At 49.2% G+C, this 551,526-nt stretch overlaps 5 protein-coding genes, 1 long non-coding RNA gene and 1 other non-coding gene across 24 annotated transcripts; 4 read left to right on the forward strand and 3 right to left on the reverse strand.

The window, feature by feature from the left end:
* Nucleotides 1–366: 366 nt before the first annotated feature.
* On the forward strand, nucleotides 367–59,923 carry KIF3B (kinesin family member 3B). Of its 5 annotated transcripts, none has more exons than XM_010352768.2 (9): nucleotides 367–486; nucleotides 33,760–35,227; nucleotides 40,744–40,845; nucleotides 41,056–41,178; nucleotides 41,285–41,403; nucleotides 51,663–51,776; nucleotides 52,438–52,543; nucleotides 55,077–55,255; nucleotides 56,156–59,917. In XM_010352768.2, the coding sequence occupies exons 2-9, from the start codon at nucleotides 33,824–33,826 to the stop codon at nucleotides 56,250–56,252; spliced, it is 2,244 nt and encodes a 747-aa protein (XP_010351070.1). In that variant the 5' UTR covers nucleotides 367–486; nucleotides 33,760–33,823; the 3' UTR covers nucleotides 56,253–59,917. The 5 variants fall into 5 exon arrangements, 4 of the variants coding, with proteins under 4 accessions (XP_010351070.1, XP_030770970.1, XP_030770971.1 ...); XM_030915110.1 differs by lacking the exon at nucleotides 367–486 and adding an exon at nucleotides 4,468–4,638 and having other exon boundaries at nucleotides 56,156–57,717; XM_030915111.1 differs by lacking the exon at nucleotides 367–486 and adding an exon at nucleotides 24,375–24,393 and having other exon boundaries at nucleotides 56,156–57,717.
* Nucleotides 59,924–84,274: 24,351 nt separating this feature from the next.
* On the forward strand, nucleotides 84,275–161,092 carry ASXL1 (ASXL transcriptional regulator 1). 9 transcript variants are annotated; one of them, XM_030914719.1, is made up of 13 exons: nucleotides 84,275–84,792; nucleotides 92,610–92,692; nucleotides 94,275–94,277; nucleotides 95,552–95,660; nucleotides 149,953–150,073; nucleotides 150,150–150,247; nucleotides 151,160–151,253; nucleotides 151,723–151,875; nucleotides 153,148–153,311; nucleotides 153,410–153,506; nucleotides 154,694–154,799; nucleotides 155,097–155,730; nucleotides 156,249–161,092. In XM_030914719.1, the coding sequence occupies exons 1-13, from the start codon at nucleotides 84,736–84,738 to the stop codon at nucleotides 159,153–159,155; spliced, it is 4,626 nt and encodes a 1,541-aa protein (XP_030770579.1). In that variant the 5' UTR covers nucleotides 84,275–84,735; the 3' UTR covers nucleotides 159,156–161,092. The 9 variants fall into 9 exon arrangements, 6 of the variants coding, with proteins under 6 accessions (XP_030770579.1, XP_030770582.1, XP_030770583.1 ...); XM_010352765.2 differs by lacking the exon at nucleotides 84,275–84,792 and adding an exon at nucleotides 85,002–85,200; XM_030914720.1 differs by lacking the exon at nucleotides 84,275–84,792 and adding an exon at nucleotides 85,241–85,605.
* A 3,859-nt stretch (nucleotides 161,093–164,951) lies between these two features.
* NOL4L (nucleolar protein 4 like) lies at nucleotides 164,952–311,037 on the reverse strand. Its single transcript, XM_030914871.1, has 11 exons — nucleotides 310,539–311,037; nucleotides 253,215–253,370; nucleotides 246,377–246,488; nucleotides 236,577–236,686; nucleotides 195,676–195,817; nucleotides 177,553–177,832; nucleotides 175,426–175,612; nucleotides 175,153–175,344; nucleotides 174,733–174,855; nucleotides 174,071–174,272; nucleotides 164,952–169,683 (listed from the first exon to the last, which is right to left on the reverse strand). Exons 1-11 carry the CDS (start codon nucleotides 310,857–310,859, stop codon nucleotides 169,463–169,465), a joined length of 2,046 nt encoding a protein of 681 aa, XP_030770731.1. The 5' UTR covers nucleotides 310,860–311,037; the 3' UTR covers nucleotides 164,952–169,462.
* Nucleotides 311,038–313,449: 2,412 nt separating this feature from the next.
* On the forward strand, nucleotides 313,450–334,691 carry LOC104653705. Its single transcript, XR_746716.1, has 3 exons — nucleotides 313,450–313,527; nucleotides 327,731–327,914; nucleotides 334,105–334,691. It is a non-coding gene; the product is annotated as an uncharacterized LOC104653705 (long non-coding RNA).
* A 41,903-nt stretch (nucleotides 334,692–376,594) lies between these two features.
* LOC104653704 lies at nucleotides 376,595–377,549 on the reverse strand. Its single transcript, XR_004052530.1, has 2 exons — nucleotides 377,351–377,549; nucleotides 376,595–377,220 (listed from the first exon to the last, which is right to left on the reverse strand). It is a non-coding gene; the product is annotated as an uncharacterized protein C20orf203 (transcript).
* Nucleotides 377,550–433,618: 56,069 nt separating this feature from the next.
* On the reverse strand, nucleotides 433,619–472,311 carry COMMD7 (COMM domain containing 7). Of its 4 annotated transcripts, none has more exons than XM_010352763.2 (9): nucleotides 471,623–472,311; nucleotides 455,644–455,694; nucleotides 455,446–455,548; nucleotides 437,860–437,916; nucleotides 437,739–437,776; nucleotides 435,767–435,857; nucleotides 435,410–435,459; nucleotides 434,976–435,024; nucleotides 433,619–434,386 (listed from the first exon to the last, which is right to left on the reverse strand). In XM_010352763.2, exons 1-9 carry the CDS (start codon nucleotides 471,704–471,706, stop codon nucleotides 434,310–434,312), a joined length of 600 nt encoding a protein of 199 aa, XP_010351065.1. In that variant the 5' UTR covers nucleotides 471,707–472,311; the 3' UTR covers nucleotides 433,619–434,309. The 4 variants fall into 4 exon arrangements, with proteins under 4 accessions (XP_010351065.1, XP_010351063.1, XP_030771426.1 ...); XM_010352761.2 differs by having other exon boundaries at nucleotides 455,644–455,697; XM_030915566.1 differs by having other exon boundaries at nucleotides 455,446–455,572; nucleotides 455,644–455,697; nucleotides 471,623–471,905.
* An 18,904-nt stretch (nucleotides 472,312–491,215) lies between these two features.
* On the forward strand, nucleotides 491,216–541,793 carry DNMT3B (DNA methyltransferase 3 beta). 3 transcript variants are annotated; one of them, XM_030915705.1, is made up of 22 exons: nucleotides 491,216–491,521; nucleotides 511,045–511,192; nucleotides 512,085–512,146; nucleotides 515,930–516,031; nucleotides 518,187–518,312; nucleotides 519,134–519,355; nucleotides 520,247–520,405; nucleotides 523,151–523,258; nucleotides 524,508–524,652; nucleotides 527,282–527,407; nucleotides 527,533–527,577; nucleotides 528,670–528,749; nucleotides 529,074–529,186; nucleotides 530,341–530,524; nucleotides 531,439–531,523; nucleotides 532,350–532,495; nucleotides 533,022–533,112; nucleotides 533,472–533,620; nucleotides 534,561–534,646; nucleotides 537,462–537,531; nucleotides 538,337–538,455; nucleotides 540,196–541,793. In XM_030915705.1, exons 2-22 carry the CDS (start codon nucleotides 511,051–511,053, stop codon nucleotides 540,335–540,337), a joined length of 2,502 nt encoding a protein of 833 aa, XP_030771565.1. In that variant the 5' UTR covers nucleotides 491,216–491,521; nucleotides 511,045–511,050; the 3' UTR covers nucleotides 540,338–541,793. The 3 variants fall into 3 exon arrangements, with proteins under 3 accessions (XP_030771565.1, XP_030771563.1, XP_030771564.1); XM_030915703.1 differs by lacking the exons at nucleotides 537,462–537,531; nucleotides 538,337–538,455; XM_030915704.1 differs by lacking the exons at nucleotides 518,187–518,312; nucleotides 537,462–537,531; nucleotides 538,337–538,455.
* Nucleotides 541,794–551,526: the final 9,733 nt, after the last annotated feature.

A 551,526-nucleotide genomic window follows, 5' to 3' on the forward strand; every position in this document is an offset into this window, starting at 1 on the left:
TCACTGGGGGCACCCTAAGTGGGAGTTATCTCAGTAGGACTTTGAGACACCAGTCAGATAATGGATGTGAAAGCTTTTAGGAAAGGTTGAATGGCGGCTGAAATAGCGTGTGTTCCATTTTACAGATGGGAAACTGAGGCACGAGATACCAGAGGATGGAGTCAGGCCACGTTGTGCGCCACTCTACCCGCTTAGGTGGGTGAGGAGACCGAGGTGTGTTGGGCCCCGCTAAGCTCCAGCACCGAGCTGAGCCCCGCCCGGACCCCGCCAGCCGGCTTTCCCTGTCCGTTGCTCGTGTGCCAATAAAGTTATTGAAATTGACACTGGTTGCTAAGGAAGTGGGTCGCTGAGCCAGGTTGCTAAGGAAGTGAGCGGCCACTGTCTCTCCCCATCCGGGGCAGCGGGGAATGGCTGAGCCAGGGGTTCGCCGCCCCCGCCGCCGCCGCCGTCGCCGCCGCCGCCGCCCGCTTTCTCCTCGGGCCGCAGGTGAGTCGGAGGGGCCGGGCGCCCGCCGAGCAGGGCTTATCCTGTGGCCGCCTGGGATTTTCCCTGCGACCCGCGCCCGCGCCTCCTCCTGGCTTTGCTGTCCCGCGAGCCGGAGCATCCTCTGCCCTGCCTCCCGGGCATCCTCTGGTCGTCTGGACGGCTTTGCCCCTCCTTCCCCGGGCGGAGTCGCGGCCCGACCCCCAGACACAGCCACCCTGGGTCGCAACCCACCTGGGGGCCCTGGGGCGGTGGTCAGGGCCCCAGTTTGGGACGAGGGCGGGGAAGCGAGAGCCTGGGGTCCGAACCTCTGCGCTGACCCGGGCTTGCTGTGTGACCTTGGGCAAGTCTTTTCCCCTCGCTGGCCTTAGTTGACCTGTTTATTCAAAGGGGTCCTAACACTTGCTGCTCTGAGTGGTTAAGGTGATGAGACGTGTGTGTGAAAGTGCCCTAAATGGGGAGAGGGAGAATTTTTAGGGCACCCTAGCATGGGAGACCAAGAGGGCAGTTTGAAGTCTGAGTGAGTTAGAGACGTGGCGTTTCCACTTAGTAATTGTGTGGCCCTGGGCAAGTTAATTTCTTTGAGTCTACTTTTTCTTATCTGTGAAATGGTATAATAGACTACTGTGGAAATCAATGAGACTGGGTATGTCAAGTAGCTTGGCACATAGTAAGTGCTCAACCAGCTATTATGAGGCGTCTAGGGGAGGAGGGCAAGACTCCCAGGAGGAGATGACTTTGGGACAGGTAAGGTGTAGGTGTGTAGAGTGCCAGCTCTTACGGGTAGTCCTACTGCAATGCCAACTCCCAACCCCAGTTTTACTTCTCCATTATGCTCAGAGCAAGGGAGGTAGTGGACTTCTACAAGTAGTCCAAACTCTTTGAGGTCAATCCTTTGTAGATAGCTGGGGTCATGGTCTCATTTTCTACTTGGGCTTCGTTCACCCTTCCAGAAGAAAAAAGGCGTCTTTGTGTCCTTTGGGAAGTGCTTACGGCAGTAATAACTACAAGCATATGATTAAGAAGCACTTTACCAGGCATATTATTTCATTTAATCTTTACGTAGACTTTGCCAGGTACCTGGTGATATCATCCTCATTTTGCCAATGAGGAAACTGAGCTTCAGAAAAGTGAAGGGAAGGACCTGCTTAAGAATCTTTTTTTTTTTTTTTTTTTGAGATAGCGTCTCAGTCTGTTGCCCAGGCTGGAGTGCAGTGGCACGATCCCAGCTCACTGCAACCTCCGCCTCCTGGGTTCAAGCGATTCTTCTGCCTCAGCCTCCCGAGTAGCTGGGATTGCAGATGTTCACCACCTCGCCCACTAATTTTTGTAGTTTTAGTAGAGACAAGGTTTTGCCATGTTGGCCAGACTGGTCTCGAACTCCTGGCCTCAAGTGATACGCCTGCCTCGGCCTCCCAAAGTGCTGGGATTTTATGCATGAGCCTCCACACCCAGCCATTGCCTAAGAATTTTGTATCTATTGAGTGATGGAAGTGGAGGTGTTTCTAGGTAAATCCTGTATTTTATCCCCCATTCACTGTTGCCTCTGATTTTGCAACAGTTGCTATTATAAGGCCACAGGGGTATTCTTCTGTTACTTTTAACTGACTGGAAGCTAAAAGGCAAGGAAACAAGATCTCAGGTAAAGCTTTATTTAAAGAGATACCATCCAAAGTGAGGATCTCAGAAAAGAGTTGGAATCTTTTTTTTTGAGATGGAGTTTTGGTGTTGTTGCCCAGGCGGGAGTGCAATGGCACCATCTCAGCTCACCGCAACCTCCGCCTCCCTGGTTCAAGCAATTCTCCTGCCTCAGCCTCCCAAGTTGCTGGGATTACAGGCATGTGCCACCACGCCTGGCTAATTTTGTATTTTTAGTAGAGACGGGGTTTCTCCACGCTGGTCAGACTGGTCTCAAACTCCTGACCTCGGGTGATTGCCTGTCTTGGCCTGCTAAAGTACTGAGATTACAGGCGTGAACCACCATGCCCAACCTGAGAGTTGGAATCTTTAAAAGAGGGCTTCTCTGTCCCTCATTCCCTCCTCGTTAAAATGAGGGGACTAGGCTAGATTATACTGAAGGCCCTTTCAGTGCTGTTTTGCAGTTGTGGTTAAAAGCCTGCAATCAGACTACCTGGGCTAAAATCTTGGCTCTGCTACTTCCAAGCTGTGTACTACTGAGCAAAGAGGTGCTACTTTACCTCTGAAATGATGGTCAATACCTCTGAAATGATGAGATGACTTTTTGGTAAGGGGCCCTGTGAGGAAGAATTATTCGTAGTTCATTTTGAACCCCTTGGTGGTGTAGTTCCCTCATCTGTGAAATGTGGATAGTAATAGTACATATCATGCATGGCTGTTCTGAGGATTTGTTTGAACTTAATGTATGTAAAGTGCCCAGCATATTTGGTAAACATTAGCTATTGTTATTTGGGCTTAATGTGGTACTTGTACTTATTTTCCATTTGTGGTTGGTGAATGAATAAATTAAAGTATGTGATAATACCAGGTCTGTCAACCATAATGTCATTGCAAGCATGAAACAATAGCCATCATGGCTTTATATACATGTTGATATTTTTATACGGTTGCCCCAGGAACCTGTAATCCTGTGCCACAGTGGGTTGCAAAGAAAGGTGAAAGCTGGCTGGGCATGGTGGCTCATGCCTGTAATCCCAGCACTTTGGGAGGCCGAGGTGGGCGGATCACGAGGTCAGGAGATGGAGACCATCTGGCTAACACGGTGAAACCCCATCTCTACTAAAAAAAAAAAAAATACAAAAAATTAGCTGAGCATGGTGGCGGGCCCCTGTAGTCCCAGTTACTCGGGAGGCTGAGGCAGGAGAATGGCGTGAACCCGGGAGGCGGAGCTTTCAGTGTAGCCGAGATCACGCCACTGCACTCCAGCCTGGGCAACAGAGCAAGACTGTGTCTCAAAAAAAAAAAAAAAAAAAAGAAAGAAAGAAAAAGAAAAAGAAAGGTGAAAGCTGATGGTAGGACGTCAGATTTGATAGCTGAACACCCAATTCAGTAAATATTTGCTAAATCCGCTTATGCTAGGTTTGTGGAGGATGTGGAGATCAGTCCCATCTCCATATCCTTCAAGGAACTCAGAGCTTAATTTGCAAATTACTGCATTTGACGTCTTTAAATGAATTCATATCTTATGTTTGCCTTGGCTGCAGAGTAAAGCCACTGATTCTAATCTGTTTTGTTGTGTCCCTAGACTTCTGTTAGGTGCCTGGATTAGAAACCTCAGATTGCTTCCTAAGCCTTTTCATCCACTAATTTGCAAGTCCCTGAGAAAGACCCTCCTCTTATGTAACAAAGAGTAACAATACTTGACAATAACAATATGGTGCCTAATGGCTTACACAAATGCTTACACTTGCTCACTCATGCTTTTACTCATTTAATCTTATCTGTCCCTTCAAGGAAGGTAAGGTGCAGATGAGAATCTCTGTTTTATAGTTGAGGAATCTGAAGAGAAGCCAAGAAGCCATGATGCTATTGAGTGGCCCATTTCACGTTGAAATCCAGTCTTCTGACTTCAAATTCAGTGTATTTACCACTGTCCTCCCCAGATTGTATTTATTTAGCATTTCCTGAGCACCTAGAATGTGTCGGTTCTGTTTTAGCCTGAAGATATCATGGTAGAAAGGTACATGAGTTCCTTGCTCTCATGCAGCTTATATTCTACTGGCAGCAAACAGAAATATACACCAATAAATGAACAAGGGAATTTGGATAAGGAATAAGTGCGGGGGTGAAATCCCATCTCTTAAAAATACAAAACTTAGCTGGGTGTGGTGGCACGTGCCTGTAGTCCCAGCTATTCAGGAGGCTGAGGCACAAGAATTGCTTGAACCCGGGAAGCAGAGGCTGCAGTGAGCCGAGATTGCGCCATTGCACTCCAGCCTGGGCAACAGAGTGAGACTCTGTCTCAAAAAAAAAAAAAAAAAAAAAAAGAAAAGAAAAAGAAAAACAAAAAAGAAAAGGCCTTGCTAGGGTGGTGACATTTTTGCTGAGATTTGCTCCCAGGGAGGGGCCAGCCATTTGAAGATATGTCAGAAGGAAGAGCAAGGGTAAAGGCTGTGAGGTGGCAACAAGCTTGTTAAGTTCCAGAAACTGCAAGAAGGCTTAGAATGGCTGGGACAGGTGAGTTGAAGGCAGAGTGGGGAGGTGGATGGATGTAGGGGATGGGAGTGGTGGGGAGCACTCAGATCATACAGGGCCTTGTCTGCTAGAGTAAGGAGTTGGGATTTTGTTCTAAAAGCCGTGGAAATCTTTGGAGGTTCTGGAGAAGGGGAGTGGCATGATTTATTTTTATTTTTTTAAAAAATCACTCTGGCCTCTTTGTGGCAGTGAATTTTAGAGGGCATAGGAGTGGCAGCCAGGAGGCTAGTTAGGAGGTTAGGTGAGAGAAGATAGTGGCCTTCTAGATTGGTGGCAGTGGAGATGGTAAGAGGACGGATTGGGGATGTGTTTCGGAGGTAAAACCAGCAGGATGGTGGGGTGACGGTGAGAGAATAAGGATGACTCCTGGGCTTTTTCCTGAGCAATTAAGTAGATGTTAGAGATGCCATCTGCCTCTGAAATGATGAGAGGACTTTTTGGTAAGGGGCCCTATGAGGAAGAATTATTCATAGTTGATTTTGAACCCCTTAGAGGAGAAGCACAAGGTATACGCATCATACTTTATAGTCTGTGGGGAGGAAATCCCAGATTATGCTGACAGAAGCTAGCCAGGTACAACTGATTGAAACTTGAAGTTCCTACTGTGAACAAAAAAAAAAAAAAAAAAAAAAGTCGTGCTGCTTTTCTACAGTCTGGCTCTTTGCCAGCCTGTGGAGCGGCAGGTGTGGGCTTTGCCAGGGCAGTACCCATCTGTCTTTCTGTCTTGTGCTATTGGCATTGCAGTGCTGACTCGGGATCTTGGCTGAGGGAGCCTGGCCAGCTCTCGAAGAGGGAGCAGAATCACTAGTGAAGTTCATTCGGTGCCCCAAATGGCCACACTCTCCCTGCCAGGTTCTTTCCTGGCCACCAAGTGACAGTTCTAAAGTTTCAGAGCTTTTGACTTGAGAATCCCTGGAAAACCTATTGTATTCTACCAGAATTCCTAGAGGATTCTTGAATCTCTTCTGAGCAAGGGAATTCGAGCTTCACTGTTACACATTCCAGTAACTGTACTTGTAAATCTGGGCATTACAGGGTTGTACATTCAGCATTGTGAATAGTAAGACTAATAGTCTTATCACTGCCACTTGTTTATTTAATTAAATTTAATATATTTATTTATTTTGGAGACAGGGACTCCCTCTGTCACCCAGGTTGGAATGCAGCAATGTGATCCTGGCTCCCCAACAGCCTTGAATTCCTGGGTTCAAGTGATCCTTCTAGCTTAGCCTCCTGAGTGGCTGGGACCGCAGGCATATATTGTCATGCCTGGCTAATTTTTAAAAAATGTTTTGGCCGGGCGCGGTGGCTCAAGCCTGTAATCCCAGCACTGTGGGAGGCCGAGACGGGCGAATCACGAGGTCAGGAGATCGAGACCATCCTGGCTAACACAGTGAAACCCCGTCTCTACTAAAAAATACAAAAAATTAGCTGGGCGAGGTTGCGGGCACCTATAGTCCCAGCTACTCGGGAGGCTGAGGCAGGAGAATGGCGGGAACCCGGGAAGCGGAGCTTGCAGTGAGCTGAGATCCGGCCACTGCACTCCAGCCCGGGCAACAGAGCAAGACTCCATCTCAAAAAAAAAAAAATGTTTTTGGGCCGGGCGTGGTGGCTCACACCTGTAATCTCAACAGTTTGGGAGGCTGAGGCGGGCAGATCACGAGGTCAAGAGTTTGAGACCAGCCTGACCAACGTGGTGAAACCCCTTCTTCTACTAAAAATACAAAAATTACCTGGGCATGGTGGTGCACACCTGTAATCCCAGCTACTCAGGAGGCTGATGCAGGAGAATTGCTTGAACCTGGGAGGTGGTGGTTGCAGTGAGCTGAGATCATACCACTGCACTCCAGCCTGGGCGACAGAGCGAGACTCTGTCTAAAAAAAAAAAAAAATTCTGTAGATGGCTAGGCATGGTGACTCACACCTGTAATCTCAGCACTTTGGGAGGCTGAGGTATGTGGATCACCTGAGATCAGGAGTTCAAGACCAGCCTGACCAGCATGGCGAAACCCCATCTCTACTAAAAATACAAAAATTGTCAGGTCGTGGTGGTGCATGCCTGTAGTCCCAGCTACTTTGGAGGCTGAGGTGGGAGAATCACTTGAACTCGGGAAGCAGAGGTTGCAGTGAACTGAGATTGTACCACTTCTCTCCAGCCTGGGTGACAGAGTGAGACTCCATCTCAAAAAACAGAAATTTGTAGAGACGGTCATACTATATTGTCCAGGCGTCTTGGACGCAAGTGATCCACTCACCTTGGCCTCTCAAAGTGCTGGGTTACAGGCATGAGCCACTAATTTTTTTAGAAAACCTGGTCTTACTCTGTTGCCCAGGCTGGAGTGCAGTGGTGCAGTCATAGCTCATTGTAACCTCCAACTCCTGGGCTCAAGCGAGCCTCCCGCCTCAGCCATCCAAGTAGCTGAGACTACAGGTGCATGCCACTATACCCACCTAATAAAAAAAAAGAGAGACAGGGTCTTGCTATGTTGCAGGCTAGTCTCAAACTCCTGGCTTCAAGCAGTCTTCCTGCCTCGGCCTCCCAAAGTGCTGGGATTACAGGCATGAGCCACTGCACCTGGCCACCACTGCTATTTGTATAACTTTGCAGTTTAGAATGCTCTTTCCCGTGCATTCTCATTTACTAATTGTCAGTTGAGATTATGTGGACTACATATTATCCCCAGTTTACAGATGAAGACGTTGTGGTGTGGTCACTTGTTTTTGTCAGTAATATTAAACATTTTCTAGGTGCTGAGTTAGGGAGATCCTTGCTGCTCAAAGTGTGTTCTCTGTGACAGACGTACCACATCCCCAGAACCTTGTCAGAAATGGAGAACCTAGGCTGGGTGCAGTGGCTCACGCTTGTAATCCCAGCACTTTGGGAAGCCAAGGCAGGAGGATCACTGGAGGCCAGGAGTCCAAGACCAACCTGGGCAAAACGGTGAGACCTCATCTGTAGTTTTAACAAAAGAAGAAGGAAACAACAACAGGGCCTAGATCTAATAGACCAGAGCCTGCCTTTTACCAAGATCCCGGATGTTTCCTGTGCACGTTAAAGTCTGAGATGCTCTCATCTAGGTAATCAGTAGCAAAACTAAGACTTACCAATGATAATGACAATGAAAGTAGTAGTCGTAGCTAAGATACATTAGCCAAGCAGTGTTGTAAGCACTTAACACATGTTGTTTCATTTAGATTTAGACCTCACAGCAATCCTGTAACACAGGTTCCCAGAAGAGGAAAGTAGAGGCTCAGAAAAGTTCAGTAACTTCCCCACATCTGCTGACTCCAGGTCTGTTGTTCTTTCTACCATGCGCGTATTCATCTGTTTTTCAGGTGGGCAGTGACCGCATGGTAGCTGTCTTGTCAAGGCTTCTCTTCCATACCTACGCAACTCATTTTAAATGATGATCCCCCCCCAGAAAAAAAGTGACTTCAAAGAATGTTTGAGGAAATAAAGAATGTTTGAGGAAATCAAGGGAAAAACTTCTGAGCTAGATGGGTGTCGGTTACTTGGCTGATGAAGCCGCAAACAGATATCTCATTTGGTAAGATAAGCTACCTCTCACACTTCTCAGTGATCTAACTTCAGGGCCAGAACTGCTGAAGCAGGTAGGAACTGTGAGCTTGTATTCTGAGTCATTTAGCTCTAAACTGTTTCTTGATTCTGGTGATAAATATCTACACTGGGTGAGAAGATAGTGGATAAAGTCCCATATAACACCCGCTGACTAATTGTTAAAAGATTCCATCTCACTGTGCCTCAGTTTTCTCTCTCTGCCCTGTGGGCTCATTATTTTCCTTTCAACACCTCCTATCTTTCTAGACTCTCAGAAAGATTTATTGGTCAAGGACTATGCCATTATAGGAAATTTTGACCTGAAAGGATGGTGGGAACTGGGTAAAGGCAGGATTCTGCTACTTGCTGTGTGACTTGGAGCAAGTGACTCAACCTCTCTAGGTCTCTCTGGCGTAAAAAAAAATGTGTGTATATATATGTATATATCTGTAAAATAAAGACATAGGACGGTTCTCCCCAAAGCCCTTCCAGCCCCGCCCACAAGACTGAACCTTGAGTTGGGTGATATTTTGTTCTTTCTTGGTGACTTCACACTGGGCTTTCTCCCAGAGCTTTCGGGTGTGGCTTTCAGAGTGTATTTCTTGGCAGAGAGCGTTACAATCAGCTCATCTTATCAGCATCACACATCTGCACAGCAGCTTGGGATGTTCATGTTTAAGGTTCAGTTAATCATGGTGACACATTGTGTCTTCTCACTTCGTCACACTGATTGCAGACATTGAGCTCTTCACATAGGAAGATCTATCTTTAGTATGCTGATTTATTTAACTCATAATTTGCATTAGAGAGTGAACCAGTGATAATCATGGTGGGTGTGGCTTTTATTTTTAAAGTTTTTGGCAAGACATTTGCAGCACTTGCATTTTGTCATGCTTGAATATAGTCTATAAATGGAAATGGGTTCAAGTGAAATAGAAATTGCCATAGATTATTGGGAGCTTGGGACTTAACCACTCTGGAGTCCTTCATGTCACCTTCAGCAGTGCTTTCAGGAAGGGCTTGCTTGGCCTTTTGTTGTGTGACATAAATTAAACAGAAACTAAAAGCTCATAGCACAATCGCTAGCAGCTTAGCGGACTGTAGTAATCATTGTAACACATTTCAGAACATAAGCAAAAAATCTAGCTGGCAAATCATAAAAGATTCCATCTAGGTAAGATAAAATATCAGTTCAAGTTACCTAAAGATAACCACAAGAAGATAGTCCTTGGTGGAAGTAGTTACTGGTTTTGCAAGATCTGCAATAATAAGTTAGACTCTAGCCTAAGAAATATATGTGATGTTTTTCCTTGTTTAGTTCTTCAGCTGTCAGCCTTTTTTAAAAATGTAATTTTTTCCTGATTATAAAAATAAATTTCCATTGAGGAAAAAATGAGGAAAATACTGAACAGATTAAGTAAGACTGACTTTAAGATCCACCACCCAGAAATAGCTACTGTTAACATTTTACTGTCCATATACAAATGTATTCCTAAATACATTTTATCTCATGGGCTTGCAGTTCTTACCTATTTCCTCCGTTGTTGTTATTTAGGCTATTTTCAATGTTTAAACATTATGAGTAATGCTTCAGAGAACATCTTAATGATGATTATTTTGTGCAAACCTTTGTCTGCATTGCTGATGGTTTCTTTAAGCTAGGTCCTTTAATGTTAAAATTGTAAATTACAAAGGCAACCCCCTGAAAGAATGCTTTTAACATGGCAGTGTTCACCTAAAACTGAAAAGGCAGACACAATTACAGTTCGGTTGGGGAATGTACCCAAGGTGATGATACCCTAACTCAGGTTTTCGCTTACTTGACTACTTGCAGATATATTTTTAGAAAGTTGTATTCAAAATGTATTTCCCATTTTCCATTTGGAAATCTTCACTTAACATTATTTCATAACCATTTTTCCATATTTTTGTACTTAGTTATTTAAATTTTTATTTTATTTTGGTAGAAACAGGGTCTCACTGTGTTGCTCAGGCTGGTCTCAAACTCCTAGGCTCAAGCAATCCTCCTGCCTTGGCCTGCCAAAGTGCTCAGATTACAAGTGTGAGCCACCAGGGCAAATCTATTTTTTGTTATTTATTTATTTTTGAGATAGGGTGTCACTCTGTTGCCCAGGCTGGAGTGCTGTGGCATGATCATAGCTCATTGTAACCTCCAACTCTTGGGCTCAAGTGGTCCTTCCACCTCAGCCTTCTTTTTTTTTTTTTTTTTTTTTTTTTTGAGATGGAGTCTTGCTCTGTCACCCAGGCTGGAGTGCAGTGGCCGGATCTCAGCTCACTGCAAGCTCTGCCTCCCGGGTTCACGCCATTCTCCTGCCTCAGCCTCCCGAGTAGCTGGGACTACGGGCACCCGCCACCTTGCCCGGCTAGTTTTTTTGTATTTTTTAGTAGAGACGGGGTTTCACCATGTTAGCCAGGATGGTCTCGATCTCCTGACCTCGTGATCCGCCCGTCTCGGCCTCCCAAAGTGCTGGGATTACAGGCTTGAGCCACTGCGCCCGGCACCTCAGCCTTCTAAGCAGCCAGGACCACAGGTGCGTGCCACCACTCGTGACTAATTTTTAAATTTTTCATGGAGGCAGGATCTCACTATGTTGCTCAGGCTGGTCTCGAACTCCTGGCCTCAAGTGATGCTCTTGCCTCAGCCTCCCGAAGTGCTGAGACTACAAGTGTGAGCCACTACACCTTGCTATGTTTTTGTGTTTAGTAGTTATTACTACACGTTAGTAGTTTAGTAGTAACTACTACACTTTCCCAGGCATTGGACATTGAAGTTGTTTCCACCTTTTTATAATCACATATAATGTGTTATACAGAATATCTCCTTCTCTCTCAGCCTCATAAGAGAACAATTCTAAATAAGTGGTTTGTGGAAAGTTTGAACTTTAAAAAATTCTAACAGAGAACTGTACATTTCCCTTCTTAGGATCCTCTAAAAGTATTTTCTTTTTTTTTTTTTTGAGATGGAGTCTCACTCTCTTGCCTAGGCTGGAGTGCAATAGTGCAGTCTCAGCTCACTGCAACCTCCACCTCCTGGGTTCAAGCGATTCTCCTGCCTCAGCCTCCTGAGTAGCTGGGATTACAGGTGCACACTACCACGCCCAGCTAATTTTGGTATTTTTAGTAGAGACAGGGTTTCACCATGTTGATCAGGCTGGTCTTGAACCCCTGACCTTGAGATCCGCCCGTCTTGGCCTCCCAAAGTGCTGGGATTACAGGCTTGAGCCACGGCGCCAGGCCTAAAAGTATCTTTTTAAAAACAGCTTTAGCTGGGTGTTGTGGCTCATTCCTGTAATCCCAGCGCTTTGGGAGGCCTCAGTGGGAAGATTGCTTGAGGCCAGAAGTTTGAGACCAGCCTGGGCAACATAGTGAGACCCCCATCTATACAAAACATATAAAAATTTACCCAGGTACAGTGGCTTGCACCTGTACTCCCAACTACTCGGGAAGCTGAGGCGAGTTCAAGCCCAGGAGTTCAAGGCTACAGTGAAGCATGATTGTGCCACTGCATTCCAGCCTGGGTGACACAGTGAATGAGATCCTGTCTCCAAACAAACAAACAAGAAAATTTTATTTAGATATATTTTACATATCATGAAGTATTTTTTTAATGTAATAGTTTTTCTTACCTTCTTTTGTGTCTTCTTTTTATCCATTTTTCTTTCTGATGAAGAATTCCCTACGAGTAGGACCCAGAACGTAGGCCTTTGTCATTTCAACCCTTCATTATCTGAATAGGCTGTTGCATATCATTATAACATTGGACAATGAGCCAAGACAGTTCTGATGGACTTTTGAAAAGGGATTTTTCAAAAAGCATTTAACTCATCATATTAATAAAATAACTCCTATGATTTATGGGAAATTCTGTTGGATCAACTTTGGAAACTGTTTACTATAAAGGTAGCATGCATAGGCATGAAGCTTGATAAAACAAGGTGCTGATTCAGGGGATCTGAGTGGGTCCTTATATTCTGCAGAGCTGAACCAGGTGGAATAGGAGGAGAGTTAGGGTGACACGCAAACACAACATCCTAAATTATGTTGAATGCAGTGGTGAGAGCTATTCCCTTTAAAACTGTCTTGGTTCTTCTGACTGTGTCAAGAAGAATACTGTATTTGTTTGGTACTAGTCTGTTTTTTTTTTTTTTTGAAATGGAGTCTCACTCAGTCGCCCAGGCTGGAGTGCAGTGGTACGATCTCGGCTCACTGCAACCTCTGCCTCCTGGGATCAAGCAGTTCTCTACGTCAGCCTCCTGAGTAGCTGGGATTACAGGCGCCTGCTACCATGCCTGGCTAATTTTTGTATTTTTAGTAAAGATGGGGTTTCACCATCTTGGCCATGCTGATCCTTTACACCTAACCTCGTGATCCACCTGCCTTGGCCTCCCAAAGGGCAGGGATTACAGGCGGGAGCTACCGCGCCCGGCCACTAGTCTGTTTCTTAACAGTTGTTAAGTTCCCTTTCAGCCCAATGGTGATCAAGCCTCAGGCCTCAGATAAGCTACAATATTTAGCTAGAATTTAGTAACATTGTTGTCTGTTCTTATATTTATTTTCAGTTACTTTCTGTTCATAACAAGTGACACTGATTTTCCATTCATGGTAGTCATATACAGTTTCTTTTTAAAATAAATTTGTGTTAATAGAAGTAGATTTAAAGAAGAAACGTTAAGTAAATAATAGTACAGTTGATGATAGATATAGTGAACATTGTGAAGAAACAATCTGATTACTGACATTTAGGACATGCTGATGTGGAAAAAGGCCATGGACTTTGGAGCCAGGTGGACCTGGTTTCAGCTTGCTTTACCACTTATTAACTCAGTGCGCCACTTTACTTCCCTGTCTAAGTCTCTGTTTTTTTCTCCTGCAAATTGGGTCAAGGTAGGGTTACCACTTGTGGGCCAGACGCTTGCTGCCTGTCTTCATCTAGTCCTTACGCTGCCCCAGGCAGCAGGTGTTAGTGATATTCCCATTTTACAGATGAGGATATCAGCTCCGAGGGGTAAGAAACTTTCACAGAGCCTCAGAACTAGGAATGATAGGCTGGGCACTGTGGCTCCCAGCACTTTAGGAGGCCGAGGCAAGTAGAACACCTGAGGTCAGGAGTTCGAAACCAGCCTGGCCAACATAGTGAAACCCACTCTCTACTGAAAATACAAAAGTTAGCCGTGCGTGGTGGCGGGCACCTGTAATCCCAGCTGCTTGGGAAGCTGAGGCAGGAGAATCGCTTGAACCCGGGAAGTGGAAGTTGCAGTGAGCCAAGATCACATTACTACACTGCAGCCTGGGTGACAGCAAGACTCCATCTCAAAAACAAACAAAACTAGGAATGATAGAACTGGGTTTCAGTCCCAGGTGTGTCTGAATCTCTTTTTGGCTATTCAGGCTACCTCTGCCTGTTAAATACAGGTTTTGCTATGGCCCTCTGCCCATAGCATTATTCACAATAGCCAAGAGGTAGAAGCAGCCCAAATGTCCATTAATGGATAAATGGATAAAGAATATGTGGTACAGGCCAGGCGCGATGGCTCATGCTTGTAATCCCAGCACTTCGGTAGGCCAAGGCAGAAGGATTGCTTGAGCCCGGGAGTTCCAGACCAGCCTGGGCAATATAGTGAGACCTTGTTTCTATAACTAATAATAATAATAATAAATTAGCTGAGTATGGTGGCACGTACCTGTAGTCTTAGCTACTCAAAAGGCTGAGGTAGGAGGATTGCTTGAGCCTGGGAGTTCAAGAATGCAATGAGCTGTGATTGCGCCACTGCACTCCAGTCTGGGTGTCAAAGCGAGACTGTGTCTCAAATAAATAAATAAATAAATTAAATTAAATAAATATGTATATGGTACATACATAGAATGGAATATTATTCAGCCTTAAAAACAAGGCAGTTCTGACACGTGCTTTAGTATTGATGAACCTTGAGGGCATTGTGCTGAGTGAAATAAGCCAGTCACAAAAGGACAAATACTGTTATGATTCCACTTACCCGAGGTAGCTAGAGTAGACAAAATCATGGAAACGTGGTTACCAGGGGCTGAGGAGAGGGGGAAATGAGGAATTGTTCAATGGTTATAAAGTTTCAGTTTTGCAAGATGAAAAAGTTCTAGAAATGTGTTATACAACAATGTGAATATAGTTAACACTACTGAACTATATACACTTAAAATGATTAAAAGGGTAAATTTTATATTATGTGGGGTTTTTTACGGTAATTTTTAAAAAAATTTAAATGATAAGCCATTGGTTAGAGGGTGATTTTTTTTTCATTTGGAAAATCCCAATTATACATAAAACTAGAATAATACAATGAATCATGAACCCATTACCCACCTCCAGCAGTTCTCAGCAGTTGGCAATCCTGTTTTACCTATAACCTTCCATGCACCCCACCCCTGAAAAAGATCCCAGACAGCATGTAACTTTGTCTGAAAATATTCTTGTTTATCTCTAGAGGATAAGAACTTTCTTTTAAAAATAATAACATTTTTACACATAAATAACAATAATTTCTTACATTGTCTCATACCCAGTTTTCCAATTTCCTTGATTGTCTTATACTTTTTTTTTTTTTTTTTTTGGAGATAGAGTCTTGCTCTGTCACCCAGGCTGGAGTACAGTGGCACGATCTAGGCCCACTGCAATCTCCGCCTACCGGGTTCAAGCAGTTGTCTTACCTCAGCCTCCCGAGTAGCTGGGATTACAGACATGCATGCACCACACCAGCTAATTTTTGTATTTTTAGTAGAGACAGGATTTCATCATGTTGGCCAGGCTGGTCTTGAACTCCTGACCTCAAGTGATCCGCCGTCCTTGGTCTCCCAAAGTGCTGGGATTACAGGCATGAGCCACTATGCCCGGCCTCATTTTTTTTTTCTTGAGACAAGGTCTCATGGTATTACCCAGGCTTGAGTGCAGTGGTGCAATCAGAGCTCACTGCTGCCTCAAACTCCCAGGCGGCTCAAGCCAACTCCTGGGCTCAAGCGATCCTCCCAACTTAGCCTCCCGAGTAGCTGCGGCTACAGGCGTACACCACTACACCCGGCTAATTTTAGAATTTTTTTTTGTAGAGACAGGGTCTTGCCATCTTGCGCAAGCTGGTCTTGAACTCCTAGGCTCAAGTGATCCTCCTGCCTTGGCCTCCCAAAGTGCTGGGGTTATGGGTGGTGAACCACCTAGCTTGGTCCTTGTACATTTCTTAACAGTTAGTTTGTTTGAATCAATATCAAAAAAGGATCTGGACATGGTGGCTCACCATGGTGGCTGGTATTACATGGTGGACCTGTAATACCAGCACTTTGGGAGTCCTAAGTAGGAGAATCACATGATACCACAAGTTTGAGACCAGCCTGTGCAACAAAGCAGGACTCCCCTCTCTACAAACTCTTTTAAAAATTAGTTCAGCCATGGTGGCTCATGCCTGTAATCCCAGCACTTTGGGAGGCTGAGGTGGGTGGATCACTTGAGGTCAGGAGTTTGAGACCAGCCTGGCCAACACAGTGAAACCCCGTCTCTACTAAAAATTAAAAAAAAAAAAAAAATTAGTTGGGTGCAGTGGTGCACACCTGTAGTCCCAGCTACTCTCGAGGCTGAGGTGGGACGATTGCTTGAGCGAGGAGTTCGAGGCTACAGTAAGCTGAGATTCTGCCACTGCGCTCCAGCCTGGGCAACAGAGCAAGACATTGACTCTTAAAAAACAACAGAATGTGAAGACCTTGACTCTTAAAAAAACAATAGATTGTATACAACAGTCCTACCTCTGGGAGTGGATCCTACCAACTATTCCCACTTATCTAAAGGTATATATGTTCAGTATAGCCACTGCAGTACTGTTTGCAGTAGCAAATGACCAGAAACAATCAGAAGGTCCCTCAGTAATGGACTGACTGATCAAAGACTTTTTTTGGCTAGGTGCAGTGACTCGCGACTGTAATCCTAGCACTTTGGGAGAACAAAGCGGGCGGAATACCTGAGGTCAGGAGTTCAAGACCAGCCTGGCCAACATGGCAAAACCCCGTCTCTACAAAAGATAAAAAATTAGCTGGATGTGGTGGGGTGTGCTTATAGTCCCAGCTACTTGGGAATCTGAGGTGGGAAGATTGCTTGAGCCCAGGAGGTCGAGGTTGCAGTGAGCTGTAATTGTGCCACTGTACTGCTGCCTGGGCAACAGAGACTCTGTCTCAAAATGAATGAATGAATGAATGAATGAATGAATGGGTGTAAGACAGAAAAGAAAGGAAAAAGAAGCAGCTGGGCATGGTATCTGATGCTTATAGTCCCATACTTTGGGAGGCTGAGAGATGGAAGGATCACTTGAGCCAGGAGTTTAAGACCAGCCTGGGGACCAGCCTGGGCAATGTAGTGAGACTTTTGTCTCTACAAGAAAATAAAAACAAAATTAGCCAGGTTTGGTGGCATGTACCTGTAGTTCCAGCTACTGAGGAGGTTGAGGTGGGAAGATTACCTAAGCCCAGGAGGTTGAGGCTGGGGTGAGCCAACATCATGCCACTGCACTCCAGCCTGGAGTGCAGAGCAAGAGTCTATCTCAAAAAAACAAGCAAAGAAAACAATACAAAATGAGTTGAGGGGAGTTCTCCAAGATTTATACAGGAAGAAGTACAATGGTGTATAGTATACTGCTACTTGAGTTAAAAAGGTTTTAAAAAAAAGATGAAGATGAAGGAGCAATGCAGATATGTTAGGAAGATTTACGTGCTCACTGTATACTCTGTACAGCTTGAATTGCTTTAATCTGTGCATAGACATACACATGTATATATGCATATATATATCAGGTGTTTTAAAAATATATGGGTTTATGTATGGTTTTTAAAATAAGACAAATCTGGTTTTAAATCTTGACTCTTCCACTTAATTGTTGTGTAACCTTGGGCAAATTAATTTCCCTGAGTCTCTGATCCTTATTCTTTAAATGAGGCTAATGCCTGCCTTCCTCCTAAGGTGATTTTGAGGATTAAAAGAGGACTACACATTAAGCTCTTGGTATACTGTGAGTTGTGACTATTGAATTCAATAAAACCCAAGAACCGCATTGATTCTGAATGGTAGGTGTTGTCCAATAGACTTGAATATATTTTTTTGAATGTATTTTATAAATGTTTTACAATTGAATGCCAAAAAGAGTTTCTTTTCCTCTTTCCCTACCTAAATAAATGCTTTGTTTGCCTATTTGTGTCATCAAATGACAGAGAGTACATGGCGCCTGTTTGAATTCAGGGCAGGCATTTATTGTTCTTATTACTTGACTGTGACCTTTTTAGGTTTCTTTCCAGAGAACTAGCGTGTCTTCTTCAGACATTTAAGCTGAAATCAAAGTTCTGGACTTTTCTCCAAAGAAAACGTTGCATTTTGCTCCCCCAACCTTAATTATAAAAATACAAAGAAAGCAAAACAATAACCTGCAGGCTCACCACCCTAGAGGTCAATATTGCCTGCATTTCCTATTTAGTACTTTTCAATGTTAAAAGCTAAGCGTTTGACATTCATTAGTTTATTTAATCCTTTAGAACAGTTCTTTAAAGGAAGTGTTGTTATTAACCATACTTTGTGGAAGAAGAGACTATGACTTAGTAAGTTTCTTGAGATTTTATAGCTAGTAAATGGCAGAGCAGAAATTCAAAGCCAGACCTGTTGAACACCGTAGCTGATGCTTTTAATAATGTCTTTATGCTATGTTCCCCAAATCTGCCTCTGCACATGTGCATGTACACATAAACATTAACTATATCATAGTAGTTCTGTTTAGTAGCCTTTTTCTTCACTCAACAATGTGTCTTGAATATTGCCCATATCTAAATACCTAGAGGTTTGTTGCCGTTTTTAATGACTTCATAGTTTCCCATTGTAGAGATGTGCCATAATCTAACCACTCCTTTATTGATGAGCATTTAAGTGCTTAGAGATGGTGTTGTGACAAACACAAATGTGTATTACATCATTGCACATGTATTTAGTTGTATTTACTTACTCAATTATGTCCTTAAAATAATTCCAAGAAATGGAATTGCTGTTTCAAGGGAGTATTCACATTTAGAGTTTTGGTGTTGATTGCCTGACTTCCCTCAAGTATGTTGTGCCAGTTTGAGATGCTGTGGCTCTTATATATTATTTCTGTAAGGGACATTTTGAAACTTTTTAGACAGTTCACACAACTGTTACCCCCGCTTTTTTTTTTTTTTTTTTTTTTTTTTTTTTTTTGGAGACAGAGTTTCACTCTGTTTCACCCAGGCTGTAGTGCAGTGGTGCAGTCTCCACTCACTGCTAGCTCTGCCTCCCGGGTTCACGCCATTCTCATGCCTCAGCCTTCTGAGTAGCTGGGACTACAGGCGTCCGCCACTATGCCCAGCCTATTTTTTTTGTATTTTTAGTAGAGATGGAGTTTCACTGTGTTAGCCAGGATGGTCTGGATCTCCTGACCTCGTGATCCACCCACCTCAGCCTCCCGAAGTGCTGGGATTACAGGCGTAAGCCACTGCGCCCGGCTGACATTATGTTTATAAATAATGCCTGTAATAACATATTTTATTGGTTTCTTATTTGACATCTTTGCTCTAAATGCTTTTTAGAGCTGACACTACGTGACTTGCTACATTTACATAAGAAAGTTAAAAATTCCAGTGCTATGGACCTAATAGAAACTGTTTTACAAAGCTTCATCATAAATTTGGGATAAGTAGGTCCCAAATTTAGATCCCTTAGTAGGTCCCCTCATTTATCAATTAAAACATTTTTATTATCTTTTTTTTTTTTAAATTGAGATGGAATCTCGCACTGTCTCTTGGGCTGGAGTGCAGTGGCATAATATCAGCTCACTGCAACCTCCGCCTCCTGGGTTCAAGCGATTCTTTTGCCTCAGCCTCTCGAGTAGCTGAGACTACAGCTGCCTGCCACCACACCCGGCTAATTTTTGTACTTTTAGTAGAGACGGGGTTTTACCATGTTGGCCAGGATGGTCTTGATCTCTTGACCTTGTCATCCACCCACCTTGGCCTCCCAAAGTGTTGAGATTATATGTGTGAGCCACCATACCCGGCCCATTTTTATTATCTTATATTTGTGGTGGTCAGCACAAATGGATAGATAAAATGGGAAAAATGAGTAACCCCTGTGTATTTAATTTCACAAAGCCTTTCCATCTCTCTCTTTCCCTTTATTTTATTTTATTTTTTGACTAAGTAATATATTTACATGATTCAAAACTCAAGAGGTATTAAAGAGTATATGCACTTTGGGAGGCTGAGGTGGACGGATAACCTGAGGCCGGGAGTTCGAGACCAGCCTTGCCATGGCGAAACCCCATCTGTACTAAAAATACAAAAATTAGCTGGGTGTGGTGGTGGGTGCCTGCCATCCCAGCTGCTCAGGAGGCTGAGGCACAGGAATCGCTTGAACAGGAGGCAGAGATTGCAGTGAGCCAAGATTGCATCACAGCACTCCAGCCTGGGTGACAGAGTGAAACTCGGTCTGAAGAACAACAACAGAAAAAAGGGTATATAATGAAAAGTTTCTCTTCTACTTTTGGCCCTCATCCACTCAGCTCTTTTAGGGAAAGCCACTGTTGTTATCTGGCAATTGTTATATGGTTCTTGTGAATTCTTTCAGATATTTTTTATGCACATATAAGCAAATGTAGAACCATTTCCTCAATATGTATAAAATATCTTTTTAAAAGTTCTGCAGGACAGTAGTGTTATTTTTCAACCCAAGATGGATAATCTTGTTTTAAAAAGTGTGTAACTCCCGTTGTGAAACTGGCCATCATAGGAACCAGAGACCTAGAATTGGACTTGCTTTCCTGATGTGATTCAGGGATTGCAAACATGGGATCCTGATACTTCAAAAACAATTAGAAATAATTGTAAAAGGGAGTAGTGTTGATGGTGATGAAGTGGATATAGAGTAAAAACAGCTGCTTCCCCAGAGAGAAGCCTGTCCAGGGAATTGGTTTAGGCTGCTTAGCAGGGAGTCGCTTTTATCTTCTTGCTTGAGTGTTGCAGTGCTTTTCTGATTGCTCATGTGGTCTTTGGCTTGGGCTGCATTTCAGACACTCTGAGTATTTGAACCCTGGGCCAGGCAGTTGGCAGGTGGCTGCCTGATCTGATCTTACAGGACATTGCTTTGGAATGCATTGATTTGAGGTGCATTAGTATGCACTCTGTGTGCCCACAGGTTGCACCTCCTTGCAGGGTTGTTCCTGGGGAATTGCCAAACCTCTATTTTTTTCCCATTTGGAGATACCATATGCTCATTAAAGAAAATTTGGAAAATACAGAAATGTTGAAAGAACAGGGGAAATCACCTGTACTATTACCCAGGGTTGACCACTATTGATGTTTTTACGTGTCTTTATTTTTATATAATTGTGACTGCATACGGTAATTCAATTTTGTAAACTGCTTTTTCATTTATGATAAGCACTTTCTATGTTATTACAGGGCTTCAGCAAATGGCATTTAAAAAGATAGGCTAGGCCGGGCGTGGTGGCTCACGCCTGTAATACCAGCACTTTGGGAGGCCGAGGCGGGCGGATCACAAGGTCAGGAGATCGAGACCACGGTGAAACCCCGTCTCTACTAAAAATACAAAAAATTAGCCGGGCGTGGTGGCGGCGCCTGTGGTCCCAGCTGCTCGGGAGGCTGAGGCAGGAGAATGGTGGGAACCCGGGAGGCGGAGCTTGCAGTGAGCCGAGATCTCACCACTCACTGCAGCCAGGGGGACTGAGCGAGACTCCGTCTCAAAAAAAAAAAAAAAAAAAAAGATAGGCTAGTGTGTCAGGCCTTTCTTAGTCAAATCATACATACGTGAATTTGGTCATAGACAGAGATGTCTACAAGAGCCAGCCAGGAAGTATAAATGAGCAAAGCATGCTAGATGTGAAACAGGAGAGAGTAGGGTTGGGGAGGATTCCTATTGCTGCCACTTGGGGTTCAGGTCAAGGGCTGTCAGATACTCCCATGTTTCCAGAGAAATGTAATTTTTTTTTTTTAATATGAAATTGTTAGGCTGGGTGCAGTGGCTCACGCCTGTAATCCCAGCACTTTGGGAGGCTGAGGCGGGCAGATCACCTGAGGTTGAGACCAGCCTGACCAACATGGAGAAACCCCATCTCTACTTAAAAAAATACAAAATTAGCCGGGCAAGGTGGCGCATCCCTGCAATCCCAGCTACTTGGGAGGCTAAGGCGGGAGACTCACTTGAACCTGGGAGGCGGAGGTTGCAGTGAGCCAAGATCATGTCATTGCATTCCAGCCTGGACAACAAGAGTGAAACTCGATGTCAAAAAAAAAAAAAAAAAAAAAAAAAAATTGTTGTTTTTTTGAATTAAAAAAAAAAAAAGAATTCAGGCCTGGTGCAATGTCACCAGTAATCCCAGCACTTTGGAAGTCCAGGGTGGGTGGGTCACTTGAGGCTGGGAGTTCGAGACCGGCCTGGCTAACATGGCAAAAACCCAGCTCTATAAACAAATACAGCAGTTAGTTATGCATGGTGGCGTGAGCCTGTAATCCCAGCTACTCAGGAGGCTGAGGCAGAAAATCGCCCGGGAGGCAGAGGTTGCAGTGAGCTGTGATTGCGCCACTGCACTCCAGCCTGGGTGACGGAGTGAGACTCTATCTCAAAAAACAAACAAAAATTCAGAGAATAATGTAAGAAATAGAATCAACAAAGTAAGAGAAATGTTAACATTTTCTCTTATAAGCTTGAAACCTTCCTCTGTTTTTGTTTTTTAAGAGAAAGGATAAAATATTACAGATAAAGTTGAAATATCCTTCCCATCTCTGCTCCCATTATCCATACTTCCCATTGCCCAGTTTGGACAGCCACTATCATAAATTATTATATATCCTTCTATCTCTTCTCCCCTCCCCTCCCCTCCCCTCCCCTCCCCTCCCCTCCCCTCCCCTCCCCTCCCCTCCCCTCCCCTCCCCTCCCCTCCCCTCTCTTCAGAGACATGGGCTCACTCTGGAGTGCACTGGTACAATCATGACTCACTGTAACCTCCACCTCCTGGGCTCAAGTGATCCTTCCAGTTTTCTGGAGTAGCTATAGGTAGTAGGCCACCATGCTGGGCTAATTTTCATTTTTGGTAGAAATAGGGTCTTGCTCTGTTGCCCTGGGTGGTCTCAAACTTCTGAACTCAAGTGATCCTCCTACCTCAGCCTACCAAAGTGCTGCAGTTACACAGGTGTGAGCCACTGCACCCATCCTATCCCACTTTTTAATACTTATACATACATAAATGCAAATCCATGAGCACCGTATTATTTTGTAAGTTCCTAATCATAACTGTCACTCTGCAGCTTTGTTTCTCACTCAAGCCTATTTATTTATCCATATTAAATATGTAACCCTAATTCAGAGGTTGACAAACACTTTCTGTGAAAGGGCAGATAGTAAATATTTTAGTATTATAGTCCATATTGTCTCTCTTGCGACTACTCAACTCTGTTCACCTCTGTAGTTAATGCAGCAGTAGATAATATGTAAACTAAGGGACATTGCTGTTCTAATATAACTGTTTACAAAACCAGGATCTGGGTCAGATTCGTATCATGGGCTGTAATTTGCTGACTTCTGCTCTAATTTATTCCTTATATCTTAAAACTACTGAATGGTGTATATATATATATATATATGTGTGTGTGTGTGTGTGTGTATATATATATATATACACACACATATATATTGTTGTTGTTATTATTATTATTATTATTATTATTTTTTTTTTTTTTTTGAGACGGAGTCTTGCTCTGCCGCCCAGGCTGGAGTGCAGTGGCCGGCTCTCAGCTCACTGCAAGCTCCGCCTCCCGGGTTCACGCCATTCTCCTGTCTCAGCCTCCCGAGTAGCTGGGACTACAGGCGCCCGCCTCGTCGCCGGGCTAGTTTTTTGTATTTTTTAGTAGAGACGGGGTTTCACCGTGTTAGCCAGGATGGTCTCGATCTCCTGACCTCGTGATCTGCCCGTCTCGGCCTCCCAAAGTGCTGGGATTACAGGCTTGAGCCACCGCGCCCGGCCATATTTATTATTATTTTTTTGAGACAGAGTCTGGCTCTGTCACCCAGGCTGGAGCGCAGTGGCACGATCTCAGCTCACTTGCAACCTCTGACTTCTGAGTTCAAGTGATTTTCGTGCCTCAGCTTCCTGAGTAGCTGGGATTACAGGCGCATCCCACCACGACCGGCTAATTTTTGTATTTTTTTTTTTTTTTTTTTGAGACGGAGTCTCACTCTGTCGCCCAGGCTGGAGTGCAGTGGCCGGATCTCAGCTCACTGCAAGCTCCGCCTCCCGGGTTTACGCCATTCTCCTGCCTCAGCCTCCCAAGTAGCTGGGACCACAGGCGCCCGCCACCTCGCCCGGCTAGTTTTTTGTATTTTTTAGTAGAGACAGGGTTTCACTGTGTTAGCCAGGATGGTCTTGATCTCCTGACCTCGTGATCCGCCTGTCTCGGCCTCCCAAAGTGCTGGGATTACAGGCTTGAGCCACCGTGCCCGGCCAATTTTTGTATTTTTTAGTAGAGATGGGGTTTCGCCATGTTGGCCAGGGTGGTTTCAAACTCCTGACCTCAGATAATCCTCCCGCCACAGCCTCCCAAAGTGCTGGGATTACAAGCGTGAGCCACCACACCAACCATATTGTTTATGATATGAATATACCATATTTTATTATTCAATTCCCCTATAAATGGATGTCTAGGTTGTTTCTAGTTTTTTTTGCTTGCTTTTTGGGACAGGGTCTTCCTCTGTGACTCAGGTTGGAATGCAGTGGTGTGATCCTGACTCACTGCAGTCCTAACTTCCTGGGCTTAAGCAATCCGCCTGCCTCAGCCTCCCAACTAGCTGGGACTATAGGCATGTGTCATCATGCCTGGCTAATTTTTAAAGATGGGGTCTCCTTCTGTTCCCAGGCTGATCTCCAACTCCAGGGCTAAGGCGATCCTCCTGCCTTGGCCTCCCTAAGTACTGGGGTTATAGGTGAGAGCCCCCACACTTGGTCTGTTTTGTTTTGTTTACAGATAGTGTCTCCCTCTGTTACCCAGGCTGGAGTGCAAGTAGTGCTATTATAGCTCACTACAACCTCCAACTCCTGGACTCAAGGTATCCTCCTGCCCAGCCTCCCAAGAAGCTGGGACTACAGGTATGTTCTACCACACCCAGCTATATTTTTTAAATTAAATTTTTTTTTTTTTTTTGAGACAGTCTCGTTCTGTCGCCCAGGCTGGAGTCCAGTGGCGCAATCTCGGCTCACTGCAAGCTCCGCCTCCCGGGTTCACGCCATTCTCCTGCCTCAGCCTCCCGAGTAGCTGGGACTACAGACGCCCACCACCATGCCTGGCTAATTTTTTTTGTACTTTTTTAGTAGAGACGGGGTTTCACTGTGTTAGCCAGGATGGTCTCCATCTCCTGACCACGTGATCCGCCCGCCTCGGTCTCCCAAAGTGCTGGGAGTACAGGCGTGAGCCACCACACCCAGCCAATTTTTAAAATTTTTTTTAGAGATGGTCTCACTATGTTGCCCAGGCTGGTCTTGAACTCCTGGCCACAAGGAATCCTCCCACCTCGGCCTCCCAAAGTCCTGGGATTACAGGTGTAAGCCACCACACCCAGCCTGTTTCTAGTTTTTCTACTATGATAACCATGCTGCAGGAAGCAATCTTGTCTATGTTTTCTTGTGCACATATACAAAGCTTTTTACTAGGATGTACATGTATAGAGAAGTGAAATTGCTGAGGATTTTGTTGTGGTTGTTTATTTTTACTTTTGGAAGCAAGGCAAGACCTAGCACCAGGCTGGAGTGCAGTGGTGCAGTCATGACTTACTGTAGCCTTGACTTGGGCTTATGTGATCCTGTCACCTCAACCTCTCGAATAGCTACGACCACAGGCAAGCGGCACCATGCCCAGCTAGTTTTTAAATTTTTGGTGGAGATGGAGGTCTCCCTGTATTGCCGAGGGTTCATGTTCTTTTTTTTTTTTGTTTTTTTTTTTAAGACAGAGTCTCACTGTCACCTAGGCTGGAGTGCAGTGGTGATCTCGGCTCACTGCAGCCTCCACCTCCTGGGTTCAAGCAGTTCTCCTGCCTCAGCCTCCCAAGTAGCTGGGACTATAGGCACGTGCCACCACACCCAGCTAATTTTGGTATTTTTAGTAGAGATGGGGTCTCAGACTCCTGACCTCGGGTGATACGCCCGCCTCGGCCTCCCAAAGTGCTGAGATTACAGGTGTGAGCCACTGCGCCCAGCCCATGTTTTATTTATTTATTTATTTATTTATTTATTTATTTATTTATTTATTTTTGAGACGTAGTTTTGCTCTTGTCACCTAGGCTGGAGTGCAATGGCACAATCTCAGCTCACTACAACCTCTGCCTCTGGGTTCAAGCGATTTTCCTGCCTCAGCCTCCCGAGTAGCTGGGATTACAGACACCCGCCACCATGCTTATCTAATTTTTGTATTTTTATTAGAGACGGGATTTTACCATGTTGTACAGGCTGGTCTCAAACTGCTGACCTCAGGTGATCCACCTGCCTCAGCCTCCCAAAGTGCTGAGATTACAGATGTGAGCCACCACGCCCGGCCCATGTTGTTTTAAATCCCAGGTGGGCCAAATAAAATGTTTCAGATAGAATGTAACCAGTTTGTGACCTCTCTCTTAGGCTTTCCATAGGAAGCCAATAGTTACTGAGAATCCAATTCATACCTAGTTCTGGACTTTGAGGTGAGACTCTGTGACTGCTAGCAGGGTGAGGATGCATGAATCTAAAAACAAAAGAGTTGGAAAAGGGTCTGGAAGAGTGTGGCTGCTGTGACAAATGTGCATTTGATTTCCTCAGCAGATAAAAGAAATGAGGTTGGGGAATGACTCAATATTTCATGTTCAATAACCATTCAAACAGTGGGTGTTAACATTGAATGACAAGTTCTAGCAGAAAAGGTCTTCAGGATGAAGGCGATGAGCTGCTGATCTGTGCTTCCTTCTTTCCTGGCAATTCTGTGAGTTTCTTTAAAGATTTATCACTCTGTAATTAGACCCACTGGAAGAATAACAAAGGTAATAAAGAATGAGTATCAGGGCATCCTTCCAAGAAAACTCTCTCCTTTGAGGAAGACCCAGAATAAGATTTTAAGCCTTGGTGGCAGGAAATTAACTTAGTCCGTTTTCCTAAAAGAGTGTGTCAATAATACATGACTAGTTCAGTCTAGCTGGGTGAGTTCAGAAAAGAAACTGGTGTTCTGTGTTCAGAGTTGAGGAGATTTAATTAAGGGGACTCATGCTTTGGGAATTCCTTCCTTTTTAAAGATTTTAAAGATTAATGTAGGTCATTATCATGCCTTTGTTTCTGTCATTTTGGAGAGCTCAAAAAATACACGAGGCTATTACAAATCAGCTGAACCTCAAGGTCAGCTTGCTGCAGGCTTTCTTCTTTTCTTTCACAGGCTTGGAACCCCATTGTTTTGACAGGTAGAAGTTGGACAGCTCCGCCTTCTCAAAAGTCCTGTAATACAGAAGAATCAGTCCTCTGCACTGACCTGTCTCCCTGTCCTGCCCTGCCATTCAGTTTCTCTTACTCTTTCAGGTCTAGGATCTTGTCTGGCAGGCTCATGCACTGCAACAGAGGTCTTCCCAGAGGATTATCAGGGGCTGGGATTTTCCCTTTGCACCTAGATCAGCTTTGGCAGGCCTCTGTTGAAATGGAGGGAGAGACAGGCCGTAGCTCAGGAACCATTCCCCTGAAATGAAAAGATGCAAGAAACTGGGTATTCTAACATCTGTCTCTTTCTTCCCATCTGGCAAAATTCTAATAGCATCTAGAAGAAGCTTGTCCATCCGCGGCCCAGGGTGGCTTTGAATGTGGCCCAACACAAATTCATAAACTTTGTTTAAACATTATGAGATGTTTTTGCAATTTTTTGTTTAACTCATTAACTATCGTAGTGTTAGTGTATTTTATGTGTGGCTCAAGACAATTCTTCTTCCAGTGTGGCCCAGGGAAGCCAAAAGATTGGACACCCCGATCTAGAAGATAACTAATACATTCCTGAAGGGCTTCCTTTTGCATAGTTTTCTTTACATGGCTTGAGATTTAGTTCTTATTGAACATCAATTAGGTATTTAGATCTCAATTTAATCTGAATTTGTTTTAGGATGATTGTTACAAATTGAACAATAGAAATGTTATTTTAGAGTGGGCACTGTGCCTCACGCCTGTAATCCCAGCACTTTGGGAGGCTGAGTGGGGTGGATCGCCTGAGGCCAGGAGTTCGAGACCAGCCTGGCCATCATGGTGAAACCTCGTCTCTACTAAAATTGCAAAAATTAGGTGGATGTGGTGGCAGGTGCTTGTGATCCCAGCTACTTGGGAGGCTAAAGCAGGAGAATTGCTTGAACATGGGAGGCACAGGTTGCAGTGGGCTGAGATCACACCACTGACTGCAGCCTGGGTGACAGAACGAGACTCTTGTTAAAAAAAAAAAAAGTTATTTTAGGCTGGGTGCAGTGGCTTGTAATCCCAGCACTTTGGGAGGCCAGAGCAGGGGGATAACCTGAGGTCAGGAGTTTGAGACCAGACTGGCCAACATGGTAAAACCACATTCCTACTAAAAATACAAAAATTAGCCATGCATGGTGGTGGGTGCTTGTAATCCCAGCTACTCGTGAGACTGAGGCGGGAGAATTGCTTGAACACGGGAGGCAGAGGTTGCAGTAAGCCAAGATTGTGCCCTTGCACTCCAGCCTGGGTCACAAGAGCAAAACTCAGTCTCAAAAAAAAGAAAAATAAAAAAAGAAATGTTATTCTAGTGATGTTTAATGAATAAAATTAGGCCTCATCCTTAATCTCTGGAGTGACCCCCTCACAAGGGTTTTGGATGAATCTGTATTGTTATTTTAATATAGCTTTATATTGGTTTACAAAGTACTTCCACCCTTATAAGCACCTCTTAGTCTCATAATCATCCATAAAAAAGAAGAATTGCACCTATTTTTTCAGATTTTACAGAAAATGGGTTCAGAGAGGTTAAGAGGTCTTCTGTTTCTTCATTCTAGACAACAATATTTTATTACATGTAACAACTAGAAGAAATATGAAAAGCAACTTTTTGTGTTTCCACTTGCTTAGCGGCAGAACAGTCTATGACGATCAGTGGTGGAATATGTTGATGCTGTCTATTTATTAAGCCACAGCATTTATGCCCAAGTGGCCCATCACTGCTTCACCTTTTTCCACCATGGGAGAATGGCCAGAAATAGGTCATTCTCACAACTAAAAAGAATGCTGTCATTGTTCTGCATATTTTTTAAAAATTGCAATTGCATATATCCTTTGATTCAGCAATTCCACTTCTAGGAATTGATGCTTACAGATATACTTTCCCACACATGAATGATTGTGTGTCCTAGGTTTTTCACAGCAGAATATCAGAAACAGCTGAAGTGCATCTGCAGCAGTGACATAAATTATGGTATATGCATACAGTAGAGTATTATGCTGCTGTTGCAAAGAATAAAGCAGCTCTGTGTTTACCCAGGGAATGAACTCCAAGGACACGGTTTATTATCGTATATAATATGTTTGTGTAAAAAGGGAGGGGATAAGTGTGTATTACCTATTTACTTATTATGTATCAGTGATTAAAAATCTAATAACCCTTGTCTGTGGGCAGCAGAACAGGGTGGCTAGAGAACAGGTTACAGAGAGGGAGAGACCTGTCCCTGAAGGGCCTTTTGATAAAAAACAAAACAGCCAGGCATGGCCTGTAATCCCAGCACTTTAGAAGGCTGAGGTGGGTGGATCGCCGGAGGTCAGGAGTCAGAGACTAACCTGGCCAACATGGGGAAACCCTGTCTCTACTAAAAAAGAAACTACAAAAATTAGCTGGGTATGGTGGTGGGTTCCTGTAGTCCTAGCTACTCAGGAGGCCTGAGGCTGGGGAATTGCGTGAACCCATGAGGTGGAGGTTGCAGTGAGCCAAGATAGCACCACTGCACTCCAGCCTGGGGGACAGAGGGGAGACTCTGTTTAAAAAAACAAAACAAAGCATGAATTACATGTTTTTAAAAATCCCTGCACTTAGTCAGGTGTGGTGGTGTGCACCTATAGTCCCAGCTACGTGGGAGGCCAAGGTGGGAGGAGATCACTTGAGCCTGGGGGGTCAAGGCTGCAGTGAGCTGTCATCATGCCACTACACTTCAGCTGGGTGGCAAAATGAGACTGTCCTTTAAAAAGAAAAATTAAAAATTCCTGCACTGAGATTTATAGGAGTTTGGGGTCTTCATATATACTGGTAAAGTACTCTGACCTGCTTAACTACCTAGCCCCACCCGAAGGACCCATTTAATCCTTTCTTCTGCTCCCTGAGTTTTCCAGCACCAAATGAAACTCTCTCTGTTTTTGTTTTTACTTTATAAAATTTTAACACCTCCCCCCGCGCCCCCCCCCTTTTTTTTTTGGAGACGGAGTCTTGCTCTGTTACCTAGGCTGGAGTGCAGTGGCATAATCTAGGCTCACTGCAGCCTCTGCCTCCCAGGTTCAAACAATTCTACTGCCTCAGCCTCCCGTGTAGCTGGGATTACAGGCATGTGCCACCATGCCCGGCTAAATTTTTGTATTTTTTTTTAGTACAGATGGGGTTTCTCCATGTCGACCAGGCTGGTCTCGAACTCCTGCTCAGGTGACCCACCCTCCTTGGCTTCCCAAAGTGCTGGGATTACAGGTGTGAGCCACCATACCTGGCTCCATTTTCTTATTTGCATTCCAATTCTATTAAATTTATTGATTGATTTTGTATTTTTAGTAGACCGTGGTGGCAGGTGCCTGTAATCCTAACCACTCAGGAGGCAGAGGCAGGAGAATTGCTTGAATCCAGGAGACAGAGGTTGCAGTGAGCCGAGATCACACCATTGCACTCCAACCTGGTCAATAAGAGCAAGACTCCATCTCAAAAAAAAAAAAGGAAGTCATTGCCGGGTGCGGTAGCTCACACCTGTAATCCCAGCACTTTGGGAGGCCGAGGCAGACCAATCATGAGGTCAGGAAATCGAGACCATCCTGGCCAACATGGTGAAACTCCATCTGTACTAAATATGCAAAAAACATTAGCTGGGCATGGTAGCGTGTGCCTGTAATCCCAGCTACTCGGGAGGCTGAGGCAGGAGAATCGCTTGAACCAGGGAGTCGGAGGTTGCAGTGAGCTAAGATCTCGTCACTGCACTCCAGCCTGGCAACAGAGCAAGATTCCGTCTCAAAAAAAAAAAAAAAAATTGTTGATTGAATGAGTGATTTTTGTGTAATGCATTATACCACATCCTTATTTATTTGCACACATTTTACACAAGCCAGTTTTTATTGATGATTGTGGGATTGAAAAGTATTTTTAGCACAAGCTAGGATATTCAAACACTACAAATGAGTATACTGTGAAAAGTTTTTCCTTTTTTTTTTTTTTTTTTGTTTTGTTTTGTTTTTGAGACGGAGTCTCGCTGTGTCGCCAGGCTGGAGTGCAGTGGCGTGATCTCAGCTCACTGCAACCTCCACCTCCCAGATTCAAGCAATTCTCCTGCCTCAGCCTCCTGAGTAGCTGAGACAACAGGTATGCGCCACCACGCTCAGCTAATTTTTGTGTGTTTTGTAGAGACGGGATTTCACCATGTTGGCCCAGATGGTCTTGATCTCTTGACCTTGTGATCCATCTGCCTCGGCTTCCGAAAGTGCTGGGATTACAGGTGTGAGCCACCATGCCTAGTCTTTCCTCTCTCTTCAATCTTCTGAGTCTCCTAGGCCCACAGTTCCCTTGCTAAGTCTGCTACTGTTACTATCTTTAGAAGTATACTTCTAACAATATTGTATTCATATCAAGCGTATAACATGCATATATCCCCCCTTTTCTTATGTAATGTTTGTTTTTTAAATAGAGTTTATTTTTAGAGCAGTTTCAGGTTCACAGCAAAATTAAGCAGAAGGTACACAGATTTCCCACATACATCTGCCTCCACACATGCAAAGAGCAGTGTGAGCCACCGAGGCTGGTCATTATGGACATCTCCTACCAGAGTGGTACGTTTGTCATAAGTAACAGACTTACATTGACACATCACCACCCAAAGTGCAAAATTTACATTAAGATTCATTCTTAGTGTTATAGCTTCCATTTTTTCACACTATGTAAACTATACAGTACACACTATCACCTACTGTTTTTCACTTAACAACATATCTTGGTATAGGATTACATTTAGATTACCACCTTTTTCATAACTGCATAGGATTCCACTATACAGAATATATTTAATTTAATCAGTCTCTTCTTGATGGGACCTGAGGTTGCTCACAATCTATTGCTACCACAATAATATCCTTGTATATATGTCATTGTTTAAGATCTGTATCTCTAGGATAAACTCTTAGCAGTATAATTGCTAGGTCAAAAAGTATATGCATTTTAAATGTTGATAGATAGTTCCAAATTGCTCTACCCAGAGGTTGTAGTATTTCAACAGGTTATAGTAGTTCAAGAGGATATAAGACTTTTTTTGATTTAAGAAAAGGTTTCATTCTGTTGTGTAGGCTGGCGTGCAGTGACACGATCATAGCTCACTGCAGCCTTGAACTCTGGACGCAAGCAATCCTTCTGCCTCAGCCTCCTGAGTAGCTAGGACTACAGGCACACATCACCACCCTGGCTAATTTTTAATTTTGTATTTTTATTTCACTTTATTTATTTTGAAACAGAGTCTTGCTCTGTTGTCCAGGCCAGAGTACAGTGGCGTAGTCTTGGCTCTCTGCAACTTCCACCTCCCAGGCTCAATCGATTCTCATGCCACAGTCTCCTCAGTAGCTGGGATTATAGGCACACGCCACCGCGCCCAGCTAATTTTTGTATTTTTCATAGAGACAGGGTTTTGCCATGTTGGCCAGGCTGGTCTCAAACTCCTGACCACAAGGGATCCATCACCTCATTCTCCCAAAGTACTGGAATTACAGGTGTGAGCCACCGAGGTTGGTCATTATTTTTATTTTACTTTTTTTTTGAGATGGAGTCTTGCTTTGTCACCCAGGCTGGAGAGCAGTGGCACGATCTTGGCTCACTGCAAGCTCCGCCTCCTGGGTTCATGCCAATCTCCTACCTCAGCCTCCCGAGTAGCTGGGACTACAGGTGCCTGCCACCACGCCCTGCTAATTTTTTGTTTATTTAATTGAGACAGGGTTTCACCGTGTTAGCCAGGATGGTCTCGATCTCCTGACCTCGTCACCTACCCACCTCGGCCTCCCAAAATTCTGGGATTACAGGCGTGAGCCACTGCGCCCAGCCACTTATTTTACTTTATTATTTATTTATTTATTTATTTATTTATTTTGAGACGGAGTCTCGCTCTGTCACCCAGACTGGAGTGCAGTGGCCGGATCTCAGCTCACTGCAAGCTCCGCCTCCCGGGTTTACGCCGTTCTCCTGCCTCAGCCTCCCGAGTAGCTGGGACTACAGGCACCTGCCACCTCGCCCGGCTAGTTTTTTGTGTTTTTTTTTGTTTTTTTTTTGAGACGGAGTCTCGCTCTGTCGCCCGGGCTGGAGTGCAGTGGCCGGATCTCAGCTCACTGCAAGCTCCGCCTCCTGGGTTTACGCCATTCTCCTGCCTCAGCCTTCCGAGTAGCTGGGACTACAGGCGCCCGCCACCTCGCCTGGCTAGATTTTTGTATTTTTTAGTAGAGACGGGGTTTCACCGTGTTAGCCAGGATGGTCTCGATCTCCTGACCTCGTGATCTGCCCGTCTCGACCTCCCAAAGTGCTGGGATTACAGGCTTGAGCCACCGCGCCCGGCCTACTTTATTTTTAAGATAGAGTCTCACTCTGTCATCCAGACTGAAGTGCAGTGGTGTGATCGCAGCTTACTGTACCCTCAACCTCCTGGGCTCAAGCAGTCCTCCCATCTCAGCTTCCCAAGTAGCTAAGACTAGAGGCATGGGCCACCATGCCTAGCTAATTGTTTTTTTATTTTGTTTCATTTTGTTTTGGAGAGATGGGGGCTCACTATGTTGCCCAGGCTGGTCTCAAACACCTGTACTCAAGTGATCCTCTGGCTTCAGCCTCCCAAAATGCTGGGATTACAGATGTGAGCTACTGTGTACAGCCTAATTTAAAAATTTTTTGGAGACAGGGTCTTGCTGTGTTACCCAGGCTGGCCTCAAACTCCTGGTCTCAAGGAATTTGCCTGCCTTGGCCTCCCAGAGTGAGACCCAGACTTAAAAGATTTCCAGCAGCCTCAGCCTATAGCATAAGATCAAATATTGATTGAGAGGAGGATGGGCTCACCAACAATACTGGTGGACTGCAGTTTTTCATTTTTACCACTGAAGCTGGTTAAGATCCTGTGAGGAAATACACAGTGTGGTAAAGTTATCAAATATGGCTGTCAGGTTAGCGAGATGAAGACTATTTAGGTGTGTCAGCTTCTGTCAGGCAGCCCCCAGTGACAACGGTACTGTGTTTACTTACTTTTGCTTTTTTTCTAGGACCTTAGCATCCTGAGACATTTTGAATTGACACCCCTCAAGATTGACTGGATCAGAGTTCATCATGTCAAAGTTGAAAAGCTCAGAGTCAGTCAGGGTGGTGGTTCGCTGTCGCCCCATGAATGGCAAGGAAAAGGCTGCTTCGTATGACAGAGTGGTGGATGTGGATGTTAAACTGGGGCAGGTATCTGTGAAGAACCCCAAAGGGACAGCCCATGAAATGCCCAAGACCTTCACCTTTGATGCCGTCTATGACTGGAATGCCAAGCAGTTTGAACTGTACGATGAGACGTTCCGACCACTTGTTGACTCGGTCCTGCAAGGTTTCAATGGAACCATTTTTGCCTATGGACAAACTGGGACAGGAAAAACCTACACAATGGAAGGAATCCGTGGTGACCCTGAAAAAAGAGGAGTCATTCCCAACTCATTTGACCACATCTTCACCCACATCTCTCGATCCCAGAATCAACAGTACCTGGTCAGGGCTTCTTACTTAGAGATCTACCAAGAGGAGATCCGAGATCTGCTCTCAAAGGATCAGACCAAAAGGCTTGAGCTCAAAGAGAGGCCTGACACAGGAGTGTATGTGAAAGACCTGTCTTCCTTTGTCACCAAGAGTGTGAAGGAGATAGAGCACGTGATGAATGTGGGGAACCAGAACCGTTCTGTCGGTGCTACCAACATGAACGAGCACAGCTCGCGTTCTCATGCAATTTTCGTTATCACTATCGAGTGCAGCGAGGTGGGCCTCGATGGTGAAAACCACATCCGTGTAGGGAAATTGAACCTTGTAGATCTTGCTGGCAGCGAACGGCAAGCCAAGACTGGCGCACAAGGGGAGAGATTAAAAGAAGCTACCAAGATCAACCTCTCCCTCTCCGCTTTGGGTAATGTCATCTCTGCTCTGGTGGACGGCAAAAGCACTCACATTCCGTATCGGGACTCAAAGCTTACCAGGCTCCTCCAAGATTCCCTTGGTGGCAATGCTAAGACTGTGATGGTGGCCAACGTGGGGCCTGCTTCTTACAACGTCGAAGAGACTCTGACCACTCTGCGATATGCCAACCGTGCCAAAAACATTAAGAACAAACCAAGGGTCAATGAGGACCCCAAGGATGCCCTCCTTCGAGAATTCCAGGAAGAGATCGCTCGGCTCAAGGCCCAGCTGGAAAAACGGTCCATTGGCAGGAGGAAGAGGCGAGAGAAGCGGAGGGAAGGTGGTGGCAGTGGTGGGGGTGGGGAAGAGGAGGAGGAGGAGGGAGAAGAGGGTGAGGAGGAAGGGGATGATAAGGATGATTACTGGCGGGAACAGCAAGAAAAACTGGAGATTGAGAAGCGGGCCATTGTAGAGGATCACAGCTTGGTTGCAGAGGAGAAGATGAGGCTGCTGAAGGAGAAAGAGAAAAAGATGGAGGACCTGCGGCGGGAGAAGGATGCTGCCGAGATGCTGGGCGCCAAGATCAAGGTACCATACCTGTACCCCTCCTTAGGCCCTTGCCCCATCAGTGCTTTTGCTTCATCAAACAATAACAAAAAACGTAACCATATGAGGGATGATGTCTCTCTCAGTTTTGGATTTCCAACAGCCCATGATACCCAGTACTCAATAAACCTTTGTTTAATTGACATGAATGATTTTTTCACATTTACAAAAATGAAAATTGAATTCATAATGAGAATAATTATTACAAATGCACGTAGTAGAAAGAACAGCAATAAAAGTAACACCATGTACCCCCCACCCAGTGTAAGAAATAGAACAACATCCGTTTTTCTTTCTTTTTTTTGAGATGGAGTTTCACTGTCATCCCCCAGGCTAGAGTGCAGTGGCGTGATCTCGGCTCACTGCAACCTCCGCCATCTGGCTTCAAGTGATTCTCTTGCGTCAGCCTCCCGAGTACCTGGGATTACAGGTGCCCGCCACCACGCCTGGCTAAGTTTTATATTTTTAGTAGAGATGGAGTTTCACTATGTTGGCCTGGCTGGTCTCAAACTCCTGACCTCAGGTAATCCACCTGTCTCGGCTTCCCCAGGTGCTGGAATTACAGACATGAGCCACCGTGTCCGGCTTTTTTTTTTTTTTTTCCTCTTTTCTTTTTTTTGAGACAGGGTCTTGCTCTGTCAACCCTGGAGTGCAGTGGCCCAATCACTGCAGCCTTGACCTACTAAGCTCAAAGGATCCTCCCACCTCAGCCTCCCAAGTAGCTAGGACTACAGGCCAGCAACTTTGCCTGGCTAAATTTTTAAAATTTTTTTGTAGAGACACGGTCTGCCTATGTTGTTCAGGCTGGTCTCAAACTGCTGGGCTCAAATGATTCTCCCACCTCGCCCTCCCAAAGTACTGGGATTACAGGCATGAGCCACCGCACCCAGCTGATACCCGTATCTTTAGTAGCTCCTTATGTTCCCCTCCCCCACAGATAGCCATCATCCTGAATTCTATGTTTATTGTTTCCCTGCTTTTCCTTATAGTTTTGTCTTGTATATATATCTCTCTCTAAAGAAAACATGGTTTCATTTCATAGAATTTTTTACTTTTATATAAATGGAATCCCAGTCATGCCATTTGCTTTTATTTTTGCAACATTATGTTCATGAGATTTATCCATGTTGATGCCTGAAGCTGTGGTTCACTCATTATTACTGTTCCAAGTATTCCATGGTATTCCATTCTCCTGACGTGTGGGTTGTTTCCAGTTTCTGCTGTGAATGCTTTTGTGCTTGGTTTCAGGAGAATGGACGTGCAAGATTGTCTTGTTTGGCACTGTTAGGTCTTACGGTATTTGCAGCTTCAACTTCTCTAGACAAGGACAAGTTGTTTTCTAAAGTGGTTGTGCAGATTGAAGCATCTAGCAGCAGGGTATGAGTTCTGGATGCCCCTCATCCTTACCAGCACTTGTGATGATCAGACTAATGTTTGGATATAGTATAGCCTCTCGGTACAGTTTCAGTATGTAGTACCCTGATTACACAAGATATGGAACACTTCCATCACCCCCAAAATGTCCTCATGCTACTTTCTTATAGTCAGCCTCCTCTCCCAACCCCTATGTGCTAATATATTTCCTTACATCCACTCCATTTTCCACCCAATGGCTAGTTAGCATTCTGGAGTGCTGAGGCTCCCATTGTTTTGAGCCTTCTTTCTGGTGGCAATTCACTATGCCTACAGTTGCCTGGACTCTGAGCTTCCACTGGGTTTTAATGGCAGAGGACAGTGCAAAGGTAGACTTGGAAGTCTGAGGATGGGCACTGGCTAACCGCAAGCCAGATTTCCTTGGAAATGTTCAGTTCTGTTTTACTGAATTCATGCAAACTTTGATTTCTATCCTAGAATGTCTCCATGTTTACAAATTTTAAAATTAGAAGTTCTCTTTGCCTCCCCCCTACCCCCACTGTATGAAGCTGTACTTTTTTTTTTTTTAAATCAGTGGCTTCATAGTAGCCCTTTCACAGAGCTGGGTGCTATTTTACCTCAGAGGCAGGGTTCTTAAAACCTTGAAAGTCCCTTCTAGGACTTTTAAGACCTGATGTGAAAATGGAGTCGTATACAATACACTTAGGAGGTAACTTTGTTCCAGGGAGGGGTTCTGAGATGCCATTATGTCAAAGCACTTCATGCCTTCTCACTGCTGCACGGTAAGTGTGACTGGCTGTGCCCATATTTTGTTTCGTTTTGTTTTGTTTTGAGATAGGGTCTCACTCTGTCCCCCAGGTTGGAGTGCAGTGGCGCAATCTTGGCTCACTGCAGCCTTGACCTCCTAGGCTCAAGCAATCTTCCCACCTCAGCCTCCGAGTATCTGGGAGTACAGGCGCACACCACCATGCCCAGCTAATTTTGTGTATTTTTTGTACAGACGAGGTCTCACTATGTTGCCCAGGCTGGTCTTGAACTCCTAGACTCAAGCAGTCCTCCCACCTTAGTCTTCCAAAGTGTCAGGATTACAGACGTGAGCCACTGCACCCGTATGTCCGGCCTGGGTATGCCCATATTTAACTTGCATACTGTCTTTTAGGATCAGATCTGTTATTCAAGGCCAGGAGCACCTAGATTCTCTAAATAACGCCTCAGAAAAAGTTGAACTCTCAGAGTCTGAGTGTGCAAGATACAGCATCAACTCAAGGTCACTACATCTCTTAGACATTTTGACTATGGAGAATGACATTACTTCCATCTTTCTCAATCCCTGGATGCTGTGAAATCATAAAAAAAGGTTAGAGGCTGGGTGCGGTGGCTCACGCCTGTAATCCCAGCACTTTGGGAGGCCAAGGCAGGTGGATCACTTGAGGTCAGGAGTTCAAGGCCAGCCTGGCCAACATGGTGAAGCCTCATCTCTACTAAGAATACAAAAATTAGCTGGGCGTGGTGGCATGCACCTGTAGTTCCGGCTACTTGGGAGGCTGAGGCACAAGAATTGCTTGAACCTGGGAGGTGGAGGTTTCTGTGAGCCAAGATCATGCCAGTGCACTCTGGCCTGGGCGACAGAGCGAGACTCCATCTCCAAAAAAAAAAAAAAAGAATGTTAGAGCAGTTAGGTATTGTTAGGTATGTATGTGGAGCTTAGCAATCTAGTCCAGCCCCTTCATTCGAGAGATGAGGAAACAGGCTCAGAGGACTCACTGAAAGATGTCAGCAGAGCTCCAGTGAGGTTTATAAGTTTCTTAAAGAAAAGTTGTGCAGTTTTGGAGTCCCATGCTTTTCAGGTCCAAATCATTCTCATGGCGTCAGCCCCTGTCAAAATGCTGAAGGCTCCCAATCTGTGTATCTAGCCTAGCACTGTCTCCTGCCGTCCAGGCCTAATAACCTTCTGCCCACTGGGATGCTCACAGCCACTCAGAGCCTGCTCTTGCCTGCCTTATCTCAGGGAAGCCAGACCCCTGGGAGTTATCCTTGCCAGCTGTCCCTCCCTCTCACTTACAGCCAGGTAGTCCCAAAGCCTCTGGATCCTGCCTCATCAGGGTCTCTTGGACTCATCTACTCTGCCCTCCCCAACTGGGGAGGAGGCCTAGCCCAGGCCTAGACCCCTGCAATGGCTGCCTGTCCTGTCTCCCTCCATCCTGCCAGCCCTTTGCCATTCTTCCCGTTGCAGGGGAGTAATGTTTCTAAAACACACATCTGATTGTGTAGCCTCATGCTCAAAGAATATGTCAGTGGTTCCCTGAACTTCTCAGGATCAAGAAGTTTAGTCTCCTTGACAGGGATTTAGGTCAACTTCATCACTTCCTACCTTCCCCTCACAAAACAAAAGCTTTTTTTTCTTAACTAATTCCTATTGTTTCACTTCAGCTCTCTGTGTAGCTGGCCCTGTAGACAGAAAGCTTTCTCTGACTCCCTCTAAAAGTCTGAATTCTCTGACTGGGTGCTGTGCTCACGCCCATAATCCCAGCAGTTTGAGAGGCCAAGGCAGAGGATTGCTTGAGGCCAGGAGTTCAAGACCAGCCCAGACAACATAGCAAGACCTCATCTCTACAATCTGTCAGCCAAGTGTGGTGGTGTACACCTGTAGTCCCAGCTGCTTGGGAGGCTGAGGTGGGAGCATCACTTGAACTAAGGAGGTCAAGGCTACAGTGAGCTGTGATCGTGCCATTGCACTCCAGCTTGGGTGACAGAACTAGACCCTGTCTTTAAAAAATTTTTTAAAGGCCGGGCGCGGTGGCTCAAGCCTGTAATCCCAGCACTTTGGGAGGCCGAGACGGGCGGATCACGAGGTCAGGAGATCAAGACCATCCTGGCTAACACGGTGAAACCCCGTCTCTACTAAAAATACAAAAAACTAGCCGGGTGAGGTGGCGGGCGCCTGTAGTCCCAGCTACTCGGGAGGCTGAGGCAGGAGAATGGCATGAACCTGGGAGGCGGAGCTTGCAGTGAGCTGAGATCCGGCCACTGCACTCCAGCCTGGGCGACAGAGCGAGACCCTGTCTCGAGAAAAAACAAAAAACACCTAAGCCGCAGAGAATAGTTCACCATCTTTAACAGGTATTCAAAACATAAGCTTGAGAATGATTGACGTGCAGGTGGATATGATAAAAGTGCAAGACTTTGAAGGCTTTTTCTGATATGCTGAAAATGAAAAAGGAAATCCAGACTTTAAAATTCATATGCATATTCTTCTTAAGTTTAAATTTTGGCCCTGCCACCTGTGATTAAGATTAACAGTATATTGGGAGGCCGAGGTGGGTGTATCACGAGATCAGGAGATTGAGACCATCCTGGCTAACACGGCGAAACCTCGTCTCTACTAAAAATACAAAACATTAGCCAGACATGGTGGCATCCACCTCTAATCCCAGCTACTTGGGAGGCTGAGGCAGTGGAATTGCTTGAACCCAGGAGGCAGAGGTTGCAGTGAGCTGAGATCACGCCATTGCACTCCAGCTGGGGCGGCAGAGAGAGACTCCGTTTTTTTGTTTGTGTGTGTTTTTTTTTTAAATGATTAACAGTAGAACGAGTAAACTTTTCATAATAGAAATAAATACATATCTAGATCAAAAAAAAATTTTTTTTAAATCCCCACAAAGTCTGAATTCTATCCCATCAATGTGTGTCTCCCATTAATTACTGTGTCCTTTCCTCATGATGGCGTCTGGCGCCATATGGTTAAAGCTGGCTTGCTTGTCTGTTTTCCTCAGTGGACTCTGAGCTTTGTGATTCACATTCACATTGCATCCCCAGGACCTAACATAAAGGAGCTGCTTAGTATGTTCTAAGTGGGGTTAATACTTTGTAGAAACAAGCAAAAAAATTTTTTTTTGTTAAAGCTAAAATTCATGTGTCTGGAGAAACTGTATTTTCAGTGTTACCAAGAAGCCTCTAGTGAAGCTGCCCCAGTCCCTCACCAGCTGAGCACAGTGTATTTTTTCCCAGAGTTTGTCCCTTTTGGCTCAGTCCTGAGCTCTTTATCTTTCATAGGCGCCCCTGTGAGGAATTATGTTCTGAGGGAAACCATTCATGAGATGGATTCTACTTTGTTTCTCACTCAGGCCATGGAGAGTAAGTTGCTTGTTGGAGGAAAAAATATAGTAGATCATACGAATGAACAGCAGAAAATCCTGGAGCAGAAACGACAGGAAATTGCAGAGCAGGTAACTTTTCATTCTTTTTCAGGGAGAATGGGTGGGGGTAAGGTGTGTTTATGCTGCAGAACAAACATCTCTCATATTCGACTCTCTTCAAAGAGAATAAGAGCAAGGTGTGTCCGCCTCATCCTAGCTGGAGACTCTGATCCTAGCTTGGGGAATTCAGCATAGACACAGTCTCTAGGGCAAACTGATGAATTTTGTCATGTTGCTCAGAAACGTCGAGAAAGAGAAATCCAGCAACAGATGGAAAGTCGAGATGAAGAGACCTTGGAACTTAAAGAGACATACAGCTCATTGCAGCAAGAGGTGGACATCAAGACCAAAAAACTCAAAAAGGTATGAAAGGAATGAGGCCAGATGGAGGTGCCTTGAGACTTGGGGAAAGGGAGAACTCTACCCTTTGTACAGACACCCTCCTCACCTGCCTCTCCCCTCATTCCAGCTCTTCTCCAAGCTTCAGGCAGTGAAGGCTGAGATCCACGACCTCCAAGAAGAACACATCAAGGAGCGCCAAGAGCTAGAGCAGACTCAGAATGAGCTCACCAGGGAACTGAAACTCAAGTAAGTGCCAGGTCTTCCATAGTGCCCCCAAGCCACTTGCTGAGTCATTGGTCTTGTTTGTTTAGTTAGAAACAGCCTTGGCTGGGCGTGGTGCCCCATGCCTGTAATCCCAGCATTTTGGGAAGCAGAGGCAGGCAGATCACCTGATGTCAGGAGTTCAAGACCAGCCTGGCCAACATAGTGAAACCCTGTCTCTATTAAGAAATACAAAAATTAGCCGGGCATGGTGGTGCATGCCTGTAGTCCCAGCTACTAGGGAGGCTGAGACAGGAGAATCGCTTGAACCTGGGAAGTGGAGATTGCAGTGAGCTGTTGTAGTGCACTGCACTCCAGCCTGGGCGCCAGAGTGAGACTCCGTCTCCAAAAAAAAAACAGCCCTGAGGAAAAGGGTCCTTCTGCAGCTCATCTCCTGCTACCCCATCTTCTGTTCATTCCTGAGAAAGTCACTTTCCATCCCTGGATCCCATCTGTTAACTGACTTCACCGGGTAATCTCTAAGTTCCCTTCTAACCCTACCTTCTTGAAGCTTTTAAAGATTCTGGTCTTACATCTGTCTGATGATAAGAGGGAATATTTTATTAACTTGACTTTTTATTGTGACAGTTTTCTGAATGGTATAATGAATACCCAAGTACCCATCACCCAGATTCAAGGATTAGCAAGCTTTTGCCATCTGTCTTTCACAAAAATATTTTAAAGCAAATCTTACCTCATGTTATCTCACGCCTACATACTTATATATATATGATCACAGTGTTTTTTTTTTTTTTTTTTTGAGACAAGGTCTTGCTCTGTCACCCAGGCTGGAGTGCAGTGGCACGATCACAGTTCATGGCAGCCTGTAACTCGTGGGCTCAAACAATCCTCCCACCTTAGCCTCCCGGATAGCTGGGACTACAGGTGTGTGCCACTATGCCCAACTAATTTTTTTAAAAAATTTATAGAGATAGGGTCTCTCTATGTTGCCTAAGCTGATCTCAAACTCCTAGGCTTAAGCAATCCTCCTGTTTCAGCCTCCCAAAGTACTGGGATTATAGGTGTGAGCCACCACTCCCAGCCCACAATACTGTTTTTAAAAAAGCTTAATTGAGACATACTTCACATACCATACAATTCATGTATTTAAAGTGTACAAATCAGGTGGGGCACGGTGGCTCATGCCTGTAATCCCAGCATTTGGGAGGCCGAGGCAGGTAGATCACCTGAGGCCAGGAGTTCAAGACCAGCCTGGCCAACATGGTGAAACACCGTCTCTACTAAAAATCTAAAAATCAGCTGGGTGTGGTGGTGTGCACCTGTAATCCTAGCTACTCAGGAGATTGAGGCAGGAGAATCGCTTGAACCTGGGAGGCAGAAGTTGCAGTGAGCTGAGATCACACCACTTTACTCACGCCTGGCAACAGAGCGAGATTCTTGTCTTTAAAAAAAAAAAAAAAAACTAAAAAATTAAAAAATGATAAAGTGTACAAATGAGCATTTTTTAGAAAAACATATATACGCATAGGGCTGTAAAACCACCACTACAATCTAATTTTAGAACATTGTTATCACTCTCCTCTAAAAGAAACTCTATCAATTAGATTATTATTACCCCCTTTCCCAACCCGAAGTAATCACTAATCTGCTTCCTGTCTCTATGGCTTTGCCTATTCTGGCCATCTCATATAAATGGAATCACACACTGTGTGGCCTTTTGTGCCTGGCTTCTTTTGCTTAGCATGATGCTTTCAAGGATCATCCATGCTGTAGCATGGATCAACAGATATCTGATAGTCCCAACATCAATTGTTCTTTATTATGACTGAATAATATTGAACTGTATGAATAGACCACATATTTATTTTTCAGTTTATATACATTCAGATTATTTCTAGTCTTTGACTATTATGGATAATACTTCTATAAGCATTCATGTATAAGGTTTTGTGTGGATGTGTGTTTTCATTTCTCTGGGATATATTCATAGGAGTGGAATTGCTGGGTCGTATGGTAACTCAGTGTTTAACTTCTTGAGAGAATGCCAAACTGTTTTCCACAGTGACTGCACTATTTTACATTTCTACCACCAATTTCTCCACCTTTTTTTTTTTTCTTCTTTGAGGCAGTCTCGTTCTGTCGCCCAAGCTGGGGTGCAGTGGTGCGATCTCAGCACACTGCAACCTCTACCTCCTGGACTCAAGCGATCCTCCCACCTCAATCTCTGGAATAGCTGGGACTATAGGGGCATGCCACCCCACCTGGCTAATTTTTATGTTTTTTGTAGAGATGGGGTTTCACCATGTTGCCCAGGCTGGTCTCAAACTCTTGGGCTCAAGCCGTCTGCCTGACTCAGCCTCCCAAAGTGCTGGGATTACAAGTATGAGCCACCATGCCCGGCTTCTCCACCTCCTTGTCGACACTTACTATTGCCTGTCTTTTTTGTCATAGACATCCTAATGGATGTGAAGTGGTACTTCATTATGGTTTTGATTTGTGCAATTCTCTGATGACTAATGATGTTGAACATCCTTTCACGTGCTTGTTGGTCATTTGTATGTGTTTGGAGAAATATCTATACAAATCCTTTGCCCATTTGAAATGGGGTTGTTTTTTATTTTATTTTATTTTATTTTGAGATAGAGTCTCGTTCTGTCGTCCAGGCTAGAGTGCAGTGGTGCAAACTTGTTGCAACCTCTGCCTTCTGGGTTCAAGTGATTCTCGTGCCTCAGCCTCCCGAACAGCTGGGATTACAGGCACTCGCCACCGTGCGAAGCTGATTTTTGTATTTTTAGTAGAGATGGGGTGTCATTATGTTGCCCAGACTGGTCTTGAACTCCTGACCTCAGGTGATCCACCCGCCTTGGCATCCCGAAGTACTTGGATTATAGGCATAAGCCACCACTCCCAGCCAAGAATTAAGTTTTAAGACTTGTTTTTGAGACAGAATCTGGGTCTGTCACCCAGGCTGGAGTGCAATGGCGTGATCTTAGCTCACTGCAGCCTCCGCCTCCCAGGTTCAAATGATTCTCCTGCCTCAGCCTCCCGAATAGCTGGGACTATAGGCGTGTGCCACCATGCCCAGCTAATTTTTGTATTTTTAGTAGAGACGGGGGTTTCACCAATTTGGCCAGGCTGGTCTCGAACTCCTGACCTCAGGTGATCCACCCGCCTCGGCCTCCCAAAGTGCTGGGATTACAGGCATGAGCCGTTGTGTCCGGCTGAGTTTTAAGAGTTCTTTATATTAATATATTATGAATACCACTCCCTCACCAGATTCATGATTTGAAGATAGTTTCTGTTTTTCTGAGTTGTTTTTAAACTTTCTTGATGGTATTACTTATAGCACAAAAGATTTCCATTGTGATATAGCCCAATTTGATTGTATTTTCTTTTGTTTATTGTACTTTTGGTATTGTATCTAGATTTGCCTTTTCTGGACCTTTCATATAAGTTTATAAATGAAATAATGTTGGAATAATGTGGCCTTTTGTGACTGCTTTCTTCGTGTGTGTGTGTTTTGTTGTTTTTTTTTTGTTTTGATTTGTTTTTAAATGATAAGGCCTTCCTCTGTCAACCAGACTGAAGTGCAGTGGTGCCATCATAGCTCACAGCCTTGACCTCTTGGGTTCAAGTGATCTTCCTGTTTGAGCCTCCTGAGTAGCTAGGACTTCAGTTGCATGCTAGCACACCTGGCTAATTTTTAAAAATGTTTTCATGAGGATGGGTCTTGCTTTGTTGCCAAGGCTAGTATAATGTTTTCAGCAGTCTTCCATGTTGTAGCATGTATTAATACTTTATTCATTTTTTTATGGCCAAATAATATTCTATTGCATAAATATACCACATTTTATTTATCCCATTCATTATTGGATGGACATTTGGGTTATTTCTACTTTTGGGTGTTATGAATAATGTTGCTATGAACATTCATATTAAAGTTTTTTTGTGGACATATGTTTCATTCTCTTAGATCCTCTAAGAGGCTTATAGTTTTAGGTCTTACATTTAGGTCTGTGATCCATTTGAGTTAATTTCTGTGTATGGTGTGAGGTAGGGTTTCCAGTGCGGTGTTTTGGATGCAGATATCTAGTTGTTCCAGTACCATTTGTTGAAAGGGCTCTTTCCTCATTTCATTTTCTTGGCATACTTATTGAAAGTCAGGGCCGGGCGTGGTGGCTCATGCCTGTAATCCCAGTATTTGGGAGGCTGAGGTGGGCAGATCACCTGAGGTCAAGAGTTCAAGATCACCCTGGCCAATATGGTGAAAGCCTGTCTCTACTAGAAATATAAAAATTAGCCAGGCGTGATGGCGCACCCCTGTAGTCCCAGCTACTTGGGAGGCTGAGGCAGAAGAATTGCTCAAACCTGGGAGGTGGAGGTTGCAGTGAGCTGAGATCGCGCCACTGCACTCCAGCCTGGGCCACAGAGCGAGACTCTGTCTCAAAAAAAAAAGAAATGAAGTCAGTTGACCATAATTAAGCATTTATTTCTGGACTTTTAATACTGTTCCTTTGGTCTATATATCTATCCTCATGCTAGTACCATTCTGTCTAAATTACTGTAGCTTTGTAGTTAAGTTTTGAAATCAGTAAGTGTGAGTCCTCCAACCTTGTTCTTTTTCAAGAATGTTTTGGCTGTTCAGGGTCCCTTGCATTTCCATATTCAGGCATACTTTATTTTATTGCACTCTGCTTTGTTATAATTCACAGATACTACATTTTCTACAAATTGAAGGTTTGTGGAAACCCTGCATAGAGCAAGTCTGTTGGCACCATTTTTTCAACAGCATATGCTCACTTCATGTCTCTGTGTAAGCATTTATTAGCAATAAAGTATTTTTAAAGTCTGTACTTTTTTTAGACAAAATGGTATTATACATTTAATAGACTATAGTATAGTGTAAGCGTAACTTTTATATGCACTGGGAAACCAAAAACTTGTGTTACTTGCTTTATTGTGATACTTACTTTATTACAATAGTCTGGAACCAAACCCACAATATCCATGAGGTATGCCTCTACATTTTAAAGTCAGCTTGTCAATTTCTGCAAACAAAGCCAACTGGGATTTTGATATTGATCGTATTGAATCTGTAGATCAATTTGGGCAATATTATCATCTTAACAGTATTAAGTATTCAGATCCATGAACATGAGATATATTTCCATTTATTTATTATTTCTTTAATTTTTCTCAAGAATGTTTTGTAGTTTTCAGTGTATAAGTCTTGCACTTTTGTTAAATTTATACCTAAGGGTTTTTTGGGTGCTATTGTATATGACATTGTTTTCTTAATTTTATTTTTGGAATATTAATTACTAGTGTATAAAAATGTCGGCTGGGCATGGTTGCTCACATCTGTAATCTCATCACTTTGGGAGGCCAAGGTGGACGGATCACCTGAAGTCAGGAGTTCGAGACCAGCTTGGCCAACATGGTGAAACCCTGTCTCTACAAAAATACAGAAATCAGCCAGGCGTGGTGGCGGATGCCTATAATCCCAGCTACTCGGGAGGTTGAGGCAAGAGAATCGCTTGAACCCTGGAGGCAGAGAATGCAGTGAGCCGAGATTGTGCGATTGCACTCCAGCCTGGGTGACAGAGCAATAATCTGTCTCAAAAAAAAAAAAATTATATGTGTATATATAATTGATTTTTGTCTACACAATGATATTTTTACACCTAAAAAAATTAAGTTTCTTAGTATTTTCTAGTACCCAATCCACATTCAGATTTTCTTGGTTTGCTCATATTAGGAGCTACATATTAGGACTACATGTTACATTTGGTTATTAAGTCTCTTAGACTTCTTTTAATCTGAGGCAATTCTTTTTATTTTTTATTTTATGTATGTATGTATGTATGTATATATTTATTTATTTATTTGAGACAGAGTCTCACTCTGTCGCCAGGCTGGAGTGCAGTGGTGCAGTCTCAGCTCACTACAAACTCCGCCTCCCGGGTTCATGTGATTCTCCTGCCTCAGCCTCCCAAGTAGCTGGGACTACAGGTACATGCCACCATGCCCAGCTAATTTTTGTAGTTTTAGTAGAGACGGGGTTTCACCATGTTGGCCAGGATTGTCTCAACCTCGTCATCTGCCCACCTCAGCCTCCCAAGATGCTGGAATTACAGGCTTGAGCCACCACACCCAGCCAATTCTTTTTATTTTAAAAAATATTTTTCAGTCGAGCATGGTGGCTCATACCTGTAATCTCAGCACTTTGAGAGGCTGAGGCGGGTGGATCATGAGGTCAGGAGTTCAAGACCAGACTGGCCAAGATGGTGAATTCCCCATCTCTACTGAAAATACAAAAATTAGCCAGGTGTGGTGGCGGGCAACTGTAATCTTAGCTACTCGGGAGGCTGAGGCAGGAAAATCACTTGAACCTGGAAGGCGGAGGTTGCAGTGAGCCAAGATTGCACCACTGCACTCCCGCTGGGGCACAAGTATACACACACACACACACACACACACACACATTTTTCATAGTTGACTTGTTGAAAAGACTGAGTCGGATAGCCTTAGAAATATCCCACGTTGTAGGTGGGAGTGGTGCCTTGTGCCTGTAGTTCCAGCTACTTGGGAAGCTGAGGCAGGAGGATTGCTTGAGCCCAGGAGTTCAAGGCTGCAGTGAGCCAAGATTATGCCACTGCACTCCAGCCTAGGTGACCGAGTGAGACACCAACTCAAAAGGAAAAAAAAGAAAGAAAAATATACCACATTCTGGATTTGTTGGTCTTCTTCTTCACGGTGTCAATTAACTTGCATCTCTATCCCCTTTATTTCGCTTTAACTGAAAACTGTCTCTGAAGCATGGGTTCCCAACCTTGGCTACAAACTGAGAAGTTTTAAAAGTTAGTGATGTCTGAGCCTCACCTCAGAGATTCTGATTTAATTGGCCTAGGGCAGTAGTCCTTAAACTTTAGCAGGCATCAGAATTACCTGAAGGGATTGTTAAACACAGATTGATGGGTGTCACACCCAGAGTCTGATTCAGCAAGGCTGCGGCAGGGCCTGAGAATTTTCATTTCTAATAGTTTCCAGGTATTGCTTCTGCTGGTTTGGTGAATGCACTTTGAGAACTCTTGGTCTCTCATGAGGTCTGGGCAAGATATTTTTCAAAACTCTGGAGGTAATACTAATGTGCAGCCTGGCCTGAGAAATGTGGAGCTAATGATTTCAGCCAACAGATGATCTTTGTCTGGATCTATTATTTCATTAGTGGGATTACAAAATGACCATGCCTGGCCAAAGAAGAACTTTTCAAAGGGATTCTTTTTTTTTTTTTTTTTTTTTTGAGACAGAGTCTCGCTCTGTCGCCCAGGCTGGAGTGCTGTGGCCGGATCTCAGCTCACTGCAAGCTCCACTTCCCGTGTTTACGCCATTCTCCTGCCTCAGCGTCCCGAGTCACTGGGACTATAGGCGGTCGCCACCTCGCCCGGCTAGTTTTTTGTATTTTTTTAGTAGAGACGGGGTTTCACCATGTTAGTCAGGATGGTCTCGATCTCCTGACCTCGTGATCCGCCCGTCTCGGCCTCCCAAAGTGCTGGGATTACAGGCTTGAGCCACCTCGCCCGGCCCAAAGGGATTCTTTTAATGACCAAATTTTAAATTGGGAAAAGAGCCCTTAAAATTAAATGTTTGCGCAGGGCGCGGTGGCTCAAGCCTGTAATCCCAGCACTTTGGGAGGCCGAGACAGGCGGATCACGAGGTCAGGAGATCGAGACCATCCTGGCTAACACGGTGAAACCCCGTCTCTACTAAAAATACAAAAAATTAGCGGTGCGAGGTGGCGGGCGCCTGTAGTCCCAGCTACTCGGGAGGCTGAGGCAGGAGAATGGCGTAAACCCGGGAGACGGAGCTTGCAGTAAGCTGAGATCCGGCCACTGCACTCCAGCCTGGGCGACAGAGTGAGACTCTTGTCTCAAAAAAAAAAAAAAAAATTAAATGTGGGCAAGGTGCGGTGGCGCACACCTTTAATCCCAGCACTTTTGGAGGCTGAGGTGGGCCACTTGCCTGAGCTCGGGAGTTCACGACCAACCTGGCAACATAGTGAAACCCTATCACTACTAAAATACAAAAAAATTAGCTGGGCATGGTGGCATGTGCCTATAGTCTCAGCTACTCCAGGGGCTGAGGTACGAGAATCACTTGAACCTGGGAGACAAAGGTTGCAGTGAACTGAGATTGTGCCACTTTACTCCAGCCTGGGTGACAGAGCGAGACTCTGTCTCCAAAAAAATTAATTAATTAAATGTGTGTGTTGGTCAGTCCTCTTTGTAGGTATGTACGTCTAGAAAACGATCAGGACAAAATATACCAAAATAATAATAGTAGTTATCTCTGGATAGTGAAATTGTGGGTGATTATGTTTTTTACATTTTCTTTTTGTTGTTTTTTGAGACAGAGTATTGCTATCTTGCCCAGGTTGGAGTGCAGTGGCGCAATCTTGGCTCAGTGAAACCTCTGCCTCCCAGGTTCAAGTGCATTTCATGCCTCAGCCTCCCAAGTAGCTGGGATTACAGGTGCAGGTCAACCCCACATGGCTAATTTTTATATTTTTAGTAGAGACAGGGTTTCACCATGTTTATCAGGCTGGTCTCAAACTCCTGACCTCAGGTGATCCACCTGCCTCAGCCTCCCAAAGCACTGGGATTACAGGTGTAAGCCACTGGGCCCAACCTGTTTTTTACATTTTCTAATGAGTAAATAGGATCATTATAACCAGAAGAAAGCCAAATATGCATTATAAAAAATAGTTTCTGAAATGTCAAAATAAAGAGAAAATTTTAGCTCCCCAAAATATTGTTTTTTCTAAGGAGTCTATTTTCATTATTATCTCTTTTTTTTTTTTTTTTTGAGACAGAGTTTTGCTCTTTGGCCCAGGCTCACTTGGCGCTCTTTGGCATGATCTCGGCTCACTGCAACTTCTGCCCCCCGGATTCAAGCAATTCTCCTGCCTCAGCCTCCTGAGTAGCTGGGATTATAGGTACCCGCCACCACGCCCAGCTAAGTTTTATATTTTTAGTAGAGACGGGGTTTTGCCATGTTGGCCAGGCTGGTCTCGAACTCCTGACCTCAGGCAATCCACTGCCTTGGCCTCCCAAAGTGCTAGGATTACAGGCGTGAGCCACTGTGCCCGGCCTATATCTCTTTTTATATCTTTTTTTTTTTTTTTTTTTTTTTTTTTGAGACGGAGTCTCGCTCTGTCACCCAGGCTGGAGTGCAGTGGCCAGATCTCAGCTCACTGCAAGCTCCGCCTCCCAGGTTCACGCCATTCTCCTGCCTCAGCCTCCCGAGTAGCTGGGACTACAGGCGCCGCCACCTCGCCCGGCTAGTTTTTTGTATTTTTAGTAGAGACGGGGTTTCACTGTGTTAGCCAGGATGGTTTCGATCTCCTGACCTTGTGATCCGCCCGTCTCGGCCTCCCAAAGTGCTGGGATTACAGGCTTGAGCCACCGCGCCCGGCCTCTTTTTATATCTTTTGAGTAAACAGTGAGTCAGCCTGTTTCCCACAGTACCCTCTACCTCTGTGCTGTTTGCTCTGTGTCCCTTCCATGTTCATTTCCTTTTGGCATTGTTTTGTCCTGAGGCTTTAGAAGAGTAAAGGCAGAGATGTAATGGGAGACAGTCATCACCATAGAGAGACACCACTAGTGGGTTCCAGTTTCCTTGTTTGATGTGTTTCCTGGGCACTTGTCAGGCAGAGACTGTTCGTAGGAATGGTCTTCATTCTCAGTGCTCTCAGGGGCTGAAATCCACTCAGTCCTGCTTTTTATCCTGGTCAATTAGAACGGGAAATTTTCCAGCTTGGACAACAAGCCATGGAATTGGAGTAAGGCAGTTTAATTTATTCTGTTTTTGGCATTTTGGAAGTTAATGACCTTCGTTAGCACCACCAGTGGCCCGCTAAAAGATACTTCAGGTAGCAAATGTTCACTCCAGTATAGCCCAGGCATCACCTCCCTCCTGAGCCTGTTCATATCCTGCCCCTTCCCAGGCAGAAGTGACCTCTCCATATTTCTAAGACAGACCACTGTCAGTACCTATTATACCTAACAGGGCTGCACCATTACCCTTTGTTTCAGGCAGGAACCAGATGTCATTTGTATCTGTATCTCAGCTCTTTGTATGATGTTAGGCCCGTAGTACCTGCTGAGTAAATGTTTGCTGTGTGCCTTGACTCTTACCTAATTATTCACTATGCATGAGACCAGACAGCTGACACTTCATATGTATTCTGTGTCTGTTTTCACCTGCTATGTGTGCTCTTATAGGCATCTGATTATAGAAAACTTTATCCCTCTGGAAGAAAAAAGTAAAATTATGAATAGAGCCTTCTTTGATGAAGAAGAAGATCATTGGAAACTACATCCTATAACTAGACTGGAGTAAGTCACTATTAACTTTATTTTCAAGTATGAGGGGAAAAGAATGTTGGTAACAAGACCCCTCCAGTCAACAAAGGGGTTTGATAAGAACACAGTTTGGCTTGTTTAAACTCAAAACCCACTGCGTTTCTGATTTTGTAGCTGCCATAGATCCACCAGGTAAAAGTATGATGATGAGTGTGGTTTTAGGAATTAGGAGACTTTGTCACTAGTGAGTGAGTAAGTGACCTTTCCAAAGTTCCTGCATGTCTGTTTCTCCAGCCGTGAAGTGAAGTATGCTAGGTCACATGAGGGGCAATTCAGAGCTGTTGTCTTTGTGTGTCATTCTGACCCACAGTATTGAAAAGGATTCTCACTCTAAGTCTGGGTCCTGCTGGAAAGATGGGAGACACCTGGCAGGGATGCAGAGGTGGGGGGTGTTGACAGCTATGCTTTGTGAATGCCGTCTAAGAACTGGGCGATGATTAAAATTCCTTCTGGCTTAAAAGATGCATGATGCTGTGAATCAGAAAACAACTCAAGCAGAAAACAGACGCAGTTCTCGTCCCACTTATGTCAGCCCGCAGTCCAGGGAGTTGCTTGCTTCAGATTCTATCAGAGTCTTCGAGTGCTGGTTCCACAGGACTCCAGCCAGGGCTTTAACACTGCAGTTCATTTCCAGGAACCAGCAGATGATGAAGCGGCCAGTCTCAGCCGTGGGATATAAGAGACCATTGAGCCAGCACGCAAGAATGTCCATGATGATTCGTCCAGAGGCCAGATACAGGGTGAGAAGATCCTTTTGTAACAAATAATAAATAAGCCAAGCACAGTGGCTCACACCTGTAATCCCAGCAGTTTGGGAGGCCAAGGTGGACAGATTGGTGGATCCCAGGAATTTGAGACCAGCCTGGACAATGTGGTGAAACCCTAACTCTGCTAAAAATACAAAAATTAGCCAGATGTGGTGGTGTGTGCCTGTAGTCCCCGCTACTTGGGAGGCTGAGGTGGGAGGATTACCTGAACCTAGGAGGCAGAGGCTGCACTGAGCCAAGATCATGCCACTGCACTCTAGCCTGGGTGACAGAGTGAGACCCTGTCTCAAAAAATAAATAAGTAAATATATTAAAAATAATAATCAATAGGCCGGGCACAGTGGCTGACGCCTGTAATCCCAGCTCTTTGGGAGGCTGAGGTGGGAGGATTACCTGAGCCCAGGAGGCAGAGGCTGCATTGAGCCAAGATCATGCCACTGCACTCTAGCCTGGGTGACAGAGTGAGACCCTGTCTCAAAAAATAAATAAGTAAATATATTAAAAATAATAATCAATAGGCCGGGCACAGTGGCTGACGCCTGTAATCCCAGCTCTTTGGGAGGCTGAGGTGGGAGGATTACCTGAGCCCAGGAGGCAGAGGCTGCATTGAGCCAAGATCATGCCACTGCACTCTAGCCTGGGTGACAGAGTGAGACCCTGTCTCAAAAAATAAATAAGTAAATATATTAAAAATAATAACGAATAGGCCGGGCACAGTGGCTGACGCCTGTAATCGCAGCTCTTTGGGAGGCTGAGGTGGGTGGTCACTTGAGGTCAGGAGTTTGAGACCAGCCTGGCCAACGTGGTGAAACCTCATCTCTACTAAAAACACAAAAATTAGTCGGGCATGGTGGCAGGCACCTGTAATCCCAGCTACTTGGGAGGCTGAGGCAGGAGAATCACTTGAACCCAGGAGGCAGGAGGCGGAGGTTGCAGTGAGCCAAGATCGTACCACTGCACTCCAGCCTGGCTGGCAGAATGAGACCCCATCTCAAAAAAAAAAAAAAAAAAAGTCAGTACTAGAGAAAGAGTCCAAACATCCTGTCTGTCATGGCCAGTAAATATTAACAATGAGCTTCAAAATGGCTCTGTGGGAAGACTGGAGAGAACACAGATATGTAGTGACAGGAGATGGACCTGTCGTAAAGAACTTCAGGTACTTTCGTCTCACAAAATGTGTGTCAGTCATGTAGTCATTTAAAGGGACATCGAGGACTATTTTATGACCCCAAAATAGAAAAATAGAAGCTCTGCCATGAGAGACTCTACTTTTTAGTTAAATTAAATGAATTAATTTATTTATTTTGAGATGGAATCTCACTGTGTCGGCTAGGCTGGAGTGCAGTGGTGCAATCTATGCTCACTGCAACCCCCGTCTCCTGGGTTCAAGCACTTCTGGTGGTTCAGCCTCCCTAGTAGCTGGGACTACAGGCACATGCCAAAACACCCAGCCAAGTTTTGTATTTTTAGTAGAGATGGGGTTTCACCATGTTGGCCAGGCTGATCTTGAATGCCTGACCTCAGGTGATCCACCCGCCTTGGCCTCCCAAAGTGCTGGAATTATAGGCATGTGCCAGCCAACATGCCCAGCTAATTTTTGTATTTTTAGTAGAGACGGGGTTTCACCATGTTGGCCAGGCTGCTCTCGAACTCCTGACCTCAGGTGATCCTCCCAAAGTGCTGGGATTACAGGCGTGAGCCACCATGCAGGCCTTTTTTTTTTTTTTTAAGGCAGGATCTTACTGTGTCACCCAAGCTTGAGTACTGTAGCACAATCATAGCTCACTGTATCCTCAAACTCCTGGGCTCAAGTGATCCTCCTGCCTCCTGCCTTGGCCTCCCGAAGCACTGGGATGACCATGTCCAGCTGAGCACTTGCTGTGTGCTGGGCATTGTACTCAGCACTTGACTGCTTTCTCTAATGAAGCTTCCCCATCTCCTTTATGCAGTCAGTCCTGTTGCTTAAAGGTCAGGGAGTGTGGCAAGTGGCTGAACTAGGATACACAATGTATTAAGTTACAGAGTAATTTGTAGCAGAAGTATATATGTGAGTATAAAATTTGGTGTAAAATATATCGAAATGTAAACTGCTTTTTGCTGGTTGCTGGAAGCACACTCAATATTTTTTTCTTTTTGCTCATCTGTATTTTATAACTATCAATAGGGAACTTGTATTATTTTTATAGTGAAAGATTTTCACTTGAAATATTTTAAATGTTTCTGAATCTCTCTTGGCAGCCAGAGCCAAACAGAAGATTACTGTTAGTTAGCTCTTTGGGTGCCATTCTTCCCGGCTTTGAGTTCTTTAAAAGAAAGAAAGCAAAAGCAAAAAATTAGGTGGGGTTAGCATTGTAAAACTGCATCACTTCTTTTAGGCAGTCACTTTCTTGGTAGGCCCTGAATAACAAGCAGTTTGCACTTCTGTTCTTGGAGGGGCCCTCGATTGCTTGTACTGCCTGTGTCCAGTTGGAGGCTAACCTAGCTGATGATGGCTGTGCTTCTGCAGGCAGAAAACATTGTGCTGTTAGAGCTGGACATGCCTAGCCGGACCACCAGAGACTATGAGGGTCCAGCCATTGCCCCCAAGGTTCAGGCTGCATTGGATGCGGCTCTGCAGGATGAAGATGAGATACAGGTGGATGCATCATCCTTTGAAAGCACTGCAAATAAGAAATCCAAGTCCAGGTGAGTGGCTTTGTTGATGTGTGTTTAAACAGAACATGTTTGAATAAGGACAAACCAAAGCAAGAATGCTTGTTTATCATGGAATACTTTGTAGAACACACTAGAAAATGGTGCCATATTACTCCTATGTTTACTTATTTATTCTACAAATATTTATAGTTGAGACACTATGCTAGGTACACTGAATACCAGAATACCTAATGTCCCCAGTCCCTTACTGTAAGGTGAATGTGTTCTGGTGAAAGAGCAGTCAGTTCTTCAGTTCTCACGAGGTGTCCGGTAGTTCTAAGTGCTTTACAAACATTCTCTTAATGATTTCCTGTAAAAACTTATAAGGTAAATTTTGTAATCAGTCCCATTTTATAGACAGGAAAACTGAAACGTGGAAAATTTGAGAAAGTAGCGATCTCCAAGGAAACCCAGCAAGTAAGGGCCAAAGCGATAATTCAAAAATAGGTAATCCAGATCCATAACCCAGGCTCTGGGCCTCCATGCTAAGTTTATCTCACCCATTTGGTGCAAAAATAGTAATTCTGTCTTATTACATTCTGGATTAGAAGTTTTAGGAAAACAATTGGGTGCAGAACCAAAATGGAAGAAATTCTACCTGCAAACTTAATTTTTGTTACCAATCAGGAAAGGACAGTCAAGCTTTGGTTTTAAAGGGAGAACAACTGCTAAGCATTAGAATCTCTTCTCTCATATTCCACACCTCTGTTCTGAGGCCATTTTGGTCATGCCCCAAGGTTCAGGCTGTGCCAGTCTAGTGGTTTTACAGTTGAACGTATCGTCATTTTTAGGCCATTGAAGAATGGCCTGAAATGAAATGTTAATGACATCTGATGTGTCAGGGACAGAGATGGGGGACATGTAATATAAACATGTGTTTGACTTTTGCAGGCCTAAAAGTGGAAGGAAGTCGGGATCCTCCTCCTCTTCCTCAGGAACCCCTGCATCTCAGCTTTATCCACAGTCTCGGGGGCTGGTTCCAAAGTAAAGCCAGCTCCTCCTCTCCCAGGGTGGAAACAGCATTTGCCTTCTGAGAGAAGAGACTAGCAAAAAGCTGCAGAGAGGACTCGGCCCAAACTCAGAACCATTCCCCTGAGGAGAAGCGATGGCCTCTTTGCAGATCAACCAGCTTAATCTGGTCAAACGTGCTGTTCCTAATCTGGCACTCAGCCCCTCTGGGAAACATCTTTTAATTAGCATCTCAGAAATGCATGGGTAAGGTAAAGTGCGATAGTCCAAGTGGAAAGCAAGAGAATGACCAGTGACCTTGCTTCCTTCCACCTTGCCTTCTTCTCCCCCTTCCCCTGCCCTCCCTTTCTCTCCTCTCTCTTTTTCTGGCCTGTTCTTTTCATGGGGCTCCCTTCTTGTTGAACAATAGGGCAGAATCAGGAGTCCCCTTAGCAGGACCACATCTTTGGAGCCTCGGGATAAAATGACAGTGAGATTGAAAAGTGAAAAGCCTAGAACTTGACTAGGTGCCTGTTCTTGTAGGGAGAAATGAGAAATCGCATTTGAATCCAGGCCCCAGATGGGCACCATCAGCCATCTTGCCTCCATGCACCTCAGTAAGAAGTGGATCTGCCTTTGGGACCTGCCCAGTGAGGAAATCTCTTCCAGTTTCTGCTTCTGAAGGATTCAATGTTGGGAGCAATAGAAATAACATTCCCTTTGCCTCCTCGGAGTATTTAGGGAAATAGCTTCTTTAAAACCTCAAAACCGTGACCATCCTGTCGAAGACCTAAGTCTGTAAGCTGGTGCCATGTCCATACACCATATCACTTTACTCTTCATTTGTCACCATTTTTTCCCATGCACGCGTACTCTGAGCATCCTTGTGTGGGCCCATCCTCTGCCTCCAGAGCATGCTGTGCAGTGGGCCTGTTTAGTGTGAGAAAGGAGGCTTGCTCTGCCTTCTCTGATGGGCTGGAGTTGAGGGAAGGAGCTGTATAGTGGCACTTTTGAATTCCCCGTTTTGTTCCATATTGGTATAGAGAGCAGAAAAGTAGCTAGGCAGATGCAGAGATGGAGACATGAGACTCAGTGCAGTGGGTAGGGAAGACATAACAGATGGAAGCAAAGGAATCCTGCCTGCCTTCAGCAGAGAATTCACCGAATCCTAGAACTGTGGCTCCCTCCAGGCAGAGCCTAAGATGTTGGTGAAGAGTAGCTGCGTGATTGAATAGGCTCAAAGGAGAGTTCAGAATTCCCGTTTACATATTACTAGTTTGGTTTGTAAGTTTTAGTTCCTTGTATTATTGAGATTCAGAGCTTCATTTTATGTTGGTCAGTAGGTGAATATTACTCATTTTTCCCCAAGAGAAGCTCATAAGTGTGTGTGGGTGTGAGAGCACGATGGTGCCTGTGGTCTGTGAATGTGTCCATGTGTGTCTGTAAGAGAGACAGAGACCAAGAACTTGCTCAATTTTAGAAATACACTAATGTGCAGTTGTTGCCTTTTGTCTGTATTAAAGGCCCATTGAATGACTAATCCAGGCTGGAAGCACTCCCATGTGGGTGTCTGAGTCCACGAGCCAAGCCTGAGGGGACAGTATGAGTCTCCAGGTCTGCCACACTGGTGCACCTTGCTGGCACGGTGCTTCAGGAAGGTGGCGACTCAGGTGGGCCTTGAGTTATATTTTAACTCAGCTGCTCAGTTCCCAGGGCACATTTCTGGATCAGAACCCGTGGGAAATAGGAGGTACTAAGTGCAATGTCTTAGCATTCTGCAAAATGGAGATCTGTTGTCCAGCGGCTTATCTCCTTTTTAGTAACCCTTCTTTCTGAACCCAGGGCCCTTTTCAGCCTTCCCTCATCTTTTCTTGAGATCAAACCTTGCTTCTTTCTTATTTACTAAGAATTTGCCTGTTTGAATAAGAACAAAACGCTAAGGTGGGTAGCCTATGCTGGTTGTCTGCTGGTTACACGTGTCTCTCACACCACATTTCCTCAAAGCTAATCTGAATTCTGTAGGCTAAAAATATTCATGTAGCAAATCTGAGAATTGAAAACTGCAGATAACCGGCCGGGTATGGTGGCTCACGCCTGTAATCCTAGCACTTTGGGAGGCCGAGGTGGGTGGATCACCTGAGGTTAGGACTTCAAGACCAGCCTGGCCAACATGGTGAAACTCTGTCTCTACTAAAAATACAAAAATTTGCCAGGTGTGGTGGTGCATGCCTCTAGTCCTAGCTACTCGGGAGGCTGAGGCAAGAGAATCACTTGAACCTGGGAGGTGGAGGTTGCAGTGAGTCGAGATCACACCACTGCACTCCAACCTGGGCAACAGTGAGACTCTGCCTCAAAAAAAAAAAAAAGAAAGAGAAAGAAAACTGCAGATAACCCTATACGTTAATACTGGTATCTCGAGGTGACTCTTCTGACCAAGGGTGGTTAAGTGACACATAGAACTTTTCTAAGAGAAGACAGACAAGTTGACAGGCCTGTCTTGTACTCAGCTGTGTTTATGTGGTGTCTGTGGAAACAAAAGAAAAGAAGACTTAGTTGGAAATGAAGCTGTCCCTTTCCAAGCAGTCTCTGGTGCTTTTCTTCTCTAAAAATGGATCCGATAAATATTTGAATAGAGCAGATTGTAGAATGTCGTGCTGCCACCAGAAAGCTGCTGCTTTGGGTTCTGCATTGAACCAAATATGTAGAGGACCTACCAAGCCCACTGAGGGACCAGGTTTTCATGTCTCTAGTCGTACCTAGAATGTTCTGAGCCGTCTGAGGGCATTTATGCCAGAAGCAGCTAGCAAAGCCAGAAAGCAAGTCTAACAGGATCTAAGATGGCCATCAGGAGAAGGAGTTTGAGACTGTGTGTGCAGCCCCAATAGACCCCCTTTTACTCTGATCTGGAGAATGTATTTGGCTTCATATTTTAAAGTCACATGTCTCTCAGACCCCTGGATTCAGAACCCAAGGCCACAAATCATAGGCATGAAGCACTTTCTTAAGACTGACCTAACGCTGGATTATTTCCCGTCTAATGCCTGCATGCTGCTTGAATTGCTCCACCCACACCTCCATGACCAAGGGCGCCAGAGTGCTGCAGCTCGGGCGTGGGCTGCTCTCTGCTTTTCCTGTCTGACTCTGACAAGTCCTCCCTCACTGAATGTAGAATCGTTGCCAAGTTTCTGAGAAGTGTCGATTCCCTGTTAACGTAGATATCAGTTCTGCTTCACATTTCCCACTTGAGGTTGAGGCGTACTGGAGACAACACCTCAGACCATCTGAACCCCATCAGTGGACGAAAATGGGGCTGTTAATATACTCTAAAAGCCATACTAAAAATGCTCTGAGGGAACTGGCTAAGAATAGTGGGCCTGGCGATTATCACGCAAGGCTTTGTTTTGTGCTGTTCAGAAATCTGTCACCTTTCTGCCTGCCCTTGTTGCCTGAATGAAATGCTTCTGGGGTTATTTATGAAGGAGTGATCCTGGGGCCGGCAGGAAGCAGTGGGCTTTATGGCTCCTTGAAGTTATTACTGATCTCGACCTTCTCTTTGGCTACCTTTAGACAAAGAATATGCCAATCAATACTTGGGGCTCTAAGTTTTACAATTGATATTTATTTGTATCATCTCTTTGTCTAGGAATGTAAAAGTGATTCTAAACTAAGATGTGTAATAAAAATCAATCAGATTTATTGTACCTACAAAAAGGTGTCCTCATAAATGACTAAGGCTTTTGAAAATGACATGCCTGTGGCTGACATCCTGGCATTTTCAATAGACATTTTAATTGGGTGGGAGTGGGAAAATGAAGATTGAGTGGGGATGCTGGCATTACTTAATATAGCAACAAGGGGCAGGGTGTGGTGGCTTACGCCTGTAATCCCAGCACTTTGGGAGGCTGAGCCTGGTGGATCACTTGACGTCAGGAGTTGGAGACCAGCCTGGCCAACATGGTGAAACCCTGTCTGTACTAAAAATACAAAAAATGAGTGGGGCATGGTGGTGCGCGCCTGTCATCCCAGCTACTTGGGAGACTGAGGCAGGAGAATTGCTTGAGGCAGAGATTGCAGTGGGCCAAGATTGCACCACTGCACTTCAGGCTGGGTGACGGAGCAAGACTCCATCTGAAAATAAATAAATATAAATAAATAAATAATATGGCAACAAGGAAAAGATACATAAAATGAAGAAGGACAGAGTGACAGGTGCTTTTCATGTTTTTCCATGGAGGTTCCTGAGACCTGGGCAACAAGCATGAAATTTCTTTTAACTTTTGTATTTTGTTTTAAAAATTATTTTAAATTTACTTTTATATATCATACTTTAAAATATATGTGCCTTTTTTTTTTTTTTTTTTTTTCCCAGACAGAGCATCACTCTGTTGCCCAGGCTGGAGTGCAGTGGCATGATCACGGCTCTCTGCAGCCTCAGCCTCACAGGCTCAAGTGATCTTCCCACCTCAGCTGGGACTATAGGTGTGCAGCACTATGCCTGGCTAATTTTTTATTTTTTTGTAGAAATGGGGTCTCACTATGTTGCCCAGGCTGGTCTGTGCCTTTTTTAACACAAAAGTATTTTATGTTGTTTACCATCAGGAAAAGAAGATACAAAAAATGGGCCGCACATTGTCTTTTGGATTCCCATGCTCGTAGGCCTGCTGGAGTGACCCTGGGGGGGTTGTGCCCCTATGTTGAGAAGTGGGACTGGGTGGAAGGAGCACAGACCCTGGACTCCAAGTTGGGTTTGAATTCTGGTCTTGCCACCACTTAATAGCCATATGACTGGGAGGAATTTAATTGGCCTCTCTGAACTTTAGGGGCTTTGTCTATAAAGTGGAGTGGTGATCCCCACTTTGAAGGGCCATTTTGAGGATCAGCGATACATTTGAAGGAGCAAGTACAGTATGTGGATAGAGCAGCCATGAAAAAAATGTGGTTATTGCTGTGATAAGGCACTGTGTTTGGAAGATACCATGAATACTTTGTGTCCCAAGAAACTGGAAGTCAGTATTCGACATACCATCTTTAGAAAATCCTAAAGAAAAGTTGTTAACCATTTAGTAATTTGTATTGAGTACCTACTATGTGTCAAGCTATTCTAGGCACTAGATATATAGATGTAACACCAGGAACCTGCCCACATGGAACTTGCACCTTAATGGGGATGGAGGATGGGTAAATGTTAAATTAATCAAATGTGCACAAATATATGATTATGAATTGTGTCAAATATCATGAAGTTATATAATAGGTTTTTGTTTTTGTTTTTTTTTGAGATGAGGTCTCACTCTGTCACCTAGGCTGAAGTAGAGTGGCATGATCATGGCTCTCTATAGTCTCCACCTCCTGGGCTCAAGCGATCGTCCTGCCTTAGTCCCCCAAGTAACTGGGACCAAGGTGCGAACCACCACACCTGACTAATTTTTAAAAATTTTTTGTAGAGATGGGATTTTGTCATTTTGCCCAGGATGGTCTTCCCAAAGTGCTGGGATTACACACGTGAGCCACCCTATGTGGCCAATATAATAGAATATTATAAGAAGAGAGTGGAGACCTAATTTAGATGCGGTGGGTGAAGTAGGAAAGGGCTTTTTGAAGAAATGGCAGTTACGGTGAGATCTAGAGGACAGGAGTTAGCTGGGCAAGGAGGACGGAAGGGCATTTGTGAAGGGATGGGGGAACAGCGCTTGCTACGGTTTTGCAGAACAGACTCGAATTTCACAAGAAGGTATCTGCAGTCCCTTTTTACCCTCACTAGAGGGTAGCATGGAGAACTGTAGAAAACATTACAGTGTAGGACTTCAAAGATCAAACAAAAAATGTAAGGAGCACAAAGGGAACGGTGGCCTGTGCGACTCAGGCAAACGTTTCATAATTGTGTTTCTTCATAAGACACTTTCAAACTGTGTAATGTCTGTTTACTCCCCACCCTTCCAAAAAGAGTTAAGAAACAGCTTGGCTTAGCCTTGATAATTACTAGTTTGGAATAGTTCAGAATGCATTACCCAGAAAGCAAGAGTTCAAAGTATGATTTGAAGAAGTGTGAGTGTGTTCCTGAAAATGGCAGAATTTGCCAGGCGCGGTGGCTCATACCTGTAATTCCAGCACTTTGGGAGGCTGAGGTGGGCAGATCACCTGAGGTCAGGAGTTCAAGACCAGCCTTACCAACATGGAGAATCCCTGTCTCCACTAAAAATACAAAAATTAGCCAGGCACGGTGGAACATCCCTGTAATCCCAGCTACTCAGGAGGCTGAGGCAGGAGAATCGTTTGAACCCAGGAGGTAGAGGTTGCAGTGAGCCGAGATTGTGCCATTGCACTCCAGCCTGGGCAACAAGAGCGAAACTCCATCCATCCATCTAAAAGAAAAAAAAGAAAAGAAAAAGAAAATGACAGAATTATTGGTTGGGCCAGAGGCTAATTCATCAGGGGAAATACAGGACAGATGGGGCACCTGGCAACTTGGAAATTCCTACCAACTCAGCTTTGTTTATATCTTTTGGATTTTTAAAATTTTAATCAACAAACTACTGAATTTTGGAAACTGTATTTTGAACTTCAAACTGATAATTTAAGTCTTGGGGGCTGTGATTTTGGCAGGCCCTCTTAGAGTTACCATCTGATTGACGCTTACCCTGAGAATCTGGTCTCCAAGGACCATGTGGTGGTCACATCTCCCAACTGGGGTGTCAGTGGCATTAGTCAAGGACGTAACTGTAGCTCTTGCAGCTGCTCCTGTTTCATCCTCAGTTTCTTTCACTAGTCTTGTGGTTAACCAGTCCCTGAGTGCTTCAGTTAGGTGTGCCAACTGGGGACTTGCTGTTGGGGTGGAGGAATGGACAGGGGGAGCGACGGCTCACCACATCTCTGGGGACAGTGCAGCCCACAGGCACTTGTTGAGTGCCCTCTATGCACCAGGTGTCTTGCCCTGCACTGGAGATAGGGAGGGAAGTAGATGTACCACGGCCCTTCTGAGGAGAGGGGAGGCAGAAACACAAGGATGGCAATTCAGAGCATTTGCTGCCTAGGAGGCCTGCCTCTCCTCACACAGCCCGCCCAGTCCTCTGAGGCCGAAGCCACACAGTCCTCGCTTTGGTTTCTGGGTTATGCCATGTGCTTTCTTGCCCCGCACCTTCACACCCTCACACATGCCATGCCCTCTGCCTGAAACATTTTCTCCCCATTCTTTGCTTGGCTAACTCCTACTCATCCATCAGGAACCAGTTGAATGTCACCTCCTCAGAGAAGTCTTCCCCAGCCATTCGATGTGGTTTTCCCCATCTCCACCTGGCTGTGTGGGATCTCTCACCATGTCTTGTTTCCTTCTGAACCCTTTTCCCAATTTGTAATTTTGTATTTCTTTGCATTAGTCTCCCCAATTAGACAGTGTTCCCTGAAGGCATGTTCTGTTGTCTTCTCTAATCTTGACACTGAGCTGAGTTGGCTGGCTGAATTGGTAACTCACACCTACAACTCAGAACACAGTTATCTGTCAGAGGAAGGAGAGGAAGAGGAAGATTTTGCAAAGGAGAAAACAAAAAATGAGTAGGGGCTAGGTGCAGTGGGTCACACCTATAATCTCAGCACTTTGGGAGGCTGAGGCAGGAGGATCACTTGAGGCCAGGAATTCAAGACCAGCCTGGGCAACAGAGTGAGACCTCATCTCCACACACACACATATACACACACACACACAATTTTTACACACACACACCATTTTATTTTGAGGTGGAGTCTCATTCTGTTGCCCAGGCTGGAGTGCAGTGGCGTGATCTCGGCTCACTTCAACCTTTGCCTCCCCGGTTCAAGCGATTGTCCTGGCTCAGTCTCCTGAGTAGCTGGGACTACAGGTGTGTGCCACCACGCCTGGCTAACTTTTTATATTTTTAGTAAACACAGGATTCACTGTGTTAGCCAGGATGGTCTCGATCTCCTGACCTCGTGATCTGCCTGCTTAGGCCTCCCAAAGTGCTGGGGTTACAGGCATGAGCCACTGCGTCCAGCCACAAACAATTTTTTTTAATTCGTCAGGCATAGTGGCATGAACCTGTAGTCCCAGCTACTCAGGAGGTTGAGGTTGGAGGCTCACCTGAGCCTGGGAGGTCAAGCGTGCAGTGAGTTACGATTGCACCGCTGGCCCTCCAGCCTGGGTGGCAGAGGAAGGAAGGACAAGCATGCCAGACAAAGAGAACAACATGCATAAATGCAGGGAGAGTTCCTGGTGACTGGGGAATCTGATGGGCCTGGAGTGATGGAATGGAGATGGAGAATGGGGCTGGGAGGATCTCGACTCCATGGCTCAAGTTAGAGGGAGAGTGTTTGGAGACTTCTGTGTGTTTTGGAGACCAGGGGAGTGAAGCGCAGCCCTATTTACACTCGAGTATTTTCCCCTTAAGCCAGCCTGGCATGCTATTATTTCTTTTTGAGATAACAGAAAGCAGTTTCACTAAGTGCCTGCTTTAAGTTTGCCTGCTGTTCACACAGCTTTCTGGGCTTAGTTGGCAAATTGCATTCTGCCAGGAGCTTTCTCTGGCACAGCTCAGTACCCAAGGAATTCTAAAGAGCACTTGAGCTTGACTCCAAGGTCTTACTTCCCTAGGAATGGGGCTTAGTCTTTTTTCAGGGCAGTGGGCTGGAAGGTGGCCCCTATTCTACGTTTGGCAGCAGAGAAATTAAACTTCTGCCATTGGTTTGGGGATTTGTTTTTCTGTTCAATCAACAAAAGATTAACCTATGCTGTTCAAGACTATGTCATGGGCTACAGCAGCCATGAACTCAGTCTGGAGGAAATTCTGGCCATTCACAAATAAATAAATTTAAGGTGAGCAGTGGCACAGATACAGCACAAAGGAGGCATCACAGATTTCCAAAAGGGGCTTTGTTAATTCAGTGATCACCCTCTGCTGGATTATTCCAGGGACAGTGAGGAGCCAAGGCTTTGGCATCAGATTCATTTATTCATTCTTTGAGCATCTACTAAGTACTGGGCATTCTTCTAGATCCTAAGGATACAGAAGGAAGCCCCTGCCCTAAGTAATGTCACATCCTAATAGTTGAGGCAGATGGTTGTCAGAGGACAAACACGCTGTGTCTAACGGTGATCAGAAGTGCTCTGAAGTAAAACCAGGCAGGTCAGAAAGTAAAGAGCTGGGGTGTGGCTGAGCTTGATTGGGAGGGCAGGGAAAGCCTCTCTGGAGTGATGAGATCTACATTTGAGCAGAGTCCTGAGTGAAATTGAGGAGCAAGCTGTGTGTCTGGTACCTGGAGGCAGAATATTCTAGGAAATAAGAGTTGGAGTGTGGCTGGGCATGGTGGCTCACACCTGAAATCCCAGCACTTTGAGAGGCTGAGGTGGGCAGATCACCTGAGGTCAGGAGTTCGAGACCAGCCTGGCCAACATAGTGAAACCCAATCTCTACTAAAAGTACAACAATTAGCTGGGCTAATGGTGACATGCGCCTATAATTGCAGCCACTCAGGAGGCTGAGACAGGAGAATTGTTTGAACCTAGGAGGTGGAGGTTGCAGTGAGTCAAGATTGCGCCATTGCACTCCAGCCTGGGCGACAGAAAGACTCTGTCTCAAAAAAAAAAAAAAAAAAAAAGACTGCAAAGGAGGTGGGAGTGCATTTAGGGACAGGAAGGGGACAAGTGTGCTTAGTGGGCAGTAGGTTGGGAAGGTGGGCAGAGGCCAGATCGTAAGTGAATTTTATTTTTGAGCCATTGGACACTTCTGAGCAAAAGAGGGAAATGATCTGACAGGAATGCTCTCAAAGGATCCCTCTGGCTGCTTGGTGGAGACAAACTGTGGGGAGCAGAAGGGGAAGTGAGGAGACTGCTTGAGCGGCAGGGGGTTTGGGGACACGGGGATGGGGTGAGGGGGTGCAGTGGGGCCGCAAAGGTAGTGCGGATGAGAGAGGGCAGCTTGGACCAGGCGGTGGGGACAGAGAAGTGAGAACATGCCTTAGATTTATTTTGTCTGCTGATAATCAGAGATGAGAGGGGAGATAAAAAGAAGCAACAATAGTTCCAAGGTTTTTGATCTGAAACTTACTGAAATTCAACCTATGCCACTTGCTTCCATGTGTTTTTTTCCCTTTTTTTCTTTCTTTTTTTTTTTTTTTTTTGAGACAGAGTCTCACTCTGTTGCCCAGGCTGGAGTGCAGTGGCACAATTTTGGCTCACTGCAACCTCTGCCTCCCGGGTTCAAGCAATTCTCCTGCCTCAGCCTCCTGCGTAGCTGGAATTACAGGCACATGCCACCACGCCTGGCTAATTTTTGTATTTTTAGTAGAGACGGGGTTTCACCATGTTGGTCAAGCTGGTCTTGAACTCCTGACCTTATGATCTGCCTGCCTCGGCCTCCCAAAGTGCTGGGATTACAGGTGTGAGCCACCATGCCCAGCCTGTTTTTTCCCTTTTTAAAAAACAAAAATACAATAAAACCCACACAGCTTTATTGAGATTTACAGTCATGCATCACTTAAGAATGGGAAGACCATCTGAGAAATGCATCATTAGGTGATTTCATCGTTGTGTGATCACTATGAAGTGTATGTGCACAAGCTTACTGGTATAGCCTACCACACAATTAGGCTGTATAGTACAACCTATTGCTCCCAGGTTACAAACCTGTGAAGCATGTTACTGCACTGAATACTGTCAGCAGTTGTAACACAATGGTAAGTATTTGTGTGGCTAAACATTTCTTTTTTTTTTTTTTTTTTTTTTTTGAGACGGAGTCTCACTCTGTCGCCCAGGCTGGAGTGCAGTGGCCGGATCTCAGCTCACTGCAAGCTCTGCCTCCCGGGTTCACGCCATTCTCCTGCCTCAGCCTCCCGAGTAGCTGGGACTACAGGCGCCCGCCACCTCACCCGGCTAGGTTTTTGTATTTTTTAGTAGAGACGGGGTTTCACAGTGTTAGCCAGGATGGTCTTGATCTCCTGACCTCGTGATCCGCCCGTCTCGGCCTCCCAAAGTGCTGGGATTACAGGCTTGAGCCACCGCGCCCGGCCGTGGCTAAACATTTCTAAACAGAAAAGGTACAGTAAAAATATGTTGTTATTGGCCGGGCGCGGTGGCTCAAGCCTGTAATCCCAGCACTTTGGGAGGCTGAGACGGGTGGATCACGAGGTCAGGAGATCGAGACCATCCTGGCTAACACGATGAAACCCTGTCTCTACTAAAAAAAAAAAAAAAAAAAAAAAAAAAAAAAAAAAGCCGGGTGAGGTGGCGGGCGCCTGTAGTCCCAGCTACTTGGGAGACTGAGGCAGGAGAATGGCGTAAACCCAGGAGGCGGAGCTTGCAGTGAGCTGAGATCCAGCCACTGCACTCCAGCCTGGGCAACAGAGCGAGACTCCGTCTCAAAAAAAAAAAAAAAAAAATATATATATATATATATATATATGTTGTTATTAATCTTATGGGACCACCATGGTATATGCAGTCTGTCATTGACCAAAATGTCCTTATGTGGTGTGTGACTGTAATTCACTTACCATACAATTCACCCGTTTAGTGTACAATTCAATGCTTTTTTAGTGTATTCGCAGTTGTGTAACCATCACCATCATTAATTTTAGTTTATTTTTTATTTTTATTTTTTGAGATGGAGTCTCACTCTGTCACCCAGGCTGGAGTGCAGTGACATGATCTCGGCTCACGGCAATCTCCACCTCCCAGCTTCAAGCGATTCTTCAGCCTCAGCCTCCAGAGTAGCTGGAATTACAGGTGCCCACCACCACGCCCAACTAATTTTTGTATTTTTAGTAGAGGCAGGGTTTCACTATGTTGGCCAAGCTAGTCTCCAACTCCTGACCTCAGGTGATCCTGAGGTCCCTCTCCACCTGGCTGTGTGGTATCTCTCACCATATCTTGTTTCCTTCTGAACCCTTTTCCCAATTTGTAATTATGTATTTCTTTGCATTGGTCTCCCCAGTTAGACAGTGTTTCCTGCAGGCATGTGGGCCACAGCAATCAGCCACCATCATTAATTTTAAAACATTTTCAAGCCAGGCCCAGTGGCTCACTCCTGTAATCCTAGCACTTTGGGAGGCTGAGGCCAGTGGATCATTCAAGCTTAGGAGTTCAAGACCAGCCTGACCAACATGGTGAAACCCTGTCGCTACTAAAAATACAAAAAATTAGTTGGGCATGGTGGTGCACACCTATAATCTCAACTACTTGGGAGACTGAGTCATGAGAATCGCTTGAACCCAGGAGGCAGGGGTTGCAGTGAGCCAAGATTATGCCACTGCTCTCCAGCCTGGGCGACAGAGGGAGACTCCATCCCCAAAACAGAATAAAAAATTTTTTATCACCCCAAGTAAGCATTACCAGTCACTCCCCATTTTCTTTCAACTCTGTGGCCCTAGGCAACCTCTAATCCGCTTTCTGTGTCTTCTGTCTACTCCTGGCTCTTTTTGGGTCTTACCTGTATTGCTATTTGCTATTTGCTCATCTGCAACTTCACAGGGTAACTGTGAGGTTTTAAAAGGTAATGTGAAAACATGAGAGCTTGTCTAGCAGGCCAAGCAAAGTGGCTGTGCTCTTCACTGCTGCCCTGACTCCTGGTTTGCCATCCTAGAGCAGGACAGCTCTGACGATGTATTATTGAGGCAGTGTGAGCTGTGATGAAGAGTGTGGGTGCCAGACCCAGACGGCTGGATTGGAAATTCTGAACTCACAATTTACTAGCTTTGCAATTCTGGCAATGTTTCTAAACGTCCTTGGGGCTTCAGATTCCTCAACTGTCAAAAATGAGTCATAGCAAGTATAGTCATACATCCTTTAATGTCGGGATACTTTCTGATAAATGCATTATTTAGGCAATTTTGTCATTGTGTGAGCATGATAGAGTGTACTTACACAAATCTAGATGCTATATACATTTTATTTATATATTTTTCTTCTTCCTTTTTTTTTCTTCTGGAGACAGGGTCTCACTCTGTCACCCAGGCTCAAGTGATCCTCTCACCTCAGCCTCCCCAGTAGCTGGGACCACAGGTGTGCACCACCATGCCCAGCTAAGTTTTTAATTTTTGGGTAGAGACGGGGGTCTCCCTGTGTTGCCCAGACTGGTCTTGAGCTCCTGGGCTCAAGCTATTCTCCTATATTTTTTCATGTGGAAAACAAAATGTCCCAGCACCATTACTGAATATCACTCATCTCCTCTACTTGAGCTGCAATGTCAATATCAAGTGCCATATGTCAGATTTCTTTTCTTTTCTTTTCTTATTCTTTCTTTTCTTTCTTTCAACAGGATCTCACTCTGATGCCCAGAGGGAAGTGCAGTAGCAGAATTCTGAAACTCCTAGGCTCAAGCAATCCTCCCAGCTCAGCCTCCTGTGTAGCTAGGAGTACAGGCTTGTGCCACCACCTCTGGCTGATTTTTGTATTTTTTGTAGAGTTGGGGGTCTCACTATGTTGCCCAGGCTGGTTTCAAACTCCTAGCCTCAAGTGATTCTCCCACCTTGGCCTTTTAAAGTGCTGAGATTACAGGCATGAGCCACTGTGCCTGGCCTTATGTTTCTGTATATACTCCACCATAATCTTATAGGACCACTGTCTTATATGTGGTCCTTCGTTGCCTGAAACATTATTATGCAATGCATGACTATAATTCTTAAGTTGCTATGAGTCACACATGTGAAGCACTGGGAACAGTGCCTGGTATGTGGCAATGTTAATGGGAATGTTAATTGGTACCATGTTATCATTATTAGTCAATTAAGAAGTCCTGCAGACAGGTGGTGGCTCCCAGCTTCATGACCAGGAGTGAACATTTCTGAATCCAGGTGGATGCAAGGGCAATAGGGTGACCTGTTTTTAGTGTTGGCTTTGCCTTTTGTTGGATCTGTAACTTTGGAAAAGTCACTTACCCCTCTAAGTCTTAAGTTGCCCATCTGTAAAATGGAGGTTAAAATCATCCTTATTTTAGGCCTGGCACAGTGGCTGAAAGCACGTAATTTCAGGACTTTGGATGGCCAAGGCAGGAGGATTGCTTGAGGCACTGAGTTCAAGACTAGCCTGGGCAACATAGCGAGACCCCTGTCTCTACAAAAAATTAATAAATTAGCCGAGTGTGATGGCGCACACCTGTAGTCCCAAGTACTCAGGAGTCTGAGGCAGAAGGATCTCTTGAGCCCAGGAGTTGGAGGCTGCAGTGAGTTGTTATCATGCCACTGTACTCCAGCCTGGGTGACACAGGAGAAATCCTTAAAAAAAAAAAAAAAAAAAAAAAATCCTCACTTCATGGAGCTCTGTGAAGAATTCAGTGACCTATTTAATATCTACTATGTGCCCGGCACTGTTTTGAACACCACAGACAAAAACCCCTGCCCTCCTGGAGCTTGTGTGGAGCTAGTGGAGAGGTACAGAAATTAATAAAATAGTAATCCTAATAAGAAAGCATATCTGTAAAGCACCTAGTGCCTGGCATGTGGTAAGCTCTCTAGAAGTAGTAGCAGTTAGGGTTATTATGTGAAAGCATTTTGTAAAGCTGGATAGCACAGCAGAGAGGTAGGTCTCAAGGTGACTGTGTCATGACCATGTCGCCTTCATTGAAGCCTTACCTCATCTCTGCTCCAGTTGAATTTCACTCAGCCTCGAAGGCCCCTATCTTGTTGCCTGGGTGAAATCTTTGTCTCAGGGTGTAGAGCTTTCTCCTTTCCTCCTTTCATCCAGCATTTACTGAATGCGACTTTGGGCTGAGCATCCTGCTGGGCGCTGGGGCTATTGAGCTGCAAAACCCAGAAGGAGCATGGTCAGGAGCCTGCAGGAGGGAGCCCAGGGCATTCTGGGAGCCTCGTGGCCACGCATATTACAGCTAGACTGTGAAGGAACCTAGCTGCTGAGTTTTACTTTTATTCTGTCAGGGGAGACTCTGAAGGCTTCTGAGCTGGGTGATAAAGTTGGTAGATAAACTAAGAGTTCACAACATCCTTGTTTAAGTACTGCATGGTAAAAGTAAATATTTGCATTATGGTTAAATCCATAATCTATATTTAAGAACTGCAGTCAAACCAAAAAGCTACAAGATGGAGATGTAAAGGCATGTAGAGGAGCACAGACCTCAGGGCAAATAATGTCTCCAATTGAAGACAGTACACTACTAAATCAGCAGGAAATATAGCCAAATGGAGCAGAGAGGTTTTGAAGCCAGATAAACCAGGGTTGGCACTTACTACCTGTTTTGAGCTATTGCCCCTCTGGAGGAGGGTTAATATCCTGAAGGGTTGCTGAAGGGATTAAAGAAATATCCATCAAGTGCCTGGCACTTAATAGACACACAATATGAGGCATATATTATTAGATATTAATAGCAATATTAAGATAAGTAGTGGAGCATCATGGAAAGAGTTCTTGTGTCAGCCAGCCCTGTGTTCAAATTCTGATACATCCAGAGCAAGCTGCTTAACCTTTCCGAGACTTGAGTTGTCTCCTCACCTGCAAAATAAATGAGTAAGACCTCCCGTGTAGGGTTGAGGTAGGGAATAAATAAGAATATAGACTTTGTAGGCTATAAAATAGATATTCAGTTAAGTGCTATTTTAAAACCAAAATGCAGTGAGCTCTATTGAAATTTTTTGTTTGTTTATTTTTGAGACAGGGTATTGCCCTGTTTCACAGGCTGAAGTGTGGTGGCACCATCTTGGTTCACTGCAACGTCCACCTCCCCAGCTCAAGCGATTCTTCCACCTCAGCCTCCCAAGTAGCTGGGAGTACAGGTGTGCACCACCATGCCCGGCTAATTTTTTGTATTTTGTGTAGAAACATGGTTTTGCAGGTGGGGTGCGGTGGCTCACGCCTGTAATCCCAGCACTTTGGGAGGCTGAGTGGGGTGGATCACAATGTCAGGAGTTCGAGATCAGCCTGGCCAGCAGGGTGAAACCCCCTCTCTACTAAAAATACAAACATTAGCCAAGTGTGGTGGCGCATGCCTGTAATCCCAGCTACTTGGGAGGCTGAGGCAGGAGAATTGCTTGAACCTAGGAGGCAGAGGTTGCAGTGAGCTGAGATCATGTCACTGCACTCTACCCTGGGCGACAGAGTGAGACTCTGTCTCAGGGAAAAAAAAAAAAAAAAAAGAAACAAGAAACATGGTTTTGCCATGTTGCCTAGGCTGGTACTGAATATTTTGATTATAAAATTTATAGAAGATTCTAATGGTAAAAAATTCAAACAATACAAAAACATTTTAAGAAAGTAATTACAAATCACTGGAAATTCCATTACCCAGAGCCAATGATAATCTTTTGGATACCTCTTTGTGCAAACTCTTTTAGTTTGACCATCATAGTATACATAAGTTTATTCTACTCACCTGTCCTGTTTTCACTCAATGATATGTTGTGGACATATATCCAGTTAATAAATTTAAATTTATAATATTGTTTTAAATCAGTATCTCGCATTATATTGTATTGTACTAGAATTTATTTAACACTATTGATGGTCATTGAAGCTATTTCCAGATTTTTACCATTTTACACTATGCTGTATTAAGCAACCTTGGACAAAGATCACTGCTCACTTGTTTAATTTCCTCCTGGAATAAATCACTGTACATGAATTACCAAATCAAAAGGTTTTTCCCATTATAATTTTATTAAATTTTTTTTTTTTTTTGAGACGGAGTTTTGCTCTTGTTGCCCAGGCTGGAGTGCAATGGAGTGATCTTGGCTCACCACAACCTCTGCCTCCCGTGTTCAAGCAATTCTTCTGCCTCAGCATCCCCAGTAGCTGAGACTATGGCATGTGCCACCACATCCGGCTAATTTTGTATTTTTAGTGGAGACGGGGTTTCTCCATGTTGGTCAGGCTGGTCTCGAACTCCCCACCTCAGGTGATCTGCCTGCCTCAGCCTCCCAGAGTGCTAGGATTACAGGTGTGAGCCACTGTGCCCAGCTAAAATATTTTAAATTATTATTTTTTATAAAGAGACAGGGTCTCACTGTGTTGCCCAGGATGGTCTTGAACTCCTGGGCTCAAGCAGTCCTCTCACTTCAGCTTCCCCAAGTGCTGAGATTACAGGTGTGAGCCACCACTGCTGGCCTATAATTTTCTCATGTTAGCCAGACTTGTGTTCAAATCCTGACACACCCAGAACAAGTATAATTTTGTTACATATTGCTAACCTGCCTCCCAAATCAATTGTATGAATCTGTACTCCCTTCAACAGTGCCTGAGTTGTGTCTGTTTCCATCTTTGCTGAATTCTGCCATCTTTTTAACCTTTGCCACTCTGATCTATTGAAAAATATCTCGATCTTGTTTTAATCTGCAGTTTCATTGCTAGTGAGGCTGAAAATCTTTTCAAGTATTTATTTCCATTTGTATTTCTTCTTTTGTTAATAGCATGTTTAGACCCTTTTTTTTTTTTTTTTTTTTTTTTTGAGATGGAGTCTCCCTCTGTCACCTAGGCTGGAGTGCAACAGCGTGATCTCAGCTTACCGCAAACTCTGCCTCCCAGGTTCAAGTGATTCTCCTGCCTCAGCCTCTCAAGTAACTGGGACTACAGGCACGTGCCACCATGCCCAGCTAATTTTTGTAATTTTAGTAGAGATTAATTTTGTAATTTTAGTAGAGATGTTGGCCAGGCTGGTATCCAACTCCTGACCTCAAGTGATCTGCCTGCCTTGGCCTCCCAAAGTGCTGGGATTACAGGCATGAGCCATTGCGTCCGGCCCCCAAGGATTTTTTAACTTCCATATTGTGCTTAGGAAAACTGCCTAATTATTAAAATATAGTTAAAAGTATTAATAGTTCCAGGATTATAAAAATATCCATTTGTTTCTTTCAATACTTTTATTGTTTCTTTTATCACATGTAAATTTTTGATCTAGGTGGAATTTATTTAGATTTAATGAGGGAGGTGGAGCTCTAGCTTAATTTTTCTCCAAATGGCTAGTCTGTAGCTAGTCCCATTCTCTTTATTGACTTCTACTTCTTCTCCACCAATTGGAAATGTCACCTTTATCATATACTACAATTCCTCATACACCTGGCTCTGTTTCTATACTCTGGTTTAATAGGACTGTGTTTCTTTGTCAAAATTGCTGTTTTAGTTGTTGTGGCTATCTAATGCATTTTAATATCTGGCAGAACAAGTCCCAGTTCATTAATCTTCAAAGTTTTCTTGGCAGTAGAGCAAAGTGGTTAAATTCATGGAGCTTGAGGTCAGCCAGCCTGAGCCTTAATCCCAGGTTAGCTGTGTTACCTTGAACAAGTTATTTTTTTTTTTCTCTGAACTTAATGCTGCCTCATCTGTATAATGTTAACAATAACAGTGTCTACCTCACAGTGTGTGAAGATGTGATGAGATGATGCATCGCAAGTCCTCAGGATGGCACCTGGCACATGGTGAGTGGTCAGTAAATGTTAGGTCTTTTTGTTAGGAAAATTATGCACCTGTTTTTCCCGTTGAATTTTAGGATTGTTTTGACAATAAAATCTCACTGGGATCTTCACTGGGATGACATTTTCTTTGTGGGATGATTTTGGGATAATTAATATCCACGTTATAGGACCTTCCAGTCTAAGGAAAGCTCTGATCTCCACTGGTCCAAGATGTTACGCTCTTCAGTAGAGTTTTATAGTTTTCTTTATATAAGACCTGTACATTTTTGTTAACTTTATTTCCAGATCGTGTAATTTTTTTTTTTTTTTTTTTTTTTTTTTTTTTTTTTTTTTTTTTGAGACAGAGTCTCACTCTGTCACCCAGGCTGGAGTGCAGTGACACCATCTTGGCTCACTGCAACTTCCACCTCCAAGGTTCAAGCAATTCTTCTGCCTCAGCCTCCCAAGTAGCCAGAATTAGAGGCATAAGCCACCACGCCTGGCTAATTTTTGTATTTTTAGTAGAGACGGGTTTCACCATGTTGGTCAGGCTGGTCTCAAACTTCTGACCTCAAGTGATCCTCCCGCCTCGGTCTGCCAAAGTACTGGGATTACAGATGTGAGCCACTGTGCCTGGCCCAGATGGTATAATATTTTAATTGCTCTTGTGAATAGAATCATTTTTCTCCTACCATTTTTTTTCTTTCAACCCATTTTGTTTTTTCTCCCAACCCATTTTCTGTTTTTGAGACTTGTCTCACTCTGTTGCTCAGTCTGGAGTGCAATGGCATGATTAGAGGTCACTGCAACGTTGAACTCCTAGGCTTAAGCAGCTCTCCTGCCCCAGCTTCCCGAGTAGCTGGGACTACAGATATGCATCACCATACGCAGCTAATTTATTTTATTTTATTTTTAGTATAGATGAAGTCTTGTTATATTGTGCAGGCTGGTCTTGAACTCCTGGGCTGAAGTGATACCCCTGCCTCAGCCTCCCAAAATGCTGAGATTGCAGGTGTGAACCACTGTGCCCAGCCATCCCACCATTATTATTATTTTTCTTCTTCTTCTTTCTTCCTCTTCCTGTTCTTCTTCTCCCTCTTCTTCCTCTTCCTCCTTCTGCTTCTTCTTTTCTTCTTCTTCTTCTCTTTTTCTTTTTTTGTGACACGGTCTCACTATGTTGCCTAGGCTGGTCTTGAATGCCTGGCCTCAAGCAACCCTACCACCTTGGTCTCCCAAAGTGCTGGGATTACAGGCTTGAGCCACCGCGCCCGGCCCCTCCCAGTATTTTCTAATGGAATTATTAGTAGTACATTAAAAGTTATTCATTTTTGAATGTTTATTTTGCACCCAAAGTGACTATAATTGTTGAGTTTGGAAATAATTTCTCCCCTACCTGGTGTCAGTTTTCAGACTTCCCCTTCTCTCAACTCTAACAGCACCCCACGCTTCTATCTGCTAGGACACCTACTAGATCGGCTTACCATCATTTGTAATCCATCTGTGTAAACACAGGAATGGTGTCTATTTAGGCTGTAAGTCCCCAGAGCTCAGCACACGGCTGGCATCCCAGTAAGAAGCTAACAGTGCCAATGGAAGAAGGTGTCCCATGCTGTATTACTGTTGTTTTCTGGGATAGAGGAGTCTTTCCTCTAGGATGGAGAGCAGCGCAGTGAAGAAGCAAGTAGTCCCTGACATCATCTGGCTGACTGTCTAATTTGGAGTAGACATTGAAGTCATCATTAATGTCAAGAGCTAATTAGATTTTTTCCTCATTATATGTTGAAGAACGCATTGAGTGGTATGGGAGGATGGATGGCTTAATGAATGCAGGAAATCAGGGAAAATCTTGCCAAAGAAAAGACATGCAAGGAGGCATCAAGGGTGACTCTGCAACCCTATCTTGCTTTCCCTGCCCCAACCGCAGACCAGTCTTAGCACCCAGTTCTGCTTGAATGAATTCATTCAGCAAACGTTGATAAACACCTGTGTCAGGGCCTCTGCTATTGGGTCTGGGGCCACAGGGTTGGGTAAGAGCCAATATATGAGCTCAGATCATAGTTCTATTGAGCTGGTTGTTATAGGAGGTGGTCAAGACTTCTTTGCTTGGGATCTGCTCAGCCCACCTTTCTGGCTTTGTCTCCTGCTCCAGCCCCTCTGGACTGCTGGCCCATCCCCAAGTGAACACACTTGCACTTTTCACACACAGACCCATGGAGACCACTCCCTATCATACTCACTGTCACTTCTACCCAGAATTCACCTGAGCCACCCTCTTTCCTTTGGGCTTTCAAGGCCTAGCTAAAGTATTCACATTCCTCTGTGAAGGCTGCCCCAGAGTTTGTTGCTGCCTCCTTGTCCAAAAGGACCTAAGAAAATAGGTTTGAATAATGTGTACAGTTATTTATTTCCATCTATAAGATCCCATTAGGCCAGGGGCCCTCAGAATCAGTGAGCTTGTCTTTGTGTTTTTGCTGGGACTTAATACCCAATGGGTCACTCAGGAATTGCAGTTAAAATGGGTCCAGAGAAATGTGACCTATAAGAGTAAAGCGATAAGGCAACCTGCTCAGGTCCCCTTCCATGCTGTGGAAGCTTTGTTCTTTCACTCTTCACAATAAATCTTGCTGCTGCTCACTCTAAAAAAAAAAAAAAAAAGAATAAAGGGATAGAATGCAGAAGGAAGATGAAGATGTAAGGACAACTTAACTTAGAGCAGCGGTTCTGAACCCAGGCCTCCAGGAATGCAGAATGGCAAAGGGGCAGAGAATGTGGGCTGTGTAGTTGAGGTAGTTGGGGTTGAATCCTGGCTCTGGCATCTATTACCTTGATAAACTGGGACATGTGGTTTTATTTCTTGTGGTTTCAAGAGGGACCAGGAACACCTTGGAACGCTATACAGAATTTCATATAAATAGGTATAAGGTTTTCTGGAAAGAGAGTCCATTGCTTTTTAACAGGCTTCACAAAAAGGTAAGCACCACTCAGAAGGGGAGACACTGTCTTTATTAGTTGTCAATTGCTGTGAAACGAATTACCTCAAAATTTAGTGACTTAAAACAATCAACATCTCGGCTGGGCGCAGTGGCTCTCACCTGTAATCCCAGCACTTTGGGAGGCCTGAGTTGGGTGGATCATGAGGTCAGGAGTTCAAGACCAGCCTGGCCAACATGGTGAAACCGGGTCTTTACTAAAAATACAAAAATTAGCCAGGCCAGATGACAGGCACCTATAATCCCAGCTACTTGGGAGGCCTAGGTAGGAGAATCACTTGAACCCAGGCAATAGAGGTTGCAGTGAGCCGATACCATGCCACTGCTCTCCAGCCTGGGCGACAGAGTGAGACGCCATCTCAAACAACAACAACAACAACAAAAAACAAAACAAAACAACAACAAAAAATTCAACGTATCATGTCTCACCATTTCTGTGGGTCTGGAATCCAGCTTGTGTGGATGATTCTGGCTTGGGATCTTTCATGAGGTTGTAGGCAAGATGTTGGCCAAGGCTGAAGTCATGTGAAATTGTCTGGGGTTACTGTCATATAGACCTCTCCAGAAAGCTGCTTGAGTGTCCTTATGACATGGTGGCTAGTTTCCCCCAGAGCATGTGACTTGAAACAAGGCAGAGCTGCAATGTTTTCTCTGACCTAGCCCCAGAAGCCACGTATGGTCATTTCCACAGTTACAGAGTTCAGCCCTAGTCAAAGTGGGAGGGGACTAAAAAAGGATATCAATGTGAGGAGGTGGCCATTTTGGTTGATGGCTACCACAGTGCCTTAGAAAGAACTTGGAATGAGGAGCTTGGGGTTTAAATGTTGACTCTAGCAACAATTAATTGTGCAATCTTGGGAAAGTGTCTTATCTTTACTGGCCCACTTTTCTCATTCACCTCGTATGATGGTTTTGGAATTCAGGAGTTAAGTCCTGTGAAAAGCCATTTATGTAAGCCCCCAACTTCACATTTAGATATTGGAATCATTATATGAGAAAGAAACGGCATTTAGGGTAGGGTGTAAGTTGATGTTTTTATTATAACTCATGGGAAACAAAGAAATAACCCATTCACCGGTCTCATCACTTTGGCACGCCACCCTCTCAGCATTTTGATGTTAAAATACATTTTAAAGGTTCTTTTCCTTCTTTCACAGAGGAAATAATAGAGGAAATGGCTTAAATTGAGGCCAGAAGCATTATGGCAGATGTGAGTACATCTCTGCATTATTAAGAGAGATTAAAAATTGGGATGGGCACCTTAGTGATGTCCTGAAATCGATACTTGAAAACCTTAAAGCATCAGAGAGCTGCCATTTTCCATGATTTTGGTAAAAAGTAGCTCAGGTTATCCTTCCTTTGAGGTCATTCTAGGGGGTCCCACAAATCTTTTTAAGCAAAATAAAAATAATAATTATTAAAGTTGTTTTCACATTGTTGAGGTATATTGCATTGAGAATGGAATTTGTTTTTCCATCATAAAAGTAGCACATATTCTAGATTTTGAAAATACAAATATAAAAAAGAAAAAAATATTACCCATAGCTACTACCTTAATCTAAATGTTCTATGTTTTGTGGTTGAAATGAAAAAAATTTTTTCAATGAAAAAGTGTTATATGGGCTGGGCATGGTGGCTCATGCGTATAATCCCAGCACTTTGGGAGGCCAAGGCAGGCAGATCCCTTGAGGTCTGGAGTTTGAGACCAGCCTGGCCAAACATGGAGAAACCCCATTTCTACTAAAAATACAAAAATTAACCGGGTGTTGTGGCATATGCCTGTTATCCCAGCTACTGAGGTAGGAGGATTGCTTGAACCTGGGAGGCAGAGGTTGCAGTGAGCCAAGATCATGCCACTGCGCTTCACCCTCGGTGACAGAGCAAGACTTTGTCTCAAAAACAAAAAGTAATATGGCTATGGCTCACAACTGTAATGCCAGCACTTTGGGAGGCCAAGGCAGGAGGATCACTTGAGGTTAGGCGTTTTGAGACCATCCTGGGCAACATAGTGAGACCCTGTCTCTACAAAAATTTAAAAAAAAAAAAAAATTAGCTGGGGGTGGTGGGATGTGTCTGTGGCCCTACCTACTCCTAGCTACTCAGGAATCTGAGATGGGAGGATGGCTTAAGCCCAGGAGGTCAAGACTGCAGTGAGCCATGATCATGCCACTGCACTCCAGTCTGGGTGACAGAGTGAGACTTTGTCTCAAAAAAAAAAAAAAAAAAGAAAAAAGACAATCAAAAGTTGCCCATAGTCTTACAATCCAGAGGTAACCATTATTGACATTTTGTTGCCAGGCATAGTGGCTCATGCCTGCAATCCCAGCACTTTGAGAGGCTGAGGTGGGAGGATTACTTCAGTCCAGGAAGTCAAGGCTACAATGAGCTGAGATTGCACCATTGCACTCAAGTCTAGGCAACAGAGAGACCCTGTCTCAAACAAACGAAAAAGACATTCTGGCAATTTAAACACGTTGTCCTCCCTACTGGGAGACTGAACAGCAGGATTTAAATGATGGTGAGTGGAAGGTGAGCTACGTGTTAGGGCTGCCCATCATGTGGGCAGTTTCTGTGACTTAATGACAATAATGAGGTCATGAAGTCTCCTATACAGGGTCTTGCTCTGTCACCCAAGCTGGAGTGCAATGGCACAACCATAGCTCACTGCAGTCTCAAACTCTTGGGCTCAAATGATCCTCCTGCCTGAGCCTCCTGAGTAGCTGGGACTATAGGCACATGCTACCACACCCAGCTGAAGTCATGCTGTCTATCCATGAGCATCTTTATAACTTGCACAGATATATTTGGGTGAAATCTTGTCTTAGTCTTTCCCGATTCTCCCTGAGCAGGTTCCAAACATTGTTTGGGCCTCATTCAAAGGGAAATTAGTCTTCAGAGAGTTTCTCCAATAAAGTAATTATTGAGATTGGGTCATTTATTCAACAGATTGGGTGCCTACCATGTGCCAGGGCTGTGCCAGGCATTGGGGATATGATGATGAAACCAAAGATAGTAGCATGAACACAATCACTAAACCAAAGTCACATGAAGAAATTAAATGTGGGAGGGACAAGGAGAGCTATACACCTACTGATCATCTGCTATGCTGGAAGTTTATTTGCTGGAAGTTTATTTAGCAAATGTAATCTCATTTAATCATCTGGACCCAGGGGAGGTAATCTGACCTCTCTGAACCTCAGCTTCATTTGAAAATGGGGATAATATTATTGAGTGAGAACATTTGTTACAGGAGCAAACCCTGTTCCAAGGTTTGGTTCACCCAAAGTATAAACAATGAGACACATTTTACACTGTAGACACTAACACTTTTTGGAGGCAAAGAGGGCTGGTATTTAGTGAGTTATCTACTACGTGCTAGGCACTTTACAAAGGTCTCATTTAATCTCAGTTCCAGTCTTTGGATTTGCTATGTACCCTGCTGTCCAAATGACGGCACTGAGTCAGTGAGAGGTTTCATAACTTGCCCAAGGCCACAGAGCTGGATGGAGAAAGACTGCAGAGATTCAAACCCAGGCCTGCTGGTGTGCAGAGCAAATGATAATATATTATTTTGCAGTGCAGTTCATGGGATATATGTGTCCCACTGGGAATTCCTGGGTGTCTGCTGGTGGCCTGTTAACTTGGTTCTTGAATATGCACTTTGCTCATAACTGTGCAGTTTGAAAACAGTGACTCATCCCCAAACTAGGCAGGGTTGAGTATCCGTCCTGTTTATGTTCCACATGCCACCTGCACTAACTTCTGAAGATAATCTATAATAAAAGCACTGTGATTAAAAAACAGAAAAACACACACCAACTGTTTTGTCTGTTGGTGCTTCTGACAAGAAAATAAACTCATGAATCTCATTAACTTTAAAAAATCACATCTACTTAAGGTTTAATGACTAAAGCCAACTTTCTAACACATCTGTACAGTTCTCTGAACATTCTCTGTTTTCACACGTAACTATGATGTTATTTGTTTCTGTTTGATTCTGCAAGGGCAGAGACCTTGAAATATTCACATCTGGATTCCCCCATGGTTTGACCCAACTGAAGTCAGGCAGTGTTTGCTGAAAGAGAGGTGTTCCCATAATGCCTGTATTAGCTTTCTTTTGGGGCTGTAAGAAGTTATCACAGATTTAGTGTCATAAAACAATATTCAATTCTGTTTCACACTTCTTGTGGGCCTGACGCCTGGATTCCATGGCTCAGCTGATTCTCTGCTTCCAGTGTCACAAGGCTGAAATCAAGGTGTCTATATTCCTTTCTGGATAGTTGGGGAGGGGGTGTAATCTGTTCCCAAGTTCATTCAGGTTGTCAGAATTCAGCTCTGTGAGGTTATAGGACTGAAGTCCCCATTTCCTTGCTGGCTCTTGGCAGGACTTCCTCTCAGCTTTTAGAGGCTGCTTGGATTCCCTGGCTTGTGGCCACTTTCAAAGCCAGCAACAGTGGGCTGAGTTCCTCTCATACTTTGAATTTAATTCTTCTGCTTCATCTCTCCAAGACATCTCTTTTGCCTCCCTCTTCTGCTCTTAAGGGTTCATGTGATTACACTGGGGTCACCCAGATAATACAGAATCATCTTATTTTAAGGGCTTTATTTCCACTGGCAAAGTATCTTTTGCCAAAGAATGCTGGCTGGGCATGGTGGCTCACACCTGTAATCCCAGCACTTTGGGAGGCTGAGATGGGCGGATCACCTGAGGTCAGGAATTCAAGACAAGTCTAGCCAACATGGGGAAACCCTGTCTCTACTAAAAATACAAAAATCAGCTGGGTGCTGTAGCACATGCCTGTAATCCCAGCTACTTGGGAGGCTGAGGCAGGAGGATTGCATGAACCCGGAAGGCAGAGGTTACAGTGAGGCAAGATCACACCACTGCACTCCAGCCTGGGCAACAGAGCCAAACTCTGTCTCAAAAATAAATAAATAAATAAATAAATAAATAAATAAATAAATAAATAAAAGCAACATATTCACAAGGTTCCAGGGACTAGGGCTTCGACAGTTTTGAGCAAGGGGGGAAGACATTATTCTGTCTACCACAGTGCCTGTATTAAACATGTAAATTTCAGTTATTCCCTGTAGGTCAGAGGGGAGTAAAGCTACTTCAGAAGACATCTGAAAGAAGCCAAATGACTTGCCAAAGAGTACTGTATCAGTTGTAGATTGGGGAAAAAAAAAAGCTAAAAATCCTTTGTAAAAAATCAAGTCAAACAGTTTTTTGGGGGACGGTAGTTCCTCCTTTCTCTCAGGGTAGAGCTAGAGAGATTTTAAGAGGTGTCTTATTCTAACTTTGCAGTCTTTTCCTTTTGTAGGATTTTGCTTACCAGACTCAAAAGTTTTCTGTGACCAGTATTAGAAGCAGAACATTGAACCCCTTGGCATTAGAGTTTGGGCTACACCATAATGGTCTCCTATCAATACTGGCTCTTGCTACCTGTTAACATTAGGGAGTGGAGGGTGTGTTTCCTCACCCAGGGAAACCTTTAAATGTGGCCACTGATCCTGCCTTCACAGTTTTTAAGAGCTGGCATCAATCCAACTCAGGATGGAATCTAGAAATGTTTCTGGACAACGACTGAACCTATAGGTACAGAAAACCTATGTGCTGGGCGCTCTCAATTTCATTTCAGGTTCTGAAACTAAGGCTCAGAGAGGCTAAGTACATTGCCCGTTGTCTCTCACCTGGTAGAAACAGCCACCATTTATTAAACATTTGCTCCATGCCAGACGCCAAATCATGCGAACCTAATAATGTCAAGATCTCCCTTCACATCCTCTTCCAATCTGTCAAGAATTTTATGTTAATTTTAATTCCAATAATGCCATGAAATACAAGACAAATGCAGATCAGAAAACAGGCTCAGGTTGAGTGGACAGCCAGGGAGTGACTCAGCCAAGATTCCAGTCTAGGTCTGTTGGACTCCAGGGCCTGAGTTCTCTCCAGGGTACTGCCTCTAACAACGCACTCAGGTGCATTCTGGTCAGTATGGCCCCAGAGTCCAAGTCCTTTACGCGACCCGTCAACGTATCACCAAGTTCCTCAAGTGGCAAGAACGCTCTAGGCTGCGGGTGCAGGCTCTGCAAATAAACAGCGGCCTGAAAGCACAGGAGGAAATGAGGAACCGCCAAAGTCCATCAACCGTGGAATAACCGTTTTACTGGTATGAGGGTCTTTCTGTCTCATTATTATGTGGCAGTGAGTCATTTAGGGGGGACCTAAAGGGAAAGTCCTGCCTCTCGTCCTCTACGAGAAGTATAGGTGAGAACCATTTAGGCGAGGAGAAGCACGAAGTGCGAGCTGCGAGTCAAGCTCCCCATCTTCACTTCCCACCCGCACCCGCCCGGACGTCCTGAGGCAAAAAGCACCGAAAGGGTTAAGGGCGGCCGGGGGAGCCCAGCCACCGCCCCTTCCCAGCATCGCCTCCCAGAATCCCTCAGGCACCCAGCCAGTTCCCGCACCTCGCGAGACTCCACCCAGCCCTTTCCGCGAACAGCGATCAGTCCCCGTTCCTAGCTGAGGTCGGTGCTAGGCGGAGGACGCCAGAGGGAGAGCGGAAGTGTGCCGCGGGGCATGCCGGGACGTGTGGTCCACGCGCTTCACACGGCCATATTCTTCCGGAGCGGGGGAGACGAGAGAGGCCGCTGGGACTACGACTCCCAGCTGTCCTTTCGGTTTGTTTTTGTTCAAAAAAAAAAAAACCCCACACTCCCCCTCCTCACTCTTCACACACACTCACACACACCCACGGCAGACACGCACACACCCGGGCGCCGAAGGGAAAGCCGCGTCTCGCCCTCCCGCCCCGCCGCCGGTCCTGTCTCGGTCCCTCAGCAGAGCGGGAAAGCGGAGGCCGGAGCCGTGACCTCTGACCCCGCGGTTATGCGGAGTCGCTGCATTCCTTAGCGATCGCGGGGCAGCAGCCGCTGCCGCCGTGGGCGACTGACGCAGCGCGGGCGCGTGGAGCCGCCGCCGCCCCTCCCCCACCGCCGCTCTCGCGCCAGCCGGTCCCCGCGTGCCCGCCCCTTCTCCCCGGCCGCACCCGAGACCTCGCGCGCCGCCGCTGCCACGCGACCCCCCCACCGCCTCCGCCGCCGCCGCCGCCCCAGCCCCGCGCCACCGCCCCAGCCCGCCCAGCCTAGAGGTCCCGCGTGGAGCTGCCGCCGCCGCCGCCGGGGAGGAGAATGAAGGACAAACAGAAGAAGAAGAAGGAGCGCACGTGGGCCGAGGCCGCGCGCCTGGTGAGGCGGGTAGCCGAGGGGGGCTCGGTGGGGCTCGGTGGGGGTGGGCTCGCCGCGCACCCCCCACTGGAGGGGGAGGGGCGAGGCCCTGCCCACCGCGGGAGGGGGCGGGGCCATCTTCCTTTAAGAACGGTACAGCCCCGCAAGGCGCGGGGTGGGGAGCGCTCCGCCGGGATGGGATGTGGCGCCTTTTTCCACTTGCCCTACCCGCCAACCCTCCGCCCCTCGCCCAGCTAAATTCCTGCGGAGGGGCGAGCTGGCAGGCCGGCTCCTCCCGCTCTGGGCAGCGGGGTCCCGCCTCCCCTCCCCCACTATTTGGCAGCGTCTGGGGGTCTGGGGCAGCTTCGTTCATTCACCCGGGGGAGTTGGGTTTCCGGGAAGGGTCGGAAGCTCCTCCCTCGCTTCATGGTGGGTAATGGGGTGGTGCCTTTGACTCCCGGGGTGGAAAAGCGACCCCACATTCAAGGACGCCAGTGGCATTTTGAGCTTTACCAATCTAAACCAGGTGCATGGAGGGAAGAAAGTGCTTACTCCCAGCTTGAATCCTGAGCAGCGGTTCTCTAACTTTAGTGTCCTGTGGGCGACACCTGAGAGGCGGTTAGTAACGCTCCTCCTAGGGCCCTCCGTAAGACCTGCTGAGCCTCAGGGTCTGGGATAGAGCCTGGGAATCTGCGCTTTCACCGGCTTCCCAGGTGATTGAAACCCAGTGGCTTACGGACCCCACTTTGAGAAGCGCGGACTGGGGTGCTTGCCTTCAGAAGCTGGACTGGAAATGGGTACCTTGAGGAGAACTGAATCCACTTTGCAAAGAATGTATGTTGGACAAAGACAAAGTGTCTCTGTTGGGAGACATTGTTCACTGAGGATTAGCAAGGGAGAGCGTAATTTGAGTGTTTGAAGCCGCCTTGTTCAACTGATGGGGGTTGTGAATTTTATGTTCAGAGCGTCAGAGGACTTGCAGGTGAAATAGCTTCCTTTTGGATTGCACCCACAAAGCTCACTTTGAGACATACTCGTGTAACATCTGCTGATACCAGTAGTAACAGGTTATACTAAGATGTCAGTTCCTAAGATCTGTCACACAGGGAGGTTGTGGTGCGGATAGCATTAAGTGTCTCTTGACCCTCTGTAGTTTATATGTAATTGTCGTAATTCAGTTTTAATGATGAGTGAAGCTCACACTTAATTTTCTCTCTTATTTTGAAGAGAGTTTTTGCGTCAAAGGTGTTGTGCAAAAACAACAACAGCAACAAAAAAATAACCGTATGGGGGGTGGGGTTGATACAAACCTGAAGTACACCTTTTTCTGTCTCGAAGTCTGTAAAAGTTACTGATGTAAAAAACTGAAGGAATTTGGGCTACAGAATTTTCATTGGTGCTTGCTGTCCTCTTCCCTAGTCATTTGTTGCCCAGGGAACAAAAATAGCAATTGTTTGTATGCTGAAGTTTTGTGCTTCAGTTTATTTTGGCCTGGCATGTGAAGTTTGAAGATTTTGAGGTTCCGAAATATTTTTTTTTCTGGTTTAGTCAAAATTGGAAGCTCGGGCTAGTTTTCAGGATCTTGTAGAAATTTCAGGATTTCTCTAATGGTTCTTTACCTGGAAACAAATATAGGCCTGATGGGGAGTGGAAGAGAGCTCTCATTCTCCTGGACGATGAGTTTTGTGTGTTCATTGACATTGTCCTTGGCGTTCCTGTTAATGCGGGTGTTTATGACCCTGGGCACCCAAGGAAATTTGCTTGCCAAAGTTTTACTTGTTAGAGGTAGGTGAAAGTACCTTTAAATCCTATGTTTATGTCTTGACAGAATTATAAAATCTGTTTCAAAGTTCTGTTGGCTCTTACTAGTTGACTTTAGGAATTTGGGGTCCACTGTTAAGTCTCTTTAGATTCTCCAATTTACTGTGGTCTGAACTTCAACATCGAGGTTGCTTTTTCTATCATTGGTTTCAAACCGGATTATCAGAGTAAGTTATTTCTCTTTTTCTTCTAAGGCTTTTCATTAAAAATAGTAATATGAATAGGAATTACCTTGTGTTTGTTTGTTTGTTTGGAGTTTCTCTCTTGTTGCCCAGGCTGGAATGCAATGGCACCATCTTGGCTCACCGCAAGCTCTGCCTCCCAGGTTCAAGCAATTCTCCTGCCTCAGTCTTCCCGAGTAGCTGGGATTACAGGCATGTGCCACCATGCCCCCCTAATTTTGTATTTTTCGTAGAGATGGGGTTTCTCCATGTTGGTCAGGCTGGTCTCGAACTTCTGATCTCAGATTATCTGCCCACCTTGGCTTCCTAAAGTGCTGGGATTACAGGCGTGAGCCACCGCGCCCAGCCTATGAATAGGAATTACTTTATGGTGGTGTTATACATGTGAGAAAGGATTTGTGAGACTTTGGGAGGCTGAGGCAGAATAATCGCTTGAAGCTAGGAGTTCAAGATGAGCCTGGGCAACATAGACCCCGTCTCTACAACAGCAGAAACAAAATGAGCTGGGCATGGTGGTGCACACCTGTGGTCCTAGCTACTTGGGAGGCTGAGGAGTTGGAGGCTGCAGTGGCCAATGACTGATTGTGCCACCACACTCCAGCCTGGGTGATAGGGGGAGACCCTGACTCTAAAAAAATAATGAGGCTGGGCATGGTGGCTCATGCCTGTAATCCCAGCACTTTGGGAGGCTGAGGTGGGTGGATCACAGGGTCAGGAGTTCTAGACCAGCCTGGCCAACATGGTGAAACCCAGTCTCTACTAAAAATACAAAAATTAGCCAGGTGTGGTGGTTCATGCCTGTAATCCCAGCTACTTGGAGGGGTGGGGGCCGCTGAGGCAGGAGAATCGCTTGAACTCGGGAGGTGGAGGTTGCAGAGAGCCAAGGTCATGCCACTGCACTCCAACCTGGGTGACAGAGTGAGACTCCGTCTCAGAAAACAACAACAACAACAACAAAAAAACAAAAAAAGGACTCATGAGAATGTGATATATAATTTGTGTATCTTTTGTGTGTTTTTTGTTTTAGAATTTTCCATTTCTTTGGATGGGACTGGATGGTAGGTAAGGGGGAACTTTTTAAGAGTCCTAGACTGGGCATGGTGGCTCACGCCTGTAATCCCAGCACTTTGGGAGGCCGAGGCAGACAGATCACCTGAGGTCAGGAGTTCAAGACTAGCCTGACCAACATGGTGAAACCCTGTCCGTACTAAAAATACAAAAATTAGCGAGGCGTGGTGGTGGTGCATGCCTGTAACCTCCGCTACTCGGGAGGCTGAGGCAGGAGAATCACTTGAACCCGGGAGGTGGAGGTTGCAGTGAACCGAGATCGCGCCACTGCACTCCAGTGGCGGCAGTGAGACTCCATCTCAAAAACAAAACAAAATAAAAAAGCAGCCCTCTTAATGTTTAAAAAAAGTTTCTGTAACACTGTGTGCTGGAGAATTTGTGAGAGCTTAACACTGGACTGAGAGAAACTTGACCAGGAGGGAACGTAGGACAGTTGAACGTTAGAACACCTGAACACTACTCTTCTCTTTGGGCAGGTGAATTTGGACTGCTTGCAATGGCAATTGTATGCACTTCCTTGGGAACACTTTCAGATTGCTCCTGACCTCAGGAGCAATCTGGTGACTAGAGTGTTACTGGGAATCCTTTTAAAAAATTGTTTTTGCAGAGGAAAGAAGATTCTTCTTGTGAATTTCAGTGTAGTATGCCCCAGGAGATTGATTTTTGTAGATGTTTAATTATGCTGTTGAAAAATAGATACTCTTTCTTTCACACGTTTTGTAGTATTGTCTTTTCTAGATGTAAGACGTAGACCTTATGTGGTTGGGTGGATATCTTCCAACTTGTTATGAACAGTTTGTTTGGGAGAAATAGCCAAGGGGATTTCCCTTTAAATTGAGGACCCTAAATGGATTCTCCCTGGCTCTGAGAAACTCTTTGTTGCATGCTTTATCTTTTACTTTGATTCGTGACTGACCGGTTCTTACATCAAACATTTTTTTCCCCTTTGAAGTAAGAGAAGAGATACTTTTTTTTTTTTTTTTAAATGTAGTCTAGAAAGAGACTAGGAATAGAACACTGCTGACTTGTTCTTACACCAAAAGCTGGAAGCATAAACAGTTTTAATAAAAGTGAATGCTTTGTATCTTTTGATGTAACTTCCCTTTAGAGATTTTGTTTCCCCTGTCTTAAATTCTCAGGCTATTTCTGATTGCTGTTTAAATAATTGGTTGTTACTATTTGAATCATGCTTCTTTTAAAAAATGCTACAAAAATTCGCTAGCTCAGGCTTTCATTTAGTTAGTATCAAAGAAATGATATCTGTGGCAGTGAACATTAGTAGCTTGTTCCAGGGTTTACTGTAGGTTTGTTCAAGTCAGTACTGCCTGTCTTGGCACTTAGGTTCTTGGAATACAACGATGGATGAGGTTTGCCCCCTCAGGGCTTACGGTCGTCTGGGGATGGAGAAGGTCCAGACACAGGAACAGAATTTTACTACAGTCATGATACGTGTTATCATAGTTGTATAAATCATAAACAAATATCCCAGTTGCTGCCTCTTGTCCAGTCGTAATTATGAATAGTTTCTCCTTTCACTTTCAACTGTCCTGGTTTGGAAGATAATTGTATGTGTTATGAAACAATGGGGACATTGAAAAGAGACTTTTACTTCTGCCTGGCAGAGATCAGGGAAGGCTTCCTGGAGGAAGGTGCTTTCTGAGCTCAATCTTGAAGGGTAACTAGGAGTTAGGCCAATCACAGAGGGCATAAGCAGGAGCTGGTGACAACACATAGCAGGAGAGAAAGAGAGTGGGAGAGAGAGAGAGAAAGGGTGAGAGGGAGTGTGTGTATTTGCAAAGTGTGAGAATTAGCTATATCTATAAATTATTGGAACATAAAGTTTGTGGAGTGTCATTGTGGATTGGTAGAGACAGGCAGAGATCAGATTGTGAGGGTTCCATATGCCAGGCCAGTGAGCACCTACCCTGTGCCAGGCACTATAGGCATTACTTACATTGTCTCTAATCTGTTCAGTAACTCTGAGAGGAAGACATCAGTATCCTTCAAAAGAGAACCTAGGTTCAGGTTGGGTTGTAATTTGCCCCAGTTTAGAATGTAAGAATTTGAATCTAACTCTAGATCCTGTTCTTTACCAGTGGGTCAGTGGACTTTGGAAGCTTCAGCTTTTGCAGTATGTGATTAAGGAGCTGTTGAAGGATTTTATTTGCTTTCTATCTTTATTACTATTTTTTGAGACAGAGTCTCACTCTGTCACCCTGGCTGAAGTGCAGTGGCGCCATCACAGCTCACTGCAGCTTCCACTTCCTGGGCTCAGATGATTCTTCTATCTCAGCCTCCTGTGTAGCTGGGATTATAGGCATGCGCCACCATGCCCAGCTAGTTTTTTGTATATTTTTGTAGAGACAGGGTTTCACCATGTTGCCCAGGCTGGTTTTGAACTCCTAGGCTCAAGCAATCTGCCCACCTTGGCCTCCCAAAGTGCTGGGATTACAGGTGTGAGACACTTTACCTAGCCGTATATTTTTTTATTTTTATTTATTTATTTATTTATTTTTAACTTGAGACGGAGTCTTTCTCTGTCGCCCAGGCTGGAGTGCAGTGGCGCGATCTCGGCTCACTGCACTCAGCTTCTCCCACCTCAGCTTCCCGAGTAGCTGGGACTACAGGCGCTCACCACCACGCCTGGGTAGTTTTTTTGTACTTTTTAGTAGAGACGGGGTTTCACCATGTTAGTCAGGATGGTCTCGATCTCCTGACCTCGTGATCCACCCGCCTCAGCCTCCCAAAGTGCTGGGATTACAGGCGTGAGCCACCGCACCCGGGCCCCATTTTCAAAAATTCTTTAAAGAGATGAGGTTTCACTCTGTTACCCAGGCTGGAGTGCTGTGGCTATACACAGACAGGATCATGGCGCACTACATCCTGGAGCTCCTGAGCTCAAGTGACCCTCCTGCCTCAGTCTCAGCTGGGACTATAGGTGTGCACCACTGTGCCTGGCCTATTGAAGGATTTTAGAGCTAAAAGTGATGAGGGCAGGTTTGCTTTGCTGGGTTGACCTCAGGCTGTAACATGTAAGTTCTACCAGAGCAGGGATTTGGTCTTGTTTACTGTGAATCCCTAGAATTGTGCCTGGCACAAGGTAGGTGTTGCATGTGTTTGTTGATTGAAGGATGACAACAGAGTCAGAATGGATTTGAGGAAAACAGGACTGGAGGGAGGGATAGACATTAAGAGGCTGTTGTGTTGGGTCAGGAAAGAGACTGGTTTTGGGACTTGGGGGACAGATGAGAGAGAAGGAAGACACCTGCGTTTCTGAATTAGGTGATTATACAGGCTGTCAATCAAGATAGGGAGTACAGGAAGAAGAGTGGGTCTGGAGAAGAGGTGAATTAGAATTGCCAATTAGATGAATTAAGAGTAGAGCTGAATTAGAGTCGATAATGAAGGGGTACAATCAGTATACAACTGAATATTTGAATCTGAAATTTGGGGGAGACATCAGGGCTAGAGGTAGAGATTAGATAGTTATCAGAATTTAGGTAGTAGCTGAAACTGAGATGATAATGTTACCCATGGGGAATGGAAAATCTGAAAAGAGAAGCAAAGAATAGGATCATGGGAAATGGGGGTTTTATTTTAGTACCTTCTCCAAACCTTGACTTTAGTGCTGAGGTCTTATGTTCTTCCATAGAGAGTACCTTCCGCAGCAGACCTGTCAGACGAGATCAGGCACGTCCAGGGTGGTATGGCCGCAGACAGCAGTGTCCTATCAGACTTACTGCTTTATGTGTTGCTTGTGACAGCAGTACTTGGTTATGGTAGTTAAATGGACTGTAAGATGTTAGCTTGATTTGGAGTACCCTCAGTAGCTACACAGGTAGACAAAGTACAAAGATATTGACAGCTTTTTTCCTCTTTTAGAAGAATAACATATCTAAGAACTCTTAAAGCAAGAGAGCTGCAGTTGCACACTAAGAAAATACTGCAATACTGCCATGACTTGGTTATAGATGATGCTAACATAAATGGGATATTCTGTTTCTCATTGCACATTGCACCAGTCATGCAGAATCATAGCATCATGTTGCCAAATGGCAGAACGTACTGTGGCAGTTAACACCGCAGATTAACAACACAGTGGCAAAAAGCACCATTTAAAAATATGGGTACTTGGTCGGGTGTGGTGGCTCACTTCTATAATCCCAGCACTTTAGGAGGCTGAGGCGGGCAGATCACCTGAGGTGAGCAGATCACCTGAGATCAGGAGTTCGTCTGGCCAACATGGTGAAGCTCCGTCTCTACTAAAATACAAAAATATTGGTGCAGTGATTCTTGGACTTTTATGTGCATAAGAATCACCTGGTAGGTCTGGAATAGGGGCCATGAATTTGCACATATATATATATATATATGTATGTATAGGTACTAATTAAACTTCTTTGGGAAAGAAAATGTGAATGCATTTCTGTCTCATGTTTCTTGTGCAGCGCTATATATTCTGTGGTTTAGCAGTATTAACAGCATCAAGTTAAACAGTAACCAATGTTGCTAAGGTCTCACATACTATACAATGTATGCTGAGAAGATATGCATCCTTAGAATCGAGAATTTGAACATTTCAGTTAATTGCAGTAACTTTCAGTAACTGGATATATGTGTGATTTGATTTCTGAAGTAATTTTAACTGTGGAAAAACTTAAGTTGTCACCAGTGGTACCTCATAGCAGAACTTTAGCCCATGATATATGGATGGATGGATATAAATGGAAATTGTACACTGAAATTAGGACGTTTATATTTCTTCAGGTATTAGAAAACTACTCGGATGCTCCAATGACACCAAAACAGATTCTGCAGGTCATAGAGGCAGAAGGACTAAAGGAAATGAGGTTTGTATTGTTCTTGTTGCTTAACGTGAGGGTTTCATAGGACATGTGTCTTTCTGTAGTTGTGTAGTGATATGAGTAAGTAAACCTGTGTATATATTTGTGCTTCTGTGTCTGATAGTGAAGTAGAACTATCCATTTCCCAAATTGTGTGTCGTCTGAGTGGAGGGGTGGCAGTGGGTGAACATCTATTTGTTTTCATTTAGAGGTGCAGTGGCTTTCCCTATCTCCTTGCTCTTCCTTAAATCTTGGCATAGAGCTTGTTTTTTGTGTAAGGAGGCAGGGCACATTTTCTCTTGTGTTGTTTCAGAAGTTTCAGACCTGATAGCCTCTATTGTGCCTAAAACTACCCTTTTCTCTATGCCGTATCCCTGAAGTTCTTTTAGGATAAAAGAATGGTTGTCTCATCAACATAAAAAACCCACTGACTTTTTTTCCCCCTACTAATTCCAGTCATATATTATATGAATTTACTAAATTTTGAGGTGACCTTTGTTTTCTCAATTTATGGCATAGTTTTCCTGGAGAAGTAACAAGTTAGAAACATAGAATTGCTGGCCTGAAAGCCAGTGACTATCTTTAATCTTTCTTTTTCCTTTTTTTTTTTTTTTTTTTTTTTTTTTTTTTTGAGACAGAGTCTCGCTGTGTCGCCCAGGCTGGAGTGCAGTGGCGCGATCTCGGCTCACTGCAAGCTCCGCCTCCCGGGTTCCCGCCATTCTCCCGCCTCAGCCTCCCGAGTAGCTGGGACTACAGGCGCCCGCCACCGCGCCTGGCTAGTTTTTTGTATTTTTAGTAGACACGGGGTTTCACCGTGTTAGCCAGGAGGGTCTCGATCTCCTGACCTCGTGATCCACCCGCCTCGGCCTCCCAAAGTGCTGGGATTACAGCTTGAGCCACCGCGCCCGGCCTCTTTTTCCTTATCCTAACTTCAAACTTAAAAAAAAAAAAGAAGGGCTGAGTGTGATGGCCCATGCCTGCAATCCCAGCACTTTGGGAGGCCAAGGCAGGCAGATCACTTGAGGTCAGGAGTTTGAGACCAACCTGGCCAACATGGCAAAACCCAGTATCTACTAAAAATACAAAGATTAGCCGGCGTGGTGATGCGCACCTGTAGCCTGTAGTTCCAGCTTGGGAGGATGAGGCTGGAGAATTGCTTGAACCCGGAAGATGGAGGTTGCAGTGAGCTGAGATTGTACCACTGCACTCCAGCCTGGGCGACAGAATGAGACTGCGTCTCAAAAAACAAAACAAAACAAAAAACAAACAAAAAAAAGTCCTTAAATGAGGAAAGAGGAGAGCACTACACAGTCCCTGCCTGGGACTCAGAGCAAACTTCATGTTTTTGCTAGTCAAACTTAGCAAAATGACCTTTTAGGGTCAGAAGGCCCTCACTTTCCTGTTGTCAGTTCAGACATTCTCAAGTTGATGTTTTGTGGGGAGGGAAGATTTAAGATTGTCTACATCACATTTATTTGACTTGTACTTATCCACTGTGTAGTATTATAATTGTGCTTTATTTTTGTTTTTATGGGCTGTTTCCCATCATGCTGCTGTCTGCATTGCTGTTGGACCACTTTGCCTATAGAAGGTAAATGAGTCCCTTTGGGACATATGAAATTGAAAACCTTAACTTGTTTCTGCTTCTTGTTCTTAGAGGAATTATGAAGCAGTCATGGTGGCTCATGATGAGTGAGCAGCTCTGTAATTTGTAGACAGAGGTATAATATGTAGGAGTCACAGAAGAGCTGTGCCAGCATGCTGTTCTCCTTGTAGCAGAGATGCTAGCACACCCACTTGATACTCCAGATTTTGCACAAGGTTTCTTTTAGAGATTGGTTCTTGGTGAAAAATTTTTTAGCATCCAGTGTGTTCCAAGGCAAAATAAGTAATAGTTTTTTAATGGTTTTTTTAGACTCAGAATTTATTTTTAACACTGCATAAATTAGGGCCTCTAGTTCTGAAACATGCGAAGAGGCTTACTTAAGCTATTTATATATTTTTTAACATGCTGGGGAGAGGGAAGAGAGGGTGCACAGGTGACTCCTAGCACTAATATGCTAGTGCCAAACTTAGTTAATATTAATAATGGGCATTTGTTGATATTTTTGGTAGCTTTTCTATTTTAAGATTCAGTAAGTAGCATCCTTCGCACTGAACTGTCACTGTTTCGCAACCTGCTGTTGTGGTAAGGACCATGAAACAACTGAGTATGCCATTGTTTCAGTTTAATGTTTAAGCATTACTGGGAACTAAATCCACTTGACTGTCTTTTTGCATTTAGGTTTAAATAATTGTTCCCGGGTAGATACAGAATAAAACTCAATCTCCCACTCCCAACAGAGAAAAAAACAAATAAAATACTGTTCTTTTTGTTTACTTACTAGAAAATGTTTAACTGGAAAAAAAATTCTGCTTGTTTTATTGGCAAAGGACCATTGATTTTGTGATTCTTTGTGATAATCTGTGGCAGTTTCTGAGTATGATATGTAAATTGAAATATAGAGGCTAGGAAACTTTTAATAGTAAAATTTTATTAAAATTTTATTTATTAAAATATAACTTGAAAAAATTGTGTGGTTTTTCTAAATTTCTTGGAAATTTAATTTATATTGTCAAAAAGCACTGAAGAAGTGTTAGGTATGGATTTCAGGTATCACATAATTTTATTCCAGAGTTCCCTGAGTGTGATTTATGTGAATTTCATTTGGTTATTCTTTTACTATTTTCACAGTGAAATTGTCATGAGATTTTTTCTTTTGTATTTCTTGCTTAGCTTTTTCTCATTTAAGAATGAATTGGAGGGATTAGGTCTTTAGGCAGATGGATTGTATGACCCTCATCCATTCTTATGTGGTTTTACAGTGGGACGTCCCCTCTCGCATGCCTCAATGCTATGCTACATTCCAATTCAAGAGGAGGAGAGGGGTTGTTTTATAAACTGCCTGGCCGAATCAGCCTTTTCACACTCAAGGTAAGTGACATAAACTCTGTCTTGGTGCATTGATTCTTGGACTTTTAATGTGCATAAGAATCACGTGGTAGGTCTGGAATAGGGGCCATGAATTTGCATTTCTTATGCAGTCAGGTGACACTGATGTTGTTCTTTTTTTTTTTTTTTGAGATGTAGTCTCGCTCTGTCACCCAGGCTGGAGTGCAATGGGGCGAGATCTTGGCTCACTGCAACCTCTGCCTCCCGTGTTCAAGGGATTCTGCTGCCTCAACCTCCCAAGTAGTTGGGACTACAGGCACGTACTACCATGCCTAGCTAATTTTTAAATTTTTTTAATAGAGACGGAGTTTCGCCATGTTGGCCGGGCTGGTCTTGAAATCCTGACCTCAGGTGATCCACCTGCGTCAGCCTCCCAAAGTGCTGGGATTACAGGCATGAGCCACCACACCTGGCCAGATGCTGTTAGTTGTAAATGGCACTTTGAGGTGTTCGAATATGAATCGGATATTAGAAATTATTTAGTCATAGCAGCTCTTGTCTGTGTGTTCATCTTTGCTTGTCTGTATCTGTAGATTGTACAAAATTGAAGCATAACTATGTATGGGGATAATTGCAGATGTGCCTTTTTTTTTTCTTTTTTTAATTCTGAGATGGAGTCTCGCTCTGTTGCCCAGGCTGGAGTGCAGTGGTGCAATCTCAGCTCATTGCAACCTTCACCTCCCAGGTTCAAGCAATTCTGTCTCAGCCTCCTGAGTAGCTAGGATTACAGGCTGTGCACTACCATGCCCAGGTAATTTTTGTATTTTTAGTAGAGGCAGGGTTTCACCATGTTGGCCAGGCTTGTCTTGAACTCCTGACCTCATGTCTATCCGCCTCAGCCTCCCAAAGTGCTCAGATTATAGGTGTGAGCCACCGCGCCAGGCCACAGATGTGCCTTAATTAGAATTTTGTTGTAGTAATTATGTGAAGAATAAATTACTGGGCAGCTAAAGTAAGACCTACTCTATGGAAAATAACTGAAATGTGAACATAGTTGTGGAAATTCAAAAACTCATTAACATTTACTAAGTGACAGTAATTATAAAGGAAGAGTACTTAAATCAGGTAGAGTTCATAATAAAACTTAAATAGGGCTGAAATGAACAGGCTAATTAGTTTTCCACCATTTGTGATATATATGGCAATCATTTAGACCAGGGGTCTGAAAACCTTTTCTGTAAAGGACCAGAAAATCAATGTTTTTCGTTTTGTGGATCATGCTGTCTTTGTCTTAAGCACTCAGGTCTGTCTTTGTAGTAGGAAAGCAGCCATACCCAAATGAATGGGCATGGCTGTGTCCCAATAAAAAAAAAAAAAAGAGTATTTTCTTTACAGATGTTTGTTTTACTTATGAAAACAGGCTGCAGGTCAGATTTGATTTGGGGCTGTACTTTGCCAACCCCTAATTTAGACATAAGATGACTTGTCGGCCGGGCGCGGTGGCTCAAGCCTGTAATCCCAGCACTTTGGGAGGCCGAGACGGGTGGATCACGAGGTCAGGAGATTGAGACCATCCTGGCTAATATGGTGAAACCCCGTCTCTACTAAAAAATACAAAAAACTAGCCGGGTGAGGTGGCGGGCGCCTGTAGTCCCAGCTACTCGGGAGGCTGAGGCAGGAGAATGGCGTAAACCCAGGAGGCGGAGCTTGCAGTGAGCTGAGATCCGGCCACTGCACTCCAGCCTGGGCGACAGAGCCAGACTCCGTCTAAAAAAAAAAAAAAAAAAAGATGACTTGTCGACATTGGAGAAACTGAGAATTTGATGCTGACCCTTTCATTCTTCCATAGTGTGTAATAAATTGTAGTGGTCAGTACAAACTTTTTTCTTGAAGTTTTGTTTTCTTGATGGACTATTCAAAATAAATACCTGAACAAATACCAACTATATAACATAAAGCATTAAAACTTGATCTTTATATATAAATAAAGTTTGTCTTGTGGTCAGATATCTGTGCTGTTTTCTATATTGTTTTTATATCCAATAGTTTGGTCTTCTTGTTCCTTTCAGTTTTGCATGCTTTTCTTGTGATTGAGCCTTGGAAGAGACAGAGCCACTGAGCTGAAAACCTAGCTTTGTAGGGTCGGGTGTCGTGGTTCACACCTGTAATCCTAGCACTTTGGAAGGCTAAGGCAGAAGGATTGGTGAAACTCAGGAGCATGAGACCTTGTCTCTGTTTAAAAAAAAAAAAACCTTGCATGGTGGTGTATGTGCTTATAATCTTAGCTACTCAGGAGGCTGAGGCAGGAGGGTAGCTTGGAGATGGAGGCTGCAGTGAGCTGTGATCACACCACCGCTCTCCAGCCCGGGCCACATAGCAAGACACTGTCTCAAAACGAAAACCTAGCTTTGTAACTTGGGAGGAATTTAACCCCTCTTTTTGGTGGAATGTGCATCCCTGGCATTGAGTCAGTCCTTAATAAATGATAGCCTTTATGATGATCTGAGGTTTTTCATCCTTAATTGCCTGTTAATAGCACTTTTCTATTAATATTATATATTTTTTGAGACAGGGTCTTGTTCTGTCACCTGGGCTGGAGTGCAGTGGCACAATCACAGCTCACTGCAGCCTTGACCTCCTAGGCTCAAGTGGTCCTCACACCTCAGCCTTCTGAGTAGCTAGGACTGCAGGCGCATACCACCATGCCTGGCTAATTTTTTTGTATTTTTTGTGGAGAAGGAGTTTTGCCATGTTGCCCAGACTAGTCTCGAACTCCTGGGGTCAAGCGATCCACTGACTGTGGCCTCCCAAAGTGCCAGGATTACAGACAGGAGCCACTGCACCTGGCCTGTTATTTTTTAATATAATATTAATTTATATTTTTCGAAACAGGGTCGCACTCTGTTTTCCACAGCTGGAGTGCAGTGGTGTAATCATAGCTCACTGTAGCCTTGAACTCCTGGGCTCAAGCAGTAGTGCCACCTCGGCCTTCCGAGTAGCGTACACCACCACCCGGCTAATTTTTCAATTTTTTTGTAGAGATGAAGTCTTGCTATGTTGGTTAAACTGGTCTCAAACTCCTGGCTTCAAGTGATCTTCCCACCACAGCTTCACAAAGCACTGGGATTACAGGTGTGAGCAACCATACCTGGCCCTCTATTATCATATATATAGTGTACTGTTACATATGCTATAATTATATGTAGTTGTAATTATTTAATACATATTATATGTTTATTACAAATATGTCTGTTAATGGTATATTCTATTTTTAAAAGGAAGGATAGTTACTTTTTTCTATGGGTACCTTAAGGGCAGGAACTGAGTTTTATTTATGTTTGTAATTTGGCTCTGGGCAGAATTCTTGCTTGGCATAGTACATGCTTTATGCGTGAACTGAATTATATTTCTTCATCTTAATTTTACAGGCATGAGCCACTGCACCAGGCCCCTTCATCTTAATTTTAATATATCTTTCAATAAACACCATTGTATGAACCTGCTGTAACCTTGGGAGTGGTATGTTAGTCTACAGCTTGTGTCTGAGATGTGCTAGTTGAATATTTGCTCAGTACCTCATCTTAACTGCCTTTGGCTTTATGTTGCTTATCCTTCATAGTATCTTGTTCATTGGCCTTTTACATCCATAGGCATCACTTCTCTGATATTCGTTGTGCTCTTTTAATGGATTAATGGTTTGCTTGGTTGGTTCCTCTAGTTAGACTGTAAACTCCTTGAGAGCAGAGTCTGTATTTTATTCATTACCCACGGTACTAGGTACATAGTTGCCTTCAATAAATATATATTTAACGAACGAATTTAGTGAATAATGGCTACATTTTTGTACTTCGTTATTCTCTCTTTTTTTTTTTTTCCTGAGACCATGTCTTGCTCTGTCACCCATGCTGGAGTGTGGTGGTATGATCTTAGCTCACTGCAACCTCCACCTCTCAGGTTCAAGTGATTCTCCTGCCTCAGCCTCCCGAGTAGCTGGGACTACAGGCGTGCACCACCATGCCTGGCTAATTTTTGTATTTTTAGTAGAGATGGGATTTTACTATGTTGGCCAGGCTGGTCTTGAACTTTTGACCTCATGATCCGTCTGCCTCGGCCTCCCAAAGTGTTGGGATTACAGACATGAACCACCACACCCAACCTTCATTATTCTTTTTACATTTGATGATAAATGCTGTTTATAATTTTCTTTTTGTTTTTCTTTTTTTTTGGTAGAGACAGTCTCGCTTTGTTGCCCAGGCTGGTCTTGAACTTTTTGACTCAAGCATCCACCCACCTCAGCCTCCTAAAGTGTTGGGATTACAGGCATGAGTCACCTCGTCTGTCCTTGTTCATAATTTTGATGGGCTGGGTGCAGTGGCTCAAGCCTGTAATCCCAGCACTTTGGGAGGCCAAGGTGGGTGGATCACTTGAGGTCAGGAGTTCAAGACCAGCCTGGCCAACATGGTGAAACCCTGTCTCTACTAAAAATACAAAAATTAACTGGGCATGGGTGTGCACGCCTGTAATCCTAGCTACTCAGGAGGCTGAGGCAGGAGAATCGCTTTAACCCTGGAGATGGAAGTTGCAGTGAGCTGAGATTGTGCCATTGCACTCCAGCCTGGGTGACAAGAGTGAAACTCCATCTCAAAAACAATTTTGATGAAACTGTCCCTAGATTTCCATCTGGCATCTAGCTCATGTCTCAGAGCCAGAATGAAGGATGCTTTCCTCTGGGTTTGGTAGAATTTTAGCTTGGTTAATTATGTGTGTGTCTTAATTTTTTTGACCTATTATAAAAGCAATATACGTAAATGCAACAGAGAAAATGAAAGTCACCCATAGAATTCTACCTGTGGCCAGCTGTGATGGCTCATGCCTGTAATCTCAGCACTTTGGGAGGTTGAGGCGGGTGGATCACTTGAGGTCAGGAGTTTGAGACCAGCCTGGCCAACATGGCGAAACCCTGTCTCTACGAAAAATGCGAAAATTAGCTGGGCATGGTAGCGGGCGCCTGTAATTACAATTACAGCTACTTGGGGAGGCTGAGGCTGGAGAATCGCTCGAACCTGGGAGGCGGAGGTTGCAGTGAGCTGAGATCGCACCACTGCACTCTAGCCTTGGTGACAGAGACTCTTATCTCAAAAAGGAAAAAAGAAAATTCAGATACCTGTAACCTAAATAATTAATATTTGAAAAAGTTTCATCATTGCTTGTTTCACTCAGTTAATATATTTTGAACCACTTGCCGTGGTATTACATATAGACATGTCTTGTGTGTGTGTGTGTGTGTGTGTGTGTGTATGTATGTATGTATGTATGTATTTATTTATTTTATGAGACAGGGTCTCACTTTGTCATCCAGGCTGGAGTTCAGTGGTACAATCATGGCTTCCTGGGCTCAAGCAGTCCTTCCAGCTTCCCTAGTAGTTGGGACGACAGGCACATGCCAACACACCCAGCTAATTTTTATAGTTTTTGTAGAGGTGGGAGTTCACTAGTCTTGAATTCCTGAGCTCGAGCAATCCTCCCATCTTGGCTTCCCAAAGTGCTGGGATTATAGGCATGAGCCACTGTACTCGGCCATTTTTTAATTTTTAGATACAAGGTCTCGCTCTGTGGCCTAAAGCTAGATGGTGCAGTGGCACCATCATAGCTCACTACAACCTTGAGCCCCTGGGCTCAAGGAATCTTCCTGTCAGCCTCCCCAGTAGCTGGGCCCACAGGCATGCACCACTGTACCTAATGAAAAAAAAATTTTTTTTATAGAGATGGAGGGGGGGGGGTCTCACTTTGTTCCTTAGGCTAGTCTCAAACTCCTGGCCTCAAGCAATCCTCTGCTTCAGCCTCCTGTAGTGCTGGGATTACAGGTGTGAGCCACGGTGCCCGGACCCTATTCTTTTTGAAGACTGTTTTAAGAATTCCAGATTTCCAACCGTGAATGTGTGATTACTAACTAGTCTCTTGTTACATGCCTCATTAACACCACACTGTCCCCCAGAAGTGCAGGCATTTAGTTTATTGTTACTCAGGAATAGATGAGAAAGGATAGCAAAGATCTGAACCAGCTGATTATCATCTTGATCACTTGAGAACTCAGGTCTGTCCAATAAACACCCTAATCCAAGGTGGTGGTAAATACATATTTTTAGTTTTTACTTTACGTTTCTTTATTTTGAAAAATTTCAAACCTATATAAAAATTGAAGGCGTACCATAGTGTCTTAGTCCATTTTCTAGTACTTATAACAGAATATCCTAAAGTAATTTATATAGAAAAGTAATTTATTTCTTACAGTTATGGAGGCCAAGGTCAAGGGGACATATCTGGTCGGTGTTTTGCCATGTTGGCCAGACTGGTCTCGAACTCCTGACCTCAAGGCCTGCCTTGGCCTCCCAAAGTGCTGGGATTACAGGCATGAGCCACCGTGCCCAGCCACCTCTAAGCACTTTAGATGGTATGTCTTAAGAACAAAGACATGGCCTGGTGCAGTGGCTCACGTCTGTAATCCCAGCACTTGCAAGGCTGAGGCGGGTGGATCACCTGAGGTCAGGAGTTCGAGGCGAAACCCCGTCACTACTAAAAACACAAAAAATTAGCCGGGAGTGGTGGCGTGTGCCTGTAATCCCAGCTACTTGGGAGGCTGAGGCTGGAGAATCACTTGAACCCAGGAGGCAGAGGCTGCGGTGAGCTGAGCCTCTAGCCTGGGTGACAGAGCAAGACTTGGTCTCAAAAAAAAAAAAAGTGAAAAAAAGAACAAAGACATTTTCCTACATAACCACAATGCCATTATCGCACAGGCTGGAGTGCAGTGGCGTGATCACAACTCACTGCACCCTTAGCTTCCTGGGCTCAAGTGATCCTCCCATTTTAGCCTCCCAAATAGTTGGGACCACAGGCGCATGCCACTGTGGCTGAGTAATTTTTGTGTGTGTGTGTTTTTTAATAGAGATGGGATTTTGCCATGTTGCTTAGCCTGGTCTTGACCTGGGCTCAAGCCATCTGCCCACCTTGAACTCCCAAAGTGCTAGGATTATAGGCGTGAACCACCGTGCCCAGCCTTTGACTGTGTTTTGATGGCAACCCATCATGTGAGGTCAGGTGTAGAAATTTCCATTTTTGGCGTCAGGATGGCACTCCAAAGGTTTCAGATTTTGGAGTTTCTTGGAGTTTTGGATTAGGGATGCTCAGCCTGTATATTTGATATTTTTTTTTTTTTTTTTTTTTTGAGACGGAGTCTCGCTCTGTGACCCAGGCTGGAGTGCAGTGGCCGGATCTCAGCTCACTGCAAGCTCCGCCTCCCGGGTTTACGCCATTCTCCTGCCTCAGCCTCCCAAGTAGCTGGGACTACAGGCGCCCGCCAACTCGCCCGGCTAGTTTTTTGTATTTTTTAGTAGAGACGGGGTTTCGCCGTGTTAGCTAGGTTGGTCTCGATCTCCTGACCTCGCGATCCACCCGTCTCGGTCTCCCAAAGTGCTGGGATTACAGGCTTGAGCCACCGCGCCCGGCCTGATATTTTATATATAGATGCTTGCATCAGTACTTGGAGCTAGTCCTCAATGGTGGGATAGGTGAAAATTATCTCTACTTTGAGTTCTTGATTTGAATTCTTTTTTCTTAAGCTTTTCCTAATCTGTCAGTGTTGATTATTGCCCGGTTAGAGGTAGGATTTGTATTGTTTTTTACACTTGGGATTTCCTGTTGTCATAAGATCACTGTGAACTCGCTTGTAGTGTTGTACATTCTCAGGACTTTCATGCTGAAATACCATGCTTTTGTGAAATGGTTGTTGTGTCTTTGCTGAGTTTAAATAGGGTCCAGGCTGGGCATGGTGGCTCATGCTTACCCTGTCTCAAAAAAAAAAAAAAAAAAAAACCCTCAACTAAATATAATTCAATAGGCCAGGGTTGGTGGCTCATGCCTGTAATCCCAGCACTTTGGGAGGCCGAGGCGGGTGGATCACCTGTGGTCAGGAGTTCGAGACCAGCCTGGCTAACATGGTGAAGCTATGTCTCTATTAAAAATATAAAAACTAGCCGGGTGTAGTGGTGCATGCCTGTAGTCCCAGCTACTTGGGAGGCTGAGGCAGGAGAATCACTTGAACCCAGGAAGCAGAGGTTGCAGTGAGCCGAGATTGTACCACTGCACTCCAGCCTGGGCGACACAGTGAGACTCTGTCTCTCACACATACACACAAATAAATTGGGTTCGTAAATGGTGATTCCAGCACTCACTGTCAGACTTCAGTCTTTTTTTTTTTTTTTTTGAGACAAGAGTCTCCTGTCACCCAGGCTGGAGAGCAGTGGTGCAATCTCAGCTCACTGCAACCTCCATCTTCTGGGTTCAAGCAATTCTCCTGCCTCAGCCTCCTGAGTAGCTGGGATTATAGGTGCAGGCCACCACACCCAGCTAATTTGTTTATTTATTATTATTATTATTATTATTATTTTTTAGTAGAGATGGAGTTTTGCCATGTTGGTCAGGCTGGCTTTGAACTCCTGACCTCAGGTGATCCACATGCCTTGGCCTCCCAAAGTGCTGGGATTACAGGTGTGAGCCACTGTTCCCAGCCAACATTATTCACTTTTGTTGTTACATAAGATGTCACGGCTCCACTTTGGGAGGCCGAGGTGGGTGGATCACCTGAGGTCAGGAGTTCGAGACCAGCCTGGCTAACGTGGTGAAACCCCATCTCTACTAAAAATATAAAAATTAGCTGGGTGTGGTGGTGGGTGCCTGTAATCCCAGCCACTTGGGAGGCTGAGGCAGGAGACTCTCTTGAACCTGGGAGGCGGAGGATGCAATGAGCCGATGGTGCAACTGCACTCTAGCCTGGGCGACAAGAACAAGACTCCGTCCCGCCCGCCCCCAAAAAAAGGAAAAAAAGAAATAGATGACTACATTTAAAGTATCTTCCATTTAAATCCATAGTTGGCAAATAAAGGAAAAAGCAATGGAGGAACAGAGTGAGATAATTACTGTAGTTTTACAATGTTAAATAATTACAATTAAAATTTTTGTGTGCAATTCCACATTTAATAGAAATTTGCAAATGACTTATTGCCAGGTGTGGTGTCTTATGTCTATAATCCCAGTACTTTGGGAGCCCAAGGTGGGAGAATCGCTTGAGTCCTGGAATTCGAGATCAGTCTGGGCAACATAGTGAAACTTTGTCTCTACAAAAAATAAACAAAATTAGCCAGGTGTGGTAGCCTGCATCTGTAGCTGGAGGTACTGGGGAAGCTGATGTGAGAGGATTGCTTAAGCCCAGGAGGTTGAGGCGGCAGCTGACATCAAGTCATTGGACTCTATCCTGGGTGACTAATTGAGACCCTGTCTCAACGAACAAAGAAACAAACGAAAAAAAAAACTCAAATGATTTACTTACCATTACATACCAAGAAAAGAATGACTGGAGTAAGCTTAGATTTAGATACAATAAAATCATGGAGCTTAACATTTGAAAGGCATTTTTGACTTCATAGGTGCATAGCAAGCAAAGTGGTCCTTTTTAAAAATGCAAGTCATGGCCAGGTGCGGTCGCTCACGCCTGTAATCCCAGCACTTTGGTAGGCTGAGGCGGGCAGATCACGAGGTCAGGAGATGAGACCATCCTGGCTAATACATGAAACCCTGTTTCTACTAAAAATAAAAAAAAAATTAACCAGGTGTGGTGGTGGGCATCTGTAGTCGCAGCTACCCAGGAGGCTGAGGCAGGAGAATGGCATGAACCTGGGAGGCGGAGCTTGCAGTGAGCTGAGATTGCACCACTGCACTCCAGCCTGGGCGGCAGAGCAAGACTCTGTCTTAAAAAAAAAAATGCAAGTCACATCATGTCACTTTTCTGCTTGGCCCTTGCCTACTTCTCAAATGCTTCTCCGAGCACTCTCTAATTGGTCATTCATCGTGTTTCAGCCATCCTGTGGCCTTCAGCCTATTTCTCAAACACCCCAGTCTTGGGTACACTTTAGGGCTCTCGCGTTTGCTAGCTTGTTTACCTGGAAAATTCTGCGGTAACTTATTGCACATAATAAGTACTAATAGGCCGGGCGTGGTGGCTCAAGCCTGTAATCCCAGCACTTTGGGAGGCCGAGACGGGCAGATCACGAGGTCAGGAGATCGAGACCATCCTGGCTAACACAGTGAAACCCCGTCTCTACTAAAAAATACAAAAAAAAACTAGCCGGGCGAGGTGGCGGGCGCCTGTAGTCCCAGCTACTCGGGAGGCTGAGGCAGGAGAACGGCAGCTGAGATGGGAGGATTGCTTGAGCCTGGGAAGTTGAGACTGCAACAGAGTAAGACCCTGTCTCAAAAAAAAAAAAAAAAAAAAAAAGGGAATTTTTGCATTTGTTTAAAAATGAATGGTAGCAACATTTTAGATAATAACTTATGTAGTCTGTGTGAATCTCATCAAATACATGTGATTTTTAATGCTTAGAATCCTAGAATTTTAGTGAGGGAGGAGCTCTCAAGTTGTCTAATTCACTTTCATTTTACAGATAAAAACTAAACTTGTGATAGATGAAAGGATTTACACCATACTTCTATATGATAATTGTATATGGCTGAGTTGAGATTAGAACCCAGGACCCAATCTTTGATTTGATTTCTTTTCATTATGCCAATTTAGAATAAAGCTTTTTTCTCTTGGTTTTCTGACCTTTGGCCACTTCATGTTTTGAAGGATCTTGTAAGTTCCTTGATACTTCTCAAAATGTCAGTTTTATTCTCTTCAGTGAAAGTTCCTGTTAAGTGAAAGTAGCCTTTCATATCCTTAAATGTGAACCTGTTCCTTATGGCTTGAGTTTTTGCACTCTCCATTATATTGGCATTTAAATAGTTGTTGGTTTTCTTTTCTGTGCCAGGTTGAGTGATACATGGTGGTAGTAAGAGCACTGGAATAGGAGTCAAGGACTGAGGTACAGCATAGCACCTCATGTATTACTTGGGTATCTCCACTTGTCTCTAACACTGAAGAGGTATAATTGGTTGTTTAAAAACTGCGGGTGTAAAATGCTAGTATCGCATGAAATGGAACTGCAGAATATAAATGGATGACTCTGAAACTGCTTTTGAAACAAGCGTGAGGGCTCAGTTTCTCCATCTCTTGTGGGCTTCACCTTTTTTTTTTTTTTGAGACAGAGTCTCACTATTGCCCAGGCTGGAGTGCAGTGGTGTAATCTTGGTTCACTGCAACCTCTGCCTCCTGGGTTCAAGCGATTCTCCTGCCTCAGCCTCCTGAGTAGCTCGGATTACAGGTGTGTGCCACCATGCCCGGCTAATTTTTGTATATGGGGTTTCACTATATTGGCCAGGCTGGTCTTAAACTCCTGACCTCAAGTGATCCACCTGCCTCGGCCTCCCAAAGTACTAGAATTACAGGTGTGAGCCACTCTACCGGATCAGCAATCTGGTTTTGAGGGAGGCTTTGACCCCTCATTTGGTAAAAGGTTCCTTCTTTGACTGATTCCCAAAGGACATCTGGATCTGTCTTCAAAAGAAGGGGTATTCCATTGTCAGTATTCCTAGCTAGTTCTGGGAGAAGAGAGAACTTGATTGTTTTCAGGGTCCTGGTCAGAGTCTGGTTTTATGCCCAAGAAATGAACTGCCTTTTGTCCTTCTACCTCCTGAAGTTCAGAGCCCTGTGAAAATGAGGTGGTAAAGGTTAAGTAGCAGTAGTTTGAAAAGCGCCAGCACTGGGATGATTTTGTGGTAGCCTAGCGGAGTGGGCGGGATGCTTACTTCAGAGGTGCTAAGGGGATGTATTTTTTTAAACAAGAAGGTTATAAATGTTTCTTTTTGATTTTAAAGCATGAGGGTTCTGGGAAAATGAGAAGATTGTACATACTCTAGGCTTCCTTGGGACTGTGTTTTTAAAAAATAAGCTTTTCTTTGGGTCAGCCAGTGTAAAAACTCTGCATTTGATCTCAATCCTTCAGGTCAGGCTTTTGGGGGAGAGTTAGTTGAAGAATTTGTTTAATCTAAGAAAGTTGCTTCTAGCTTAGCTAAATCTGGAAGAAAAAATGGAGCCTGATGTTTGAGTGCTAACTGTATTCCAGACAGACGTTATACTCCTTATATTGGTCCTTTGGAAGCGTAAATATGTTTCCATGTCCTGTAGTAATGAGGAAATTGCCTGTGAGAGTTTAAGTAAATTATACAAAGTAACACTTTTGGTTGAGAGATTTGTCTTTAATACAGAAAGGACAGGTTAGAAACTTTGAAGCTTCAACTAAATGAGGCAATTCTCAAATGTTTGAGAAGCATGCTCAAGGTTCTAGAGGAATAGCTTAATTAATTTGTACATCATGAGAGGAGTAGGGAGCAAAAATATGTACAATTTCTTCTGAATGATGCTATCTTTTTTGATGCAGTGATGCTAAATGGGCTTTGCTTGTATGATACTTCTTAAACACATTAGCTAATTATTTTGTTTTAGTCTTCTCTTTTGAAATACAGATGACCCCTCTGGCTGGTTTTCTTTGGAAAGTTATCTGTCCTTACAATTCTACTTCTAAAACTTCAACTTTTTTTTTTAGTCTTCATTTCCATTGCCACCACCCTATCCTAAATTATCCTCCTATGCTGGATACTGAAATAGCTTCTGCCTGATCTACTTACTTTCACTTCGCCCCCTTATGATCCAGTGCTTTGCTCCTTTTAATCCAGTGGCCAGAGGGATTTTTTTCAAAACATAATTTGATTATGATAGATCTATGTTTGATACTTATCCATGGTTTCCCACGGCAGTTGCAGAAATATCCAAACCTTGTTTGGCCACACTGCCCTTCTTTCAGTAATTTGAATTCCTTAAGCTTTTTCCAGTTTCAGGATTTCCCATTTTGAACTCTTTCTCCTCCACTTTTTCCTGGCCACGGGTTTCAAGAGCTGATAACTTACCTCAGTTCTTAAGAGGATCCTTCGCTTATCTCTAAATTGGATTTTCCTGTGTCTGAACCTTACTTGTTATCACAAGTTTATAATTATTTTGGTGATTGTTTGATGTGTCTTTCCTGACTGGGCCTTAGGGACAGATAATCTGTATTATTTTGTTCTTGTTTATATCCCTAGGAGCTCTTTTGGTAGGTATTCAATAAATGTTTGTTGAATAAAGGCAGTGGAAAAACACATAGAAGATGTGCTGTGGCAGCAGTTCTCAATGTCAACAGTTGAATTGATTTACAATAGTAATTTTTAGTGTCAGAATGGAAATGTGTAGTATGGAATGTTTAGCGAGAGTTTTTCTCATGGAATGGAATGTTTGAAAACCTCCAAAGTGTAAGTTTCTTTTTTGTTCCTCAAAAGAAAAAAGTCATATTTGGGGTTACTTTTTTTTCAGACAGAGTCTTGCTCTGTTGCCCAGGCTGGAGTGCAGTGGCACGAACTCAGCTCACTGCAACCTCCACCTCCCGAGTTTAAGTAATTCTCATGCCTTAGCCTGTAGAATAGCTGGGATTATAGGCATGCACCACCATGCCCAGCTAGTTTCTGTATAATTAGTAGAGATGGGTTTCGCAGTGTTGACCAGGCTGGTCTCGAACTCCTGGCCTCAAGTGATCTGCCAGCCTTGGCTTCCCAGAGTGCTGGGATTACAGATAAGAGCCACCGCGCCAGGCCCAGTGTTACTTCTGAAATCGAAATCAAATGCCATATTGATTCCTGATCTTTTGTGTATGACCTGTCTTTTTTTTTTTTCTTTTTTTGCTACCTCTCCCCGAAAGTTTGTAGAATCTTTTTTCCCACAATTATGTACCTTGATATGGGTCTTTTCTCACTCTTTGTGCCATTATGTCTAGCGACTCATGTCTCAGGTCTGGGAAATGATTTTACAGTTTTTCCAGCTGGTGCAAAACTAGCCATTTGTTCTGATACTATCAGTATTTAACTTTATGTTAGAAAAACATTTCATAATACAAATGAAAAATTTAGGCCAGGTGAGGTGGCTCATGCACTTTGAGAGGCTGAGGTGGTAGGAACACCTGAGGTCAGGAGTTCGAGACCAGCCTGGCCAACATGGCGAAACTCCTTCTTCTTAAAAAAAAAAAAAAAAAAAAAAAAAAAAAAAAAAAAAAAAAAATTAATTGAGCATGGTAGTGCACCCCTGTAATCCTTTGTTACTCAGGAGGCTGAGGCACAAGAATCACTGGAACTGGGAGACAGGTTTCAGTGAGCCAAGATCGTGCTACTGTACTCCATCCAGCCTGGTTAACAGAGCAAGACCCTGTCTCAAAAAATAAATAAATAAATAATTTAAATATTATGTATATAATATCCAGCCCAGGCTTTTCTATTTGTCATGCCCTGTTTCTTTCACATCATAACCTTACTCAGATGTCTGCTGATCCTTGATTGAGGTGTGATGCTTGAGAGTCAGGATCTTAAATATTACTGGCGAATTCAGTGCATTGTGGTTTTGTGACTTCCCTTGTGTCTTACGGAAGTGGGGAAGTGGTTTTTACTTTGATGCATGGTTCTGTAGTACAAGGCGTCTGTTTCCTGATGCACGCTTTTTTTTTTCTTTTGGGAGACTGAGTCTTGCTGTGTCACCCAGGCTGGAGTGCAGTGGCATGATCTCAGCTCACTGCAAGCTCCGCCTCCCAGGTTCATGCCATTCTCCTGCCTCAGCCTCCCGAGTAACTGGGACTACAGGCGCCTACCACCACGCATGGCTAATTTTTTTGTATTTTTAGTAGAGACAGGCTTTCACTGTGTTAGCCAGGATGGTCTCAATCTCCTGACCTTGTGATCCACCCATTTTGGCCTCCCAAAGTGCTGGGATTACAGGCATCAGCCACCGCACCCAGCCCTGATGCACACTTTTAATAATCCCCATGTTTTCCACTCCATACTCCATCCTTGTCTGGTTTAAGTTCTTAGCCTGTCAGCAGTTCAGGGGATGAATCTGCTTGGTTCTTTTCAACATCTCCCTCTGCAACACTTAGATCTCATCTTCCTTTGCTTTGCTAACTGTTCTTTTTGCTTCTCCATTTGTTTCTCTGTCATTGATGACTTCCAAGTTGTATCCCCATCCTGGATATTCCTTTTTGAACATCGGACTCATATATTCAGTTATCTCCTCAATATCTCTATTCGGATATCTCATGGCATCTCAAAATTAACTTGTGCAAAACCAACCTGTTCCACCCTTGTGTTGCCTGTATAAATTAGTGGGAACTCTATTTTATAAGTTTTTTAAATCAGATACCTGGGAGTCATCAGTCTTGGAGTCTATCCCTTTGCTCTTGTGGCACATGTAATCACAAGTAAATCCCGTTAGCTCTACCTTCAGAATATATCTCATTTTATCATTCCCTCTGCCACCAGAGTGGTTTAAGCCACCTTCATCTCCTAGGTTATTTTAGTAGCTTCCTAACTGGTCTCCTTCCTTCCATTCTTGCCACCCTCCTCAACACCAAAGATATTTTGTTTTTTTATTTATTTTGAGACAAGAATCTTGCCCTGTTGCCCCAGCTGGAGTGTGGTGGCTTGATCTTGGCTCACTGCAACCTCTGTCTTCCAGGCTCAGGCAATTCTCCTGCCTCGGCCTCCTGAGTAGCCAGGACTGCAGGCATGCACCACCATGCCTGGCTAATTTTTGTGTTTTTTAGTAGAGATGGGGTTTCACCATGTTGGCCAGGCTGATCTCGAACACCTGACCTCAGGTCATCCACCCACCTCAGCCTCCCAAAGTGTTGAGATTACAGGCGTGAGCCACCATGCTTGGCCAAATTTTTTACTCCTTTGGGTAAAGGGATATATTTTATTTCCTTTAATTTGGTAATATAGTGAGTTATGTTGATATACTTTTTTTTTTCCCCAGTGCTCAAGCATCCTTGCATTCCTAGGATAAATGGTACTTCAACATGATTTTCTTTTCAAATATACATTCCTGGATTTAGGTTATAAATTATTTTGAATTTTTGCATCTGCAATTTACAAGTGTTATATCATATTCTAATTTCGGGCCTTGTCCAGTTTTGTTAACAAAACAAGCTGTACTGTTTTTCCTCTCTTGATTCTCGGTAGTAGTCTCTTTAAGATAGTGATTATTCATTCTTTTTGCTAGATCATGCCTATAAGACCTGGGCATGTATGTTTTTATTGTGGGAATATGTTTTTACTTTTCTTGTTATGAAATACATAATTTATTTTAAAATACGTATATACAGAGTTTGTGTTCCTTTAAAGAATAATAGCTAAAAATAAATTGCATGCCCCCACAACTAACCATCGTCAAACAGAACATCCTTTACCCTCTATTTTATTTATTTATTTTCCTCCACCCTTCCAGAGTATATACCCCTTTGGAGCCTCTGAGCGTTTTCCTTTCTCTCACTGCTTTAGATAACTTCTGTTCAGATTTTCATATTAATGATTCTTTTGCTTTTAACCCACATGTGCTACTGAAGTTTAAGTCCTAAATAGTAGTTTTTCCTGCTTTAAAAAATATTTTTATGTCAATGAAATCATACTGGTGGATGTATTTTCTCTGATTTTCTGCTTTTGACTCATTTTTGAGCTTGATCTGTGTTGGTGCATTTATAGAAATACTTCATATTTTCTGCTGTGTGCTGTCTTATGCTATCAATGTGCTGTATGATTTATCTGTTCTTAGCATGTATTTGGGTTATTTCTGGTTCTTGCTGTAACAAACAGTGCTGCATTTAGTGCTTGTGTATGTTTCTCCTGATGCATGTGTGCATTCACTTCTCTGAGGTGTGTATGTTGCTGGTAATGGGACTGAGTAGTAGCTTTTGCACCTGATCCTCATTATTAGGTATTATAACTGTTTTTTGAAGTGATCATATGAATTTTACACTCCTAGCAGTACATGGGAATTGCCTGTTATTCCATAGCGTGGTATCATGGGTGTACAATAGCATCTTGGTTTTTTTTCTCTCAGTTTATGGTATAATTTACGTACAGTAAAATTCACCACTCCCCCCCCACTTGTTTTTTTTGAGACAGAGTCTCGCTTTGTTGCCCAGGCTGGAGTGCAGTGGCACGATCTTGGCTCACTGCAACCTTTACCTCCTGGGTTCAAGCGATTCTCCTGCCTCAGCCTCACAAGTAGCTGGGATTACAGGTACCTGCCACTACGCCTGGCTAATTACTGCATTTTCAGTAGAGACAGGGTTTCACCATGTTGGCTAGGCTGGTCTTGAACTCCTTACTTCAGGTGATCCACCCACCTTGGCCTCCCCAGGTGTTGGGATTATAGGCGTGAGTCACCACGCACAACCAAATTCACCCTTTTTAGTGTACAAGTGTACAGCTTTGTGAGAGTTTGATTTCTTTAGTTCAAATTTGTTTTGAAGTTATATTTGGTATTTTAACAGTGCTATTTAAATGTATGCCATATATGGCTTGAATACTATTATCCTAGTACAGATTGTCCTGACTTACGATGTTGTTATGTCCCTGTAAACCCACCATAAGTTGAAAATATTAAGTTGAAAATGCATTTAATACGCCTAACCTGCTGTAGATCCTAACTTAGCCTACCTTAACTGTGCTTAGAACACTTACATTAGTTTACAGTGGGCAAATCATCAAACACAAAGCCTATTTTATAATTAAGTATTGGATATCTTATATAATTTATTGAATACTAAAGTGAAAAACAATAGTTGTGTGCGTAGTCAGAGTATGGCTTTTCTTAAATGCATATCACTTTCATATACCATCATAAACTCAAAAAATCATAAGTCAGGGTATGCTGTATATTTTATTGGTGCTAACATCTCCCATTTTAAAATCCAGGAAATTCACCTTTTTTGTGTGTATAGTCTTGTAAGTTTTGACAGATATATATACAGATATGTAATCACCACCCATGATGCTTTTTTAATTAAAAAAATATATCTTTGAGACAGTCTCACTGTCACCCTGGCTGGAATGCAGTGGTATGATCGCAGTTCACTGCAGCCTCAAACTCCTGGCCTTAAGTGATCTTCCTGCCTCAGCCTCCCAAAGTGCTAGGATTACAGGAATGAGCCAGTGTGCTCTGCCACCACCATAATTGAGATCCAGAACAGTTTCATCGTCCCAGAAACTCTCCCTGTATCCTTTTGTAGTCGGCTTTTTTCTTTACCCCCAGCTCCTGGTGACCACTGATTTGTTCTCTGTCCTTGCAGTACTGTCTTTTCCAGAATGTCATATAAATTGAATCCTACATCGTATAGCCCTTTGAGTCTGGCTTCTTTTACTTAGTGTGAAGTATTTGAGATTTATTTGTCTTGTGATGTGTATTAGCAATTTATTTCTTTTTTTGTTTTTTTTCTTTTTGGAGACAACATCTTGCTTTGTCACCAGGCTGAAGTGCAGTGGCATGATCATAGTTAACTGTAGGCTTAAACTCAAGCAGTCCTCCCACTTCAGCCTCCTGAGTAGCTGGGACTGCAGGCGCACACCACCATGTTCAGCTAATTTTTTTTTTTTCTTGGTAGAGACAGGATCTCACTCTGTTGCCCAGGCTGATTTCAAACTCCTGGCCTCAAGCAATCCTCCCACCTCTGCCTTGCAAAGTGCTGGGATTACAGGTGTGAACCACTACAGCTGGCTAGCAGTTCGTTTCTGTATATTGCGGGATAGTATCTCATTGTATAGATGTACCACATTTTGCTTATTCATTCTTCAGTTGATAGACATTTGGACTGCTTCCTCCTTTTGGCTGCTGTGAGTAATGCTGCTATGAATAAATATTTGTGTGTAAGTTTCTATGTGGACATACAGTTTCATTATTCTTGGGTAGATAAACCTTGGAGTAATTGCTGGGTTGGGTGGTAATTTCTGTTTAACTTTTAAAGAAATAGCTAAGCTGTTTTCCAAAGTGGCTTCACCATCTTACATTCAAGTTTTTGTTTTTGTTTTATTTGAGACAGAGCCTTACTCAGTTGCGCAGGCTGGAGTGCAATGGCAAGATTATATTATAGCTCACTGCAGCCTCGATATTCCAGGCTCAAGTGATCCTCTCACCTCAGCCTCCCAGGTAGCTGAGAGTACAAGTGTGTGTCACCATGCCTGGCTAAGTTTTGATTTTTAGTAGAGATAACGTCTGGCTGTGTTTCCCAGTCTGGTCTTGAACTTCTGAGCTCAAGCAGTCCTCCTGCCTTGGCCTTCCAAAGTGCTGGGATTGCAGGTGTGAGCTACCAAGCCCAGCCAAAGTTTTTGTGTTTTAGTAAAATTTTTGCTCTTCCTGGCAATATTTTTTTTTCTGAAATTTACTTTGACATTGGTATAGTCACTTCAATTCTTTTCATGCTTAGTTTTTGCATGGTATATTTTTTCTGTCCTTTTGTGTTATACTGTCTGTTTCATTATATTTGGTAGTTGGACCTTGATTTTTTTTTTTTCCTAATTCTTTTACTTGGGATGCTTGGACCTAATGTGTGTCTAATTTTTCCTAATGTGTCTTTTACTTGGGATGCTTGGACCATGTGTATTTAATTATTGATATGGTTGGGTTAAGCCCACCATCTAGCTATTTGTTACTTATTTATTTTTAGAGCCAAGGTCTTGCTGTGTCACCCAGGCTGGGGTGCCAGTGGCATGATCATGGTTCACTGAAGCCTCTAACTTCTGGGCTCAAGCAGTCATCTCACTGTAGCCTCCCGAGAAGCTGGGATTACAGGCATGTGCCACCAAGCCTAGCTGACTTTTTTTGTTTGTTTGTTTTTTTGAGATGGAATTTTGCCCTTGTTGCCTAGGCTGGAGTGCATGGTGCGATCTTGGCTCACCGCAGCTTCTGCCTCCTGGGTTCAAGCAATTCTCCTGCCTCAGTCTCCCGAGTAGCTGTTATTACAGGTGCCTGCCACCATGCCCAGCTAGTTTTGTATTTTTCGTAGAGATGGGGTTTCACTATGTTGGCCAGACTGGTCTTGAACTCCCGACCTCGTGATCTGCCCACCTCAGCCTCCCAAAGTGCTGGAAAGCCGAGGCTGGCAGATCATTCCTGTGCTGGGAGGCTGAGGCAGGCAGCCACTGCGCCCGTCCCTAAAATCTTTTGTCTTTTCTAAGATAGTCATTTAATGCACACAACACATTTTGATATGCTATGTTTTAATTTTCATTCAGCTTAAAATATATAATTTTTCTTTTGATTTATTCTTTAACTTACTGATTATTTAGAAGTGCAATATTATATTTGGGGAATAAAAATCCAGAGATCTTTGTTATTGATTTCTGATTTAATTCCATTGTGGTAAGAGAACATACCTTGTATGATTTGAATCCTTTTAAATTGATTGAGGCTTGTTTTATGGATCAGAATAAAGTGTTTTGATAAAGGTTCCACGGGCACTTGAAAAGAAGGTGTGGTCTACTGTTGTTAGGTAGAGCATTCTATTAATGTTGATTGGCTTGTTGATTGATAATGTTCAAGTCTTCTGTATTCTTACTGATTTTCTATTCTATCAGTTATAGAGAGAGGGTGTTAAAATCTCAATTCTGTTTGTTTTTTGCTTCTTGTATTTTGAAATTTATTTATAAGGTACATAAACATGATTGTCGTTGTCTTGATGAATTGGTCTCTGTCATTTTGAAATGACAGAATTTACTTTGTCTCATAATAATATAGCTACTTGTGCTTTTCATTTGATTAGTGTTTATATGGCATATATTTTTCTATTTAAAAAAACTTATCACCTGTGTCTTTATGTTTAAAGTGGTTTTTTTTTTTTCAAGCATCATGTAATTGGATCTTGCTTTTATCCAGTTTGATAGTGTTTGCCTTTTAATTGGAGTTTGTAGACTGTTTAATGTGATTACTGAATTTTTTTTTGAGATGGAGTCTCGCTCTGTCGCCCAGGCTGGAGTGCAGTGGCGCGATCTCAGCTCACTCCAGCCTCCGCCTCCTGGGTTCAAGTGACTCTCCTGCCTCAGCCTCCCAAGTAGCTGGGACTATAGGCACCTGCCACCACACCCGGCTAATTTTTGTATTTTTAATAGAGACGGAGTTTCACCATGTTGGCCAGGCTGGTCTCGAACTCCTGACCTTGTGATCCGCCTGCCTCGGCCTCCCAAAGTGCTGGGATTACAAGTGTGAGCCACTGCGGCCGACCGTTTACTGATTTTTATAGAGTTTAAATCTACCATCTTTTCTGTTTGTCCGATGTGGTGTTTGTTTGTTTTGTTTTTTTTAAAATGGACTGTCACTCTGTCACCTAGGCTGGAGTGCAGTGGTGCAATCTCGACTCACTGCAACCTTTGCCTCCTGGGTTCAAGCAGTTTTCCTATCTCAGCCACCCAAGTAGCTGGGATTACAGGTGCCTGCCACCACGCCTGGCTAATTTTTTTTTCATTTGTTTGTTTGAGACGGAGTCTTGCACTGTCACCTGGACTAGAGTGCAGTGGCGTGATCTTGGCTCACTGCAATCTCCGCCTCCTGGGTTCAAGCTATTCTCCTGCCTCAGCCTCCCAAGTAGCTGGGATTACAGGCGCCCATTACCACTCCCAGCTAATGTTTTGTATTTTTAGTAGAGACAGGGTTTCACTATGTTGGCCAGGCTGGTCTCAAATTCCTTATCTCATGATCTGCCCGCCTCAGCCTCCCAAAGTGCTGGGAATACAGGCGTGAGCCACCGTGCCTGGCCTAATTTTTGTATTTTTAGTAGAGATGGGGTTTCACCATGTTGGCCAAGCTGGTCTCGAATTCCTGACCGCAAGTGATCCGCCGCCTCGACCTCCCAAAGTGCTGGGAATACAGGCGTGAGCCACCGTGCCTGGCCTAATTTTTGTATTTTTAGTAGAGACGGGGTTTCACCATGTTGGCCAAGCTGGTCTCGAATTCCTGACCGCAAGTGATCCGCCGCCTCGGCCTCCTAAAGTGCTGGGATTATAGGAGTGAGCCATACCATGCCTGGCCTGGATTGAGGATTTTTTAGTGGTTCATTTTTACCTTCTTTCTTGGCTCATTAGCACTTTGTTATTTTAGTGGCTGCTTTAGTGTTCATTGAATTCAACTTGGGAAACTTGGTCTTTAATATTATACTGCTTCACCTACATTATAAGAACCTTACAGCAGTACACTTCATTTTCCTCTCAGTCTTTGTGCTTTGTCATACACTTCACTTGTACCTATGTTGTAAACTCCACAATACATTATTATTTTTCATTTAAGTAGTCGATTTTTTTAAAACAATTTTTTGAGATGGAGTCTCACTCTGTCGCCCAGGCTAGAGTGCAGTGGCTCAATCTCAGCTTACTGCAGCCTCTGCCTCCTGGGTTCAAGTGATTCTCATGCCTCAGCCTCCTGAGTAGCTGGGATTACAGGTGCATGCCGTCATGCCTGGCTGATTTTTGTATTATTAGTAGAGATGGGGTTTTGCCATGTTGGCCAGGCAGGTCTCAAACTCCTGAGCTCAAGTGATCCGCCTGTCTTGGCTTCCCAAAGTGCTGGGATTACAGGCATGAGCCACCATGCCTGGCCTAAAAAGATTTTAAAAGTAAGAAAAAATGTCTTTTACTTTACATATTTTCCATTTCTGGTGTTCTTTATTGCCTATGAGCAGTTCCAGATTCTCATCTGCCAGATTTTCTTTATTTTTTCTCATCAGTTCAGATTTTCTTTCAGCCAGAGGACTTCCTTTAATGTGTTTCTTGCAGTGTAGGTCTGCTGGTGATACCTTTAAGCTTTTGTGTGTTTGAAAAAGTACTTCCTCTTGTTTCTGGAAAGATATTTTCCTTTGATACAGAATTCTAGGTTGACAGGTTTTTTTTTCTCTTTGTGTACTTTAAAGATGTTGCTCCACTGTCTCTAACTTGCATTATTTCTCCTGTGAAATCTGTTGTTATTTTAATCTTTGTTCTTCAGTGAGCATTTTATCTTTTTTGCCTTTTTTGGTTAATTTTTAAGATTTTCTTATCACTGCTTTTCAGCAATGTGTTTATTATATACTTTGTTGTAGTTTGCTTCATATTTCTTGTGTTTGAATTCTCTTGAGCTTCTTGGATAATATTTGTTGGATTCTTGGATATTATTTGTTGAAATATTTTTCTTTTGTACTTCCCCACCGCATCTGGAGTCCGTAATTACATGTATATTTAGCTGCTTGAAGTAGTCATTCAGCTCACTGACGCACTATTTATTTTTTCAGTCATTTTATTCTCTTTGTTTTGGGTAGTTTCTACTGATGTATCTTCATTTCACTAGTCTTTATCTTTCCCGTGTTAAATCTGCTGTTACTGTCATCCCGTGTTAAATCTGCTGTTACTGTCATCCAGAATTCTACCTTTTATCTTTAAAAATTCAGTTTGTTTCTTTTTTTTCTTTTTTTTTTGAAACGGAGTCTCGTTCTGTCACCCAGGCTGGAGTGCAGTGGCATGACCTTGGCTCACTGCAACCTCCACCTCCCAGGTTCAAGCGATTCTCCTGCCACAGCCTCTCAAGTAGCTGGGATTACAGGCGTTCACCACCACGTCCGGCTAGTTTTTGTATTTTTAGTAGAGACAGGGTTTCACCATGTTTGCCAGGCTGGTCTTGAACCCCTGACCTCAGGTGATCCACCTGCCTCAGCCTCCCAGAGTGCTGGGATTATAGGCGTGAGCGACGGCGCCTGGTTTGTTTCTTAAAAAACATCTTACATTTCTCTGCTTAACATGCTCAATGTTGAACACATGAAATATAATAACTGTCTTCATAATCTCTTCTGATTTCATCTCTGTATCATTTTTGGGTCTGTTTTTATGTCTTCTATTTTTCTTGTCATTATGGGTCAGATTTTCCCGGTTCTTTACAATCCTAATACATTCTGTTTAGATGAAAGACATTGTGAATTTTGCTTTGGGTTGTGGATATTTTTGTATCCATGTCGGTATTTTTGAGCTTTGTTCTGGAGTGCAAATGAGTTAGCTGGAAACTAATTCTTTTGAGCCTTGCTTTTTAGCTTTGTTAGGTAAGGCTTATCCTTTCTGTGTTTATTTTTGTAAGGGTATACAGATATACATGTTTTCTCATTTCCTTATTTCTCATTATTTATTCTTATTTAATGCTATAACAATCTTTTTCCTTATATTCCTAACATTCTTAGTTAGGGAGTAGTTACCTCTTGCCGAATTGTTGCATTAGCTTCTTAATTGGCAATCTAGTTCCCAGACTTTTTCTGTTTCTAATGCAGTGTACAAACTACTGTCAGAATAATTCTAAAGCACAATTCTGATATTGTCACTGCATTACTTTTCAGTGCCTACAGCAGTAGGATTCACTTAAATTATTCCCCTAATGGTAATATAAAAATTTTTTTTGAGCTCAAACTCTCATTCTCTCTCTGTATACATATTTGTTTATACATAAGGTCACATACTACTTACGTAAGTTAGCATTTTTTATGTGTTCATTTTGAAATAACTCTAAACAGTAGTGTCCAATCTTTTGGCTTCCCTGGGCCACATTAGAAGAAGAATTGTCTTGGGCCACACGTAAAATACACTAATGATAGCTGATGAGCTAAAAATTAAAAATCGCAGAAAAACAAAAACAAAACACACAGTGGCTTTTTTTTTTTTCTGTATTTTTCTTTTTCCCCGAGATGAAGTCATGCTCTGTAGCCCAGGCTGGAGTGCAGTGGTGTGATCTTGGCTCACTGCAACCTCTGCCTCCCAGGTTCAAGCAGTTCTCCTGCCTCAGCCTCCCGAGTAGCTGGGATTAAAGATGTGAGCCACCATGCCTGGCAATTTTTTTTTTTTTTTGTATTTTTAGTACAGACAGGATTTCCTCATGTTGGCCAGGCTGGTCTCGAACTCCTGACCTTGTAATCCACCTGCCTTGGCCTCCCAAACTGCTGGGATTACAGGTGTGAGCCACTGCTCCTGGCCTTTTTTTTTTTTTTTGAGATGGAGTCTCACTTTGTCACCCAGACTGGAGTGCAGTGGCACGATCTTGGCTCACTGCAACCGCCGCCTCCCGGGTTCAAGCAGTTCTCCTGCCTCAGCCTCCCGAGTAGCTGGAATTACAGGCGCACGCCACCACTCCCAGCTAATATTTTGTATTTTTAGTAGAGATTGGTTTCACCATATTGGCCAGGCTGGTCTCGAACTCCTGACCTCAAGTGATCCACCCGCCTGGGCCTTCCAAGTGCTGCTGGGATTGCAGACGTGAGTCACCGTGGCAAGCCAATTGTGTTTTAAGAAAAGTTTGTGAATTAGTATTGGGCCGCATTCAAAGTTTACAAATTTGTGTTGGGCCGCATTGAAAGCTGTCCTGGGCTGTGTGCGACCTGCTGGCCACAGGTTGGACAAGCTTGCTCTGAGACGTAAGTTTAGAAGTATAGGCCAAGTGCCTTGGTTCACGCCTGTAATGTCTTTGCATTTCATCAGTTTTTCCACTGTTATTTTTCTGTTACAGTACACAATCGGAATACCACATTGCATTTAGTTGTCATGTTTCCTTAGATGTGAAACAAATTTACTAATTGTAGTATAGTATTTATGTATAGATCGGTTCGTTTGTAGCCTTATAGTATCTAGTCAAAACACCGTTATAAAGTTATTGTTATGTATCCTTTTAGCTGTGGTTTCTTTCCTTAGAAAAATACATTTAAAATTCATTCATGTTGTTACATGAATCAATAGGTTGTTTCTCTTTTAAAAATTGAGATGAAATTCACATAACAAAATTAACTATTTTATTTTATTTTTTATTTTATGTATATTTTCTGAGATGGAGTCTCACTCTCACCCAGGCTGGAGTGCAGTGACGTGATCTTGGCTCACCGCAACATCTGCCTCTTGGGTTCAAGCGATTTTCAGCCTTAACCATTTTAAAGTGCTCAGTTAAGTGGCATTTAGTACATTCACAGTGTTGGGTAACCACCATATCTATCTGGTTCCAAAACATTGTTTTTACTCTAAAAGAAAACCCCGTATTTATTAAGCATTTTTCTCTCTGCCCTTTTCACTAGCTTCTGGCAAACACTAGTCTGCTCTGTTTCTGTGGATTTACCTGTTCTGGATATTTTATACAAATGGAATCATAGTGTCTGTAGCCATTTGTGGCTGGTTTTGTTTTATTAAGATACTTTTGCTGGATTAAGAATAAGGTTGGGCTGGGGGTGGTGGCTTGTGCCTATAATACCCAGCACTTTGGGAGGCCGAGTCGGCCCAGCCTGGCCAACATAGTGAAATCCCATCTTTACTAAAAATACAAAAATTAGCCTGGCATGATGGCTGGCGCCTGTAATCCCAGCTACCTGGGAGGCTGAGGCAGGAGAATTGCTTGAACCCAGGAAGCAGAGGTTGCAGTTAGCCAAGGTTGTGCCACTGCAGTCTAGCCTGGGCGACAAGAGCGAGACTAGTTTCAAAAAAAAAAAAAAAAGAATATGTAGTTGACAGGTGTGTTTTCTTTCAGTACTTTACAGATGATATGCCACTGTCTTGTCACTCACCTTGTTTCTAACAAGAAATCTGCTATCGTTGTTCTGTATTTTGCATGCTTTTTTTTCTTGCTATTTTTATTATTTTCTCTTTATTACTGGTTTTGAGCATTAGATTATGATATGCCAGTATGGTTTTTCTTGTGTTTATTGGGTTTGTGGTTCATTGATGTTCTTGGATATGTCGGTTTATAGTTTTGTTCAGGTTTCAGATTTTTTTTTTTTTTTTTTTTTTTTGCCATTTTTTCATATCACTTTCCATCTGATTTCTCTTTAGTCAGGTATCTTTATCCAAACGTTAGGCTGCTTGAAGTTGCCCCATAGCTTACTGATAGTTTTTGTTTTTGTTTTAATCTGTGTTTTATTTGAAAGATTCTATTTATGTGCCTTTGAATTTACTTTCTTTTGCAGTGTGTAATCTGAAATTAGTCACATTTAGCATTTTTAAAAATCTCACATATTTTACTTTTTTTTTTTTTTTTTCTTTTAAAGACCAAGTCTCACTCTGTTGCCCGGGCTGGGGTGCAGTGGCGCAATTTCAGCTCACTACAACCTCCGCCCCCTGGTTTCAAGCGATCTTCCCGCCTCAGCCTCCCGAGTAGCTGGGACTACAGGCACCCGCCACTATGCCTGGCTCCTTTTTGTATTTGTAGTAGAGACAGGGTTTCGCCATGTTGGCCAGGCTAGTCTTGAACTCCTGACCTCAAGTGATATGCCTGCCTCAGCCTCCCAAATTGCTGGGATTACAAGCGTGAGCCACCATGCCCACCATATTTTACCTTTTTTTATCCTTAGAATTTTGATTTGGTTTAAAAAGAAACCTCTTTCCTGTCTCTACTTAAATTTTTGAATATATGAAATGCAATTATAACTCTTATAATGTCCTTGTGTACTCATTCTAACATCTGTGTCATTTCAGGGTTGGTTACAATTGACTATTCTCTTTAGTATACTTTTTTTTCCCCCTGCCTTTTGCCTGGTGATCTTTGATTGGATGTCAGACATAGTGAGTTTTACCTCGTTGCGTGCTGGGGATATTTGTATTTCTACATATGTTCTTTAACTTTGTTATTGGATGCAGTTAAGTCACTTGAAAACCGTTGATTCTTTTAGGTCTTGTTTGTAAGATTTGTTAGCTGATAACAGTGTAGTAGTTGGTTTATGGCTAATTCTTCCCCACTTCTGAGACAAGATTCTTCACAAATCTTGAGGGTTGTCTTGAGATTTCCAGTCTAATAGCTACTTGAGTGGGTAAGGGCAGAGTACTGTTCATAATTCTTTTGGGTGTTGTTTTCCTCTCCTTGCTGCCCATGGTCTTGGGTAGTTTCATCACATTATGGGCCAGTGAGTACTTAGCTGAGTACTTGAGAGATTTCCTCTCTAGATCGCCGCAGCCCTCTACTGTGTGGTATTGTCCCATGAATTCTAGCTGCCTCAGTCCTGCACTCTCAGCTGAGCTCTGTCTCTTCAATTTTGAGTTCTGCAGCCTCCATAGGCCTTCTGCTTCTGCATGGTGCCCAGGAAACTCTCTTCCGGCACTAAGTTTGGCAATCATAGGACTCATATCTTTGGTTTCCCCTCTTTCGGGGATCACTGTCTCTCATTGCCTGCTGTGCAGCGTCTTGAAAGCTATAGTTTGTTTCATGTTTTGTTAGTTATTTTAGTGGTTTAAGGTGAAGGTAAATTTGGTCCCTGTTGTGCTTGAAAAGTTTTTTCCAACTTTTCTTTTAGAAATAATTGTAGGCTTACTAAAAACTACAGAAATAATACAGAGTTCTGAGGTATCTTTCACCCACTTCCCCCATGATAACACTTTACATAACATAATAACTATACATAGTATAGTTATTAAAACTGGGAACTTGACGTCGGTATAATAGTATTAACTAAACCTCATGCCTTATTTCGTATTTTCACATGAACTCTTTTGAGCTGGCATGGTTAATGTACAGTTCTATGAAGTTTTATCACATGTATAGATTTCATGTAATCATCACTACACTCAGGTTATAGCAGTATTCCATCATTTTAATGGAATGCCTTTGTAGTCATCATGTCCTTCCCCCATCCCTCCCACCAACCAACTTTAATCTCAGCAACCACTGATTGTCTGAATTGTATCACTTTCGCTATAATTTTATCTTTCTCAGAATGTCGTAATATAGTAGTCCCCCCTTATCTGTGTTGATATGTTCTAAGACCCCCAGTGGATGCCTGAAACCAGCTATAGTACTGAACCGTGTGTGTGTGTGTGTGTTTCTTTTTTTGAGACGGAGTCTCGCTCTCGTCACCCAGACTAGAGTGCAGTGGTGTGATCTTGACTCACTGCAACCTCCGCCTCATAGGTTCAAGCGATTCTTCTGCCTCAGCCTCCTGGGTAACTGGGATTACAGGTTCATGCTACCATGCCAGGATAATTTTTTTGTATTTTTAGTTGAGGCGAGGTTTCACCATATTGGTCAGGCTGGTCTCGAACTCCTGACCTCAAGTGATCCACCCACATTAGCCTCCCAAAGTGCTGGGATTACAGGTGTGAGTCACTGCACCCGGCCTACTATACATGTACACCTATGATGAAATTTAATTTATAAATTAGGCACAGTGAGAGATTAACAGTAATACAAAATTATAACAGTTTACTGTAATAAAAGTTATGTGAATGTGGTTTCTCTCTCAAAATACTGTATTTTCAGGCTGCAGTTGACCATGGGTAACTGAAAGCAAGGGTAAGTGGTGACTGCTGTAAATAGAATCATATAATATGTTACCTTTGAGATTGGCTTTTCTTTTTTAACTCAGCAAAGTGCCTTTGACATCGATCCAAGTTCTATGTATTAACAGTGTTTCTTTTTGTTGGTGAGTAGTATTCTGTTCTTGGGCACACTACAGTTTACCCATTCTTCCATTGAAGAACATTTCCCCCCGCCCCCAAATTAAAAATAGAGACAGGGTCTTGCTTTGTTTTTGGTCTCCAACTCCTAGGCTCAATCTGTCCTCCTGCCTGGGCCTCCCAAAGTGCTGGGATTAGAGTCATGAGCCACTGTGCCTGGCCCCACTGAAGAACGTTTGAGTTGTTCCCAGTTTGGGGCTATTACAAATAAAGCTGCTGTGAACATTTGTATGCAGATTTTAGTGTGAAAATATTTTTATTTTTCTAGGATGAATACCTACCTGTGAGTGGAATTGCTGGGTCGTATGATACCTGTATACTTAACTCTGTAAGAAACGACTACACTGTTTTCCAGAGTGGTGGTAGTTTTTCATTCCCACTAACAATGTATGAGAAATCCAATTGTTCACTTTCTTATTAGCACTTGGTGTTGTCAGTATTTTTCCTTCTGTTCATTGTAATAGGTGGATAGTAGTATCTCATGCCTTAAATTTGCATTTCCATAATGGCTAATGATGTTGAATATCTTTTCATGTACTTAGGTTCCATTTGAATATTTTCTTTAGTTTATGTTCAAGTCTTTTCTATTTTCAAATTGGATTTTTTCTTGTTGAGTGTTCTAGGATACAAGTTATTTGTTGGATATGTGATTTGCAAATATTTTCTCCTAGTCTTTTAATTTTCTTAAGAGTGTGTTTCATAGAGCAAAAGGTTTGAATTCTTATGAAGTCTAATTTATCAATTTTTAAATTTTATAGTTTTTTTTTTTTTTTGGTGTCGTATCTAAGCACTCTGGCTAATAAAATTTTCTCCTATGTTTTTTTCTAAAAGTTGTATGCTTTACATTTAAGTCTGTGATCGCATTTGAATTAATTTTTAAATTAAGCGTAAGGTTTTATCAATGTTCATTTTCCTTTTTGGGGGCCGATTATTCCAAAACCATTTGCTTAAAATGATTATTCTTTCTCTATTAAATTGCTTTCTCACCTCTAGCAAAAGTCAGTTGGCCATATTTTGTGAAAAGTTCTGTTCCTACACACACTGTTCTGGCTCATTGACCTATACATCTACTCCTCTGTCAATACTGTACTGTCTTGATTACTGTAATGTAGCTGTATAGTAAGTCCTAAAATCAGGTAGTGTTATTCCTCCACCTTCATTTTTCTTTTTCAGAGTTGTTTCAGCTATTCTGGTTTCTTTGTCTTTACATGGAAATTTTATTTATTTATTTATTATTTATTTTCTTGAGACAGCCTCAGTCTGTTGCCCGGGCTGGGGTGTGGTGGTGTGATCATAATTCACTGCTGCCTCAAATTCCTGAGCTCGAGGGATCCTCCTGCCTCAGGCTTCCAGGTAGCTGGGACTACAGATGTACACCACCACTCCCAGCTAATTTTTACATTTTTTGTAGTGCTGGGATGTCACCCTGTTGTCCAGGTTGGTCTCAAACACCTGGGCTCAAGTGGTCTTTCTGCCTCAGCCTCCCAAAGTGTGGGATTAAAGGCATGAGCCACCACAGTCGGCTGTGTATAAATTTTAGAATCGTATTATCTACAATAAATTTTGGTGGAGTTTCAATAGTAAATGCATTAAACCCATTGGTTAGTTTGGGGATAAGTGAATCTTGGCCATGTTGTCTTCCAGTTCATGGATATAATATGTTTTTTACATTTATTTAGGTTGTCCTTTTAAATGTACATAATTGTTGATATTTATGGGGTGCATGTGATGTTTTGATATAGGCATTTAGTGTATAATGATCAAAGCAAGGTATTTAGGACATACATCACCTCAAATATTTATCACTTCTTTATGTTGGGAACTTTTCAACTCTTCCCTTCTAGGTATTTTGAAATATACAACAAATTATTGTTAACTACAGTCACCACACTGTGCTGTTGAACGCTGGAACTAATTTCTTCTGTCTAACTGTATGTTTGTACCCATTGACCAACTCCTCTTTATCTCCCTGCACGCTTCCCAGCTCTGGTAACCATCATTTTACTCTCTACCTCCATGAGATCAACTCTTTAGCTCCCACATAGGAGTGACAACATGTAATATTTATCTTTCTATGCCTCTTCCTTAATGTATTTAGGTCATCTTTGATATTTTTATCAGCATTTCATAGGTTTTAGCATGCATATTTTGTACAGTTTTGTTAGATATATACCTAGTTTTTTTTTGTAAACTATTATAAATGAAATTGTGCTTTTAATTTTTGTTTCTAATTGTTGATTGCTAATATATAGACATTATTGATGTTCGTGTGTTCATCTATATTGTGTGACCTTTATAAACTCACTTATTAGTTCTACAAGTTTTTCTTCTAGAATCTTTGAGATTTTATCTGTTAGACCATCATATCGTCTGTGAATAGGGCTGGTTTAATATGTTCCTTTCTGATACGTGTGCATTTTATTTCCTTTTCTTGCCTGATTGCCTGGCTGGGACTTGTTTGCTGTGTCGAATATGAGTGCTTAGTGTGGACATCCTTGCCTTATTCCCAGTTTCAGATAGAAAGCCTTTAGTCTTTCACCACTAGTAGTATGATGTTAGTTATAGATATTTTATAGATGGTCTTTATCAAGTTGAGGACATTTTCTTCTATTCCTGGTTTACTGAGAGTTTTTATCATGAATGTATGTGTTGAATGTTTTCAAAGTTTCTGCATTGATACAAGTAATTATACTTTCTTTTCACATCTCATTTTTTTTTTTTTTTTTTTTTTTTTGAGACAGAGCCTCGCTCTGCCGCCCAGGCTGGAGTGCTGTGGCCGGATCTCAGCTCACTGCAAGCTCCGCCTCCCAGGTTCACGCCATTCTCCTGCCTCAGCCTCCCGAGTAGCTGGGACTACAGGCGCCCGCCACCTCGCCCGGCTAATTTTTTTGTATTTTTTAGTAGAGACGGGGTTTCACCGTGTTAGCCAGGATGGTCTCGATCTCCTGACCTCGTGATCCGCCCGTCTCGGCCTCCCAAAGTGCTGGGATTACAGGCTTGAGCCACCGCGCCCGGCCCAAAGAACTTTATTTTTTCCTGACCCATTTTAGAGCCCAATTGCTCCTTAATATTTTTATTTATTTATTGAGACAGGGTCTGTCACTCTATCATACAGGCTGGAGTGCAGTGGTAGCATCATAGCTCACTCCAGGGCATAAGCGATCCTCCTGCCTCAGCCTCCTGAGTAGTTGGGATTACAAGTGTGTGCCACCATGCCTGGTTAATTTTTTTTAATTTTAATTTTTTGAACTTCTGGGCTCAAGTGATCCTCTTGCCTTAGCCTCCCAAAGTGTTGGGATTACAGGTGTGCACCACCGTGCCTGGCCCTACCCTTAATACTTTAGTATTAACACTTTAGTGTATTTGCCTTAAAGTTAATGACATTCTCCTTGCTACATGTCCACAATAGGTTCATAAAATTCAGAAAATTACATTGAGTCATTATTACCATCTAATCTTCAGATTTTATTAAAATTTAGCTAATTTTCCATGTAATGCCCTTTTTGTTTAAAGGGTCTCGGTCAGAATTATGTGTTGCATGGAGTTGTCATATGTCTTTGGTCTCCTTCATTCTAGAACATTTCTTTCATCTTTCTTTGATATTCGTGACCTTGACTCTTTTGAAGACTACAGACCAGTTATTTTGTGGAATCTTTTTCAGTTTGAGTTTTTTCATAATTGGATTCAGGTTTTGCATCTTTGTCAGGTATAGCAGAGAAGTGATGCTAGGTTCTTGGTGCGTCCTGTCAGGTAGCTCTTTATTTCAGTTTGTGCTATTATTGATTATCTCTTTGATCACTTGGTTAAGGTAGCGTCTGCCATCCTTCATCACTAAAAAGCTCCTTTTTACCTCCCCCCGCCTTTTTTTTTTGAGATGGAGTTTTGCTCCTGTTGCCCAGGCTGGAGTGCAATGTCTCAAAAAAAATTAATAATATTATATACAGTCATATTTAGAAGCTAAGATCTAGTTTCTAGGTATGTTTGCTGCTATTGGAGTGTTGGTGATCCCAGTTCTTTTCAGTGGGAAAGGGCTAAGGAATATATGAGTATATTTACATACATACACATATGTTCACTCAATCTATATTTATATCCAGCTTTATCTAAATATGTTGAAAACTATGAGCTTACCCCAATAATACAAGTTCTAATGCAGTCATTCTAGTTTTTTCCCTTTCCATAGTTATAAGTCCTTTTTCCAACAATAAGAAATCTGGGCTGGGTGCAGTGGCTCACACCTGTAATCCCAGCACTTTGGGAGGCTGAGGCGGGTGGATTGCTTGAACACATGAGTTCAAGATCAGCCTGGGCAACGTGGTAAACATCATCTATACAGAAAAAAAAAAAAAAAAAAAAGTTAACCAGGTGTGGTGGCACATGCCTGTAGTCCCAGCTAGTCAGGAGGCTGAAGTGGAAGGATCGCTTGGGCACAGGAGGTCAAGACTACAGTGAGCCGAGATTGCACCACTGCACTCCAGCCAACACTACTGAGTGAGACCCTCTCTCAAATCTGGCTTCTCTTTTTCCTGTTGTCCCTAGTATATTTACCTATTTATTTTTATTTATTTATTTTTTGAGACGGAGTCTAGCTCTGTCACCTGGGCTGGAGTGCAGTGGCGCGATCTCCGCTCACTGCAAGCTCCGCCTCCCGGGTTCACGCCATTCTCCTGCCTCAGCCTCCCGAGTAGCTGGGACTACAGGCGCCTGCCACCTCGCCCGGCTAGTTTTTTGTATTTTTTAGTAGAGACGGGGTTTCACCGTGTAGACCAGGATGGTCTCGATCTCCTGACCTTGTGATCCACCCTTCTCGGCCTCCCAAAGTGCTGGGATTACAGGCTTGAGCCACCGCGCCCGGCCCTTACCTATTTATTTAATCACCCACTCCTCACTGTTGCAGCCCTTTCCTCATGCAGATGTTCTCTTTACTTCTCTTGGACTCCAACACCCTGTGGTGGGTTGACTCCTCTCTCATCCCATGGATGAGTTCACTCACTCAATCTCTGACCGGTCACATCAGGGTGTTCTCCCATATACATATGCCCTCCTCAACCCATTTGGGCTTCAGTACCCTATCCTTTGTCATTCCCTGTTTGGGCATTTCACTCTTCTTGATCTCAGACTCCCACATCATACCACACTCAGATACACACAGATACCTTCTTTGCTTCACTCAGCCTCTGACTCTCTATTCATGTCTTCCTAGCCTCAGGCCCCCACTTTTGTATAAATGCCTACCTTGCTGTGTACCACTTAAAGGAAGGGAAGGCTAGTTTGGGGGAAGAGAATGGCAGCTCTTCCCATTTAAAAAGATTGGTTTGTCTTTTTGTTTTGGTTTATATAATTAAAATACATAGGCTGGGTGTGGTGGCTCATGCATGTAATCCCAGCACTTTGGGAGGCTGAGGCAGGTGGATCACTTTGGTTTAGGAGTTTGAAATCAGCCTGGTCAACATGGTGAAACCCCGTCTCTACTAAAAATACAGAAAAATTAGCTGGGTGTGGTAGAGGGCACCTGTAATTCCAGCTACTTAGGAGACTGAGGCACAAGAATTGCTTGAACCTGGGAGGTGGAGGTTGCAGTGAGCTGAGATCGCGCCACTGCTCTCCAACCTGGGCAATAGGCTAGACTCTGTTTCGGGGAAAAAAAAAAAAAAAAAAGAATTGAAGCTCTCTCTCTCTCTCTCGATACATAATGTATCCTGAGTATGTGTATTGCAAATATTTTCTCCCAGTCTGTGGCCTGCCTTTTCTTTTCTTTTTTTTTTTTTTGAGACAGGGTCTTGCTCTGTCACCCAGGCTGGAGTGCAGTGGTGCAATCACAGCTCACTGCAGCCTCAACTTCCTGGGCTTAAAGTAATCCTCCCACCTCAGTCTCTTGACTATAGACATGTGCCACCACTCCTGGCTATTTTTGTCTATTTTTTGTAGAGATGAGGTCTCACTATGTTTCCTAGGCTGGTTTCGAACTCCTAGGCAGGCTCAAGTGATCGTCCCACCTCAGCATCCCAAAGTGCTGCTGAGCCACCATGCCTGGCCTGGCGTGCCTTCACATTTTTATTAAAGTGTCTTTTGATTAGAAGTTTTTTTATTTTGAGGAAGTCTGTTTTATCCACATTAAAACAATGTGTTTTTAGAAATTTTTGCCTATCTATTAATAGTAGCACAAAATTTTTTTTTGCCTTTATATTTTTGGCTCTTAGGTGTGCGATTTATGTCAAATTATTTTTTGTTTTTGAGAGGGAGTCTCGCTCTGTCACCCAGACTGGAGTGCAGTGTCACGATCTTGGCTGACTGTAACCTCCATCTCCCAGGTTCAAGCGATTCTCTTACCTCAGCCTCCTGAGTAGCTGAGATTATAAGCACTTGCCACCATGCCTGACTAATTTTTCTATTTTTAGTAGAGACGGAGTTTCACCATGTTTGCCATCCTGGTCTTGAACTCCTGACCTCAGGTGATCTGCCCACCTCAGCCTCCCAAAGTTGCTGTGATTACAGGCTTGAGTCACCATGCCCGGCCTCAAATTAATTTCTATGTATGGTTTGAGGTAGACATTCAGGTTTGCATTTTTACGTGTTTATCTTGTTTCAACTTTATTTGTTGAAATGATGTTCCCCTCTTTAAATTGAATAACTTTGGTGCCTTTGTCAAAAATCAGTTGAGTCCATACATAAGGATATGTTTTTGTACTCTGTTCCATTAATCTATTTATTTTTATACCAATATTTTACTCTCCTGATTTTAGTAAGTCATGAAATTGGATAGTATTAGTAGTGTGAATCCTCTGCTCTTCTTTCTTAAAATTGCTTGGACTGCTTTTGGTTCCTTGCATTTATTTTTCTTTCTTTCTTTTTTAGAGACAAGGGCTTGCTCTGTCGAGAGGCTGTAGTGCCGTGGCGCAGTCCTAGCTTACTGCATCCCAAAACTTCTGGCTCAAGCCATCCTCCTCCCTCAAGTTCCCAAGGCGCTGGGATTATGTGTGTGAGCCACCATGCCCAGCCTTTTTTGCATTTTCGTATAAATTTTAGAGTCAACTTGTCAATTTTTACCGATGAAAAGAGCTGGGATTTTGATTGGGGTTGTGTTGTGTTGACTTTGTAGTCTTCTTAACTTCTCAGCAGCATTGATTTTTTTCAATCCATGAACATGGTGTAATCTCCAGTTATTATCATCTTTAATTTTTCTTAGTGTTTTATAGTTTCCAGTGAGGTCTTGCATGCCTTAACATTTTTTTCTCAAGTATTTTTATTTTTCTAATTTTTTAAATTAATTTATTTCATTGAGACGGAGTTTTGCTCTTGTTGCCCAGCCTGGAGTGCAATGGCAGAATGTCAGCTCACTGCAACCTTTGCCTCCCGGTTTCAAGCGATTTACCTGCCTCACCCTCCTTAGTAGCTGGGATTACAGGCGTGCACCACCATACCTGGCTAATTTTTTGTATTTTTAGTAGAGACGGAGTTTCACCATGTTGGCCAGGCTGTTCTCGAACTCCTGACCTCGTGATCTACCTGCCTTGGCCTTCCAAAATGCTGGGATTATAGGCATGAGCCACCATGCCCAGCCTCAAGTACTTTTGTTTTCGATGCTATTGTAAATGTAATTTGTTTCAAAATTTTGTTTCCCAGTTTTTTGCCCTAGCAGGTATAGAGTTAATTTTTTAATAACTTGTAATTTTGGCATAATTTCAGATACGATTATATTTGCTTTATAATTCTATCTACATGTTATTTTTTTCATGTACTAAAGTGCGGACATAATGCCCCCTAACCTCTAAATAGTTATTAACAACAAGTACATTCTCTTTCATAACCACATTGCAATTTTCAGTGTCAGAAAATTAATGTTGATACAGTACTGCTTGCTGTCTAATGTGCATACTTTGAGCTGGGCTTGGTGGTATACACCTATAGTCCTAGCTACTCAGGAGGCTGAGGTGGGAGGATCGCTTGAGCCTAAGAGTTCAGGGCTGCAGTATGTCATGATCACTCTGTGCATAGCCACTGTACTCCAGCCTGGGCAACAATAGTGAGATCCCCATCTTTAAAAAAAAATCGGCATATTTTACTGAAATTTTACCTATTGTTTTCTTTTTTTTTTTTTTTTGAGATGGAGTTTCGCATTTTTTGCCCAGGCTGGAGTACAATGGCACGATCTCAGCTCACCGCAACCTCCACCTCCCGGGTTCAAGCGATTCTCCTGCCTCAGCCTCTCGAGTAGCTGGGACTACAGGCATGCACCACCATGCCTGGCTAATTTTTTTGTATTTTTAGTAGAGACAGGGTTTCTCCATGTTGGTCAGGCTGGTCTTGAACTCCTGACCTCAGGTGATCCACCCGCCTCAGCCTCCCAAAGTGCTGGGATTACAGGTGTGAGCCACCGGGCCTGGCCTATTGTTTTCTAATGCTACTTATAAAGCAAAATTCTGTTTAAGGATCTCATCCTTGATCACATGGTACATTCGTTTGTCAAATCTTCTTTCCTTTAATCTGAAAAAGTTCTCACAAACGTTGTCTTTTATGACTTAATTTTTTTTAAAGTGCAGACCATTTATTTTGTATTAATAGTAAGTTCTCCAATATGGATTTGTCTTGATGCTTTTCATTATTAAAGTAATGTTTTTGACAGGAATACCTCAGCATGTCCTCCTTAGTACATTTTATCAGGAGACGCATGGTACTTGTTTGTCTGATTTCTGATAATGAAAGCTTCAATCACTTGGTTAAGGTGGTGTCTGCCTTATTTCTTTCCTGTAAATAGTACCTTGTAGAGAGATACAGTAGTCCCCTTTATCTGCTGGGGATGTTTCAAGACCAGTGGGTGCCTGAAATTACAGATAGTCCCAAGCCCTATATATACACTGTGTTTTTTCCTATGCATACGTACCTATGATACATTTTATTTTATTATTCCTTTATTCAGTTTTTAGAAATAGGGCCTTACTCTGTTGCCCAGCTTGGTCCCGAGCTCCTGGCCTCAAGTGATCCTCTTCCATTGGTCTCCCAAAGTGTTGGGATTACGGGTGTGAGCCACTGTGCCTAGCCCCACAGGTTTAATTTATAACTTAGGCACAGTAAAAGATTAACAACAAGAATAAAATATAACAATTGCAACAATATACTGTAATCAAAGTTATGTGGATATGGTCCTTCTTTCTGTCTCAAAATACTGTAATATTTTTGTACTGCTGTTGACCACAGGTTATTGAAACTGTGGAAAGTGAAATTTTGGGTAGGGGGGGCTTACTGTACTTTGAGACTATATGAATACTCTCACATACTTTCATTCACTGGTTTTAGCATCCACCGATGAAGGATTTCTACCTAAAAGAGTTAGTACTCTGAGGCTGGGTGCAGTGGCTCACGCCTGTAATCCCAGCACTTTGGGAGACTGAGGTGGGCGGATCATTTGAGGTCAGGAGTTTGACACCAGCCTGGCCAACATGGTGAAACCCTGTCTCTACTAAAAATACAAAAAAATTAGCCAGACGTGGTGGTGCATGCCTGTAATCCCAGCTACTGGGGGAGGCTGAGGCAGGAGAGTCGCTTGAACCCCGGAGATGGAGGTTGCCTGTGAGCTGAATCCTGCCACTGCACTCCAGCCTGGGCAACAGAACAAGACTCTGTCTGAAAAAAAAAAAAAAAATTAGTGCTCTGAGAGTTGTCAAATGGTGATTTTTTTTTTAAGTTCCGCCATTTATCTGACATCTATTAGTTGTGATTCTTTAGTAAAGGAGAGCTTTAATTTCTCCCCCCATTTGTTTATTCATTGTGAATTTATGGTTTCTTTCTTTCTTTTTTTTTTTTTGAGACAGAGTCTCATGTACTCTGTTGCCCAGGCTGGAATGTAGTGGCACAATCTCGGCTCACTGCAGCCTCTGTCTCCCGGGTTCAAGTGATTCGTCTTCCTCAGCTTCCCGAGTAGCTGGGATTACAGGCGCCTGCCACCATGCCCAGCTAATTTTTGTCTTTTTAGTAGAGATGGGGTTTCACCATGTTGGCCAGGCTGGTCTCCAACTTCTAGCCTCAAGCGATCCACCCGCCTTGGCCTCCCAAAGTGCTGGGATTAGGCGTGAGCCACAGTGCCCGGCCATGGATTCTTCTTTTTTTTTTTTTTTTAATATGAAGACTCACTTTGTTGCCCAGGCTGGAATGCAGTGATGCGATCTTGGCTTACCGCAGCCTCTGCCGCCTGGGTTGAAGTGATTCTCCTGCCTCAGCCTCACGAGTAGCTGGGATTATAGGTTTGTGCCACCACACCTGGGTAATTTTTATAATTTTAGTGGAGATGGGGTTTCACCATGTTGGCCAGGCTGGTCTCGAACTCTTGACCTCAAGTTATCCACCCGCTTTGGCCTCCCAAAGTGCTGAGATTGTAGGCATGAGCCATCATGCCCAGCCCTACCCATGGATTCTTATTTTATTATTGAGTTGTAATCTTTTTTTTTTTTTTTATTGAGATGGAGTCTCGCTCTGTCGCCCAGGCTGGAGTGCAGTGGCCGGATCTTGGCTCACTGCAAGCTCCGCCTCCCGGGTTTACGCCATTCTCCTGCCTCAGCCTCCCGAGTAGCTGGGACTACAGGCGCCCACCACCTCGCCCGGCTAGTTTTTTTGTATTTTTTAGTAGAGACGGGATTTCACCGTGTTAGCCAGGATGGTCTCGATCTCCTGACCTCATGATCCGCCCGTCTTGGCCTCCCAAAGTGCTGGGATTACAGGCTTGAGCCACCGCGCCCGGCACTATCATTTTTAATGTACAAATTTTCTCTGATTTGGCCAGTGGAATTGCATGTACTCCAACTTTTGTGTCCTTTTAATGTGTCCTCCTCATTCCTGAACACTTCTTTACTTACCTGCTTTCTGACCCAGCAAGATGTTCTGGGTTTAGCTTGTATTTTCCCAGCCCCACTTCTGGAATTATCCATTTTCCTGGGGAGCTCTGGTTTCTTTTAGCTTAGAATGGTATGCATGTATACATCTATCCCTGTTTCTCTATTTATCTGTCTGTAGGTAAATATAGTATTCATACTAATACCTTGCAATCAGTCTCTTACTGGGAGTTTCATTCTAACTTTACCCTTCTATATATGTCTTGCTACTCCAACATTGAGCAATCTGGCTTCTATTATGTGCTTTGTATCTACCTACTTGATCAGTTTTAGTACAAACACTTAGTTTTATAATTGTTAACCCATTCCACTGTGGAAAAACAAATCTAACTGGAACTCAGTATTTGTTTATAGTTCATTTAGGTTTTTAGCCTAAGGATACGTAGTCAAAATACTTGAAGAATTACTTGGGTTAGATCTATCCTTGTGCCCCTTCAGGGTGGTTATGTTATTCACTTTAAGTATATGTCAGTAAAAATTTTTAATGTATCACAACCACTTCCTCTTTTCAGTGCTGTGGGAAAACAAGCACTGTTGCACTACCCTTAAGAAAAGAAATGATTTTTTTTTGAAACAGGTCTCACTCTGTCTCCCAGGCTGGAGGGCAGTGGTGGCATCATAACTGACATCAGCCTCCCAAGTAGCTGGGACTACAGGTATATGCATCATGTCCGGCTAATTTTTTTTTTTTTTTTCCAGGCATGGGGGTCTCACTATGTTGCCTAGGCTTATCTTGAACTCCTGGGCTCAAGTGATCCTCCAGCCTTGGCTTCCAAAGTGCTAAGATTACGGGCGTGAGCCACTGTCCCCAGGTCAAGAAACAGGTTGATACTTTTTTTTGGGGGGGGGGGGAATTTGATATTATTAACAAAATTATATTTGCATCTACCTTTTGACCCATTGTTTCCATTTGGTTATTCAAGGCAGTAGTATTTGTAGTTGCAGAATATTAAAAGCTATCTAAATGCTGGTGGTACATAAGGGAGTGATTATATAAACTTTGATACATCAACATCATGGAGTATCATGCAGCTGAGAAGAAAATGAGGAAGTTTTCTATGAAACCATAGAGTGATTTCCAGAATATGTTGTTAAATGAAAAATTGAAGTGCAAAATACTCTCTGAGGCATGCAAATTTTTTTGTTGTTGTTGAAGGATGAGGTAGAAATAAAATAGATGTGTATATTATCATTTGTACAAAAAGAAACTGAAGAAGAATAAACCGGAAACAATGAGGTTGGTTAGGGGACTAGTAGGAATGGAATGGAGAGTTGGAGGGGGATGGAAACGGAAGGGATGGTGGGGAGCAGTGTAACTTACTCTGAGTATAACCTTTTATATAGTTTTGATTTGTAACCATGTTATATTTCACATAATTCAATATGTAGATAAAACAACAAAGATGGGAAATAAACAAAATGGGTTACAAACAAAAGATGAAACCCAATGCTGTTAACAGCTATACAATTCTTGATGTGTTTAACATATCGATTTCATTCTTCTTTCTGAATGTTTGGTCCTGGAGCCATCTTTTTTCCTGCTCTCCGCATGGACCGTTTGTGGTGTAAGGTGGCCAGCTATCCTGGTTTGCCCAGGATTGAGGGATTTCCCAGGGTGTAGGACTTCCAGTGCTAAAAATGGAAGCTCCCGGGCAAACTGGGGCCTGTTGGTTACTCTTTTGACATGCATGTGGCTGTTTTCCTCAGACTTTACTTTTATGTACCTCGGGAATTCTCTTCACTTTCTCCTGTGTTATGTCCTGCCTTTCCTAGATCTCACACAAATCTCATTTATTGTTACTCCTTTAGTTGTGTGTGCATTCTCTACACAATACATTTACGTAGAGCAAGTTCACCTAGAGTTGCTTCTTGAGAACAGGTGCCTAGGAGGTAAATTGAGGCCTTACATGTCTTTATTCTGTGTTCCATACTGAATTATTGGTTGGGCTCAGAATTCCAGATGTTACTCTTACTACATTCTTCAAAGCTGCTTTTGAGAAACATGCCATTGTGATTTCTGGTTATCATATGTTCTTTCTGACTGGAAGATTTTAGGATCTGTTTCTCTCCTGTGTTTTGAGATTTCATGATAATGCTGTGGAATGGGTCTTCTTCATTCATTATGCTGAGTATATTGCCTTATTAAACTTGGAAACTGGACTCTTCTCATTTTGGGAAAATTTCTTATATTATTTCTGTCTTTTGACTTTCTTCCTCTGGACCTTCTATTTGTTGGATGTAGGACTTTCTTAACGGAGTTTCTTTTTCTTTTTTCTTTTCGTTTTTTTTTTTTTTTTTGATCTCTCGGAGATAATCTGTTGTTTTTGGCATCTCATTTTTAATTTCTAGCAGATTGTTCATGTTCTTTAATGTTGCCTTATTTAAAAAAAAAAAAATTCTGGCTAACCTGTAGTACTTGTCTGTAGTCCTGACTACTGGAGAGGCCAAGGTGGAAGAATTGCTATGTTGCCCAGGAGTTTGAGTCTAGCCTGGGCAATATAGCAAGACCCCATATCTTATTAAAGAAAAAAAAAGCACTCTATGTTTGTTTTGGGGCTCTTTGAGAACATTTACTGTGAAATTTTATTTATCTTTGTTTCCTTTCAGTTCTCCTTCTATTTATTGTGGTTTTCTTTCACATAACAATGTGCTTAAATAGCTGGTGGTTCTTGATAGGTCACTCAACAGTGAGCAAACTGATGCATCCTGTGTTTGTGAGCAGTGTTTATTGGCTGTGATAGAGGGTGGGGACCTAGATGCTTTTAGGGGATCCTCGTGTTATCCATTTCTGAAGGTGTTTTCTCCTAGGCTGGTCACTTTTTCCAGGAGGAGAAATCCTTTCGTCTCTTGTCATCTGTATGAGAGTAGGCTGAGGGTTGGGGTCATAGTACTACCACTATTTGGGGCGCTTTGGGAGCCAAGGTGGGGAGGGAAGGTAGTGGCCTCATGATTTTCTGCTGTGTGGTGGTGTTGTTTTGTTTTGTTTTTTGAGATGAAGTTTAGCTCTTGCTGCCCAGGCTGGAGTGCAGTGGCGCCATCGCAACCTCCACCTCCTGGGTTCAAACAGTTCTCCAGCCTCAGCCTCCCTAGTAGCTGGGATTACAGGTGCCTGCCATCACCCCTGGCTAATTTTTTTTTTTTTTTTTTTTTTTTTTTTTTGAGACGGAGTCTCGCTCTATCGCCCAGGCTGGAGTGCAGTGTCCGGATCTCAGCTCACTGCAAGCTCCGCCTCCCGGGTTTACGCCATTCTCCTGCCTCAGCCTCCCGAGTAGCTGGGACTACAAGCGCCCGCCACCTCGCCCGGCTAGTTTTTTGTATTTTTTAGTAGAGACGGGGTTTCACGGTGTTAGCCAGGATGGTCTCGATCTCCTGACCTCGTGATCCACCTGTCTCGGCCTCCCAAAGTGCTGGGATTACAGGCTTGAGCCACTGCGCCTGGCCCCTGGCTAATTTTTGTATTTTTATTAGATACGGGGTTTTGCCATGTTGGCCAGGCTGGTCTTGAACTCCTGACCTCAGGTGATCTTCCTGCCCAAAGTGCTGGGATTACAGTGTGAGCCACCATGCCCAGCCTGTGTCACGATTTTCTATGTGGTCTTTGACTTAGTGGTCTTATTTAGAGTGTGACATCTCACTCCATCCCCCATCCCTTGAGCTGTGCCTCTGGTCTTCTATTCCAGAACCTCTCTGGTTTGATTTAATCAGAATATAAATCTGTTTTCCTTTGGAGCGGGAGAAGGGTATTGCCTTACTGTTTAGGGACAGGAAGGAGACCTGAGGGGGTCTGACTTCTTATTCAGAGTTTGAACAGTTCTCCTGTTCTCAGCCACTGCCTCTCAACTCTTGTCTACAGTGGTTCCTGGTGCCTCCCACTTCCCTGCCTGCTCTGGGCTTTTGAAGCACTGGGTTATTTTTTGTGGCTTTTCCCTCTGCAGCCGTAAACTTCATCTTTCCTTCTTTGCTGAGTCAGTTACTTCTTATCTTCCTGCTCTCCATCTTTCAGATTTCTGTTGACATCCTTCATCTATTGCCTTTTTCCTTTCCCTTACTCTTTGTATTTATGCATGTATACTTTTACTATTCCCTTATATCCATTCTAGTGAACCTTTAGGAGGATGCAAAGAAGTATGTGTTCATTTTGCCATGTTTATCCACAACCCCCAAATAACATTAAACAAAAGAAAACAAAATAAAAAAATTAAGAAAAAAGAAAAACCAAAATAAAACAAACCCCAAATAAATGGAGAGCAGCTATACCATGTTCTTAAGAAGATTCTATATCATAAAGATGTCATTTCTTCCCAATTTGATTTGTAGATACAATGCAGTATGCTACAAGTTTTGAAAATTGAGATATAATCGTTTTATGTATTTTGGGGGTACAGGTGATATTTTAATACCTGTATGCAATGCATAGACATTTTTCTTTGTGTTGGGAACATTAAAATTCTTCTTTTCTAGAAATTTTGAAATATATAGTAAATTATTGTTTACTATAATTTTCCTGCTCTACTATTGAATATTAGAACTTATTCCTTCTATTTAACTGTTATTTTATACCCCTTAAGCAACTTCTATTTTGCCATGTTTAAATATGGAAGCTCAAGCCTTTGTACAGAGAAAGTGGGAAATGCCCTTGGCTTTTATGCCAAACTCCACCCCCTCTGTCCCCACCTGCCACCCTGGCCTGTTGCCCCTGTTCTTCTCAGTAGCAACTGCTATCATTAATTTAATATGCATCCTCCTATTCATATTGAGGTATGTGTTGTGTTTGTTTATATAGGTGTATTTTATTCTCTTTAATGTTTAATAGTGTACCATATCAATATAGCTACATTTTATTTATCCAGTCTCCTGTTATGAATATGTACATTTTTCACTGTTTTATAATCTCTGTTATAAACACTGCAGAGCACTCATCCTTAGTCTGCATGTACAAACGTGTGAGAATTTCTCTAAGGGACTATTCCCTTACCTTTTCATATTGTATACTTGGGTAAAATGGAAGTGACCTGGAGGCTCTTTCTGTGGGGATTGGTGAAATGATTTTGTTGCATTTTCTTTGCATTTTGTAATTGTGATGAGAAAAATAGAATTATAAAACTTACAAATCTTTTTTAAAAGTTTTGAGAAACGTGCTGTTATGATCATGACATCAAGTTTTGTGCTTAAAAAGTCTGTATGTATTTCCTTGTGTTTAATGATGAACTCTTCAGATGTCTGATACAAATCTATAGTCCCTGATTAACAATTCTGAAATCCAAAATATTATGAGAACTGAATTTTTTTTCCCCTTGACTGATTTAGTAGTAAAACCTGACCTGTCCAAACTCATTTTGTGTCAAAGCTCTGATGTAGATTTAGAGGGCTAGGTTAGCCTATTTTATTTCACTTGGTCCTTGTCTACATTTTTTTTTTAATTAATGTGTTTGATTATGGGTTGCTGGTGGTGATAATATATAATATATGCATATCTTAGCATTCTAAAATTCAAGAAATTCTAAATTCTACAACACATCTAGACCCAAAGATTTCAGATGAGGGATTGTGGGCCTGTGGTCACCATTAGCTAGAAACTTTACTTGCAGCTGTGGGTGGCAACTTACAAGAATTTATTTCTGGTTGATAGAAATTCCTTTCTTATTATTAATAAGAACTGAGGCAATTTCTTTATATTCCAAGAGTGTGTTCATTTTTTAAATAGCAGCTCTTCCTTTTCTTTCGTTGACAGCTATAATATTGAAATTGCTTTTGATAATGCAAATGGATTTCACATTCAGTAGAACCTTTTTATGTTAAGTATTTTGTTTAAATGGTGAAGCCTTTTCTCAAGCGTGCATGGAGATTGCTTTATTAGTTTTAATTCTTCTTTAGGATTTTCATGAGAAAATTAAAACATCATTAGTGGACCATTTTAGCCACAGTTTTCCAAAGTTGCATTTTGACTTTGGATCTGTAAACTTTCTATACACTTCAATATGTATGTGTAGGTTTTTTTTAAAACAAAACAAAACAAAACAAATTTTGATCAGAATCTTTTGTTTTAGGCCGGGTGTGGTGGCTCACACCTGTAATCCCAGCACTAGAGGCCCAGGAGGGTGGATTGCTTGTGCTCAGGAGTTCAAGACCAGCCTGGGCAATATGGCAAAAAACCCATCTCTACAAAAAATACAAAGATTGGCCAGGCACGATGGCTCATGTCTGTAATCCCAGCACTTTGGGAAGGCCGAGGAGGGTGAATCACGAGGTCAGGAGTTTGAGACCAGCCTGGCCAACGTGGTGAAACCCCGTCTCTACTAAAAATACAAAAAATTAACTGGGCATAGTGGCAGGCGCCTGTAACCCCAGCTACTCGGAAGGCTGAGGCAGGAGAATTGCTTGAACCCAGGAGGTGGAGATTGCGGTGAGCTGAGTGCAGTGGTGCAATCTTGGCCTACCGTAACCTCCACCTCCCGGGTTCAAGCGACTCTCCTGCCTTAGCCTCTTGAGTAGCTAGGATTACAGGTGCGCGCCACTACGTCTGGCTAATTTTTGTATTTTTAATAGAGACGGGGTTTCTCTATGTTGGTCAGGCTGGTCTCGAACTCCTGACATTGTGGTCTGCCCACCTCAGCCTCCCCAAGTGCTGGGATTACAGGCTTGAGCCACCAGGCCTGGCCAAATTGACATCTTTATGATATAAAATCTTCTTAATCAAGAACAGGGTATAGTTCTCCATTTATTTAGGATTTGTTTTTGTTTTTCTGAGATAGGGTCTTGTTTTTGTTTTTTTGAGACAGTCTCTCAGGCTGGAGTGCAGTGGTGCGATCATAGCTCACTGCAGCCTCAAACTCCTGGGCTCAAGCAGTCCTCCCACCTCAGCCTTCTGAGTAGCTGGGACTACAGGTGCACATCACCATGTCCAGCTAATTTTTGGATTTTTTTGTAGAGGCGGGGGTCTCCTTACGTTGCTCATGTTGGTCTTGAACTCCTGGGCTCAAGTGATCCTCCTTCCTCGGCTTCCCAAAGTGCTGGGATTACAAGTGTAGCTAACACGCCTGACCTTTTTAAGATTTTAAACCTTTCTTGATAAAGTTTTATGTTTTCTTCATAAAATGATTATATTTCTTTTGTGGAATTTATCCCTGGGTAACATGTTCTTTTTTGTTATAAATTATATTTTCTTTTTTCTTCAACCCTGGCAAATGGATATATTTTCTTTTTTTTTTTTTTTCTTTCTTTTTTTTTGAGACGGTGTTTCGCTCTTGTTGCCCAGGCTGGAATGCAGTGGCACCATGTCAGCTCACTGCAACCTCCATCTCCCAGTTCAAGCGATTCTCCTGCCTCCGCCTCCCAAGTGGCTGGGATTACAGGCGTGTGCTACCACGCCGGGCTAATTTTTGTATTTTTAGTGGAGATGGGGTTTCACCATGTTGACCAGGCTGGTCTTGAACTCCTGACCTCAGGTTATCCACCCATCTCAGCCTTCCAGAGTGCTGGGATTACAGGCATGAGCCACTGCGCCCGGCTGATGGATAGATTTTCTAATTGATGATGTTAAGTGGTGATGTTAGTATCACTTGATTTTTCTTTTTCTTTCTTTCTTTTTTTTTTTTTTTTCCATATGATCTCAAATGTCACAGTGTGGCCAAAATCTCTTACTAAGTCTGAGTCTCTTGGATCTTTAATGTAAATAATTATGCTATCTGGAAATTATGACATGCTTATCTCCTCTAATCCCTTGTTTCTTTCTATTATGCATTGAAAGGAATTCTAGTATACTGTTGAATGGTTGGTATATTCTCAGTTTTTGTCAGCCTTCTCCTAAGAGATAGTATTTATATTTGCTCAGGAAAGATATAAGGAAAGTCATAACTGACGTTTTGCTTATTTTATTTATTTATTTTTGCTTCAGAATCTAATCTTGGGCAGTTTAAACTTTTTTTTTTTTTTTGAGACGGGGTCTCGCTCTGTCGCCCAGGTTGGAGTGCAGTGGCCGGATCTCAGCTCACTGCAAGCTCCACTTCCCAGGTTCCCGCCATTCTCCTGCCTCAGCCTCCGGAGTAGCTGGGACTACAGGCGCCCGCCACCGCGCCCGGCTAGTTTTTTGTATTTTTTTAGTAGAGACGGGGTTTCACCGTATTAGCCAGGATGGTCTCGATCTCCTGACCTTGTGATCCGCCCGTCTCGGCCTCCCAAAGTGCTGGGATTACAGGCTTGAGCCACCGCGCCCGGCCAGTTTAAACTTTTTATCAGTTTAAATGTTAGCTCTCCTTTGCTCAGATTTGTTACATTCGTAGTGTGTTGTATTTTTTGAGACATCTGACCTGTGAGAGAACTTTTTATTTTGGTTTACTTATTACTGATGGTTTATTTTTTTTTTATCACTAGCTTCTTTTCTAGTTACCTTGCCAAACTAGTATACTTTATGCATTTTAGAAACACTTATTTGTATTAATAGATGAATGTGAGTAAAAAGTATAAAAAGCAAGTCTTCTTTGTACTGTTTTACTCTTGCAAAAGTAGAATGAAAAGCTCTTGCAGCTTTCCTGTAAAACTGAATTTCTTTCCATATAAAAATGTTCAAAATGTATTTGTAAAAGTAATATATACTCATCAGTATCAAAAGGTTCAAAATAAAGAATTCCTACAACAACAGTTTTTAAAAAACAACTCAAAAAAAAATGGGTGAAAGACTTAAACAGATACTTAAAGAGGAAGATATGAATATGGCCAATAAGCACATAAAAAATTCTCATGCAGCCATAAAAAGAATGAGTTCATGTCCTTTGCAGGGACATGAATGAAGCTGGAAACCATCATCCTCAGCAAACTAACACTGGAACAGAAAACCAAACACCCCATGTTTTCACTCATAAGTGGGGGTTGAACAGTGAGAACACATGGACACAGGGAGGGAACATCACACACCGGGGTCTATCGGGGAGTTGGGGGAAAGGGGAGGGAGAGCATTAGGACAGATACCTAATGCATGCAGGGCTTAAAACCTAGATGACGGGTTAATGGGTGCAGCAAACCAACATGGCACATGTATACCTATGTAACAAACCTGCACGTTCTGCACATGTATCCCAGAACATAAAGTAAAATTTTAAAAAAAATCTTCAAAAAAAGTGCTCAACATCTTGAGACATTAGGCAAATTAACATTAAAATCATTGAATTCTAGCACTCTGAATTAAAATTAAAACCACAATGAGGTACCATTATACTCCCACTAGAATGGCTAAAATAAGACTGCCAGCTTCAAATAATGGTGAGGATTTGGATCGACTGGAGCTCTCATCAAGTACTGTTGGGAGTATACATTTTTTTTAATGAAGTTAGCTTTCATCCATCTTGTGACTCAGCAATTCTCCTAGATACTTATTCAGGAGAAATGAAAACATGTCTACAAAAAGTGTATAAGAATGTTCATAATAGCTTTATTCATAATAGCCAAAGCCTGGAAATAAACCAAATGTCCATCAAGAGAGAATATACAAATGGTCATATATGAGAATATTACTCTGTAATAACAAATAATGAACTACTGATGCATGCAACAACGTAGATGAATATCATAAACAGGCTGAGTGAAAGAAGCCAGACACAAAAGAGTTTATGTTTGAGTCCATTTACATGAAGACCAAGAACAGGCAAAAGTATGTTATGGAGTCAGAAGTCAGAACAATGATTGCCTTAGTAGGGTGAGGGGGTGGTTTCAAATGGGGGTTGACTAGGAAGGGGCACAAGGAAGCTTTTGGGGGTGTTGGAAATGTTCTATGTCTTGATATGCATTTGTTAGAACTCATTAAGTGGTACACCTGAGATCTGTGCATTTCACTGTGTTTAAATTAAACTTTAATTTTAAAAAAGTAGGGGAAGGATATGAGGAAGTATACATTGATCCAAGGGCGTTCTCCTACATAAGCACAATACAGTTATCACACTCAGAAAATTTAACATTAATGTGGCACTACCATCTGGTATGCAGTTCACATTCAAATATCTCAGTGTCTTAAAATTTGCTGAGAGTAGATCTTAATTGTCTTCACACTTCCCATCTCACACTCTCCCTCTCATGGTAACTGTGTGTGGTGAAGGATTGGTTCTCTCTTTTTTTTTTTTTTTTTTTTTTTTTTGAGATGGAGTCTCGCTCTGTCGCCCAGGCTGTAGTGCAGTGGCCGGATCTCAGCTCACTGCAAGCTCCGCCTCCGGGTTCACGCCATTCTCCTGCCTCAGCCTCCCGAGTAGCTGGGACTACAGGCGCCTGCCACCTCGCCCGGCTAGTTTTTTGTATTTTTTAGTACAGACGGGGTTTCACCATGTTAGCCAGGATGGTCTCGATCTCCTGACCTCGTGATCTGCCCGTCTCGGCCTCCCAAAGTGCTGGGATTACAGGCTTGAGCCACCACGCCCGGCCTTTTTTTTTTTTTTTTAAGACAGAGTCTTGCACTGTCTCCCAGGCTGGAGTGCAATGGCATGATCTCGATTCACTGCAACCTCTGCCTTTCAGGTTGAAGTGATTCTTGTGCCTCGGCCTCCCGAGTAGCTGGGATTACAAGCGTTCACCACCATGCCTGGCTAATTTTTTTATTTTTAGTAGAGACAGGGTTTCACCATGTTGGCCAGGCTGGTCTCGAACTCCTGACCTTGTGATCTACCTGCCTTGGCCTCCCAAAGTGCTGGGATTACAGGCATGAGCCACCGTGCCCCGCCTATAGAATTTTTTATATGTAGGATTCAGTGAAAGATCACCCATTATTAATTTTTTAAAAGCTTCATGATGGAAATTAGTCTTGTAAAATGTTAAAATCTTGAATCCTAGGGCATGTTTTCTGGCACCTGTTATTTTCAGTAACCCATTTCGTTTTTGTCATACATATCAGGGTTAATGTATGAAAAGTCAATTATGTCAAACTTACACAGTTTGTATGAAAAGATTAATGATCTTTTACAAATGCAGAATTGGCTGGATGTGGCTAATTGTAGAATTGGCCTGTAATCCTAGCGCTTTGGGAGGCTGAGGCGGGAGGATTGCTTGAGTGTAGAATTTTGATTCTTTTTTTTTTTTTTTTTTTTTTTTTTTTTTTTTATTTTTATTTCTGAGACAGAGTCTCACTCTGTCACCCTGGCTGAAGTGCAATGGCATGATCTCAGCTCACTGCAACCTCCACCTCCCAGGTTCAAGTGGTTCTTGTGCCTCAGCTTCCCGAGTAGTTGGGATTACAGATGTGTGCCACCAGGCCCAGCTAATTTTTTTGTGTGTATATTTAGTAGAGAGGGGGTTTCACTATGTTGGCGAGGCTGGTCTCGAACTCCCAACCTCAGATGGTCTGCCCATCTCAGCCTCCCAAAGTGCTGGATTACAGGTATGAGCCACCATATCCAGCATTTATATTTATTTATTATTATTTTTTTGAGATGGAGTTTCACCCTGTTGCCCAGGCTGCAGTGTAATGGCAAGATCTTGGCTCACTGCCACCTGCACGTCCTGGGCGATCCTCCTGCCACAGCCTCCTGAGTAGTTGGGAATACAGGCACGTGCACCACACCCAGTTAATTTTTGTATTTAAGTAGAGTCAGGGTTTCATTATGTTGGTCAGGCTGGTCTCGAACTCCTGACCTCAAGTGATCTGCCTGTCTCGGCCTCCCAAAGTGCTAGAATTACAGGTGTGAGCCACTGCGCCCGGCCAAGCCCAGGACTTTGAGACCAGCCTGGGCAACAGACCAAGACCCTGTCTGTATAATAAAAATTATGCAATATTAGAATAGCAAATCTTTCTATTAAAAGTTTTGTTTTCCTCATTGCTTTTTTACTGAAAATACATGGCTTTAGAAACTTCTGGGTAGTTTGAATTGCAGACAAGCAGGCCCTATTCTTGTTTGTTTAATTAATGAGATTTGTAAACAGTACTTGGTTTCCCCAGACTCTAGGACTTAGAGGAAGGAAATTTTGATTTAGCTCTTGGTAAAGCTAGATGCATCTGATTTTTCTTTTTCTTTCTTTTTTTTTTTTTTTGGAGACGGAGTCTGGCTCTGTCGCCCAGGCTGGAGTGCAGTGGCCAGATCTCAGCTCACTGCAAGCTCTGCCTCCCGGGTTTACGCCATTCTCCTGCCTCAGCCTCCCGAGTAGCTGGGACTATAGGCGCCCGCCACCTCGCCCGGCTAGTTTTTTGTATTTTTTAGTAGAGATGGGGTTTCACTGTATTAACCAGGATGGTCTCGATCTCCTGACCTTGTGATCCGCCCGCCTCGGCCTCCCAAAGTGCTGGGATTACAGGTTTGAGCCACCGCGCCCGGCTGATTTTTCTTTTTCATTGTTATTTTCTTGATCACAGAAAACAATACACGTTAATAGTAGAAAATACAATTGAAAAAAATATAAAGCACTTAATAAAACTCTACCACCTAGGCTAGGTAAGGTGGCTCACATCTGTAATCCCAGCACTTTGGGAGGCCGAGGTGGGTGGAACAGCTGAGGTCAGGAGTTCAAGACCATCCTGACCAACATGGCGAAACCCCGTATCTACTAAAACTACAAAAATTAGTTGGTCGTGGTGACAGCCGCCTGTAATCCCAGCTACTCAGGAGGCCGAGGCAGGAAAATTGCTTGAACCCAGGAGGCAGAGGTTGCAGTGAGCTGAGATCATTCCGCTGCACTCCGGCCTGGGTGACAGAGCAAGACTGTCTCAAAAAAAACAAAAAAACTACCACCTAGAGATGGTGGTGGTCAACACCTTAGCAAGAATTTCTCTTGCATTTTTCTGTGCAAACATATTCAGACAAATTTTCGTTTTTTAAAAAAGATGATAGAATCATACTGTATGAATTTAACTGCCTAATTAGCTTGCTGTATCATCGTCTCTCTTGTCATTAAATGCTCTACAGCTTTTTTTTAAATGGCTACCTGTGGTAGTATTCCTTGAAGGAAATACCTTAAAATTTTTTGTTTTTAAACTCTAAGATACATGATGTTTGGCTAAAACTAATGAAAATAAATTGATGAAACTTCAATGTAGTGGATCAAGAGACCCATGAAATTGATGAGCTAGATTGTTGTGAGCACCGCTTTTAAATTTATGGTGCCTTCTTAGCAGAATCATGACTTTATCAAATCTTTTTTTACATACTTTTATTCAAAGAAGACATTCTCCTCCTCTGCCCCAACTTACCTTCTTCTTGTCTCCAACTGCCAGTATTCATCCATAATCTTTGTAGTTTTGAGGTGTGAGATAGCTCCGAAGTTCTTGGGAATGGGTAGAGTTTAATTCTGAGTCTGTATATAGTCTATTGGAGGAAGCTTTTGTTAGGAGGTGAAATTTAGGATGGAGTTCTCCTCTACACTCTAGCCCTGTGGCCACAGTCTTTGGTTTAGATCTTTGGCATTTTTCAGTGGATATCTGTCATAATGTCTAACTCTTCTTCCTGCCTCCAGGCTTCCTATGATTGCTAGATGAAATTCCAAAAACCCAAATCATTCCCCTAGTTAATATCCTTCAGTGACTCCAGATCAATCAAATTCTTGATCCCTGCACATGGGTCTTATCATCTGCCCTCTCTAGCATCCTACATATTGAGTTCCCCACACCCTAGTTCCCCACCCCTCTAGTTTCCCTGAGTTTGGAATATTCTTTCACATTTGCTCATCCCACTATCTAGAATTTCCTACAATCTCCCTACTGCCAGCCTGTCTGTCTAGTTGCTAATTTATTTTAAAACCCAGCTTAAGTAACACATCCTTTTGGAAGTGTTACTTCCCTGATCGTTATTCACCTCCATGCCATCTTTTGCTCAACTCATTGAAGTTAGGTACCCCCTCTTGTGGGCTGCCACTGCTTTCCATATTCATCTATGTACCGTACTTTATATTGTAATCAGTTTAATTGACACACACACCCCCTACTTATTTGAGCTCCTTGAGAGCCGGGCCCTGATTCTTGCTCCTTAGCACTCCACCCTCCCCAGAACCAACATAGTATAGCTTATAGGAGGCACCCTATAAATGTTTAATGAATGTTTGAATGCAAAAGTGTATCTAACTTTATTGATGATATAGTTATGAAAAGAATGTGTTGAGAAAAAGGTCAGAAAGGGTTAGGAACTTGTCAGTATTCTAAATCCCTCTTTTTCAAAAGCATACACATTTAGGAATGACTGTCTTGCTTTAAGAATTTGTAGAGCTTTGTTCACCTAAGTTGTACCTTGCTATCACAGAAGGATGCCCTGCAGTGGTCCCGCCATCCGGCTACAGTGGAGGGAGAGGAGCCAGAGGACACGGCTGATGTGGAGAGCTGTGGGTCTAATGAAGCCAGCACTGTGAGTGGTGAAAACGATGGTAAGGACCCTTTACCGGGTGGGTGAGGGAGCCACAGCAGGCAATAGGGACTAACCTTTGTTTTCCTTTCTTCCAGTATCTCTTGATGAAACATCTTCGAATGCATCCTGTTCTACAGAATCTCAGAGTCGACCTCTTTCCAATCCCAGGGACAGCTACAGAGCTTCCTCACAGGTAAGGAAGAGGTAGAGCCTAACCCGGGAGGATGAATGATGACAGGTACAAGGCAAGATGCTTCCTTCTCCTGTTGTCAGCTGTGGACATGTTCAGAGAGTGAAGAATAGAAGTCTGGTCTCCAGCTGTTAGTAGCATTTTACAATGGGCCGTAGGAAAAGTGAACAGTAGGTCTGAGCAGAGTGAGTTTTTTCTTTTTCTTTACCTTGGCTGAGTGATTCTGTTTGTTTGTTTTTTTTTTTTTTTTTTTTTTTGAGATTGAGTCGCACCTGTCGCCCAGGCTGGAGTGCAGTGGTGTGTTCTCCGCTTACTGCAACCTCCGCCTCTGGGGTTCAAACAGTTCTCCTGCCTCAACCTCCCGAGTAGCTGAGATTACAGGCACGTACTACTGCGCCTGGCTAATTTTTGTATTTTTAGTAGAGATGGGGTTTTGCCATGTTGGCCAGGCTAGTCTTGAATTCCTGACCTCAAGTGATCCGTCCGCCTCAGCCTCCCAAAGTTGTGGGATTACAGGCGTGAGTCACAACGCCCAGCCCGATTCTGTTCACTCTTGTAATATACATGTGAACATCCGGGGAGAAGTGTGGTTAGTGCAGAGTAGTGAGAACAGGAGATTGGGAGTGAGCAGTTTGAATGGTGACCCTGCACTTACTAGCCTTGAGACTTTGGGAAAACTCCTTGCCTGTAAAATGGGGATAACAGTACGTTTTGTAGCTTGGAATGCCGCTTGGCACAGTGACCAGCACGTAGCTCAGTAACATTAACTGGTGCTCTCGTCAGCATTATTCGACAGATCTGGTTGAAGACGAACTTCATTTTACAAGAGAGTGAGTAGAGATAGTGTCGCCAGGGAATGCTTTTGTGGCTCTGCAGTTGATTTGGGCTCTCTTTTTGTTCTCTCTGGGAATGTAGGCGAACAAACAAAAGAAAAAGACTGGGGTGATGCTGCCTCGAGTTGTCCTGACTCCTCTGAAGGTAAACGGGGCCCACGTGGAATCTGCATCAGGTATGTGTAAACTCATGGTTGTGATGCTTTTTTCTCAGGTCCTGGGGACCTGGCCCCCCTCTGTCACCAGTTTCTGACCTAATAGTGTGATGCCAGGAGAGCTGTCGGGCCACAGGCAAGAGCCCTGCCAGTGGGTGAGGCCTGCCATAGGTTCTAGTGCTGGGCTCTGCCGTGTGCCTTCCTCTTTGTCTCCCAAAGCAGTCGTGAGGATCCAATGGAGGATTTGATTGTGCCAGTGCTTTGTAAAAGGTGTAGTGCTATACAAATAAAGGTGGCGGTTTGGCATCTGTAAGGTGGTATTTTTAAAGCCAGACCATGAGGTGGTGGTTTCTGTCAGCCTAAGGCTGGGAGATGGAAGTATCCCAGTATTGCTGGCAGCATCTCAGGGAGAGCTGGGAGAAGTGAGCTTGTCTGAGAGCCATGGGCGCGGCTTGTGATACTTTTGACCAGTGGAATGCTGTGCCTTCAGGGTTCTCGGGCCGCCACGCCGATGGCGAGAGCGGCAGCCCGTCCAGCAGCAGCAGCGGCTCTCTGGCCCTGGGCAGCGCTGCTATTCGTGGCCAGGCCGAGGTCGCCCAGGACCCTGCCCCGCTCCTGAGAGGCTTCCGGAAGCCAGCCACAGGTGAGTGGCTTGGCACTTATTTCTCTGCCTGTAAAGGGGGCCCCTGCAGGCCTAGTGAGAGGATGTCTTCTAGTTCCTTTACCAGTTTATTTTTACTTCTTGGGTGGCCCTCTATTTTTATTTATTTTTACCTTGTAGTTTGGTGATTTCATTTGTAGCTCTCTGCTAGACTGTGAGAACTCCTTTCAGGCAGAGATGATGCCACATTGTTTCTCATATGTCCCTGTAGGCCTAGTCTATGCCTGCCTTGTACTACTTAGTAAGTGTTTGAGTGAGTGAAAACTGCTTCTGAGCTTCTCAGTGAAGAATTCCAACACCCTTTTCTCTCTTCGGTAGCATCCTGCCACGTTCATTCCCAACATCTGTAGTCTCTATCAGACGCTCCCTTTTTCCAAACCTAGTCAGTATGTTGAGTGGAAGCATGTGTTGAATTTTGGGGATGCAAACAAATTCAGTAGTGCTATATCTATACCTCCCACCCCCACCCCCATTAGGGTTATTTGCAATACTGGTATGCTCTTTGCTATTTCAGGATTTAATTCTTAATGGCCCACGTGCTGGATTTTTTTGTAGATGAGCCACATGAAATCATTAAGAAGACAAACTTTTGCTTCTGAGAATTAGAGTAAACCTTTGTCCATGTGAGAACTAGGTTTGCTGTCTTGCTGCTTTTCTAGCTCATCAGCAGTGCTCAATCTAAGGTCTCACAGGTCTCTAGTCCTAGTGAGTTTTTCACATAAAAGTAACATTTGCTGAGGCTTCTGTGAGAGGTATTAGCATCTCATTTGGCGTTGAACAGTGCTTAGTACATTTCTGCATGGAGATCATCCCTCCAGCCCATTCATAGAAGGCTTCTGCACATTTTTCTATAGTAGACTAACTAGATTTACTTTTAGACGATTTCCATGATTTCTCCAGTTGAGCTTTATGGAGCCTGTTCTCCAGCTTTGGAGGGAAGCTCAGAACCTGCCTCTTGCCTAGTTTTCTGTGGGAAGTGTCCTTTTCAGGCTGTGACACAGCACAGTACAGAGTTTTGTCTGAGGGGATGCAACCCCAAGTGTTCTCCTAGGTTTGATGGCAATGACAGTAACCTGGAAAGAACAATTGTAACATGCAGGTTAGGATGGACTGGATAATTGAGCGGATTGTGTGCAGATAACTTCTGGGTAGTTTGGGTGCTGTCACCAAAGTTTTCCCATCAGTTAGCATTTGCTTTTTTCTTTTAAAAAGTTGAAATCTATACCTTGCTGCTTCTTGCTTCAAAAATCATAGGTCAAATGAAGCGCAACAGAGGGGAAGAAATAGATTTTGAGACACCTGGGTCCATTCTTGTCAACACCAACCTCCGTGCCCTGATCAACTCTCGGACCTTCCATGCCTTACCATCACACTTCCAGCAGCAGCTCCTCTTCCTCCTGCCTGAAGTAGACAGACAGGTGCACATGGGCAGCCTCCCCTTTGCCTCTTTCTGGATGGGCTTCTGTTCTCTTTTAAGTTTATTTATTAGGATTTGTTTCCCCCTTGATCCTTCTAGGTGGGGACAGATGGCCTGTTGCGTCTCAGCAGCAGTGCACTGAATAACGAGTTTTTTACCCATGCGGCTCAGAGCTGGCGGGAGCGCCTGGCTGATGGTACGTAGACGATCATCTCAGACGGTTTGCGATGCACCTGACATATGTGGTGTTGCATGTCTCCTGGTACTTAAAATCCAAGCTCTTTCTTCTCAAAGGGTTATTTAGTAAAGGCTTTCCTCATTACCAATAAATGTGGTGAGTATTAATGTGCCACACAGCTCTGAAGAAATAACAGGGTGTTTAGGTTTAGACTTTCACTATATTGGATGTATATACTCATTCTTCATCTCCTTTTTATCATTAAAACTATAAACACCTATTCCAGTAATCATGGCATCGTCTGGAAGGGTGGAGGAAAGCACACTGTGGAGTTGACAAGCTCCACCATGCTCTATCTTTAGGCATTGTCACTTAGAGTGATTGTTAGCTTCTATTAATTTAATTTTGTAGGGAAAGTGTTGAGGGGGCTCTTAAGAACACCCCTAGGTTTGATGATTTGCTAGCAGGACTCAGCATATAGTTATATGTATAGGGCTGTGGTTTATTACAGCAGAAGAATACAAAGTAAAATCAGCAGATGGAGAGGCACATGGGTGAGGTCCAGGGGAAACCATGTGTTGGCTTCCAAGGTCCTCTCTCAGTGGTGTCACACAGGACACATTTAATTCCCACAGTAACAAGTTATGACAACATGTATGAAATGTCTGCTAGGGAAACCTGTTAAAGACTTGGTGCCCACGGTTTTTATCAAGGGCAGATCATGTAGGAAGCCACTGCTTGGCACATACCAAGATTCCAGATTCCCAGAAGGAAGGCAAGTGTTCAGCATAAGCCATATTGTTTGCATAAACAATTTAGGCACAGTGAACAACTCATATCAGTTAGGGTGATTGGGAGCCCTCCTGAAATCGTAAGTTCCCAGGTATCAGTCAACAGCTGTTCTTTTAAATAGGCCTTTCTAAGAATAAACAATCAGGCCCACTATGTTAACTTTTTGTCTACACAGGAAATGAGAATGGTTCTTTTGTTTGTTGTTTTGCTTTTTCAGTCAAGGAGTTGCTTGGTCTCACTTTACGGAAGAGTGAATTTCCCTTATAGTAGGCGTGTTAGCTCTGTCCCTATAAGAGCGTGATGTGAGAGAGCCTCTAGAAGAGACATGTTTTAAAACTGGGAGATTCAGCTGTCCATACGACAGACATTAATATCCCGAATGTACTTACTAGAAGAGGTTTATTTCTCCCTAGGCGAATTTACTCATGAAATGCAAGTCAGGATACGACAGGAAATGGAGAAGGAAAAGAAGGTGGAACAATGGAAAGAAAAGTTCTTTGAAGACTACTATGGACAGAAGTAAGGCAGTTGGAGCTATGAGTCCTGGTCTGGGGTTTTGAGGGGATAGAGGTAGATGGTCTCAAATTAGTGTATTACTTACATGTTGGACAACAGTGTGGAGATTGCAATGACACTTGGGTCATTTATCTTAATGCCATAGTGAAGCTGACAGAAGTTTTTCTATGGTTAGAGTTATGCACCATGCAGATTTATTTTGTTCTGAGATATCTATGTTTCTGGGTCCATATTATTCATAGAAATAAAAGAGACATGTCCACTCTGGCCTGAAACTGATGGTGTGATTTTGATTTTCAGGCTGGGTTTGACCAAAGAAGAGTCATTGCAGCAGAACGTGGGCCAGGAGGAGGCCGAAATCAAAAGTGGCTTGTGTGTCCCAGGAGAATCAGTGCGTTCACAGCGTGGTCCAGCCACCCGACAGCGAGATGGGCATTTTAAGAAACGCTCTCGGCCAGATCTTCGAACCAGAGCCAGGAGGAATCTGTACAAAAAACAGGAGCCAGAACAAGCAGGGGTTGTTAAGGATGCAAAATCTGTGGCCTCAGATGTTCCCCTCTACAAGGATGGGGAGGCTAAGACTGACCCAGCAGGGCTGAGCAGTCCCCATCTGCCAGGCACATCCTCTGCAGCACCCGACCCAGAGGGTCCTGAATTCCCAGTTGAGTCTGTGGCTTCTCGGATCCAGACTGAGCCAGACAACTTGGCACGTGCCTCTGCATCTCCAGACAGAATTCCTAGTCTGCCTCGGGAGACTGTGGATCAGGAGCCCAAGGATCAGAAGAGGAAATCCTTTGAGCAGGCGGCCTCTGCATCCTTTCCCGAAAAGAAGCCCCGGCTTGAAGATCGTCAGTCCTTTCGTAACACAATTGAAAGTGTTCACACCGAAAAGCCACAGCCCACTAAAGAGGAGCCCAAAGTCCCGCCCATCCGGGTAGGAGACTGTTTGATTCCTGGCTGCCCTGGAGCCAGGTTTTCTTTGAGGGTCATGAGATTATAGAGCCCTTAACTCTGGGGCCTTGAAGTTAATTATGTGGGAATGTAGAGCCTTTTGTGAGAGGTTTTCTTGAGACAGCCTTAAAGTTTAGTGAGATAGGTTCTTTTCTTCCTCACTTTTTTGTTCACTCTGTTGAAGTTATCTCCAGAGGTCAAAATCCTTTGGAGTTTTAAAATCTTTTTAAGATAGTGTTAGGTTCTTTGCTGTAGTGACTCACACAGTCCCACCAGAAATTAAATTTAGAAGTGTGGCATATAACAGCCCTTGAGCAGAATCTTCTCTGAATGGTGTGGTATTATGGCAGCCGTTTTACTATGATGATTTCATTGTTTTAAGGAAATTATTTGATTCTGTATGCCATGACCCTTAAGCTACTAGAATCCCAGTTTTGCTTTACAGTCCCTAGGTCAGATCACCCAGTCAGTTAAAACTGTTTTCTAATTCTTTTTTTGCAGATTCAACTTTCACGTATCAAACCACCCTGGGTGGTTAAAGGTCAGCCCACTTACCAGATATGCCCCCGGATCATCCCCACCACGGAGTCCTCCTGCCGGGGCTGGACTGGCACCAGGACCCTCGCAGACATTAAAGCCCGTGCTCTGCAGGTCCGAGGGGCAAGAGGTCACGACTGCCATAGAGAGGCGGCCACCACTGCCATCGGAGGGGGGGGTGGCCCGGGTGGAGGTGGCAGCGGGGCCACCGATGAGGGAGGTGGCAGAGGCGGCAGCAGTGGTGATGGTGGTGAGGCCTGTGGCCACCTTGAGCCCAGGGGAAGCCCGAGCACCCCTGGAAAGTGTACGTCAGATCTACAGCGAACACAACTACTGCCGCCTTATTCTCTAAATGGGGAGCATACCCAGGCCGGAACTGCCATGTCCAGAGCGAGGAGAGAGGACCTGGCTTCTCTGAGAAAGGAGGAAAACTGCCTACTACAGAGAGCTTCAGTTGGACTCAGAGATGGGCTGGGAGATGCCTCCCAACTCCCCATTGCTCCCACTGGGGACCAGCCATGCCAGGCCTTGCCCCCACTGTCCTCCCAAACCTCAGTAGCTGAGAGATTAGTGGAGCAGCCTCAGCTGCATCTGGATGTTAGAACTGAATGTGAGTCTGGCACCACTTCCTGGGAAAGTGATGAGGAGGAGCAAGGACCCACCACTCCCACAGACAATGGTCCTATTGCGTCTCTAGTGGGAGACGATACATTAGAGAAAGGAACTGGCCAGACTCTTGACAGTCATCCCACTATGAAGGATCCTGTAAATGTGACCCCCAGTTCTACACCTGAATCCTCATCAACTGATTGCCTGCAGAACAGACCATTTGATGACAAATTAGGTCTTGGTGACTCATGCCTTTCTATGAGGGAAAGTGATACTAGACAAGAAAACTTGAAAACCAAGGCTCTCGTTTCTAACAGTTCTGTGCATTGGATGCCCATCCCATTGAATGATGACGTAGTGAAACAGCCTGAACCAGAATCCAGAGAACATGTACCGTCTGTTGAGCCCCAGGTTGGAGAGGAGTGGGAGAAAGCTGCTCCCACCCTTCCTGCATTGCCTGGGGATTTGACAGCTGAGGAGGGTCTAGATCCTCCTGATAGCCTTACTTCACTCTGGACTGTGCCATCTCGAGGAGACAATGACAGCACTGGCAGTTACTGTCAACAGGTGGACGTTGAAAAGCTGAAAATCAACGGAGACTGTGAAGCACTGAGTCCTCACAGTGAGTCCACAGATACAGCCTCTGACTTTGAAGGTCACTTCACGGAGGACAGCAGTGAGGCTGACAGTAGTGAAGCTGAAGTGACAAAGGGATCTTTGGTGAACAAGGATGAGAAACCCAGTTGGAACCAATCTGCCTCACTGTCCAAGGTGAATGGTGACCTGCGTCTGGTTACAAGGACAGATGGGATGGTTGCTCCTCAGAGCTGGGTGTCTCGAGTATGTGCGGTCCGCCAAAAGATCCCAGATTCCCTACTGCTGGCCAATACTGAGTACCAGCCAAGAGCCATGTGCCTGTCCAGGCCTGGGTCCTCAGTGGAGGCCACTAACCCACTTGTGATGCAGTTGCTGCAGGGTAACTTGCCCCTAGAGAAGGTTCTTCCACCAGCCCACAATGACAGCACGCCAGAAGCCCCACAAGTACCGCTTACAAAAGAGCAGAGCCATGGCTCCCTGCACGTGGGATCTTTACATGGTCTTGAAGAAAAGAGTGGCATGGTTGTTGGAAGCAGCCCCATTTCTTTAAGGGCTTTGAAGGAGCCTCTTCTACCAGATAGCTATGAAACAGGCCCTGGTCTTGCCAAGATTGAAGTCACCCAGGCTCCTGGAGCACCCCAAAAGAATTCCAAGACAGTTCCAAGTTTTGACTCCCTCCATCCAGTGACAAATCCAATTACTTCCTCTAGGAAACTGGAAGAAATGGATTCCAAAGAGCAGTTCTCTTCCTTTAGTTGTGAAGATCAAAAGGAAGTCTGTGCCGTGTCACAGGACAGTAATTCAAATGCTGCTCCAGGCAAAAGCCCAGGAGATCTTACTACCTCGAGAACACCTCGTTTCTCATCTCCAAATGTGATCTCCTTTGGTCCAGAGCAGACAGGTCGGGCTCTGGGTGATCAGAGCAATGTTACAGGCCAAGGGAAGAAGCTTTTTGGCTCTGGGAATGTGGCTGCAACCCTTCAGCGCCCCAGGCCTGCAGACCCGATGCCTCTGCCTGCTGAGATCCCTCCAGTTTTTCCCAGTGGGAAGTTGGGACCAAGCACAAACTCCATGTCTGGTGGGGTACAGACTCCAAGGGAAGACTGGGCTGCAAAGCCACATGCCTCTGTTGGCAGCGTCAAGAATGAGAAGACTTTTGTGGGGGGACCTCTTAAGGCAAATGCCGAGAACAGGAAAGCTACTGGGCATAGTCCCCTGGAACTGGTGGGTCACTTGCAAGGGATGCCGTTTGTCATGGACTTGCCCTTCTGGAAATTACCCCAAGAACCAGGGAAGGGGCTCAGTGAGCCTCTGGAGCCGCCTTCTCTCCCCTCCCAACTCAGCATCAAGCAGGCATTTTATGGGAAGCTTTCTAAACTCCAGCTGAGTTCCACCAGCTTTAATTATTCCTCTAGCTCTCCCACCTTTCCCAAAGGCCTTGCTGGAAGTGTGGTGCAGCTGAGCCACAAAGCAAAGTTTGGTGCGAGCCACAGTGCATCACTTTCCTTGCAAATGTTCACTGACAGCAGCACGGTGGAAAGCATCTCACTCCAGTGTGCGTGCAGCCTGAAAGCCATGATCATGTGCCAAGGCTGCGGTGCATTCTGTCATGATGACTGTATTGGACCCTCAAAGCTCTGTGTATTGTGCCTTGTGGTGAGATAATAAATTATGGCCATGGGAAACATTGTATATTTAGTGTGTGTATTTTGATAATGATGGATCTTAAATCTGTATACAGAATATCATTGATACAGTACTCTTTTTAGGCAGGAGCACTCTTGCCTTCCCCCAGAATTTATAGTGCTAAAGCCCTCTGTCTCTTGTTGACCCTTCTGGTCTTGCTGGAGGTGTTTCCTGGGTATAACCCATTGGGCTGCCCAAGGCCAGCCAGCCTGAGCTCTCCTGCAGACAGAGCCTGATGTGGCATGGAGTGGGGTTGTGGGTGATGGGGGGACTGCCTGACTCCCAGTGGGACTTGAAACTGAAGCAAGAAAGATGCATTCTCCATCAAGGGAATTAACCTACCTGAACTAAGTAGAAATGCCAGTCTTCCACTGCCCCCTCCCTGCCATCTTTTCTTCTTCTACTTTGGGGAGTTGATGGCCAGGAAAGAAGCCAGCACAGGGTTAAAGTAACTCCCAGCATTGCCCACCAGGGGGCTGGTGCACATGCTGACCTTAGGGTCACGGTTGAGTCAATTGCCAGTTGACGGAGCAAATTTGGAACTTTTCTGTCTCCATGTGATCCACTAGCCCACAGGATCATTTGGAACCTTGAATAGCTCTGCTTGGACAATGGGGTTGGGGAATAGGGTTGTCTTTCCTATGAAAATGCCATCTGTCGACCTTGTGAGTCAGCTGTCCAGACGTTTGCAGGTGAATTCCTCTGCTTGACATCTTCCCTGTCACTTTGGACCCTATGGGAGTGGGCATCTCCACGCACCTGTGTATGTGAAAATCATTTTACATTTCAAAGCAGTGTGTGTTTCATATTTTTATATTTTTAACTCTTTATTCTTGGATGTATAAAGTGAACTTTTTGGCTTCTGTAAGTATGCTCTATGCACCTCTAATGTTTTATCATGTATTTATATGTTGTACACAGTACTGGCTGATTCTGTAAATGGATGTATTGTACAGAGAACATGAACGTCTCTTCCTAATTTTACATCTTCAGCATCATTGCATTAAAGTGGTGTAATCTTCTCTACACCTGTTGTCAGAGCCACTGAGTGCTGTGCTGCTCGACGTGAGGGTGAAATGATTGACTTGTGACCTGCCAGGTTGCCTGATGCCCTGTTGGGTCACCGGGTGAATCTGCTGCAGCCTGCAGAGCCACAGTCAGCCTGCCCACACGCCGCCAAGCAAACTCATCTTGCTTTTCACATCTCTCCTCCTACAGCCTTAATGGCTGCTTGCTGCCATATGTGACAAATCACCACCACCAGTGTTAAGTGCTTCTGGATTCATGGGTGAGTTCCCTGGGCAGCCCCCAGGAAGGCCTTCCAGATCTGGCTCCAGGGTCACCACCTGTCACAGCAGTACCTGGGACCATGCTCTCCTGGGACTGTGAGGCTCCTTTTGATGTACTTTTGACATCGGGCAGGTTTGGGAAGAAACAAAGCCATGCCTGCTCCTGCCTCTCTCCCAACATGTTTCCAGCAAGTAGATGCCCCTGTGTGTGTTTTCCCTTTGCCTTGTTTCCTGCCTTATATCTTGTATTTTGACTTACTACAAAATTGAGGGTCCTTGCTTAATTTAGGTCAAGTATAAAATTTGTATGACTTCAACAAGTCTGAAAGGTTTTTTTCTCATTTAATCTGATGTGGCATTTTCGTCATCTGAAGCATGAGTGACAAGTTGGGAATGATGTGATTTAGAATGCAGTATTGGCCAAGTCAAAGTTGCCAACTTAAGTGTCCGTTTACCAAAAACCGGGAACAGGGGCCCAAGCATGTCCACTCCTCTTCCCTCTGCTGGAACCTTTGGGGACACTCAAGGTTACAGTTTGACACTGATCTGGTCCATGGGGCTGCCCAGAGAAAGCACTGCTTCTGTATGTCTGTTGTGGTATTGGAACAATAAACCGTACAACCTGCAGTTGTGGTCTCAGTCATCTGTGGCTGCCTCGCTGGTGTGGGAAGGTCAGCTGAAGTGCTGAGCTGGAAGAGAAGGAGTAGACGCCAGCTGTCCTCACCTTGGCTCTGGAGCTACTGTTCTTATACTTGGAGCTCTTCTTTTGGGAGGTTAGTCCAAAAGGAATGACTTGGCAGCTTCACGGGTCTTTAGCTGTTCATGACTTGGCGGACTTCACCACATAGACTGCAGTCATCAATCTACCGAGAGCAATGAGAATGTTTCCCCTTGTGAGTGGGAGTCATAAATTGTGACATCCCTCTGAGCAGCTCGTCCAAACAGCTTCGCCGAGCTTGAGGTTGCCACGTGGCTTCCTAATGGTCAGTGGTCTTCTGTGGGAGGGTGACTAGCTCTGACCTTGGAAAACCTTAACCCCAAGCACCTCTTTCTGTAGCCTCTGGTGGCAGTGAGAGGAAGGTGCTGGCCCAGGGTGGGGTGTCTGATGCTAGTTGAGTGAGCCTGAGTAGGTGGCCTGCTTCAGGGATTGACTTCTTGACTAAGTCCTCAGACGTCTCTAGAGTACGTAAATACATTGACTTTGTGCTTATCAGAAATAATTTTATTGGTATGTAATTAAGCCAAAAGACCAAATGATGGGAGTTTAAACATCTATTCATTAATGTTTTCCTGTGGATTGGAAGAAACACTTCGTGGTGGGATATCCTTTGGGCAGTTCAAGCTGCCATTTTGTAGTGCTGCTGTTTGATCGACATGCAGTTTTGAGAATTGATGATTTGGAGGCCCTGTAGTGACTGAGCAACTGCCTGGTGGTGGTGATGTGTCCTTGTGTCACAGGACCCATTTGCCCACTTATGTCTGCAGGAGCTCAGAATGCATTAGGGTCCCAGATCGGGACCTTCCTGTGCCTATTGCCTCTCCTCGGGGAGGCAGAATGGTGTAGTGAGTTCCTAGAGTACAGCCTTTGCGACACGCCAGCTCTGTGGTCTTGGGCCATGTTATTTAATCAGGCTGCCAACTATCATCTGTGAATGGTGTAATAGTTCCTGCTTCACGAGGTTGTTAGTGCCTGCCACCTAGGACATGACTGTTAGTTCACAGCAGGCCAAGACAGTAATAGGTGAACTACAGTAGAAATCTAGACAGCTACTGCCTCCTGCTTCACTTGCTCCAGAAAGGAGCTGTCAGGATGTAGGCCTTGTGCCCGCTGTGCTGAGGGGTGATGCAGGGTATGAAGTCACTTTGGACCCTGGCTTTTGGTCTCAGGCCACAGACCTGACCAAAGGTTGGTGTAGTCCTGAGTTTAGATTGAATATTTGGTCAGGAAGCCTTATTTTGCTCATGGTCCAAAGGACAGGGAAAATAATGTTTCAGAATATAGGAAAAATGGTATTGGCCTGGCAAGGTGTCATTTACTTGCTTTCCAGCCTGCTGTAAGACTGTGTTAGAGAGAGGGGTGTGTGGGTATGTGTGCCTACTAAATAGAGCTACCTGCATCCATCAGGGGTCTTGGCCAAAGCATCTGCCTGCCCTGTCTCCCGGAGAGGAGGGGACCCAGGCTGTGTTGCCCTTATGTGTGGGTGTTGTTTGAAGCCATGGAAGGGGCAGGATGTGGAACTTTGGAGATTGCTCCAAAATTGGACAACATCCCCATGCTTCCTATTGTCTCTGGTAAATTTGAAAGCCTAGAATGAACATCTCTACCACAAGCCGTAGATGAACGCCTTATAAGAACAACAGTTGTCAGTGCTGTGTTACCTGATATGGGTGGGTCTTAATCTTTTTTTTTTGGGAACTCTCCCCCCATGGAATGCACATACAAAGCTTTTTGGGTTTTTTTTGCTGACTCTCACTCTCTTTAGGCTGGAGTGCAGTGGCATGATCATAGCTCACTGTAGCCTCAAACTCCTGAGCTCAAGTGATCCTTCCACCTCATCCTCCCAAGTAGCTCAGACTACAGGCACATGCCACCATGCCCAGCTAATATTAAAATTTTTTGTAGAGACTGTTGCCCAGACTAGTCTTGAACTCTTGGCCTCAGGCGATCTTGCTGCCAGCACACTTGGCCTCACAAAGTTTTGCGTACTGGGTCAGGATTTACCAGCTCCTTAGGCAGCTGGGGCCCTGTGTTTAAAAACTACCGGCTGAGAATAAACCTAATAAAATCTGTGTTTATACAAAAGATCAATTAAGGGAAGATAGGATTTTGCAAGGATTCTTCTTGCAAAGAAATGTAACTACTAAGCTTCCCTAGTGCATTTTAAGTTGTTTTTCATAAAGGGAGATTTGCCTGTTTTGTCATTGAGTACGTTTTAGTTCACTCTTCTGAGGGGACATTCCCATTTGATGAAGTCTTTTATCCACTGTTAACAACAGTGGTGTGGAGCCCTGTTTAAAGAAGCCAGACTGGAATAAGCGAGCGGGAATCCCAGTGCTCCGGTGGAACAGCAGCATTTCCTGTGGAAGGAGGTAAGTGTTTGCGGGGCTGGCCAGCAGGCCAGCGGGGTCTGTGTTCTGGAGCTGTTGTCCCAGGTTGTGGGTTTCTAATAGTCTTAATAGTTTGAGCATTCTCAGTGGTGATCATTTTAGGCAGGACAAGGAATTTCCGTGGTATTGACTGAGGATTTGCTGCCCCTTGATTCCCCACATCCATGGGAAAAGGGAGGTATAAAGGGCCATCTTCTTCTGTGCCCGGACCTCCTCCTGTCTTGCAGTGAGTCTCAGCCCCAAGGTCATGCCCTTTTCCATTTTTTATATTTGGCTACTGTATGGAATTTCTGTGAGAAAAAGGATTATGTCATTATTTAAAAATCAAGGTTGGCCGGACGCGGTGGCTCACGCCTGTAATCCCAGCACTTTGGGAGGCCAAGGCAGGTGGATCACGAGGTCAGGAATTCAAGACCAGCCTGGCCAAGATGGTGAAACCCCGTCTCTACTAAAAATACAAAAAATTAGCTGGGCGTAGTGGCCTGCACCTGTAATCCCAGCTACTCCGGAGGCTGAGGCAGAGAATTGCTTAAACCTGGAGGGTTGGAGGCGGCGAGCTGAGATCACACCACTGCACTCCAGCCTGGGCAACAGAGTGATACTCTGTCTAAAAAAAAAATAAATAAAAATCAAGGTTTTAATAAGAACTGCCATAAATGTATACACATATATATACACACACACTGAATTTTAGGAGTAAAATGTATGCTTTTAACATGCCTAAAGTTTTTAAATCCATGATCACGTTTGTTCGCAGCCATATTCCTACAATTTTTCCTTAAAGCTTAACCTAAACCACACATACAGGATGAAAAAATCAGCACAAGTAAGTATCTTCGGGAAAAGTGGCCCTTTTGCTTCCTTCAAGGTGGGATCCAGGGTTTTGCATAGAATGGAATGTTAAGCACCGAAGGTTCAGAACCAGGGATCATGTTTGCTCAGTTTTCCAAATTAGCACTTAGGGATTATGATGGGAATTTGGTTTCGGTCAATTGCCCACTTGCTAGGGTGAGAGGTTGTGGAAAAGCAAGTTTTTTGCTGGTCACTGAATTTCAGCAGGGCCGTGTACTCTGTGTGCCTGTGTGTCTGCGTGTGGCGGGTAAGGGAACTGAGATTTAAAACGGTGCATGAGAGCTCTGCCTGTGCTCAGCAACTGAAGGGCACCTGGGAAAGGTTCATTTCCTTCCCTAACAGATGAGGTGCTGGAATTACAGGTTTATTTGTGCTAGAAGATGTACTGAGGACCTTCTGTGTGCCATACTGTTGGCTAGTAGATGCCACTAGTAGAAAGATGTTTCAGTGCCAGACTAGATGAGGAAGGGTGAGAAGTGGCAGGTGGTGCTGCTGTTGATAGGACACAGTGGAAGCAGAGCATTCAGTTTGTTGTTCAGTGTTTATTAAGTAGATTCAGTCTTATATATGATATACAGATTCAAAAGGAAAAGGATTCCACATACTTATGAAATCAGTGCATTTAGCAAGTAATACCATGGAGATAACAGCTCGATTAACAGCTCATTGGTCTTTTGTTAAGTGAGGGAGAGAGGGAGTCGGCCTGTGCTAGTCATTCCACAAACAAAACAGAATTTAGTCGCATCACGTACAGAAGACACATTCTAAGAATTAAAATATTAAGCCACATTTACTGGTAAAACTCACTATATAGAACACAAATGATTTTTATAGAGAGCATTGAGGAGGAAGTCCTCACCTGCTTAGAAGAGCCACGTTAAGTTGCATAGGTGCATTATCTGTAAAAATATAATTTAGAGGTGAAGCCATTGATTAACAAAGAGTCACCTTTAAAAGTTGGTGCCATCCACTGTTTGCCTTAAGTGCTTACTATCTGGAGTCCTGTGCCCCTCCCGGGAGGTGGGACCTCATGAAGGAGCGGCCCCCAGAGGAACCCTGAAGAAATGGCTTGTACTGTCTGCACTGAAAGTCTTAACATCTCATCTCAGATACGGAACTCGTGCTCTTCCAAAACATGTCTAAATTACGCCAGAGGACTAAAGACCTCTTGGGTTGTCTCTAAATCCTGTTTGGCTTGATCCTGAAGGCCACGTGAGTCATTCTGACCTTCCCACTCCCAGGCTGCCCAGGGAAGAACTACATTCATCCCATAGCTCTGCAGCAAAGTCCTGCCCTCCCTTTTCCTCTGTCCATGCAGTTACCCAACGGCAGCCAATAGGAGGTCTCTCTTCTGACTCCTACTCCTAAATGGACCACATAATAGAGGCATATGGGCCATCTATCAGGTGGAAAGTTTTTCAGCCAATCTGAGTTCTATATGGTGTAGGTTTTTTGTTGTATTTTTAGGTGGAAACGTAGGTAAATAGTGAGAGGTTTTTGTTTGTGGCTTTGCTAAGCAGATGAGCTTAGTGAGGTGCATCTTCCTCCTCAAGAGCAAGTCTTGCAGAACACACAGGGACTGGGGGCATCTGTACATGTAAACAGTACACTTTCACTGAGTCCAAAATTAGGAGCAAAAATACAAAGGTTCACATTGGTCTTAGGTAGATACAGGCGAAAAAGGATTGAGCTGTTTAGCTCAGAAACAACAAAAACAAAGTTTCTAAAGCACCACTAAATTATATAAAAATCAGAGCATGGACGGGTCGCAACTGGTGTTCTGGTGAAATACTTTACTATTTTGTAAAAAGTTTTACAAAAAATTACAAATTAAAAGTATCAACCCTCTGAGTTCAAAGCAGCATTTTGAAAATGAACTGGTAGTTAATCCTATAACCACCCTTGGAGTTGTAAGTGGCCCTTGGGAATAGGGATGGATGGGTTCCACCTGTTTGAAATCCTCGAAAACCCTCCTAACTCCCTGCCTGTCCCCCCTCCCTGTCAGCACTGTCCTTGGGAATAAACTGTCCTCTGTAAGAGTGGCGACGGTAAAATGAGTTTCAGATGGGTTATACACACTATCACTTGTCTACCTGATGGTCCACCACTAAGACCAATGCCCACTTCTCTGATGCTGCCCTTCTCGTGGGATTAGCCCCTGCAAAGACTCTGGAATTGGAGTATCCTACTCTTGCATTTCCTTTTTAACTTAGGATCCCAAATTATTACTTTGTGCCCTGAGGCCCATCAGAAGATTTTTAAATGGCTGTGGGACAGGGCTTTGGGAGCTCCTTTTGGGAGAAGGCAGTCCCTCTGGTGAGGGTGAGACAGCAGTGAGCTTGGTTCATCAGAACCAGCTCTTTCGTGCCCTCCAAGTCAGGAGTAGGGGGAAGGGGTTGAAGCTGTATCTTTTAAAACAAAAGCAAAACCGAACAAGTTCCCTGACTGAGCCAGCTAAATGGAATCCTGTTTCCAAGCAGAAACTTGCTCCTGATTCTGCCATCTCCAGGGCTTCAGGTGTAGTTTCACTGGAAAGGAGGAGCCCACCCAAGAGGTGGGGTCAACATGATGAAATTCCTTGTCCTGGAGGGGCCTGGGAGGCCCAATGGACTTTAACCACTGACATATTCTTTCCTTTCTCTTGAAAACACATTGAACCTATGCTTTTGCCGCAGTACTAAGGCAGGCTAGAGGGTGGTCAGTTCCAACAGCTTGAACTCAGAAAAACGTGACTTCAAACTGTAGCTTATGCTGATCTTTAGATCTAATCCTTGTGTGGGTGGCGGGAGGGAACCCCTTCCCCAGTCTTTCTCACTCCTGTCTGCCAAGAAATGCAAACGCTCCACGTCTAGCTTGGGTACTGCCTCTGGGAGGAGAAGTGACATGTTAAGTAACTGATACCAGGAATTCTAGGGTGGCGATTGTCTCTGCCAGGTTTTAACATTAAGATTCTCACAAATTGCCTGGGGTAACATTTTGCAAAAGATCTCACTGATTACTTTGTAGTATTGTTCACACACAAAAATAAATATTTACACGAATTCAAATGTTGAGGAGAGTAGTACTGAGCAGGTGGGGCTGGATGTGTGGATGGCTGGGGTGCGGGAGAGGCCTTGGGCACTGGAGGCTGTGCTGTGCTAAGGGTGAGTCTCAGGTGTCCTGGCCCTGACCAGAGGCCTGGGGATTGGTCAGATGGAAGGCAGAGGTGGTGTGGCTGAGTAGGTTGTTGGAGGCCACTTGAGAGAGACGACCACCCCCAACCTCTAGGGGCTGGAAGTAAGCACGGGGTGGGCACCCTACCTTTCAGAGTTCTGGACCTGAGGCAGGATGGGGCATCTTCACTGGTGCCCCCTCCCCGTCCCTCGGGGGGAGTCTGCCACAGTGCTGGGAGGCAGTGGCCACAGCTGCAACAGGCAATTGGCCGCAGAAAAGCTGGTTTGGGAAGGGGTGCCTGTTCTAGGAGCGAGTGGTTCTCTGTGGCCATCCTAGGTTCCACTCGGCCCTGGCTCCCCTGGGGCCTCTCTGCTCTGAGGGAGGAAAGGCAACAGAGGGCTTCTGCCAGTTCTGGGCAGGGGCGGGCAGCAGAGAGCTGCTGTCATGGCTACGGAGTGTTGCAAGGAGAGGCCCTGGGGGCCTGCTGAGGTCTGGGCGAATCCCTGGTTTAGCAGCACTGGTAGGTATTGCACTGAGCAAGAGGAAGTGCCTATCAGGGAGGAAGGAAACCAGGCCAGCTTTTTCTTTTTGCCCTTTTTCACACTCCAGGGATTATGGGTTTCTTCCAGGACTGGCCCCTCCAGAAGGGCTGGTCTTAGGAGAACCCCAAGTGGCTCCTCCACTTCCATTGATCCCTTTACTCCAAACATGGTGCAAGGGGATGGGAGCTGCTGTCCGCCCTGGAGCTCACAGCTGCCTGACAGCCGGGGCTCACCCTGAAGCAGCGGCCCCTCTTGGCAGGAGTCTTAGGGCCCGGGCTGTGCACAGACGTTCAGACCTGGCTCCTGGGCCGCGGGCTGTGAGGGCAAGGGCCCTGCCGACCGGCTGCCATCTCCCAGCAGGCCGTCCTGTCAAGTAGCCGAGAGGGCCAGAGCTAGAGGACGGCAGTGGCCGGTTAGGGACAGGACGCTCTCTGGGTTCCAGCTCCTGGACACCCAGTCTGGACTTACCTCCCAGGCAGACACATCGTGTGGGGGAGTTGGGGTGACAGCTGTTCAGAACAGGCTCAGGGCACATCCTGGAAAAAGCCCACGCTGGAGTGTGAGGTAGAATACAGGTGACCATGGACTGGGGCTTCTGGAGAATGGGGTGGGGGTACCTCTTTTGTTTTGCTTTGCCATGGGTGTGGGTGAGGTCCTCCTGCTTGGCGGTGCCTAGGGAGGTGCCTGGTGGTGTCCCTGTGGCAGCACTGGGATCTGGAACAGGATGGCCTGGCCATGGGATAGTGGCCACAGGGTGCGCCAGGCATGCAGAGGAACAGCCAGCCTGGCATCCACCCTGCCCCTGGCCCCAGCCCACATCAGTGTAGTGATATGGAATGTTAGGTATGGGGATACATCCTTCTGATCAGACAGACACAGACTAGCAATCTGTACAAACACAAAAGAATCCATTTTCAGAAAAATAAATTACTAAGGGGAGAGGAAGAAAGGGTCCACTTTGTTTTTCTCAATAAATATGCAATTCTGCTCACCTAAGACTTGAAAGGTAATTATCTGGGGGTGGGATTCTAACATCAGGGTCCACGAAGGTGATTCTAAACAGAGCTGCAGCCCCAGCGCCTTGTCAGGGGAGCCCCCAACCCTTCCAGAGCTGCCCCGTTGGCCTCTTCCAAGCAGGTCAGAGCACCCGTGTGGTGAGATTCCAAAAAAAAAAAAGTGTCCTTGTGCCCAAAGTCTCAGGTGCTTGGAGTGTGGCTAGAAACAGCTCTTTTGGATCCCACCTCTTTCAGAAACAAAATGTACCAACTGGTGAGGCAGGAAGCTGGGGCCAGGCTGGGACAGCCTCTTTCCCTAGGGCAGTGTGCTCCAGGTGCCGGTGGGGTCAGTTCTGCTGTAGGATGAGGTTTTCCAGTTCGTCTGCAGAGCGCAGCAGGAAGGCAGCAGACTCCCGGTAGCCCGCGATGAGCTGCCGCACGGCGCTGATCTCCGTGGGACTGAGCTGAGCGGTGGGCACGGGCCTGCTGGTGCTGGTGCTGGAGGGGGTGGGGGTGGGGGTGGTGGAGGTGGTGGAGGCCCCGCCTTTCATGCTGAGGTCCGTGGGCCCTGTGAAGAGGGAAATAGGGTGAGGAGGGAGCAGCCACCCTGCCTGGCATCTGGGAGGTGTGTCTTCCTTGGCGCTGTCATAACGTATGGCCTAGTGCCCACTGTGAGTTGAACACTGGAGTCTGTGGCTCTGGTCCATCTCCCTGATGGCTCTATCCCTAGTGCTTAGAACGGGCCTGCGGGCGACAGGGTTCTCAGGGTGATCTTGCAAAGATCTGGTTTTAGGTGAGGAAGAGGAAGACTTGGGGCAAAGGAACTCCTAAGATCGGCCTCTCAGTGTGGTGAGCAGAGCTTAGAAATGGGAAATACTCCCACCACTGAGGAGCTGTGGGCCAAGTGCTAAAGCCTCTTCCAGCATGCCTAAAGGAGCAGCGCCCATCCGTGTGCTCTTCCCCCACTCCAGACATCGAGGCTGGAAGGGGAGATGGTGTGCAGGAAACTCTGCAGGTAAGCAGGGGCCTAACACACCTGAGAGGTATGTGTGGGGAAAGCCCAGGAGGAGTTCAGAGTGGAGCCACAAAAGGCCAGGAGAAGAAACATCTGTGTGTGCTTCTGTCCAGCTGGAGAGAGGCCAGCTGCCCTGGCTGGGCGAAGAGGTCCAGGCCAGACTGGCCAGGCCATAACTGCACCCCCAGGAGGGACCATGGCAGCCAGTGGATGGAGGAAGGGGCTGGGTGTGTGAAGCCTCTTTCTGCTAGGCCTCACTCAGCACCTCGAATCCCCCCTCCTGGGAGGAGTCCTGTGCCTGAGTGAGGTGGAGGGTTCATGCTGCTGGGATACGAGGGAGTGTGGGCCGAACGATCAGGACAAGACCTGGACTGGTTTCTGGAGACACTGCCTGCCCTTTGTCTTCAGATGATGATGGCAAAGAGGGAGCCTGCCATCTTCTAAAACACACGAGGGGTGTGCATATTGGGGAGGGGACCGCCAGGCCCTGTCCTCTCTTGGCCTTTCCCAAGAAGCTACTGGCTTTGGAGTCGGGCAAGTGTAGATTCAAGTCCTGCTCTGCTACTTCACTGGCAAATTCTTTAATTTCTCTGGGCCTCAGAGCCCTCGTCTGCCAAAACTAAGCGGCTCCGGTGAGCAGAAGCTGAGACACCGCGTGTGAAACTCAGCCCAGGCTCGGGCTCCTTCTCAGCCCGCAGGAGGCCTGCCTGCCTAGACTGGCACAGTAGGGAAGGGCTTCCAAACAGGTTTCAGGGCTTTCTGAGTGGGCTCCCAGGAGACCTGGAAGCTCCTGGAATTTGAAAAGCATCCTGCAAGGTGTTCACAGCAAGAAACAGCCAAAGAAGAGAGGATCTGGGCAGGTGCAGGCAGCGCTGCCGCTTCCCTGGGAAGCCTTCTCTGATGCAGCCAGGTCAGCTTCTCTGTTCTCTGTCCTCCCCCTGGAGTCCCTTCCCCACAGCTTTCTCTTCCACGGGGGTGTGAGGCTCCCCCAACTACCCTGAAGGTTCTGGTGGCCACATTCACTCATGATTGCATCTCCATGGCAGTTTTTATGCTGCTATGAAGAGAGAGGGACAAGCTCTTGTCCCTGGAGGCATCCAGACTGGAAGTGACATCTTGGGATAAACTATAGAACCTGACTACAGCTAAAAGGAAGCTGCTGCAGCCCCCGAATGGGGAAGGAAGCTGGAGCCTAAGATGGGACAGTTTGTCACATGGGTTATTTCCTCTCTGGCCAGAGAACGTGGACACCAAGGAGGAAGTCCTAGGAACTATTTTCTAAACAGCGTCCTTGGAATTGAGAGTTAAGGAAATAGTTAAGTCTGTTAAAGTCAAACACAGGGGGAAAGGGTTGGGGCCGTGTCTGGAAACAGCAGCCAAGCAGGTCACTGACTCCCAAGGTGGTGTCACAATGGGGGACTGAGAAGCTGGGAACAGGAGTACCTCTGCTGGTTTCTGGATATTGCTGGGGCTGGACCCAGAGGGATGGGGAGGAGAGGGTCTGGTTCCCTCTAGGGTGGCTCTGTCCCCTCTGCATCATGCTTGGGAGTGGTCAGAGCCTCCTGGCATAGTCAACATGAGCAGTGGCCCCAGGTCCTTTTCTCCTCCTCTCCCCAAGTGCTATCCTGTTCATGCCTGTGCTCAGAGCTTCCTCCCTTCTCTCCTGGGCTGTAGCTGAGGCTTGGAAAGGAGAAGATCCCTGTTTCCTGTGGCCGATCTGATCTGGAGACATCCCATACAGACTCTGGTTGCAGCCAGATGCTCAGGTTGCCGAGTGACTACCGTATGGTGGGTAGAGGCATAGGAGCGAGCATGAGTTACCCAGCACCCCAGGCAAGACAGGCCGAGCCTGATTCTATCTAAGCTGATTTGCATCTCCAGATGACAACATAATGAACAAAGCGAGGAGCTCTGAGCCATTAATACGGCTGCCCAGCCGAGGTACCAAACTGATTGAACAATCACTTGAAAGTCTGAGGCTGGGGAGGCCAGTGGAGCTGGGTGGCCCTGCAACGTGGCTGCCTGTCATCTTCCTTCAACTGCTGGAGGATCTAAACAATGTTCTTCAGATGAGGTACCAGTGCTCACGGACAGGGGCTGTCCCAGGCGAGGAGGTAAATGACCAGATTTCTGCCTCAGTGGCCTCTCCACCCACCATGAAGGAACCAGGGTATTCACAGATGGGAGACTGAGGCCCCAGGATGCACAAGGGCAGAGCCAGCTGCCTCCCTGGAAGAACCATTCTCTGGCTGCTGTTTGTGCCTCTTGGGCAGGTGTGAACGGGGCAGGCCTGAAACAGGCCCAGCCCCACCATGAGAGGCCCTTAGGAGAGTCAGGGGAACCTGGCAGCAACACCCCTGAGATAGGTCATGCTGGGTGGACACCAGATAGAGGCTTGTCACCATCGCTTGCTGCTAGGAGGGAGCAGGCCCCAGGCCACCCTCGCCTCATCTGCTGGGCCGCAGACTCCTATATATAGGGAGGGCAGGGCTATGGGATGGCTTTTCTTTCCAGAATGAAAGGAGCCCACCTAGGACAGCCACTCCACCTCTCACTGTGCTGGCCACTCTGGCCTTAGCTTCAGGGATTAGGGCCAGGCGGCCTCTTATTTTAGGTTAAGAGGCATTAGGAAGGGATGAGGAGTTAAGCCCAGGCAGGAATCTTCCAGGGACCTGCATACACTTCCTGGTTCTGGGGGGTGGAGGGTCAAGGCGAGTGGAGGCGGCCTGGGTTTCCTGCCATGGGTGGGGACTAGCTCCCTCCCTTGCTGCCCAGGAATAGTGAGGGGTCTCCTGCAGCCAAGGACAGGGGCTTAGGGAATCCTCAAGCACGTTTAGCCAAGACCTCGCACCAGTGTTCCCCAGCTTACAGGTGGCACCTTTCTCCAACCTACTCACGTTCCTCAATTCTTCCCTTCATTCCCTGGCTTCTGAACGACCCCCAGAGCACACGGCTTCTGCCTCCTGTTCTCCCCATTCAAACCTTCTTACAAGGGCAGACAGAATGACAGACCACACAATTCAAGGCCTTTCTGTGCTTAAAACCTAGCAGGGGCTCCTCCTGCACACAGAACACAACCCGAGTGCCTGGCCCAAGAGGTCCTGTGACCCACCAGGCTGACCCCACTCCTCCCCTGCTTCCCTTGGCCTCACAGTAAAGGGGTCTGAGGCTCCCCACTCCAGTTCGTGCTCACTGCAGCACCTGACTCCATGAGGAAGCCTCTGTCTCTTCGGGGGCTGTCTCCTCTAATGGTCTGTGCCCCATCTGCGCAGAGTAGCCTGGGAAGTTACCGGAAAAGCACCTACTGAATCACCCAGCTACAGCAGCGGAGCAAGGGAGCAGGTGTGCGCCATCACCCCGGGTGTCTCAGATGTAGGCTCCATGAGTGCAGGAGCAAGAACTGAGGCCCAGCACCCCGGTGAGAAAAGCTTTCACCTAGAAAGGCAGGCCCTGAGCTGAGGCCTGGGGAGGGAGCCGCCCTGCAGGCCAGCGGGGCCACAGCTGGGCCGGGCCAGCAGCCGTCTCACTGAGCCTTAGTCACTATGGGTGAGATGGGGCTGTGGAGATTCAACTCAGGCCAAGAACAGGCCCTTGGCTGGGACTCGGCACCCACAGGGTCCCTAGGGGAGCGGAATCAGTGAGAGGCGCCGGGAGTGAAGGTGGGAAGCAGTGGAGCAAGCATCACTGGCGGTGAGAAGGGGGCGGTAGGTTTTTGCTTTAACCAGCTAAGTCTCCTTCACCTTCCGATCTAAGGACCAGCTGAGACGATGAAGTGGGAGGGTGCCAGAACCGCCCCTCCTGCTCCCTGTGCTGTGAGGCAGTCCCTTTCCATCACAGGCCTCTGCTTCCCCCTACCCCTTACCCTGCCGGGGGCTGCTCTGCAGACCCAACTGGGTGCTTGCTGGTCAGGGAGCCAGAGTCCAGGCCTCCCCCGACTCACCATTACTGTGGTTTCCTGTTTGGAGGGAGGCAGGGGGCTGCAGGTTGCTGCTCAAGGCCCCGTACCCGCGGTAACTGTAGTTGAGGCCGCCATTGGCGTACACAGGGTCCTGGGAGTAGGAGGAGGCTGGCAGTGAGTAGGTGGAGTGGGTGATGGCTGTGGAGTCCCGCGAGTGCTGCTTGTCCAGGGCTATGGGCTCATCCTGCAGAGGGGAGAGGGGGTCGCTGGGGAAACCAAGGGGCAGCTGGCCCCAACTACCATCCCTGGACACAAGGTAGATAAATGCTGCGGCCCCAGGACTCCTGGGACCCAATGCTGTGGTTTGACCTGTGGGATTCTGTCTGTCCCTCCCCCGGCCACCTTCCCCGCTGGGGGCTTTTCCCGACTCTGCTCATCTCCCTGTCAGCATATTTGATCTGGGCCCTCTGGTCTCGGTATGAAGTCCAGGCTTCCGTATGAGGTCTGAACACCTCTGAGAACAACACGCCTGACCTCCACCCCCCTCCTCTCCTTGTCTTTGCCCTCCTGTTCCCCCTCTGCCCCTCCCCGACTGCACCCATCACAGCTCCCTCAGTCCACAGCCGTCTGAGGCCTGCCCTCCCTGCACCTGCTCTCCCTGGCTGCCCGGGAGCGGCCCCTGTAGTGGCTGCTGTGGCAGGTACCTGTGAGGACTGGTAGATCTCCAGACGCATCCGCTTGGCTGCCTTTCTCGTCTCGCTCTCACAGGCAGCTGCCAGGATGTTTTCTGCCATGGCCGAGGTCAGGTGGGGTGGCGTGGGTCTGGTCTGCAGGCAGAACGGGGATGGAGCTAGCATGGGGCTCGTGGGGGCCCTGGGCTTGTGCAGAGACCCTGCCCCAGGGGTGGGTGGCACAGCGTGGGGTTTGGGCTCCAGCGCCTCAGTCTACGGAGCTATATGACCTTTCTGGGCCTTAGTTCCCTCATTTGCAAACCAGGGATTATGGTACTTGCTTCCAGGGCTCCTGGGAAGACCCTGGGTGAAGGGGCCCGGGCATCCTGGGAGTGTGGCAGGAGGTCCGTGGTGGCGCCGAGGGGAAGTGTGGGCCAGGGAGGAGGGACTCACCATCTCCATGCCGTTCTTCTTCATGCGCCGGCAGGACTTGAGGTACGTGCGGATGCGCTTGCGGGCCCGCTCCTGGAACTCGGGGAACTGCCGGCTGCAGGACTCGATGATGGCCTGGATCTTCTCCTTGGGCTGCTTGGAGATGGGCACCATGCGGTCCAGGTTCTCGTCCACAAAGAGACGCACAAACATCTGCAGAGACACGGGCCATGGGAAGGGCCGACCCTGGCATTGCTCCCATCCCCATCCCACCTGTTTCCGGCCAGTGCTCACGTTGAAGGCCTTAAGACGCTCAGGGTCCATGCCTTCAGAGTCGTTCATCTTGTCATTGTCCTCATGGTCATCATGGTCATCATCGTCGTCATCTGCCGTCGGGGCCCGGCCCACTGTCAGGTCCTCAGGGCAGCCGCTGACCTCAGTCTTAATGGAATCGTAGCTCCCAGAAGCTGTAGGGGGGGGACTAAAAAGAGGGCAAGAGGCAGAGGGTTGGGCCAAGCAGCTGCTCATGCCCTTGCTGGGTCTCCTACAGGTGGTGAGCTTGGGAACCAGGGTGGCACGCACGCCCTGCTGCCACAAGAGCCATAGCTGCGAGGCCCTGAGCAAGTCACTCCTCTCTTCTGCTCTCTTCATCTGTGCAATGGGGACAGCAATGCTACCACCTCCTCCCTCCCTGGGCTGCCGCAGGGAGGACCGACTGCAACAGTGTATGCAGAGACCTGGCTCCTGGGGGTGCCAAGCACTTAGGAGGGTGTCACCTGTTTCCTCAGCAGAGGTCCACACCAGGACCTGCCACATGTACAGGGGAAAGGCAGACATGGAAAGGACTCCCACCACCCGCCAGCCTCCTCTTGTGCCAAGATATGTTTTGACTTCAGGGTTTTCCTCCCTGATCCCAAGGGGCTACAACCCCAAGCTGACAACCGAGCTGTCACCAAAGCAGCGAGCATGCTGTCTGTCAGGAGGAGGAACAGATGGGCTGGGCGAGGTGGCCAGCCAAGGCGACAGGTCCATTAAGCAGGATGTGTTCCCGCAGCTCCTGGCCTGGCCTTCTCCTGTCTGCACCCCCACCAGGACAACACAGTGGCCCCTTGAGAATATGTGGGTAGAAAGGGAAAGGGAACCAGATCCAGCTTCCACCAGCAGTCTCCTGTCCTCCAGCAGAGAAGGGCTCCAGCCCTCTGCTCCCATCACGAGTTCCTCCCTGGACAAGCCCCCTTGCCCATCTCTCCTTAGAGGCAACTTCCTCTTTTCCTCCGTGCTTCCTCCCTCTTCTCATCCTTCATGGCTCAGCTCCCACACCACCTGTCTCCTGCCCCTGCCTCGGGGCACTGCTCTGGGATGGCTGAGGACCACTGTTGCCTTTTGGAAAGTTTGTGCCTTCGATGTGTCCCAACTACTCATTCAGATCCTGACTGGCAGTAGCCTGGGGACACTGTCCCTGCCCTCAAGGAGGCTGGCATCTAGCAGGTAAGGTAGGCTCAAGGAACGGGTGGCTGCATGGTCAGACCTTGTGATGTGGCAGCATGGCCATGGCACAGCCCGGAGGGGAACAGCACTCACTGAGGAGCAAATCCAGGAAGAAGTGTACTGCCTGGCACCTGGTCCCACAGCACGGCCCCTGCCAGGCCTCTCTCCCTGGGACTAGGCCCACAGGGGTCAGTCCCCTAGGGTCACTGGCCTGGTGCCTGTCACTTCGTCCACATACAGACTTGGATAGGGGCAGGATGCCAGGGAGGGAGAAGAGTCTGTCCAGAGGTGCAGGCTCTAGGAAGGCGCCTCTGGCCCCCAGGCCCAGGTTGGAGAAGCACTACTGCAGGAAACCTTAGTAGCCGCTCGGAGGCAGCTTGTGGAAGTGTGAGGGAGGCCCCAGGAAGCAGGGGGGATGCCCACTGGTAGGGGTATCTGCTGTGCCCACCCTCCATCAGCCTGGTCAAAGGAGGAGTTCCACTGCCCACGTGCCTGGGCCCTTGCCCTTTTTTTGCACCACCTATAAAATGGGGACAGGCACGCAGAGAAACCAGGCAGTGGGAGGCCTCGTACCTGGCTGTGCCGAAAGTGGCCACTTGCTGTTATCCACAGCAGATGCTGTTCTGGGGGAGGGGACGGGTCGTGGGGATGCATATCCATCTACCATCTCTACCAAGGCAGGGACCATCAGCTCCACTTCACAGATGGGGAACCAGACTTGGAGAAGGGGGCCTGGCTTGAGGGCACACTCCAAGCCATCTCCCATCCCACAGCTTCACCAGGAACCTGATGGCATACCAGCCACAGCCATCACCCTGGCTTGGTGTCACACACATGGGCTGGCTCCAGCTAAGTTCTGGGTGTATACAATTTCATTCTCGCCTCACGACAGCCCTCTACAGAAAGAAACAGACTGAGTCCCCAGCCCCACACACCTCAGGGGTGGTCTTCACCCCGTATTTGACTCGGCTTCGCAGCCCGTCGGCACCACAGCCATCGGAGGGGTAGGAGGGTGTGCCAAGTGCCGTGGCTGGCGGGAGCTTGTCACACAGGTTGATGGGCTGATCCTCAGCGGCCGTGGTGAAGTCCATGGGGGCCACGGCACCGTTGCCATTCATCTCGGGGAAGGCAGGGTCGCCCTGCGTGCTGCTCGACGTGGAAGGGTTCAGGGTGGAGGAGCCATTGCCGCTGCCACTCTCAGAGGAGGAGTCATCTGGAATGAGAGGCCTGGGTGTGAGGCCCCATCCCACACACTGTGGCCACTGCAGCCACCTCGGAGTATCCCACCCTGTGTCTTCCTCATGAGAATCCCTGGGTGGGGATGAGTGCTGCTACCCCACCCACCTCAGGGGCAACTTGCCCCAGCCCACAGCCTTAGCTGATGCAGCCACAGGGTCCCCTCTGCCAGAACAGAGGGGCCATCAGGAGGGGAGTGGCCAGGCGGGGCTGTGCAGGGCATGGAGGGTCTTCCTGCACCCCAAACTTGCAAGCGTTATGTCCAGACTTAAGGAGGCCCAGCTCCAGGGGTTTAGGAGTGAGTGGCCTGGAAGCCCTCAAATCCCGGCCAGGCTCTCCCTTCTCCCCAGCTCCCAGGACCACACCTCCCACCCACCCTGCTCCTGCTGCCCGGCACTGCCTTGCAGCTTCGAGCTCTCAGAGCCCCTACCCACAGTGGGCCCTCAAATGTCTCCTTCCTCTGCCCAAGGCAGGAAGGATGGCTCTGTTGTGACCTCCAGCCATCCACTCCTTCCTGCAAGCAAGCCCAGCTCAGCCTTGGCAGCCAAGGCACAGGCACGGTGGCCCCCGGATCCGTGCTCCGTGCCGGCCCCGTGGCCTGGGACATGCCAAGCCGGAGCTGCAGGGTCTGGGATCTGCACGCGTCTCCCGAGTGGGCCTGCCCGGCGTCTCAGGGTGGGCAGCCTCGGCAAAGCACTGCGAGGGCGCCCCCTGCCGCGAAGAGTGCGGCACCGCCAGCCTGCGGGCGCCGGGGAGGAAACTTTAACCGGGAGACCAGACAGTTCCAGATACATTCCAGGCCTCTCTGCCCACCCAGCCCCAGCTCCAGCCCCGGCCTCCTGCTTGCTCAGCTGAGACGGCAGAGGCTGAAGCTGCACGGAAACTCTCGGGGTCACTGTCAGGTGAGCACCAGCGAGGGTCCCAGGGACGCACGGGTGACCCTGGCGGCTCCGCACCTGCACCCAGCGTGGATGGGGGAGGGGTGGTCACAGCGAACCCTGCCACCCCTTCCCCCAGGCCAGGGTCACGCTGGACCCCACCCCCACCCTCCCAGCCGGCAGATTATGAAGATTTAGTCCCCGGTGCAGGGCACTGGGCACGCGCGCCTCCAGAGCGTCCCCATGGCGACCGAGCGGCTCTAGCGCTCCAACCAATTGCTGGCTTCCCGGCTGCCCAGGGGCGGGTCCAGGCTGCCCGTCAAGCAGCCGGGCCGGGCAGAGGGGGATGGGAGACCAAGGCGGCACAGTGCACCCCTCCCCCTCGGCTGCCGCAGGTCCCCTGGGCCAGGCGTCTTGTCCTCCTCCGGGCAGCCTAGCTCCACCACTCCCTCCATCCTCCCGCAGGGCAGCTCCGGGCTCTGCTCAAAGCCCGCCCATAGCTGCCCCTCACTGGCTGCATCCTCGGAGTCCCGGCCCGCGCTGGCAGTCCCCAGGACCCCACAGACTACTCGCGCCCAGTCTGGAGTGAACACATTCCCCAGCATCTTTACTGAGCACCTACTGAATGCTGGCCTGGAAACAAAGTAATGACTGCAACCAAGGTGCCAGACCTCCTGCGGGGACAGATGTGCCTTACTGAGCCTTGTGGGTAACAGGGAAGATGAATTGTGAAAATGGGGGTGCCCACTGTCCTCCACCCGGGAACCAGACCAGCTCCCCATGCAGCCCCTGCTGGCTGCTCTCCAGCGCCCAGGCCACCCACATCCCGCCTGTGAGAGCCAGGCCTAATCCTCACTCCCCTGTCCCATGCTTTCCTACAGCTGAATAAAAGTCCGACCCATGGCCACTGGCACTCTCAGTCCTGTGACCTCTGCAGTCCCCCAGCCCAGCCTCACTATGCTGTGCTGGGGCTCTACAATCTGCCTGCCATGATACCTCCAGCTGAGCAGATGGCAGCCAGCCTTCAAGGTCTGGTTCCACGCTGCCACCTCAGGCTGGCACTTTTCTCCACTGTCCCTAGGAAGGAGGCAGTCACACCTCCAACCCCAGCTTGCTGTCCAGCCCTGCCAGGGATCCTTGTGCTTCCTTCACCTGGCCCAGGGTCATCATGAGGGCCATCTGCCCCACCAGGACAGACCCTGTCACCGGAGAAGCCCCTGCACCTGAGGTCCAGGAGCCTCCATGGGGGACAGGGATGACACCCATACTGGCTGGTTACCCCCGTTCCCATGAGCTGTGGGGGCCCATCCTTCACCCACCTTGTAGGTGTGACTTCACATACCAACACCACCCTCACACACCACTTGCTTGACCTTGGAGGGCCTTAGATCCCTCCTCTGGAAGGAGGGGCTGCTCCTCAGTGGGCATCGTGCCTGGCACACAGCAAGCCAGTGGTCACTGCATTCATCACAGGCACCAGGCCCAAGGCTGGCTGTAGTGCCACACCCTGCACGGGGCCAGAGGTGACATCCCATCATCCCATCACCCACCTCCCAATCAGGTTTTCCCGAGAAGATGGACTTGCCCTCCCCGGGTGTGAGCTCCTGAGACTCACACGCTGCTCAGGGTGCTCCTGGAGCCTCCACCAGGTCAGATGCCTGACACGGGGGCCCAGACTCTCCAGCTACCAAGACCTTTGCCTCAGGGCTGTGGCCCCGGCTGCCTGGCTGGGGATCGACATGCGTAGAGCAGAACCTCCCCTAACTGTACTTAGACGCCACCCCAGTCTGGCCAGGGAAGTGGTTGGGCGGGTAAGACCCGTAAGGCACCAGATGCTAGGACCTCGTATGGCCACGTGTTCCAAGCTGTTAGAAGAAACTGGAAATCTGCACCATTATGTAAACTGATTTTAAAATACTGGCGACTGATTTACATGGCTTATTTTCTTTTTTAGGGTCTTGCTCTGTTGCCCAGGCTAAAGTGCAGCGGTGCCATTAGGGCTCACTGCAACTGCTGCCTCCTGGGCTGAAGCGATCTCCCCACCAGTGCACACCACGATGCTTCGATGCTTGGCTAATTTTTCTTTTCTTTCTTTTTTTTGAGACGGAGTTTCGTTCTTGTTGCCCAGGCTAGAGTACAATGGGGCGATCTTGGCTCACTGCAACCTTCATCTCCCAGGTTCAAGCGATTCACCTGCCTCAGCCTCCCAAATTGCTGGGATTATAGGCACCAGCCACATGCTCAGCTACTTTTGGTAGAGACAGGGTTTCACTATGTTGGCCTGGCTGGTCTCGAACTCCTGACCTCAGGCAGTCTGCCTGCCTTGGCCTCCCAAAGTGCTGGGATTACAGGTGTGAGCCACCACGCCCGGCCTTGGCTAATTTTTAAAGTTTTTTTTTTTTTTTTTTTTTTTTTTGTAGAGATGAGGTCTCACTATATTGTCCAGGCTGGTCTCGATCTACCAAGGCTCAAGCCATCCTCCCACCTTGGCCTCTCCATGTGTTGGGATGACAGGCGTGAGCCACTGTGCCCAACCCATTATTTGTATTTTTAAAAACCCCGACAAGTAAATGAGTACACAAATGTGGTCTATTCATACGATGGAATAGTATCCAGCCATGAAAAGGAACAAAGTTTGGATAAGTGCTGCAATGTGGATGACAAAAACATGAGGCTGTGGGAAACAGGCCAGACGGACGAAGATGGCAAGTGCTTCTGCTTCCGCACAGCATCTGGAGCAGGCAAATCCCCAGAGACAGAAGGCACAGTGAGGCTCCGCGGGCTGGGGGAACGGGCAGTTATTACTTAATGGGTGCAGAGTTTCTGTTGGGGGGATGAACAAGCTGTGGAAATAATGGTGCTTCTGGAGTGTACACTTAAAAATGGTTAAAATGGCAAATTTTATGTCACACATTTTACCACACACACAAAACCCAGAACAAAAACAGCCCCATAGCCCTAGTTTATAGACTCTATCTGCCATTATCTTATTTTCTCATGCCGCACACACAGAGCCCACTCAGAGGCACAACATGGATCGCAAAAGCCTGCCTTCCCCAGTGACACCAGGGTCTCGCCTACCCCCAGGCTCCGCTCAGGCAGCCACCACCCCACACAGCTGCCCTGGCATGACACGCTCTGGGGAGCTGCCTACAACCTGAAGCCCATGTTTTGCTGACTGGGGAGGACACAGGTTTGAGCTGTGGAGTGGCTGGAAGAGGCTACTCCACCTTCTGGAGTCTCCGTTTCTTTCAGAGCGGGTCCCACGGCCATAAAATACGGTTCTAAGGTGCAGAGGATGCCCGGGATGGGGCAGGAGCTCAAAAGGAAACCCCGGTTCCCTGCACCCCACCTTTTCTCACATCATGACTCCCCCACTGCCAATGCACAAGGCTCTCCCAGACTGCAACGGGGGCTTCTGGGGATCCTGGAGCCCAGCCTGTGACAGTCTGAGGTGGGCCCAGTGAGGGACTACTGTGGGGATGGGGGCGACTGCTACCCTCGGGGCTCGTGCTCCAGCAGTGACAAATCAAACATGAGGGCTCCAGAGAAGACGGGGCTCCAAAGGGGTGTCACCAGCTTTCTGGCCCCTGGAGCCATGGTCTCTCCCTACTCTCGGTAACTGCTGCTTACCCTTCCGTGCTAAGCCGAGCACCACCACCTCAGGGAAGCTCTCCCTGCCTGCCCCAATCTCCACTGTGGCACTGGCTCTGGGCCATGGCTCTGCAGAAGCCATCCCAGGGATGGTGGGGCAAGGGCTGACGCCTCCTGAACCATCAGGGGCAGAGGTGCTACTTGGGGTGGGGTTGGTCCAGCCTGTCCCTTGGCCCCACAGCAGTGGATTTGATCCCAGCTGTAGCCACACAGGCTGAGTTTCTCCAACTGGAAGCCAGGTCCCTCCTTTGGGCCCACCAGGCCCTTCCAGTGAGCCCCTACGGCTCACCCACCTGCCCCAGCTGTGACCCAGCCTTGGCACTTGCTGTTCCCTCTTCCTGCTCCACTCTATCCTGGGTGTCCCCTTAGCACAGTCCCTCACTTCCAGGGCTCTGCATAAAGGTCACCTTCTCAGTAAGCCCAGCTCCCGCCCCACTCTGGCACACTGACCCCTCTACCTACTTTTTTTTTTTTTTTTTTTGAGACAGAGTCTCGCTCTGTTGCCCAGGCTGGGGTACAGTGGCGCGATCTTGGCTCACTGCAAGCTCTGCCTCCCAGGTTCACGTCATTCTCCTGCCTCAGCCTCCCGAGTAGTTGGGACTACAAGCACCCGCCACCATGCCCAGCTAATTTTTTGCATTTTTAGTAGAGATGGGATTTCACCATGTTAGCCAGGATGGTCTTGATCTCCTGACCTCGTGATCTGCCTGCCTCAGCCTCCCAAAGTGCTGGGATTACAGGCGTGAGCCACCGCGCCCAGCCCCCTCTAACACAGTAGTATTGCAAGAAGAGGATAAGTGCTTGGAAGAAATACTACTGTGTTTATTGTGTCTCTGGCCTGTGCCCAGCCTTCACAGAAGCGGCCCCAGCCCTAGAGACCCAGAGTTGGTGCAGCTGTATTGGGTGGGCCTGGATGGCTCCTGCTGCCCCCTAGATCACACCCCTCCCGCTGGTGAGGGCAACTGAGTCTTCCTGGGCTCCCCAGGGTGAATGTATGTCCCAGGCCTGGCCAGTCAGCCCATCACAGCAACTGGTGAGAGCGTGTGACCAAGCTGGACCCGAGGACGTCACGCGGGGGCTCTTGCTGCGATGGCTGGGAAGGCACTCTCTACCTGGGGTTGCTGGGCCCATGGTGCAGGGAGGCCCATGCTGGGGAAAGCAGGGCTGATGGGGGCACAGATGATCCCCTGGAATGCATCTGTGCCTGCCACCTAGGAAGGCCCTAGAGGTTTTGGTGAGGGAACTGACAATTTCCGTATTGCTTAGGCTGGCTGGGGCAGGCTCACACCAATGGCTTGGTCTCTGAGTAGTCCAGGTTCTTCTCCCTGGCAGAGGCCAAGGGATGGGACCTGGGGGCTGGGATCGCTCCGCACGGGGACCTCACCATGACACCCAGCTCAGTCTTGAGGAGGCTGGTACCCACAAAAGGAGGTGGTGCCCACGGAAGGGCTGATGCCCACGGGAGGGACTGGCTGCAATCCTCACACCCACCCCATACTGCACCTGGCCAGGAGAACGTGCCTGTCACTGGGGAAAGAAGGAATAGAGAGACTGGGGGCAGTTGGGTTTTGATCCTGATTGGAATTCTGCCTCCCACAACCCTTAAAAAAAATGTGATTTAGGCCAGGTGCAGTGGCTCACGCTTGTAATCCCAGCACTTTGGGAGGCAGAGGCAGGCGGATCACGAGGTCAAGAGATTGAGACCATCCTGGCCAACATGGTGAAACCCCGTCTCTACTAAAAATACAAAAATTAGCTGGGCGTGGTGGCACATGCCTGTAGTCCCAGTTACTCAGGAGGCTGAGGCAGGAGAATCGCTTGAACCCAGGAAGTGGAGGTTGCAGTGAGACGAGATTGCACCATTGGACTCCAGTCTGGCGACAGAGTGAGACTCTCTCAAAAACAAACAAACAAACAAACACAAAACTGATTTAAAAGAGACATAGACAGGCACACAAACCCATGCTGGGATGGAATGCAGTGGGGTCTGGGCAGGGATGGTACGGGTATAGGGTCCCTGCAGTCTAGGCGACCTTGGGCACTGCCACCTCCTGGGCCTCCTCTTATCTACAATCCTGGGAGTTGCCGCTGACGCCCTCCTGGGCTCTGGCACTTTATGACTCTGTGAAGAAACCCAGCTGGCTCCATGGGCACCGAAGCCCTGGCACACAGGCCTCACGGGGTGCAGGCCTCCAGCTGGGAGGCTCAGTGGGAAGCTGGGAGTTCTGGATGGACCCTCCACACCTGGAGCTGGAAGTGGAGTCTAAGGCTACCCAGGTGACCTCTTGTCCCCACCTGGTCCCCATCTTGCTGTTGCCAGGAGGCCTCTCCAGGAGGGTCACCCCTGAGGCCAGCCTGCTGGGGCCCAGCGTGATTGGCAGCAGGGTGGGCCTGCCCCCAGCCTGTGGCTGCGTGGGCAGCAGAGAGGTGTCCTGAGGGGCCTTGGGGAAGCAGCCGGGGATGTACCCCCTCTGAGCATTTCTACAAAACTAGGCCTTCCCCACTGTGGCAAAGGGTGACTACTTCATCTGGGCAGGACCCGAAGCCCACCACCTGTGCTCAGAATGCCTACGGGCAGGGAAGGACTGCCGTGCCCATCTATTTGAACATGGGGCAATGTGCTGCTATTCAAATGGAGGAATTAGTGATGAATGGGGGAAATTGTTCCTCCCTCTGTCCCGTCTCCAGAAGGAAACAAAAACCCCTTTTACCTCAGCAAACAATGCCCTTATGTGGGCGCCAGTGCCCCACAGCCTGCACAAGCCCAGCTCTGTGTGAACCACCAATCGCCACACCGCGCTCTGGGGCCCAAAGCCAGTGGCACCCTCTCCCGGTGGGCGACTCCCGCCAGCTCCCAGGCTAGGCTCGGAGAATGGGAAGGCCCACCATCCCTGGGACCATAGGCCAGGTACACGGCCACTGGAGGCCAGCAGGCCCTGCGTGCAGACTGACTTCTGTGTCCAGAGGTGTGGCTGCTGGAGGCAGAGCCGCCTCCACGAGACTCTGTCACAGCAACAGCCAGGCAGGGGACGGGAGGGGCATCAATAATTCACGCACAACAAGGCGACGGGGGAGGAGGGGGTGGGAGACTGCTGGAGCCAAGGCCCACCATGGCCATGGAGGCGTGGACAGCAGGGCTCTGGGCTGTGGTCTGGGGGTGCTGACTCCACTCTGAATTTGAGGCGCACACCTCCCCAGGGCTGGCCCCCTGCCTGCTTTGACAAAGGCCAGCGCCCAGGCCGTGTTTACATGATGCATAGTTCCAAGGAGCACCAGGCTCAGGGCGGGCTGCCCAGCTCTTCCTCCGGAAAGGCAGGAGGGGCACAGAGGTCAAATGGGGGACACTAGGACCCTACCATCCTGGGTGATGAGGCCACACAGGGCACCTACATTCTCCACGTGGCCCTCAGGCCCCGGCTGCCTGCAAAGCTGCTCTCCTGAGTACCCTGCTCTGTCCCTGTGGTTCACACAGCCTGACCCAGCCCCAGCCACGGGGCAGGAAGCCCATGCCCCCATCTGAGTGCCACACTTGCCCCCTAATTTGCAGCCCCGGGGCGCCAGTGCCTCTACCCCCACAGCACGTGCCTCCTCTGTGTGTGCCCCTCAGTGCCCGGGCAGCAGGCATTCCTGCTGAAACTCTGGTCACGCTTTCCTTAGGCAGGTGCCAATCTAGTCCCTCACAGTCAGGAGCAGCGCTGTCCGACAGAAACAGAGAGTGAGCTACATGAGGGATTTTAGTGCCCTGGTACCGTTTTAAAAAGTAATAAAGAAACAGGTGAAATCAATTTTAATAATCTACTTTATTTAACCCAATATATCCAAAATATTACCATTTCAATAGTCAACACCGTGTTATCAGAGCTGAGGTATTTCACCTTCTTCTTTCCTATGGAGCCACCAAGACGCAGCATGTATTGCATACCTGTCTGCACTAGCCTTTTCCAAGGCTCGGTAGCCGTCCTTGGCTACTGAATTAGACGTCGCACACCTAGATTTTCCCCTAAAACTGAAATCATTTCTCTCTGCAGAGACCCTGGGGGGTCCTCGCCCCTAGACAGGTGTCCAAGCTGCAGATGATATTCAGGCCTTGGGACAGGTGGCTCAAGCGGTGAGGCCCTGGAGACAGACACCACCTTCAGTGGAGGGGAAGGTGGACACCAATGATGTGTCAGGTCCCAAGTGTCAGGCGGTGGGTAACTCATCATGCCTGATTTGCACAACCACCCTCTGCAGCAGACATCAGGGAGGAACCAGAGGCTCCAGGGGGAAGTCACTGGCCCATCGCCCGGGATGAGTGGCGGCACCCAGACAGCCCCAAAGCACCACCTAGGCCACCCAGTGCTCTCAGGCATTCTGGGAACCTCCAAGGCCAGCCTTGATTTGCCCATCTGTACTGTGGGACAATTCCCTACCCCTGCTACCAGACTGCCCCATTTCCTAGAGCCCCTCCCCCAATACCTACTGGCCCCTGATGCCCTGGGGAAGCGCTCCCAGGATGAACTGCCTGGGTGTGGGTGTCCTCCCTGGCCCCGTCCTCCAGGCCAAGCGCAGGTGGTGAGAAATAAACACTAATTCAGTGTGCAAAGATCGAGCTGGGACACATACAGCCTGCTCCCCGTGTTCTCAGAGCAAACAGAGCCACTCCAGGCCACCATGGGTGAATGATTCATGGGACAGGGCCCTGGCCCCAAAGCCCCTGCAGGCCTCCTCCAGCCCTCCCGGGAGCCAGTCTGGGTTTGGTGCATTGCAGTTCTTAGGTCGGGGTGATGACACCAACATGGCCTGGTCACTTCCTGGTTCCTGGGAAAGTCACCCTTGAACAGGCTCCCAGTGGAGGTGCCTCAGGAGGGCCTGGCCTGACAGAGGAGCCTGCTGGACAAGAGCTCTGTATGTATCCTGGGCTAAGGGGCGGCTGCGAGGGGCAAGGGCACTGATCCCCACATGGCCCCACTGGTCCAGGCTCACCTTCACCTCCATTTTTTTGAGATGGAGTCACTCTGTCACCCAGGCTGGAGTTCAGTGGTGTGATCTTGGCTCACTGCAACCTCCACCTCCTGGGTTCAAGCGATTCTCCTGCCTCAGCCTCCTGAGTAGCTAGGATTACAGGTGCCCATCACCATGCCCAGCTAATTTTTGTACTTTTAGTAGAAGTGGGGTTTTGCCATGTTGGCCAGGCTGGTCTCAAAATCCTGACCCCATGTGATCTGCCCGCCTTAGCCTCCCAAAGTGCTAGGATTACGGGCGTGAGCCACCATACCTGGCTCACTTCCCTGCTTTCTCAGTAGGTGAACCTCTCAGCTCCTCAGGCCCCAGAGCTTGTCCTCTGGAGACCCAAGGCCCCAGCACCCCGGACAAGGCCAGGGCTGTGTAGGCCCTGCTCGCTCCTGGATAAAGGGATCTCTCGGTGCTGTCTCCCGGCGTCTCTCACCCCTTGGCGGGCCAGGGCCCAGCACAGCCCAGCATTGTCTGTGCCGCCCGCGGCCCAGCTGATGATGGACACTTTCCTGTGACCGGGGACTGCCAGTGTGGCCTACAGCCAATCCCTGGAAGGCCTGGGCCCCAGCTCTCTGCTCCTGGGGGAGGGGAGGCCAGGAGGCCGCCGCCTGCTCATCTGTTGTGGGTGTTTGGAGCCTTGAGGAGGAACAAATAGCTCTTGCTCCTGGGGTGGGGGTGGGCGGGACCTGCACCCGCAGAATGGGGCCCAGTCCTGGTTTCTGGCCTCAGCTGTGAGAATTAGGGTGAGGGCAATGGACATGGCCATAATGAGCAGATGTTAGGGAGAAGGCTTGGCTTAAAAGCCCACTGCAAGAGAGGCCTTTCAGAGGCCAACCCAGGGAGACTGGTGCAAGGGCCACACCTCCTGCCACGCAATAGTGACCAGGGCAGATGTCTGGCCATGAGTGTTGGGTCCAGGGGGAAGTCAGCAGCAGGCCAGAGTTATGTGCCCCTTGGTAGGAGAGGGCTGCTGTGACCCAGGGATGGGCCCAGGGGAGGGGGGGCATCACCTGAGGAGGGCACTAGAAGGATGGCACAGAGGTAATGCGGGTGATGGTCTCTGAGCCCTGGTGGCCTGGCCGTTACTCCCATCAGCTCCTTCCCCACCAGCCATATTGCCTCCTGCCTGATCCCTCACTCAAACAGCTTCACCCCTTGCTGGGGACACCCCATGGCACCCTGAGTACCAGAAGCCGGAGGCACACTTCTGCCTAGTACCTTCTCCTTGGATGGCAGCACTGACTCCTCACTGCCCGCTTAGCTGCCCATCAGTGTGGGCACCTGGGATGGGTCTGGCGTTTGCCAGATTGAGAAGCAGCGTCTTGGGAACTCAGGGTCCCTGGACAGGGCCTGGCTCATGTGGGTGGGGAGGGAGGGACAGGGACTCAGGAGTGCCTGAGTCTCGTTGACACCAAGGACCCCCTAGCCCGGCTCCCTTTCCAAAGAAGCATGACCTGGACGGTGGTTGGGGGCTGAGAGTAGGGACGGGAACGCCGCTGAGGGTGGCTGTGAGGTAAGCTACGGTCAGGGTCCCACAGGCCTCCATGGCGGAGGGGACCAAGGGAAACCAGGCTGGCTGAGGAGGCAGGACTGGACCAAGGGGGTGGCATGCAGGGCTCAGAGAATCTGGGGGAGGTGACGAAGACTGCCCACATCCAGTCCCAACCTGGCCCCCAGCAGGCCTCTGTGCTGTCCACATCTGGTCCTCAACCACCTGGCAAGGTGGGCCAAGATGATCACCCCTGCCTGTCAAGGGGACGGCACCCGCCCAAGGCTGCCTGGCAAGGAGGGAGCTGAGCAAGATCTGAGCTCTGTGTGCCCCCACGCTTCCCTGCAGACCCCTTGGAGGCCAGGGAGGAGGCACCCAGGGGAGGGGGCCAAGCCAAGGAAGAGAGGCCAGCAGTGCTGCCACTGTAAATACCGAGGTCTGGGCGCTCGAGCAATACACCTGCTCCCCAGAGGCCCGCCCTGCTGCCCAGTTTGCATTTCTAGGCGGCAGAGGGCCGCACCCGAGGGCAGCAGGGGCCACAAGGTAGGAAGCCTTGGTCTTCTCACTAAGAGCTCCTGGGGGCATGCCAGGGTGAGGGGCTGCAGCCCGCAGGCCATGTCACAGAGAGCAGCTGCAGCCCAGAGTTGGGGGGTCAGCTAGCTCAGGACCATACTTCGAGGAAGGGCTGGCCAGATCCATGGCACAGAACCCAGGACCTGCCTACAGGATGCCACATAATGGGCCCGACCACTCCATTCTCCCAGAACCCTTCCATGCCAGGACCCTCCCCAGAGGGCCTGGTTGTGGCCTCCCTGCCCTTCTCTCCTGGTTGGAGCTTCTCTCCCGGGTCATAGGGAGCTTTCGGAAACATGTGACCCAAGAAACCCTGGCATCGGGCACCTCCTCCCTTCCCAGCCCCCTGCTGCCACGCCTCTGCCCGGCCTCCCAGGCCACCTCGTCCCAGGCCCTTTCTCTGATCCCCCATCTATTCCAAGAGTGACTCAGTGGCCGTTGGTTGAGCACCTATTCAGTGCCAGGGCCTGGGAATAAAGCCCATGACAGGAGAGTCAGGTCACATGGGGTCAGCCCTGAAGGGCACCCTGTGGCGCCTGCTTCCAGCAATGAAAAACAGGGACTTGGCCAGGCGCGGTGGCTCACACCTGTAATCCCTGCATTTTGGGAAGCTGAGGCGGGCAGATCATGAGGTCAGGAGTTTGAGACCAGCCTGACCAACATGGTGAAACACTGTCTCTACTAAAAATACAAAAATTAGCCAGGCATGGTGGCGCACGCCTGTAATCCCAGCTACTAGGGAGGCTGAGGCAGGAGAATCGCTTGAACCTGGAAGGCGGAGTTTGCAGTGAGCCGAGATTGTGCCATTTGTACTCCAGCCTGGGCAACAGAGTGGGACTCCATCTCAAAAACAAAAACAGGGACTCAAATGTCCTTCCATAGGAGTGGCCAAAACGCTGGCTCTGGAGAGACCCAGTCCCCGTGGTCTGGGCAAGTTACTTCCCCTCAGAGACGACATTTCCTGCCCTGTGGAACAGCGACATGTAAAGCTCTGGGCTCACAGGGTCAGGCTGGGCACACAGTGGGCTCAGGAATGGGCCCCCAGTCACTGGGCTGACTGGACAACCTTCGAACTGTGGCTGGCCCACATCAGTGTCAGGGAGGCCAATGACTATGTGAGAAAAAAGGTGGTGCCAATACTGCCTCATTGAAAAGAAAATGAGGCTCTGGTTACTTAGATAATATAAAAGTCTGAGAAAAATAGGCCCCCCAGACATCATTATTTTTCATTTTCTTTATTCCTCCTTTATTTTTCTTTCTTTTTTTTTTTTATTGAGACAGAGTTTTGCTCTTGTTACTCAGGCTGGAGTGCAATGGTGCGATCTCAGCTCATTGCAACCTCCGCCTCCCAGGTTCAAGAGATTCTCCTGCCTCAGCCTCCTGAGTAGCTGGGATTACAGGCATGCGCCACCCCACCCAGCTAATTTTGTATTTTTAGTAGAGACAGGGTTTCTCCGTGTTGGTCAGGCTGGTCTCAAACTCCTGACCTCAGGTGATTCACCTGCCTCGGCCTCCCAAAGTGCTGGGCTTACAGGCGTGAGCCACCGTGCCTGGCCTTCTCCTTTATTTTTCTACAATCATTGTAATACTTCTGGAATAAGGGGAGAAATAAGGGACATTTCTACAAAGACATGGCTCCTGCCCTCAGCAAGCTGACAACCCACAGGGGTCCCGCACTGGTGCCTGTTTGGCTTCAACCAAACCCCAGACTCCTCCAGGGAGGTGGAGACAGGGCTCATCACCCCTGAGTGTCACAAGGCCAATGCTGGTGTGACAAAAGTGGCCAAGAAACTGGAAGAGTCAAAGGGCCCTCAGTGCCTTCGTCCAGCCCCAGGCCTGCACGGTGCGGGAGCCCCAGTGTGTCCCGAGGCCCAAGCTGGAGGAGCAGCCTCATCTGAGAGGCGCACACACCAGGCCATGACCTGCCCCAGCCAGGGCTCCACACCACTCTTGCTCAGCAACCCCCCGACTGCCCACCCTGCGGAAGGCGGAAGCAGGCCCAGCGAGCAGACCCCCGCTCTCCCCTGGCGCTGGCTTCCTGTCTGCCCAGGAGGTGAGTAATGTCCGCTCCCTGCCCCCATGCATCCCTTCTGGAGGCCAGGCGGGCCTCACATTTTCCGCTCAGGAAGGGGCAGAGTGAGAGGCCTGCTGAAGCACATCCAGGGGAAACGGAAGGAGCACCCCGCCTGCCCGGTCAGGAACCCAGGCCAGCCCCGGCCTGCAGGAGGCGCACTGGCTCACCTGCCTCTGTGCATGCCTTCGTTCGTTTTCGTCCACTCATTCACTCAACAAACAGTATCCCAGCACCTGCGCGGTGCCAGGCCCTGTGCTCGGGTGCTGGAGTCCTGGCTCTCAGGGTGCTTATAGTACTTGAGGAGCAGACTGCATCAAACAGATCATCCCACCAGTGGGGGCGTAATTACAGACGGATGTGCTGTTCAGCCCCAAGACAACGCCAGACCACCGTGCCTCTGGACAAAGTCTCTCAGACATCCTCCCTCCACACCCTATGATGTGCACAGAGCCCTGTTCAGACCCAAAAGAAAGCCCAAGCCCAAGCCTCGGCCAGGGCTTAGCTGAGGGTCTTTAGGGGACCTGGCCCGTGCCTGGGCAGGAAACTATGGCAGGAGCTGGCCCGCATGGCCCTGGGCCCCAAGGAGGGAGTGCCCCAAGTGTGTGGAGAGGGCCTTCTTTGGTTCCCTAGCTCCCCTGCCCATCTTCTGGGGACCCTCACACATGGCCCCTACACCTGCCAAAGGGGAGAGAGGAGAAGCACTGGCACCTCCCCAACTCTGGCTGAGTTGCCCCAAGTCTCTCCCTGATTCTAAGTTTCCTCCCCATGAGATGAGGGCACTGTGATGGTACTCTCTGCCAAGCGCCAGCAGCTATGATCGCAGGGACCCAGGAGCATCCCAGGACTTCAGAATGTGGGGAGCTGGTGTAAAGAGGTCTGGGAGACCAAGACTCGCAGACAGTGGCAGGGCTGGGGGCAGAAACCTAACTGTGTTTCAGGACAAGCAGACACTCACCCCGGTAGAACCTCAGAGACAAGCTCCCCGGGGAGTGAGAGCTGGCATCTGCACAACTCACTCTTGGGCTCAGTGGTTCCGCCATGGGATTTGCTCTGCCACTCAGCCTTCATCTGCCTTTGTTAAAATCTTTAAAGAAGGGCCCCAACAAATCCACAGCTGTAGATCTGTGCTAACCGCCCGGCTCCCTGAAATCACTCCCGGCTGGATTACTCGTCAGCAGGGAGGAGCGTGCTGATACGGTTGGCATCTGGGTCCCCTCCAAATCTCATGGTGAGATGTGTCCTCCAGGGTTGGAGGTGGGCCTGGTGGGAGGTGTCTGGGTCACGAGGGGCTTGGTGCTGTACGGAGTGAGTTCTCACTATGAGTTCACGCGAGAGCTGGTTGTTTAAAAGAGCCTGGTACCTCTTCCCTCTCTCTTGCTCCCTCTCTCACCATAAGACATACCTGCTCCCCCTTCACCTTCTGCCATGTCTGTAAGCTTCCTGAGGCCTCACCAGAAGCCAAGCAGATGCTAGTGCCATGCCTGTACAGCCTGTGGAACTGTGGACCAAATACACTCTTCTCTTTATAAATTACCCAGCCTCAGGTATTCCTTTAGAGCAACACCAAAAGGACCAACACAGGTGTGTCATCGGCACAGCCTTGGGAGTCCCCACACTCCTGGCAAAGAGAAAAGGCCCAGGTGCTCGGATGGGAAGGATGTCCCTAGAAACAAACAACCCAACTTATCCCCATCAGAGGCGGAGTTCCACCTGCTCTGCAATGGTGTGCTTGGACAGGGCTCAGTAAACGTTTGTTCATTTGTTCCTTCCGGGATAACAGACATTCAGCAGGCACCAACAATGGGCCAGGTTCACAACCGAGTCCTGGGGGCAGGGCAGAGACCAAGACTGACCTCACAGCAGGCCTCAGACTTCCACGGAGGCCTGAGGGCCACAGCCCACACACCAAGCTCACCTGGGCATCAGTGGGGTTGGGGGGCTTCTGCGATGGAGACCCTCAGGCGGGGAGTGGAGCACACAGAGGGCTAAGGTGGGTGCATCTGCTTGGGCTGTCCCTACCTAGTCCTGCATCAATAACAGGGGCCTGAGAGTGCTCTGATGGGAGCCCCTTGACTCACTCACAGGAGCTGGACCTCACATGTCTGCACCGTGAGCACCTTCAAGAGGGGCTGGTTGTGTGTCTCCATGGGGGCCGGAAGATGGCCCAGGACTCCAGGCTGGAAACCCACTGTTCTGGACAGACGCCAACAGGCCCACAGGCCCAGAAGGGGCAGTAGAGGCCAGGCCAGCTGCCTGGGCCTTCCCAAGGCCTGTGCCCTGCCCGGGGTCTCAGCCGGCCAGCGGGGTGGCCCACAACTCTATGAGTGCCTCGGAGCGGACGGTGAGGCCTACGGCCCCGCGATCAGCAGCATCCTCACTGTCCCAGCTCCGGTGTCCACCAGGAGGGGAAGGCAGTGTGTGACTACCCCAGGCTGGCCCCGCACTGGGCTCGTGGGGACCTACAGATCCCCCAGCCTCCCTGCATCTCTCAGCCTCATCCTCATGGCCAGCCAGCATCTGAGCAGCAGGTGCTGAGGGAGCTCCATGGACCCCACAGAAATGCCACTGTCAGTCACCTGATTCTGACGGTCCCCAAATCACCAGACCTCCCCAGGACGTGTCTCCAAGAGAGATCCCACTCTCAAATGGTGGTCATGAGGAATAACAGCAAGGGATCTGCTCGGGAATGAGTAGGGGGACCACGGCCCCTTCAGCCCCACTGCTCTGGGTTTCTGAACAACTGTGCCAGACCCTTCTTGCAGGGACCAGAGCCTGCGGCCCCAGCTGAGCTCTGCAGGCACAGCCCTCAGTGTTCCTTGGGTGTGGCCTCAATCAGCTCAGTTGAGGCGGTAGGTCAGCTGCTGAGCTTGTCCCAGTCCCAGAGCCCCCCAGAGCACATGGCTGCCCCCGCTGGGTCCCCACCACCGTGGGAACGCTGGAAGGCAGCACTGGCCTGGGAGGCTGGCAGCACGAGGGGGTCGCGCCGACCTCATGAGGCATCAGGCACAAAAGCCTTTTCTTTGCCAGCAGCCACGCACCCCATTCCTCCTGCAGCCACTCCCTGTGCTCCCTAGCCCCTGGCCCAGACACCTCCAGCTGCCTCCAGGCTGGGTCTCCTCCCAAACAAAGCCGGATTCAGGCCTGAGAAGGCTGTCAGGAGGCAGGCGCACAGGTTCTGCCATGGAGATGAACTTTGACCCAAACAGCAAGGCTCCTACCCCTTATTTACTCTTTAAGGCTGACCCGTTTCACAGAGTTAACATTACACCCCTTTTTAACCCGTACCTCCCTCCCACATTCCAGGCCTCGACCTTCAACCCCTCCTAATTGCTGGCTCCGGCTCCTACACCCCAGTTCTCTGGGGCCCAGCTTACTCATCCCCTGCCCCCAACCATCTCCTCCGCGGAAACAAAGGCGATGCCGGGCTGCTGTGCTCACAGAGCCACCTCACAACCCTGGCACACCAAGGTAGATGCCAGGGCCCCAGAGCCCAACCACTTGGGGGAGTCCACATGGAGGCCAGGGTGGATCTTTGGGGTCTGATTCCTGACCCTAACTCTCCAACCCCTGAGAAGGAAGCCTCTCTTCCAAGGGAGGCCGGAGTAGGCTGTCTGGCAGGCCCTGTGCAGGGGGGCCAGGACTAGGGAAGAATCCAGACAGCTCCCCAGCCAGCCGCATCGCATCCCAAGGGGCTAGGACACATGTGGACAGCTGCACTGCCTGGTCACTCACCAGGTGACCCGGGCTATAGCCTCACATGTGGCTACAGAAACACAGGTCGTTTCCCTTGCTGGGCAGCAGAACTGCTCTGGGTTAGGTACACAGTGAACCTTCCCAGACCTGCCCCTGATAACTCTGAAACCCATATCGCAGAAGCCCATGGCATCTCGGCTACCAGGCAGACCCCTGGCCTCACAGGCTGCCAGTCGCATGGGCTCCCTCCCTCATCTTTGGGAGGAAGGAGCCAGGGGCTGGCGCAGTGGGGCCCGTGAAGATGCTGAGAACGCTGGGGGCAGTGCAAGCTTGGGTCTGGGCCACCCGAAGGCCTTGGCCCAGATTCCGCCACCCTGGAGTATGTCCACACCTCTCACCTGAGGACAACTGGGAGCAGGGGGCCGGGCACAGCCCCTCCTCAACCACCACCAAGGGGCACTCACCGTCCTCTTGACTGTGGAGGTTCTGTGGGCTCCGCATCCTCTCGTCCTGGCTGGGGCTCAGGCTGGAGGCCAGGTGCGGGTCAGCTGACATCCATGTGGAGTCGCTCATATCAAAATCCTCGCTGCTCACAGACGTCTCATCCTGAGCAGGGACAAAGAAGGTGGGCATTCAGCAGGGACGGGCTCTCATCGGCCCGAGGCAGCCTTGTGAGTGGACCCCAGGGCCAGTGGGCATTTGCGAGTACCCCGAAGGCCTCAGGGAGCCCTCAAACCTTGAAGTGAGGGCTGGGTAGTGCTCCCCCTTGCCCAGTGGAAGTGGCCCCAGCTCTGGTTCCTATCGGAAGCCAAGGCTAAGGGCCGGTGCTGTCTGTAATTGAAGACAATTATGAGGTCTCGCATCCTGCAGGGGCAGATGGCAGGGCCTGGCTCTTACCCTTGTGAGCCAAGGTTGAAACAAGTGCTGTAAACAAGGGCTGCCGCTCCCTGCTCCCAGCCCAGGGACCAGGGCTCACTCTGCACAGGACCCGGCGGCAAGAAGCGGGCAGCAGGACATGCCGGCCACCGGGCACTGAGGCTGAGCTGAGTGCCCCCAGCAGGCCCGGCGCCCTGACTCCCATGAAGCATGCATGGAATTCCTTTCTCCCACTCCCCCAGCCCATTGGACATTTCTGTCTTCCTCCTTCCTAACCTTTGCTGTGCTTCAAAGATACGCTCTTGGGCAGCTTCCAGGGCTGAAAGGGCCAGCCCCAGAAGTGCAGAGAAGGAAGGGGGCGGGGCAGGCCAGGGTTCGGACCAGACCGCAAAGGGGGTTCAGCTCAAGGGCCTGGGGGGCCGCCAGGGCGTTCCAAACAGCCGGATGGCCTGCTAGAGAGGACCACGCCTGCCTCCTCTCCCCTCGCTGCTGGCTTCGGAGGCCCTTGGCCAGTCATCCGGGAACCCCCGGGGCGGGGCCCCTTCAACCCAGCCCTCCAGCGGGAAGGGCCCCCACCTCCTCCGGCCCAGCCTTTCAGGAGCAGCAAGCAACTGTGCCTGGGAGCTGGCTGTAAAACCAAGAAAGATGACCCAGCAGCTCCCACACCCAGAGTTCTGGCCTCCCCCCAGCAAGACACAATGGCCTCTGTGGACCCCCAGTGAGGACCTCTGGCAGAGCACCCCCCAAGCCTCCCCTCTGGGGCCCCCTCACAGACGCCTCTTTTATAGTGAGCAAACACACTTTGGTTGGAACTTTCTTAGGCTGCTGTCCCTGAGGCAGACACATCTGCTCCAAGTGCTAGGGAACCAGTGTGGATTCGCCTCCACTCCCTCCCCCACCCGCTGGGCTGGTAGGGAGTTTCCTGGAATTTATAGCTTCTGTGCAGTGGGGACCCTCTGCTGAATCCAGAGGACAGGAGCTGGGCTGTGACGACTGCAGTCCCCACGCGGCACACCCAGGGCCTCGGGGAATGGATAGAGCCCACATGTCCTCTGGTGTCCTCTCCCCACACACAGGCACACACACTCACTCTGCCTCCCTCCCACGGGCTGCCTGCTCCAGAAACACAAGCACCTCCACCCATAGCCCTCCTTCATGAAAACTCACTCATACACCCAGACACACACACACACACACACACACACACACACACACACACACACACACGTTCAAAAGGTTCTCTGCACAAAGGGTACAAAGGGACAACAAAACTCTCCCCTGTGCTAACTGGATGGAGGGAGACGAGGGGGAGGGGAAGAGCGACTGGCAGGTGGGGGAAGGTTCCTTGGAGCCTTGAGCAAGGCTGCAAGGGGCAGGCGGCTCCCCATCTTCCCAGCTGGTCCTGCCATGCTGGCTCCAGGAACCAGGAACAGAGCATCTCGCGTGGGCCCCTTGCTACTTCCTGGCCGCCCAGGGGGTGCCATGCTCAGGGTTTGACCAGAAGTCACAGGTGAAGGAGAAGGACTCTGGGTATTGTTCAAACGCTCATGACTTAAAAGACAGAGTATTCTAGTAACAGTTGAAAGCGCCACCTACTCCAAACTCCCCATCCATCCATTCGACAGGTATTTACTGAGCACCTACTATGGGCCAAGCTCCCCTCTAGGCGCTGGGAAACTCAGCTGTGGACCAGACACACTCCTGGCCTGTCTGGCACCCCTCATCCGCGAGGGAGACGGACAATGAGCAGAAAAGTATTGATGAGGGCCGCAAAGCACACAGAAGCGGGGCGAGAGGGCAGAGGGACCTGTTTGCCAGAGCAGCCCAGGAAAACCCCACGGGTCAGAAACGCTGGAGCAGAGGCCTGCAAGAAGTGAGAAGGGGAGCCCGTGAGGAGGTCTGTGTGGCTCCACGCACTTTTTAGGCACAGGCAGCAGCAAGTGGGGCACAAGCTGCTGGGTTTGAGGAGAGGCAAGGAGGCCACTGTGGGCAGGTGTGGGTGGGCCCAGAGGAACCACACGAAAAGGTCCCCTCCCACAGTGCACGCAACCCTGGCAGGGCCGTACCTGCCATCTCTAGCTTGGAGAAAGGCTCTTGAACTCCACTCAATACACGGGGGGTGGAGCAGCAGGGACGGCTTGCACACTCTGGCCTCACTCAGCCAAGTTCAAAACCATAACAGCAGAAGGCAAACTTCTCAGGGGCCCAGCGCTCCCCTGGGCTTGTGGCATTTCACCCTCACTACAGGCCCACCAGACAGGTACAGTTGTCAGCCCCGCTCCACAGATGAGGAAACTGAGGCTCCAGGAGGTTAAGGGGCTTGCCCAAGGTCACGGGCTAACATGAGGCACAGCCAGATCTGTGCAGTCGCCAAGGACTGGACACGCCCTCCTAACTGAGTTGGCCCTTGCCTAGCACCCACACGGCTGCTGTGAGTCACAATCCCAACTCCAAGCTGTATCCAGCTGTCACTGTCTTGTGGATCTCTGCCCTGTCTTTCCCCGGAAAACCTTAGGTCCTTCTAACAGTGGGGACCAGACTGTATGTCCTCTGAATCCTGCACAAGGCAATGAGACTTGTTGAATCAACTGAATTGCCCAGCATGGTGTTGGTGTTTAATGAGGACGCGGCATTAATTTGACAATTAAGGACTCTGGTCCCATTGCGCATAGTTCTTGAATGGAGGGCATCTGAAGCCCAGGATGCAGGCTGGTGGGCTGGTGGCAGCCGGGTGCCCTGTAATGCCTCCCTCCTGCTGCTGCCAGCCACCCCACACACAGCCAGGGTTTCTCTGGCTCACATCACTGAACTGTCCACCCAAATGCCCCTCCACCCCTCACTTCCTTGATGGGTCCCACTGGGAAAAGATGGGCTACACCTAACCTGGCATCAAAATTACCTGATTAGGAGGAGCACCCAGTGCCCACAGGCACAGGGCTTCAGGCTAAGGGTTTTATGAGATTTCCTCCCATGACCCCGTAACACAGGCACCCATGTCAGGCCTAGCTCCAGCTCTGACAACTGCCCCTGCGAGGCCCGCCCCGCCTCCCCCAACTGCCCAGGGACACAGAGCCAGCAGCACAGCTGGTGTATAAACCCAGGTGGTCTGTGCCCAGAGCCTGCATCACAGTGTCACCGCACCATGGGCCACCTCACCACATCTCCTCCCTTCAATGGGAGGAACCAGATTCCTTAATGACCAAGTGTTTCAAGATGAGGCCCAGAGAGAACTCATGGGTGATGAGGCTATATTTACACACACACACACACACACACAACACACACATTCATGCATGCTCACTTTCTTCAATGAGTTGATGCACATTTATTGAGCATCAACTATGTGCTGGCATTGTGGTAGGGACATAGATAACGAAGGCAGGGTTCCTTCACACCAGGCCTTGTTAGCTAGGAAAAGGGACCAGCAAAAATTCTGACCCATCTGTAGGTGCAGTGGGGAGAAACTGTGGACACAATGCCTCATTACCTAACAATGACTGTTCTCTCCCCAGCTCCCAAGGAGTTTTCCCACAGCCTCCAGGGTTCTGCCAGGTGAACCCCAGTTTTGTGAAAGAGGTTCTAAGATTCTGATATCTTGACTGCTATGGCTTTTTTTTTAAGATAGGATCTTACTGTCACATAGGCTGGAGCACAGTGGTGCAATCATGGCTAACTGCAGCCTCGAGCCCCCAGGCTCCTGCCTCAGCCTCCCAAGGAGCTGGCACTACAGGCATATACCACCACGCCTGGCTAACTTTTAATTTTTTGTAGAGACAAGGGCTCACTATATTGCCCAGGCTGGTCTCAAACCCCTGGGCTCAAGTGCCTCGGCCTCCCAAAGTGCTGGGAGTACAGGTGTGAGCTGCCACACCTGGCTGCTACAGCAATTTTTTTTTTTAAGTGAGAAATCAAGTCTATTAAGCCTAACTTTTCAAAAACACACAATACAAAAATAAGTTTTGGTCAGACTTACACAAACCCTTCAACACCCACACTTTCAAGAGCTGAGCTAGAGAAGAAGACTTCCCAAGACCCTCTGCAACCTGTCTGGCGCAGCACAGTCCAGTTCATGGATATAAGCCCCCCAGTCACAGATGGGCAGACTATAGCTCCAGTCCCTCACTCACACCCTAAGCCAAGGCTGGAGAAGCAGGCTAATCACAAGGCAGTTACAGGTACACACAGATCAGAATCCGTCAACGACGACTGTGCAGAGGGGGAAAATACACCCAAGTCCAGAGGGCCATGCTGGAGGCAATGGTGCAGGTTTGAGAGTGACCAAGGCCTCAGGCCTGCTCAGAGACCCAAAGTGCTCACTGACTCACCCAGAGGTCACAGGGTGCTTCTTACTTCTCCCTTCTGGAATGTCAGATGAATTGGGGCTAATTTCTCCCTTTCTGTTAACAAACTTCAACAAAACTTAGAGAATACAACTGTGGGCTGGGTGCGATGGCTCACACCTGTAATGCCAACATTTTGGGAGGCTGAGGTGAATGAACTGCTTAAGGCCAGAAGTTCAAGACCCATCTGGGCAACATAGTGAGACCCTGTCTCTATTTACAAAAGAAAAGTGTGTGCAGTCCCATTACTTCTGGGTTCCCTCTCCTCAGTCCCCATGTGACTGTCCAGTCAGCTACCCCCTGGTTTCTCTAGCCTCTGCCCTTGGGAAACCCTGAAGCCCATGGCCTTGCCCACCCAGCAATCATTTATTCCAGCACCAAAGCCATCATGGGTCACAGGGTAATAGAGCCAAAGCCAAATGCTCTTCTGAAAAGGGAACTTAAGAGTTAGGCAGGCAGATGGGTAGCACCCAGTCAGCCTCTGGGACACACCCCAACCTGGGAGCCCGGCCTCTGGGGCAGAGGGAGAGGAGCTGACCAGACCCTCCCTGTTCTTATCTTCAGTCCAAAATTCATGGGCAGGTTCAGTTTCTCTCCACCCAGCTTCTGAGGCCCTTCCTCTTCTGCAGGGTAACTAGCGCAACCACTGCCCAGCCCAGGAGGAGGAGAAAACGGGAGACCAGAGGGGAAATGGTGGAAACGGGACTGTATCCATGGCTTGTAACTACGGGCAGGTGCTATCAGTAACCTGATTATTTTACAACTGGGGTCAATTTCTCTGCAACTGGGCTCCTGGTGCCTCTGAAGTTGAGCCATTTGCATCCTCCAGGACCCGGGATCCTGGGGCGTGCCTCACACAGTATTTTCCAGACCCTTCCTGAGAGCTGTAATTCTATCTCTACGGCTTGCCTGAGAAAGAAAAGGAGGAGGATTTGCTGAGAATTTAGTGCAATTGTAAGCCATAAGCCCTGACCAGGAGCCCTGAGTGTGTGTTTCAGAGGAAGGCGGGGGCAGGGATGTGCAGGGGATGTTTCTGGGCCGAGCAGGAAAGAGACCCCTCTCTATAAAGCCCCGAGGCTTGTTCGACAGGAGGCTAAAGCTCCCATTGGGAAGAACACCAGCCTCAGGCGGTTGTCCCCAGCACCAGCTCTATCCCAAAGTGGAGTCTCTTCTCAACCCACTGGTAGGCACCACCTTCTGGGCACCTGCAGGCCCCTTCCAGGCCCTGGACATTCTTCTGCAAGAGGCGACTCTCCCCCTTGTCTCCATGTCAGCGAGCATTACACACACAGCCTTCTGAGCATGCCAAGAAGGTACTGAACCGCATGTGACCCCAACTTAACCACTTCAGTTCATCAGATGGCTTATTAACGGAAGACGAAAAAGCCCCAGGATCTAAAGCATCAGGGGTTCAAATCCTTGTTGTGAAGGGGCCGCCCACATGAAATGTGAGGGTGGTCTGAGCCACAGATATATGAAATATGAGGGTGGTCTGAGCTCCTGGGTGTGTGGGGTCCTAAAGCTGTTGCTTCATAGCTACAACCCAAGCCCACCTAGCCACCAGGGAAGGAGGCCAGCCTTCTAGCACTCCCTGCACAATTCCACTCCTTCCTGCGAACATGCCTCCTCTGCTTACTAGCCATGCAAGCACCAGCTCTTCTGGGAAATATGAGGCAGGGAGAGCTGAGACACAGCCAATCACCTACCATACTGGAGTCATTCTCGCTGTCTCTCCCTCACACTCACTCACACGCACACCGTCAGAAGCGTATTCCCATCTACATGTGGTCCTGTTGTCCCTGCTGTCATGGACGCCTGGATGCTGGAAGTGAGCATTTCCCACACTTTCCCACTGTATGTCGAGTGGAAAACAGGCTTTTGTTCCTAAGCAAAGGCACCTGGCTGCTCCCCATCAGCGTTCCTCACCACGAGGGCCTCGCTGGTACCCCAGACCCTGCCATTAACGGGGGTTTCTTTAAAAGTGAGGTTGGAGAGGAGCTTCAGCAGACAGGGATCTTCCAGCCAAAAGGAAGGCTGGAAGGGAGCCGCTGTGAGCTAATCCCCTGCAGGGCTGTCCTTCCAAGAAAGGAACCCAGACAACACAGAAAAAGTTCTTGAGCAACTCCCAGGCGGTTCAGCTCCACAGAGCCCCAGGGTAGCGGCCACAGGAAAAGTTCCCCAAAGGCGTCTTCTCAGCTGGGAGGAAGGTTGCAGTGATCTCTGTTCCCACTGTGCTGCACGAAGGTGCTGAATAGGGTGGTGTCGCCCAGCTCTAGAGGTGCTGTCTTAAAACCCTGCTCTATCAAGCAAGCCTCAGCCTGAGCCTGGATTAGACAGGAGCTTGATAGTATTCAAGGACACATTTAGGCCCTAATGGCTTTCCAATGAAGGAGTAATTTACTACCCGGGGGGCTAAACTACCACGGGGCCTGGGCCATAAATGGGCCTTTTCCCCAGACCAATTCAGTCCAGAATCTGGCCTGTGTCAGGGGTCAAGAAAGGGGCCTGGTCCCATCAGACAGATGGCTCTCCCCAGAAGAGTCATGAGGTCCTCTCCGCACACCCCCTTTTTGGTGTGTGAGTTGGTGTGGGGGCAGGCTGGGGTTGCCACCTGATTCTGGGATAAGTAGGGCTTTATCTCAAGGGACAATCTATTTCAAGCCACAATCCTTCTCAGAAAGAGGAGGAAATCACAGAGTCCAAACACCATTTCAGGTGAAATCAGGAGGTTATTCATCTCCCCTCAGAGCAGACAGAAAGGAAAATCAATGTTTTAGAGGGGGAAAAAAGGTTCCATTTGAATTAATGGGTTTGTGGCTTCTCCATTGATCTGAGCCTCTTCACACTTTCTTTCTGTGCTTTTGTGCTCTTGGGGAGAGGGGAGGGAGTAGGGAATGGGGAGGAGGGGGTGGGCCTCCCAGAAGGAAAAGGACAGTCTAACCTTAACCTTTCTACAGGAATAATGCTAATTAGCGAGGCTTAATGAGAACTTCCCCCAGGAAGCGCAGCCCGGTAGGGGCGGCCGGACTCGGGCAAACGCAGCTCCGGGTGGAAGCAGGGTCACTTCTGCTCCCGAGTGGCTGGAATAAATATACGGATTGCAGTCCCTCCTCCTCCCCACCCAAAGTGTCCAGCCTTGAGGACTAGGTGGAGGGAGGAGAGAGCGGGCGGAGGTGTAAATCCAACTTAACCCCTGCGCGCGCCCTCGAGCCGGCCGGCTGCCCCCGCCCCGCCGTGTCCCCTCATTAAGTAAGGCCCCTTCGCCAGGGGCCGCCGACGCCCGCGGCTTCCGGTCAGACGGTGCACCTGAGAGGGACACCCCGTCCCCTCCCGGGAAGGACCCGGGCCTGCCGAAGTGGGTTCAACTCTGCAAACCGCGTCTCAACTCCCCGCGCCGCGCCGGGGAACCCCTCCCTGCCACTCAACGCTTCCCGTCCTCACATCCCCAAACACAGTCCACTTCCCTTCTCGTGGCGGCCGCGGCAACCCGAGCCCGGTCCCCACCCCGCCGCCAGCGAACGCCTCCCTCTCCGGGACGCGGTGCCGAGCCCGCTGCACACCGAGCGGCCGTCGCACAATACCGCGGCGCGGCGCGCACAATCACAGCCCCCCAGGACTCGCGGCGCGCACCCCAGGAGTGGGGTGCGCCCCGCGACCCCGGGCGCTCGGGGCCAGACACACCTCTCGGGCGCCCTGCGGCCCCCACAGTGCAGCCTTCATCGCCCCCCCCCCACTCTGGGGCACACTCACCCGCCCCCGCCCCAGCCCACTCCTCCCAGGGCGCAGCCGCTCCCCCGCGCCCCCTTCCTCAGCCCCAGCAAAGGAAGCTCCCCCTGCGCCCCCCTCCCCAGAACCGCCCCCAGCCCCCTGCCCCCCTAACCGCAGCTCAACGGCCGGCGGCAGCAGCAGGAGAAGGGGGGCGGCGGCCGGGGCCCCGGAAACGGCCCGATCGTCGGGATCCTGGCCGGACTCCGTACCTGGGCGGGAGGCGAGGCGGAGATGGGCGGTCGGGATCCGCGAGTGAGCGGGGCGGGCGGCGGTGACAGCCCCACAGCTCCAGCTGCTGCTGCTGCTGCTGCTGCCGCCGCGGCCGCCCGGGGAGAGGGGCTGGCACCGCCGCGGCGCGTCACTGCCCGGCCCGGGGGCGGGGGTGGCCAGGAGGAGGGCCCAGGCGAGCAGCGGCGGCAGCGGCGGCGGCGCCGCGGCCCGGAGGAAGGGGGAGGGGGCACCGGGCACGGGGAGGCGGGGGAGGGGGGCGGGACCGGGCACGGGGCGGGGGCGGGGGGAGGGGAGCGCAGGGAGGGCGCAGGCAGGGGGAGTAGGAGGAGCAGCAGGAGAAGGTGGCGGAGGGGCGGGTGAGAGGGAGGAGTGGGCACGGGGGGGAAGGGGAGAGAGGAAAAGGAGGCACCAGGGAGAAGGGAGAGGAGAAAGGAGGGAGACAGGCGCGGGGGGAGAAGAGGAGGAAGGAGGGGGCGCTGGGCCAGGTAGGGGAGGATAAGGGCGCGCTGGACGCGCCGCCGTGCGCTTCGGTGGGGAGAGCGCTCTTAAGGGGGAAGCGCTTCGAGGAAGATCCTTGCAAGGGGCTGAGCCCGGAAAGAAGGCGCTGGGATCTATGCCTACCCATCGCTCCCGGAGGCCGCGGTCTCTGGGTCCGGTGGGGGCTGGGGGGCGCGGGCACCCGGCGGGCTGTCTGCGGTCAGGCCAGGAGAGGAAGACTTGGCCCAAAGAAAGTGACTCAGGCACCCTCAGGAACTCTCGGCGTCCGGGGCCCCTTCGGGCAGCCCTCGACCCCAGTGCGTCTCTTGGGTCCCCAGGGACGCGGGTACTTGTGGGGCGGGGCTGCCGGGCCTCGGGTTCGGCTCCCCCGGGCGGCCGGAGCGAGACCCAGGGCTGGGAAAGCCAGGCACGTGGCCGGCTCTAGGCCGTGCCCCCGCCCCACCCCCACGGCAGGGCCCCCGGTGCTTGATCAAGTTCAAGCTCGAGCTCCTCGGCGCGCTGCCCACAGGCTGCCCCTCCGCGCCCCTCCCCCTCCCCCATCCGTATCGTCTCGCTCTTCACTCTTCCTTTGTCTCTTTCCCACCACTTAGTTTACACCCCCTCCGCCCTCCTCCCTGCCCCCCGCGGGCGCCCGAGAGTCCGGGAGGCGCTCACCTGTTCGACCCAAACATCTACGCGACCCCGAGCGCCCGCCGCCCGCTCGCGCCCGCGTGCCCGCCCCAGCCTGGCCGCCGGTCATTGTGCTCCGCCAGCCCACACGGGGCCGGGTCCTGACGGCGCGCGAGCCACAGTTGTAAAGTAATAGGATAATCTCGGGGACGCCGCTCCAGCCCAGACCTGGGCACGCACTGTCCGCAGAGACTGCACCGCCGGGGAGGGGGACCACGCGGAGCCCAGATGCGGTCCCCCCGACGGACAGACCCCTGCCCGGGGCGGAGGAGGCGGGACGGGCGTCGCGGGGTGGGGGCCCTGAACCTCCGAGCAACCTCGGACTCGGCCCGAAAAGCAACACGCTTGTCACCAAACCGCAGAATTAGACCCCGATGGAGAAAATGGGTCAGGGGACCCATTCCCACCCCACCCCTACAAATCCAGACCCTCCGCTACCATAGATCAGCCTCGAAAAAAGCTTGTGCTTCATCAAGGATGGGGAGCTGCCCTCGTGGAATTCTGTGGGGAAACTGCCAAAAAAAAAAAAAAAAAAAAAAACACTAAAAAAAACCCGATAAGGATCCCACCTCCTGATTCCTCTGGTCGCATCCGAAGAGGAAGGGCAATTTCTACTGACTCTTTACGCTACCATTCATTCACGGTGGAACCAGCAGAGAAGAGAAAACGAGACAGCCACCGCAATTGTTTGCAATTTTGAAACAGACTGCCTTTAACCCTCCAACTTTTTTTCTGTAAAAAGCCTTTTTCTTTCTTCCTCTGAAAGCTTTGCATTGTGAACAATCCGTGGTAAACAAGGCTCCCTCTACAGCCGCGAGTGGGAAGTACAACCCCACAGGTTCAGAGCCCAGCGTTTACCCGTCAGAAAAATAAAACGATGACAAGACATCACATTAGCGCCACGCAGGCTTCCTTCCGCACATGCTCAAGACTCTGCTGTCAATAGAAAACTCACACTTTGTTTTTAAAAGAGGGTTTAGGCACATTTACTCATTAGCACCTTTTATTCCTGAAATCAAATGTGTTTTCAAACCAATTCACTCTCCCCAGTTTACTAGATCTTCTCATCCTCAGTGGTGTGGGGCAGGTGGGAGGCTTTATTTATCCACACATGCTGGTGCCCAATAATGATTTTTAGAATGAACTGGTGGCCACAGCTCTTAAGTTCATCCAGGAAATGTGAGTGTTTCCAACGTGGGAACTGTCCATCCTCACTCTGAAAATGAGATAATTCAGGCTCAGGATTTCCCTCTTTCCCCACCACATTTCCAGAGACCTTTGACTTCTCCTGGCCTGAATTACTATTTCACAGCAGTGGTGGACATCTGAGCTTGAAACACAAAGCCAAATCCAACTGAAGTTCAAAGGTGGAATTGAACCTAGATAACCCACCTCTTCTCTGACTAATAAAAGAGAGCTAGTATTGCCCAGGAGGGCAGAGCAGTGATTTTCTGTAGGCATGAAATGTGAACTCATTTACTATCCCTGAGATAAAACAGCCCAGCCCTGCTCAACCCACAGAAAACAGTTGAGAGCCCTGCAAAAACCTGGCTGTTGAGCAGCACTGCAAATTAGGTGAGTTTTCATGTGTGTGTGCTGAAGCTCTGGGAAATCTCCCAGATCCTTATTCCTGCAGGAGCTGCCACTCCTGGAGTAACCTTGTGTAGATTGTTTTCAGTGTCCTTGTGCCACTCCCCCCTCCTTAAAGTGGCCACAGCATGAGTCCCAACGAGGAATCAGGTGACCTAGTTTCTTGACTACTAATTCTTCCAGTGATGTGTCCCTTCTTCTGGCCCCAGCCTGGTAGGAGAACATGGCAAAGAAAGCTGCTCCCATCTGCTTCGGAGGGGAGGGAGGGGCAATGCTGCCCCAGGTCCCCTCCAGCCTCTGAAGACACTGGGTGCTTTTGTAAACAGATGATTGGGGTATGTTCTGATGGGGCTTTTTAAACAGCAAACAGCTTTCATACAGCTTCCCAAACGAAGTGAACATGTCCCACAGGTAGGGACCTGGCCATGGGACTCCGGTTTGCCACTATTAGGACAAACAGGATCTTAGTGTGACCACAGCAGACACTGTTCAAGCATGTCAAAGCATTAAAAAAAAATTTATCCCCACAAATGACGTATTAATGACAGAGGAGAAAATGTACCTGCACAATGGAGCGATCTGGCAGACACTTCCCAATCAAGTGACCAAATTCAGCAGCCTCCAAAGTGGGGCCACCAGACATGATGTCCTCGGCTCCTGAAGGGAGGCAGTGGAAGACACAGCATCACTTGAGCCATGTGCTTCACCAACATGCTTCATCTGAATCTGCTCCTCAAGAGACAATCAGACAAGAAATCCAGAAAAACTCCACAACGCAATAGTCCTGGACTCTACAAAACATTCATTGTCACTAATTGACTTTCTAAATGATGAGATGAAAGAGAAATTACAGGTGGCCAACACCTGTAATTCCAGCACTTTGGGAGGCCGAGGCGGATGGATCACCAGAGTTCAGGGGTTCAAGACCGGCCTGGCCAACATGGTGAAACCTGGTCTCTACTAAAAATACAAAATTGGATGGGCGTGGTGGGGCATGCCTGTAATCCCAGCTACTCGGGAGGCTGGGGTAGGAGAATTGCTTGAACCCAGGAGGTAGAGGGTGCAGTGAGCCAAGATCATGCCCTTGCGCTCCAGCCTGGGCAACAGGAGCGAAACTCCATCTCCAAAGAATTAAAGAGAGAGAAATAACAACTAAACTTAATGTGTGACTCTTCTTAGATCCTGTAGAGAAGGAGTGAGGTGCGGACAACAGGTAGGGGAGAGGCAGAGGATGGGGGGTGGAGTGAGGGTGGAAGGCCAGGGTGGGCTCTGGGTTGAGTGGTCAGGGAAGAGCTCTCTCAGGAGGAAGCCACTGAGTGTCCTAATCCCCAGAAGGCAGAAGTTCACATCTGGGTGAAGACCTGGGGGCACTGGAACAGCTGGTGCAAAGCTGCTGAGGAAGGGAACAGTGGCCAGAGTGGCTAGAGCAATGTGGGCCAGGGGGAGGATGGGAGGGATGAGCATCGGGGGGCAAACAGGGCCAAGTATCCAACATCCTGAAGACCCCCCCGTGAGGTGTGTGGGCTTTACACTGGGAGTGAGGAGAGGATGCAATCTGAATTACGTTTTTAGATCGGGGAGATGAGATTATAAAGGAGCAGAAGTGGTGACAGGGAGGCCAGCAAGGAGGTCCAATGGAAAGAGTGTCATCAGATGGGACTAGTTCAAATTCTGGCTCTGACACTCGATGGATGACTTTGGGCACCATACCTAAACCTCTCTAAGCATCCGTTTCCTCATCTACACATGATCCACAATGTTTTTGTTTGTTTGTTTTGTTTTATTTTTGATCAAGTCTTGCTGTGTCACCCAGACTGGAGTGCAGTGGCATGATCTGGGCTCACTGCATCCTCCGCCTCCCTGACTTGATCAAGCCATTCTTGTGTCTCAGCCTCCCAAGTAGCTAGGATTACAGGTGTGTGCCACCATGCCTGCCTAATTTGTGTATTTTTAGTAGAGGTGGAGTTTTACCATGTTGTCCAGGCTAGTCTCAAGCTCCTGGACTCAAGTGATCCACCCGCCTTGGCCTTCCAAAGATCCACTATGTTTAACATGTGTTTAATGTAGCATTTGGCACCGAATTTTTCCCTTTGAGATTACAAACTGTGGTAGACAGTCTCCAAGATGGCCCATGATGACCCTCACCGCCCAGTTTCATACCCTGGTACCATCACAATGCACAGGGCTGTGGAACCAATGGTGTACTGTGCAAATGAGGGTGTGTGAGACTGCCAAGGTTAGATCTTTTTTTTTTTTTTTTTTTTTTTTTGTGAGACGGAGTCTGGCTCTGTCGCCCAGGCTGGAGTGCGGTGGCCGGATCTCAGCTCACTGCAAGCTCCGCCTCCCAGGTTCAGGCCATTCTCCTGCCTCCGCCTCCCAAGTAGCTGGGACTACAGGCGCCCGCCTCGTCGCCCGGCTAGTTTTTTGTATTCTTTAGTAGAGACGGGGTTTCACCGTATTAGCCAGGATGGTCTCGATCTCCTGACCTTGTGATCCGCCCGTCTTGGCCTCCCAAAGTGCTGGGATTACAGGCTTGAGCCACCGCGCCCGGCCAAGGTTAGATCTTAAAAGACATCTTGATCTTTTCTCCAGAGGAAGTGCTTGGTAGATGGTAGCTTTTATCATCATCAGTATCAGGATTGTACATTTCATAATTGCACAGTCAGGATCACATCCCTCTCTCTAAATGCTACACCAGTTCACTCTGCCACCAGCAATATCTAGCAGCATTCATTTCGCGGCATACTTGTCACTGCTTACTATTAGCAATTTCTTTTATCTCTGTCAATCTGAGGGGCAAAGAATGGTGTCTCTTATTTTCCTTTGCTCCTCTTCACTTGGGAATGTAAGTAGATGTTTCTGTGCACTGTGTGTTTATGAGGCACTTGTATTTCTTTTTCTTTTTTTTTTCTTTTGAGAATGACCTGTTCATATCCTTTGCCAATTTCTCTATTTGAATTGTTGGTTTTTTTTTTTTTTTGGTAAGAACTTTTTGGAAATAAGTAAAATTAATCTTTTGTCATGTATTTTGCAAATATGTTTTCCTTTTGTTGTCTTTTTATTTAGTTTATGACAAGTTGTTTTAGCCATATGGAAATTTTACATTTTTATATCATCTGATTTTTGTTTTCTTTTGTTTTTTCCTTTAGGGCTTTAGGGCTCCAGGTTAAAACGAAAGTTTTTTTCCACTCTAAGATTACAAAAGTAATTCGCCCATATTTTCTTCTGGAAACTTTATATCTTCATTACATTTAAATCTTTATTCCATCTGTTATTTATCTCAACGTAAGTAGCAAAGTGGGGAATCTAGTGTGTTTTTTTCTTTTTTTCTTTTTTTTTTTTTTTTTTTTTTTTGAGATGGAGTCTCGCTCTGCCGTCCAGGCTGGAGTGCAGTGGCTGGATCTCAGCTCACTGCAAGCTCCGCCCCCCGGGTTTACGCCATTCTCCTGCTTCAGCCTCCCGAGTAGCTGGGACTACAGGCGCCCGCCACCTCGCCTGGCAAGTTTTTTGTATTTTTTAGTAGAGACGGGGTTTCACCATATTAGCCAGGATGGTCTCGATCTCCTGACCTCATGATCCGCCCGTCTCAGCCTCCCAAAGTGCTGGGATTACAGGCTTGAGCCACCGCGCCCGGCCTAGCTTACTTTTTTCTAAATGGCTTTCTAAGTGGTCTTAATTCCATCTTTTATTTTTTATTTTTGAGACAGGGTCTCACTCTGCTACTCAGACTGAAGTGCAGTGGCACGATCTTGGCTCACTTCAGGCTCAATCTCCTGGGCTCAAGTGATCCTCTTGCCTTAGCCTCCCAAAGTGCTGGAATTACAGGCAGGAGTCACTGCACCTGGCCTACATATCATTTTTGAAATAAACTTATCTTTACCCACTAATTGGAAATGTCATCTTATACTAATTTTCTATTATGTGTGGATTTCTATTATATTCTGTTGATCTACCTATTCCTGTCTCAGTATTATGGCTTTAAAATATGTTTTCTGTGCCGGGCGCAGTGGCTCACGCCTATAATCCCAGCACTTTGGGAGGCCGAGGTGGGTGGATCACGAGGTTAGGAGACTGAGACCCTTGTGGCTAACACGGTGAAACCCCGTCTCTACTAAAAAATACAAAGAAACTAGCCGGGCGTCGTAGCGGGCGCCTGTAGTCCCAACTACTTGGGAGGCTGAGGCAGGAGAATGGTGTGAACCTGGGAGGCAGAGCTTGCAGTGTGCTGAGATCACGCCACTGCACACCAGCCTGGGCGACAGAGTGAGACTCCGTCTCAAATAAATAAATAAATAAAATATGTTTTCTGGTCTGCCATGGTGGCTCACACCTGTAATCCCAGCACTTTGCAAAGCTGAGGCGGGCAGATCACTTCAGATCATGAGTTTGAGACCAGCCTGGCCAACATGGTAAAAACCCGTCTCTATTAAAAATACAAAATTAGCTGGGTGTGGTGGTACGTGTCTGTAGTCCTAGCTACTGGGGAGGCTGAGGCAGGAGAATCACTTGAATCCAGGGAAGGGGAGGTTGCAATAAGCTGAGATCATGCCACTGCACTCCAGCCTGGGCGACAGAGACTCCATCTCAAAAAAAAAAAAAAAAAAAAAAAAATATATATATATATATATATACACACACACACACACACATTTATATATATATAAATGTGTGTGTGTGTGTGTTTTCCTACTAGGTAGGGCTAGCATCCATCTCTACCCCATAAACTGTCCCTGCCCACACCATAACAAAAATAATTAAAGCAGTATCACAGCTAAGAGGTGCTCTAGGTGCAGCATACGTATGGAGAAAGGAGAGATGTTTCTCCTGGGGGACTGGGGGTGAGAGGGAAGGTTCCTGGAAGAGATGACATTTACTGTGAACCAAAGAAGGTGGGAGGCTTGCAACAGGTGGAAAGTAGGGAAGGCATCCAGCTGGAAGAAGAGGACGTGGAGAACACCAGGGTTTCACATGTGCCTAGATTCAAAACACCTGACCTGCGGGCTGGGCCGCAGCGCAGACTATCCATTTGTTCTTTATATTAACTGATTTTTGCATAGCAGCCTGCAACCTCACAGTCAGTTTGACACCTTTGCTGAAATCTAGGAGAAACAGTCCAATACTATTTCCTCATTCTTCTCCATTTAAATAAATTTTCCATTACAAATACAACTAACTGAGCCTGACTTGTTGAAATACATTCTCCTGAAAACCACGATAAAAGGTAAAAATTACAATTTCATTATTCTTCTTTTCAAAAAGTCTTGCTTTAAAATGTCATCAGTTAATTCTGGTCATGTCACTCTCCTATTCCAAAACCTTCAATAGCTCCCAGTCACCGGCGGAATCGAATTATAGCTCTCTCTGGTCTGGTGTTGGGAGGCCCCACTGCCCTGCTGCCCTTATTTCCTTCTGTTCCTCTCTGGGAACTCTGTTACAGATGGACTCGTCATCTTTTGTCCCCCAGTCACCCATGTGCGACTCCTCCATGCTTTGACCACACATATTTTTAGGCCTGTGTACCTTCCAAAAATATGTGCAGAGGCCCTACCACGCACCAGGCACCATGACAAGTGCAGGTGACATGGCAATGAACAATACGGGCTCAGGGTTGACCACAGGGAGCCTCCAGGCCAGCAGGGGAGACAGAAATTAAACAAGTGACGTCATGGGATCCTGACCTGCATGTGGGTCACGGGCAGTGTATTCCAATTTGTGCTGGATAGTCCTGAAACGTTCTAGGAAGGAAGTGCCCAGGGTGTGAGAAGGACGTAGCAGATCTGGGAGAGCTCCACTGAGGAGGTGACATTTAAGTTGGGCACTGAAGGATGCATGGGTGTTCCTGAGGTGGAAAGGTGCCTGGGCTGTCAACAAAGACAACTTCCACCCCAGGCAAATCAACATCCCTCCACAGACTGCTGCCCAGCTGGCTCTGAACTGATGCATTTGTGGTACTTCCTGTTTCCTGCATTAAACTTCATTTTCCCAACTGGGCCATTTGCTCTGAGGGCTGGGACAGGTTCTTAGAAGAGTTACCCTACACACAGTAGGGATGCATCACTGCCTCACTCAGGCCCCGTTCTGCCCACTGCCAACATAGCTCTGAAGTCTTCGACAGAGCTCAGAATGCAGTGGGCCACTCTGGACACAGGCCACACTTTGTAACTCTCATGGGTAATGCACATGCCTCTTTTCCCTCCCTTCTTTTCTAGTGCCCTTGGAGAGGCTCAGAGAAAACACCAAGGCCAACCACAACCCTGCATTTCCACTTGCAGGTGTGTACACAATAAAATGAACACAGATGTTCCCTAAATAACACATAGTAGGCTGGGCATGGTGGCTCACATCCATAATCCCAGCACTTTGGGAGGATCACTTGAAGTCAGGAGTTCAAGATAAGCCTGGGCAACATAGCAAGACCCTGTCTCTGCAAAAATAATTTAGCTGTGCATGGTGGCATGCACCCATAGTCCTAGCTACTATGGAGGCTGAGGTGGGAGGATTGCTTGAGCCTGGGAGATCAAGGCTGCAGTGAGCTGTGATTGTGCCACTGCATTCCAGCCCGGGCCACAGAGCATGACCCTGTCTCGAAAGACAGAAAGAAAGGAAAGAAGAAAAACACATAGCAGACTGGTAGGCTAGTCATAGCAGCACTATTCACAACAGCTCCCAAATGTCCACCAATGAAGGATGGATACATTGTCGGCGCCCCCATACCATGAAATACTACTCAGCCATGAAAAGAAACAAACTACTGATGCGTGCCATAACACGGATGACTCTCACACACTTATGCTTGTGAGCAAACGAGCACATGCTGTACAGTTCCATTCTATAAAGTTCTAGAACAGCAAAATCAATGTATACTCCTAGAAGTCAGGTCAGTGGTCACCCTGGCCCAGAGGCAGTGACTAGAGGGAGCACAAGGGGTCTTTGGGGTGGTGCCAATTTTTTTTTTTTTTTTTTTTTGAGATGGAGTCTCGCTCTGTTGCCCAGGCTGCAGTGCAGTGGCCGGATCTCAGCTCACTGCAAGCTCCGCCTCCCAGGTTTACACCATTCTCCTGCCTCAGCCTCCCGAGTAGCTGGGACTACAGGCGCCCGCCACCTCACCCGCCTAGTTTTTTGTATTTTTTAGTAGAGACGGGGTTTCACCGTGTTAGCCAGGATGGTCTCGATCTCCTGACCTCGTGATCCGCCCGTCTCGGCCTCCCAAAGTGCTGGGATTACAGGTTTGAGCCACTGCACCCGGCCGATGTTTTGTTTCTTGATCTGATATGGGTCACAGGAGGTGGGGTCAGTTTGTGAACTTGGCTGAGCTGTGAAACTGAGTGATGCGTGCTCTTTTCTGAATGTGCATTATGCTTCAGTGGAAGTTTCAAAAGAGGAAGCAGCAAGCCAGGCCAGGTTCCATGGCTGAGCAGCCTGGAGCTCGTTGTAGTCAATTACTGCAACCCACTGGACACCAGGTACCTGTGCTGGGCAGTGTGTATGCGTTATCTTATTTAATCCACCAAATAACAAGGTTGATATTCATTGCCATTGTGCACATGAAGTCTAAGGGCTTCTGGGAGGAAGATTAAGTGACTTACTCAGTCACCCAAGAGTAGGGAAACTGGCACTCAGAGAGCAGAGAACATGTCCATAGTCATGGAGCTAGAATCCAGTGGCTGTGCTGGACTAAGATGTGTGGGTCTCCAGGGTGTGTGGTAGGTCCTGCAAAGGTGAGACCACTGAGCCAGGCCACGTGGTGCTGCGCTTCACCGACCTCCAGCAGAGCAGAAGGAGGAACCCACCAGAACGAATCGGATGCAGCCAGAGATTTCCCTTGGGCCAGGACCTGGGAATGGGCTGGGGCTGCTGTGAGGCCCTGCCCCGGGATGGACCCCAGGGCTTCTCCATACAAGCCTTGGAAGGAGGCTGGCCTTGGAAGCCTAAGGGATGAAACTCTAGCTGGCTCTCCGGCAGGTGAGCAGAGGTAAAGACCCTCCATGGGCTGTGGGGCTGTGAGACTAACTTATGTTCACTCGGTCCAAGGGAGCCATGCAGGGCAACGGGAGCAGGTTACCAAGAGAAAGGGGCAGGTAGCACCTCCTGCCAGAGCCCTCAGTCTCTTCGTGACAGAGCCCACAGGTCCGATATGGATGATGGCCCAAGGCTCTGGAGCCTGGGATGCTGCATGGGGACCTTTCTGGGGCTGACTCTGGTGTGGGGGGTCATGTTCAGGTGTGGAGAGGAGTGGGTGGCTGTGGACACGCTCTGTTTGCACTCAGGCCCTTCGTCGGTGTGAACTCAGGCAGGTGACTTGACTCTCCAAGCCCTGGTCTCCTCATCTCTAAAATGAGGGAGCAACAGCAGGGACTTGCTTTTAAAGGTTGCCGTCATAGCTGAAGAGGGCTGGACTGGTGCCGGGCACAAAGCACCGCCTGAATCTTAGTTATGGATAGTGATGGTACTATGAAAACTAAGTAATAACTCAGTCATTAGTCCACACGCATTTATTGAGCCCCTACTATATTCCAAGGCCCAGTCCAGGTGCAGGGACTGCGGTGGTGAGATAAGCAGACCTGGGTCTGTCCACGTGGAGCCGATAGTGCTAGCGCTGCTGCGGCCTCAGCTTGTCCCTATCCTGACTGTTGCTTTCTTTTTCCTTTCTCTTTCCCCACCCCTTCCCTTGAGAAATAACAGCATTAAGGTTGGAGAGACTAGGGCTCTCTTTCTTACTAATTCTATGACTTCAGACAAATTACTGGCCAGGCACGGTGGTTCATGCCTATAATCCCAGCACTTTGGGAGGCCAAGGCAGGTGGATCACCTGAGGTCAGGAGTTCAAGACAGTCTGACCAACATGGTGAAACCTGGTCTCTACTAAAAACACAAAAATTAGCTGGGCGTTGTGGTGCATGCCTGTAATCCTAGCTACTTGGGAGGCTGAGGCAGCAGAATCACTGGAACCCAGGAGGTGGAGGTTGCAGTGAGCAGAGATCACACCGCTGCACTCCAGCCTGGGTCACAGAGTGAGATCCCATCTCAAAAAAAAAAAAACCACACACACACAAAAACAAATTACTTAAGTTCTCTAAAGCTGACCCTCAGTGTCCCTGTGTGCTGAAGAACTGAATTCTGTGTCTGACATACAGAAGGCCCCCAACAATTGCTGTTCCTGCTCCCCTGCCTGCCTCCCTCTCCTCTCTTTTCCTTCCTCCCCACTTCCCCCGCTTCCTTTCCTTACCATTCTTTTTCTCTGCCCAAGCCGTTGGCATCTTAACACCCAAAGCGATTGTCAAAGTTTAGTTGATGGTGCCCAGGCTGTGGCAGAGACTGTGAACCAGTTTTCTTGATATTATATCCTGAATCAACATTCTCCCTTATCTTTTTCAGCCAGAGGGTAGAAACATGAAATTCTTTCTTTCCCAGCCTCCCTTACAACTGGGAACCACGTGACCGTCTTGCAGCAATGAGACAACACAATGCCTTGAACGTGGACAAGGTTAGAGCAATAGCAGGCAACTTGCAACCATGAGGAAAAGACTCAACAACATCACAGAGACACCAACCCAACGTTAAAAATGGCACCAGCGGCAGCTCCTCCATTCTTCTAGTTTTAGGGTAAAATAACTTCATGTTTTGCTATAGTCAGCTGGGTTTGGGGGCCTGTAGTCAAAAGCATTCCTGACTCATTCACATGGCTCCTGTCCGCGGGTGGACTAGATGGCAAGATCCCCCACTCCCATGTGGCCTTTTCTCCTTCAAGAGGACACAGGAGCCTCTTGACTCTTTGAAGAAGACACAGGGGTGCTACGTCCAGGCACCTGCTGTGCGTACTGTGGTGCCTGGGGAGCAGACAAGCATTTAGTTCCCTCACTTGTGGACTCTGCAGGAGGGAAAACTGTCACGGCTGCTGCACAAATGTGCCTGGGCACTTCCTCAGCCACAGGAGTATCCCAGTTAAAGGACATCTTCTGTTTCTATCTTATCTCTTCTTGAGGTATTTAGAGCCATTCTAAATGCCACAGCCTTAGAATGACCATGGGGCTAGCAGGGCATGGGCTCTGTGACTCATCTCTGTCGAGGAGGCTGCTTATGCTTGCGCTGGACCGAGCCCCTCTCCCCGACTGTCTTCAGCACCGCAGGCCAAAGCTCAGGGCTGCCCAGGCCTGTTCCTGGAGTGGTGCAGAAGGAAGCAGATGGGCTGCTGGGGACGAAAGGGGCAGGTGGGCAGGCTCTGGGCCCTGTGCCCAGCATTGCCAGCAACATGCCTGTCTGCTGCTGACCCCTGACCCACTGAACTTCCTCCCCAGAAGACAGTCCCTTGAAGAAAGGGGTTCCTCCATCAAAATGCAAAATTTGAAAGCCACAGATGTCTGACCCAAACCTGCTGATCTAGTAAGAGGGAAGCTGCAGCATGAAGAAGTTAGATGGCTGGGGCACAGTGGCTCATGTCCCAGCGCTTTGGGGAGGCTGAGGTGGGTGGATTGCTTAAGCCCAGGAGTTCAAGACCAGTCTGGGCAACATGGTGAGACTCCACCCCTACAAAAAATACAAACATTAGCTGGGCACAGTGTTGCACACCTGTGGTCCCAGCTATTCGGGAGGCTGAAGTGGGAGAATCGCTTGAGCTCAGGAGGTCAAGGCTGCAGTGAGCTGTGATCACATCACTGCACCCCAATAAAAGAAGTTAGATGACTCGTGGGGCAGAGGCACACCTAGAACCAGAGTTGCTGGACTCCCTCTCAGGTGCTCATCTCCACTTTCGACCTGAGACAGGCCCAGGTCCCTGCCCTGCTCCTCTCTGGCAGAGAAAGATCCCCTCCAGGCTTCATATCACAACACATGTGCACCCGGATGGCAGGTCCTGGGAGCGCTGCCTCTGAAGACAGCTCCCAGGCATAGCTCCCCCTCACTCCTCTATTCGAGCCCCACTGCTGTTCCTACCCCAGGGTCTTTGCACATGCTGTCTCCTGTGCCTGGAAAGCCCTCCCACTTCATCTCTGCAGGGCTGGCCACTTCTCACCATTCAGGCCTTGGCTCGGATGCCGCCTCTTCAGAGGGGCCTTCTCGCCCTGAGGCACAGTCTGTCATCTTACTCTAATTATCTACCCCAAATTTCTTCCTTTTGCATTTTTTTTTATATTGCCTTGTTTATCATCTCCAGACCTGTGAGCTCCTAGGGATGGGTGCCTCATCTGTTTCATTCACTGTGGTATCCTCCATGCTTGGAATGACATCCAGCATGTAGTAGGAACCTCAGAAATGATTTTTTGAGTGAATGAAGGAAGAAATTTCTTTCTTTCCTCTTTTTTTTTTTTTTTTTCAGAGTTTCACTCTTGTTGCCCAGGCTGCAGTACAGTGGCATGATCTCAGCTCACTGCAACCTCTGCCTCCCGGTTCAAGCGATTCTCCTGTCTCAGCCTCCCAAGTAGCTGGAACTACAGGTGCCTACCACCACAGCCAGCTAATTTTTTGTATTTTTAGTAGAGACAGGGCTTCATCATGTTGGCCGGGCTGGTCTCGAACTGACCTCAGATGATCCACCCACCTCAGCCTCCCAAAGTGCTGGGATTATAGGCGTGAACCACCATACTCGGCCTAGGAAATTTCTTTAAAACTACACGATGCTGTGTTGCAGGGAGGACAAGGGTCTGGTGGGCCGTGAGTGGAAGCTGTGCTGTGTGCCTCTCAGTCTGAATAGGGGTAGGGGAGCTATCCACCCGCTGGGATCCACCCAGTCACCCCGAGCAAAACAAAGCAGCCAGCACAAATTCACAAAGCAACACTGCACCCTCCCGCCCTCAAAAAAAAAAAAAAAAAAGGCCGATAATGAGGTAAACACAATCATGACCAGGAAAAAGCTTGGCCATGCTTCTTCCAGTCCACCCAAAGCCATTATCTCTAATTGATCTCCAGACATCAGCTGCTGAAGCGTCTGAAACCCTCCTGCACCCTCCAGGTCTGGTTACAAAGCCCTGGCCCACCCACCTGCCCCGTGGAGTCAGGTCTCCTGGAGCTGCTCTTTGCTGGGGGTGATGGGGCCTATCTGGGCCCCACATAAAAAGGACCCATCAGGCTGACAAGAGTCAGGGTGGGTCAAGAACCTGTGGAAAAGCCACAGCCACTAAATGCTCAGCTGCCGGGGGCTGAGCTGCCTGAGTTTCAGTGCCTTAAGTAGAAGGCTTGACAAAGCCATCAGGGGTCCTGCATTCAAAACAAAAAGCAAAGAAAACCAGGGAGGGCTGCAGAAAGCACCCTGCTCAAAATATCCCACTAGTTCTGGGTGAAAGAGGCTCCCAAAAGCTGGAGTGAGGAGTTTAGTTGTAAAATGGAACAGCACTTAGCCACAAGATCACGAATCCCTTCTGGACCTTGATCAGGCTGTGGCGGTTACAAGGCGGCCATTGGTACAGGGACCATCTGGATGTTTTGAGCTGCTCCTTCCTGGCCCAGCCCAGGAAAGACGTCTCCTTTCCTGTTAGGTCTCTCTTGTCCTTAGAAACAGAGCTGGAGTCAGCTCCCTGGGCTGCCTGGCAGGGGTGTTTTACTGCCAGAGCTCTGACTGGACAGAGCCACTGCCTCCCCTCATTCATGGACGCCCAGGTAGCAGCTCCTGACCTCTGCAAGCTTTTCCCTTGACACACACAAAGCGTCCCCAGGTCAGCCCTGCATGCAGGGTTGCTGCTTGTGGCACCAGGCAGCTCTCCTGCTCGCACCAGTAAATTACGAGTGCTTCGTGCATTTTTTTCCCCAGATAATAAAGTTGAAAGGCCACCTCAGCATCCTCGCATTGGTGGGTGTGGAGGTCTGCAGCCCTGAAGGGGCTCCAGCCTCAAGGGACTGCTGGGGACAATGAGCCGTTCAGGTTTGGGGTATCTGCCAACCCCATCAGACACTGGCTTTCCAAACAGGGTGGCGGCTGTTTTCCACTTTCCCACACAGCTTCAGGGAAGCGGGAGGAAAGAAAAGACACAGACCTCTCCCAGCCCAGGTTGCCCTCACAAAACAGAAGAAATGCTCATTTTCTGTGAGCATTTGGAAACTGTAGTTAAGTTTCTAGAAAGCACCTGAGGATGTTCAAGAACATATACTGACTGCAAAAATAATGCCCCATAACAAAAGATGTTTGACAATGAGCTTTTCACACCTCTCTTTGCTCTCTTAAAAAAAAAAAAAAAAAGGCCGGGCGCGGTGGCTCAAGCCTGTAATCCCAGCACTTTGGGAGGCCGAGACGGGCAAATCACGAGGTCAGGAATTCAAGACCATCCTGGCTAACACGGTGAAACCCCGTCTCTACTAAAAAATACAAAAAGCTAGCCGGGCGAGGTGGCTGGCGCCTCTAGTCCCAGCTACTTGGGAGGCTGAGGCAGGAGAATGGCGTAAACCCGGGAGGCGGAGCTTGCAGCGAGCTGAGATCCGGCCACTGCACTCCAGGCCGGGCGACGGAGCGAGACTCCATCTCAAAAAAAAAAAAAAAAAAAAAAAGGTTTCTGAGATATCATTCCCTCAAGTTTAAAAATGCCCTATTTTCACAGGGCACAGTGGCTCATGCCTGTCATTCCAGCACTTTAGGAGGCCAAAGTGGGAGGATTGCTTGAGCCCAGGAGTTCAAGACCAGCCTGGGCAACATGTGAAGCCCCATCTCTACAAAAAATGCAAAAAATTAGCCAGGTGTGGTGGTATGTGCCTGTGTTCCCAGCTACTCGGGAGGCTGAGGTGAGAGGATCACTAGAGCCTGGGAAGTCGAGGCTGCACTGAGCTGTGATTGCAACACTGCACTCCACCCTGGGCAATGGGAGTGAGACCCTGTCTCAAAAAAAAAAAAAAGAAAAAGAAAAAGAAAAAAAGAAATGCACTATTTTCTTTGGGAGGCCCAGAAGTTCAAGATCAGCCTGGGCAACAAAGTGAGGCACTGTTTCTACTTTAAAAAATTGTTGTTTGTTTGTTTGTTTGTTTTTGAGACAGTCTTGCTCTGTTGCCCAGGCTAGAGTGCAGTGGTGCGATCTCAGCTCACTGCAACCTCCACCTCCCAGGTTCAAGTGATTCTCCTGCCTCAACCTCCTGAGTAGATGGGGTTACAGGCTCCTGTCACCACCCCTGGCTAATTTTTGTATTTTTAGTAGAGATGAGGCTTCACCATGTTGGTCAGGGTGGTCTCAAACTCCTGACCTTGTGATCTGCCCACCTTGGCCTCCCAAAGTGCTGGGATTACAGGCATGAGCTACTGATCCCCGCCAAAACAAAATTTTTTTAAAGGAAATGTCCTATTTTGCGTGATACCATTTTAGGAGGATGGAGAATGCTGTGGTGTCCATGTTCAGAGCCCACCGATTCTGACACTGGGCTCATGGTGCTCCTGGCTCACAGTCCACCTCTGTTTGTCAGTGAACAAAGAAGCCCGGGATAAAGTATCTTCACTTAATGCTCATGTGGGCAGATCAGTGGTGCTGCTGCAGTATTTTTCCTCCACCAAAAAGGGGATACACACATTTTCAGGCATTAAAGAAACCATTTTTGGCCGGGTGCAGTGGCTCATGCCTGTAATCCCAGCACTTTGGGAGGCTGAGGCAGGCAGATCACTTGAGGCCAGGAGTTTGAGACCAGCTTGGCCAACATGGTGAAACCCCATCTCTACTAAAAATGCAAAAATTAGCCGGGCATGGTGGCAGGCATCTGTAGTCCCAGCTACTTAGTCAGCTGAGGCAGGAGAATTGCTTGAACCTGGGTGGCAGAGGTTGTAGTGAGTCAAGATTTTGCCACTGCACTCTAGCCTGGGCAACAGAGGGAGACCCTATCTTGAAAAAAAAAAAAAAAAAAAAAAGGAAAAATTATGTTTTTCAAAGTAATGCCTTTTTTCAAGCCAGCAAAACTTTTAAAAAGAAAGCTAACAAAGGAGAAATCATTCCTACTAGATATCAAAACATGTGATAAAGTTTTCACACTTAAAACTGTTTGGTGCTGCTACATGAATAGTCAAGGAGCCCAGTGGACCAAACAGAAGTAGATGCTGTTTTGGACGGAAACTTAATAAGTTTTAAAGGTGTCATCTCAAATCAGGGGCGGAAAGTGGAGTATTTAACAAACAATGCTGAGACAAAAGGGTTAACCAGAATCTGTATCTCAGAATACGTCAGCATAAGCTCCAAATGGATCAAAGATTAAATATAAAAAATGAAAATAAAACCATGTATGCTTTTTTCTCTGTTGGCCGGAAGGGCCTGCAAGAAAGGTCACTTCGGCCAGGTACAGTGGCTCATGCCTGTAATCCCAGTACTTTGGGAGGCCAAGGAGGGTAGATCACGAGGTCAGGAGATCGAGACCATCCTGGTTAACACAGTGAAGCCCCGTCTCTACTAAAAATACAAAAAATTAGCCGGGCGTGGTGGCAGGCGCCTGTAGTCCCATCTACTAGGGAGGCTGAGGCAGGAGAATGCCGTTAACCTGGGAGGCGGAGCTTGCAGTGAGCCGAGATGGCACCACTGCACTCCAGCCTGGGAGACAGAGCCAGACTCTGTCTTAAAAAAAAAAAAAAAGAGGCTGGGAGCGGTGGCTCAAGCCTGTAATCCCAGCACTTTGGGAGGCCAAGACAGGCAGATCACGAGGTCAGGAGTTCGAGACCATCCTGGCTAACATGGTGAAACCCCGTCTCTACTAAAAAAATACAAAAAGCTAGCCGGGCAAGGTGGCAGGCGCCTGTAGTCCCAGCTACTCGGGAGGCTGAGGCAGGAGAATGGCGTAAACCCGGGGGGCGGAGCTTGCAGTGAGCTGAGATCCGGCCACTGCACTCCAGCCCAGGCAACAAGAGCGAGACTCCATCTCAAAAAAAAAAAAAAAAAAAAAAGAAAGGTCACTTAAGTACCAATGAGTACACACAGTGCCCAGATCTTGTTTTGTTTTGTTTTATATAAAATGTATAGAGATGAGGTTTCGCTGTGTTGCCCAGGCTGGTTTTGAACTACTGAACTCAAGAGACCCTTCTGCCTCGCCTCCCAAAGTGTTGTCATAATGGGTGTAAGCCACCATGCCCAGTCAGATATTTTGGTTTTTAATATGGTTTTCCAATAAAAGGAATCAGAGCTCCTTGGAGAAATGACTGATTCTAGGATTGGGGCAGGAAATATGCAAGACGAGCCTGGAGTCTTACAGTGCCAGAAAGCAAGGAAGCACTAAAAAACAAGAAACGAACGAACAAAAACCCCAAACACCAATGAGGTATAGCAAAAGAGCAGAGGAAACAACTGAAAAAGCTCCCGATGGCCAAAGCTAGAACAATTTGTACAACAAAATGAAGAAGTATTGAATGATTACCAAAGCATAAAATAAACAGCTATGAGTCCTGACTTCTATAAATGGCTGAATAAATTAACAAGTGGGGGAGGAGAAACAAATCTCCTATGCATGAGCAATCTAAATAATTTACGTCGATAATTCACCCTAAAAAAGGCAGAGCATGACTCCCCACTCTTCAGGTGTGGGTTGCACACGGTGCCTTCCTTCCCAAGTGCACAGTGTGGAAAGAAGGAAAGTCACTTGACAGCAGAGAAACCTGACAAGCATTATCTCAACCAGGTGTGATCAAGGCCAATGGCAACAGTCATAAATCATGTTGATATTATGGACCCTTAACAGGATGTGATGAAAATGACGCCCCATGTCTGTGGTCTTCCTCCTAATAACCCATAACCCCAGTTTTATATAGAGAAAAACATCAAATTTCTAAATCCTACAAAATACATGACTAGTACTCTTCGAAACTGTCAAAGTTATCAAAAACAAGGAAAGTCTGAGAAACTGTCAAAGCCCAAAGAAGACTAAAGGGACATGACAATTAAATGTAATTAAATGTTACAATGAAAATTAAATGTTGTATCCTGGATGAAATCTCGGAACAGAAAAGGAAATTAAGTAAAAGCTAAGGGAATCTAAATAAACTATAGACTTTAGTTACAATAATGTATCAATGTGGTTCATTAATGGTAACAAATGTATCACCTTAATGTAAGACATTGATGATAGGGAAACTGTGTGGGTCTGGGAGTAGGCAATGTGGATTCTCTGTACTATCTTCCCAATTTTTCTGTAAAGTTAAAACTGTTCTCAAAAATAGTCTATCAAAAAAATGAAAACATAAAACTACTAAAAGAAAACATGGGGGTGGAATGGAGTTAGCCTTTTTAAGACTCAAATGCAGAAGTGATCTGAAGAAAAAATTGATACATTTGAGTACATAAAAATAAAAATGACAACACACACAGCATAGGCAAGATCAAAAGAGAGAGAGCTACGGATGGGGAAAAGGAGGCAATGACTAACTCTGGGGAATCCAAAGAAAGGAAATGTAAGGAAATGTCATCATAGCATGCTAATTGGGTCAGCTATGAGAAATATGCACACAGTCATAATAATATAAACAATGAATAGCAATTTATCTAAATAGAGAGGTATAGCTATGTTGCAGGATGGAAGAAGAAGAAATAATAAGTGTATTTATGAGAGGGTGTAAGAGTGCAAATACTTATTTCCTACAGCAAGAAATTAACAACAAAAGCCCCAATAGAAAAATCAAGAACTAATAGTACAAGCAGGTTATTTCGAAATAGGAGTTAAATACCAGAAGAGACAGCTAAAAGATAAGAAAGAAAAGAGGCTGTCCCTAGGGAGTAGATATTGAAGTGAGGAGGCTGGGGCAGGGTCTGCTATTTTTCTATATGATTTTTAAAAATGTATTCTAGGCCAGGTGTGGTGGCTCACGCCTGTAATCCCGGCACTTTGGGAGGCCGAGGCAGGCAGATCACCTGAGGTCAGGAGTTCAAGACCAGTCTGGCCAACATGGTAAAACCCCGTCTCTACTAAAAGTACAAAAATTAGCTGGGTTTGGTGGTGGGCGCCTGTAATCCCAGCTACTCAGGAGGCTGAGGCAGGAGAAACGCCTGAACCAGGGAGGCAGAGGTTGCAGTGAGGATCACGCCACTACACTCCAGCCTAGGTGACTCAAAAAAAAAAAAAAAAAAAAAGTATTCTATCTATTAAAATAAAAATGCAGGCCGGGTGTGGTGGCTTAAACCTGTAATCCCAGCACTTTGGGAAGACGAGGCGGGCGGATTACCTGAGGTCAGGAGTTCGAGACCAGGCTGGCCAACATGATGAAACTCCATCTCTACTAAAAATACAAAAATTAGCCAGGCATGGTGGCAGGCGCCTGTAATCCCAGCTACTCGGGAGGCTGAGGCAGGAGAATCTCTTGAACTTAAGAGCAGAGGTTGCAACGAGCTGAGATCACATCATTGCACTCCAGCCTGGGCAACAAGAGTGAAACTCCATCTCAAAATAAAAAATAAACATAAAAAATAATAAATGCAAATAAATGAAAACCATTTAAAAAGGGATAAAGGGCCATCCAGAAGTGATTTCTGTAGGTGAGCTGCCCTAGGATTGTGGTGGATGGTCTAGGGGCACAAGGTAGAGGCTCACAGCAGCTTCTCCACCTGCATGTCCTCTCACAGCAGAAATGTGCCAAGGATCGTCCTCTGCCTAGGGAAATCACAACAGCAGGCTTGGTCAAGGACAGGATTTCAGTTGCTTTTGCTTTCTTGCTGTAGCATAAACCTTCCACAGGGCCAGGAATTTACTGAGACAGGACGAAGGTCTGGGCTATAGATTCTCAGATCCTGAAAACGTTGCCGATGGCATTTCGGGCCTTTCCCGCAATCTCATGGTGGCAAGTTAGGCCGCTGCAGCTCAGCTACACAACAAGAGGAGGTAATAGATAGAGCAAAGGAAAGAAGCCAGAAGCGGACCAGTAAGGCTGGGAGTAAGGAAGACAGGTGGTGGGACGCGTAGGAGCCTGGGAGGCTGTGAACTGAGAGGAAAGTGGTCACCTCAGTGGGAGAGCCCCGTGGGAAAAGAATGAGGCAGACTAAAATCTAGGCAGCCAAAGCAGCAGACCCCATATCCTCACAAATGCTACAGGGTCTACCGCACTTATTGCTCCATGCACATTTTCAGGAGCAGACACAGATGCTCAAAGTTTGAACAGTCTAGAGAAATGGCTATTCCAAGACAGTAGCAAAATCTGCAAATGGTGGAAAGAGAGTGGAGATGGCAAAGATATGCTGAGAGCTAGAAAGAAAGATTCTGCCTCTTACAGCAAAGCTTAACAGACCTCCTCACCTCCCGCAAGGGCCAACCTCCAAGCTCTGGAGTGTCACTGGGAAACTGTCTTTGAGCATCATAAAATATCACACTTTTCCTTACTTAATGCTTTTTTTGCCTTGAACATTTATTTAACATTATCACTACTCCCTCTTTTTTGTTTTAATTTTCCTTTTTGTGTCATTTTGATAAATGTCTTTTGTAAATACCAAATGCCATTTAAGAAGGCCCATCTGTCCGGCCACTGCACTCTAGCCTGGGTGACAGAGCAAGACTCCATCTCAAAAAAAAAAAAAAAAAAAAAAAAAAAGAAGGCCCATCTGAGCCTTTTATGATACTGTGTAATGAAATTTAACCCATTCACATTTTTTATATTTAGTAGTTTGGTCTTGTTTGTGTTATGTTACTTTATGTAATTTATTTATTTATTCATTCATTCATTCATTCATTCATTCATTCATTGAGATGGAGTCTCGCTCTGTCGTCCAGGCTGGAGTGCAGTGGCCTGATCTTGGCTCACTGCAAGTTCCGCCTCCTGGGTTTCCGCCATTCTCCTGCCTCAGCCTCCCGAGTAGCTGGGACTACAGGCGCCCGCCACCTCGCCCGGCTAGTTTTTGTATTTTTAGTAGGGACGGGGTTTCACCGTGTTAGCCAGGATGGTCTCGATCTCCTGACCTCGTGATCCGCCCGTCTCGGCCTCCCAAAGTGCTGGGATTACAGGCTTGAGCCACTGCACCCGGCCTACTTTATGTAATTTATTATATATATTTATTTATCATATTCATTTATACTTATTTTATATGTATACATAAATCTCTTTTTTGTGGTTTCTTCATTTATTCCCCATTTAATCACTCTTGCTGGACTGATTAAGTTTTCTGTGTTTCTTTTATTCACTCTACTGGTTTAGAAGTTTTACACTCTATTTCTATTCCATGGAGATTATTCTTTAACTTTACAGAAACATCTCAGAACCTCTGCTGCTTCCTTTTTTTTTTTTTTTTTTGAGACTGAGTCTTGCTCTGTCGTCAGAGGGGAGTGCAGTGACACGATCTCGGCTCACTGCAACCTCCGCCTCCCAGGTTCAAGCAACAATTTTCCTGCCTCAGCCTCCGAGTAGCTGGATCTACAAGCACGTGCCACCATGCCCAGCTAATTTTTGTATTTTTAGAAATGGGGTTTCATCATGTTGGCCAGGATGGTCTCAATCTCTTGACCTTGTGATCCACTCGCCTTGGCCTCCCAAAGTGCTGGGATTACAGGCGTCAGCCACTGCACCGGCCACCTCTGCTTCTTTAAGAGACCATCAAAGGTCACATACATTGAGCCACAGCAGGAGACAAGGCCATGTTTCCATTCTGCTATTACTCCTCTGAACTCCCACCTCACCTGGGCTGCAGGGCAGCCTGAGGAAGGAAAGAAGGGAGTCATCACTGCTATCAGGCTCCTAAACATGGTTGTCTAAGTCAGTACTCTTGGGTTCTCCATGGTAAGAACCCCATGAGTCAGCACTGTTTGAGTAAATGACAGTTTCTCACAGTAACCCATTAACACTCCTTCTCCTTTGTGTCTGCCCATATTTTGGGGGTCTTTCTGGGCAGGGGAGAGATTGAGAGGGTTCATAAGAAAAGAAAGAGAAAAGATAATGATTAAAAAGTAAATGTAGTTAGCTAAAAAGGTGGAAACAACCCAAATGTCCATGAACAGATAAACGTAATAAACAAAATGTGGTCTAACCAAACAATGAAATATTATTGTCATAAAAAGGAATAAAGTTGGTCAGGTACAATAGCACACATGCCTGTAATCCCAGCACTTTGGGAGGCTGAAATGGGCAGATCGCTTGAGCCCAGGAGTTCCAGACCAGCCCAGACAACATGGCTAAACCACATCTCTACAAAAAAAAAAAAATACAAAAATTAGCTAGGTGTGGTGGTGCTCACCTGTGGTCCCAGATACTCAGGAGGCTGAGGTGGGCGGATTGAGCCCGGGAGGGCAAGGCTGCAGTGAACTGTGATCGTGTCGTTGCACTCCAGCCTGCGTGACACAGTGAGATCCTGTCTCAAAAAACTAACAAAAAGGAATAAAGTTCTGACACACGCTACCACATGGATGAACCTTGGAGACATGATGCACAAAAGGACAAAAGGATAAATATTGTCTGATTCCATGACATGAGGTGCCTGGAAGAGCCAATTGCATAGAGAGAAAGCAGAATAGAGGTTACCAGGGCTGGGGGAGGGGAGGAAGGGGAATTATTGCTTAATGGGTACAGAGTTTCTGTTTTGGGTGATGAAAAAAATTTTGGAAATAGATAGTTCGTGATGGTTGTGCAACCTTGTGAATATACTCAATGCCACTCAATTATATACTTAAACATGGTTAAAATGGCACATCTTAGGTTTTATATATTTATTACAGTTTTCTTAAAAAAATGAATGTGGGCCGGGCGCGGTGGCTCAAGCCTGTAATCCCAGCACTTTGGGAGGCCGAGACGGGCGGATCACGAGGTCAGGAGATCGAGACCATCCTGGCTAACACGGTGAAACCCCGTCTCTACTAAAAAATACAAAAAACTAGCCGGGCGAGGTGGCGGGCGCCTGTAGTCCCAGCTACTCGGGAGGCTGAGGCAGGAGAATAGCGTAAACCCAGGAGGCGGAGCTTGCAGTGAGCTGAGATCCGGCCACTGCACTCCAGCCTGGGCGACAGAGTGAGACTCTGTCTCAAAAAAAAAAAAAAAAAAAAAGAATGTGGAGAGTTTTTCAGGGTGGCCTTGTTTCCTTCTCCATTTAGGAGGATGGAAGCCTGAGAAAGTTCCTGCTCAAAATCCGAACCTTGCTCCCCAGTGCTGACAGGAAGGACTCTCTCCTGGGCCTGGTTTCCAAGGAAGGGGCTTCCTCTGAGTCCTGGCCTCCTTCTCCTCCATTCCCCAAACTGGCTCCAGCCTCCCCTGGCCCCAGGTCCTGCCCCAGCTGTTACCTCTCAGCTTCCCTCATCCAGGCCCTCTCTCCTTGCCCGAATACCATTTTAAAAATAAGCCAGACCCGGTGCAGTGGCTCACACCTGTAATCCCAGCACTTTGGGAGGCCAAGGCGGATGGATCACCTGAGGTCAGGAGTTCAAGACCAGCCTGACCAACATGGAGAAACCCCGTCTCTACTAAAAATACAAAATTAGCCGGGCATGGTGGTGCGCGCCTGTAGTCCCAGCTACTCAAGAGGCTGAGGCAGGAGAATCGCTTGAACCCTGGAAGCAGAGGTTGCAGTGAGCTGAGATTGTACCATTGCACTCCAGCCTGGGCAACAAGAGCAAAACTCCGTCTCAAAATAAATAAATAAATAAGTAAGCAAGCCAGTGTCCCTGAACTGCCTGGCACTAGCCCCGTCTGTTTTCTGTCCCAGGTGACAGCTCTGTGGCTGCTGTTTTGTCCCCTCTACTAAGAAGAGCTCACTGTCTGTGAAGGGGTCTGCTCCTCCTCTCCTGCCCTCCAGGACCCAAGGAAAATTCTGGACCAGGACAGAACGGTAGAGGAGAGGGAGGCAGAGGTTAATAGGGGCAAGCTAGAACCTCCATCACGTGGGCTCAGACAATGGAGCCACACCACTTCACACACTGCTGTCAGGACCATTAAAACCATTAGCGGGACATTAGCTCTGCTCCAGGAACTGCAGAGAGGGAGGCAAGGGAGGTGCCCACAGTCCTTCCCTCCAGACAGAGCCCAGAGCTGAGCCCTGAGCCTCTTTGGGCCTCGGCTTCCTCTGGCATGGAGGAGCACAGTTGTCTCTGCTTTCACAGCTAATTTCTACAAGGGGGCCTCAGTTCCAATACTGTCATCTCAGGAAGGATCATGTAGACATCAAATTGCCCCTGCAGACAACATAGCATTCACAAGGCAGGTGGGGGTGATGCCCTGTCACAGTCCTCTCCCAATATGCCCTTATTTTCCTTATATTTAAGGTGGCTCCCAGGTCCCAGGCCAAACACAGCCCTCGACCTGTGCTTGCCGCCCTCTGGCACACAGGCCACCAGCATCTCTGCCAAGGGTGTCCCTCTACGAAGCCCACAGGTAGTGGGTGGTCCTCGCAGGCAGCTTGCATTTGCAGTCAGCACTCTGCTTCTAGAAAGCACATCCTTATTCAGGTCAGTGTGGGGAGAAACAGGGTTTGGTACAGGTTTGGGGCTGGGGAGATCTGGGCTCCAATTCATATTAGAGGCTGTGTGGCCTTGAGCAAGAGCTGAGCCTTTCTGAGCCTCAGTTGTCAAATCTGTAGAATGAGGACAGTAACTCAACCTAGTGAGGGATAAAGCATGTAGCATGCTGGACACCGAAGAATCGCCTAATTAATTACCATCTGCCTGAAACAGCACCCACGCCCTCACTCCCATGTCCCCACTCCGTTGCTCCTCTGAGCACTTCCTGCAGATCCCAGAGTGTTGATTTGTTTTTTTTCTTGTCTCTCTCATTGAACTGGGAGAGCCCAGTGGGCAGAGACTTGGACCTGTTCACCGCTGTCTCCTTGGCAGCTGGAGTAGTGCCTGGCTCAGAGTACACAAAAGGATGTATGGACAGCTGTGTGAATGAATGACAGGAAAATCATAGAAGCAGCTCCTTCGATAGGTGGAAACAGCAGAGGGCAAAGAGACTCAGAATAATGTGGGTCAACAAAGCAGATTATACATATAGGATACTCCCCTCTTTCTTCAACAGTCTGGAAGGGTGTACACCAAAATATTCCATTGCCATGCTTTTGCTTTTTGGTGACTGATTTTTCTACTGAGTCTGTGTGTTACTTGTGTAATTAATTTTTTTTTGTATTGTTTTTAGAGACGGGGTTTCACCATCTTGGCCAGGTTGGTATTGAACTCCTGAACTCGTGATCCACCTGCCTTGGCCTCCCAAAGTGCTGGGACTGCAGGAGTGAGTCACTGCGCCAGGCCTACTTGTGTAATTAAAAAAAAAAAAAAAAAAAAAAAAGGAGGCCGGGTGTGGTGACTCACACCTGTAATCCCAGCACTTTGGGAAGCCGAGATGGGTGAATCACTTGAGGCCGGGAGTTCGAGACCAGCCTGGCCAACATGGTGAAACCCCATTTCTACTAAAAATACACACACACACAAAATGAGCCAGGCGCCTGTAATCCCAGCTACTCTGGAGGCTGAGGCAGGAGAATCACTTGAACCCGGGTTTCAGTGAGCCGAAACTGCACCACTGTACCCTAGCCTGGGTGACAGAGCGAGACTCTGTCTTTAAATAAATAAATAAATAAATAATAAAAATAATAAGGGGCGGGCGCAGTGGCTCACGCCTGTAATCCCAGCACTTTGGGAGGCCGAGGTGGGCGGATCATGAGGTCAAGAGATCGAGACCATCCTGGCTAACATGGTGAAACCCGGTCTCTACTAAAAAATACAAAAAATTAGCCAGGCGCAGTGTCGGGCGCCTGTAGCCCCAGCTACTCGGGAGGCTACGGCAGGAGAATGGCGGGAACCCGGGAGGCGGAGCTTGCAGTGAGCCAAGATTGTGCCACTGCACTCCAGCCTGGGCCACAGAGCCAGACTCCATCAAAAAAAAAAAAAAAAAGAAGAAGAAGAAGAAGAAGGAGGAGGAGGAGGAGGAGGAAGAGGAAGAAGAAGAAAAGAAGAAGAAGAAGAAGAAGAAGGAGGAGGAGGAGGAGGAGGAAGAGGAAGAGGAAGAAGAAGAAGGAGGAGGAGGAGGAGGAGAGGAGGAGGAGGAGAAGGAGAAGACGACGAATGAAAGAAAACTAAATGAGACAGAAAACGAAATCAGTGGCTGTGTGAAGAGACCCCAGCAGGCCTCATGGCATCTTGCTTGCACCCTTGAGAGCAAACCTGAAGGATCAGCAGCTCAGAATGGCACTTGCCGGCTGGACCTGGCCCTAAGAGTATGGTCTGCACCCCTTTCTGCAGCCTCACTTCATCAGAGAATGTTAACGGCTATTGTCTGAGATAGTCTACAGTTCATGAAATCTTCCTTCCCTGCCCCTTCCAAGAAGATGGCTCCTTCCTCTGTACAACTAAATACAATTTCCATTTTATATCTTTGTAAGAGTATTCCCAAATAAAAAAGTCTTTAATCAGGCCACACTCCACTATTTTCTGCTCAGTGTGGCCACTTTGATGACAGTTCCTGTGGTCTGTGTCTTAGGCTGGAGGTCCCGAAAGGGTGGAGTCTAACCCCCATAGTGGTACCTTGTACACTGAGGACACTATAAATATTGGGTGCATTGAACCAGACTTTAAGAAGAATCTTTCTTCTTTCTATGAATCTTGTTATTGAATTTTCATATTATCTAACACCCTCTGCAGAGAAGGACTCATTTTCTAGCACATTAATCTGATACAACTGGCCTACAAATAACATGATTCTGTCCAGCCCTCAAGAAAATCCCACCACCTGCACATTGATCAAAGCAAAGTGAGGGAAAATGTTCTCCTTGCCTCACCATTTGTCTCTTGGATACGTGATGTTGGAAATAAACAGATTATTGAGATTTTTTCTTACCCAAAGTTTGCAGACATAGAGCTTTGTTCAGCATTAATAAAATATTTATCCTGGCTGGGCACAGTGGCTCACACCTGTAATCCCAGCACTTTGGGAGGCTAAGGCAGGCGGATCATGAGGTCAGGAGTTCGAGATCGCCTGGTCAACAGAGTGAACCATGTCTCTACTAAAAATACAAAAAAAATTAGCCGGGCCTAGTGGCAGCCTCCTCTAATCCCAGTTACTCGGGAGGTGGAGGCAGGAGAATTGCTTGAACCTGGGAAGTGGAGGTTGCAGTGAGCTGAGATCACGCCAATGCACTCCAGCCAGGGCGACAGTGTGAGACTCCATCTCAAAATAAATAAATAAATTAATTAATTAAATAAAACAAAATATCCTGGTTACCGGTTACTTTAGTATTGGGCTTATTTTCCATGTAACCTGTATTAGAGTTTTGCAAACACTACAGATGTCCTCTTTTGGCATTTTGTGGTCAGAGTGATGAAATGAAACCACTCTCAAAGCCTTGTCTTGGGACATCGGATTTGACAGCAGCCGAACCTGTCCTGCGGCTGTGTTTGGATGGTGGGGAGTCATTCAGCCACCCTGGCCTGCCTTTGCTGCAAAAGAAATAAGCTAGTAATTCAAGTATATGTATTTTTAGTTCTAACTCAAGCTGCAGAATCATAAGGCTGCTGGGTCCTTGGCCCTTCCTTGCTGCTGCGGATACATAATCTGGTGAGCCATGTGATTTCATGTTGCGCCACGTGCCCAGCCATAAAACAGGGATAACGGTGCTGCCTAAGAGGCGGAGGCCTTGAGAGCTCATTGCTTTGCGCGGAGTGCTGAAGACTGACAAATGAAGGACTCTAGGCACGAGGCGGTAGGCTGCTTCACCTGCCAGGTGGTGAAAGGCAGGCCTGAACTTCCATCTCCTGCAGCACTCGGAAGAAGCTGGCTACATTCAGAGGCCCCCACCTGAAAACTACTAATGAAGCTGAGGAAGTCACATCCAGCCCCACTGTAAGCAGAGGCCACCTTGATCTTGGCCCTGCCCCAACTGGACTCCCAGAGCACCCTGGAGACAAACGCCCTCCACAGTCCTTCCTTCCTTTGGAAGCTGTCAGAGCCTCACCAGGGCAATTTCTGCATCTCATGTCATGAACTTCAGTTTATCCCCAGATACTCACCAGGTGCTTATGCACCCAAAACTGTGCTTTCCCCCTTCTGCTTCAGCAACAGAACTCCTCACATTCTCTGCTGCAGCCGCTGCAGCCACACCAGCCCCTCAAATCTCTTGCAGTCTTAGTCTTGGTCCTCCCTTGAGACACAAGGCCTTTGCATAAGCTGTTCACTTGGCCTGGAACTCTCTTCCCTTCAGATTCCACTCTCAGCTGAAGCACCCCTTTCTGAGGCACAGCTTCCCTGATCCCTGCCTCAGTCCACCCTCCAGCCCACCCTAAGTACCCCCAGTGCCACAAGTCCTTCTGCACCATCGCAATGCCCCGTTGATCACTTCCTCCATTGTTTATCACCGCCTGCTGTGAGCTGGACATTTGTGTGCGATCCTCTGGCTGGTGTCTGTCTCCCCTAGATCAGAAGAAAATACAGGGATGCCAGCCGGAATCTCAGCACTTTGGGAGGCCTAGGAGGGCAGATTGCTTGAGCCCAGGAGTTTGAGACCAGCCTGGCCAACATGAGGAAACCCCGTCTCTACAAAAAATACAAAAAATTAGCCAGGCATGGTGGCAGGGGCCTGTGATCCCATCTACTTGGGAGGCTGAGGCGGGAGAATCACTTGAATCCAGGAGGCGGAGGTTACAGTAAGCTGAGATTGCGCCATTGCACTCCAGCCTGGGTGGCAGAGTGAGACCCTGCCTCAAAAAAAAAAAAAAAAAAAAAAAAAGAAAGAAAGAAAGAAAGAAGGAAAGAAAATCTAGGGGTACTGCTGTTTCTGCTAATCCTGTTTCTGTGAGCCTGGCTCACAGAACAGAGCTCCATAAGTATTTGTGGAATGACTGAATCCTCGTTAAAGCACCTAACCCATAGTCTTAACTCCCCTCCTTCCATTGACGCAAGTGAAGATGCAGTAAGGATTTTTAACCAGATCAAATATCTGATTCTTTAGTGAGAGATCACAACTTGCACGACACTGACCACTACTGGTTCTAGCGGTGACCTGGATTTAGTGCCATTCTGTAGGAAACAAAACCTGGGGGCTGTGCACCCTGCTGTTTGTGCGGTGCTGTGCTTCATTCTTCATGAGCACAGATGAGCACGGTGATAACTGTGTTTATGAAGCCAGGTGCTGGTGACAGTGAGGATGGCTACAGGAAAGAAAGGCCACAGATTGCTCTTCAGCAGCAGTCAGAGGAGACCTAACGCAGAGGCCGCACAGTGGTGCTGGGATTCTATAACCAACAACAAAAGTGACACCCTCATTACCAACACTCCTGCAGCCCAAACTACTTTGCCTTTGTGCATTGGAAACCCAACCCAAGTCCATTTTCCCCACTGGAATTATTTGTGATTATATGAAGTTTCTTGGAGATGCAACCATCCCAGAACAGGCACACTCAGATGAGAAGACACGGGAGACACAGTTCTAGCAAACGGTTCTACCGCCCAGAGCAAAGCCTATGTCACACAGCCTCTAGGGTCTGGGCACAGTGTGGGGAGAGGAGGGCTGGCCGCCCCGCCTCTCGAAAGGAATACGCAGCTCTGCAGGTTCAAGCCACCCAGCTGAAGTCCTCAAACTGATTATCACACCAGAGATGCCACCTGCATGTGTCCTGCTACATCACCACGGATCTGACCGAGGAGCCACCACCCCCTTGGAGCACGCACGCTGGGGCTGTCAAGGAGACCAGCACACAGGACAGCTGCACTCAGGGCTGGAAGTCAGACTCGAGTTCTGACCCATCTTTCAATGGGAGAGAAAGAATCCAATCCCCTGCTAGGGCCACAAGAACATGATGGGTTTGGATGTCACAAGAGATGAGAACACTCCAAGCCGAAGGCAAGAAGTGATTACCCTGGTTTTAGGCAGTGGCGGGGGAGTGGAGGTGGAGAGGAACTCACCTAGTCCTTCTTTGAAAGACAGTCAGGCTACTTGCTTTGCAAAGGGTTAGGAGGTGGACTGTGTGGGAAGGCAGGCGAGAGGGAGTTTCTTTTCATAGCCTGTTTCCATGGTGTCTCATGGCCCTTGGCAAACCCCAGCTGGGGAGGCTTGGACGGCCAGGAGGCCCCAGGGCCACCCTCCAAGGACTATCCTCCTAGTCCATCTGGGCCCCAAGAGTGACAGAGGCCACAGGCAGGCAACCACTCTCTCTTGCCTCCCTGGGGGAAGGTGGCCAGAGGCCAGCGATAAAGGGCAGAGCAGAGAGAGAACAACTCCAGGGACCAGGGCTGCGGCTCCCTCCCTTGCACGTCCCCTCCTCTCCCTCCTCCCGCGAGCCCACCCAAGGGGAAAGTTTTCTCTCTGAAGACCCGCAGGGCTGTCTGCACAGGAGACCCTCTCACGAGAAACACATTCTTGCCTGGACAGCCCAGATAACCAGATAAGGGCCTCTTTGATTTCCCATGTGTTTACACAAGCTGTGGCCCCAAGTCTTGGAAAGAATCAACCACCGCCAGGCAAGTCAGGACGCCTCCAGGTGTGGTGAGGGGACCCGGCCGCTGACACCTCCAGGTGGGGTGAGGGGGCCCGGCCGCTGACACCTCCAGGTGGGGTGAGGGGGCACGGCCGCCTTACCTGCTCCTGGGAATTCATCACTCGAAGCTTCATCTGCTTCAGGTAGGTGGAGGTGAGGGGCATGTTGTAATCAATAATCCCAGAGACCAGTGGAGATGGAGGCTCGTTTTCTGGCAGAAAGAACAAAAGGAAAGCCCTTTCAGTCTGTCAGTCTGTGCTGCAGGCCTGTCACCCACATGGAGCATTTAACAGAGCCCATGGAAGAGGAAGCCACCTTGGAGGAGAAGGGACAGGTCAGAGGTTGCAGACTCTGTGGCTCACCCGCATCTGGCCCAGAGATGTGGACTGCGTGATGTCAAAACTATTTTTTTTTATTAGATGCTAGTGTTTTAGAGATTTAATATGTTAAAAAACAATGAGGCCAGGCGCGGTGGCTCATGCCTGTAATTCTAGCACTTTGGAAGGCCGAGGTAGGAGGATCGCTTGAGCCCCAGGAGGAGCCACAGGCCCCAGGAGTTCAAGACCAGCCTGGGAGCACAGGGAGATCTCATCTCTACAGTAATAAAACAAATTAGCCAGATGGGTGGTGTGTGCCTGTAGTCCTAGCAACCTAGGAGGCTGAGGTGGGAGGATCGCTTGAGCCCAGGTGGTCAAGGCTGCAGTCTGCAGTGAGCTGTGATGGCACCACTGCACTCCAGCCTCAGTGACAGAGTGAGACTCTGTCTCTAAAACACAAACAAAAAAAACCCCAACAAACCCAACCCCTCAACACACACACTTATATTTATAAGAATTTTTGGCTTCTTTGAAGAGCATAAGGTCTGGGAACATGAGGCCCCCACTCCCGAAGGCAAGCAACCACTGCCGCTTCAGCAGCCACTTCTTTTAGGCAGGGTGTGTGGCTCCCATTTTGCCACAGTCCCCACCACTCCTTATCGTATTGCACAGCTTTGCTCATTTGCAAGTATCAATTATGATACTTGCCAGACCCTTGAAGGCATCTGTTTTTCCAACCATTGTCTAAGTCAGTTCTCTTCCAGGTGAACACAGGCCACTCTCACCCCACCCAATCCTGCCACCCCACAGCATCCCCCAAAAACATCCTCAGGTGCCATATGGCTCCCAGGTCTGAGTCAGGCCTTCAGTCGCCCCCAAATTCTGGTTCCTCCTTCGTCATATGCAGAGGAACAGTCTCCTCCCATTTATTTCTTTGTTGTCCTGAAAATCAAAGTGATGCATGTTCTTTTTGCAGAGAATTTGCAAAGTGCAGAGGGATGTAAAGAAAAAATTTAAAAACCGTAATTGCACCATGCAGCTTGGCATATGCTTCTGTTTATTTTTTCCCTGTGATTTTTCTTTTTTACACATGATCTCATAACGCATACAGAGAATTCCAGTCTGCTTTTAAAAAGTTTCTTTTTTTTTTCTTAACATTTTGTCATAGGTATTTTCCCCAACATCAAGAATCTTATTTTGCTTTGTAAGTAGAATTTTTGTGGCCATGCAATAGTTTACCATAATCTGCTTAAGTCACTATGTCATGATTGGCTTCTTAAGTTGTTTCCCATTGGGGCTATTATAAACAGCACTGCAGGGGACATCCTTGTGCATAAATACTGCTCCGTATTTCTGATCTTATTTCTTGCCTTTTTGGAACACATTACAAGAAATTAAAAGGTAGGGACATAATTTAATAACCATTAAAATTTCTGGCCAAGCTGCTGTAGCAATTGTTTCAATTATTTGTTATCTGGCCTCCTCCTCCTTCTTCCAAGGACTTCAGGCCAGATTCATTTTGCCCCAGGCCTTTAATCAAAAGGTGCCCCTGGTGCCTAGTCCCACTGATGGGTTGGGATTTCCGTGGCGTGAGGAAAAGTGGGAGCAACTTCTAGACCAAGTGCCCTCTACCATCCCAAGGAGGCCCAGGAGACAGGCTGCAGGGTGACAGGGCGGAGGTCCGGGAGGTCCACAGGATATCCAGGGGTGACTTATACTACCTGCCCCTCCAGAGCCATAGCCCAAAAGGGTCCCTGCAACCTTGAAAATGCGATACCAAGGGCAAGAAGCCAGACATAAAACGACAACCACTGTATGATTCCACTTACACGAAATATCTAGAATAGGCAAATTCAAAGAGACAGAAAGTAACTCGAGGTTACTGGGGGCTGCAGGCTGAGGGAATGGGACGTTATTGCTTAATGGGTACAGAGTTTCTGTTTGGGGTATGAAAAGGTTTTGGAAATAGGTAGTGGTGATGATTGCTCAACAGCGTGAATATAATATCTTTAAAACGGAACAATTAAGCCGGGCACAGGGGCTCACGCATGTAATCCCAGCACTTTGGGAGGCAGAGGCAGGAGGACTGTTTGGCCCCAGGAGTTCAAGTCCAGCCTGGGCAACATAGTGAGTCCCTCGTCTCTACTAAAAGGTAAAAAAATGTTAGCTGGGTGTGGTGGTGCATGCCTGAAGTCCTAGCTACTTGGCAGGCTGAGGTGGGGGGATCACCTGAGCGCGGGATGTTGAGGTACCACTGCACTCCAGCCTGGGTGAGAGAGACCCTGTCTCAAAAAAAAAAAAAAAAGAAAAGAAAAAAAAAATATATATATATATAAAAGGCAAGTTTTTATGCTGTAAATATTTTACCATAATTTAAAAAGAAAAAAAGTCTGCAAACAAGGGGTGAAGCTACCCAAAGAGGACAAGGGAAATTCCTGATGGCAAGGATAGGAGCAGCCCTGCAGAAAAGGTGGGGGCCCGGAGCAGCTGGGGCCTAGAGGATGGGGTCCGCTTTGATACTGTGTACTTCCGGTGACTTTACAGATGGAATAACATTTTGAATCAAGTTTTCCAGAAATGCAGAACTTAGTTTTGCTCTTTAAAGCTACCCTGTCACACATAGAATGTTTCATTCTTTGTTGAGGAAGAAGTAGATGTGGGCTGGGTGTGGTGGTTCACACCTGTAATCCCAGCACTTAGGGAGGCTGAGGCAGGCGGATCACCTAAGGTCAGGAGTTTGAGACCAGCCTGACCAACATGGTGAAACCCCGCTCTATGGCCAGGCGCGGTGGCTCATGCCTGTAATCCCAGCTCTTTGGGAGGCCGAGACGGGCGGATCACCTGAGGTCGGGAGTTTGAGACCAGCCTGACCAACATGGAGAAACCCCATCTCTACTAAAACTACAAATAAAATTAGCCAGGTGTGGCGGCGCATGCCTGTAATCCCAGCTACTCAGGAGGCTGAGTCAGCGGAAGCGCTTGAACCTAGGAGGCGGGGATTGCAGTGAGCCGAGATCGTCCCACCTTACTCCAGTCTAGGTGACAGAGCAAGACTCCATCTCAAAACAAAACAAAACAAAACAAAAACCACACTATACTAAAACTACAAAAATTAGCTGGGCATGGTGGCACATGCCTGTAATCCCAGCTACTTGGGAGGCTGAGGCAGGAGAATTGCTCGAACCCGGGAGTTGGAGGTTGCAGTGAGCCAAGATTGCGCCATTGCACTCCATCCTGGCAACAGAGCGAGACTCCGTCCCAAGAAAAAAAAAAAGAAAAAGAAAAAGAAAAAGTAAATGTCACTAATGGAATAGCTAAGAAACTGGCATGACAGGGACCACCCCCTCCTCCTCCCTTTTTTAAGAGAGACTTCCGCTTGGTTGGGTGGCAGGGATCCTCCGCACTGGTCGACCCGGTGGCAAACTCAAATGGGTTTCCACCCCACCATCAACCTAGATTTGACTTTCTTAACCTCAGTGGGGTTTTGAGCCCTAGCCCCATACATTGACCATGTCGGATGCGATACGTCAGGCAGTCTAGTGATGACATTGAGATGGTATCACTCAGAAGAGCCGTGGGTCCTGTTTTCAAAGGTGGATGTTCGGACTAAGAATTCTGCCATTTCTGTTTCCTCTAAGAGGAGGCTGTCTGGTGAGAAGCTGTTAAGCATCACGGTGAATGTGAAGGGTGCCCATCACTCTCACGGCCCCGGTCGGCCCTTCGTTGAGTGTGCAGGGATTCTCTAGGTTTGGGAGGCATGGAGGCAGGCAGCTGTGTTCTTTCATCGATGGTCGCCCCTGTCCTGACTGCAGTGTCATGACTGCTCATGAGAAAGTATCTTTAATAAAGCTAGTGACAGGGTAGCTTAGGAAAAACAAGACAGTAGCCAGGACAGCACCCTTGGGAGGCAGGACAAGAGGTCTTCCTTGGCCTGTACCTGCCCCAGCATCTCCAGAGATGAGAAACCACTTCCGGTGCCTGCAGGTGAGCCAAGAGAGCTCAGAAGAGGAAGGCAGGATGCGCTGGTCTTGGGGAAGCTGGAACATCCCAAGCAGACCCCTAAACCCATTGGAGAACACCTTAGAGCAACGTAAGGTGAAATGCCTGATTTCGCAGTTCCAGAATGAGAGTTCTGTGAGGGAGGTAGGACCTCGGTGGGGAGGGGACATTCTAGGTGAGGAAATGGGCCATGGAGCCACGGGTGGGAGGTCAGAGCTCAACCACACCACGGTGAGGAGAAAGGCAGGCAAGCTTTTCAGCAGTGAGGAGCCCCAGGTGTTCTGGACTCAGTAAGTGGGTGCACACTGAGAGAATGGGCTTAGTGGGAAAGAGAGATGGAGCAGGGGCCAGTGGGAACCACAGAGTCAGATGCTCACCAGGGAGAAAAATGCCAGGATGGGGGACGAGCTCACGTGGAAAAGTGAACAAGGAAGAAGTGGGTTCCTTGGGCTCTGCTGAGACAGACTGCCCCCTCTCCGCCCCATGATCACCACGGGGTGCCACACTCGAGCCTCCACAAATGACTTGACAGTGCGGCACTGCTGGACTCTGTTGCCATGGAGAAGAGTAAGCTAGGAGCTAGCAAGGGTCACAGAGCCTAAATCATCCAGCAGGTTGCTGGCAAGAGAAGCACAGGAAGTGCCCAGAGAGATGTTTCAAAATCTCTTTGCCAAGAAAAATGGAAACCAGCCCAGGCAATAGACCTAGTTTTATGCAATCTCGAGAATAATCAATGATGCGGGTGCTTGGGCCAAGCCAAGTTGTTCGCTGGCCTGTGCAGCTGGGCGCCAATGGCACTCATCAACCAATGCAAACTTCAACCGCAGGAGTGACCCTCGTTTCCTCGCAGGAACACCAGGTGGTGATTCTCACAAGCTTTCACCTACAGCATGAAGAACTCTCGGTCCACAGACAGGTATGAAAGATCTTCCAGGCAGTGCTGGGCATCAAAGGACGTGTGCACGATGGGGTCCTGGCACAGACAGGCCGTGAGACCAGCCAGCCTCAGGGGGTTCAAATTTGGAAACAGAGATCCCAGGCCTGAGGCCAGCTCAAAAGTCGGCAAAAAAATCTCCTTCCTGGGGAAGTAAATCAATGAATGGGCAAGTCTTCATTGGAGGGCTGATGTGCATGCATTCGGGGTGGGGAACGTGAGGAAACCGTGTGCAGGGCAGTCCCCGGGCTCAGGAAACAAGGGTGAAGGATGAGCAGAGTGGGACGGATGTGAGGCCATTAGGGTCACTGGAGGAAGAGCTGAGAGGGCCCCGGAGTAGCTCAAGGAAGCTTCGTGGAGAGGATCTGAATGGGACTCATGATCTATTGCTCAGCTGACAGCTCCTGAGCACCTGCTTAGGGCTTCATACACACCCTCTGGTTAGAGGCTCCCAGGAACCTTGTGAGGTGGGTGCTCGTAGTAATACCCTGACTTTACAGATGAGGCAACAGCACACAGAGGAGTTATGCAACCTTCCCACAGTCCCACAGCAAGTGAGTGTGAGAGCCGGGAGAGGCCAGGCCAGCAAGGAGGAGCCAGGCATGGAGGCCTTGGAAACCATGCAGAGGAGTCTGGGCCTGGTTGCGAAGGGGCGGAGACCCAAGTGGACAACCTGCCGCTGAGGAAGAGTCAGCATTGCTGCCCATTGGCTATTCCCAGTTTGCAACCATGCAACAACATTTTGTCACATCAAAGAAAACAGAGACATGCCTCCAAAGGTCCCTTTCCCCAAGAGCTGGGCTGGTCTAAAGTCACACCCAGTTTGCATGCTCTGTCCTCAACTCCTCAGGGACTGGTGGAAGAGTAGTGTGGAGTCAGGAGGCCCTGGAATTTCCCGTCCTCAGACTTCCTGATCCTCTGCCACCTCCTTTGTTTATGCTCCTGGCACTGGGGGAGGGCACGGGGCTGTCCAGGCCCCCCCACTCTGCTGGGGAGAGACCGCTGAGCAAAGGAGGCCACTCTACTTCCTTTGTTTCTTTTTAACATGAGGCCAGGAAGCCAGGCATTCTCCCAGTAGCCCTCAAAGAGTCTCCATCCTGTCCGCTGTCCTACTCCCTCCCACCTTCCTGGGGCAGGAACACTGGGCCTGTCTCCGGGGCTGGTGCAGGCTCTGCTTTCCCAGCAGCTGGAGAGGGAGAAAGGAGGGCTGGTAATGCAGGAGTTCCTGGGAGACAGCAGGATATAGCTGCATCCAGAGGCCAGCATGGCGGGCAGAGATAGGACCTGCAGGCTTTCCGTGGGGGCAGGAGGAGGGGAACCTGGGGACGGTCCAGGAGGCGAGTGCCTCTGGCCACTTAGCAGACAGTGAAGCCTTTCAGACTCTAAACTCTCCACTGGCAGCTACCAGAAACCAAGTCCTTCCCTTCTAACCCTGTTCAGGGTGTGGACCCAGCGTGCTTGCCTGGCAGGACTGGGGGCCACATCTGACCCCACCTGGGTAGAAGCAGACCTTGTGTCTCTGTAGGGCCACCTGGACGTTGGCAGCCTTGTGTCTGGGCACCACAGGCCACAACATGGGCTGGAGGCAGGAGGCAGGGTGATACTCCCCAGGCACCCGCTGCATCTCAGGTGCCCGCCACAACAGGCTCACCCTCACCACCCTGAAAGGATGGCATTTCTTCCACTTTGCTGATGAGAAAATGCAGTTTCCTGCCTGCACTTCTATCTCCTGGGAGAGCCTGGATGAATGATTTCACCTCAACGCCTCTCTGTGCCTCAGTTTCCTCACCTGTAAGCCAGGACTAACATCTCATAGGATACTCGTAACTGTCATGATCAGGAGCCGCTCAGAGAGGTTCCCTGTCCTGCCAAGGGACACGCAGTGGGGAACAGGGCTGCACACCAGACCTGCCTGACTCCAAGGCCATGCCCTTCCATGCGCCACTTCCCCGGGCTCCTGCTCCCTCAGCGTCTTCTCTTCGCCCTGCAAAGGGAAGCTCCGCTACCTGGGACAGAGAGGTGGCATTGTGCCTGAGGATGGGGGAGGATGGGTGAGAATGGGCATGGTGCTCATCTTCTGTCCGGCCTGAAGCAAGCCCCAGGAAAGATGGGCTTTAGCAGCGAGCCCACAGTGCTGGTTTATATTCTAGATGGCTCCTGGCCTATGTGCTCCCTCCCTCCCTGGCCTCTTTCTCCTCCCTGGGGGTGGGGCATGGTGGTGGCAGCCAGCGAGGAGAGGAAGCAGGCCACTGCTGTGCTCTGCATTGCCCTGAAGCCCGCAGATGAGGAGTGCAGCCTGCAGCATGGGGAGACCCAGCAGCCGTCAGTGAGGAGTGCAGGGGGAGCTGAGGAACACCCTCCACACTGCAGTGGGATGCGTGGCAGGGGAGGGGAGCGGATGGTGCCTCAGACACCCCAGAGCAGCCCACAAGCGGAGCCCCTCTTGGCTTCACCTCTGTTCCTCGAGGCAAGCAATTCTGTGTCTGACTCCGCCAGTTGCTATGGAAACAACGAGGACAGGAACGGGAGGGGACAGGCGGATGGGTGGGCAGGAACCAGGCAGCCACCACTAGGACACACACCCCTGGCCCCTGTGGCCTAGACCCCAGCAGGGTGGAGAGTGCAGCAGGGAAAGTCCTCCAGCCCATCTGCAGGTACCAAATGCTGTCTTGGCCCAGGGGTTGCAGCCGCTGCTTGGCCAGGGGCAGGCCACGTGGGTAGCAGCATTCAGGATCACTGGCTCAGGCATGCATCGCAGGAGTGTCCAGTGTTATCACAGGAACCGCAATAGCCACAGCTCTGTCTTCCTGTACCAATGCCAGGTACAGGGACTAACTCACATCTTGCTAGCCTTCTGATTAACCCCATTTCACAACTGAGGCTCAGAAAGATGAAGTCTCTTGCCCAGGACACACAGCAGCTGAATGGTCATGTGGCCCTGAAGCCCTGTTCTTAACATGGGAACCAGCATTTATGAGGGATTAACTACATCCATTCTGCCCCTCGTGCTTTGAAGTTGGCCCATGTGCCTGATGAAACAGCCGTGGCCTGATGGCTCCCAAAGGCATGGGAGCCTCTGGATTTGGTGAGTCAGCTGCTGTCAGAAGCCATTCACATGTGTCAGAGACAACGAACACAAACAGAAAGCCCCGCTTGACGCCCATGCTCCTGATTCTTTGTTGTCTGTTCAGACTTTGCTGTGGATTTTTCCTTCCCCAGATTCAATGGATGCTACTTGAGAGCCACCCGGATAAACGGCGCACCCTTCATTCCAGTCTGTCTCCATCCTCGGGCAAAACACCCACTGACTTCAGCAACTTCCAAAGGCCCAATGCCTAGGAGCTGGCACGATGCACCAGGCAGTCCTGGAAACCCTGATAAATCGCCCACCTGGGCACCATTTCTCAGGGCAGCGTTATAATTGTACCAGCCAAATGTGCTGGGCCGTCTCATAGTGCCAAAGCCACCTGCAAACAGATGGGCCCCCAGATTTACTGGAAGCCTCTGGGATGTTCAGTTTGAGGGGGTGTGGGGGTGCTGAAGCGAGGTCCTTGCTGGTCTCACTGGGCAGGACAGAGCTGGAGGGCATGGACGTCGGTCCAAGGGACCAACTTTGGTGGTCACGGGTGCTCTGGGCATTTTATTGTATTTATTTTTTGAGATGGGGTCTTGCTCTGTCATCTAGGCTGGAGTGCAGTGGCATGATCATGGCTCACTGCAGCTTCCACCTCCCGGGCTCAAGCGATCACTCCACCTCAGCCTCCCAAACTGCTGAGATTACAAGCATGAGCCACTGTGCCCAGCCTGCCCTGGACATTTTAAATTCTCACCAGTTGGCCAGATGCCGTGGCTCACACCTGTAATCCCAGCGCTTTGGGAGGCCGAGGCAGGCAGATCATGAGGTCAGGAGATTGAGACTATCCTGGCTAACACAGTGAAACCCTGTTTCTACTAAAAATACAAAAAAAATTAGCTGGGTGTGGTGGCGGGCGCCTGTAGTCCCAGCTACCTGGGAGGCTGAGGCAGGAGAATGGTGTGAACCTGGGAGGCGGAGCTTGCAGTGAGCCGAGATCGCGCCACTGCTCTCCAGCCCGGGTGACAGAGCGAGACTCCGTCTCAAAAAAAAAAAAAAAAAAAAAACAATTCTCATCAGTCCCCCATGGGTTTACTGTTCAAAGGCAACATGGGTGTGCACAGGGTGGAAACAAGCACCAGGGAAGATGTATCATTAGCAGGTATGTGGGTGGGAGGACGCATGCACATGTCTCAGGGAGTGTACAGGCCAGACCACGGCTCATGCACAGAGAAGCAGTGGGAGGCATGGATGGAACTTTGAGAACGGGGTAGGCTGGCCATTCCCAGCTGGAATCTGGCTATGAGGAGAGGGGCTGTCCTGGGCCTCGCGAGGCAGGGGAAACATGTTGTTTGCTTTTTTGTTTTGTATGGTTGGTTTTTAAGTGAAATTTGAGATTTAAAAAAAGTTAAAACAAAACGAGGCTCTTTGGGCAGCACCATGGACCCATACTGGCCTCTGGGGCTAGCAACAACAGCTGCTGGACACTTTTCTGTGCCAGCAAAAGCTGGCATCTTCAGGGACAGTCTACTCTCAGCCGGCCCCCGCCCTAGCCCTCCAGCACGCCACCCCCGCTACCTTTGGGTTCCAGGCCATTGGAGTTAAAGTGCATCCTCTTCTGACACTCTGTACAGCTCATCAGGAACCGGGTCACAGCCTCTCTCGGGAGGAAGGCATAGGTCTCTGCGATCTGGAGGAGACAAGAGCTTCGCTTGTTATATGGATCCGTGGGGAGGCAACTTGGCCATGAGGTCACCAAGGTCTGAGCTTTGGTGGCAAGTGCTTTGGCTCTTGCAGGGAAAGTCAGGGATTTGAGGAGCAAGGGGCAGGTGTCCTGGATTCTCAGCTGTGGAAATGAGACAGTACTTTTGTGGAAAACCATTTGTTTCAAAAATCTCAATAAAGGAGGTTAAAAATAGAAAAAGCAAAGCCTTTAAACATTATCCAGTCTTTAACCTATATCCTAATAAGTAACATTCCTCAGAACATTTTATTGCTGCTATGAAAAAAATGGGCTTATAAACATTGCTCTAGCATAGGGTGAGCAGTTCCCCTCTTAGAGATGGATAGACTGAGACCCACAGATAAATTCACTGCCCTGGACCCATATACAGAACCAAAGGTCCTGCAAACCATCTCCTGTGATCACTCACAGGTGAAGAACCTTCTTAGGGAGAGCTGTGAAGGGCTAGTACCAGGCATCAGACTTTTCAAACTAGATAGGCTCTGCGGGACCCCCATGTTCCAGGCAACTGTGGCTCAGAGAAGTGAGCCAACTCCCCAAGGTCACGTGGCACTTTCAAGGCAGTGCCAGACTAAACCCCATGCTCCAGGTGACACCACTCTTCAGTTGTCTCCAGAGGGCCTTCCTTAGTTAAGGAGGAGGACAAGCATGCAGGGGGCTGGGGGAGAGACACACAGAAGGGAGAGAACATGAAAAAAGGGCTGGGTGGGGGAGTGGGGAAGAAGTGGCTGTGGGCCCAGGTGTCCAGCCCTTTCCTCTTGCTCTGGGTTTTGGAAAAGCCACTGACCCTGATTTAGCTGTCTGGTGGGGCCAAAGAGTCCCTTCAGTCCCAGGTTCCCTGGTTTTCCATGTGCTTCCTGAAGCCTGGGTCCTCCCGCTTCTCTCCACTAAGGGGCAGCATCACCCAAGCGTTCCGCTGTCCTCGCCGCAGCCCACAGCCCGGCTGGGAAAGTTGGCCAAGGGTGAGGGGCTGCTCTGGGCTGCGCTGAGCCCCGCCTTCCCCCAGCAACTGCAGGGGTTTGCTCCTTTGGAAATGCACGAATGTCCTTCTCCATCCCTGCGATGGCTGGAAGGTAGAGATGGGCTAGGGCAGGGCTGGGGAGTGGAGTTGTGGGGGATGCAGAAGGTCTGGGGTGCCCCAGGCTGTGGCTGGGCCGTTGGAGGACCAGCTCAGGCACGGCTTCCAGCTCAGCCCACTGGCAGAGTCCAGGGGCCACTCTTGCCAGCTGCAAAGGCGAAGTTAATTTTGGTGACACAATTGTTATTTCTCAGCTGATTTGATGCTCTGCGGAGCAGGCAGGCTCCTTGATGAGTTATCTCCCTTCCAAATTCCCTGTCTGATTGCTTTCCTCTGGAGGTCAGGGACAAGGGCAAACCCCAGTGTCTCTGACTGGAGCAGCGGATGGGAGAGCAACATCAGGGATGCAGCTGGTCCTTGTCAGGTGTCAAAGCCGAGGGATGGGGCTTTTCTGCCATGCACACAGAGAGCTTCATCCCCAGCCCAGGGCTGCCTGGAAGTCTGGGGGCATGTTCCTCTCAGGTCTGCTGGGTCTGGAGGGAGATGCCTGGCTGAAGGGTGGCAGCTGCAGGAGCAAGCGTGCAGGAGGGAAGGGCATGTGCTAGGCCGAGCAGAGGGCTGTGGCTGACTTGGGCTGACAGATGCCCCTCGGCTACCCTGAGACGTGGCACCCTAGGTCAGGCCTCAGGAGAGCTCAGTAGAGGGCCCGGGAGAAGGGTTGCACAGTCAGCTAGGAGAAGAGGGCCAGGTCCCTACCATGAGGGCAGCCCTACTGAGTTACCCGGAGCTTGCCTGCTCACCTGCCAATGGGCAGAGAAATAATTTTTAAAGGGCTCAGGGGGTCCTCCTGGCCTGGCTGCTCTTTTGAGGGCTGCACACAGGATGGGCAGGGCCCTTGTTGCTATCTGGCCTGCTGAGGGCACAGGAATGGCTCCCTCTCCAGGGGTAGAGTGGTGGCCACATTTATCCTGGCCTTGGCAGGGACCCTAGCAGTGTGCAAAGGCTGGCTGGCGTGCCACAGGGAGGAGGACTGCTGAGCACACACCTTCTGGCTTTGGGTCCCACAGACGGGTGGAAGGGGAGGATAGAAGGCTGACAGGTGAGAAGTCCGTGGAACTGCCTGAGGGCCAGGGAGGGAAGACCTGCCCCGCAAGGCAAGGTGGGATTGTCTGCAAGTCTGGCTTAGAGCTCCCTGGGGAGTCCATAAAGCAGAGTCCAGCCCAGCTCTGCACTGCAGTAGGGACCCATATAGAGGATAACAAACCCTCCCCCTGCAACCTTCAGCAGGCATCTTCTCATTCATCTTCCTGGCTTGCCTGGGACCAGAAATGGGACCTCCATTTCTGATTGAATGCATGGATGCCCAAGGCCACAGGTCCACAGAATGAGTCTAAACCAGAAGGACAATCCTAGCAGATGCTCTAGTTAATAGGATGGTGGTTTTCAGATGGTTTTAGAGCTGCAGACCCTGTTCTAGAAATAGACTCATACACTGAAGCCCAAAACATGAAACAGATAAAGACAGAGCTGCTGTGTCTAAGGAGGGGAAGTTCCAGGACCCTTGTCCCTGCCCAGCTGCCCTCCGCTGCCCTGGGCTGCCTGCTGCCTTGCTCCCCAGGCCTCCTGCCTAGACATTGAGTCCCGTATGTGAATTTGCCTTTTACATTTTTCCTGGTGGTAAAAAACAGGGACTTCACTGGCAGAGAGAGCAGGAGCTATTTGCAGAGTCGCTGACTTGCAAGGCCCCATTTCACTCCCCAACTCAGAGGCCGACAAAGACAGATGAGACCAATTGGGGGGATTTGCACCACTTTACAAGATCCTCCTTCTGCCCTGCGGGTGGATTAGCACGTGGTGGGCCCGGAGCAGCTGCTGACCACATCTGGCCCCAACTCCAAAGTGGCCTGGGCAGTTAGATCCGGACTGTGGAACCCGATCTGACCCACCAGCACCCTGGGAGGGAGAAAGGAAGCAAAAGGGCTTGTTCTGATCCAGATGGGTGCAGAAATCAGAAAAGCAGGAAGACCCCTTGGAAAAAGGACTAGCCCTCTGTGTGAATCTAGGAAACTCTAGAACCAGCTGGAACCTTCCTCAAACCCTGGTGCTGGCGAGATCTCCGAGATCCTCTGGACCTCAGGTCACACGAGAAGCTAAGTGAGACAGGGACTTCCTGCTCGAAATGGGAATCCCTGTATTATCCATTGCACATGGACATCTAATTCCAGCTTGAATACCGCCAGTTTCAGAAAGCTCATTGGCTGCCCTATCTGATCCATGGCTGGACAGCAGTAGATGCAAAAAAGCTCTTTTCCCCACCAAATAACGTGCCTCCTTTAGTGCACTGAACAAGTCTGCCGCCGCCCTGCCAGTCCTGACTTCTATAGTATCCCAGGCCTAGAAAAATCCAGAGGGGCCCTGTGCCCTAGAGACTGTCAGGCAGTCCTAGGATTCAGCTTTGGCAAAACACAGAGATAGATCCAAAAAGTCCTTGGCCAGGGGCTTGATGCGTACCCCAGGATGCCAGGCTGTGCCCCTCTATAGCCATCAGCAGGGGTTTCCTTGGGGGCTCTTTCCACAGGCATGGATGGGTGGGGGCCTTGAGTTTGCAAAATGGGGCTGAAGAGCTAGGTTTGGGTCGAGGAAAATGGGAGCAGATGAAGAGGGGCACAAAGGCATCCAGGCACCACCTCCTGCCCCCAAAAAAGGAAAAGGGTGGCATGAGAAGGGTGACAGATGGGGAGGAGAAGGGGAAAAGGAAAGAAGGCACGCAGGGGAGGAGGGAGGTGTGCCAGCCCCCTCGGCCTCACACCCACTGCAGGAGGGCCCTGGCCTGCTCAGCTCAGCCTTGGCCCTGCTGCTGAAATTCCAGCTCTGTGCGCAGCCCAGCTGGCTCAGTGCCAGTCATGTGCCAGCTCCAGGCTGGGCAGCGGGAAGTGGGGCACGCGGCAGGCATATGGACGAGAAGCCAGGAAGTGCAGAGCAAAGGGCTGGATGTCCGCTTGGCCCAGGGATGCAAGTGCTGGCAGAACCAACCCAGCCCTGCCCTCCCCGCAGCATGGAGGCTACAGACCCCTTCCTTTCTAAACCGCCCAAAGAGTGCCTGTGGGTGAGGCTTGATGCTGGGCACCGAAGGGGCCAGGGAAATCACATGATCCAGCTGGCTCCAGCCCATCCGCCTGGACAACAGCAAGTCGTGCGGCTTACTAACTGACCACAGGAGGGTTGCAGAGAGGCAGGATGTGTGGTAGTCAGGGCACAGGCTCCGGGGTGAGTGGCCTGGCTCTGAATGTCAGCTGACCGACCTCAGGTAGGTTATGTGTTTCTCTGAGCCTCAGTTTTCTCATCTTAAAATGGAGGTAACAACAGCACCTGCTTCATGCATGCAACCTTCATACATGTATAGGAAGTGCTGGTGCAGAGCACATGCTGACTGCTCAGCACAACGGTGAATTTTTTTAATTTAATTTAATTTTTTTTTTTTTTTTCTCGAGACAGGGTCTTGCTCTGTCACCCAGGCTGGAGTGCAGTGGTGCAATCACAGCTCACTGCAGCCTCAAGCAATCCTCCTGCCTCAGCTTCCCAAGTAGCTAGGACTACAGGTACACACCACTAGGCCTGGATTTTTTAATGTATTTTTTATTGTTATTTTTGGAAATAGAGTCTCACTCTGTCACCCTAGCTGGAGTGCAGTGGCATGATCTCAGCTCACTGCAACCTCTGTTTGCTGGGTTCAAATGATTCTCATGCCTCAGCCTCCTTGAGTAGCTGCGATTATAGGCATGCACCACCACACCCAGCTAATTTTTGTATTTTTAGTAGAGGTAGGGTTTTGCTATGTTGGCCAGGCTGGTCTCACACTCCTGGCTTCAAGTTATCTGCCTATCTCAGCCTCCCAAAGTGCTGGGATTACAGGCATGAGCCACCGCGCCTAGCCCCAGTTTTTTTTGTTTTGTTTTGTTTTAGGAGAAGGGGTCTTGCTATGTTGCCCAGGTTGGTCTTGAACTTCCAGCCTCAAGCAATCCTCCCATCTCAACCTCCCAAACTGCTGGGATTATAGGTGTGAACCACCGTGCCCCACCCACAATGGTAAACTTAATGCTGAGAAAATGTGGTCTTGTCAGTGCCAAGGGGCCCATTAGGCCCCAGCCTGAGTGCCTCTTCTTTCTTCTATGGCCCTCTGGTGGAAATACCCTCAGAACTCCCTTCCCACAAGCCACTTCCCAGAGCACACAGACCGAGAAGCAGGAGGGGCGGGGAGACCATCACCACCTCCTGCTTCCCTGGGCAGACACCTCACCTCTGTGAGGCCCTTGGCACATGGGTCAATCCTTAAAATCCATTTAGGGCAAAGCCATTTTCTGAGGACAAGGACTAACCGGATGGTTGCATTAAAACAAAAACAAAAACAAACAAAAAAAGACCATAAGGGGAAATTATAGACTTATACAGCCACCTCCATGTAGTCCAAAGCTATTTCTACAAAGAACTTGGGGTGGGGAGTTTCACATCTGCCTTGGGTGGGGAAGCCCAGACACAGAAGGGCACATTTCTAGAAGCTCCAGAGAAAGTCAGCATGGAGGACACCGGCTGATTGCAACTCAGCTGCTATCTGACCTTGGACAGGTGACCCAATTCTCCAGGTCTCAGTTTCCTTAACTGTGAAATGGGTCCTCAGTGCCTCGGTCACAGGACTGCCACAAGGCTTGAATAAGCATGAAGGGCTTGGCTTTACTGGCCTCCCTGGGCACTGGACAAATGGTTCGGAGCTGTGCATGAGTCGTGGATAGGCTCACATGTGGGTCAGCAGGGGATGGATCAGAACACAGGCAGGCCCCTCTGCAGGGTGAGGAGGGGCCTCTGGTTTGGCCAGTCCCATCTATTTCCACCTCTCCTGCATTTGTGACGCTCCCTGCCCCTAGGTTGCCCTCTCTGCCCTTATGCCTCCCCAAAGCATAGAATGCCAGCACAGGTGTCACCTTCTCCACACAGCCCCCCAGGCTCATCTGCATCTGGCAGTGCCTTTGCTAAATGCCCCTGAGCCTGGGTTCTTGCTCTCTCAAAGCGAGCCTTGGAGACACTTCTGCTTCTCATGTATCTTGTTTTTGCCGTCAGCCTCCCCACCCCAAATCCAATTGTGATCTCCTGGAGGGTGGCGAGCAGGTCCTTCGACTTCCCCTGGGAAACTCCCAGTCCTGACTTCACAGGATGAGCTCACACATAGGAAGAACTCAGGACAGGCCTGGCATGCGGTAAATGCCATGCCATGGAGGCATTTGTTCCTCTGTTCATTATCTGCCCCCAGCACCCCAGCCCCAGAACAGGCTGCAGGGGGCTGTGGGGGCGGTGTCAGGTAGGAGCGAGTGAAGCAGAAACGGGGAAGAGGAGGGCACCTCCTGCCCTCATCCCTCTCCTTCCCTCCCTCTCACCCCCTTCAACCTGCTTTTCCTTTGTGCTCAAACCACAGATCCCCTACCTTCGCCCTGTGAGCCATCTCTGGCTGCCGTGCCCTTGCCCTGTGCCCCCCTAGATCCCGAAAGGCCGTTTCATCACGCCTCAGCTCCCTGCCCCGCCCCCCCAGCCCAACATGTGCAGAGCCCATGGCCTCCTGCCAAGGCCTGGGGCTGCTAGTGGAGGCAAAGAGACAGAAATCTCACCGCTCGGTAGGTTTTCTTCTGCCCAGCGTGCTTGGGGGCTTTGCCTGGCTCCGCTGAGCTCTCCACATGCATCGAGTAGATGATGTCAAAGAAATCTTCCACCACAGCGACCCGCTTCAGAGAGATGCCCTCCGGCTCCGACAGGCCATCTGCCCCCTGCGACAGGGTGGACAAGCTGTGTTAGTGTCAGGGATGATGGCGGGGTGAGAACTGGGCCCTGAGGCCGGGGCAACGGGTCAGGACTCAGGACGGGCAATGCCTCTGACAGTGGGTCTTGGGGTGGGGGGGGGAGGGAGCCTGCCGAGGGGGCTCCCTGGAGGGAGGACGCCAGAGTCAGGGTGGCTGCAGCTATGAAATCTACCAGCGACAATGGGCAGAGAACGGCGACAACGAAAACACAAATTAAAAAACCAAGAGGCTCCATGTTCACAATTTCAGACAGATTGTGCCAGACTCGGGCGGGGAGCTCTTGAATCACATGCTGTGCCAAGACCATCCTGGAAGTCTCTGGGGAGGGGGGAGTGCTAAATAGATGCAGCCCCATCAGGAGCTCGCCAATTAGCAGTAACCTTTCACTGTGGGCCTGGGCTGGGGTCCCGGGGGAACGGCTCCGATCACCTGGGTGACTCCTGCCTCCGCCCTGGCCTTTCTGAAAAGCTTTTCACGGCTGCCTGCCCTCCCCACTCCAGCAGCTGAGCGCCAGCAACTGCACCCAGGCTCTTTGTGTGTGGAGATGTACAGAATAACAGGCACGAGGCCACGAGGAGGTGGCAGGGCCATGTGAACGGGGTGGCCATGGGCCCCGAGCCTCTTATCAGGCTAGCATGAGTGGTGTCAGCTGGCCCGACAAGGTGCACCAGGAGCAAGACGGGTCCTTCAATAGCAAACAGCTGCAGGGCTGACGCCTGTCCTCCCCTCCAGCAGGAAAGGGGCTGCAGGGAAACCACAGGGCAGGAGGCTGGGGGCGAGGCCAGGGCCCGTAAGGGAACAGACTGCTGGGGAACTGCTCCGCGCAGGCAGTCCCCGCAAGCGAGGTACGCAGACCCAGGGACACTAGACTGTCAGCCACCAGCTCCTTAAGGGGAGTCTTTGGGGATGTTAGGGGGCTTTGAAGATCAAGAACAAGCCGTATGGAGGGAATCTAGGGGGAAAGGAAGCTGGCTTTTCTCCAAAAGTGCCCAAAGACACATCTCCAAGAGAATTCTTCCCCAAAGGACCCCAACTCAAGGATGTCAGCAACAAGAGGATGTGGGCTTCGCCTGCTCCTTCTCAGCTGTCTCTCCAGCACTTAAATCAGTTCCTGACACATAGTAGGTAGTCAGTAAATAATGACTGGATGACTGAGTGGTTCTAAGTGGCAGCTGGGCAGGGTCACTTGGACACACTCTGACCTGGTTTGAATACAGCCCCATCATGGAAGTGGCCCTGTGACCCCAAGCACTTACCGTGCTTCGAGCCTCAGTCCCTTTATCTGTAAAATGGGGATAACAGACGCCCCTTTCCCATGAGCTACTGCGGGGAAGAACTGAGATGTGCATGCGGCACTTAGCACTGAGCCTGGCGTACAGGGATTGCTAGATAAATATTGCTATTAAGAAGTGCTTTGCAGTTCACCATGTTTCCCCCAGGTATGAGAGAGCTGAACACCGGGGCAACACTGGGAGGTTGTTAGGGTCAGGACCTGCCTGAGGTGTGGTGGCTGGTGGGCGGCAGACATGGCTTCAGATCTCAGACTTTGTAGTCCAAGGAGAATACAAGCCGCACTGGCAGAGGACGCTCGCTCACAACAGGTTCTGGCAAAGATAGGTCTTGGTTTTACCCAGTAGCTTTCCCGACACACCACGATGGGCGAACAGCAGTGTCTCTTCACCAACAGCCCATCCAAGAGCAGAAAGCAGATGGGGGGCAAAGGGCATCTGGGATGTGGGGTCCCGAGCCCCACAGCTAGTGGGCAGTGTCCCTAAGTGGTGACGCTGGGAGGTGACCTCACTGGCCCCAACCAGGCCCTCTTGCCAATGGCTTCCTTCCTGGTCAGAACCCATTTCAATGGGACGTCTCAGATAGTGCATATCTCTCTTTGCGTGTACAGGAGAAGCCACTTGCTGGTCCGGCTTCCTCGCTGTGAGATTGTGGGCAAACCCTTCAACCTCCCCAAGCTTCACTTATGAGATGAGCTGTAAAGTTCCATGACTTTTCTCTTCTTAACCTCTCTCGGGAATCCATTTTACCTCTTTTGGGGGATATCCCACCCCCTCTGACATCTCAGGCCATCCATACGGGCTGAACAATGACTAACTTGCTCACTATTGACCCATAAATGCCCAGCATTATGGGGCCCTTCAAATACTGCCATGACAGGGTTGAGATGGGACAAATATTATGATAGGTCACTTAGACTTTTAAAAAAATTTTACTCAGCAAAGATCTGGATTTGGGATGTACAGTTACAAGACACTTCTAACCAGAGGTTCACATTGGTGAAAATAAATAAAATGAACCTTAAGAATGAATATAGCTGGGTTTCTATTTGTTGATCTGGGCAGTAGTTATAGAAATGTGTTCGACTTATTAAGTCATTAAATCTTAACATTTGGCCGGGCACAGTGGCTCACACCTGTAATCCCAACACTTTGGGAGGTCCAGGCAGCCGGATCACCTAAGGTCGGGAGTTTGAGACCAGCCTGACCAACAGGGAGAAGCCCCGTCTCTACTAAAAATACAAAATTAACTGGGCGTGGTGGCACATTCCTGTAATCCCAGCTGTAATCAGGAGGCTGAGGCAGGAGAATTGCTTGAACCCAGGAGGCAGACGTTGCGGTGAGCTGAGATCGCGCCATTGTACTCTAGCCTGGGCAACAAGAGCGAAACTCCGTCTCAAAAAAACCAAAAATCTTAACATTTACAATCTGTGTATTTCCGCATATGTGATAAACTTTAATTTAAAAAAACAGTTTTTAAAAAGAATATCATGGGATAGTTCCACTGAATTTTTAAATTCAGGTAAAATACATATACAGAATGCACCATCTTTACCATTTTTAAGTATACAGTGAAGTCCGTCACATTTGGATCACCTGAATCCAGAGGCATAGCTCTGGAGGCTTAGCTGCTTAAAGGCCAGTAGGCCTCCCTGTTCAAAATTGTTTCAGACCAGAACACAGATATTTCCGGAAAAGGAAGGAGATAAAATTTTGTGGGAAGGAACGGAGAAAGAAGGCAATCTGATGAGGAAACAATATTTTATGTAGGTGAGATAGAAATTTCCCCCTAACCAGTTTGGGGGCCATGGGTGGGTCACTTTATTTCTATACTTCTTTTTTTTTGTTTGTTTTTGAAACAGAGTCTCGCTCTGTCAAACAGGCTGGAGTACAGTGGTGCAATCTCTGCTCACTGCAACCTCTGCCTCCTCAGTTCAAGCAATTCCCCTGCCTTGGCCTCCCAAGTAGCTGGGATTAAAGGTGCCCACCAGCATGCCTGGCTAATTTTTGTATTTTTAGTAGAGATGGGGTTTCGCCATGTTGGCCAGGCTGGTCTGCAACTCCTGACCTCAGGTGATCTGTCCACCTCAGCCTCCCAAAGTGCTGGGATTATAGGTGTGAGCCACTGTGCCCGGCCTATTTCTATACCTCTTGAAAGTCAGTTTCTGCACCTGTAAAATGGGCCTAAAAAGTGCTAGTTGGATGTTCCAAGGATCAAGCACGTATGTCAGGCATCCAGCACATACAGACTTGGTTAACGTTCATCTCTTCCCTTGGACCTCCCAAGTCTGGACATTTTGTGTTTAGGAATCTCTTCTTATCTCCGGTCCTTCTGACGCATCCAGAGGGGACCCATGACAAAATGGGTCCCCCTCAGTAACACTCACCATCAGAAGAGATGCACAGTCTTATTTAATTCCTAAATAATATGCTAAGGCTCCCACGAACTTGGAATAAGCTTTCCAAAAGTCAAAGTGTAATTGACCAACCCAGATAAAAAAGCAAAACATACTGTCCCATATGGCCTCTCTCTATCCCAGCTTCCCACCTGCATTCTTAGGCCAACTCTGGTAAACAACAGCTTTGCACCTGGTCTGATGTGACTATAAAATTAATCCCAGCAAAATTCTTCAGGGAAGCAGTTTTCAGTAGTTCCGTCTTTAAAAATTGATCACTTTCTCTCTTGATGTTCAAATTTGGGTCCTGTAATCCAACTATCTCTACAGCAAAGATTTACATAGGAAAGGAGAGGGCCTGGAGCGACCAGAACTCAAACCACACAAAGGCTGCAGAGCCACACCTTGAACTGTCCTCTGGTGAGCTGGGGCCACCTGGATTCCATGTGTGCTACACCCTAGGGGAAGAATGCCAGGATGTCTGCGTGGCCTTCAAGGAGAACCCTGAGAAGACAGCAACAAAGGGATCCGACAGTAGTCACGTGCCACAGACATCTCTGCTATCCCTCGCATCCATGGAGGTAATAACCTTCATGCTAAAGGCTGCAGGGGAGGCAGGCCTTCCCTGGCTAAGGATCCAGACAGTGCTGCAAGTGAAGAGCTGCTAATAAAGGGAGCAGAAAGCACCTTCCCTGTAGCCTTGGGAAGCCCTTGCCATCACCCTTCTGCCTGGTACCCAAATTAGCTTCATCTAATCCATTGCCCTAAGCAAACTGGGTAGTGGATTGACAAAGGAAGTTCACTTCATCTATAGGCTGGATCAAGAAGGGACCTGGAGTCTCCTGACTATCCCAGCTTCCTGGAAACACTTAGCAGGAGTAATGGAATGGAACCCTGCAGCACCCCATGGGAAAAACCATGAAAACACAGTCACTGGTGCAGGATCAACCTCTGGGGCCTTCCTGCATGGAGAAGAATATTGCCATGGTAACACACGCCATCCTTTCGAACCATCCAACCCCCAAACAGCCTGCCAGAGCCAGGCCAACAGAATCAGACATGGCAATAGTTTTAAAAATGTACGGAGAAGCTGGGCATGGTGACACATGCCTGTAGTCTCAGCTACTCAGGATGCTAAGGTGGGAAGATCACTTGAGCCCAGGGGTTTGAGTCTAGCTTGGGCAACACAGCAAGACCCATCTCTAAAACAAAAATAAAAAAAAAAAAAAACCTACACATTTACGGAGCTACATTCTTGGACATCACCAACTCCCTTAAAACCAGCCCATTTGGGTTCTAAACAAAAAGCTAGATGGCAAGTCATTGACAAAATCACCAAATGTCTACTTAAATACTGCTGATATTTCAAAATATTACAGCAGTAGTCCTTAGACCAGCAGCATTGGCATCACCAGAGAACTTGTTAGAAATGCACATTTTCAGGTTCCACCTTAAACCTACCAAATCTGATGCTCTGGGGGTTTTAACAGGCACCCCAGAGCATCAGATTGTGATGCAAGACAGATTTTGAGAATTGCTGATTAGAATGTCTCCATGATTGAAACAGGGAGGTAAGGGTAGGAAAACAGGCATTTGCTCATTAAATATAGACATGCTCTGTGCTTCCTGGTCTAATATATTAATATTTTCATTTCCAATGAAAGCCAATTTTCCTAATGGTGAGAACAAAAGAATCTTATTGGGCAACATTAGTATAAACTCAAGACACCTGCCCAGAGACTTAATGTGGATTATGGATAGAAAGAGCAGGAACGCCCCGCATCCTGACATCAGATTTTTAAGTCCTCCCTGGCAAAGTTAATTAATACTTAAGCAGGGCATCCCTTGGCAGGTCCTTTCTGGCTTCCTCGGTTTCCTCAGATGGATCTCAATGCTCAGCACGAGGAGATTGCCACGTCCCAGGCTGCAGACCTAAGAGGGGATCGGCATGTCTTACCGTGGCATTAGACAGGCTCCTGCCGGGGCGACCTCAGGGAGCTTGTGAATCGGACTGAATCTTGCCTGTCTCCCCACATGAGCCAATTAAACGGATCCCTGCCCTTGATGGTGAAGTGAAGTCCAGTTGCTAATGGATTGCAGTTCTGTCATCTCCATTAGAACTTCGAAGTCACTTGCTGGTATGGATAAGTTACATACTTATCAAGGTGGGATCACAGTTTTAGGCCACCAGGGTGCCATTTAGTGTGCCACCATCACTATATTAGTAGAGTGTGCCTTCCAGCAACGTCGAGGCCATGGTTGAGAGGATGCGGCTAAATAGCAGAGATATTTCTCAACTGGGTTTCTGTTACGGTAGAAGAAGAAACCACAGAGAAAGGCCTTAGGATATGCCTTTTGGTGCATTTCAGATCCAGCTCTTGACAAGGTATAACAATCAACGAGATTGTTATTGGAGGAGAAAGTCAGCCAGTAGAGCCCACCCCAAAGGAAGCAAATCTTTGGCTACCACTTGTGTGGGAGCCCAGGACTTCAGGAGGCTGATTGCAAAGGCAAATGTGAGGATGCTGCTCCATCCCATCCAGGCCATCAAAGTGGCCGAGATCAGAGACAAAAGTTACCCTGCCTATTAATTACTAGCATGCTCTTCCCAACTTTTGCAATCATGCCATTCCTCCTGTCCCCCAAACCCAGCTTTAATCAATTCATTCAGGGCTGGGTGCAATGGCTCACGCCTGTAATCCCAGCACTTTGGGAGACAGAGGTGGGAGGATCCCTTGAGCTCAAGAGTTCAAGACCAGCCTGGGCGATATGGCGGCTCCCTCCCCCCACCCTCTGCCACCAGGAGGACTCTACAGAAAATACAAAAAACCTAGTCGGGTGTGGTGGCATTCGACTGTCTTCCCAGGTACTCAGGAAGCTGAGGTGGGAGGATCACTTGAGCCTGGGGAGGTATAGGCTGCAGTGAGTCACGACCATACCACTAAACTCCAGCCTGGGTGACACAGTGAGACCCCATCTCGAAAAAAAAAAAAAAAAAAAAAAAAAAAAAAAAAAAAAAAGCCAGAACTGGAGTTTTGGAAGCTTCTAGGGGGATTCCTGCAAAGTCTCATTTCAGCTCCTGGTGGGGCTGAAAAAAGAACCAAGGGGGAGGAGTCAGTCTCCTGCAAAGGGGCCCCAGAGGGAAAGGAAGGAGGGGGAGAGGAAATTAAAAACCACACTAAACTAAGAGAACAAAAAGAGAAGAAAACCAGAATGAAGACCATCACCCAAACACCCAGAATCCCTCTCTTGAGCATCCCCAAGAGAAGCTGTCATAATTTGTAAAGGGCAATCAGGTGATTGAAGAGAGGGTATTGCTTCACTGGGACAAAGGCAGTATTTTAATTTCTCTCGGTTCTGAATACTACCTACTGGGGACTGGAAACTGAAAAAAAAATCCTCCAAAATAGGAATTTACCCCAGGATTTTAGGACCCAAAGTTCCATTGAGCTTCGTAGACCTGGATGGGGCAGAGGGATGTGATCACACTCTCCCCATAAATAAATAAATACATAAACAAGGCGCTGAGGACTCAATATAGCACCTGCCTCTTCTCCACCCTTGCGCACAGTATCCAACTGTTAGCGCGTAGCCGCCGCTGCCACCACCACCACCGAGTCGCACCTGCCATCTGGAACAGGCCTCACATATTCCAAGACCTCCTTTCTGCTTCGCTGAACCTCCATCTTCTTTCAAATCACGCCGGGGACCAAAACGCACACCCCAGGCCACAGAGAAAGGTGCCTAGGACCAGCCCCTCAAACGACAGCGCTACATTTGAGGATGCCATCTCCTCCAAGCAGCTCTGAGTCTTTTTTCTTTTTCTTTTAGGTTTTGTTAACTCTGGGATGTCTGGAATGGGTGTGGAGGAAGGAATGGGAAGAGAAAGGGGCACAGTGGGCCACAGTGCCCCCAGTTAGAAGGAGAGGGGCTGGGAAAATGCAGATCCGAATGACAATGACTTCTGAGGGCTGGAGAGAGGGGCACTGTTCAGCATCCCCGGCTGGCCGGACAGGACAGGGTCTGAGCCTGGCTGCAGGACTCTGGCCTGCTGGGGACAGGGAGGGGGGCCACAGGGGGGTGCTCGAGAGGTGAAGTCACAGGCCTAAGGACAACCCAGCCCCCACCCCAGGCAAGGGGCTGTCCTGCCTGGGCCTCAGTTTCCTCCTGTGTGAGGTGACACCATAGGCATAACCCTTTCGCCACCTCATAGGAAGTGTGTGGGAACCCAAATGATGCACAAACAGCACCTGCCCTAGAAGACACCCAGTAAAGAGCTCTGTCAGCTACTCTGGAGACCCGCCTCCCAGAGCACCGCAGCCTAGGACAGGGAATCCGGAGTCACCGAGGCGGGGGTCCTAGGCGAAAGGAGGTAGCCCTGAGTCAGCCAAGCCCTGCGGGCGGGTCCCTCTCCGGCCGAGGAGGCGGCCCAGGAGCGCTAACGAGCGGAGAGCCCCAGGTGCGAGCCCCACCCAGGGCCGGGGGAAGAGGTGGGGCTGGAGGGGGAGGGGAGCGGGCCGCGCTAATGACTGTTGACAGCGCGCGCTGGGGCCGGGCTGGCCGCGCGCGCCGCTGACAGCTGCTCGGGCTGGGGGAAGGGGCGGGGGCGAGGCGGCCGCACTCTCTTCACTGCGCAGGCGCGAGCGCCACGGCGGGGAGGGGCGGGAAGGCGCGCGCGCGCCCCGGCGGGGAGGGGCGGGAAGGCGCGCGCGCGCCGGGCCGGGTTCGGAGGGCCTGCTGGAGCGGCTCGCGCGGGCTCCTCGCGGGCAGGCAGGTAATGAGAGTAACCATGGCAACCCACCAGAGGAAGTGTATTCTGCAGGAGACGTTAATCCCCTCTCCCCGGAGCTGGGACAGCCTGACTTTCCATTCTCACACAGTAATTAGATACCAGCTGTCAGTGCAGGGGGGACGGCTCCGCGGCTGCAGCCCGGCTGGGGGGGGGACGCAGGGACGGGGGCGTTAAAGACACAGGGACGCTCGGCGGCGGCGGGCCGGGGCGGCTGCCCTCCCCCAGTCTCCAGGCGCGCGCCCGCTCACCTGGAGACCCCGCCCGCGCGGGCCCCGCCCACCCCACGCGCACCTGCTGCGCGCGCGCCCGCCGGCCTCGCGTCCCCCTTCCGGCCCCGCCAACCCGCTCCCGGCGCACCTGCCCTGCCCCGCCCCCCGAGACGCTGCCCACCTGTCCTTTGTGCAGGGCGGTACCATTCGATCTTGCCAGCTCTCCTTCAGGGAGCGCCCGCTATGTGCCAGGCGCCGTGCCAAGCCTGATCTCCCGTAATCCTCACAGACCCTCCGCGGTCAGCGCTTCTGCTGCTCCCCGCCCAGGGCGCAGCGGGGTGTGGCCGTTTGCCCAGGGTCACGCAGACTTGAACCCCCCATCCCCGTGCCCATTTAACAACCAAGATACAGCGCCTCCCACCGCGTCCACATCCACATCTGCTGTGACTCCGAGGCCTCCTAACCGTCCTGGGAGACAAAACTGTCACACCGGTGGCTGGCGTCGCGGTGCACCTACTGTGTGCCAAGCACTCATGGCCTCGGTTCACTTTCGCAACAGCAACCAGAGATCTGTTGCCCCAGGGTGAGGAAGCGAAGGCACTGAAGAGCTGAAGCAATTTGCCCACAGTCACAAGGTACAGAGTGACAGAGCTGGGGTTCAAATCCAGGGAGTCAGACCCCAGGATCCCAACTACTGGGCTCCATTAGTCCCACCCCTGGATTCGTGGTGGCTGAAATCCAGCCCACACTACTTCTTCTTTCCACAGTTCAGCCCACGCAGGTTCTGTCCCAGCATCGTGAGTAGCTGCCTCTCCTAGCTATACCTGAGAAATCTAAGAAGTTTCTAGGCCTAAAGCCACTGCCACAATCCGCATCTCTTTATTTATTTATTTATTTATTTATTTTTTGGAGACAGAATCTTGCTCTGTAGCCCAGGATGGAGTGCAATGGTGTGATCTCTGCTCACTGAAACCTCTGGTTCCTGGGTTCAAGCGATTCTCCTGCCACAGCCTCCCAAGTAGCTGGGATTACAGGCACACACCGCGATGCCTGGCTAATTTTCGTATTTTTAGTAGAGACAGGGTTTCACTATGTTGGCCAGGCTGGTCTTGAACTCCTAGCCTCAAGTGACCCGCCTGCCTCAGCCTCCCAAAGTGCTGGGATGACAGGCGTGAACCACCACACCTGGCCCACAACCCTCATTTCTGTCAGGCCTCTCAGAAGTTCCTGCTGTCAGTGCAGGCAGCTGCTTGGAAGTCATTCTAGGCCACTCCATTTCCCAGGTAGGGGAACCAAGACCATTCAGGTGCAAGGCTGGCCCAAGTCAGAGATGGCCTGGGAGAGCCTTTGGGGGACAGGGAGGGTTCATTCCCCTCAGGCCTGGCTGTGCCCCCTGCCCCCCACCCACAATCAGTCCCAGGGTTGGGGGGTACACACCAAGGAGGGACAGGAAGTGTCCAAGAAGCAGAGCCAGCTCTGTGTCCCCAGTGGCGGCGGGTGTCTGGGGCAGGAGGAGGCTATCTGATCCCTTCCCCACTGCCCCGGCCATGACCTCCTCCCTCCCTCCCTCGATCCCTCCCTCCCTCCTCCCTCATGGCTGGGGTAGCCAGCACCCTGGGCTGCAGCTGAGAACCCAGTGTTCCCCAACCCCGCCAGCATTCCAGTGGGAGGAGGGGTGGGGGGAGGCTGCGCCCAGAGCTTTAGGGACAGGGGCATCCCTGGGGCTGCTCCACCCTGGGAGGGCCAAGGCCAGGCTGCCTCCAACCTCACCGTTTCCTGCCTCCGCTCTCCCCATCTCTCAGTAGCAGAGCTGCCTAAATTTGGCTCCAGGAGGGAATGGGGGAGGCAGCGGCAGGCGGGTGCCTGCCGTCAGAGGCCAGGGCGTCGCTCCCGTCTAGCCGGCTGGCATTTTTGCTGTCTGGAGGAGGGCAGGGGGGCCCGGCAGCCCTCTCCCGGAAAGGGAGATGTTCGTACCTTCTGACATACACTGAGTAATGTGCAAACGACATGCAAACCGAGCTTCAAATCAGCATCTCAGCCAGGGAACAGCTTGAGAGCTGCTTTTGGGATGAGAGCAGAAGGACCAGAGCCCAATGCCCAGGGGCTCCAGTGGGGGTGGGGTGGGGGGTGGCACAGAGTGTCTAGGGCTGGGCGTTGGGAGACTCAGTTTCTTGCCAGCTGTAGGGCTTTGTTCCAGTGGCTGGACCCTCTGGGTCCCAGCCCAAGGGCAGGGCCATGGCTTTCTCTGCCTGCTCCAGCAAAGCGCTGGGCACACCCTGTCACGTGGTTAAGCACGTGAGTTCTGCAGCCATCCTGCCTAGGTTTGAACCCTGGCTCTCCACAGGCCAGCTGAGTGAATTCCTCAACCGAGCACCCAGGAAAGCAGCTAGTGGAACTGGGTGTCCGTTTTAGAAGAGCCACTTCCCTTCCCTGGAAGTTGGGCATGGGGGCATGACCTGAAAGAACCTGGGCTTTGGAATCAGATCTGGATTCCAGGCCTGGCTCAGCCAGTGAAACTCTCTGAGTGTCACTCCCTTCATTTTGGGAAATGGGTTCAGGATCTCAAGGTCAGCTGTGACGTCCACGTGATGACCTTGCACATGGTGGGCACACACAGGCCTTCCCATGGTGCAGCCTCACTGCTGTCTGCATTCATGTGACTCCTAGCTCCATCCTGTCCCATCACTCCTCTTCTCTTTGCTCTTCTGTCCTGCCTTTTTCGTCTCTAGATGTAAATTTCTTGCAGTCTTTTTCCCTTCTGTCTCTCTACTTAACTGGTGATCTTGGAAAAGTCATTGCCTCTCAGAGTCTCAGTCTGCACATCTTCTAAATGGGAGTAAATGAGAGGTGGACAATGAGCCCTGTCTGGGGCCTGGGGCTCATCTTTACAACACCGCCCACCCATCATTCCAAAGGGCCATCGGGGCGGGCTGTGCCCTCAACTCTATCAGGCATGGCGTGTTGGGGGCTCCACTTCTCAGTAACTCTGTTTAACCCCAGATAACTGCTCTCCTGCCCCTCGGCCAGGGCTGATATGAGCTGAATCCAGCTTCCTGCCACCCAAAAGCCACTTCCTGCCGAGCTGATACCAGAAGAACTTGTTTTCTGTGCACAGAGCAGTCCCTGGCGGGGCAGCCACCAGCTTGCCTCGGGTGTGAACATTTTTTTCCATTTGCCGGTCTGTCTGCTGGGCTGGGCAGGGGAGGTTGGGGACTCTGACCCCTTCACCTCTGCACCTGCCTGTCCTGCCCTGAGGTAGCCTCCGGGCCCACCAGCCATCCCAGGAAGGGTGCCAAGTGTCCCTCTGGGCCCAGACAGACATGTGTAGGCCATGACACACAGTCACACACACACACAGTCAGTCTGACAGAGCCCCTGTGGCCACTGGGCGTTTGGGCAAGGACTCAGGGAGAAAATGTGTGACTGTCACACACAGTTAAGGTCACAGAGACACGGACATAGCCTCACACATGCAACCATCTGCAGTCCTTGGACAGTCTCACACACAGTTACACACAGGCCCATAGCCACGCTCAGAATCCCATACCACTCCACACAGCTTCACACATGTACATAGCAATCTTCCTCCCAGCGCCCCCACACCTGCCCAGCACTGACCTTCCAGATGTGTTCACTGATTCAACAAATCCTTTTTGAGGATCTTCTCTGTGCAGGCCCTGGGCTAACCCATAATCAGAATGACTGGAACAGGAACAAATAATTAGCTGAGCTGTGCTGTTGCCTCCGTTTCTCCATCTGTGAGATGGGGATCCTAGCCCTCCCCAATGGGACTGTCACTGTTAGGAGTGAATGAGTGGAAAGCCCTCGGTCCATGTTTGGCCCATAGAGAGTGTTGTCTAAGTTCCACGCAGAACACCTGGCATACATTATCTCCCTGAGCCCTTGCCCAAGACCCCAGCAGCTGGGGCCATTGCCCCCATTCCTCAGATGAGGAAACTGAGGCTCAGAGAAGAGACCCACAGTCTGTAGGTTGCCCCACTGACCTCGTGTCATGCCAGAGTGCTGCTCCAACCTGCCTCGCCACCCTCTCCACACAAACATACACACACACTCACACTGTTCCCTCTGGCTGGAATGCCCTTCCCACCTGCATACAGCATGTCCAGCTCCTCTGAGCTGCCTACTTACACTTCGGTGAAATGGGGATACTACCCCGTGTCAGCCCCTGTTTATATCCCTCAGGGCACTGAACTTTAAAAGCCAAGAGTAAAGACCGTTTTGTCCTGTTCTCTGGCACACAGTAGGTGCTCGACAACTATTTCAAAACTAAAGGACTAAGCAAGTGGCCTCACGGCTACTGAGGACGGAGTCTGGAACTGAACGCAGGGCACTCTGAAGCTGGAGCTCACTTCTACGCTATTGCCTTTCTCATGCTACTAGCAGGCACTGAATGTGTCAGTGAGTGAATGAATGAATGAAACCAAGATCTCAGGATCCCAGTCAAGTGCTCCCTGAGCTTCATTTCCTGGTAGCATGGACATGAGCCAAGCTCCAGCCACCCTGGATGGTGACGGGGCTGATGGGCCGCCTGAAGCCGGCTGTCAGGAGCTCGTCTGGCCACAGCCGCCAGCAGGGGAGAGCAGCTGGCGGTGCAGGGTCCATCGGCCCAGGCCTGGAATCTGAGCTGCCCTCAGAGGCCCAGCTTCTCTTTGGGTCCCCACAAACTGGCCTTTGTTCCCGGGCCGGCCAAGGCTCAGCAGCTTGGGCTTTCTGTCTGCCCGCGGCACCCGCGCTGAGCTGGCGGGGGTAAATGGGCCAGCCTCTGCTCTGTCCATGCCCAGGACGTCGCTTTAGGACTAAATGGAGATGTAATTTTCTATACAAATCCATGACAATTTAGATGGAGTGATTGTAATTGGCTTTTCAATGGGGGTTTTGTCCAGAGCTGGTGGCTAGAACTGGGTGGCCTGTTTGAGGCAGGCTCCATTTAAATGACAATAAAGCAATAATATTGAGGACTCTACAGTGCCCAGCACTCCTCCCAGCCCAAGTAGAGCCTCATGTTTATGGATCTGGTCCTTCCCTGGGGCTGTCTGGATAGGCGGGTGGTGGGGGGCACTGAGCCCAGGAGACGGGTGCCCACATCTTTGGGCTTCAGGACACAGAGCTTCAGAACGGCTGGGGTAGGGTCCCGTGTCCACTGGCTGACCGGCACCCTCATTCCTGACACTCTCACTAACTAGTGCCTCCTGGGGCTGGCTGCTAGTCCAGGTTTCGGAGGCACCAAGACAATGAGAGCTGCTCAGGCAGGTCAGAGGGAGAAGGCTACAATGGCCAGTACAGCATGATGTTTGAGAGCATGACCAAGAGATGACCAACAGCCAGACAGCCTGGGCTCAAATCCTACTCCACTTCTTTAAAAAAAAAATTTTTTTTGAGACAGGGTCTCGCTGTGTCACCCAGACTGGAGTACAGTGGCAGGATCACAGCTCATTGCAGCTTCGACCTCCGAGGCTTAAGCAATCCTCCCACCTCAGCCTCCCAAGTGGCTGGACCATAGGCATGTGCCACTATACCTGGCTAATTTTTTCATTTTTTTTGTAGAGACAGAGTCTCGTTCTGTTGCCCACGCTGGTCTCGAACTACTAGGCTCAAGAGATCCTCCCGCCTCAGCCTCCCAAAGTGCTGGGATTACAGGTGTGAGCTACTGTGCTCAGGCCCTACTCCACTTCTGACTCACCTCTTGAACTTTAACAAGTTACTTAACCTCTCCATGCCTCAGTTTCCCCAGCCATAACATGAAGCTGCAGTGAAAGTTTTTGTGAAGATGAAACACCTTAATAGTGCCTGGCATGTGGAAGGTGCTATATATAAGTCATTGCCGTGATTCATTCCAAGCTTTAGCTCTGGTGTCAGGGTGACCTTGGGCACGTGACTTAACCTCTTTAAACCTCCACTGGCTTCTCTTTAAAATGGGGCTTTTAGGAGAACCGACCTCACGGGGTTGTGAGGATTTTAGAGAATGCAGGAAAGCGCTGAGCACACAGCCGTGCTCGATAAACACGAGCTCTCTTGCTGGGGTGCTCTTGCCTTGAGAAGCTCGCCAGCGAGTGATCATTACCATGTCGAGTGTGGGGGAAAGGGAAGAGAATAAAGCTCGCGGGAAGCCACCACGGAGCTCAGCTGGCTCTGCTGTCAGGGGATGCAATAGGAAAGAACGATCCAGAAGGCCCTCGGGAACAGGGCAGGGAGTGGGGCTGCGTGAAGGAAGGCTTCACAGAGGAGGTGACATTTGGGCTGGACCTTGAAGGATGAGTGGCACTTTTGCCACCAGAAAGGGTGATACCCAGCCTGGCCAACATGGTGAAACCCCGTGTCTACTAAAAATACAAAAATTAGCTGAGGCCAGGCGCAGTGGCTTACGCCTGTAATCCCAGCACTTTGGGAGGCCCAGGTGGGTGGATCACTGAAGTCAGGAGTTCAAGACCAGCCTGACCAATATGGTGAAACCCTGTCTCTACTAAAAATACAAAAATTAGCTGGGTGTGGTTGCAGGCACCTGTAATCTCAGCTACTAGGGAGGCTGAGGCAGGAGAATCGCTTGAACACAGGAGGAGGAGGTTGCAGTGAGCTGAGATCGTGCCATTGTACTCTAGCCTGAATGACAGAGCGAGACTCTGTCAAAAAAAAAAAAAAAAAATTAGCTGTGTGTGGTGGTGCACACCTGTAGTCCCAGCTTCTTGGGAGGCTGAGGCACAAGAATCACTTGAACCCAGGAGGTGGAGGTTGCAGTGAGCCAAGATCTCACCACTGCACTCCAGCCTGGGTGACACAGCGAGACCTTGTCTCAAAAAAACAAAAACAAAACAAAAAAAAAAAAAACAGGGGCAGGCACTGTGGTTACAAAGTCAACAGGCAGACCTGGCTGCCTTCTGAACGAGTTATTTGTGCCTGTGAAAAGGGTGGTGGACAGGGAGCCTCTGCTGAAGGTGCAATGTTAAGTCACCTCTGATGGCCAACAGCCTGTGCAAAGGCCCTCAGGCAGGCAAGCGGCCGGCATCGTGGGCAGCGGTGAGTGGGATGGTGGGGAGGCTGTGCTGAACATGCTGGAGGGATGGATGGGGTGGCGGCTGTATTCACGTGAAACAGGCAGCCATAGAGGGATTTTAAGCAGGCGGGTGACACCATCCAGAGGATATTTTTAAATGATCCCTCTGATTGCTTGTGGAAAATGGGCTATGGAGAAGAAGGGGTGAGAGAGAGGCAGGGAAGCCATGAGGAGGCAGTTGGATCACTGGGGGAGAGAACTGGTTAGACCCAAGGTATAGCAGGGCCCAGGAGCTGCTGGAAGGATGATGGGAAGGCAGGGGGTGGGTGGAGAAAGGAAGGGGAAAGGAGTACTAAGAGGCACGGGGCCTTTGAGGCGTGGTGAGGGGCTGTGTGCAGCTGGTACCCAAGCAGGGTTGGTGAAAGGAGATAGCAGAAGAGAGGTGAGGGCCGCCTCCCACCTCCCTATGCCAGGCTAAGGCTCTCCAGCTTTGTCCTGAAGGCAGCGGGGTGTCAACAAGGATTTTTCTCCAGGCAGGAAAAGACCATGCTGAGATTTGTGCTTTTGAAGGATCATTTTGGCTCAGGGTAGAGGGGTGGGAGGTGGCAGGTGGGTGAGGCTGGAAGGAGAGAGGCAGGGAGGGAGGGTGGTCAGTGGGGGCTCAGAGGCCTCAGCAGGCATCCTGGCCAGCTCCCAACTCCAAGAGCAATAAACCACTTTCTCGGGGATCTAAAACCAACCCCAGGTCACAGAGCTTGTCAATGGCAGAGATGGATCCCACCCCGGGGTGAACCTGAAATCCAGTGCTTTGCCATCATCAGCCTTGGTCACTAGTAAAACCCATCACAAATAGCTTTTCATCATGACTCTCAGCCAAAGAACCCGTACTATGACACCAAGGGGTGAGTACTATTATTATTCCCATTTTATAGATCAGGAAACTGAGGCTAAGTCACCTGCCTAAAAGCACACAGCTGGGAATTGACAGCCAGGTTCAGATCTAGGCAGTGTGACTCCAGACCCATACCACAGGTCCTAAGCAGTAGGTCTCAGGCCAAGTGGGGTCTATGGATGTATTTGGGGGAACCTACAGAGGTTTATTACAATTTGAGTTTGTTGCTGATACTTAAAAGTTGGGGCTGAGCATGGTGATGCCTGCCTGTAGTCCCAGCTACCCAGGAGGCTGAGGCAGGAGGATCACTTGAGCCCAGGAGTTTGAGGCTGCAGTGAGTTATAATAGTGCCACTGCACTCCAGCCTGGGTGACAGAGCGTGACCCTGTCTCTAAAGAATAAAATTTTTTTAAAAAATGGGACTTTTCATGAAATAAGAAAAACGTGAACTTTGGACAGGACCACTTGATACTGACAACCCCAAGCTCCAGTCCTTGAACTTTGCCCATCTTTTGGGGCCATTCACAGGTGTGCGATGTCAGGTTGACATCTCCAGCATGGGCCTCTCCTCTGTCACTAGACAGCCGACTGGACACATCTGAAAGTGTGTGTCTAGGGCCCCCTGGAGAGCCAGGGAGCACATCTATCCACTCATCCAACAAGCATTTAGACCCCCTTTGCCCCCCTGCCCACAGTCCTGGCCACCATCACCAAACTTCCTCCCCCAGAAGGTTTCTCCATCTCCCTTGCTCAGGCCAGACACCCTGAAGGCATCCTTAACAGCTCACTGGTTCTCACAGCCCACATCCCATCCATGGGCAAGTTCCGTTGGCTCCACTTTTAAACTATATCCAGAATGCAGCTGCATTCTCCGCTGTCCCAGGGGCTGGAGGTGCAGGGAGAGGCATGTGCTGTTAGTCTAGCATGCTGAGTCTCAGTTCCCTTGTCTATAAGAAGGGTGGGCTAGAGCAAGATATTTGGATTCCCATTATTCTTGTGTCCAGATTTTGGAGCTAGGAAGAGCCTGTTTACAAGACACTTAGCTTGTAATTCTTTTTTTTTTTTTTTTTTTTTTTGAGACAGAGTCTTGCTCTGTCGTCCAGGCTGGAGTGCAGTGGCATGATCTCGGCTTACTGCAACCTCTGCCTCCTGGGTTCAGGCAATTCTCCTGCCTCAGCCTCCCAGGTAGCTGGGATTACAGGCAGGTACCACCACGCCGGGCTAATTTTTGTATTTTTAGTAGAGACGGACTTTCACCATGCTGGCCAGGCTGGTCTCGAACAACTGACCTCATGATCTGCTGGCCTCAGCCTCCCAAAGTGCTGGGATTACAGGCATGAGCCACCGCGCATGACCTTTTTTTTTTTTTTAGGCAGAGTTTTGCTCTTGTTACCCAGGCTGGAGTGCAATGGCGAGATCTCAGCTCACTGCAACCTCCACCTCCTGGGTTCAAGTGATTCTCCTTTCTCAGCCTCCTGAGTAGCTGGGATTACAGTCATGCACCACGATGCCCGGCTAATTTTGTATTTTTAGTAGAGACAGGGTTTCTCCATGTTTTTATTTATTTGTTTATTTTTTGAGATGGAGTTTCACTCTTGTTGCCTAGGCTGGAATACAATAGCGTGATCTCAGCTCACCGCAACCTCTGCCTCCCGGGTTTAAGCAATTCTCCTGCCTCAGCGTCCCGAGTAGCTGGGATTATAGGCATGTGCCACCACACCCGGCTAATTTTGTATTTTTAGTAGAGATGGAGTTTCTCCATGATCAGGTTGGTTTCGAACTACCGACCTCAGGTGATCCACCCGGCTCAGCCTCCCAAAGTGCTGGGATTACAGGCGTGAGCCACCACGCCCGGCAAGGCTGTAATTCTAATTCCCTTCTGGCCTGGGCAGGACACAGGTGGGACACAGGAGGAGAGCATGGGTGTTGGAGGCAATGACAGTCTTGACTTTCAACTGCCTGGGTCAGGAGCTCCCTGGGATGGAGGCTGTCTTGTTCACCACTGCATCCCCAGTATCTGCCAGAGCTGACCACAGAGTAGGTGCCCAGGAAACGTGTGCTGAAAGAATAAGTGATGAACGAGTCCTCCTGGTCCTCCAGAGGGACCTTGGGCATTCACTAACTTTCAGAGGGACTTGATTTTCCCATCTGAGAAACAGGCAGGACAATCTAATGCCACTGCCTTCCTTCTCTGTAACAACAGACATTTACCATGCGCTTACTATGTGCCTCACCCTGCTCTAAGTGCTTTACATATATCAACTCATTGACTCTTCACTCTAGCCCCAGGAGGTTGGGACAACTCTCTTTTATGGGGGAGAAAAGTGCAGCCCAGAGAAGAAAGTGACATACATGCCCAATGTCACACAGCATGAAGCACCTGAGCTAGAAACCAGCCCGGGCAGCCTGGCCCCAGAACTCTCATTCTTTCTTGAGAGAGGATCCCACTCTGTTGCCCAGGCCAGTGTGCAGTGGTTCAATCATGACTCACTGCAGCCTCAACCTTCCACGTTCAAGCGATCCTCCCACCTCAGCCTCCCAATTAGCTGGGACTACAGGCACAAGCCACCATGCCCAGCTAATGTTTGTATTTTTTGTAGAGATGGGTTTTCACCATATTGCCCAGGCTGGTCTTGAACTCCTGGGCTCAAGCCATTCTCCCACCTCAAACTCCCATAGTTCAGGGATTACAGGCATAAGCCACCATGCCTGGCTTTCTCATTCTTAAACAGTGTCCTAGGCTGCCCCTCAAGAAGAAATGAGGTTTGGGAAGCCTGCCCCAAGGAAGCACCTGAGTTGCAGGTGGGGACATACTGGGCAGGACTGCAAGCTTAACTAACCTTCCATGGCTCTGTACTGCCCGTCAAATGCCATCCAAAAACTCATGCCTGGATTTGAGGCCCCCGAAGCAGCTCCAGCCATGTCTCCTCCTCCTAGAGGTCCTAGCACAAACCTGACATTCCAGCCTCCCTGGCTGCTTCTCCTCCCATGAGCTCTAGGGCAATCCTGCCTCTGTGCCTGGACACACACTGTCCCCTCTGCCTGGAATGCCCAGACCTGAGTGGTTTCATTCAAATGCCCTCTCTCTCTCCACAGGAATCCTTCCCTGACCTTCCCCCAACCCCCAACCCAACATGTCTCTTGCCTTCAATTTCCTGTAACACTTTGCCAACAAGGATAATAATAGCCAATGTGTATTAAACACTCCTGATGTACCAGTAGGTGCTACTGTCAATACTGTTTTACAGATAAGGAAACTTAGGCACTGAGAAGAGAAGCAAGTTGCCAAAGGTACGTGGGATGGAGTCAGGATTGAACCTACATCTGCCTGACAAATTGCAAAGCTAGACTTCTAAGCCCCTAAATCAGACCACGTCTCACTGGCAGGCATACAACAGATGCTCATTCAAGACTCCCTAGTAACTGACTGCCTTTGGCTTCCACACTTAATTGCCTTTTGCACACTTAAGTATGATCTTAGAGATTCTCCAGGGTAAATTTGCATTTTTCTGGTAGTTATTTCAGAAGTGGTCAGAGACACTCTCAAGGCATGGGGGCTGAATCAAATGGTGAAAAATAAATAGGATCACAAGTCGGATAGATCATGTGAACTGAGATCTCTGTAAAGTGGGGATTTTAATTCTGATCTTCGGGGTCATTACGAGAGGATGCACAGTGCCAGCATACACTGAGTGCTCAATATACAGTAACCACGGTCATTACATGAATGGCTCACTTTCTAGACATTATTGCCGGGAGTGAAAATTGGTTCCCTGTCTGTGGAGGGCAGTCTGTATCATCTCCAAAAGCACATGCCCTCGGACGCAGCAATTCAACTCCTTGGTATAAACTCGCCCATGCTTGAAATGGCCATCTATGTTCAAGGATGTTCACTAAAGTCTTGCGAGAGCAGAATATCATAAACAATCCAAATGTCTGTTAACAGGGGACTGGATAAGTAAATTACGGTACATCCATAAAATTGAATACTACACAGCTGTAAAAAAGAAGGAGAAAGTTCTTTATGTTCTGACATACTTATGCACTGACAGCACACAGATTTATTGTTCAGTGGGAAAAACAACCTGAAGAATGTAAGAGCTAAAACTATAAAACTCTTAGAAGAAAACATAGGGATAAATCTTTGTGACCCTGGATTAGGCAATGACTTGTTAGATATGACACCAATGGTTCAAGCAATAGAAGAAAAATTAGACAAATTGCACTTCATCAAAATTAAAAACATTAGTACTACAATGGACACCATCAAGAAAGCAAAAAGACAACTCACAGACTGGGGTAAAATATTTGCAAACCATGTATCTGATAAGAGACTTGTATCTAGAATACAGAAAAGTTACAAGTCAATGGTAAAATGACAAGTAATACAATATTTCTAATGGGCAAGGATCTGAATAGATATTTCTTCAATAGAGACATACAAATGGCCAATAAGCACATAAAGAGATACTCAACATCATCAGCCATCAGGGAAACGCAAATCAAAACCACAGTGAGACGCCACTTCACACCCACCAGGATGGCTCTAATGAAAAAGACAACTAATAAGTTTTGGCCAGGCCTGGTGGCTCATGCCTGTAATCCTAGCACTTTGGGAGGCCGAGGCGGGCAGGTAACTTGAGGTCAGGAGTTCAAGACCAGCCTGGCCAACATGGTAAAACCCTGTCTCTACTAAAAATACAAAAATTAGCCAAGAGTGATTGCCTGCACCTGTAATCCCAGCTACTCGGGAGGCTGAGACAGGAGAATTACTTGAACACAGGATGCGGAGGTTGCAGTGAGCCCAGATTGTGCCATTGCACTCTAGCCTGGGAGACAAAGCAAGACTCCATCTCAAAAAAAAAAAAATTAATACAGTATTATAATAATTTAAGCTGGGCACGGTAGCTCATGCCTGTAATCTCGGCACTTTGGGAGGCCAAGGCGGGTGGATCACGAGGTCAGGAGTTCGAGACCAGCCTGGCCAACATGGTGAAACCCCATTTCTACTAAAAATACAAAAATTAGCCAGGCGTGGTGGCAGGTGCCTGTAATCCCAGCTACTTGGGAGTCTGAGGCAGGAGAATCACTTGAACCCGGGAGGCAGAGGTTGCAGTAAGCCGAGATCATGCCACTGCACTCCAGCCTGGGTGACAAGAGAGAGACTCCATCTCAAAACAAAACAAAACAAAACAAAACAAAAAAAACACCTTTTTTGGCTGGGCACAGTGGCTCATACCTATAATCCCAGCACTTTGGGAAGACAAGACGGGCAGATTTCCTGAGGTCAGGAGTTCGAGACCAGCCTGGCCAACATGGTGAAACCCAGTCTCTACTGAAATATACAATAATTAGCCAGGCATGGTGGCACGTGCCTGTAATCCCAGTTACTTGGGAGGCTGAGGCAGGGGAATCGCTTGAATCTGGGAGGCGGAAGCTGCAGTAAGCTAAGATTACTCACTGGCTCTCAGTCGGAGGATGAGTTTGGTTGGTGGCTCTGAGAGCACAGGAGATCCCCTGAGGAATCCTACTTTACAGTGTGCCAACCAAGCCTGCTCACAACCATCCTCGGATTCCTCACACAGGCCCTACCAGAAGGTTTCAGCACCACCCCATTTCCACCAGTAAGTCCTGCGGCGCCCCCTTCAAAACAGGCCTAGAATCAGCTCACTTCTCACCCCACCATGGGCACCATTCTGGTCCAGGCCGCCACCCTCTCTCCCTGGTTCACCTGGATCACTGCAGCAGCCTCATCCCAGCTTCCACCCTCACCCCCGACCCCAGTCTGTACCCCACACAGATCTGCGCTCACCCCTCATCACTCACCCCCACACCCAGGGCTCCAGCCCACTCCACTGGCCTTCTCCTGGTTCTACTCACCAGGCACTTCCTGCTGCAGGGCCTTTGCACTTATCCTTTTCTCTGCCTGGAATCCTCTCCCACCAGATCCCCACATGGATGTTCTCTCACCTCCAGTGGGTCTCTGCTCCCATGTCTCCTGGGGAACAGGAGGCCTCCCCACACCTATCTCAAGCAGCAGCCCCCAGCCCTAGCCCCATTCTCTGCTTTATTTTTCTATATATTGAACATTTACATTTAGGGTTCATGGTCTGTCTCCCCACTCCTGAACATATAGGCTCCACGGAAGATGGGATTCTGTTTCTTTCCCTAGCACCAAGAACAGATCAATGCACATTGTAGGTGCTTAGAAATATTTGTCAAAATAAAACAGGGTCTTATGAAACTGTCACAGACCAGAGGAGGTTAAGGAGACATGACAACTAAATGTAACGCAGTATTATGATTGGATCCTGGGACAGAAAATGGACATTAGGGAAAAACTAGTGAAATTTTAAAAAGTATGAGTTTAGTTAATAGTGATGTGCCTGGATGGGTTCCTTAGTAATATCAAATGTTAACCACAGGGGAAAGTGGGTGAGGAGTAGACAGGAACTCTCTGGACTATCTTTGCAACTTTGTAACTGTAAACCTAAACTGGCCCTACAATAAACCATTTACTGAAATGTTAAGAATGTATTCGATAGGCCGGACGCGGTGGCTCAAGCCTGTAATCCCAGCACTTTGGGAGGCCAAGACGGGCGGATCACGAGGTCAGGAGATCGAGACCATCCTGGCTAACACGGTGAAACCCCGTCTCTACTAAAAATACAAAAACTAGCCAGGCGAGGTGGCGGGTGCCTGTAGTCCCAGCTACTCGGGAGGCTGAAGCAGGAGAATGGCGTAAACCCGGGAGGCGGAGCTTGCAGTGAGCTGAGATCCGGCCACTGCACTCCAGTCCGGGAGACAGAGCGAGACTCCGCCTCAAAAAAAAAAAAAAAAGAATGTATTCGATGTGGCCGGGAGCGGTGGCTCATGCCTGTAATCCCAGCATTTTGGGAGGCCAAGGAGGGCGGATCACGAGGTCAGGAGATCGAGACCATCCTGGCTCACAGAGTGAAACCCCATCTCTACTAAAAAAATACAAAAAATTAGCCAGGCGTGTTGGCGGGTGCCTGTAGTCCCAGCTACTGGGGAGGCTGAGGCAGGAGAATGGCGTGAACCTGGGAGGTAGAGCTTGCAGTTAGCCAAGATCACGCCACTGCACTCCAGCCTGGGCAACAGAGTGAGACTCCATCTCAAAAAAAAAAAAAAAAAAAAAAAAAAAGAATGTATTGGATGTAAGTGAAAATGAACAAACAGGCTCAGAGGTGAAGGCACTTGTCACAGGCTGCACGGCCAGAGAGAAAGTGGCTCATCGGCAGAGATGCCCAGCAAACACCTCCCCAAGAGAAGGAGGCTCTTGTCACTGAAGATCCATTTCTTTTGCAATGAAAGACAGTGTTGTGTTGGGGGAGGGTGGAGCTTTTCTTCCCAAATATCACAGGAGGCTCAGAAGCTTCATTGAGGATCCACCCCTGGTCCTGTATCACTCAGAAGCAGGCACCCTCTCCTGGGAAACCCCCCAGGAAATCCTCCTTTTCTCCTTGCCTCCCAGGAGGCCCAGAGGGCCTCGATGAGTCACAATACTGTTTGTCAAGAGTCATTGGCCCTGGAGCTCAGGATCTCAAGCCAGATCATCCAAATCAGGGTAGGGGACAAGGATGGGGGGCTAGGGAGACCAAAGGTGGTCCAGGAAGGGAGGAGAAAGGGACAGCTAATTCATCTTGAGCGCCTACTAGGAGCTGGCATGGGGCAAGATATTTTAGAAGTATGTGACCTCATTCCAGCTCCCAGCCCCAAAAGGCTAACTTTGATTACTCCTGTTTCCCCAATGAGGAAACCGAGGACTGGAAATGGATCCAGTAACAAAGTAATGGAGCAGCCAAACTGGGATTCGGGCCTCCTCTTGAACCCCGCTCCGTGGCCCCCCGCACCCTGACCATGCTGGTTTCCCCCAACCACATCTGCACCATGTGCCCCCTCTCGGCACCTGGCCTCTGCCCAGGCTGCTCCTTCTGCCTGAAACACCCTTTCTTTCCTGGTGTACGTTAACTTCTACTTGATCTTCAGGCCTCAGCTTAAGTGTTATTGCCTGTTACGGCCTGAATTGTGCATCCTCCAATTCATATGTTGAAGTCCTGACCCCTGTTAATGTGACTGTATTTGTGGATAGGACCTTTTTAAAAATTTTTAAATTTCTTCTGAGAGTGAGTTTTGCTCTACTGCACAGGCTGGAGTGCAGTGGAGTGATCGTGACTCACTGCAGCCTCAATTTTCTGAGCTCAAGTGATTCTCCTGCTTCAGTCTCCCAAGTAGCTGGGACTACAGGCATGTAACACCATGCCTGGCTAATTTTTTTTTTCTTTTTCATAGAGATGAGGTCTCACTATGTTGCCTAGGATGGTCTCGACTCCCTGGGTTCCAGCAATTCTCCTGCTGGGTGGAGAGAGGGAGCTGGCAGGCCGAAGCAAGAGACGCTGCAGCCTGAACCAGAGCAGGGGCAGTGGAGGGGCCACCGAGAACCAGTGCATGGGAAGGTGATCTGATCGCAGATGGAAAAAGTATATTCCTTCTTGGGTAGTGTGTCCTATATCTCCAGATGTGTAAACTGAGGCCAGATCACAACAAAGTGCTAGGATGTCACAGGAGTGACAATGCACCTGGCCAAGACAGAGCCTTTCAAGACGTGACTAAGTTAAATGAGGTCCTTAGTGTGGCCGCACTCTAACATGACCGATGTCCTCATAAGAAGAACAGATTAGGACACAGACATTCACAGAGAGACCATGAGAAGACACAGACAGAAGTGACTGTCCACAAGCTAGGAAGAGAAGCCCCAGAAGAAATCAACCCTGCTGACACCTTGATTTTGAACTTCCAGCCGCCAGAGCTATGAGAAAATGTCAGTGGTTTAAGCCACCGGTCTGTGTTACTCTGTCATGGCTGCCCAAGCAGACTCATTAGGTGGCCTCCGAGAAGCCCTCCCTGAACCCCCACTCCTAAGCTGGGACCCTGTGAATGCTGTGTCCTTCATGGTGCCTCTCATGACCACAGTATTCTGTGTATTTCTGTGACCATTTGGTTAATGTCTGTGTCCTCCATAGATGGTGACAATCACAAGGGCACAGACGGGATCTGCCTTGGTCTCTGCACACTGTCAGGTGCATAGTGGGTTCTCCCTGAATATGTGCGGAGTGAGATGAGAAGGGAAGAGCCAAAGAGGCTCTGCAGCCTCGGGAGCTCTCCTGCCTCCCTCTGTGCCTCTATTCCCCGACCAAAACAGCACCACCAAGGCTTCTGGAACTTTTGAACTTCAATCCTCTTCCTCAGCAAATATTTCCTTTCGGGGGGTTTCCCTGGAGCCCCTCAGGTCTGTCAGGCTCGGTTTTGTCCAGTGACTTTAAATCAAATCCTTGCTGAAAAATGTGTAACTCATTCCTGAAGTCAGCAAAAGACAAGGTGCCTCGTCCTCTGCTACTTGTGTCTGTCTTTCCTTGAACCCTGTTCTTCCTGATCCCCCATTCCAGCCCTGCCCAAATCCTGCCAGCTTGGGCTGCACTCCAAACTTCTCTTTTCCAAGTGCTCATCCCTGGGGGCCCAGAGACTTGAAGTGGAGGCTCGGAAAGGGGGAGAGAGTGACCCAAAGTCACACAGCCGAGCAGAGGCTGGTTGATCTGTGAATCTCAACTCTGGCCTGGTCCCATCTCCAGGCGTATCAGCGAAGGCATCTGGTGACACAAGAGTCCTCAGCCCCAGGGGAAACTGCTCTACTTCCTCCATTCATTCCACTGGGCAGGTCTGATCTGAACTGAGGTGGGCCTGGCAGAGATCCTGGGTCACCGAGAGCATGTGACCTGCCCAAGGCCACACAGCCGGTTCATAGTGGAGCCAGAGCTGGAAGTGCCGGAGCCACAGTGGCTGGCCACACAGACACCTTGCTCCTTCTGCACCAGCGACGTGACTGTGCAGGAGGCAGCTTGTGTGATATTGATCAAGCTCCTGATGCAAAGCAGGGTGGGAAATTCTAGGAATCAGGTAGACCCAATTTTAAATCCAGCCATGTGATCTCAGCCAAGGAACTCTGTCTCCCTGGGACTTTTCCTCAGCTGTTACAGGGAGTTAACTGTGTCTACCTGGTGGGGATATGCGTGGGTTGAAACAATGTTTGTGAAACCCGTAACACAGAGCCTATCCACTACATAAAGCAGGGTCAAACTGCTGAGCTCATTGCATAAAGTGGGGTCCACCCTCATGCATCCCCGCCCTGGCCAGGGAGCAACCTCTCTGCCACCGTCCTGCCCTTGCAGACCCATTGCCCCTGCAGTCCCATTGATTTGAGTCCAAGCACCAAGCCTCCTTATCACTTTATTCTGATGGTGCTGAAAGTGCTCAGTGTAGCTAATTAGAACTTTCTCAACATCTCCTCGGTCTCTATTTACTGCTTATACAGAAGAGACACTTCTGGAGGCAGGAGCCTCCTCGGCCTCCTGTGCAGCAAAGTCAGAGCAACCCCAGCCAGCCTCTCCGAGGCTCCTCAGTTGGGCATGCCCAGTGCTCCAGCAGGGAGAGGATGGCGGAGGGCTCTACCCACTGCCAAGCTCTGCAACCTCAGGCAAGCCTTTAATGGTGGGCAGGGGGCAAACTCAGACAATGACCAGCTCCTTCTAGCGCTAAAAATGAATTTCGCACACCGCCATTTGCCTACACATGCATCAAGTATCTCTGCAAGGACAAGCAAGAAACCAGTCACAGGGGAATCTTCTGGGAAGGACGCTGAATGGCTGGGGGAAAGAAAAAGTTTGTATTTTTAAACTTTTGCATTTTAAATAATGTGAGCACAGCCAGGCGCAGTGGCTCATGCCTATAATCCCAGCACTTTGGGAAGCTGAGGCGGGTGGATCACTTGAGCTCAGGAGTTTGAGACCAGCCTAGGCAACATAGTGAAACCTTGTCTCTACAAAAAATATAAAAAGTAGCCAGGCGTGGTGCCACGCACCTGTAATCCTAGCTACTTGGGAGCATCACTTGAGCCTGGGGAGGTGGAGGCTGCAATGAGCTGTGATCATGCCACTGAACCCCAGCCTGGGTGACAGAATGAAACCCTGTCTCAATGTAACAGTAATAATGTGAATGTACTCTACATTTAAACGAAGTTGAAATTAAAAATAATAAAATCTAGATTTCAAGTGAAGGGATTAAAATCCCCAGCTTCCCAAGTTTGTATGACCTCTCTTAAGGGATTCCCAGTGCTGCTGCCCTGGGTCATTGCTGCTGACAACTGACAACTGGCCACAGAGGAGCTTGGCTACGAGAATGAGCCCAGTAAGGGTCACTTCACCTTATGGGCCTCAGTTCCTCCTTACGATCAAGACAGCTGCTGAAATCCACATCGTAATCTCACCCTGATTTGCTGGTCTCTTCTTTTGATCAGATCTGGGGAGGGCATGAAACATTCTGTCATGGAGGCCCTAGGGTGTGTGTAAGGGGGTGAGCTCACAAAAGTCCAAGGGGCCTCAGCACCCTGAATGAGACTATTGAGGGTATCACCCCTGAGGCCCTCTTGTTTTACCGATGAAGAAACTAAGGCACAGATCTAGAAAGGGACTGTATGCTGAGATCACACAGCTGGCTGGGTACACGGCTGCCCCACCACCCCGCACCACTCATCCCCTGACAGCCGTAACCAAGGATTCCAGCTGCACCGGCAGGTGGAGGATCTGGCCTGACTGTGGCCCTTTCCTCTGACTGGTGGAGCTGGAGGGTCAGCGGTGCTGGGGCTGGCTGGGCCTTGCAGGCTGTGGTATGGAGTCTGGTCTTTGTCCTAAGAGCCCCTGGGGAGCCACTGAAGGGTTTTAGGCTAGGAACTGATGATGTGTGATTTATGTTTCAGAAGATCGCTCTGGCTGCTGGGCGGAGAGAGGGAGCCGGCAGGCCGAAGCAAGAGCCGCTGCAGGCTGGATGAGAGCAGGAGCAGTGGAGGGGCCGCTGAGAACCAGTGCAAGGGAAGGTGAGCCGATCGCAGATGGAAAAAGTATATTCCTCCTTGGGTAGTGTGTCCCGTATCTCCAGATGTGTAAACTGAGGCCAGATCACAACATGATGGGGCTGTTGTAGAAGAGAGTTGTAGCGTGGCCATAATGCCAAGATTCCAGATCACCTCTTCCAGGAAGCCTTCCCTGGCCCCCAGGTATCCCCCATGGGACTACCCTAGGTCATAATCATCGGGTTCTGGATTTCTGTCTTTCCCTATCATGAAGGCAGGGGCCACTGCTTTCCTTTCTGGACTCCCAGTGCTCAGCAAACAGCCTGGCACATAGTAGGACCTCATACCTCAACCTCCCTTCCGTTTCCTTTTCCTTCTATCTCCACACCCCTGCCCCAGGTTTTGCATTCAGGTATCCCCAAAGCCCAGCCCAGATGCTGGCACGTAGTAGGTACTCAGTAGATGTTTCTTGAATTGGATTCTCTTCAGGTCAGAAATTTAACACACAGTAGGAACTTGACAAATGTTCAGCCCTTTCTCCTCAAGGGCAGAGTCAATGACAAATTTCCCAGAGTCACTGGGAGCTCTCTTTGTTACAGGCACTGCTCGGAGCACTTGAGCTAGGACTGTTATTACGTTCATTTTGCAGACCAGTAAATGGAGGCCTACACCGGGGAGGGAATTTGCCTGGACCACACAGCTGTCAAACAGTGGAGCAGGCATTGCAACCCAGGCCCCCAGGCGCCAGGACTGGAATGCATGGCCTAGTTCTGAGGGCCCAGTGGCTGCCACTGTTCCTGGCACTTAGTAGGTACTGAGGTGTGTCTGTAACAGGCCCCAGAAGGACACAGTCACCTCCAAGCTGGCTGCTGCCCTCCTCCCAGGCGTGGGCATCCCTCTCGCCTGAGTGGGCAAAGCTGTCCCAGGGGGCCACTGCCAGCCTGGGCCTGCCCAGGCCCTGCCGCCCACGCGGCCTCCCTGAGCCACCAGCAGGCCAGCAGTGTGGCCTGCCCTGGGGGACCGAGCCTCCCTCTGCCTCCAGGGTGGCCCAGACAAAGGCGGCGGTGTGCCCGGCCCCCTGGCATGCAGGCTGCCTTCTTGTCCTCCTCTTCTCGCTCCAGGGCACTCGCAGAGGTTCTTTTCACAAAGGAGCTAGAGGAGGGGGGGCAGGGCTGGGCAGCCCCAAGGCAGGGGAAGGGAGTGCTGGTAAGGCCACACCCTGCCAGGCCTGACTCCTCTCCCAGCCCTCACACTGGCACCCAGTGGGCACCAATCGTGGCCTGCTGAATAATGACCTTCTGAGTACTGAGTGTGGCCAGGATGGGGCCCTGGCACATGTGGACGCTGCTAATCCTCCCGACAAGAGATGGGGTTTCACACTTAGGCTGGGGAGGGGAGCGTGTCCAAGGCAGCTATTATATCCCCAATGTAGTCAAGAGGAAACTGAGGCTCAGAGAGGCTGAGCCACCTGTCTAAGGTCATACAGTTCAAAGTGGGGCAAACTTGCCCCCCACCCAGGTCTATCTGATTGCCACAGATGGCATGCTACCTGCTGCCCCAACTGTCACCTAACAAACAATTAATAATAAAAAGAGAAACAATGAACATTTAGCAAGCATTTAATATGTGGCAGGCACTGTGCCTAAGGCATTACCTATATTATGTGATTTAATTCTCACAACAACCTTGTGAGGTAAGAACTGTTATTATGTCCATTTCATAGATGAAGAAACTGAGGCCAGCAAGGTGGGGCAATGCACTGAAGGACAAACGCAAGAATTTGGTGGAGTGGGTTTCAACCCAGCCCTCCAGAACCTGCGTGCTAAACCACAGTTCTATCTTGGACAGCTGGACAGGGGGATGGACAGAATGACAGATGACAGATGGGATTGATGATTGATAGCTATGCCCCATGTGCACCAGGCCTGAGGCTGAGCACCTAGTGGGAGCTTAGCCAGCAGCGGCCACGAGAACACGGCCACGAGAACACGAGGCGTTCTCACACAGTGCCGGCTGGAGGGGCCTCATGTTCCCAGCAGGGCCGGAGCTTGGGGGCGGTGGGCAGTGTGCCTGGGCTGCCAGGGCGGCCCGACTCCCTCCGGAGCCGAGCCACGGCATGACGGATGTGCCCGCCACCATGGGGAGCCCAGGGTAGAGCAGTTGCCTGGAAACAGGCTGCTCTTGTGGCCCACACTCAGACCTTTGTCACCATCTCAAGGACCTTTTTTTCCCTCTTCCTCCTTTCTCGCTGGAGCCAGACCCGGCACGCAGGTGAGAAACCACAGCCAACCCCACCAGCAGCCCCCTGTCACCAGGGACCACGGGGGCCCTTGGAGCCTGGTTGCAGGGGGAGGTAGGTGGGTGCTGGGAGGATGAGGGGAGCCTGCAGCAGGAAGACAGCACTCCATGAGTGGCCCAGCCAAGGCTTGGAAAAATCCCGACGCTGGAATGCTTCTCTCACTGGCTTTATTTTCCCCTAGCTTCCCTGACAAAAAACGAGGCTGAGTCCTTTTTCTTAATGGCGCAATACAAGAAGCATCAGCTTGCAGAGCCAAGGGTGTGCCCAAAGGATCTGGGCAGGGCTGGGCCTCTGGGGGGCCCAGAGCAGGGGACAGGTGTGGTGCCCCCAGCACAGCAGGCACTAATTGGCTCTCATGCTGGTGGCCTTGAGAGGGGATTAACTGGGCCCTGGGGAACTGGCTGGGGACGTTGGGCTTGGGGATAGGAGTGTGGGGGAGCAACCAGTGAGGACTCTGGGGTCACCCGAGCATGGCAAATCCCAGCTTCGTCTCTTGGGCAAGTTACTTCTCTCCCTTGTGACTCAGTTTCCTCCTCAATGAATGGGTAGAACCGAAAAGGGTGGTTATGAGAATGAAACAATATAATTCATGTAAAGTACCTAGCACATTAGCTGGGCATGGCGGCACGTGCCTGTAGTCCTAGCTATTCGGGAGGCTGAGGTGGGAGGATGTCTTGAGCCTGGGAGGTTGAGGCTGCAATGAGCCGTGGTCACGCCACTGCACTCCAGCCTGGGTGGCAGAGTAAGACTCTGTCCCAAATAAATAAATAATAAAATATCTAGCATATAGCAAGTGGTCAATGAAAGACCACGGGCGCGCTTACTCCGAGGCGCCATAGGGTGCCTGGCTCCAGGCAGGCCATCAGGACTATTCCATTCTCACTCCTAAGCACTCAGGGAGGCAGGAAGTCCACAGTCCACTCACTGGCCACAGGCAGAACTGAGGCTCCAGGAGGAATGGCATTTGCCTAGGTGACACTGGGGAGCGTGAGATGTCAGACTGACTTCCACCCACCACCCGCCCATCAGGCTTCCGGTTTCTCTATCTCAGCCACTATCTCAACCTCCCCGACTAACAGTGCTGTACGTTGACTCTGAAAATCAGACCTCAGCGCCACCTGCCCCAAACCTTCCTGGACTCCCCAGTGCCCATATAAAATCCAGGCCGACTTGCTGAGTACTAGAGGCCTGTGTGCTACAGCTCCACCTACCTCAGGTTTAAATGACACTTCCGTGACTCTGCACAGGCTGTCTCCTCTACCTGGGACACCCACCCTCTGCTTAGCCCCTTAGTGAGCCTCAGCCCTAGGGTATACTGGCCAGAAAATCTCCCCAGCCCACACTCCCCAGGCCAAGCCAGGGACTCCTCCTCTGCTCCACACCCTCTCTGTAGCCCTGGGAGATCTCCTCCCCGGAGTCACCAGCCAGCGGGGAGAATGCTCCCAGCCTGGTATCCTATATCCGGAATCTCTGCCTTCCCTTGACCTCCACAGCTTCCCGGCTGGCACCCTTTGCCCTAGGCCTGGCTGCCACTCCTTTTCTCACTCAGCATCCACAGCCCTCGGCCCTCCCCATTCTGCTCCTGTGGGAGGGGCCTTTCCCTGATCACCCCAAGCCACAAGCTGACAGCTCTATTGCTCCAGGAGCTGCTGTGTTCCTGAGGAGGGCAGGGAGGGTGGAGGGGAGGGAGGGTAGAGGGGAGGGAGACTGGAGAAGGAGGGTGGAGGGGAGGGAGGGTGGGGAGGGAGAGTGGAGGGGTGGCGAGTGGAGGGGAGGGACAGTGGAGGGGAAGGAGGGTAGAGAGAGGGAGAGTGGAAGGAGGGAGAGTGGAGGGGAAGGAGGGTGGAGGGGAAGGAGGGTGGAGGGGAAGGAGGGTGGAGGGGAAGGAGGGTGGAGGGGAAGGAGGGTGGAGGGGAGGGAGGGAGGTAGGGAGGGAGGGTGGGGAGGGAGAGAGAGTGGGGAGGGAGGGTGGAGGGCAGGGAGGGTGGGGAGGGAGAATGGGGAGGATGGAGGGGGAGGGAGGGTGGAGGGCAGGGGGGGTGGAGGGAGGAGAGCAGGGAGGATAGAGGGCAGGGAGGGTGAGGGAGGGAGAGGGGGAGGGGGAGGGTGGAAGGAGGGAGAGTGGGAGGGGTGGAGGGCGGGGGGCTGGAGGGAGGAGAGTAGGGAGGGTGGAAGGGAGGTAGAGGCAGGGAGGGGGTGGAGGGCAGGGGAGGGCAGAGGGAGGGAGAGGGGAGAGTGGAGGGAGGGAAAGGGGAGAGGGAAGGTGGAGGGCAGAGAGAGCGGAGGGAGGGAGGGTAGAGGGAGGGTGGGGAGGGAGGGGGAGGGAGGGAGAGGTGGGAGGGAGGGTGGAGGGCAGGGGGGTGGAGGGCAGGGGCAGGGTGGGTGGAGGAGGGAGGAGAGTGGGGAGGGAGAGTGGGGAGGGCGGGTGGAGGGAGGGAGGTGGGGGAGGGAGAGTGGGGAGGGAGGGTGGAGGGCAGGGAGGGTGGAGGGAGGGAGAGGGGGAGGATGGAGGGAGGGAGAGTGGGGAGGAGGGAGAGTGGGGAGGGAGAGTGAAGGGCAGGGAGGGGGGGAGCAGGGAAGGTGGAGGGAGGGGAGAATGAGGAAGGAGGGTGGAGGGCAGGGGGGTGGGGAGGGGGTGGAGGGAGGGAGAGTGGGCAGGAAGGGTAGAGGGAGGGAGAGTGGGGAGGGAGGGGGTGGAGAGCAGGAGGGTGGAGGGAGGGAGATGAGGAAGGTGGGTAGAGGGCAGGGAGAATGAGGAAGGAGGGTGGAGGGCAGGAGGGTGGGGAGGAGGGTGGAGGGAGGGAGAGTGGGCAGGGAGGGTAGAGGGAGGGAGAGTGGGGAGGGAGAGTGGGAGGGGAGTGGAGGGAAGGAGAGTGGGGAAGGAGGGTAGAGGGAGGGAGAGTGGAGAGGGAGGGCGGAGGGAGGGAGAGAGTGGGGAAGGTGGAAGGGAGAGAGGTGGATGGCAGGGAGGGGGAGGGAGGAGGAATGAGGAGGGAGGGGGAGGGAGGAGGAATGAGGAGGGAGGGTGGAGGGAGGAGGGTGAATGAGGAGGGAGGTGGAGGGAGGGAAGGTGAATGAGGAGGAAGGGTGGAGGGAGTGATGGTGGAGGAGGGGAGGGAGAGTGGGGACGGAGGGTGGAGGGAGGGAGAGTGGGGAGGGAGGGAGAGTGGGGAGGGAGAGTGGGGAGGGAGGGTGGAGGGAGGGAGAGTGGAGAGGGAGGGTGGAGGGGAGGGAGGGAGAGAGTGGGGAGGGAGGGTGGGATGGAAGGAGCAAGGGAGAGTGGGGAGGGAGGGTGGAGGGAGGGAGGGAGAGTGGGGAGGGAGGGTGGAGGAAGGGAGGGTGGAGGGAGGGAGGGAGCATGGGGAGGGAGGGTGGAGGGAGGAAGGTGAATGAGGAGGAAGGTTGGAGGAGTGATGGTGGAGGGGAGGGAGAGTGGGGACGGAGGGTGGAGGGAGGAAGGGAGAGTGGGGAGGGAGGGAGAGTGGGGAGGGAGAGTGGGGAGGGAGGGTGGAGGAGGGAGAGTGGAGAGGGGAGGGTGGAGGGAGGGAGGGAGAGTGGGGAGGGAGGAGGAATGAGGAGGGAGGGTGGAGGGAGGGAGGGTGAATGAGGAGGGAGGGTGGAGGGAGGGAAGGTGAATGAGGAGGAAGGGTGGAGGGTAGTGATGGTGGAGGGGAGGGAGAGTGGGGACGGAGGGTGGAGGGAGGGAGGGAGAGTGGGGAGGGAGGGAGAGTGGGGAGGGAGAGTGGGGAGGGAGGGTGGAGGGAGGGAGAGTGGAGAGGGAGGGTGGAGGGGAGGGAGGGAGAGTGGGGAGGGAGGGTGGAAGGAGCAAGGGAGAGAGTGGGGAGGGAGGGTGGAGGGAGGGAGGAGAGTGGGGAGGGAGGGTGGAGGAAGGGAGGGTGGAGGGAGGGAGGGAGCATGGGGAGGGAGGGTGGAGGGAGGGAGGGAGCGTGGGGAGGGAGGGTGGAGGGAGGGAGGGAGCGTGGGGAGGGAGGGTGGAGGGAGGGAGGGAGCATGGGGAGGGAGGGTGGAGGGAGGGAGAGTGGGGAGGGAGGGTGGAGGGAAGGAGAGTGGGGAGGGAGAGTGGGGAGGGAGGGTGGAGGAAGGGAGGGAGAGTGGGGAGGGAGGGTGGAGGGAGGGAGGGAGAGTGGAGAAGGAGGGTGGAGGGAGGGAGGGAGAGTGGGGAGGGAGGGTGGAGGGAGGGAGGGAGAGTGGGGAGGGAGGGTGGAGGGGAGGGAGGGAGAGTGGGGAGGGAGGGTGGAGGGAGGGAGGGTAGAGGGGAGGGAGCAAGAGTGGGGAGGGAGGGAGGGTAGAGGGAGGGAGGGAGAGAGCCTCACCCTTACAGAATACTTGCCCTGGGTCAGGCCCTATTCCAGGCACATGGCCAACCAATATCTCGATGACTCCATTTCATAGAGGACCGAAAGGAGATTGGGGTTGGAGAGATGAAGCCTCCCTCTTGCCTTAGGGCCTGAGGCCTCGCTGGGCTTTTCTGCTGCCTGTGCTGCTCAGGCGATTACGGTGTCCCCAAGGGCCATCACAGGGCTTGCATATTCCTCATGTTCTCTCACCTGAGCCAGCCAGCCCAGGCCCAAGGCAATGGCAGCGGTAGCAACAGCAGTAATCTTAACACCGGCTGATAACAGGCACCATTTAGGCACTGGGCTCCAAAATCCACATAATACTAAACATGAAGAAACTGTTGCCCAGAGAGGCCAAGTGACTTATGTAAGGTCACACAGCTGACAAGCCATAGCGCTAGGACTTCATGGAAAAGCCATGAAGTCCCAGAGCCCAGGACATTGCCTGGTCTCCCGGCCAAGGTGGCAGCAGCCCCCAGGCAGCTGTGGCCCCAATTCTGGTCACTAAGCCCTGAGTTTGTCCCCGGCGGCTATCCACTAATTAGCCAGGCGGTTCCTGCCTGCTCAGTGGCTGTTTTGGAACAATTCTCCCAGGAAAGGCCGAGCTTGCAGGAGAAGGAAAGGTAATTGCTAATTTGCACGAGAGGAGACAAAGGGACAAAGGCGCCCTTGGCTGCCTGGGTGCAGCCTGAGCCGGCTTCACATCCAGAGCTCCCTGCCACTTGCCATCCGCCATGGTGGGCCCTGGAACGTCTCTCTGTCCCCATTACACATCCACACAGTCTCTGTCCAGTGTGGGCCACCCGGCCACGCCCCAGGAAGGCCAGAAGAGAGCATTAACATGGCCCTGTCACCCTTCAGAGCACTGCAGGGGAGGTGGACAGGGAGCTATAGATTGAAAAAGCGGATGACTCCCACGAATATTCCAGCATCTTCTGGATGCTCTGCGTGTGTTGCTTATGGAACCTCACAGCCACTCATGGGTTGATACTGCTCTCAGCCCCATTTACAGGGGAGAAAACTGAGGAACAGGGATGAAGCGACTGCCCAAGGCCACCTGCTAGGACATGAAGGAGCCAGGATTAGAGCTCAGCCCATCTCGCTGCTGAGCTTGTACTATTCTCACTATGATCTAAATTGAGACTGTCTAGTTCAAGGCTCCCATTTTGCAGTGGAAGAAACTGAGGGTAGAAGGCTACAGAATGGAAGAAGCTGGGCTTTGGAGTCCCAGCTCTGCCTCGTATGTCCTGTGTGCTTCAGGACACCATCTTCCCTCTTTGTACCTCAGTTTCTTCATCTGTAAAATGGGCTAGGAATCTCCAAGTTGTGTGGGCACTGGGGAAAGGATATCTGGCCCTTCGAGGTGCTGCTCAAAGGTGGGCTTCCTGATTGCTCCTTTGAGGGGTCCAGCAGCCCAGTGCCTCAGCGGGCCTGAAGCAGGTGCAGCTAGAGTCAGGGGCCAGGAGCCCTGTGAGATGAGACTCAGGCTGCAGGAACCAAGGAGCAGAGACTTGTGGGCAGGGCCCACTGTCAAGGGCTGGGAGGCTGCGCCGTGGCCAGCAAGGCTGGCCCAGGGAGGAGAGGGCCCGCCGGCACAAAGTCCGTCTGCCAGTACCTGCCCGAGCTGTGACTAGCACCCTGGGGCTTGGCATCAGGCAGGCCCCGGTCCAAACCCCACCAGGCATGTGCCTCTCTGAACCTCAGCTTCCTCATCTGCAGCCCCTCACAGGGCTGTCCTGAGGCTCAGAGAAGCTGACAGGGACAGGCATCTGGATGACAAGGCACTGGGGCCAGGCTATTGAGGGAACAGTCTGGAGACTCCGCCTTCCCAGCCCAGCCAGGCCAGACACCGGATGGACACACAGGCCGAGTGGACGGTCACGTGAGGTACCTCTTCCTCTTCTCGCCGAGACCTGCCCTAGACTCTGCCTGCCTGCGGCCTGAGCTTCCTCAGGCTCCCGGCCTTTCAACATCCTTACAACAGACCTCCTGTCCCACCAAGCCGTGCCTTACAAAACCTGGCCGGGACCACAAATCTGAAAGGCGCTATTATTGCATAGCACACATGTGCAGGAGGTGCATGCGCGGGGCTGTTCGTGGTGAGGGGTGTAAGAGCGCTGGACGATTTCCCCTGCCCTGAACCCCCTGGGCTCTCTAAGCCAGGAGAGCCTGGTCCTAGCCCTCCATCAGTCCTGTCTCACTGTCACCCTGGGCAAGTCACACGTCCTCTCCAGGCCTCAACTCACCCCCTCTGTAAACTGGGGCTACTGTTTCTTGTTCCGTCTTCCTCATGGGGTTCCTAGAAGACTCAAGTGACAGGACAAATTTCCAACAGCGTTGAAAACAATTCGGTCACACCAGAATGTTAGGTTCTGGTTTTAAACATTAGGCGCGGTGGCTCATGCCTGTAATCTCAGCACTTCGGGAGGCTGAGGTGTTGGAAACCAGACTGGGCAACATGGCAAGACCCCATCTCTAAAAAAAATAATAATAAAAAAAAAGAAGAAAAAAAAATTAGCTGGGTGTGGTGACGTACACCTGTAGTGCCAGCCTCAGGAGGCTGAGGTGGGATGCTTGAGCCCAGGTCAACGCTGCAGTGAGCTGTGATCGCACCACTGCACTCCAGCCTGGGCAACAGAGCAAGGCCCTGTCTTAACAAATAAGAAAATAAAAATAAACATTTACTGAGAAGCTCCTATAAGGCAGGTCCCAGGCTGGGCACTTACACACACACTTCCCAGAGTAGTCTCTGTAAGTCCCATTGCAACCCAGATCTGTGGGCCTCCTGTCCCTGTTTAGCAGTTGAGGACACTGAAGCTCAGAGAGTGATCTGCCTAAGATCACATGGCTGGAAAGCAGTGGACCCAGGATTCAAATCCAGGGCCATCTGAGAATCCGCCACTCATGGTGAGGAGCTAGATGATGGTAGCCTCTTTTCCGAGTCCCCGTGGGTCTTCAAACCCACTCAGCACTTTTAAGATATGGGCAGCAAGGCACCTGCCCCAGCCCCACCTAAGAGGCTGGCATCACTGACTCCCGTGGGAATGGGCTATGAGGACTCAGAAATCATTTTGTTCTGAGGCCCAAGGTCCTGCAGAGTAAAATGTGGTCTTTTGATTCCCAAATACAGGGGGTGGGAGGAGCTGGGGACACTGGCCTCCTTGCAGTTCCTCAAACCAGACACACGCCTGCCTCGGGGCCTTTGCACTTGCTGTTTCCTCTACTTCAAATATTTTTCCACCCAATTCCTGCATAACTTGGGCTTTGCTCAAAATGTCACATTTCATAGGTGAAGGCCTCTCACTGAGGCCCTCCCTGACACCCTGTTTAAAATTCTAATACCTCCCGCCCCAACCCCTCAAGTTCCCCTGGTTCTGCTTTACTTTTCTCCACGCATTTACCAGCGTCTGACACAGTGGGCCTGTTCCTTGTTTATTGGGTACTGTCAGCCTGCCCTAGAACGTCAGCTCTCTGAGAGCAGGGATTTTGTTTATGCCTCCAGAGTAGGGTGTCTAAGACAGAGCAGGTGCTTGCCAAATATTTGAACAAGTGAATCAACCTGAGGCCCAGAGAGGAAAGCTGGTGGGCCCCAGGCTGCACAGGAAGAGCCGGGGCAGTATTTGTGTCCTGGCCTTCTGCCCCCAGCCCTGGGCATCTGTCCCCTCTCTTTACTGGCATGGGATCAGCTTGGGTTTGCTAGAATCAGGGGTGCAGGAGCCTGGGTCCCTGCCTCCTTCCCTTCCTGAGAGATATGGGAGCCAGCAATGGGTGGGAGAACAGCCCCCACCCTGGGGCCTGTGTTGGGGGAAACAGCAATGTGGTTGTGTAGAATGTGTCCTTCCAAGAGACCCTGGCTTCCCACCTGCCCCACTCCCCATTCCGTTTCCCAGGGGCAAGGCTGAGAACAGAGCCTTCTTTTCTTTCTTCCTCCTGATTTAGGGAATGAAATCTGCCCCAGACACACTAGCTGCCATGGCGAGGTGGCAGTTCCTTGCCTTCCTGGTGGCCTTCATGGAGGATGGTTCTCCCCTTTCGCAGACAAGGTGCTGAGGGCAGAGGAGCCATGGCACCATTTGTCCAAACTTACTTGGGCAAAACCAGACCTCAAACTCTGCTCTGGCAAGTCAGATTCATATACTTTCCCTGTGCTGAGCCCCCCACAGAAGGAGGAAACTGCCTGCTGGAAGCGGCAGGTGGCCATAGCTGGGAGCAGCTGCTGGTCAGCCGCCTGCCTGAGTGTACATCTGGGTGCTGCCCTTTGCTCACAGGGGCCCTTGGGCAAGTTGCATAAGATCTCAGCGCCTCTGAGCATTGCTGCAGGAGCCCAGTGTGCAAACACACAGGGAGCACTTAGTATAGACTGGCACTCAGTGAGTGCTCAATAAACGTGAGCTGACACACTACCATCAACACCATCATTGCCATCAACACCATCACCATCACCACCACCATTGTCATCACCACCATCATCACCACCACCACCATCATCACCGTCACCATCATCTTCATCACCATCATCACCACCACCATCATCATCATCACCATCACTATCAACACCATCATCACCATCACCATCTTCATCACCATCATCACCACCACCATCTTCATCACCATCACTATCAACACCATCATCACCATCCCATCATCTTCATCACCATCATCACCGTCACCATCATCTTCATCACCATCATCACCACCACCATCTTCATCACCATCACTATCAACACCATCATCACCATCACCAACTTCATCACCATCATCACCACCACCATCTTCATCACCATCACTATCAACACCATCATCACCATCCCATCATCTTCATCACCATCATCACCACCACCATCATCACCATCATCTTCATCACCATCATCCCACCACCACGCATCATCATAGACCATCACCATCATCACCACCACCACCATCATCACCATCATCTTCATCACCATCATCACCATCATCACCACCACCACCATCACCGTCACCATCATCTTCATCACCATCATCACCACCACCATCATCATCATCACCATCACTATCAACACCATCAATCACCATCACCATCTTCAATCACCATCATCACCACCACCATCTTCATCACCATCACTATCAACACCATCATCACCATCCCATCATCTTCATCACCATCATCACCACCACCATCATCACCATCATCTTCATCACCATCATCACCACCACCACCATCATCATCACCATCTTCATCACCATCATCACCACCATCACCATCATCTTCATCACCATCACTATCAACACCATCATCACCATCCCATCATCTTCATCACCATCACCACCACCATCATCACCATCACCATCACCACCATTAATACCACTATTGTTACCATTACCATCACCACTATAATCATCATCATCATGACCCCCATCACCATCCTCACCACCATCTCCACCATCCCCACCATCCCCAACACCCCCAACACCGTCAGCACCACCACCACCACCACCACTGCCGTAACTGTGTCATGTAGCATCTGTTCCCCACAATATGTCCTGAACTCTGCCAGGGCAAGAACCACATCTATGGGTCTCAACACTGCACCCCAGGAGGCCCTCTCCAGGTTGCTAAATGGATAAATGAGTGAAGAGTTCTTTGTGGAGGGCAAAGCAGCTGATGAGGAGGAGACTGATTCACCCCTCCAGCCCCTTCCCCTCATTCCTGTAAATTCTGCTCCCATTTAGGACACTGCGCCCTAGAGCCTACAGCCTCCCTGGACCTCAGATTCCAGTCTCTGTCCTGCACACACTGGACCAGACTCACTCCCTCAACACCTCCCTCCCCTTGTTCTTCCTGCTCTACAATACTCAATGGCTCCCAATCCCTGAGATCCGGCTTTCTGGGGCCCCATTATGGGGCCATCCAGCGATATCTCTCCAGCCCTGCACCTCCCTTCAAGCCAGTTTCCTTCCCTCCTTCCCACCGCCTGTGCCCCTGCCCCACCTGGGCTTCCCAACATGGCCAAGAGGAAGTGGAAATCCTCTTGATGGGGCTTGAGGCCCATGGTGACTCAGCCCTGCTGACCCCGCCAGGCTCCTGAGTCTCTCCATCCTGGGACTGGAAGAGCCTGCTCGTTGGGTAGGTCAGGCCCCCCTTGATGGGACTGCAGGCTGCTTGTGTGGGGGACCCTGGCCATCTCGCCAGCCCTCATGTTGGCCCCACAACAGCTCTGCTTCTCCATTTTGCAAAGGAGAAAACTGAGGCACAAAATGGATAAAGACAAGGCTTGAGGCATTCATTTAAAAAATATCCACTGAGTGCTAGGAACTCAGCAGTGAACAAGACAACAAATATTCTTGTCCTTATGGAGCCCAAGAGAAACACGCACAAAAACACAGCATTTGTCATACATCCATAAGGGCTCCAAAGTTAGTGTAAGGGCTGGAGAGTGATGGGAGCCAATGACATTTTGAAAAGACAATCAAGGAGGGCGTCCCCGCGGAGGTGACATTTCAGCAGAGCCCAGTGAAGTCCAGGGGAACAGCCAGGAGGCCAGTGTGGCTGAAGGAAAGTGAGCAGAGGCCAAGGAACTGGAGAGAGGGACCAGAGCTGGGCCTTGCAGGTCATGGTGACTTTTGCTTGGAGAGTCAAGAGAAGCCACAGGAGAGTTTTAAGCAGAGAAGGAGCATGGTCAGGTTTACATTTTTAACACAGCACTTTGGCCACAGTGTGAAGTGGGGAGGAAGTAAGAGGGAGGACAATGAGTGCTACAGCTGGGGAGGCAGTGACAAGAGCTGGGGTAGGGTGTAGCGATGAAAAAAGCCTTGCACTCTCACACTCCCTAGAGCACTACTTCCTGGGAAAGGGGGACTAAAGGGAGCCAGACACCAGGGCAGCAGGGCCGACATGGGGGACTCCAGGCAGAAGCCATGTCCTAGAGCTCAGTAAGCCTGGCACAACCAGGAGAGGGGCTGGCTCCCTCAGCCAACCAGCTGGAGAGCATACCAGCCCCTAGGCTGCCCCTAACCTCCAGCCAGGGGGGTACCTGGTACTCCCAGCTCTGAGAGGGCAGAGATCAAGTCCTGTTCACCACCACGGAGGCAGTACCTAGCACAGCTCCTAGCAAAGAGTAGGTGCTCTGGCAATCTTTATGGAATGAATGACAGGACCTGGTACATAGCAGGCACCAATCAAAATGTGCTGAACAAATCAATGAATGAATGGATTGCCTGCAGCCCTGTATCATTTGCTGGTAGTTTCTCGTGTTAGTCTGAGTTTCTTAAAATAATTACAACTGCCGCGATCACAGACCGTTGCCAGGAGCCAGGCCCTGGGCTAAGTCTCTTACCAGCATGAAACAACCCCAAACAGCAGGTTCTATTACTAGGCCCATTGTACAGAGGAGGAAACTGAGGCCAAGAGAGGTTAATTAATTTCCCTGAGGTCACTCTGTTACTAAGCAGCACTGCCAAGATTCCAACCCAGGGCTAGGTTCTTCTCAGCTACGTGTTAATACCTCCTGAACCAGGATCTTATCAATGACACCGTCATTCCCAACTCAACTGTAAATCCTCCTGAGGGCAGGGATCCCTGGGGTCCCTGATGAACACTCCAATCCTCCATCACATCTTAGGCGCTGCGTTGGCTCTCCACAGCAGCTCAGAGAATGGCACCGCCTTCCTGATAAGGAGCCCAAAGGCTTGGAGCTTGGGAACTTTTCCAAGAATGGTACCACAAAGGGGCAGCAGAGAAAGGCCTTGAGCCCCCATCTTCTGGGGCCTGGCCAAGTGCTCTTTCCATAGTCCCCTTCCCCTTCCTGTCCCCACGGCCACCCTGTGTACCCAGCACAGGGGCAGGGATTGAGTTCCCAAACCACGAGCCCTGCACGAAGCAGCAGCTAATTCCTGAGGTCCAGTGGGTATCCAGAAAACCCGCCCACACCAGAGGCCATTCTCAAGGTCTGGGGCCACTGGATTGACCCTGGGCTGACCTCTTACCTCTACCTCTCTTTTTCCTGAATAGGCAAAACCACAAAAACTGAGCATTAGGACCTGCACGGGGAGCTGGGCATTTAAACTGCAAGCAAGGCGTGCTTAGCTATATATGCACAATAATAATTAATAATAATAATGATAACAACAGCAGCCGCAGTGATGATGGCCAGCACTCACCGAGCACTCAACCACCACCCTTAAGAAGCCCTCAATGCTCACTACAGCCTCCAGGAAAGCAGGTGCCATTAGTACTCCCACTTTTTTGGATGTAGAAACTGAAGCACAGAGAATTTCAGCAAGTTGTCCAAGCCACACAGTTGAGTATGCAGTGAATTCAGGATTCAAACCGAGGAACCCCACCCCAGAGCCAAATATATTGGGCACAGAAGGGAGTGGACCCCTCCAGGCAGGGGAACCAGGGGGCAGGAAATGGGATGGGATGACCACTTATCAGGCCCTAGAAAACTGCTGGTTTGCTTTTTGTTATTTTTGGGTGTTTTTTCTGTTTGTTTTTTTTTAGTCGGAGTCTTGCTCTGTCGCCCAGGTTAGAGTGCAGTGGCGCGATCTTGGCTCATTGCAACCTCTGCCTCCCGGGTTCAAGAGATTTTCCTGCTTCAGCCTCCCAAGTAGCTGGGATTATAGGCGTGCACCACCACGCCTGGCTAATTTTTGTATTTTTAGTAGAGAAGTTTGTTTTTTGTTTCACCAGGTTTCACCATGTTGGCCAGGCTGGTCTCGAACTCCTGACCTCAAGGGATCCATTCATCTCAGCCTCCCAAAGTGCTAGGATTACAGGCGTGAGCCACCATGTCCAGCCAACTGCCGGTTTTGGTTTGGGTTTTAAATCATGTGCGTGTACTGCTTTAAAACAAACCTCTTTCGTGTACCTTCATCCACCTTGCCCCCTCCTAGGAGGCCTATCTCCTCCTCTCCCAACTGCATGGCTCCTTTCCTCACAAGAGGCTTTCCCTGCTTCCTCCCCAGTCACCGAGCATGCTCTCCCTGTCCTAACCCCCCAGGCGGTTGCCCAAGATCATGCACTGGCCACTCGTCTGCTCTTAGGGCAGCTGGTAGCTGGCCTGGGCTGGGTGTGGGGCTGCACCTCCCCATTTAGGCCCCACCCGCTGCGCCCAGAGGCCTGGTTTCCCCAGGAGCCAGCAGGAGGCTCTCCCAGCTTCGTCTGACGTGGGGTGGCCAGCGGCTGGCTGTGGGGCTCCATGCTACTCTGTACCCTCTCTGAACTGCAGAATCTCTGGGGGATCTCTGAGGGTGAACCCTACCAATAGACCCTGCTTGTGCCTAATATCCCAAGGTTGGCACCCTCTGCCAAGCAGACTCACACCAGACTCCCCAGCCTGGGACGAACCACGGTCCAAGACCAGGTAATGCCACAGAGGATCCCAGAATCTAAGCCTTGCTGTCAGAAGGGCGGCAATTTAAGGAGCTGAGGACACAACCCTTCCCTGTGCGAGCTCGAGTCTGTGCTCTGCCTCTTCCCAGCTGTGTGCTCTTGTTCATCTCACTTAACGTATCTGAGCCTCCGAATCTCCATTGGCGAGATAAGGATCACAGCGGTCACCAAGTTTGGACAATCACATGGGGTCGTGTGCATAAAGTGTTAGCACAGGGCCTGGCACTTCCTACGCGCTGGACAATACTGGCTGTGTCATGACTGCCATCGTTCTCACTCTGCAGCAGACATGGACTGAGTACTTCATGTATTCCAGATCCTCCCCACAGCAACTCGAAGAAGCAGCTGACATCGCTCTCCCCATTTTATAGATGTGAGAATGGAAGAAGTTAAGATGGATCCAAGCCAGTTGGTGAGTCAGGATTCGAACCCAGGGCTCTCGGACCCGCTCTCAGTCCCATAATGCACAGCCTGGACTCCGTGGAGCCCACTGCCCCTCGCCCCTGCTCCCCGATGACCAGCCTCTGATTGGAGCAGCAGGACTCCCAGCCTCCACTTCCCACCACCTTTGGTTTGGCGCCGTCCCTCTGCCCTCTGGCTTCCATCAAGGCCCCCCTCCTCCAGATCTGGGGGCTGGGGCCCTGTCAATCCTGGAGGCAAGCCCAGCTGACCACCGCCCTCCTGGAAGCCCCCCAGCCCAGTTTCCCTGCACACAGTCTGGCTTCACTTCTACCTCTGCCCACTGCCCCTTCTGCAGTTCTCTGCCCCAGTGTCCCCTGCCCCTGCCCCGGACGCCATGTCCATAGGTCTCACTGCCACTGGCCACGCCACAGGCATAAGCAAAGAGCAGCTCTTGTTTCCCAAGCTGAGCACTTGGCATGGAGTCTCTCTTCACCTCCCCAAGGCAGCCCTGAGATAGGTCATACTATTGCATCCTCTTTTTTTTTCTTTTTTTTTTTAGACAGGGTCTCGCTGTCACCCAGGCTGGATAGAGTACAGTGGCACAACCATGGCTCACTGCAGCCTTAACTTCCCAGGCTCAAGTGTAGCTGGGACCACAGGAATGGCGCCACCATGCCCAGCTAATTTTTTTAGTTATTATAGAGACAGGGTCTCGCTATATTGCCAGGGCTGGTCTCAAACTCCTGGGCTCAAGCAATCCTCACACCTCAGCCCCCCAAAATGCTGGGATTACAGGCATGAAACACTGTGCCTGGCCTGGATCCATTTAACAGATGAGAAAACTGTGGCTCAGAGAGGGGCAGCAACTTGCTTCAAGGTCATTCAGCTAATGAGTCACAGAGATCCACTGAAACCCCGGCCAGTCTGAGCTCCAGACACCTACTCGGTGGCACTGCTTCACCTGGCTTCATCACAGCTTCTAGGGTTATTGATTCCATCACAGTCATAATCCCGATTATAGCTCCCTTTCATTGAGGGCTTGACTGTCCACACCTTGGTATAGATACTTCTATACAATAGCATAGAAGGAGGATATAACTGAATCGATAGCTATTATCATCCCATTTTACAGATGAGGAAACGGAGGCTTGGAGAGGGGAAGTAACTTACCCAAGGCTGCACAGCAGTAAAAATGGCAGAACCTGGACCCAGCCCCTAGCTCCAGACCCCCACTGCTCTGCTGACCTGCAGGGGCCTTGAATCAATATAAAGCCCTTCACTCCCAGCCTGCTCCTATCCCAACCTCAAGAGCTCCAGAGAACATCCATCCTCCATGGAGCCTCCCAGCCTAAGCCCTCTGAGCTACCTCCCTTCTTCTCTCCCCTCAGCCCAGGCTTTCATATCACCTCACAGAGAGCCTCAGAGCCACCCCTGGGAGCTTCACAGCTGCCTGGCTTCGGGATCTTTGCTCTGAGAGACCCCAAGATGGAGCAGCAGCCCCTATTCTGTGGCCTGCCTGGCAGGCTTGGTTTTACACCATCTTCCCAGCTACCCCTTGGGGTATGGGTTTTCTCACCCCCTTATATAGAAGGGGTCAGGGATCAAAGCAGGCAAGCCATTTGCCTAGAACCACACAGCTGGTGCCAGAGTTGGGATCCAAATGCAGGACTGTCCTTGGCCATACTGCCTTCTGGATGTCCCTATGGTGGCTCTGCCTAGTCAAGAGCCCCTGTTGCCCGGGAAGACCCCTCTCCACATCCCCATGACAATGACAATCCCACCGGTTAAACATTTCACATGGATTCTTGCCTTTAGTTTTTCCCAATAACCTGTAGGGGAGGAGCAATCATCAGACCCATTTTACAGACGAAGAAACTGAGGCATCTAGTGGTTGCTTAGCTGGGGGCCCAGAAGAGCTTGTGCCTTGGTTTGCTAACCTGTAGAATGGGGTCATAACAGCCTTTCAGGGTGCTTGAGGACCTGCAAAGCTGTGGAAGCCAGGGCCTCTTGGAAACACCCCTGCAGGCTGTCCTCAGACAAGGCCGGAGGCCTGACTGTGTTTTTCTCAACTCGCCAGCATCCAGTTAGGGCCTGGCCTGCTGAAGGAAGGGCCCCATGTCTCCTTGAACATTTCCTCAGCCTGGGGATGCCGAGAAAACGATGAGTCATCCACCCAAGCACAGGCCTCCCAGGAGCTTGTGTCGGGTCCCAGCCGGGAGGGGAGGGTTCCAAGCTGGAGCGGGGGGGGCCTGGGTAACACGATGACTCCCACGCTGGCCCCACCAAGGCCTGAGTCACGGGGTCCCCTCCGCAGCCTCCCACCACCACAGGCTGCCAGCCAGGAGGACACCTTTGGATGCTGCGTCCCAGATCCTGCCCCTGTGCCTTCACCCCAGATCTGCACCCCGGTTTCCTAAACCACTCCTCCCACCCAAGAATCCCAGGGTTGACTGTGACCCTCTAGCCTCCCTCACCCCACTCCCACCTCACCTAGCCCCAGCCACTCAACCTCTGGTCCATTGAGAAAACGCGCCATGCCTTTCTCCCCTCATCTCGCTATGCCTCCGCCTGGTTTTCCTTCTCCATCGCCCTCTTGCCTCTCACCACAGCATCTGAGCGTTCCTTCTAAAACCCCAGCGTGACCTTAGCTCCCTCCACATAAGCACCCTCCTGCGAGCTCCCTGCTGTGCCTGAAGCGATGGGCTCCTCAGATCCCTCTCCTCCATCTGGCCCCAAACAATCTTGCCAGCTCACCCCCTCAGGACCCCACTGTGGTTCTCAAGCTGACTTGGCCATTTACTCATCTCCACTCCATCTAGAATGTTCTTCCAAGCATGCTTCTCTAAGAAAATTGGCCCTGGGATCCGTTGTACACAGCCCACGCTGACCCCACCAAAACCAGTCCCACCCCCCCGGAATGAGCCTCCCCATGCTCTGCTCTTGCTGAAAAGTCCTTTTTGGCCTTCAAGGTCTAGGTGAAATGGTGAAATGTCACTTCCCCGAGGACTTCTCAGGCCCTGTCCTGAGGGTGGGTCTGCGCCCTGGAGCTCCTCAGGACCTCTGTGTATAACTGGGCAGTTCTCAGAACCCGGCTCTGTAACATCTGCTGAACCCCCCTGCCCAGTGGGGAGCCCCTTAAGGGCAGGGGCTGGTCTGGGTCCTGGGGATACAGCAGCAAAAAAAAAACAGATGCAGTCCGCCCTGCGGGTGCTCATGGCCTTGGGGGAGACAGATCCTAAGCACAGAAACTAGTGAAATACGTAGAATGTCAGGGGGTGATAAGGGCCACAGAGGAAAAATCAAGTAGAAAAGAGAGATGGGAGATGGTCCAAGGGATCTAAGGTGGTTCTCACTGGGTGATCAGGGAGGCCAACTCTGAGCAGGTGACATTTGACCAAAGACCTGAAGGAGAAGAGCTGACCATGCAGAGATCTGAAGAAAGAGTATTCCAAGCTAGGCGCAGGCCAGTGCAAGGGGCCTGGGGCAGGACTGTATTTGGCATGTTGGCAGAATAGCAAAGAGGCCAGTGTGGCTGAGGCCAAATGAACAAGGGCAGAGGGAATTGAGAGCAGCGGGCAGCCAATGCCAGATCGTGCAGGGCTCTGCAGGCAACTGGGAAAGCAATGGCTCTTGCTTTGAATGAGACAAGTCTTGGTGGGTTCTGGACAGAGGAAGAAGAGAACCTGACTTGGGGTTTCCAAGGTTTCCTCTGGCTGTCTGTGGGAAGAAGGGGTTATGTGGGCAGGGAACAGGGTAGACATAGGGGGCTCCGTGGGGAGGCTGCTGCCTCTCCAGGCTTGGACCAGGCTGGAGGCAGTGGAGGCCATGAGACATGGTAGAATTTGAGATGTGCTTTGAAGGTAGAATCAACAGGATTTGCAAATGGGTTGGACTGGGAGGGAGAGGAGGTCAGAGAAAGGGGTTGGAAGTGACTCTCAGGTGAGGCCGAGGAAGGGGAAGGCTGCAGCTGCTGTGCAGGAAGGACAGCGAGGAAGTGAATGAATGAATGACCTGGGCTTGGGAACCAGAGGCTCACACTCAGCTCTGGAGCTCAGTGGGACCTTGAGTGAGTTCCCTCCACTCTGCCTTAGTTTCCCCATCTGCAGGGGAGGAGCTCCATGTCCAGGGTGGCCAAGAGGACTAGTGCTCTGGGATCCACAACCATGTGGGTGAGAGGATGGGCCCAGCCTCCCACCTGCTCTGCCATCTCCCCACTCCCCCCAACTCCCGTCTGCTGGCCCAGCAGCCCGCCCAGGCCAGGCCTGCAGCTGCAGTTGAAATCCGAGGGGAAGAGCACGGACGAGAGGCAGCGGGGGCATCTGTCTCCCATTAGGCTGGGTCTGGCCAGGTGGGAGGGCTGCCTCGAGGTCTAGAAAGCTTAAGTGGGGTGCCCTCACTAAAGGTGAGAGGGCACCATAAGCCAGGGGTGGATGGAGAGCTAGGGCACCCCTGCTGCCTTCACTCCCAGGGGTCCTCCCATGGACCCCGCCTCCAGGTCCTGGGGTTTGGAGGGTCAGAGTCCTGGAGCTCCAGCCCAGTCATGTGTTCACTGTGGGCCTTGGGGAGGTTCCCTGGCCTCTCTGGTACCAAGTTCTCATCTACTTCACAGAACCCAGGGGAGATTAAATGGAATAATGTATCTGGCACATAGCAGGGGCTTGAAAAATTGGGAGATGGGCTCAGACCCCTGCCGGAGGGAGGCAGTCATTACACCCGCCATTATGTGTTCTCCTTACAAATCCAGACCCCAGGAACTCAGGTTCCCAGCCAGGGGGCCAGACGGGGGTGCGGTCCATATGGAGAAGGCGGGGACCGGGTAGGGGTCGGGTCCATATAGAGGAAGGGCGAGAGGCTTGTCCCTCTACTCAGCAGGTGCCTGCCAGGCCTTGGGAAAGCCCTCCAGCGCCCTTCCTTGACCTCTGGGATCTGACACCTGGGAGGAATTCAGAGGCAGAGAGATCACTGGAGTCTTCTATATGTCATAACGAAAGCTAAGGAGGCTCACTGCAGGGCAGGAACCAGTCAGGGCAGCAAGAGACCCTGAGCCCGCAAGTTCCCAGCTCTGGGGGTTCAAGCCACACCTCCATCCCTCACCAGGACTTCTGGGACCAGCTGCAGTGTCCACCGCCTGTAAGCCCAGCTGCGTGGGAGGCTGAGGCAGGAGGATCACTTGAGCTCAGGAGCTTAAGACCAGCCTGGGCAACAAAGTGAGAATCTGACTCAAAAAAAAAAGAAAAAGAAAAAAGAAAGAAAAGAAAAATGAAAAGAAAAGAAAAAGCCTTCTCTGTTTAATTCAGTGCAACATTTCTCAGGCCCCTGATAGTGCTGAAAACACAGAAATGACTCAGATACAACCTCTAGGGAACTCATAGTTGCTGCCTACCTACTCTATGCCAGGGACTTGGCTGGGTGCCTCATCTCCACTGTGCCATTTAATATTCACAACATCCTTCATCACCATCCCCATTTTCCAGATGAGGAATACTGAGGCTCAGTGAGATCACATAGCAGCTAACATTTCCTAAGATTTGCTACATTTGGGGGCCCTATGTGCATGAAAGCATTAATTTCCACATCAGTCCTAGAAGAGGAATATGATTACAGCTCCATTTTACTGATGAGAAAATTAAGGCCATGGGAGGCGGAGGTTGCAGTAAGCCAATATTGCATCAAAAAAGAAAGAGAGGAAGGAAGGGAGGGAGGAAGGTAGGGAGGGAGGGAGGGAGGGAGGGAGGGAGGGAAGGAAGGAAGGAAAATTAAGGCCACACTGATAAAAGGGCAGAGATGGGATTTGAACCCAGGGCCCTGTAGCATTAAAGCCCAGGCCCTTTACCTATTCTCTACATCACAGTGGACTTAAGAGTTCTTGTTCTAATAAGCCACTGGCCCTGGTGGGTGCTGTCACCAACTTCCAGCTGCTCCTTTACCTGCTTTGGGGCCCATAGGCCTAGCCTGGTTCTCTTTTTTTTTTTTTTTTTTTTTTTTTTTTTTTTTTTTTTTTGAGACAGAGTCTCCCTCTGTCACCCAGGCTGGAGTGCAGTGGCATGATCACAGCTCACTGCAGCCTCTAACTCCTGAGCTCAAGTGATCCTCCTGCCTCAGCCTCCTGAGAAGCTGGGACCACAGATGTGTGCCACCATGCCTAAGTTTTTTAAAATTTTGTATAGAGATGGGGTCTCACCATGTCCCCAGGCTGGTAGGCCTGGCTTTGACATGAGTGAGCAGGGTGGCCTCAAGCACATTCCTTAGCCACCATCCTCAAATGACAGCAGAGCCTTTTCCAGTTTGCCAAGAAATGGAGCTTTAGAGCCCATTTTCCAGAAAAGGAAACTGAGACTGAGAGAGGCCAGGCAGGCTACTTCTCCGGGGTCATGTGGCAATTAAACAGTTGAGTTAGGACCCCATAGGCCCTGGCCCCCTCCAAGTTCAGAGCCTTTTCTCCCAGGACCTTTCCGCCCCATGCTTGGCTTTGGGCTTTGTTATAGGACCATAGCAAGAGGTGGGTAGGGGGTGGCGGTGGGAAGCTGGAACAAGGAGATGCCTTGGCTGCAGTCATGTCATGGGGACAGGGGCATGGCACCACCTCTTATGGCCACCACTTGGCTTCAGCCAGCTGCTGAGACTCCAGGGATGGCAGGGGCCAGGGCTGCAGCTCGGGTGACTTGATGATGATGGAGGACACCCCGACAGCACCACACTGGCAGACAGACAGGGTGAGTCCGATCCGGATCTCACGCACACACAGTCACACCCGCGGCTGCCAAGGCCCACAGCCCAGGTGCTCACATAGATGCCTGACAAACACACAGAGGAGCCTCTCCACCTGTGCCCTGCACACACTCCACACACACACACTCACACAAGCATTTCCAGCCTGCACATAGATAGGAACAGCACACTCACACCCACACAGTTGCACTTTTATACACACACACATGCATGTTCTAGCCCATGAGCACACACGTGCAGGATTCAGTTGCACAACCTCTGAGCTAAGATCTGGCTTGAAGAAGCCCAGATATGCCTGAGGCCCTCCACCTTGGTCCCCAGACAGCCCCAGCCATAGGCTCCCCACCCCCCAATCCGCCCAGCAGCATTTTCAAGGTCCCAGATGGGCCTTCCAGCCTCCCAGACATGCAGGGACGGCAAAGCAGCCTGCAGGGGCCATAAAGGAGAGGGTTTTCCTGCCAGCTCCTACCCAAGGAAGAAAGGTGCACGGTGTCCCCACCCCTAGGCAGAGAGTGACCCAGGACTTAGAGGGGAGGCCCCAGGAAGGCAGAGCCTGACCTGTCTGCATCACCCTGGTACCAAAATGCAGCCCCCCAGAGTTACCCAGGACTATGCCACCCAAATCACAAGGCGTAACTGACAAAAACGCACGCTCTGCCACTCACGAAAAATGCAAATGGGGCCTGTGCCAGGCATCACTGTCAACCTTCTTCCCAAAGCCCCCCAGGGCCCAGGACAACAGAGGCGTCCTCCTCCTCTCCACCCATCTTCGTGAGCCCTAGGAAAGCCCACAGACTTTATGCTGTGCCAGTCCTGCCTCAGGCACAAGCCTGTGAATACAGACATCTTGATCAGAGGGATGCTTTGAAACTAATTCAGACTAAAGTGTAATGGATTGAAAGCTTGATATGAAGGACCTATGCTTTCAAATTGGATCAGGTTGCAAGACCCTTCAAAGTCAGAATGGAGATGTATGCAAGGTCCCTGGCATTGGTGTGGACTAGGGGAAGTTCTGAACCTCCCTAAGCCTCAATTTACTCATGTGAAGGTAGCAGTAATCACAGCACCGGCCTCTAGGCTGCTGTGAGAATTCCACAAGCTGATGCGTATCAGCACCTCAGCCCAGTGACAGGCACGCAGTAGGTGACCCCCGAAACAGCTGCTGTACTGATAATTCAGGGAAAACCAGGAAATATTGAGGGACTCAACCAAAGGTCACAGCACATATTACACGGTGCTAAGTCAGAGGCCATTTCCCTCCCAGACCAGCGGCCGCAGGTGTCAAAGGTTTACACAAAAGCTCTGGGGAGAAAGACTTAGGCCTGAAAAGGCTTTCCACTAAATGAACGTTGTTGCAAACTGGGAAAAGACCACCATTAGTCAATTTGGGTAGCGGAACACCTGGGGTCCAGCTTGCAAAAGCCTGGTGTTGAGAGTGGAGTTTGGCAATCTCGAAGTTTCCCTTGGGGAATGGGGCTCTAATGGTGGGATTCCTGGCATGTGGCAGGTCCACGGAGAAGCTACAGCGGTGCACAGAGAACCCTGTTCCAGTCCTAGCTCCCGACAAATGGAAACTTCCTCTCTCTAGCCCTCAGTTTTCCCGTCTGGAAGATGGTACAGTTGGGCTGAGAACCTCTATCTCTCCACAGAGTCTTGGGGCTCTCTGATCCTAGGAAATGATAGACAGCCCAGGGACCCACCTCAGCCATAACCTGTGGCCCTCGCAGGGTCTGGGGACGGCTCCACTCCGAGAAGCCAGAGGAAAAGGAAAGGGGTTGCTTGACTTTGTAGCCAATGCCAGAACAGAATTGGAGGGTCTTGTCTCCAAGGGTTTGCTTCCCCGTCTCGGCAGCCCACAGGGGCTGGAGCAGGCCAAACGTAAGAAATAATAAATCCTCACCAGGCTTCGTCCGGCCAGGAGGCCCCCAGCTGGCTCTTGTCATAAAGAGATCTTATCCCCTACCAGCACCCCTAGCTGCCCATGGAGGACTCCGCCCTCCTCCCCTCCATACCCCGCTTCCACCTTCTACTTCCTGTGACAACCTGCAAACTGGAGGCCAACTTGCCTCTCCCCCCACGCCCAGGCTTCTCCTCGACCCCCGCCCTGCCCCACCCCCACCCGGGCCCCAGCTGCAGGAGGCCCCGCGGAGTGTAATTCCCCTCGCCCTCTCTCTGCCCTGGGCCCGTCCGGACAGATTAAGCCTTTGTCACACACACCCAGAAAAGCTCAGGGCCAGATGGGACGGGACAAGTGGTGTCAGATCATCGACCCGAGGCTGGCCGGGACTAGGAGAGGGCCCCGACCGCAGCACCGCATATGGCTGTGGGAGGAGGAAGGGAGGCCCAGGGTGGGGGCAGCCAGAGAGCAATGGGGAAGAGAGGTGACACACCATGGCTACCCTGGGGACAGAGGCTATATGGGGCCTGTCGTGGCTGGATGACCCAACTCCCACCTCCCTTCTTCCTTGGAATCTTTCTACCTGCTCTCTCTTGAAGCCCCCATGGGCTTTTTTATCCTGTCCTCAGCTCTGCCCACCACTCCTGACATCTGGGTGACCTGGGAGCAGGCACAGAGCCCCACCCACCCTGGCACCCTAGTGCCCACACAAGGCCTGTGGGTACTAAACAAATGCTTTGGACAAAGGTTTATGGCCCAATGACCTTCACAAAAACCCACCGAGGACCAAACTACAGGCTCTCTCCCAACTGACACCAGGGGCGAGGGTGTGTGTGTGTGTGTGTGTGTGTGTGTGTGTGTAGGCCAGGGACCGTAGGAGATGTCCTTTGCACCTTTCAAAGGAGGTCCCATTCAGCCCCTCCCAGGAAGAGGCCAATGGCTGCCCCAGAATTCCCAGCAGGATTTGTTCCTCTTGGATCAGTGAAAAGGAAAATGGAAATATAAAAATAATAACTGGGCCCCAGGAAGGAACTTGGAGATGGGGGTGGCATCTCCTGCCTGGCTCCGGCTGGCTGGGCCAGTGGCAGGTAACTAACGGGCTCTCTGGGGACCAGCAGGCCAGGCAGGCGGGCGTGGGGAGCCCAAGGAGCGGGTTGTCGAGGGAGGGCATGTCTGTTGTGTTTTTCGATCTCCTGGCAGCCTGGACTGGGAGGCCTGGGTCCCCTTTCTCTGCCTCCCAGGCAGGTGGTCCCTCAGGGAGGGCTCATTATTGGTCTGAGAGCCAGGGTGGAGACTGGGGACGGTCCCGCTGCCAGGAGCAGGCAGGGCGGGTCAGCGTGGATCTCAGGGAGCGTCTGAAGCCAGCAGCTGGGCCGGCAGGACCTGGGGTCCAGGCCGAACACCCAGTTTCTGCATGTGGCCTGGATAGGGGGAGGGGGTGCTCAGCCTCTACAGCTGTGTGGATAAAGAGTGGACGACTGCTCCAGATGCCCACACCCTAGGGAGAAGTTGAGCCACACAGAAAGCCAGTGAGCCTGCTGCCAGGTCTGGGGGGGGTCAACCCCCAACTCCAGGAGAGGGTGGACTCAGGGCTCCTGCCTCAGACTAAGAAGGTTGGGCCAAGGCTTCCAGCTCTTCAGGGAGGTGTAACCAGGATGGCGGGGGGGGGGGGGGGGGGGGGGCACCTACCCGGGAAGCCCTGATGGCAGAGGGCACTGACCTAGGGTAGGAGGCAGGACCCAGCCAACCATCTCGTGGGTCACTGACCTCAGAAAAACCGCACTCCGGCGGGGCGCAGTGACCCAAGATGGGAGAACCGAGGAGGGGACCGACCTGGCAGGGTGGGGAGGGCTGACCCATGAGCCCCATCTGGGAAAGTGGGCACTGATTTGGGCTGGGGGAGGGGTCCTGGACTCGATCGGGGGGAGGGGACAATGACCCAGACTCGCCCGGTTTGAGCGAGAGTGCGGATTTAGGCTGGGGGGATCCCAGCCTTGCGCGGGCTGGGTCACTGCCCCAGCTTCCTCCTCGGGGAACCCGGTCCCAGCGCGCCCCTCGGCCCGGCCCCCGGCCCCCTGTTCCCGGTCCGGCCGGAGGCGGCAGCGGCGCAGATGGGCTGCTGGCGGCCGCAGCGCGGTTATCAGCGCTCCTCGCAGATGGGCCGCCCGCCCTCCGCGCTCGCGGCTCCCACTCCCCGCGGCCTGCAGCCCCGTCCCCTGGGCGCGGGGGGAGGCGCCTCCGGATCTGCTCCCCGGCTCCCGCCTCCCTCCCTCGCGGCCCCCTCACCCCGCGGGCCGGGCCCGGGCGACCGCGGAGGGGGAGGGGGAGGGGACAAGTGCACTTTTCGTAACGACCGAATCAATTGTGTGTGAAGAGCCCGCTCCGGCCGGGGACGAGGCTGAGCGCGGGGCGGGCGGGCCGGCCGGGGGAGGAGCGCGGAGGGGGGAGCGGGGGAGCGGGGGAGGGAGGGAGGCCGGCGCGGGGCGGCCCGGCTCTCGTGCTCCGGCCGGGGAGGGAGCAAGAAGGGCGGGGGGAGGCCGGCGCGGCCCGACCGGGCCGGGGGCGGAACGCACTAATGGAGGGTCTCGGCGACGGAAAGTTCAAAGCTCAGCAGCGCCCCGGGAGCGGCCACCCCCCCCAGCCCCCACCCTCTGCAGAACAATGAGGTCCCGGCGGGGGAGCCGCGGGGCCCGCGCCGCACGCCCTCTCCAGGGCGCCCCGGGCCAGAGGGGACGCCCCCGCCCGGCCGCCCGCCTCCTCCCTTTAGGCGGCTGCGGTTCCCCGCCCCCTCCCCCACGCCACCCCGCCCGGACCGGGCCGGCCCGGGGGACGGGGGAGGGGAGGGGATGGATAGGTCAGGCCGCCCCCGTCCCGGGGAGGGGGGAGCGAGGGGCCCGGGGGGCTGAGGGGGCGCCCCACCCACCCCGCGGGAGGCTGCTCCTGCGCCAGGCTGCGGCTCCGGCCGCCCCTCCCCGGGCTAGCCCCGGGTGGGGTCGGGGCGACAGTGCCCGGGCGGGCCCCTTCCCCTGGCGCTGGGAGGCCCGGCGGACTCCCCGTCCCGCGGCTGCCCCTGCCTCCCTCCCCCCCACCCCGCGGCACCACCCTCAGCGCGCGCTCTCACACACACACACACACACACACACACACACACACACACACACACACACCGCCCAGCCGGCCCGGGGGCGGGAGCGCGAGGCGCCCGGGACAGGCAGCCCCGGGGCGGGCGGGGAGGAGGCTCGGGCTCCAGAGCAGCCGCCTGCTGGCGGGGGGAGGGGACGGGAGGACGGAACATGCTGGGGTGAGCAGCCCGGGACAGCCTGCCCGACACGGCCACGGCCCGGGCAGCGGCGCGGAGGGGGGCAGGGACGCCCCGAACCCGGAGCGCTGCCCAGGCGAGCCGGGGAGGGCCGGTGAGCAGCGACGCGTGCGCCTCCGGCGGGCCCGACACACGGACAACCTCAGGGACACACGTTCGGACACACATCCACACCCCCACCCCGCCCCCGCCCGCCCGCCCCAAGCCCCGCCGCGGGACCCGCCCGCGGCCGCCGCGCGCGCACTCACCGAGCCCGTCTTGACCGGCACATACACCACTTGGCCCATCTTGGGTTCCCGGCCGCTGCCCAGGCGGAAGCCCTTGGAGCGCACCCAGAACTGGAACTTGCCTTTCTCGCCTGCTGCGGGGCCGCTGCCCGCGCCGGTCCCGCCGCCGCCCTGCAGGACCTCGGCGATCCGCTGGTATTTGCTGCGTGTCACCGTCTTGGTTTTGGCCGAGTCGCCGTAGGTGCGCAAGCACCAGTCCCGGAACTGGCGGCCCAGCTCCGAGTCCCCGGGGCTGCGCTCGCGCTCCCAGCCCCCGCGCAGCAGCAGCGTCGGCTTCGGCATCCTCCCGCCGCGCCCGGCGCCCTCGGGGGCGGGCCGGCCGCCGGGCCGCCCGGTGCCGGGACTGAGCTGGGCTGGGCTGGGCCGGGCCGGGACGCGCCGCGGCCGCAGCTGTCCCGCGGTGTGGCTCCGGCGAGGCTGCTGGATGGGCGCGGGCGGCGGCCGGACGCGCGGGGCTGCGGCGCGCTCTGTCCTGCTCGGGCGGCGGCGGCGGCGGCGGCGTTGGCGGCGGCGGCTCCGGCTCGCCTCCTGCTCCGCCTCCTCCTCCCCCCGGCCGGGATGCAGGAGCGATGGAGGCAGCTCCGGGCCCGGAGGTGCAGAGGGGGCGGGCCGCCCCGCGGGCGGCCGAGGGAGGCGGGAGGCGGGGAGCGGCCCCGAGCGCGGGGAGCGAGACCGAGCCTGGGCGCGGGCGGCAGCAGTGGCTGTCAGCTTGCGCGGCTCATCCTGCTCCTGCTCAGGCTCCCGCTGCCGCGGCTCTTCCTCCTCCTCCTCCTCCTCCGGCGCCCGCCTCCACCACGCCGCGGGATCCCACCTGTTAGAGCGGCGCAGCCTTCGCCGCCGCCCGCCCCCCCTTCCTCCTGCGCCCGCCCTCCGGGCCCAGCCCCCGCCCGGCCCGGCCCCTGGGGGCGCGGGGGCAGCCGCGCCCGCAGCCGCCGAGAGGGCAGGAACCGCAGGAGCGTAGTGCCCAGCCCAGGGACCGCGTTCCGTCCGGCCGGGCCGGGCCCGGAGCTTCGCAGGTCCCGCTCCTCCCGGACGCGGCGGTCCCGCGGGGAGTAGGGCGCAGACCCCGGCCCAGCAGCCGGCCTCCCGGCCGCCCCGCCCCACTTAGCCTGGCCGGGGAGGTGTAGGGCAGGCTCCCCGTCCTTCGCTCCCGCAACTGGCTTGACCTCTCTCCCGTGAGCCGAAGCCAGAAGAGCAGTGTTCCCCTGGGGGAACCCCACATCGCCGCCCTTCGGGGCCCCCAAACTTCCTCTCCTTTTGCCTCACCCTGAATTCCCCGAAGTTTGACCAGCTTTGCCTCTGCTTGCCTGCTCCGCTGCTCTGGGACAGGCCCGGGCCCCCTGGGAAGTCGCCTGTGGCCTCAGCCCAATCCCACCTCGGCTTCAGAAAGCACTCAACACATCCACAAACTTATCCTGAGACACCCTGCCTTCTCGGGTGCGCCTTGACCTGGAATCTCTTGCTGAGTAAACTCAGGTGGCCCCACCGCCCCCTCCTACCTGGGCAGATCTGACCTTGGGTAGAGCTAGCTGGTCCCCTCCCCCTTAATGAAATTCCAACATAAATAAAGGCACAGGCCAAATTTCCAGGATTTCTGCACCCCTATCCCCCACTTCCTTAACAGTTCATGAGGAATTGCTGCACTCCTCTCCCAGCTGTCCCCTGGGATCCACCCCATGTCCCCACGACACTCCTGCAGGCAATTCACCATCCAAGTACTGAGGCCCAGACTTTGGCTGGTGCGGGACCGTTTCCTGCCTAGGAACTACTGGCTTCTCCCATCCCAAAGTCCCCCACCCCAGAACCTACTATGCGACATGTCCTGACAACTCTGAGAGGCAGAGGGGAAGGCCCCATTTTACAGATGAAGGCCTGGGGCTTGGAGAAGTGGCCTGACCTGCTCAAGGTCATGCAGGAAGGAGGGGTGGGTTTCAGTTCATGTACACCTGGCTCCTACTGCCATATCACACACAAAGTCTTCCCCTTTCACCGCGCTCAGAGAGAACCCCACTCTGTAAATACCTGGCTCACTTCCACCAGTAGAAAGGGAGCTCCAGATGCTCAGGGCCATATCTGACCCGTCCTCATATGCACGGGCCCTAGCACAACACCTGGCACACAGTAGGTGCCAATAAATGCTGAAAGAACCCTTGAGGTCTCCCAAGTCCCAACCTCTCTCTGCATTTCACATGGGAGATTATTTTTAGATAATTTACATTTCATGTTACTTTATATACACCAACAACTCCACAGTCATTTTTCCTCTTTATCTTCCCAAGAGCTCTTTTTGGATCTATGCTGGTATGCATGCCCGTTTTTAAGAGGTGACCACTCAGAGCGGGGAAGGCACTACCCAAAGGCCAGCCCCAGGGGCGCAGGGGCTTCTGTTATTAAGAAGCTCAGACCCTGAGTTTTTCTATGTGTCCCTTGACAGTTATCCTTCCAGCAGACTCTTCCTGAGAGCAAAGATGCTCTAGCCTGGCAATGGTAATGATAACTTGTGGCAAATATGCCCTGTGCCTGGGTGGTGGGGTCCTTGTGTGAGCCCTGGTCTCTCTGTCCAGTTCCAGGACCCACTTCTATAACCACTAAGCCAGACCACCTCTCCACTCAGTCTGGGTCTTTGCCTGCCTTTCAGAAGCTAAAAACCTGGTTGTCAGTCTTGGGCTGAGTTCTGGCACGGCAGAATGTATAGTATAATGAAAAGAACATGGGCTTCGGGTAGAGTCAGATTTGGAAGTGAGTCCTGACGATTATTTGGCATGGCATTCTTCATGCTCAGAGATCCCACTTGGCTACTTCCCGGTGGAATGAAGCCATCATTCCACCTTTGCTGGGTGACCTCAGGTAGGTCACTGAGCCCCTACTTCATCATCTGTATAACGGGACAGGATGTCACAGATATAGAGATTCAACAGGATGAGAGTGCCTGACCTGTGACGGGTGCCCAGTAAGTGCCATTTTCTCCCTCAGGGGGCCTCTAAGTATTCAAGGAGGAAGGCAGGCATTGTTGACACTTTTTGTGCTTCATTCATTCAATAAACATTTGTTTAGCAGCCATTGTGCAGCAGGGGCTTGGGATATGGTCATGGGATCCCCAAGGTCCCTGCCCTACGGGAGTGCGCCAATGGGTATGGAAGATGGCTATTGAACAAACCAGCTATTGATCACAACAGCCCAGGGAATGGGCCATGAAGGAGAGAGGGAGCTGTGATAGCAAATAATGCATAGAAGGGGCTGCTTTCTTAGGGGGATCGGGGAAGGCCCCTCTAAGGAGGTAGCATCTGAGCAGTGACTTAAATGCCAGGTGCCAAGGCATGCTGTTCCTGCATTCCAGGCAGAGGGAAGAGCAAAGGCAAAAGCCCCAAGGTGGGAAGGAGATTGGCATTTTCTAGAAGCTGGAAGGCATCCAGTGTGGTGACACTGAAGTGAGGGAGGAGGGGTTGGAGGGCAGGAGTCTTGAAGACCCTGGGAAATATTTTGGATGGCATTCCAGCTGCTATGGGAGCTATTGGCGAGTTTTAAATGAGCAAGACTGTGGGGTAGAGAAGAAGTGAGGAGCGGAGGACAGCTGCAGGGGTCCAGAGGTCTGTGGTCTTGGAGGTCAGAGGTCTGGAGTTCCCCCCACTGTGTGACAGCTCACTGCACCCAGCATGTCCCAGCCTCTTGCCCCGAGGGCTCCTGGGAGAGTAGAACGGCCAAGGAGTGAGAACGGCCTACTGCGGCCCATCTCCACTTTTGCAGAAACAGATCCTAGGTCATCAGCCTATCTGTGTCACTGGGGTCCTTTAGGAGGGGCATGCTGGGTGGGGGAGGGGGTAAGTCTCCCACAATGCCCAGCTCCCGGGGGTATGCAATCACAGTCCCAGGGGGCAGCTGCTCCTTTTTGATTCCCATTCCAGACACCTGCCAAAGGACAAAGTAGGCTGCGCCATGAATCAAAGGCCAGGAGATCCTCTGCATTTTTAAAAATTTTGAGACAGGATCTCGCTCTGTCTCCCAGGCTGAGTGCAGTGGTGCAATTGCGGCTCACTGGAGTCTCTACTTCTCAGGCTCAAGCAATCCTCCCACCTCAGCCTCCTCAGTAGCTGGGACCACAGGCATGCACCACCACACCCAGCTATTTTTTTTTTTTTAATTATTTTTTGTAGAGACAGGGTCTCTCTTTGTTGCCCAGGCTGGTCTCAAACTCCTGGGCTCAAGTGATTCTCCCGCCTCAGCCTCCCAAAGTGCTGGGATTACAGGTGTGAGCCACCATACCCGGCCTCTGGATTTTTTTTTTTTTTTTTACACTTAGTCCAGGTGTCCAAGGGAGACTGGAGTCGAAGCGCAGTGAGTCCAAGCCCCCAGGGCTCACTCCGAATATGGATAGTAACGTACTGGGTCATAAGAGCTTGGTGATGAAGGGTTCTCAGAGTATACAGTGCAAACTGTGCCTCTGATAGATGGGTAAACTGAGTCCCACAGGAGAAAAGAGGCTCAGGGCCGCAGGACAGAACTAGGCACCTGGCCTTTGCCTGATTTGGCCTGGATCACTTGCCTTTCACTGAGCTCTGACCCTGGGCCCAGATGAGCAGGAATGCCTGCAACTCGACAGTGAGGTGGCCCTGACTGTGCCCACAGGAAGTTCCAGGCCTGGGGTGGGGCAGAGTGACTCAGGCTCCCACAGAGGCCTGTCCACCCAAGTGCTAGAAAGAACAGAGAGGCCCCAGAGCCTTGGGGAGAGGTAGTTTCCATCACTGGGTGCTGGTGCCCCTTCCATCAAGGGTTTTTGCCACCCCCTGCCATCCCCCTATTCCATAGCATCCCCTTGCAGTCTGCCAGCCATGCTGAGCCGCTGCTCGATGCCCGCCTCTCTAGAAAGGCCTCCTGACCTCTCAGGTTGGATCAGGGGCTTTCTCTGGTCACTCACACACGGAGCCTTGGGCTTTCCCCCTCCCAGCTCTGACCACAGCAAATCACGATGGCCTCATTACCTATGTTGACCAGTGCCCAGCACGGGAGCTGAGGCTTAGTCATTATTGAATAAATGGATAAATAAGCAACCAACCAAATGAATGAATGAATGGGCTTATCCTCAAAAAGCAGGTGCTAGACTGAAGTCTACAGCATTTGCCACCGTGCTACTATGCTTCTTCCATAATCAGTCCATCCATCAGCATTTATTGTGCTTCTCCTAACAGGCTCTGCTGTTGAGTGACTGAGTCCCCTAATCTCTCCAAGCCTCAGTGTTCAATGCCGATAAAATGGGAATATTAACAATTATCCCTAACTCACAGGGCTGTCGTGAGAATAAGCACTCAACAAATGCTAGCTCCTATTGTCATTATGCCCATCCATCATCCAGACGCTTGTTTGGGCATCTTCTGTATGTCAGCCGCCATGCTTGGTGTTGGGAATATAGTAATAAACAAGAGGAACCTGACCCGTGAAGTTCAGGGACTAGCTGACTTTAAAAAGATCATGACAGACCAGGCACAGTGGCTCACGCCTATAATCCCAGCACTTTGGGAGACCAAGGCGGGTGGATTGCTTGAACCCAGGAATTCAAGACCAGCCTGGACAAAATGTCCAAACCTTGTGTCTACAAAAAAGTACAAAAAAATTAGCCGGCGGTCGTGGTGTGCACCTGTAGTCCCAGCTACTTGGGAGGCTGAGGTGGAAAGACTGCCTGAGCCCGGGCGGTAGAGGCTACAGTGAGCTATGATTGTGCCACTGCACTCCAGCCTGGGAGACAAAGTGAGACTGTCTCAAAAAAAAAAAAAAAATCATGACAAATGGGTTTAGAATTAAAAACAAAAAGTTGCCATGAAGCTGGGTGTGGTGGCTCACGCCTGTAATCCCAACATTTTGAGAGGCCGAGGTGGGCAGATCACCTGAGGTCAGGAGTTCGAGACCAGCCTGGCCTACATGACGAAACCCCCCTCTCTACCAAAAATACAAAAATTAGCCGGGTGTGGTGGTAGGCACCTGTAATCCCAGCTACTCCGGAGGCTGAGGCAGGAGAATTGCTTGAACCTGGGGGTCGGAGGTTGCAGTGATCCGAGATCACACCACTTCACTCCAGCCTGAGCGACAGAGTGAGACTCTGTCTCAACAAAGAAAAGTTACTATGAGAACATATGGCAGGGGAGCGGGGAGCCCAGATGAGCACCTTCAAGAAGCCCCGCCCTACGTGCCCTAAGGATCCTTTGGACCGGAGGATGGAGCACTGGATGAAGTGGAGGGGAGGAGAAAAGTGTCTCCACTCCTGCAGAGGCCCACGGCACGCTGCCTGTGGAATTACGACTGAGTGGGAAAAAATTCTGTCCACCTCACAGATGTTTGAGACCCCCTCAAGTCCAGCATCCCCTTTTTTCCAGAAACTAAAGCATAAAGAGATAAGATAACTAACTTGTCGAGGGATTTCATTCAAATGTCACCTCCCCTGAGGAACCTTCCTTGACTGCCTTTCTTAAAAGTCCCCCAGTGGCCCTCCATTCCCTTTCCTTACTTGGTTCATCCTCATAGACTCACTGCCACCTTCCTTTATAATACATATGTATTTGTTTCCTGTCTCTGTTCATCTCACCTACTGGAATGTACATTCCCAGAGGGCAGGGCTCTATCCTGTTCACTGCAGTATGTCCAACATCCAGAACAGTGCTTGGCACATAGTAGGTGTCCCATATGTGTTAACTGAATAAATGAATGAATGAAAATCCCTGAGTATGTGTGTGTGTGTGTGTGTATTTTGACTATACACTGCAATGAGATCCAGGAAGATTCCTGCTGAATTGGAGAAGCAGGGGCCTTTTTGCTTATATTCATTTTGTCTTTGGCAAGTCACTTCCCTTCCTTATGCCTCAGTTTCCTCATCTGTAAAATGGAGTTAGTGCCTGCTTTGCAGAATCTTTGCGAGGTGTTGATGAAATACGGTGCAAAGTGCCTAGGTGGGGCCTGGCACACAGTAGGTGGACAACTGTCATTTTGATGGAGCCCTTGTTGGGGGAGGCTTGTGGAGGGGGATCCCAGGGCCTGAGCTTCCCTGCAGGACACAAAGGAAGCTGACACTGGATCTGTCCCGTCACCTGAACTCGCCAGTAATTTATTGATGCTGGATGCTGGCACCCAGCAGCCTGCTGGGTCAGTCTCAGGGAGCAGGTGTAGGGCCCTTGGGCCTACCCCAACCTCACCCAGGCAGGGAGGGGAGGGGAGCCTGGGTCTGCCCAGCCCAGGAAAACTGATAGGTCAGCCCTTACAAGTCCGTCCCCTTCTGTGTGCCAGGCAGTGCAGGCAGAAAAAAAACAAATGTGGTTCCTGCCTGGCCTGAGCTCACAGAGGGTTAAAGTGGACATAATTCAAACAACCAAAATGGTGAGAGCTGCATGAGGGCCTGCTATGCACCAAGAACTTTGTACCTATAACCACACTTAGGCCTCATACAGGGCTTAAATGTGCTGAGGTCGCACAGCTAGTAGGGGGCAGGAGGAAGGTTTGCACCCAGATTTGCCTGGCTCTAAAGCCGGGGCACATTACTGCCATCCCGCCCCACTCAGGCTGGCTGGGCCAACGGGCATAAAGAACAACAACAACAACAAACGGGCCAGGCGCGGTGGCTCACGCCTGTAATCCCAGCACTTTGGGAGGCCGAGACGGGAGGATCATTTGAGGTCAGGAGTTAAGACCAGCCTGGCCAACATGGTGAAACCCCATCTCTACTAAAAATACAAAAATTAGCCAAGTGTGGTGGTACATGCCTGTAATCCCAGTTACTCGGGAGGCTGAGGCAGGAGAATCGCTTGAGCCTGGGAAGCGGAGGTTGCAGTGAGCTGAGATCATGCCAATGCACTCCACTCTAGGCGACAGAATGAGACCCTGTCTCAAAAACACACACACACACACACACACACACACACACACACACTAAAAAAAAAGCTCTTGGCTAGACCTGGTGGCTCACACCTATAATCTCAGTGCTTTGGGGGGTCAAGGTAGGAGGATTGCTTTAGGCCAGGAGATTGAGACTAGCTTGGGCAACATAGTGAGATCCCATCTCTAGAGAAAGTTTAAAAAATTCGTGGGGTGTGGTGGTGTGTGCCTGGAGTTCCAGCTACTCAGGAGGCTGAGGCAGGACAGGAGTTGGAGGCTGCAGTGAGCTGTGATTGTCAGAAATCTGGTCACAATCATAGTGGTCCGGGGGGCGTGGGGTGCTTTCAGTGGCCACTGCATTCCAGCCTGGGTGACAGAGTAAGATCCCATCTCAAAATAAATAAATAAATCAAAATAAAAAGTAAGAGCTCTGGGAGTTGAAAACTGAGAGTAGGCCCTTTCCATGGGAGGCTTTCTTAAGGCTGAAACCTTTAACTGGCCTCCAGTGGGTAGATGGAGTACCAAAGGGAGAGTGGGTTTTAGGCCAGAGAAGCAGCTGAGTGGAGGTTTGGAGGGAAAAGGGAGCGATCTGTTTGGACTGCAGTGGGCACACCCACCTGGGAGAGCACCAGCGTCCTAGAAGCAGGCAGTGGGCATGCTGGGGCTCTGAATGCTTAGCTAAGCCTTGGGCCTCTCTGGTGGGACATGGGTAGCCATGGGAGGCTGGTGAGCAATAAAGCCACTGTTTCCCCCTGACCTATATATTGTAAGAGCCCTGCTAGTCAGGCCAGAGGGTGCTTGGCCTTCGAGAACCTCTAACATCTAGCTTTAGCCTCCCCTCCCTCCACCAGCCCTCTGGACCTGGCATGTCACGGGCAGCCAAACACTTACAGCTCATTCTCACCTCTGCACCTCTGTTCTCTTGGCCCCTTCTCCTGCAGTGCTCACTCTGTCTACCCAGACCCTACCTAATTGCTCAGGTCTTCCTTCCAGGCCATTTCCTCCGTGAAGCCTGCCCTGACCACACCAGCCCTCAGTTACATGCCTCAGCCTCAGAACTGCCGGGAGCCTAGGCTGGAAAAGTGCCCATCCTCCTCTCAGGTCCGCAGAACTCGCCATCCACCAAGATGGGCTGCTGCTTTTACCTGCATAGCAACTTTCTTCTGGTAACAGCATCCTGAAATCCCTTTGAGAAACCGCCTCCTTCATATTCAGAACATGTTGCTGGAGCTGGACTGACCTGACCACTGAAAGCATTGAACGACTAGGCCACTGAAAGCATCCCATGCCCCAACCACCGTGATTGTGACCAGATTTCTGAGAACACCAGTCAGGCGCGGTGGCTCACGCCTGTAATCCCAGCACTTTGGGAGGCCGAGGCAGGCGGATCACTTGAAGTCAGGAGTTCGAGACCAGCCTGGCCAACATGGCGAAACCCCGTCTCTACTAAAAATACAAAAATTAGCCAGGCATGGTGGTGCACGCCTGTAATCCCAGCCACTCGGGAGGCTGAGGCAGGAGAATCACTTGAACTTCGGAGGCATTTGGTTGCAGTGAGCCGAGATCATGCCATTGTACTCCAGGCTGGGTGACAGAGCAAGACTCCATCTCAAAAAAAAAAAAAGATTTCTGACAACACCCTTTGAGCCCCTGGATTCAACCACACCTAAAGGCCCTTTTCATCTCCACATAGGTCTCTCAGTGCTGGATTTCCTGCAACCCCATGAGCCCTGACTGGTGTACCGTTTGTTCAGTGCAGTCAGACCCCCTCTGGTCTGGCCCAGATGGCTGTACCAGCCTCCTCTCTGCACTCCTGGCCTCTAGGTTTTCCCCTCTGGTACACCAGAATAAAGTTCAAACTCCTTGGTGTGGCATTCAAGGCCTTTCACCATCTTATTCCAGCCTCTACTTCTCCCTGTGCCAGCCATGCTGAACCTTCCATTCCCCTGAACAGCAAGACTATGTTCACACTATGTTCAGATGCTCCCCGACTTACAATGCAGTTAGGTCCTGATAAACACATTGTATGTTGAAAATATCATTGTAGGCCGGGCGCGGTGGCTCACACCTGTAATCCCAGCACTTTGGTAGGCCGAGGCGGGCGGATCATGAGGTCAGGAGATCGAGACCATCCTGGCTAACATGGTGAAACTCCGTCTCTAACAAAAAAGTACAAAAAATTAGCTGGGCATGGTGGCGGGCGCCTGTAGTCCCAGCTACTCAGGAGGCTGAGGCAGGAGAATGGCGTGAACCCGGGAGGCGGAGCTTGCAGTGAGCTGAGATCGCGCCACTGCACTCCAGCCTGGGCAACAGAGCAAGACTCTGTCTCAAAAAATATATATCATTGTAAGTAAGTCAAAAGTCTGAGTTTGTTTGTTTGTTTGTTTGTTTTGTTTTGTTTTCTGAGATAGGGTCTCACTCTGTTGCCCAGGTTGAAGTGCAGTGGTGAGATCACGGCTCACTACAGCCTCCACCTCCTGGGCTCAAGCGATCCTCCTTCCTCAGCCTCCCGAGTAGCTGGGACCACAGGTGTGTGCCATCATGCCTGGCTAATTTTTATACTTTTTGTAGAGATAGGGTTTTGCCATATGGCCCGGGCTGGTCTCAAGTTTCTGGGCCCAAGCGATCCACCCACCTTGGCCTCCCAAAGTGCTGGGATTACAAGCGTGAGCCACAGCACCCAGCAAAAATACGCTTTTAACTTACCGCATTTCCAACTTATTCTAACAGTGGGTTTCCCTGGATGTAGCCCCTTTGTAGTCAAGGAGTATACTGAATGCATATCACTTTGGCACCATCGTACAGTCGAAAAATTGTGGGTTGGTCCCTAGTTAAGTTGGGGATCATCTGTATATGCTGTTCCCCTCAATCCCTGGGACTGGGCTTCCCCACCAATTCTCTTCCTGAAAAACTCCTACTCATCCTTCAAGATCACATTTGATTGTCACTCCGTCTGCCATGCTTCCCTTGACCGCTAGGCAGGGTAAGATATCTCTTCTCTCCTGGCACCTCAAGCTCCCCAGCTGGTCTCCTTCATGCAGTGACCACCTGATGTGGTTATTCTCTTCCACCTGAATACCTTCTTCCCTGACAAAGAGCCAAGTTCATGTTCCTGAAATCTTTGCAAACCATTAGGTAACTATTTTTGCTGGTCACCTTTTCCAGTTAACCACTCATTGGGGTTTCTTTACTGCAGGACTTCTCAGAGCCTTTCATGTGCTAATAATAGCACTTCAACCCTCCCTGAAAGGGAGAGAATGCCAAAGCTGGCCTAGGCAACAGTTTGAGGTCCTCTGGTCCATTTTAGGAATGGGGAAACTGAGGCCCAGAAAGGGACAGACTCATCCAGGCACTCGACGGCAGATCTAGGCCCTCAGTCCAGCCTTCTGTCCCCTAGTGCCCTCCTCTCTACATCCCACTGCTTCAGGCCCAAAACGTTAAGAGTGAGGGCTCTGGAGCCAGACTGCCTGCATTTGAGTCTTGTGCCCGCTCTCACCAGCTGTGACCTTGACTGAGTGACTTAGCCCCTCTGAGTTTCAATGTCCTCATCTGTAAGGTATTGACAATAACAGCACCTCCTTTATGGGGTTGTTGTCAGGGTGTAAGTGAAGTGTTCCACATAAAAGCCCTTAGCATAGGCCGGGGAAGGCGGCTAACGTCTGTAATCCCAGCACTTTGAGAGGCTTATGTGGGAAGATCACTTGAGGCCAGGAGTTTGAGACCAGCCTGGCCAACATGGTAAAACCCCATCTCTACTAAAATTACAAAAATTAGCCAGGCATGGTGGTGGGCACCTATAATCCCAGCTACTTGGGAGGCTGAGGCAGGAGAATCACTTGAACCCAGGAGGCGCAGGGTGCAGTGAGTCAAGAGCCACTGCACTCCAGCGCCTAGGCAACAGAGCGAGACTCCATTTCAAAAAAAAAGCACTTAGCACAGTGCCCAGCACATAGTAGACCCCCAATAAATTGCCACCAGCATCTCTATAACCTTAGATTTCTCAGGAAATACCAGACACACTGAGCCTTGATGTCTTTAGAGAGCTGTGGTTCTCTCTGGAGAAAGATGCCAATTAAATACTAGGGCCAGGCTGGGCTGAACTCCTACATGGGGCCTGCTCCTCTGGAAGCCCAGATGTTGGGCCTTCCTCCTCCCTGACTTGAAAAAAAGGTGGTTTTTGTTTAGAGGAATTTTCCCCCCATTTTCATATTGGCTCTATAAATTGGATTTTGTTGAGTGGTTTCTGACAAGCAAGTCGTACAGGCAGGAGACGCAAGGCTGCCTGTAGCCACGGGGGTGGATCTGAGGCCTTGAGTTCTGCCAGCCACTGGCCGTGAGCTCAGCCCCTGGGCAGCTGCATCCCAGGGAGAGTGTGTGTCCTTGGGGCGACCCAGAAGGGCTTCTTCCCTGAGGAATTCTTATAGAGGTTTCCCAGAACCTTCCCTCAGAGGAAAGGCTCACTAGCAAATGGCCTGCCACCTTCCCCACCCCATCCCAGCAAACTCACCCTGGGTTCAGATTTGTAGTGTTGTGGTAGGGGAAGTCCCTGGGTCTTCTACCCCCAGCTCAGTCCCCTTCAAGATGGATAGTCAGGGACCATGAGGGAACAGAGAGCTTCTCCATATCTTCAGCAAGCCAAACAAGAAGCTAATATATGAAAGCAAGAGAGATTTCAGTTAGACAGCAGGAGGGACTTCTGCCCTGCCAGATGGCTAAAACCTGGGCTGTGCTTGACCTAGGAAAGAGCACTAAGCTAGGAGTCAAGACAGCTTTGACTGACAGATCCCGTGGGACTTGGGGTCACTGCCTCATTTTCTCCCTCCCTCGGTTTGCTCATCCACGAAATGGGGATTATAATTCCTATTGGCCACAGAGCATTTCAAAGGCGACAATGGGGTGAGGCCTTGAGACAGTGGCAGGAGGCTGCATCAGACCGCCTCCGCAGGTTCCCTTTCCTCTCTCTTTAGAAGGGATTCCTAGGGCAAGGCCTTTGTCTCAGGCCCAGGGCCCCAGAGGTGAAGCGTGTGCATGTGCACATGCACACAGCACTCTGACCGCACTGCAGGCCCTAAGTCGGGTTGGTTTTCTCCGCCTCTTCTCAGGCCACTCCCCAGATGCAAAAAATGACCTGGGCAGAAGTTAGGAAGCCTGGGTCCTAGCCCTGGGTCCACCCCTGACTTTCTCTGACTTTGGCCATGTCCCTTACCCAACTGGGCCTCGGTTTCCCCATCTGTGCCATGAGGAGTTTGGATGGTTTTGAGATTCTTCTCTCTTGGTTCTGTGAAATCCACAACCAGTCCAGTGAGGTCTGACCCGTGCTCGCCTCCCTGGCCATCACTGGGGAGTTCAGATACGCTGACTTTCCTTTGCTTCCTGGAAATTTCCAGCTCCTTCCCACCCCAGGACCTTTGCACAAGCCCTTCCCCCGCTTACTACAAATTCTTTTTTTTTTTTTTTTTTTTTTTTTTTGAGACGGAGTCTCGCTCTGTCGCCCGGGCTGGAGTGGAGTGGCCGGATCTCAGCTCACTGTACGCTCTGCCTCCCGGGTTTACGCCATTCTCCTGCCTCAGCCTCCCGAGTAGCTGGGACTACAGACGCCCGCCACCTCACCCAGCTAGCTTTTAGTATTTTTTTTAGTAGAGACGGGGTTTCACCGTGTTAGCCAGGATGGTCTCGATCTCCTGACCTCGTGATCCGCCCGTCTCGGCCTCCCAAAGTGCTGGGATTACAGGCTTGAGCCACCGCGCCCGGCCTCTTTTTTTTTTTTTTTTTTTGAGGTGGAGTCTTGCTCTGTCGCCCAGGCTGGAGTGCAGTGGTGTAATCTTGACTCACTGCAACCTCTGCCTCCCGGGTTCAACTGATTCTCCTGCCTCAGCCTCCCGGAGAGCTGGGACTACAGGCGCCCACCACCTTGCCTGGCTAATTTTTGTATTTTTAGTAGAGACGGGGTTTCACTTGTTGGCCAGTCTGGTCTCGAACTCCTGAGCTCAAGTGATCTGCCCGCTTCAACTCCCAAAGTGCTGGGATCACAGGCGTGAGCCACTGCGCCCAGCCAAATTCACCTCATTAACTCCAACTCATCCTTAACAGCACTCAGCTCCATCATCACCTCCTGAACACCTCCCCAGGACCCTCCTCCAGGACGCATTCTCACAGAGTCCTATGCCCCTCCTTTGTAATACTTAACCACCCCTGCATTTCACATTTATGTCGTTCCTGGATTGAGAACTGTCTACCGCACCCCTGGCTGTGAATTCTGAGGTCAGAGACTGGATCTGTCTTGGTCCCTGCAGTGTCCCTGACACCCAGCACAGGGCCTGGCACAGAAGAGATGCTCAGCTGTTGAATGGATAGGCAGACGACCTCCCCATTCTTTGGGGCCAGTATAGGGCTGTCTCTGCTCACAGAAGCTCCTCCCTCCAGGCACCCATGCAGAGCAGACATGGTGGGGAGCAAGAGGGGAGGCCGCTGAGGACCTGAGGGGCTCCACCTTTCCCTGGGAGCTGAGGTGGTGAGAGGCCCTGCCTTCAGTAGGTGGACTGGGAGACAAGGGGAGCCCCGAGAGGAGCATGCTGTTTGCAGTGCACACCCACGTCTGCGCTCTCTTGGGTGCTCTCCCAGCCAGCCGAGGGCTTTACAAGGGCAGGTAGTGTCAGCTCCATTTGCCAGACAAGGAAAACAGCCCCAGAGGGATGCTGGCTGGAGGAAGGCTCACATGGCAGGCATGGGACAGGGCTGAGGTAGGACCCAGGGTGACGAAGCTGGAAAGGCTTTCTTCTCTCCATCTGACAAAGGCAGGAACAGACACAGAGGGCAAAGATCAGCCTAGGGTGTTCTCAGCCAGTCAACAGCAAGGTGGGGACAATAGAAATCTGTAATTCTTTTTTCTTTTTAAATTGATGGTTTCGGCCAAACAGGTGGCTCACGCCTGTAATCCTGACACTTTGGGAGGCCGAGGCAGGGGGATCAGGAGATCGAGATCATCCTGGCTAACACGGTGAAACCCCATCTCTACTAAAAATACAAAAAATTAGCCAGGCCTGGTGGCGGGCGCCTGTAGTCCCAGCTACTCGGGAGGCTGAGGCAGGAGAATGGAGTGAACCCGGGAGGCGGAGCTTGCAGTGAGCCGAGATTGCACCACTGCACTCCAGCCTGGGCGACAGAGCGAGACTCCATCTCAAAATAATAATAATAATAATAAATTAAATAAAATAAATTGATAGTTTCTTGCTCTGTCACCCAGGGTGGTGTAATCGCAGTTCACTGCAACCTCCAAATTCCAGGTTCAAGCTATCCTCTCGCTTCAGCCTCCCAAATAGCTGGGACTATAGGCATGCACCACCATGCCTGGCTAATTTTTTAAAATTTTTGTAGAGACAGGGTCTTGCTATGTTGCCCAGGCTGGTCTTGAGCTCCTGAGCTCAAGTGATCCTCCCACTTTGGCCTCCTGAGTATCTGCGATCACAGGCAAGAACCACCGCACTCGCCTGGGAATCTGTAGTTTTTGAACTCTGATACCTTTCTCCTGCTAGGCTGAGGCAGAGGATTCCTGGCCTTGACCCTGGATGACCCTGAGGCTTCAGATGATGGATCACACCACAGGGCAACCCGTGGGAGTGAATAATGTTGGCGGAAGTGCTCTAAGAGTTTGGGTAGCAGGATGGTGCCAGGCGGCCTGGGTTAGAACCCTGGCTCTGCCACTCGCCAGCTGTGTGACCTTGCTCGGGTGCTTTTAACCTCTCTGTGCCTCAGTTCCCTCATCTGTGAACTGGGGGAATTCTGAGTTAACTAGTCAATAGAACAAAGCACCCAGAGCAGGGAAGGTCTGAGACAGTTTCTAATAAATATGAACTCTAGAGCTCACCTGGCCAGGAACAAGGGGAGTGACTGAGTCCTCTCTCTGTACCAAGGCTCTGGAGTAAGAAGTATCAGCTCCCAGCTTCGTGCCCTCAGGGCCACTGGAAAAAAAGTCAGAGAAAGGCTTCAAAGATCACAGCGACTGTTCCTGAGCCCACTGCTACTCCGCAACCCACTGACTCTTCATAAGTGCCCTATAAAAAACAGGCTCAAGGTTGGGCACGGTGGTTCCCACCTGTAATTCCAGCACTTTGGGAGGTCGAGGTGGGCAGATCGCTTGAGGTCAGGAGTTAAGAACAGTTTGGCCAACGTAGAGAAACCCCTTCTCCACTAAAAATACAAAAATTAGTTGGACATGGTGGCGGGCACACGTAATCCCAGCTACTTGGGAGGCTGAGATAGGAGAATTGCTTGAACTCGGGAGGCGGAGGTTACAGTGAGCCAAGATCACGCCAGTGCACTCTAGCCGGGGTGACAGAACGAGACTCCGTCAAAAAAAAAAAAAAAAAAAAAAAAAAAAAAAAAAAAAAGCAGGTTCTATTATTCTCCCACTTTACAAATGTGAAAACCAAGGCTAAGGCCAGTGCCTTGTCTAAGTCCCACAGGCTGTGACTTGCAGAAACAGGTCTCATGCTCAGAGCCTACTCTTGGGGTTACTTGCTCTGAAGAGCCCAGGAACCAAAGGGTGAGGACAGAGTTGAGTCGGCCTTGGGAAGTGGAGTCCTGGAGAGAGGTCCTGGCAGAGCTGGGGCTGGCAGGCTGGGGAGAGCTTGGGCAGAAGGCATTGGTGGGAAGTGCAGGTACAGCCCTGTCTCCTGAGGAAACCAGGCCTGAGGTGTGCCCTGTTAGTCAATCACATCATTTGCCTGGTGCCTGTAGGGGCCAGCTCTGTGATGGCAAGGCTGAATCTTTCGTCCCCACTGTATACAGCACCCAGCCCAGGCCCTGCCCACTGACTGGCACTCAGTGGAGGCTTGTTGAATGACTGAGTGGACCAGGCATCCTATTTTGTGGTCACCAGACTGCTTAGCGATCACGAGCACCATGCTACAAGTGAGGAAACTGAGGCTCAGGGCAGGGAAGGGAACTTCCCCAGCCCACCCAGGTCTGTCTGAATCTTTTGTTTTTGTTTTTGTTTTGAGATGGAGTTTCACTCTTATTGCCCAGGCTGGAGTGCAATGGTGCAATCTCAGCTCACTGAAACCTCTGCCTCCCAGGTTCAAACGATTCTCCTGTCTCAGCCTCCCAAGTAGCTGGGATCACAGGCATGTGCCACAACGTCCAGCTAATTTTTTTGGATTGGTAGAGGTGGGTTTCACCATGTTGGCCAGGCTGGTGTTGAACTCCTGACGTCAGGTGATCCACCCGCCTCAGCCTCCCAAGTAGCTGGGACTACAGGCATGAGCCACCGCCCCCAGCCTGTCTGAATCTTTACCCTCGTCCAGGAACATGATCTCAGGAACACACCTCTCCTTTTCCAGCCATAAGTACCTGAGAGAGACCCCAGAAGGTGGATAAGACTGCAGAGAGCGGGGAACATGAAGCACCTTGCCCAAGGTCTCACCAGGCAAGAGAAAGGCAGAGAAGGGCAGCTTCTCCATGGATTGCAAATTCCCAAAGTGTGCAAATGTAAGGACTCCTTTAGGGCTCAAGGGGTCTAAACTTATCCTTTTACATACAGAGAAACTGAGGGCGCCCCAAAAGATGTGTCATCTCCAGGGCCACCAAGTGGGTGAGAAACAGACTGGAACCCAGCGTAGCACATGGAAAGGCCCTGAGGCTGGCACACAGTATGAGCTGAGGCCAGTGGGCTTAAGAGCGGCTGGGGAGGTGGGCTGGGGCCAGACCAAGCAAGGAGTGTCGACTCCAGACCACAGTCATGGGGAGCCACTGGATTGGAAAGGTCTAGACACCATCTGGCTTGGGTTCTCAAGAGACCCCTCTGGCTACTGGGGACTGACTGGACTGCAGGAGCATGGAATGGGAGTCAGGAGACTTGGGAGGGTCAGGCCAAAAGCCCTGGAGTCATCTCTGCCCCTGGCCCTTTTCTCTCACCCCTTACATCTGATCCATCAGCAAATCCCTTTGGCTCCACCTTCAGAATATAACCAGAATCCGATCACATCTCACTGCCTCATTGCTGAAACCCCCAGCACCTCTCCCTGCACCTGACCTCCAACCTGGCCCTACCACCCACCCTACATAACGCAGTCAGAGGGAAACAGCTGAAACAAGAGTCAGATTGCACCCCTCCCCTACTCCAAAGCCCCTGTGGCTCCCCACCTCACTCAGAATAAAGTCCTGAGTCTGGCCCTCGAGGGCCTCATGCCCTGGCCGCCCCACCCATTCTGGCCATGTGTCCCCAAAGCTCTTGTCCAACCCCTTGCTGCTGCACACTCACAACTTCTTGGCATTCCTGCCTCCGGGCGTCTGCACATGCCGGGCCCCCTGCCTGGAGTGCCCTTCCTCAGATGTCTTCGGGGCTGGCTCCATCTTCTCCTTGCTGTTGTCAGATGCCACCTTCCCAGGAGGCCTCCCCACCCCATTTAACACGGCCCCACATCTCCTCCCGTCACACACACATGCCATTCTCCTCTCCATTTTCTCCAAAATGTGCGTCACTTTCTAACGTACCATTTAATGAACTTATTCATAGTGTTTATTCCCAGCTGTCTCCCCCATTAGGATTTCAACTTCCTGAGGACAAGGTTCTCTGAGTGGCCCATGCCCAAAACAGGCCTGGAGCATGGTAGATGCTTGGTAATGACGTGCTGAACTTGAGTGGTTTTCCTAACAATTCTAGGTGGGAGGTCACCCTAATCTCCTGTCACAGAGCAGGAAACTGAGGCTCATGAAGGAAAACCATTTGCGCGAGGTCACGAGGCCAAGACGCTGTGGGGCTGGGGCTCCCAAGACTCCTGCTCTGTCTGGCTCAGGCTGGCATGGGCTGGGAGCAGGACCTCTGAGCTGGCATGTGGCAGGGGCCCTGCCAGGCCCCCTGCGGTTGGTACCCTCCCTGAGGGACCATGGTGGGCCAGGCTGGGAGAAGGCGCTGGCAGCCCTGGCAGTTCTACCCGCTACAGGGTGGTGTAAGAGCAGGTTGGGAAAGGCCCAGGGGCACCAGATCCATCCTACGGTTGCCCAGTCCTCAGAGCCTGAACGGCCACGGGTGAGAAAGGAAGTCAGCAGGATCCAAAATAGGCCTGTGTTTCAGGAAGTGAAACTGGGCCTCGGGGACGCCAGGCTGGAGGAAGGCCTGGGCCTCCTGGGTTGAGGCTGTTGGAGCGGGGCTCTTTCCTTGCCTCTTTGGCCTGGGGACGGTAGGTCTTGGGACCGAACCCTGCCAGGACCTTGGGAATGGGCTCAGGCCCCTCTCACAAGCCATGTGACCCTGGACACATCACTTCAGCTCTCTGATCTTCAGTTTTCTCATCTGTACAGTGGGACGAAGGGTAGGACTTGCCTCACTGGGGACTGGGAAGGTGAACTGTGCCCTGAAGCCCAAGATGGTCACAGTCACTCTTGGTGTTGCAGAGCCATCATGGATGCTCCTCCTCCAGGAAGCCACCCCAGATCCTTAGATCAGAACGAACCATTCCCACCCCAGTGACCCCAGCCCCTCTCAATTTCTTTCTTTCTATTTTATTTATTTATTTTTGAGACAGGGTTTCACCCTGTTGCTGAGGCTGGAGTGCAGTGGTTCTGAGTGGAGACTCAGAACACCCATCCTCCAGATGAAGACATCAGGCTTTGAGAAGGGAAGGCTCCCCAGGACCTTTCTCATCCACCTGAGGCCCCACCCTTGGACTTGCTTAAGGGCTCCCAAAGGTCCCCTGAAGGCTGGGCCTCCAAACCCAGGACTAAACTCAGAGCTGTGTGGCTCCTCCAGGAAGGACCTCCGAAGGGTCCACGTCATCCTGAACTTCCCATCAACCTTTTCATCCTGCCAGTCTCACCCAGGAGTCAGCTGCTTGTGTACACTGGTGCCTGGAAGTCCCACTGTGCACCCAACTAGCTAGACTCAGAAATGAGAACAAACACGAGATCCCCGGCATTTGCTGTGTGCTGGGACTGACTGCAGCTCGCTTGAGTCTCACAGGATCTCTGTGAGGTCAGCTCTGCGATCAGCCTCATCTCACAGATGGGGAATCTCATGCACACCCGTGACTGAACTCAACTCTGAAGACCTGTTCCTCTCTCAGTTCCCAGCCCAGGGAGTGGCACCACTGGGCTGAGCACCAGGAGTCACTCCCGGCTCCACTCACAGCCTCTCCCCCGACAGCCTGTTAAATTGACCTCCTAACTTGGCCACTAACCTGCTCTGTGAACTGACTAGTAACTAGTTAATCTGTCAAACGGGATAACAGCCCAGGCCCGGGAAGAGTTGCAGGGACTCGCCACCACTGCCCGGCTGTGTGACCTTGGGCAGGAGAACCCACCTCGCTGGGCTGAGATTTCCATGTCTATAAAGTGCGGATGATAATATTGCTCACTGTCCAGGGCCATGGGAAGGATTCAGTGACCCCTCCCTCTTGTCATCCCTAAGACTTCGCTTCAGAAACTCTCCCCATACAAAGTGCTAGGTTTTCTTGAATTTTAAAAGAACCCTTCTCTGAGCACCCCTCCCTTCTCTGCTGTCCCGTTTTTCTCTAGTCGTCTGGTTTTTCTCCAGCCCTTTGCTGGAACGCCCTGAAAACGCACCTATTCTCACTGTCTCCAGAGTCTCTCTCCCCTCTTCTCCCTTCAATTCACTCCCCACAGGGTCTCCCCTCCCCCTCCCGAGGAAACGAATGGTAAACCTGCCATCTCTCAGCCCTCCCAGTCTGGACCTGTCAGTAGCATCAGATGTAGTTAACACCTGCTGCTCCTTCAAACGCTGTCCTCCCCTTGTTGTGAGAAGGACCCTACCGCCACTTCCCTGGCTGCCCCTTCTCAGTCCATTTTCTGCCTCTTTGCCCATCTCTCCCTCACCTCTCAGGGTGGGGACCATGGACTCAATCCCTGGGCTGCTGTCCCTTGCCATCTGCCTTCCTCCCTGGCTGACTTTAAAGACTGATTCTCTGCTACTCTCCATGCTGATATCAATAACCCGGACATTGCCCCTGAGCTCCAAAGCCACACATCCACATCCTCCTGCACAGCTCCTCTGGGCTTCTCCAGGATCTCCTGATATTTGCACATGGATCAGTTCCACCCTCAACCCTCCTCATCCCAGAGAATGGCGACTGCATTCTTCCCCTGGCCCAGGCCAGAACACTGGCTGTCATCCTCAACCCCTTGCCCCGTCCATCTCTAACTCTCTCTTGTCTGTCTCTAACTCCTTCTCTCTGCGTCTCTCTCTCTCTGCCTCTGTCTTTCTTTGTCTGTCTCTCTCCCTCTGACTCTGTCACTCCGACTCTGCCTCTCTCTTATCTCTGTCTCTCTCTGTCTCTGACTCTGTCTCTGACTGTCTCTGTCTCTCTTTCTCTGTCTCCCTGTCTCTGTCTTTGACTCTCTGTCTCCCTCTGTCTCTCTCTGTCTTTGACTATCTCTGTCTCTGACTCTCTGTCTCTGTCTCCCTCTGTCTCTCTCTGTCTTTGACTATCTCTGTCTCTGACTCTCTGTCTCTGTCTCTCTCTGTCTTTGACTATCTCTGTCTCTGACTCTCTGTCTCTGTCTCCCTCGGTCTCTCTCTGTCTTTGACTATCTCTGTCTCTGACTCTCTGTCTCTGTCTCCCTCGGTCTCTCTCTGTCTTTGACTATCTCTGTCTCTGACTCTCTGTCTCTGTCTCCCTCTGTCTCTCTCTGTCTTTGACTCTGTCTCTGTCTCCCTCTGTCTCTCTCTGTCTTTGACTATCTCTGTCTCTGACTCTCTGTCTCTGTCTCCCTCTGTCTTTGACTCTGTCTCTGACTCTGTCTCTATCTCCCTCTGTCTCTAACTTTGTCTTTGTCTCTCTCTGTGTTCCTGTCTCTGAATCTCTGTCTCCCTCTGTCTCTGAATCCCTGTCTCCCTCTGTCTCTGACTCTCTGTCTCTGTCTTTGACTCTCTGTCTCCCTCTGTCTCTGACACCCTGTCTCTGTCTGTCTCTATCTCCCTCTGCCTCTGATTCTGTCTGACTCTCTGTCTCTGTTTTTGACTCTCTGTCTCTGACTCTCTGTGTCCCTCTGTCTCTGTCTCCCTCTGTCTATGACACTCTGTGTCCCTCTGTCTCCCTCTGTCTCTGTCTCTGATTCTCTGTCTCTTTGACTCTGTCTCTGTTTCTGTCTCTCTGTCTCTGTCTCCCTCTGTCTCTGCCTCTGACTCTCTATCTCGCTCTGTCTCTGATTGTCTTTGTCTCTGACTCTCTGTGTCCCTCCGTCTCTGACTCTGTCTCTGTCTTTGACTCTCTGTCTCCCCCGTCTCTGACACTCTGTCTCTGACTCTCTATCTCTGACTCTGTCTCCCTCTGTCTCTGATTCTGTCTCTCTGTCTCTGACTCTGTCTCCCTCTGTCTCTGATTCTGTCTCTCTGTCTCTGTCTCTCTCTCTCTGTCTTAACTCTCTGTGTCCCTCTGTCTCTGTCTCCGACTCTTTGTGTCCCTCTGTCTCTGTCTCTGACTTTCTGTCTCTGATTCTCTGTCTCTGTCTCTGACTCTCTGTCTCTCTCTGTTTCTGACTCTCTGTCTCTGACTCTCTATCTCTGACTCTCTGTGTCCCTCTGTCTCCCTCTGTCTCTGTCTCTGTCTCTGACTGTCTCTGACTCTCTGTCTCTCTCTGTTTCTGACTCTCTGTCTCTGTCTCTGACTGTATCTCTCCCTTACATCCCACATCACTGCATCAGTGAATCGCATGGACTCTGACCCCAAACACATCTCAGTTGCCAGAGCTGCTCCCATCCCCTTGGCCTCCCCTGGGCCAGCCTCCACCATCTCACCTGCATCTTCACTCTGCTGCGCCTGCAGTCAACTCTCCACCCGGCGGCCAGAGGGCCCCTGTCCCAGGAGAGTCAGGCCCTTCCCTCTCTGCTCAGGCCCTGCAGTGGCTCCTGTGTCACTCGGAAAAGCCCAGTCCTCATAGACATCTTCTTTGAGACTGTACATGCCTGACCATGGCTTCTCCTGCCCAGTTTCCCTCCCCCGCCAGGCTGAACCCACTGTAGCTCTTGCCAAGGGTGTTTGCCTCCTGGAAAGTTCTTTCCCCAGCAGCAGCAGCAGAAACGTCCTACCTTCTTTCCGGGCTTAGCGTAGGAGTCTCCTTCTGGGGAGGCCCAGCCAGTGCCCTGTCCACCATCCTGACCACTGCCTGGCCCTTCCCGACCTGTTCCCTCCTCTCTTCTGTGCTCTCCTCACACACCACCTATTTCATCTGCTTACCATGTTTGTAGTGGGTTCTCCCAGGAGGGCAGGGCTTTGGGCCTGTGTTCGCGCTGCCTCCCCTGGGCCTAGAATAGGGCCTGGCCTGCAGCCGGGAGCCAGGCCGTTCTTGGTGAAAGAGTGCCCAGGAGGGGCACAGTGAAGGCATGCAGGGTGAGAGCTCACGGGGCCTGGGCGCGGCTGTGGCAACACAACCTGTGCCTGCCAGTCCCTCAGTGGGACCTGTGGCCTCCCTGCCTTCACTGCTATCCACAGCTCTCACTGGCCCTGCCTCCCTCCAGCCCGTGGCCCCACTTAGACCCACCCCGTTTCCCATAATGGATGCCAGAAAGGCCTTTAAAAAACTGAACCTAATTATGTCACCCCCTCCCCTGAGCCCTGCAGTGGCTGCTGGTGGCCCTCAGGATCATGTCCAGAGTCCCTGCGTGGCGTGGAGGCCCCTGGAGACCCAGCCCCAGCCCCTTCCCCTGTCTTTTCCTCCCCTGCAGATCTGCCCGCATCTCCCCGGTGGCGGCCTGTTCTCCGCGCTGCCCTCACACGCTGCCTGGCGGATTCTCCTCACAGCACTGTGCTTTCCAGGGCCCACCTGTACAGGCCCCATGCGAGAAGGACTTTAGGCCGTGTATAATCCTCCAAGGGCCCATGGGGACAGCAGTGACAACTGTGGTATGAAGCACCTACTGTGTGCTGGGGACCAAGAATGGAACAAGAAGGCACGCCTTGCCCTCACCCCTGGAGGCAGCTTCCAGCTAGGGAGGCAAATACGTCCTCCCCAGACCCCTCCCATAGATCCCCAAACTCTGCCTCTTTCCTTCAGCTCCCTGCTCAGATGTCACCAGCTCTGTGTGGCCTCCTCACCATCAGGTCTAAAATTGCCATAGTCCCCCCAGCTCCTCACCCCTCTGCCTGCTTTCTTTGTGTGTCTCATCCACGAGGATGTGCCCTCTGGGAAGGGCAGACAGGAGCTGTCTATTCTGTTCCTTACCCTGTCCCCAGCACCGAGGACAGTGCCAGACACGGAGGAAATCATTGCTGAATAAAGAAATAAAATCTGTACATTCTATGAGTACATAAAGCACAGCTCAGACACATGGAGTGAGGGGTGGCTCCATTTTGACTGCGGTGATCCGGGTGGTCTCTCTGAGGAGGTGGCACTGAGCTGAGACCCAGTGATGTGAAGGACTAAGCGTGTGTGGAGGAAGAATATTGCAGGTGGAGGAAGCAGTAAACAGCAAAGGCTGCGAGACAGGGCTGAGCTCTGTGTGTTCCGAAAACAGTAAGTGAGGCCAGAATTGAGTGAACCAGGGGAGAGCGGGGTGGGTGGGACTGAGCTAGGGAGAAGTTTTACTAAGCCCTTTCCCAGGAGAGTAAACTGAGGCCCGGGGAAGCTAAGTGCTAAGTCCAAGACCACAAAACAAAGAGTGGCAGAGGCAGGCTAGACCTGGGTCTGCTGGTCTGAGGGGCCCTCTCTGTGCACCCTGGAGCTCACCCATGCTCTACTCATTAATAGCTAACCGAGGTGGGGCCCCGCTGGGTCAGGAGCCCCAGGTATAGGCTCAGCCCTGTGGCCTCTGGGGCAAAGCCTAGTGAGTGAGCCAGTGAGTGGGGCCAGCTGGGGAACAGCTGAAGCCCTGGTCTCCCTAGAGCTGGGCCATCAGCATCTGGGGGAAGCCGGATTTGCTGGGGTCGGGCTGACAGGCTGGGCCATTACCCGCTGGGGGCCTAGAGCCCACGGGGAAGTTGGACCAGGTTGCCCCTGCTAGAACCTTCCCAGACTCTAGAGCAGGCGGCTGCTATGCCCTGCCCTCTGCGGCTGGGACTGCAACTACTCCTGTCCCCTCCCTGGTTCACTGCCTGTGGGTCACTCCCGCTGCTCCCAGATGGCCATGCTCATTCCCTCCCTCCACAGGCCTTTTGCCCTGGCTGGTCCCTCTGCCAGGGACTCTTCCCCTAATCCTTGTGTGCTGGCTCCTGCTCCAACTTGCGCCCCAGCTCAAGGGTCACCTCCTCAGAGGCCCCCTGACCACCTGTCTCAAGCAGCCCTGCTCCCACCCCCTCTCACTCTCCATCTGAGAGCCCTTTAAGGTCTTTCATGGCATTTAACAAAAATACCAGGCATCCCATGTGTTGTGGACCTGTCTATTGTCAATGCTCTGTCCCTTCACTGGGGTGTAAGCACCCCATAGATCCTGTTTCCTGAAGTCTCCTCAGGGACTAGCACAGGGCCTGACACTCAGTAGATGACTGATAAATATTTGTGGAATGAGAACATGAGTGTCTACCCCCCTTATTGTACAAAAGCAGCAGTTGAACTTCAGAGAGGGTAAGTCACTTGCCCAAGGTCACACAGCAAACCAGAGGCAGAACCACAGCAGGAGCCTGGCTCAGTTCACTTAACTCTGCATCCAGTGCTCTTCAGCCTACATCATAACTAGCACTCAGAGCTCAACCAGCCTCACCCCAGCCTTTCAGATACAACCTCTATCCCTCATCCCCCTCTTTCAGTCCTGGGAAGAAAGAAAATGTAAGTAGAAGAGGTGGAAGGGGGCAAACAAGGGAGAGTAAGTATCACAGGTGAACAGGTGCTTAGGATTCTTGTAGTCCTATGTAACAGAGTCCAGCAAGATTGGGTGCCTGGCTTGGGTCTCTGAGCCTCTGGGCCCACGGACCAGTCTCGTCCTTGCCTGCTTGAGCTGGAAAGGGTTAAATTTTGTGCTTGGCTCCTGCCTTGCTGTGGACCGTGGCTGGGACAGAACATCTGTCTGTTGCTATGGTTGCCATACACTTGAAGGGGATGGCTGGATAATTATGGCAAATGCCGCCGAGCGAGTGAGCGGGTGCCCGGAAGTGGCTCGGGACCCTTGCCCGCCCAGTGCAGTGGCAGGCTGTGGACCCCTTACCCACTGGTTCACTGTGGAGCCCCTGGCCCTGGACTTAAGCTCCTGAGCTAGCAGAGGAGTCAGTTGGAGCCACTTTGGCCTTTGCGTCATGAGTGAGCCTGGCCACAGAGCCCCCCAGGAATCCTGGAGCAGGGCAGACACCAGCAGCACTGGGCAGCGGAGCCTGTGGGCTGTAGGCCTGCTGGCACGGGTGGTGGTCTTGGATAATGCCCTGGTGCCACTGTGTCCTCCCCCAGGGGAGAAGCCCTGTCATCTGTCCCTGGCCCATGAATGCCCCAGAGCCCAGGAGGCAGCAGGCGGAGACTGACTGCCCACGTCCTGCCCTCTTGGCTCTGCATGCTCTCAGGGATGTTTCAGCTTCCTCGTCTGCTCATGGAGGATGACGGGGCCTCCCTGGCAGAGCTGAAGGAGGTCTGTGTGGATAGGGCCTGGGGAAGAGGTGGCTCTGGGACAGGAAATGGTTGCCCCAACCTTGCTCAGCAGGGGGTGGGGAACCTTAAGCTGCCGTGGATTTAGACTGTGGTCCTGTGGAAGGGCTGGAGATTGCTTGGCACAGCAACCAGCTGCATGATTTGTGCTTGGATCCAACCCTTGCCCAGCCAAGCTGTGGGCAGGCAGAGGGGCTTGCACCCGGGGGGGCCAGCCTTTCCATTCCACCTCCTCCAGCCCCACCATGGTACGGAGCTGAGCTTCCTGAAGGCTCAGTGCAGACTCACAAGCTGGCAGACCCCAGAGGCCCAAGAGATGCTGGCTTCCAACTCCTTCTGTAACCACCAGTGAGACAGAGGCCAGGCACCCTCCCCAAGGTCACCCTCACAGGTTCCTGGCTCTTCCCTATGCTGCTGCCCCCTCTCCTGGCAACCTCCCTCCTCCCATCTGCCTCCCTCACATAACAATTTTGCAGTCATAATAACTGACACCATGCCGGGCACTGAGCTGTATGCACACGGCTTACTTCTTTAACAACTTACAGGGAGGGTGCCATTTTTAATGCTGTTTTCACAGGGAGATTATTGAGGCATGCAGCTGTAAAGAGAGCTTCCCAAGTTCTCCTGGCTGGGAAGTAGTACAGCCCAGAAGCTCCAAACAGGGCCACTCTGGACACTGACTCCTTTTCTGTCCCCCTCCCACTAAAGATGACCTCCTTGAGAGCCACGATGGTCTTATTCTTCTGTTTCTCCAGCTCTGTGCACAGAGGAGGCACAGATGCACATTTAACTTTCCATGCATGCATTAATTCAATATGCACTAAGCACCTCTTATGCGCCAGGCCCTGTGCTGAGTGAATCAATGAACCCTCTTCCCCACATTGGGCTATCTAGAGGCTCAAAAGACATCTGTTCCAGGGCACAGAGATTCAAATGAAGGATGAAGTTACTCTGGCAGCCATTACCTCCCAGCACTCTCCCATTGGCCTGAAAGGAGCAGGGCAGTGGCCACACCCTCATGTTACAGCTGAAGAAATGAAAGCTCAGAGATATTAGGAGCCCTGCCCAAGGTCACACAGCTATGTCTCAGTTGGGGAAGCCTCTGGAATCCAGGAATTCTGCACCCCACAGAGCTCGGTCAGCAGAGAAGGCTGCCTGCCCAGGCATGGGGATGGCTTTGGTCTTGATGGAATCCCAGTTTGCCTGGGACTATCACAGTTACACCCCTCAGTCTCAGGCAAGCTGGACAGCTGGTCATCCTAACCCAGGACCTCCCAAGTGCCACGAACCCAGGCTTTGGGGTCCAGCTGCCTGGTCTGGGATCTAGTGTCCCTTCCTTCCAAAGACTAGGATCTTGGATAAGGGAGGACTCCTCTGAGCCCCTGGTCCTCCCTGCCCCACCCAAGGACCCGTGGGCCCTGCCCCAGGCTGCTTTAACAAGTTGAAGTCAGTGGGCCTATGCCGGGGAGCCTCTAGGCCTGCCCAGTTCCTCAGGGAATGTTGGCTGAGCAAGGAGGCCCAAGGTCTCCTTAAAGAGACAGGCACAGGCTATAGCCAAACTCCACATATTTAACAGGCAGCTCCTGTGAGCCATGAATCAGCATCCCAGGGCCCTTTGGGCAACACAGAAGCATTTTCCCAGCCAGGTCTCTCTTGCAGCTGTTGGGGTGAGGGTGGGGGTGGGACAAGGAGGCTTGCAAGAAGGGGCCTGGGCACAAGAAAGCTGCTCCTCTGCCAGCTGCAGGGCTTCCTTGGGGATCTATAGGTGCCACGCACAGTTACCAAGACACATGGAGAAAGGGCTGCAGTGGGAGGCATGAGGCCTCTCTGGTTCCAGGCCTGATCCTCCTGCTGCCTAGTCATGTAATCTTAGATGGGCCCCTGAGCTTCCCCAGGCCTTAGTGTCCCTGGAACAATGGCATCTGCCTTCTGCAACAGCTAAGGCCCCTTCTAGCCTTGCTAAGATCCACTGACTGAAACTGGACTTCCAGATTCCCAGTGTTAGCTGGCTGAATCCTAGGCCTTCTGGTCCCTGGGTCTCAACCCTCAGCCTGATAAAGTAGATGCTGAGGAATGCACAGTAGAAAGATGGATGGATGGATGAATGGGAGGATGGATGGATAGATGAATGAATGGGTAGATGGATGAGAGGCTGGATGGATAGATGAGTGGATGGGTGGGTGGATGAATCAATGGATGGATGAATGAATAAATAAATGGATGGATAGATGCATGGATGGATGGATGGATGGATGGGAGGATGGATGGATGGATGGGAGGCTGGCTGGCTGGATGGATGGATGAATGAGAGGCTGCCTGGCTGGCTGGATGAATGAGTGGCTAGCTGGCTAGATGGGTGGATAGATGAATGAATGGATGAACAGGAGGGTGGGCAGATGGATGGATGAATGGATAGATGGATGGATGATAGATGGATAGGTGGATGGATGGGAGGCTGGATGAATGGATGGATGGATAGATAGATGGATGGATGGATAGATGGGAGGCTGGCTGGCTGGATGGATGAATGACAGGCTGGCTGGCTAGATGGGTGGATGGATGAATGAATGGATGGACAAGAGGGTGGGGTGGATGGATGGATGGATAGATGGATGCATGATGGATGGACAGGTGGGTGGATGGGAGGCTGGATGAATGGATAGATGGATAGATGGATGGATGGATGAACAGATGGGAGTCTGGATGGATGAATGGGTGGATAGATGAATGGATGGGAAGCTGGATGGATAGGGCTGGCTGGATGAATGGACAAATGCATGGATGGATGAGAGGCTGAATGGCTGGCCATTTGGCTGGATGGATAGATAGTAGGGTGCATGGGAGGCTGGCTGACTGGATGAATGGATGGGAGCCTGGATGGATAGGTGGGTGGATGGATGGATGGATGAATGAATGAATGAATAAATAAATAAATGGATGGATGGATGGACAGGAGGCTGATTGATGAATGGATGGGAGGATGGATGGATGAATGGGTGGATGGATGGGTGGATGGATGAATGGATGCGAGGCTAGATGGATTAATGGGTGAATGGCTGGATGAATGGAAAATAGATGGATGGATGAGAGGCTGACTGGCTGGCCCGCTGGTTGGCTGGCTGGATAGGAGGCTGGTTGGCAGGGTGGATGGGTGAATGGATGGATGGGAGGTTGGATGAGAGGGTTGTTGGATGAAAGGATGGATGGGTGAATGGATGGAAGGGAGGCTGGATGGGAGGGTGGATGGGTGAATGGATGGATGGAGAGAAGGGCCCCTGAACTGGTAGACTCCTTAGTGCCCAACATGAGCCCTGCCTGGTTCCACTTAGGTAAAGGGCAATTTAATGGGCAAATGAGCCCTTCACTCCTCCCTTGCTCTTAGTTCTCATATCCACTCTACTCCCAGGGCCCATCTATTTTACCTCTAACTCTCTCTCCAACTCCCCTACCACCTCCCAACTAAGGCCCTACCTCCTCTAACCTGGACGCCACAGCACCCATCACTAGGGCTCCCCGCTGCCTTCCAGACCCTGCTTCAGGTCATTCTCTGAGAGCAGTAGGAGGAGTTATGATGTAAATTAGCCCCCACTTCCCACTGCCTCAAGTCTCCCACTGGCTATCCTGGAGCTCCTTACTGGGACTGAGTTACCTCCGGACCTCATTTTCCACTGCCTTCACACAATCTCTGATCCCTCTATGCTCTGCTGTTAAGTGGTCTTCTTGCAGTCCCCAACAGGCACCATGCTTTCATCCACTCCAAGACTTAGAACACTCCTCTGCCACCCATCCCCAGCCTCAGAGCCAACACATCCACACTTCACCCACCTACCTCCTACTCCCCTTCAGATCTCAAGTCAGCAGTTGCTTCCACAAAGAAGCCCTCCTTGACCCCCAGCCTGGACTTGTATTTACAGCTCTTCTTACAGCTGCAGGCATGTGCTTGCATGATTAGTAACATCTGTCCCCCGGGACTCGAACCGTCATGGGCCTGGGGCTGTCTGTCCCATTCCCCCATAGGCCCCTGTACCTAGCACAGCATCTGGCACTAAGTCAAGCTCATTGAGTATTAGTTTATTTATTTTAAATATAAAGGTTTTAAATAAATTCCACTCAGGCTGGAATGCAATAGTGTGATCATAGCTCACTGCAGCCTCAAACTTCTGGGCTCAAGAAATTCCCCTGCCTCAGCCCCCCCAAATAGCTGGAACTACTGGCATGTGCCACCTTGCCTGGCTAATTTTTACCTTTTTTTTTTTTTTTTTTTTTGTAGAGACAGGGTCTCACTACGTTGCTCAGACTGGTCTTGAACTCCTGGGCTCAAGAGATCCTCCCTTGGCTGGGCACGGTGGCTCATGCCTGTAATCCCAGCACTTTGGGAGGCCAAGGCAGGCAGATCACCTGAGGGCAAGAGTTCAAGACCAGCCTGGTCAACATGGTGAAACCCATCTTTACTAAAAATACAAAAATTAGCCAGGCACAGTGGCGCACGCCTGTAATCCCAGCTACTCAGGAGGCTGAGGCAGGAGAATTGCTTGAACTTGGGAGGCAGAAGTTGTAGTGAGCCAAGATCACACCACTGGACTTCAGTCTAGGGTGACAGATCCAGACTCTATCTCAAAAAAAGGAAAAAGAAAGAAAGGGATCCTCCCTCTTCGGCTTCCCAAAGTGCTAGGATTACAGGTGCAAGCCACTGTATTTGTTGAGTGAATGAATGAACAAATGAACAGATGGAAGCCTGGATGAATGGGAGGGTGAAGAATGACTGGAGAGAAGCAGAGTAAGGAGCCAGAAGGGAGAGGGTGAGGGAAAGGCTGTTTCCACAGGGTGGCTGGGGGTGGTGGAGCCATTCTCAAAGGAGGTAACATCTGAGAAGAATTGGGGGCCATGGACTGTGGCTCATGCTTGTAATCCCAGCACTTTGGGAGGCTGAGGCAGTAGGATTGCCAGAGGCCAGGAGTTAGACCAGCTGGACAACATAGTGAGACCCTGTCTGTAGAAAAAAGGAAAAAGTTAGCTGGTCATACTGGTGTGCACCCGTAGTCCCAGATGCTCAGGAGGCTGAGGCAGGAGGATCACTTGAGCCCAGGAACTCAAGGCTGCAGTGAACCATGATTGTGCCACTGCACCCAAGCCTGGACTACAGAGCAATACCCTGTCAGAGAGAGAGAAAGAGAGAGAGAGAGAGAGAGAGAAGCATCAAGAGGGAAGGAGGGAAGGGCCTTGTGAGCGCTGGGGCAGAGGACACTGCATTGCAAGGACCTGCCCCACCCTGGGGCCAGCACACATCTGGTACATCCAGAGGATACAGGAGTAAGCGAGGAGGAGCAGGGTACTGGAGAGGCCAGCAAGGGATCAACAGAGCCCCGGGGCCCTGGGGCTGGTCCCAAGGGTGATGGGAGGAGCCAGTCGAGGGCCTGGGACAGAGCAAGGCTTTGTCTGTCTTTCTCCCCTGAGTAGAACATAAGTTCAGGGAGGGCAGGCCCTGGTGTCCCGTGTGTGGCTGTGTATGCAGCACCTAGTCTGAGTTCAATGAGTGGCAGAGTGGATTCTACACTGGCATCTGAGGACACATCTGCCACCCCTACTCCCCAGTACAGCCCATTTCCTGCCCAGCAGTCACAGGAGTTCTTCTAAAACAGGTGGTGTCTTTCCTCTGCTTCAAGCCCTCTCCTGGCTTCTGGATCACTCAGAGGAAAAGCTCAAGGCCTTGTGATGGTTCACAGGCCCTACCGCAGGGATTCTCAGCCCCGGTACTAGTGACACTTGGGCCGATGACTCTGTTGTGCAGGCTGTCCCAGGCACTGTAGAACGTTTAGCAGCATCCCTGGCCTCTACCCACTAGATGCCAGTAGCACCCACCCCCAGTGGTGACACCAAAATCTTCAGATACTGCCAAAGGTCTCCTGGGGGACAAAATTGCAGGGAGAGGAGGGATGGAGACCTCTGTCCTAAACGCCTACTGAAAACAGCACCCCCAGCGGGGTGCGGTGGCTCATGCCTGTAATCCCAGTACTTTGGGAGGCCAAGGTGGGAGGATCACAAGGTCAGGAGATCGAGACCATCCTGGCTACCACGGTGAAACCCTGTCTTTACTAAAAATACAAACAATTTTGCCGAGCGTGGTGGCGGTCGCGGTGGCAGGCGCCTGTAGTCCCAGCTACTCGGGAGGCTGAGGCCGGAGAATGGTGTGAACCTGGGAGGCGGAGCTTGCAGTGAGCTGAGATCGCGCCACTGCACTCCAGCCTGGGCGACAGAGCGAGACTCCGTCTCAAAAAATAAAATAAAATAAAATAAAATAAAATAAAATAAAATAAAATAAAAGGATAAAAGTGTGTTGAATTTACCCAGGAAACATTCCAGTTGGGGTGGGATGCTCAGGAGAATGGGGTACAATTTCCTGAAGAAGAGAATGAACTTTTCATAAATTACCAGGAGGAAAATAGTGCATGTCAGAATAAACTCTGTCAAGAAATATAGCAGGGCTGTCGAACAGTTAATAATTCAGAGCTGTTCCCTAGCACGCCTCGGGATTTAAAAAATATTTCCTTGGGGCCAGGCGCAGTGGCTCAAGCCTGTAATCCCAGCACTTTGGGAGGCCGAGACAGGCGGATCACGAGGTCAGGAGATCGAGACCATCCTGGCTAACACGGTGAAACCCCGTCTCTACTAAAAATACAAAAAACCTAGCCGGGCGAGGTGGCGGGCGCCTGTAGTCCCAGCTACTCGGGAGGCTGAGGCAGGAGAATGGGGTAAACCCGGGAGGCGGAGCTTGCAGTGAGCTGAGATCCGGCCACTGCACTCCAGTCCGGGCGACAGAGCGAGACTCCGCCTCAAAAAAAAAAAAAAAAAAAAAAAAAAATTTCCTTGGGATTGTTGTTTAAAAATGGCCGGGAACCTTCTCATTGTATTAGATGGTCATTAATGGGCGAGCCCAGGTGGGGCTCCTGGTGGTCCCCCAGGAAAGCACCAGGAACACCCATCTCATTTTCCTCACAGACCTCAGGATGGGTGGTGAGGACTAGCAGGCTCAGAGAGGGCAAAAGTCTAGCCCCAGACCACATAGCTAGGAAATGGAGGCTGGAGCTCCAATGGGAACCGAGGTTGGGCTGGTTGACTTTCAATGACTCCACCCTGACTCTGGGCAAGGGATTCCCCTTCTCTGCACTTCCAGTTTCCTCATCTGTAAAGTGGGGACCCATGTATTAGCTCAGAGAACAAATATTTATGGAGTACTTGATTTTTTGTTTGTTTTTTGAGACGGAGTCTTGCTCTGTCCCCCAGGCTAGAGTGCAGTGGCGCATCTCAGCTCACTGCAACCTCTGCCTCCTGGGTTCAAGCAATTCTCCTACCTAGCCTCCTGAGTGGCTGGGATGATAGGCACCTGCCACCACGCCCAGCTGACTTTTTGTATCTTTAGTAGAGATGGGGTTTCACCGCGTTAGCCACGATGGTCTTGAACTCCTGACCTCAGGTGATCCACCTGCCTCAGCCTCCCAAAGAGCTGGGATTACAGGCGTGAGCCACTGCGCCCAGCTGGAGTATTTGTTGAAATCCAGGTGTCAGGATGGACGGTAACTGAAACAGAGCCAGTGCTCTCACTTCATGGAACTCGGGCTGGTGGAAGAGTCAGACAGTGACCAAATACATCTCCTCAAAAATGGTAATCGGTATATCAAGAAAACGAAGGTGAGTAAAGGGACAGGGTGGGGGGGAATATTTCAGTTAGGATCATCAAGGAGAGCCTCCCTGGGAAGGTGGCAATTGATGACGGACCTGGTAAAACAGAGAGGGAGCTGAGAGGCTTTCAGAGGAAGAGGTCGAGAGAACTGCAAGTGCGGGAGGCCTGGGAGGGGCTTCGCCTGCAGTATTGGAGGAGCAGAGAGGGGCCAGCATGGCTGGAGCACAGTGAGCCAGCGGGAGGGAGGTGGGAGGAGGGGTCAGAGATGACGGCAGCAGCCAGCTCCTGGGAGACCCTCTAGACGTTTTCATTTTATTCTAAGAATGATGAAGATCTGCCACAGGGCTGGTTTGCAGGGGACGGATTGGTTATCTGTTTTATTGGTTTATCTATTTATTGGATTGGTTATCTATTTTAAAAAGATTCCCTGAAAGCCAGGCACAGTGGCTTGTGCCTGTAATTCTAGTGCTTTGAGTGGCTGAGATCGGAGGATCACTTGAGGGTAAGAGTTTGAGACCAACATGGACAAAATAGCAAGACCCTGTCTCTATAATTTTTTTTTATTTTAATTAAGGCCAGGTGCGGTGGCTCACACCTGTAATCCCAGCACTTTGGGAAGCCAAGGCGGGTGGACCACCTAAGGTCAGGAGTTCGAGACCAGCCTGGCCAACATGGTGAGACACCCCCCCGCCCCATCTCTACAAAAAAAAAAAAAAAAAAATTAGCCGTGCGTGGTGGTGCATGCCTGAACTCTCAACTACTCTGAGGCAGGAGAACTGCTTGAACCCAGGAGGTGGAGGTTGCAGTGAGCCAAAACTGCGCCATTGTACTCCTGCCTGGGTGAGAGAGGGAGACTCCGTCTCAAATTTAAAAAATAAAAAATTAGCTATGTGTGATGGTGCACACCTGTAGTCCCAGCTATTCAAGAGGCTGAGTGGGAAGGATCACTTGAGCCCAGAAGGTTGAGGCTTCAGTGAACTGTGATCACACCACTGCACTCCAACCTGGGCGACAGAGCAAGACCCTGTCTCTACAAAAAAATAAAAAATACAAGACCCTCTGAAAAGTCTCCAGATTAAATTGTCAAATGAAAAATGAACAAGACAGAACCACATGCACAGTATGCTACTGTAGGCTTTAAAAAAAAAAAAAAGGTATGCATTGTATATGCATAAAATTATCTCTGGCATGAGAGATGAAAATAGGAGAAGCTGCCTGCCTGTGAGGAGGAGTCCCGGCAGGCTGGACTGGGTGGGAGGGATCTTTTCTACATTTTTTCTTGCACCTTTTGAATTTTGAGCCATGCAAATTTGTTACCTAGTCAAAAATAAACAAATAAATACTTTTTGGAAGTAAAGAAAAAAGAAAATGGAAAAGAAGGGCCCCTCTGGCTGCCATGTAAATAATGGATTATAGATTTGCCAGGGTGGCTGGGGTGGGGAAGGAGGCTGAGGTGGGGAGGAGGCTGGGGGTGGGATGGTGGGGAGGAGGCTGAGGTGGGGAGGAGACTGGGGGTGGGACGGTGGGGAGGTGGCTGGGGTGGGGAGGAAGCTGGAGTGTGGAGGAGACTGGGGTGGGATGGTGGGGAGGAGGCTGGGGTGGGGAGGAGACTAGGGTGGGGAGGAGGCTGGGGTGGGGAGGAGGCTGGGATGAGGAGGAGCTGAGGTGGGTTAGTGGGGAGGATGCTGGGGTGGGGAGGATGCTGGGGTGGGGAGGAGGCTGGGGTGGGGAGGAGGCTGAGGTGGGTTGGTGGGAAGGAAGCTGGAATGGGGAGGAGACTAGGGTGGAGAGGAGGCTGCGGAGAGTTGTTGGGGAGGAGGCTGGGGTGAGGAGGAGGCTGAGGTGGGTTGGTAGGGAGGAGGCTGGGATGGGGAAGAGGCTGGGGTAGGTTGATGGGCAGGAAGCTGGGGTGGGGAGGAGGCTGAGGTGGGTTGGTAGGGAGGAGGCTGGGATGAGGAGGAGGCTGGGGTAGGTTGGTGGGCAGGAGGCTGGGGTGGGGAGGAGGCTGGGACGGGGAGGAGGCTGGGGTAGGTTGGTGGGCAGGAGGCTGGGGTGGGTTGGTGGGGAGGATGCTGGGATGGGGAGGAGGCTGGGATGGGTTGGTGGGCAGGAGGCTGGGGTGGGGAGGAGACTAGGGTGGAGAGGAGGCTGGGGTGGGTTGATAGGGAGGATGCTGGGGTGGGGTAGTGGGGAGGTATTTTCAATTCCACTTTATAGATGAGGACTGTAAGGCTCAGACAGGCCAAATGCCAAGCCACAGACAATTCAGCTGGGAAATGGAGGATGGGCTTGGATGAGAACCCAGGCCCATCAGGGTCCTCACTACCTCCCTTCTGTTCTCTGCTCTGTGTCCGCTTGAGGCCCCAGTACGACGGATTTGGTTCCCTGCGTCCTGTACTGACAGCAATATCTTGACCACAATAGGTGCTCATAAATGTTTGCTGAGTGATGAATTTGTTCATTTGATCATTAATTCAACAAATGTATCAGTAACTCCTCTGTACCAGGCATGGTTCTAGGCCCTGGGATTCAGCCTTGAATAAGAGAAAGCTCCCACCTTTTTGGAGCTCAAATTCTCGGGGGCAGAGGTGTGAGAGGCAATCGAGATAAGTATAATATGAGCACTAAGAAGAGAGCAGACTCAAAGAATAACAATTGAGGAGGAGGTGCCTTCAGATGGTCAGGGAGGGCTCGGAGGAGGAGGGGATGTGAGAGTAGAGACTTGAAGACGTGTGGGTTGGGGGCCTATAATCCCAGCACTTTGAGAGGTTGAGGTGGGAGGATCCGTTGAGGCCAGGAGTTCAAGACCAGCCTGGGTAACATAGAGAGAGACTAGTCTCTACCAAAAAACTAGGCGTGGTAGCGCACGCTGTGATCCCAGCTACTCTTGGAGGCTGAGATGGGAGGATCGCTTGAGCCCAGGAAGGTCGAGGCTGCAGTGAGCTATGGTTGTGCCACTGCACTTCAGCCTGGGCAACAGAGTGAGATCCTGTCTCAAAAAAAATAAAAAAAATTTGAAAAAGCTGTGTGGAGTTTGCCCTGGGGACACTGGGGAAGGGCGTTGTAGGCAGAGGGAACAGCAGGTACAAAGGCATGAGGTGGGCTCGTGCTTGACATGTCTGAGTGACAGCAAAGAGGGGCAGTAGAGTGAGCCAGGGGGACAGGCAGCCAGGCTGGGCCATGCCTCGTGGGTGCTGGATTCCTCCGGGGACGGCAGAAGGCTATGGTGGGCTCCAAGCAGGTGCTTATCATGCTCCAAACGAGGTTTAAAGTGAACGAAGCTGTGCCCTGTACCATCTGTTGGGGGGACGGTGGTGGCCTAAGCTGCACAGATTGCCTTGCAAGATTCTGGGAGAAGAAAATCTCAGAGTGCTGAGGCCAGAGGGACTGCCTCACCCTGCAAGGATCTTGGGTGTTTTGGAGGGACCTGGCAGTGCAGACAGAGCCTGGGGTTCATGTCCTCACTCTGCCACCTCCCAGGTGCAGAGCTCAAGCCTGTCTGCTCCTGTGACCTCTACTGTCTGCCTTGTCACAGGGGGACAGGGTCAGGGGTGGAGAAGGATTCCTGTAGGCTGGCGATGCTTGGTGTCCCGCAGTGCAACTGCCGGTGGCAGAGCCCGACCCGGGCAGCTGAGGCCCACCAGGAGGAAGCAACGGCCTGGAGGCTGAGGGGCCACTGCCACCTCCACTGCCTGTGGCTGCAGTCCTGGCTCTGCCTCTGGAGGCCTGGCTGTGGCCTCCTGTGCTTTCACCATCTGTGCACTGCGCTGGCCAGGCGTGCCCTGCTCTGGGGTGCCCATCTGGACGCCAAGCTGACAGCACATCCGGCTCAAGTAGGGCATCTTACAAACCATCGTTAGGCCTGTCAGGCTTCCAGCAATTTTGTTTGGTTTTGGTTTGGTTTGGCACCACTCCTCTCCTAGGGAAGGGAGAGGACAGGGAAGGGAGAGGAGAAAGGAGCTCGAGCTTCCTGTCTACTCTGTCTGGGCTGGCAAAACACTCACCATCTCATTCTGTCTTCTACCAGCCCCCATTGACAGGTGGGGAAACTGAGGTTGAAAATGGTGACTGTCCAAGGCCACTTGAGGGTTAAGTAGCAAAGCCAGAAGTTAAATCCAGGGCTGCTCTTGGAGGCTGAGGTGGGAGGATCGCTTGAGCCCAGGAAGGGCAAGGCTGCAGTGAACCATGGTTGTGCCGCTGCACTTCAGCGTGGAAAACAGAGTGAGATCCTGTCTCAAAAAAAGAAAAAAAGAAAAAAAAAAAAAAGGCACTGTGGAGTTTGCCCTGGGGACACTGGGGAAAGGGCATTGTAGGCAGAGGGAACAGCAGGTGCAAAGGCATGAAGTAGGCACATACTTGAAATGTCTGAGCGACAGCAAAGGGGGGCAATAGAATGAGCCAGGGGGACAGGCAGCCAGGCTGGGCCAGGCCTTGTAGGTGCTGGACCTTCTCCCCAGTCGCAGTTCCCACTGGCACCTGACCCCTAGTAGGGGCTTGGATGTGGGTGGGGTAGAGAAAACAGCATCCTCATTCCAGATTCTGGGCCAGGAAAGGCTCTTGGCCGTGGTTCCTCTGTGGCAGTGGGGAAGAGGGCCGGCAGGCAGGCTGTGCTGTGAGCCTGGCTCCCTCCCCCGTGGAGCGGCCATGACCCCGGCTCAGGTGACACAGCACCTGCAGCTCGAGCCGCCACCTGCCTGGCCTGCTGGTGACAATATTCCCAGAGCAGCGGGCAGGCCAGAGGGCCTCGGTTCACCAGCCCAGCCTCGGGAAGCCCAGAAAGAGAGGTCAAGTGTGCTGCTGCCAGACTTCCAGAAGCTTCTCCAATTTCTGCAGCCCCACCAACTTTTGGAATGGATCTAGGGCAGCCTGACTCCTGCTGGACCCCTCACAAATGCCGGGTCCCATATGCACACTTGAGGGTCGCTGCCACCACGAGCAAGGCCTTCTGCCCTCAGCCTGTTGGGGGCCTTGGAGACTCTGGAAAAAACCCCCAGTGGTACCACCAAGCCCAAGAGCCACCAGCAGCCGGCGCCATTGTCCCCATTGTGGGTTAAGAATTGCCGTCTCCCACCTACCTTTTTAAAAAACGCCTATAATTTTACAAGGGAGAAAATGTGAAGTCTTTTTTTTTTTTTTTTTTTTTTGAGACCGAGTCTTACTCTCCCCCAGGCTGGAGGGCAGTTTGGACGATCTTGGCTCATTACACCTCCACCTCCCGGGTTCAAGCGATTCTCCTGCCTCAGCCTCCCAGGTAACTGGGATTACAGGCACCCGCCACCGCGCTCAGCCAGAAGATGTGGTCTTTTACGTATCAAGGAAATAATAACTGGCTGGAAAGCAGGAAAGAGCATCAACTCGCTGCTAGACTCATTGGACCCGAACTCCGATCTCGATCTGCACTTCAGCCAGTGGCCTCAGCCTGCTCCCCTGGCCTTGCATTTGTCTCACTGTCTCCCCTAAAGACATCCCTTCCTTCCCTTCCCCAAGCATGTCCCCCTTGGGGTCAGCCCTCGCCTGGACTATTGCAGTAGCTTTCAGGCTAGTCTCAGCTACCCTGTACACCTTCCACAGAGGCCACAGAGTCTTTGTCTCAAACACAGGTCAGACCCCCTGCCCTTACTCAAAACCCTACCATGGGCTGCTGGTGGCCCCAGGATTAGGTCTTGACACCCTATTCTGGCCTTCAGGATCGTTCCTGTTCCAGCTTGGCCTGTCTCTCCAACCCACCCCTTACCACTCCCTGGGTCATTAAGAGCATGGGCTTTGTGGTTGCTGTGTGACCTTGGGCAAGTTACTTATCTGAACTTCGATTTCTCATCCATAAAAGTGCCGGACGCGGTGGCTCAAGCCTGTAATCCCAGCACTTTGGGAGGCCGAGACGGGTGGATCACGAGGTCAGGAGATCAAGACCATCCTGGCTAACACAGTGAAACCCCGTCTCTACTAAAAAATACAAAAAACTAGCCGGGCGAGGTGGCGGGCGCCTGTAGTCTCAGCTACTTGGGAGGCTGAGGCAGGAGAATGGCGTGAACCCGGGAGGCGGAGCTTGCAGCGAGCTGAGATCCGGCCAGTGCACTCTAGCCTGGGCGACAGAGTGAGACTCCATCTCAAAAAAAAAAAAAAAAAGTGAAATAGGTCTCTGCCACAAGGGGAGCAGGATTTCAATTGTGCGATTCCAATAAGGTCGTGTGTAGCCCTAGACTAGGATATACAGTGGGTGCTCAATAAATGTAGCTATCCTTATTTGTCACTATCCCATGAAACAACTAAAAATCTTCCGCAGCATACTCTGCTGAGCCTATGCAGATGCTGTGTCCTCTGCCTCGGCAGCCTAGTGAGCTCCTATTAATCCTTCAATACCCCTCTCAGGCAATGCCCTGACTGGCCCGATGCCAGCTGTCCTTCCTCAGAACACTCCTCCATATTGGCCAGATTGCTGCACTAGGATTCTTCCCTTTACTTGTCAATCTTCCACCAGATGACTGTGGGTTCCTAGGGGCAGTGGCGATAAATGACAAAACTGAGCCAGCCAGGGAGGGCTGGGGTGATGAGGGAGGGGGTGTGAGACAGGAAGGAGGGAAAGGTGAAGGGAGAGGGGCTCTGTGGTTGGCCAAGGCAGAATAAAGCTTTCATTCATTCAACACATACATACTGACCTCCTCTATTTAAAGCCCCTTGCCAGCTTTCCCCAGCTTCTAGAATCACTCCAAAATCTCTCAGCCAGGTGCAGTCAAGCACTTTGGGAGGCCGAGGTGGGAGGATCACTTGAGTCCAGGAGTTCGAGACCAGCCTGATCAACATGGTAAAACCCCATCTCTACAAAAAATACAAAAGTTAGCCAGGTGTGGTGGTGCACACCTGTAGTCCCAGCTACCTGAGAGGCTGAGGCAGGAGGATCGCTTGAGCCTGGAAAGTCGAGGTTGCAGTGAGCCAAGATCATGCCACTGCATTGCAGCCTAAGTGACAGAGGAAGACTCTGTCTCAAAAACAGCCCTCTCCTCTGTGGGTGGCCCTGGAAGCCCCAGGAACCTGGTCCTCCCTAGTGGACCTCTCCACCCTCAGTCTCCCTGTCCCTTTCTGTCCCTCCCTGTGCTCCAGGACTCTGGTTCTCCTTTGGTTCCTCAAGCAAGGCCACCTTCTAGAATGTCCTTCTCCTGACCTTTCCAGGATGACCCCAGGACAGGCCCCTATCACTCTGTATAAACAGTCTCATCACCCAGCGCGGGTTCCGCCTCAGCCCCGTGTCTCCTCCCTCACTCTCACCCAGCCCACACCCAGACGTACTTGTGGGATCAGGGGATTAACACCCATCTCAGTAGGCTGCGAGCTTCCCACTTCCCAGCACGCCTGTGGTGACTGGCGCCCACCTGGAGTGCCCCAGGAGATCCAGAGCCAAAAGGGGCCTTGGTGAGCATCGAGGTCCGCCCCCACGTGTTGTAACAGCAATAATAAAAATAATATTTCCTACAGCAATAGCAGCTAACACTGCCTACGTGCCAGGCGTTTCGCGTTCCATGCAGTTTCCTCGAATCCCTGCAACAACCCCATACAGAGAGCTCCAATTCCATCCCCATCTCACAGAGGAGAAAACTGAAACTGGGCGAGGCCGGCTGGGCCCCTGGGTCGCAGGCCGTGCACTCTTGGGTCACCACCAGGCTGTGCTGCCGGGTGACCGTGGTGACAACACTGGATGGGGTTGGGGCTCCACAGACTTTAGCTCTGTGATCCCAGACAAGTCCTAGACCTTTCTGGCCTCAGTCTCCCCATCTGGAAAACAGAGCTAACCACAGTCTCTTCATCAGACTGAATGTTCACAGGAGGGAGGGGCTGTCAGGGCTTCCTAGTACAGACAGAGGGGATGGGTACCATGAGGGCAGGATTATGGGGGTCCCCAGGGCCTCCCCCACAGGTAAAGCCCCACCTAAAGCCAGTTCCGCCCAAGGCCTGCTCCAAGAGGACCCCTGCAAGGCAGGGTGAGTGGAGTCCTTCCCAGGGAGTGCCCAGTGCCCACACACTCCCTTCTAGAAAAAGAAGACGCCACTGTGGGCAATGAGACCAGGGGAGCCCGGGTGTGTGGCGGGCCACCAGGTGGGGCACAGCACACCCTCCACTGAACCCTGAGCCATGGGGACCCTGAGCGTTCCCAGCCCTCCTGACACCTGCTTCCCCTTGCCACATGGGCCCTGGCAATGGGAATGGGACGTCTGCTGGAGCCTCCTCTGGGCTGTGCCAACCTTCCTATGCCCAGACAAAGCCCCCCTCCCCCGGCCTCCAGGGAAGGGGCGGGCCGGTGGGGAGCTGACAAAGGGAGCCAGTGGGGCTGTGCCTGGGGCTCGTGCCACCCCACTCCCCGACCTGCCCACAGCGCCCACATCCCCCTCCTGCCACTTGGCCGGCTGGGGCGCCCGGCACCGTTGCTATGGCGGCAGCTCTGGGGAAGCTGCAGCTGGGTAATTATTGCGAACATCCATCCTGCCTCCAGCCCGTTCCAAGAGCTGGGCAGCGAGCAGTGGGGCCAGGGCAGCCCCTCCTCACCCGCTGGGCAGCCGCACCCTGGCTTGGCACGATGCCTGCCCGAGGTATGGAGGGGAGGACACTCATACAGCCTTCTGCAGCAGACAGGAGCCAGCCCAGGGGCTGGCCAGGAAACCCCCACTTTCGCCCTGGCCCACCAGTCCTGGGCCACCCTTGGAGCTGACCGGCCAGCCCAGAACTTATTTTTTCCAGCTATAATACACACACCAAACCAGCCAGAGAGCCTCCTTTGTTCAAACAGAATCCTTCCTCTGCCGTTTTGGGGGCAGTGGAAGCCAAAGCAACCGGAATGGGCTCTGGCCTCTTACCCAGGGACAGTCCCCTCGATGAGGCGGTTCCCCTGGGGCCCCACCGTGGGCCCTGCCACCTCCTCAGCCTCAGAAGCTTGCCCTGGCCCTGGTGTCTAAATATAGCTCTGCTGGGCCAAGCCTGAGGTCTCACACTCCCAACTGCCCCGGGTGGCCGGTGGAGGGCATTCATTCAGGCGTCCAGAGAGCATTGCAGGAGCCACTTAGGGCCGAGCTCAGGGCCCCCGCTGTGACGCAGGTGTGCCTCTGCCTGTGGGGCTCGCGGACCCCCTCAGGAGACACACAGATATGATTTGAGGAGCTAACTCCATTGAGAAAACACAGACCAGGACTCCCCTTACCCAGCCTGGGAGCAGAATGCGTCAGGGCAGAGGGAAAGGAAGGGGTCTAGGCTGGGGAGGGGAGGCACCAAGGAGAGAGAGAGGAAGCGTGGTCTGGTACAAAGCGCAGGGACACCGTCTCCTCTCCTTTTGGCTCCACTGCCCCTGAGGGCCCTGCACAGGCTGGCACATGGCAGGAGAGACTGCTCAAATCTTATTTTCCAAAGACTCCCGAGGCCAGGAGCGGTGGCTCACGCCTGTAATCCCAACACTTTGGGAGGCCAAGGCGGGTGGATCGCTTGAGGTCAGTTCAAGACCAGCCTGGCCAACATGGTGAAACCCTGTCTCTACTAAAATACAAAAATTAGTTGGGCGTGGCGGTGCGTGCCTATAATCCCAGCTACTCGGGAGGCTGAGGCAGAAGAATCGCTTGAACCCAGCAGGTGGAGGTTGCAGTGAGCCAGAATCACGCCACTACACTCCAGCCTGGGCGATAGAGCAAGACTCCATCTCAAAAACACACACACACACACACACACACACACACACACACACACACACACACAAGAATCCTGGTGGTCAGAGTGGAAGTGGAGGGAGCACAAAGGAGGAGGTCACGGTGGTGGGGGTAGCAAGGGGCCACGGGTGAGGCAAGGGTCTCCTGGGGCTGCAGTTGAGAAAGGAAAATGAAGGAGAATCCACAGGACACGAGGGATGAGAGCACGGGAAGGATTCAGGCTGCTTGTGCCCCTCCCCAGGCCTTGGTCATCGAGCCGCTGACCAGGGCCCTGCTTGGGGGACAGACACTCTAAAATAAAAGAGTAAATATCTGTTGAAATAGAGCCCATCCCCTGCCCACCACCAAACATTAGGGCCTCAGGGAGAAGGCCTTCTGCTCAGCTAGTGCGGGTGGAGAGAGAGCAGCCTGGTCCCTGGTACAGTCTTCTGGGTAGGGACTGCCTCGGCCTCGATGGCCTTTGGACCTCCCACTTACAGTCTCAGCAATAAATCTTCCCAACAGGTCAGCGTTTTCTACCTGCAAAGTTCTTTCCATCCAGCATCTTCTGCTAGCTTCAAACAGCCCTGGCACTGAGCCAGGCAGGGAGGCACAGCCATTTCAGAGGTAAGGAAACTGAGGCTCAGAAAAGCGAGGGGATCTGCCCAGGCAGGGAAAGGAGAGGGACCATGACTAAGCACCCACGAAGTTACAGGGGCCTTTGCAAATATCACCTAGGGCTGCAGCTAGAAGGCAGACAGTAGAACTTGAAGTCAGGAGTAGAACTTGAACTTCCGACCGATTCCCTGGTCCTCAGGTCCCCTGCCCTCCTGAGACAGAGGCTAACAGGAGCCAAGACTGGGCCATTCCTTTTAGCAGCATGTTTTCTGAGACTATAAGCTGGAGAGGGTGGGGCAGGAGGTCCAAGACAAACAAAAATGCACTTTGGAATTATCCAGTCTGACTGCAACCACCTCTATCTTACAGATGGGGAAACTGAGGCTCTGGCCTGGCCCAGGCCCAAAGAACCCACTGTTTCCCAGAACTTGGAGTAGCTGAGACTGGGTAAGTAAGTCCCACTGATCCCAGAACTCTTTTGGATCCAGCTGTCCACATAGCACCTGGGGTTTTCATTGGGAATATTGGGGAAGGATTCTGGATACAAATTTGGGAGACAGCGCTCTGGGCCAGCCTTGCAGCTAATGTCAGCCACAGGGACTCACAGGCCACCGGGTTAGAACGATGTGGATCAGGCATGATGCAGAGGAGCATGTGAGAACCAGCACCAGCCACTGGTAGGACTCGCATTAGTGCAAGTGACGACAATGATGTGTGTCAGGCACGATAAGGAAGAAGATGGTGGTGGGGCCTCCAAAGAGTGCCTGGAGCATGGCGAAGCTTCCGGGCGGCCTGGCGAGGCTTCTGGACATTGCACCACGACTGTTATTATCCTCGTCCCTCTGCACCAGATCTCCATCCTGGCTGTTTTTCACAGTGTCCCCAGAATGACTGTGAGGGAAGCTCTATTATTATCTCCATTTTCAGGTTGGGGGGCATTTAGATGGGAGAGAAATTTGGGGACTGGGCGAGTTCTTCCCCTTCTCTCTGAAACTGCCCCAGGCCGGGAACCCTGTTTCCCACCCACCAACAGGGCAAGCCAAGATGGTTGAAAAGTTCTCCTTGGCCCAGCTTTAAAAGCCAGCCCAACAGAGTGATTGGAACTCCAAGAATAAGGAGAGCTTAGTTAGGACTTCCAGAGGGCAAGTTTTTAGTATAATACCGATCACAAATTTGGTACCAGTCCTCTTCAGTAGTGCCAGGGGTTCAGATGGGTACCTATCCTGGAGAAACTGCTGGAGTGCACAGTGAGGCCTGCTCAGGGCTGTGTGTGGGCGTGAAACAATGGAAATGCCCATTCATAGGCAAGGAGGCAAATAAAGGATGAACCAGTTCACATACAGAATACTGCACAGCACAGAGGAGGAGGCAGGTCTGTATGCACTGGCTCAGAAATGTCCATGACACGTTGGTCAGTGAAAAATAAGGCATCGGCTGGGCATGGTGGCTCATGCCTGTAATCCCAGCACTTTGGGAGGTTGAGGTGGGCAGATCACTTGAGCCCAAGAGTTTGAGACCAGCCTGGATAACATGGTGAGACCCCCCATCTCTATAAAAAATAAAAATAATACAAAAATTAGCCAGGCGTGGTGGTGTGTGCCTGTAGTTCCAGCTACCTGGAGGCTGAAGTAAAAAGATCGCTTGGGCCTGGGAAAGCAAGGGTGCATCGAGCCGAGATCACATCACTGCACTCCAGCCTGGGGAACAGAGTGAGACCCTGTTTGAAAAAAAGAAAAGAGGAAGGAAAGAAAGGAAGGAAGGAAGGGAGAGAGGGAGGGAAAGAAAAATAGCCCGGGCATGGTGGCTCAGACCTGTAATCCCAGCACTTTGGGAGGTCAAGGCGGGTGGATCACTTGAGATCAGAAGTTTGTGACCAGCCTGGCCAACACAGTGAAACCCCGCCTCTACTAAAAATACAAAAATTAGCTGGGTGTGGTGGCGTGCACCTGTAATCCCAGCTACTCGGGAGGCTGAGGCACGAGAATCGCTTGAACCTGGGAGTCAGGGGTTGCAGTGAGCCGAGATCGAGCCGCTGCACTCCAGCCTGGGCAGCAGAATGAGTCTCTATCTCAAAACAAAAAAAAAGAAAGCATCTTGCAGAACAAAACGTACAGAATATTACTACTCATGTGAGACGCACACTTAAACACAATATGCACATCTAAACAGATATAGATGGTCTCGGTATAGGTGTTGGTACAGGCATGATTCAGGTGCAGGTAGTGGCATAGGAATAGCTACAGATATTGGTACAGGTATTGGTATAGGCATGGCATAGGTATAGATATATACACTGACCAGCTGACAACAATGGTTTAAATAGAACGGGGCTTAGGACGTAAAGAGGAATTACTTGGCCTTTTATTCACTACATTTTATTACTATTTGAGATTTTACAACGAGAATATTTTCTTGAAATATTTGTGTGATGCTAAAAATTAAAAAAGAAAAGCGGCTGGCCACATGCCTGGTAGCCTGAGGCAGGGCTGAGTCCAGGCGCTCACAAGAGGCGGGGTCTGTGGGGGTCAGGCCTGCTTGGTAGTCTCAGGCTGCGTCTGGAGCCTCTTCCTAAATCAACTGTGGCTCCCTCTCCCCAAGGCCAGAGCCAGAGAGAACTGGTTTCCTCAGCAGCAGCAGCATACGCAGGTCCCTGCAATCTGGAGGTATGTGAAACCTGGACATTTACCCTGTGCGGTGGGCCCAACTCTGCCACCTCTGCTCCTCAAGGCAGGGCAGGACCTCAGAACTGGCCAGAGGGCGACCTGAGACATGCAGGCAGAGAAGGGAGTCAGGGACCTCTGGGACACCCAGGGCTTAGGCAGGATGCTGCCTGGAACCCAGAGCAGTCTCCCCAGGCTGGGCTTGCATTTGAGCCTCACAAATACAGTATTGGGGGAGTTGCCCCTGCACTCCCAGCAGTCAGCAAGGTCAGGAGTGGGAGAGGGCAGAAGGCCTTTCACAGAGCACTCCTTAGATGCTGGGCCCTGAGTTAGACACATTTCCTACTCCCTAACTTTGGCCTTTTAATCTTGTTCAGTGAGTTCTTTTTGACACATGGAAGCTTGGGAAGTTTTTTGGCCAGCTACTGAAAACAAAGGGTTAAAATAATTCAAACAAAGCAAAAGGATGTATAGTGAAAAGCAAGTCTTTTATCCTCAGCCCCCAGTCCCCTCCCGGGAGAACCCATGTGTGCACCGGAGCACGTGCATGTGTGTTCCTGCCCCCCACCTTGGTACTAACAGAAGCACTCCCCACAAAGTGCGCGGTATCTGGCCTTTTTCACACACACACAAAAAAACATATGTATCTCAGAGCTTCTTCCACAGCAGTACATGGAACCGCCTTGTTCTTTTTCATGCCTGGAATTCCATGGCATGCAAAAGTCTTTAGTATTCATGTAACCAGACCTAGAATTCTGGCTCCATGGTTTTCTGCCTTTTCTGTAGGCTTATTTCTGTTCTGCACAACAGCCCTGGGAAGCAGGTGGTCCCTGTATTAGAGATGAGAAAACCAGGGTGACTGGATTAGTCCATTCTCACGCTGCTATGAAGAAATACCCGAGACTGGGTAATTTATAAAGAAAAGAGGTTTAATTGACGCACAGTTCTGCATGGCTAGGGAGGCCTCAGGAGACTTACAATCATGGTGGAAGGCACCTCTTCATAGGGCGGCAGGAGAGAGAGTGATGCTGAGCAAAGGAGGAAGCCCCTTATAAAACCTCAGATCTCGGCCGGGCGCGGTGGCTCAAGCCTGTAATCCCAGCACTTTGGGAGGCCGAGACGGGCGGATCACGAGGTCAGGAGATCGAGACCATCCTGGCTAACATGGTGAAACCCCGTCTCTACTAAAAAATACAAAAAACTAGCCGGGCGAGGTGGCGGGCGCCTGTAGTCCCAGCTACTCGGAGGCTGAGGCAGGAGAATGGCATAAACCCGGGAGGTGGAGCTTGCAGTGAGCTGAGAACCGGCCACTGCACTCCAGTCCGGGCGACAGAGCGAGACTCCGTCTCAAAAAAAAAAAAAAAAAAAACCTCAGATCTCGTGAGAACTCACTATCATGAGAACAGCATGGGGGAAACTGCCCCCATTATTCAATTATCTCTGCCCGGTCCTGCTCTTGACACGTAGGGATTATTAAAATTCAAGGTGAGATTTGGTGGAGACCACAGAGCCAAACTATATCAGTGACCCACCATCCCAGTTTGCCTGGGACTGTGCCAGGAAAACCCTCAGTCTTGGGAAAACCAGGATGGTTGGTCACCCTAAAGGTAAACTGAGGCTTGGAGGGATAAGGACATTCTCCAAGATCTTGTGGTTGAGCTGTGGAGGCCTGGGATAGCCACTGAAGTCCACCTGATGGTGATGATACTCTAGGAGGACAATGATCATATAGTAAGTGTCTCCTCTGTGCCTGCCCCTTCTTCAGCCCTCATAACAGCCCCAGGAAGCAGACAACGGGGCACAAACAGAACTTGTGACAGGCAAACTGGGGTCAGATCTCAGCTGCAGGGCTTAGCTGTGTGACCACGGTGGTCAGCTCCCTCTCAGCCTCCTGTCCTGGGCCCACAGCAGACATACAACAAATGTTTGTTGAGGGGAAAAAAAATGAATGAAGTATTAGTGTCCTCATTTTATGGGAAAAACTGAGGCACAAAGAAGCTGCCCTGGCACAAGGTCACAATTTGAACCTGGACAGGGGCTCCAGAGCCCATGACACGTTTCTCTCTCGTAGAATGTCCTTGTCTATAATCCAGTGGTGCCTCCTGCCTCTGACTCCTCGGGCCAGTCCCCCTGCCAGCCCCCTTCCCTCACTGCATTGCACTACCTGGTTCCCCGGTCCCAGCCTCCTTTCATGGAAGGAGCTCTTGCTGTCCCTGCCTCCCCATTCCTGACTTGGGGCCCCTGCTCTGAACCCTCCACCCCGTCCGCCTGGACTGGATGCTTCTCCCAGGTCCCGATGCCTGAGCTTCAGCTTCCCCACTCCGGACTGTTTCATGCGTTCATTCATTTGTCCAACTCTTCACTCCTTTGCTCAACAAACATTGACTGAAATTGAAAAGAGCCAGTTCTACCCCTGGTGGTAGGAATTCCGAGATGAATCCAGCCTGAACTTTGTCCTTGGGGGACACAGAAAACAACAAAGAAATGGCACTTGTTACCCAGAGACCCAGAGAGATTCAGCTCTGATGGAGATGGCGCAGGCACAGGCTGCTGGGGCTTGAGTTCAGGGGTTGGGGGGAGGTTCCTAGCCTGGGGGCTCTGGAAAAGCTTCCTGGAGAAGGTTATGCTGGAGTCTGGAAAGATAAGAAAGAATTAGCAAGACAGGCATTGGGAGGGGAGGCAAGGGTACTGTGACATCATGGACAAAGCAGTGGAAGACAGAGTGAGACATTGAAGAAGTGCACGTTGTTCCTTACAGCTGGGTCCAGGCTGTCCTCAGGTGTGGACACATGGCTCTGGGAAGCCCAACACCCTCCCCTGAGTACCCAGCCAGCTCTGGGCACAGCAGGGCTTCCAAGCATTTCATGTCTAGAAATGTATCAGAAAATCAACAAAACAATCAGCAATGTGGACATGAGGTTACAGAGGACGGAGGATGTTTACTGCGGTGTTTTTATCACAGAAAACGAGTGAAACGGCCTCTGTGCCCAGGCATGAGAAGGGGCCATACTTGTCAAGGGGCCACGACCGGCTGGAGTCATCCAAAAGGCTGAGAAGTCAGATTTCAGAGACTACTTAAAGGCACCAGACAATGCATCTGATGTAACTGTAGGTAAAAGACAGCAAGAGGCAAACTATTTTTTATTAGGAGATCTACATGCGTATGTATATATATGAAAATATGTTAGGAAGAAATGTGTCAAACGCTTCACAGTGGCTGTCTCTGGTGATGAACTAACCTGGGGGTTGTATTTCCTTTTTAAAAATAATTTCAGCTGGATGCAGTGGCTCACACCTGTAATCCCAACACTCTGGGAGGCCAAGGTGGGTGGATCACTTGAGGCCAGGAGTTCTAGACCAGCCTGGCCCACATGGCAAAATCCTGTCTCTACCAAAAATACAAAAATTAGCCAGTCGTGGTGGCGCATGCCTGTAATCCCAGCTACTCTGGACGCTGAGGCAGGAAAATCACCCGGGAGGTGGAGGTTGCAGTGAGACAAGATCGTGCCACTGCATTCCAGTCTGGGCAATAGAGTGAGACCCTGTCTCAAAAAAATAAAAAATAAAAATGGGCCAGGTGCGGTGGCTCATGCCTGTAATCCCAGCACTTTGGGAGGCTGAGGCAGGCAGATCATGAGGTCAGGAGTTCAAGACCAGCCCAACCAACATGGTGAAACCCCATCTGTACTAAAATTACAAAAAATAACCAGGCATGGTGGCACATACCTGTAATCCCAGCTACTCAGGAGGCTGAGGCAGAACTGCTTGAACCTAGGAGGTGCAGTGAGCCGAGATCGCGCCTCTGTACTCCAGCCTGAGCAACAGAGTGAGACTCCATCTCGGAAAGAAAAATAAATTAATAATAATTTCCTCAGCCGGGCACCATGGCTCATGCCTGTAATCCTAGCACTTTAGGAGGCTGAGGCGGCTGGATTTCTTGAGCCCAGGAGTTCAAGACTGGACAACATGAGGATATCTTGTCTCTACAAAAATACAAAAATTAGCTGGGCATGGTGGCATGTGCCTGTATTCCCATACTCAGGAGGCTGAGGTGGGAGGATCGCTTGCCTAGGTGACAGAGCAAGACCCTGTCTAAAAGAAACATTCCTGTGTTCTCTGATTTTGTAATGGTGGGCCAGTCTCACATTTTCATTTTCAGAGACGGATTCTAGGAGGTAACTCCATGAGGCCACAACTTCTCTTTCCAGCCTCGTCCCGAGCCATGCCTCCCGGCCCAGTACAAACCCCCGGGGAGCCACCCGGAATGACGTGTGGCCCTCCCATCCCGTGTACAGTGAGCCCACGTGCTCTGACTCCTGCCGTTTCTGTCTGAATGCCCTCTGCTTTCTCTCTCCATCTGGCACAGTTCCCCCAGCCCCCAGGCCCGCCTCAGGGTCCTTCCACTGGGGAGGTCATGCACACAAAGCACCCCTGACACTGAACAACGGGTGTGCACGCCCAGATACTTGCCTGGATGGTGAGCTGCTGGGGGATCTGCCTTACCTTTCTTCCCCAGGGGCTGTATAGGTCCCAGGATTTATTTCTATTTGTTTCCCACCTCCAATATCTTATTCTGAAAATGTCCAAACCAAAGATAATGGTATAATGAACACCCTTCACTTAGATTTGCCACAATTTGCTTTTTCTCTCTTACTTTGTCTTGCTGAACTAGTGCAGATATCTGAACACTTGGCCAGGGCTGGGGATTTGGAAGGTGCTTAACGCCTGCTGGAATCAACGAAAGGGAGAGCAAGGACACGGCGCTGCTCCCTCTGCCTTTGGCCCCAGTGGATAACCTTGCACAGCAAAGCGCTGGCCTTTCTAAAATGCTAACACAGAGGAGCTGCCCACCTACTTGGAGGCTGGCTGCCAACAGTCAGCACAGCCCCTCCGCAGACACGCAAGGCCCCTGTCATCCCTTCCTGCCTCATTGCTCACTGAGCCCTGGAAGACAGCCTCGTCCTCACATCCACCTGCGCCCCCCATGTGCTGTTGGACTTGGGCCATGGAACCTCTGTCCTCCCCGCTCACCCAGGGAGGGCTCACTTCCCTTCCATGTCCCTTGCAAACCTGACATCCTCAGAGAAGTGGAGGACTCCCCTGATAGTTGGTCTGACCCTTGGCATCAAGGGCAGCCTCTGTTGGGGTTGCCCATTCATGCTGGACTGCCCAGGACTGCCCAGTTTGAGCACTGAAAGTCCAGTGTGCTGGAACGCCTCAGGCCTGGGCAAACCAAGAGGACAGGTCACCCTGGCTTCTGTTGACTCTCACTGGGTGGGCAGGACATGTTCACACGCCCACTGCTGGGAGACAGCAGCCTGAGAGTCACCCGGGACAGGGGCTGGGCTGCTCTCTACCTCCCCAACCCTGCCAAGGCCAGGCCACAGAACAGGCCCAAGGACAGGTTTGCTGACGCTGGCTGACTGCCTAGAGGAAAGAAGAAATGAACGAGTGGACAGGGCTGGGTGCAGTGGCTCATGCCTGTAATCCCAGCACTTAGGAGGAGGGTGAGAAAAGTGGATCTCCTGAGGTCAGGAGTTCGAGACCAGCCTGACCAATATGGTGAAATCCCATCTCTACTAAAAATACAAAAATGGGCTGGGCGTGGTGGCAGGTGCCTATAGTCTCAGTTACTCGGGAGGCTGAGGCAGGAGAATCACTTGAACCCAGGAAGAGGAGGTTGCAGTGAGCCAAGATCACGCCACTGCTGCACTCCAGCCTGGGCGATGGAGCGAGACTCTGTCTCAAAATAAAATAAATAAATAAATAAATAAATAAATAAGAAAAATAAATGAATGAGTAGACAAACAAACAGTAATCTTGCCTCCTTCAAATCTGCTCAGATGTCATCTCCTCCATGAGGTCTTCCTTCCCTGACTGCCGTCTCAGATGACAGCCTCCCCACTCCCCACCCGCACTTTACAGACTTCCCTAGCATGTATCACCGACTGACATTCTCCATGTCATTTGCTCACTTTCACTAGGGTCCATCTCTTGGACCACAGTGCCAGCTCCAGATGGGCAGGGGTTTTTATCTGTTTTGATCACTGAGGTATTTCCAGTGCTTAGAATAATAGGTGTTCGGTAAGAATTCATTGAATGAATGAATCCTTGCTTTCCTGCAAAAGATAGAGCCTCCTGGCCTTCTTCTCACACATTTCGTCTTTTGTTTAATTTGTTCCACAGACATCAGTGCTCTCTGCGTCACTGTGTGTGCATGCATGCATGTGCATGTGTGTGGGTGTGTGTGTGCATGTGCCTGTGTGTGTGCCTGTTTGTGTGTGGGTACATGCATGTGCGTTTGTGTGCATTGTGTACATGTGTGTTTGCATGTGTGCGTGTGTGTGTATACAAAACAGAGTGCCCAATCTGATGGCAGGAGGGGCAGAGGCCAGGGTGAGGACTCAAAGAGCCATCATGCCTGGTTGTATGTGAAGCCAAGGACCTGGCATTTGGGGGTGGGGTCTCTGGGGCAGGACCCTGAGCTCTTTGCAATAGCCTTAAAAGAAAGCCTGGATTGTAATAACCATGGCCAACATATATTGACCACTTGCTATGTCCCAACCACTGTTCTGTATGCTTCATGTATGTTTTCTCAGTTAATTCTCAAATCTCTGAGTGTAATTGTCTCCATATTGCAGATGAGGCTGGGGAGCCTGAGTGACTTGCTCAGGGGACCACAGCGAGAAAGTGGGGGTCACAGTCAGACTCTGGAGGGTGCTGCTAACCCTGGTGCTGGAGACTCCGTTTGCAGAAGAGGAAGGAGTCACTTGCCCAGGTTCACAGAGGTGGTCTGCTGAGATTTACAGCAGGTCCAGGATGCTAGAGGAGGCTGAGGTCCCACTCAGTGGCCACCCCGGAAGAGGTGAGGGTAACCAAAGGGAGGAGAACAGAGACCCAGGGCCAGGCAGGAGCTGTGCTTGAATGCAAAACAGCTGCCCAGAACTTGAGGACAGGAGGGACCGAGTCTGGCTGGGGAGATGGAGGCCAGCTTCTCAGCAAAACTGTCCTTGCTTCCTCTTCTCTCCTGAGAAATGGCCACAGAAGCCGTGGACTACCTGTCTCCAGGCCTCCACATGGGCTGGCTGCCATGCACTGGCCCTAGAGAGAAGCAGAAAGTGGGGGGCGGGCACCGGCCCCTGTCCCAGGCCCCTCCTCCCGCGCTCCTGGCAACGTTGGCCTGACTCACCTGGTGATACCAAGTGTGTATTCTGTGTCAGGAGCTGTGCTGTGCAACTGAAGATGCTCTGACTTACTTCTTACACCCAACAAGTTCAGACAGGGAAACAGAGTTCAGGCAGCGAGGTAGCTGCCCAAGACACTAGCAGAGGGAGGGTACCAGCCCCGACTATCTGGCTCCAGAGCCTGTGCCTCTAGCCCTTACCCAGGATGCAGGGCCCTGGTTCCCCTGGCTCCCTGCCACGAGCCTGTGTAGTCCCTGGCAGCAGACACCACCCACGGTGTTCCACAGCCCAGCAAAGGGCTCAGCACACAGCAGGCTCAGCTGAAAACAATCCTTGCTCTTTGAGATATGGGAACAGTGACTTCTTCCTTTGGATGTTTCTCCCTCTACCCAAGTCTGGGAAACAATAACACAGTCTCTCAGTTGGACAGTACAAACCCCTTTCGAAGCTGCCCCTCCTTGGAAGGCCAAGAAGTGGGCAGAACATGGGCTTCCAACCAGGCCAACCTGGAAATGAACCCCAGCTCCACTCTGCAAATCACTGCACCTCCCTGAGCCTCAGTTTCCTCATCTGTAATATGGGGTTCATAACTGTCATTAGGAGGAGCATGGGGGTGTCAGCCTGTAGTCCCAGCTACTCAGGAGGTGGAGGCAGGAGGATTACTTGAGTGCAGGAGTTTTGAGTCCAGCCTGGACAACACAGCAAGACCCTGTAACAATATTTTTTTTTAAATAGTGAAAAAAAAAAAAAAAGCTGGGCACGGCAGCTCACGCCTGTAATCCCAGTGCTTTGGGAGGCCGACGTGGGCAGATCACTTGAGGTCAGGAGTTCAAGACCAGCCTGGCCAACATGGTGAAACCCCATCTCTATTAACAAGACAAAACTTGGCCGGGCACGGTGGCTCACACCTGTAATCCCAGAACTTTGGGAGGCCGAGGTGGGCAGATCACAAGGTCAGGAGATGGAGACCATCCTGGCTAACACAGTGAAACCCCGTCTCTACTAAAAATACAAAAAATTAGCCGGGCACGGTGGCAGGCGCCTGTAGTCCCAGCTACTCAGGAGGCTGAGGCAGGAGAATGGTGTGACTATCAGAGGTGGAGCTTGCAGTGAGCCAAGATCGCACCACTGCACTCCAGCCTGGGCGACAGAGTGAGATTCTGTCTCAAAAAAAAAAAAAAAAAAAAAAAAGTCATGGTGAGGATTAAAGGAGACAACAAGAGGTGGTGCCAGGCACACAGTGGGTGTGCTCAGGGAGGATGTATCTGTCCACCAAGCACCATAGCCACCTCCAGGGCTCTCCCAAGGCCACCTTGGCCACTGCCCCCCTACTTTGAAACTACGGCTATATAAACCATGATATGTTTGAAGCATACAGAACACACAGAAATGAGCTGTCCCCGGTCAGAGCACTCCACTCTGGCACACATGCAATCATAACAGGCCCTCGGATTCCTGAGTGTTTTCCGAGGGCTGGGGTCTGTACCATGTGCTGTACGTGGGTGGCCTCCTTCCTTTCATCCTCACGACTTCCTGTGGAGGTAGGTCCTCGGTTATCCCAATTTATAAATGGAGAGACTGAGGCTCCAAGAGGTCCCACAGCCAGGGAGTGGTGGAAGTAGAATTTGTTTTTATGAGGCCGGGCGCGGTGGCTCAAGCCTGTAATCCCAGCACTTTGGGAGGCCGAGACGGGCGGATCACGAGGTCAGGAGATCGAGACCATCCTGGCTAACACAGTGAAACCCCGTCTCTACTAAAAACTACAAAAAAATACTAGCCGGGCGAGGTGGCGGCGCCTGTAGTCCCAGCTACTCAGGAGGCTGAGGCAGGAGAATGGCGTGAACCCGGGAGGCGGAGCTTGCAGTGAGCTGAGATCCGGCCACAGCACTCCAGCCTGGGTGACAGAGCGAAACTCCGTCTCAAAAAAAAAAAGAATTTGTTTTTATGTAGATGTGTATTTATTGACATCAAAGATGTTTACAATATATTATTAAATGAAAAGCAGTCCACAGGCCAACAGAGTATAATTTGGGAGAGTATTATTAAAATATTAACAGTAGTTATCCCTAGGTGATAGGATTGAGGGCCTTACAATTCCTTTCTTTTTTTTTTTTCTGCTTATCCATATTTTCTAATTTTTTAATAACAGCTTTATTGAGATAGAATTCACATCACATACAATCCACCTGTTTAACACATGTAATTCACTGGTTGTTAGCATGCTCACAGAACTGTGAAGCCATCACCATAATCAACTTTAGAGCATTCTCAGGCCAGCAATGGCTCACACCTGTAATCCCAGCACTTTGGGGGGCCAAAGTGGGCGGATCAATTGAGGTCAGGAGCTTTGGGACCAGCCTGGCCAACACCATGAAACTCCATCTCTACTAAAAGTACAAAAATTAGCCAGCCATGGTGGCGTACCTGTAATCCCAGCTACTCAGGAGGCTGAGACAGGAGAATCACTTGAACCCAGGAGGTGGAAGTTGCAGTGAGCCGAGATCATGCCACTGCACTCCATCCAGCCTGGGCAAAAGAGCGAGACTCTATCTCAAAACAAAAAACAAACAAACAAAAAAACCAAAAACAACAAACTTTAGAGTATTTTCATCATTCCCAAAACAAACCTCCTACCCATTAGCAGTCACTCCCCATTTTCCAGAACCCCCCTCTCCAGCCCTAGGCAACCATATTCTGTCTCTATGGATTTCTGTGTTCTGGACATTTCATACAAATGGATTCACACAATATGTGGTCTTTGTGACAGGCTCCTTTCACTTAACATAATGTTCTCAAGCTTCATTCGTATTGTAGCATGGATCAGTATTTTATTCCTTTTCATGGCCAATAATATCCATATTATATCTGTCAATTCATCATATTGAAAGACATTCAGGCTGGTGTGGTGGCTCACGCTTATAATCCCAATGCTTTGGGAGGCCAAGGTGGTCAGATTGCTTGAGGCCAGGAGTTCGAGACCAGCCTGGGACACATAGTGAGACCCCATCTCTACAAAATACAAAATAAAAAATATTATCTGGGTGTTGTGGTGCATGTGTGGAGTAGCCTTTAGTCCCAACTACTAAGGAGGCTGAGGTGGAAGGATCACTTGAGCCTGAGGGTTCAAGGCTGCAGTGAGCCGTGATCACACTATTGCACTCCAGCCTGGGTGACAGAGCAAACACTCAAAAACTCAAAAAAAAAAAAAAAAGAAGAAGAAGAAGAAAGAAGAAGAAGAAGAGGAAGAGGAAGAGGAAGAAGAAGAGGAAGAAGAAGAAGAAGAAGAAGAAGAAGAAGAAGAAGAAGAAGAAGAAGAAGAAGAAGAAGAAGAAGAAGAAGGAGAAGAAGAAGAAAAGAAGAAGAAAAGAAGAAGAGAAGAAGAAAAGAAGAAGAAAAGAAGAAGAAGAAGGAGGAGGAGGAGGAGGAGGAGGAGGAAACAGACATTCAGGACAATCGGGTTGTTTGCACATTTTGGCTATTAGGAATAATGTTGCTATTAACATTTATGTCAGTCTGTGTGTAGATATGTTTTAATTCTCTCAATTATATATCTAGGAGTGGAATTTCTGGGTCAAATGATAATTCTATGTTTAAACTTTTGAGAATGTGTCAGACTGTTTTCCAAAATGACTGCACCATCTTACATTCCCACCAGCAGTGCATGAGGGATGCAATTTCTCTATGTCCTCACCAACACTTGTTCTTATTTGTCTTTTTTATTATAGCCATCTTGTGGATGTGAAGTGATATCTCACTGTGGTTTTGATCTGTATCTGATAGCCAATGATATTGAGCACCTTTCATTTGCTGATTGGCCATTTATACATCTTTTTTGGAGAAATATATGTTTAGATCCGATTGCCATTTTTAAAATTGAGTTATATGTTTTTGTTGTTGGTGTTGTTGTTTTTTTTTGAGACAAAGTCTCACTCTGTTGCCCAGGCAGGAGTGCAGTGACACGATCTCGGCTCAGTGCAACCTCCATCTCCCAGGCTCCAGTGATTCTTCCACCTCAGCCTCTCGAGTAGCTGGGACTACAGGCAACAGGCACACAACACCATGCCTAATTTTTGTATTTTTTGTAGAGATGGGTTCTCTCCATATTGCCCAGGCTAGTCTCAAACTCCTGGACTCAAGCAATCCTCCTGCCTCGGCCTCCCAAAGTGCTGGGATTACAGGTGTGAGCCACTGTGCCCAGCCAAAATTGGGTTGTGTCTTTATTATTGTTGTTGGAAGTAGGATTTGGAGCCAGGTCTGGCCCTTGCTTTACTATCAAACGGTGGACACAACACACACCCCCATGGCATACACCCCACCGCCAGGGACATCTTGAAGCCCCCTGTGGACTTGGCCCTGCTCTGAGCAGGTAGAAGAGCAAGTCCTGCTAGGGCCTGGCCCACGGGAAGTGCCCAGTGAATGTCTATGGATGGACAGACAGACAAGTATATCTCCAGGAACAAGTAAGCCAAAGGGGAAGAAAAAACACACAGACCAAGAAGTCTGCACCCCAGGAGGAAGAAACTGCTGAGGCCCGGCTCCAGGAGGTAGAGATAATGCTCTTGGCACGGCAAGAGGCCACCAGGCAACTGCCTCTCGCGTCCTTGGTGGCAGTAATTTATCTGGCCTGTTTTTACATGACTGACTATTGGCCTGTCTGAAGCTGGGAAGGAGAGGCCAGGGAGATTAGCAGGGAACCCGTGAGCCTATCTGTCTAGGGGCTTGTAAGGGGGGCAGCTGGTCAGAGGCGGGCAGAGAACTGGTGGGTTATGACCCTGCCCGCCTCTGGCCCCAGAAACTCACTGCTTCATCACCTTGAACATCCAGCTCCGGATTCTGACTCCCTGGGTTTGAATCCCAGCCCTACTATCTCCTTGCTGTGTGACCATGGACAAGTTACTCTCCATCTCTGAGCCTCGGTTCACTCACAGCCTCACCTGTAGAATGGAGACAACCAGAGTGAGAACAAAATGAGACCCTAAGGCTGTGTCTTGGTGAGGCCAGGCTGCTGGTGGGAGGCTACAGACAGTGGTCAGGAGGGCTCACCCACAGGGCATCCCTAGACCCTGGACTCAGAGCCTGTCCCCCTTGGAAATGGAGTCACAGACTCTCCTGAGAACGCCTGAGACCAGCCACTGCAGGAAGGTACACCTCGGCCCAGTGCTGTGAGTGTGGCTGCTGGTGGAGGCAGCTCCAAGAGCCTGCGTGGTAAAGACAGGCTGCGAGGGGGTGCCAGGGCAGCCTCTGACTCAGGCAGCCTGGGATCAGTGTCCCACTCTATCTTTTACTAGCTGTGAACCTTGGGCAGGTACGTGGCCTCTGTGCCTCAGTTTACCCTTTGGAAGACAGAGATGACAGTCGTGCTTACTTTATAGGGTGGCTGTGAAGATTAAATGGGTTAATAGAGGTAAAATGTCAGTTAAAATCTCAGCCTTAAAATAAAGCCCAGAGCATCTCCTGAATTCATTTAACTTCTTTGGACCCCAGATTCTCCCATATTCCCCCGGATTCTTCCAGCTGGGCTCTGTGGAGGATGGGGAAGTGTTAGACTATTCTGGCATTTCCCAAAATGGATTCCGTAGACTTCTAGCTCACGGGATGCTCTAGGAAAATAAGAAAGCGTACCATTGTCACGTAGGCCTGGGTGCTGGTGTAGACCCAGCCGCTTCCTGGAACTACACACACACGCACGCACGCACGCACACACACACGAAAGGTTCTGCAGAACCCTGCAGTGAAGAGCCCTGTGGATGTTTGCGTTGTTATTCCCCAAATTTATTTGGCGACGAACACCCTTTTCTGCCCAAGGTCAATTTAACATCCTCCTGGAAAACAATGATGGTCAAGGTCATTTCTATCTTGCAGCTTCCATGAATCACAGAAAAGACGGGAAGATTTGCTAAAACTCATCATCATCATCACCTAGGAGAAGTGCCTTCCTGTTTTTAAAACCCTTTCACACTTACCACCATGAAAGCATCATGGCCCTGTGGGGTGCTGTCAGCCCTGCCACAGGGATCAGAGAGGGTCAGAGTGGGAAGGTCACCCCAGGGATACCCCACGCCCACGACTGCCCAGTCAGGACTGGCTCAGGTCCCTTTCTACCCCGTGCAGCTGCCTCTGGCTCCCCCAAACCAGACAGAACACCCAGAAGGTTGTCAGGGCAGAAGGCAGCATCTGTGAGGAACCTTCTAGAAAAAGTTGCAGCCAGGCACGAAGGCTTACATCTGTAATCCTAGCACTTTGGGAGGCCGAGGTGGATGGTTGCCTGAGCTCAGGAGTTTGAGACCAGCCTGGGCAACATGGTGAAACTCTGTCTCTACTAAAATACAAAAAATAAGCCAGGTGTGGCAGCATACGCCTGTAGTCCCAGCTACTTGGGAGGCTGAGGCAGGAGAATTGCTTGAACCCAGGAGGCAAAGGTTGCAGTGAGCCAAGATCACACCACTGCACTCCAGCCCGGGTGACAGAGCGAGACTCAATCTCAAAAAAAAAAAACAGGCCGGGCGCGGTGGCTCAAACCGATAATCCCAGCACTTTGGGAGGCCAAGACGGGCGGATCACGAGGTCAGGAGATCAAGACCATCCTGGCTAACACGGTGAAACCTTGTCTCTACTAAAAAACACAAAAAACTAGCCAGGTGAGGTGGCAGTCACCTGTAGTCCCAGCTACTCGGGAGGCTGAGGCAGGAGAATGGCGTAAACCCAGGAGGCGGAGCTTGCAGTGAGCCGAAATCAGGCCACTGCACTCCAGCCTGGGCGACAGAGCGAGACTCCGTCTCAAAAAAAAAAAAAAAAGAAAAAAAGAAAAAGGAATTGCCAAAAAGAAGACCTGTGGGTTGAGCCAGCCCAGCCTCAGGCAAGGGAGATGTCAGAGGATCAGGAGTCCCCTGGGGGCACCTGCAAAGGAGGCCCTGTGACCCTGAGCCTAATTAATTGGGAAAGTGCCTCATTCAAGTAGCCCCTCACATCTTGCTGTAAACATCTCAACAAATCTAACATCCAGCCACCAGATTATATCTCCCAGACAGCGGCCTCTTGAATGTAGGACAAGGGCCAAAATTCTTCCCTAGGCCTTGCTAGGTTTGGAAAATGAGCTTGATCAGCTAGTCAATGGAGGAGACTGACATTTATTGAGCACCAGTGATGTCTCATGCATGGTGTACCTGTGTGGTGAGATCTCAATTCTGATAATAATCCCTCTTCACAGATGGGGGAAACTGAGTCTCTCAGTAGTAAATTAACATGTCCAGGGATGTAGCAGGGCTAAGATTCAAGCTCCAAGATTGGGTTTGGCTCCCAGCCCCAGTGCCACCACACGCCCCGAACCCCGTGCCACACCCCACTCTCCAGGCCCCCTTCCCATTCCTAAGCTAGGTTCTCAGGTCCTCAGATATGAAAGGAATCGGAGGGGGGCTAATGTGATCTGGCCCCTAACACCCTGGCCCACACTGTGGATGGAGAAACTGGCGCTTGGGTTTGTCACTCGATGTCCTGGAGAATCGAGCTGTTTCAGCCCCTACTACTCTGATCATCCGTTTCAGGGAAGGCAGGTAGAGAAATTCATTTTCTTCTGGGTATGCTAAGCCAAAGGCCATGCCTAAGTCTTTGTGTGAACACTGTGCTCACTCCCAGCTGCCCTCAGGTGCAGCCTCCTGCCCAGCATCCCACCCGGCTCACTGACCTTCCAGAATCCTGGCACTCAAGCTGGGAGTATGTGGAGGGGAGGGGGCCCATCACACAAACTCCGCAAAACCCCTATTCCTCTCTTTGATGACCCTGCTCCCCAGGGGCATATTCTCCCAAACTGGGACTTCCCAGAATTTCTGGGTCAGCAAACAGAGTGGCTGAGTGGCTGAGTGGCCGCGGGCAGGGGCCAGGCCCCCCCACTCCTCTCCTGCGAGACCTCTCCCCCGCACTGCTGCATGTCCTCCTGCCCAGCGCAGAAGCAGACATTGGACAGGAGAGAGAGCCAGCACCAAGCCCTCCGAGCTTTCCCACTATACTACCCATCTTCAAGCCCTCTGAGCTTTTCCACCATACCACCCATCTGCAGGCTGTCTGAGAGGCAGGCTTTCTTTCCTCCATCCCTGGCAGCAGGTCCAGGTCACAGAGAGGGGCAGCTATTTGCCCAGGGCCACACAGCGAGGCAGCGGTGGGCATCACACCCGGGTCTGGCTGACTCCAGAGTTGGGGTCTTTTTTCCCAGTCCAGTACAGTGGCCAGCAGTGTGGAGGATGGGGAAGTGTTAGACTATTAGTATGGGATCTGGAGCCTGGGCTCCCCAGCTTCCTCTCTGGGTCACTTGGGGTAGACGCCTCAACTTCTCTGTGCCTCGGTTTCCCCATCTACACAGTGCTATCAGAGAGTCCCTGGCTTCAAATTCTGGGTAAGCTGTGTGGCCTTGAGTGAGTCACTTAACCTGTCTGTGTCTCTGCTTTCTCCAATTTAAAACAGAGCACTTGTATCCTTAAGGCAAGGGTCAGTATGAGGGTATTTTTTTTGAGACAGTCTCGCTCGATCTTTTTATTGAGACAAAGTCTCGCTCGATTTTTTCAGAGTCTGGCTCAATCTCAGCTCGCTGCAACCTCTGCCTCCTGGGTTCAAGCGATTCTCCCACCTCAGCCTCCCGAGTAGCTGGGATTACAGGCACATGCCACCACATCTGGCTAATTTTTACATTTTTAGTAGAGACGGGGTTTCACCATGTTGCCCAAGGCTGGTCTCGAACTCCTGGCCTCAAGTGAGCCACCCATTTTGGCCTCCCAAAGTGCTGGGATTCCAGGCATGAGCCACTGTGCCCGGCCCTAGTTCTTCATTTTAATCCTTACAGTTACCCTGAGGGAGACATGGTAAAACTCCATCTCTACTAAAAATACAAAAATTAGCCAGGTATGGTGACACATGCCTGTAATCCCATCTACTGGGGAGGCTGTGACAGGAGAACTTCGTGAACCTTGGAGGCAGAGGTTGCAGTGAGCCGAGATCCTGCCATTGCACTTCAGCCTAGGAGACAAGAGTGACACTCCATCTCAAAAAAAAAAAAAAAAAAAAAAAAAGAACTAGGGCTTGGCTTGGTGGCTCATGCCTGTAATCCCAGCACTTTGGGAGGCTACGGTGGCAGGATCACTTGAGGCCAGGAGTTCCAAACCAGCCTGGGCAACATAGTAAGACCCTGTTGCTACAATATATTAAAAAATTAACTGGGTATTTTAGCACACGCCTGTAGTCCCAACTACTCAGGAGGCTGAGGTGAGAGGATTGCTTGAGCCCAGGAGATTGAGGCTGTAGTGAGTCAAGATTATGCCACTGCACTCCAACCTGGGTGACAGAGCAAGACCCTGTGTCTAAAAAAGTAAAATGGAGAACTAATGTGTGGAAAGTGCTAGATACAGTTCCCCACCCAGAGTTGAAAGGGTGAAACTACCACAGGTCAGGGGGTTGCTCAGGGTCAGGTGCATAGCCTGGAGTGCAGAAGTGTTGGTCCCAGCTCTTTCCTCAGCCCCACCACCCACGGAAGGGGGCATCGCCTTCCCCCACCCTTCCAGGCTCAGAGGGCATCAGGTCCCTCAGGGTATCTCCCCAATCCATTGACGGCACCTACAGCACCCTAGGCAAGCTAACTCTTACCCACTTCTCCCACCCTCTGTGCCCTCTGAGGAGCAGGCTTTCTTCCACCATCCCTGGCAGCAGATCCAGGTCACAGAGAGGGGCAGCTACTTGCCCAAGGCCACACAGCGAGGCAGCAGTGGGTATCACACCCAGGTCTAGCTGACTCCAGAGTTGGGGTCCTTTCTCCCAGTCCAGGGCAGTGGCCAGGGGTGTGGGATCTGGAGCCCAGGCTCCCCAGCTTCCTCAACAGCCTAAGCCCATCCTGCCTCCAGGCCTTTGCACTCGCCATTCCCTCCTCCTGCCCTGCCCTGCCCATCATTCACGTTCTGCTCAGCTTTGCCTCCCTCAGAGGCTCTCCCGGACCACCCCTCCTGAAATGTCCCGATCCCTATTCTCTCTGTCTCTTGCCCTTGATTATTTGCTTCATGGTACTAACCATTGCCTGAAACTGTCTTTTCTTTTCTTTTCTTTTTTTTTTTTTGAGACAGTCTTGCTCTATTGCCCAGGCTGGAGTGCAGTGGCGTGATCTCGGCTCACTGCAAGCTCCGCCTCCTGGATTCATGCCATTCTCCTGCCTCAGCCTCCCGAGTAGCTGGGACTACAGGTGCCCACCACCACACCTGGCTAATTTTTTTTTGTATTTTTAGTAAAGACAGGGTTTCACTGTGTTAGCCAGGATGGTCTCGATCTCCTGACCTTGTGATCTGTCCGCCTTGGCCTCCCAAAGTGTTGAGATTACAGGCGTGAGCCACTGCGCCCAGCCAATAAACTTTCTTTAGGGAATAATTTAGAAATTATTTTGCAACAGAAAAATTGCACAGATGGTACAGGGAGTTCCTGTTGGTCCTTCACCCAGTTTTTTCTTATGTCAACCTATTACCTAACCATGGTAAGCGGTCAAAACCAAGAAAGTGACATTGGTACATTATACTGATGAGCTGCAGGCTTTACTCCGATGAAACCGTGTTCTTCCTTACTCATTTGTTCTCAGCTGCCTCCTCAACGAGGAGGCAAACTCTGAAAGGCAAGGAGGTTGCCTCTCCCTGACATCAATTTCCTCATACCTGGCAAGGAGTGCTGATTGGATAAAGGAGGGAAAAAAATGGCAAAAACAGCCAATGACTATCAAGCACTCCTGCCAGACAGTGTTCCTAAGTGCTTTAAACACTGTAAGTCCCAGCCTGGGCAACACAGTGAGACCCTATCTCTACAAAAAATTTAAAATTAACTAGGTACGGGGGCACATGCCTATAGTCCCAGCTACCAGGGAGGCTGAGATGGGAGGATCACTTGAGCTTGGGAGGTCGAGGCTGCTATGAGCTGTGATTGCACCACTGCACTCTAGCCTGAGCAACAGAGTGAGACCTTGTCTCAGAAAAAACAAAACAAATCCAAACAAAACCAAACCCAAACACACTGTAAGTCATTTAATCCTCACAACAGCCCATGAAGCAGCTATGAATCATAGGGAAACTAAGGCATGGTACGTTTTGGAGGCTGGCCCAAGGCCACAGAGATGGACAGTACCAGAGTGGGTGGGTTCTAATCACAACACACTGACGGCACCACAGGGTAACACAGCAAATGCCAGTCCTTCCATGTTCTCAGTTCACAAAACAGTGGAAGGGTCACACCTCCCACAGCCCAGCAGGAGCACAGGCTTGGGATGGAGGCTGAGCCTCTGCATCTTGCTTCTGCACACAGTGACTAGTGGCTACCCTGGTCCTGCACAGAATGACACAGGGGCTCTGTTCCAAGGGCCCTCAGCCTCACCCTTCTTCAGGAAAACAGAAGGGGGCTGGTTCGGCCCCAAACCATGGGCTCCCGCCAGTGCTCCCGATTCCCCAAATCCTGCAGGCACAAAGCAGGCCTGAGTCCGCCCCCCTCCCTTGGCCCACAGCTTACACTGGGACTCTAGGATCTGGCTGCTGAGGGCCAGGTGCAGAGCATGGGCCCCTCTCCTGAAGTCCAGTGTTCTCAGAGGAGCTTTCTGGGCTCTGGAAGAGGAAAGAAGAGGAAGACATGGTGTCCCTTTCCGGATGTGGGGTGGCAGTGACACACAGGAGTACAGCAGCCTCTTCCCAGCACCCAGGGACCAGGCCAGAGAGACGTCCCAGCACCTCCCAAGGGAGAAGCCATTCTCCAGCAGCTGGACAGGACCAGAGCCTGCCCCGCATGTCCGGCCGGGGTTCTACCCAGAGCCAGCCTGGCGCAGCCTCGGTCCCTAATCATGTTTGCTGGATGCCTTGAATACAAGCGCCGGTGCCCAGAATCTCCTTGAGGTTTCAGCTATGGGCCCATCCCCCACTCTGGGGAGCAGAATAAGTATGGGGAGTGGTGACAGGGGACACCATGAGGTGGTGGCGGCCTTGGTGAGACAAGCAGGCAGAGCTGGGGGTGGGGGCGCCCTGGGCTCAGCTAATTAAACAGCGACCGTGATGAATCGGGGAGAAACTGCTGCTTGCTAATTAAAGGTGCAGGCAACTTGCCTGGCAAGGATGGGAGGCAGAAGTCCTGGAACCATGTTGAGGGCCAGGCCAGCAAGGACAGAGCTTGGCCAAAGCACCCCACCGTGCCCATTCTGGGCATCCCTCCCATTGCCCTCCCCCACCCAGCAGGGGCCCACAGCCCCCTCCCCACTTCCCTATCTCTCTCACCCACCTTGCCAAGCCTGGGGCCTCCAACTTCCCCCCCGCCCCTCCCCACCAACCCAAATCCTTTCCTGATAAGGGCCTGGGTGTTGTGGAGGAGGCGGCTGGCGCTGGTGGCTGGGCTGGGGGTGGACGCGCTGAGCCTTTGAGGTCCTCCTTCGCACCCCACCGCCAAAGTCCCAGAGGTGGGCAGTGAGTCCAGTCAAGACTGACGTGACTTATTGGGAACAAGACCCCCAAGAAGATCACAGAATCTTAGTACCTGAGACTCGCAGGGGGCTTCAGGTCTTCTGTAATTTCCCAACAGTCCCCAGTGTCAGCCCAGGTATGAGAGACAGGGACAGCACTTCTTTCTGGGCTCCACATTCCAGTCTTTGTAAAGGAAAAACTGGCCAGGCGAGGTGGCTACTGCCCGTGACCCAGCATGTTGGGAGGCTGAGGCAGGAGACTCACTGGAGCCTGGGAGTTCAAGACAGGCCTAGGAAACATAGGAGACCCTATCTCTAAAAAAAAAATTAGCTGGGTGTGTTGGCTTGCGCCTGTGGTCCTTGCTACTCAAGGGGTTGAGGTGGAAGGATCACTTCAGCCCAGAAGGTCGAGGCTATAGTGAGCCATGATTGCCTCACTACACTCCAAAGTGGGCAACAGAGTGAAACCCTGTTCAAAACATAAGTAAATACATAAATAAAGGAAAAGAAATGAGAAAATTGGAGCAAATGATCTCTGAGCCTTGAAGATTCTTACGGGGTGGACAAGAAAACTCTCTGCCCCAACTCGGTTCAAAGAAGGGCTATAGGCTCAGACACCTTTGCCAAACAACGTGACCTCAGGCAAGGAAGCTCATTGTCACATGCCTGGGTTTCCCCATTTGTAAGGCTGGAGATGGCAACAGTGCCCACCTCAAAGGGCCTCTGAGAAGATTGGGGGAGATAACAAAGCTGAAGTGTCCAGCACAGTATCTGGTCTGACCTGAGTAGCCAGCCACTACCATCTGAAAGGTCTGGGGAACTGGGGGGTGACCTGGCACCTAGCCTGTCTGAGTCTTACCTCTTCATGTGGCAGCTGCAGTCTGGCACTCTGAGGAGAAGGATTAGAGAGCTTAAGTGTCTTCCGCAAAGCCACACTGCTACGGAAGAGGAAGAGGCAGCCCTGGATCCTTTGAGTGAGGAGAGGATGCGATCTGGATTGCTATGTTGACATTTGTGGAGCATCTACTGGATGCAGGGTCCTGAACAAGACCCTAGGAAGGGACTAAGATGAATCTGAGATTCACTCTGCCTTTAAGGGGACCCCAGTGTAGAAGGGGAGAGAAAACACACATACAAACAACTAGAACGCAAAGCAAATGTGGCCGGGTGCAGTGGCTCACACCTGTCATTTTGGGAGGCCTAGGCAGGAGGATCACTTGAGGTCAGGAGTTCGAGACCAGCCTGGCCAACACGGCAAAACCTCGTCTCTACTAAAAATACAAAAATTAGCTGGGCATGGTGGTGCACGCCTGTAGTACCAGCTACTTGGGAGGCTGAGGCATGAGAATCGTTTGAACCTGGTGGGGCAGAGGTTGCAGTGAACTGAGATCGCACCAGTGAGCTGAGATAGTGCACTCCAGCTTGGGCGACAGAGCAAGACTCCGTCTCAAAAAAAAAAAAGCAAATACCCCTGGCACCAGAGGGGGCCCAGCAGCCCTCCATGCACGGGGCTGGTGAGACTCTTGGAATGGTAGGGAGATGCTGCTGTGTCTTGGAGCTCAATTTGCAAAGCAAAGGTTTTGATTTTATTTGAAGGGTAAAATCAGCCCTGGGGGGTCATGGGGGTGCTGATGGAGCCTCCTCTGGTTTTTTTGGGAAGTTCTGGGTGGTCCCTGATGTCTGTGATTTCTGCTTCTATGGTTCTGGGATCTATCCTGGAGATATCTAGGAGTCCCAGATGCTGTGGTTTTGGACACTACACTGTCCAGGCCCCTAGCATGAATACATTCACATCCACAAAGGACAGTGAGGTCCTCATTCCAGGTGGCCAGACACCCACCAGTTTGGGGGGCTTCCTGCTGCTGGGCAATTTGGTGGGGAAAGGATGCAGCACCGGTGAGAGGCCCGCTCACAGATGGTGGAAGCCTCCCAAGGCTCCAAGGCTGAGAGATGCAAGGCTGCTGGCCCTGATGCTGCAAAGCCTGAGTCTCAGGCGGCAACCCAGAGCAGGCAAGGTGAGTGCTAGGTCACTCGCCTTGGGGATGGTGCCTCCATTACTCCCTTCCTGGAGATCAGAGCTCAGCCAGAGGAGCGGGCGGGTCTAGCCACAGGAAGTCTGTGCAAGCACAGCTAGCAGCTCCTGGAAAATAAGCACTGCTCTCAGCCTCCCCAGGGCACCCTGCACCCAAGCTGGGTCAAATGATGGTCTGGGGCGCCCTCTGGTGGATCCTCTGGGCAGTGGCGGATGCTGAAGCCACTGTGAATTTAAGGGTGGGTGGGGCAGAGATGGTCAGAGTTGGAAGATTTCAAGGTGGACCACTCTTTCCACTACACAGATGGGCAAACCAAGGTCCAGAGGAAAGTGACCTGCCTACAGTTGCACAGCCAGTGACTTATACAAGAACAGAACCCAGAAGTTCCTCTGTACCAGTGCTTTTTTAAGGGGGTCTCAAGGCATCCCACCCCAGGGGAGGGAAGGTTGAGTGTCCAGGGCTCACTCCCAGTGCATGTGGACAGCTGAACTGTAGGTCGCTGAGTATCTGTGTGACATAGCATGCGGCACTTCCCTCCCAGGCTTGGGTTCTTTGCCTCTAAAGCCTGGGGTTACTGTTTTGGCAAGGGATGGGGGACTAGGTCTCCTGCTTGTATACTGCTGGAACTGAGGATGTAAACCAGCCAATCTTTCAGGGAGTTCTAAGAAGAGTGTTCCTACAGCTGGTATCATACTTCATGGTGAGAGATTGGGTGCTTTCCCCAAGACCAGGAACAAGACAAGGATGTCCACTCTTACGGCAAAGTTGAATTCACAACTCATATTCAACATTGTACTGAGTACAATGGCAAGAAAATAGTCATTTAGGTTGCAAAGGAAGAAGTAAAACTATTCCTATTTGCAGATGACATGATCTTATATGTAGAAAATCCTGGTTGGGCGTGGTGGCTCATGACTGTAATCTCACACTTTGGGAGGCCAAGGCAGGTGGATCACCTAAGGTCAGGAGTTTAAGACCAGCCTGGCCAACATGGCAAAACCCCGTCTCTACTAAAAATACAAAAATTAGCCGGGCGTGGTGATGCACCTGTAACCCCAGCTATTCAAGAGGCTGAAGCACAAGAATTGCTTGAACCTGGGGTGCAGAGGTTGCAGTGAGCCAAGATCACACCACTACACTCCAGCCTGGGCGACAGAGAAAAAAAAAAAAAAAAAAAAAAAAAAAATCCTAAAGAATCCACTAAAAAAAATTATAACTAATAAATGTGTTTGGCAAAGTTGCAGGATACAAGATCAATATACAAAATTCAACTGAGTTTCTACACATTTGCAATGAACACTTCAAAAATGTAATTATGAAAATAATTCAATTTATACTAGCATCAAAGAGAATAAAATGCTTAGGAATAAAAGAAGTACAAAACTTATAATCTGAAAACTACAAAACATTGTTTAAAGAAATTAAAGATGCCATAAATAAATGGAAAAATACCAATGTTCATGCATCTAAAGACCTAATATTGTTAAGATGGCAAGACTCCCCAGATTCATCTTCAGATTCAACACAATCTCCATCAAAATTCCAACTTGGTTCTTTACAGAAATTGACAAGCCGATCCTAAAATTCAAACGGAAATTTAAGGGACTCAGAAAAGCCAAAACAGTCCTGAAAAAAGAATAATGGTGGGCCAGGCGTGGTAGCTCATGTCTGTAATCCTAGCATTTTGGGAGGCCAAGGTGGGCAGATCACTTGAGTCCAGGAGTTTGAGACCAACCTAGGTGATACGGTGAAACCTCACCTCTACAAAAAATACAAAAATTTGGCCGGGCGCGGTGGCTCAAGCCTGTAATCCCAGCACTTTGGGAAGCCGAGACAGGCGGATCACGAGGTCAGGAGATCGAGACCACCCTGGCTAACACGGTGAAACCCCTTCTCTACTAAAAACTACAAAAAACTAGCCGGGCAAGGTGGCGGCGCCTGTAGTCCCAGCTACCCAGAGGCTGAGATAGGAGAACGGCATGAACCCGGGAGGCGGAGCTTGCAGTGAGCTGAGATCCGGCCACAGCACTCCAGCCTGGGTGACAGAGCAAGACTCCGTCTCAGAAAATAAATAAATAAATAAATAAATAAATAAATAAAAATACAAAAATTTATCTGGGTGTAGTGGCATGCGCCTGTAGTCCTAGCTACTCAGGAGGCTGAGGTAGGAGGATCACTTGAACCTGGGTGGTAGAGATTACAGTGAACCAAGAATGTGCCATTGCATTTCAGCCTGGGTGACACAGCAAGACCCTTCCCCAAAAACAGAAGAAGAAGAAGAAAAAAGAGAACAATGTTGGAGTGCATACACTTCCAATTTCAAAAACTACTACAAAGCTACAGTAATCAGGACAGTGTGGTACTGGCATAAGGACAGACATAGAGATCAATGAAATATAAATAAGAGTCCTGAGAGTCCAGAAATAAACCCTCACATTTGGTTCACCTGCAAGAGCCGAACATATTTAATGGTAGAGTTCAATGGGGAAAACACAGTCTTGCAAAAGAAAGAGGTCAGACCCCTGCCTCACACCATACACAAAAATTAACTCAAAATTGATGAAAACAAATGTAGGAGCTAAAGCTATAAAACTCTGAGAACATAGACATAAATCTTCATGACCTTGGATGAGGCAACAGTTTCATAAATATGATACCAAAAGCACAAGCAACCAAAGAAAAAATAGATAGACTGGGCTTCATCAGAATTTAAATTTTCAGGTCAGGCATGGTGGCTCACACCTGAAATCCCAGCACTTTGGGAGGCTGAGGCAGGAGGATTGCTTGAGACTGAGAGAGCAAAGAGGCAGTGAGCCAAGATTGCATTACGGCACTCCAGCCTGGGCAACAGAACAAGACCCTGTCAAAAAAAAAAAAAAAAAGGTGTTTCAATGGACACTATCAAGAAAGTGAAAAGTGTCCCACAGGATGGGAGAAAATAGCTGACAATCATATATCTGATAGTGGATTCTAACCAGCATATATAAAGAACGCTTACAACTCAATAATAAAAGACAAATAGCCCAGTTTTAAAATGGGCTGAGCCAGGCATGGTGGCTCACTCCTGTAATCCCAGCACTTTGGGAGGCTGAGGCAGGCAGATAACCTGAAGTCAAGAGTTCAAGACCAGCCTGGCCAACATGGTGAAACCCCATCTCTACTAAAAATACAAAAATTAGCCGGGAGTGGTAGCAGGCGCCTGTAATTCCAGTTACTCAGGAGGCTGAGGCAGGAGAATCACTTGAACCCAGGAGGCGGAGGTTGCAGTGAGCCAAGGTCATGCCACTGCACTTCAGACTGGGTGACAGAGCAAGACTCCATCTCAAAATTTAAACAATAAAAATAAAAAAGGGCTCATATGGTTGGGATGTTTGTCTCCTCCAAATATGTTGAATGTGATCTCCAATGCTGGAGGTGGGGCCTGTTGGGAGATGTTTGGGTCATGGAGGTGACTCCCTCATGAATGGCTTGGTGCCCTCCTCGCAGTAATGAGGGAGTTCTTGTTCTGTTAGTTCACAAGAGAGCTGGTTGTCTGAAGGAGGCTGGCACCTCCCACTCCCTCTCTTGCTCACACTGGCTCCCCTTTGCCTTCTACTATGATTGGAAACTTCCTGAGGCCTGCTCCAGGAGCAGGTGCTGGTGCCATGCGTCCTGTACAGCCTGTAGAACTGTGAGCCAAATAAACCTCTTTTCTTTATAAATTACTCAGTCTCAGCTATTCCTTTATAGCAATGCAAACAGACTAATGCGTAAGCATAGGAAGTAAATAGACATTTCTCCAAAGAAGATATACAAATGGCCAATAAGCACATGAAAAGATATTCAACATCATTAGTCGTTAGGAAAATGCAAATCAAAACCACAATGAGATACCACTTTGTACCCACTAGGTTAGTTATAATAAAAAAGACAGATGTAACAAGTGTTGACGAGAATATGGAGAAATCAGAAACCTCATACACTGCTGGTAAGAATGTAAAACGTTTTGGAAAAAGCCTGGCAGTTCAAAAGGTTATATATAGAGTTATATGATCCAGCAATTCAGCACCTAAAAGGTATATATCCAAGAGAAATGAAAACATGTATTCACATAAAAACTTACATAAGGCTGGGTGCAGTGGCTCATGCCTATAATGCCAGCACTTTGGGAGGCCAAGGCAGGTGGACTGTCAGAGTTCAGGAGTTTGAGACCACCCAGGGCAACATGGTGAAATCCTGTCTCTACTAAAAATAGAAAAAAAAAAAAAAAACCCAGCTAGGCGTGATGGCGTGTGCCTGTAGTCCCAGCTACTCAGGAGGCTGAGGCAGGAAAATCGCTTGAGCCTGGGAGGCAGAGGTTGCAGTGAGCCAAGATCGACCACTGCACTCCAGCCTGGACAACAGAGTGAGACTCCATCTGGAAAAAAAAAAAAAAAAAAAAAAAAAAAACTTGACTATTCATAGCAGCATATTCCCCCAGAATAGAAACCACCACAACCCAAGTGTCCATCAGCTGATGAACGGATAAATGAAAGGTGGTATATTCACACAATGGAATATTATTCAGCAATAAAAAGGAAGACTAAAATGCTGACACATGCTGTGACATAGATAAACCTTAAAAACTGTATGCTGGGGCCAGACACAGTGGTTCACACCTGTAATCCCAGCACTTTGGGAGGCTGAGGTGGGAGGATTACCTGAGGCCAGGAGTTCAGGACCAGCCTGAGCAACACAGTGAGACCCTATCTCTACAAAAAAATTAAAAATTAGCTGAGGCCGGGCATGGTGGCTCACACCAGTAATCCCAGCACTTTGGGAGGCTGAAGCAAGTGGAACACTTGAGGCCAAGAGTTTCAGACCAGCCTGGCCAACATGGTGATATCCTGTCTCTACTAAAAATACAAAAATTATCCAGGCGTGGTGGCAAGCACCTGTAATCCCAGCTACTTGGGAGACTGAGGTAGGACAATCACTTGAACCCAGGAAGGGGAGGTTGCAGTGAGCTGAGATCGCACAACTGCACTACAGCCTGGGCGACAGAACGAGACTCCATCTCAAAAACAAACAAAAACAAAGGAGTTTGAGACTAACCTGGCCAACATGGCAAAACCCTGTCTCTAATAAAAATACAAAAATTAGTTGGGCGTGGTGGCAGGTTCCTGTAGTCCCAGCTACTCAGGAGGCTGAGGCATGAGAATTGCTTGAACCCAGGAGGCAGAGGTTTCAGTGAGTCAAGATCATGCCACTGCTCTCCAGCCTGGGAGACAGAGTGAGACTCTGTTCCAAAAAATAATAAAATAAAATAAAAAATGAGCTAAGCATGGTGGCATGCACCTGTGGTTCTAGCTACTCAGAAGGCTGAAGTGGGAGGATCACTTGAATCTAAGAGTTGGAGGCTGCAGTGATCTATGACTGCACCACTGCACTCACTCCAGCCTGGAGAAGAGAGCAAGACTCTATCTCTGGAAAAAAAAAAAAAAGCTTTCACTTTTTCATTTATATGAAATGTCTGGAATAGGGAAATCTATAGAGACAAAAAGCAGAAAACAGATTAGTGGCTGCCTAGGGCTGGGAAGAGGGTTCAGGAGCAATGGGTATAAGGTTCTTTGGGGAGTGATGAAAATGTTCTAAAATTGGTTGTGGTGATGGTTGTACTTTGTGAATATAATAAAAACCTTGAATTGTGAATTATATGGTATATGAATGATATCTCAATAAAGTTGTTATTTTTTAAATGCCTGTCCTTTGGACCCATGACTCTATTTCTAGAAATTTCTTCTAGAAATCATTCAAGTGCACAAGGACATATGGATAAAGTTTTTCATCCACGCATGGTGGCTCATACCTGTAATCCCAGCACTCTGAGAGGCTGAGGCAGGCAGATAAAGCCCAGGAGTTCGAGATCAGCCTAGACAACATAGCAAGACCCCATGTCTTAAAAATATATATATCTAAAATTACCCAGCCGTGGTAGCACACATCTGTAGTTCCAGCTACTTGGGAGGCAGAAGTGGGAGGATTGCCTGAGCCCAGGAGCTCAAGGCTACAGTGAGTTGTGGTCATGCCACTGCACTCCAGCCTGGGTGACAGAGTGACACCTTATCTCAAAAATAAAAATAAAAATAAAAAGGTTTTCATTACAGTATTGATTGTAACAGCAAAAGTATGAAAGCAATCTAAGTGTCCATCAGCAGAGGACAGGTCAGTTATATCCATCCCTTCGATGGAACAATGGAGTCATTAAAAATGATGGAGAAACTTATAGCCCCAACTACTCAGGAGGCTGAGGAGGGAGGATTGCGTGAGCCCAGGAGTTTGAGACCAGCCTGGGAAACATAGTGAGACCTCATCTCTAAAACAAAATTTTAAAAATAAATGAATAAAAAGGAGTCATATTTAATAACATCGATGAGGTCCAAGATATACCACCAAGTCAAAAGAAAAAAAAAAAAAGCAGGTTAAAAAGTAAGTAGGCTAGGCGAGGTGGCTCCTGCCTGTAATCCCAGTACTTTGGGAAGCCAAGGCAGGAGGATCACTTGAAATCAGGAGTTCGAGACCAGCCTGGCCAATATGGCAAAACCCTGTCTCTACTAAAAATACAAACATTAGCCAGACATGGTGGTGGGCACCCCTAATTCCAGTTACTCAGGAGGCTGAGGCAAAAGAATCCCTTGAACCTGGGAGGTGGAGGTTATAGTCAGCCAAGATTGTACCATTGCACTCCAGCCTGGGCAACAGAGCTAGACTCTGTCCACCCCCGCACCAAAAAAAAAAAAAAAAGGCCGGGCGCGGTGGCTCAAGCCTGTAATCCCAGCACTTTGGGAGGCCGAGACGGGAGGATCATGAGGTCAGGAGATCGAGACCATCCTGGCTAACACGGTGAAACCCCGTCTCTACTAAAAAATACAAAAAACTAGCGGGGCAGGGGTGGCGGGCGCCTGTAGTCCCAGCTACTCGGGAGGCTGAGGCAGGAGAATGGCGTAAACCCGGGAGGCGGAGCTTGCAGTGAGCTGAGATCCGGCCACTGCACTCCAGCCCGGGCGACAGAGCGAGACTCCGTCTCAAAAAAAAAAAAAAAAAAAACTAGCTGGGCGAGGTGACGGCGCCTATAGTCCCAGCTACTCGGGAGGCTGAGGCAGGAGAATGGCGTGAACCTGGGAGGCGGAGCTTGCAGCGAGCTGAGATCCGGCCACTGCACTCCAGCCTGGGCGACAGAGCCAGATTCCGTCTCAAAAAAAAAAAAAAAAAAAAAAAAAAAAAAAAAAAAGAATAAAGTATACTCATTTTGATTTTTAAAAAGCAAGCATAGGCCGGGCGTGGTGGCTTAGGCCTGTAATCCCAGCACTTTGGGAGGCCGAGGTGGGCGGATCATGAGGTCAGGAGATCGAGACCATCCTGGCTAACATGGTGAAACCCCATCTCTACTGAAAATACAAAAAAAATGAGCCGGGTGTGGTGGCGGGCACCTGTAGTCCCAGCTACCCAGGAGGCTGAGGCAGGAGAATGGCGTGAACCTGGGAGGCAGAGCTTGCAGTGAGCCGAGATCGCGCTACTGCACTCCAGCCTGGGCGACAGAATGAGACTGTCTCAAAAAAAAAAAAAAAAGCAAACATAATAGGATTCCATTCTTATGAAAAAATCTGTATCTATATGTGTATAACAAAAATACCTGGAAGTTGGCCGGGCGCGGTGGCTCAAGCCTGTAATCCCAGCACTTTGGGAGGCCGAGACGGGTGGATCACGAGGTCAGGAGATCGAGACCATCCTGGCTAACACGGTGAAACCCCGTCTCTACTAAAAAATACAAAAAACTAGCCAGGCGAGGTGGCGGGCGCCTGTAGTCCCAGCTACTCGGGAGGCTGAGGCAGGAGAATGGCGTGAACCCGGGAGGCGGAGCTTGCAGTGAGCTGAGATCCGGCCACTGCACTCCAGCCTGGGCGACAGAGCCAGACTCTGTCTCAAAAAAAAAAAAAAAAAAAAAATACCTGGAAGTTTACGATTTAGGGTACTCTTTTTATTTTTGGAGACCAGAGCTCACTCTGTCACCCAGGCTGGAGTGCAGCAGCAGGATCACGACTCACTGCAGCCTCAAACTCCTGGGCTCAAGGAATCCTCTCAAGTAACTGAGACTACAGGTATACACTACCACGCCCAGCTAATTTTTGCATTTTTTTTTTTTAGACATGGGGTCTTGCTATATTGCCCATGCTGGTCCCAACCTCCTGGGCTCAAGCAATCCTCCCACCTCAGCCTACGAAAGGGCTGGGATTACAGGAGTGAATCACCACACCCAATCTAGGATACTCTTAATTTATGTTTTACTGAATTTTCCAATTTTTGTTACTGCAATGGACAATAATTACTTCTACAGCCAGAAAAAACAATACAGCTTTTTGCTGTGTTACAAGCATTCCTTTACCCTGACATTGTGTGAGCAGAAAGGGTAGGTGGGGAGCGACCCTGGAGCCACCGGGAGATGCAGCAGGAGAAGACCAAGGCTCAGCGTCCTCCAGCCTTGGCGTCCAGGGCCAATTCAAGGCCCAGCCCCCACTGCGGCTTCCCAGAGACTCAGACCCGCTTCTCTTTCTTTTCTTATTTTTTTTTTTTTTTTTTTTTTTTTTGAGACGGAGTCTCGCTCTGTCGCCCAGGCTGGAGTGCAGTGGCCGGATCTCAGCTCACTGCAAGCTCCGCCTCCCGGGTTTACGCCATTCTCCTGCCTCAGCCTCCCAAGTAGCTGGGACTACAGGCACCCGCCAACTCGCCCGGCTAGTTTTTTGTATTTTTTAGTAGAGACGGGGTTTCGCCGTGTTAGCCAGGATGGTCTCGATCTCCTGACCTCGCGATCCACCCGTCTCGGCCTCCCAAAGTGCTGGGATTACAGGCTTGAGCCACCGCGCCCGGCCTCTTATTTTTTTTTTAAACGGAGTTTTGCTCTTGTTGCCCAGACTGGAGTGCAGTGGCGCAATCTCAGCTCACTGCAACCCCCGCCTCCCAGGTTCAAGCAATTATCTTGCCTCCGCCTCCCAAGTAGCTGGGACTACAGGCATGCGCCAATACACCTGGCTAATTTTTTGTATTTTTAGTAGAGATGGGGTTTCTCCATGTTGGTCAGGCTGGTCTCAAACTCCCAAATTCAAGTGATCCACCCGCCTTGGCCTCCCAAAGTGCTGGGATTACAGGTGTGAGCCACTGCGCCTGGCCTAAGACCCCTTCTCTTTCAGGGCAGCTGATGCAGCTGCTGCACAGCTGATCCCCTTGGCTCATACTCCAAAGTCACTGGGAATGCAATCCTGGCTTGATGAAGGTCACCCTGTTTCGGGCTGTACAATTCACCAAGAAGGAGAAGCCCTAGGCAGGAGGCCTGGGGCTGGGGGCAGGTTACCATCCTGCCTACTACTAGCACAAAAACATTATCACAGCTCAATGAACATTCTCTACGCATCAGGCAGTCAGACTAGGTGAAGTACGTGATTCATTTTATTTCCTCCTCCCGATGACCTGAAGTGACGGGTGGGATCACCATCTTCATTGTACAGTTGGGCAAACTGAGACTCAGGGAACCTACATGAGTGGACCCAGGTGCTCAAAGCGAAGGTGCCTGCAGCAGCCACTATCCTTGAGACTGGACATGGCCGGACCCCTCATGGGTGGACCTCAGTGAATTCTGCCAGGATCCCAGGAAGGGTGGCTTCCCTCATTTCCCAGATGAGGACCCTGAGGATGAAAGGGGAGGCCGGGCGCGGTGGCTCAAGCCTGTAATCCCAGCACTTTGGGAGGCCGAGACGGGCGGATCACGAGGTCAGGAGATCGAGACCATCCTGGCTAACACGGTGAAACCCCGTCTCTACTAAAAAGACAAAAAACTAGCCGGGTGAGGTGGCGGCGCCTGTAGTCCCAGCTACTCGGGAGGCTGAGGCAGGAGAATGGCGTGAACCCGGGAGGCGGAGCTTGCAGTGAGCTGAGATCTGGCCACTGCACTCCAGTCTGGGTGACAGAGCGAGACTCCGTCTCAAAAAAAAAAAAAAAAAAAAAAAGAAAGGGGAAAGCCACTTGTCCATGTCCCACAGTGACTGTGTGGCAGGAACAGGTACAAGCCAGGGCCTGTGCTCTCAGCTGCCATACCAGGCAGCCTCTTTCACCTACAAGGGGCCATGGGCATGTTCCCCACCTCTGTGGCTAACACTAGTAATATCAATTAATAATAATAGATAATAGCAATAATTATTATGACATATAATTATATGACATATATATTAACATCATCATCATCATCCACATCAACACAGTTGTGTTGTAACCTGGAGAGTGTGTGTCAGTGACCAGTGTGCTGTCCTGTATGCCAGAGCATTTGCTCTTCTCAGCAGATCTGTAAGTCTTCGTTCTGACTTTATTTCCCCCCATTTTAGAGGCCCAGGGAGCAGAGCACATGGGGACCACACCTCTGGTGCACGGTTGCCACTCCTGTCCTGCACAGGGCAGCCCAGTGGGAAGTTCTCCAAGGCTGTGTGGTAAGCACCTTTCCCATTGCAGGGAGGTGGGGGAGCAGCTCTCCAGAGGATCTGGGCCCATCTCCCAGCTGAGCACCTAACCACAGGATGTGCCCTTCCCAGCAAAAGAAAGGACACTGAATGACAGAGCCAAGGTCCAAGGTGCCAGGAACAGCAACCACGGTTTCAGGGGATCTGTAACTGCCTCCTCAGCCAGTCCAGGCCCAAGGTTACTCCATGCCCTTTCACTAGTCAATCGGCTGCTTCTCCCTGAGTGTCCATGACCTGCCAAGCACTGACTGTGCTAAGCCATCAGCACTGAGCCTCACAAAACCCTTTCAATGGCCCCATTTTACAGAGGAGACAGCAAAGGCTCAGGGGAGTCAAGTGACTTGTCCAAAGTCACATGGACAGGAAGCCTCATAGTTTCCTGGTGGCCAATTTCTACCAAGAAGGAGTGTATTAGTCCACTCTCCCGCTGTTAAAAGGACATACCTGAGACTCGGTAATTTATAAAGGAAAGAGGTTTAATTGACTCACAGTACTGCACGGCTGGGAAGGCGTCAGCAAACTTGCAATCATGGCAGAAGAGGAACCAAACATGTCCTTCTCACATGGCAGCAGGAGAGAGAAGTGCCAAGCAAAAGGGAAAAGCCCCTTATAAAATCATCAGATCTTACGAGAATGAACTCACTATCATGAGAACCGCATGGGGGTAACTGCCTCCATGATTCGATTACCTCCCACTGAGTCCCTCCCATGACATGTGGGGATTATGGAAACTATAATTCAAGGTCAGATTTGGGTGGGGACACAGCCAAACCATATCAAGGAGGGAAAGAGGAAGGGACAATCAAAGGTGTTCAGAGGGAGGAAAGACCCGCTGTGCGGGGGGCGGCAAGAAAGGAGGGCCCGCATCACCAGCTCTGACTCTCTCAGGGCCCGACTTCGTCATCAGCCCACCTATTCTCCACTCATTCCTACATGTGTGCACTTTCTCCAGGTGCCAGGCTCTTTGCTGGGCCTTGAGGGCTCAGAGGTGAACCACGCTCATCTCTGCTCTCACAAAGCTCATGACAGCAGGGCAGAATGGAAAGGGAAACAGATGGGCAGATACCACTTGCCTTGGTCCGTATTTATTAAAGGTCTAAGTAGGCCAGCCTCAGTGTTGGGCACTGAAGGCACCAAGTAAGTGAGAAGCTCAAGGTCCCTGACCTTCTGAAGGATATGCTCTAGTGATGTCCAGCCCTGGCCCTCCAGAAACCCTGCTTGCATGATCCCTGAGCCCTGAACAAAAGGCAGAATTTCTCTGGAAAGACCGGGAGAAGCAGCAAATCTAGGGGTTCTCCATGAATCCTCCTTGGGCCTGGTTCTGGGTTACTGAGCAGGAATTTGTCTGGGAGAGCAGGGGACCCTGATTAGTGCCTTTCCTGGGGACTAAATCAGGGTCCTGGGAGGCCAGAGCTGTGCAAAGCGGTCATCTGGACTACAGGATGGTCAGCAAAGGCCAGCCATTCAGGATGCAGCTACAGACTCATGGGGCAGGAGACCCAGCAGAGGATCTCAGTCAGGATGAGCCACAGCTCTAACAGAAGGGAAGGTGACTTGCCCAAAGCCCCCGACTCCACACCTGTGCTCCCCATGGACAGAAGCATCAGCTCAGAGCTAGCACTACCTCACTCCATCCTAGCCCCAGAGGAGGCCAAAGTCAGCGTTAAGACCCATTTCCCAGCCCAGGAAATGGAGAAACAGAGCCGCAAAAGGACTTGCCCAAGAGCACCACCCACTCAAGACACAGGTAGAATCAGAACTGGGTGCTGCCCAGCACTTTCCATCACCTGCTCACAACCCAGGATGGCAGATCCAGCCTGGTAGGGGCGAGGCAGGATGGCACCCAGTCTTGGGGAGCAGCACGAGCCAGGGGCGCAAAAGGAAACTCTTTTCCTAAGCTTCCCGTGGTGGTCTGGGGGTTTACTCTTTGTTTTGGGGGCTTGTTCTAAATGCTAAACTTGGCTGACTCTGGGCACGCTGCCTATGGGTTAGCCCTGCTCTGCAAGGAGCAATAGAGTTAAAAATAAATAAACAAGCTGGGCACAGTGGCTCACATCTGTAATCCCAGCACTTTGGGAGGCCAAGGGGGCAGGCGGATCAACTGAGGTCCAGAGTTTGAAAGCAGCCTGGCCAACATGGTGAAATCCTGTCTCTATTAAAAATACAAAATTAGCCGGGCGTGGTGGCGGGTGCCTGTAATCCCAGCTATTCTGGAGGCTGAGGCAGGAGAATCAATTGAACACCGGTGACGGAGGTTGCAGTGAGCCGAGATCATGCCACTGCACTCTAGCCTGGGCAACAAAGTGAGACTCTGTCTCAAAAAATTTAACAAACAAACAACAAACAAACAAACAAACAAATATATGTTAAGCCTTTGCAATCACCCTGAGATGTTAAACTGAGGGGCCCTTCTCAGTGTGAATGGCTGACAGGAAATCCCAGAATTGCCCCCATCTCAGCAGTCAGGAAGGAACAGCTTGGCCAAGAGTGGTGGCTCACGCCTGTAACCCCAACACTTTGGGAAGAGGAGGCAGGAGAATCGCTTGAGCCCAGGAGTTCAAGGCTGCAGTAAGCTATGATCACACCACTGCACTTTAGCCAGGGTGACAGGTGAGACTCCATCTCTAAAAAGGAACAGCTCTCTCTCTATATATATACACATATACACACACATACACACACACACACACACATATATACACACACACATACTTTTTTTTTTTTTTCCAGACAGAGTCTCGCTCTGTCGCCCAGGCTGGAGTGCAGTGGCGCGATCTCGGCTCACTGCAAGCTCCGCCTCCCGGGTTCCCGCCATTCTCCTGCCTCAGCCTCCCGAGTAGCTGGGACTACAGGCGCCCGCCACCTCGCCTGGCTAGTTTTTTTGTATTTTTTTTTTTTAGTAGAGACGGGGTTTCACGGTGTTAGCCAGGATTGTCTCGATCTCCTGACCTCGTGATCCGCTCGCTTTTTTTTTTTTTTTTTTTTTTTTTTGAGACGGAGTCTCACTCTGTCACTCAGGCTGGAGTGCAGTGGCTCAATCTTGGCTCACTGCAACCTCTGCCTCCCGGGTTCAAGTGATTCTTGTGCCTCAGCCTCCTGAGTAGCTGGGATTACAGGCGCCCGCCACCATGCCCGGCTAAATTTTTGTATTTGTAGTAGAGATGGGGTTTCACCAGGATGGCCTCGACCTCCTGACCTTGTGATCCACCCACCTCGGCCTCCCAAAGTGCTAGGATTATAGGCGTGAGCCCCTGTGCCCAGCTAGATTTATATTTTTATGTGGAATTTTTAAAACTACTGAATTCCCTTGGTAGAAATGAGAGTCAAAATAAGAGAATGAGGGAAAAAAAAAGGAAAAAAAAATGGCTAAATAAATTATTAATAGAATATTTTACAGTCATTAAATAACTTCAAAGAAAATGTTAATGCTATGAGAAAATGTTCACAATGTAATGTACTCTAAGCCAGCTACAGAGTACGATTACAATCAAAATGCACACATATATACATATATGTATGATCTATATAGAAAAACAGGCCTAGAGAGAAACATAACAAAATAGCACCATAGTTATCTCCGGGCAGTGGGATGACGGATGATTTTCATTTTCTCCTTTCTACCTTTTTGTAGTTTCCAAAGTTTACAATGAGTACAAATTGCATTTATAATTAGACATAAACCAAAAAAGCATGAGTTGGGCTGGGGCTGGATGGCAGGGTAGGGGCTCCACCAGCCTGGGTTTATCCCCTCCACAGCCAGGATGGAGCTGCTTGGGCACTGGGTTCTGTCCTCACCAGCCGGCCCAGCCAGGCCTCCCGGCCTGCACCAAGGTTACAAGATTCACCGGGCATTGCTGTCCTCGGAGGCCCCAGCCATGAGACACTGCCCTTGAGGAATCCAACCCCTGCCCGGGGCCCTCTGGAGGGTCACTTGTAGGCCATAAATGTAGGTCACTTGTAGGCTGGGGACACTGGGAAATGAACCCCTCAGGGCTGAGAATCAGAACATTTATTATCTGCTGTATGAGAGAAGCCATCTTCTTTGTTCCTTTTGTTTGGGACGGCTGAGTATAGCAGGTGGGCTGGGGAGAGCTGGCCTTTGTCACCCTCCCATGTGGCCCCGCAGGCTCTCTCAACCTCCCCATGTGGGAGTGGAGCACCCAGCTGGTCTGTTCTCCCTGGTCTTTCCGATCCCAGCGCTCTGGGTTTCTTCTAACCTGGGAGGTGAGGGCCCTGGGTGCTGACCTGCGTCTTAGGGAAGACAACTGAGTTCACTTAAAAGCAGTGTTGGAAAGGCACTGACAGTGAGAGCCAGGCCAGCCTCCTACCTGGGACTCCTCATGCCCCCAACTCTTTGTCTTAGCACAGGGTGAGAAGCCAGTGGTCTCCAGCCTGGACCCCAGCACAGGTTTCCAGGGAAGGGGCTCCCTGCTTGCCAGTGCCAGCCGTAGAGTTGGGCAAGTTCAAGAACGGTGCCCTCACATCCTTCCAGCCCCAGCCCTGCCACTCCACCTTGGGATCCTGGAAGCTCTTGACCTCCTCCTGGGCTATTTTAGCAATCAGGTCACCCGTTGGCTTGCTGTGAGCTTGAGGATGACGGAAACCCACAGGCCTTTTTTACAAAACTGGTGGTATCTCCCCCTCCTCCAGATGGCAGCCACAGGCAGGCTCCTCCGTGTAAGAGAGGGCCAGGCAGTGGCTTAGCAGTCCCCCACAGTGTGGGGCCCCTCCTCTCTCAGCAACTGAGGCCACGCGCTACCACCCACACCATCCCAGCCAGGGGTCCTGCAGATGTGGCTGACAGCAGGGAGGAGAGCCAGTCACAGGGCGTTGGGTGCCTGAGCACCCACACACGCCCACGCTGTGCTCCATGGGTGCTGCACACAAGGCCCTCAATCCAGTCTGCACGAGCCCCAGGCAGTGAGTCGATCCTCGTTTAGAGCAGAGCTGAGTGACCGGCCAAGGTCACCATGCTAGTGTGCAGCACTCTGGAGCTGCCCCAGCAAAGCCCAAATCCATTCTGGCTGCACTGGTGTTTACCCAGGGCCCCGCCCTTGGTGGCCACTGGGTGTCTGGTTCCTGATCCAAGCTGCCAAATAAGTTCCCCTGATGGAACTTGGGGGAGACTTTGTGCCCTGGTTCTACCCACACAGCAGGGCCCCAGGTTCCTAGGACCACGCAAGGCCCAAAGCCTCTGTCTGATGACCCGTGGGTTCTGCTCAGAAGATTCTGATCACCTATCCCTGTTTGGACTAAATCCTAAGTAGCCGCAGATGGGTCCCTCTGGCTGAAGGCTGCCCCAGGCTCCAGCTGCAGAACGCGGGCCAGTTCCCATTCACCCTCCTCCAGACACTTGAGAGGGAGCAGGTGGCCTTTCTGGCCAGCCCCAGCCAGGTGCCAGACCAAGAGCAGAGAGCCTGTGCTCAGGAGCCTCCACTCGACCCAGGGAAGAAAGACATAAACATGCACGGGAAAGGGCTTTTGGCGACAGTGCTGGGGAGGCCCAGTGACCAGGCCGGAAACACTGTAGGAGGTGGGAGGGAGACAAGGCCCTGCCCAAAGCTGGGAAGAGCAAGGCGTGGTCCAGGAATCAGACAGAAGCTGGTGTGGCTAGAAAAGCGCTGCCCAGGGGAAAACAATGCAAACCACAAGTGTGAGCCACACAGGGAATTTGAATTTTTCCAGGAGCCATGACAAAAACGGATTTTTAAGGCTGGGCGCAGTGGCTCACGCCTGTAATCCCAGCACTTTGGGAGGCTGAGGAGGATGGATCATGAGGTCAGGAGTTCGAGACCAGCCTGGCCAAGATGGTGAAACCCTGTCTCTACTTAAAAAAATTTTTTAAAAATTAGCCAGAGACTGAGGCAGGAGAATTGCTTGAACCCAGGAGGCAGAGCTTGCAGTGAGCCAAGATCACGCCACTGCACTCCAGCCTGGATGACAGAATGAGACTCCTTCTCAAAAAAAAAGGTTTTTTAAAAGACGAAATGAAATTAGCCAGGTGTGCTGGTGCATGCCTGTAGTCCCAGCTACTCAGAAGGCTGAGGCGGGAGGATCTTAAGCCCAGGAGGCAGAGGTTGTAGTGAGCTGAGATCATACCACTGCACTCCAGCCTGAGCAACAGGGCGAGACCCTGTCTCAATAAAAAATAAATAAAAACAATTTTAAACAATAAAAAGATAAAGTTGGTTGGGTGTGGTGGCTCATGTCTGTAATCCTAGCACTTTGGAAGGCTGAGGCAGGAGGATCTCTTGAGCTCAGGAGTTCAAGACCACCCTGGGCAATATGGCAAAACCCCAACTCTACAAAAAATACAAAAATTAACTGGGCATGGTGCCACATGCCTATATTCTCAGCTACTCAGGAGGCTGAGATGGGAGGATCACTTGAGCCCAGGAGGTTGAGGCTGCAGTGAGCCAAGATCATGTCACTGCACTCCAGCTTGGGCAACAAAGTGAGACCCTGTCTCAAAAAAAAAAAAAGGCCAGGCGCAGTGGCTCACACCTGTAATTCCAGCACTTTGGGAGGCTCAGGTGGGCGGATCACAAAGTCGGGAGATCGAGACCATCCTGGGTGACACAGTGAAACCTCATCTCTACTAAAAGTACAAAAAAATTAGCCAGATGTGGTGGCATGTGCCTGTAGTCCCAGCTACTCAGGAGGCTGAGGCAGGAGAATCGCTTGAACCCAGGAGGTGGAGGTTGCAGTGAGCCGAGATTGCACCATTGCACTCCAGTCTGGGCAACAGAGCGAGACTCCATGTCAAAAAAAAAAAAGATGAAATTAATTTTAATTATATATATATAATTAAACTATATGTGTGTATATATATACACACACACATATATATATATATATAGTTTTGTTTTGTTTTTTAGAGATGGGGTCTTTTTGTTGCCCGAACTCCTGGCCTCAAGCGATCCTCCTACCTAGGCCTCTCAAAGTTCTGGGATTACAGGCATGAGCCACCACGCCCAATCTGATATATTTTATATAATCCAGTGTAATTAAAATATTATCATTTTAATATAGTCAATACAAAAATGAATGAGATAATATACATCCATTTTTTGATACTCTGGCTTCGAGATCCGGTATGTATTTTATAGACTGACCACATTTCAAGTGTTTAGCAGCCACAGATGGTCATGACCACTGGCTGGGACTGCGCTGAGGCAGAGCACAGCGAGTGAAGGGGAGGAGATATGAGGTAAGGTTGAAGCAGTGGGAAAGGGTCACCTGGGATTTTATTCCAAGAGCTTTGAGAAGTCATGGTAGGGCTTTAAGCAGGGGCATCATGTGATCTGACTGCTGTCTTTGAAGCTGACTCTGGCTGCTGCCTGGAGGGCTTCGGAGCAGGTGAGAATGGCTGCCCAGTGAGATGCCCAGATGGGCGGAAGGTGGCCTAGAGCTGCGTTGATGGCAGCCGCAGAAGAGCTTCAGGGAATACTGACAAGGCTGTGGACAGGCAGTGAGACAGGGAGGAAGGCCTGGCCGTCTGCTTTTCCTCTCCCTCTCTTTGACCAAATTTCCATTCATGTAACCCTGTTCCTACAGCTGCCTTCCTTCCAGGAAGAGATCTGCACAGTTGCTATTTAGCAAAGCCTAGAAGAACCCAACCAGGATAATTTTGCCAAGGGCTAGAATTGAAATATCTGCCACCTTCTGTAGCTCACAGAATCACTGTATTTCTGAGCAAGAAGTCTTTTTTTTTTTTTTTTTTTTTTTAGACAGAGTCTTGCTCTGTTGCCCAGGCTGGAGTGCAGTGGTGCAATTGCAGCTCACTGCAACCTCCACCTCCCAGGTTCAAGCGATTCTCCTGCCTCAGCCTCCTGTGTAACTGAGACTACAGGTGCGTGTCACCACACCCAGCTAATTTTTTTCTATTTTTAGTAGAGACAGGGTTTCTCTGTGTTAGCCAGGATGGTCTCGATCTCCTGACCTCATGATCTGCCTGCCTCAGCCTCCAAAAGTGCTGGGATTACAGGTGTGAGCCATGGTGCCAGGCCTAGAAATCGTCTAGCCACTCAGTATCATACAGTGATTAGGTGGTCTCTGGGGCTAGCCTGCCTGCTGTGAATCCCTGCTGCCCCTCTAACTACCTGTGTGACCTTGGACAAAATACTTAACTCTTCTGGACTTCCATGTCTTCATCCGGACACCACAGCATTAATCATCTGTACCTCTTGGGGTGACTGGGAGGGGTAAATGGGTCTGTAAGAGTGGTTACACCAAAGGCACTCCTGTTATCTATTATTGTCGATGTTGCCACTGTTATTAACCTACAAGAACACTGAGCCCTAGGGATAGGAAGGGACCTGTCCAATGTTACACAGCAAACCTGAAGCACGACAGGAAGCAGAATCTAAATTTTTAACTTCTAAGGCAGGGCACGGTGGCTCCCATCTGTAATCCCAGCATTTTGGGAGGCCGAGGCGGGTGGATCATTTGAGGTCAGGAGTTCGAGACCAGCCTGGCCAACATGGTGAAACCCCGTCTCTACTAAAAATATAAAAATTAGCTGGGCGTGGTGGCGGGCACCTGTAGTCCCAGCTACTCAGGAGGCTGAGGCAGGAGAATCACTTTAACCGGGAGATGGAGATTGCAGTGAGCCAAGATTGCACCACTGCACTCCAGCCTGGGCGACAGTGAGGCTCCGTCTCTAAATAAATAAATAAATAAATGTTAAATTCTGGCTCTTATGCAGAGCTGCCTCTCAACTGAATTTGCTGGTTGTCCCTTCATCCGGACATTGACCATGTTCTCGCCATGTGCTGGCGCCATGTCCACAGCTTGGGGGAGACACTAAGATGGTACAAGCCTCATCTCTACAAAATCGAAGTTTTCCAGTTCAGAAGGAAGAGCTCTTTCTCAAGCACTCTTGCCCACAGCAGGAGGAAGTCTCAGTGCATGGATAGAGTTGTGTGCTGGTAACAGGGCAATTAAAACAGTGCTGGCTGGCCGGGCACAGTGGCTCACACCTGTAATCTCAGCACTTTGGGAGGCTGAGGCGGGCAGATCACTTGCGGTCAGGAATTCGAAACCAGCCTGGTCAACATGGTGAAACCCTGTCTCTACTAAAATATACAAAAACTACCTGAGAGTGGTGGCAAGCAACTTAATCCCAGCTACTTGGGAGGCAGAGGCAGGAGAATTGTTTGAACCTGGGAGGCGGAGGTTGCAGTGAGCTGAGATCGAGCTATTACACTCAAACCTGGGGGATAAGGGCAAGACTTCTCTCAATAAATAAATAAATAAATAAACAAAAACAGTGCTGACTGAAGAACCAGGAGATCCTGGGGTGCCCCAGCCTCTGCCCAACTTGCTCTGTGATGCAGACAAGGGGCTTGGCCTCTGTGGGACTCAGTGCCCTCGTGTGTGCTGAACTTGTGTTAACTGGGGGCAGACTCTAGGCCCAGACCCTGACTCCAAAGTGCACACAGCCGATTGCCAGGCAGGCTGGGAGGTGTAGCTAGAACTACAGGCATATGCCTCCAAGGACACAGATCCTATAGCTCGGATTTTCCTGGAACACTTCTGGCTGACCTGCTTCATAAAAGCCATGTGTGTACTGGATTACACATCCTCGGTTTTAAAATATAATTTATCGACCAGGCGCGGTGGCTCAAGCCTGTAATCCCAGCACTTTGGGAGGCCGAGATGGGTGGATCACAAGGTCAGGAGATCGAGACCATCCTGGCTACTATGGTGAAACCCCGTCTCTACTAAAAAATACAAAAAAAAACTAGCCGGGCGACGAGGCGGGCGCCTGTAGTCCCAGCTACTTAGGAGGCTGAGACAGGAGAATGGCTTGAACCCGGGAGGCAGAGCTTGCAGCGAGCTGAGAGCCGGCCACTGCACTCCAACCTGGGCGGCAGAGCAAGACTCCATCTCAAAAAAAATAAATAAATAAATAAATAAATAAATAAATAAATAAAATATAATTTATCACTATAATAAAGTCATGAGAGTCCAGTTCATCCATTTCACAGAAACATTTCCAAAGAAACTCTGGGGAACCTGCAAAGGACTGAAAAGTTGTTTTTCTGCCAAGGAAGGCCCTTAGAACCAAACGACAAATGGTGCTGGAAAAACTGGATATCTACATGAGAAAGAATGAAACTGGACCCTTTCCTTACACCACACACAAAAATCAACTCAAAATGGATTGAAGCCAGGCGCAGTGGCTCACGCCTGTAATCCCAGCACTTTGGGAGGCTGAGGTGGGCGGATCACAAGGTCAGGAGATCGAGACCATCCTGGCCAACGCAGTGAAACCCCGTCTCTACTAAAAATACAAAAATTAGCCCGGCCTGGTGGCGAATGCCTGTAGTCCCAGCTACTCGGGAGGCTGAGGCAGGAGAATGGCATGAACCTGGGAGGCAGAGCTTGTAGTGAGCTGAGATCGCACCAGTGCACTCCAGCCTGGGCGACACAGCGAGACTCCGTCTCAAAAAAAAAAAAAAATGGATCGAAGACTTACACTTAAGACCTCAAACTATAAAACTCGTGGAAGAAAATATAGAGGAAAAGTTTCATAGCATTGGCCTTAGTAATAATTTCTTGAATATGGCACCAAAGACACAGGCAAGAGAAGCAAAAATAGACAAGAGGGACTACATCAACCTAAAAAGCTTCTGCTCAGCAAAGGAAACAACCAGCAGAGTGAAAGGCAATCTACTGACTGGGAGAAAATATTTGCAAACCATATATGCAATAAGAAGTTAATATTCGGCCGATCACGGTGGCTCACGCCTGTAATCCCAGTACTTTGGGAGGTTGAGGAGGGTGGATTCACGAGGTCAGGAGATCAAGTCTATCCTGGCCAACGTGTTGAAACCTTGTCTCTACTAAAATGTACAAAAATTAGCTGGGCATGGTGGCACGTGCCTGTAATCCCAGCTACTCAGGAGGCTGAAGCAGGAGAATCGCTTGAACCCGGGAGTCGGAGGTTGCAGTGAGCCAAGATTGTGCCACTGCACTCCAGCCTGGGTAACAACAGTGAAACTCCATCTCAAAAAATAAACAAATAGGCCGGGCTCGGTGGCTCACACCTGTAATCCCAGCACTTTGGGAGGCTGAGGCAGGCGGATCATCTGAGGTTGGGAGTTCAAGACCAGCTTGGTCCAACATGGTGAAACTCTGTCTCTACTAAATAATACAAAAATTAGCCAGGTGTGGTGGCAGGCACCTGTAATCTCAGCTACTTGGGAGGCTGAGGCAAGGAGAATTGCTTGAACCTGGGAGGTGGAGGTTGCAGTGGGCCGAGATCACGCCACTGCACTCCAGCCTGGGCAACAGAGCAAGACTCCATCTCAAACAAAAAATAAAAAATAAATAAATAAAAAGAGGCCGGGCATGGTGGCTCATACCTGTAATCCCAGCACTTTGGGAGGCTAAGACGGGCAGATCACAAGGTCAGGAGTTCAAGACCAACCTGGCCAACATGGTGAAACCCTGTCTCTACTAAAAATATGAAAATCAGCTGAGTGTGGTGGTGGGCACCTGTAACCCCAGCTACTCAGGAAGCTGAGGCAGGAGAATCATTTGAACCAGGGAGGCGGAGGTTGCAGTGAGCCAAGATCTCGCCATTGCATTCCAGCCTGGGCGAGACTCCGTCTCAAAAAAGAAAAATAAAAAATAGGCAAAGGACTTGAATAGACATCCCTCCAAAAATGACATGCAAGTGGCCAAAAAGAACAGGAAAAAGTGCTCAACATCACTGATCATCAGAGAAATGCAAATCAAAACCACAATGAGTCATCACCTTACACCTGTTAGGACTGCCATTATAGAAAAAAAAAAAAAAAAAAGACAACAGTGTCGGCAAGGATGTGGAGAAGTTGAACCCTTGTGCATGGTTAGTGGGAATGTTAAATGGTGCAGCTGCTACAGAAAACAGTATGGAGGTTTCTCAAAAGATTAAAAATAGAACTACCATATGATCCAGGAATCCCACTTGCAGGTATTTTTCCAAAAGAACTGAAATCAGGCTCTCCAAGAGATATGTGAACTCCCATATAGATTCCATCATTATTCACAATAGCCAAGAGGTAGAAACAACCTAAATGTCCATCCACAGATGAATGGATAAACAACATATGGTGGGTACACACGATGGAATATTATTTTGCCATCAAAAGAAAGAAAGCCTGTCATGTGCTGCCACATGGGTGAACTTTAATGACTTTATGCTAAACGAAACAAACCAGTCACAGGACAAATACTGCATGATTCCATTTATATGAGGAATCCAAAGTAGAAACAGAAAGTAGAAGAAAATTTTTTTAAAAAGACAAAAAAAATTTTACGTAGAAAAAAGAAAGAAAAAAAATAGTAGAATGAGCCAGGCGCGGTGGCTCACGCCTGTAATCCCAGCATTTTGGGAGGCCGAGGCGGGTGAATCACCTGAGGTCGGGAGTTTGAGACCAGCCTGACCAACATGGAGAAACCCTGTCTCTACTAAAAAGACAAAATTAGTCGGGCGCATGCCTGTAATCCCAGCTACTTGGGAAGCTGAGGCAGGAGAATCATTTGAACCCAGGAGGCGGAGATTAAGGCGAGCCGAGATCGCGCCATTGCACTCCAGCCTGGGCAATAAGAGCAAAACTCTGTCTCCCCAAAAAAGAAAAATAGTAGAATGGGGGTTTCCAGGGGCTAAGGGGCAGTGGGGAACGGAGAGTTGCAGTTCAATGGGTATAGAGTTTCAGTCACACAGATAAAGATGTCGGGAGGTCTCCTGCACGACGTCGTGGTTATAGTTATAGTTAACAATACTTTAGTGTGCACTTAAAAATTTAAGAGGAGGCCGGGCGCGGTGGCTCAAGCCTGTAATCCCAGCACTTTGGGAGGCCGAGACGGGCGGATCACGAGGTCAGCAGATGGAGACCATCCTGGCTAACACGGTGAAACCCCGTCTCTACTAAAAAATACAAAAAAACTAGCCGGGCGAGATGGCGGGCGCCTATAATCTTAGCTACTTGGGAGGCTGAGGCAGGAGAATGGCGGGAACCCGGGAGGCGGAGCTTGCAGTGAGCTGAGATCCGGCCACTGCACTCCAGCCCGGGCGACAGAGCGAGACTCCACTTCAAAAAAAAAAAAAAAAAAAAAAAATTTAAGAGGAGCCGGGGCCGTGGTTCATGCCTGCAATCCCAGCACTCTGGGAGGCCAAGGTGGGCAGATCACAAGGTCAGGAGTTCGAGACCAGCCTGACCAAAATAGTGAAACCCTGTCTCTACTAAAAATACAAAAAATTAGCTGGCCGTGGTGGCGGGCGTCTATAATCCTAGCTACTTGGGAGGCTGGGGCAGGAGAATCGCTTGAACCCGGGAGGTGGAGGTTGCAGTGAGCCGAGATCCCACCACTGCACACCAGCCCTGGAGACAATGCGAGACTCTGTCTCAAAAAAAAAATAAAAGATACACACACACACACACATAATATATATTATATATATATCATACATACATACATATATATGTATTAGCTGGGTGTGGTGGCGCATGCCTATAGTCCTAGCTACTCAAGAGGCTGAGGCAGGAGGACTGCTTGAACCTAAAAGTTCAAAGTTACAATGAGCTATAATTTCATCATTACACTTCAATCTGGGTGACAGAGTGAGACCCTATCTCAAAAAAAAAAAAAAAAAAAAAAAAAAAGGCCGGGTGCGGTGGCTCACGCCTGTAATCCTAGCACTTGGAGAAGCCGAGGTGGGCAGATTGCCTGAGCTCAGGAGTTCAAAATCAGCCTAGGCAACATCATGAAACCGTGTCTCTACTAAAGTACAAAAATTAGCAGGGCGTAGGGCCAGGCGCTGTGGCTCATGCCTGTAATCCCAGCACTTTGGGAGGCCGAGGCGGGAGGATCATGAAGTCAGGAGATGGAGACCATCCTGGCTAACATGGTGAAACCCCATCTCTACTGAAAACTCAAAAAAAAATTAGCCGGGCAGTGGTGGGAGGCTGTAGTCCCAGCTACTCGGGAGGCTGAGGCAGGAGAATGGCGTGAACCCAGGAGGTGGAGCTTGCAGTGAGCCCAGATCACACCACTGCACTCCAGTCTGAGTGATACAGCGAGACTCTGTTTCAAAAATAAAAATAAAAATAAAAATTAGCCAGGCATGGTGGCGGCCACCTGTAGTCCCAGCTACTTGGGAGGCTGAGGCTGGAGAATTGCTTGAACCCGGGAGGCAGAAGTTGCAGTGAGCCGAGATCACGCCACTGCACTCCAGCCTGGGTGACAGAGCGAGGTTCTGTCTCAAAAAAAAAAAAAAAAAGTACATCTTCAATTTAAATAGCTTTAGTTTTGTGGGAAAAACCATGAACCACAGTGTGCCTGTCCCTATTTCGTACTCTTGTTCCCTTTTACTCCCTCCTGAATTTCTCACCACACCAGGCCTTTGTGTTCTGGGACTCTTCCTTCTCTGCCCTCCCCACTCTCTCCCCTGCTCCCTGTGCACCCGCATCTAAACAGACCTAGCACAGAAGAGGGGCCTGGTGAAGACGGCTGGTAGGAAGGCACTGGACTCCGGCTTTGAGAGCCAGAAGGCCTCAGGGACTGAAGAATACGGGACCAGCAGGATCTAGGGGCTGAAATGAGTGGCCATAAAAGAAGCCCCCTCAAGCCCCAAGACTCCTTGGTAGTAAGGGCTGGGCATCTCTCTGTGTCCCACCTCACATCCTGGGGTGGGTGGGGAGAGGAAGTAGGGAGGTGGGGAGGGGGGGACAAGCGACAAGCCCGCCCTCCTGAGGAGGCCCAGGGCTGGGACAAACGGCAGGAAGAGGCTGAGCTGGGCCCTCAGAGCCACAGAGGCAGGAGGGAGTGAAGAGGCCCTGCAGGCTGCCGTGGGGACAGTCCAGCAGCCTCCTCCCGCTCCCCTCAAGACTGGCCGGAGGCGTCTCAGCCCCCGAAGCCAACCACAGAGAGAGCACAGGGCGGAAGTGGCTGGCGCCTCAGCCATAGCTGCTAGAGACGGTCTCAACGGCCACACGGTCCCCACATTCGGGGAGCCTCACCACAGCCCCGTGGGCACAGAGACCCAGGTGGAGCTCCAAGAGACACATGAAGCACAGGGAGGCTAGGACAGCGGCTTCAAAACCACACACTGGTCTTTCTGCTGGCTTTTGGTCACCCCACACTTTCAGCAGACACAGGCTGCATTCCACCCACCTGCAGGCTCCTCTGCCCAGCACTCGTCTGTGCCGCCTGCCCCTGGCCATTATGGCTCCGGTTGCAATGACACGTTTGTCTGGGAGATTCTTCAAGGGCACATAAAATATATCTGCCTTTGCTCACTGTGGCGTCCCTGAAGCAAAGCAGAGAGCCCGCCAGGGTAACCACTCAGAGCTGAGTGGTGGTGGAATGAGTGAAAAGGCTGCAGCTGGAAGGGCTGGGAGGCGGGGGGCAGAGTGGGGGCAGCCAAGGGGTTTGGGGATCAGACAGGCTTGGGAAGAAAAGCCGGCTCAGACCCACTGGCTATGTGACCTGGCCCTGCAGGCCTAACTGTAAATGGGTCTAACCCCGCCCACCTCAATGGTCTGTGAGAGCTGAGCAGGGGAGACACTGTTCTGAAAAGACTGGGTCCCTGAAACTGTTGTCGTCGTTTAATCCAGCCATTTTTTTTTAAAGTTTAAGAGACGGCAGTCTCCCTATGTTTCCCAGACTGGTCTTGAACTCCTAAGCTCAAGCAATCCTCCCACCCTGGCCTCCCAAAGTGCTGGGCTTACAGGCGTGAGCCACCGTGAGCTCGGCCCCAGCTCTTTCATTTATGGACAGGACACTTCAGGGGAGGGATCCACCCTGTCTCATCTTGGTGTTTAATATTTAAATGCACCAAAAAAGGAGTGCAAATTGGTGCAAGCTTTTTTGGAAAGAGACTTTGATGTAATCTGCCTAAAAGTAAAATACTCATGTCCAGCAACTCAGCCCTTCAGCTTCTAGGAATTTTGTTCTGCAGGAAAAAAAAAAAATTTTTTTATTTATGTGATTAAGATTGTTACTAGGTGGCAGGCAGGGGGAGGAAAGTATTCAGCGTTTCCAGAACCACCCACCAGGAGGCGCTTTGGTTCAGGGGCCCAATCAGGTTAGCCCAGAGCACCTGGATTTAAGTGGCAAAAACAAATGACAATCTCTAGCCCAATGTCTCAAAGAACATTCCAGTGTTTTACTTCATCTCACCCTGGAAACTTTTTTTTTTTTTGAGACAGAATCTCATTCTGTCACCAAGGCTTGAGTGCAGTGGTGCAATCACAGCTCACTGCAGCATCAACCTCCCAGGCTCAAGCAATCCTCCCACCTCAGCCTCCTAGGTAACTGGGACTAGGTGCACATCACCATGCCTGGCTAATTTTTGTATTATTATTATCATTATTATTTGTAGAGAGAGGGATCTTGCTATGTTGCCCAGGCTGGTCTTGAACTCCTGGGCTCAAGCAATCCTCCTGCCTCGGCCTCCCAGTGCTGGGATTACAGGAGTGAGCCACTGCGCCTGGCCATGACCAAAACTTTTATCAGAGATAATATCTACTTGCTTGGTGCCCTCTCTGACCTTCCTCCTAAAGAATCCCCCTTCAAAAGGAAAAAAAAAAAGGCCATTCCAATTTGAGAGAGACTGTGGGGTCCAGAATAAACTAAGTTAAATGAAATCAAACCTGGACCATGGGCTGCAGGTGTGTTATTAACCCCCTCCCTCCTGTCCTGCTGCCTCCTCAGCTCTGCCCTTTCACTTTCGTCCATGTCTCTAAACCCAGCCATTCTTCCTTCTCCCTTGGGTCTCTGTGTCTTCTGTCTGCCTCAGGTGTCCTTTCACACACTACCCACCTGCCTAGGGAATACTCCTTCTGGGTTCCTGGGCAAACCACCCAATTCTCCTCCTGAACCCTCCCCCAAAAGACTCCCTGCACGTTCCACCTCGTGAGGGCCAGGCTGTGCCCAGGTGAGGACACTCATCACCTCCACTTTTCCCATCACACTGGTGTGTGGAGCACCCACCCCCACCTGGGATGCAGAGGGAGGCTCCTTGCCCGGCAGCGCCTCTCGCTGGGCCTCAGTTTCCAAGTCTAGGGGACCCCCACACCTCTCTCAGTGCTGGCGTGCTGTACTTTACCCCATGTCAGCAGTTCTCATTCAGCTAGTCTTTCAAGGAGGAAAAAATAATTAAAAATAATCTTTCTTTGTTCTGGCCTCCGGTCTGTTTACAATGACAGCTCATGAGGAACTGGGTTCTGAGCGAAAACAAACAAAATGCCTCCATTTTGTAGGGGGTGAGGTCTGGAGGAGAAAGAGGGAGATAGGAAAGAACCTGTGGTGGCCTATTCTCTCCCCGTGACAGGAAGGCCTTTGAACAGCACAATTCTGATTGTGCTGTTGCTACCTCATTTCAAATCCTTCTGCCTGCCCCACCCTCCAGAAGCAGTGCCTGGCATGGTAGGGAAAGCCCCAACAGCTCTGGCCTGCACGACTGGCACTCCAGCTTTGGCTGTCCTCCCGCAGCCCTGGGATCCCTGAGCCTAGAATACGCCACGCCCATCCCCCACCTTCCCTACCAGCCTAATTCCCCTTCCGCTGGCAACACTCAGGTTGGGGGGTCACATCTTCGAGATGCCTCCTTGCCCAACCCACTGAGGCAGGTGGCTTCAGGATCAGGGCTCCAGGTTTCCCCCACGCCCACCCCACTACACACACACACACCTGGGAGTTCCAGGGAGTACAGCTGCGAGGGCAGCAAGGACCACAACAATGCTGACCACAATAGTGGCTCCAGGAAGGCCTGTTCTTGTTCTGGGCGGGAGGCCCAAGGCAGTGGTGCTCCCCAGCAGCCTCCGGAAGCCCAGGGGAAGCCAGTTTCTATGTGGGATTCCCTGACTCTGGCCCATGGGCTTAGGAACACATTGTGTCCCTCCCCTCCCAGGGCACTGAGTCCCAGCTGTGGGGTCATCTGAGTCCCACAGCACACCTGCTCATTTGTTCATTCATTAGTTCATTCATTCATTCAACAAATATTTATTCAGTGCCAGGCTTTGGGCCAAGAGAAAGACACTAAAAAGGGCAACAGGTAAATACACTGTGGCACGTGATGCCAAGTGTCATAAGGCACGATGGGGTGTGAGAGGATGCAGAGCCAGGTGGCCAGGGAAGGCCTCCTGGAGATGATGCTTGAGCTGAGACATGACTAATGAGGAGGAGTTAACCTGGGAGGCGACTGGAGGCCGGAGCAGCAGAGGGAGTGCAGGCATGGAGAGGCTGGCCAGACATGAGGCAAGGGGAGAAACAGAGGCTGAATCATGCAGGACTGTATGACAGGTAGGGAAACCGAGGCATGGAAACAGGTGACTCGCACATGGCCCTGCAACTAGTTAGATGCTGGCTTCCTAAGTGCCACCCACCCCAGGAACCAGGCCTTCCCATCTGAGCATGGGATGCCTGCACTGCTCTTCTTCACAGTGGAACAAAGGAATCCGGGGTTTTTTTGTTTTGTTTGTTTGTTTGTTTTGAGACGAAGTTTTGCTCTTGTTGCCCAGACTGGAGTGCAGTGGCATAATCTTGGCTCATTGCAACTTCTGCCTCCTGGGTTCAAGCGATTTTCCTACCTCAGCCTCCTGAGTAGCTGAGATTTACAGGTGCCAACCACCATGCCCAGCTAAGTTTTTGTATTTTTAGTAGAGATGGGGTTTCACCATGTTGGCCAGGCTGGTCTCGAACTCCTGACCTCAGGTGATCCACCTGCCTCAGCCTCCCAAAGTGCTTGGATTACAGGTGTGAGCCACTGTGCCCAGCCTCAAATGGTTCTTAATCACCTGGTGTCTGGCATGTGTCCACCCGGGGTTACCCAGGGCAGAGGCTGCATCATCTCCATCTCAGACGCCCAGGGCCTGGGGTATTGTAGGCGTTTAATAAATGCTTGCTGAATTGGATCTTGGTATCTCCAGGATGTAGGCCCCGGTGCTGCCCTTGGCCACATGGCTCCCTGAGTGTTAACTGAACCAGCAGGGTTGGTCTTGCGGCACGTGCATCTCATTCAGGCCCACTGTGTTTTCTGGCTCTCACTGCTAAGAGTCCGTGCAGAAATGTGGAGTCTCAGCAGTGCTGAGAGCACTGTGTGACCCCAAAGAGCCCTGACTCTCAGCTCCCCACATTGGTTTCACCTCTGATTTGTACCTCTCTAGCTCAAAACTCAATGGTGGAAGCTTGACATCACCTTTGGCAATTCAGAGGCTAATACTTGTCAGCTCTATCTACCTTGTCGGTGCCTGAGAGAAGCCAACCCCACCCCATAAGCATATATCAAGCAATCACTTATCAAGTACCTCCTAGGTTCAGGATCTTTTAGAGAGCCCCGCTGAGAGAGGTGCCATGGGGAATGGCTCTGGGCCTTCCCATAGGCCGGTTTATCAGCTCTCACAGGGGAGCGCAAACCACCGGCTCAGGAAGTGCAGGTGCAAATGAGAGAGGAAGGGCGTGGTTGGCAGCCCCTCTTTCCCTGGGCAGTCTGAGTCATATTCCGCCTCTCCCAGTGTTACAGGGTTTGTGAAATGACCACAGCTCCCCACTCTTCTGAGGAGAAACCGGAGGTAGAGGAGAAACCACGGGGTAGTGCAGGGGGAGGAGCTCTGCCTCCCCTCCACACCCTTCTAAAACTGTTAACATGTCCTTCCAGCAATCACCGGTGTCAGCCGTGGGGTGTGTCAGAATTCTGGAAGCCTAGAATTCCAGGAATTCACCATCCAGATGGTGAGACAGATGCATAGAGAAGTGCAGTGCAGGCTGGGTGTGGTGGCTCACACCTGTAACCCTAGCACTTTGGGAGGCTGAGGTGGGAGGATCACTTGAGCCCAGGACTTCTAGAGACTGCCTGGGCAGCAGTCTCAATAGTGAGACTGCCTCTATTAAAAAAAAAAAAAAGAAAGAGAGAAAGAAGTGGCTGGGTGCAGTGGCTCACGCTTGTAATCCCAGCACTTTCGGAGGCCGAGGCGGGCAGATCACCTGAGGTCAGGAGTTCAAGACCAACCTGGCCAACATGGTGAAACCCCATCTCTGCTAAAAATACAAAAATTATCAGGGTGTGGTGGCACATGCCTATAATCCCAGCTACTCAGGAGGCTGAGGCACGAGAATTGCTTGAACCCAGGAGGCAGAGGTTGCAGTGAGCCGAGTTGGCACCATTGTACTCCACCCTGGGCAACACGAGCAAAACTCAGTCTCAAAAAAATAATAATAATAAATAGAAGTGGCTGGGCGTGGTGGCTCACGCTTATAATCCCAGCACTTTTGGAGGCCAAGGTGGGCAGATCACCTGAGGTCAGGGGTTTGAGACCAGCCTGGCCAACATGGTGAAACATCGTCTCTACTAAAAATACAAAAATTAGCCAGGCATGGTGGCGGGCGCCTGTAATCCCAGCTACTCAGGAGGCTGAGGCAGGAGAATCACTTGAACCCGGGAGGCGGAGGTTGCAGTGAGCCGAGATCGCACCACTGCACTACAGCCTGGGGGATAGAGCAAGACTCTGTAAACAAAGAAAAAAAAGAGAGAGAGAGAGAGAAGTGCAGTGCAGGTATCCGGTGCTCAGATGGGTAGGCCTGTCAGGGACACTGTGTCGGGGACAGAGATGGTTGCCTCCATCCTGGGACAGTGTCCAACATAGCGCAAGAAATGGGCTGGGTGAGGCATAATGCCAGCGATGACAGCAACCACCCCGAGTGGTGCTGGCTGTCGTAGACTGTGGCTCACTATGGGTGCCAAACACACATACTTTGCTGCATTTACTCCACTAGCCCCAGAGTTGCCACCGCTCCCATTTCAGAGATGGGGAAACCGTGGCAGGGAGGCAGCAACTTGCCCGTGGGCCCCCAGACAATAAGAGTAGGGCTGGAGGGAGGAACCTGGCAGGCCGGTTCCAGAGACCTCCCTCTTAGGTATCACTGAGAGGGACTTCCAGGCACCTCTGTGTGGTTGAACTTGCTGATCTGTTCAAACTGCTGTCATATTAGGACATTCAACCTTATTTTCAGCATCACCAGCCACCTTGCTGCTCCTTCCCCCTCTGGGCTAGTAGGGTGAGAGCTCTTCTCAGAGACAAAGACCAGGATGCAGGCGCAGGCATGGCTTGGCCAGCAGATAAGACTGGTAGGAGGAGGAGACCTGGACCCAGTTGCTCTAAATCTAGCAAAAAGATTTTCTAGGCCCTCCAGAGGCTGCCTCCTCCCCTCAGCTCCCACTGCCTGCAGCCGCCTGCCAATTGCTTCAAAGTGTTGGTAATTACAGCAGGCCAAATCTCATCAACACCTGAGAGGGAGGGAACTGGAGGGTCCTCCTTCCATAAGCTTATCCCAGAGCCCACTAACATCCATCGTCTCCCCTGATCCCCTAGGATGGAGGCAGGATGTAGGACATGGTCCCTGTTCTCTGAGCAGGCTAGTGACTTGCCCAAGGACATGCAGACCCTTCCAGGGAATACTGGGATTAGGGCTCAGCTTTTCCTGCTCAGCTCAGCACCCACCGATAACCAGCAGCGCTTTTCCTTTTCCGAGCTGAGCAAGCCTCAGAGGGCGAGTGAAAGAGGAGCCACCGGAAGGTGCTCTGGCAGGTCAGATTGCCCACGCATGCCAGTGTCCAGCCCCCTGCAGAACTCTGGGCCTTGGTGAGGTCATTTCAGAAGGAAAGAACATTGACACTAACAGGGATCTCAAAAGTACCTGGTGTAGGCCAGGTGCATTGGCTCATGCTTGTAGTGCCAGCACTTTGGGAGACTGAGGTCAGGAGTTCAAGATCAGCCTGGCCAACATGGTAAAACCCTGTCTCTACTAAAAATAGAAAAATCAGCCTTAGTCAGGCATGGTGGCACGCACCTGCAATCCCAGCTACTCCAGAGGCTGAGGCAGGAGAACTGCTTGAACCCAGGAGGCAGAGGTTGCTGTGAGTCAAGATGGCACCACTGCACTCCAGCCTGGGTGACAGAGGGAGACTCTGTCTCAAAAACAAAAACAAACCAAAAAAAGCACCCAATGTAAGCCTTCTGTGTTATAGATGGGGTCATAGAGGAGCAAAGGATGAACAAAGTCTGCACAAGATTGTTAGCAGGTTAGACCCAAACACCTCACTCCCCATCCCCCACTTCTCTTCTGGTGCCTGACAAGGGAGTAGCTTCCTACACATTCACCTTCTTCATGGGCTTTGCCTCCAGGAGCCAGGGAAGTATACAGAATGGCTTTGGGGCTGGGCAGACTTGGTTTAGAGCCACATCCCCCTACTTGGTTGCTGTGTGACTTTGGGCAAATGAATTTCCCTCTCTGGGTCTGTTTCCTAATCTGTAAAATGGGGAAAATAGTAACTGCTTCTTAATGTAAGAATTCAATGAACTAAGGTGTCCACAAGATAGAGAGCTCTGCAAAGGCCCCGGGCAGGCAAGGGACTGAAGACAGGCATTCCTGAAGCCTAAAAGGTGGTCAGACATTCCACAAATCCTCCTGACCCTTTTTCACTGTCTGATGCCAAATACACCCAAGCTCAGAGACACATCTTCCGCCTGGGCTTTGAGACAGGCCTGAAAACCCTCCCACACTGACCACAAGCACAGAAGAGCTTCTCTCTGGAATGACTGCTCTGACCTGGAGGAGAGGACAGAGCCAGTATAGGAATTTCTGGGGAGAGCACTCCAGGAGCTGGTTCATGGGTGGAAAGGTGGAATTCCTCCCCACTGCTGCCACCCCCAACACTGCCCACCTCAGGAGCCTCCTGACTTCCAGGGCTGGCTGCAGAGACCTGCTGGATGGGGGGGTTTTCTCAGGGAGCCTTCACCCCCTCCCACAGACACATCTGCTGAAGGCAGTGCAGGCAGGCATGAGGCGGGTAGTGGAGCTGAAACTGGCTGACAGCAGGCCAGAGAGGGGGGTGGAGAAAGGGAAAGGGAGGGAGAAGGGGGAGGGGAGACAGGGTGGGTCTTACTCCCTCCCCCACGGCCCACCTCGATGAGCTAAGAAAAGCTCTGGGGGGAGAAAACCTGCCAAGATGCACAGTTGCCCTCCCCTCTGCGGGAGGCCCTTCCTTCCCCGGAGCCAGCTGCCCCAGGCAGATTAGCATTGGGCTCCGGAAAAGCAGGCCCACACCAGCCCGTGGGAGACCGTCGGCTGAGTCAGCTCCTCTACCTGGCAGGAAATCATTCATAAAAATGACACCTGCCCAGAGCCCAGCGCCCGGCCTCACCAGCCAGAGTCTTCAGCCACATAGCCACACTGCCTCCTGCCGCCTCCCTCCCACCTCCTCCCAGCCACTGTACAGGGCAGACCTTGTTCTCTTTCTCCTGGGAAGAAGGAGACTGATGTGAAATAAGGCCAACTTGGCCTCCGTCAATCAGTATTTACTGGACGCCAGCCCTGGGGACAATAGCACAGTCAAGAAGAGCAACCACTTCACTCGATGATGAACAAACATCTGCGACACAGCTTCCAGAGGTTCTCACTACCCCAGCCACGTGCGTGATGGACACTCTTTACATTCAGTTTATGTGTGGATAGCTAGAGGCTCCTTAGATACAGTTAGACACAGATAACTGGGCCAGTCCTCCCACAACGGGGGGTCTATAGAGCAGTGGTGACTTACACAGGTCACACATGAGGTCAAACTTTAAGTCCATGTCCCTAAAACGTAGACGACTTTCTATCTTGTTCTTTTTTTCAGAGACAGGGTCTTGCTCTGTCACCCAGGCTGGACTGCAGTGGTGCCATCACAGCTCACTGCAGCCTCAACCTCCTGGGCTCAAGTGATCCTCCCGCCTCGGCCTCCCGAGTAGCTGGGGTTACAGGAATGAGCCACCACACCTGGCCCATACTGTCGTTCTTACTTCCCTTCGTTCAAACTCTGATGCACTCTCTTATCTGGGAGATAAAATGCAGGCTGCTGGCCGGGCGTGGTGGCTCAAGCCTGTAATCCCAGCACTTTGGGAGGCCGAGACGGGCGGATCACGAGGTCAGGAGATCAAGACCATCCTGGCTAACACAGTGAAACCCCCGTCTCTACTAAAAACTACAAAAAAAAACTAGCCGGGCGACATAGCGGCGCCTGTAGTCCCAGCTACCCGGGAGGCTGAGGCAGGAGAATGGCGTAAACCCGGGAGGCGGAGCTTGCAGTGAGCTGAGATCCGGCCACAGCACTCCAGCCTGGGTGACAGAGCGAGACTCCGTCTCAAAAAAAAAAAAAAAAAAAAAAAAAAAAAAAATGCAGGCTGCTCTCCTGCTGAAGACGTTACATCCTAATCACAGCCCTGCATGTCCGGGCCTGTGACCTCGGCCCTCATATCGCTCCCCCTTGATCTCCTTCACCAGCCACTCTGGCCTCCTTGTTTCTCAAACTCACAAGACATGCTGTCACCTCAGGGTCTTTGCACATGCCTTCCCTTCTGTCTTCCATCATTACATGTCAGGCTCCTCTGCATCCATGCAGGACTAGGTCACCTGTCAGCTTCTCAGAGACCTTCCCTGACCACTTTAAGAATCTGCCTCCCCCAACACACACACACACATACATTATTCACTATCCCTGCATGAAGGCAGTTCCCATCCTAACTCACAGAACAAGTTCATTATGGACTTCTTTACCCAGCTACTGTCTGTCTCCTCAGGCAGAGTCAACCCACAAGGTTGATTTTGCTCACCCTGGTGTTCCCAAGGCCTGGTACAAAGTAGATCCTCAGAAAATATTTGTTAAATGAAAAATGAAATGACTTCTCACTGTAAGCAATCGGCACCACTTAGGCTGGCACTCAAGCACCTCTATCCTCTGACCGTACCACAAAGGTAACCAGTTACACGATCAGAACACCTCTTCTTCATTTGTTCCTTCTTATGATGTTCAGTAGAGAGGCTCAGAAGAGCACTGCAGGGTGAGGGTGGAGCTAGGAGTTTGGAGTACAGGTGAAGGGCTGTTCTACCCTACCACACAGGTAAACTCCCTGAGGGCAGGGGCCTATTGATGGTAGATGGGAACATTCAGTAAAACATTCCATAAACTGCCCCCCCTTTTTTTTTGAGACAGAGTCTTGCTCTGTCGCCCAAGCTGGAGTGCAGTGGCGCGATCTCAGCCCACTATAGCCACTGCTTCCCAGGTTCCAGTGATTCTCCTGCCTCAGCCTCCCAAGCTCCCAAGTAGCTGGGATTACAAGTGCACACCACCAGGCCTGGCTAACTCTTGTATTTTTAGTAGAAATGGGGTTTTGCCAAGTTGGCCAGGCTGGTCTCAAATTCCTGACCTCAAGGGATCTGCCCGCTCGGCCTCCCAAAGTGCTAGGATTACAGGCATGAGCCACCGCACCCGGCCTTGCCATCATTTCTATTCTCCTCTGCAAAGAGGAGACCCAAGAGTGTCAGAGGTCCTCAAACACTTGCTGCTTCATAAAGAGGGTCTCACCCTTCTTACCAATCTCTAATCAGCATTTACCAAGCACCCACCAGGACCCAGACCTCCATTAGAAGCCCAGGCAAATATAACCAAAGTATATGATCTAGGGTTCTCAACACATACACGCACATCAGTCACCCGGGGAGCCTGTTAAAAGCACAGATGGGCTGGGTGTGGTGGCTCACGCCTGTAATCTCAGCACTTTAGGAGGCCGAGGCAGGCAGATCACGAGGTCAGGAGATCGAGATCATTCTGGCTAACAGGGTGAATCCCCGTCTCTACTAAAAATACAAAACTTAGCTGGGCGTGGTGGCATGTGCCTATAGTCCCAGCTACTCGGGTGACTAAGGCAGGAGAATCACTTGAACCCGGGAGGCAGAGGTTGCAATGAGCCGAGATTGCGCCACTGCACTCCAGCCTGCGCACAGAGCAAGGCTCCATCTAAAAAAAAAAAAAAGGCCGGGCGCGGTGGCTCAAGCCTGTAATCCCAGCACTTTGGGAGGCCGAGACGGGCGGATCACGAGGTCGGGAGATCGAGACCATCCTGGCTAACACGGTGAAACCCCGTCTCTACTAAAAAATACTAAAAAACTAGCCGGGCGAGGTGGCGGGCGCCTGTAGTCCCAGCTACTCCGGAGGCTGAGGCAGGAGAATGGCGTAAACCCGGGAGGCGGAGCTTGCAGTGAGCTGAGATCCGGCCACTGCACTCCAGCCCGGGCGACAGAGCGAGACTCCGTCTCAAAAAAAAAAAAAAAAAAAAAAAAAAAAAAAGTACAGATGCCCTAATCACTACCCATTCCATCCTATTTTGATTTCACAGGTCCAGGTTGGGGCAAGGAGAGCTCCCAGGAGATTGTGTTGTGCACCAAACACTGACAGCCCTTGGCCTAGGTCAGTGATTCCAGGCCCTGGCCATGCAGGGGAACTCCCTGAGGAGCTTCTGCAAACAAGGATGCCAGGCCCCTCTGCTATCAGAGATCCTCACTTAAAGAGCCTCAGCTGGAGACCTAACAGTGAAATTTTTTAAGTATTCCCCAAATGCTATTGTGCAGCCAGGGTGATGGGCCAGGGCACTGGCCCAGATGCTTGCTTTCTAGACTATTCTAGCTGACCCAATCAGAAGATGGGTCTTTTTTTTTTTTTTTTTGAGATGGAGTCTCGCTGTGTCACCCAGGCTGGAGTGCAGTGGCACGATCTCAGCTCACTGCAACCTCCGCCTCCTGGGTTCAAGCAATTCCCCTGCTTCAGCCTCCCAAGTAGCTGGGACTACAGGTATGCGCCACCATGCCCGGCTAATTTTTTGTATTTTAGTAGAGACGAGGTTTCACCATGTTGGTCAGGATGGTCTCGATCTGACCTCGTGATCTGCCTGCCTTGGCCTCCCAAAGTGCTGGGATTACAGGCGTGAGCCACTGTGCCTGGCCTATCTGGGTCATCTTATGGCAGGTGGATGTTTAGGGTCAAGACCACCCAACCATGTCACCAGTGAACCCTCAACAAGCACTTACATTTCCTGCTCTGCCCTTCAGTCCTTCACTCCCCACAACCTGAGAGCAGGAGGGTAGAACCAGAAGGCAGGGCATGGATGCTTCTGCTACTACCCTGCTGCACAGCCTGCCATGACTCCCTTTAGAACCATGGCCTAAGGATCGTCTGGTAGGCTCTGGCCCCTGACTATCTCCCTGGCCTCCTCGCCTCTTACCCAACACTCACCCCCAGCCTCTGGGCCATCCTCCTTCTCACTCCCTGCAGAGGTGAAGGCATCCCACTCAGCAGTGCCATGTGCCATTCCCCCGCCATGCCTGCTTGCCTCACCCCTGCAGGTGCCTCATGATCCACTTATGCCTCACTCCGCTCTGGGTCAGAGGGAGTGGGCATCTGTCACACAGCGCTGGAGTTACTGTCCACCTCCCTGAGAGCAGGCTCTGCACACCCAGCATCTAACACAGAGCTTGGCATGCAGGCTAGGGAGCAGGGGGTAAGCAAGGCCAAGTTGTGTTTCCAGAATATTAGTTTGGTTTTTTTTTTTTTTTTTTTTTTTTGAGACAGAGTCTCACTCTGCCGCCTAGGCAGGAGCGCAGTGGTGCAATCTCTGCTCACTGCAGCCTCTGCCCCCCGGATTCAAGCAATTCCAGATTACTTTGGGTTAGAAAAATTTTGTAGTGGATTCAGGCAGGGCTGAAAGGAGACTATTTAATACCAACCTAGACACTAGAAGGAGTGGAAATGTAAGAGCTGATGGTCTAGAAATCATGAGATCTTTACCACTTGGTTAAAATTCAGACTCTACCATGGACCAGCTGTGAGCCTTTGGGCACATTAACCTTTCTGAGCCTCAGTTTCCTCATCTGTACAATGAAGATAATTATAGTTCTAACTCGGGGTTGCTAAAAGCAGTAAAAATAAGCTAATAAAGCACTAATGCAGTGCCTAACACAAGGAATCACTCAGTAAATGTTGGCGATTATTACTTTTATTATTACTCATGGAACACCAGTACTTAAAAAGGCCTTTAGAGATTATCTAAATCAATTCCTGCATTTTGCCCGGGCGCGGTGGCTCAAACCTGTAATCCTAGCACTTTGGGAGACCGAGGCTGGGGAGGGGTGGATCACTTGAGGTCGGGAGTTCAAGACCAACCTGGTCAACATGGTGAAACCCTGTCTCTACTAAAAATACAAAAATTAGCTGGACGTAGTGGCAAGTGCCTATAGTCCCAGCTACTCAGGAGGCTGAGGCAGGAGGATCGCTTGAACGCAGGAAGTGGAGGTTGCAATGAGCCTAGATCTGGGCAAGAGAATGAGACTCTGTCTCAAAAAAGAAAACAAAGAAAAATGATTCCTGCATTTTATCAGGAAACTGATGCAGGAAGAAGAAAGGTCTTGCCAGCACCTTCTCTCCAGGCCTTGCAAACCCAGAGTGGCCCCAAGTCAGTGGGGTCTCCTTCAGGCCCCCTAAGGCGAGCTGGAGAGCTGCTGGAAATCAGCTGATGTGCCGGCGGAGCTCCAGCCCAGAGTTTCTCATGACTTGGAGCCGACATATTCCCCACATCTCAGCTCATTTCAGACAAAATCATTGAGCATATTTTAGGATCAGCAAAAACCCACAGTGCCTTTGGCCGAGCACTTTCCCTCTTCTTGTTGAAGCCCAGGGGTATTTTCTAGGAAATTGAGTCCATCTGTTTCTGATTCATTTGTACTTAACTCATCACCAGGCTGTTTTGTAAGAGCCCTTTGATGTGAAAGCCGCCTTATTCCATAAGCCTCTCTAAGCCTTTATTTAGTCAACAGTAGGTAAACGGGTCTCTCCAAAGAGGCCAGAGGCAGCATATTGATCTGCTACACAAAGGCCATATGAAGGGAAAGTGTGGCCCAAACGCCTGCTTGGAGACACTGAGACTCCCCGTCTTTGGGCCTACCAGGGCAAAGCAGACCACTCCCTAGCCCTGACCCAGCCCTGTGGGGCTCAGCCATGCAGAGGGACCTCCTCTGGCGACTCACTAACTCTCCTCCCCAGGCACTGTAACCCAGCGTCCTCCTCCATAACTCACAGCCTTGCTACCTAGATTTACGATTTCCTGTGTGTTGCTCAAGAGTTCTTTTTTTTTTTTTTTTTTTTTTTTTTGAGACAGGGTCTTGTTCTGTTACCCAGGCCAGGTTGGAGTGCAGTGGTATGATCACGACTCACTGCAGCCTTGACCTCCCGGGCTCAAGCAATTCTCCCTTCAGCCTCCCACATAGCTGGGACCACAGGTGTGTGCTGCCACACCTGGCTAATTTTTTATTTTTTATAGAGACAGGGTCTCGCTATGTTCCCCAGACTGGTCTTGAACTCCTGGGCTCAAGTGATCCACCCACCTCAGTCTCCCAAAGTACTGGGGTTACAGGTGTGAGCCACCGTGCCCAGCCCCAAGTGTTTTTTTTTTTTTTTTTTTTTTTTTTTAGATGGGGTTCAAGTGATCCTCCTGCCTCAGCCTCCCAAATAGCTGGGAGTACAGGTGCCTGCCACCATGCCCAGCTAATTTTTGTATTTTTTATTAGTAGAGACAGGGTTTCACTGTGTTGGCCAGGCTGGTCTCGAACTCCTGACCTCAGGTGATCTACCCGCCTCGGCCTCCCAAAGTGTGGGGGTTACAGGCATGAGCCACTGTGCCCAGCCAATAAAAAATTTTTTTAAAGAGAACCATTGGTCTAGCCATTCATTTAGTCCTTGGGTGGAACTTGCAGGGGGATCCGGTAGCTACCTGCCACCAATACATTTGCTTGGTTTATCATTTTCTCCAAAAGTACTCAGTACTATGGCTTAGTACTAAGCACCCAAAGATGAGTGATAGAGTTGATGATGTACAACTCTGAAGCAGGCACTGCATTCAATCCTCAGAATCACCTTCGGAGGAGACACTATCTCCATTTTACAGATGAACCTCAAAGGTATGGAGAGGTGACACAAGCCTGCAGGTTACGCACTGCTTAGCACAGGGGCTGGTGCACAGTGAGTGGCTGACATATTCTCATTGAACTGCTGCATCCATGAATATAAACAATAAGAGGTGGATTTAGGTCAAGCACGGCAGCTCACGCTGGTCATCCCAACACTTTGGGAGGCTGAGGCGGGAGGATCACTTGAGCCCAAGAGTTTGAGACCAGCCTGGGCAACAGAGTGAGAGTTCATCTTTGCAAAAAATTTAAAAATTAGCCAGTCATGGTGGTGTGCACCTGTAGTCCTAGCTACTCTGGTAGCTGAGGCGGGAGGAGCTCTTGAGCCCAGGAGTTTGAGGCTGCAGTGAGCTATGATTGTGCCACTACACTCCAGACTCAGTGACAGAGTGAGACCCTATCTTTAGAAAATAAATTAATTAATTAAAAAAAAAAGGAGGTGGACTGGGCGCAATGGCTCATGCCTGTAATCCCAGAACTTTGGGAAGCCAAGGCGGGCAGATCACTTGAGGTCAGGAATTCGAGACCAGCCTGGCCAACATGGTGAAACCCCATCTCTACTAAAACTACAAAAAAATTAGGTGGGCGTGGTGGCATGTGCCTATAGTCCCAGCTACTTGGGAGGCTGAGGCAGGAGAATCGTTTGAACCTGGGAGGCGGAGGGTGCAGTGAGCAGAGATGGCGCCACTACACTCCAGCCTGGGCAACAAGAGTGAAACTCCATCTCAAAATAAATAAATAAATAAAAATAAATCCAAGTCTCATTCAAAGTTAAACACATTCTACCACATTAGCAGCAAGTGTTAAATGAGGTAACGCACACAGTGGGAGAGAAAGGACCCCCTCCCTTCTTCCTGCCTTCCCTCCCTTCCTCTCATTTGAGTTCATGAAAGCAGTGATGCAATCAAAGCTTTTCTGAATCTAACGTACTGTCAAGACATGCAGGGCCTGACTTAGGAAGCAGCGATGAACAGAGACGGTAAGGAACTGGTTCCACAGGGGTCGTGACATGGGAGACCACCTGCTAGAGGAACCGCAGATGACTCAGGCCACAGCTTCAGATCAGCCCAGGGAATCACCACAGTCTGGACAGCGATAAGGCATCTAGAAATAATTGAGGTGGTCAGCGGGGAGGAAGTTCAGTTGTTTTGGCTGGAAATTTTTTTTTTTTTTTTGAGATGGAGGCTCTCTCTGTTACCTAGGTTGGTGTGCAGTGGCCTGATCTCAGCTCACTGCAACCTCCACCTCCTGGGTTCAAGCAATTCTCCTACCTCAGCCTCCCAAATAGCTGGGAGTGCAGGCACATGCCACTATGCCTGGCTAATTTTTTATTTTTAGTAGAGATGGGGTTTCACCATGTTTCCCAGGCTGGTCCTGAACTCCTGAGCTGAAGCAATCTGCCTGCCTTGGCCTCCCAAAGTGTTGGGATTACAGGGGTGAGCCACCACTCCCTGCTTGAAAAAAGTGTTTTCTTTAAATGATGTTCTCAGTATCTATGTTCTTAGCAACTGAGATGATGGATCTTAGTTATAGAACTCACAACGAATAAAATCCTCTAGGACTACAGTTCATATACCGAAAAATAGAAGCTATAATGATTTTTTTTTTTTTTTTTTTTTTTTTTTTTTTTTTTTTTTTTTGAGACGGAGTCTCATTCTGTCACCCAGACTGGAGTGCAGTGGCCAGATCTCAGCTCACTGCAAGCTCCGCCTCCCGGGTTCACGCCATTCTCCTGCCTCAGCCTCCCGAGTAGCTGGGACTACAGGCGCCGCCACCTCGCCCGGCTAGATTTTGTCTTTTTAGTAGAGACGGGGTTTCACCGTGTTAGCCAGGATGGTCTCGATCTCCTGACCTCGTGATCCGCCCGTCTCGGCCTCCCAAAGTGCTGGGATTACAGGCTTGAGCCACCGCGCGCGGCCTATAATGATCTTGTATAAAGGTAAGAATCTAAAATAGAAACTATGGACAGTGGCTACCTCTGGGGGATAGGTTGTTTTTACTTTTCATCTTTTTCAGTTCTATAACATTTGAATTTTTATTAAGTATATTTCATGTATTGTCTCTATAAATAGAGCACACTAATTTATATTTAAATTGAAAATTTTGGAAACTATAAATAAGCCAAAGAAAAACATTTAAAAACCTATAATTCCACTGCCCAAAAATAACCACTGATAACATTTTTGTTTATATCCATTTTATCCACTTAGTTTGTCTCTATGTAAACATTTTTTAAAAAGAGAAGTTTCACCCTCACCTTACTATTTTTTGGCTTTTTTTTTTTCCTTTGAGATGAAGTCTTGCTCTGTCGCCCAGGCTGGAATGCAGTGGCGTGATCTCAGCTCACTGCAACTTCTGCCTCCTGGTTCAAGCCATTCTCCTGCCTCAGCCTCCTGAGTAGCTGGGACTACAGGCACTTGCCACCACATCGGCTATTTTTTGTATTTTTAGCAGAAACAGGGTTTCACCATATCAGCCAGGCTGGTCTCGAACTCCTGACTTTGTGATCTGCCTGCCTTGGCCTCCCAAAGTGCTTGGATTATAGCCAGTGAGCCACCGAACCCGGCCTAGTTTTTTTTTGTTTGTTTTTGAGACAGAGTCTTACTCTGTCGTCCAGGCTGGAGTGCAGTGGCATGATCTCGGCTCACTGCAACCTCCGCCTCCTGGGTTCAAGCAATTCTCTTGCCTCAGCCTCCTGAGTAGCTGGGATTACAGGTGCCCACCACCACGACCAGCTAATTTTTTTTTGTATTTTTAGTAGAGACAGGGTTTCACCATCTTGGCCAGGCTGGTCTTTAACTCCTGACTTTGTAATCCACCTGCCTCGGCCTCCCAAAGTGCTAGAATTACAGGTGTGAGCCACGGTGCCCAGCCTTTTTAAATTTTTAATTTTTTATAAAGGCAGGGTCTCACTGTGTTGCCTGGGCTTGTCTCCAGCTCCTGGGCTCAAGCAATCCTTCCACCTGGGCCTCCCAAAGTGCTAGGATTACAAGCGTGAGTCACTGCGCCTGGCCCTCACCTTACTGTCTTATAACCTGATTTTTGTGTCTATACATCATAACCACGATCCTCTTCATAATTTGTGTCTACACATCATAACCATGATCCTCTTCATAATACCAGTCAATATTGGTTATTTTCATATTAAAACAGGGGTCATTTACAATGGTAAACATTTTAAAAACTGGGATGTATTCATGCTTTGAAATGCAATGCTGGCACAGTGATTCATGCCTGTAATTCCAGAACTTTGGGGGACTGAGGTGGGAGGATTGCTTGAACCTGGGAGTTCGAGACCAGCCTGAGCAACATGAGAACCTGTCTCTACAAAAAATACAAAAAAATTTAGGTGAGCATGGAGACCAGTAAAAGGTAAAACAGTAGGGACAGAAACCAGGCCAGTGGCTGCCAGGACTGTGCTGACGGGAGGGCTGAGCATGGTGGCACGTGCCTGTAACCACAGCTACTTGGGAGGCCGAAGCGGGAGAATCACCTGAGACCAGGAGTTCCAGACCAGCCTAGGAGACAAGGCAAAATCCCGTCTCTACTAGAAAATACAAAAATTGGCCAGGCATGGGCCACAGGACTTTTAGGCTCGGCCGGGCTCAGGCGGCTCCATGGTGCTTTCAACAAAAATTAAAAAAAAAAAAAAAAGAGAGAGAGAGAGAGAAATTAGCCAGGCATGGTGGTGTGCACTTGTATTCCCAGATACTCAGGACGCTGAGGTGGGAGACTCTCTTGAGCCCGGGAGGCGGAGGTTGCGGAGAGCTGTGATAGTGCACTCCAGCCTGGGCGACAGAGTGAGACCCTGTCTCAAAAACAAAACAATCCAGTCATATAAAGGAAGGAACTACAGATGCACTAGTAATATAGATGAATCTCAAAAACATTATGCTAAGTGGGAGAAGTGGGGCACAAAAGGCTACATAATGGGCCGGGCACAGTGGCTCACGCCTATAATCCCAGCACTTTGGGAGTACGAGGCAAATGAATTACTTGAGGTCAGGAGTTCGAGACTAGCCTGGTCAACACGGGGAAACTCCATCTCTACCAAAAATACAAAAATTAGCTGGGCATACTCGGGAGGCTGAGGCAGGAGAATGGTGTGAACTCGGGAGGCGGAGCTTGCAGTGAGCCAAGATCACACCACTGCACTCTAGCCTGGGCAACAGCGCGAGACACTATCTCAAAAAGAGAAAAAAAAAAAAAAAATTAGCCGGGCATGGGCATGGTAGTGCACACCTGTGGTCCCAGCTACTGAGGAGGCCGAGGCAGCAGAATCACCTAAACCTGGGAGACAGAGGTTGCATTGAGCCAAAATCACACCATTGCACTCTAGCCTGGGCAACAAGAGCGAGACTCCCTCTCAAAAAATAAAAAAAGTCTCCATAATGAATGATGCCACTTATATGACATTCTGGAAAAGGCAAAACAGTAGGGACAGAAACCAGGTCAGTGGCTGCCAGGACTGTGCTGATGGGAGGGCTGACTCTAACCACACACGAGGGCACTTTGTGGGGTAATGAAAATAGTCCATGTCTTGACTGTGGTATTGATTACACTACTATTATACATTTATCAAAACTCACTGAACTGCATACTGAAGAAGGGTAAATTTCACTATATGTAAGTTATTTGACGCCCCCTACTCCCCACTAAAAAAACAAACGAAAGTGCTGTCCAAATATAAAGTATCATTAGACATTATCTATAGCACTTTTCTCAGAGATTCTGAAATACCTTTGTGAAATGTGACAAATGTTAAAAAAACAAAAACAAAACCCCAGCCAGGTTTGGTGGCTCACGCCTGTAATCTCAACATTTTGGGAGACCAAGGCAGGAGGATCCCTTGAGCCCAGGAGTTTGAGACCAGTCCTGGCAACAGAGTGAGACCCTGTCTCTACAAAAAATACAAAAAAAAAAAAAAAAAAAAATTAGCTGGGCATAGTGGCTCATGCCTGTAATCCCAGCTACCTGGGAGGCTGAGGTGGGAGGATTACCTGAGCCCAGGAGGTCAAGGCTGCGGTGGGCCATGGTCACACCACTGTACTCCAGCCCAGGCAATAGAATGAAACTCTGTCTCAAAAAAAATAAAGCAACTTGGAAAAGACCAAGTATCCTTTAGAAAACTATTTGTTGTTGAGTGTTCTGTCTTTCAGAAAGGCCATTTTCCACTCTGGCAAATGCTCCTGTGTGAGGTTGCTGGTCCCACAAGGGAGCAGTTGACCACTTGGGCTATTTGAGGACTTTCCACAACATCATCAACTTCTTTATTTTTATTTCGTGAGAAATGGTCATGCTCAGTTGCTCAGGCTGGAGTGTAGAGGCGCAGATCACGGCTCACTGCAGCCTCTAACTCCAGGCTCAAGCAATCCTCCCACCTCAGCCTCCAGAGCAGCTAGGACTACAGTCACATGCCACCACACCTGGCTTTTTTTTTTTTTTTTTTTTTTTTTTGAGACAGAGTCACTCTATCGCCTAAGCTGGAGTACAGTGGTGCGATCTCAGCTCACTGCAAGCTCCACCTCCCGGGTTCACGCCATTCTCCTGCCTCAACCTCCCGAGTAGCTGGAGTAGCTGGGACTATAGGCGCCCACCACCACGCAAGGCTAATTTTCTGTATTTTTAGTAGAGACGGGGTTTCACCGTGTTAGCCAGGATGGTTTTGATCTCTTGACCTCATGATCTGCCTGCCTCGGACTCCCAAAGTGCTGGGATTACAGGCGTGAGCCACCACACCCAGCTCTAATTTTTAAGTTTTTCATAGAGACAGGGTTTTGCTATGTTGACCAGGCTGGTCTGGAACTCGTGGCCTCACATGATCCTCCTGCCTTGGTCTCCTAAAGGGCTGAGATTACAGACGTGAGCCACTGTGCCAGGCCCAGCTTCTTTTTTTAATGCCAGTATAGTAAAAATAAACAATAGTGTCAGAACTGAACAGTGATCGGAAACAAGCATGATAGGCCAAAAAATGGAAAAATGAAAGAAAAAAAAAAGGAGCTGACCAGTCAACACCCCGTCCCCCGCTTGATCTTCCCATCCCAGCCAAGCCAGTCCTCTTCCCTCCAGGGAAAGAATACAGGTATTTCTGGCTCATCTTCTCTTGGGCCAGACCATTACCATCCTAATGAACACTACACTCCAAAAGCAAACAAAATAAACTGCAATCAAAAGTGAGATTACCAGACAGCAGATTTCTAAACAGAATTGGAACAAGAGTGAATCAATGCAAAGGTGCAGTGCTAACAGTAAGAAAAATCCTGCCCAAATCCCCCAGCATTGCAGCAAAATCCCCCTTGACAGTCTGCAGAGCCTGATCAATGCTCCTAATTCAAGAGTATATTCGTAGGCCAGGCGCGGTGGCTCAAGCCTGTAATCCCAGCACTTTGGGAGGCCGAGACGGGCGGATCACAAGGTCAGGAGATTGAGACCATCCTGGCTAACCCGGTGAAACCCCGTCTCTACTAAAAAATACAAAAAACTAGCCGGGCGAGGTGGCAGGTGGCAGGCGCCTGTAGTCCCAGCTACTCAGGAGGCTGAGGCAGGAGAATGGCATAAACCCGAAAGGCAGAGCTTGCAGTGAGCCGAGATCTGGCCACTGCACTCCAGTTGGGCAACAAAGCGAGACTCCGTCTCTTTAAAAAAAAAAAAAAAAAAAAAAAAAAAAGAGTATATTCGTAACAAAATTCCAATCCGACAAAGGAACTAGAGTACTTCTGGAGTTCATAATGGGCTCTGAACTATTGTAAATGGGAGTGAGAATATAATCTACTCTTACATAGAAAAAACAACTTGGCCAGGTGAGGTGGCTCACGCCTGTAATCCCAGTACTTTGGGAGGCCTACGCGGGTGGGTCACAAGTTCAGGAGATTGAGCCCATCCTGGCCAACATGGTGAAACCTATCTCTACTAAAAATACAAAAACTAGCTGGGTGTGGTGACGCGTGCCTGTAGTCCCAGCTACTTGGGAGGCCAAGGCAGGAGAAAAGCTTGAATCAGGGAGTCGGAGGTTGCAGTGAGCCGAGATCACGCCACAGCATTCCAGCCTGGCAACAGAGCAAGACTCCGTCTCAAAAAAAAAAAAAAAAAAAAGAAAAGAAAAGAAAGAAAGAAAGGAAAAAAAAAGAAAAAACAACTTGTCAGTTATCTGTGTTCAGGGCTTATCACTCCCTCCCCCAGGGCCTAGCAAAGCCTTTGCCCATAGGAGGTGCTCCAAGAATGTTGGTGGAGTCAGGCAGGGGGACAGTCAACTGCTCTGGGAAGACGGCCCCTTACACTGTGGAGCTATCTGTGATCTATGGATCTATGTTAAAACTGACCCACAATCAAAACAACTTCCCTGGACTTCTTCTTTTTTATTTTTTTTGAGACAGAGCCTCACTCTGTCACCCAGGCTGGAGTTCAATGGCGTGATCTCAATTCACCGCAACCTCCGCCTCCCAGGTTCAAGCAATTCTCATGTCTCAGCCTCCCGAGCAGCTGGGACTACAGGCACGAGCCACCACACCTGGCTAATTTTTTGTATTTTTAGTAGAGATGGGGTTTCACCATGTTGGCCAGGCTGGTCTACGATCTCCTGACCTCAGGTGATCCACCTGCCTCGGCCTCCCAAAGTGCAGGGATTACAGGTGTGAGCCACCATACCCGGCCTAGATTTCTTCTTCTAAAGCCAGGGAGGTTTGTTAACATTGCTTCCTTGGAGGCTCTACACTCAGCCTCATTTCATTTCAACAAAGGGAAGGACCTGTTATGAGGCTGGCTTGGGGAGGAGGAGTGGGGCTGAATGATGCTGAATGTAGGGGTGATTCAACTGAAAAGCAAGTCTCCTATCAAGAAGCTCATGGGATGGGCATGGTGGCTAATGCCCGTAATTCTAGCATTTTGGGAGGCCGAGGAAGGCAGATCACTTGCGCACAGGAGTTTGAGAACAGCCTAGCCAACACGGCAAAACCCTTGTCTACTAAAAATACAAAAATTAGCTGGGTGTGGTGGCAGGCGCCTGTAATCTCAGCTACTTAGGTGGCTGAGGCACAAGAATCACTTGAACCCTGGAGGTGGGGGTTGCAGTGAGCCAAGATGGCGCCACTGGACTCCAGCCTGGGCAACAGAGCAAGACTCTATCTCAAAAACAAAACAAAACATACACACACACACACACACACACACACACACACACACACACAAAGAAATTCAGGGGCTACTGGCCAAGAGAATCCTGGGAACAAATAATTACAACGATTTGATAAGTAGCTCACTGGTTAGTTAAGCATGCTCTGTGTGAAGTGATCTACCCCAATAACCTTGTGAGGTGAGAATTATAACCCTTTTACAAACGCGGAAACTAAGGTTCTCAGATGTTAAGGAGTTTGCTCAAGGTCACACAGTTAATAAGCAGAAAGGCCAGTATTGAAACTCAAGCAGGGCTGGGTGCAGTGGCTCACACCTGTAATCCTGATGCTTTGGGAGGCCCAAGGCGGGAGAATCACTTGAGTCCTGGATTTCAAGACCAGCCTGGGCAATACAGTGAGACATCCCCTGTGCCCCACTCTCTACAAAGAAAAAAAAAAAGAAACCCCAGGCAGTCTGACTTCAGAACTTGCACTCCTAACCCCTGAAGCAGAGGAATGAAGGCCCAAGGGGTGTTTATTACAGCCAAGAACTATCGGGAGAGGCCTTTAGAAATGTGGGACAGCACTGTAAGCCCAAGGGGAGAAGAGGCAGATGGCATCATGGCTCGGTGGCTGTAAGCAGCCTGGTATAGATGCTCCAGTAGGATGCCTGCCAGCAGGCAGTGGAGATGGCGCATTGGAAGAGGTCAGCAGGGCCAGGCTGTCAGGGCTGGGTGTTCTAGAGTTCAGACTTTGCTTTGGACACCCAGCAGAACCCTGAGCAGTGGATCTGTTGGGTGACATGAGACTTGTGCATAAGAATAGTCACACAGGAAATGGGCTGGACTGTGGAAGCTGTGAGGCTGAAGACTCCAGTGGGGCCATCAGGAAGCCAATGTTGTGATCCACATGGGGCAGCAGCGGCTGAATTGGGTGGGGCAAGGAGCTCCCTGGTCAGAATCTGTCCAGTGGCCAGCTGGGTGCAACTCTTACACAGCACCCAGACTTGGACCCGCACCAGATGGCTTGACGTGCTGGAGGCCCTTCTAGTTTCAGGAGGCCATTTCTGAATCAAGCAGGACCCCATGGATCACAGGACAGCACTGTCTGACCCCTGGCCAGTGATCACAGTTTCAGTCTCCAGGCCTCAGTTTCCCCATCTGTAATATGAGTGAGTTTTAAATAGATTGTATTGGCTGGGCATAGTGGCTCACGCCTGTAATCCCAGCACTTTGGGAGGCCGAGGTAGGCGGATCACCTGAGGTCAGGAGTTGAAGACCAGCCTGGCCAACACAGACAAACCCTGTCTCTACTAAAAATACAAATCTAGCCGGGCATGGTGGCATGCGCCTGTAGTCCCAGCTATTCAGGAGGCTGAGGAAGGAAAATTGCTTGAACCCAGGAGGCAGAGGTTGCAGTGAGCCAAGATCACGCCACTGCACTCCAGCCTGGGTGACAGCAAGACTCCATCTCAAAAAATAATAATAATAAATAAATAGATTGTATTTTAGGTACCTTGCCGTTCTGACTTTCTGTGAACTTTTTTTTTCTAATTTTTAATTTTTACTTCTTTTTTGGTGAATTCTTTTTATTAATACATTAGATTATCATGGTCTCAAGCACATGAGGCTCTCTGAAAATTCATGATCACATCTGGACACTGTTCAAAGGCACTCATCTGTTCTTCTTTGGAACTTCTGGACAGTAACTTGCTGGTGGAAGCATAAATTGAAAGAATGTAGAGGTCAATTTGGCACTGTGAGGATTAATTTTGTGTCAACTTGGCTGGACCACAGTGCTTAGAGAGTTGGTCAAACACTATTCTAGATGTTTTTGTTAAGGTGTTTATGGATGACACTTTTTTTTTTTTGAGATAGAGTCTCACTCTGTCACCCAGGCTGGAGGGCAGTGGCACAATCTCAAGCTCACTGCAACCTCCGCCTCCCGGGTTCAAACAATTAGATTCTCTTGCCTCAGTCTCCCAAGTAGCTGGGATTATAGGCACCTGCCACTGTGCCCGGCTAATTTTTGCATTTTTAGTAGAGACGGGGTTTCACCATCTTGGCCAGGCTTGTCTTGAACTCCTGACCTCGTGATCTACCTGTCTCAGCTTCCCAAAGGGCTGGGATTACAGACTTGAGCCACTGTGCCCGGCCGACACTAACATTTAAATCAGTGGACTTTTAAGTGCGGCAGCGGCCCCCCCTTATCCGTGTGGGATATGTTCCAAGACTCCTAGCAGATTCCTAAACCCACATAGTCCCGAGCCCTATACATGTTTTTCTCGATCTGACAACAGTGCCTGCTACTAAGTGATTAACAGCGTATATAGCGTGGGTACCCTGGAGAAAGGATCAATTCTCATCCCAGAACATGAATTCATGTCCAGGATAGAGTGGGCCAGCATGAGATTTCATCATGCTACTCAGGATGTTACGCAATTTAAAGCTTATAAATTATTTCTGGAATTTTCCACTTAATATTTTCAGACTGTGAGTAAATGAAACCAGGGAAAATGAAAACATGGATATGGGGGGGACCTATTGTATTGCAAATTTCTCTCCATAGTGTGGGTGGGCCTCATCGAATCAGTTAAAGCCTAAAAACAAACAAACAAAAAAAGGCTGGCATCCTATCCCTTTCTCCCTAGTGAGGAATTCTGACAGCAGACAGTCTTTATTTTCCTATTTTATTTTTAGAGACAAGGTCTCACGCCATTGCTCAGGCTGGTCTTGAACTCCTGGGCTCAAGTGATCCTCCGGCCTTGGCCTTCCAAGAAGTTGGGAGTACAGGTGTGTGCCACAGTGCCTGGCTAGCAGATACCCTTTGAACTGCAACTCTTCCTGCATCTCTTGCCTGCTGGTCTACTCTGAAGACTGACCATGTCACTGTAATCATGTGAGCCAATCTTTTAAAATAAAAATCTCTCTTCCCACATACATACACATATACATATAGATATGTGCACACACATCCTGTTGATTCTGTTCTCTGAGAACTGTGATTAACACTGACACCATTTATCAAAACTGCTCATACTGGACCAGGCGCAGTGGCTCACGCCTGTAATCCCAGCACTTTGGGAGGCCGAGGCACGTGGATCACCTGAGATCAGGAGTTCGAGACCACCCTTGTCAACACTGCGAAACCCCATCTCTACTAAAAATACAAAAAAATTAGCCGGGTGGCCGGGCGCGGTGGCTCAAGCCTGTAATCCCAGCACTTTGGGAGGCCGAGACGGGCGGATCACGAGGTCAGGAGATCAAGACCATCCTGGCTAACACGGTGAAACCCCGTCTCTACTAAAAAATACAAAAAAGTAGCCGGGCGAGGTGGCGGGCGCCTGTAGTCCCAGCTACTCGGGAGGCTGAGGCAGGAGAATGGCGTGAACCCAGGAGGCGGAGCTTGCAGTGAGCTGAGATCCGGCCACTGCACTCCAGCCTGGGCGACAGAGCGAGACTCCGTCTCGAAAAAAAAAAAAAAAAAAAAAAAAAAAAATTAGCTGGGTGTCGTGGCATGCGCCTGTAATCCCAGTTACTCTGAAGGCTGAAGCAGGAGAATCGCCTGAACCCAAGAGGCAGAGGCTGCAGTGAGCCAAAGGTTGTGCCACTTCACTCCAGCCTGGGTGACAGAGCGAGACTCCATCTCAAAACAAAACAAAACAACAACAAAAAAAAAACTGCTCATGCTGGTTATGATACATCCACAAAACAGAATATGCTACACCCACAGGGAAGGATGCAGACTCTCTATGTAATGATATGGAAAGATCTCCAAGATGTATTAACAAAAGTATGTAGAGTGTGCAATTATCTGTGTAAACAAAAAAAGGTGTAAAAATACAAATTCCCATTTTTTTTTTTTTTTTTTTGAGACGGAGTCTTGCTCTGTCACCCAGGCTGGAGTGCGGTGGCGCCATCTCGGCTCACTGCAAGCTCCACCTCCCAGGTTCATGCCATTCTCCTGCCTCAGCCTCCCGTGTAGCTGGGACTACAGGCGCCCACCACCGCACCTGGCTAATTTTTTGTATTTTTATTAGAGACGGGGTTTCACCGTGTTAGCCAGGATGGTCTCGATCTCCTGACCTCGTGATCCGCCCGTCTTGGCCTCCCAAAGTGCTGGGATTACAGGCGTGAGCCACCGCGCCTGGCCCCGTTTATATTATTTTATTTATTTATTTATTTTTTTGAGACGGAGTCTCACTCTGTCACCCAGGCTGGAGTGCAGTGGCGTGATCTTGGCTCACTGCAACCTCTGCCTCCCTATTCAAGCGATTCTCCTACCTCAGCTTCCTGACTAGCTGCAACTACAGGCGCCTGCCACCACGCCTGGCTATTTTTTTTTTTTTTTTTTTTTTTTGAGATGGAGTCTCGCTCTGTCGCCCAGGCTGGAGTACAGTGGCGCGATCTCGGCTCACTGCAAGCTCCGCCTCCTGGGTTTACGCCATTCTCCTGCCTCAGCCTCCCGAGTAACTGGGACTACAAGCGCCCACCACATCGCCCAGCTAGTTTTTTTGTATTTTTTTTAGTAGAGACGGGGTTTCACCGCGTTAGCCAGGATGGTCTCGATCTCCTGACCTCGTGATCCGCCCATCTCGGCCTCCTAAAGTGCTGGGATTACAGGCTTGAGCCACCGCGCCCGGCCTAGTTTTGTATTTTTAGTAGAGACAGGGTTTCTCTATGTTGGTCAGGCTTGTCTCGAACTGCTGACCTCAGGTGATCCACCCACCTTGGCCTCCCAAAGTGCTGGGATTACAGGTGTAAGCTACCACGCCTGCCTTGTTTTACTCTTTTTTTATACTCTTTGATAAATGTACATATTCTATGACCCAGCAGTTCCATGCCCATGTAATTACCTTATAAATACACCTCCATATGTGCAAAACAACACATATACAAGGATATTCTGTTGTGACATTATTTGTAAGAGAAAAAGAATGGAAACAACCTAGACACCCATCAGCAGGAAACTGATTAAATAAATCATCCGTTTGAAATAAAACAGTACATTTGTTACCAAGAATGACGCAATTCTCTGTGTTCTGATATGGAACGATTTCCAAGTTGAATGGAGAAAAGAAAGGTGCAGGACGGTGTGCACATAATGCTACCATTTGTGTGGGAAGAAAAGTGAAACTATATGCATATCTGTTTGCAAATGCAGTTAATGTCTCCAGAACACAGAATAAACTAATAACAGTGGCTGCTTCTGGGGAGGAGAACTGGGTAACTGGGAAACAGTGGTGGGGACGGGTTATTACCTTACACTATACATTTTGAATCATGGGCATGTTTTATCTATTCAAAACTTTATAAAATATCTGAGGATGTATTTGCCGGGCGCGGTGGCTCATGCCTGTAATCCTAGCACTTTGGGAGGCTGAGGTGGGCAGATCACGAGGTCAAGAGATCGAGATCATCCTGGCTAACATGGTGAAACCCTCTCTCTACTAAAAATACAAAAAATTAACTGGGTGTGGTGGCGGGTGCCTGTAGTCCCAGCTACTCGGGAGGCTGAGGCAGGAGAATGGTGTGGACCTAGGAGGCAGAGCTTGCAGTGAGCAGAGATCACACAACTGCACTCCAGCCTGGGAGACAGAGCGAGCCTGTCTCAAAAAAACAAACAAACAAACAAAAATTTCTGAGGAGGAGAGGTCTTGGAGAGGAGAAGCAGGAAAAGTCACATGCTAGGGTGGGGGCTAAAGCCATCTGTACACAAAGCATTTCAGTTTCACATGTTATGCTTTTTCCTGGGGCTTTTAACCTGAGTTTTCCCTGGAATTGCTCTTACAAATTCCAGTGCTGGAACAGACCCATTTTTACTGGAGACCCAGGATCTTCACAAAATCAGGAAGATAATTTTTAAAGACAGAGCAAGCACTAGCTCTCTGCAAGGGACACCACTCTTTAATCCATGCAGCAGAAAGACAACTGGATCCAGACCTTTTCTTCAGAACCTTTTTATTCATCCTCTAACCAACAGAGGTGGTTGGCTTGAACTCAAACTAAAATGGCCTCAAAAGGCCCGCCTGGTTACAATATGACAGGGCAAAACCAGAAGTGGGGACAGAGTTTAGCCTCAGTTCTCTGCAGAGAAGACCAAGCATGTATTTAGACACAGGTGCCTCATTAAAAACTGATTGGCAATGTTCCACCAGCACAGACCCAGAGTGTGCAGAAATCCGTGGGGGCTCTGTACACATGTCATTCAGGCAATCCGCCAATTCCTCAGCCATAAACAAGCTCTTGCTTTTTGGGAGGAGGGTGATTAGCATGTTATCTTGAATGATGGCACCATTTGTTTACTCTGGAACTTTGAAGGGGAGGTGACAATTTATTTTCTCCCCTGAATCTGAGATGCAGTGGCCTACCTGTCACAGTATCTAAAATGTGTCCTGGAAGACAGATAGGTGGTGGTGGTTGCCCTAACACAGAGTTTACGGGGTAATTGTGTTGGGCTCTTTAAGTACTTAATCCTGTTGTTTTTCAGAAACCCTTTGCACCTGGGCTCCCAAGAAGCCAGCAGGGCCCCATGGAGCATCCCACAGGCCTGTGAGTGAAGTGCCTCTCAGAGCAGTCACCCAGGGAAGGGAGGAGGGCAGGGAACGGGGCCAGGGGAGATGTAGGGACAGAAATCAGCAGAAACACTCCATGCTGGTTCTGACTCGCTCCATCTCGTGCAGGAAGCTGTAGAACTGAGGCAAGGTTAATTCTGGGGAGAGAAAATTCAGCTTCAGATAAATGTTTCCAACTCCACAGAATCATCCAAGAAAATTAATTTCCATGCAGAGGATTTTTTTTTCTTTTTTGGCTTAGTACATCTAAGCAGCTCTTGATGGGTAATTGATCATAATAAAGAACTGAGAGACTTGAATGCAGAAGGTTCTCTGCTCCATAGGAAAAAAAAAGGGGAATGAGTGTTCAAATGGCACAGCTCCACAGCACAAAGAGATGAAAGGGTATTATTCGGGATGTTCAATGGGACTTCTACGGCAAGTCCCATCTTCTACGGCAAGAGCAAGAAGCTCTTGCCCGTCAACCTTCTTCTTCAATCCCGGACATTCCGTTCCCTCCCTTTCCCTTTTTCAAAATGGCTCTTCAACTATGGGGGCTCCAACCTGCCAATGGCTTTCTAACACTCCTTGTGCCATCTTTCAGGAGAGGAAAGGCAGTGGAACAGCTACTCCACAGCTGGCAATGACTGTTTTTATAGAAGACATGATTTGTGGTGAGTGTCACCAGCCCCTGACTGCAGAGAACACGGAAAAGGTGAAGAGGTTCAAGAGGGAATTCAGACTCACCTATATACACATTTTCGGTTTGATTTCCTTTCTTAACCACCAACTTCAGCTGATGAAAGAAAAAGAAATCATTTAAATTAAAATGACAACTGGGCAAAGAAATTAAAACCCTTTGACTTAATTAAGCTTCCAACCTGAGAGTCCTACAGGAGCAGTATGGATCATCTACCACTGAAAATTCTGACAATTCCCATGATTACAGGAACAATCACATGTCAATGAATAACACCAGGATCTATTCATCTGAAAGTAGGCATGTTAGTGACCACATCTCTAGCTGGCCACACTGCTCTGAGATAGATATATAAGGTACTTCAGTAAAACATCCATTTAAATGGATATTTAAATGGATCGATATTTAACCCAATGTAGATTTGATAATTTTTAACCAAGTCAAAAATCTACCCATTTTCAAGGATCAGGAGAAGACTTACTTGTAAAAATATACTTCCCACTTTCTCCACTTCGCTGCTCCCAGATGTCACTATGACAAAAAAAAAAAAAAGAGAGAGAGAGAAATAACAAGTGACTGATTGAGGACTGACCCTGAAGACCCTAGTTTTGCAGTTGTCCAGCAGAAGCCATGTGGGGGCAAGTATGAGGGCAGCAAGGTGTGCTTCTGGAAAGTCAACTTATCCAGAGCCATGAATGGAAACAGCTACTGAATGTGGGCAGAATACAAAACAGCAGGTGCTGCCCCAACAGTGCCTTCTCCACAGTGGCTGTGTCACAGCCTCTGCACCCCGACCCTGTACCACCCAAATAACCCAGGACTGGTTGTAACTAGTTACCTCCAAATTTCCACTCCATATCTATGAGCTGGTTAATCATCAGAGTCTGACCAATGGCCCATCGAGCAAGGGTGGGAGCATTCTGCTTCCACTGGAACAAAAGCAAAAGCCAAAGTCAATTACAATAGGAAAAATCTCCCCCTCTCCATCCTGCCCCAAACATTGCAATATTTAGCATTGACACAGATAGTGGGGAGGGTGCAGAACCAAGGGCTCAACCTATATGCACATACCTAGGGATGGAGGAGGGTACAGAGTGGAAGACCACAACATTAATGTTGTATTTTTCATTCCAAGATTTAATCCATCTTGGAATAAAAACTGTGCTGCCATCACACTGGCCCCCACATGGCTTCTACTAGACAATTGCAAAATTGGGGTCTTCAGGGTAAGTTCTCAGTCACTTGTTATTTTTCTTTTTGTCACAGTGACATCTGAAAGCAGTGAACTGGAGAAAGCAGGAGGTATATTTTTACAAGTAAGTCTTCTCCTGATCCGTGAAAATGGGCAGATTTTTGACTAGGTCAAATCAGGAAAAATGATTAGAGATGCACTGAATAGCGCTGGTTAACGCTGTGCGTATGACACTCGCTTGAAGCCAAATGAAAACTTTAGGCTGGGGAAATGATAATTCTGATGGATGGTTTTGGCTTACTTGGCATTTTCCGTTGTTTTCTCTCTTTGTGATATAAAAGCAAGGGGCCAGGCGTGGTGGTTCACGCCTGTAATCCCAGCACTTTGGGAGGCCGAGGAGTGTGGATCACCTGAGGTTAGCAGTTCAAGGCCAGCCTGGCCAACATGGTGAAACCCCGTCTCTACTAAAAATACACAATTTGGCCGGGTGTGGTGGCTCATGCCTATAATCCCAGCACTTTGGGAGGCTCAGGCAGGTGGATCACAATGTCAGGACATAGAGACCATCCTGGCTAACACAGTGAAACCCCATCTCCACTAAAAATACAAAAAATTAGCCAGGCATGGTGGCAGGTGCCTGTAGTCCCAGCTACTCGGGAGGCTGAGGCAGGAGAATGGCCTGAACCCTGGAGGCGGAGCTTGCAGTGAGCCCAGATTGCGCCACTGTACTCCAGCCTGGGCGACAGAGCGAGACTCTGTCTCTAAAAAAAAAAAAAAAACAAAATTAGCGCATGGTGGCACATGCCTGTAATCCCAGCTACTTGGGAGGCTGGGGCAGGAGAACTGCTTGAACCCAGGAGGTGGAGGTTGCAGTGAGCCGAGATTGTGCCATTGCACTCCAGCCTGGACAACAAGAGCAAAACTCCATCTCAAAAAGAAGAAAAGAAAAGAAAAGAGGCCGAGCATGGTGGCTCACACCTGTAATCCCAGCACTTTGGGAGGCAGAGGCGAGTGGATCACGAGGTCAAGAGTTCGAGACCATACTGACTAACACAGTGAAACCTCATCTCTACTAAAAATACAAAAAATTAGCCGGGCATGGTGGCATGTGCCTGTAGTCCCAGCTACTCAGGAGGCTGAGGCAGGAAACTCACTTGAACTCGAGAGGCAGAGGTTGTGGTGAGCCGAGATCACGCCACTGCACTCCAGCCTGGACAGAAAGCGACTATCTTTTTTTTTTTTTTTTTTTTTTTTGAGACAGAGTCTCACTCTGTTGCCCAGGCTGGAGTGCAGTGGCCGGATCTCAGCTTACTGCAAGCTCCGCCTCCCGGGTTTACGCCATTCTCCTGCCTCAGCCTCCCGAGTAGCTGGGACTACAGGCGCCCGCCACCTCGCCCGGCTAGTTTTTGTATTTTTTAGTAGAGAGGGGGGGTTTTTACCGGGTTAGCCAGGATGGTCTCAATCTCCTGACCTCGTGATCCGCCCATCTCGGCCTCCCAAAGTGCTGGGATTACAGGCTTGAGCCACCGCGCCCGGCCTGCGACTATCTTTTTAAAAAAAAAAAAAAAAAAAAAAAAAGCAAGGGCTCTTAATTAACCTCGATTAAGAGGAATTATACCTTTTCAGAAAAGTAAGTGGCTTTCTCCTCACTAAGACCTACAAGAGAACAGAAGGAGATATTAACATAATAAAAAGCCTCAGAAGCCAGTCACCCTGAGCAATCTTGGCCAATGACCTACCCAGAGTTATAAAATCCACCTGGACCTGCTTGGCTGTGAGGCTCTTCTTCAAAGCACCTGGGAGGCAGGGGAGAAATCAGTTAGAAAGGCAGACCAGTGAATTAGTCAGCAACACGTATTTAATGGGCACAACGTATGTGACCTAAAGGACAAAAGGAACACTCAAAGACTGGCCAGCTCCAAGAAGATCTCAATCCAGCCACAGGGAAAGAGCATCCGAAATGACCAGAAAACAAGAAAGACAGTACATTTTTAAATTTATTTATTTTATTTAAAAAATATATTTATATTTTTGAAATGAAGTCTCACTCCGTCGCCCAGGCTGGAGTGCAGTGGTGCAATCTTGGCTCATTGCAACCTGTACCTCCTGGGTTCAAGTGATTTTCATGCCTCAGCCTCCTGAACAGCTGGGACTACAGGTGTGCACCACCACACCCAACCAATTTTTGTATTTTTAATAGAGACTGGGTTTTACCATGTTGACCAGGCTGGTCTCGAACTACTAACTTCAAGTGATCTGCCTACCTCGGCCTCCCAAAATGCTAGGATTAAAGGGGTGAGAGCCACCATGCCCGGCACTTTTTTTTTTTTTTTTTTTTTTTTTTTTATTGTACAACACTATTATTTATCCCTCCAGCAAGTGTGAGAGAAGTCAGAGACAAAAGAAAAGACTTCACGGTCTTGGGGATGGAGCAACTGGTCTGAGCAATGAGTAAGGCTACGAATTACTGGAGCAAAAGGCAGGGGAGCGTAATGTCAGGTTGGGCACAGGGGGCAACCACCTAGAGCCCCACAATGCATTATGTAGCCACTATTGCATGCGGTTATGCAAATTTAATTAAATAAAATTTAAAATTCCATTCCTCAGTCTCACTAGCTATTTCCTGTGTCAAATGATCACACAAGGCCAGGGACCATTGTATTGAACACTGAAGATTACAGACCATTTACATCTGCAGAGAAAGTTCTATCGGATGGCGTTATCCTAGGAAATTAGCTTTCACGCAGTACGCCAAGATAGACTAAACAGACTAACCTCTACAATTCACAAGTCACTTCCAGAGGGGCTGTCAAAACTTCTCAGAAGCCCTAGGAACACTCCCCTGTGATGGCCACCTTGTTTTGCTAGGCTCCAATTCCTGAAAACAAAGCCAGCAATCTGGGCTTCTCAATGTTTAACCTGCAGGCTACATCGCCAGTCAGAATTTGGCAACCACTCTCAATTTTCCACTTTTTAGTTCACCAGAAAATGACTAATTAAAGAATAGGAAGATGCCCACCACCATCAAGGGAAGGCCCTGAACCTATACCCTAAACCCAAGTCCCCACCCCCACCTCACTCCAGAAAAACAATCCTAAAGGCTGTTGTACCGGTAAAATCAACCATATAAACAAAGGGAGGAAATCTTTTATCTCCAAAATCAGAGTGAGCAAGGAAGCCACACAGAATAAAAAAGGCAAGACCCCAGGAAACCTTAGCCATAAAGGCCCTCTGAGAAGGTGGCTCCTTCCCAGCCAATCCAATTAACTCATAACTACCATGAATATAGCTTCTTGGTTTATACTGAATTCAAATCCAATACTTTATTTGACAATCCCAAAACACTGGGCTTTATTATTGTAATTTTTTTTTTTTTTTTTTGAGACAGTGAGATGGGGTTTCACTCTATCGCCCAGGCTGAAGTGCAGTTGGGCAATCTCAGCTCACCTCCCCCCGCCCGGCGGGGTGCTCAAGCAATCCTCCCACCTCAGCCTCCCGCACAGCTGGGATTACGACACCCAGCTAATTTTTTGAATTTTTGTAGGGACAGGGTCTTGCCAAGTTGCCGAAACTGGTCTCAAACTCCTGAACTCAAGCAATCCACCCACCTTGGCCTCCCAAAGTGCTGGGATTACAGACAGGAGCCACTATGCTCAGCTATTATTTTAACTTTATTTACCAGGAAAGATTAAGCATTTTTGGGAGAAAATCTGTCAAATCCAGATAGTCAAGAATTGTACTGCCAAGAATTCACCCAACCAAGCTGCACCCAAAAGCACACTGAGATATACAAGGGAAGCTCTTTAGCAATGTAGATAGTAGGGACGAAAGGTCATGGAGAGACCAGGCACAGTGGCTCACGCCTGTAATCCCAGCACTTTGGGAGGCCGAGGTGGGTGGATCACTTGAGGTCAGCAGTTCGAGACCAGCCCGGCCAACATGGCAAAACCCCATCTCTACTAAAAATACAAAAGTTAGCCGGGCATGGTGGCACACGCCTGTATCCCCAGCTACTTGGGAGGCTGAGGCAGGAGAATCGCTTGAACCCAGGAGGCAGAGGTTGCAGTGAGCCGAGATGGCGCCACTGCATCACAGCCTTGCGACAGAGCGAGACTCTGTCTCAAAAAAACAAAAAAAGAAAAAAAAATTAAAAAAAAAAAATAAACAGGCTGGGCACCTGTTACACAATTAGCCAGGAGGCTGGAGGCAGAAGAATCATCTGAGCCCGGGAGGTAGAAGTTGCCGTGAGCCGAGATCTCACCACTGCACTCAAGCCTGGGCAACAGAGCGAGACTCCGTCTCAAAAACAAACAAACAACAACAAAAACAACAAACAAAAACTCAAGTCAGACCATGTCTTTTTTTCTGCTCAAAGCCCTCTACTATCTCCTATTTCACTCACAGTAAAATCCAAAGGTTGTACAATACCCTGCATGCTCTGGCCTCCTCTTAGAACCCCTAGGCTCTCTCCCTTGCTTACTCTGCTATTTTTAGGATATGCCAGGCAGCTTTCTACCCCTGGCCATTTGCCCTTGCAGTTCTCTGCACACAGCTCATCCCTTCGCTTCATTCAGGGTTCTGCCTGACTCTTACCTCCTCAGAAAGGGTCCCCGACCATTCAATTTTACATTTTTTCTTTTTTTTTTTACTTTTTCTTTTTTTAAAAAAATCTTATTTAAAATAAGATTTTACCCAGGCTGTTACCCAGGCTGGACTGCAGCGGTGTAATCACAGCTCACTACAGCCTTGACCTCCTGGGCTTATGGATCCTCCCACCTCAGGCTCCTAAGTAGCTGGGACTACAGGCATGCCCCACTATGCTTGACTAATTTTTAATATTTTTTCTAGAGATAGAGTCTCACTATCTTGCCAGCCTCGAACTCCTGCACTGAAGCAATACTCCTACCTTGGCCTCTCTAAATGCTGGGATTACAGGCATGAACTGCCAAGCCCAGCCTCATTCTATTTTAAATAGCACTGCCCTTTACTCATACTCCTATAATGCTGTGGAATATTCTGCATTGCATTTATAATTACCCAACTTTATGTTATATATTTATTATCAAGTTTTCCACTAGAACATCAGCTTGATAAGAACAAAGACTAGGCTCATTTTGCCTACTGCTGTGTCCCAAGCTCCGAGAGCAATGCCTGGCAAAGTTTATTGGTTGGCACTCAATAAAAACATGTTGAATGCAAGAACCCTTACAATGGAATGCTATCCAGGCTTTAAAAAAATTATGTAAGGCCAAGTGCTGTCATTCCAGCACTTTGGTAGGCTGAGGTGGGAGGATACTTGAGCCCAGGGGTTCAAGACCAGTCTGGGCAACACAGGAAGACCCCATTCTACAAAATAAAAAAAATTAGCAAGGTATAGTGGCACAGACCTGTGGTCCCAGCTACTCAGGAAGCTGAGGTGGGAGGATGGCTTGAGCCCAGGAGGTTGAGGCTATAGTAAACCATAATTGCATCACTGCACTCCAGCCTATGTAACAGGGTGAGACCTCATTTCAAAAAAAAAAGAGGTAGCTCAGTGGCTCTTGATGGACCAATCTGTATAACATAATGTCAAGAAAAAAAGGAAAGGCACCTATAATCCCAGCACTTTGGGAAGCTGAGGTGAGAGGACTGCTTGAGGCTAGAAATTTGAGACTAGCCTGTGCATCATAGCAAAACCCTGCCTCCACAAAAAAATAATAAAGAATTACTTGGGGCCGGGCGCGGTGGCTCAAGCCTGTAATCCCAGCACTTTGGGAGGCCGAGACGGGCGGATCAAGAGGTCAGGAGATCGAGACCCTCCTGGCTAACACGGTGAAACCCCGTCTCTACTAAAAAATACAAAAAACTAGCCGGGCGAGGTTGCGGGCGCCTGTAGTCCCAGCTACTCAGGAGGCTGAGGCAGGAGAATGGCTTAAACCCGGGAGGCGGAGCTTGCAGTGAGCTGAGATCCGGCCACTGCACTCCAGCCTGGGTGACAGAGCGAGACTCCGTCTCAAAAAAAAAAAAAAAAGAATTACTTGGGTGTGGTGGTGCACACCTGTAATCCAGCTGCTCAGGAGGGTAAGACAGGATGATCGCTTGAGCCCAGGAGTTTGAGGCTACAGTGAGCCACGATGGCACCACTGCACTCCAGCCTGGGTGACAGAGCAAGACTCTATCTCTAAAAATAAACAAATAAAAATAAGTGTTACTTTGGCTGGGCGCGATGGCTCATGCCTGTAATCCCAGCACTTTGGGAGGCTGAGGCGGGTGGATCACATGAGGTCAGGAGTTTGAGACCAGCCTCGTCAACATGGTGAAACCTCGTCTCCACTAAAAATACAAAAATTAGCTGGGCATGGTGGCACACACCTGTAGTCCCAGCTACTTGGGAGGCTGAGGCAGGAGAATCACTTGAACCCGGGAGGCAGAGGTTGCAGTGAGCCAAGATCACACCACTGCATTCCAGCCTGGTGACAGAGCGAGCCTCCGTCTCAAAAAAAAAAAAAGAAACCCTGGGTGATGGGTTGACAGGTGCAGCAAACCACCATGGCATACTATGTAACAAACCTGCACACCCTGCATGTGTACCCCAGAGCTCAAAAAAAAAGAAAGAAAGAAAGAAAATTGTGTAAACTTCCAACAGTGCAGTCAGCACAACATGATACATGGGGAAATTTAAGAACATCCTTCTGGGCCGGGCGCGGTGGCTCACGTCTGTAATCCCAGCACTTTGGGAGGCCGAGGCAAGTGGATCACGAGGTCAGGAGATCGAGACCATCCTGGCTAGCACGGTGAAACCTCAACTCTACTAAAATACAAAAAGTTAGCCTGGTGTGGTGGTGGGCACCTGTCGTCCCAGCTACTCGGGAGGCTGAGGCAGGAGAATGGCGTGAACCCGGGAGGCAGAGCTTGCAGTGAGCCGAGATTTTGCCACTGCTGCACTCCAGCCTGGGCAGCAGAGCAAGACTCTGTCTCAAAAAAAAAAAAAAAAAAAAAAAAAAAAAAAAAAAATCCTTCTTCAAACACAGATAACTTTGAGATGGTCCTTTTTTTTTTTTTGAGATGGAGTCTTACTCTGTTCCCCAGACTGGAGTGCGGTGGCGCGATCTTGGCTCACTGCAACCTACGCCTCCCAGATTCAAGTGATTCTTCTGCCTCACCCTCCCAAGTAGTTGGGACTATAGGCGCATGCCACCATGCCCGGCTAACTTTTTGTAATTTTAGTGGAGACCAGGATGGTCTCAATTTCCTGACCTCACGATCCGCCCACCTCAGGCTCCCAAAGTGCTGGGATTAAGGTGTGAGCCACCATGCCCGGCCTCTTTGCGAACTCCTGACCTCAGGTGATCCACGCACCTTGGCCTCCTAAAGTGCTGGGACTACAGGCGCGCGCCAATGCACTTGGCAACAGGCGCCAATTTTCACCATTAACTGTTGCCTTAGCCAAACCCTCAAAGCTGTCAAACAATATGAAGGACAAAACAAACGGAAGTGAGGGCGAGGATTTCAGCTTTGCCAAGACAGGTGGAAAAACAGCAAACATTGTTCTTACTCGGTGTACAAATGGGAGCCCAAGGAATGGACACAGGCTTGGTGAAAACTCCTGGAGAAGGAAGCATATGGGAGAGGATGGAGAGCTGCTTTCATCCAGTCATTACTGACCCTGAAGGCTGACTAGCTGAAGCCACCTTGTAAGGCTCACAGAGATGCTGGGAAACATCAACGAACTGAACAGACAACAATCTCTGCCCTTATGAGGCTTCCATTCTACTGGCAGGAGAAAGACCACAGCAATAATGTAACACATAAGTCACACAGGGTATAAGAAGGGGGAGGCTAGGCATAGTGGCTCACGCCTGTAATCCCAGCACTTTCAGCACTACCAGCCAAGGCAGGTAGATCTCAAGGTCAGGAGTTCAAGACCAGCCTGGCCAACATGTTGAAACCCCATCTCTACTAAAATACAAAAATTAGCCGAGCATGATGGTGAGCACCTGTCATCCCAGCTACTCAGGAGGCTGAGGCAGGAGAATCGCTTGAACCCAGGAGGCAGAGGTTGCAGGGAGCCGAGATAGTGCCACTGCACTCCAGCCTGGGCAATACAGTATGGCTCTGTCTCAAAAAAGAAATAATAATAAAACCGCCCTCCTGCCAAAACAAAAAAAGAAAGAAGGGGGAAAGTGTCATGGAGAAAAATAGTAGGGTGGCGCATGGGGCTGCAGTCCTGGGGAATTTAGTTCAACGTTTGATTAAATACCACTTATGACTACACTCCATTGCTGATTATTCTTTTTTGTGTGTGTGGCTACAAAGAACTCACTGGGGAGTGGGGAAGGGGAGTTACCTCCTTTTTATAAAAATAAAATAAAATAAAATAAAATAAAAATCGGCTGGGCGCGGTGGCTCAAGCCTGTAATCCCAGCACTTTGGGAGGCCGAGACGGGCGGATCACGAGGTCAGGAGATCGAGACCATCCTGGCTAACACGGTGAAACCCCGTCTCTACTAAAAAATACAAAAAACTAGCCGGGCGAGGTGGCGGGCGCCTGTAGTCCCAGCTACTCGGGAGGCTGAGGCAGGAGAATGGCATAAACCCGGGAGGCGGAGCTTGCAGTGAGCTGAGATCCGGCCATTGCACTCCAGCCTGGGCGCCAGAGCCAGACTCCGTCTCAAAAAATAAATAAATAAATAAAAATAAACATAAAAATAAAAATAAAAATCAGTTATGGATCACCCACAGGGGCCAGATATCTTGCTAAGTATCAAAATAAAAATAGGGCCAGGCATGGTGGTTGTAATCCCAGCACTTTGGGAGGCCAAGGCAAGCGGATCACCTGAGGTGAGGAGTTCAAGACCAGCCTGGCCAATATGGTGAAACTCCGTCTTTACTAATAACACAAAAAATTAAGGCCAGGCACGGTGGCTCACATAGTCCCAGCACTTTGGGAGGCTAAGGTGGGTGATCACGAGGTCAGGAGTTTGAGGCCAGCCTGGCCAATATGGTGAAACCTCATCTCTACCAAAAATACAAAAATTAGCCAGGCATGGTGGTACATGGCTGTAGTCCCAGCTACTCAGGTGGCTGAGGTAGAATAATCGCTTGAACCCGGGAGGTGGAGGTTCCAGTGAGCCGAGATCACACCACTGTACTCCAGCCTAGGCAACAGAGCGAGATTCCATCTCAAAAAAACACAAAACAACAACAAAAGAATTAGCCAGGTGTGGTGGTGCATGCCTGTAATCCCAGCTACTCAGGAGGCTGAGGCAGCAGAATCTCTTGAATCCGAGAGGCAGAGGTTGCAGTGAGCCGAGATCACGCCACTGCACTACAGCCCGGGCGACAGAGTGGGACTCCATCTCAAAAAAATAAGTAAATAAAAATAAATAAATAAATAAATAAATGAAATAAAAATAGACAGCCAAGCAGGGTGGCTAAGCCTGAGGAGGTCGAGGCTGCAGTAAGCAGAGACTGTGCCACTGCACTCCAGCCTGGGCAACAGAGCCAGACCCAGTCTCAAAACAAACCAAAACAAACATAAATAATAAAAAAACAGGCAGCCAGGCATGGTGGCTCATGCCTATATCCCAGCACTTTGGGAGGCTGAGGCAGGTGGACTGCTTGAACTCAGGAGTTCAAGACCAGCCTAGGAAACACGGTAAAACCCTGCCTCTACCAAAAATACAAAAATTAGCTGGGAGCAGTGGCATGCACCTGTGGTCCCAGCTACTTGGGAGGCTTAGGTCAGAGGCTCGATGGAGCTTAGGGAGTCAAGGCTGCAGTGAGCTGTGATCACGCCACTGTACTCCAACCTGGGTGACAGAGTGAGACTCTGTCTCAAAAAAAAAAAAAAAAAATTAACCAAAAATAAATAAATTAATTAATTAAAAACAGGCTTAAATAGTGACCCTACTGCCAAGTTATCTGTAATCTCAGCTAGGAGATAACACCTAATAAAAATGACAATCATAACATTAGCAGCAGTGCGCTACCATTTAGAGAAGTGAGCACCTTGTTACATTTATTATCTTTATCCTTATAATAAAAGTATAAGTCTACTATTAGTTCTCAGGTACCATTAGGTCTCCGAGCTGTTAAATCCTTGGTGAGGGCCGGGCGCGGTGGCTCAAGCCTGTAATCCCAGCACTTTGGGAGGCCGAGACGGGCGGATCATGAGGTCAGGAGATCGAGACCATCCTGGCTAATACAGTGAAACCCCGTCTCTACTAAAAAATACAAAAAACTAGCCGGGCGACGAGGCGGGCGCCTGTAGTCCCAGCTACTCGGGAGGCTGAGACAGGAGAATGGCGTGAACCCGGGAGGCGGAGCTTGCAGTGAGCTGAGAGCCGGCCACTGCACTCCAGCCTGGGCAGCAGAGCAAGACTCCAGTCTCAAAAAAAAAAAAAAAAAAAAAAAAAATCCTTGGTGAGTAAGCAAGCACAGGAGGGCCACCCAGCAGCCACGTGTTGGACTGGAATCCTATCGAGATCCTGATGGGAACTCCTCCAAACAAACAAAATAAAGGAGACAATGGGGAAATTAATACTGACCTTGTATTTTCCTTTTAGATATGATAACGGCATTGTAGTTTGATAAGGGGGAAATTCCTTTTTTTTTTTTAGAGATAGATACTAAGTATTCAGGAATAAAATGGTATGTCTGATACTGCCTTTAACATAATCCAGTTTGCACTGGGCATGTTGCCCACACCTGTAATCCCAGCTACTCAGCAGGCTGAGGTGGGAGGACTGCTTGAGGCCAGGAGTTGAGACCAGCCCAACCAACAAAGTAAGACCCCCACATCTGTAAAACTAAACTAAAGTAATCCAGTTCAGAGAGCAGTGAGAAGCCACGGGTGGGGTCCACATGAATCAATCTGGCCATGGGTTAATCACTTTTGAAGGGTTTTCTTTGGTTTGTTTTTTAGAGACAGGGTCTTCCTCTGTTGTGCAAACTGGAGGGCAGTGGTGTAATCATGGCTCACTGCAGCCTGGACTCCCGGGCTCAAGGGATCTTCCTGTCTCAGCCTCTGAAGTAGCTGAGACTACAGGCAAGTAGTTGGGACTGCAGGTGTGCACCACCATGCCCAGTTAATTTTTTTTTTATTAGACAGAGTCTCACTCTGTCACCCAGGCAGGAGTGCATGGTATAATCTCAGCTCACTGCAACCTCTGCCTCCCAGGTTCAAGCGATTTTCATGCCTCATCCTCCCAAGTAGCTGGGATTACAGGCATGTGCCACCACGCCCAGCTCATTTTTGTATTTTTAGTAGAGACAGGGTTTTGCCATGTTGGCCAGGGTGGTCTCAAATTTCTGACCTCAAGTGATCCGCCTGCCTCAGCCTCCCAAAGTGCTGGGATTACAGGCATGAGTCACCATACCTGGCCATTGTTTTTCCATTTTTTGTAGAGGTAGGGTCTCACTATGTTGCCCAGGCTGTTCTCCAACTCGTGGCCTCAAGAGATTCTCCCCCTTTGACTTCCCAAAGTGCTGGTATTACAGGCATGAGTCACTGTGCCTGGCTGAAGTCAGGTGTTTTAAAGAATTATATACTAAATAGTACAAGAAAAACATTTCTTAAAAAAGGCAAAAAAGGCCGGGACGCAGTAACTCATGCTTGTAACCTCAGCACTTTGGGAGGCTGAGGTAAGTGGATCACCTGAGGTCAGGAGTTTGAGACCACCCTGGCCGACATAGTAAAACCTCTCTACCAAAAAAAAAAAAAAAAATTAGCCTGGCGTAGTGGTGTGTGCTTCTAATCCCAGCTACTCAGGAGGCTGCGGCAGGAGAATCACTTGAACCCAGGAGGTGGAGGTTGCAGCGAGCCAAGATTGTACCACCGCACTCGAGCCTCGGCGACAGAGCAAGACTGTCTCAAAAAAACAAATCAATAAAATAAAAAGGGGCCAGACGCGGCGGCTCACGCCTGTAATCACAGCACTTTGAGAGGCCAAGGTGGATGGACTGCCTGAGCTCAGGATTTCGGGACCAGCCTGGGCAACACAGTGAAACTCTGTCTCTACTAAAATACAAAAAATTAGCTGGGCGTGACGGCATGGGCCTGTGATCCCAGCTACTTGGGAGGCTGAGACAGGAGAATCGCTTGAACTCAGGAGGCAGAGGTTGCAGTGAGCAGAGACTGCGCCACTGTACTCCAGCCTGGGCGACAAGAGAGACTCTGTCTCAAATAAATAAATAAAATAAAATAAAACAAAATGCCAAAAAAGATCACTACTTTACAAAGTTTTTACTTGACTCTCCACCTGCCAAAAAGAAAAAAAGAAACCAAAAAGTTCCATCATTAACTATGCTTCACAGATACTGGTTAAGCAGGTTTCTTTACTGCAAGACTTTTCAGAACCTGAGATGTGTCAATGTGTGCTTGAATCTCCAGGGTTCCAAGGCTGGGGTTGAGGGGAGAGTATTTTGGACTCTGGACACACCAATTTGAGGAAGACTGATCTGGTGGTTTCTTGGCGCCACTTCAGCTCTAACAAACTGTACTTCTACAATAAGAGCTTGTTGCACAGGCAGGACCAGGCTAAAGGGAAAGGACAGTGATGAGGGCCTGGAGGCTCTTACACTGCAGATTAGATTAGGAAAGGCTTTGAATACCAAACTGAGGCCTACAGACTTCATTACGCAAGGTAAACAGTTGAGAGGAGCAGCATGATTCAAGCTGTGCTGTAGTAAGTGTGCTCCAGGGCAAACTGGAGTCTGGATGGGAGAATGGAGGTGGAGATGTAACTGCCACAACTAGACATGAAGGGCTAAGAAACTGTTCTGGGATGGCAGCCTTTGGGACTAGAAAGAAGGAATGCACAAGGACAAACGATAAGAAGGGGCCAGGAAGGCCGGGGGCAGTGGCTTACACCTGTAATCCCAGCACTTTGGGAGGACAAGGTGGGGTGGATCACCTGAGGTCAGGAGTTCGAGACCAGCTTGGTCAACAAGGTGAAACCCCATCTCTAATAAAAATATAAAAAATTAGCCAGGCATGGTGGTGGGTGCCTGTAATCCCAGCTACTCAGGAGGCCGAGACAGGAGAATCGCTTGAACCTGCAAGGCGGAGGTTGTAGTGAGCCAAGATGGTGCCACTGCACTCCAGCCGGGGCAACAAGAGCAAAACTCCATCTCAATAAAATAAAATAAAATAAAATAAAATAAAATAAAATAAAACTTAGAAGGCTTTGGGACATTAACTAGCCCAGACATACATTCACATCCTCATTATTAGGTAAAAGTTTTATCCCATAATTTGACATAAAGGAATAGGACTGATCACTAGCTGCTCTATCAATAAATAAAGGCCATAACATCTGGGCACAGTAACACGCCTATAATCCCAGCTACTTGGGAGGTTAAGACAGGAGAATCATTTCAGCCAAGGACTTCCAGACCAGCCTGGGCAACATAGCGAGACCCTGCCTCAACAAAAGTCCCAACAAAAAAAAGGTTACAGTTGAGCAAGCACTGTGTTAAGTACTTTACAGGCATTCGTCCATTCATTCCTAACACCACAATAAGCTGCTATTATTATTCTACTTTTCAGATAAGAAACTGAGGTTCTACAAGGCTGATTTGTCCAGGACCAAATGGCTACATTCAGTGATGGAACCAAAACTCAAATCAGAGTGAGCCTGAAAAGCCCATCTCTTCATTGGTATGCTGAGTTCCTCAATTTCTTCTATATCTATAGAAAATGACCTACTATAGGCCGGGCACAGTGGCTCACACCTGCAATTCCAGCACTTTGGGAGGCTGAGGTGGGCAGATCACCTGAGATCAGGAGTTTGAGACCAGCCTGGCCAACATGGTGAAACCCCGTCTGTACTAAAAATACAAAAATTAGCCGGGCATGGTGGCACATGCCTGTAATCCCAGCTACTCAGGAGGCTGAGGCAGGAAAATCGCTTGAACTCGAGAGGCAGAGGTTGCAGTGAGCCGAGACCGAGCCATTGCACTCCAGCCTGGGAGACAAGAGCGAAACTCCATCTCAGAAAAAGAGAAAAATATAAACCAGGCCAGGCATGGTGGTTCATGCCTGTAATACCAGCGTTTTGGGAGGCCAAAGCAGGCAGACTGCTTGAGCCCAAGAATCAAGACCAGCCAGGGCAACATGGTAAAACCTCGTCTCTACAAAAAATACAAAAATTAGCCAGGTGTGTTGGGGCATCTGTAGTCCCATCTACTCAGGAGCCTGAAGCAGAAGAATCACTTAAGCCCTGGAGGTGGAGGTTGCAGTGAGTTATGCTGATCAGTCTGGGTGAGACCTTGTCCCCTTGCAAAAAAAGAAGGAAAATATAGACTCAACGTCCCCTGTGAGGGTCACAGCATCTCCTAAATTATATTCAATTCGCTCTGCATGTACTGAGCACCTGCTTTATGCCATTACCTTGCTTCTAACCACGGCTTAGGAAAGAACAAGACTAGCCCCTGACTTTGAGGAACTATCTATTAGAGCCATGACACAGATACATCAGATACAAACAAAACAGCAGGAACAACAGAAACCTGTAAATGAGTACTGACCAAAATGATAGCTACAGATAAAAAGCGTATCTCAGATGCTGGAAGGGGAAGTCACTGTGAACTCAAGCGATTTGGGAAGACTTTCTGAGGCAGCACAGGGGTGGAGCTCAAGGACTGGGAACAGCTGAAGGCAATCTAACAGGATCCAGTGGGGGACCGGGTGTCGTGGCTCATGCCTGTAATCCCAGCACTTTTAGACTCCGAGGCGGGAGGACTGCTTGAGCCCAGGATTGATGGAGATCAGACTGGGCAACACAGGAAGACCCTGACTCTATTTATTTATTTATTTATTTATTTATTTATTTATTTTTTTTTTTGAGACGGAGTCTCGCTCTGTCGCCCAGGCTGGAGTGCAGTGAACGGATCTCAGCTCACTGCAAGCTCCGCCTCCTGGGTTTACGCCATTCTCCCGCCTCAGCCTCCCGAGTAGCTGGGACTACAGGCGCCTGCCACCTCGCCCGGCTAGTTTTTTGTATTTTTTAGTAGAGACGAGGTTTCACCGTGTTCGCCAGGATGGTCTTGATCTCCTGACCTCGTGATCCGCCCATCTCGGCCTCCCAAAGTGCTGGGATTACAGGCTTGAGCCACCGTGCCCGGCGACTCTATTTATTTTTAATAGGCAGAGCATGGTGGCTCACACCTATAATCTCAGGACTTTGGGAGGCCAAGGCAGGCGGATCACCTCAGGTCAGGAGTTCAAGACCAGCCAGGCCAACATGGTGAAACCCCATCTCTACTAAAAGTACAAAAAATTGCTGTGCAGGGTGGCTTATGCCTGTAATCCCAGCACTTTGGGAGGCTGAGGTGGGCGGATCACCTGAGGTCAGGAGTTCGAGACCAGCCTGGCCAACACGGAGAAACGTCGTCTCTACTAAAAATACAAAAAAAGCCGGGCTCGGTGGCTCAAGCCTGTAATCCCAGCACTTTGGGAGGCCGAGACGGGCGGATCACGAGGTCAGGAGATCGAGACCATCCTGGCTAACACGGTGAAACCCCGTCTCTACTAAAAAATACAAAAAACTGGCCGGGCGCGGTGGCTCAAGCCTGTAATCCCAGCACTTTGGGAGGCCGAGACGGGCGGATCACGAGGTCAGGAGATCGAGACCATCCTGGCTAACACGGCGAAACCCCGTCTCTACTAAAAACTACAAAAAACTAGCCGGGCGAGGTGGCGGCGCCTGTAGTCCCAGCTACCCGGGAGGCTGAGACAGGAGAATGGCGTGAACCCGGGAGGCGGAGCTTGCAGTGAGCTGAGATCCGGCCACAGCACTCCAGCCTGGGTGACAGAGCGAGACTCCGTCTCAAAAAAAAAAAAATACAAAAAAATACAAAAAACTGGGAGATGGAGGTTGCAGTGAGCCGAGATTCGAGATCTTGCCACTGTACTCCAGTCTGAGTGACAAGAGCAAAACTCTGTCTCCAAAAAACAAACAAACAAAAAAAGGATACAGTGTACAGTGTGGTAGAGAGCATAGATGAGGAAGACAGGAAAGACTGGGGACAGGGACACTAGACAGAGGTCTCCTGAAAAATTAGTGCCCATAGCAGGTGTTTGGTAGACAGGTCTCAGCCCTCAGATAAACCCATTTCCAAAGATGAAGGCTAGAGAATGAGAATAATGACTTATGGTTCTGGATGGGCATGGTGGCTCATGCCTGTAATCTCAGCGCTTTGGGAGGCGTGGCCGGCGGATCACCTGAGGTCAGGCGTTCAAGACCAGCCTGGCCAACATGGTGAAACTCGGTCTCTACTAAAACTACAAAAATTAGCCAGGCATGGTGGTAGGCACCTGTAATCCCAGCTACTCAGAAGGCTGAGGTAGAAGAATCACTTGAACCCGGGAGGTGGAGGTTGCAGTGGGGCAAGGTCGCACCACTGCATTCCAGCCTGGGTGACAGAATGAGACTGTCTCAGGAAAAAAAAAAAAAAAAGAAGACTTGTGGTTCTCCACTTTAGGTACCATGTTGGTCAGGCTAGTCTCGAAATACTCACATTTGTGAGTAAGAAGAGGTTGTAAAGATGTTCACTGCAGCGTTGTTTGTAAGGGTGAGATGTGATAACAACGGAAATATCCAACAACAGGAAATAGATTAAAAGGAGATATATTCAGTCTATGGGATATTACAGCCACCTAAAGAATGAAGGTGATGTCACCAGGGATGATAAAAAAATGTGAGTTCCAGGACACATTTTATGGTTTGCTACCATTCATGAAAAACAAAGCTACATAAATGTATATGTTCATTAGTGTACATAAAAATATAAAAGGCTATAGTCCAAAATTATATTGTGATTCTCTCTAGGGACGAGAGTAGGAAGAGAGTAAAAGGGGATTTTTACTTTTGACTCTCTATAGCTCTGTACTGTTTTTGAAAGTTTAAAATGGGGGCCGGGCGCGGTGGCTCAAGCCTGTAATCCCAGCACTTTGGGAGGCCGAGACGGGCGGATCATGAGGTCAGGAAATCGAGACCATCCTGGCTAATACGGTGAAACCCCGTCTCTACTAAAAAATACAAAAAACTAGCCGGGCGACGAGGCGGGCGCCTGTAGTCCCAGCTACTTGGGAGGCTGAGACAGGAGAATGGCGTGAACCTGGGAGGCGGAGCTTGCAGTGAGCTGAGAGCCGGCCACAGCAAGCACTCCAGCCTGGGCAGCAGAGCAAGACTCCGTCTCAAAAAAAAAAAAAAAAAAAGAAAGTTTAAAATGAAAATTTATTCCTCCTGGTACAATGGCTCACACCTGTAATTCTAACACTTTGGGAGGCTGAGGCAGGCAGATCACTTGAGCTCAGGAATTTGAAACCAGACTGGCCAGCATGGCAAAACCCCATCTCTACAAATAATAATAATAATAATAATACCAAAAATAGCCGGGTGTGGTGGTGCACGCCTGTAGTCCCAGCTACTCTGGAGGCTGACATGGGAGGATCACTTAAGCCTGGGAGGCGGAGGTTGCAGTAAGCTGAGATCATGCCACTGCATTCCAGTGTGGGCAACGGAGCAAAAGCCTGTCTCAAAAAAAAAAAAAAAAAGTATTCCTATATAAAAAGACTTTGGCTGAGTGCAGTGGCTGCACTCTGTAATCCCAGCACTTTGGGAAGCCGAGGCGGGTGGATCACGAGGTCAGGAGTTCAAGACCAGCCTGGCCAACATAGTGAAACCCCATCTCTACTAAAAATACAAAAATTAGTCAGGCTTGGTGGCACTTGCCTGTACCTGTAATCCCAGCTACTCAGGAGGCTGAGGCAGGAGAAGCACTTGAACCCGGGAGGCAGAGGTTGCAGTGAGTAAAGATTCCGCCACTGCACTCCAGCCTAGGCGACAGAGCAAGATTCCATCTCAAAAAAACAAACAAAAAAAGGACCTCATGGCCAGGCGCAGTGACTCACTCCTGTAATCCTACCACTTTGGGAGGCCGAGGTGGGTGGATCACCTAAGGTCAGGAGTTCAAGACCAGCCTGTCCAACATGGTGAAACCCCGTCTCTACTAAAAATACAATAAATTAGCTGGGTGTGGTGGTGGGTACCTGTAATCCCAGCTACTTGGGAGGCTGAAGCAGGAGAACCACTTGAACCCAGGAAGTGGAGGGTGCGGTGAGCCAAGACCATGCCATTGCACTCCAGCCTGGGCAACAAGATTGAAACTCCATCTCAAAAAAAAAAAAAAAAAGAAGAAGGCAAGAATCACATAAAAACGAGGCTCAGAAAATTTCACAGTTGAAAATCTCTGGAATGTTCTGGTTCAAGCCCCCCGAACCTCAGGAGCACAATACAGGGCAAAAGGAAGAAACTTCACTAAGACATAGGAAGGTGCCGAACAGAAGCAAACAAATTAAACCCCCAACTTCTAATACACTTGAACTGAAGCTGGGCATGGTGGCTTATACCTGTAATCCCAGCACTTTGGGAGTCCATAAGGCAGGAGGACAACTTGACCTAGGAGTTTGAGACTAGACTGAGTAACATAGAGAGACTCTATCTCTATACACAAAAATCATTAGCCAGGAAGGGTGGTGTACACCTGTGATCCCAGCTACTTGGGGGGTTGAGGCAGGAGGATCACTTGAACCTAGGAGTTTGAGGCTGAAGTGAGCTATGACTGCATCACTGTATTCTGGCTTGGGCAACAGAGCAAGACCCTATCAAAAACAAAAAAAATGTTCCATTTAAAAAAATGATTAGATTCAGGCTGGGCGCAGTGGTTCACGCCTGTAATCCCAGCACTTTGGGAGGCTGAGGCGAGCAGATCACAAGGTCAAGAGATCATGACCATCCTGGCCAACATGGTCTCTACTAAAAATACAAAAATTAGCTGGGCGTGGTGGCGCGTGCCTGTAATCCCAGCTACTTGGGAGGCTGAGGTAGGAGAATCACTTGAACCAGGATGGCAGAGGTTGCAGTGAGCCAAGATTGCACCACCGCACTTCAGCCTGGTGACAGAGAGACTCCATATCAAAAATAATAATAATAATAATAATACTAGATTCAAGAGACATTGTCGAGCTGCTATAAAAGGTTCCAGATGCTTATTCTCAATTTCTGTCCTTATTAGAGACAGGACAAGAGGACATTCTCGGGACGGAACTCAGGATACAGACTGAACTTTTGAGTTGCGCTGTGCCACAGGGCACTGCTATTCCACTATACTATATTCACCTGTTACATGGGCTCCCTCCAGAGACTGAGTCCCACACACATCTGGCTCATTACCGAACACTCTGGCTCAGTCCACAGAGCATGTTTCAATGACTCCATGGACTAAAGGAATGTTCAAGTTAATGTCTCTGGCCACAGCTGCTAAGAGAGGTTACTCACCATTTGGAACCAGGAGGAGGCTTTTCACAATGCTTCGGAGGGAGCCAAGACTGATACGATTGGTGGTGGCAAATTCAGAGAGCTGAGCCAGAAACCTTTCCACCTGCAGTGAGGGAACAGTGAAAACCTGAGCCTTCACTTTCTAAGCATCTCAGGGACCACGGACCCACTCTTCCTAACGTGGAATGTTTTATTTACCTCTTTTGGCTCAGTTAGGAAGTGGAAAAGCACCTCTGTCAGGGCTGAGAACTGCTGTGAAGGAAACAACATAGAACATCAGTACAATTTCTACTGCTGGGTCAGCATGCCCCACCCCAGGCAACTGCAGAGACTTGAGAGGGAAGAACAGTAACAGCCAGGTGTTATGCCTGTTCTGATCATCCTAGTTACAAATGTTCACAATCCCACCACCGTGTCAATATACGTGTGTCACTACATCATCTGAAAAACACGTTTATTGGGATACTTGGGAAACATGTATTAAAAGACTGTGAGCATATGCACTCAGAAGCACACATATATCTCTAGGACACAGACACACACAGACAGACATATACACACGCACGCACAAAGGGAAAATCACCAGAAAATTAAAAGCGGTTACCACTTTGGATGATTTTTATTTTCTTCTGTTTTACCTATCCATATTTTCTTTTCTTTTTTTTTTTTTTTGTTTCCCTGAGATAGGGTCTCTCTGTTGCCCAGGTTGGAATGCAGTGATGCAATCTCAGCTCACTGCAATCTCTGCCTCCTGGGCTCAAGCGATCCTCCCACCTCAGCCTCCAGAGTAGCTGGGACTACAGGCATATGCCACCACACCTGGCTAATTACTTTTTTTAATGTAGAGACAGGATCTCACTTTGTTGTCCAGGATTGTCTCAAACTCCTGGGCTCAAGCAATCTACCCACCTGAGCCTTCCAAAGTGCTGGAATTACAGGCATAAGCCATGCACCTGGCCTCTTATTTTCTTGGGTTCCCCCCACCCATAAACATCTCATTACTTGTGTAAGACAACAATAAATTGTAACACTTTATTATGCACCTAGAACAGACTCTTACAGTTTTGCGTGTCTTAATCTTTTCTCTTTACTGGTACTGTGTTGTTAGGAACTGAATGTTTGTGTCTTCCCCAAATTCATATATTGAAGCCCTAACTTCTGTTGTGACAATATTTGAAGACAGGAACTTTTAGATGATAACGGTTAAATGAGGTCATAGAGTCAGACCCTCACCCCACAGGGCTGGGGGCCCTTATTTTGATTTTATTTTATTTTTTAGATAGAGTCTCACTCTGTTGCCCAGGCTGGAGTGCAGTGGTGTGATGTCGCCTCACTGCAACCTCTACCTCCCGAGTTCAAGCAATTCTCCTGCCTCAGCCTCCCGAGCAGCTGGGACTACAGGTGCCTGCCACTACACCTGGATAATTTTTGTTCTTTTAGTAGAGACGAGTTTCACCATATTGGCCAGGCTGGTCTCGAACTCCTCACCTCAAGTGATCCACCTTCCTCGTCCCCCCAAAGTGCTGGGATTATAGGCATGACCCACCAAGCCCAGCCTAGGGCTGGGGCCTTATAAGAAGAAGAAGCCAGGTGCAGTGGCTCATGCCTGTAATCCCAGCATTTTGGGAGGCCAAGATGGGAGGATGGCTTGAGGCTGTGAGTTTGAGATCTGCCTGGGCAACATAGCAAGACCCCATCTCTCTTTTTTTTTTTTTTTTTGAGACGGAGTCTCACTCTGTCGTCCAGGCTGGAGTTTAGTGGCACAATCTTGGCTCACTGCAAGCTCCGCCTCCCAGGTTCACACCATTCTCCTGCCTCAGCCTCCCAAGTAGCTGGGACTAGAGGCACCTGCCACCACGCCTGGCTAATTTTTTGTATTTTTAGTAGAGACGGGGTTTTACCACGTTAGGCAGGATGGTCTCGATCTCCTGACCTCCTGATCTGCCCGCCTTGGCCTTCCAAAGTGCTGGGATTACAGGCATGAGCCACCGCGCCCGCCCAAAGACCCCATCTCTTTAAGAAAAAAAAAAAAAAAAAAAAAAAAAGGAAGGAGACAGCTATCTACAAGCCAGGAATCACACTGGCTGGCACTTGATTTTGTACTTCCGCGCAAGCAAAACTGTTAGAAATAAACGTCTGGGCTGGGTATAGCGGCTCATGCCTGTAATCCTAGCACTTTGGGAGGCTGAAGCAAGCAGATCACGAGGTCAGGAGTTTGAGACCAGCCTGGCCAGCATGGTGAAGCCCCATCTCTACTAAGAAAAACCAAAACAAACAAAAAAAATTAGCTGGGTGTGGTGGTGTGTACCTGTAATCCCAGCTACTCGGGAGGCTGCGGCAGGAAAATCACTTGAACCCAGGAGGCAGAGGTTGCAGTGAGCCATGATCATGCCACTGCACACCAACCTGAGTGACAGATCGAGACTCCGTCTCCAAAAAAAAAAAAAAAAAAAAGGAAGAAAGAAAAGAAAAGAAAGAAAGTCTGTTGTTGGCGCCAACCAGTCTATGGTATTTTGCCTTAACAAAATACCAGCTGCCCAGGTATTTTGTTATGGAAGCCTGAGCTGACTGAGACACAGATCATTACTTTCTCATGTCCCTCCCTGTGAACAGTGTGTATGGACTGGGCGCAGTGGCTCAAGCATGTAATCCCAGCACTTTGAGAGGCCGAGGTGGGTGGATCATTTGAGGTCGGGAGTTCAAGATCAGCCTGGCCAAAATGGTAAAACCCCGTCTCTATTAAGAATACAAAAATTCGCTGGGCGCGGTGGCTCAAGCCTGTAATCCCCGCACTTTGGGAGGCCGAGACGGGCGGATCACGAGGTCAGGAGATCGAGACCATCCTGGTGAACACGGTGAAACCCCGTCTCTACTAAAAAGTACAAAAAACTAGCCGGGCGAGGTGGCGGGCGCCTGTAGTCCCAGCTACTCGGGAGGCTGAGGCAGGAGAATGGCATGAACCCGGGAGGTGGAGCTTGCAGTGAGCTGAGATCCGGCCACTGAACTCCAGCCTGGGCGATAGAGCGAGACTCTGTCTCAAAAAAAAAAAAAAAGAATACAAAAATTAGCTAGTCATGGTGGTGCACACCTGTAATCCCAGCTACTCAGGAGGCTGAGGCAGAAGAATTGCTTGAACCTGGGAGGCACAGGCTGCAGTGAGCTGAGATCGTGCCATTGCACTCCAGCCTGGGTGACAGAGCGAGACTCCGTTTCAGACAACAACAACAACAACAACAAACCCAGTGTGTATGGCATAGTGGGGAAAACCTGGATGCCAGGGTTTAAAAGACCCAGTTGAATCAGTGTTCTCCATTGACTACTCTTGTGAATTTGGTCAAGTCATTTAGCCTCTGTGTCCCAGTCCTCATGAGGAAAACAAAGGTAGTAATATACAGCTTCCAATACTAACAGTGACACATGCAGAGCCTCTAGCACAGAGCCAGGCTGGAAGCTAAACAAATGATAGCTACAATTAGAGCCATAATTAGAGTCACTATACCATTTGATCCACCTTCTAGAAGCAATATATAAAAAAAGAAAAAGATTACAGGCAGGTACTTCAGCTTAAAACCCCCAAAGTTGTATGTGTAGTATGTTAAATGCACCTATCCCTTCTGCTGTGACACATTAAACGCTACACATCTGTCAGGGCTCTGCATTATTTTATTCGAAAATGTATTCTATTTTAAAAGCAAATGAAACTGGGTGTGGTGGCTCATGCCTACAATCCCAGCACTCTGGGAGGCCAAGGTGAGAGGACTGCTCGAGCCCAGGAGTTTGAGACCAGCTTGGGCAATATAGCGAGAACCTGTCTGCACAAAAAAATTTAAAAATTAGCCAGACGGCCGGGCCTGTAATCCCAGAACTTCGGGAGGCTGAGACGGGCGGATCACGAGGTCAGGAGATCGAGACTATCTCGAGACTATCCTGGCTAACACGGTGAAACCCCGTCTCTACTAAAAGATACAAAAAACTAGCCGGGCGAGGTGGCGGGCGCCTGTAGTCCCAGCTACTCGGGAGGCTGAGGCAGGAGAATGGCATAAATCCGGGAGGCGGAGCTTGCAGTGAGCTGAGATCCGGCCACTGCACTCCAGCCTGGATGACAGAGCGAGACTCCGTCACAAAAAAAAAAAATTAGCCAGACAAGGTGGCATGCTCCCGTAGTCCTAGCTACTCAGGAGGCTGAGGCAGGAGGATTGCTCAAGCCCAGGAGTTCCAAGCTGCAGTGAGTTATGATCATACCACTGAACTCCAGCCTGGGTGACAGAACAAGATCCTAGTTCAAAAAATAAAAACAAAAAATAAAGTAGCCAGATGTGGTGGTATGCACCTGCAGTTCTAGCTACTCTGGAGGCTAAGGTAGAAGGATTGCTTGAGCCCAGGAGCTTGAGGCTGCAGCGAACTATGATTGCGCCACTGCAATCGAGCCTGAGCGACAGTGCAAGAATGTGTTATTGATCCCTCATCCCTATCTCTCCCTTCCCAAACCCTCCTTATCCTCCAAAGCCCTGCCAAGAAACCATGACACTCCCAACAAGAAAGGGAGCTACCCAGATTCTCAACTTCTGAGGCTGCTCTCTAAAAACTCACCTGGGGCCACTTAGAATTTTTAACCCTGATAAGGGACACAAACATGTCTTAGAAGAGAAGGTTCCTTATACGGCATTGCAGCTTCACAGCAACTTAAATATTGTAATTGCACAGTAAGTATTTGCTGAATAAATCTTTCCTAAACACTCCCCCCATGCTTTGCCTTTGCAATTGTATAGGTGCCTCCCTCTGGAATGCTCACCCACCCATGACTATCTATGCATGTGTCTCAAAATCTTAAGGATACTCCCCAGTAAACTTAGGAAGAGATGCACAAGGTCATTCCAGACTAGAGAAATGCAAATCAGTAAAACCAGAAGATGCTGTTTTTCACTTATCAGATCTGCAAACCCAAAAGTTTGACTAGGACACCAGTGCTGGTGAAAGTACAAGAAAGCAGACAGGCTCCTGCATGACTGATGAAAGGATACACTGGGGTGACCTTTCTAGAGGGCAATTTCGCAATGTGCATCTAAGTTGTATTTTTTTGAGGCAGAGTGTGGCTCTGTCGCCCAGACTGGAGTACAGTGGCGCAATCATGGCTTACTGGAGCCTCCAACCTCTTGGGCTGGAAACAATCCTCCCACCTCAGTCTCCTGAGTAGCTGAGATTACAGGCACATGCCACCACATCCACATTGGGCTAACTTTTTATATTTTGTAGAGACAGGGTCTCACAATGTTGTCCCAGCTCATCGGGAGCTCCTGAACTCAAGCAATCCTCCTGCCTCACCCTCCCTAAGAACTGGGATTATAGGTATGACCAACCACACCCAACCGGCATCTAATTTTTAAATGATTATACCCCTGGACCTAGTAATTCCATTCCATAAAGTATATCCTTCAGGTATGTTCCAAAACGTAAATGTTTTGGCAAGTCACAGTGGCTCATGCCTGTAATGCCAACACTTTGGGAGGCTGAGGCAGGAGGATCGCATGAGCCCAGGAGACAAGCATTATGTTCAGGCAACATAGTGAGAGCCCATCTTTACAAATCATAATACATTTAAATTAAAAAAGAAAAAAGAAGGCCAGACGCAGTGGCTCACGCCTGTAATCCCAGCACTCTGTGAGGCCGAGGCGGGCGGGTCACCTGAGGTCAGGAGTTTGAGACCAGCCTGGCCAACATGGTGAAACCCCATCTCTACTAAAAATACAAAAATTAGCTGGGCATGGTGGCAGGCACCTATAATCCCAGCAGAATTACTTGAACCTGGGAGGCGGAGGCTGCAGTGAGCTGAGACTGCACCACTACACTTCAGCCTGGGCAAGAGAGTGAGACTCCATATCAAAAAAAAAAAAAAAAAAAAAACGAATGCAGCTCTGTTTGTATTGAAGGGGGAAAATAAGATACATTGTTCAGTTTAAAAAAAACAACAACAAAACAGGCCAGGCAATGTGGCTCACACCTGTAATCCCAGCACTCTGGGAGGTCGAGTTGCGGGGGCGGATTACCCGAGGTCATGAGTTTGAGAACAGCCTGGACAACTTGGCAAAACCCCATCTCTAGTAAAAATTCAAAAATGGGCAGGGCGCGGTGGCTCACGCCTGTAATCCCAGCACTCTGGGAGGCCGAGGCGGGCGGCTCACGAGGTCAGGAGATCAAGACCCTCTTGGCTAACACAGTGAAACCCCGTCTCTACTAAAAAATACAAAATATTAGCCGGGCATAATGGCGGATTCCTGTGCAGTGAGCCTAGATCGTGCCACTGCACTCCAGCCTGGGCCACAGAACGAGACTCTATCTCAAAAAAAAAAAAAAAAATTGGCCTGGCCCGGTGGCTCACACCTGTAATCCCAGCACTTTGGGAGGCCAAGGCAGACAGATCACCTGAGGTCAGGAGTTTGAGACCAGCCTAACATGGTGAAACCCCGTCTCGACTAAAGATACAAAAAATTAGCCAAGTGTGGTGGCACACACCTACAATACCAGCCACTTTGGAGGCTGAGGCAGGAGAATTGCTTGAACCTGGGAGGTGGAAGTTGAATTGAGTCGAGATTGCACCATTGCACTCCAGCCTGGGTGACAGGGCAAGACTCCATCTCAAAAAAAAAAAAAAAAAAAAAATTAGCCGGGCGTGGTGGTGTGTGTTTGTAATGCCAGCTACTCAGGAGGCTGAGGCAGGAGAATTGCTTGAACCTGGGAGGCAGAAGTTGCAGTGACCCGAGATCGCACCATTGCACTTCAGCCTGGGTGATGAGTGAAACTCCTTCTCAAAAAAAAATAAATAAATAAAACAAAACAAAACAAAAAAGGCCAGGCGCGGTGGCTCAAGCCTATAATCCCAGCACTTTGGGAGGCCGAGATGGGCGGATCACGAGGTCAGGAGATTGAGACCATCCTGGCTAACACGGTGAAACCCCGTCTCTACTAAAAAATACAAAAAACGGCCGGGCGCGGTGGCTCAAGCCTGTAATCCCAGCACTTTGGGAGGCCGAGACGGGCGGATCACGAGGTCAGGAGATCAAGACCATCCTGGCTAACATGGTGAAACCCCGTCTCTACTAAAAATACAAAAAACTAGCCGGGCGACCTGGCGGGCGCCTGTAGTCCCAGCTACTCGGGAGGCTGAGGCAGGAGAATGGCGTGAACCCGGGAGGCGGAGCTTGCAGTGAGCTGAGATCCAGCCACTGCACTCCAGCCTGGGCGACAGAGCGAGACTCCGTCTCAAAAAAAAAAAAAAAAAAAATACAAAAAACTAGCCGGGCGAGGTGGCAGGCGCCTGTAGTCCCAGCTACTTGGGAGGCTGAGGCAGGAGAATGGCGAGAACCCGGGAGGCGGAGCTTGCAGTGAGCTGAGATCCGGCCACTGCACTCCAGCCTGGGCGACAGAGCAAGACTCCGTCTCACAAAAAAAAAAAAAAAAAAACCAGCGCCGTGGCTCACGCTTGTAATCCCAGCACTTTGGGAGGCCGAGGCAGGTGGATCACAAGGTCAGGCGTCCAAGACCAGCCTGGCCAAGATGGTGAAACCCCGTCTTCACTAAAAATACAAAAATTAGCCAGGCATGGTGGCACGTGCCTGTAATCCCAGTTACCTGGGAGGCTGGGGCAGAGAACTGCTTGAACCCAGGAGGTGGAGGTTGCAGTGAGCCCAGATCAGGCCACGCCACTCCACCCCCAGCCTGGGCGACTGAGCGAGACTCCGTCTTAAAACAAACCAAAAAACAAACAAACAAACAAACAAAAGCAAGATCCATTTTATATATATATATATATATAAATTCAAAGCCAGATGTGGGAGGATCACTTGAGCCCAGATGTTCAAAGTCGCCACGGACAACATAGTGAGACCTCATGTCTAAAAAAATAAAAATAAGACCGGGCGCAGTGGCTCATGCCTGTAATCCCAGCACTTTGGGAGGCCGAGGATGGCAGATCACCTGAGGTCAGGAGTTCAAGACCATCCTGGCCAACATAGTGAAACCCCATGTCTACTAAAAATACAAAAATTAGCCAAGTGTGGTAGCAGGCACCTGTAGTCCCAGCTACTCGGGACGCTGAGGCAGGAGAATCGCTTGAACCCAGGAGGCAAAGTTTGCAGTGAGCTGAGATTGCGCCATTGAAGTCCAGTTTGGGCAACAGAATGAGACTCCATCTCAAAAAAAAAAAGAAAAATAAGAAAACATGGCCAGGCACAGAGACTCACGCCTGTAATCCTAGCACTTTGGGAGTCTGAGGAAGGTGGATCACCTGAGGTCAGGAGTTCAAGACCAGCCTGGCAAACATGGTGAAACCCCATTCTACTAAAAATACAAAAAATTAGCTGGGCATGGTGGTGGGTGCCTGTAATCCCAGCTACTTGGGAGGTTGAGGCAGGAGAACTGCTTGAACCTGGGAGGCAGAGGTTGCAGTGAGCCAAGATTACGCCATTGTACTCTAGCCTGGGCAACAGAGCAAGACGCTATCTCAAAAAAAAAAAAAAAAAAAAAAATTAAAGGATACCCATAAATATGCTGGCAAATTAAGACTTTTTTCTATAAAAATAAGTAAGAAACTATTTTTTGTTTGTTTTTTGAGACACAGTCTCTCTGTGTCACCCAGGCTGGAGTGCAGTGGTGCGATCATGGCTCACCGCAACCTCCACCTCCTGAGTATAAGTGATTATCCTGCCTCAGCCTCCTAAGTAGCTGGGATTATAAGCATGCACCACAATGCCCAGCTAATTTTTGTATTTTTAGTGGAGACAGGGTTTCACCATGTTGGCCAGGCTGGTCTTAGACTCCTGGCCTCAAGTGATCCACCTGCCTCGGCTTCCCAGAGTGGCTGGATTACAGGCGTGAGCGACTGCACTCGGCAGAAAGAAACTATTAAAATGATTTCTAGAGATAAGAAAAATAAACATTTGATTTTTAAGAGATGGGGGTCTTACTCTTTCACTCAGGCTGGAGTACAGTGGGGTGATCATCATAGCTCACTGCAGCTTCCAACTCCTAGGCTCCTGCCTCAGCCTCCTGGGTTGCTCTGGGATTACAGACATGCTGCACTATATCCAGCTTATTTCACTTTGATATCTTTGTATACTGTTTGAATTTCCTGTCTATTACTTTCATTTCCAGCTTGGTGAGAGGATTGTGGGCCACTTGCTTGTCTTCTCCTTTATACTTTTTTGAGTTTACTCTCATTCTAAAATGATTAACTTAAAATCCTGCCTATTATCAGACTCCACATTACCTAGGACTGGCCACGGGCATCAGAGGGCACATCTATCATGTGCATTTTGGTACTATCTGCTTCTTCATTTTATGACCTGTTGTAGAAGATCACAACTTCCCCAGGACAAAAGGCCTTGACCATCAAATCTTCCTAAGTCCCACCAGGTTTAGTGGCTATTTGGTTTATGGCAGGCATTCAGGTAAACACCCACTGAATGAGCAATAAATGGTAATGAGGAGGTTCACACAACAATTCCTTTACTCCTTGAGGCCTACACTTCAGAATTCAAAACAAATTCAGCTAATAGAGTGGGTACTTGGAGAAGTCCGATTATCCAACAAAAGACAGAGAAATGGCCCAAATGACTCAAGTAAATAGCTTATCAGGAGAAAGGTTTCTGTACTAACAATAAAGGTAGCCGGGCGCAGCGGCTCACGCCTGTAATCCTAGCCACTTTGGGAGGCTGAGGCGGGCGCATCATGAGGTCAGGAGATCAAGACCATCCTGGCTAACATGGTGAAACTCCGTCTCTACTAAAAATACAAAAAAATCAGCCAGGCATAGTGGCACATGCCTGTAATCCCAGCTACTCGGGAGGCTGAGGCAGGAGAATTGCTTGAACCCGGGAGGCGGAGGTTGCAGTGAGCTGAGGTTGCACCACTCCAGCGTGGGCGACAGAGCGAGACTCTGACTCAAAAATAAAAACAAAAACAAAAACAGTAAAGGTAAAGGTTTAGAGTATGTTTCAAGGTTAGAAAATGAGTCAATTCCTGGGGATGATGACTCACACCTGTAATCCCAGCACTTCGGGAAGCCAAAGTGGGTATATCACTCGAGCCTGGAAGTTCTAGACCAGTCTGGGCAACATGGCAAAATCCCATTTCTTCAAAAAATACAAAAATGAGCCAGAGCTGGGCGCCATGGCTCATGCTTGTAATCCCAGCACTTTGGGAGGCTGAGACAGGTGGATCACCTAAGGTCAGGAGTTCGAGACCAGCCTGACCAACATGGCAAAACCCTGTCTCTACTAAAAATACAAAAAAATTTAGCCAGGCATAGGGGCAGGCGCCTGTAATCTCCTACTCGGGAGGCTGAGGCAGGAGAACTGCTTGAACCTGGGAGAAAGAGGCTGCAGTGAGCCGAGATCGTGCCATTGCACTCCAGCCTGGGCAACAAAGCAAGACTCCGTCTCAAAAAAAAAAGAAAATTAGCCAGACATGGTGGCACATGCCTATAGTCCCAGCTACTAGAAAGGCCAAGGTAGGAGGATCACTTGAGCCTGGGAGGTCAAGGCTGCACTCCAGCCTGGGTGACAGAATGAGACCCTGTCTCAAATTTAAAAAAGGAAAGAAAGAAAAGAAAAGAAGTCAACTCTGGGTGTAGTGGCTCACATCTATAACCCCAGCACTTTGGGAGGATGAGGTGGGAGGATCCCTTAAGGCCAGGAGGCCCAGATCAACCTAGGCAACATACAGCGACCCCGTTGCTATAAAAAATTAAAAAAATAAAAAATCAGCCTGGTGTGGTGGCACATGTCTGTGGTTCCAGCTACTCAAGAGGCTGAGGCAGGAGGACTGCTTGAGCCCAGGAGTTCAAGACTGCAGTGAGCCATTATTGTGCCACTGCTCTCCAGCTTTGCGACAGAGTGAGAGCCTGTCTTAAAAAAAAAAAGAAAAAGGAAAAGAAAATGAGTCAAGTGCTGATCTCAAAGGAAGTGGTTGTATTTTCTACGAATACCAAGCTGGAGGTAATTTTACAGATCATACAATCCAGTATCTTAAAAAAAAAAAAAAAAAAAAAAAAAAAAAAAAACTTTGTTAGTAGCAGAATCTTTTTTTATTCTCCAAATGAATACCTTCCAGAGAATACGGATACATTAACAAGGAAAAGCTAAGCTACCTCCATAGGCTTTGAACCCAAACACGTGATCCTAAATTCCTGGCTCCATCACTTCCTGGCTGCCTGACAGTATTTATTTTCTTGAGACAGGGTCGCATTTTCTCACCCAGGCTGGAGTGCAATGCCATGGTCATAGCTCACTGCAGCCTCAAACTTCCGGGCTTAAGGGATTCTCCTGCCTCAACCACTTAAGCAGCTAGAACTACAGGCACACACCACCATTCAGCTGATTTTCAAAACCGCTGGCCAGGCACAGTGGCTCACGCCTGTAATGCCAGCACTTTGGGAGGCTGAGGTGGGCGGGTTACGAGGTCAGAGTTCGAGACCAGCCTAGCCAACATGGTGAAACCCCATCTCTACTAAAAATAGAAAAATGAGCCGGGCATGGTGGTGCACGCCTGTAGTCCCAGCTACTTGGGAGGCTGAGGCAGGAGAATCACTTGAACCTGGAAGGCAGAGGTTGCAGTGAACCGAGATCGCACCACTGCACTACAGCCTGGGCAATAGTGAGACGTTGTCTCAAAGAAAAAAAAAAGTTTTTGTAGAAATGGGGTCTTGTTATGTTGCCCAGGCTAGTCTTGAACTCCTGGCCTCAAGTGATCCCCCCACCTCTGCCTCCCAAAGTGCTGAGATTACGGGCATGAGCCATCTTGCCTGGCTTTCTGCATGATTTTATCTATTTATTTATTTGAGACATGGTCTGGTCTGTTCTCTGGGCTGGAGTGCAGTGGCATAATCATAGCTAACTGCAGCCTCCAATTTCTGACTCAAGTGATCCTCCCACCTATGCCTCTGGAGTAGCTGGGACTACAGGTGTATGCCACCATGCCTGGCTAATTTTTTATCTTATTATAGAGATGGAGTCTTGCTACGTTGCCTAAGCTGGTCTTGAACTCCTGTCTATATGACTTTAAACAGATCAGTTTATTTCTCTGAACCATCTTTCTTAACTGTAAAATGGGAATAATAATAGTGCCTTCCTTTTAGGGTTGTTATGTATAAAACATTTAAAATGGTGCCTGGACACATGATGCATGCTCAATATACTAATATAATGTAATAACTATGTTCATGTAACTGCTCTGTGATTCAGTTTCTTCATCTGTAAAATGTGAATAATAATAAGTGGCTGGGTGCAGCGGCTCATGCCTGTAACTCCATCACTTTGGGAGGCTAAGATGGATCACCAGAGACCATGAGTTCAAGACAAGCCTAGACAACATAGGGAGACCCTGTCTCAATTTAAAATAATAGCAACTACCTATAAGAGTGATTGCAAGGACTCAATGAGTTAACATACATAAAAGCACTTAGATCCCTATTGTCCAGTGGCCACTTGCCACATAAGCATTTAAAAAGGGCTAATCTGGCCAGGGGTGGTGGCTCACTCCTGTAATCCCAGCACTTTGGGGGGCCAAGGCGGGTGGATCACTGGAGGTCAGAAGTTCGAGACTACCCTGACCAACATGGTGAAACGCCATCTCTACTAAAAATACAAGAAAAAATTAGCCGGGCATGGTGGTGCACGCCTGTAATCTCAGCTCCTTGAGTGGCTGAGGCATGACAATCACTTGAACCCCGTAGGCGGAGGTTTCAGTGAACCGAGATCACACTCCTGCACTCTAGGCTGAGTGACAAAGCGAGCCTGTCTTTAAAAAGAAAAGGGCTAATCTACTTTAAGGTGTGCTGTAAGTGTAAAACACCAGGTTTAGAAAACTTCGTACCAAAAAGTAAAATATGTCATTGATATTTGTATACAGGTTAGATATTGAAAAATATTTTGATATTGTGGATTAAAGCATGGCATTTTGATCAATGATGAACCACATATAAAATGATGGTCTCATAACATTATAATGGAGCTGAAAGATCCCTGTTACCTAGTGATTGTCACAGCAATCTGTGTCCAGCCATGTTTGTGTTTTAAGCTATGTGTTACGGGCGGGCACAGTGGCTCAAGCCTGTAATCCCAGCACTTTGGGAGGCCGAGACAGGCGGATCACAAGGTCAGGAGATCGAGACCATCCTGACTAACACGGTGAAACCCCATCTCTACTAAAAAATACAAAAAACTAGCCGGGCGAGGTGACAGGCGCCTGTAGTCCCAGCTACTGGGGAGTCTGAGCCAGGAGAACGGCGTGAACCCGGGAGGCAGAGCCTGCAGTGAGCTAAGATCCGGCCACAGCACTCCAGCCTGGGTGACAGAGCGAGACTCCGTCTCAAAAAAAAAAAAAAAAAAATTTCAGGCCAGGCCCAGTGGCTCACTCCTGTAATCCCAGAACTTTGGGGGGCCGAGGCCGGTGGATCATTCAAGGTTAGGAGTTCAAGATCGGCCTGACCAACATGGTGAAACCCTCAAAAAAAAAAAAAAAAGGCTATGTGTTACTACAAAAGTTCCAAAAAGTTTAACAAAACCAGCCTGGGGAACATGGCAAAACTCTGTCTCTACAAAAAATACAAAAATTAGCCAGGTGCAGTGGCATGTGCCTATAGTCCCAGCTATTTGGGAGGCTGAGGTGGGAAGATTGCTTGAGCCCAGGAGGTCGAGGCTGCAGTAAGCATGGGTGACAGAGCGAGACCCTGCCTCAAAAAAAAAAAAAAAAAGTAAGTGTTCATGAAGTAAAAAGTTACAGTTGGGGCCAGGTGCGGTAGCTCATGTCTATAATCCCAGCACTTTGGGAGGCCAAGGCGGGTGGATCTCGAGGTCAAGAGATTGAGACCATCCTGGCTAACACGGCGAAACCCTGTCTCTATTAAAAATACAAAAAATTATCTGGTCCTGTTGGCGGGCACCTGTAGTCCCAGCTACTAGGGAGGCTGAGGCAGGAGAATGGCATTAACCCAGGAGGCAGAGCTTGCAGTGAGCAGAGATTGTGCCACTGCACTCCAGCCTGGGTGACAGAGCAAGACTCCATCTCAAAAAAAAAAAAAAAAGGTTACAGTTGGCCAGTTGCAGTGGCTCACGCCTGTAATCCCAGCACTTTGGAAGGTCGAGGCAGGCAGATCACTTGAGCTCAGGAGTTTGTGACCAGCCTGGCCAATGTGGTGAAACCCTGTCTCTATTAAAACTACAAAAATTAGCCAGGCAAGGTGGTGCACACCTCTAATACCAGCTACTTGGGAGTCTGAGGCAGAAAAATCGCTTGAGCCTGGGAGGCAAAGGTTGCAGTGAGCCAAGATCATGCCACTGCACTCCAGCCTGGGTGACAGAGGAAGACTCCATCTAAAAAAAAAAAACAAAAAGTGACAGTAAGCTAAAGTAAACTTATCAAAAAAAGAAAAAAAAAAATTTTTAGAAACGGGGTCTCACTATGCTGCCCAGGCTGGAGTGCAAAGGCTATTCACAGGTGGAATCATCATGCACTATAGCCTTGAAATCCTGGGCTCAAGTAATCCTCCTGTCTCAGCTTCCCAAGTAGTTGGGACTACTGTGGTAGCTCACCACCACACCCAACTAGAAAGTTTTTTTTTTTTTTTTGAGAGTGAGTCTTGCTCCATTGCCCAGGCTGGAATGCAGTGGTGCAATCTCGGCTCGCAGTTACATGCTATATAGGTTTGTAGCCTAGGAGCACTGGGCTATATCATATATCCTAGTGTGTAGTAGGTTTGTGTAAATAAACTCTAGGATGCTTGCACAAGATGAAATCAGGGCCAGGCATGGTGGCTCACACCTGTAATCCCAACACTCTCAGAGGCTGAGGCAGGCGGATCACCTGAGGTCAGGTGTTCAAGACCAGCCTGGTCAACCTGGTGAAACCCCATCTCTACTAAAAATACAAAAATTAGCCGGGCTTGGTGGCGTGTGTCTGTAGTCCCAGTTACTCCGGAGGCTGAGACAGGAAACTGTTGAACCTGGGAGGCAGAGGTTGCAGTGAGCCGAGATCGTGCCACTGCACTCTAGCCTGGGCGACAGAATGAGACTCTGTCTCAAACAAACAAAAAAAAATTAAATTACATTTCTATTTAATTTTTAAATGTGGCTACTACAAAATGCAAAGTTAGAAATGTGGCTTGCAATTTTTTTCCACTGCATAGCTCAAGCTTAGAACCTTCCTGTCATTGTAAGTTGTAAATTTGGTTTTATCTCGCAAACAGCAGGACTGTGTGGGAAGTTGTGGGGGGTATGGAGATGAAAGAGACGGGCCCTACCTCCTGATAAGTGACAACCCAGTGGGGGTGAAAAGTGTCATTTTCACCTATTTATTTCAGCAGCCTTGGTGGTATGAAAGGGCATCCCAACCAGCACAGAAGCAGGACGTCCGAGGCTGCCTTGGTTGGCACCTGCAGCCCGGATGGGGAGAAAAGGGCTTTGCTAGCTCCCCTACTATCAAGGATGGGGACTCCCACTGTACACAGTGGATAGGGTTTCTTTCCATGTGAATCCCAGGGACTCTCCTTAACTGGGTGGTTAAGGTGCCATCAGTCTTGCCCCAGCCCCAGCCACAGCCCCTCAGGCCCACAGAGCCCCAGTGGGACCCGGCTATTACTGACACTCATTTCACACTGAGATGTAAGACGGCAGCCCAGGCCGAGCTTCCCCGGGCCCCCTCGGATTCTCGGGCGCTCCCACTCCCCCTAGGCTTCCTTGGACTCCCTGCCAAACATCTAACTCCCTTTGGACCCCACCGCTCCCCAAAACTACCCCTCACGCCCTTAGTCTGTTCCTTCAGTTCCCCAAACTCCTTCAGCCTCATCTAGACTTCCCTCCGTCCCTCTTCTAGGACCCCAAAAGCTCTCCTCGGCCCCAGCACCCCGCAGAAGTCCCGTAGTCCCATATCTGAGACCACACAAGGCCTTTCGGACCCCTCCGCTGGGCCTTAGGCCTCCGGAGATCCCTCGGCTCCCCACACTCTCCTCAGACCCCAGCTCCCCTTAGCCTCGCCTCGAACTCACCTCACACACCCCAAACGCCCAGCAGACGCCGCTGTGTCTAGCCTCTCCCAACTCCGGCGCACCCCCTGACGTCCCCTGCCCCTAAGCCCGGCTCCCGGAATCACCTGGGCCGCGCGCCCCACGCCCGGCCGCTGAGCCCACCTGCGCGCCCAACTGGTTCAGCTGCTGCATGTCGCCGCCCACGGCCTCGGGCACTGGGTCCTCCGTGCAGTGCAGGCGACCCATGGCGCGCGCCCCAGTCCCGCAGGTTCCGCCGCCGCCGCCCTGCTCAGCTTCCTCCTCCGCCTCCGCCGCCGCCGGCCTCTCAGCTCATCCACAACCGCACTTTCGCCACGGCCGCCGCCGCGCGCTCCTCCCTCGGCCGCCCTGGGAAGTCCGGAGCCGGGGCGCCCTCGCAGGGCCGCGTACACATGCGGCCGCCGGGCTCTGGGGAAGGGCGGGGGCGGCGCGGGCAGACGCGAGGTTTCCTGCCAGCTCTCCCGCTGAGTGACCTTTGGGTAGGGCGCTTGGCCTCTCTGGAACTCAGTTTCACCATCTGTGAAAATGATGGCTGGTGTAGCTCCTTAAATGAGTTAACCCTCCAGAAATGTTTAACGCAGAGACCCGCACACAAGAGGTCTTCAATCAATGGCCAGCTGCTATTATTATCATCACTGTTATTATGCACTCCACAGATATTTATGACACGCCTACACGATGCCAGACACTGGGGACAGGGAAGGGAACAAAGCAGGCCACGGTGTCCCTCGGAGAGCTGACATCAGAGTAGAGCAGTAGGTCTCAACCTTGGATGGGCATCAGCATCACCCCCAGAATCACCTGGTATTGCCAGGCCCCGCCCCCAGAGGATCTGATTCGAAAGGACAGGGTGGAGCCTGAGAATATGCACTTCCAACAAGCACCCAGGGACCACACTTTGAGACCCTGTGGAGTGGAAAAAACTGACTCACCAAAGTTTACTCAAAATAGTGCGAGGGCTTTGACTGTGCAGGGCAAGGAGGGTGGTGGTCAGGTGGGTGAGGGGAGGTATTGAGACCGTGATCATCACTGCAGCCTCTCAAACATTTTAACCCCCTTGCCTTCTCTTCCCAGGGGCTCCTCACAGTTCCCAGGTGAATATTAGCCTGATCCCCATCGGAAACATGAGAAAATAGAGACATGCTACCTAGAATCTAGGAACTGAACGCCAAGCCTACGGGCTTCACCTCGCCGGTAAGTCCAGCCTTGAGGGTAAGGAGGTAGTGCCCAGAAACCTGGAGCAGGGAAATGTGGGAGGTTTGGCTGGCCTTCCTCACCAGCCCTCCTTCTCTCCTCTACCCTTTCCTGAAAATCCCTTCTGTAAAAGTATAAACAAAATGTGTTCTACCCAAAGGCCAAGCCCATCCCCTTCAGTCATTACATCATTCAACAAATATTGAGTGGCACATGCCTGTGGTCCCAGCTATTCGGAGGCTGAGGCAAGAGGATCACTTGAGATCTTGAGGTTGAGGCTGCAGTGAGCCCAGATGGTGCCACTGCACTCCAGCCTGGGCGACAGAGCAAGACCACATCTTCCCCCCATCCCCGACCCCCGCAAAAAAAAAGTCGGCTGTGAGGCAGATACCATGACATGATAGGCGGTTGGGATCCCACAGTGACACAACCAGATGAACCAGATGCAGTGCCTGCCCTCTGAGAAGTCAGAATTGACCCAGGGAGGCAGACGCCCGTGTGTGTGTGTGAAAGCATTAAGGGATGCCAAAAAGTAGAAGGAGCTTTAAGAATGTGTACAGGACACAGTCAGAGTTTGGAGTACCTGGAAGAGAATAAACCTTTGGGTTACAAACAGACAGGGAGTGAACTCAGAGGCCCTACTCACTGTGCAAGAATTTTTTTTTTTTTTTTTTTAGATAGACTCTGGCTCTATCACCCAGGCTGGAGTGCAGTGGCACAATCTCAGCTCACTGCAACTTCTGCTTCCCGGGTTCTAGTGATTCTCCTACCTCAGTCTCCTGAATAGCTGGGAATACGGGTGGCTACCACCACCCCCAGCTAACTTTTGTCTTTTTTTTTTTTTTTTTTTTGAGATGGAGTTTCACTCTTTTTGCCCAGGCTGGAGTGCAATGGCGTGATCTCGGCTCACTGCAACCTCCGCCTCCCGGGTTCAAGCGATTCTCCTGCCTCAGCCTCCCGAGTAGCTGGGGTTATAGGCATGCGCCACCACGCCCAGCTAATTTTGTATTTTTAGTAGAGACGGGGTTTCTCCATATTGGTCAGGCTGGTCTCGAACTCCCCACCTCAGCTGATCTGCCCGCCTCAGCCTCCCAAAGTGCTAGGATTACAGGCATGAGCCACTGCACCTGGCCCGGAATTTTTACTTTTAAACATTTTTAACCTTGTTAAAAGAGAAGATCTGGGCTGGGTGCAGTGGCTCACGCCTGTAATCCTAGCACTTTGGGAGGCTGAGGTGGGTGGATCACCTAAGGTCAGGAGTTCAAGACAAGCCTGGCCAACATAGTGAAACCCTGGTTCTACTGAAAATACAAAAATTAGCCAGGCATGGTGGTTCATGCCTGTAATCCCAGCTACTCTGGAGGCTGAGGCAGGAAAATCTATTGAACCCAGTAGGCAGAGATTGCAGTGAGCCAAAATTGCATCACTCACTGCACTCCAGCCTGAGCAACAGAGTGAGACTCTCTCTTTTTTTTTTCAAGATGGAGTCTCGCCCAGTCGCCCAGGCTGGACTGCAGTGGCGCGATCTCAGGGCACTGCAAGCTCCGCCTCGTTAGTTCACGCCATTCTCCTGCCTCAGCCTCCCGAGTAGCTGGGACTACAGGCGCCCGCCGCTACGCCCAGCTAATTTTTTGTATTTTTAGTAGAGATGGGTTTCACCATGTTAGCCAGGATGGTCTCGATCTCCTGACCTCGTGATCTGCCCGCCTCGGCCTCCCAAAGTGCTGGGATTACAGGCGTGAGCCACCACGCCTGGCATGTGATTTGTTTTCATTTTACATACACAGGACTCTCCCATTTCACCAAGTTATTTAATAATCTCTTATACTCCACGTGTGGTCCTTGGACCAGCAGTGTAGGCTTTACCTGGAAGCTTGTTAGAAATGCTGAAACTCGGGCTGGGTGCAGTGGCTCTCACCTGTAATCCCAGCACTTTGGGAGGCTTGAGGCTGGCGGATCATGAGGTCAAGAGATTGAGACCATCCTGGCCAACATGGTGAAACCCCGTCTCTACTAAAAATACAAAAATTAGTTGGGCATGGTAGCGGGCACCTGTAGTCCCAGCTACTAGGGAGGCTGAGGCAGGAGAATAGCTTGAACCCGGGAGGGGGAAGTTGCAGTGAGCCAAGATCGGGCCACTGCACTCCAGCCTGGTAGGAAGGAAGGAAGAAAGGAAGGAAGGAAGGAAGGAGGGAGGGAGGGAGGGAGGGAGGGAGGGATGGAAAGAAGGAAGGAAGGAAGGAAGGAAGGAAGGAAGGAAGGAAGGAAGGAAGGAAGGAAGGAAGGAAGGAAGGGAAAGGAAGGCTGAATCTCATTCCAGCACTTTGGGAAGCTAAGGCAGGCAGATCACCTGAGGTCGGGAGTTCAAGACCAACCTGGCCAACGTGGAGAAATCCTGTCTCTACTAAAAATGAAAAAATTAGCCCAGCAGTGGTACATGCCTGTAATCCCAGCTATTCCGGAGGCTGAGGCAGGAGAATCACTTGAACTTGGGAAGCGGAGGTTGCAGTGAACTGAGATCACTCCAGTGCACACAAGCCTGGGTGACAGTGAGGCTTTGTCTCAAAATAAATAAATAAATAAAATAAAATACCGAATCTCAGGTCTACTAGACCTGCTGATTCAGGATCTGAATTTTAACAAGATTCCAAAGTTATATGTGGGTGCATTAAAGTTTGAAGTGCAAATAGGCTGGGCGCAGTGGCTCACACCTGTAATCGCAGCACATTGGGAGGTCGAGGTGGGCAGATCACGAGGTCAGGAGATTGAGACCATCCTGGTTAACATAGTGAAACCCCGTCTCTAATAAAAAAAAAAATACAAAAAATTAGCCAGGCGTGGTGACAGGCCCCTGTAGTCCCAGCTAATCGGGAGGCTGAGGCAGGAGAATGGCCTGAACCCGGGAGGCGGAGCTTGCAGTGAGCTGAGATCGCGCCACTGCACTTCAGCCTGGGCGACAGAGGGAGACTCCGTCTGGGAAAAAAAAAAAAAAAAAGTTTGAGGTGCAAATAATAACAACCATTTTAAGTGCTCACTTTGTGCAGTGCTTTATTTTAAGCACTTGAATACACACTGTGTATAATGATAATAGTACTTTGCATTGTCTACTGATTGTCGCTCATATTATTTTTTCTTTTTTGTGTGGCCTGACACCCAGGAACAAACCATCATTTCTATTTTAATGTTTACCACAATGTGTTATTGCTGTCGTTTACACATCTGTCTCCTCCACTTACTAATTATTTTGTCTCAGGCAAATGACTAACCTTTCAATGCTTCTATTTCTTTTTTTATGTATAAAATGGAGAAATTATATAACCTTCTCGAAAAGATGAAACAAGACAATGCTTAGAAAGCATTTAGCATAGCAACTGGACCATGGTAAGAGCTCAATAACTGCTTGGTGTTATTAATATTTCAGGTTTTCAATCTTATAAAAATAATATGACAGTAAACATTGCTGTACACAATCCTTTTCCATATCTGATTATTTCCTTAGGAAAAATTTCTAGGAAGGCAAGGGATACTATGTTCAGTCTTTCTGGGCTCTAAATATCATGGGGATGGAGTAGAGGTGAGGAGGTGTAACGGATAACACAAAAAGTAGTTACAAAGAATGAATAGGCCGGGCATGGTGGCTCATGCCTATAATCCCAGCACTTTGGGAGGCCAAGGTGGGCAGTCACCTGAGATCAGAAATTCTAGACCAGCCTGACCTATATGGAAAAACACTGTCTCCACTAAAAATACAAAAAATTAGCCAGGCCTGGTGGTGCATGCCTGTAATCCCAGTTACTCGGGAGACTGAGGTAGGAGAGTTGCTTGAACCCAGGAATCAGAGGTTGTGGTGATCCGAGATCGCGCCATTGCACTCCAGCCTGGGCAACATGAGAAAAACTCCATCTCAAAAAAAAAAAAAAAAAAAAAAAAAAGAGAGAGAGAGAGAGAGAATGAACAAGAGCCAGGGGTGGTGGCTCACACCTGTAATCCTAGAACTTTGGGAGGCCTAGGCGAGTGGATCACCTGAGGTCAGGAGTTCGAGACCAGCCTGGCCAAAATGGTGAAACCCCATCTCAACTAAAAATACAAAAATAAGCCGGGCATGGTGGCAGGCGCCTGTAATCCCAGCTACTCAGGAGGTTGAGGCAGGAGAATAGCTTGAACCCAGGAGAAGGGTGTTACAGTGAGCCAAGATCACGCCATTGCACGCCAGCCTGGGTGACAGAGCAAGACTTCATCTCAAGAAAAAAAAAAAAGGCCAGGTGCAGTGGCTCATGCCTGTAATCCCAGTACTTTGGGAGGCCACCTGAGGTCAGGAGTTCAAGACCAGCCTGGTCAACATGGTGAAAAACCGTCTTTACTAAAAATACAAAAATTAGCCAGGCGTGCTGGCGGGCACCTGTAATCCTAGCTACTCAGGAGGCTGAGGCAGGAGAATTGCTTGAACCCAGGAGGCAGAGGTTCCTGTGAGCTGAGATTGCGCCACTGCACTCCAGCCTGGGTGACAGAGTGAGACTCCGTCTCAGTAAAAAAAAAAAAAAAAAAAGAGGAAGAAAAGAAATGATAAATACTTCAGGTGATGGATACCCTAAATTTCCTGACTTGATTATTACACGTTCTATGAAAGTAACAAAATATCCCATGTACCCCATAATTATGTACAAATATTATGTATCAATTTTTTTTTACTATAACAAGGATGGATGACTTTTCAAGGTAAGCAGAAACAAAACCATTAACCATGAACCATCTCTCTGAAAACACCCAGAAATTAGCATTTCTGCCTGAACAGGCACCTGGTGAAGTTCCCTGATGAGGCTCCGGGTCCGGGCCCTGCCCACCTTCCAACCCATATCCCCTACATCCCAAGGAGGAGACATCCAAGTCCTCTAAAAGTAGCCTCCAGATCTCAAATCTCATTTTTGCCTTCAATGATAAAATGCTACCTAAACATCATCCAAAAATGCTGCATAATATTCTACAGAGCAAGAATAAAATGCCTGTAACTCATCCTTGTGGTTGCCTATTTAGATTTTTCTGACTTTTCTTTCTCATTAAGAACTTTGTAACTAACAAAGGCAATAGATAAAAAAGTCTTTCCAATGTTCTCCTTCACAATCCACTCTTAGAGGAAGGAAGGAGCAGTGATTACCTTTAATGCGATAACTTTGTAGCAGGAAATGCAGGCCGGAGCCAGGCCACTCTTCTAGAGAACCACCTGCCCCCATTTCAGCCTTAATGAGGGACCCTGCTCCCTTCATTCACTTTAAAATGTCCCTGTGGAGGGCGACGAAGTCCTCACTCCCTTTCCCCTCCCCCGCCCCTGCAAGTGAAAGAAGTTCATTAAGAAGTAGTTTCTCAGGCGGGGAGGGTTCCTGCTGGGAGTTTCACCAAGGGGCCAGGTTTTCCCTAGGAAAAAGGTCTAACCCTTCGCACTCTGAAATGCCAAAGGGCATTTTTTTAAAATTAAACTTTTAATTTTGAGATCATCGTAGATTCACATACAGTTTTAAGAAATAATACAGAGACATTCCTTGTAGCCTTTACCTGGTTTCCCTCGATTCACAGATCCCACAGTGTCATCACCAGGATATTGTCATCGATACAGTCAAGATGCAGAACATTTCCATGGCAGCAAGGATCGCCCATGTTGCCCAAGGGCATTTTAACAGAAGGGACAAGCTCTAGATCCTCTTTCTACCAAAAACTAGAAGAAAATACTAGGAACATTTTGAGGTTAAAAAAAAAGAGAGAAAAATTGGGCCAGGCACAGTGGTACACGCCTGTAATCTCAGCACTTTGGGAGGCCGAGGTTGGCAGATCTCCTGAGGTCAGGAGTTAAAGACCAGCCTGGCCAACATGGTGAAACCCCATCTGTACTAAAAGTACAAACATTACCCTGTCGTGGTGGTGGGCGCCTGTAATCCCACCTATTCAGGAGGCGGAGGTGGCAGTGAGCTGAGATCACGCCATTGCACTCCAGCCTGGGCAACAAGAGTGAAATTCTGTCTCAAAAAAAAAAAAAAAAAAGCACATAACAAAAATGTAAAAATACAGTTGACCTAGACTCTTGATATCCATGTCATGAAAGTCATTGACAAAGGAAGGCTGGAGAATTGCCCTAGATTAAAATAAACTAAAAAAGACAAGATAACAATGCAATGTGTAATTCTGGATGGAGGTCAACAATTGCTACAAAAGACATCATTGACACAAAATAAACGTACTTAACACTACTAAACTCTGCACTTAGAAATAGTTAAGATGGGAGGTAGGCATGGTGGCTTTTGCCTGCAGTCCCAGCTATCTGATAGGCTGAAGCAGGAGGATCCCTCGAGTCTAGGAGTTCTAGGCCTGGGCAACATGAGACCTTGTCCTCAAAGAAATAAGAAGAAATAGTTAAAATGGTAAATTTTATTAAAGCCACAATTTTAAAAAAATACATTATTGTGACAATTGAAATCCGAACACCCACTGTAGATTACATAATAATATTGTATTAATGTTCAGTTTCCTGAACTTGATAAATGTAATTTGGTTATGAGAAAATGTCTTTGTTCTTAAATACGTATTCAAAGTACTCGAGGTAAAAGTGGATAAAATGGTTCAGGGAAAAAATGAGCCAACGCATGTGGTAATGTAGAGATTACTGATTAATTTCTAAATTGGCTCTGAGCATGCTGGAAGCCAGAGGGAGATGAGTTAATTTCACTTCTAGTTTTTCATCCTTATGCAGGTAAATTAATGTAGATCAATTTCTCTTGTTGGACTTACAGGACAGTTCCAATTCTCCAATTTCTATCTAGGACATGGTGATGAACTTGTTTACCAGTTCAAAAATCTTCCTTCCAATGGCAGGATTTCTGGGGTAGAGTTTAAGCCTTTTTAAGACCCTCTGGCCTAAGCTCCAATGGACATTTAAGCTGCCCCTCTAGAAATTTGCTTTTTAAAGAGCTCTTTGGCAGTTCCTACTTTGAGGGTGTGGGTGATAATGTCTCTACCTTTTGGGAATCTCACCCCTCATTTCAAATTCATGGTAGGAATCACTTTGCCTGAGAAAATGAGGCCTGGATCTCTATTGTCCCGCTTTGTTTTTCTCTGCAGAACCATTATAAAGTGAATGCCTGGCCTGCCCTGCTTTAGGCCAGCAATGCATATCACTGCTGGGTGCTGTGAACACAATCTGGGGTGTAATCTTGGGGGAACGACCTCTAGAACTTTCTTTTCTGGACTATTTTCATCATCTGAAAGATGGAGGAGTCTCTTCTTTCATTCCAGTAGTAGGTATTTTTTGAGCACCTACTATGTGCCAGGCCCTGTGTTTGGTGTCAGGGACACAGCAGTGAATAAGATAGATGACTGGTCTGCCTTTATGTTACTCAGAATCTAATGAGGAAGGCTTACCTTATATGAAGGGTCACTGAAAGACATTGCAAAGGAGAAAAATGCTAGGAAGGGGGTAGGGGGCTGTCAACAGGTGTAACACAGATAAATCCGTCTGGTGGAGGGAAGGTAAGCCGACTGAGTAGTTAGCCTCTGTCCGGCCTTAGGAAAGGAGCGATTGAGGGGGAAGCCCTGGGGTCTTGGGCATGTCACCCCTACCTTCTCCCTCTACTCTGCAGGTCAGCATAACTCAGTAATCATTTCCTGGCCTGCAGTCAGGGTTATCAGCATGCTGTGTATATGGACTTCGTGAAGCTTGGAGGCTGAGGGCCCTGACCAGAGGAGATAAGAACAGGTTTGGACAAGAAGAATCCATCCCCTCTATGTTTATCTCAAAAGGATAGAGCAGGCTGAGTCTGGACCCAGAGCAAATCCAGGAAGTAGAATCCAGGAAGCAGAGAGATGAGTCAAGAATGACACTAAGGTTTTGGGCTTCATTCCATGGTATACTATCTGCCCCATTTGATAGTGAAGGAAGCAGATGCCCAGAGAAGGTATCTGTCTGAGGTCACACAGCAGGTTAATAGGAGAATGAGAACAGAACCTAGGTCGCTGATCTTTTCCCCTTAACCATCTTATCCTACTCAGAAGTCAAGCCTGAGCTTCCAAAAATAAAGGAATCCAGGTCCAGGAAAACTTGCTGTTTTGTCTGAGGGTGAGGGGTGAGATAACGATGAGTCAGGGTTTCTGGGAAACAAACATTTACTTATTACCTAATGTGGGGGTAGATGTGGTCCCTGCTCTCAGGAAGCTCAAAGTGTGAATGAATTAAAGTCAATGTGAACGAGTGCGGTGGCTCATGCCTATATTCCCAGCACTTTGGGAGGCTGAGGCAGGCAGATCACCTGAGGTCAGGAGTTCAAGACCAGCCTGGTCAACATGGTGAAACCCCGTCTCTACTAAAAATACAAAAATTAGCGAGGTGTGGTGGTGGGCGCCTGTAATCCCAGCTACTCAGGAGGCTGAGGCAGGAGAATCGCTTGAATCCAGGAGGCGGAGGTTGCAGTGAGCCGAGATCGCGCCATTGCACTCCAGCCTGGGCTATACAGTGAGACTTCGTCTCAAAAATAAATAAATAAATAAATAAAACACACACAACAACAACAAAGTAAAGTCAATGTTACTTCATTTCATGGACAACATCACATTTGGAGCGGGCTATGGGGTGTTCTCCAAGGGGCAAAAACAGGTGATGTTCAACAGAGTGAGGCATGGCATCTCTTTCAAGGGCCAGGATGGAAAAAGAAATCAGTGAATTCAGTTCTGGACTCCACGTCAAAAGCCACAAAGACAAATCACAGACTTTGATTTGCAGTGAATCCTCTTCTCACGAGGGCCACTGTGCGGCATCCAATAATAATAACTACTACTACTATGATAACTAACAAGCATTCATTCATTTGATGTCTTGTCTGGAGAAACGGGGATAAAACATCCACAGACATAGAGACTGTTGCAGAATGGAGGGCTTTCCTGTTTTCTTCTTTCTTTATTTATTTTTTTCTGATGAGGTCTCACTATGTTGCTCAGGCTGGTCTTGAACTCCTGGGCTCAAATTATATTCCCGCTCGGCTTCCCAGAGTTCTAGGATTGCAGGCCTGAGCCAACATGCCTGGCATCTGGTCTTCTATTAACTACCACTGTGCCAGGCATGGTGGCTCTGACCTGATCATTTTACTCTGACCTGATCATGTCACTGAAAACCCTACAAAGGCTCCAATTGCTGAAGGTGTGGATGCTCTGATTCCTGTCTTCTTCACCAGAGTCTGCCTTCCTCTCCAGCTGTGTGCTCTAGTCACATGGGCCTCCCCTCCGTTCCTTGTCCAAGCCATGCTCCTTGTGCCTCAGGACCTTAGCAAGTGCTGTTCGCAAATCCCAGAACACGTTTCCCTCACCCCTTAGCCTGCTGCTTACTTAACCATTGCATCCCCTCGTATCTCTGCATGAGCATTACTTCTTTTCTTTTTCTTTTCTTTCTTTTTTTTTTTTTGAGACTGTCTCACTCTGTCACCCAGGCTTGAGTGCAGTGGCAGGATCTTGGCTCACTGTAAACTCCGCCTCCCAGGTTCAAGTGATTCTCCTGCCTCAGCCTCCCGAGTAGCTGGGATTACAGAAGCATGCCACCACGTCCTGCTAACTTTTTTTTTTTTTTTTTGAGATGGCATTTTGCTGTCGCCCAGGCTGGAGTGCAGTGGCACAATCTTGGCTCACTGCAACCTCCGCTTCCCAAATTCAAGCAATTCTCCCACCTCAGCCTTCCAAGTAACTAGGATTACAGGCACCCACTGTCATGCCCAGCTAAGTTTTGTATTTTTGTAGAGACAGGGTTTCACCATGTTGGCTAGGCTTGTCTTGAACTCCTGACCTCAAGTGATCTGCCTCCTCGGCCTCCCAAAACATGACTTACTTCTTCAGCAAACTTTTCTCAGGCCCCATGACCTAATTAATTTTCATTTTATAATACCCTGTTCTCATCATAGCATTTAATACCATTGTAGGCTGGACGTGGTGGCTCACGCCTGTAATCCCAGCACTTTGGGAGGCCGAGGCGGGAGGATCACAAGGTCAGGAGTTTGGCCCAGCCTGATCAACATGGAGAAACCCCATCTCTACTAAAAATAGAAAATTAGCCAGGAGTGATGACATGCCTGCAATCCCAGCTACTCGGGAGGCTGAGGCAGGAGAATCACTTGAACCCGGGAGGCAGAGGTTACGATGAGCCAAGACCAAGCCACTGCACTCCAGCCTAGGGGACAGAATGAGACTCTGTCTCAGAAAAAAAAAGTACAACTGTAATCTTACAACTATTTGTGAGATAAATTTGATGAATGTCTGTTTACTCAGTTGTAAGCTCTGGGAGGGCAGTAAAAGGATTTTATGTTTTTCTTCTCAGCTTTATTCTTTACCACAGTGCCTGGCACAGAGCTCAGTGAATTCAATAATTCAATAAATGTGCACACCCTGGCCGGGTGCGGTGGCTCACGCCTATAATCCCAACACTTTGGGAGGCCAAGGCGGGCGGATCACCTGAGGTCGGGAGTTTGAGACCAGCCAGACCAACATAGAGAAATGCTGTCTCTGCCAAAAATTCAAAATTAGCCGGGCTTGGTGGCGCATGCCTGTAATCCCAGCTACTTGGGAGACTGAGGCAGGAGAATCACTTGAACCTGGAAGGTGGAGGTTGAGGTGAGCTGAGATCATGCCATTTCACTCCAGTCTGGGCAACAAAAGCGTAACTCCGTCTCAAAAAAAATTAAAGAAATATGCACACCGCTCCTCCAACAATGACAGAAACAGGGAAGGAAATTCCGTGCTGGTTCTGCAGGTGATAGAGAGAGATGGATGACCTCCCTCCATCCCAATCCCCTTTGGGCCTTGTTTTTCCCGTGTGTGAAATGGAGATTAGACTCCTTCCTACTTCATAAGGGTGCTGTGAGAGTCAAAGTGTAATACACATAAAATGTTTAGCTCAAGTGCCTGAGCATATGGTAGACTCTCAGTAGTTATTATGAAATTGCCTATTTAATAATAACTAATGAATGGCTGGGTGCGGTGGCTCACGCCTCTAATCCCAGCACTTTGGGAGGCTGAGGCGCATGGATCCAGCCGGGGCCAACATGGGGAAATCTCGTCTCTACTGAAAAATACAAAAATTAGCCGGGAATGCTGGCAGGTGCCTGTAGTCCTAGCTACTTCTGAGGCTGAGGAAGGAGAATCGCTTGAACCTGGGAGGCGGAGTTGCAGTGAGCTGAGATTGCGCCACTGCAGGCCAGCCTGGGTGACAGAGCAACACTGTCTCAATAATAATAATACTAATAAATAATGAATATGACCTGGCCAGGCTCTGTGTACTTGTCTAGCCAGGTACATTTAAGGAAAATATTTCATTTTTTTTTTTTTTTTTTTGAGGCGGAGTCTCGCTCTGTCCCCGGGTCTGGAGTGCAGTGGCCAGATCTCAGCTCACTGCAAGCTCCGCCTCCCGGGTCTACGCCATTCTCCTGCCTCAGCCTCCGGAGCAGCTGGGACTACAGGCGCCCGCCACCTCGACCGGCTAGTTTTTGTATTTTTAGTAGAGACGGGGTTTCACCGTGTTAGCCAGGATGGTCTCGATCTCCTGACCTCGTGATCCGCCCGTCTCGGCCTCCCAAAGTGCTGGGATTACAGGCTTGAGCCACCGCGCCCGGCCTTAAGGAAAATATTTCAATGACCCATTTTGGGGTTTAAAAAAAGAAGAAAGGCCAGGCGCGGTGGCTCAAGCCTGTAATCCCAGCACTTTGGGAGGCCGAGACGGGCGGATCACGAGGTCAGGAGATCGAAACCCTCCTGGCTAACATGGTGAAACCCCGTCTCTACTAAAAAATACAAAAAACTAGCTGGGCGAGGTGGCGGGCGCCTGTAGCCCCAGCTACTCGGGAGGCTGAGGCAGGAGAATGGCTTAAACCCCGGAGGCGGAGCTTGCAGTGAGCTGAGATCCGGCCACTGCACTCCAGCCTGGGCGACAGAGCGAGACTCCGTCTCAAAAAAAAAAAAAAAAAAAAAAAGAAGAAGAAAAGGAGTCTGGCTGTTCCTGTTGAAAATGAAAGGTGAGGAACCCACTTTGCAAATGAACGTGGCCTCTAATGGCACTACCATTAGGACTGAATACCTTACAATGGGGTTCTTTCACATACATGGGCTGTGCGAATCCCCACAGTCATTCTGGGAAGTAGGCATGGCTATTATTATTATTATTATTCCAATTAGACAAGGGAGATGCTTGAGGCTCGAACTCCTTAGCATAGCACACACAGAGTGGGGGTCACAGGGAGATGGGGGTTGAGTGGAGGATCTAGTCCCAGCTCTGCCAGCTGTAGCCCTCAGGCAAACCACTTCACTTTTCTGAACCTCATTTTCCTTGACTGTAAGGAAGAGCAGTAGATACTAGATACTAGAGGTGGACTGGGCTTGCCTGAGAGGCTGGGAGACCAAGGGACAGACAGGACTATTTGGCAGACACTGAGGATGGAAGGAGAACATTTATCCCTGCACCTGCCAAGAGCTGAGGCAGCCAGGAAAGCAGTGCAGCATATACTCATTAATAATAATAATATAGGCTGGGTGCGGTGGCCCACACTTATAATCCCAACACTTTGGGAGGCCAAGCGGGCAGATCACCTGAAATCGGGAGTCTGAGACTAGCCTGGCCAACATGGAGAAATCCCACCTCTACTAAAAAAAAATAATAATAATGTAAAATTAGCCAGGCATGGTGGCGCATGTCCGTAATCCCAGCTGCTCAACAGGCTGAGGCAGGAGAATCGCTTGAACCCGGGAGACGGAGGTTGCAGTGAGCTGAGATTGCGCCATTGCACTCCAGCCTGTGCAACAAGAGCAAAATTCCATCTCAAAAAAAAAATTATTATTATTATATATATATTATTTAACAAGTATTTTTATGGTATTTCCCATGTGGTAGGCACTATTCAAAATGCCTTACATGTATTAACTCATAATTCTCAGGACAATCCTAGGAAGTAGGTAAAATGATCTCCATTTAGCCGGGCGCGGTGGCTCAAGCCTGTAATCCCAGCACTTGGGAGGCCGAGACGAGCGGATCACGAGGTCAGGAGATCGAGACCATCCTGGGTAACACGGTGAAACCCCGTCTCTACTAAAAAATATTAAAAAAAAAAAAAAAAAAACTAGCTGGGCGAGGTGGCGGGCACCTGTAGTCCCAGCTACTCCGGAGGCTGAGGCAGGAGAATGGCGTAAACCCGAGAGGAGGAGCTTGCAGTGAGCTGAGATCCGGCCACTGCACTCCAGCCTGGGTGACAGAGCAAGACTCCATCTCAAAAAAAAAAAAAAAAAAAAATTATCTCCATTTAAAGATGTGCTGAGGTAGTCTGAGGTGGGAGGATCACTTAGGGTCAGGAGTTTGAGACCAGCCTGGCCAACATGGTGAAACCCCGTCTCCACTAAAAAGACGAAAATTAGTCCGGTGTGGTGGCTGGCGCCTGTAATTCTAGCTACGTGGGAGGCTAAGGAGGAAGAATCGCTTGAACCTGGGAGGCAGAGGTTGCAGTGAGCCAAGATCGCACCACTGCACTCCAGCCTGGGCAACAGAGTGAGACTTCTTCTCAAAAAAAAAATAAAATAAAATAAAAATAAAGATGAAGAAATTGTGGCATAAAGAGGTAATAACACATGCTCACAAAAATTTCTACCATACAGTAAGTGTCTATTACGCAGCAGGCACTGTGCTAAGCACTTTATATTTGTTATTAAAAATCTGTAGCTGCTCTAAGAACTGAAAGGTGATGGTATAATTTAAGAGAAATGTAAGTTAACTATAACATGGGTGTCAGCCCATCAGTGTGTTGATTTATTAGCGTAAGAGTGTCTAGGATTTAGATATGTACACGTGGCTTTTCTTTATAATGTTATTTTATTTTAGAGATGGGGTCACACTGTGTTGTCCAGGCTGGTCTCAAACTTTTGGGCTCACGCGATACTCCCACCTTGGCCTCTCAAAGTGCTAGGATTCCAGGCAGGAGTCACCGTGCCTGACCCTTAATTTTTTGAAGAAGAAATTTTTATTTAATATAATCTCTAATTTATAGAAGAGTTGTAAGACTAGTTCAAGGAACTCCTGAATGTCTTTTAAACCACGTTCTCTATTTGGTTCATATTTTGTCCTCTTTGCTTTAACAATCTCCCTGACCCATACATATATATATTATTTTTCTGAATTATTTAAGGGTCAGTTGGTGACATTGTGCCTTTTTTGTTTTTGTTTTTGTTTTTCTTCGAGACAGGGCCTTGCTCTGTTGCCCAGGCTGGAGTGCAGTGGCAGGATATGGCTCACTTGTAGCCTTGATCTTCCAGGCTCAAGGGATCCTCCCACATTAGTCTCCCGAGTTGCTGGGACTACAGGCACAGGCTACCATGCCTGGCTAATTTTTTTTTTTTTTCTTTTTTTTGAGACGGAGTCTCGCTCTGTCGCCCAGGCTGGAGTGCAGTGGCCGGATCTCAGCTCACTGCAAGCTCCGCCTCCCGGGTTCACACCATTCTCCTGCCTCAGCCTCCCGAGTAGCTGGGACTACAGGTGCCCACCACCTCGCCCGGCTAGTTTTTTGTATTTTTAGTAGAGACGGGGTTTCACCGTGTTAGCCAGGATGGTCTCGATCTCCTGACCTTGTGAAACGCCCGTCTCAGCCTCCCGAAGTGCTGGGATTACAGGCTTGAGCCACCGCACCCGGCCAATTTTTTTGATCTTTAGTAAAGATGGGCAACACTTTGTTGCCCAGGCTGCTTTTGAACTTAACTCAAAGGGTCCTCCTGCCTTGGCCTCTCGAAGTTCTGGAATTAGAGGCATGAGCCACCATGCCCAGCTGCCTCTTCTAAATAATTAAGTGTTCATTTCCTAAGAGCAAGGACACTCTCTTATCTATGTGTTGTTGCCTTGGGTGATGAAACAAATGGTCTGTAATTACAGAATTTGTATCCCCTTAATGAATATTCCTCACCTTCATGATTATAATGATTATAATCTGCTAAAATACAATTTTAAGTAAACACTGCAAGGTGACCACACAGTAGGTGCTCAGTCAAGGTTTGATCACACAACTGACTCACTCTGTGTAATCCCTTCCTTCTCTGGGCCTCAGTCTCATCTAAATGGGCCCCAGTTCTCCTTACCTCATATCCTCATGGGTGGCAGCGAGGCTTAGATGAGATGGTGAATTTGATCAATGCACTCTAAAAACTGTAAAGAAAGGCTGGATGGCAGTGGCCTGTAATCCCATCACTTTGGGAGACGAAGGCAGGTGGATCATGAGGTCAGGAGTTCCAGACCAGTGTGGCCAACATGATGAAAATCTGTCTCTAGTTAAAAACAAAAAACAAACAAAAAAACACACAAAAATTAGCCGGGCGTGGTGGCGCATGCCTGTAATCCCAGCTACTCAGGAGGCTGAGGCAGGAGAATTGCTTGAACGTGGGAGGCGGAAGTTGCAGTGAGCTGAGATCACACCACTGCAGTCCAGCCTGGGTGGCAGAGCAAGACTCTCTATTAAAAAAAAAAAATTAAAAATTGTAAAGAAGTTCTGTGCCCTGGGGAGATATCAGGCCATTTTTCGACCCATTCTCCCAACATTTGTGCTTCTTCCCAAATGACGGGACTGAGACCACCTGCTCACCCAACCTTCTACTTTTTCTTCCTGGGTTTAGGTGGTCCAAGAAAATCCAGCCCTTTGGCATCTGAACCAGGCCTTCCCGGGGTTCCTGGTGGTGGCATAGGCATCCTCTGCCAGAATTCAGGACACAGAGTTTAGCTGTGGGTTCCTAGCTTAGGGTTCAGACACAGAGGCCCAGGAACCCTCCCCATAGACCTTTTTTTAATTTTTAATTTTTATTTTAATTTTTATTTTTTTTGAAATGGAGTCTTGCTCTGTTGCCCAGGCTGGAGTGCAGTGGAGTGATCTCGGCTCACTGCAACCTCCGCATCCTAGGTTCAAGCTATTCTCCTGCCTCAGCCTCCCGAGTAGCTGAGATTACAGGTGCCCGCCACTAGGCCCTGCTAATTCTTTGTATTTTTAGTAGAGATGGGGTTTCACCATGTTGGCCAGGCTGGTCTCGAACTCCTGACCTTGTGATTCACCTGCCTCAGCCTCCCGAAGTGCTGGGATTATAGGTGTGAGCCACCACGCCCAGCTTCAGACCTGTTTATGTATGATGTTTTCTTTCCTATAATGATATGTCCCAGGCTGGGTGTGGTGGCTCACGCCTGTAATCCCCGCACTTCGGGAGGCTGAGGCAGGCGAATCACAAGGTCAGGAGTTCGAGACCAGCCTGGCCAACATGGTGAAACCCTGTCTCTACTAAAAATACAAAAAATTAGCCAGGCGTAGTGGTGGGCACCTGTAATCCAAGCTACTTCAGAGGCTGAGGCAGGAGATTGAACCCGGGAGGGAGAGGTTGCAGTGAGCGGAGATGGCGCCATTTCACCATTGCACTCCAGCCTGGGTGACAGATCGAGCGAGACTCTGTCTCAAAAAAAAAAAAAAAAGCCGGGCGCGGTGGCTCAAGCCTGTAATCCCAGCACTTTGGGAGGCCGAGACGGGCGGATCACGAGGTCAGGAGATCGAGACCATCCTGGCTAACACGGTGAAACCCCGTCTCTACTAAAAAGACAAAATCTAGCCGGGCGAGGTGGCGGCGCCTGTAGTCCCAGCTACTCGGGAGGCTGAGGCAGGAGAATGGCGTGAACCCGGGAGGCGGAGTTTGCAGTGAGCTGAGATCTGGCCACTGCACTCCAGTCTGGGTGACAGAGCGAGACTCCGTCTCAAAAAAAAAACAAAACAAACAAACAAAAACAAACAAACAAACAAACAAAAAGATATGCCCCAGATGGTGGAGGCAAGCTACAGGCCCTCTCCAGAGACCCCCTTCTTCCTGCACCAATGGACTGGACACCAATTTGTATGTTTGTGCCAAAAAGCCAAGGAGTCCTGCTGTTCATTCACAAGAGGCCCTGCTGGGCGCCAGGCAGGGCGCTGAACTGAGCCCATTTCTCTCTGGCATCTCCCTAGCCTCTCCCCAAGCTCTTAGGTAGAATCAGATCCAGTAAGTATAGACACTTTTGCAGCATCCAAAGAATTAACCCTTCACTCATTTACTCACCTGGTAAGAGATACAGGGAGAAAGCTGTGGAGTAAGGCAGCCAGAGCCCAGAAGGCAGGAAACCCATGCCCATTCATTCAACCAACTTGTATTGAGCTCCTTTCTGATGCATCCCCCATCCACTATAAGCCCTTGGAGACGCACACAGATGTGGTTTCTGCTCCCATGAGGTGTGTGTGTGTGTGTGTGTGTGTATGTGTGTGTGTGTGTGTGTAGGGGGATGTAAACAGGAAAACAGATATGCAAAACAATTTCAGATCGCGGTAAGTGCTAGGAACAGAATGAAATAGGATAGGAGTGATGGACAGGGGAGACTTCATGTGGAGTAATCGGTAAAAGCCTCTCCAGAAAGTAACCTTTTGGGAGAAAACTGAGGGGTGAGAATCTGGTCCTGCAAAGATCTGGGCAAGGAATGTCCAGGTGTAGGGAACAGTGAGGTCAAAGTCACCATCACAAGGAAACGCTTGGTGTATTAAGGAGCAGCAGAGAAGTTGGAGTGAAGACAGAGAGGGGTTAAGGTAGTAGATTCCTTGAAGGGTAGGCAGGGGAGGCTCCTATGGGGGCTTGTAGGCGATATAGATCATTCATTTGTTCATTCATTCATTCAACACATATTTATTGAGCATCTACTGAGATCCTGTCCTTAGTTTACTGCGTGAAGACAGACCACAAGCAGGTAAACAAGCAAATATGTAAGTCCCAGGTCAGATAAATTTTAGGAAGCGCTGTTTTCCAGTGGTTCAACGGTCATCTCAGGGCAGAGGTGGGGAGACCTGCTGAAGGCTGCTTCTCCCTCAGTCCGTCCATGCCTGCAGGGTCTGGAACCCAGGTAGCCAGAGACCCGCTGGTCTTCTTTCCCCTCCCCTGTCCTCCCCTCCCTTCAAGATGGCTGACAAAGGCCGGGCTGGGTGGAAGGAAGGGAGGAAGGGCGAGGCACAGGGTCCAAAGCAGGATGACAGGCAGGGGCACCGCGGCGCCCTGGTGGCACTGCGGCTGGAGGTGGGGGTTAAAGCGGAGACTCTGCTGCTGTGTGACTACAGTGGGGGCCCTGCCCTCTCTGAGCCCCCGCCTCCAGGCCTGTGTGTGTCTCCGTTCGTGTTGAAGGGAGCCCGGGAAAAGGGGCTCCAGAAGGAGTCTGGTTTTGGACGTCTGACTCCACCCCTCCCGCTTAGGGTCCCCCAGGGTGATTTCACTGGCCCGGGGTTGGGGGGGCCAGGGGGCCAGGGGGCGGAGCCCGCAGAGAGGGGCGGAGGGGAGGCTCCGAGCGATTTCAAATTTCCCTCGTCCCCGCCCCTCCCCGGTCCCCCCGCGCCCGGGCCGGGATCTGAGTGGCTGCGGCGGGGGCGCCCCCGGGCGGGGGCGGGGCGAGGGCCGGGCCAGGGCTACAAGGGGAGTCGGCACCGCCCCCTCCCCACCCACTCCCGCTGCCCCGTCCGGCCCGCGCCGCTTCCTCGTAGCAGCCGCTCCCGGCTCCGCGGCCGTAACCCGCGTGGACGCTCCGAGCGCCCCCCGACGGACGGGACCGGCTACCTGGCGGTCGGGCGAGCGGGCGGCCGCGCCCGGCCGGCAGCGCTGGGGTTAAGTGGCCCAAGTAAACCTAGCTCGGCGATCGGCTCCGGAGATTCGCGAGCCCAGCGCCCTGCACGGCAGCCCGCCGGCCTCCCGCCAGCCAGCCCCGACCCGCGGCTCCGCCGCCGAGCCGCGCCCGAGCCAGCCCTGCGGCAGGTGAGCGCCCCGGGGCCCCGGGGAGGCTCGGCAGCCGGCGGCTTCGAGGGCTGCTAGGGGAGGAGACGGTGGGGGGCTTCCTAAGCTGCCCGGGAGAGACCCTCTCCAGGACCTCCCGAGGAGGGGCTCCCTCCGGGCTGGGTTGGAGGGGTGAGGAAACGCCCACAGACCCTGCTTGGGGTGGAACCGGGTCCGCGGGTGGGACGCGGGGTACATACATCTGACGGGACCGGAGATACGAGAGGAAGGGACGCGTCTGCTGCCTCCAGGAGCCCGAAGAGGAGAGAAGCTTGCTTTCAGGGAGGGGGACACGCTGGCTTCCCGGGGTCCAGACTCGAGGGGGAGGAGGTGTCCGTCGAGAGCATGAACTGGGGCTTTGCTCATGGGCAGGGGGTGTACTCACTTGGCCTCGGCCTTGGGATAAGTTAAGGGGCGGAGGAGGTGAGGAGGGGTTTCTGCCATGCAGGTGGGCGTCCGCCCCTTGCAACTGGGATGTGGGGCTTCAGGCGAGGCGCTGTCCCTTCCCCCAACCCCAACTTTAGGAAAGAGCTCGTGAGTGTGGGCTTAGACTCGGGCGGGCTGGGGTGTGCGCGCGTGTAGGGGATGGAGGCGGAGGGCGATCTCCCGGGGTGCTCCCGATCTGAGCCACCAAGCGCGGGGCGCAGCGGGGCGCCCTCTCCCTGTGCACATCTGGCTCGGGAGGAGCTGGCCGGAGGGACGGCGCCTCCCTGCCCCGGCCACGCCGCCTACCCTGGGGTCTTACATTCCATTCTTAGCCTATCTCCCGGGTGCGGCTGGCCCCACTTCCCAGACTCGCACACTGAGGCCACAAAACCTCTAGCACCAGCTCCTGGAAGATAAGCTTCCCGGCTCGTGGTTGCATGGGGAGGGGGTATTGAGCCCCACTTTATTGAGGAGCAAGTGGAAGCAGAGAAAGACCTAACAAGCTGTAAGACTGCGCTGCCCTTAGGCCCAGGCTCCCCGCTGGAGGATCTCACCTGTGAATGGAGTTCTGAGCCTAGTTCTTGCCCGCGCCTCCAGCCTTCCCTGCTCCCTTTTTCTCCCCTGGTCTAGGAGAGAGGCTCGCTGGGGCCCCGTGTTTCCACCCTCCCCCGAAGCTGGGAAGTGTTTAAAGGGAATTAAGGACAGAGTATGAACTTTGAGCTGCCTCCTGAGTTCTGGATGCGGTGGGTTTTGGCGGATGGGTGGCAGTTTTTGGGAGACAGCTATTATCTCCTCTCCTCTACCAGGCCTGCTGGGGCTTCTTATTAACCCACCTTGGAAACGCCAGGTGCGGACTTGATTTTTCCAGAGTTGAGATGATGGTACTTAGTTTATAGGGTTGGTATAAGCACTCAATACATGTTTGCCATTGTTGGAATCACTAGCTAGCAAACAGGCTAAGCAAGCTTCCTTCCCTAGGGAAGCATACGTCTTAGTTCTTCAGCATGTGTTTAAACCCTGTCTCACCAAGTTCTTTGCTCTCCGTGCCTTCATTATTACATCTGAATTAGCAACAGTCCTACTGATAGGGTTGTGTAAGGATGAAACCAGTCTTATGCGTGAATTAACCTCTTCAGCCCTTGATCTTCCTCAGATGTTTATGGTAATAGCCTCTACCACATTGGGCCTGGGTAAAGACGCAGTGGGATAGTGCCTGTGTAGGGTCAGCACATGATGAGTGTTGATGTCTGTACTTAATAACCAATAGCCTCTCATTTTAGGGTGGCCATTCCTGAGATTTGGGGATGGAGGGAGGCACCCCTGCCAGCCTCTCCTTTTTCTGCCTTTACGAAGGTGGTCAATTTCTTTCTCAAATCTGAAAGCTTTTCCCAATCATTGTCCACGATTAAGGAGTTGGCAGGAAGAACTGCCTTTGTTCCCTTTTGAACGGAGTCTTGGTTTTGTTTTATGGGCGGGGGCCGTTTTTAAAGCCCTCCCGACCAAGCATGGGGGCCTACTGCAAAGGTGTAATTGCAGAACTAAGTGAGATCCCTTACCTTTTCCCATTGGGGTGGAGAGTGCTGAGACAAAGGGACAAGGGCTGGGGCCAGTGGCATCCTGCTCTTAAAGTCGTAGACATAACCCCCACCCCTTGCAGAGGATGGGGGGAGGGGAAAACAGTATCTGGGAGCTGCAGGGGTCTAAGGGAGGAGCAAGGGAGGTGGGGTTGGGGAGGCTGCTTCCTTCCCTTCCTCCAGCCACGTGGGGCCTGTGATCCAGAGGCGCCTGTCCTCCCTCATTATTGCAGCCCCATGGACCTGCTTCCAGTGGGGGCTTGGGCGAGTTCTAAAGGGAAAACTTACCTTGGGATTCCTTTTCCTAGACCAACTCATGCCAGCTGCCTCACCTCCAGGCTCAGACGCCTTTTCCAGTTTCAGCTAAATGTGAAACTTTTCAGAGGTACAAGGTTGTGCTCTCTCCCCCAAGCACCAGTCCTTAGCTCATGCACATACTGCTAATTGAGTGGAGGTTTTTTCTTTTAAATCATGAATTTTCAGAATGATTTCCAGTTTCATGGTGGACCAGGGCTGGTGAAGTGTGGAATTCATTTCATGTGCAGGCCACTCTCTTTGTAAACAGAGACTGAGCAGACATGTCTCCCCTTTTGTTGGGGGGGGGCTCATGTTCTCACTGGGACCCTTTTACAGGTGATAGAACTGAGGCTCTGGAAGATACAGGAAGATTACATCTTGGTGGTGAGCATTTTCTTTCTCTCTCTTTTTTTTTTTGAGCCAGTCTCGCGTTGCCACCCAGGCTGGAGTGCAGTGTTATGATCTCGGCCCACTGCAACCTCTGCCTCTGGGGTTCAAGCCATTCCCCTGCCTCAATCTTCTGAGTAGCTGGGATTACAGGCGTACACCACCACGCCTGGCTAGTTTTTGTATTTTCAGTTGAGATGGGGTTTCATCATGTGGGCAAGGCTGGTCTCAAACTCCTGACCTCAAGTGATTCACCCGCCTCGGCTTCCCAAAATGTTGGGATTACAGGCATGAGCTGTTACACCCGGCTGCTTTTTATTTATTTACTTATTTACATTTTTCTTTCTTTTTTTTGATACGAGTCTTACTCTGTCTCCCAGACTGGAGTGCAGTGGCATGATCTCCACTCACTGCAAGCTCCTTCCCCCCGGTTGCACGCCATTCTCCTGCCTCAGCCTCCTGAGTCCTGGGACTACAGGTGCCCGCCACCATGCCTGGCTAATTTTTTTGTATTTTTAGTAGACACAGGGTTTCACTGTGTTTACCAGGATGGTCGCTAGGTAGATTACAGGCATGAGTCACTGTGCCCAGCCATGCTTTTAAAATATATATATATATTTAGGCTGGGTGTGGTGCCTCACACCCATAATCCCAGCACACTGGGAGACTGAGGCTGGCGGATCACTTAAGGCCAGGAGTTCAAGACCAGCCTGGCCAACATGGCGAAAATGTGACTCTACAAAAAATACAAAAAGTAGCCAGGTGTGGTTGTGCATGCCTGTAATCCGTGCTACTTGGAGGCTGAGGCACGAGAATTGCTTGAACCTAGGAGGCGGAGGTTGCAGTGAGCCGAGATCCTGCCACTGTTCTCCAGCCTGGGTGACAGAGCAAGACCCTATCTCAAAAAAAAAAAAAAAAAAAGCAAAAAAAAAAAATGTGTGTGTGTGTGTGTGTATATATATATATATATATACACACATATATATAGATATGCTTAAATTTTTATTTTTATTTTTATTTTATTTTATTTTTTTGAGACGGAGTCTGGCTCTGTCGCCCAGGCTGGAGTGCGGTGGCCGGATCTCAGCTCACTGCAAGCTCCGCCTCCCAGGTTTACTCCATTCTCCTGCCTCCGCCTCCCAAGTAGCTGGGACTACAGGCGCCCGCCTCGTCGCCCGGCTAGTTTTTTGTATTCTTTAGTAGAGACGGGGTTTCACCGTATTAGCCAGGGTGGTCTCGATCTCCTGACCTTGTGATCCGCCCGTCTCGGCCTCCCAAAGTGCTGGGATTACAGGCTTGAGCCACCGCGCCCGGCCAAATTTTTTTTTTTTATAAGGATGTGATCTCGCTATGTTGCCAAGGCTAGCCTTGAAAGCCTGTGTTCTAGGATCCTTCTGTCTCAGCCTTCTGAAGGCTTGGGATTACAGGTGTGAGCTACCATGTATGGCCTCTAAGTCACTTTTCACTCAGATATTTTCATTCATTCAAGCAAAATAGTACAGGTATGACCTCTGCTCTAGTTTATTTTTTATTTACTTATTTATTTATACTTTGAGACAGTCTCGCTCTGTTGCCCAGGCTGGAGCACAGTGGTACGATTTCGGCTCACTGAAACCTCTGTCTCCTGGGTTCAAGCAATTCTTATGCCTCAACCTCCCAAGTAGCTGGGACTATAGGCATGCACCACCATGCCCGGCCAATTTTTGTATGGTTTGTAAAGATGGGGTTTCACCTCATTGCCCAAGCTAGTCTCCTGGGCTCAAGCAATCTATTCTCCTCAGCCTCCCAAAGTGCTGGGATTATAGACATGAGCCAACACACCCAAATTCAATTTTTATTTTATTATTTTTATTTTTTGAGATGGAGTTTCACTCTTGTCGCCCAGACTGGAGTGCAATGGCGTGATCTTGGCTCACTGCAACTTCCGGGTTCAAGTGATACTCCTGCATCAGCCTCCCAAGTAGCTGGGACTATAGACGTGCACCACCACGCCCGGCTAATTTTTTATTTTTTTTTAGTAGAGACGGGGTTTCTCCATGTTGGTCAGGCTGGTCTCAAACTCCTGACCTCAGGTGATCTGCCCACCTCAGCCTCCCTCCCATAGAGCTGGGATTATAGGCGTGAGCCACCGTGCCTGGCCCAAATTCAATTTTTAATGGTGTCTTTCTCTTGTTTTATGGCTACAACATCATTTATCTGCCTGAGAATATTGCAGGGTTTAGTGTTCCCTCGTGTTCCCTCCAATATTAAGGGATACTCCTGTTTCCAGTACCTTGCCCTGGAGGTCTGGCGACAGGGCCAGGGAACTGGCGAGGTCTCAGTACGGCATCTGTTCCTCCACTTGTCCCAGTCTGTAACCTCTTGTGTTTTTTGTTTTTTTTTTTAAATTATTTATTTCGAGACAATTCTCGCATTGTCACCTAGGCTGGAGTGCAGTTGTGCGATCATAGCTCACTGCAGCCTTGAACCCCTGGGCTTATTCCAGGATCCTCCCACTTCAGTCTCCTGAGTAGCTGGGACCTTAGCCACGTGCCTCCATGCCCATCTAATTTTTTTTTTTTTTTTTTTTTTTGAGACAGAATCTGTTGCCCAGGCTGGAGTACAGTGGCATGATCTCAGCTCACTGCAAGCTCCACCTCCTGGGTTCACGCCATTCTCCTGCCTCAGCCTACCGAGTAGCTGGGATTACAGGCCCCCGCCACCATGCCCAGCTAACTTTTTGTGTTTTTAGTAGAGATAGGGTTTCACCGTAGCCAGAATGGTCTCAATCTCCCAACCTCATTATCCACCCGCCTCGGCCTCCCAAAGTGGTGGGATTACAGGTGTGAGCCACGGCACCCAGCCTATGCCCATCTAATTTAAAAAATTTTTTGTAGAGGCTGGGTGCGGTGGCTCAAGCCTGTAATCCCAGCACTTTGGGAGGCCGAGACGGGCGGATCACGAGGTCAGGAGATCGAGACCATCCTGGCTAACATGGTGAAACCCCCGTCTCTACTAAAAAATACAAAAAACTAGCCGGGCGAGGTGGCGGGCGCCTGTAGTCCCAGCTACTCAGGAGGCTGAGGCAGGAGAATGGCGTAAACCCGGGAGGCAGAGCTTGCAGTGAGCTGAGATCCGGCCACTGCACTCCAGCCTGGGCGACAGAGCGAGACTCTGTCTCAAAAAAAAAAAAAAAAAAATTTTGTAGAAACATTAAAGTCTCACTATGTTGCCCCAGCTGGTCTCAAACCCCTGGGCTCAAGCAATCCTGTCTTGGTCTCCCAAAGTGCTGGGACTACAGGTGTGAGCCTCTGCGCCCAGCTGTCTTGCGTTTTTGCCAGAGCCTCAGCCTGTGTGGCTGAAGAAGAGTGGTTGTCTCCGGAGCAGTAGGCTGAGGGACGGGACTTGGGAGTCAAGGGTTTAACTCTCCTGCAGAAGTACTGATGCCTTTGTAGGGTATTCCCTGCAGCCAGTACAGTGATGGGCCCTGGCAGCATGGCAACATGGCTCACTCTGTTGCTTAGGCTGGAGTGCAGTCGTGTGATCACGGCTCACTGCAGCCTTGAACTCCTGGGTCGAGTGATCCTCTCACCTCAGTCACCTCCTGAGTAGATAGGACTATAGGTGAGAGCCACCAGGCTTGGCTACTTTTAATTTTTTTTTTTTTTTTTTTTTGGAGATGGAGTTTCGCTCTTGTTGTCCAGGCTAGAGTGCAATGGCGGGATCTCAGCTCACCGAACCCCTGCCTGCCAGGTTCAAGTGATTCTCCTGCCTTAGCCTCCTGAGTAGCTGGGATTACAGGCATGCACCACCATTCCTGGCTAATTTTGTTTTTTTTTTAGTAGAGATGGTGTTTCTCCATGTTGGTCAGGCTGGTCTCAAATTCCCCCCCTCAGGTGATCCACCCACCTCGGCCTCCCAAAGTGCTGGGATTACAGGTGTGAGCCACTGTGCCCGGCTAATTTTAAAGTGTTTTTTTATGGAGAGTCTCTTGCTGTGTTGCCCAGGCTGGTCTCAAATTCCTAGGCTCAAGTGTAATCCCAAAGTGCTGGGATTATAGGTGTGAGCCAGCGTGCCTGGTCCCTTGTCTGCCTTTGATTCCTAATTACTATCAGGCTTCCTGAAGCCTGGTAGAACTCACATCTGAATGGATACAGGAGACTCTGGAGATTGGAATGGGAGGCACTAACTAGGGTCCCACTGAGCCAGGTACAGGCACCCCCTCTTTTGTGAAAAGGTGGTTGTGATGAAGACTTAAGTGTTCATTATATTCCAGGCAAGCCATTTTCTCTGACTCTGGGAATTGTTTGGCACCATGGGTAAGGAAGCCCTACCCTGACGATGGCACTTGAGGAAGAGCCTCAAGCTTAGGCACTGGCTTTCCCAAGTCTTTGGGTGAATTTGCAAACCTTATCTGTGTCCTCATGTTGCCCTAGGATGTTACATGCTGAGCTGTAAGCAGGATGCTGAATTAGGGGAACTGCTCAATACTAAATATGACTGTTACTACGACCACACAACTAGCAAGGAGTAGAACTGCGTTAAAACACTGTTGCAGATTTATTTTCCAAAACCTCTGCCGGCACCTGACTGAGTCCACAGGACTGGTAGGACACACAAGATGTGCTGGGTTAAGACGCTCTGGTGCTTTCTGTGGGTGCAGCTGACTGTTTTGCAGGCCTGCTTCTTGACTGTTGAGGCGGGCAGATCTGAGCCCCCACTAGGTAATTGTGGACAGTTTTTGAAAAGTGGTTTTTATGTTAGATCATGGGCTTCTTTTAAAGCCATTTGTATATATGCAGTTCCCTTATCTGTAGGCCTTAATTTTCATATTTCTTTTTTCCTTTTTGAGATTTGTTTTCTGTCCTTGCAGTACTGCTTTTTCCAGAATGTCATATAAATGGAATCATGTATTATTATTATTATTATTATTATTTATTATTATTATTTTTTGAGACGGAGTCTCGCTCTGTCGCCCAGGCTGGAGTACAGTGGCCGGATCTCAGCTCACTGCAAGCTCTGCCTCCCGGGTTTATGCCATTCTCCTGCCTCAGCCTCCCGAGTAGCTGGGACTACAGGCGCCCGCCACCTCGCCCGGCTAGTTTTTGTATTTTTTAGTAGAGACGGGGTTTCTCTGTGTTAGCCAGGATGGTCTCGATCTCCTGACCTCGTGATCCACCCGTCTCGGCCTCCCAAAGTGCTGGGATTACAGGCTTGAGCCACCGCGCCCGGCTATTATTATTATTATTATTATTATTATTATTTTCGAGACAGCATCTCACTGTCACCCAGACTGGAGTACAGTGGCATGATCTGGCACACTGCAACTTCCACCTCCTGGATTCAAGCGGGAGCCATACATTATATAGCCCTTTGAGTCTGGGTTGTTTTACTTAGCATGAGATATTTGAGTCTTCTTTGTGTTGTGACATGTACTAGCAGTGATTTCTTACTTTTAAAAAATTTTTTTGAGACAGGGTCTCTGGAGTTCAGTACTGCAGTCACAGCTCACTGTAACCTCAACTCCAATGCTCCAGCGGTCCTCCCACCGCAGGCCTCACTGCCCAGTAGCTTCAACTACAGGCACTTGTGCACCACTATACTTAGTTAATTAAAAAAAAAATAGTTTTTTTGACAGTCTTGCTTTGTCACTCAGGCTAGAGTGCAATGGTGTGATCTCAGCTCACTGCAACCTCCAACTCCTGGGTTCAAATGATTCTTCTGCATCAGCCTCCTGCATAGCTGGAATTACAGGTGCCCGCCACCTCATCAGGCTAGTTTTTTGTGATTTTTTTTTTTTTTTTTTCCTGAGACAGTTTTTCGCTCTTGCTGCCCAGGCTGAAGTGCAATGGCGCGATCTCAGCTCACTGCAACCTCCGCCTCCCAGGTTCAAGTGATTCTCCTGCCTCAGTCTCCCAAGTAGCTGGGATTACAGGCATGTGCCACCATGCCCGGCTAATTTTTTTTTTTTTTTTTTTCAGTAGAGACGGGGTTTCTCCATGTTGATCAGGCTGGTCTTCAACTCCCGACCTCAGGTGATTTGCCCACCTCGGTCTCCCAAAGTGATGGGATTATAGGCATGAGCCACCACGCCCGGCCTAGTTTTCGTACTTTTTATTTTAATAGAGATGGGGTTTCACCACGTTGGCCAGGCTGGTCTCGAACTCCTGACCTCAAGCGATCTGCCCACCTCGGCCTCACAAAGTGCTGGAATTACAGGCTTGAGACACGGTACTCAGACTTAAATTTTTTTTTTTTTTTTGAGACGGAGTCTCGCTCTGTCACCCAGGCTGGAGTGCTGTGGCCAGATCTCAGCTCACTGCAAGCTCCGCCTCCCGGGTTCACGCCATTCTCCTGCCTCAGCCTCCTGGGTAGCTGGGACTACAGGCGCTTCCACCTCGCCCGGCTAGTTTTTTGTAGTTTTTAGTAGAGACGGGGTTTCACCGTGTTAGCCAGGATGGTCTCGATCTCCTGACCTCGTGATCCGCCCGTCTCGGCCTCCCAAAGTGCTGGGATTACAGGCTTGAGCCACCGTGCCCGGCCCCCAATTTTGTATTTTTAGTGGAGACGGAGGTTTCTCCATGTTGGTCAGGCTGGTCTTGAACTCCCGACTTCAGGTGATCTGCCCACCTAGGCCTCCCAAAGTGCTGGGATTATAGGCATGAATCACTGTGCCCAGCCTAAATTTTTTTTTTTTTTTTTGTAGTGTTGGGGTCTCACTTTGTTGCCTAGGCTGATCTTGAACTCCTGGGCTCAAGCGATCCTCCTGCCTAGGCCTCCGACCTTGCTGGGATTACAGGCATAAGCCACTGTCCCTGGCATTTTTTTTTTTTTTTGATATGAATATAACGTGCCTAGCTTTTCTTTGTGTTGTGATTTTTATCTTTTCAATACATAATGTACAAGGACTTATTTTCTGGTTATGATAGAAATAATTTATTTGAAAGTCTGTCCATGTTGAAACAACTAAAAATGCTGTGCCTTTATCTGTGGGTAGAAGAACTAAGCTCCCTTAAAGAAATCTAGAGAGCAGAAGAGAACAGGAAATGAGAGACCACAAACTAAAGGGAGAAATGAACTTTTCTATAAGGCTTGCAGGCTTGCTCTAGCAGTCGTAGTGATTAAAAATAGTAGCAATGGCCTAGAACAGTGGCTCACGCTTGTAATCCCCACACTTTGGGAGGCTGAGGCGGGTGGATTGTCTGAGGTCGGGAGTTCAAGACCAGCCTGACCAGTGTGGTGAAACCCCATCTCTACTAAAAATATAAAAATTAGCCAGGCGTGGTGGCATGCACCTGTAATCCCAAGGAATCCGAGGCAGGAGAATCGCTTGAACCCAGGAGGTGGAGGTTGCAGTGACCCGAGATCATGCCAATGCACTCCAGCCTGGGCAACAGAATAAGACTCCATCTCAAAAAAAAAAAAAAAAAAAAAAAAGAATGGCAAAAGATACAGAAAACTGAGCCTCAAACCATACTACATATATATTGGAAGTTCAAATAAGAGGTAGAGTTAGGATGTATTCATAGGTGTCTGGCTCTACTTGTGGGCAAAAATAATTAGGTCCCTACCTCATATCATATACAAATAATCAAATAATTATGTTGATTAAACCTGAATGGACTAATTCAAATAAATGTTTCTTAGGTGAGTTACATGTTTTCTGATTATCAAAGTTACATGGGCTTGCCGGGCGTGGTGGCTCATCCCTGTAATCCCAGAACTTTGGGAGGCTGAAGCGGGCGGATCACCTGAGATCGGGAATTCAAGACCAGCCTGACCAACATGGAGAAACCCCGTCTCTCCTAAAAACACAAAATTAACCGGGTGTGGTGGCTCATTCCTGTAATCTCAGCTACTATGGAGGCTGAGGCAGGAGAATCGCTTGAACCCGGGAGGTGGAAGTTGCAGTGAGTCGAGATTGCACCATTGCACTCCAGCTTGGGAAACAAGAGCGAAACTGTCTCCAAAAAAAAAAGTTACATGGGCTTAAGGTAGTTACCCCAAACCTTCCTTCTGAGTATGAATTTTTAGAGTTAGAGAAGAAATGCTGGAGGTAAATGGCTTAAACATTAATAATTGATATTGTATCATGCAGGTTTCTTGTTTTCACTTTACATAACTTTGTCTAACAATAAGTACTGCACTCTTTGCCCCCTATTGTGGAAGTAGGTAATTTAGTTAACCAGTCCTCTTGACTGTGATTTGATTGTAGTGTTTGCTGTGACAAACAGGACTGCAGCGACCCCCTTGGACAGAGGCCTTCGCGAGAGCTTTGAACTGGGTGGTTTCTGAGCAGTAGAATCCTGTGTAGCAGGATATAGACGTTAGGCATTTTAGATGACACAGTCAAGATTACTATCCCAAAGACTGAACCAGCATCCCTGCTGTGTAGGTGTTTAGGCTTAAGATGACTAAATACTGTGTAGATACGTAGACTCGAGATTTAAGACGTTCTTAGTTGAAGCCACAGGTGCAGCCCACTGTGAGGGAGGGGCCAAGGTTGAGGGGGTCTCTTTCCAGAACATTGACCTCCTTTGTCCTTTTGGGAGGGGACAGAGGGCCCTAGGCTCTGATTTTGCCAAGGGGTAGGTGGCCACAGGAATTGGGCATGGCAGTGCCTAGGATTCTGCTCCTATACTGCCCCTCATTCTCTGAATTACCATTGACCATTGCCTGGGGCTGCCACACCCTTCAAGGGGTTCTCAAAGTGGATATAGGGGAAGGGGCTGGGTGCTTGTGTTTTTTGTATAAGGGCAAGAAGTTTAGACTCTAAAGTTACTGTCATATCTTTTCAGATCTTTATGGTCCCAGGTTTTTTTTTTCCTGTTACTTATCTAAAAGGTAATGACACGATTTTATTCCAATGCACTGACAAGCATCTGAGTGTATTTTGGTGTCATGAACAGCCTGCAGATAGCCACTTGTCTGGTTTTTCCCTGTTTGGACACATACTTTTTTTTTTTTTTTTTGAGACAGAGCCTGTACTGTTGCCCAGGCTGGAGAGCAGTGACTCACTGCGATCTCCGCTTCCCGGGTTCAAGCGATTCTCCTGCCTCAGCCTCCCGAGTAGCTGGGACTATAGGTGTGTGCCACGGCGCCTGGTTAATTTTTTTTGTATGGACACACTCTTCTGATAATTCTGCTTACTCTGCCAAGGGCCCAGCTTCTACTGTAGGATGACAGTGGTACATGTACTCATGACCTAGAGGCATTGAGCAGTTCCCCAAACGCATTCCGAATTGTGGAGGGTGATGGGGTGGATACTTCTTGATTGGCCTTGTGGAGTGGTGCTGGGGTGGGCAGCAAGATGGCACCTGAGAATAAGTGACTTCAGGTGTCATCTATGTAGGTGTCCTTGATACCAACTTCCCAGTGAATCAGGTGGGTTCCTTTATTTCACAGATTATAGAACTGGGGTTTGAGAAAAATATTGGATTTTTTTTTTTAAGAACAGGGCCTAGAGTGCATGGTGTGACGATAGCTTACTGCACCCTCAACCTCCGAGGCTTAGGTGATCATTCCCCATCACCTTCTGAGGAGCTGGGACTACAGGCGAGTAGCTAGGACTACAGGGGCATGCCAACACATTCAGCTAATTTAAAAAAATATTTTAATAGAGAAGAGGTCTTGCTGTGTTGCCCAGGCTGGCGTTCGACTCCTGAGGCCAAGCTCAAGCCTCGACCTTCTAACGTGGTGGGATTATAGGCATGAGCCACTGCACCCAGCAGCGCTGTTTTTTTACTGCTTTCCTGTAAATCTGATGTTTTCTGGAATTTAGGGTAAGTTCCTTATCAGACAAAAGCACAGTACTGGGACCTTGTGTTCTGTCACGTGTTCTGCTGCCACTGGTGTGGACAGCCTGTGTCTGGCCCCCTTTCCTTTGGATGTGCTGTCCCTGCTGCCTGGATCCTTCCCGCTCTCTACTTCACCTAGGTGTGGTGCCCCTCCCTGGGCTTAACTTTTACAGCTTACTTACTGCATTGTTTTATGGAGTCTCGCTGTGTCACCCAGGCTGGAGTGCAGTGGCATGATCTCCGCTCACTGCAAGCTCCGCCTCCCGGGTTCATGCCATTCTCCTGCCTCAGCCTCCCGAGTAGCTGGGACTACAGGTGTGTGCCACCACGCCCAGCTAATTTTTTGTATTTTTAGTAGAGATGGGGTTTCACTGTGTTAGCGGGGATGGTCTCAATCTCATGACCCCGTGATCCGCCCGCCTTGGACTCCCAAAGTGCTGGGATTACGGGCCTAAGCCACCGCACCTGGCCTTTTTTTTCCTTTTTTAGATTCAAGGAGTACATGTGCTTGTTTGTTGCATGGGTATATTACTTACTGGTGGGGATTGGGCTTCTGGTATATCCATTACCCAAATAGTGAACGTTGTACCTGATAGGCGGTTTTTCAACCCTTGCTCCTTCCCATCCTCCCATCTTTTTGGGGTCTCCCATGTCTTGTCTTTTCTTTTTTGTTTTCTTTGCTTTTTTCTTTTCTTTTTTGAAATGGAGTCTCCCCCTTGTTGCCCAGGCTGGAGTATAGTGGCACGATCTCAACCTCACTGCAACCTGCTCACTGCAATCTCCGCCTCCCGGGTTCAAGTGAGTCTCCTGCCCAGCCTCCTGAGTAGCTGGGATTACACGCGCCTGCCACCATGCCCAGCTAATTTTTTTTTTTTTTTTTTTTTTGTATTTTTAGTAGAGACGGGATTTCACCACGTTGGTCAGGCTGGTCTTGAACTCCTGGCCTCAAGTGATCTGCCCGCCTCGGCCTCCCAAAGTGCTGGGATTACAGGCCATTCTCCTGCCTCAGCCTCTCCAAGTAGCTGGGACTACAGGTGCCCGCCATCATGCCTGGCTAATTTTTTGTATTTTTAGTAGAGACAGGGTTTCACCGTGGTCTCGGTCTCCTGACCTTGTGATCTGCCTGCTTTGGCCTCCCAAAGTGCTGGGATTACATGAGCCACTGCGCCCGGCCTAATTTTTTTATTTATTTTTATTTTTTTATTTTTTATTTTTTTTGAGACGGAGTCTTGCTCTGTCACCCAGGCTGGAGTGCAGTGGCCAGATCTCAGCTCATTGCAAGCTCCACCTCCCGGGTTCACGCCATTCTCCTGCCTCAGCCTCCCGAGTAGGTGGGACTACAGGCACCCGCCACCTCGCCTGGCTAGTTTTTTGTATTTTTTAGTAGAGACGGGGTTTCACCGTGTTAGCCAGGATGGTCTTGATCTCCTGATCTTGTGATCCGCCCGTCTCGGCCTCCCAAAGTGCTGAGATTATAGGCTTGAGCCACTGCGCCCGGCAATTTTTTTTATTTTTAGTAGAGATGGGGTTTCACCATGTTGGCCAGGCTGGTCTTGAACTCCTGACCTCAGGTGATCCACCCGCCTCAGCCTCCCAAAGCGCTAGGATTACAGGCTTGAGCTACCACACCTGGCCCTAGATTTCTCTAACATAGGCTGTGGAGGTGGAATTTTTATTTATTTATTTTCTTTAAATTGATACTCTCCACTGAATGAAGGATTTTAGTTTTTAATTTTTTTACTGCACCCCGGGGGTTGGGGCAGATACCAAAGTGACCCCCCTTCCTGCATTGTGAGGTTTAATTAATGCAATTAACATTTACGAAGTGCTGTGAAACAGCTCTGCTGCTGGTGTCAGCCTGGAGGAAATGAGTGACATCAGTTCTCAGCATTATTGCTGGGTTGGGGCGAGTCCCTGAGCCTCCTCTTGAGTCTAATTGGGGGTGCCACCTACCCCTCAGTCTGCCACATTGCATTTGAGTACATCTGACCTGGTTCAGTCGGGGCACAGGCACCCTGCTGCACTAATGAGGAAGGCCCCTGGGGGAGAACCTTGTGGGTGGGCCCACCCAGTGCTGCTGCCCACCCCGAATCACACGCTGGACCCCAGCCTCTGGGAAAGGGTCAAAGTTCACCTCTCATCACAAGGTTAGGCAGTCACCTTCTGTGAAGGGAAACTCTCAGTTGGTGTATCATGTCCCAGCCACGAAGCTCCCTTCATCCCTGGAATGGGTGATGCATTGTTCATAACTTCTGTAATTCTTGTCTGTCTCGGTTATGGCAGTTCCAGGCACGTGCCTTGGACTGCCTGGGCATGAGATTTGGCACTGCCACTTCTCTGTGTGACTTAACTCATCTGAGCCTGTTGAAGGCAGGGGGATAATAAGACCTGCCCCAGGATGGGGTGGGGGTTAAAAGAGGTGGCAGACGGGCTGGGTGGTAATCCCAGAGTAAGGCGGGTGGATCACCTGAGGTCAGGAGTTTGAGACCAGCCTGGCCAACATGGCGAAACCCCCTCTCTACTGAAAATACAAAAATTAGCCAGGCATGGTGTGGTGCAAGCCTGTAATCCCAGCTACTCAGGAGGCTGAGGCAGGAGAATTGCTTGAACCGGGCAGGTGGAGGTTGCAGTGAGCTGAGATCACCCCACTGCACTCCAGCCCAGGTGACCTAGTGAGACTTGATCTTAAAAAAGAAAAAAAATAAAAATCCATGGTGGTAGAGACAGTGTTCAGCCTACAGTAAGTAGGGCCCTGGGAACTGTTAGCTACTTGATATTACAGTGGCAGAGTGGGATGGCGCAGTTCTAAATCCAGCACGTCCACCACTCTGGATAGGTCATGTTAGATAAAGTTGGCTTGTGATCGGGGCCATGTTGTCTGGAAATGCCAGCCTTGAATCATGAAGTCAGTGAGATACACAGAAAGAGGTGAGGGAGATTCGTAGCCACCAGTACACACCTGATGCTAATTTAATTTCTCTTGTCCTGATTCTAAGAACATGTAGTTAAATTTGTATGCTATTTACCTTCCCTATATATTGAACAAGGAGGTAGAATGTCAGTCTTTGTCTCGGGTTTCTCCATCTGCAAAACAGGAATAACAGTACTCACCACATTTAAAGATTAAATGAGTTAAGATGGGTAAAGCCAAAACAGTGCCTGACAAATAGTAAGCACTGAAAAAAAGATGACCTTATATATATTAGGGGGGATTTTTATGTATTTATATATGTGGGAGGAAAGGCCTGGGAGAGAAGCTTTTATTCCTGGATTTTGAGCTGTGGGTGTTGAGGTCTGAGAAAGGAAGCAGGAGGTGTAGGGAGTCGGGAGGGCTTCCAGGCTGAGAGAACACAGCAGCACATGCCTCAGGGCTAGATTGTCTTGGCCTGCATGTAGACTAAAGCGGGGTGGGGGAGGAACTGAGCTGGGCATCTTTTTTTTTTTTTTTTTGAGACGGAGTCTCTGTCACCCAGGCTGGAGGGCTGGAGTGCAGTGGCCGGATCTCAGCTCAGTGCAAGCTCTGCCTCCCGGGTTTACGCCATTCTCCTGCCTCAGCCTCCCGAGTAGCTGGGACTACAGGGGCCCGCCACCTCACCTGGCTAGTTTTTTGTATTTTTTAGTGGAGACGGGGTTTCACCGTGTTAGCCAGGGTGGTCTCGATCTCCTGAGCTCGTGATCCATCCGTCTCGGCCTCCCAAAGTGCTGGGATTACAGGTTTGAGCCACTGTGCCCGGCTGAGCTGGGCATCTTTTAGTCACGGGTGCAGGTTCTGAAGCTGGTGTATGCTGTCTACACAGCTGTGGCTATAAGGCAATGAGGGTAGTTAATTTCACTACAAATGTAGGGTCATGATAAAAACAGAAGGAATTTTAAATGAAATCCCATTGAATTATGCAACGGGAAGAAAGTGTATTTAAGTGCTCAGCTTGCTCCTGGAGAGCACCCAGGTAGCTGGTGCCATTTATTGTGGGTTTTCTTCCTGGACTCTCTCTCCAGTACCCACAGGTCTTGTTCTAGGGGCTTGAGACTTTTCCTGAATGTTGAGATATGGGTTTTAGAAGGCGTGCTGCCCACACGTCGGGTAGGCTGGTGACTAGTTGGCACTGCTGAGGCCCTGGGGGAAGTCCCAGGGTGGTTAATCATTGTCAACCTGGGTCTGTCTAGGAGGTGAGACTCCTGTCTGGCTTCTTGTTGACCCAGTTAGGGGCTGTCTGAGGACTGGGGTTCAATGTTGCCTGTGAAACCCAGCACACATTAGAACCCTGGGTCCTGGATGAAGGCAAAGGAGGTCACATCCTTTAGTCCAGGCCTCTGGTCTGCCACCAGCTCCTGGCCACAAACAAACCCTGTGTGTCTTCCCCCCAGAGCACTTTGGGGTGGTGGACCCTCCTGGAGACACCAGGTACACCAGGTAGCCCCACCTCCTACTCTATGCCAGGCCCACTAGGTTACTTAGTTCGCTGGTTTGGCCTGAGGTGAAACGCTTGAAAGTAGTGATTATTCTGAACGGACACTCCAGCAACTTCCCTGGGATTCAGGTCGCTTTATCTCGTAGGACCTGGCCATAGGTCAGCCAGCCTGTTCTTCCGGGTCAGGGCTTGGGAGAAAAAGGCCTGAGAAGCAGCTGACTGGTCTGACTCAGGCATGTCCCCTGTCCTTGGGGGTTGGGGAAAATTCCTTAACATGTGCTGGCACACATCCTGGATCATGTGAGACATAGAAAGCCTACGTGCTGTGTTTCAGCACACATGTTTATAATCTGAACAATGCTGCTTTAATATGCATATTAATCACCCAGGCATGACTTGTGTGTGTTAAAATGTCTTGTGAAAATCCTGCTTCAGGCTGGGCGCAGTGGCTCATGCCTGTAATCCCAGCACTTTGGGAGGCTGAGGTGGGCAGATCACGAGGACAAGAGATCGAGACCATCCTGGCCAACACGGTGAAACCCTGTCTCTACTAAAAATACAAAAATTAGCTGGGCGTGGTGGCGCATGCCTGTAATCCCAGCTACTCAGGAGGCTGAGGCAGGAGATTAGCTTGAACTCTCAACAGAGGTTGCAGTGAGCTGAGATTGCACCACTGCACTCCAGCCTGGCGACAGAGGAAGACTTCTCAAAAAAAAAAAAGAAAATCCTGCTTCAGGACATCTAGCTTAGTGCCTGAGATTTCTCCAGCCAGCTCCCAGTTCCAACAGTTATTCCGACCAGCTCTCAGGTGATGGTACTGTGTAGCCTGTGTGGCTCCTGGGCCACATGGGGAGTAGCAGCAGAGGTCCAGTTGCCCCATGCAATGGGCAGGTGCACCCACCACAAATTGCACCTCTGCCGCCACTGGGCACATCAGACTGGGCTCCATGGCGCCCCCTGGTGGGCAGTGCCAGTGGCACCAGTGCAGCTCGGAGCCAGCAATACAAGGTGTGGCTTCTAGAAGGTACCCTGGTTTGAGATGCCGAGGTGGGAGGATCCCTTGAGGCCAGGACTTTGAGGCCAGCCTGGGCAATGTAGCCAGGCTCTGTTTCTACAGAAAATTAGCCGCACATGGTGGCACACACCTGTGGGCCCAGCCGGAGGATCACTGAAGCCCTGGGAGTTCTAGCCTGCAGGGAGCCGTGATCACGCCACTGCACTCCAGCCTGGGTGACTGAGTGAGACCCTGTCTCTAAGATAGATGGATGGATGGATGGATGGATAGAAGGTAAACTGCGAGGCTAGCACGGGTTGTCTGGCAGGGGCTGGTATGTCTCCACGATGGAGCCCAGAGGCTGGGAGACCTGGTGCATATGGGCAGCAGCTTTCTGGGGAAACTTTTCCCAGGCCCGCTTCCAGGACACAAGGGTGTGGTGTGAGTGACCTGGAGCTGTTTGTGGCTCAGGGATGGGGGCCTGGAGGTCTCATATTGTCCCTAGGCTTTTGTAATATTTTTGCCAACCAAAGGTGGAACAAACAGCAAAGGCAAGTGACTTGGAAAACTCGGTTTCAGATGGCATTTGTGCACTGGAGTTTTTTGCTTGTTCTCTTTCTCATCCTGGCTCCACCTCTTAGATGGGCTATATGACCTCGGAGAATAACCTAGTCTGTGTGTCAGTTTTCTTTTTCTAGAAGGTGAGCTCCCCAGTCTCCCTAGGGGGAGATACATACAGGTTCTTGCATCCAACAAAATCTGTGTGCCCACAATCTTGCAGGCAATGGGCCAGCCCAGAGGTCACACAGCCTGCCAACCCATCAGTGTGGCCCTGGCCCTGTGTGTTAGCTGATTTACCTGACCAGGAGGGGCAGCAGTGGGGAGGCCAAGTCCCAGAGGTGAGGGTGAGGCTACAACGGATCTGGGGAGTCCCCCTCCAGTTAACTCCCCCCAGGCTTTCTGCCTGTGCCTCCTTCATCCTTCCCTCCTTGGGAACTTGGGACTCTGAGCCCCAGCTGGTGAGGGAGTAGGGGAGTGAGCGACAGGCCAGCAGACCAATGGGCCCTGGAGGATGGGGTGAGGCGGGGCTTGTGCTGCCATGGAGAGGAGAGAAGCGGTTCTGTGGGGGAGGAGGGGGTGGGTGGGAAGAGGACCTGGAGATTGAGGGGAAGGGAGAGAGCAAACAAAGGGGTCAGGAGGGAAAATAATGCACTGGCTTCCTGAGCCCCTGCAGAGGCTGAGCAGGGAGAGGGGGCCAGGGCCAGAGGGGACAGAGGCTGGCGGCAGACAGGCCGGGGCAGGCAGGTCCTAAATGGCATTGTTTGAAGGGGCTGGCTAATTGCACAGAGCAGTCTGAGCCTGAGACCCCAGCCCTGGCCCCCGCCTCTGTCCTGGGTGCTGGCGTCTGAGCCTTCGGGACAGCCTGTCCACATGGAACCAAGTCCTGAGCCTCCGAGCTTGGTGAGGGGGAGGCTATGGGGGGCAGCCTGGGTGGGGTGCTTGGACAAGAGCATCACCCCGAGAATGCATCCTGGGGCCTTGGCCTGGGAACATAGAGCCCATGGCGGGGCGTCTGGGGGAACACTGCCCCTCTCGTGTCCCTGCTTCCCTTCCACCCCACCCGTTCTGGCTTCTCCCACAGGAAAGCATGAAGGGAGACACCAGGCATCTCAATGGAGAGGAGGACGCCGGCGGGAGGGAAGACTCGATCCTCGTCAATGGGGCCTGCAGCGACCAGTCCTCCGACTCGCCCCCGATCCTGGAGGCCATCCGCACCCCGGAGATCAGAGGTGGCTGGGCAGTGGGGACTGGGGTGGTGTCAGGCGCTGACACATTGAGCGGTCACTGCAGACCACTGGAGGCTTTGGGGAGAGTGTCTGACAACCTTCACCACAATTCCCTGGGAGGGAAGAGAGCTCCAGCAAGGAGGGATGCAGGGCTGAGCCCTTCACGCCTGCCCGCAGCCCTTGGCCTCCCCTTTGAGACTCTCGTCTCAACTGGGACTCTGAGCATGACACAAGGTTGATGGTTCCCTGTTCTCTGCCAGTCATGACAGCAGTGGTCTCGGCATGGGCCCTCAGAGAGCTCTTCTGCAGTGGGACCCTCTCCCCACTAAGAGCTGGGCTGGGGTTGGGAGGGGGAGGTCTGGAGTGTGCTTCCTTTCCACCCTGCCCTGAGCAGCTCCAGCCAGCTCACTTGGGATCCCGCCCCAGCTGGGTTGGAAAGCCCTGCATTGTCCTGTCAGCTGTGCCATCCCATGGAACTTCCTGCGAGCGTGAAAGGGTTCTATTTCTGCATTGTTCCCCACAATAGCCACACTCTACATGGGAGCACTTGAGAAGCGGCTGACACGGCAGGCAGTGAATTGTTCCTGGAAATGTAGTTAGTGGTCCCTGGATGGGCAGCGCCCTGCTGGAAGGAATCGGAGGGCTCTCCCCTTCTTGGTAACTTCAGTGTTGTTTTGGGTCCTGTCACATGCCTGGCCCAGGGCTCTGTTGTCTTATGAATAAAATCAGTGGAGAAGATGAACGACACCGAGGGACTGAGAGCAAACCCCTGTGGCTGACAATAGTGTAGGGGAGATCCCAGGCCACGCCACGGAGAGCAGCCCGTATCAGCAAGGCCGTTCCCTGGGCTGGTGCCTGCCCCCTCAAAACAGACTCCTGGCTGTTTCCTCTACAGGCCGAAGATCAAGCTCACGACTCTCCAAGAGGGAGGTGTCCAGTCTGCTAAGCTACACGCAGGTATGGTCTCCGCTCTCCTGTTTTCAGGGCTCAGGGACGTTGTCTTTGGCTTTCATCACGTGGGCAACCTGAGGCCTATAAAAACTGGCATCTGCAAATGTATGGAGGGTTGTCGAGCTAGATGCTTTCTGCATATATTTGGCATTATTTTTTCAATCTGGACTATCAGTTACATTGAGAAATCTCTAATATGGTAGTCCCCTCTTACCTGTCCTTTTGCTTACCACGATTTCAGTTGCTTGCAGTCAACTGCCGTCTGAAAGTATTAAATGGAAAATATTAAACGGTAAATCCCAGAAATAAGCAATTTATACATTTTAAATTGAGTGCCATTCTAGTAGCATGATGGAATCTCGCACTGTCCTGCTCTGTCCTGCCCAGGATCAGTCTTGTCTTTGTCCAACATCATGATGCTTAGGTGCTGCCTGCCCGTTAGTCACTAGTAGCCATCTCCGTGATCAGATCAGTTGCAGTATCACAGCGCTTGTGTTCAAGTAATGCTTGTTTTACTTAATAACGGCCCCAGGCCGGCGCGGTGGCTCAAGCCTGTAATCCCAGCACTTTGGGAGGCTGAGACGGGCGGATCACGAGGTCAGGAGATCAAGACCATCCTGGCTAACCCTGTGAAACCCCGTCTCTACTAAAAAAAATACAAAAACTAGCCGGGCGAGGTGGCGGGCGCCTGTAGTCCCAGCTACTCGGGAGGCTGAGGCAGGAGAATGGCGTAAACCCGGGAGGCGGAGCTTGCAGTGAGCTGAGATCCGGCCACTGCACTCCAGTCCGGGCGACAGAGCGAGACTCCGCCTCAAAAAAAAAAAAAAAAAAAAAAATAACGGCCCCAAACTGCAGGAGTGATGATGCTGGCAATTCAGTTATGCCAAAGAGAAGCCATGAAGTGTTTCCTTTAAGTGAAAAAGTGAAAGTTCTCAATAAGGAAAGACGTCATATGCTGAAGTTGTTAGATTGTGGTAAGAACAAATCTTCCAGCCGTGAAAGAAGGAAAAATAAATTTATGCTAGTTTTACTGTTGCACCTCAAACTGCAAAAGTTAGAGCCATGTTGTGTGATAAGTGTGTAGTTAAGATGGGAAAGACATTAAGTTTGTAGGTGGAAGACATGAACAGAAATGTGTTCTGATTGACAGCAGTGCTTTGTGCCAGGAAGCATTGAGCTGATAGATAGCAAGGCATCTCCTGACACCAAACCATTTACTTCAAGTAAGGGATGGTTACATAGATTCAAGAATAGGTTTCTACTGAAAACTATAAAAATGACTGGAGAGGCTGCATTTGCCAATGAAAAAGCTGCCGCTACATTTTCAGAAGAGTTGAAGTTGATTGAGAAAGGAAACCATCCAAAACTGCAGTGAAACCAGACTCCTCCAGAAGATGATGTCTGATAGAACCTACATTCATAAAAGTGCAAAGGAGGAAGACACCAGGTCATAAACCGTGGAAGGACAGATGAACCCTGAATAGAGTACAAGAAGACATTTTGAGAGAGAAACCACATTCATATGGCTTTTATTAACAGTATATTGTAATTGCTCTATTTTATTATTAGTTGTTAATCTGTGCCTAATTTATAAATTAAACTTTATCCTAGGTATGTAGATATAGACAAAAACACAGCACATATAGGGTTCCATGTTCCACAGTGTCAGGCAGCCATGGGGGGTCTTGAATGTATCCCCCTGGATAAGGGGAGACTACTATATAGCAAACTGTCTTTTTATTCCTGGAATGAGTCCAATTTGGTCATGGTGCATTTTGAAGTTGATTTTATTCGTGTATTCATGAATGAAATGGGTATAGATTTTTTTTTTTATTCATTTATTTTTGTTGTACTCCAGTCTGTTGCCCAGGCTGGAGTGCGGTGGCATGATCTCTGCTCACTGCAACCTCCCACCTCCCAGGCTCAAGCGATTCCCCTGCCTCAGGCTCCTGAGTAGCTGGGACTACAGGCAGTGTACCACCATACCCAGCCAATTTTTTTCTTTTTCTTTTCTTTTCTTTTTTTTTTTGAGACGGAGTCTCGCTCTGTGTCCCAGGCTGGAGTGCAGTGGCCGGATCTCAGCTCACTGCAAGCTCCGCCTCCCGGGTTTACGCCATTCTCCTGACTCAGCCTCCCGAGTAGCTGGGACTACAGGCGCCCGCCGCCTCGCCCGGCTAGTTTTTTGTATTTTTTTAAGTAGAGACGGGGTTTCACTGTGTTAGCCAGGATGGTCTCGATCTCCTGACCTCGTGATCCGCCCGTCTCGGCCTCCCAAAGTGCTGGGATTACAGGCTTGAGCCACTGCGCCCGGCCTTTTTTCTATTTTTAGTAGAGACGGGGTTTCAGCCATGTTGACCAGGCTGGTCTCAAACTCCTGGCCTCAAGTGATCCACCTGTCCCTACCTCCCAAAGTGCTGGGATTACAAGCATGAGCCACCACACTCGGCCGATTTTATTTCTTTAAATCTATCTGTAGTTTTGATGTCAGGATTATGTGGGCTCTAGGAATTTTTTTACAAGCTGGAAAAAACTTGTCTAAGCTTATTTTAATGAATTTCAAACAATTATATCTTTTAAGACTTGCTACATTATCAAGCTTTCTACTTCATTTACTTTTCCAAGATTGGATCTTTCCCATCATGTTTTGTGTTCCTTCCTTTACTGACACCTTCTGTTTCCTAATTATTCGTAGTAGAGTTTGTCAGTTGGGTTGGTTTTGCTCAGAGCCAGTGTCAGTCAAAAAAGTCCTGAGCAGTGAAAACTCACCCTCAGCTTCCATTCTCGGTGGTGGCCAACCTACTGAGGGGACTGAAAAGGTGAGGAATCCAAGCCCTGGGAGGAATTAGGGCAGCTGCAGGATCACAGGCTCAGCACTGCTGTTTTGTTTCTGATAGCTGGTTACCAGTAACAGTAGGGAAATCTCTTGCCCACACATTTCTTTTTGTTTGTTTGTTTTGCTTTGTTTTGAGACAGAGTCTCACTGGAGTGCAATGTCATGATCTTGGCTCACTGCAACCTCCACTTCCCAGGTTTAAGCTATTCTCCTGCCTCAGCCTCCTGAGTATGAGTAGTATGAGTAGCTGGAATTATAGGCACACGCCACCATGCCCTGCTAATTTTTGTATCTTTAGTGGAGACAGGGTTTCGCTATATTGGCCAGGCTGGTCTTGAACTCCTGACCTCAAGTGATCCACCCGTCTCGGCCTCCCAAAGTGCTGGGATTACACGCCCGGTCTAATTTTTGTGTTCTTAGTAGAGATGGGATTTCACCATCTTGGCCAGACTGGTCTCAAACTTCTGACCTCAGGTGACCTCAGTCTGCCCCAGCCTCCCAAAGTGTTGGGATTATAGGTATGAGCCACCACACTTGGCATATTATTTGATTCCTGATGTAACCCTGTTGTGCTATGAGGGAAGTACTGTTATTCCAATTTTAAAATGAGAGACATGGACTCAAAGCCACATAGTTGGTGAGTGAAGGCAAGTACTTAGCACTCCAGCCAGACCTAGCTGCTCACTGCTTCAGCGTTTGTGTTTGGCTTATGTTGGGTTTTGGTGTGAGGTGTGAGACCTGCACGAGGAAGCCTTAATGGCGTGGTGCAGGTTTCATGGCATTGCTTCCGGGGCATCTCTCATGGTTGGCCTGTGTCTGCACCCATATGCAGTGTGTTGTGATAAGTGACCCGGTCTCCCTGTGAGACACAGGCGGTCAGTCTTGCAGTTGCCTTGTTTCTTAGACTTGCTGATACCCTGGGGCCTTCTTCATGTTCATCGTGTTTCCTTATACAGGACTTGACAGGCGATGGCGACGGGGAAGATGGGGATGGCTCTGACACCCCAGTGATGCCAAAGCTCTTCCGGGAAACCAGGACTCGGTCAGAAAGCCCAGCTGTAAGTAGTCACACCCTGAGCCAAAGCTCTTGTAGCCACCAGTTGACATAGCATAACAAAAGTGTCTTCCATCTCCTTAAGGGAGCTTTTAAGAGAGAAAGTGACAAACAAATGTTTTGAAACTAGAAAATATAGCCGGGCGTGGTGGCTCACGCCTGTAATCCCAGCACTTTGGGAGGCCAAGGCGGGCGGATCACAAGGTCAGAAGATCAAGACCATCCTGGCTCTACTAAAAATGTAAAAAATCAGCTCAGCATGGTGGCGGGCATCTGTATAGTCCCAGGAACCTGGGAGGCGGAGCTTGCAGTGAGCTGAGGAAAAAAGAAAAAAAAAGAAACTAGAAAATATAAGCAAGGCTCTGGGACTGTTGTTGGAAAGTTTTCTTTTTTCTTTTTCTTTTTTTGAAGACAGAGTCTTGCTCTGTTGCCCAGGCTAGAGTGCGATGGCGTGATCTTAGCTCACTGCAACCTCTGCCTCCTGGGTTCAAGCGATTCTCCTGCCTCAGTCTCCCAAGTAGCTGGGATGACAGGCACCTACCACCATGCCTGGCTGATTTTTCTATTTTTAGTAGAGATGAAGTTTCACCATGTTGGCCAGGCTGGTCTCGAACTCTTGACCTCAGGTGATCCACCCACCTTGGCCTCCCAAAGTGCTGAGATTTCGAGCATGAGCCACTGTGCCCAGCCAGAAGGTTTTCTGTATGTGCCATTTCTTTCAGGTGGTTTTTAAGTTCTTTCTTGTGACACTCTTGGAGGTACCCAAGAGTGATAAGAGTTTGTAGGGTGGACAGCTCAGCTGCTAATGACCTGGGGAGTCCACCACTTTTGTGGGTGGATTTTGTGGCTCAAAGTTTTGAGGTCTGGCAATGGGAAGGCAGTTATTGCGTATGGTCACCTAACCCTTTAGAGACCAGACTGACAGTTACTATCCCAGGTGTGGGTTACAGTCTTCCTTCCCAGGATACGGGCTGTATCATCCCCTTTGTGGAGATGAGAGAAGATTCCAGCAACTAACTCGAGGTTAAACATCAACTTTTCTTTGCAGAATTTGAATACAGTTTCTGCAACAACCAAGTTCATGCCATTTTTGACAATGAACATAGCGCCTAAGGAATTCTCTTCCATCTTGATGATCTGGTGCCTTCCTGAACCCAGTAATTGACTTTATGCTTCTTTGACATAAAAGTTTTAGAGTGAACATGAATTTTTCTTTCTTTCTGTTTTTTTCTTTTTTTTCTTTTTTCGAGCTGCAGTCTCACTCTATCACCCAGGCTGGAGTGCAGTGATATGATACCGCCTCCCTGGTCCAAGTGATTCTCCTGCCTCAGCCTCCTGAGTAACTGTGACTACAGGCACTCACAACCATGCCTGGCTAATTTTTGTATTTTTAGTAGAGATGGGGTTTCACCATTTTATCCAGGATGATCTCCAATTTCTGACCTCAAGTGATCTGCCCACCTCGGCCTCCCAAAGTGCTGGGATTACAGGCATGAGCCACTGCGCTTGGCCAGATTTTTATTTTTTATTTTTTTATTTTTATTTATTTATTTATTTATTTTTGAGACGGAGTCTCACTCTATCGCCCAGGCTGGAGTGCAGTGGCCGGATCTCAGCTCACTGCAAGCTCCGCCTCCCGGGTTTACGCCATTCTCCTGCCTCAGCCTCCCGAGTAGCTGAGACTACAGGCGCCCGCCACCTCGCCCAGCTAGTTTTTTGTATTTTTTAGTAGAGACGGGGTTTCACCATGTTAGCCAGGATGGTCTCGATCTCCTGACCTCGTGATCCACCCGTCTTGGCCTCCCAAAGTGCTGGGATTACAGGCTTGAGCCACTGCGCCCGGCCAGATTTTTATTTTTCAATCCCAATTGGCAGGTGCCATTTCAGCTGGCCAAGTCTGTCTGCTGTGACAAGCAGAGCTGGACCTGCTGGGAATTGTCAGGCAGCCTAGCTGGCCACCCTACCACGTCTATTCCAAGAACTGGGGAATTCTGGCTGGACTCAGTCCAGAGTCCCTCCTTATCACCTTTTCACTTCCAGTTGTCCTGAAGCTGGTTACCAGGTCTCCTTGGCCACCTCAAGGCCTAATCATCCTGGCCCTGCCAGACCCCAAGCCTCCAGTCACTTAAGGCCCAGTGCATGTCCTCTCTTGCTTCCAGGTCCGAACTCGAAATAACAACAGTGTCTCCAGCCGGGAGAGGCATAGGCCTTCCCCACGTTCCACCCGAGGCCGGCAGGGCCGCAACCATGTGGACGAGTCTCCCGTGGAGTTCCCGGCTACCAGGGTTGGTTCCCCAGATGCCAAGACCCCTGCCCTCAGTCTCTAACTGGGAGATATGCCTCACTCACTGCACGACTGTCTGTGGCTGGTGGCTAATCTGTGTCCTTTTTTTGCACTGCTTTTCAGGTTCTTGCTTTTTTTCTTTTCTCTCCTGGGTAAGCTTCCTGTAAGCCTGTTGGCTTCTCTCCTGGTCTGATCTCAGATGCACTGACCTCACTCACTGCACGACTGTCTGTGACTGGTGGATAATCTGTGTCCTTTTTTCACTCTGCTTTTCAGGTTCTTGCTTTTTCTTTTCTCTCCTGGGTAAGCTTCCCGTAAGCCTGTTGGCTTCTCTCCTGGTCTGATCTCAGATGACACTCTGTTGGGAATGGAAGTTTTCCCTGTTGACTTGGTTCTTTCTCTAACTTGGAAACAAGGTGGAAACCACTGACTTTCAGAACTGTCTTCTCCCTAATGTCTTCACCTGTCTTGAGGCAACCCTAGCGGGTATGGCAACACTTCACTCTCGTTGTAAGAATAGTCACATGCACAGTAAACGCTTAATTTAAGCCAGTGACCTGCTCCGAGCTTGGCTCTAAGAGTCCCTCGTCATTACCCATCATTTGTGCCTTCGTCATCTTTCTGTCTCTGTCGCTGGGACAGTTACAATGACCTTCTCCCGCCTCTGAAGGGATACATGTTCCTGGAAAAGTTTCTTCAGCGGTCTCTGTTCTCTTTAACTTCGGTCTTTCCTCTTTCTTTTTGCCTAGGAGGCATATGGGGGTGCTGTTGGTCCCCAACATCCTTTGCTGTGGCCCAAACTATGTGTCTTTCTGTCCACAGTCCCTGAGGCGGCGGGCAACGGCATCGGCAGGAACGCCATGGCCGTCCCCTCCCAGCTCTTACCTTACCATCGACCTCACAGATGACACAGAGGACACACGTGTGACGCCCCAGAGCAGCAGTACCCCCTATGCCCGCCTAGCCCAGGATAGCCAGCAGGAGGGCATGGAGTCCCCGCAGGTGGAGGCAGACAGTGGAGATGGAGACAGTTCAGAGTATCAGGTATGGCCGAGAGGGACTCCTGCCCAGGGTGACTGAACATGGGGAAAAACCAGTTACCTGCTACTGTTGGTAACATAGAGTGACAATAGTTGTTAGAATTTTTGTAATTGTAATAATTGACATGTTTGAATTCTGAATATCTTCCATATGCACCACGGTCCTTTCTTTACTTTAATCCTCTCCCAAACATAAGTCAAATGCCAGTATTTACCATGTGAATACTGTGATTTTTCTCAACATGACATTTGTATAAGGACTGCAACTGCATGAGTAATACATATTGTGATTCTGTTCATCAGATTGTACGTACTGTATATATTGTACATATTATACCTTTTTCTTCTATTAAGAACTAGAGTTGCCTGAGGTTCATGTCTGTATAATAAATCCAGTGGTCTGGATCATAGCTTAATTAACCAATTGAGGTTGTTTATGCTTTTATTCAAGCATTGCTACATGAAGACTACTTACACATGTATGTATTTATGTATTAGGATCCCTTTTTTCTATGTCCATTCCTACATTTTACTTTGTATAGAAGGGATCTCACTATGGGGCCCAGGCTACTCTCAAACTCCTGGCCTCAAGCAATCCTCCTATCTCAGCCTCCTTAGTAGCTAGGACTACAGGCATGCACCACCAAGCCCAGTTACTTTATAAATTCTTTTGTGGAAATGGAGTCTTGCTATGTTGCCTGGGCTAGTCTCTAACTCCTGGCCTCAAGCAATCCTCCCGCCTTGGTCTCCCAAAGTACTGAGAATTACAGGCATGAGCCACAGTGTCTGGCTACATCTTGTATTTTATGGCAAGCTTTTTGTTGCCCTCAGGGACAGTGGAGTGGACAGGATGGCCTCTCTTCACTGGGATTTCTTCATGTGGTTTTTATTCTAGGATGGGAAGGAGTTTGGAATAGGGGACCTCGTGTGGGGAAAGATCAAGGGCTTCTCCTGGTGGCCTGCCATGGTGGTGTCTTGGAAGGCCACCTCCAAGCGACAGGCTATGTCTGGCATGCGGTGGGTCCAGTGGTTTGGCGATGGCAAGTTTTCCGAGGTGAGTCCGGGGAAGGGCAAGGGGCTCTGCAGGCCGGAGGCTGTGCCTTCCTTCCTTCCTTTGAAGACAAAGGCCTGGGATTGCCTTCTGCTGATGCGCGAGCCTATGTCTTCACACTGTCTGGGAGGAAGGACAAAGCTTCCTGCGTTAACCAGCTACAGCAGATTTTTAGTGTCTTATGGGTCCACTCATACAGGAGACAAAAGTGCTAGAAAGTTCTGGATCCATGGGCAGTTGATTTTATGTTATTTCTTAGGTTTATCTTTTGGGGGCAGAACCACCAGTGCAGACTCTGAGGGGCCAGGAGTGGCCATGTGAGCAGGTACCCAAAAGTGTTCAGTGGAGAAGCCTGGAAGAGACCAGAAGCATGGCCATGGCCTCTTGTCATTTAGCCATGGGGAGAGAAAGGCATCCTTAGGTGGCCTGCAGTTGGGTTTAGGGTCATCTGGTATCAGTTATGAAAAGGGTTTTTAGTAGAATTGGTTATTTCAGAGTCTCTTCATGATTGACATTAGCCATTTAAAGTCTTTCTTGGTAATGAAATTTATCTGGGGAAGAGCTCTGTTGGGCATAACTAGGCTGTTTTGATTTTTACACTCTTTCAACAAAGATTTTTTTTTTTGGGGATGGAGTCTTGCTCTGTTGCCCAGGCTGGAGTGCAGTGGTGTGATCTTGGCTCATTGCAACCTCCACCTCCCAGGTTCAAACGATTCTCCTGCCTCAGCCTCCTGAGTAGCTGGGGTTACAGGCGCCCGCCACCACGCCCTGCTAATATTTACATTTTTAGTAGAGACTGGGTTTCACCATGTTGGCTGGGCTGGTCTCCAACTTCTGACCTGAGATGATCCATCTGCCTCGGCCTCCTGTGGTGGGATTACAGGTGGAAGCCACCACGCCTGGCCTCAACAAAGATTTTAATCAGACAGAACTTTCCTGTGATGGTCTCTTAGAAGTAAATATTAGTCCCACCCTCAGAGCCCTGAGAGAGGCTAAGTTAGGTGCCTGAGGTCACTGGGCAAGTTGGAGTTGCAGCACCAGCAAGCCAGGCAGGATTGAAGGAAGGACTGCACCTTAATCCTCTCCCAGACATAAGTCAAATGCCAGTATTTACCATGTGAATACAGTGATTTTTCTCAACATGACATTTATATAAGGACTGCAACTGCATACGTAATACATACTGTGATTCTGTTCATCAGAGTGCACAGACAGCCTCAAGCAGAGATTCTGTTTTTCCCACAAATTGAGCTACCAGGGGCCATTTGCCATGAGCGAATTCAAGTTTCCCAAGGGTTACGATAATATATTGGGTCTGGAGTCTCCCTTGTAGAAGAGACTCTGCATGCAGTTGGCTGCTGTGACCAGCAGAGGGAGCAGAAGGACAAGTCCTGGGACCATTGCTGGCAGTGAGGCAGCTACTTCCAGGGATGGGAGAGCAGTAACTTCTGTCAAGTGAAGGAAGATGGATTGTTTGCAATTGCTTTGCCCCATTGAGACATAAAACGCACTTTGCAAGACAGAGACTGAGGCTAATACAATGCAGTGTGGGGCTGTCAGCATTAGGGGATGAGATGACAATATGGGACCTGGCTCTGGCCTGGGCGAGTGCCTGCTCAGCATGTGTGCGCTGTTTGGGTTGCATTGGAGCCATTGGGCGCTGGAACCAGCACTTGTGTTGGAGCGGTTTTTTTTACCTCTATCAGAGCCCCCCGGTATTTTCTCCCCAGTGGTGGTCACACCCCCACATAAAATGGAGGTTTGCATGAGTGTGAGCACTCTCTATGGAGAATAGAACCTTCCCTGTGTCTTTCAGTTCTTTTTTTTTTTTTTTTTTAAGAGATGAGGTCCTCACTGTCACTCAGGCTGCAGTGCAGTGGCACTGTCATGGCTCATTGCAGTCTCAGTCACCTGGGCTCAAGCAATCCTTCCTTAGAGCAGCTGAGACTGCAGGTGCACACCACTGTGTTTGGTTCTTAAAATTTTTTGTACAGATGGGGTCTTGCTCTGTTGTCCAGGCTATTTGAACTCCTGGGCTCAAGCGATCCTTCCAACTCCCACTCCCAGAGTGTTGGGAATATAGGCCTGAGCCACTACGTCTGGCCTTTCAGTTCTGATTAGCATCCCTGAATAGCCATTTTCTCTCTCACTGGCAACTCAGTCATTTCATGCTTGGTCTGAGGACTTGGTACATCAGGAGACTTGTGGAATATGGATTAAATCACAAGAACGAAAGTAAAATAATCACAATAAGTGAAAGGTGCTGACTGTGTCAAGCACTGTTTTCTAAACACATTCATTAGGTGAACTCATTTTAATAAAAGGGTAAAGAGTAAACAATTACCATGCTTAGGAAAGAAGGAATATGCACAAACCCCCGATGCTGGAGCATCCACAGAGAATATTAGGACTCAGCCTCAGGGTTCCACACCAGGGACACTGGCTTGTAAAATGTATACAAACACAGGGTTCACCTAATTGCCTTCATTCAGAGTATCCTCCTTTTCCACAGTGGGAGTGTCATAACTAACAAGGTTCTGGGTATCTGTGTGTTGAGACTCTGTCATTTCTATTTTTCTGCTATTTCCTTTCCTTCCTTTTAAATAGATATCTGTGGATTTGATCCCCAGGAATGGGCTCTTGGTTAAAGTGTATGAAAATCTTCTGCATCTGATGGACAACATTGTGATAGACATGGCACCTGGGACACACCTGTAGGTGGATGTTGATGATGTCTTTCTCTTTTAGGTCTCTGCAGACAAACTGGTGGCACTGGGGCTGTTCAGCCAGCACTTTAATTTGGCCACCTTCAATAAGCTCGTCTCCTATCGAAAAGCCATGTACCATGCTCTGGAGGTAACATGGGATGAGGGAATGAGGGTGAGGCCCTGAGAGCAGGGATGAAGGAAGAGACCCACGGAAACCTAGCTCAGTGTTGCCAAGGGTGGTTTGGAGGGGACAGGTTGGCCAGGGAGGAGGTAAATGCCAACATAACATGATGGTCACCGGATTGGGCCATCCAACAAAGGGATCTGAGACATCCCAGCTGCCATTTGTTGGGACCACTAACTGAATCAGAAGGAAAGAGCATGGGCAGTTAGGGGTGCAATATTCATATCAGTGAATGTGCTTTTCCAGAGACCTCAGAGCCTCTTTTTTTTTTTTTTTTTTTTTTTTTTTTTTTTTTTTTTGAGGCGGAGTCTTGCTCTGTGGCCCAGGCTGGAGTGCAGTGGCCGGATCTCAGCTCACTGCAAGCTCCACCTCCTGGGTTTACGCCATTCTCCTGCCTCAGCCTCCCGAGTAGCTGGGACTACAGGCGCCCGCCACCTCGCCCGGCTAGTTTTTTGTATTTTTTTAGTAGAGACGGGGTTTCACAGGGTTAGCCAGGATGGTCTCGATCTCCTGACCTCGTGATCTGCCCGTCTCGGCCTCCCAAAGTGCTGGGATTACAGGCTTGAGCCACCGCGCCCGGCCCAGAGCCTCCTTATGAGGGTTGGAGTTCACGGCAAGACGGCAATGGAGGCCGGCTGCCTTCTATCTGTGGGCCATCTTATCCCCTAGGAACCATTACACCCTGCTTCTCCCTTCACCTTGATTTTTTTTTTCCCACCTTTGTTCAGCATTTAAGAGCCACCCTCTTCTCATTGCCAAAGGCTTCATTAGACACTGAAATCCTCATGGTCCTTCATATTGGACACAAGTTAACATCCCCATCTTTAGGGAGATAAAACAAGAAATCTAGTACCTTCTTATATTAGATACAGAGGAGATGAGGTAGTGCTGACTGGGGCTTCTGTATCTTGGTGGTAGAGTTAATTCTGATCTATCTGCCTTTTGAGAGGGAGGTGACCACTCACATTCTCTAGGGGGAAGAGATCCTATTTGGTGCCTGCATGAAAAGATTTAACCACAACCCCCCTTCCAAGGCCTCTCCCTGCACAGGCCCCTCCTTCCTCTGACACATACCGCAGCCCAGGACAGCTGTCTGGCTATGAAAGGGCCTAGTGTGACGGGGAATGTAGGCCCTGGCTGGGGGAATCCCTGGGTGTGGCCTGGCGAGCACCCCCTCCCCACCCGCCATTCATCACAGACTCTGCCTTTGCAGAAAGCTAGGGTGCGAGCTGGCAAGACCTTCCCCAGCAGCCCTGGAGACTCATTGGAGGACCAGCTGAAGCCCATGTTGGAGTGGGCCCACGGGGGCTTCAAGCCCACTGGGATCGAGGGCCTCAAACCCAACAACACGCAACCAGGTGGGAATGAGTCCCCATGGCAGCACCTGCTGCCTCTGCTGGTGGGACCACTTCTTGGGAGAGTCAGCCACCCCTGCTGCCCCACACCCACCCAGCTTTCTAGCAGCTGGGCTCAACTCTGAATGTTGGAAAAATTGCAGGCATACGAAGGCTGTGCCAGCCCTGTCTGGCTTCCCTGGCCACTTTCTTGCTGATGGTCATGTGCATATAATTTGTATTGAATCTAACATCTGTCTTGAAGTCAGGATGCAGTGTTGACTAGCACCTTTCTTATTAAAGGAAAAAAACAGTTAAGCTATGCTCATTCGAGAAAATTGGAAAGTGTTAAAGAAGAACCATATGCCACCTGCTAACATTTTGACCAGTACCATATTTCTCCCATTATAAGATAACTCTGGTTTCTAGAAATCCAGGACTTGTCTTACAATCTATGCATTTAAAGGCCAGGGATAGTGGCTCACGCCTGTAATCCCAGCACTTTGGGAGGCTGAGGCGGGCAGATCGCTTGAGGCGAGTAGATCGAGCCCAGCCAGGACAACATGGTGAAAAATAGAAAAATTAGCCTGGTGTGCTTGGCATGTGCCTGTGGTCCCAGCTACCCGGGAGGCTGAGGTGGGAGAATTGTCTTGAGTCCAGGAGGCCGAGGTTGCAGTGCACCGAGATCGCACCACTGCATTCAAGCCTGGGCGACAGAGCAAGACCTTGTCTCAAAAAAGGAAACAGTCCATACGTTTAATGTAATGTTTTTTCTGTTTTGTTTTGTTTCCGCCTCAAAAGTGGTTAATAAGTCGAAGGTGCGTCGTGCAGGCAGTAGGAAATTAGAATCAAGGAAATACGGTATTTCCTTCCCGTCTTTTGACTGTTCCCTGTTTTCTATGCACTTTCTTCTGATTTCTTTGCATATAAAATGGTCACTGGAAAAGAATCAAATTTCTTGAAGAGTCTATCTGAACTCCCCACTCTCCCTTCACATCCCACCCTCACAAATACCCTCCGGGTTAATATTGGGTTGCACATCCTTCCAGATTTTTCTGAACACTAGTTGGATTCCTGCTTTCCCCTTTATTAATATTAATACTGTAAGCACTGTCTGTCATTTTGTCACGAAAGGGTCCTTATGATTTTTAATGGCTGTACAATTTTCTTTCCTAGGGTCAGAGTCAGATTTAACCACGTTCATTAAGATTTTCTGTATAGATGGAATAGAAATACAAATGGGTTTTACAAAATCCCATTATAGAATGGGAGCCATATTATGTAATTAAAATTTTTTCTAGTAGCCTCACAAAAATTAAGAAGTGCTGGGCTTGGTGGCTCATGCCTGTAATCCCAGCACTTTGGGATACAAATAACCATCTCTTGGATTTCCCAGCATTTTGGGACACTGAGGTGGGCAGATTGCTTGAGCTCAGGAGTTCTAAGACCAGCTTGGGCAACATGGTGAAACCCTGTTTCTACAAGGAATACAAAATTAGCTGTGTGAGATGGTGTGTGCCTGTGGAGGTTGAGGTGGGAAGATTACTTGAGCCCAGGAGGTCGAGGCTGCAGTTTGCTAAGATCATGCCACTGCATTCCAGCCTGGGTGACACACTGAGAACCTGTCTCAAAAAAAAAAAGAAAGAAAGAAAGAAAGAAAAAAGGAGGCTGGTGCAGTGGCTCATGCCTGTAATTCCAGCACTTTGGGAGGCTGAGGCAGGCAGATCCCTTGAGGTCGGGAGTTCACCAGCCTGGCCAACGTGGCAAAACCCCATCTCTACTAAAATACAAAAATTAGCCAGGTGTGGTGCTGCATGCCTGTAAGAGGCTGAGGCAGGAGAATTGCTTGAACCCAGGAGACAGAGGTTGCAGTGAGCCAAGATCCATGCCATTGCCTGGGCAACAAGAAAGGAACAAGTAAAATTAGTACAAATCATGATTTTTTTAGCACTAAATTTCCAAAATGTTAACATTTCAATATTCAGCTATTATAAAAACTGAGATAGTCTACATTTATAGTGCTGTTTTCAAAATTTCACTTATTTTATATATTTTACATATTACATATTTTACAGATCTCAATTTTGATGCTAAATTTGCTATGAAAATATTTGATCCGTATTAAGTATATACAGATTATTAACTAAATACAGATGTAGATGTTTAAACACAAATTAACTAAATTCATAAAACATACATTTGAGAAAGTAGACTCATATGTCTAGGCCAGTCCTAGTTGACTCGCTTGTCAGTGTTTTAATTAACATTAAATACAGAATTCATTTCCTCACCAGTTTCAAGTTCTCAGTAGCCACCCCCATGCCTACTGCCCAGCATGTCAGATATCACAGACATAGGTATGTCAGGCTTTTAGCTTTGAATTGAGCTTTGCTCTTTGAGCTAAGTCATCTTTACCTCCTAGTTGTAGCCATTTAAAACCTTGTAAGCATGTGTTAAGAATCCTGGGTGCAAGGGGTTTTGAATGAGCTCCTGTTGTGAGTTGCCCATCAAGGGGCCATATACATTCAGTGTGGACCCCCTGTCATGCCCCAATTGCAGCTGGTACCCAGGCATAGCATGGGCTTGTCCTGGGCCCACATTCTCTCTGGACCCTCCTACCAAGCCACGGCTGCAGTCTAATTACCTTTCACAGAGAACAAGACTCGAAGACGCACAGCTGACGACTCAGCCACCTCTGACTACTGCCCCGCACCCAAACGCCTCAAGACAAATTGCTATAACAACGGCAAAGACCGAGGGGATGAAGATCAGAGCCGAGGTGATTGTTGGGGACCCGCTACCTGGGATCATGGGGCAGATGGGAGGAGGACGCTGCAGACCAGGAATTGATCTGTAACTGGCTCCCTGACCTCATCCCATGCCTTCTTATTCTTTTCTCAATAGAACAAATGGCTTCAGATGTTGCCAACAACAAGAGCAGCCTGGAAGGTAACGCTCTCTCCCTCCCAGTCGTCCCCTTCACACCCTGGCTAGGGCTCTAGGCCTGCCTCGTCCTGGCTCATCCGCCCTGTCAGGGTTTAACCCAGAGCTCTGTTCCTTGACCTCAGGCCAAGGCCTATTTCTACTCCCTGCATCTTAGTTGCTAGTTTATGGAATGAATTGCCCAATTGTGCCCCTTAAGAGAAAGGGACAGGAAGGGTGTGGTGAGGATGAAGGGAAGCCAGGCCATTTTGGCCGGGAGAACCATAACCTAAAACCAAGGTTAGTGGTATCATGAACTTCCCAAAGAATGGCAACTAACTAGCTTTTAGTCACTTGCCTACTGTCAGGTTAAATAGTCTGCTTGTCCTGGCTGGGGATTGCCACTGGATTGGATACTCTGGCCAGAATATACCTCATGGAATACAGAATGTGTGAGGATGAAGTCTCCCTTGCTTCCTTAACCCCCAGTTACTCCGTGTTGAATAGGAAAACACCACATCCCTGACCCAGAGAACCCAGGGAAGAGCTTCGGTTTAGAAATCCTATTCCCCAAGACTCACTCACACATCTGGCTAGGTAGGGATGCTTGGTCATGGGTTTCATAAAGGTCCTATCTACCCAGCCAGGGATGCAACTCCATGCTGATCTGGTGATATGAAGGGAAGGCAGGGTTGTCTATTGGTTAAAGGACCTGGATTCTGAGATTACAGCCATTTGCTGTTTATAGGGTGTGGGCATGGGCAAGTCCTATCATGAGACAACAAGCCAATTGGAGTCACCACAAAATCCTTAGTGTCCCAGTATTTAAAGCTTCTCAAGGATTATCACACCAGGGGGGGTCCCTCTGCTCAGCGTTCTGCCTGACATCATCCTCCCGGGGCAGCCCCTTTCCCATCTTGATGTTCCCCATCTGTGAAGGAGGGATGCCACCTGGAAGCATTGTTGAAAGGCAGAAGCTGTGAGGCATGGCCTGAGGCATGAAGAGTCCTTGGCAAGCAGCTGGCCTGGAGGAAAATCTTAGGAACTGAGAGACCCAGGCTTCAGCAACTGGGGTCAGGGCCTCAATTGCCACAAGTCACAACCCTGTTTTTCTTACAGATGGCTGTTTGTCTTGTGGCAGGAAAAACCCTGTGTCCTTCCACCCTCTCTTTGAGGGGGGCCTCTGTCAGACATGCCGGGTAAGTCCTCTACTGCTGCTCTGGACCTTCCTGCCCTTGCCTCCTCCAACTCCCCTGTCCTTCCCAGCAGCACCTGTGTGGAGCCTCAGTGAAGCCCACTCATCCTAGCTGCCTTGCACTCTGCCTCTGGGGCAGGACGGGGGAGAGCTATCGTAGAGGCCAGAGGCACACAGGTCACAGCCAGTCGTCCTTTTAAAGGACACCAAGCCACCAGCAGTGTGTTCTGCGTCTGTATCATAGGGCCTCCACCACTCCACCAGCAAGCCGGCAGGGGCTGGCCTTCTCTGGTCTCCGATTTCACTGGTGTTTCTCTCTGGCTGCCAGGATCGCTTCCTTGAGCTGTTTTACATGTATGACGACGATGGCTATCAGTCTTACTGCACCGTGTGCTGTGAGGGCCGAGAGCTGCTGCTTTGCAGCAACACGAGCTGCTGCCGGTGAGCACTGGGCCCTGTGGGCAGGATGTGGGTGGGCCCCCAAGGCTCCTAGGTTCCTGCAGTCTACAGACAGCTGCCTGTTGAATGGAATCCTAGGCATGGGAATAGGGAGCTAATTTGCCCTGGAAGCAGCATACAGGGTTTATGTTTTGTGGTGGCTGTGGTTGTAGCATAATTGGAGTAGAGCCCGTGTGTAGGAAAGGGCTCTTTTTTTTGAGACAGGGTCTCGCTCTGTTGCCCAGGGTGTACAGTGATGTGATCATAGTTCACTGCAGCCTCCAATTCCTGTGCTCAAGCAATCCTCCCATCTCAGCCTCCTGAGCAGCTTGATTATAGGCACATGCCACCATACCTAGCTAGTTCTTTTTTTTTTTTTTTTTTTTTTTGTGGTGGAGTCTTGCCCTGTCACCCAGGCTGGAGTGCAGTGGCACAATCTTGGCTCACTGCAACCTCTGCCTCCAGGGTACAAGCAATTCTCATGCCTCAGCCTCCCAAGTAGTTGGAATTTTAAGTGTACAGCACCACGCCCAGGTAATTTTTGTATTTTTAATAGAAACAGGGTTTCACCATGTTGACCAGGCTTGTCTTGAACTCCTGACTTCAGGTAATCCACCTGCCTCAGCCTCTCAAATCCCAGCACTCCCAAGGTTCTGGGATTACAGGCGTGATCCACCATGCCTGGCCTATTTTTTTGTAATAAATAAAACGTGTAATAAATGCTGCCTAGGCTGATCTCAAATCCCTGGGCTCAAGCCATTCTCCTACCTCAGCCCCCCAAAGCCCCAGGGTTATAGGTGTGAGCCACTGCACCCAGCTAGAAGTGCTCTTAATAGGCCAAGAGCATGAGGGAAGGGGATGAGAAGGGCATCAGGGAAGGCTAACTCCCTGGTTTGCCAGTTGGCCTATAATCCAAAGTGTCCATGGAATGAAGTAGGTTGTTGGGAGAGCATTTCTGATTAAGGGGGTTGGGGTATCCAAGGAAGATGTCAGTGAAGCCCGTACTACACAGGGCCCTGCAGGCTATGCTGTTAAGCAGCCAATCCTAGGTAAACTTTCAGGAGGGGGTGGGCATTTCCCTGTGGAAGTGGTAAGGGGGTGGCACAGGAGACCAACTTGATGACAGAGGCATCCCTTCTCCCTGCCACTGGGTCCAGGTGCTTCTGTGTGGAGTGCCTGGAGGTGCTGGTGGGCACAGGCACAGCGGCCGAGGCCAAGCTTCAGGAGCCCTGGAGCTGCTACATGTGTCTCCCGCAGCGCTGTCATGGCGTCCTGCGGCGCCGGAAGGACTGGAACGTGCGCCTGCAGGCCTTCTTCACCAGTGACACGGGGCTTGAATACGTAAGCCACAGGCTCCCGCCTCTACCACCACAGATCCCAGGGGCACAGAGTGTTGGAACGCTCTGGAATTCTCAGAGAACGAGTAATAGAAGTAAAGACATATTGTACAAGTGGAACCTCTCGGAGCCTCAACGGCTGACAGACTTGGCAAATTGACAGCTCCTCTGCACGGTTTTCACCCGTGCCAGGGTTCACTCCCTCCTTGCCGGCTTCTCAGTATATGGATTTTCAGGGACCCGATAAAGAAATGGTTGTAGCCTTCTGAGTTAGCAGAGCTGAGAGGGAAGGAAATAGTAGAAATGAATTTTCTAGTTCTTAGAGGCAGGCCCTAGGCCTTTCCTATCTGGGGTGATACCTTTTCTTTTTTTTTTTTTTTTTTTTGAGACGGAGTCTCGCTCTGTCACCCAGGCTGGAGTGCTATGGCCGGATCTCAGCTCACTGCAAGCTCCGCCTCCCGGGTTCACGCCATTCTCCTGTCTCAGCCTCCCGGGTAGCTGGGACTACTGGCGCCGCCACGTCGCCCGGCTAGTTTTTTGTATTTTTTAGTAGAGACGGGGTTTCACCGTGTTAGCCAGGATGGTCTCGATCTCCTGACCTCGTGATCCGCCCGTCTCGGCCTCCCAAAGTGCTGGGATTACAGGCTTGAGCCACCGCGCCCGGCCAATACCTTTTCATGTGTGCGTCTGTGATTACATATCTGGCTCATGTCCAAGGATAAATTGACCATGCCTTGCCAAATGCAGGCTCCCGTGCTACACGCTGTCTCCCCAGTCCCCATCAAGGCTTCAGTGGGCTTTTTGCAGTGCCTACGGCAAGGTTTGAAGCCCTCTGAACAGAGTCAGCCTGCCCCTCCCTCAGAGCTTGAGTCTTTCCCCTGTGCCTTCACCAGCATGACCTCCTTCCTTACCTGGCAGGAAGCCCCCAAGCTGTACCCTGCCATTCCTGCAGCCCGAAGGCGGCCCATTCGAGTCCTGTCATTGTTTGATGGCATCGCAACAGGTGAGTTGGGGTATACCTGGAGATGCTCTGCTGTCCTGTCACAAGGGGGTAGCCAGGGAGTCAGAAGGCATGGTTAGGGTGTCTGACATCCGTGGCAAGAAATATCCCTGGGGGTCACCAGCTCTGAAAAAATCCCTGTCTCCTTGTTTCTCTCCACCTTCTCAGCCACCTTGCAGTCTTGGTCATTGAATTTTATTTCATCTATTTATTTTTTTGAGATAGAGTCTCCCTTTGTTACCCAGGTTGGAGTGCAATGACATGATCTGTGCTCACTGCAGCCTCCACCTCCCAGGTTCAAGTAATTCTCTTGCCTCAGCCTCCCGAGGAGCTGGAATTACAGGTGTCCGCCACCACGCCAAGCTAATTTTTATATTTTTAGTAGAGACGGGGTTTCTTCATGTTGGTCAGGTTGGTCTCAAACTCCTGACCTCAAGTGATCTGCCCACCTTGGCATCCCAAACCGCTGGCATTAGAGGCGTGAGCCACCGTGCCCGGGCAGTCTTGGTCATTTTAAAAGGACGTACATCTTAGCTGTTACACTTTATTTTTTGTTATGTGCAGTTATCTTGAAATTGATTTTCATTCCACATGCATAAGTATAATTGGAGATAAATTAGGCAACAACTACTGCTATCTCTGGTTTTGGTTCCCTTCTTTTCCTGCTATACTGAGTTTACACAGCCAATATGTGTGGTGCGTTTACAGCCTTTGCTGGATTGAACGCATGTGGCGCAGTCATGAGAAATTGTTCGTTTTACCATAGCAGGGAGTGGAGGAAATGATGTGCTTAGTCATTTATGCTTCTGTGTCTCCCTGGCCCCCATAGGCTACCTAGTCCTCAAAGAGTTGGGCATAAAGGTAGGAAAGTACGTCGCCTCTGAAGTGTGTGAGGAGTCCATCGCTGTTGGAACCGTGAAGCACGAGGGGAATATCAAATACGTGAACGACGTGAGGAACATCACAAAGAAAAATGTGAGGGCAGTCTGTATCTTGTGGGCCTTGTCTCTTTGTTTCCCCCAGTCCTCCACATCCTGAAACCCGCATGTAGGCCCCATCCCTGAGACCCTAGAAAAAATAATTGAAATCTTGTGGGACTCTTAAGCCTTAGGTTAGGGTCGGAAGTGGTGTTGGTGACCAAGCAAGATTCTATTTTTTTCTGGAGACAGTCTCACTCTGGAGTGCAGTGGCATGATCTCAGCTCACTGTAACCTCTGCCTCCTGGGTTTAAGCGATTCTCCTGCCTCAGCCTCCCAAAGTGCTGGGATTACAGGCACCTGCCACCATGCTGGGCTAATTTTTATATTTCTAGTAGAGATGGGGTTTCTCCATGTTGGCCAGGCTAGTCTCAAACTCCTGACTTCAGGTAATCCACACCTCCTTCAGCTTCCCTGGGATTACAGGTGTGAGCCACTTCTTCCAGCCCCAAGCAAGATTCTAGAAGTGGGACCAGCTCTCTTTCCCTCTGTCCACACCCTCATTCTGACTCTGTCTCTCTCAGATTGAAGAATGGGGCCCATTTGACTTGGTGATTGGCGGAAGCCCATGCAACGATCTCTCAAATGTGAATCCAGCCAGGAAAGGCCTGTATGGTGAGCATCCTTCTCTCTGGCAGTCCCTGGAGAGCCTATGTTACCTGACCGCTGACCACTGGCCCAGGTGGAGTGGCCTGAGAAGGAGCCCTTTGCTTCTGGCCAAGTTACTGGCAGCGTCAGGGGCCTGTTGGTGCTGCCTACGCTCCGTAGTAAATCCTCAGCCCACAAGGGAAATACCCTAGTAAATAGTGCCCTGCCGCTGCCTGTGTCCCTGCTGTCATTCAGGTGGACATAGACTGGTAGGCATCGGCCTTAACTGTCAGGAGGCCATTGGGAACCTGTTGGTCTCAGGGGATGCGGTGGGTTGGGCTGGAGGTTTCAAATGAACCCTGCACTGTCATCTTTTCTGAGCACAGAGGGTACAGGCCGGCTCTTCTTCGAATTTTACCACCTGCTGAATTACTCCCGCCCCAAGGAGGGTGATGACCGGCCGTTCTTCTGGATGTTTGAGAATGTTGTAGCCATGAAGGTTGGCGACAAGAGGGACATCTCGCGGTTCCTGGAGGTGAGGGAATCTGGGGACCTCACTGTCACACACAGCCTGGGCAGGGAAAACGCTGCTGGCAGTGATGATTGGTGGGTGTTGCCAACGTTGGGAATGACTTTCCCATTCTTGGTCTGGCTAGATCCAATAGTGAGGGATTCAGTGGGCTCTCTTAGTACATGGAAAATATTTTTTTTGAGACGGGGTCTTGCTCTGTTACCCAGGCTGAAGTACAGTGGCATGATTACAGCTCACTGCAGCCTCAAACAGCTGGGCTCAGGCAATCCTCCTACCTCAGCCTCCCAAGTAGCTGGGACTACAGGGGCATACCACCATGCCCAGCAATTTTTGTATTTTTGGTAGAGACGGGGTCTTGGTATGTTGCACACCCTAGTCTTGAACTGCTGGACTCAAGCGATCCCCCCACCTCCCAACGTGTTGGAATTAGAGATACAGCTGTGAGCCACCATGCCCTGCAAGTACAAGGAAAATAATTGATCTCTAATCTCGGCCCAACTCTTTGAAGTCAGAAATGATGAAACCATCATCTGCTGTTACGGACTCATGAGATTTGACTCAATTTTTTACTCATTTTTGATATGAAAACTGCTTTAGACCAGGCATGGTGGTGCATGTCTGCAGTCCTAGCATTTTGGAGGCTGAGGTTGGAGGATCACTTGAGCCCACTGTGTATCATATTTTGTAATAATCTGGCATGTCCCAGGGGATACCGTCTCAGAATCTACAGGTTTGACCTTATCTCTTTACCTACCATTAGCATAGTATGAGGGCGTTCACCATGTCCTCTAGCCAGCCTCCTGATGGCAGTTGGTCTTTTCTTTGTTTTGGAGGATCCGTGCCTCTTCCGCAGTCAGGGAATAGCCCTGTCACCTGCAAAGGTCTGGTTGACACTGGAACTCTAATAATGGGCTCCTAACAGCAACCTTCTTTGTCCCTGCAGTGTAATCCAGTGATGATTGATGCCATCAAAGTTTCTGCTGCTCACAGGGCCCGATACTTTTGGGGCAACCTACCTGGGATGAACAGGTAACAAAGGGCTCTTAGTGGGTCAGGTAACAGCCAAGTTAAATATGTGATAACAAGCTCTGACATTCAAGCCTTCCTAGAAAGATCTGGCTCTGCTGAGAAACAGTTAGGGTTTCAGACCACCTGTGGTCTTCCGGGTTGATCCCTGTTAAGATGTTCAGCAGGTACCTGGGAATCTCTTCAGGAGTTCCACTCTTACCTGTTGTAAGCTGCCGATGGACCCGACCTTCAAAGTCCCAGGTGGCTGGGCGCGGTGGCTCACGCCTGTAATCCCAGCACTTTGGGAGGCCGAGGCTGGAGGATCGCTTGAGCCCAGGAGTTCTAGACTAGCCGGGGCAACAAAGTGAGACCCTGTCTCTACAAAAAAATAAAGAAAAATACAAGTCTCATGTGCTGTAGCCAGACTGTGTACCTCCTTCCTGCCAGGGATCTCTCAAGACTTGAGCTTGTTGATGCTCCTGCCTTCCCTTCTCCTCCTCGTTGCTGTAGGGACAGCCGACTGGAAATGGAAGTAAATTGTTGTTAGTGGTGCCTTTCCTCCTGCCCCGGAGATGAAGCAATCTTGGCCAGGCTCGTGGTGACCAACCAGGTGGCAGAGCTGCTATGACAAACAAAAGCCCGAAGACTATGTCCCTCACATTCTCATCACCGGGAGCATTTCATATTTTGTTATATACTAAAAACAGCAGTCTTCTTCAGACACGCTGAAAGCCACAAAGCAGCTTTGCTGAGGATTAATTATCTCCTCTATATGTGGTTTCAAGGAGAAGAACTTGCTAATTGAGATGTAAAATGTGATGGTAATGTGACATCTCAGACTTGCAAATAAGTTGAGCCTAAAACATTCTCCTGTAGAAGGAGGCGTGGAAACATAATAACCTTCCGCCACTTAGTGAAGTGTGGACAGAGGTGAGGGTCCTGGGGTAGCTTGGAAGATTTTTGTTGACCACTTTGCCCGTGTACTTGGTTAGGCAGCCAGTCTTAGGATACCATTTCTGTGTCCGGAATTAAATGGGTTAATGCCTTCAACATTTAAGCTCCCAGTAGGCCGACACTGTTATGCTGTTGCCATTTTCATGGTTAAACACATCGTGTCTATCTCAGCTTTCATGATAATGACATGCTAAAGGGGGAGGGAGAGAAGACAATGATTTGGGGTTTATTGCTGGTGGATGGGCATTGGAAGGGAAGGCTTCTCATTTTGGAGAGGGCCCTAAGTGAAGGGATGGACCCATGCAGTTATTAGAGTACTGCAGGTGGAAGGAAGAGGGTCTGGGATGATGGGAAACATCCCCAGACCAGCTCAGAGCACCCTAGGTGGGGTGGCTGGGAGAGAAGGGCCAAGTAACTTGGACCTTAATGTGGTACCACTGAAATCACTTTGACATGGGAAGTTCCAGATGAGATGAATTGTGTCTTAGGTTCATGGTAGTTTCTGGGTGGGTTGTAGACAACAGCAGGATGTAGTCGGGAATGGGGAGAGAGTGAGGTGACCAGACTGCTCAAAGAAGGAGACATCACTGATGATGATGTTGTGCCCCAGGAGGTGCCATCCATAAAGAATACAGTGTGAGTGGTGGCCCCTGGAGTTTGCAGCACAGCAATCCTGTGACTTAGCAAGGAGGGGTCAGATTCAGCATATCTGGAGGGTAGGACATTTGCTGATGCATTGGATGTGTAGGCTGTGAGGTGGAAGGATTAGTGAGGCCTGACGCAGATCTGACGCTGTGACTAAGCTCTGCAGGCTGATACGATGGGTGGCACACCAAGCATCATTTAGGGGACAGACCCAAGTCATGTGGCTTGTTAGAGCTTAACCTTACAGTCAGCCCAAGGTGGGGCTGTGCAGTGTCCTTTTCTTCTGGGCCCTCAGCTCCCTTGGGTCCATGGCAGAGGTAGGAGTGGGGATAGAGGTGGCATTTGAAGCCTGGCAGCTGAGGTCAAGGAAATCCATCAGTCTAGGGGAAATATGTGTTGTGATTTCCTCAGCTCCTCTTGTAAGCACGGTTCCCGTTCTCATGTCTGAGTTGTTTGGCCTTGACATTCCTAACACAGGTTACTGTGGCCGTCCCTGCATCCAGTCCTCTTGCCCCGGTTTCTGTTCTGGAGCTGCTCAGCTACTTTCAGTTCTAGCCCTCACCCTTCTTAGGCATCTGTTTGCCTCTCTCTGCATTTGCAAAATAGTTTTCAAGGGTGAAAGTTAAAGGGGTGCTTAGTCTTTTTTTTTTTTTTTAACCTTAAGAGATAGGGTCTGTCTCCCAGGCCTCCAACTCCTAGGCTTAAGCGATCCTCCTGCTTTGAACTCCCAAATTGCTGGGATTAAGGGTAGGAACCACTGCAGCCGGTTGCCATTCACTTTTAAAGCCTCCTGAGGCTGTATCCCCAGCAGTGAGCCACCAAACCGTGGGTGTGATATGATAATTGTATCAGGTAGACCCACAAAAATCTATTCCAAGCTCCTCACTTTAAAGTAGACAGGAAGCCCAAAGGGGTAATGTGACTTGGAGCAGTGGAGCTGGGACCTGAGGTTTCTCCTGTCCCGCTCCCGTGCAGTGTTCCTGCTCAATGGGAACCTGACTTTGAAGTCCAGGCAGGGGAACATTACCTCCTGGATGCTGGGCTGTCCCCTCTGGGGTAGCCCATCCTTGGCTTTGGCACACAGGCTTGTGTTCATGTCAGGATCATTTTCATCATTTATTTGTAGCAAGTTCACCGCTAGGGCATATCTCTGCAACATATGCCCTCACTCCCACCTTGTGCCTAGCAGAGGACCCTCTACAGCTAGTAAAAAGTAATGGGTTTTGGCTGTTCCCAGGCCCGTGATAGCATCAAAGAATGATAAACTCGAGCTGCAGGACTGCTTGGAATACAATAGGATAGCCAAGGTAAGACGAGCTGTGGCCCTCTGGAAAAATGCACTTGGTGACCTCCAAGTGGGGACTTGGGAGATGACCTTGGTGTCTGATTGGTTCCTACACCTCCCCCCACGTGACTTCCTGGTGTTGGGCTTCTTTCTCCCACACAATTGTTCTGTCCCATCCTCAAATACAGAGACCAGGAGACATTCGTGATAAGTAATCCCTACGAGAAAAGGCAACTAGCCTTTCTAATTTTAGTACTGGATACATAAAGACACAGAGAATTTCAGCTGGCCCTCTCAGGGAGAAAGGAACAATTAATTCTTTTGCCAAAAAATTAATTTGCTGTCAAGTCATAGAATATGAAGACCTCCATAAACCTAAATCTCAATGTTTGCATCAAGCTAAGATCCATCTTCTAAACTCCAGTTGAGCATTCTCTGTATCTGGGTGGTTTTTACTTTTTACTTAATCTTGCTTGATCAGGAACTCTGGTGTCTTCTTGGCCCTCCCACGTGATCTCATTCATCGTCACTTTTTTGTTTATCTCATTTTCTCTGAGGCTGGTCCTTCCTGTTAACGTCTTGGCATTTGTGGGAAGCACAAAATGTTCTTGTCCCTCCAACTCTGCTTTCCGCTCCCAGCCCTGCCATTCCTCTCCCGCGCCTGCCCTCTCCCTTCCATCTTTCCCAGGTACTTTTTTCTCCCAGCCCTGCCACTCTTCTGCTGCGCCTGCGCTCTCCCCTCCATCTTACCCAGGTACTTTTGAGCCTTGACCTCACCCAGGTCCCTTCATTCTGTGCTCACTCCATGATGTCGTTTTGTTCTCCAGTTAAAGAAAGTACAGACAATAACCACCAAGTCGAACTCGATCAAACAGGGGAAAAACCAACTTTTCCCTGTTGTCATGAATGGCAAAGAAGATGTTTTGTGGTGCACTGAGCTCGAAAGGTGAGCAAGGCTGCACTTGGAGAGGGAAACTGTGCAGATCAAAACACAAATGGGCAGACATGGGCAGGTGCTTACCTTCATTCTTGATGGCCTCACTGCCCTTTGGTGTTACTGGGGCGAGGAGTAATAATACCTTTTCATAGTTCGCCCTTATTTCCTGACAAAAATGGCGGAGGGGGTGTGGTGGTGAGGAATCTGAGACATGAGGTCATTAGACCGCACCATCTGTCTGTTGGCTGCACTGCCCTGACATCTGCCTGTCCCAACACGCTGGGACACTACGATGTATAAGAAGCCAGTGAAAGAAAACCCCACAGACATGCCATTCTTGAAGACTTCAGTTTTCTCATTCTTTTTTTTTTTTTTTTTTTTTGAGATGGAGTCTCGCTCTGTCGCCCGGGCTGGAGTGCAGTGGCCGATTCTCAGCTCACTGTAAGCTCCGCTTCCCGGGTTTACAGCATTCTCCTGCCTCAGCCTCCGAGTAGCTGGGACTACAGGCGCCTGCCACCTTGCCCGGCTAGTTTTTTGTGTTTTTTAGTAGAGACGGGATTTCACCGTGTTAGCCAGGATGGTCTCGATCTCCTGACCTCGTGATCCGCCCGTCTCGGCCTCCCAAAGTGCTGGGATTACAGGCTTGAGCCACCGCGCCCGGCCCAGTTTGCTCATTCTATAAATGATTCCTTCTTAGCCACAGTTTATCCTCTCCTTCCCTTTCTTTGGGCTAAGTTTGTCTGTTTTGATGCAAATAACCATCTCTTGAATTTCAGTTCTGTTTTTTCTTTCACTTTCACTCCTCTATTTGTTCATTTTGCGTCTCCTATTTTTAAAAAATCATTATTTACTATAGTGATGGAATTAAGGCTTTGAACATTCCTCTTTACATGTGTTCTGTATTCTGAAGGCTTTGATAGAGTGTTTTCATTCCAGATATTTCACTTCTACAACCCGTTTACTTTCTTCTTTGACTTACCAACAGTTTTCTGAGTATAAAAGTAACTTCTGATTAGTATTTATGCTGTAGATTATTCTGTATGGACCCAAACCTAAAATGGTTGGTGTAGATGCTAAAGCCAAGCAAGACACAGGCCTGAGGTATCACATCTTTGGCATGTTTCTGAATAGCCCACGCAGCCATTGGCCTGTTGGGATGACTCTTAGTATTGGATTGTATACCTGAGTAATACTGAGGTTCAGCCTCTGTGCCCTCTTTCCAGGCCTGGTAGAATCCTATAGAGGAAGCTTTTGGTATATTTGATACCATCTGCCTGAAGTCGTCTAGCTCAGTCCTTCATCCAGCAGCTGGGTTTGAAGAGGGAAGGAAAACTGTGGTTGCTGAGCTGTAAATTGCCTGAGCCTGTGATGACTGAAAATCTAGGCTGTTTTTGAGTGACCTTGTTCCTTATTAAGGAAATTGCTTAACTTCTCCCATCATAATGTTTTGAAGATGGAGACATTGCTGGCTGGCTAATTTGGTATGCATGCATTTATTCCAGGAAGGTCCTCTGAGCACCAACTCTATGCCAAGAGTATGGTGCTAGGCCTGCACAAAACGGGGGACTTTGATTTGTGAGCAATTTGTGAGCAATTGTTCTGAATTAAGGGCGCTGAATTTAGGTCCTGGAGACCTTACTGATGGGACTGCGGGATGGTGAGGGCAGAAGCAGTGGGACCTGGCTGGTTGAGGCTGTCAACATCCTGGAGGCACTTCTGACTCGCTGTCTTTTCACTCCGGTACCCCAGGATCTTTGGCTTTCCTGTGCACTACACAGACGTGTCCAACATGGGCCGCGGTGCCCGCCAGAAGCTGCTGGGAAGGTCCTGGAGCGTGCCTGTCATCCGACACCTCTTCGCCCCTCTGAAGGACTACTTTGCATGTGAATAGTTCCAGCCAGGCCCCAAGCCCACTGGGTGTGTGGCAGAGCCAGGACCCAGGAGGTGTGATTCCTGAAGGCATCCCCAGGCCCTGCTCTTCCTCAGCTGTGTGGGGCATACCGTGTACCTCAGTTCCCTCCTGCTCAGTGGGGGCAGAGCCACCTGACTCTCTTTGCAGGGGGAGGCCGAGGTGCCGCCTCCTTGTGCACAATTCAGACCTGGCTGCTTGGAGCAGCCTAACACGGTGCTCATTTTTTCTTCTCCTAAAACTTTAAAACTTGAAGTAGGTAGCAACGTGGCTTTTTTTTTTTTCCTTCCTGGGTCTACCACTCAGAGAAACAATGGCTATGATACCAAAACCACAGTGCCGACAGCTCTCCAATACTCAGGTTAATGCTGAAAAATCATCCAAGACAGTTATTGCAAGAATTTAATTTTTGAAAACTGGCTGCTGCTCTGTGTTTACAGACGTGTGCAGTTGTAGGCATGTAGCTATGGGACATTTTTAAGGGCCCAGGATCATTTTTTCCCAGGGCAAGCAGAAGAGAAAATGTTGTATATGTCTTTTACCCGGCACATTCCCCTTGCCTAAATACAAGGGCTGGAGTCTGCACGGGACCTATTAGAGTATTTTCCACAACGATGATGATTTCAGCAGGGATGACATCATCATCACATTCAGGGCTATTTTTTCCCCCCACAAACCCAAGGGTAGGGGCCACTCTTAGCTCAATCCCTCCCAGTGACTGCAATAGAACCCTGTGGGGAGCTCAGGAAGGGGTGTGCTGAGTTCTATAACATAAGTTGCCATATATTTTGTAGACAAGTATGGCTCCTCCGTGTCTCCCTCTTCCTTAGGAGAGGAGTGTGAAGGTAGGAGCTCAGATAAGACACCCCCTCAAACCCATTCCCTCTCCAAGAGACCTATCCCCCACAGGCACAGGTCCCCAGATGAGAAGTCTGCTACCCTCATTTCTCATCTTTTTACTAAACTCAGAAGCAGTGACAGCAGTCAGGGACAGACGTACATTTCTCACACCTTCTTCCCCTCATCTTAAGAGATGACAGAGAAAACTGCAGTCAAAGCTCGGTGCTCCCTCTGGAGATTTTTAAATCCTTTTTTATTCCATGATAAGTCATTTTTAGGGAGAATGGGAGTTCAGACAAGCTGCATTTCAGAAATGCTGTCGTAATGGTTTTTACTCTTCTTACTGGTGCTATTTTGTAGAATAAGGAACAACGTTGACAAGTTTTGTGGGGCTTTTTATACACTTTTTTTAAAATCTCAAACTTCTATTTTTATGTTTAATGTTTTCATTAAAACTTTTTTTGTAACTGGAGCCACGACGTAACAAATATGGGGAAAAAACTGTGCCTTGTTTCAACAGTTTTTGCTAATTTTTAGGCGGAAAGATGACGGATGCCTAGAGTTTACCTTATGTTTAATTAAAATCAGTATTTGTCTATAACTGTCTGATGTCCCTCTTCTTCTGCAGGTCAGATGGATGGGACATGGGGGAGGGCCTGGCTAACATGTAAGGGTGAGAGTTTGGAAGTAGGTGATTCATTCATTCATTCATTTATTAAAACGCAATGTGACCCCAGGCTGACTGGAGCTTACTTACAGTGTAGTGCACTGGTTCTGCAGCATTGGCTCACACCTGTAATCCTAGCCAGGGTGGGTAGATCTTTTGAGCCCAGGAGTTCAAGACCAGCCTTGGCAACATGGCAAAACCCCATCTGTACAAAAAAAACCTCCAAGAATACAGGCCAGGCGCGGTGGCTCACGCCTGTAATCTCAGCACTTTGGGAGGCCTAGGCAGGCGGATCACAAGATCAGGAGATCGAGACCATTCTGGCTAATCCTGGAAACCCTGTCTCTACTAAAAATAGAAAAAATTAGCCAGGCGTGGTGGCAGGCACCTGTAGTCCCAGCTACGCTCTGAACCCAGGAGGCGGAGCTTGCAGTGAGCTGAGGTGGTGCCACTGCACTCCAGCCTGGGCAACAGTGCAAGACTCCGTCTCCAAAAAAAAAAAAAAAAAGAATCCAACACATCTGCATCCCCTGGAGGGCTTGTCAGGGCTGTGATTGCTGGCCCAACCTCCAGAGTTTCTGACTCTATGAGCGGACCGTAGGAATTTTCAGTCACACAGTGGCACAATTACTGCTTATTGCAGCCTGGACTTCCCAGGCTCAAGTGATCCTCCTCTGTCAGCCTCCAAGTAGCTGGGACCACAGGCGAGCACCACCACACCCAGCCTGACCCTAGGAATTTGATGCTACTATCAAGGGACCACACCGGACTAGTGAATGGGTATCTAAGTCACGGTTCCCAAATGTGGCTTGAGTGTCTGAATTCATTTAAAAGCTCCATGTGTGAGATACCTGTTTCCAGACATGTGCAGTTATAGGCATGTAGCTACAGGACATTTTTAAGGGCCCAGGATCATTTTTTCCCAGGGCAAGTGGAAGAGAAAATGTTGTATATGTCTTTTACCCGGCACATTCCCCTTGCCTAAATACAAGGGCTGGAGTCTGCCCCAGATCTTGGGGAACTGATAAGGTGATTATCACCTCTAGCAAAAGATCCTAATGATTCTCACAGTTCATATGCTTCTGTGGGATTCTATACCTTATTCCACAGCTCCCAAGTTGCCGTGCTGCAGGTCAGCCACCTTCTGTGAGGGGGCTAACTGGGAGTGGCCCTGTGGTCCCAGTCTGGCCCGTGTCCTCTGCCCTTTGGGTGGAGTGATTCTCAGCGTGCCCCCAACTAAAATCCTGCCCTTCAATGAGCACTCACGATGTCGATTGCCCTTCTAAGCCTAATATTGTGACTCCAGTAATCCCATTTTACTGGGATTTACTTCCCTAGGCAGGAGTCCCAGGCCCAGAGCTCATCGGGCCACATTCATCTCCAGCCTTTGGTCAGGGAAAAGGGGGTTAATACTGGTTAGCTAGTGTATTAGAGACAGAATAGCATGATGCACCTGGGGTTCATCCACTGAACATGTCAGACCTAGCACCTCTGAGCCTCCCAGGCCATGTGTGAGTTGGGCTATAATCACGACCATCTCTTAAATAAGGTCAGGTTTCTAAAGGGCCTGGCCCAGCGTTTGGGGGTGGAAGAAGCTTCCAGAGTGGAAGGATGAGCATGTTATTAGAAAGGAGCTTCAGGATTACAACAGCCCACATGCAGGTTGCCATGGTGAGATGGCAATTAGCAAGCTAGGCCCACACAACCTCCCCTGCCTCCCCAGGTGTTGAGACCCCAGAGACCTGGGCCACCCAGTTAAGCCATCTTGTGTACAGTGCTGCACCAAATACCAGGACAGGATGAAGCCAGATAAACAGCCCCGGCCTCGAAACCCCAAGAAAGATGGGCGAGTCCTCCAGGTGAGGAGTCCTTGGCATCCTGGCCTGCTTGTCAAGGTGGGGGAGGGGCTCAGAGGGAGTGTGGGGGTAATTCTTGTGTTTTCCCAAGATGGGGTTAGGCGGGTGTTCCCAGGTTCCGAGGCAAGGGGAGAAGGCAGTGAATGTTCTGATCTGGGGAAAGAGGTTGGAGTTCCCACGTAGGCCTTTGCTGAAGCAATCTTTGGGTTTGCCTGGATTTGTGTCTGGGGTCTGGCATGTCACCGTGTCACTTGGAGCAAGCAGATGACTTCACCTCTTGGGTTTTTCATCTCTCACCTAAAAGGTGGAGATACCAGCCTGGTCAACATGGTGAAACCCCATCTCTACCAAAAAAGATAAAAATTAGCTGGGTGTGGTGGCATGCACTTGTTGTCCCAGCTACTCGGTGTGGCTCATGTGGGAGAATCTCTTGAGCCCGGGAAATGGAGGTTGTTGCTGTGAGCTGAGATCGCACCACTGCATGCCAGCTTGGGCAACAGAGACCCTATCTCAACAACAACAAATAAAGTGGAAATAATAAATCCTACCTGCTTCATAGGGTGACTGAAGTTCAAAGGCCAGATCTAGGTAAAGTGCTTTGCCTGACACCTGGCAGGCAATAAACTCTCCACATATATGAGATGACATTATTGTAAAATGAGACCCATTAATTAATGCAGTGCTAATGACAATGAAGACTGAATGCAGGTAGTGATAGTAACATGCAATGCTTATCAGTAGTAGTAGCCTTAGGCCAGGCACAGCGGCTCACACCTTGCAATCCCAGCACTTTGGGAGGCTGAAGTAAGCAGAGTTCAGGATTTGAGACCAGCCTGGGCAGCATGGACAGGGTTTCACACCCCGTTTCTACAAAAAAATTAAAAAATTAGCCAGGTATGGTGGCGCGCCCCTGTAGTCCAGCTACTCGAGGTGGGAGGACCACTTGACCTCAGGAGGTGGAGGTTACAGTGAGCTGAGATTGTGCCTCTGCATTCCTGTCTGGGCAACAGTGAGACCCTGCCTCAAACAATAGTAATAGTCACACCTTTTTAAAAGGTAGAGTAATATTTCCCCAGATGTTGTCAGCAGCTAGGCTGACGGGTATCAACTGTAGCAACAGTGGCATCGGGTGTGGAACTTGTGCCCCTCACTGCCCCCCACATCCTGTTGGGATCCCAATGCTCCTTGCTAGGGTTCCCAACCTGTCTCCACTTCCCTGCTATTTTGTGACCTTGGGTGTGTTCCAGAGTCTCCTTGTGGCTTGTTTACCCAACTATAAAATAGGGATAACACCAACCTCACAGAACTGATGTGTGGATCAAACAATTCAGTATATGTGAGGCACATGGGAAGGGGACTGAGTAAATGCTGAGTAAATGACAGTGACAAATGACCCAAAAATGCTGTTTTATTACTGTTAGAGAATTCTGGCAACCCTGTGAGGCCTGATTACCATGATTGTAAGTAAGAGAACTGACTCCAAAGAGGTCTCATCACATACCCAAGGTCACCCAGCTAGTAGCAAAAGGAGTTGTGCATTGGAATCTGCTCTGGGAAGCCAGTCTACTTTTTCTCTTTGGTCTCACAGGCATCTTTGTTTTTGTTTGTTGTTTTGCTGGAGCTTGAAATTACCTGCTGCTCTTTGTAGCGTTTTGCCTTCCTTCCTAGCTTCCTTCTCTTCCTTTTATCCTGCCTACTTCCCCCATTTCTTTCTTCTTTTTGTGTAACTTTATTGATTTTTAAAAACTTTTAATTATGTCAGGCGCTGTGGCTCATGCCTGTAATCCCAGCACTTTCGGAGGCCGAGGCGGGCAGATCACGAGGTCAGGAGATCAAGACCATCCTGGCTAACACGGTGAAACCCCGTCTGTATTAAAAATACAGAAAATTAGCTGGGCGTGGTGGTGGGTGCCTATAGTCCCAGCTACTGGTGAGGCTGAGGCAGGAGAATGGCGTGAACCCAGGAGGCAGAGCTTGCAGTGAGCCAAGATCGCGCCACTGTACTCCAGCCTGGGTGACAGAGTGAGACGCTGTCTCAAAAAAAAAAAAAAAAAAAAGCAACAACAACAAAAAACCAACTTTTAATTAAAAAATATTTAGGCCAGGTGTGGTGGCACACACCTGTAGTCCTGGCTACTTGGGAGGCTGAGGTGGGAGGATTGCTTGAGCTTATGAGTTTGAGGTTGCAGTGAGCTGTGTTCCTGCCATTGACTCCAGCCTGGGTGACAGAGCAAGACTCTGTCTCTAAAAAAATTACTAAAAATAGGTAATTTTGGACTTACGGAAAACTTGCAAGAATAGTAGAAAGAATTCCTAAATACTCATCACCCAAATTCCCCAGATATTAACATATTGCCACATTTCCTTTGTCATCTTCTCTATATATTAATACCATTTTTCTGATCTCGGCTCACTGCAACCTCTGCCTCCTCAGTTCAAGCGATTCTCCTGCCTCAGCCTCCCAATTAGCTGGGATTACAGGTGACTGCCACCATGCCTGGCTAATTTTTCTATTTTTATTAGAGGCGGGGTTTCACCATGTTAGCCAGGCTGGTCTGGAACTACTGACCTCGGGTGATTTGCCTGCCTTGGCCTCCCAAAGTGCTGGGATTACAGGCGTGAGCCACCACGCCCAGCTAATGTTGTATTTTTAGTAGAGACGGGGTGTCTCCATGTTGGTCAGGCTGGTCTCAAAACTCCTGACCTGAGGTGATCCGCCCACCTCAGCCTCCCAAAGTGCTAGGATTACAGGCGTGAGCCACTGTGCCCGGCCTGTTTTTATTTTTAAGGCTCCTAATTAATTGTGAAATATGCAAACAGAACAGTGCACATGCTGTTCTCTGCCTGGAACAGCCTTCTGCCCTTTCCAGGCTGGTCCTCCAGTTCTTGCCTCTTCCATGAAAATTTCCTTGCACCTATTCTGAGCAGAATTAGGAGCCCTTCTCTAATCTGAATCCTCCTTCCCTATGTATAGATATAATAATTGGGCCAGGTACAGTGGCTCATGCCTGTAATCCCAGCACTTTGGGAGGCTGAGGTGGGCAGATCACCTGAGGTCATGAGTACAAGACCAGCCTGGCCAACATGATGAAAACTCATCTCTACTAAAAATACAAAATTAGCCGGTTGTGGTGGCACATGCCTGTGATCCCAGCTACTTGGGAGGCTGAGGCAAGAGAATCACTTGAACCTGGAAGGCAGAGGTTGCAGTGAGCCAGGATTGCACCATTGCACTCCAGCCTGGGCAACAGGAGTGAAACTCCGTCTCAAAAAAAAAAAGAAAAAAAAGAAGAAGAAGAAGAATTGGCTGGGCACTGTGGCTCACGCCTATAATCTCAGCACTTTGGGAGGCCGAGGTGGGCAGATCATTTGAAGTCAGGAGTTTGAGACTAGCCTGGCCAACAGGCTACTACTACCTGTCTCTACTGAAAATACAAAAATTAGCCAGGCATGGTGGTGCAGGTCTATAATCCCAGCTACTTGGGAGGCTGAAGCAAGAGAATTGCTTGAACTCAGGAGGCAGAGGTTGCAGTGAGCTGAGATCACACCATTGCACTCCAGCCCGGGCGACAGAGCGAGACTCTGTCTCAAAAAAAAAAAAAAAACAAGAAGAATCTGTCTCACCACAAAGCACTCTGTATGATAATTTCTATTTATTTTTTTTTCTTTTAGACAGGGTCTTGCTCTGTTGCCTAGGCTGGAATGCAGTGTCGTGATCACAGGCTCACTGCAGCCTGGACCTCCCAGGATCCACTGATCCTCCCACCTGAGCCTCCAGAGTAGCTGGGACTGCAGGTGCCTGTCACCACGCTTGGCTAATTTTAACATTTTTTTTGCAGAGGTTGAATCTTGCCATGCTGTCTCTCCTTGGCCTCCCAAAGTGCTGGGATTAAAGGCATGAGCCACGACACCTAGCCTATAACTTCTTATTTTTGTAGTCTTCTCCTCCATGAGTTTGCGAGATTCTCAAAGCAACTGTGATCTCCCAACATCATTATTTAGTTCAATAAAGTTGTCATACATTTGCAAAACTCAGGTGTTGAAGTACAATTCTTTTGTTTGCTTTGTTTTTGGAGAGTTATAATTTCTATCTATAATAACGAGATTGCTTCACATATTAAAACAGTTGTTTTAAGATACATATTACATCTCCAGAGCCATTTCTCTTACAGGATGGAGATTCTTTTTTCTTTTTACCCTCTGACCTTTTGCTGTCAAGGCTTAATCTGACCCAGATAACCCTGGCCAGCTTTTTCCTCAGTGAGGAGAGTGGATGCTAGCAGGTTACCTGGCCCGATGTCATTTTTTTTGGGAGCTGTCTTGGGAGGGTGGACGAGTTGTACTTTAGAGGGCCTTGCTCCTCTAAAATACAGAGTTACCTCCTGTAACTTCCTGTGTCTCTAGAATTAGGTCCAAACTTTCTAGACTGGCTTCCCCCCCTCCACCCCATCCCCGGAGACAGGGTTGCACTCTGTCGCCCAGGCTGGAGTGCAGTGGTGTGATCTCAGCTCACTGCAACCTCTGCCTCCCTGGTTCAAGCAATTCTCCTGCTTAGCCTACTGAGTAGCTGGGATTACAGGCGCATGCCACCATGCCCTGCTAATTTTTGTATTTTTAGTAGAGATGGGGTTTCACCATATTGGCCAGGCTGGTCTCGAACTCCTGACCTCAAGTGATCCACCTTGGCCTCCCAAAGTGTTGGGATTACAGAGCCATAGTGCCACTGTGCCCGGCCTAGAGGCTTTTCCTGATTGGGTTTTCTACACTGATCTCACCCCCTATACTAATGTCCTCACTTTAGACCAAAATGACCTGCAGGTAATGCTGATATCCATTAATTGACATAATTTAATAACTGACATTAGGCGAAAGGACTCAGAAATCGCATTTATTGAGCACATGCTATGTGCTGGGGCAGTCTGAGAACTTTATACATATCCCATTTAATTCTAACTTCCAGCAGAGTCAGAATTTGAACCCAGACATACTGGGTTTGCCATTTATTATTTAGCCTAATGAAAAGTTAATGTCGGGTGGGCGCAGTGGCTCACGCCTGTAATCCCAGCACTTTGGGAGGCTGAGGCGGGTGGATCATGAGGTCAGGAGCTCGAGACCATCCTGGCTAACATGGTGAAACACTGTCTCTACTAAAAAATAAAAAAAAACCTAGCTGGGTGTGGTGGTGGGTGCCTGTAGTCCCAGCTACTCGGGAGGCTGAGGCAGGAGAATGGCGTGAACCTGGGAGGCGGAGCTTGCAGTGAGCGGAGATCGTGCCACTGCTCTCCAGCCTGGGCGACAGAGCAAGACTCCATCTCAAAAAAAAAAAAAAAAGAACAGTTAATGTCTTTGTGTATAAAACAGAGGTGGCTAGGCATGGTGGCTCATGCCTGTAATCCCAGCACTTTAGGAGGCCAAGGTGGGCAGATCACGAGGTCAGGAGTTCGAGACCAGCCTGGCCAACATGGTGAAACCCTGTCTCTACTAAAAATACAAAAATTAGCTGGGCATGGTGGCGTGTGCCTGGAATCCCAGCTACTCAGGAGGCTGAAGCAGGAGAATGGCTTAAACCCAGAAGGCGGAGGTTGCAGTGAGCTGAGATCACACAATTCCATTCCAGCCTGGGTGACAGAGTGTCTCTGTCTCAAAAAAAAACAAAAAAAAAAAAAAACAAAAAAAGAATATAAATAAAATACAGGTAACAGATGTTGCATCAAAGCACTTATAAATATCTTTAGTTGATTATCTATGCTTGATATCAGCTTACCATAATGTTCATATTACTACTGTTGCCATAATCATTTGTTACATGGCTCTTTATTGTTGCCTCTTTTTACTTCTTTTTTTTTTTTTTTGAGTCTCACTCTCTTGCCCAGGCTGGAGTGCAATGGTGCCATCTCGGCTCACTGCAACTTCTGCTTCCTGGGTTCAAGCAGTTCTGCCTGAGCCTCCCGAGTCGCTGGTCTGCCACCATGCCCAACTAATTTTTGTATTTTTAGTAGAGACGGGTTTTCACCATGTTGGCCAGGCTGGTATCGAACTCCTGACCTCGTGATCCTCCCGCCTCGGCCTTCCAAAGTGCTGGAATTACAGGTGTGAGCCACCGTGCCTGGCCTTTCTTGTCTTTTTTTTTGCTCAAACTCTTTTGCCAGAGTAACTCCTCATCTTTCATGGTAAGTGTCATTTCTGGGAAGCCTTTCCACACTACCTAGGAGAGGTCGTGTCTCTTGTGATGTGCTCTTGGAGCAGTACTCGTGACTGAAGTATTGAAATGCCTCTAGACCTGTTGATAAACAGCTCCTGCCCCAGCTTCCCTACCCATTCTTCCCTGAATGTCTTCCTGGGCTTCAGCAACTAACTGGGTGAGATTTGGTATAGAGGGACCTCTAGGCTCCTGCTCCACACAGTGGAAGTACCATGAGCCCACCACATAATGTCCCTGCTTAGCATTGAGCCTGATTTCTAATTTAGCAGGGATTTGCGTCATTAATTGTGTCCCCTTTGCCTCCCCTGCCAGTCTGGAAACTTTAAGAGGTCAGAAGTTGTGTCTAGTTTTCGTTTTTATCTTTTAGAGATGGAGTTTCACTCTGTTTCCCAGGCTGGAGTGCAGTGGCATGATCTTGGCTCACTGCAGCCTCGAAGTCCTGGGCTCAAGCGATCCTCCCGCCCCAGCCTTCCCAGTAACTGGAACTATAGGCACGCACTACCATGATCAGATTGTGTCTGTTTTTTTTTTTTATCAGGGCCTGATTGGTTAGAGAAAATATTTGTTGAATACTTGAATAAATGATACCCAGACAAAAAAAAATCAGCCTGAAATCGAGATCTACCTCTGACACTGGGCGAGTCAATTAGCCTCTTTGTTCCTCAGTTTTTTTCTGCTGTAAAGTGGTGCAGTTCCTCTTTTTTTCTTCTTTTTTTTTTAGACAAAGTCTCACTGCAACCTCCGCCTCCCAGGTTCAAGTGATTCTCCTGCCCCAGCCTCCCAGGTAGCTGGGGTTACAGGCGTCCACCACCATGCCCAGCTAAGCTTTGCATTTTTAGTAGAGATGGGATTTCACCATGTTGGCCAGGCTGGTCTCCAACTCCTGACCTCAGGTAATTCATCTGCCTTGGCTTCCCAAAGTGTTGAGATTACAGGCGTGAGCCACCACGCCTGGCCCAGTTCCTCCTTCAGCCAAGGCTCTCCTGAGAATGTAAGGGCCAGGCGTGGTAGCTCATGCCTGTTATCCCGGCACTTTGAGAGGCTGATGCGGGTGGATCTCTCGAGCCCAAGAGACCAGTCCAGCCTGGGCAACATGGCAAGACCCCATCTCTTAAAAAAAAAAAAAAGGAATGGGCAAGAGAGAATGTATGTATAGGAACTGGGAAACAACCTGGAACAGGACTGAGAAGGCTCTTGCTTCTGCGGACTTCACAGAAGACAGACAGTAAAGGTACAAGATGCCTTCTTATGGTACTAAGAAAATATGCCACATGGTATTACAGATGTGGGGGGGCATCACAGAACGTTGACTTTTTTTGGGACAGAGTCTTGCTCTGTCGCCCAGGCTGGAGTGCAGTGGTACAGTCTCACCTCACTGCCACCTCCATCTCCCAGGTTCAAGCGATTCTCCTGCCTTAGCTTCCCAAGTAGCTGGGATTACAGGCGCGTGCCACCACGCCTGGCTAATTTTTGTATTTTTAGTAGAGATGGGATTTCACCATGTTGGCCACACTGGTCTCGAACTCCTGACCTCAGGTGATTCTCCCACCTGGGCCTCCCAAAGTGCTAGGATTAAAGGCGTGAGCCACCGCACCCGGCCCAGAAC

The sequence above is a fragment of the Rhinopithecus roxellana genome, chromosome 13, assembly GCF_007565055.1.
Source record: "Rhinopithecus roxellana isolate Shanxi Qingling chromosome 13, ASM756505v1, whole genome shotgun sequence".
Taxonomy (NCBI): Eukaryota; Metazoa; Chordata; class Mammalia; order Primates; family Cercopithecidae; genus Rhinopithecus; species Rhinopithecus roxellana.

What these genes read in the sequence shown, in the direction of transcription:
- KIF3B (XM_010352768.2), top strand. Translation starts at nt 33,824, where the DNA reads ATGTCAAAGTTGAAAAGCTCAGAGTCAGTCAGGGTGGTGGTTCGCTGT. An exon ending in GTCCAGAGGCCAGATACAGG is followed by an intron (nt 52,544 to 55,076) that starts GTGAGAAGATCC and finishes GTGCTTCTGCAG; the next exon opens with GCAGAAAACATTGTGCTGTT. An exon ending in AATAAGAAATCCAAGTCCAG is followed by an intron (nt 55,256 to 56,155) that starts GTGAGTGGCTTT and finishes TGACTTTTGCAG; the next exon opens with GCCTAAAAGTGGAAGGAAGT.
- COMMD7 (XM_030915566.1), bottom strand. Translation starts at nt 471,706, where the DNA reads ATGGGTCGCCTGCACTGCACGGAGGACCCAGTGCCCGAGGCCGTGGGC. An exon ending in GGTGGATTTTATAACTCTGG is followed by an intron (nt 437,777 to 437,859) that starts GTAGGTCATTGG and finishes GTTCTCTTGTAG; the next exon opens with GTCTTAGTGAGGAGAAAGCC. An exon ending in CCACTTACTTTTCTGAAAAG is followed by an intron (nt 435,858 to 437,738) that starts GTATAATTCCTC and finishes CTTTTGTTCCAG; the next exon opens with TGGAAGCAGAATGCTCCCAC.
- NOL4L (XM_030914871.1), bottom strand. Translation starts at nt 310,859, where the DNA reads ATGCCGAAGCCGACGCTGCTGCTGCGCGGGGGCTGGGAGCGCGAGCGC. An exon ending in GTGAAGACCACCCCTGAGGT is followed by an intron (nt 175,613 to 177,552) that starts GTGTGGGGCTGG and finishes CCCTCTTTTTAG; the next exon opens with TCCCCCCCCTACAGCTTCTG. An exon ending in AGCGTCTTAAGGCCTTCAAC is followed by an intron (nt 175,345 to 175,425) that starts GTGAGCACTGGC and finishes GTGTCTCTGCAG; the next exon opens with ATGTTTGTGCGTCTCTTTGT.
- ASXL1 (XM_030914719.1), top strand. Translation starts at nt 84,736, where the DNA reads ATGAAGGACAAACAGAAGAAGAAGAAGGAGCGCACGTGGGCCGAGGCC. An exon ending in TCAGCCTTTTCACACTCAAG is followed by an intron (nt 95,661 to 149,952) that starts GTAAGTGACATA and finishes TTGCTATCACAG; the next exon opens with AAGGATGCCCTGCAGTGGTC. An exon ending in GAAGACTACTATGGACAGAA is followed by an intron (nt 154,800 to 155,096) that starts GTAAGGCAGTTG and finishes TTTGATTTTCAG; the next exon opens with GCTGGGTTTGACCAAAGAAG.
- DNMT3B (XM_030915705.1), top strand. Translation starts at nt 511,051, where the DNA reads ATGAAGGGAGACACCAGGCATCTCAATGGAGAGGAGGACGCCGGCGGG. An exon ending in GTCTGCTAAGCTACACGCAG is followed by an intron (nt 512,147 to 515,929) that starts GTATGGTCTCCG and finishes TTCCTTATACAG; the next exon opens with GACTTGACAGGCGATGGCGA. An exon ending in GTTTGATGGCATCGCAACAG is followed by an intron (nt 531,524 to 532,349) that starts GTGAGTTGGGGT and finishes TGGCCCCCATAG; the next exon opens with GCTACCTAGTCCTCAAAGAG.